Here is a 576,716-nt window from a genome sequence, read left to right on the forward strand (position 1 = left end):
GAGTGAACAAGAGATGATGTATGCTCTAACACATAATTCTCTCTGTTCCTGGAAAATTAACTCAATATGTTTGCTGCGCTGATACGGAGTTGTTAGAAAATCTTTGTCAACTAGGACAGCACTATATTTCCCAGCTCAGTTCCATTTTTATTTTAATTCACCAATAGTCAATCAGGAATATTTACTAATAGCACATTTTTCAAGATAAGAAAAAAACTTAGATCAAAGAAAATGGAAAGAAAAATTGATCGTCTTTGATAACGACATTGTAGCCATTAGAGCAGGGATATAATTAGACTTCCTCCTACCTCCCATTTAAAAAAAAATTCTTTTACTCTAGGAAAAGAAATAGCATCAATATTTCTACAAAATAGAACTCAGTGATTTAGTTGAAAATTTTATATTATTTGAATTAGGAAAACCCAGACCCATCAGTTTTCAGGGTTAGTTTTCTCCATCAGAATGTGGCCAATACAGAGCTTAGATTAATACATGTAATTTAATGGATTGATGCATGTAAAGTGATTAGCACAGTGACTGGCATATATTTAGGACTAAATAAAATTATCAGTCATTATTATTGTTATCTTTTCATGTTTGTTATAATCATTGCTATTTAGTGCCCATTTTGAATCTATAGAAGAAAGCACCTCTACATTGAAAAGAATGCATTAGAATTTTTCCTCTATGGTTTCTACATTGATTTCTTACGAGGTTGGCTGAGAATAAAAATAAAGCACATTAAGTCCAGATTAAGCCCTACGTAATATTGTGTGTGACATTTTTACTTTTGAAATTTTTATATCCAGTGCCTCTGATAAGGAAATCTAACAGATTCATCTACCCAAGGTCAAGGTCCGTGCTTTGGCTCTTTTAGCTCTCCCATTTCTCAGTATCAGTTCCTTACTCTGCTACTTCAGAGTTTCATTCTCTGTTGTACAGGGAGCTTGGGAGATCTCTGAGCAATTTATCAACGTTTAAATATTAGAAACTGATAATAGGTTAAGATAAATACCTTTTGGTGTTGTAAAGTGTAGCTCTAACAAAGGAATTAACTTGATCAAACCCAAAAAAATGTTGGATTGTCAATTAGAATCGAAACCCAAGGATGCTGCTCTATCACCTTGTAGCCCTTGTCAATGCGCCCAACCCTTGTCTTCTAGGGTTCCTCCAAATCTCTGTCGACATCTTTGGTCCCACCCTTTAATACCCTTCTTCAGCGAGTCCCATGTTTTGGAACTAACATAGACCACCTTGGCCCACCTTTTTGGTGAGTGCTACTAATTATAAACTTCCCTTTCTTTCTAGACTTACTGCTCTGTTGTGCCATTCTCGCACACATCTCAATGGGAAGAGTCAGATGAACTAATTTGAGGTGTGGTGTTAGGATTCACAGCAGCACTGTGTGGTACTCTTCCTGTAAAACTGTTTTAATAGCTTTCTTCACATCTTTTGAAACTATGGTAGGAAGAGCAGAGTGGATACTTGGAAAAAGCTGTTTTTACAATGCTCAAATCATTAACGTGAAGTTCTACCTCCTCTTCTGTTTGCTTTGTCTTGTCTTGCTTTCCATTCTTTAGAAATACTCATGAGCTCTTTTCTCTGCTCCCCCTCCCCCCATAGAAAGAGGACCATAGCCCTACAGAACGAAGATTTTAAAGACATGATGGGGAGATTTTAGAAAGTACTTCAAAGAACACCATCTGATGTAAACTCGGTTGAAGAGATATCTTCAGGAGTTTAAGTAGAAAAATGACTGTCAACATGACAGAAGGGAGAATACCTGTCGTGTAGGATTCTGAATAGCAAAGTGAAGCAGAGAGAACTTCAAGCTGTTTTCCCCTACATAAGTCCTTGAGGAGGATTTGGTCTGGATTCCTGATTGCTATCTCTCCAGCACCTATCACAATCGCTAGTCCATCCTATGCACTCAATAACTAGAGTTATAAATAGAATGAACAGTAGTTACTTAGTGGATTTCCATAGAAAAACCAGAAAGGAAAACGATTAGAGGAAGAGGGAGAATCATCTAGTAAAAGAATGATTAGTGCTTGAAGAGAAAGAAGGAAAAAGATAGGGTGGGCAGTAAAGAAAACAGGATTAGAAGGTACAATATGGATCTAATATTATTTCCTCTAAAAGCCTTTTGCAATATATATATATACATATATATATATATATATATATATATATATATATATATATAATAATTGTCTTAAGCAAATGTGGTGTTCAAAAGTCACAATTCCTTCTAAGTACAAAATCTTACTTTTTGGAGACTGTTTTACCACCCTAAACACAGCCAGCTCAGGTGGATAATTTAAACTCTTATTTTTTCAAAAAAATTACAGTCACCTACATGATTGTGTTGACAGTTCTGATGAAGTTTACACAGTGCTGACCAATAACCATCCCTGTACCTGTGAGTTAATCAAACACTTTAATAACACCTTAGGGAAGAGGAGTTGGTTTTCTTATAAAACTCAGAGGAGTCATCTATCAAGAACCCTTTTTATTCTTTTGAGCAATGTTGCTGGTAGTCATTGATATAACTCCCTGGAGGCTATTTTCAGGTCAACTCTGTATGTGTTGAACCTTTTTAATGCAAGATTGGCATCTCAGTAAATCAAGGACTGTAAAGGAAAATAATTAATAAGAAAAAATGGAGACTATCCACTCGAGACTCACTAGTTATCACTAGTTAAAAGCACTCTCTGTACTAACTAAATGACTTACTCTTTCTCCTTCTTCTAATAATCTCTTAACATTTTCTTGCTTTTGGTCCCCTGTTGAAGAGAAACCATCAGTATGTGTATATTTTTTAAAAAAAAAGAATAAAAAAATCTGTGTGTATGTGTATAAATATAAATACACACACACACACACACACACACACAGCTAGACAAATATATCACCTGTTTCCTTAGATAGAAAAGAGTCTTTGACTAAGAATCTAATTGGGTTCTGACCAAAGTTATTACCGCAGAGCTTCTCTTTGCTTAACTCAAGCAGTGGTGATGAAGAAGTGTGTTAAGTTTCAGGTATCAGCCGTACTTCTCTCTGGTCGACACCGTGCAAGAGGCAAGCGGCGTTTAGGGTACAGGCTAATAACTGTGGGTCACACACCGAAGAAAGTATTCTACTTGAAAATATCGTATATAAAAAACAACTGATTTTAAGCCGACTATCTTTTTTAAGTAACCAGTAAAACCTTGCAATACACTTTATATTATCATAGTTAGTAGCTATGGAGGTGTAGTTGCCAAGATATTTCCAAAAATGACTATTTAATGCAGTGGCACTCTTTTATCTTTAAATGATATTAACTTCTCTATTGAAGTCTCTGTCTAAATTCCCATTGTTGGCAGAAAATTCTTATCTCCACCATTGAGTAGATTTGTGTCACACACTATCGATGGGTTCTTTGAGTTTGTCCATGTTACAGGCTTCTCCAAAATATGTATGAAGAGTGCAGTACACCCTAGATTTTGGAAAGGAAGGAAGTCTACCAAAAAAAGGGCAACAGTCATCCATGTCCTGTTCAAGCATGCACATGTTTTATTGAAGTATTTTCCAAAGGTTTATTTTTTCCAGCATAATGCAGATATTATGCTATCCTTTGAAATAAGATATACGAATTTCAAACAAAATTGTCAGAAACAATGATCTTGGTTACTCCATATGGCACACAGAAATAATTACATTTCACTTACAATACAGATGCACTTAACACAGTCATCAATAGTCATTCACCACCAACACAGTATATTTTTAAATCACCTAAAACACCAAAAATTTTTTTCTTTTCTGAAAGTAAAGAAATTAATAGTTTGGGATAAATGATAAGTTGAAAAGGAGGCAGAATTGCAACAGAAATAACCTAACTGCGTTTTAAAATGTAATATTAAGAACATAAAAATAGAACTTTTCATTGGGAATCAAAAGACGTAAGTATTCCTGATTGAGTTTTCTTTAGCCTACTTTAAAAAAAGTTTTTCAACAAATGCCATCAAAGAAGTTTCACTATATATTTGCTCTAGAAGCATAAAGTGACATGAGGCAGGTGTTAATATAATTATTAATATTCACGCTTCAGGAAGATTAGTGACTTTTAAAAAGACATACTAGGAATAAAGCCAGTTCTTCCCGTGAGATAGTAGAGTTTATCTGACTTTCACTCAGCAAGTGTTTATACATCTACTGTGTGCAGAGCATTGTTCTGGAAGCTAGTCTAGAAATGGGAAGCAAGAATTTCTGGCTTTACTTGAAAATGGTTGGATTATTTCCTTTTTATGATAAATTATGATAAGCATTTAAAAATCTCTATAGTAGAGGGATAATTATTAACTCTTTCCATGTATTGAAGCTAAACTTTATTCCTTACAGTGGTGGTTTGGAATGAACAAAACTTTTCACTGGACATAAAACTTTTTTACATTGTCACGTGCAGACACGTCTGCTGATATATTTTAAAGGTGAAAAGATATCAAAACTTTTCAGTTAAATGTACATAGAGCTCAATTTTGCATCATCAAACTCCTGTCCTCCTGATTTAGAGGAGAAAATTGCTCCTTGCAATATGCAGGAACCTTTCTGAGACAAATCTGTGCTGCCTTCCCCAGTGGCATAGAAAGCATGCTTTCAACAAATATTGCTGCATAAAGCACTCCTGTTTATCTCTTCATTTCAATTCACGCTAGTTATTCTCAAAATGTATTCGAGATCTAAAGCAAAATAAATAATACATCAAGTGAGATTCTGGGATCATTGATCCTGTGATACTAATCCCAGCCAATTCTTTTCATGAAACATACAATGATATATCCAGAATCTGGGCTTTTCCATAACAGCAAAAATGTTAGAGATAATTCATAGATGTCAACTCCTTTTTTTCCTGATTTTTGACAAGGGGATTGATGATGATGATAATCTACTTATCAGATAACTTGTTGGAGAATACAAAAGTAGGAAAGTCCTTTGAACTACAAAACATTAGTCCAGCTGATGAGGATAAATCCAATAGAAAGGTGCTATAGAAATACAGGAACAAATAATGCACTGTCACAGGAATACAGTGGGCCAAAGAATATGACAGAAAAACATTTATGGCACAAGGGTTTTGGATTAAAAAGTTATCTAAAACCTGGCGACACCAGAAGTTTTTCTATGGAATGTGGCTCTTACTGTATCTAAGAAGATCTGGAAACACAACAACAAAAAAATCCTGATTCCTGATACAACAGGTGTACAATGAATTATTGCAGTTGTAACAGTATCTAGGTGCAAGGTAAAACAATAATTAATACTGAACTATCTGAACACTTTAGATTTACTAGTGAGCATCTCCATGAGAAATACTGCAGCTCTAAAAGGAGTTTATTTGCACAGCCCACCATGGAACATGAACAATCAGCTTGTTTTAAGTACACAGAAATTCCCTCTTTATACAATTATAGTTTATCATGCCGATTCTGAAGACAACATAAGGAAACTGAGATCACGGCTCCAAAGAATTCTAGCATGCATTTATGATGGTTTCCTTCAGTCAATACAAACGTGTTGTATGAGGTTTTTTTCCTAATGTGTAATCATCTTCATCATAGCCAATGTTCATGGTTTTAACAGGAAAAATTTTTATCAAAATGTTTTCTGTATTTTTTTGTTTTGCATTCAACTAGAACATTATGTTCAAAGATTTATTTTATTTATTTTATTAAAAAAGAGTTCTGGTCCTAAGAAGCATCAATAGGTGGCATTTCATTGTGCTCATTCACAAAGTCAAAGGGCCACAGACTATTTCTCAGTATGACAGGTTAGACTCCATCTAGAAATGCCATTTGGTGGTTTTATTTCCATCTTCAAGTTTGGAAACTTTGTCTTTGTTTTGTTTCGCTACCAACCTCCTTGCTTTGTCATTTTCATCTGCAAAACGTTTATTGTTTCTTCTTTCTTCCACATTGGGATTCTTTCCACAGCCAGGGCTCAAATTCTCTTGGATTCCAATTGTCTTACAGAGCAGACACTCTGACAATGTTGCCTCCTGAGTACTCAGGAGACTCTGGCCTGTCATCTCCTTCGGGGGTGGTTACTGGAGGTGTTGGGATGCTTATTATTGCTGTAGTCACATAAGGTTGTTCACAGTTTAGTTTAACACACTCTTCCATTTTGGCATTTAAACTGGATCGGCTGATGAGGAAAAAATAGATTTAAGAAAGTGAGTTGTTTACTTAAAATTTGTTTTCCACTAACGGAGGAATACATGTTTTCATGGTTATAAGTAACATTTTAAATGGCCAAGAAGAATCACCAAGATTTTAAAAAATGAAGCACCAAAGCTTAAGATAAATTAATGTGAACGTTAGGGCATTAACATCGAATAAATGTCTAAAAGCCAGCTGAATTTGTTTCAATCAGTGTTTCTCAAAGTGTTTTCTACAAAAATGCAAACAAGAGGAGCAGGTGAGTTTTGCAAAGCCTAGGTTGAGCAAAGTAAAATAGTTTTCTTTAAGACAGGACCTCTGAGAGGTTTGAGATACCATCATGAAAGGGGCATACCCTGTGGATAAACCTCAATTCTTTTGACCACAGAATCTCTTTACTACCTTGTCTCTTCGGGATACATGAGGCCCTTAAGGCTCTCAACTTAGTGACAGCCAAATGTTAAGAACTCAAGTTAGCCTTGACTAATACTTAAACATTTTCCCAAGTGGTATTCTTGCATGAGTTATATACTCTGTGTAGGGAGGGGGAAAGAGGGTAGGAGTAGGGAGGGTAGACATAGGAGCTTTAAACTACTTTTTTTCCATAGGAAACTTAATTAAAATGTTTGTCCTAAGATTTTCTTTATAAACACTTCTTCATTTTCTACTTTGTTTTGGAATAAATGTAAAACAACATACAGGTAGAATATCTTAGAGACAGAAATCTTTCATTGCTTCAACATTTAATATTCTAATCCCAGAGGCATCTGATTTTTTTCCACAGAGATTCTTGGATGCCAACAAAGAAGTAGCACTGAATTAATAGATTGTTAACCTGAAAAGATACGCGTTTTAATTTGAAGAACAAAGGACAATTCTTTGGACAGAAATTGATCTTTTTTTTTTTTTTTTTTGCGGTATGCGGGCCTCTCACTGCTGTGGCCTCTCCCGTTGCGGAGCACAGGCTCCGGACGCGCAGGCTCAGAGGCCATGGCTCACGGGCTTAGCTGCTCCGCGGCATGTGGGATCTTCCCGGACCGGGGCACGAACCCGTGTCCCCTGCATCGGCAGGCGGACTCTCAACCACTGCGCCACCAGGGAAGCCCCAGAAATTGATCTTTTTAATGATTTATCTAGTTGAACTGTACTATTGATACTTATTATTACACATGTATGATTTTGGTCAAAACAAGTAGCACGTAAACAGGAGCAAAGGGAAAATACCAGTAGAAAAATTTCACTTAAATTGTCCACAAACTCACCAGAGGTAAACAATTTCAGCATTTTGCTTATCTGTTTTTGATATTGGATTGAGTTTTGTGTTTGTTGAGGCCCCAAATACCTTTGTGATCAAAACTGTATACTGATTCAAAAGATTCCTGTGGGCATAGTTTTATTTTTCACTGTGACATTGACTATGTTGAATATTTTTGGCTGCTGTTGAATACCTTTCAATCATATCAATGTCAATTTAATTTGTCTCTTTTGCTTGTGTTGACTATCATTTCAGGCCATGTGTGTTGACTTAGGGGACTCCTGAGTGTAGAGGTATCTGCTCAAGAAAAAGTTGTGAGGTTGAAGAGGTAAGAATACATTTGTGTGTGCCTGATCCTCTTATCTTCTTTCTATTCTTTTAGTACTGATTCAGCTACTATCTTTGACTCTTAATGAATATTACAGTAGATTAATTTTCCTACTTGTTTCAGACCAGTTTTTTTCTCATTCTAGACCTGAGGAACTAGGATTTAATTGTCACAGAGGTGGCAAGCATGACAGTAGGCGGAGATGTGCTCTGAGAAGCAGCACAGGTGTGTTAACGCACACAGATTAATCTCAGGTACCTGTTAGATAGCGGGGTTCTCTCCACACATCTAATCTGAATCGTACTGAGTTCTTGCACACTGCCTCGGTGGCTTCCTGATATGTTGGCGTTTGGAATGCGGAAAGTTTTTTTGTGTCGTCTTGAACAGCAAGTGCTGGTGATGCCTTGTTGTGAAGAGACGGAGGGACTGTGACTTGAAGGACGATTAACTGTTGCAACTTCCATGCAGCTTTCTTCAAAGACTTGTTCATCCACAAACTCGTGATTCTGTTCCATAGTGGTAAGAAATGTAAAGAGTGCACAGAAACACATTTTAACTTAAAAAAATGTATTTATTGTTTTTCCTGAAGTATGGTTGACTTACAGTATTATCACATTTTACCTCTGAAAAAAAGATTTGAATAGTTTTCTTTTTAGAAATGAAATATGCCCACGTACATTTACACTATCTTATGGGTAAAAAAAAATATCATTTTCATAATAATTAGAGTATCAAAGCTTCTTGTTGGCCTTTGTGTGAAAATAATCTCTCTCTAGTTAGACCCTGAGATTGATATACACAGCCTGATTTAGTATCCGTTTATAGACTAACTTTACCTTGAAATATCATTTATTAAGTTAAATATAAAATCTGGAAGTTATCAACTAAATATTAGAAACCCTCAAAAATGAATATAGATAATACCCATGGGGAATGTGTAAATTCACATGTACTTTGTTTTTAAACAAATTGACAGACTGAAGTTATGAGACTATTTTAATAGAATGTTCCAAGTTAGATTGTCTGTTATATATTAGCAAATATTTTCACATGGGATTGAAAATATTTTTTAATTAGAAAATGAGATAACTATGACAATTCCCATTCCTTTAGATGCTCCTCTAAAATTCCCAGTGTATAGAAAAATATGACTTATTCAATAAGTAAAATAAGACTTATTCAATAAGTAAAATAAATTTATCAGAGTGCATCACTTTATATTTGACCCAGAAGGGGATAGCACTGAACTTTTGAGGTCTCCATTCTCATCTTTGTGATACATCACTGGCTGGACCCATGATCTCTGTCTATGTTCCTCTAACCCAGAAGCCAACAGTGATGGACATCATTTCATATACCACATCTTAGTGAAATACAGTGTAAAATTTGCTTTTAAAATATTTAATAAAGAATTGCCTATGCTGTACTTTAACCTCAGAAACATAAGGGAAAACATTTTTTCTGAACTACTAAGAATATCTTCAATTACTATTTTTGTGTATGTGTGTGGGGGGGGAATAGTCTTATAATGGAAGGCTTTGCCCATGCCAAATTTCACTTAACCATCTCTCATTCTAAAATATTAGTAAAACAACGGAAGGAATTTACTGGCTAATAGGAAAAATATTGTTTTAGTTACTCATTTTGCCATTTCTTTGCTGAGACAAGCATTTTGAAGTAAATTTTCTTTGCTGAGACAAGCATTTTGAAGTAAATGAAATTTAACATTCTGTTTAGAGTCCAGAGGATAATATGATCAGCTAAGACAGAATTTCATGTTAAATATTAAATTTTATAGAAAAAACATAGCTCACAAAGGAGTCACAATCTGTTTTCTTCTTTTACAATGCACATTTCACATACATAATACAAGTCTTAAGGCGTGACATTCTAATTTATCTCATCAGTGATGGAAAGGGAAGAAGTCATTCTGTGGCTGGTTAACGTATATTTTTGTAGGTAGCTCAATTTAAACTATATTAAGTAGTATTAAATAATTTTTGAGTAAAAAAGCCCTAAAAGGTAAAATAGTCAAAAAATGAAAGCAGAAAGAAAAATATAGGGATAAATACATTTGATTATTGTTATCATTTAACTTTCAAAGAGCTATTATCCTAATAAAGTATAGATCTTTATTTAAGATAGTAATATAATCTGTTTAAAGCCCTCAAATATTTTTCCATTTATTACGAGATAAAGATAAAAATTCTTTACGTGCCTCCAAAACGCAAGGTTATCTGGCCACTGCCTTCCTGTGCTCCTCTACTTGTGCCATGGTACCCTCTTTCCTCTGACCACCCTCAAGTTCTTTTACTTCCTCTTAGGCCAAGTTCCAGTCTTCCTCAGGTGCTTACATCAACTTTTAGCCCCTTCATTTCTTTGCCTAACTAACCCATAATTGTCCTGTGTTCTTAACTCAAGTTCCACCAGGAAGCTGTGCCTGATCTGGTGCCCTCTGGCTCCACCCTCTTTGCCCCCAGTCCACTGGGGCCCCACTTCTGCTTCCCCTGCTAGTCGTCCTTCTCCAGTAACATCCATGTTTTGTCCCAAACCTGCAGGTTCAAGGGGGGCTGAGGCCATACCTGACTTCACGGCGTATCTTGGGTCTGGCTCACTGTCTGGCACATAATAGGCAAGTAATACATGTTGGTTGAAAGACTATATAAGTATATGAATAAGTGGATGTACAGTATGTCAGAATTGAGAATACAAATATGTGTCTCTGGTGAGTGAACAAGCAGACTTGATTCAAATACGGTGAAAGTTTTATTCTGCTCTGTGGTCACAGACTGTGATCCCTTTTGACAAGCTAGCTAGGAAACAGATGCCTTTGTTAAAGAGGCGGTCCAACTGGGAGCTTACAAGTGGAGAAATGTAGACTGAACCCTCAGCCCCAAGGGGTATGCCAGTAATTAAATGCGTCATTTTTCTTATGAGAACAGATAGTTTTTATTATCAATCTCTGTTTATTATACCTGTGAATGAAGGAAATGCTTAGTTTCAGTTATTCTCTATTTTGTTATTGCTATTGCTATTCCCTTTATCCAGATGTCAGGAACACTTAAACTTCATTATTTTTATTTCTGTTTAATCAGCATTTTAAGAATCTGGAGAAGATATTCTATAGGACTTGCAGTCAGCTATTGGAGGACAACTTTCCATCTGCATTACACTGATATTTTAGCCTAGGGTTAAGATTACCACTGAAGATAAAAACATTTTAATGTCTCTAAAATACTTTCTAAGTTGAAATGTCACCACAGTCTTTCAAAGTAATTTCAATTATTGTGGAATTTTTTGGTTTTTAGTATATTTTGCAGTAATGCAGATGGTGAAATTGTGCTTGGATGCATTAAATATTCACAAAAACCAATGGGATTACCGTCTGAGTTGCAGGGGCAGGCAGGCCTGCCTTTTCCTTACCGTGGTTTTTTCCAGGCAGTGAAGCAGGTGGTGGTGCTGGGTTTCAAAGCTGGAGCCGGATTTGCTAACAAAGGCTGGCTCATCCTCAGAGGACTGTTAACAGGGAGAAGACAGAAGGGTTTTCTATTTTATTTGCAAACAATGAGAACCTCAGCCACATATTTCCACAGAGAGATCTGGCCTATTTCCTGAGATTAAATGGCAGCATTTTATTTTTTTTTAAAACTAAAATGGATCAAATGTAGAGTTGCTTTTGAGTTTGATAATCAGCATTTACGTTTTCGTCAAATTAGTGGTCTGGCCTTTTAGACTTGCCTCCATGAATTGAAAATTTAATTTTCTTTGACTCATTCATCTCCCAACTACTTTGAAAGCCTGGGATAATAATATTTAATCTGGTACTTAGATAATCCTGAAACCACCATCATGCTTAGCTACACAAAAGCTATTATGTAAGTAAAGATGATTGGAATCCTAAAAATTAAAAGAGAGTTTTGAGGTAAAAGTAAAGTTTCTCCAATTATATTTCATACCATGTGAACTTTATAACACAGAACGATGTTCCCTCTTCAGTAAGAAGTAAAACAAGACAGCATGTCAACCCTCCCGCCACCGCATCGCCACTCAAATGAACTTGGGGCATATATAATTTTGAAATTAAAAAACAAAAAAACCTAGGTATTTGAGTCGTTGAGAATTTTTGACTTTTCCCAAGTGTATGTGAGATAGTGCAGAAATATTGCCCAACCATGAATGGGAATCATGATTCACTGGTAATGTTTCGTAGCTCAGCTTCTAGCCTCCAGCCAGTAAGATGGTCCAGGGCGACAGGCGTGGAATTGGCTATTTTTCCAAGGAGTCCTGGTTTGTTTTTGTGGAAATATGGTATTATAAACCATAATGTGTATACTAAACATACATAGTCATTGTATTCAACCTGGGATGTCATTGTTAGAAAACAATTTTTGTGGATAGTTCTAGAAAAGACACATTTTTTTTTCCTCTTAAAAAAAAAAAGAGTAAAGATGGTACAGGGCGAGGTTATTAAAAGATGACACTTTTGTTGTTTCATAGCCATTTTCGTAATTACCCACAATAAAATTATATGGTTAAGTAGAACTAAATCAATATTGCACCAATAATTTGAACACTAAAGGAAAAGAAATGCTTGACTTGTACCTGCAGTTGGTTACTGAGTAAGCCATTCCGTTTGCTCTGCATATAAGCGTTTGCACTTCCGCTTTTGGCTGCCCGGATCCTGGCCAGTCTGGCTTTCTGTAAGAGAAAAAGAAGCAATGTCCTGTTAAGATCTATGACTGGATTTCTTAAAACACTGAGTGCATTCTTATATAATCCTACTGTCAGCATACATATTTTTAAAAGCATGCCAGCTTCTCACATGTAACTACTGAAAAGTAAACTTTCACCATTTAAGTGCTTTATTTTAGTTAACGTTTATCAGTGAGATTGATGAACTACTTCGGAGTTGGGTTATACGTTTAAGAATTGTACTTAAGTCTTTACAGTAAGATCACGTTATTTCAGTGTTGTTTCTGTCAATTGTATCAAGAGAAAAATAGCAGTACACTTATATTTTCACTTATCCCAATCTGAGTAACTTAATGAAATGAAGACCCAGCAAACCAACAGCCAATTTCTTTTTATTTAAACTAATGTTCTTTTTAAATTTAGTAATTAAGTTCCAGGAACCTACTGCCTTTCTTTTTTTTCTTTCCTCCTCTCTTCCCTACCCCTCCCCTCCCCTCTCTTCTCTATTTCTTACCTGCCTCCCTCCCACTCTCCTTCCTTCCTTCCTCTCTCCCTTCCTTCAGTCCTTCTTTTAAAAAAACCTATTCAGTTGTATCTGCATCCTCAAATATCAAATTCTGTTTTTGCAATGCTTTTGTTAAATTGGCCAGCGTAGACGCTGTACAACACGGGCTCTCTAAAAAAAAAAAAATCCCTAAATGTATCCACTTTGCCTACTGGTTGGACTTCTGATATTCTGTTCTACTTTAAAACTGCTGTTGTATATCTGCCCCAGACTGTCATAGTATGAGTCTGGTTTTCGTTTCCTTGGAAGCACTATTTTGGTGACCATTCTGTTTGTGTGACACATATAACGAGTGTATGTAAGGAAGAAACTGGAGTGGCTTGGGTAAGAACTTACTTGTAATGATTCCGTCTTTTCTCTTTCTGAACAACCCAGAGGAAGACTATCTCAGTCTCTAGCCCTGGGATCTTCTTTTCAATAAAACAATTTTAATTATCTAGATTTTTTTAAATGGAAAATGAATATATACATATGACAAAAATTTTGAGACTACAATAGTACATGAAAAACAAGTAAGTCTCTCTGGACTTACCTACTCCTGTTCTTCAGAGTCAATACTGGCAATATTTCTAGAGAATCTCACCAGAAATATTCTAGACATATAAAAGCAAATATATATTCCTATGTATATACGCATACATTTTTAGTCGGGAGAATATGCTGCATACTCTTCTGCACTCAGCTGTTTTCATTTAGTACAGTGGGACTCCTCCCATATCTACATAAAGCCATCTCATTTATTTAGGGTTGTGTAATATACCACTGTAGGAATGAGAAGTATCATTTAGCTAGCAGGCCAACCACAATTAATTTTTAAGGCATTTTTTGCTACTACAAGCAATGTTGCCTGCTTGGAACATCATGATGAGCTGATCTGCAAGACAAATTTCTAGAAGCAGCATTATTCCTGGATCAAAGGGTTGTGTGTGTTTGTTTTGTTTGATAGGTTTTACCAAACTTCCCTCCACAGTTGTACCAAGGTGCCCTTTTACCCACACCCACAGCATTTGACAGTAGCACTGAGACGTTGGAAGCTCTCAGAATAGCATTAAGATATCATCCGGCTTCAACCCCATCCCTTCTCTCTTCCTCTGTGAATTTCTTCATCGTGTGTGCTGATTCCAGGTTAAAATAAGACTCTGTACAAAGATCATATTTATAAGTGATGGGAAAAATAGACAAATGTCACTCTTGGTTGCCACGATAGTGTTTAGATGACTCAAAATACTGAGACAGTACTAGAGAATGAAGTTGGAAGGTAGAAAATGCTTAACTTCAAGCTGTATGGTGCAGCCAGGATTTCAGAACAGACTCAATAAAACAACGGGAAGTGACAAGCATATTTGGAAATGACTTAGAATTGACATAATAATTCAGAAATAAGTAATATAAATATACATGTGGTTTCCAGAAAGGGGTATTGTTGAAACTTCAGTCCTAAAGTCTCACTGGGCTCCAGGAACATTCAATGCCTTTTTTGGTTCCCTTCCTCCCTCAACCTTCCCCTCCTCCCCCCTCCCCTCTTCTTTCTTTCTTTCATTTTTTTTTTTTTTGCAACCACTGCATCGAATCATATTGCCTATATCACAGTTACTAGTCTCACCTATGTCATTCTCCAAGCATTTAGCCTCAGTATTAGGAAGTATTACTTTCTTTTATAAATGAGCCATGTACATTATCCAAAAATACTGTCCAACAAATGAAAATGACATATTTTCCATAATGGAAAACCTACATATTATGGCAACCACTACCACAGAAGTAGTTCTACATTTAGGGAAAAAGAAACAGTTGTTTTAGAGACAGAATAGCCATTTTGCTAAGTCATGTACTGTGTAAGAAAAAGAACTTCCCGGGCTTCCCTGGTGGCGCAGTGGTTGAGAGTCTGCCTGCCGATGCAGCGGCCGCGGGTTCGTGGCCCGGTCCGGGAAGATCCCACATGCCGCGGAGCGGTTGGGCCCATGAGCCATGGCCACTGAGCCTGCGCGTCCAGAGAAGAACCTCCCATCTCAGTTCCATTTACGGCTTTTCTTTCATTTTACTACAATACTATATGAGTTAATTGGTTTACTTGGTCTGGTGGCACACCATGCCAAACGTCTGCTGAATGCTGGCCTTCAACCAGAATACCAGAAATAGTAGATTAAAAAATGGAAATAAGTATAAGGCATTAAAATGCGAGACATGGTAATGCTCTCAAGATATATTAAGCTTTGACTAAGAAGATAATATTCATAAAAATATAAAAGTCAAAATAAAGTCAAACTGAATTGCCAAATAGAGAATAGAGATAGAAAGTGACATAAGATTTGGGAGGAAGAGAGAAATGACTATGAGTTGGTCTGTCAAGGGAAAGTTATATTGAGGATGCAGGACTTGGGACATAAGATTCAGAAATTTGAAGAGAGTAACAAAAGAGACTAAATGTCTCCATATTCTACCATTATATTCTGGTGTGTGTGTGTGTGTAGAAGAGGATTTTTCTTCAGATACTGAATACTTGCTATTTTAATTGAAAAGAGCAAGTGCAGATATGCAAGACTGTCTTATTTTAATTGTGTATAAGGTTTTGCTTGAGCTTGGTGCTGTTAATGGGACTAAACATAAAAAAATTCTGGTCTAAAAAAGCATTTTGTAATATTTATTATTCAGCTTGACTGACACTTTTACTGAATGGACATCTTGACTTGACTGAATTAGCCGGTTATTTCTGCATAACTGATATTTGTCAAATCACCCAGTTCCAGATAAATCGAAACTATCTTAGCCTAACGAATGTTTATTGTTTTTTATATTTTTTATTTTATTTTTTTTTTTGCGGTATGCGGGCCTCTCACTGCTGTGGCCTCTCCCGTTGCGGAGCGCAGGCTCCGGACGCGCAGGCTCAGCGGCCGTGGCTCACGGGCCCAGCCGCTCCGCGGCATGTGGGATCTTCCCGGACCGGGGCACGAACCCGCGCCCCCTGCATTGGCAGGCGGACTCTCAATCACTGTGCCACCAGGGAAGCCCTGTTTATTGTTTTTTAAAAAATTTCTTGGGAAGGAAAATAGAAAATATCCCTTGGTAAGTAACTTATTTATTTCCATATCCACCTTTCTTTCTTAGATGACTATGTTCAGTTTTTGGTCACAGACTATTTACTGGACATATCACATTAGGTTATTATATTTGGCTTTCTATATACTAGTAGTCACAATATTAAAATTCATTGCATTATGGCAGAAACTTAGAATACAGGAGATACTTTAAAGATAAAAAATTCATAAAACATGCTTTTCAATTTAGTGTACTTTTAAAATATCATATTTATTTTTGCATTCGAAATTTATTGAGACAAAAAAGCTTCTAAAACATTCTAAGATTTTCTATATTGATTTGCTTATTGCAGATGACAAAATTTAAAAAAAGAACAGATATTTTTGAAGACTGGTTTATTTGAAAATCAGATTTGTACTTCGAACAGTTTTCAGGCAGGTAGCTCTTTTTTTTTTTGGCATTGAGAAAATGAATGATAGGTGGCTCATATTAAAGAAGAAGTTTCTAGACTGGAGATGGATGGATGCTGAAGAGCTATGCTTTTTGTAGGATTTCTGTTATTTTTAAACAATGCACTTGTGTGTACCCAGTAGAGAGACCGTAGTGTGTGGGCAGAGTCACAGCTGTGGTACATGACAAGCCCTGATGCAGGCCAACTGTGGCCAAAATTCCTCCATCTCTGCTTGTGAAAGTGTGCCCTGCCTGAATCTACAGCTACCCAGAGGGTGCCTTGTTTATTGGATTATCAGTTTTATTTCTTACTGTTCTTTACAATAATTAGTTAAAGGCTTAATACTTGTCCAAAAATGGGGGCTTCCATAAAGCAAGAAACTACGAGGCTAAAAGTGTGATTCTTTGCTAACGGAAGCAGACCTCTGACAATGGATGTCAACAAATTCTCTGGACAACATGCTGTGTGACCAGGTTGATTAACCTGAACTTTCCAAAGAGTTAATTTATGAGGTTTTTATATTTTATACTGTATGAAGTATAAAGTATACTTTTTGCTTTACTAAAGAGATCAACATTGTTCAAAAGCATGTTTAAAATCCTGTTCTAGAACTACCTACAAAGCCAGTTGTGAACTGCACCAAAATCTCTCATGATATTTTAGAGTTATACCCATATTGTACATACACTTTAGTCATGGTTATGAATGTTTTTTGATATTAAAAAATAAATCTATTCTTAAAGGACATGATACAGTATCCATGAAGAATCCTGGAAATCTAGCACCATAGCCTTAAGGAAACTGTAAAAGAGATTTCCATAATTATTTTTAAGTAACAAGGGCCCTGACTCTCAAGGTGATTATCTTGACAAAGAATGGGGAGGGGAAGTGTGCTAACATTTAGTCAGTTTTTCTTTTTTTAAACATCTTTATTGGAGTCTAATTGCTTTACAATGGTGTGTTAGTTTCTGCTGTGTAACAAAGTGAATCAGCTATACGTATACATATATCCCCATATCCCCTCCCTCTTGTAGTCAGTTTTTCTGAGAGGCATCTATCTTAGTGTTCGAGTGTATGAACCTGGAAGCCAGATCCCTTGGACTGAGTGAGAGTTCTCCAATTTTTTACGTATGCAACCTTGGAATTTCTCAAATCCTGGGTAGTTTAGAATTCTCATCTACGAAATAGGAATAATAATGGTTACTAACTTCTAGACTTGTTGAGAAGACTATATGAATTATTTTTTTTAAAAAAAACATCAAACCAATACCTGGCACATAGGAAGCCACCAGTAAATGTTAAATCTTGTTAATATTATGATATGCTTATATATATTTATATACATTTACATACAATCTTAATCTTATTGTGATGTAGGTATTGTTTTCCTGCTTTCACAAATGAGTATGCAACCTGTTTACTCTGAGATTAGTTCATTGATGTGAAGTTCAGTGAAACAGTAAACTGCTGGACCAAAAATAAAACTCAGCTACTAATGATCAAATTTCTCCTACTTCCTGTGTCAACTATGTTGGATATCTGAGACATATTTTGGTGCCCTTTAATAGCCCCTGTCTACTGGAACCAGCTTGATCCCTGATGGACAGAGACTAAATGAATCAGATGAAATCTGATTCTAATAAAATTTGCCAAGAATCTATCTTTGATTTTACTACTATCATTAGTGCTGTTCACCAAATATTTCTTTCCTTTTGTCTCTGGTTGCATACGAGGATTGTCTTTCCCTGCCTGTTTTGAAGTTACACACGGCTATGTGACTTACTTTGGTTAAGGCAGTAGAGATGGAAGTGATTTGGCCCACTTCCAGGAGGAAGTTTTAGGAGTCAGTGTGTGGTTCATCATGTCCTTTTACTCCTGCTTGAATGATTGCAGATGCACATTGTCAAGATGGAGTTTCTATCACCAGACCAATCTGTAGCACGATTAAGAAATACTCCTTGTTGCTTTAAGCCACTAAGATATTAAGGTTTTTTTAACTATAGTATACTTTAGCTTGTGCTGACTGATGCAACTATCGACCGAATCCAGAACACTGAATAGCCAGTAGGGGATTTTAAAGCTTACTATACAAAACGGGAGACACTAAATCGTGGTTGCACAGAACTGAATACACACCTTTTGTGCTCTCCGTTTGTCTGCTCGTTGATTTTGGTGGTAGATTCGACTGAAGTTGGATACAATCACTGGGACAGGCAGAGCAATGACCAAGACCCCACTCAGCGAACAGATGGATCCGAAAATCTTCCCTGCTATGGTTTTTGGTACCATGTCACCATATCTTGGGTTAGAGAAAAAAATATATTAAGTCACAGAAAGTTATTTCTATCTGCTACAAATAGTTTTCAGCTTTAACTCAAATGATTTTTTGGACCAATGTATCTCTACTTCATGGCTAAAATATACATGGCTTAAGACTTCAATCAACTAGACATTATGAATATCTGAGTATAAAAATTACCTTTCAACTTTGCAGAAATTGACTCTAACATTTACACACTGCTTCGATTGGAAAATATTTTAAGCCAGATGATGTCATGAGAACTGTTTAATTTGTCCTTTATATCACATGGCATTGTTCTTTACATTTACATTTACTTATTACTTATAGTCAACATTTCCATGCTGAATTTTACAGTCTAGATAACACTCTTTCCCACTTAACTTTTTTCAACATTGGACTGGTTATGAAATTTAAATAGAAAAAGTGGTATATCACATTCCTGTCATCAGATATAATATCTTAAAAAAATGAACTTTCCAAGGTCCCATTAACCTTCACTTGTGAAATCCAATGGCCATTTCTCCATGATGATCTTACTGAATCCCTTATTTGTATTTGATTGGTTTTTCTCTCTCCCTAAAATACTTTCTGTTGGCTTCCACGTTAGCAAATTTCCTTAGTGGCCTTCTACCTCATTGGTTGCTGCTTCTCCATCTTCTTTTCTGGCTCCTTTCCCTTTTCTGATTTCTAAATTTTGGAGTGATTTAGGTCTCAGCCTCTGATCTTCTCCGTATAAACCCTCTTCCTATGTGATTTTATCCAGTCCCATGGCTTAGAACTATCTACATGCTGCCGATACACTAATTTACATAGACATCCCTGATGTCTATCTTGAAAATCAGACAGTGGGCTCTGCTCTGATTATTCCTACTGTTAGATGTTTAAGAACCAATTAAGACTTAAATTAGCCAAAAAGGAACTCTTGTTTCCCTAGCTTCCTCCAGCCCCCTCAAATCTGTTCCTCTCGTCGTCTACCACCTCTAATTAAATGGAACCACAAACCACCCAGTTGCTCATATATCAACACAGAAAGAACCACCCATCTTTCGTCCCTGCATCTTATTTCTCAGCTAGTCTTGCTGCCTCTGACCAAACCAAACTATATTCCATCTGGGTCTCTTTCCTCAACCTCCATTTTACAATAATCTAAGCCATCATCATCGCTTCCCAGAGCCATGGATATCACTTCTTACTTGAACTTTCATTTCTACATTTACCTCGTTAGAATTCATACCAATATAACAGCCAGAGTTATAGTTTTTAAAATGGAGATTGGGCTCTTGCTACTTTGCTGAAACCTTCTAGTAAACCTGAAACTAAAATAAATCCAAACTCCTCACTTTTGTCTCCAACGGCTTCCATCCTTTAGTTTCTGGCTATATTTCACACCATCTTCCACCAGGCTCTCCATCCTCTGGCCACACTGGCCATCTGAATTTCTATCACATGTGCAGCCCCTAGATTATCATTATTCAGGTTGAGACTTCATTGTCTCCATTCCAGAAGTTATTTTCTGGCCATCTTCCCCTTAGTGGTGTTATTATTTTCCCCCCAGTCTTTCTCTATAACACCGTCCCATTTGACTATCTTCACAGTACTTATTAACACATGAAACTGTCTAATTTGTTAATGTGTTTATTCTTTGGCTCCCCACATGCCCTGCTGACATGAGAGTATGACCTTGCTAAAAAGCTGGAGCTGTTCTATTTTGTGTCTCACTAGCACAAAGCAAGTTCTTAATAAATATTAGTTAAATGAATATATTTTCTCTACCTTATTGATATAGAGTTCTTCTAAGAGTTCATTCCCGGAGAGGGGGGCAAGGAGGAGGTCTTTTTTTAATTGAAATATAAGTGACATATAACATTCTACTAGTTTCAAGAAGGAGATCTTCTGATCATAGTATTGCAGAAGTTGCCCAGCTGCACCTCTGGAGCTCCAGCTACTCCCTGCTTGCTTCAGGGCTCCAGGGTGCTCAGTGCACTGAGCGTTTAGTCCTTAGAAACAGGGCACAGATATTGGAACCCAGACTTAGGGAGTTTGACAGTACTTGGCGATACACTGTATCTTGAAGGGTGATCTAGGAAACGATCATTCTAATTAACATTGTTTTTTGTGGGAACACACTTATATGTCAATATGGAGATGGAAGTTGCAGAATTGGCCCAGGAAAGGCTGCTGAGAGTGACAGCAGGTTGCACTGACTAGTACTTCATGCTGTGACCCCGTTCCAGGCTCTAGTCCTCTGCTTTGAAGGTTCAGTGACTCATTCTTGTCAGTGTTTGATCAGCAGTTGAGCTAATTCACTGTAACTAAAATTCCCACACGGTTCTGGCATCAGAACGACAGTATTAATTTACAGTAAAAAACAAACAAACAAACAAACAAACAAACAAAAAAAAACCAAAACCCCAAGAACTGGAATGCTGCATCCATATGAAACAGGGTCTCTTTCCATAGTCCATCAGGGAAGCTAAATCATAATCTGAAGATTATGTTAGTGAGGAAACAGTCAAAACTAAAGGAAATTACAAGGTGAGTGTAAAAGGCTTGAGGTCCTTCTTACCATTAGGATAGGTCAGTGGAAGATCAACTATTTATACAATGCTGCGCACATGAGCCAATTACCATGTTCACCACAGTTCATGAGTGCCCAGCGATAATTTATAAATATCTTCTTTCCTTTTGCACTGACTATGCATGAGCTCTGAAGAAATCTATAACACACATACCTCCCATATGTACATGCATACTTAAAAACAGCTTTTCAAAAAAGAGATTTGATTTTAATGTTTAACAGTTAGGATCTAGAAAGTGTCTCTCAAAAAGGAAAGTAAATAAAACTCGACTATTTGTTATAGCCAGAGAAGATAAGCATTAAGTCCATGTATCAATAATTAAAGTAAACCTTTTAAAATAAATTGAAATAGCTAAATGAATCTATCATATAGTTTTTCCTGCCTCTTTCTAAGGGATTTTTAAAAATTACTATTTATTAACTACTTTTTGTATTTTAGGCTCACTACGTCATCCAGTGGGCAAGGTCAGCATACTTGTGATTATTAGAAAAAATTAAGGGCTAAACCAAACCCAAAGTTCAGTAAGACTTTAAGAAGAGAGATTGGTAAACTCAGATGGCAGGTGGTGGTAGTGATAGGAAAGGGGGTAATCATGCCCTTAGAAAGTCCACGCCTAAAAGAAGAAGGGAGAAAATAGATTCTGAGGGATTCAGTCAAAGGGATTCTGGGCCAATGGATAAAGCAAGTTTCCCTGAGAAAGCAATTTTTGATGAGGTGCCTGGAATTCAACTAGAAAAATAATCACTGTAAATCCTTTTTGAATATCAACAGAGATTAGAATTTGAATAAATAAAGCAGAAACTAAACTCATTACTCAGAGGGGGAAAAAATGGGTAAAATGAAATATCTTGCTCGTGTTGTAACAAAAGAGGAGAAAGTAAGGATATAAACCAGCTTGCTGAAAGGCAGCAAATTCCCAGCTAGAAGCATCCATAAGGGAAAAGAGATAACAGATACAAAAGGGGTGGTTTAATGTCAGATAGCCATGCTAATCTGCCTCAAATACAGTTACATCTGTTATTTACCTTCGTCATGTTTGTTTTGTAATCCAAATTTCCTTTACAATCAAGAAAGTGTAAGTGAACGTTTGAGATGACTGACCAGTACCGCGATGATCGCTGTCGGAAGAGGCTGTGAGAGAACAGTGCTCATTGGTGGGAATATCTCTCATCTTTCAACTCTTGGGTGGAAAGACAGATCTTTCACACGTTACAGGAAATTAGGATGGAAGCCAAAGCCGAGGGAGATGGTGAAAGTACAGGGGGGCCGAACCAGCAGGATACTAAGGTAGCCCAGGCTGCCTTGTGATTACTCATGCAAGGACAGCCCAAGGCCTGGCTGGTTCCAAAGGAGCACCTGCTGCCCCCTTCCATACACCCCTTGGTACTGAATCTACTACCCTCTCTGCTCTTCTCCTTGGCCCCCTGTCCTTATTAAGATTAAACTGCTGTTGATATTTGTAATATTTGAAGCACATTTCATTCATTTGACTCTGTTGGAGAATCATGGAAAATGCACAGTGTGATTTGTGTCTGTTCTTACATTGCCCATTTGGTCTCTCTTCTCACCTGGGCATGACCTTGAGAATCGAAATGGTAATTTTTACCTGCAAACTTGTAACTGAGCACAGAATCTGCTTGGGATGGGAAATAGCTCTCTGGCAAACCAGGTGCTTTCCTTTGTTCAACAAAGGATCTTTTAACTAGCATTCAAACTCCAACTCGTAGTACGAAGCAAAATAGCCTTACAGACTTCAGGAATCAGATCTCTGAAATTCAGTGGAGGAAATGCGTAGCATAGAAAACTTCAGAAGGCGAAGTGACACTTATCGTGGCCAAATGATCATTTTAAAGTTTAAGTATTGCCTACAGTACTGTCATCTTTTAATGATTATTCTTATCCTAGGCAACTCGTTTACTGGTTGGTATTTTATTTTTTATTTATCATATAAAAACACACCTCATTTTTCCCAACTCCTTATTCTTAAATTTATGCTAAGCCCAGCAGTCTTATATATTCTATTCTTTCTTGTTTTCTTTAGAATTTAATATTATGCCTCAAGTCTTCAAAAATCCATTTTCCAAAAAGAGTTACACTAGAACATTACGTAGATGTGGTTTTGTTTCCAGAGACATTTTTTTTCTATATTTAAATAAAATTGATTCAAAGAGTATAAGGGGCCTCTAAAGTCAAATAAGATAAATCTTGAATTCTTAAAATTTAGAAGAAAACAGTAGAGAGGATAGCATAATATAAAAGAAAAACTACCAGTTAGTTTTACATAATGAAAAATGAGTAGACTTGAACTTTGTTAATGGAAGGGAAGCTTTCCCCATACTCCTACTTTGCTCTGCTGCTTCTAACTTTTCCTTCTTTCTCCTACATTCACCATATAGAGCCACTCCAGTTTCTTTCTGCTCCTTTTTCACCCTGAACATCTGTCAAACTTTATGTTTATTGCTCCCTTTCCTCCTTACATCAGTTAAAAGGTACAGTATGGAGGTGTCGTTCACATAAAAATGTTAATTCTAAATGTGTACTTACTGCCCCAAAATACTTGGTTAAGATTACATATTTTGCCATGTTAAAGATCATATTGAGTGGAGGACCAGTTTCTCAAGAAGAGTTTCAATTGTTGATTCTTGAAGATTTTAATCTCTAATATTATCCAAAAGTTTCATACTAAGCACTTGAATTCTGGCATGCATTCAATGCCAAAAAGTGGTAAATCTGGTTAATTCAGACAATCAGATAGAATGAATATATCATCTATCTATCAATCTAACTATCCATCTTCCCAATTTATCAAGTAATACTGAAATAGGATAGATAGTCTAAATAATTTTTAAGCATAATACGGTGTAAACCAAATTTTACTAATATCTACTCAAATTTTCCATTTTTGGCATGTCTCTAGAAATCATATGGCTAAAAACATTTAGATCTCAAATGGAGACCAATTTCCTTGAATTTTTTAACACAGTGTGAACACAATACTGCTAGCTTCCTAGTCCTATTCCTACAGTTCTATTTTTTCTTCTCTTTTTATTTGAAGAGTATAAACGTAGGCTCATTGGATAAAGGAGAAATGTTATATAAGGCAAACCTCCCCAGCTAAGGCATGACTTTCCATCTGTGAAACTACTTCCCATGGATACCAAGAAAGAAAACAAAACCCAGGAATTTTATGAATAATTATAAAGGTAGAAAAGACCTTCGTATAACAGGAAGGAAAAGCTGATTTGAAAATAAACCTTGATGCTTACTGTAATTCAGTCTCTTGCTCTCCCTTTTTCTTTTTTACAATGAAAAAGTCTTAAATTGCTAGGTATAAGGGACAGAGTGAATGGATTCTGTGCAGTTGCACCGAAGTCCAGGACACCCTGTACGTTGTATCCAGCAGGTGCTAGTTCAATAAATACTATATTTCAGCTACTACGTTAGTATTAAAAAAAACCCAACAACTTTGTATAGGACATAAATCAGGATTTGGGGGTAGAAGTATTTGAAAACTAGGTGTCTGCTATGATTATGATATGTTTACATGCTCCCTCACCCCCATACAGTATTCATAAGTTGAAATCCTGATGCCCCCTGTGATGATGTTAGGAGGCGGGGGGGGGGGGGGGGGGGGGGGGCGGGGGGGCGGCCTTTGGGAGATGATTAGGTCATGAGGGTGGAGCTCTCATGAATGGGTTTCATGCTTTTGTAAAAAGAGACCCCACAAAGCTTCCTAGCCCCTTCTGACATGTGAAGACACACAGAGAAGGGCAGTCTGCAAACCAGGAAATAGGCCTCATCCGCCACCACATAGAATCTGCTGGCGCCATAACCTTGGACTTCTCGGCCTCCAGGTCTCTGAGAAATACATTTTTGTTGCTTATAAACTACCTAATCTGGCTTCCCTGGTGGCGCAGTGGTTGAGAATCCGCCTGCCGATGCAGGGAACACGGGTTCGTGCCCCGGTCCGGGAAGATCCCACATGCCGCGGAGCGGCTGGGCCCGTGAGCCATGGCCGCTGGGCCTGCGCGTCCGGAGCCTGTGCTCCGCAACGGGAGAGGCCACAGCAGTGAGAGGCCCGCATATCACAAAAAAAAACAAAAAAAAAAAACAAAAAAAAAAAACTACCTAATCTGTGATATTTTGTTATAACAGCCCAAATGGACGAAGACATCTAATTTAAATGGACGAAGACATCTAATTTAAATGGACGAAGACATCTAATTTAAATGGACGAAGACATCTAATTAAATAATTAGATAAAGCTAAGTGACATGTATAATAACATCCTGGTAAAAGCAATTAGCTGATTGTGTGTGTGTGTGTGTGTGTGTGTGTGTGTGTGTGTGTGTTTTAATTACTGATTTTGCGTTTGAATTTTTCTCCTAGACCCGACTGCTAGTCAGAGAAGTCTGAGAAATAATTTCTTCTGACCTGGAAGCTGGATCACTTCTCAACTAATAATTCTACCCCTAGGGTCTCAGTAGCTATGTTATTCATGAACTTTTCTGCCATCAACTTAGTATTCTAGAAGGATCACAGTTTGATGGATACTTTTTACAGTAGCTGCAATGTTTGAAAATAGCAAACAGCTTTTTAAAAAGTGTTGCTATATGACACCTGCTTATGGTACAGAACTTGTTTGCCAGAGGGGCCCTGGTATTACTTTGACACAGTAAAATCACTGTTTGCCTAAAAAGCTGCCGTGATTTTGTTTCCACCTCTTTTCCTGCAGGATCAGTCACTATACTATCCTAGCTGTGTGGAAAATTTGACCATTTTTGGGGATTATCTAACATATATAGTTATTTAGAGTATTCTTCTGTGTCTTCTGTTTCTTTAAATCTAAACCAAATTTTGAGCTAATTTTTTAAAGTGTATTTTTTGTTTTTACTTTTTCCACTGTTCACAACATTAATAATCTTAGCATCTACTAAATGAAAGGGGCAGCTAGAGTAAGTCCTTATTCCCATAATTAGAGGTTCCTAGCCAGGAGTCTGTGGATTCTTGAGGAATTCATGAGTAAAATTCAAGTGCATCAGGGAACTCTATGATAGTTTCTGTCTTCATAGGCATTTTCCTGAAGGTTGTCAGACCTTTTATAAAATTATTGAAATTGTAATGGTCCAAATAATGTTTAAAATGTATAGTTTGAGTATTTAAGGACATATCACTTTGTCAGTATAAACAGTTGGAACACACACTGCACAAAGGAAATGCTGTGAAAATCCCAGCATTTTACAACTGCAGAAATACCAAATACCCACTAGGGGGCATAAAAACCTAAATGAAAGTTTGGAAATCAGTATCTCTTCGTTTTCACAAGCTGAGGGAGAGAGTAGAGAGAAGTATTTCCAGTAAATTGCCTGTACTGATTCCTTATCTTTGCCTACACACATTCAATATTTTGGCTATATTTTGGGCATCTTATTCCTCTGGAAAGCTGAACAGGACAAAACCTCACCAATGTCATAGATTATCTATGTTTAGGGTGTTTCCAAAAAGAGGGAACAGAATTCTGACAGCATTTTCTATTTCTTGTAGAAAGATATGTACATTTCTGTAATGTGAAATATCACTGAAGCATTATTTTCAATAAGGAGCCCTTCAACCAAGGCTTTTAGTGTAAAAATTAGGGGGAATTAAAGGATTGGGTTTGTGTATAGAAAAGGGAAAAACTGAGGAAAGGACAGATTCTTTAGGCACATTTACTCCCATTTGTACACTGAGCTCTCAACACAAGATTTCAGGGGCTCACTAACTGTTCCTCCAGCTTGGGCCTTTTTCAAACACAAATTCTTTTCTGTCTTCTATTTTTTCTCTCGATTTTAGCCTATTAAACGATCAAATGAGACTTTAAAGGCTGCAAATAAACCATCGACTATGACCCAATATCCTAATAAAACATTTTTTACCCAAATAAATATCATCAGTGAAAGCCTTTATAGTCTTCTTTAAAGAATGCTTTGTTATTTTCAAAGTATTCTTGTCAGAGCCCCCATTCTCACATTTACTTTATTCTTCATTTTTAAAAAAGTTATGAAAATATAGGTACAATAGATTATTGTGAGGCATGCATATTAAAAACAAAACAAAACAAAACAACCCTGGAGCTGGCTTTCCCAGCTGTGGGACCACCGGAAATACTTTCCCTTGCTCTTGGATCCTGGTCTTTGTTGCCTGAAGCTATCCTTTCACCCTCACATATCTTAGAGTCTGATCATGTCATTCTCCTGCATGAAAGCCTTCACTGTCTCTCCATCACCTGCAGGAAAAAGCCCCAGCTTCTTAGCATGATTCACACAGCTCTTCATGACTTGGCTCCCATCTTCCACTGCTCTCAACCCCATACCCCTCATGCTCTAATTGGAGCAAATAACTTTCAATTACTGAAATGTACTACATCCCTCCATTCCTCTCTGTCTTTGTATACACTTTTCGTTCTAGAATACTCTCCTTTGCATAAATCCTTTGGGTGAACTAATTTACAGTGACAAAGATCAGGCATCACTTCTTTTTTTTTTTTTTTTTTTTTTTTTTTTGCGGTATGCGGGCCTCTCACTGTTGTGGCCTCTCCCATTGCGGAGCACAGGCTCCGGACACGCAGGCCTAGCGGCCATGGCTCACGGGCTTAGTTGCTCCGCGGCATGTGGGATCTTCCCGGACCAGGGCACGAACCCGTGTCTCCTGCATCGGCAGGCGGATTCTCAACCACTGCGCCACCAGGGAAGCCCTCTTTTTTTTTTTTTAAAGGCATCAGTTCTTATTTGAAGAACTTCTTGACAATTTTCTCTCTGTCCAGTAAGAGTAGAGCCTCCTTCTTCAATGCCTCCCATGATTCTTGCAACTAATAGAGCACAATTAGTTTTCTTACAAGTCTTTTTTCTCCCACTAAACTAGGAGGTCCAGGAGGTCAAGGATCATGTCATCGTTATAAACCCAAGTCCAGCACACACCTTGTCCAAGTACTGAGCAAATAGTTGAAACTCCATAAATGTTTACTGCATAAATAAATCCTCCAGGGAGAGGTTTGGTGGTAAACAGTAAATATGGGAGGGAGTGAAGGAGAGTACACATCTCCTGCTCTTTTTCTCTTAATCAGATTTCCTTTTCTTCTCCAGGTCCAGCACCATCTCATCTCCTCAATTTGTCTAAATTCCTCTTCGGATACTTAGATGATATGCCCAGAATAACCCAGTTCTACACTGTCAATTAACCTTACTTTTTATACCCAGAGAAATTATTTTTAACCTACATGATTTTAAATGAACAGAGAAGCCAAGAGACCTGACACTTTTCAGTTCCAACCTGCTTTCCATTGTCACATGCTTAACCAACATGTATCCGGCCAGAATTTCAAAATACAAATCCCTTCAAATTTGACAGGTTTCGCAATCCTCAAGTGCCCAGCAATTTGAACACATATGACTCATGCTTCTCTGAGTCTCACATATCATCCTAGGAAATGGCTAAGTCCTTCCACATCTCTCTCGTCTTCTCGAGGATGCTGCTAATCTGAGACAGTGAGCATCAGTAATTCTCCGAAAATGTCATTGTTTGGTACACATTTTTCTTAACAAGGTCCTTTCTGGTTATGCCCTGGGAGTATATTGGAGGAGATATGCTTATCTTCCACCAGAAGAAAGTTAATCCATCTAGCAAGTCAAGGTCCCTGCAAATACCTGGTCATCTTGGCTTTGGGCTGATGGCACCGATTTCCATATTTTTGTGTGTTCAGGTTTTGCATCCCAAGGGGTTTCATCTTCAACGGTCAGAGCTGCTCTCACACTGGGAACTTGCTTCAGTTACCTGCTGCAGCTGTCCTTTGAAAGGTAACTCTGTCGGAGGAAGCTCCTCACTGTTCCTGGTTCTAAGTCACTGCTGCTGCACTGAGGGCTGTCACCCAGGGAGCCAAATCCCGTCTGTTTTCTTATAACCAGCCACTGATCTCCTCTGCTTACACCACCAAGATTATTCATTGTTTACAATGCATTCAGACTCCGAAGTGCCTTTACCACGGGAAGAAGGAGGAGTTGGTCCTCAGGATGCTGCCTGCAGCACTAGTCTTAGAGGAGAAGTCAGCTGGGCTAATAAAAGCATGAAGTGGAGATGTTTATCATGAAAGTTTTTCTTTTTTTTTCCACCTGAGTTTACACAGTCTAAAACCTGTTAGCTGTTATAGGCCTCATGACACCTTTAAGATGTCTTCAAGTATTTACCTATTTTATTTTGAACTGTACTTTAAAAATTACTTATGGGGCTTCCCTGGTGGTGCAGTGGTTGAGGGTCCGCCTGCCTATGTAGGGGACGCGGGTTCGTGCCCCAGTCCGGGAAGATCCCACATGCCACGAAGCGGCTGGGCCCGTGAGCCACAGCTACTGAGCCTGCGCGTCCGGAGCCTGTGCTCCGCAACGGGAGAGGCCACAACAGTGAGAGGCCCGCGTACCGCAAAAAAAAAATTACTTACTGATTATCCAGTAATGACCTAACACATCTCGTTTCTAATTCCACCCAGGAAATTCTTGATAATTTTGCCTCCTATTACCTACTCTTTAAATTTTACGAAAAGGAACGCACACAATTCTAATTGTATTGGAGATAAGACTTGCTTGTCTTGCAGGCTTGTTAGGCTCTGATTTGGCAGCAGCAGCGTCTGAAGGAAAAGGTGGTGCAGCAAACACAAGTTGTGTCATTTCTGTAGATCTAGAGGCTGTGAAGTCCAAGGTCAAGACGCTGACACATTTAGTGTCTGGTGAGAACCCACCTCCTAGTTCACTGATGGCTGTCCTTTTGCATGTCCTCACATGGCGGCAGGAGGGAGGGAGCTATTTGGGGACACTAATACTACTCATGAGGGCTCCACCCTCATGATCTAATCACCGCTCAAAGGCCCCCACCTCCAAATACCATCACAATGAGTGTTAGGATTTAACATATGAATTTGGGTGGGGGGGGTGCACATTCTGTCTATAGCATGATCTAGTGGCAGTTCCATGAATGGCCTGGCACCCCTCACTCAGCTGACCATGCTGGCAGGTGCCGGGCTCCTCCTGTCTTGTAGCGAAGGCGAGAATCCAGTTTGGAGCTCACTAGCACCCAACAGTTTCTCACGAGGCATACAGCCAGGTCAGGTGGCTGCCTTGTAACTTCCCTATCTATGCAGCATTTTGCCCAGTCACTGACCAGGAAAGTCACTTCTTTCCCGTTAAACATTCCAAAATTCTTTAAGCAAAAATAATTTAATATGATTATGCCTCATGCAAATAGTCACAGCTGTTTAAATATAACAGGAAGTGAGATTGGAGAAGCTGTGATTTAACCTCCCAAAGACAGCCAGGCATTTCCACTAAAATTCTGGTCTTCAATTTAACCTAGAAAGTTTCTATATCCTTAAACAAACTTTGTTTTTGATGAGAATCCAAGGGCCTATATTTACATTAGAGATGCTTTTGGAGAGCAATTTTATTCTGTTCAATGTGAGACAAAGTTATTTTCTAAAATTGAATGAACATACTACATTCATTCTGTGTTTAGATTCTTTCACCTCTTCTTAGGAGATTAAAGCATAGATTGAATGATCATTTTTTCTATTACCTATGTAAGTTAAGGCGTATCCTGAAAAAACATAAATGAAGAGGGTCTTAAATAAATACATGTCTCTACCTATATAGTCCCAACTGGTCAGATTTCTACACGAAAATTCTCCTGTGATAGGATCTAGCTTCAAAAAATTACAATGGGGCTTCCCCGGTGGCGCAGTGGTTGAGAGTCCGCCTGCCGATGGAGGGGACGCGGGTTCGTGCCCCGGTCCGGGAAGATCCCACATGCCACGGAGCGGCTGGGCCCGTGAGCCACAGCTACTGAGCCTGTGCGTCCGGAGCCTCCTGTGCTCCGCAACGGGAGAGGCCACAACAGTGAGAGGCCCGCGTACCAAAAAAAAAAAAAAAAATTACAATGAAACAAAAAGGTGTACCCATTAAAACATAAACCAACTAAAAAGAAACTTCTATAAAACATTATTTTCCTGAAGTTTTATTTTAAGGAAAAAGAGGAAACAAATTATGTAAAAATAAGTTGAAACTAGAAATTAAAATTTAAAAGAATTCCAGAATATATCTCACATTCCAAGCACACGAGTACTTTCTTACATCTTTTTGTATGTTCCTATGTACTTAATTTTTCTGGAAGTGAGGTTAGATTATAGGCACAATACCTTACTTTTAAAATAGTACTGTTTGTATTCAAGGTCTAAGCAGGAAAACAGAAAGGACCTCAAGTATTTACAACAGAATGGACTTAATGAAGGGAAATCTTTTCGGGGGCGGAGGTGGATTTGCGGAGACAGGACTGGAGGCTAACCCAGGGGGGTCACAGCAGCTGGAAGGTATTCCACCATGAGGTTGCAGGGGCAAAGGAGGAGAAAGCTTGCTGAGCTCAAGGGCAGAGACCCTGATGGAAGCTGGGTCCTTACCAGGCCTTTGAGAAGGAAGAAGAGCCACTGAATAGGGTTAACTGCTGCTTTAGAAGATGCAGAGAAGGAAACCCGGTTCCTCCTCCATCCTCTTCCAATCTCCCTTCGGCCTGCCTGGCAAAAAATCTGATCACAAGCCAGCCTGGGAAATGCAGACCACTAGGGCGTAGCTAGTAAAAGGCATGATCCAACTGGAACCCAGGGCTTTTTCCCCCAAAAGCAGGTCTCTGCCCACTTCACCACAGCTCGCTGCTAAGGTCCGTTCTGATTCCAAGATGTTATGACCCAGACGTAGAGCTGTTATTTTGTTGATTGACTCCAGAGCTCCCCTAAAAAGCATCAAATTACATTTTACCAGAATTAGAATCCTGGTAGTGAGACTGATAGGAACTCTCTGGGTAGCAGTGCCATGTGTCATGCCATCTTATTTTTGGAAACATCACAAGCACATCAGGCTTCCTACCCTAAGGACTAAGGGACAGTTGGACCTTCTTCTAGGGCAGGCTTGAGGTATTTCAGTTTCTATCAAAGATGTGTGTTTCAATCCATCGTAAATTGAGAATAAGCTAAAGAACCAAAATATCTGTTTTGACAGAGTGAGAAAAAAAATGCCAAACATAAAGCAATCTTATAAAGATGTCCAATTAGATCAGATGACTGTAAAATGTTCTACTTGTATGAAATTGGGCACAATGTGTAATCAAAGCTGGTCCCTTGTGGCTTCCAAGGCTTGTGGTAAGTGCTGACAAGAGGCTCTTAATTAGAATAAATCATTTCAGAGTTGTATCCTTCAACAGATCATTGAGAATGCCACTAGTAATAAATTAAAGCATATTTGAAGGGCAGGTGAATAGATGTGAAACCAAATTACTTTCCAAAATGAATAGAGTTCCACAATTAGTCTAGTTGCTTGTGAGCCTGTTGCAGAAGTATCTGATTTGGTTGTTGTTATTTTTGTTGTTGTTTTTTATTCTAGTAATGAAAGTCTACAGCTAAACATGTCAGAGACTAGCTGTTAGTTATAAATTTAAGTACAGAAAAAAATATTCTTATGTTTAAAGGAAAATATAAGATTGTGGATGAGGGTTTTGGCAATAAAGTGATAATAAACGATGTCTGCTTTAAATTAAAAACAAGAAAGTACATAGTGGTCCCGTTATAGATGTCATTAACATGGAGAACTGGAATACTCTTTTAAAATTTGTTTGACAACTTGATGTTTCTACCACTAATGAGAGTTTATGATAACTTTATTTACAGCGGTAGAGTAAAGCCTTTACAACACAGGGCCTTAACCTCTAAAAGCAGTCACTATGTGATCGATGGTGCTTGATTTTTCACTATGAGAAAATGAGGCTGAAACCTGAAACGGCAGAAGTAACATTTCTTGAAATATTCCTTGAAACATTTGCTTGTGGTTTTATACATACAAATAAAATTGTCTGCTTGGATAAAAGCACTTAAAGTAGTGAACTGCCACATATAAAAAAGAAAAAAATAAGTTAAAGTACATGATAAAAGCTAAAAGCAAATATTCCTCTTAAATACATTTTCTTCCTTTCTTTTCTCTCTCCCTTTCTTACTCAAAAATTTATCTAGGGCTTCCCTGGTGGCGCAGTGGTTGAGAATCCGCCTGCCGATGCAGGAGACACGGGTTCGTGCCCTGGTCCGGGAAGATCCCACATGCCGTGGAGCAGCTAGGCCCGTGAGCCATGGCCGCTAGGCCTGCGCGTCCGGAGCCTGTGCTCCGCAACGGGAGAGGCCATAGCAGTGAGAGGCCCGCATACCGCAAAAAAAAAAAAAAAAATTTATCTAGTTCCTATAGTGAGTGAGGTACTTCGATACTGATAATAAATTCAATACTTGGTTCTTTTTTCTTCCCCAAAGATCTCACAGTGAAGGAAGGAAGAGCAATAAACAAATAATTGAACTCTCATTATCTCAGGTTTCTAAATGCTTATGTCTATTTTCCCTTACCTTCAAGATGCCTAAGGTTATTGTTTGCATTGAGCTCTATCTGATCTAACTTCTGCTGGAAACATCGTTAATTATCTTGTTTAGACCTCTATTATTCACAGCAAGGAGGAATGCCCCAATGGTTTACTCTCTTCAACCCTAAGTGAATCTCTTTTCCTCATTCTCAATTGTTTCTGAACTATTTTTATTTTTTATTTTATTTTATTTATTTATTTATTTATTTTTTTTGCGGTACACGGGCCTCTCACTGTTGTGGCCTCTCCCGTTGCGGAGCACAGGCTCCAGACGCGCAGGCTCAGCGGCCATGGCTCACGGGCCCAGCCGCTCCGCGGCATGCGGGATCCTCCCGGACCGGGGCACGAACCCGTGTCCCCCGCATCTGCAGGCGGATTCTCAACCACTGCGCCACGAGGGAAGCCCTGAACTATTTTTAAAAGAGAGGTAAATAATGTCATTAGGTCGCCTATGTTGTTCCTTACATGCTCATTCAGAGCACTCTTTCTGTAAAGGGCAAGATGGTGATATTTTAGGCTTTGCAGGACATATGGCTTCTGTCACAACTACTCAACTTCGTTGTTGTAGTGCAAAAACAGGCCTAGATAATCCGTAAATGAATGAGGGTAACTATAATCCAATAAAAATGTGCGCCTATAAAAAAATAAAAACTTGGGCCCTGCAATTTTAATTTCATATAATTCTACGTGTCAAGAAATATTCTTCTTCTTTTGATTTTCTTCCCCTAACCATTTAAATATGTAAATGCTCTTCTAAAATTGCAAGTGGTATAAAAACAGGAGATGGGCTGTACTGGACGTGTGGGTCGTATTTTATCAACCTCTGACTTAGAGGGGCCATTCTTTGTGTAATCAACTCACTGCGGAAAGGTTAAGTGTTGTTTTCCCGTAGAAGAGTTTGAAACCGTTCAACTAAATGTTTCCTCAATACTGTTAGACATATTTCTTCAAACATTTTGTAATTTTTGACGCTACAAATGTACCTTGTGGAGGGAAGAGAGTAGCGGAACCTCTGTATCCCAGCTCATCTGCCCCTTTCCCATCACAACCCCCTCCACCACTACTGGTGTCAATGAGTGTAAAGCAGATGAAAGGGGAAACAGGTTGATTGTTGGCTTGCTGGCTACTCTTTTTTTTCTTCTTGGCCGCACCGCATGGCTTGTGGGATCCTAGTTCCCTGACCAGGGACTGAACCTGGGTCCATGGCAATGAAAGCCCAAGTCTTAACCACTGGACTGCCAGGGAATTCCTGCTGTCTACTCTTTACATAATATTGCTACAGAGGGTGGGAGGAGGATGTACTATATTCCAAAAACTCTGCTAAGTCTGGGAAGGCAGAGCTAAAAGCAGCAGTCCTTGTCCTTAGTGACTTCTAGTAGGGAGAGAGCCTGCACAGGAAATAACAAGTGACTACCACTGTAATAGAAATAACTGGGGAATTCCTCAGGAGTTGAGTGTACTTGGGAAATACTTCCACAAGTATTTGGAAAGGAGGCAGATTGGAACTGAGTCTATAAGAATAAAAAGGAGTGAGCCAGGCTTCCCTGGTGGCGCAGTGGTTGAGAATCCGCCTGCCAATGCAGGGGACATGGGTTTGAGCCCTGGTCTGGGAAGATCCCACATGCCGCGGAGCAACTGGGCCCGTGAGCCACAATTACTGAGCATGCGCGTCTGGAGCCCGTGCCCTGCAACAAGAGAGGCCACGATAGTGAGAGGCCCGCGCACAGCGATGAAGAGCGGCCCCCGCTTGCCACAACTAGAGAAAGCCCTCGCACAGAGACGAAGACCCAACACAGCCATAAATAAATAAATAAAATTTATTTTAAAAAATAAAAAAAAAAAAGGAGTGAGCCAAACAATCAAAAGAAAGGATACGTTGTTAAGAGGCTTCCAGGCAACTCCTAGCAGCAGGGGTGCTCTTATCAGCTAGTGGAGTATGTCCCTGCCTCTGATGATGCTGAGATACCCTCCTGACAACTTCCTGTCTCTTTGCATTACTTAAATTCGAAGATGAGCAACCTATCCTGCCTAAGAATTTTCTCTTTGCTAAAGTACAACTATTCTTGAGAGTGCTAACACATTAAGCCTTTGAACTCATTTGTATCTCTTGGGGATTAAATTTATATATCAAATTGTTTCTTGAAGGCAGATTTTAATGGGGAAAGAAAGGTTCAGAGAAGGAAATAGGGCCCAGCAATGAAGCCTGCAGCATTGAAGTCCAAACTTGGACTGTTTGAAAGTTTTACCCAGGGCTGGTTGTGTCTAGAAAAAGCTTTTTTCGTGAACTGACTTTTAAAAGGGCATTTGTTTGTCTAGCAGGAGTGAACCAAGCCAGCCATTATGCCTTAGAGACCCTGTATTGATCTTTGCAGACAAACCACTAAATAGGAATTGACTGCTACACAATGGAGGATTAATTCTCCCTCTGCATAAGCCCACAGTGGGCATGTCAATATGCATTTATGAAACCTTGCTCTGTGCAAAGAAGAGAGCGGAGAACCCAATAAGCAGATTAATGTAGGGAAGTCAAAGGGAATGTGGCCAACATGTTTTATTTTTCTTCAGTGAAACTCGATTCAATGAAATCAGAAAAAAAACAAGTTTTAATATAACTTCCTAACTCTATTCATGGTTTTTAATTTACATGGTTTATACACAGTTTGATGCTAATTATTTTATCGTTTAGAAGGAATAAGATATGAAAAAAATATTTTTATTACCTTAGTGAGGCTTTCTTGTTGAAACATCCCAAAGATTACAGAAGATTTGAAATAAGAATGAATCTACGTAATTATAAGCTCCTGCTAGCCTAGAAATATAATTTTGAGTGGAATTCTGCTTAGGCTTACTAAATGAGTAGGCAAGTAGGAAATTTATCTGAGTGAAGTCAAACAAATTTCCCATCTAAAATAAAATGAAGTAGTTGTTTTTTTTAAACCAAATTGATTAGGCAAGATATAAGTTTAACTCCCTAATCATTAATTAATGACAAAAGTCAAACAAGTACACAGGTGGTTTTCAGTAAAGATAGCAAGTAGAGAACACATGGAAAGCTACATGTTGGCTTTAATGTCCAGTCAGAGAATATTTGGTGCCTATGAAGAGTCATCACTACATACCTACTGAAACATGGGACCATTAATGAAAGAGGATGTGGGGTCATGGGAGTATGTGTTAATTTTAAGCTCTATGATCTTTCTGATGATATACAGGATGTGCTGTTTTAACCTCCTCTCAACTTTTCTACTCAGAAACAAATGGAATCTTGCAGTAATTGCAATTCCAGCATCCTGACATAGCAAGTAAGGGACTTTGAGGATGATTTTATGAGTTTGTTTTAGCTGTTTTCATGCCTTTGTGTACAGAAAGGCAATCTTCACATGGCGATGTCTTCTTCTGAGAGCAGGAGTATCTCACGCTCATGGAGTAATGGATCCAGATAAGAAGAGTAGCCAGCAGTTAAGGGTTATTAACTGGATGCAAAGAGGTAAGTGTAGCAATATTTTCTATTCTTTCATTAATTGGATATGTAAAGTACAAGTAATTTCAGAGGGGCAGAACCAACCTTGAAGATTTTCTTACTTTACCTGGTTACACAACTACCAATTTTTTTTTCCCCCCAAACTAACCTTAACAACTCTAAAAAAACCCCGCATAAAACAAAACAGAACAAAAGCACAAAAAGCAAAAGAGAGCTAACTTTGGGACAACAGAGATCACCAAACTTGGAACACTCTGCCAAATCCCTGCCATGTGTAAGCAGAGAGACATGAGTCACCAACGGGAACCACCTCCACCAACCAAGATCCTCTTGAAGCAGTCAAGCTTGCTCAGTTATGAGAGTGCTCTATCTCTAATGCCCCAGAAGGTGGATGCCAAGGAAAGCCACAGAAATGAGTCAGAGGTCTATTTTGTATAGTTGGTCTGTACCGTCTTTGGGCTCTAAGTTCTCGATTCACCATCATTGGTTCCTACTATCTCAGTAAGTCTTTAATTATCTCAAGAGCCATTTGATGTTTCCAAAAACCTTTTCTATGATTTAATTTCTATTTCGTTCACTTGAAATTTTTATATATGGCATTCTGCTCTCTAATTAAAAATGGGTGCATGTTATAAACTCAGAACAAGAAGAGAAAGATGTCTCAATTCCCAAAGGTTAGGAATGGCTATCGTGATGAGATTTTCCATTTTTATCTTCTATTTCATTATAGAACACACTCCTCCTCCCCAGGGGAAGGTAAGTACCATAAGTATTAAATGTGAGCAAACTGGATAATACAGAAAGAATAGGCGAAATGCGTCTGAATATTGCTAAGTTCTTATGATTCCAAATTAATACACAATTCTGGAAGAAAAGAGTTCAAAGATGAGAAATAACAACTGGTAAGCTACATCAATGTGATTAGTTGTTTCCATGGATAGCTATTTGCAGGCACCATGCTGGCTCATCCTGGTTTGTAATACAAACAAATCTATGAATTATAACTGAACACCTTTTATATGTTAATTGCATTGTGTTTATAACAACACATGTTTTTACTTACCTAATCAGATAAAAACAGTAATTTATTTCTTTGTCAGAACTCCTTTATCATCTAAAGGAAGCTTTATCTGATTAACTTTAGCTGGTAGATTAAAATTCTCGATGCTTGAACATACATTCTCAATGGACGCATGTAGGAAGGAAATGACTTTTTAGGAAGAAAACAAAAGTAAGCTTGTTTAGGAAAACTGAATGATTATAGGACTCAGAATTATATATCGAACATTTGATTTTCTTGTATTCATTATCTATTAGCATTAGAGATTAAATAATAATCAATGTGCTCAAGAAAGCACTGTAATAGATCTACTACTCTCCAGATATGAGCAAAAAGCTTTTTCATTTTATAGCTTTCCTGAAATAAGCTATTGCACAGAGGGAAATGCTTGCTATCAAGCCAGTATTGTTACTGGTCTTTTTCATATTTGCTATGTCTGAATTTGCTTCTGGTATTCCAGTAAAACTAAACCAAACCAAAACAAGAATAGTGTATCATCACAATCCAGACTTTCTAAAGTCCTTACTCTCACATTTTAGCTGTGCAGTTCACATAACTAATAACATTACAGCAAAACCTCCCAATGACAGCAGAGGTCAACGAGCCCCAGTTGGCACTTTAGTTTGTTTCAGGAAAAATTAGATGCATTTAAATTTCAGATTAGCAAGAGATGACAGGATCATTTGAATGAGGGTTTATTGCGGAGACACTTGTCAGAAATCATGTGCATCTCTGATGGCACATTGCCAAGATTTGTAACCTGCATGGATTTTACTAAAAAAAAAAAGGGTCCACTGTTACTCGTTAACAAACACTAGCATATTATGCCCCTTATTACTGTTTCCCAGTTGATGGCATTTTATTTGAAGCAACAAAATTGGAGATATCTCATTTTAATCTTGACAAGACAGGGAGTCATAACTGCTGTGGTCAAGTTCAGCCCTGTCTCCTAGCAGACTTGTGGACATAGAGTGAATAATCTAACCTCTCTGAGACTGTTTGATTATCTGCGATATGTGGGGATGAGCATATTCACTCTTTCTGCTTCCCAGTTTGTGATGGGAGGTTATTACTCTAAACCACCTCATCCAGGGGGACTCTGCTGTTAGAGATGAGTTGGTGCATTTCATAAATCATATTTATACAAAGTTCATAACCCCATCATTGGGTAGGTGTTATTATTTACCCTTATTTTACAGATAAAGGAAAGAAGGCTTAAAGGGGCTAAGTACCTGCAGGGACAATCACAGGAGAAGTAAGAAGGGCTAGGTGGGCCTGACCTCACATTCTTCAAGGGGCTTACATGTGGTCTTTTTCCCTTTTTTACAAATGATGATTTGCATGCAGATGACATGCATGCTTATCAATGGCAGAGCTGAAATATGACCCCAGGCATTCTGGACCTTGCAGGTGGAATAAATGTCTTTCAAGAAGCAAATGGGGGTAGATCCTGAATCCGTTCAGGAAATTTAGGTTCAGCCATCACTTCAGGGACCTGTAGCTGGTTTTTGAACTTCCAATTTTAGAGGACTATTTCTTTTAGTTTCCTTCTACTTTAAAATCAAATAAAATTTATTTTCTCAGGTGGAAATGTATTGCACTTTTCATTATGGACTTCTGTTTGCTCTCCTATCTAATATTCGTTTGTTCATTTATATTCTTCCTAGACTATAAAGCTAAGTTTAAAAATAGATTTCAGAAATCCAAAATTCAAAGGAAAACCACAAAACTGAAGTTTTAAAAAGTTAAACAGGCTCCACGGATGCAAGTACACATTAGACCCACCGTACTAAAGAGAGAGCGCTTTCTATCTCATTCCTTTAAAGATCGATGTTGACAAAAAGTAGAGCAAGAAGCCTCAGTTCTGCCTGATCACATCAACTGTTAATCATTTAAATTGGGAGGAAGCACCTGAGACATCAGCTATCAACTCTAGAGCATACATACTCAGTCTTCTTAATCTTCTTTAACCTTATTTAGAGTCTTTATTACACAATCAGCTCTTTTACTGTCCACTTTAGCTTGTGTATTTTTATTTTTTCATTTCTTGTGTTGCCTGATTATAGCCAGAAACTCAATAGATTTAATTGTGCTCCTAACTTTAAATACAGACCTTGGTGAACCTTCATATTAAAATGAACCAAAATAAAAAATGAACTCACACTGAAAAATCTGTTATGAATTGCTTTTGCCCAGAAACTAAAGCCTCAAGGAATAGAACCAGAAAATTCTCTGAGCTAAATCTGAACAGAACTTGTATAAAACACAAAAACCATTTAAAATCATTCACTTATTCCTAAAGAAATACAAAGAGGTCGTGTCAAATCCTCAGTGACAAGAAAGGCTATTTCCTTCTGTGATTTAATTTAGGTAACCCTATTGGGTCCCTTTTTCTGGCATGACCCTCTCCATGGCCTATCTGGTTCTAGCTGCTTTCATAAGAAAAACATAATTTCCTTCATTATAGGCCTTTGGTAGTTCTCAAATTAAGTTTGGAAAAGAACATTTTCATAGCTAACAGACATTGAACTGTTTTAGGCTTCCTGGTAAAGTAAATGCAAGTCATTCAAATACAGTGTTAAATTCATTGCTTTACATATACTGACCTTCGGCTTTATAGAATAAATAATAAATGTTATACAGCATGTGGAATATAAACTTAGAGATCTAAATGTATATAGGCACTATACTGATGAAATCAGTGTTTTTGAATCCTTAATCAAATGCTAAAATCAGTATCTTTGACGAGAGGATGTGACATCTCTCAGACAACTGATGATTACTTTATCATTTTTATGTAAGCAGTTGTATGTTATATAAAAAAGTATAAAAATGTAATATATAATCTACATTTTATTATTTTTTTTGCAGTACGCGGGCCTCTCACTGTTGTGGCCTCTCCCGTTGTGGAGCACAGGCTCTTGGACGTGCAGGCTCAGCGGCCACGGCTCACGGACCCAGCTGCTCCGTGGCATGTGGGATCTTCCCGGACCGGGGCACGAACCCGTGTCCCCTGCATCGGCAGGTGGACTCTCAACCACTGTGCCACCAGGGAAGCCCAACATTTTATATTTTTGTATCATATATATGAACCAGGAAAAAGTTTAGTACAAAATTTTCTAATTGTAGTGTAGTTTAAGGAACTATACTGTGTATTTATATCTTCAGAGAAGTAGTGGCAGAAAAGCAGAAAATACGTGAGCAACAGTATTGACAGCTTAAAAACGTAGGGAAGAACATAGCTAACTGACTAATGTGAATTAAAAAATCAGACCAAGGGGCGAAAAGTGTACAATAGCTCTAGTCTGGTAAAAGCATACAGGTATTATCATTATTGTCTCTCTTGCTTTAGCGAGCGTAGTGAGAATGGATCAGGTAGGAATGCATGTTCTGCCAGCCCTGAGTGAAAATCCTACTACTGCCATGTAGCCTGTGTGTGAATTACTTTACCTTGACGAGACTGAGTTTTCTTATCTGTCAAACAGAGCTGAAAACCTCAGTTTGTTAATTTTCCTGATACAGTCTAAGTACCAATCTTAGAATGGCTCTTTATGCCAAGAAAACTTGTGTTTGGTAATGGTTACCAGACCATCCGCCCTCAGAACTGGGGTTCATGTCAGGAGAAACTGGGGAAAAATGCAAAATCAACCCAGGCTCAAAGAACTGAGATGATAGTTAACCTCCTTTATGACTATCTCTCTTTTCAAAGGGGCTGAAGTATACAACATCCTCCTGGCTAAAATATTTGCAATTGCATTATTGTATAATTTAACTTTGTTCGATTTTAATAATGAGACAGAGGAGAAAATATTGCTTCACTAAATTACCTGCTCCCTGCTCAGATGTGGATATGTAATAGCTCAGTCAATGGCAAAGCAATTATAAATGTCTGCAAATAAAAATAATTCCTTATTCCTGGTGTGCAAACATATGTATGTGCCTTCTTTATCAGTTACAACAGAAGTTTGAAAAGAGACTTGGGAACGATTTGTCGTTCTTCCTTGTCCTCACAGTGTATTGAAATTAGGGTTCTTTACCTTATTATAATTTGATTCATTACTGTGAATTTGAAGTGTGATTAAACCATCAGGTACAAAGCAGCAACACACAGTAGATACAGACAGAGCACAGGGCTGGCTTCATGGGTGTGTGACGTTACATTTACACATGGCCACCTTGCTCATAAAGGCCCCCTGATGGGTTTAATGTTCTGCTGCTGCCATCTTGAAATTCTTAATAATTCTATCTTTCAGGTTGTGTTTTATGAGTGCAATCCTATGGGACGACAGAGCACACACAAGAGCGGGGGAGATGCACACAGCATGGGTGTCAGCTGTTCCTTGCTGCTCTATTTGCATATAACACATCCCTTGAGCACAGAATCCTAGTGGATCCACACTAGGTGGGAGTTCAGCAAGACTCAAAGCAAGTACAAGAGGAGTGTTACATCCCCGCCTGAGGAAGTGGGGGGTGCTTACAGCCCTGAAAAGTCACGCTTTCCTCTTGAAGCAGAATGTGGCTCAAACACAGAAAGAAGAAACGGCATTCTAAGAACTGTGAACACGAACTTCCACCACGTCCCTTTTCCCTCCTGTCTTTTTCCTCCATTCGCCAACCACTTATGCTGAAAAGGATGACCTAGAAGGAAAGGGGAAAGATAGGGCAACCCGTAGGAATCCAAAACGTTTCCCTTCAGCCTTTCCTCACTCACAAGCAAGCCAAAGGCTGACAATGTTGGTGTAATGGGAGCTATTAACCATTGAAGGTACATAAAAACAACTGAGTGAGTTTTGTGCAGCGTTTCCATTATTCTTATAAAACCAAAATACACATGTGTATTTGCGTTATGAAATGTGGATTGTGTACTTTTGGTGTTTCTGTATAGAAGGGGAATATTCACATTTGCATTTGATGCCGATATTGCCCAATGTAAAGATGAACTATAAAATGTATGGTAATAAAAGAAGATATACAGATAGCCAACAAACACATGAAAGAATGCTCAATATCATTAATCATTAGAGAAATGCAAATCAAAACTACAATGAGATATCATCTCACACCGGCCAGATTGGCCATCATCAAAAACTCTAGAAACAATAAATGCTGGAGAGGGTGTGGAGAAAAGGGAACACTCTTGCACTGCTGGTGGGAATGTAAAATGATACAGCCACTATGGAGAACAGTATGGAGGTTCCTTAAAAAACTACAAATAGAACTACCATATGACCCAGCAATCCCACTACTGGGCATATACCCTGAGAAAACCATAATTCAAAAAGAGTCATGTACCAAAATGTTTATTGCAGCTCTATTTACGATAGCCAGGACATGGAAGCAACCTAAGTGTCCATCAACAGATGAATGGATAAGGAAGATGTGGCACATATATACAATGGAATATTACTCAGCCATAAAAAGAAATGAAACTGAGTTATTTGTAATGAGGTGGATAGACCTGGAATCTGTCATATAGAGTGAAGTAAGTCAGAAGGACAAAAACAAATACCGTATGCTAACACATATATATGGAATCTAAAAAAAAAAAAAAAAAATGTCATGAAGAGATTAGTGGTAGGATGGGAATAAAACACAGACCTACTAGAGCATGGACTTGAGGATATGGGGAGGGGGAAGGGTAAGCTGTGATGATGTGAGAGAGTGGCAGGGACATATACACACTACCAAATGTAAATTAGATAGCTAGTGGGAAGCTACAGCATAGCACAGGGAGTTCACCTCTGTACTTAGTGACCACCTAGAGGGGTGGGATAGGGAGGGTGGGAGGGAGGGTGACAAAAGAGGGAAGAGTTATGGGAACATATGTATATGTATAACTGATTCACTTTGTTGTAAAAGAGAAACTAACACACTATTGTAAAACAGTTATACTCAAATAAAGATGTTAAAAAAAAAAAAAGTAAAAAAAAAAATTTATGGTAATAATTTAAAGTTGTAAGTTTTCTTTATTTAGAACCCCATTAAGTAGCAAATAAAAATTATGACAAGTGAAGGGAAACTGTGGAAGAAGGGATAAAACTTTCCATTTTAACACTTTTAAGGGACTTTATTTCATGCTTTTTGAACAGGGGCTCGCATTTTTATTCTGCGCTCAGTTCTGCGAATTACGTAGGCTAGCTGGCATGAACAGGGTAACACAGTGGTGAAGTCCAAAGGCTTTGAAGCCACCCAGAGCTAGATTTAAATCATGTTCTGTCACTTAGCCATGGCCTCACTTTTCTAAGCTTCAGTTTTCTCATCACTTAATTATTTAATCAACCTACATTTATTGAGCTTACTGGGTATAACTGTGAGGTACACGAGTGAGTCTCTTTACCTTCATAGAGCTTACATGGTAAAGAGGAAGACAGAAATTCAACCGATAAACAAAAAATAAGTGCATAATTACACATTAAGATAAGGGCTATGAAGAAAGACAAGGATATTTTGAAAAAGAAAATTGGGGAGGGTGTTGAGACCTAATTTATTTTGGGTAGTGAAATATTTAAGTTGAGACATAGAAGATGAGTAGGAGATAACTTGGAAAAGAGTTGGGCAAGGGAAGACATGAAAATACCTAACTCATAAGGCATCTATGAAGACTGATACACACGAAAAACATTAGGACAGTCCTGGCAATAGTACACAGTGAACACAAGATAACTTTATTATTATTAGAAGGCTTATACTAGTCGATCTAGAAGGTGATTTTTAGCCTTATCCTCACTATCCATTCATATTAGGCAATGTGTGTATAAATATTTTTCTAGAAAGTTCATTATCAGCAGAGTCACTCATTTAATGATATTTAGCTGACCTTTAAGTATGGAATAGGATTCCATTCTGTTAATTCTCTCTCCTTGGCAAAGCTATTTCTTATACACACATATCAATTTCTAATGAACTTACTCGGGAGGCTTGTAGTTCTTGGTCTGAATCTATATGTTGTCTGACTCAGTTTTGTTTCATTGCATTGTGATAGCATGCTTCCCTTTGGGCTTGAGAGCATTTCAATTAAAGAAAGCTAGTGAAGGTCTTTCCTTCCTGTCTTTAGTTTTCTTTTACTTGTCATTGATTTTAGCAACTGTTATGAAAATGAGGGGAAAAAAGTGTCATTCTTCTCTTTGAGTTGTCACTTTTGTCTCTCCCTTTCTACCAGTCACGGAATTCGCGTCTCCCATATGCCCCTTTTATCGGAAAACAGGTTCTGTGTCATCTTCCCTGATGGAACCCCAGGTCTGAGGTCAAGTTAGCTAGTTTCTTGCCAAAGCAGAAACATCTGGGAAAGGCTGGCAAATGTAGAACTATCCCTGAGCAAAATACTGTGATAGGTGAGGGTGGTATTTGCTGTCACTAGCTCTCTTACAGTCTTCTTTCCTTTATCACCCAGAGCCCTCAAGCTGATGGAGCAGTATCCTACTGCAGCCTGCCTTGTCCCTCAGCAGCATCCTGAGTGCTTGACAACCCCTTGTTCACCCCAACCAGAGGCAGATAACAAAGCATGAACTTCAGGGCTCTGAGAAGGGTTCTACACAGTGTCAAGTCTATTTTTGTTTAATTTTCCAGAGTAAGTTATTGTACCCACTATAGACTAGCGCTGCTGTCTCTTTCTACTTGTACTTTACCGTCTTCATATTTCCCCTTTGGTCAGAAAGTGTTGGAGCACTTTGGGATCTGGCTCAAGGATTAAGTTGAGCATACATGTAGTTTGAGTTTAGTGGGCTACATTTATGTGATTCATAGCCACTTCCATGAATAGTTACTATTGTGATAGCTGTCCTGGTGTAGGAATTATTTCCAGAAATACACCTACCACCCTCTGTGCCAGTCTCCCTGTACCTGACCCAAAGGCACAGGGCTAGAATCTGTATCAATATAGAAATGTGTTCTACATCATCTGGCAATGGAGATAGGTGAGTTTCTTCTCGATTATCCAGAAGCTAGTCTGAGGAAAATTCTTCCAATCATTAGATGTGTAAAGTGGTAAGCAAAAGATTAAGTTCTCATTCATGTCAAGTTAAAAGACAAGTTTTCTCCTGTCAGGGATAGAATTGATCATTGAAGGTACACTGCATCATACACTTTTAATGGGAATTTTAAAGTAGAATTGTACTTAGTTACATTTCTAGAAAGACAGAATTCTTGCGTTTTTAGGAAACAAACCTTTAATAGTACTACAAACTATAAATATGTCTGTTTTATGCACCCCAACTATCAGTTAAATAAAACCAAATTTTGATCAACTATGCTATAGCACAGACTGAATTTTGCTTATATTCCCTATGTAGAAAATACTACAAATACTATTCTTATGCAAAGAGGTGAGCAACAAGTATGCGACCTAAAAATGTAAGGGAAAAGTATTATAAATGTGTGTTAAACAATTAATTTGTAGAAATATTTTCTGGATTTTGTGACATTTATGTTACTATTCAACTTTCTTAAAATGTATAACTTGCTGTATTTTCATAATTCTAAATAAATATTTTTCTATGAAATTTTGCATTCATTTTGCATGTTTATCTTAAAGAGTCCTCAAAACTGTATAAGCTTCAGGTTCCCTAAAAGCTGTTACCGTCCTCACTTCAACTCTATACATCTTAATCATCAGAAAATTAATGTTATTGTGACAAGCATTTTCTGTTACCCTTAGTACAATTTTATGGTGGGGTACTAGCCTCTGTTCTATACCCGTTCCAAAGGGTCTTCTAATCTAACTTTATAAAATGAACAGTGAACTGCACAATCCCACTCTCTGGTTTTACACTCTGGTCCACAGCTGGAGGTGAAATAGAAGTTAGTCAATAAGGAACGCTTTATGGGGATAAGAGAGACAGAAGGGGATTCCAGGGAGCTGTGGAGACTAGGGTTGGAATGGGTAAAGAGAGACGAGAGAAACTGAGCAATACATCATGTGAGCAGAGAGAAAGGGGAGAGAGCAAGACCTTTATTCCTTTTCAAGTCCTCATTCCAACATGCTCTGTCTTGAGATCCATGGATCTCTCTGTAACTTTATAACACCACTGCTTCACATCTCTCATTTATTGGGATTTGAATGACTCTCTGTTCCTGGAAGGGAAAAAAGTCCTGAGAAATTATCCTTCTCAATGAACTTGCATTTTACTGGAGGACTCTGAAAAATAATAGTTATGATTAATTGAATGCCACCAAATTACTGAATACCGACACCACCTCTAATCTTCACAATGTTCCCAGCAGGTAGCTATCGTCGACATTTTAAAAGTGAGAAAATCGCCTCGAGCAGATGAGGAACTTGCTAAAGATCATGTAACTGGAAAGCAAAGCTGGGCTGGAACTCACCTTTGTCTGACTCCAAACTGTTCTATCCATTATACCACACTACTTACCAGTGTCTAAAGCCAAAGGAAGTAATTTCTGCTGATAGAATTTTATGTGATTTTGAACACATGCCTGTTGGATGTTAGAAGCCATAGAGATCATCCAATTAAATCCCTCATTTTTAAATTAAGGTCATTGACGTCTTACAAGGGATGCAGCTCAAAGTCCCCGAATAAGTGTTGGAGCAGAGCCAAGAACTTGGGTCTCCTGGTTTCCTTCCATTAAAATTTAATTATTCTGATAATGTACAAGAATCCCAGACATAGCTCAATACTCCTTGAATAAAAACTATTTACCTTTGGTAAATTCACATCTAATACTTGACAGTTTTATTCCAAAAGAATAGATTAATAGGCAATATTCAAGAAATTTAAATATGAATTCCTTTAAAAAGTGATTTAAATTTTATTCTACATGTTCATTCATTTTAAAGGATTTACACTTTATGTCATCTAGATTATTTAAAAACTAGAAAAATGACAGTAGTACTTGCTATCAGTAGCACCTGCTGTGTTTTACATATATTATTTCTAATCCATGCATAATGTAGTATGATATATATAGGGACAATGAAACTTAGATAAATTAACTTACAAATGGCCACCCAAATGATAAGGGGCAAAACAGGATTTAACGCAGATCTTGGTTGATTACAAATAGTAAATATTTTACCAATTTTGTTGAAGTTAATATACATAAGATTCAAAATGTGGGCATTTAGACATGGCTTATGTTACGCCCTTATTATTTTGTGCTTCTTTTCTTGCTATCTGTGAAATGATTATGGCTTGCCGTTGAAATCAACAATCTGGTTAATAGTTTTTAAATATTCCTTGAACAGAAACCTTGGTATATAAATACTCGAGACTGTGAATTTTCTCACTGAGAAGGAATAGCTTTTGAAGAAAAGATACATTATAAGAAAAACAATGTACCTGACCAGAGCTTTAAGATTTAAGAATCATTTCTGTATTTCAAACTGAAGTTCAAGCATTTAGAAGATTTATTTAAGTCCCTAGGAAAAAAACATCTTGGGAATTCTACCATCCTGAATAATGCATCATCCAAAACTAAACCGGAATTTATTATGAAATTCTGCTATTTTAGAAGTGCTTTTTTCTACAAATTGCTACTTGGCTATGTTATGGTTGATTACACTGATATTGATTTTTGTTCCTCTCGAATAAACAGATAGAGGTCATGAAAGGTAATATTCTTTACCTAGACTTTTTCATTCAGGATTCTATTAGAAGGAATGTAGACAGGACTGGATAGCATTTGGCCAATAGCCATTATTATGTGAGGTGAAATGAATATAAATTTAGCAGAGTGCCTCACATACCCTAAAAGCTCAGTAAGTGTTAGCTATTGCTATTTTTATTATTGGCTATAGAAAGATGCCAGGGAAACCATCACTGATGTGGATGGCTCCCTAAAATGAACACAGCATTTTGTCAAATGTTTCATGAGACATCCAAGTGTGCTAGGCTAGTGGTGAAATAAAGCTGCTTTGCGCAGCTACAAGATGGGATTTCTGCATTTGGTTTGCTCCTGGCTTTTTGCCATCCATGTCAGAGCCCTTGTCGATTGCCGTGGAAATTTGATCTGACCTGCTGCTGTGACATTGCTGACACCACAGTGTGGCCAGTGTCACCTGCAATGTATCAGCACTTTTCTGGCTGCAAGTTCCACATACCTCTAACAAATACCCAATTTCTCACTCTGGGGATGTACTTTCTTTTCTCCTTCTTGAACTTTGGCCCCCAATTTAGGGCTGTGTGATAACTGTTCTTCTGAATGTTACAGTCAATGAACGGCCTCACATCTTTTTCCACTTATAGTCAACTGAGAGAAAAAATTGGCAACCAAATACTCTGTCAGCATAGCCACATTGCTCCCAATAATTTTAACTGTAAAGGGTGAAAAAAATCAGTTCAACATCCAGGTAATTATTCTCCACTAGGATTCACCACCTTTGAAAGGCAGTTTGCCAAGGTCCTGAATATCACCATCTGAAGGGCAATGGCTAAATGCTGACTCCTGTCATGAAGCAGTAAGAATGGAAGAACACTGACCTTGGATAATTCCTAAAGGAAGTTACTGATGAGGGGTAGAGGCAGCTATCATTTTGGTGTTAATTTAATAGGCAGTTGGTGGCAGTGATGGTTGTATCCAGCTCATATTCCAGTGAAAAGTAGCATGTGTGAAAATTTGACCCATGGTCAGATATTTTTTCTCTTTGACAGCAGCCATTCCAGAGTTTCTCAATAATGCCAACTTAGCCCCCCAGTCACTGGACCAATTAGGACATCTATATTCCACATTCCACATTTGAGACCAAGTTTTCCACTCTTTTCATGGATATATTAGAATTGTGTAAACTGAGCTAAGACAAGAATAATCACAAAGTGAACTAATATAACTTTCCAGGCAAATGACTTAGGAAGAGGAGCTCTCCTTTAGAACATGACCAATTAGCCATCCTGATTTCCAACCTAAATTCACCTAGTGTCTACTTCACTTCTTGTCTCCTTCCCTGCTGGGCAGGGAGGGAGCTTTGGAAGCTTTTAATTTTCATTGTGAGTGGAACTGTGTGGCAGAAATTTCTATAAAGTCAATATAGCTAGTATACATTTTCCTTCGTAATAGAACTAGAACCCAAATTTTTTACAACTGAAGTATAGTTGATTTACAATGTTGTGTTAGTTTCTGGTATACAGCAAAGTGATTCGGTTGCATATATATATATATATATATATATATATATATATATATATATATATATATATTCTTTTTCATATTCTTTTCCATTATGTTTTATTGCAGGATTCCGAATATAGTTAGTTCCCTGTGCCATACAGTAGACCTTGTTGTTTATCTGTTTTATATATAATAGTTTGTACCTGCTAATCCCAAACTCCTAATTTATCTCCCCCCCACCCCACTTTCCCCTTTGGTAACCATAAGTTTGTCTTCTATGTCTCTGAGTCTGTTTCTGTTTTGTAAATAAGTTCACTTGTATCATATTTTAGATTCCACATATAACTGATATCATATGATATTTGTCTTTCTCTTTCGGACTTACTTCACTTAGTATGATAATCTCTAGGTCCATCCATGTTGCTGCAAATGGCATTATTCCATTCTTTTTTATGTCTGAGTTTTCCACTGTACATATACACTACATCTTCTTTATCCATTCATCTGTCAATGGACATTTAGGTTGCTTCCATGTCTTGGCTATTGTAAATAGTACTGCTGTGAACACTGGGGTGCATGTATCTTTTGGAATTTGAAGAGTTTTCTCCAAATATAGGCCCAGGAGTGGGATTGCTGGATCACATGGCAACTCTATTTTTAGTTTTTTAAGGAACCTCCATACTGTTTTACATAGTGGCTGCACCAATTTACATTTCCACCAACAATGAAGGAGGGTAGAACCCTAATATTTTTGGCTATGCATTATAGCCATTCAACTAGGTACTAATTCGTCTAGGTATTACCATGTGACTAAGTGCTGGGCAGTGAAATAAATGCAGATATGCTGGAAAGAACTTTGGCAGAATTTTCCTTAAAAAGGAAAGGGAATATCTATATTTTTCCCCTTTCTACCCTCTACTGCCTGGAACATAAATGAAATAGATGGAACTCCAGCAGCCCTTTTTGGCCATGAGGACAAGGGCACATCTTAAGGGTAAGGGAGCAATGATCTAGAAGGAGACTGTGTCTCTCTAGACTTTGTGGAGTCACTGTATCAGCCTTCTATGTCCTACCTTTATTCTTCTTATATGTAAGGGTCAAAGATACTATGTCTATCTTGTTTAAGTTACCTGGTCAAAATGAATCTTGATACAGATCATAATGGACACTACAGAAGGTTTTTTTTTTTAACATTACATTTATTAGCTATTATCTTCCCCTTTATGACTCTGCACAACTGTACTTTTGTGTTTACTAAATGTTTAATGAGCAAATGAATCTTAACCATCCTAGGATAGTTTTGTGCTACATCAGCAGAACTGAAAACATTGATTTCAAAATTTGTTTGCTTCATTAACGACCTTGCCAACCTGATCAAAATTGTTGTCAACTTTTGAAAAATTAATATTTTTGTTCTTTAAGTGCTCAAAAGTTTGCATGTTGACAAGGGCCATAATACATTAATTATGATTTATGTCATGGTTGTAAGATCATATCTAAATGGAATATTGACTTCAAACAAAAAAACCCCTAAGAGATAGCTTATTTATCATGTCATAATTTCATATGATGGCCATAAATAAAAATGTGGCTTTGTAAATTGAACAGGCTATCACTCTGGGATCATGTCCCCCACTGCTTCCACAAGGCACAGTCCTACTTAGTGGGAAAGAGTTAATACGGATACAGATAACTTTGTGAGTGTTCTTTTTAAAAGACCTTTTAAAGAAAAGTGTTCTTTTCTCAAGTGTAATTAGCCTTATTATCAATTAGCCATATGAAGCTTCTCCCTTTCTACTGGCTCATTATTTGCAGTAAATACACATGAACAAAAAACAAACAAACAAAAACAACAAACACTTCTCACCACTCAGTGAGACACTAAAGGACCATTTACTTTAGTGTCCTTTCCTTTAGAGATAAACTTCATGAAAGATTAGTGTAAACTCACTCTCTATCCTCACTTTGATGAGACTTTACTAATGTAATTTATCTTGACCAACCTTTAGCATTTGCCACTCTTTTTAACATTATCCCTGAAGCTCTCTTAGCTCTCAGCTTCTGTGGGAGTTCTTGTCCTGCATCTCCCAATTTAGTAGCCACCCCTTATGCTCATTCGCTGTGTCTTTTCTCCCACCATGCTTGAAACATTGTTTTTCTTAGTATTCTATCTTGAGTTTTTTTCTCTCTCACTTCACATGCCACCCATTTTCTGATGACTCATAATTGTACATTCTATTTCCTGAAATTTAGAGTTGTATTTCTGTAATCCTTAAAAAAATCTACAAACCTAAGCCTCATCTCACCCACCTAAATGTCAAGCTGCTGCCTCTACCCTCTCCTCCAACAGTGTTTTCTCTTTTGGGTGATGACATCCTTATTTTCCTTCTCTATTCCTCTTTGCTTTGGAAAACTCATTCACCCTTTAAGATTAATTTCAAGTTTCATTTCTGCCTGGAAATGTTCCTGACCTTAGTGGGGGATTTTCCCTCTCAGGTGCTCCTGTTCTTTGCCCCATAACACCAAGGTCTTACTTCTGGTTAATATTTTCACTCTGTTGTATTATTAAATTACTTATAAATCATTCTCACTCCACTGTTAGCTCCTTTGGAGCTGGGCTTCAGGTTGTTTATCTCTGTCTTTGGGATCTGCTACAGTGATTCATACAAATGAACTCAAGGACTCCTTTTGAATAAATGAGTGAATGTTTCCTTAACCTTTGCAAATAGAGCCATAGTTTGGATACATTATTCACTGCTTTCATCTGTTTTTCATTTGCTAGACTTTAATCATCTCCTATATCAACTCGTCTTCTTTCATAAGTAATTTCCTATTAAGTTTACAGACTATTTTTTTACATTAAAGAAATACCTAAGTGTATAGGAAAGAACTACAGAATAATCATAGTAGTATTTTCTTGTTTCCCTATCTTTTGAACCCAAAACACTACTGTTTTCTTGGTAATGAGGGAGAAATACATGTCAGATTCTAATACCAAATTCCTTTTATAGGGTAATTGTGATTAGAAACCTGGCCTACTTATTGGGTCTGACACTAGGATTTATTCTAAATTTAGTCAATTAATCTACAGCCTGGCACCAGTAGGTACTCACTAAATATCTGTTGAGTGATTTTATGCACAAATGACTTCATCCATTATTTCAAGTTGAGATAGCATGTGGACTAGCTCATAACTCATGGTAGTCATGAATAGCTGATATTTACTGAGGGCACAAAATGTGCCAGGCTCTGTTTCTTACTGTTTTATATGTATTATCTCATTTAATCCTCATAACAAACTTATAAGGTAGATAATGAAGATGATGATGATAATGGTGATGATTATCATTTAACAGATTGGGAAACTGAGTCACAGAGTTTAAGGAAATTGTCTAGAATATCACCACTAGCAGGCAGTAGACCTGAAAGTTAAGTCCAGCCGTCTGGGTACAGCCTGCATGCTCTTAAGTAACCTGCAATAGTTGCTCTGTGATAAACAAAGGGACTCTCCATACACTTTTAAAGTAAATTTATATAGATAAATAGGCTTGCCTAAAATATAAGGGTTATGGGTAACCTAAAGAATTATTCCTTGACCTTTTTTCAGAGTATAAATATAGTGATATTTAAAAATCCACAACCACAATTGGGTGAACTATAAAGAAAAGCTCTTTATTATTTTCTAAAATGTCCAGTAATTTTATTTGAGAGCAGTTGATACACGATGTTAAACATATTTCTTCAGTCTCAGGCCCTGCTGACTATATTTTACTGTTTAGTGGCAGGCTACTTCCACTTTAACTATATTTCACAGCTTTGTTGATTGCTGTTCTTACCGTTATCCTGTCATTAGCCTCTCAGCTTCTACTTTTCATTCTCTTGCATTGGGTCCGTGAGGGTAAATCTATTACTTCCTTACTCTTTTGCATTTTACATGCTCTCACGTTTTTATGAAGCCTCTCTAAAGGATAATCTGTATATCACCACATGCATGACTTATATATTAGAGTATATAGGAAAAATTTAGAGTCTGCAAAAGCTGTTAAAACCTGTTTAGCATATCAGACTAGGAACTCTTTATTATGAGGTATCTTGGTGCTCTTTTTAAATATCCTGGAGCTCTTCATAGCTTCTAAAACAATAATTATAATAAAAATTCCTCTCGCACAGAGATAAACCTAAAGGGGGATTATTTTATTCATCTAGACGGAAAAAGTATTAACTTTTTAGAGCTTGGCATTCTAAAAATCAACACTGGAAAGATGCTTAGTTAAGTAATGCAAAAATTATCAGGTGCAGGATAAAAAGCTTTCCTCTGATGACTTTACCTCATGGTAATCTCATTTGAAAGGAGAAAACACATAAACTCTACCTGTAATTAGAATGCAAACTCACTCATTTATCAGCACTTAGGGAAGATTGATCCCCTCAATACACTCTCTCCCTATGTGAAAATGATAACACTTTCCCTGATTCAGCAGTTCAAAGCTCTACAAAATAGAATATCCTCAAGATTAAGAAAAGGGATAATGTCACTATTTGCAAATGTATATAAATGTACTTTTCAAATATTTAAGTAATTATATTGATATTGATAATCTATAAGCATTTTACTTACTCATCAAGCAAGACAATTAAGGTTTAGATTCAGTTCACACAGTTTTGTAACATGACCAACTTCAATACGGAAAAATGACCCAGGAGGCCCCCATACACTTCCATTAAAATATTACATGTTGGGTGGGGGCTTTGCGGGCCACTCCTAATTAGCAATGAGAATGGTTAAATTAAACTTGGCCCTGGCACTCTTAACAAAATGGTAATTTATATTTCAGCTCAGCCAAAATTTTTTTCTGTTGAGGAAAGTGAAATGATTTCCTTTTACTCATTCAGTACTAACCAAGAATGTCTGCAGCCCATATGGAAAAGAGCATCGTCACACTGGGTTGTCTAGGAAAAATAAAACCAGGTTTTTCTAAAAGTAAATTACAGTTTGAGTTAGATAGCTTTATGCAATAGAAATGTTGCTTGGGATAATGACAATTCTGGCTGGGTGCCTTGTTTCATGCTCCCAGGAGTGGTTTCCGTTGAGACTATTAAGTAAAAGGATTGATATGATATGGAACTCCAGTCAGTGGTGCTCCTTGTTTGAGGATTAGTTGACTCTGATTTATTTTGGCATTTCATTTTATACCTCTTTTTGAAATCAACTCATGGCCTTGTGGTCAATCAACTAACATCTGTAAACTACACAGTGAACTTCTACTTTGAAATACTTTATATGTATTCTGATTAGTCTTACATGATCTCAAACTTTACTAAAATTAAATAAATAAAGGGCTTTAAATGCAGAGAGGAGAAATTAGAGGGCTTTGCATGGATAAGAAGAAGAAAATGAAATTTCCATTTTCACTGTTTTTGTCATCATCATCATCATCAATAAATGTATTTATTAGGTTCACACATGCACTTGCCACTTCCTGCTTTTTCTTCATTATAATTTCACTTGAAGGCATACACATTTGGGGATTATTAAAAACATGCTAATTCAGACAGTTTCATCAGTAAATGTTATAGGGGAAATTGGATATTCACATGCAAAAGAATTAAATGAGACCCTTATCTTACACCACCCAAAAAAAAGAACACAAAATGAATTAAGAACTCAAATGTAAGACCTGAAACCATAAAACTAGAAGAAAACAGGGAAAATCCTCCTTGACATGGGTCTTGACAATGACTTTTTGGATATGATGCCTCAAGTACAATCAACAAAATAAAAAATAAATGAGTGAGACTACATCAAACTAAAATGCCTCTACACAACAAAAGAAACAATCAACAAAATGAAATGGCAGCCTATGGAATGGGAGAAAATATTTGCAAACCACACATCTGATGAGGGATTCATATCCAAACTATATAAGGAACCCATATAACTCAATAGCAAACAACAACAGTGATTTTACAGAGATTTTCTTACTTGGAACAGCAAGTCATGTGATTTCTGAGCTTGCCCAATGCTGAGGTTTAACTTCACAGTCATCTAATAACCAGCACAGGGCAAGGGCAAACATCTCAGAGCACCCTAGGTGTCATGATGGGTAGTAATATCAACAAGAAACAGAATTGCAGTGGTCCTTCTAACTCATTTTAGTCTTGGTCTTTTTCATAATTGGAGGCTGTAGGACATAATTATGGAAAAGCAATCTATCATTCTACTGAGGGCAGCTGAGTTAGGACTTGACATTATCTCTAGCCTGGCTCATAAAAGAAGAGATAGTTGTCCTCCAACTTGAGTGTATATCTGGCCATTTCCAGTAGAAGAAAGGATTTCAAAGTCACACTTAGTTATTTATAGATCGTGTCTGACTTAATTAATCCCAGGTTCCAGACTGTACAGTTCTTATGGACATAAAATACTTTGTACAGACCACCTGTGAGGACCCTACCTAGGTCTAGGTGTCTAACATGAAGGGCTGTTCTCTAAAATATCAAGCTGGGATGGGCCTGCCCCACCAAAATGTAGATAGGACAGAGAGACCAAGTTTGAAAGTTTGGGGAAATGTAGACAATAACTGCATCAGGCACAAATGGGCTTGGGAAACAAGGCACCAACATGGGCTGCTAAGAGTTGGTTCTGAGTCTAATTCCGAGTAAGCAGACAGAGAAGATTATTCTTGTCAATTTTCAAATGTTTTGATGTTTCATCTCCTTTCTGGCCTTTCTCTGTCATATTGCTACCCCTGTTGTCCCAGGAGAGTAGAAAGGAAAGACACAGATAGACGCATTGCGGATTTAGACAGGACATTGTTCTAGCTGCCACTTTCTAGTTGTGTGACCTTAACCTCTCTGAGTCTCAGTTTTTTCTTCTGTAAAATAGCAGTAATAATACTTACTTTTTTGTGAGGATTAATTTTTGAGGTGGCATATATAAAATGGCTAACACAGAGCTAGACATGCAATAATCACACCCTAGAGGCTATTTTACTTCCCTACTTCTTTCCTTTCTCTCCTCTTCTCCCCATTTTATCTCTTCTTCTCCCTCTCCCTCCTTTCTTTGCCTCGGTGCTCTCATTCTTTTTTCATTATCTACTGAAAACTATTTTTAAACCACTTCCCATTTGCTAAGAACTATGTTTGTCACTGAGGATAATAAGTTGGTGCCTCAAAGTGGGAAAGTGATCCCAGACCACATCAGCTTGCTGTTTAATAAATAAAAGAGACAAACATTAATCAAAGTAGGACATAGTGAGTGTAATGAATTATAACTATTAAGTATAAAGCAGAAGTATATGGTGCTATGAGAGTGAATAATAGGGCTACTAGTATCTTTTCCTTCTCCCCTTTCTATAAGTATAAACAGAAAAACAGACTATGCTAGAATAGAACCCCAAAAGCTGATAGAAAATGTAAATGCCTATGTGTTGAATTGATCTTGAAAATGCATGACTGCTGGTATTTCTGTATATTGAATTTCTGGAATCAGGAAGTTGAATAAGTTGAATAAGAAACATATTTCTATTTTATGTTTGTATGTTACGCTTCTTCGGCTCATTTTTCTGGGATAGTGGTTGTTTTAGTAGACTTTCATAGGTTTACTCTTCCTTTGAGTAAATGAATAGAAATTCCTTTGTTCCTTTGGGGAAAAAATATACTTTGGAGTTCAAAACAGTTGGTTGCCCAGAAACTCTATGTTAGATCACATTACAACCACTCGATATAAAATAAAGCTTCTTCCCTCATAGGGGTTTCATTGTAATGAATAGAACTGAGGCAGCTTCACAGTATGGAGTGCCCTGTAGAGGCTGAATTCTCTCCCAGGCCCTGTGGCTTGGACAGAATAGAGCACTCAAAGTCCCTATCTACATAAAAACTCCTGCTACAAAGTGACAAAATTCAGCAGTCCCAAGCAGCAAGACACTCTCTTATTGGATAATAATTCTCTTCTAGTTAATCCTAGAAGGGATGGGTTCCTTGCAGGAGGTCTTGGACTCTGGGATAAAATTAGCTTTTTTTTAAAGGACTGTGCCTGGGAAATCTCTTTTCCTCACTCGTCCTGTCTGTCAAGTCTGGGGAATTTGAATTCTGTCAGTCACATAAACATAACCTAGTGTGACATTTACTCTCATTATAATAAGTGACTACTTTATGGACAAAACTGGGAGAGAAAAAGAAAAGATAGCTTCCAAAGATCTTTAATAGAAAATTTGGAGTTAAGTGATTCACAAAGCATCATAGTCAAGGACCATCATTTCAGAAGTTACCCTTGGAGTAGATTACCGAGCTGTGGCGCTCTTTGTTGCACTAGGAGTTGGCCTTCATGTAATATCACACACACACACACACACACACACACACACAGACTTGTTATCTCTTCTCCAACTACCCATCATCAAACAAAAGAAAAATCTCTCTTGACTCCACTTCCCTCTCTGGCTGCCTCTTCTTTTCTCTCCTTCCTTTCCTTATAGCAACATTCTTTGAAAGATGCCATTCCCAGGGCATCTCCTTTCATTATTAGACTGTCTTCCCCATCACTTCACCAAAATTGCTCCTTTGAATGTCCTCTGAGTGGTTAAATCTAAAGATCAATTCACAGTGTTGGTCTGACTTGGTCCATTCACAGCATTTGACACAGATGAACACACCCTCCTCCTTGAAACACTTCCTTCACTCGGCTTTAGGACCCCGAGTTCTGCTGGTTTCCCTCCTAGCTGACCTCTGCTTCTCAGCCTCCACGTTGCATGGACCCCTTTGCACTGGAGTCACCCAGCCCTCAGGACCAGCACCACCTCTCTTATATGCACACTCACTCCCTTGGTGATCGTAGCGTGACTGGTTTTCTAACATTTATACTCAGATGACGCCCAAACTAGATCTTGTCCTTACATTCCAGACTCACACATCCAACTGCTCATGTGTCATGTCGATTTGATGTCCAGTAAGCATCTCAACATTAACATGTCCCAAACTCCACTCTTAATCTTCCCCTCTGGTTCTGTTACTCCCTGCCTCTCCCAGTTTAAAGGTAGCATCATTCCTCTAGCTGCTCAGGCCAAAAACCCTGGAGCCATCCTGGACATCTTTCTCTTACACTCACTGTGCAATCTGCTAGCAAACCACGTCAGCTCAACATCTGAAATATACCTACTGTCCCTTCTCTTCTTTACATGTTCTCTGCCAACACTCTGGTCAAGCCACCATCTTCTCTCTCCTGGATTATTGTGTCAGCCTCCCGATTGGTCTCCCCACCTGTGCCTTGTCCCTCATAGTCAAGTTTAGTCTAGTAACCAGAGATCCTGACAAAACAGATGTTAGAAATGTCTGATAGATTTTACTGCTCTGCTTAAAACGCTGCATTGTCTTCTAACCTCACTGCGGATGAAACCAAAGTCATTGGGATGGTCTACACGACATACATCATCTGACACCCAGGTAAAGCTTCCTGCCCTCCTTGTACTAGTGCTACTCCCTGGCCTCTGTGCTATTCTTCACCAACAACATACACGCTCCTGCCTCTGGGCTTTTGCACTTGCCTGGAATTCTCTTTTCCTAGATATCCAAGGCCTTTAGGTCTTCACTTAAATGTCATCCATACCTCTTGGGAGTTATTTGCGAATTTCTTTCCTTCTTAAGAAGTATTACCTGAAAAGGTAATACAACCATCTTTGTGTGAATGTGTGTTTTCATTTAAAAAAGAATAAAGCCAATTTAAAAGTCATCCTAAAGAGGGTATTTTTCTGCATGTCTCACACTTGCATAATACATTAGCTCTTTGTGGACAAGTACCAGGGAGCATACTTGTCTACTGAATGTATGTCACTGAAAATAAATAATATTTTCATTTTTAATAAAAAATTATTGTTGAAAAAAGAAATATTTTCTAATGTCAGAAATACATAAACAATTTGTACTGTGATTTACAGGGTGCCAAGGAGAAGATCAGGAAGTATGCAGAAGTATCTAGAAGTATTGTTGATTTGAATAGAACTTCAACACATCCCTTGGCTGATGGCAAAAGGGTTTAAGAGATGGGCACTAGTATATAACCTTCAAACTCTTCCACTCCCTACCCTGGTACAGAGGGCCAGGACCCTTGCTGTTTAGATGAAAGATGCTCTGGGGAATTACTAAATGGAGAATATTCCCAAGATAAAAAAAAGCTGTTTAGTTTCCTACCCTTATTTATTTATTTGTCCCTAGGGAGAATAAAAAAGGGACTGCAAAATGAAGTTGACTTACACAAATTCCATGCTACAAAGAAGCACCTTATTACAATCTTCAAGTACATTATCCAAGTACTTTTAGAGAGAAGGATAGTGATGATTTATAACCAAGTTTTCATATAAATCATTATTAGTAAATCAGTATATTGATCCAAAAATAAAATGAGGGGCAACCTGCATCATAAATTTTATGATTTGGGATTTATTATATATATTTCAAGTAAATATTAGGTCTGAATTATACAGATGGTGATTTTATATTCACACTCTTTATAAATAAAAATACAGCAAACTACAAAATTAGATTATTGAGCTGGAAATATTTTAGTTCAAAGACAAAATTAAGTACCTGTTTCAATGTATGTATCCGAGGTACAAACATTTATAAAAAGGGGAACTGAATTTTTTGCAGTATTGTTCACTATGATTCAAAATTGGTGACAAGCAAAAAGAAAACAATACCAGTGTTTCATGGTATTCTGTACAGTGCTGTTGAATTTTTTGTGTCCTGTTTTGCATTTTTCTTGTCCAGAAACAGAAAATGCCATGTGAATATCTGAGTTAGGCTCATCTCTGCATTTTTCAGCTCATGGTCCCATTTCTCATGAAATAAGACTCTGCAATATAATGACACTATGTGTGGGTGATAACCATGATAAGGTTCTCTCTAACATCTGGAAAAATGGTAAAGCAGAGGGGGTACCATTTGGAAGAGAATATTGACTATGAGTGGTCTGCTTTTGGATATATCACTAAGTTATCCCATCTGCAAACAGCCCTCCCTTTCTTTTTTTTCATATTCTGGATCTGGCTATTGGCATACAGGAGGTAAGACTTCCCTTCCTCATGCTCTGTCTTATAAAAGATCTTTTTTTGAGAGTGTTAACATTAGGAAACACAGACAAAAGTATTTTCAGAGTGGTGCAGGTATTTCTATTTTTAAAATCATAACCAGGCTTGAGTATTATTCTTTAAACATTTTTTTTTCTTCAGAGATTATGTTATGTAATGAAGATGGAGTCTCAAAATGAAACGAAGACTGAGAATAACAGACATAGTTTTCAGAAGCTCAAAGATAAGGACAATGAATTCTCATTGCTCTATATAGGATCTTCAGAGACTGGGAAGACCTCCAACTATAGAGCAAGGTTTGTCAAATTACAGCCCATGGGCGAATTTGGTCTACCGCATGTTCTTGTACAGCCTGCAAGCTAAGAACAGTTCTTAAAGTTTAAAATGGCTGAAAACAATAAAAAAAATGTTCATGACACAGGGAAATGGTATGAAATTCAAATATCAGGGCCTATAAAGTTCTACTGGAGCTCACACATGTTCATTTGCGTGTTTTCTGTGATTGCTTTCATGCTACAATGGCAGTGCTGAGTAATTTCCACAAAGTGTGTATGGTCTGCAAAGTTGGAAATATTTACTCTCTGGTGCTTTACAGAAAACGTTCAGAAATTCTTTACCCAAATTGCAGTAGGATTCAGCCTCATAGTCTAAACTAAATGCAGAATTCTTCCCATACCTGCAATATTGATGTATCTACCCTTATTTTATTATTATAAGTACAATTAAATAATTGAACTTCAATGACAAAAGAGATATTTTTGAAATAAGTCAACTGTTTTAAAAAGCTGAAGCATTTTAAAAGGTATATTTCAATCCCAATGTCACTAACTATAAGAATTATGTACCTTTTGCCCTTAATATTATGAGAACACCTTGATTAGAATATTGCTTATTATAACTTACCATTTAATCTTATTTGGAATCCAGATATTCTTATGTGGGCCTTCAGAAATGCAAAATGCTTGATGTAAAGACCCTGTAAGCCAGGGGTCACCAAACCCCAGGACACAAGCTAGTACTGGTCTGTGGCCTGTTTGGAACCGGGCCACACAGCAGGAGGTGAGCGGGGCAGGTGAGTGAACGAAGCTTCACCTGCCACTCCCCATTACTCCCCATCGCTCGCGTTACCTCCTGAACCATCCCCTCCTCCCCACCCCTGTCTGTGGAAAAATTGTCTTCCATGAAACCGATCCCTGGTGCCAAAAAGGTTGGGGACCACTGCTCTAGGCTATATCCCTCAGTGACTAATATCTTGACCTTTGCTAGAGAGAAAGTTTTTAAACTGCTTCCTGCTGAATGTACAGGGTTGTGTGTGGGGGAAAGGGGAATGGTCAATCTTTTAAGTCTCTTGAATATGCTCTCTGAGATCCAGGAATTCTTGCTTCTTTTCCCTATAAAGCAGTGGTCCCCAACCTTTTCGGCACCAGGGACCAGTTCGGTGGAAGACAATTTTTCCATGGAAGGTGGGGGGGAGTTCAGGCGGTAATGAGAGCGATGGGGAGCAGCAGATGAAGCTTTGCTTACTTGCCTGCTGCTCACTTCCTGCTGCGCGGCCAGGTTCCTAACAGGCCGTGGCTGGTACTGCTGTAAAGGACTCAGAGGAAGGGTAGAAACAGATTCTAATAGGACAACACCTGACTACCAGGGGGGTGGGGAAGAAAGGTTCTCTTCCTATCAGAATGGCATCACTTTTTACTTTTTCTTAGTAGTAGAGAAATTTTTTAAAAATTGACTTGTCAGAATCTTCCTTAGAAACTGTTTTTTGAAAGAGCTTTCTTCCTTATGGGGAACAAAACACATTTTATCAGGATTCAAACAAAGCTGTGGAGTAGAAATTTAACTGCTTTTGTGACAGCAGATATGGAGTTGATACTGCAATGCTGAATGACACCAGCTTCTGCAGTGACAAATAGCTTGTAGAGCAGGAGTTGGCTACACTTGCGTTTGTATATTTCTGTGTTCGGCTCTGTGATCATGCATTTATCTCAGAGCTCCAAATTCTGCCAACTGACACTGTGACATCTGATATCGTATCCACTTCCTAGGGCTCCATGCATATTGTCAGATTATTGTCCCAGACACGTAATCTGATGTGAGGGAAGTTTTTATGAGAACTTGAACAGACTCCTGCATCAATGTCTGTATTGGACCAAGACAGGTCTCATAACACACAAGAACCCTCAGAGCGTACACATTCTTAGTGCTCAGTTAACTGCCCAATTTTTAACAACCAAATCGGTAAGGGTGATGTTCCTTACAGTGGAGCGGGAGAGAGTTTCACCTTTCTCCTAATCTTGGTTTAGACACACACAGGGACTCTACCTTTCTCAGTGCTCATCTATGTTGCTGCCTCTGGGCCTTACTAGTAGTTGTTTCTGTGACTTAAGATCTACCAGAAGATATACCAGAGTAACTACCCAGAGTCTACCCAGAATACTTACCTTCCTGTGTGGCTTAAAGTTGGCTTGAATTGCAAAACCTCTAATTTCTTAATGGGAATAGGATGAAAACTACTAACTAATCTGCTACAGGTCTCATTATCTACAAGGGAAATGCACATATCCTATTATGATATTCTAGGACTGCTTCTTGTAATTTTTTTCTATTAATCTATGACTCCTTAAAAATGACTTCTACTTACATGTAGTTGCATAAGCCACAAGGCCCCAGGCACTGAAATGCAGTGTGCTAACTTGAACTTCATGAAACATATTTTAGCAAAGATGAACTTGCTATATTTGAAGGCCTCAGGTGTAAGGCGACTCCACACTAGCATGCACACAGAGTTCAATACTTTGTACAAAATTAGGCCTTGTCTTGACAGAGGCTTTCTAGTTAATCAGCAATATCCCTTTTGCTTTTAGGTGATGATAAAGTACTCCATTTTCTTATTACAACAATTTTACTAAATAAAGGCTCTATTTGGAGATGGTCCCTATTATCCCAATGGCCCAAATAAGAAGCCACAGAAACATAAAAAAAAAGTACAAGGTTATTTTATACTCGCTGCAATGAAATCATCTGTGTTTACTTCCTCATTCTTACCATTACTCCATCTGCATTTAAGGTCTCAACTCTCAAGTCTGCTGAATCTCTGGAGCGCTATTTCCACTTCTAATTTCTTTTCCTTCTTAAAGAAAAATCAAGGGGATTTAACTTTTTGATTATTCAGAATTCTCATTCCCTATTTCACTAAAGTTTCTGTACTAGAGCTCGCTTTTATCGTAACTATGCTCATCTGATCTTGTCATTGAAGACACTGCTACCCTCAAATTTTCAATCCCCTTAGTCATTTTTTTCCTCTGAGCATAGAATGTCCTGATTGTGTTATACATGTTCAAATTGTGCATATGTTAAATAAGAGTTATAATATTATTTAAATAGTTTAATTATTCCGTTTGCTAAGTATCTTAGAAAATAGAACTTTTCACATTCATTTTGAGTATTTGCTTCTTGCACTGACTATAAAAATGCTACCAGTATCTTTCTTATTAGTTCTCTTGATGCTATCCTTTTTCACAGAGGATAAAGCGCTTCTGAGTTCCCTTGGTATCTTTCAACACCATACCCTACAGAGTTTCTTGGACACACATGATTATTAGTGTGTCTTCTTGCTGACTTGTTTAAGAAATGCCAACTAGTATGTTCATAGTAGACTAAAGTTCCTCCTCCATCTCCATTTGCAGTGTCATCAACAGAGAAAGCAAATCAACAACCGTAGGACTTTTTCATGCACTGAATGACAGATATTCTGTTTGGTGTTTGATATAAAACTTGGCTCAGATTACTAGAGGGAGGAAGTAATTTCCTCAGTTAGTGTCTCTACTTTCAGCACTGGCTAAAAGTCAGAATTTAATTATATTTTTCAGGTGAAAAATTACACTCATATTCAATTTCTGTGGCAGATATTGGTGTTTCCTTTTTCTTCAGCCATACCTCTTTTTCCTTCCTTAAAGAAGTCCAATTTTGCTCAGGTATGGGATAATGTTTTTCTCTGAAAAAGCGGCATCCAACCAGTATTTCATGAGATAAACCAATAGGTTGTCTAAGTCAGACATGGCAACCCCATTTGTCTCTGCCAATAATGGGTTTTGAGATGGACAAATGAAGCAGTTTTGGCCAACAGGATAGATGGGGAATCTTCTGGAAGTCCCAGCACATGGGAAGACTGGCCTTTCTATTCATCTGGAAGTTGTTCTATGAAGACATGGTACTTACAGCTGCTATAGTTATCTTAAAACCCTAAGTAGGGAAATCACCAACACACCAAATGAAGACAGAGAAGAAAAGTGGAATAAACATTATTAAGCTACTAAATCAAACATGGAATGGCCTAACCCCAGAACTCTTGTTAAGAGAGAGACAATAAATGACTATTTCTTAAAGTACTTTTAGCTGGGCATTGTGTTACATATAGCTGAAAATCTTAACCGATACAGTTACAACCATGTTCCCCATTAACATAATCCTGAATCACTGCTTCATTTCTTTTCTTTTTTTTTTTTTTTTGTGGTACGCGGGCCTCTCACTGTTGTGGCCTCTCCCGTTGCAGAGCACAGGCTTAGCGGCCATGGCTCACGGGCCCAGCTGCTCCACGGCATGTGGGATCCTCCCAGACCAGGGCACGATCCCGTGTCCCCTGCATCGGCAGGCGGACTCTCAACCACTGCGCCACCAGGGAAGCCCCACTGCTTCATTTCTGAAGACTTCTCTCAGTTTTAGCTGTATGATGTTGTTATAAAAGAGAGTGCTGTGTCTTTCAATAATCATTAAAATGGCCAATCAATAGGACCAGTTTTTATACCATTAGCGGAGAGCTGGGATAATTTTTAGTTGGTTCCATGGAGTCTTTGCGCTTTTCATGTATATTGGTGTTTTATAGAAGGAACAGCACATCAAAGGAATTTTAAGCCATTTTACATGTCATTTCAATTCACTGTCCTAGATTTTATTTTACTCTGTATTCTACTAATTAGGAAAGGTGACCATTATTGAAAATGCATCTGAAAGATTGCTAATTTTTAATTTTTAAGTGTCCTGATAATATAATTTGCCGTGTGCAGCAACAGATGTATTGTATTATGGACCTCATATTTGTTAATATTATCTTTTATTCCTCCACATATCTCTGAGGGAAATAATTGATCTAGTGATAATAACCTACACTTGGAGAAAACATACAGAAAGCTTGTGAAGTTATGTTTACGTTCCTTAACTTGGAAAAAGGAAAATAAGGGAAGGTTACTATTGCATTGATGAACTGAATTGCTTCAAGTTATGATAACTTATGTTCTAGCAGAGTTTGAGATTATAGTTTTGAAAATGAGACAATAAACTGCTATTAAAGCTAATTTACATTCATTACATTACATAGGATATTATCATTTAAAAAACCAGTATTTTTTCCATTGTACAGTTACCTACTTAAAGTTTAACTGTGCCTTTTTGGGAGTTTCATTTAATTATCTCTAAGTTAGTATTAGCTGCTTAGTTAGCTTAATTATGCTATTATGAGATAAATAAAACCCTTTCATATGAACATTCAGTAAAGGGTATTTCCATGCCTGGTATTAAAAATAATCCCCTATCTCTGATATAAAAACTAGCATTCACACACTCTTCCTGTGTTTTCTTAGCAATACTGCTGGCAAATAGGCTTCTTGATATTCAACAATAAAAATGTAAATAGTGATAACCAAAAGACAGAGAGAAATTATGTAGCCCCAAACTCATTTATGTGCATAGGATAATTTCATAAAAACTGAGTAGAAAGAAGTTTAGTAACTTTCTAGTAAAATCATAATGCTTATGCCTTCATTTTATAGAGGTGGATATAGAAATGATTTGCTATTGATGCATTTTAAATATTTCTAACAGAAATGTCACCAGATGTTGGCACAGGTGAAGAATTGTGCTTGCCGAGTGAATGTGCTCAGTTAGTCATCTTCCCCATTTCTCTATCAAAACCTTCCTCACTGATGATAAAAGATTCTGGAAGCATTACAACTGACGGGATTTTATAATCCAAGTATGCCACCTCTACACCCTCTAAACCTCCATCCAGAGAGGAGAAAACTAAAACACAGAAATCTAAGCATCCTCAATTATTTAGTAGCAACCGAGGTCCTGGAACTCTTCATTTCTGTGCTCTGAAATGAATAGTCCTGGGCAGTGAACTCATTAGGGGCCACGCGTGACATCTAAATGCCACTTGGAAATAAGTCTCCTTTGGAGAACTGCTTGTTTACATAGCCTGAGATGCACTAGCCATGAATACGTTGCTCAAAATGTGAAACTAATTTCAGTCCTTGAATGTGAACTATGGGGTTTCATCTTAAAGCACTAACCAGCATCGTATACCATTACCGATAGTCCAAGAGCTGTGCCAACACATGGTACCATGCTGGCATATCAGTCAGGGGCCCCAAGACCAAAGGGGACTTGCTTTTTTTGATCTAGTGATTCAGAGTTTATTAACTGTATCTGGAAGACGTGTGCCTAAAATCCGTTTTATCTAAAATTAAACTGATTATTCCCTACCTTATTTCTTTATTTCTTTATTCAACAAATATTTACGGAATGCTTCTTTGTGTCAGGCAATGCTCTAAAATGAAGGGATTTTCACAGCAGTGGATAAAACAAATTCCCTTCTCCCAAGGAGCTAACGTAGTATTGGATTAGACTGAAAATAAATTAATATTTAATGAAATGAAAGGCAGCAATAAGAACTTTGCAAAGTTAGTGGTTAGAGAGATTGCACCTGGAGAAAAATATGGACTGGTGGCCAGAGAAGTCCTCTGTAATATGACATTTGGTCAAAGATCCCATGTATGTGGCACTTAGCATGTGTTATTTTGCCTTGTAATTCGTTTCAGTCATTCATTGAGTATTTGCTATGTGCCTTCTGTTGTAAGGCATGCTGTCTGGTATCATACGTGGATGAAACAGTCACAAGTCGTTGCCCTCACGGGGCTCACAGTCTAGCATCAGAGATACAACATGTATATATAGTAATAACTAAAACAAGGCAGACAGTGGTAGATGTGGAAGAGAAACATTGGTAATGTGCTGAGGAGTTTAGAAGATGGAAAGAAAAATGAAGGAAACGCTCATTTCTATTAATCTCGTCTTCCCAAACACATAGTAAGGAGGTAGGAATGATGTATTTTTCTTTCTTTGTATTTCAACTTCCTCACACAGTACCTTCCCTGTTTGGGTCTTGTCTGTACTATGGAAGTTTGCTGTAGATGATGACTATTCTCTGAATGTTGTTTCTTCTATCAGTTAGAAACTGCTGTCCTTTAAATTGTACTGTAGGTGACAACTATTCACATGTAAATGAATCATGTCTAAAACAAAATGCAGCTTCCTCTTTTAACTCTCTTGTATATGTCTACCTACCCCAATTTAAGCCATCTCCAACTTCTTCTTCTCTCTTAATCTATCGGTAGCCACATTATGAAGAGATGACTCGTGGTCTTCGTATCAATCTATGTAGGTATTAGGGGCACTTGAGCGATGCATGTTTAAGTGAGTAAATGAATAAATGATAGGACCCCTTCTGGGTATTGAATTTGGCATTATTTAAATCACTTATGAAATGGACATTTTTTCATGATTAAAGGGAGCAGAGAAATGAAGAAAATTTTAAGTTTAAAAAAAAGTTTTTAGAAGAAATGTACAGCTTGGATTTCATGGTTATTCTTAGTGGAGCAATAGAACTTCCGCTTCTAGTGCTTGATTAGGCAGCAATTTCTTTAAGCAGGTGAAAAAAAAAATAAAGGAACTAAATTAATTATGTGCATAAAATATGCCGTCCATGCATTTATTTTGGGGTGTGTTGGGTCTTCGTTTCTGTGCAAGGGCTTTCTCTAGTTGTGGCGAGCGGGGGCCACTCTTCATCGCGGTGCGCGGGCCTCTCACTATCGCGGCCTCTCTTGCTACGGAGCACAGGCTCCAGACGCGCAGGCTCAGTAGTTGTGGCTCACGGGTCTAGTTGCTCCGTGGCATGTGGGATCTTCCCAGACCGGGGCTCGAACCCGTGTCCCCTGCATTGGTAGGCAGACACTCAACCACTGCGCCACCAGAGAAGTCCTGTCCATGCATTTAAATACACGCAGGGTTGTCTTCTTTTGTGAGCCCTTTCAAACCCCAAATGTCTCATTTTAAAAGGAATTCTTTCAGCTTCTCTTTCAGTGAAAAGATTAAACCATTTAAATTTTCTGAGGGAAGAAGCCCCCAAAGCCACATAGACGTTTTTAATCCTGCCCTAATATAAGCTGAATTTTCCAAAATGCCTGCCTCTAAGGTAAACAAAATCCATTAAGAAGTAGTTATTAAGCCCTGTGGACAGAAAACAATATTACAAGCCTAAAAATGATAGCGTTGGGGCAATGAAACTCATTGGAAGTAGAGTACAGAAGCAGGAACAGAAAAGGCAGAGGGCTCCTTTAGTATAAAAAAAAGATTATAATGAAAAATATAACTAATTGGCATTTTCATTGTTTTTTTCAATAAAAAAATCTCAAGGAACTTTACGGGACAAGAAGGGTGATAAAATGAAGCCTCAGGGTAAGCAATCTGATGGAACAGGACGGAAATATATACAAGTACAGAAACTTCACTGTTTATGTAAGTTGTGTAATGGCCTAGTCATATATATATATTCTGTCTGTATATACTCGCTACCAGATTTAGTACTTTTGAAGGGCTTAAGGTTTAAAAGCAATAAAATTCTTTTAGAAAGTACTGTTACCTTACAAGTGTAGTTCTAAAGTCAAGTACAACTGGATCAAGTCCCAAAAGGTTTTATGCTTTGAATTAATACACACACACACACACACACACACACACACACACACACACACAAACTAGACTGTTATATTCACAATATGTCCTTATTGAGAAGGAATATATATACATAAATATGAAAGATTTTAATATATGTATATATATGCATATATATGTATACACATGTATGTATTTTATATCTATATCTATGTCTATATCTGTATCTGTAGTGATATTGATATCAATATCTATATGGTGTAAGAGTTCTAGGGAATTATAATTATTTTTAAAATTAATTAATTAATTTTTGGCTGCATTGTATCTTTGTTGCTGCGTGAGGGCTTTCTCTAGTTGTGGCGAGCGGGGGCTACCCTTCATTGCGGTGCACAGGCTTCTCATTGTGGTGGCTTCTCTTGTTGCGGAGCACAGACTCAGTAGTCGTGGTTCATGGGCTCTAGAGTGAAGGCTCAGTAGTTGTGGTGCCCAGGCTCAGTTGCCCCTCAGCATGTGGGATCTTCCCAGACCAAGGATCAAACCCACGTCCCCTGCATTGGCAGGCGGATTCTTAACAACTCTACTACCAGGGAAGTCCACTTCTAGGGAATTAATAACTGTAAAACTAAGTCTTATTCAATAAAATGCAACAGGGAATTGGAAATGCACAATATCTATTTAGCTGCTGGTATAAATGTAAGTGATGTTCTTGCTAAGATCAGATTCCCTTAACCATCTTAGAATTAATATTTAAGAATCACAATGAAGTTTAAATATAACCCATGCTAACACAGTACATGTGTTCTGTTCAGATAAGGTGTATTTTCAATAAATGGAGTGAAGGATCAGCCTTGGTCTCAATTCATTAAAGCCATCTATTGCACTGACAATTCAACAAAACGGTTCAGAAATTAATGATTATGTTTCCAATAAAACATATAGATGGAACTCTGATTAACCTATATGGACTACTGATTAGTTTCATGAACCCTAAAATAACGCTTGCTATACATATTCTTACTGACCTAGAAATAAGCTTGAATCTCCTTTTAAAACATAAGCCTACATTAGTCAACTTAGGAATTAAAGAACACGTTCATATTGAAATCTTTTCCTACAGAAGCTAGTCTTTGTAATATCTCAGCACTTTGAAAATGGAAATGAAAGTACTAAAATCACATATAACAACTGGAGATGATGTCCTAAAGACTGACAGACCTCATCTAATTTATTCTCTTGATGTCTCTGGAAGTTTGGGTTCCTATATTCTATCTACTGGATATTCAAATTTCTGTAATTTAAAGTAACATTTAGGTCAGCATTGGATCTTTCATATATACTTGAGTTCTCACCACCAATTATAGATGGTCATGGAAACTCAACTCAATAGTGGACCCATCTCTGTCCTTAACTATTTCACAAAAACTAGCTGGATAGGGAGTCTTTGGGACTCACAAGTGGCCTGTTTCATCATCCTTTCCTGGATCTTATCAGTTCTTGGTTTATTGGCTTATTCTTCCTTGGAACTGATTTTTCCAAGGTGACTGGCTACTGGCAGTCCCTCTGATGTCAGTCATGTCATGTATTACATTTGTATCATCTTACATTTGTATTAAATGTATCATCTTGTTAGCACTGGCTCTGTTTTCACTAAATATCAAGTCGTAAAAAAATTTTTTTACCAGGCCCAGTAGCTGTGATTTTTGCCTTTATTCAGTTCCAAAGACTGTTATATTGTCAATTTCTGCTCTTAAATCCTGGCAGCCTGATCACTGTCAGGTTCTCTGTGATAAGAATAGCAGTTTTCAACCCACTCTGATCATGCATTGCTTGATTTTTCCATAGTGATTACCCACTGGAATGACAGAATGCTTATTTAATCAGGACCCAACGTAATTAGCTATGACTTTATGATTCCAGGTTTCTGTCCTTCAACAACAGAGCAAATCTGGTTACTACAGTTAAATCCTTTAAAAGAAGATACCATTCTTAGTTCTTTTGTAGCTTGATCACCCAGATTCTTCTTTTCTAACTTCCTTTTTTTTTTTTTTTTTTTTGCGGTACATGGGCCTCTCACTGTTGGGGCCTCTTCCATTGCGGAGCACAGGCTCCGGACGTGCAGGCCCAGTGGCCATGGCTCACGGGCCCAGCCGCTCCGCGGCACGTGGGATCTTCCTGGACCGGGACACGAACCCGCGTCCCCTGCATCGGCAGGCGGACTCTCAGCCACTGTGCCACCAGGGAAGCCCCTCTAACTTCTATCTTGCATCATCGAACAGTTGGATTTGTAAGCATTTTAGTCATTGTATTTTGAAATAGCCAGAAACACAAGGGAAGGAAATGTTGGAAGAAAACTAGAAAACAAGCCTGGTTACCATGGCAAATATATGCACAGTATTTCACAAGAGAAGTGTAAATAATTGATCAAGAATTTTGCTCACTTCTTAACTCATCTCTGTATCTCAAAATATATTTATCTTCAAATGAATCAGATTATAATATTCAAGGCATTTTTAAAGAAATATGAGTTTGTGGCCAATGTAGAATTCATATAATCTAAAATGAATGAACTGTTGTTAAGCCAAATACAGACAATGCTACAGGTACCTCTACAACTGAGAAAGACTAACAATCCACACAATTTAAAGACATCTAGAAACTAAGTCAATCCGTTAAGTTCAATGATGCAGAGCTAAGCACAGTGAGACTAAGTGATGCCCACACTGCATTTAAACAAAGTGAAAGACATCCAAACTATGTTTTCAGCTAATGATAAAATTCCACTTAATTGCAAAAAAGAAAGGGAAGCTTTTAAAGACAAGACTTCACACACACACATACACACACACATTCAAAAAAAATCGTTTCAACATTGGCAACAGAAAAGCAACTGGCCAAAACAGTTCAATACAACAACACATTTATTGAGCATCTCTAAATGCTAGGTTGCTTTTGCTGCTGAGGATAGAAAAATAAGTAAGTGGGTGCTACACTTAGATAACTTACAAACTAGTCGAGGGGTTGGCAGCTATATAGCTCATTATAATACTATAATAAATGAGATCATTGAGAAATAAGAAGTGTTGTGAGAGCACAGTGACCTTTGAGGTCGTTCTTATTCCTGACATCTACAGTTCCAGCTGCATGCAGATAGGTCTGAGATAGAAATAGGTCTGTGGCATATGGGAAGTCTCGCTACAATTCATTCTTATACATATTCCAGAGTCTTAGACATATGCTGCATGTAAGTATGCAATCACCATAGACAAACAGCAGCAAACAAACTCAATAAACTCAATAAAGAATCATCAGGTTAAAAACCATTGGAGTTAGCAAGCTAAAGTAGTGTGAACGGAGTTAAAAATTTGTATTGATTCTAACTAACTAGATAGATGAAATAGTTGTGATTTGATGAAAGATTTGTAAGAAAAGAAGAAAAGAAAGTCTTATTTCCAAAGAAAGTTGCAGGTTGGAAAATGTTTTTGTTTTTTTAAACTTCTAATTAAGGCTGGGATAAGATCAAGTCAGTAAACATCACAGAAATTCTGTAAATATCAAGAAATTGCTTTTTAAAGTGATGTATATTGAAGACATATTTATTTTGAAATTAATTTTATTATAAAGACACACTTTACCATTTTACTTTTTTGAGAAAAGAAAAGCCCTCTTCCCACATACAGAGCCCAGGTAGAATGTAAGTAAACTGCACTAATATTAAATTTGAGGGCCTTGGGCCTTGCAGGCACATGCGGTTGTCCATGAAGCTAGAAGTTTATGGAATTGTAGAACTAGGAAGATATACCAATAAATTACCTTTAGGATTTACCTATTTTTTAATAGGAGAAGGGAAAATTTAATAACTGGAGGGATTAGGTTGTTTATCTGAAAATATTTGTCTAAAAAATTCCCAGACACATAGACTATAACCAGGTCTACTAACAGCTTTCCCTCAGGAAATTCTAGATAAAATTTAACATGCCTAAACCTGCACTCATATATTCATTCCTTAATTTACTATTCTATCAATTTATATTGATTGAACTTATATGAGACCCTAGGATACAAATTCAAGGTTTTTCAGACTTTAAATTGAGTGCCTTAGATTCGCAGGTAGAGTCTATTATGGGACTAATATAAATAAAATACTTTCGTCTGTCATTAGAGGAACACCTAGATTAGGCTGGCCTGTGGCAGGTCATTTAAATAAGGCATGTTACAGGTGTTATCTGTGTTGCCTTTGAAGGAAAAATCAGAGTTAGGCAGGTAAAGAAGGGAAGGCTGTATAAAGGCAGGAGGAATGAGTAAGAAACATTAAAAAACTCACGCAATTCAGAATGCCTGGAATATAGACTGGGAAATGCAGATGATGTTGAATGTTGTCCCTAGGTCATGGAGGGCATTTAATGCCATAATGAGGACTTAGACTTTATTTTATAGTCTATGAGGAACCACTGAAGGATTTATAGCAAGGGAATGACATGATAAGATCTGCATTTTGGTAGGCTCATTCTGGCTACAGAGCACAGAATTGGTTAGAGTAGGACATGACAAGACAGGAGACGAGTAAGGAGGTTGATGATGCATTCAGGTGTGAAGTAATGATGTGGAGGAGGATGACTTTGAGATCTGTACACTTAACACAAATACGAATGGTGGCTGAAGAGGCTCAATGTCAATGACGACTCTCAGATTTCTGGTTGGGCAACTGGTTAGATGCAGATGCTTACCACCAGTATGGGAAAATAAAAGAAGAGATGCAGATTTTGTGGGAAATAAAGGGAATTTAATTTTGAACATGTTAGTTTTGAGGAAGTTACAAAATACCCAGTTTGAGACAACTGGAATGCTATATATTTATGGATCTTGTATTTGTTTGACTATACCAGACTGGTTACTATGGAAAAAGGATGATGCATGGGAATTTTAGTACAGTATAAAATCTGAAAGGTTTCTCCCAGCTTCTTATGAGTGAAGCCAACTTCACAATTCATGGAAACCACCAGTGAGAAGACTTTGACTCTGCAAGTTGCTATTTCTATATTCTACAGCTATATAGAAAAGCTCAGAGTTTGGGAAATCATTAAAGTTTTTCTTGCCCTTCTCAAGTTAGAGATAGGAAATCTAGACAGCCTTTCAGTGGATTCTCTCTTTGTATCTCCTTACCTGTGGAAACGCCTAGTAACTGAGACATGTAGTCAGATAGCTTTTGTTTTCCTATAGCCAGAGCACCAAGTTAGCAAATGATGAAAACAATGTTTCACCATATCCATTATTTTCTCTTCTAGCTTATAAATTTATCTAAATTCCATTGGTTCTAGCAGGTTGGAGAAACTCATAGAGCAACTTCAGAAGCCAAGTAAATGTAAGCTCTATATTCCTGTTTATATGATAATTTGAGTGACCTTGGAGAAGGACATGGCTGAAACTCAAAAGATTTATTTGTAGCCTACACAGAATTCTCCTCTTGGAAAATTCATTACTATTACTATCACCTCCATTTTACACATGGGAGATAATGAGGTTAGACTATCATTACTAGGAAATAAAGAAAGCTGAGTAACTCTGTTTATTAAATCCTATTTAGTTCGTTCTGCTAAGATCCATTTTTAATGTCTTAATATTTTACAATTATTATGGCTTCCCTAAAAGAAAAGAGCTTTACCAATCTATTTACATGACGAACTAGAAAGAATGGACTGCTAAAGTTTTTGAGAAGAGCTTTTTAGAAACAGGATCATGTATAAAACACTTTTAAAAGGAACTAATCAAATTTTGCAACTGGTCCTAGATAATAAAGAAAAATGCCAATGTAGTGAAAGATAAAAATGCAATGATTTGGTAGCTCTATCATCATAAATATCAATGAGCTCTGTAATTTTAATGTTGCTGAAATTGGCACTAGGGCATTATTGATTTTCTGCATCATCTAGTGGTTTCCTGCAAATATCTTTTATAAAAGTGCATTATACATCTTCTTAATAATCTTTTCTTGGGTCATATACTATCAAATCCTGCAGAATACTATTCATTCAGCAGTAAAAGTCATCGAACATATTTCTATTAAAATTTTATTAGACTTGAACTAATATCCTGAAGCTGATACAGTGTAATTTTACTGTTCAACCAGCCACCTGGATTGCTTTATGTTAAGAAACATTTTAAAAATCAGGAACACTTCCTAAAAGGGCTATTAGAATTCATTAGAATTTTATTTTTTGGCTTTTTTTTTTTTTTTTTTTTTTGCGGTACGCAGGCCTCTCACTGTTGTGGCCTCTGCCGTTGAAGAGCACAGGCTCCGGACGCGCAGGCTCAGCGGCCACGGCTCACGGGCCCAGCCGCTCTGCGGCATGTGGGATCTTCCCGGACCGGGGCACGAACCCGTGTCCCCTGCATCAGCAGGTGGACTCTCAACCACTGCGCCACCAGGGAAGCCCTATTTTTTGGCATTTTTAATGTAGACATAATTATTTTAAAGGCATATTGAAATAGTGACTTTCCTTTCTCATGAAATCCCTCCTCTTTTTTCCCCCCAGTTCTTTTCACTTGGGCAAAAAAAGATATTCTCAGATCATGACCTATGTGAAATGTGTGTTAATTTCCGTTCAAGTCCCAGCTGCTTTACATCTTGACATAGAATCATTACTGCACCACACCATGTTAGAAAGAGAGAATAGAAGATAATTACTGAACTTTATGTTACTATTGATGTGTGAAATTTTTCAACGAAGAAAATCCATTCATTTTGATAATATAGGCACACTGGTTAAATGTGCAACTTTGTCCCATGAAAAATTTATCCTTAACACATTTTCCCCCTAGTAAACCATTATTTAAGAGTGCTTCAGTGAATTTTGATTTTATTTGGGGGGATATGAGACACACATATTTTAATGTGTATATTCTTCCTCTGGGTCACTTGGGCATAGTAAAAAAAAACTATTCAGTTACTGACATATTTAAAGGCACTTTCTGCTTCTATTTGGGGCTGTCAGTGTATAATAAGTTAACTTTGGCATTACATGTCATTTTTGGTATTCTATGTCATCATCTCACACCTGAGAAGAGCATTTGTGTTTTTTGTCAGGGAAAGAAGCTAAGGTCAGAGTGGAGTGACACGTCTGGGCCAGCTGTTTCTTTGTTCCCTTTTTTATTTCTTTCTCCTTTTTCTGAAGTTCAGTTGAAGAGACAAGTTCAGGCATGTTCATGTCTGCTGCATAGAGACAGAAACTGGATAACCATGAAAAGGTTAGAGATATTTGGCTGAAGGATTCTAATATGTTACATAAAATGGGAATTATGAGGTATTTCTCATGCTCTCCAATTTTTTCTTAAGACCACTCTTAGAAACTGAATATGCGGCTAGAGGCTCATTAATCTCACCCAGTGTGTGGTGTTCCTTAGATTCTTATTACATACATGAGCATTCATCTGACCCAGGATGTTACTTCTTAGATTTATATATATATACAGTATAGAGTTCACTTTTTTCTTTCTTATTACTATAATTAATTAATTGGAAATGCAGCTAAGATAGATAACATATTAACCCAAACCTGGATCCATCGATGGCTGCATGGATTCTGAGGCCACTATGAAGCTCTATGCAAAAGACTTTCTATGTATGTGGCATCTGCACTTTTCTGGAGAGATCCACAGCTTTTAGTAGAACTTAGATGTCCCTCAAAGTTAGGAATCTTTGTTAATGGACCACATTCCTCTAACTAGCCACCATATAGATTTTTCTTATCAAATTAAAAATGAGAAATCAAAGCCTATGCTCTTTGCTATAGTAAGAGTCTTATTCTACTAGGGGAAAAAGAGGCTAAAAGTTTAAAATTAACCTGCCACTTTATGCCTCATTAGTAGATAGTTGATTGGAATTCAGCTTGTGACGTATATTCTCATGAAGTCTTCTGCAGGATTTACTTAGGCTTCTTTCTCTCTTTCTTTTTCTTCCTCTTTCTCCTCCTGCTCTTTCCTCAATTTTTTCTTTGTCTCTCCCTCTGTGTAGCTAAAAAGTACAAATTAGACACCTATTGAATAAATTTGACCCTAAAATTTCTCTACTGTTAATTTCCTAAGTATTGGTGCTTTTTGGACCCCTTGTATTATCCAGAGAACTACATATAAGTGGTAAATAAAAAGAGACATGTTGAAGCATTATCCTTTGATGGAGTTTGTTCTTAGGTAAAGTGGAGGGACCTAGTGGTTAAGAGTTAGACTAACTGTGCAGACTTAACCTAGCAACATAGGGTTGGGTCCAGATGGTAGGCACTGGAGATGCTCCTGCAAGGACTTACACATACCTCACATTGGACAACAAACAGGAAAATGGGGACATTCTCACTTGCACATATGCTAATTTACCCTTGAGTAAACAGGGAAATAAAATTCCATCCTGAAGTTCCCAAGGGTGACCTAAGGGATCATTTACATTTTGAGGCCCTGTTTTATCAGAATTGCACTGTTCTAGTAAGTACTAGATTGTACATTCCTCAAGGAAATTACCTGCATCTTTTATCTTAGTATTTTTAGACACTAGTGGGGTACGTGGCACATAGTAGGTATTCAAAATTGACCAACTACAGTTCTCCATCCTAATTGGTAGGAATTCACTTTTTCTCCTTGCTGATGGTGGTCTTTTTAATCATTTCTGCCTTTTAATGTCACAGATCACAATGTTTTTTAATGTTCCTTTCCCAACACCACCCCGATGGCATATTTAGATGTATAAGTAACAATTTATTGGATTTATTCAACGTTAAAAATATTTTGTGATGTAATGCTAGACTGGCATTATGCAGTTGCTTGTGAATGACTGTCAAACCTGCTTGGTCTTTTAAAATAAAATCCTTTCAAATTTCTCAGAGACTTGTACCCCATAATAGTTTTCTTAATAATTCTGTTCTCCTCACCAATATTATTTTCTGGTTGATTTGAAATTTTACTTGTCTTATCAAGAACTTAATATTTATTATAATCAGTTATTGGCAAAAATATGGACCATATTTGAAATACTATCTGTAATTACTAATAAAGCAATTGCAGCTTTATACTTGATTGGCTCTGCGTGTTTCTGGATGATTTTCCCATTTGTTATTTGAATAATTATGCTTGTAAATTAAGATATAACCACAGAAAGAGTTAATCTAGTTTGATCATTGCAGAACTATTTGAAGACAAAGAGATGGGCTGTGTTAGTCAATGATCGTAAAGAGAATGAAAAGTAAATGACTCCAGGGATTTCTTTTAGATTAGTAAAAGCAGCACAGAAAAACCTCCCAATTTCCCTTCTTCTTCTTCCTTAACTAATTTTATGTTGGCTTTATTGCTAGCAAGTCCACGGGCAAACACAACACCTTTCCTCCATACCCTCCAGGAATAAAAGCTGTTGACAATATTTGGAAGAAAATAAGGGTCTTGAATCTGTTTTTGTGCTACATAGGCATGCAACTCAGTAAACTGGTTAATGAAGAGTTAACTCAGTTTAAGATACTGAAAAGTGTATTGGCACATCAAGTAAAGTTGTGTGTAAAACAAATCAAGTGTGGGTATTGCCTAGGAGAGAGGTAGATGCGTTAGTAACGTTCAACCTAAATATCTGGCACGTTTTTTAAAATGTAGAACTACAAAAAGGCAAATAATTATCAACTCATCAACCAATCAACTCATAAACAAAATCAGATTATTTCAGTAATTACTCAGTAGATTATTTTATTATGGTGATACTCAAGCTTATTTCCTTCTACTCCATCATCCCCTTAAATATCCACCTGTTTGCTCTATAACCTGAGTGGCAAAAAGGAATTAAGTTTATGAACTGGAGTGCCACTGTCATCCACATAAAACTCAACTTTTCTGGAAACATCAGCATTTGGGGTCCCTGTGCTTTAAATTCTGGTTAATTAAAACATGGTTTCAAGAATCTTGTCAAATATAAAGTGGTAATCCAGAACAAATGATAATTAAATATGATATTAAGTATCTCTAAAGATAGATATATTTTTTCAGGGTATGAGGCATTTAAAATGTTAAATTGGTAAATATTCTGCTACTATTTGGTTTGAAAGTTATTGCAGTTTACCTACCTCCAAATATCTCTCCTACAGAGTTCTCTGGCTTAAAATAATCACTGAATCACTAATGTGATAGCCAAGGCATCTGGAAAGTCATAGATGAAATGGAATCAAAGCTTTAGGGCTGCAACCAGGGGTTCATGAGTTCTATTTTCTCACCAGCATAATTGTCCTTGGCACATGATGATTGTACTTCTACTTGAAAACCTACAGTGACAACTTATAAATGCTGTTGCTAAATATGTATTTCTTATGGCTTATATCTTCCTCTCTCTTCTCTTACTTTCTTCTCTCCCTCCCTCCTTTTCTCCCTTCCTCTCTCTCTTCCTTCTTTCAATAAGTTATTGCAGAAATCCTACCATGAGTACAGCAGTGTATTAAATTCAAAATACAAAGATAAAAATTTGGACCAGTTTGGTGAAGACTTAAGACATTCATATGATGACTTCAGACAAAGCTCTGATGATTGGTTTATAAACAATTTTGATCAAGGCAGGAAAATAAATAGTATGTTGAAAAAAAGTAAAGTAAAAGTAGTTGTTTTTAAAGCAAGACCATGCATGATGTTAAGAAGGCTGAAGAACAAACAGCCAACTAACAAAAGACTAAGACACTAATGCAAAAACAAAAATTGTCTAAAATTATGTATCCAGGATTCAAAATGTGTGTGTGTGTGTGTACATGCATGCATGTATGCAAGTGTACATGTATATGCTTGCTTGCAGGTGCCTTTATTGCAAAGGTGTTTAGTATTGAAATGAAGGCCACTGTAATAGGTCATCAAAGGTCATAGAGACATTAACTCACTTTTGTTCTCCTACACAAATACTCTAGAATTATAGTTGCATCACTGAGCACAAATGCTATGAAATGTGCTGGAAATTTAAATTGTGGTAGATAATGGTGAGAAAACTAGTTGCTGACTCTTGAAAGACAGAGAAGAGGCTGCACCTGCAGGTGAAGAGATATTGCAAAGAGTGTGTTTTCATGACCACCTCTTTCATAGCTGCATTAGCTTGGAATTTTATCCATGATCCAGTATTAAGTGAGAAACACATCACATTACAGAGAATTAAGTGTGTACTTGTAATCATATACATATATATGTAAACACATTTTTATGAGCATAGAGAAAAGTGAAAAAATATAAATATAGATAGGTTAGTACTGGTTAATTCAGAAAGATGAGACTGGAGAATAGTGGGGATAAAGACTAAATTTTTTTTTTACACTTTGTATATTTTTATTGTTATATCTAGCTGTTTTGCCCTATAATTTAAAAATTCAGCAAATTTTAAAAGTAAAAGTTTAAAAAAGTTTTGCTGCTGTTCTTAAAGTTTTTTTATTTATCACAAATTAGCAAAATCATCATAAAATTGGAGGACCATCGTGGAGTTGTCATCTTTTTAATTGTCCCATTTCATAAAATAAAAAAAAAACTAAAAATAAAGCAAGTAGGAAAGGCATAAAATCACTTTGTGAAAAATCAAAAAACTGTTATTTTGTTCTTATTGTTTATTAGTGAAATTTGATCATAAAGTGATTTCATTTGTAACCTCTCCTTTTCGTTATTATGGTTAATTGATGTAAAGTAAAAGTGGATTCCAGTAGTAAAAAAAAAAAAAAAAAAAAAGTAGTAAGTGATTATTTCTCTAAGATAAGTACTTAGAAAGTGCTCCAAGAAATGAGAAGAGGAAGAAATTAAAGTACTTCCAACCTATCATGTTCTAGCACATGTTACAAATGTACCCTTCCAAGTCACATTATATATCAGATAGTGGTCTAGAGGAACATACTTTTTCCCAGGCTGGGGTCAGGCCTGAATGGTTTGGAGAGCTTCAGAAGACTCCTGATTATCAGTAAAATAGTTTTAGTTATATGTTTGGTTAGTAACCCTTATGAACAAGTTGGGGCACCTGTTAAAACTTCTTTCTAGCCTGAATGCATTCGGGTGAAACAGTCATTGTGTTGGCTGACCAAGTCATTTAGTAAGGTAAAAGTCTTTGGAGTCCATTGAAGAAAATAAATAGGTGTCAGAAATCAGGATCAGGTCCAAATCTTTATTGTACCCTTACCTTCTGGTTTTAAATTTCTTTTTGCAGTTCTTGTGTTTCAATGGATAATTTGGTACATAGGTAAATTTTATTTAGGTGGTTGAGTTATTTGGAGTAAGAAAGGTTAAGAGAATTTGAAGGATAGCTTCATCTTCATTTGGAAAGAAGAAAATGAAGAATAGATATTTTTACTTGATATGTAAACTCAGCTTGCCTCCCCTCACATGTTATAAATATCACACATTTTATTTTACTTTTTTTTGTAAAGTATGGCTATTATAGGAACAAGAAGTAGAAAAAGCCATTGTGTAGAACTGTGTTGTAAGGAAAGAAATATAATCAGGTCATTGGAACACTGCTTATTTGGGAAATATGCTGGGCTATAGATAGGGCTAGGTTATACAGAATTTTCTGATAATCAAAATGATAGTTGTTATACCAAAACTTTTACCTGACTAAAAGCAGCAGTATTATAAATGCTTGGAGGTATTTAGAAGAAGATTATAATGCTTATTCAATTAAATTTTACGAAAAATGTATGGAATATCTAGCCATTTTCTCTATGGCAAACACTGTGTAGTAACACAGGATGAACATTCGATAGGAACTGTTCAAACAATGGGTAAAAGCTTATTAAAGTCCAGCCACAGAGTAGGTCGTCATTAATAAACTCTTCAACGTATTATTTCATTTACTCAGGTATCATAAGTGTAATGATCTGAAATACCATTCACCAAAGTCTTGTGTAACACGATCTCGTAGCCTGTGCTACTCTCCTTTCTTCTTTTACCTTGTGTCCCTCACTCTAAGCCTCACTCTAAGTCTCAGAAGCCTGTGGCCATGAGTATCATGACTAACAGCACCGCAGCATATTTTTGTGTTGAAAAAATAATAATAAACTTCTTCTTCACGGCCAGTTTTTAAACAAATAAAAAGGTTTTTTGTCTCTGCTTCTAGGAGCAATGCAGATCAGCCATTTTGAGGATTAGGAGAGCCAATCCTCTCTGCTCTCCACTCCCCCAAAGTTATCATGTAGGTTCAGATCTTTTGAACCCACTTGCCTTTATAAACTGTATTGAAGTTAAAAAGCATGATCTAAATATCATTTGAGAAAGTTTACCATATAAAATAGGATTGAAAGAAAGTGGTACTTAACACTCCTTCTCTTCCCGTTTTCTAGAAAAAAGGCCTATTGGATGGTTCATTTTTAAATGGTGGGTAGAAAAAAGCTACATGATAGGAATGCATTTTTTACAAATACATCATTCAATCAAATCCAAGAATACTGTATTTTTGATCGAAATTACAGAGCCATTACAACATATTCTTGGCTATGCTAATACCATTGATACTTTTGTATGCAAGCAAGCCTCAGTTCATATTATAATGATCTATGTTTGCACATTTGCATATAATGGTTTTTCAAGGCCTCACTGGCAGCCCTATACTAATCAATAATAATGGCACAGTTTGAGTTTCTATAGTAAATTAAATCTAAACAAACTTAACATAAAAGTTATTTCTATTGAAATCCAACCAACTGGAAAGAAATAGGAGGTATGATACATAGGGGAAAAAAAATGATCCATTCTTAACTGAAGATTCCTTTTCATATCTACTTTTGTTTTATTTAGAGAAAAGACTTTCTTCTTGATTAAGAAGTTTTCTTCACATGATCAGTCATTGTTTCTCTTCTGAAAATTAAAAAAAAGAATGTATGCATTTTAATCAGAAGACTTTATGTACAATGCTCACTGCTTTTAATTTGAAGAAACACTTCAGGACCAAGGAGAGTCAAAACTCGCTTTCCTCTTGGACACCAGTTACCAACTTAAAAAAAAATAGTAGAATTTGAATAACATAATTAAAAGTATGCCTTGCCGATATGTTGTAGTAGGGGCAAATGTCTATAACAAGAAGTTATTTACCTTGTAACATACAATATCAATCACGACCATTCATAATATCTCACCCACAAGGAACCTACAGAATCTCTAGGGGGTGATAATCTTTCTTACTGGTCTCTGAAGCAACTAGAAAATCCAAAAGTAATCTTTTTTGCTATATTTGCCTTGCGGAAATTCATTTTCTGTTTAACTATAAATGACTCATTGGATTGACGTACAAGGACAGTTGCTAATTTACTTACTATTTTCTCCTCATGGTATGCAATCAACACTACAACATCTTAATCAAAGAAAAGTTTCACAATCGCAATTTAAATGTAGGAGGCAACCGTGCATTTGCCAGTCATTTTCCACCCTTGTATATACAGAATTTAAATATGTCACATAATTCCACACACAAATACTGCTTTGCAGGTGGTGCCTTTTACTGCCATGCTTGTTGGATTAAGGTCTCTGATCAGGGAGTCCATGTGGTTGTGTCATTTTACAGCTATAATTATAACTCAGAGTTGAGTTAGAGTTTCAAAGAGAGAGCTGTCTCCTATCAGCTCAATTGTAGGATATGGGGAGCTCAGATCCCCTCATCCTAGAGGTATAGACAAACCTTTTACATACTTTTGCTCAGATGAAGGCATGGCAGGACCAAAGGGAAACTGGTCTCTCAAGTTTGAATAATCTTCTTTCTTTGCTCCCTTCTCTCCATTAGTGGCATATTTGCTTCTTCTCTCTTTCCACCATTTACCTTTAGGCACCCAGCACTTTCCTGTTTTATAAATCCCTAGTCTTAGCAAAAATTACTGCTATTGACTGAATGTTTAAGTCACCCCCTCAAAAAAAATTCATTATGTTGAAACAATCTCCAATGTGATGGTATTTGGAAGTGGGGCTTTGTGGGGGGGTGATTAGTTCACGTGGGCAGAACCTTCATGAATGGGATTAGTACCTTTATAGAAGAGGTCACAGAGAGCTCCCTTGCCCCTTCTGCCATGTGAGGACACAAGGAAAAGATGGTCATCTATGACCAGGCAGGAGCTCTCACCAGACACCGCATCTGCTAGTGCCTTGATCTTGGACTTCTCAGCCTCCGGAACTATGAGAGATACATTTCTGTTATTTATAAGCCACCCAGGTTTTTGTATTTTTTAAATAGTAGCCCAAATGAACTAAGTCATTACTCATTCCGTTAGTCATATATTGAGTATTATTTCATACAAAGTCACAAAGGTTCCAATCCCTGTATATATTTCACCTCTCTTATTGGTGTTTAAGGTTGAAGGAAGGATTCAGTTTTGTTCATTTTTCTATTTTTTCAGTATTCAACACATTCCTGCTGCTGTAGGGCCATCCCACAATGCCTATCATGTACTGCACTGGACAACTGTTGAATGAATGTGTGTGTAAGGAGAACACTGTCAGGTAAAGCATTTTAATGACTTGTTACATAGAATTTTAAAGGTGAGGCAATAAGAGGATTATAAGAATGATTAGGAGAGTGAATCCTGGAGCAAAGGAAACACTTTGGCGTGCTGGGGCTATGAGTCTGTCAAATAATCCCTGGCTGTTTGAAGGTAAAGAAGATTGGGACTGATATATACATACTACTATATATAAAATAGGTAACTAATGAGGACCTACTCTATAGTACAGGGAACTCTACTCAATACTCTGTAATGACCTATATCGGAAAAGAATCTTAAAAAGAGTAGATATATGTATATGTGTAACTGATTCACTTTGCTGTACAGCAGAAACTAACACAACATTGTAAATCAACTCTACTCCAATCAGGACCTTTTCTTTTAAGGCTTAAATGTTGGAGTATATGTTGGTGCTGCTGACATAGATAATGACTTACTTTTCACGTAATATCAGGGAAAACAGCCATGGTTGAACATAAGCTCTGGAAAACTGATCCAATGAAGAGAGAATAACATAAAAAAACAACTGATTTGTTTACTTTAAATAATGATAATTTCAATCACATACGTGATGAACTGCTTGTCATTTATTATGCTTGTCATTAAACCCCATGTCACCCAGTAGACATTATGTGTATCATAAATATTTGCCAGAATAACTTTGTTTGATTAAAACAATGAAATCACTCATCTGATTTCATGTTTTGGAGATTATTCTGCATAGAAGTTTGCATCTAAACCACAAAAGAATACAAATACATGAGCTGTTTTAGATATTGGGGATATAGGAGGAACAAAGCAGACTCAATTTCTTGCTTGTTTGGGGCTTATAACTATCACTACTGATAGCTCTTCCTCTTGAAAAAAATTGCTTTTTGTCTAAAATATCATATGAGTTTGATTAGGGGTATTGATCAAATTCTGGTGGAAAATGGATTTGGTATTAGGTTAACCAGTATCCAGGCCACTTATCTTCTCTTGGTTCCATAACAGGTTGAAGCATGAATATTAGCAAGATCCTTCAGAATGTGTTTTACTGGTCAAGAGTAAAACCAGAATATATAAACCTACATAAATCTATCAAATATTGAAAAACAGCCACAAGGCAAAGTACATGCCTAATGAATATAAATTAAGAGTAAAATCTTCCCAGCTACCAAGACCCAGCAATAGGCTCAAATGAGGGCCAGTACCATAATACCAGAGAAAATTTGGTATGCTGTATATCAATGCCTGTTTTCACATCTGTTATGGGCAAAAATAATCTGTTTCTAATAACATAAGCTCAAATTATTTTTTACCATTTTTGACAGTACCCTATTCAATTTTGCAAAATGGCCTTTGTATACTGGAGATGAACAATCTTCCCAGAATTAGCAGTAAGAATGCATGGAACTGAATTCCATTTCTAGGCGTATCTGGTCCAGTGAAAATATCTCCACTTGCCACGTGGCTATAGTTGTTTATTTCTCCGACATGACAAACTTCCAGAAAACAGAATGTTTTTCCCCTCTGTGCAAGCACTGCTAAAGAGGTACTTCCCTCTGCCTTTATGGCAAAAAGTTTTCTTGGGATGTGAGTTTGCTGCATTTGCATATGTGGCCCAGAGGCCTCGTACAGTCTCAGCTGGATAGGTCCCTTGGAAAGGGAAATAGCTAACATATCACATTTTATGATGAGGCTGCCAGATTGTCGCTCCCCCGTATACACCTCCTAGTTGTTCTGCACGAGGGACTCCCTAGGGTGAGTGGGAGAGATAAATGAGGTGCTGAGGGGAATAATAATTTTGCACAAGGTGAAAGGATAAAGGAAAAGTGAAAAACATTCCTGCTTAGCCACAGGATAAGTCATATTAATTAGCCTGTGTATGACACAACTCCATAAGTGGAAATGAAATTTATGGAAAGAGAACCATAAAATGGATACACCTCATAGATAAATATTACTTGAATGCTACACTTCACAGCTTTTCCACATTGTATCATATTACTTCATTATTCATGACCTTATTAAAATACATTATAGGTACACTTGGATATGAATCCTAAATACTTAATTTTAGCATGCTCTGTGTATTTAAAAATATAAGGAAAGCTCCATTTCTACCATTTCAGATGTAGACATTTGCTTTACAGTGACAAATGATTAAAGGAAAGAGCTTTCTGTGGTTCACTTGGTTAAATACCTATGAGTCAAGTCTAGTCCACAGTAATGTAAAGGGTTAGTGAGGTGCACTTTGGCCTCTAGAATATAACCTTAAGTATTTTCCACATGCTCACCTTCTGAATTTTGTTTGGTTTAGGATATTAATAAAATTTGTATTTATACTGTGGGACAAAAATTGGTCAAGAAATGTCTCCCAAACATTGGTCAAATTTGGACCAAGAGGAGGAAATGAGAAATGGAATATTGCCTGCCATATCAGTAAACAAAGGATGTCACAGCGATCAGAGATTGCAGCCAACTCCTCTGGTGAGCTGGTGCGCCCTGAGGAAACTCACGATGTGAAAACACAGGATACTGGCCCCAGATAGCTGAGGTGCATATCAAAAGAATGATTTCAGTGAGCCCAGACTCTTACATCTTCCCATACATAGAAAAACAGTACTTTCCTTAACTTGAGATATCTAGTTTTCTTTTATTAACAGTAATCTTTTATTCCTACTACCTGCCATTTGTTACAAAACTCCTATATATCCTAGCTCCCCCCTCACCTCCTTGGAGCAATCAGGGTTACTTGAGATGCTGTCTCCCTGGCTTGAAGTTCTCGGTATGTCTGCTGAATAAAACATAACTGTCAAGTTTTTTTAAAAAATTGTATATATAAATATACCCCAACTGATGACCAGGAAAGCCAGATCAGCCATGAAAAGAGATACATGCTAGTATGGAACACCATTTAGTTTTAAATACATGATATAGATTATCTGTAAGTGGATAAAGAAGAGTTAATGGTATATTAAAAGTTTCCCCTCTTTGAACCTTCTTACACTGTTGGTGGGAATGTAAACTGATACAGCCACTATGGAGAACAGTATGGAGGTTCCTTAAAAAACTAAAAATAGAATTATCACATGACCCAGCAATCCCACTCCTGGGCATATACCCAGAGAAAATCATAATTCAAAAAGATACATGTGCCCCAATGTTCACTGTAGCACTATTTACAATAGCCAGGACATGGAAGCAACCTAAATGTCCATCAACAGAAGAATGGATAAAGAAGATGTGGTACATATATACAATGGAGTATTACTCATCTATAAAAAGGAATGAAATTGTGCAATTGGTAGAGATGTGAATAGACCTAGAGACTGTCATACAGAGAGAAGTAAGTCAGAAAGAGAAAAGCAAATATCATATAATATCACTTATATGTGGAATCTAGAAAAATGATACAGATGAACTTATTTGCAAAGCAGAAATAGAGACACAGATGTACAAAACAGACATATGGATACAGGGACAGGGGAAGTGGGAGGTGGGATGAATTGGGAGATTGGGATTGACATATATACACTATTCTGTATAAAATAGATGACTAATGACAACCTCCTTTATAGCACAGGGAATTCTACTCAATGCTCTGTGGTGACTTAAATGGGAAGGAAATCCAAACAAGAGGAAATATATGTATACGTATAGCTGATTCACTTTGCCATACAGCAGAAACTAACGCAACACTGTAAAGCAACTATACTCCAATAAAATTTTTAAAAAGTTCCCCCCCTTTGATAAAATACTTCTGCAGAATTATGAACTAAATATAATTTTAAACAGTTAAAAACCCAGCAAAGTTTGCGGTTTGAGTTTGTGCAATCAAGGTATAGCCTTTCTTCTTTACTCTTGCTCTATATAATTAGATTGATTAGATATATAGATATAGATATAGACATAGATAATTTCAATTATAATTGTAGGCAAATATTAACGCTTGTGTTTTAGACTTTTTCTAACTAGAATATAGATAATTATTCACAGCAAAGAGACAAAATTTTCCTTCCTTTTTCATTCTTCCGATCTTCCATTAGTTATTTTTTTTAACATTGTGGTAAAAAAAATAGCATAAGCTTTACCATCTTAATCATTTTTTACATCTTAATCATTTTTGTGTATGATTCAGTAATGTTGCTTTAACAAACGTCTGTGAGAAAGCTATTAGGTCATGAACAATTAGAATCTAGTATAACCTGACTTTAGGTACTTTTTCTAGAAAAACTTGAGCACAGAGTTTACTGGAAAGCTCAATGCTCCTTTAAGAAATGCGTTTTTTCTATTAATATATTCCCCTTAAAATATTGTACATAAATAATTTTATCAACAGACTAGAGTTATATTTCTTTAAGATGTGCCTATATCAGCATTGTTTCTCTTGTGCGATGAAAGGAGTAATCACTATAGTATAATGATTATCTTTTTTTTCGCAAGGAGTAATTAGGAATGCAACCTTGAATAAGTAATGGTATGTAAGTTACTGCTGGTGTCCCAAGGATCCAGTAGCTTACACATTCTTCTTTTCAAAAGGTTTTTTCCTTTGATTATTATGCCTCCTTTATGCTATCAAATATAGGATTCATCCCTTTTTTATAGCTGATGCTGCTTGTTTTGGAGTAAAGTAATCGAAGTTTATGACTTCCTGGGGAAAAAAGTAATTTAAAGAATTTTAAAAATATTCTCCCTCTAGAAAAAATTCAAACTTTCTTCTACATAAATATAAAAATGGATTAACACATATAACTCTTGTGAATTTACAGAAAAATTTCCCACCATGATAATATTTATAAACATGGTTGGGAAGACATTCTGTGTTTTAGGTATCTCTTTTGTTAACTCATTTAATGCTTTTTGAATAGGTAATACATACACATAATATCATGTTCAAAGAGAACAAAAGTATAAATAATGATAAGTGAAAATTTCAATTTTCTCCCTTTCCTCTGTAACCATTGTGACTATTTTTTGTGTATCCTTTAGGGATAGTTATTAATATATAAGACTATATAGATGCAATATGTGTCTATCCATATCGATATTCAAAGCTATATCTATATTTATATCCATAAAGTTATATCTTTCTGCACTAATGATTTTATACTACACACAGAATTGTGCACTTTGCCATTTTTCTTGACATTTATCAGTACATATTGTGCCATCTGATTCTTTTTAACCATTGCATAGTATTACATTCTATGAAACTGTCTGAATATACATTCATACAATGTCTAAAATTTATCTAATAATTCAATAATCCAGTCCACTACTGTGTTGAACATTTATGGGGTTTCAAATTTTTTGCTACTATAACCACTACAATAAATATTCTTATACATATGTTACTTCACAAATGGCCAATATGTCTGCACAATACATTTTTAGAATTAGTGTTGATGAATCAAATATTCTGTGAATTAGAAATTATGATTGATATTTCCAAGTCACTCTCCATATAAATTATACCATTTAACATCCAACACACAATGGCTACAAGTATCTATTACTCCTCACATTCAGAGTATTTTACGTTGAAAGTACCATATCTCCAGTCAATACCTGCTTAATTAAATATGAATATGATATTTTGCATTCTCATAAAAAACATTTTTCTTCCTGAAAATATCAAATAACCCGCATTCTTGGGGTCATCCTAGGATTTGAAGAAAGAATCAAGCACAACTTGCTATTAAAACTGGCTGTAGAACCATGTGAGAGATTTCAATCACCCCTGCCTTCTCTGTAATAAAACAATACAACTTAATGGAAAAGGGTATTAAAATAATTGCTAATAATAAACATTTTTGAGTGCTAACCATATATGAACACTGTACAGAGAATTCAGAATTGGAAATGGTTTGAGTACATTTAAGACACAGTTTAAAGTTGGGTAGACAAGGCTTCTCTGGTGGTGCAGTGGTTAAGAATCTGCCTACCAATGCATGGGACACAGGTTCGAGACCTGGTCCAGGGAAGATCCCACATGCTGCGGAGCAACTAAGCTCAGGCTCCACAACTACTGAGCCTGCGAGACACAACTACTGAGCCCGTGAGCCACAACTACCGGAGCCTGCGCGCCTAGAGCCCATGCTTTGCAGCAAGAGAAACCGCTGCAATGAGAAGCCTGCCCTGCAATGAAGAGTAGCCCCCGCTCGCCGCAATTAGAGAAAGCCCACGTGCAGCAATGAAGACCCAATGCAGCCAATAAATAAATAAATTCTAAAAATAAATGCATAAATAAAAAATAAAGTTGGGTAGACAGAATACACATAAAAACACGCCTTTTTTCAAGTCTATTATTGCTTGTTAATTTTCCCCAAGCAAAGTTAATGATTCTCTCTTCCCATAGATAATTCCCACAGTCCTCTATTTATATTGTGCCCCTTCTCACTGTGTGCCCTTCTCTTTGTGTTTATTTATTGACCTCTCAGCAACCTTTCTGGACTGTGAGACCTTCAGGTCAGGAACTCAAGTTTTTGTATATCCTCAGTATCTAGCATAACACTTGCTACATTGTAAGTGTGTTAACTATTGCTTGTTTTATGAATAAGTGGATGCTGAGCAGCATCTTTTTTATCCTCACAATACATCCATGATGTAAATAATATTATTGCTTTAGATGAGCTAATTGGCATGTATAAGAGATAGCTCATTTTAGGTTGTATGGCTAGTTATTTGTAAAGGCAGAGTTCATGTCTTAAGACGTTCTGACACCAAATTCAAGCTTTGGATGAAAGACAAGATGCTGCCTCCTAGGGAACAAATGAACTAATGAAGGCATCTCTCAGGCCCAACTGAGATCCAAGTCCTGCAGAATCACTGAGATTTAGTCTCAAATCTTTCCCTTATTGGGCTTTGACTATTCCACTGTCCCTGGGGGTTCTTCTCCATGAAGAATGATTGTAGACAAGGTGAGTTTCTGCAATCACGTCTGTTCTTGTGGTCACCAAAAATACATCCTCTATACACTAGAAGTTTTCCTGCTAATCAGTAGGAGAAAGAAGATGGGGGTAAAAATTATAACAAGATGAGGAAATTACAAAAGTTCTGGAAAACTTAAAAGTTGTTTTTCTTTTGTGGTATGATATCTTAGTCTCTTCTCTCCAAACTCAAGCTATGCCTAGTTTCCTCTCTCTAGCAGAAGGAACTGAAATTAGAGTTGAGATGGACAATGGAGTGGTGAGCCTTCCAAACACCAACATTAAGAGGTAGCTCATAGAACCACATAGAGATAGTACACCTCTACTTACCCCAAATATGATTCAATTAAGATCATTTCCAGAAATGTCTTCTTAGTTCTCAAGGTCCATTCTCTTGGACTACATGAGGAAATATGGGCTTCTGATTAGTTATCTCTACTATCACAGTCCCTAAGTTATGAGTTAACAATGGGTTTTCCCAATGTTTTTTGGGTTTGTTTTTGTAATCACTGAGAAATATAGACAGCTAAAGTCAAGAGGCATGGGGGCATCTAGAGCAGAAGCATGTCTTTCTATCCTTCTAGTTCTTTCTTCTTGCTCTGATGCATTTCTCATTAGATTGCATTATCTGTGACAGAAGCACTTCTGGATAATTTGGGAGGTAGAGAAGAAATGTATCTTACACTAAAATTAACAGATTTCCAACAGCCTTGTTAAACTGGATTGAAACATATTATTCACCAGAAATAGGCAGAGTCATAAGAAGATTGATAAAATCAGAAATGTGTAAGGTGTTCATGGGGACCAAATGTTTTCCTTTTGAGAAGACAAAAAAAGAAACTAATTTTAAGGCAATGAAAAGGTACCTTGAATAACTGATTGTCTTAAAATAATTTATGAACTCAAATTTAAAATTTAGAGAAAGGAAATAGGATACCAATGAGAAGCAAAATGATGTAGATTTATCACTCATTAATTCAACATGAACTTTTTGAATACCCGTAATGTGCCCAGCAGTTTGGTGGAAATAGAAAATTTCTTGCCTTCTTGGGGCTTATCTTCTCCTGGATGGAAGAGGCTCTAAGCTAGGAATTAGGTGAAATGGATTCTAATCATAACTTCAAAAGACTCACTATATTAATCTAGGCAAATCACTTCATCTACCTCTAATCTCATTTTCAAGCTGAGGTTTTTCCTACTTATTTTATACAGTGTTGTTATAAAAATAGTGAATGTGAAAGCACTATACAAAGCCTATCAAGCTATACCAAAATAACAGGATATTTATTTTGTATTATTCATTATAGGTCAGTAGGCACAGCTCTATGAGATTTCTGAATCAACTATTAATTCTGAATTCTTACCCACATTGGTAAACCTTGTTAACACAATTAGATAAATGTCTAGTTGAGTGACCATCAAAATAAATAAAAAGCCAACTCCACTATGAATTATACTGGCATTCCTCTTTGCCCCCAGAAGAGTATGACATGGCTAGGCAAACTAGACCAGAATATCACAGTTAGAAGAAATCTTGAATAATTTCTATAGAACAAGAAAGCTTTAAAAATATTTATGAGCCCCTCCCCCAAATTCTGATGGTTTCATTACTCTTTTAAAAGTTCACACACATATATATGAAACCTTAGTCAAATGGAATTCTGGTGATTCATTTTTCTTTATTTGACTTTTATGAATTCATAAATATGAAACAATTCAATCTAAGTCCAATGTTGATTAACTTCCTTTATTTCTCAATGAAATATCTTTGCCCTTTGGAGAAAAGATACTTTATTAGGACTCTCTTTCTCTTCCCCCCTACGCCATCCTCCCTACCCCAGTCTGTCTCTCTCCAACTAAAGTAAGCATTCTTGGAATATCCTATTGTTTATCCATTGAACATTCCTGACTTACTTATCTTAGAAGATTTTTTTTCTTCTTTGTAGCGAATTCCAATTTTTGACTATCTTCATAGGACAAAAATGCCATAGGATTAAAAAAAAATCTTATCAGTGCTAATGTGTGAGTAATGATGCATTTCTTAGATAATAACAAAGTTCTACATAAAAAAATCACAAGACTATGTAGTATCTTGATTATCACTGAGAAAAGAATCTAAGTTTGAGTTCTACTCAATTATTCTGTCACTAATTAGCTACATGTCCTTGGGAGAATCCCTTAACAACTGTAGGCTCACTTTCCTCAACATTTAAATGAAGGGTTAAGATTAGTCTGTCGTTAAGATCTTTTCTTTCAGTGTCAAGGAGTCTATGAAGCTTCTTGTTTTTATAAGAGGTGCATTTCAATTTGCTAAGCAAAAGCTTCATTAATGTGATTATTAATTTTTAATTACATTACTATCATCTCTTAATAAGAATTTGCTTTTAAGAAATTAAAATACAATTTACAGTGGCTTGGTGGTATTACTAAGAGATATAAGTTAAGTTATAAAGAACACAGTAGCCATAAACAGAAAATGCTATTCTGGTTAGAATATATAGGTAAATTATATCTTAGGGTCGCTGCAGTGAACTGTATACATAGTGCATATGAAAGTCTAATTTTTCAGGGCTTTTAGGCCTTCTAATCATCATGGATTTTGTTATTATTAAAAGCTTGAAGAAGATATCAAATTTGAAATTTAAAGTCAACCCAGGGGCTTCCCTGGTGGCGCAGTGGTTGAGAATCCGCCTGCAGATGCAGGAGACACGGGTTCGTGCCCTGGTCCGGGAAGATCCCACATGCCGTGGAGCAACTAAGCCCGTGAGCCATGGCCGCTAGGCCTGCGCGTCCGGAGCCTGTGCTCCGCAATGGGAGAGGCCACAACAGTGAGAGGCCCGCATAACCGAAAAAAAAAAAAAAAAAAAAAATAAAAAAAAAATAAAGTCAACCCAAAGTCATAAATGTATACTGGAGGCACAGCGCTAACACAGTGGCCTAGTTTCTTTCCTCTCACACTGAGGTGTCCTTTGCATTTTTGCACTGTCTGAATTCCTCTCTGCTTGTGTCTGCTCAGCTGTGTTGCTGTGCCTTACCTGCTCCTTTCCACATCTCTCTTCTTTCTCCCTCCATCTTTCAGTGAGTGTGTTCTTGCTTTTATCCTTCTTGTCTCTCTCCCTACTCTTCTCTATTTTCATGTCCTTCTAGTAAACTATATTCCTTAATATTTTTCCTTTTCTTCCTTCTACTTACTACTCTGAATTTAGTTTTTAATTCCATTTCCATGGTAACCCCATAGTTGAGCCCCCATTTCTCTTTATTATCTTTTTAATCCCTCTTGTGTTTGATTTTTTGATCTGCACTACACATACTCATTCATCCCAATCTGTGATCATTATTACCTTTACTTATTCATTATTTTAATTGTAAATATTTATTGAGCCTCTACTATGGGCCATCAGGTTTTCTGCCTCTCTCCATGGAGATAAAATATTAGATAAAAAGACAGGTAATATAGAAGAGAAGAAAAAGATATTTTAATCATATCCCTTGTTAGAAGTATGAAATCATTCATCTACTTATTTATTCAATAAAAAATAAGACAAACTAATAATTAATTAGTTTATAAGCCATTGCTAATATGACTCTACTTAGACATGATTGCATAAACAAGGCAAGGTTCCTGTATGCATCTCTCTATATATACACAAAAGAACCATATCCATATTCATGAGCATATCTAAGTCTATATATAGCATATATATGTGAATAAAATCTATATATTCTGGTCAATGTTTCCACTAAATTTATTAAAAGTTGTGAGGAGATATCCATGTTAAGTGAACATAAAAGTATAAATACCAGATAGTATACACACGTACACACACATATAGACAGAACTGAATATTAAAACTAATGGAAACTTACAACAAAGTTAACCTGACAAATATTTGATGAAGTATATTAATAGTATTGTACTGAACAACAATTAGGCTTGAATGGTAAGCCCTTCATGTAAAAGAAAATAATTAGCCTTTTTTTTCCACAGCCAAATCTTTCACCGAACTCTTGGCTTCTTAATTTGACTAGAAATAAAAACAGCTTTATTTTCAATATGAAAACAAACTGATTTAATTAGATTGCTTTCCTAACAAATCATTAATGTTTGTAAAGGGAGTGGGAAAGGTGAGAGGAATCTTGATGGGTAGGACACACAGAGGACAAATAGTTTTATCAGGAATAAAATAAAAATGGTGGCATGTGGTCCATGGGTTGTTGTGGAATAGTAGTATAGGCAGGGATTGTCTATGGTGATATATCCTCCTCTTTTCCTAAAAGCCATGGCAATTGTGATTTAAGTATTGAAGATTGAAGGTACTATCCTCACACCTGTAGCCAGCCACAGAGAACTGGGTTCAATGGCAGTCAGGGCAGCCTGGGGCTGATACAGTGAAGGCAAACTCTATGCCCTGAAGGTTGACATGATGTTTAAATGAAGGCAAATTAAGATCACAAGGCTTTGAATTCAGATACACTCAGTCAATGGGGAGCATCACTGTATAAAGGTAGAGCTGGAAATGGAAAAACAAATCACAGGGGAAGTCAAGTTCAAGACCTAGCAGTATAGAGATTATTACTTCACAGTGCCTCAGATAAAAAGAAATACTCTCAACCTAATATTTTCAGTGAACACTTTGTCATTTAGGCTATTTCTTAAAACTCTGTGTATCTGAGAAATGAATCTGAAAGTTTAATTTAAAAATGGTTCCTTGAGTTGTCTTTCCATAAGATCAAACACACTTGAGTAAATAAAATCAAGAAGGAAAGTTCAAAAAGCAAAGTTAGGCTTGTATTTTGGTTATCAGAAAATGCACTTTTCTTACTGTTGTCTATAGGAATACGGTTTGCACTAATTCAGTCTTGAATCTTTTGGCTGAGATGAAAACAAAATGATTTAATTCTTTCCCCACTGGTAGGATATCTGTATATTCCCTTGCATTTGCTTTAAATAGCTTCCGCATTTAGAAACTGAGCTCTAGTTTCTTCCTTCCTTTTTTCTCCCCATAAAATGGAAGCTATGCAGCTATTCATAGAGACTTGGAGTGGGAAAAGTTTATTACTGCATCACAGCAAAACAAATCTAAAGATGAGAGTTGAGACAGAAAAGAAATCACAATAAGCAAAATTGAGAGTCATATACCGAATTTTAAATACATCACAAATAGAGAAATAATTTTTTAAAAAGATGTCTTTGGCCATGATTGCATCTAACAGTGGAACAATTCTGAGCTACTGGGAAAAGGGAAAAGAAGGAGCTATCATTGTGCAAGGACAGGAACTAGGCAGGAGTCAGGCCATGGAGATCAAGGATACCAACGCCATAGGATGGTTGTTGTGGAGTGAATGATTTTCAAGTTTCTTTTCATCGCTTACTCGGAAAAAGAGTCACTTACACTGGGCTCTGTTAAATGTGTCACAAATGGTTGTAGGAAGAAAATCTTGGGTCAGATTGTTATAGGGAAATGTCTGGATTGCAAAATAATTCCAGCAGATCTCATTTTAATTTCCTACTGCCATAGAAGTGATTTCATGGTCCAGGTCTGCACAAAAGATAATAAAGCCACATCCTGGTGGTGGACGCTTGCATGATGATACCTATTTTCTCACTTCACTAAATGTGAGGGCTTCCAATTCTTCCTAAAAGAGAAGGAAAATGGACCTTGCTAAATGTCCCTCGAGTTTATGGCTTTATACAAATGAATGTAAATTATCCAGCCATTGGACACAAAACCCTATATTAGCATATTTATCACGTGGCCAGCTGATAGGCAGACTTTTATAGCAATGAGGCCCAGGGCTACAGTTCACTGCAATCTCTTCATTTAGTTGTAAGGACTGGAACTACTTCTGAACTTATATCTGTTTTACTAAAGCAATTTCCTGAGTCATTTAACAACATATAACAAATGTCCTCTTGAACGCAGATCACTGCAGTAGGCACAAAGAGATTGAAGGCAGATATAGGACATATAAGAAGTTTACAGAGAGACAGAACAACTTCACAGGGAAAAAGCAAACTAGCAACACATAAGCTAGTGTAACTGTGAATCCATTCAACAAATATTCATTGTCTATCATGGTCCACATACTGTTAACTGTCAAAACAAATGTGGCCTAAATAGATTCTAACCCTAGCCTATGTACTTAGGACCAAACCCCAGCCAGTAAACACAACCACTATGAGGGTTTAAAAGAATTATCAACGAAAGTCATTTCCAGTCTAGGATGCACTAGGAGAGGGAGAAAACATTAGACACACAAATAATTTCTGTAGTTCTCACTCTAAGTAAATCTGCTCTTAATTAACTCCAAGGATAGGACCTGGCTTCTGACAGTAATGAACAATTTACCAGTAAACAGAACCTAAAGCCATCATGAAATTATAAAGTGAATTTTTGTGATGTGCACTTCCCTATCTTTGTGTGAAAGACAAACATTTTCTGCTTACAAGGAACATTTAATCTAGTTGAGATAAAACTGGATGCTGTCATCTTGACCAGAAATAAAACCTTTGCTAATGATTTCTTTGCTTTGATATATTTATGCTAACATTGTTTAGTATTATAGAAATTAAATATGACCATTTCCTGGCACTTCGTTCATTTTTAGGGGTTTGGAAATTGATTTTTAAGTCGTTTATCCTGGCAGGTTTATAATACTTTTCACACAAATAATACATAACAAACAAACAAATACAAAAAATAAACATTTTTAATCTTATGGTACAGTATCTTGAAAAGTATAGAAGTACAGTCCAACAGCTGGCATACGGGGGCTGGCATCAAGTGAACAGCCAAGAAGAGTTAGTGACTGGACGAGGGGGAGGAGGGGGGAGATGGTAGAGCTGAAGGATCATCAGCAATAGGAGATGCAGGACAAGCTGCAATTTCACTCACGCTTGACGCTGATGGCACAGGTTCTGGTTCCTTGCTGGACTCAATTCTATCTACCCTCTTGAAAAAACGATCCAGTGATGTCTGGGTAGTACTGTACCAGCTACATCACTGCTGCTTTTACGCTTGCTTCTGGACATCCTGGGCTTGAAATAAAGATACTGTACTACTGTACTCTATACAGTACCGTACAGTAAAGTACACAAAAGCACAACCACTTGTAGAGGATGCAGTCAGGTGACAATGTACACCAGACACGTGAACTAACTTCTGTGACTGGACATGCGAACACATGTTCGCATCTTTGAAAGTTCACAGCTTGAAGGTTCGTATTAGGGACTTACTGTATACTGCTCTTAATTTGTCATTCTTTTAATTAGCAAAGTTTTTTTGCACGCTTACTATGTGCAAAGCCTGAGACAGTTGTGTCTGGAAGGATTTTTATGACAGATATTATGGAATAACATGCTCTGAAAGCTGGAGTGTCCCACACAGTATAAGTTATCATCTTCATAGAGTTGAAAATTTTATTATAAAACTTCTGATATGTATTATGGAAAAACATGCTAGTTTGGTATCACATAACATGCTTAAAGTCTTAGTATTTTATTTTCTAGATGTGTAATCTTGGCAAACCACTTAACCTCTTTGAGAACCAGTTTTTTAATCTACAATGACTGCTTCATAGAGAGATAGATTTAAATAGATAATGTATGTGAAAGTGCTCTGTAAATTCTGAGGTAGTTTATAAATGTTGATTATTATAATAAAATATGGTTCCTGACCTAAAGAGGTGGAATATCTAACAGAAAAGAAAAAAACCTGTTAAAATGCGTTGAAAAATGTTTATTTCTCCTTCAAGGCTTTAATGGAAGTCAATAGTATTTTTATATACTAAAAATGTATATACAAAGGCATTTAAAAAATAAGCATCTGACACACAAATATTATATATAAATTGTATATGGTATATATTATATGTATAATAAAATGTGTATGCAATAAAAATGGCATTTTTTATTATATGAATGGACAGATCTGGTTGCAGATTTCTCTTTGAGGGCAAGATCAATATCTTTGATCCTGGGATGTTTTTGTGATACAAATAGGGAAAGGATAAAAAAAAAAAATCTGGCAATAATCAGCTCTCATAAATATATAGGAAAAATGAAGCCCATGAGAAAGATGCTCTCAAGAGCAAACATCCAGAAATACTTTAATTACATTCTGATTCAATAATATTTTTGTTATATGAACTTAAACTAGGCATCAAAATCCCAGCACCAATAAGGACAGGGAAATTCTACGAGCTCTTACCTTGTTAGTGAATGACAATGGCTGATTTTTCAGGCTACATGTTAGTAGGTGAACACTTTTCTTCCTTTTTTTCCCCCCATTATCTTTTATCATTATGCTTCATAACACAGCACACTGGTTATTCTTTCCAGGAAATTTTTATAATTGGACTTTTAAGTATCAAATGGAAAAAAAAAGAAAAATGCTCAGAAAAGTTTTAATAAGATTCTCACTTTACAAGGAATATCCAATTCAGTGATGTAATATGACATTAATAATGTCATTTCATTTCATGTCATTGTGTGGCTATTAAGCAATGTCACTTTGAAGTTTTATCTATCAGCCCATTGCATCTGGGGGGCATTTCTCTTGGGATGCCCCCTCACAAGTCCTATTAAAGTCAGTGGGACTCAGGTACCCAGTGGAAAAGAGAGGCAGATACTTGGAGAAAATGTCCATTATCAATGTGATTTACACAAGCTCACAGATGAGTTTGATCTCTACAAGCATGCCAGTGGGGGAAAAGCTTGGCTGGAAATCTTGTTTGCTTGTCTCCAGGGAATCTAGAGGGCTCAAGGGCCTTTTGGAATAGCCATTCCAGAAAGACTATCTTGTTTTATTTTCCCCACATGTTCTCCTTGTGTTCAACATTGCAGGATTAGCTGGGGGCTGCCAAATGACAGCCCCTGAACGAGCTGATGCCAGATCTACATAGAGACTAAGTAATTGGATCTGCTAGGTTAACTAAGCAGTTGGCCTAAACAAAGCCCTGAGGACTTCAATCAGAGTCCATTTTAATTCTCTAGATAATTAGATATCCTACAACGCTCACTCTCTTCCCTTGCCTTTACTCTATAATCCTCCTATGAGAAATGTAGCCCACATAGCAAAAAATTCAAATCATATCTCCAACCTGGTCCTCGGCTCGATGGCTCCGATGACTGGGCAATATCTTTCAGAGCAAGAAGCCAAATGAAGGATTTACACCATGATCTATTAGTAATAACCAAATTCACAACACAATGAACATAAAACTTTTCCTCTTGTGAGACATGTTTTTGTGAGTTTGCATTATAACTTTAGCCTTTTCTCTATGGAAATACACATTTATACAAATATAAATCACTTAAATATATGGAACTATATACCATTGATAAATAAGATTTACAATGCCTCTTATGTTTATGATGTATTTTTATGCAACACAACCATTTAATGAAAGAGTTCAAGGATCCTACTGACATTTATTTTTCTTCTTACCATATATTTATTAAGCCTGAATATAACATTCATATTAACATGAAACACACGTAAAATATGAAATTGCTAGAGAGGAATGATGACATATTTTAGTACTTTGATGGTGGTGCCAACACTTCATTTAGGATATTTATATATGTCAACTAAAAAGGACAATAAATTTCAGTGAAGGCTCAATATATTACAAGACTTTTCATCAACACACACCACAGGGTAGTCTACAACTACAGAGGGAAGGAAGAAATACTGCTGAATAATCAATCTTTGAAAGCATTCAATGTTATTTTTAAAGTTACATTTAAAATATCTGGGCCTTCCCTGGTGGCGCAGTGGTTGAGAGTCCGCCTGCCGATGCAGGGGACACGGGTTCGTGCCCCAGTCCGGGAAGATCCCACATGCCGCAGAGCGGCTGGGCCCGTGAGCCACGGCTGCTGAGCCTGCGCATCTGAAGCCTGTGCTCCGCAACAGGAGACACCCCAACAGTGAGAGGCCCGCGTACCGCAAAAATACAAAAAAAAAAAAATCTGTAAGTCTGAAAAATGAATGTGGCGGAAGTGGTAATGATGCATATACGTGGGTATGATAATTACATGGACTATTTACCTCTCTTTCTAATTTTTAGAATTAAGATTATTAGTTCAACAAAAATATATTTAAAAATACTATGGGATATTAGTGATGCTAAGCCGTTGATACAAACTCCACCCCTGCAGGTAGAGAAATCTCTTTGTGCGAAGCATTTTTTAGTTTCCAGAAACCACGCTTGCGAACTGGCACAGAATAAGCCTCCACATGTCTCAAACACATAACAAAACAGGCAGACACACTTTTCAGTTTTAAGGGTCGGTGAGTTGGATTAGATACATTCTTTGCTTGTATCTGCTACTGAAGATTGGAGTAAAGTTTGCTTATCTTTCCCCTATCCTGAGTGTGAAGTGAATTGATGTGTCTAATATTTCAGCATTATAGACAAGTATTAACATGAATTCTTAAAAAACCACTATGTCCATTCTGTTGCAAATGGTCAACATAATGAGAAGAATGGGAGAAACAGTTTTGTTTTGTTTTTTTCCCCAGGCGGTGGAGATGCACTGCTCCCCGCTAGAGATGACAATAGCATATTTTAAAGCGAAGGGACAGAGGCCCCTAATTGTGCCTCTTCTTCCTTCGGAAGGAATCATTTTATTCCCTATAAAAAGACCAGCATTCCTGTTTTTCAAGCTTTGTTCTCTGGTACTTAAAAATGTATCATATTGAAAGGAGACGTTCTCTAAGATCCCACCACAAAAGCAGGCCTCCTGATTCTGTGCTGTTCCAGAGTTATGCTTTTTCACTTGCATTTGCTCTGTGAATAAAGTCAGAAAAATTGACACAATTTTCTCTATCTTCTACTGCCAAGAAGGATATCTCTTCCCCAAATCAATGCCATCAAAGCTGCTGTAGTGTCTCTTTCTCTAGGCCTTACTTAGTAATACCAAGGTGTGTGTGCATGCTAGCATTTGAAGTTCTTTCAAGTATAAATGAGGCACCACAGGAAAACTGTTCTATAAAATTTATTCTGGGAAAATGAGCTTGAAAACACTCTCAGCAGAATATCTCTACAGAGGAATCTGGCAAAGTGACAACCTATATATTTTTATTTTTCACTTTGATAAATCAATCTCTCCCTGCAGACACACACACACACACACACACACACACACACACACACACACACACACACACACACACACACACAGACAGACCTCTCTCTTAATGGGAGTCATGACCGTAAATAATCTATACATTTTTGGCACTTTTAATGGTCTCTTTCATTTCTATATAAGCCTAAAGCATGTATGAAGCACCTGCTGGGTGCAAGTACTCTTTTGATTTCCAGAGAGAACTTTCCATTTTGAAGGAGAGGGAGGTATGTAAGCCTCCTCAGTGTGAAGACTGTTTACAAATGAGACCTATTATTCTCAAAATCATAGGGAGGAAATGATTTTGTCATCACACTGAGAACTATACATATATCATCTCTATCCTTCTCCTAAGGAGTAATATCATATTCTGTCCAAAGGACCCTTTTAGCATTTAGTGTTCAATGCAGTTTAACACTCGAGAGAATAAACTTGAAAGTTGTAAAGTAAATATCTAGTTATCAGTTATGTAGAGAATCCAAATCTTTCACCAAATTTTAGGGAAAATTCTCCCTTTGGCAAATTAGTTTCCTACTGTATCTATTATGGAACTGGAATACCTAGAGGTACACTTAGGAGTTATCTTAAATCTACCATCCCGACTATGTCTGCCCCGCAGTCGGCTTGTGGTTCAGTGCGTCTTACAGATCCCAAATCTCTGGCAGCTCAGATAGAGAGGCAGTCACGGAGAGTTTTCACTGGAGATGTTTTACAGCTCTCCATTCATTTGTTTTGAACTTAAACAGTAAAATGAGAAAGATAAAAACAGCCCGAGAGCTTGTAGACAAGATCCTCTTCACCAGTACACGTCTAAGAAATTCCGAGAGAAGACCCTAATCCTAAATGTACCTGTCAAAATTTTGCTATGACCTTAACGTCACCGAAGCCATTTTATTCTCCTCTGCCACTTAAGCCAATATGATCTAATATCTCAATGTTACTGTTTCCTGTATCAGTAGTGTTTATATTTTTGAAGGATGGTTGTCTTCCAGTGTCTGCTTCTTTATACTTTATTTTAGCTTTGGGGGAGGCAGGCATTCCACTGGGTCTTCATTTTCAAACTCTCAGCCAAAGCCACGCAGGAGCTAATGTCTTCCACCTAGGTCCCAGAACTCTGTGATGGCTATCATATTCTCCAGACTACTGATAGGAATAAAGACACTTTAAGCACTTTAATTATCTTAAGAAATTTAGAGAACATATTTCCCAATTCTGGCTTAGTAAAAAGTCACCATAGACAGACTTTTTTCACCTAAACAGTGATTACATCAAGTTAATTTACTTATCCACAAACAATATAGGCATTGAAATGGCTAGATAAATTGTGGCTTTAGGTTAATGCTTATATCAGAAATGGACAGAAACAAAATCTTTTCTGTATTTGTATAGTATTATTGATGACCAATACAGGAATCACACTAGAGTTGTTTCTTACTCCTTAAGTGGACGGTTGCCTAGAAATAGTTGAGAAATGCAAAGATTTTAAAGAAAAAATTTGACTAAGAATACTACTTTTCAAAGAGAGAGACATAGGTGAGCATGATTAACAGGTAAAAACCTTCAGTTACAAAATAAATGAGTCACGGGTATAAAATGTACAATGTGGGGATTATAGCCAATAATTTTATAATATCTTTGTGTGGTGTCAGATGACAACTAGATTTATCATGGTGATCAATTTGAAACGTATAGAAATATTAAATCACTATGTTGTGTACCAGGAACTACCATAGTATTGTAGGTCAATTATACTTCAAAAACAAACTCACAGAAAAAGAGATCAGATGTTACCAGAGGCTGGGGTTGTGGGAAGGGGAATTAGATGAAGAGAGTCGAAAAGTAAGAACTTCCAATTATAAGATAACTAAGTACCAGGGATGTAAGGTACAACATAATAAAGATAACACTGCTACAGCTGATAAATGAAAGTTATTAAGAGAGTAAAACCCAAGAGTAAGTAATCATGTAAGTCCAATCATTATGCTACAAACCTTATGCTTATACATACAGCGCTGTAGGCCAATTATATCTCAATAAAACTGGAAGCAAAACAGTATCCATTTCAAATCTTTTATCTGTTTGGAGTCTGGTTACAACCCCTTGTACTTTGGCAGGACAGGTAGTATTAGCACCCATGTATTTTGGACTCAATGAGGTTTTGGATTTATGCAACAAGTAAGAAACAGAGAAGGAACTTGATTTTCAGACATTATGTTGGGACTCTTTTTTACTAGCCTCACCAGTTTCTTATTTAATTCGACTCTTCTTCTGAAGTCTATGGAAAGAGAAAAGAAGCTAGATGGCAAGTTATGGAGACGCAATTTGAGAAATGAGACTCATCAAAATTTAGCAAACATTTTTTGGCACTATTATCTGTCTTGAAATGTGACTTAACTATGAAGCAAATCTAGTTACTCACTTGATCTAGACTGTACGTTCTTCAAGGGCAGACACCACTTCTTACTCATCTTTGGCTCAGAGAGTAAAGTGCTGGCATGCAATGGTTCACAAGGAATGCCTGTCGAATGAAATTACAGGGCAGACCTTGATTCTGGATGAATTGTTTTCTCTCTCCAGTTAGTTTACATAATGGAGCCACAAAAATAGAACTTATAAGTGCCAGCTCTCCTGCATAGTTCTGCAAGTCCTTAACAGTAGAGTATTTGGTCGTCAATTTGCCAGAGGTTGTATAGGCATTGTGTAAAAGAATTGAAGAGCTGTGCTATTACTTGGTGGATTACAGAGGAGAAAGCTGCCAGTTTAGATATCTTGCAAAATGCTTATTCCTGAATATTTTTTAATCTAAATGATGTTCTTAGTAGTTTACTTCACAGATCTTCAGACAGCTCTTTAATACATTCTTTCATGTCATCAAGACATTTTGCTAAAACTCATCTAGTTGCCTTATTATCCAGGCAAAGCTGCGGCTATGTGGGAACTCAATCTCTTCATAAGTGAGAAAAGTGCAGCTTCATTTGATAAGAAGGAGGATACTGGCAAACACAGCAAAAAATCTAGTTAATCACAAATTTTAACCACTATCTAGTTGACATGTGCCTGCTGTGCTAATTGCTTCATTACTTAATTATGCAAAAAAGAATAGCATCCACAGCAAACACAGCCCGTGAAGCATTATTAAAATACAAAGAAACATGCTCTAGACTCTTTAGTGCAAGCGTAAATATTTCATAATGAGGAAGAGTGCTTAGTATATAAAAGTAATGAAGATTTTGCAGCTAGCTTGAGTTCTTCCTTTCACTAAACCCCCATAATGCTATGACGTGCCCTGACTTCTGCTGCCTGTGATTAGAGTCTTGTTCTGACTCCCAACCCACAAAGTAAGATTCTTTTTAGGCCACTGTTACATATCCCTTATCTAACAGATAATTTCTGATCACTATGTATTTGTTAAATAAAAGAATAAATAAATAAGGAAGTGAATAAATCAGTAAATAAATAAAAACATCAATCAAGAGAATAGCTGTGGAAATACAAGTGAGGCCCAGAAACCACTTTACTCAGACAAAAGATAGTAGCTTCTAGAACAGAAAGACCACCGTTGTGTTTTCAAGCTTATCAATAAGCGCCTTTAGTCCAGGAATTGTTTTTTAAATAAACATACCCATCCCTGGGCAGGCAAACGAATATTGTCATTTGAAGTCTTCCTGTTCCATTGCCTTAAATGTTTTTGAAACCCTTTAAGAATTGTTCTTGGAGAGTTTAAGACTCATCCAACAAATTCAGTTTCATTATTTTTTTATTTTTTTTCCTCAAACTCAAAAACAATATTTTGTCCTTGCAAACTAGAGCTCACCATTCATAGCTCTTAAATTTGGATGGTTAAAAAATTCAAAGATATACCTAAAGCTTAAATACTTGTAACTGTTGCAGATATTATGAAGAAAGTTTTTATCATCCTGAATATAATTTTTTAAAAAAGACTATCAAGTATCATAAAAAATGGAGGCATCCCTGGAATAAACATATGTTTACATGTTTATATGCTCCAAGGTGTCTATTATTTTTTTTAAAAAATCTTTATTGGAGTATAATTGCTTTACAATGGTGTGTTAGTTTCTGCTTTATTACAAAGTGAATCAGCTATACGTATACATATATCCCCATATCCCCTCCCTCTTGCATCTCCCTCCCACCCTCCCTAACCCACCCCTCTAGGTGGACACAAAGCACTGAGCTGATCTCCCTGTGCTATGCGGCTGCTTCCCACTAGCTATCTATTTTACATTTGGTAGTGTATACATGTCCATACCACTATCTCACTTCGTCCCAGCTTACCCTTTCCCCTCCCCATGTCCTCAAATCCATTCTCTATGTCTGTGTCTTTTTTCCTGTCCTGCCTCTAGGTTCTTCAGAAACTTTTTTTTTAGATTCCATATATATGTGTTAGCATACGGTATTTATTTTTCTCTTTCTGACTTACTGCACTCTGTATGACAGACTCTAGGTCCATCCATCTCACTACAAATACCTCAATTTCGTTTCTTTTTATGGCTAAGTAATATTCCATTGTATATATGTGCCACATCTTCTTTATCTATTAATCTGTCGATGGACACTTAGATTGATTCCATGTCCTGGCTATTGTAAATAGTGCTGCAATGAACATTGTGGTACATGACTCTTTTTTTTTTTTTTGTGGTACGCGGGCCTCTCCTGTTGCAGAGCACAGGCTCCGGATGCGCAGGCTCAGTGGCCATGGCTCACGGGCCCAGCTGCTCCATGGCATGTGGAATCCTCCTGGACCGGGGCACGAACCCGTGTCCCCTGCATCGGTAGGCGGACTCTCAACCACTGCACCACCAGGGAAGCCCTGGTACATGACTCTTTTTGAATTATGGTTTTCTCAGGGTATATACCCAGTAGTGGGACTGCTGGGTCGTATGGTAGTTCTATTTTTAGTTTTTTAAGGAACCTCCACATACTGTTCTCCATAGTTGCTGTATCAGTTTACATTCCCATCAACAGTGCAAGAGGGTTCCCTTTTCTCCACACAGGGTGTATATTCTGAGGGAAGTAACAAACACTCATCTGATTATATGATCTCTGTTGTATTTTCTTTCATTTGGTCAACATTGTCTGTTGTATTTTCAATCTTTCACATTTTAGCAAACAAGCTCATTCCTTCCCCTTATGCCTACCAATATTTGTGTGGTTCTTATAATGTTCTCAGCATTTTTCTGGCTCTCAGGATAGAGAGAATAAGGTACTATCCCTGCCCTCAAGCTTTATAATGAGACACTAATACCTTGACAAGTCAAGGTAGCACCTACAGCGAATACTTAGTCCTTCCAATGGGTCTCAAGATGAAATATATTGATTCCTATCCTAGTCAACTGAATGTTTAGTATTGTTATTTTAGCCATTCATTTCTCTATTACATCACACAGTCAGTTTTGAATATCGATATATTTATGGATGACATGCTCTAGACTCTAGGGCTACAGATGTGAATGAAACAGGCAAGTTCATAAAACAAGAAACTTAAATGTCATGACTGGTTTCAGCAGGGAAGTAAAAGGTATTAGATTGCCACTAGCAGGAGGATCTAACCGGTTTGAGGGATTGGGAAAGCCTTTGCTAAGGAAACGATGTCAACAAATAGATTTTGAGGATCAACAGGAATCATCCGAGTAAATAAGAGGTAAGACTATTTCAGGAAGAGAGAACAGCACGACGTGGTTGACATGTGAGGAAGAGGACCTATGAGGTAGTTCTGCAGCAGTTCCAAAGTCGCTGACATCCAGACCTGGAGGTGGGGGAGTAGCCTGAGGTGAGGATGGATTGGGGGGCAGCAAGAGTCATGGGGATCTCAATATGGACCGGACTTTACCCTACGGCCAGTGAGAAGCTAATACAGGGCTTTAGATAGGGTGGTGATGTGTTCACTTTTGTCATTTTAAAATTTCACTTTGGTGGCAAAGTGAATAGGAAGGAGGTGAGCAAGAAAAAATATGAGGCATCTCTTAGGAGTTACCACAAGTGCCAGATGAGAAATGATGGTGGCAGTAAGTTATGCTGGATGGCTTAGGGAGCTAACTGGGGTTCATTTAATGGACTAGGTGAGGAACAGGATGTGGCAAGTGAGTTGAGTGCGATCACAAGTATAACACCCAGGGTTCTGGATTGAGTATCCAGTGTATGTAGTACCGATTCCGTGCCACGAAACATGGTGAATGGAGCAGTTCAGTGTTGGTCTTATTAAGGAAGACATGTGTTTGAGACATTTGAGTAGAGATGAAATAGACAAGTAATACTATCTGATCCTTGGATCGAATTTTAGTGTGTTTACAGCATGTTTTCTCACTTAAACCTATACACAAAATCTTAATGTAAAAAGGCATTGTAATATAAGTATTATTATTCAATTAACATTTGTGGCTTGTGAAATACCCCCATTTTGTAAGTAAAGCAACTGAGGCTCAGAGTTGAAAAGTGTTTCTTACCCAAGGTTGATTACAAGCCTAGAATTTGTAGCTTCAAATTTTATAGTCAATTGATTAGATCAATATTACATTGTCTAAAATGAAAAGAGTCTACAAATGTCAAGGATCATGGTGATATTAGATACTACTTAGAAAGCTGATCTTATCTTTATAACCATATATTTAAATGCATTTATGATCATTTGTTTTCCTTATACTCAAATAGCTTCAAAATGCTTGCCCAATGCTCAGATTTGAAATCCTTGCTATCTTACCCAATATAAAGCTTGACATATTCTCTAGACAACATAAGGTTGACATAAGTTCAGGCTTATAGATTTTCTTGACCATAATGCGGAAGTTGCCATTTTGTCAGAAGAGACTACTAAGCTTTTTCATTTATACACCATATGATGAGTTCAGAGTAGCAAAATGGTTGAAAACATGGGCTACATAATTAAATTCTCTGGGTTCCAATCTTAGGCCCTTAGTCTTCCAGTAATTTTGATAAATCACTTAAACTTTCTTAAGTTCATCTGTAAAAGGAGAAATAATAATACTCATGAGTTTTGGGGGGAGAAGTAAATGAGATAATCCAGATAAACCTGTGCTTACTTAAGTTTGACTCTAATATTACAGTATTGTCCTAGGAAATAATATGTCTTTTTTCTTCCAAATGTTTATTGCCCTTTCTTGACCATCCATTAAATGCCCGCATTAGAGGTGGTTTCTCTCTATATGAATACATCGCAGGTTCAGGCCTTGCTTCAATATGCTTGAAAAGTGATTTTCTTTGCATTGATAAACAGTTTCCCCTAATGGATGAGTCTCTTAGGACCTACCTGCCAAATTTGCCAAAAAACAGAAACTTTATAACCAGTAGCATTGGTCTCCTTTCCATAGCTCTAGTGGAAGAACAGTAAGTTTTAAGAGCAAATTGCCAATTAATTTAAATTGAAAAACAGACATCTTTAACCCTATCACCTCTTAATTTCTTTTTTCTCTGAGAAAGAAGACATTTCTCTCGATACTTGAAATAGCAATAAATCAAGGTTGTGTGATTTACATAGGATAATCAAGCCTGTAAGTGTGCTGTTACCAATGGAATTATTTTTCTTGTAGCTTGACTAACAGTTTAAGAATCACTGCAGGTTTTAAAGTTTCTCCTTATACCAAGGTTGGAGATTCACCCTAATACAGTGAAAGAAAGTGAGTCCTGATCAGTCATGGGAGAATCTTGGTGTCTCTGAAGATAGACTCTAGACAATCAATCAGATAGATGCCGGCCTGTCTAATGGGTAGTCCTTCTAAGATCATAGGCTACCTCTAAAGTTAGCAGAGCAGAATATTAACCCCAGATCCTCACTGTGTGATCTGTGGCATGCTACCTAAATTTCCATGCCCATTTCCTGATCTGTGAGATGGTAAATAACACTTAGTGATGTTGTAATGATTTAGTGGGTTAATTTACATAGCACGTATATTATACAGAGGGCAATAAATAAATCATGGTTATTATTATTTAGTAAAATCAAATGAATAAAATAAACATGGTGTGGGAAATTTTGGTCAAGTATACTTTTTTTTCTCATTTTGTAATGAGAAATATGAGCTCGACCTCCATATTTCAGTAGTAAAATATATATATATATGTATTTAGAATGTTCCTCTCACTCTTCAAATAATTCCAGACAGAGCCAGTTTCTTGTTCTGTATGTAATATACTTCACCTCTCTAAAGAAAGTAGTATCTGTAAGTTACAGGTTGTTGTCTCTGGCTTTAAAATTTCATTTATTTTAACTACTTTCAATTTCTTAGATGCAAGGTGTATACAAGACAGAATTTTTGTTTTCTGGAAGTATGCCCTTGTTTCCCACTGTTCGGCATGTGTGCATATATATTGCTGAAATTACATCCTAATGATAGCAAATTGCAGAATTATGCAATATTCTGTAGCTTTTTTTTTTAGAAATAGAAAATGGGGAGACTTTAATAGCAGATGCTGCATCATGAATACAATTTACTGGAATTGCTCTTCTCTAATCATATAGAAACCATGTTATGTCCTGGAGAGGTTATAAAAATATATATGAATCCATTTATCCTCCAAGAAAATTGAGGCCTTAGAGTAATGACAAGAACCTGCAATTGAGTTGGGAGCCCTGACGTCATGAATTGAGACAGTGTCCTAATGACTTGATTTTGCGAGTCCACAAGATACTGAATACATGAATAAAATGAGGACAACACTGACCACATAGGGTACCTATTATTTTAATCTTTTTCTGTTATTCCTTTGTAAGAATTTTCCTAAAGAGAATTTATACATTTGTATAATGAAGAGTTTATAATCCCCATTTCTAGGTTAAATTGAAAATAACGAACTATTGGTACTTGATGCTTTTATTAGGAACAGATAAAATGAATTATGTGTACATAAAGTTACTTTTCCATATTTTCTATTTGTACCTATAAATGGCAATCTATGCATAGTGATGTGTAGTCCAAACAATAGTCATTCCTTTCCAATATCATCCAGAATTCCATCTCCATAAAGTAGTTAAATATGCTGTTTTAGAAAGCATTGCATCAAGTAGACAATGCAATTTTATTTCCTGCCAGAGGAAAACTCTAATGCTGATTTCTCTGCGTATCCTCCTAAAAAGTGAAAAAGACTCATATAAAAGCTTGCATTTTTAATGTGATCTTTCACATTTACATTATTTTAAACCTTTGCAAAGTAATGAATTTCAATAACTTTGGACACTAGTTTTGATTTAAAAAATCACTGGGCCACAAATGGAAATGTTAAGACTATCTAAATGCCGGGCTACTTTTTAGTATATTCGTAGTTTTAAGTCTAGACAAATGTATCAGCATCTCAGAAAAAAAGAGTTGGATAGATAATGATTCAGTGGATAGAGATTGTGAGAATATATTATTTAAACTTGCAAAAGTGATATTTTATGATACCCTATGTTTGATTCAATGTCATCTGAATGAAAAAAGGATCAAAATATTGCCAAGAAAAAAATTTAGACATTTTTCAAGATAATAGGCATTAATTTCCTCTTCCATCAGTAGTTTTGAAAGCAGTTGTTAGAAATACATCTAATCTCTTTTAAACTGCAGATCCTTAAGGCTGATATGATCACTAAAACAAAGATTTTCTAATTTACAGATTTAGATAGCAGATGTAGTTAGCACTATTCTAATAGCATTAGCAGGCACATATACCTAATTTCAATTTCTTCCTTAAAATACTGTTGTAGTCTGCTTCTGGCAGGAATAATTTTCATATTAACACAACAACAAATGAAAATGCAAAATTTTAACTTAAAGATTTAAACATTCATGTCATTTATCCTAGAAAACCATATTGTGAAAAGTACACGTGACTCAATAGCCTTTAAGAGAGATACCATAATTCTCATTCTTCTAGTAGTTTGGGATTTCCCTAATGATATAAGCAATAAGAAGCAATTTTACTAGTATTATATGGATATTTTTATTTACTAGGCTTTCCTAATAGTTCCTTTATAAAAATATTTAAAACAAGTTCTTATGAAATAAAGGTCTGAATTTTTGGTGTAACAGTTTCTCTACCATTCATGTCTGAAGGAATGGACTTTGTTGAATCATAGCTGGATATTTCTATAACTAGAGCAATGGAAATTGACACTTAAATTTTTGGATAGTTTGGAAAAAAAGAAAACTTTTTGCACATTAAACAAATGCAACAGCAACTTTGACTCCTCACCTCACTGTCTGTATCACAAAGCTTCTGTATCACGTTTCTTTTTTTTAAGACACTATGGTGCCTTAATCATTTCCAAAATGTTAATGAATTTGTACTGGCCAAAGAGTAACTAGCTCAGTGTATTGGGGTCAGTAATACATCGGTGTTCCACGTCATTATGAAAGTGACTTGCTAATTGCCTATCTACACATGGTTCAGTGCTGAATATGGCAAAACAACTGGCTTACTATCCTTTGAGAATATCCCTCTCAATGAGAGAAATGCCATGATCACATACTAATTGTCTTTATCTTCTTTAAATGACAGTGCTGGCATTTCTTTCCTTTGGTGCACTCACTCCTATGTTAATTACTGTATATATACTGATGACTCCCACATTGATAACTTGAGCCCCAACTTCTCCCTTGAACTCTAGACTCATATATCCAACAGCCTAATTAATTTCCATTTAGATGCTCAATTGACCTCTCAAGCTTCATATGTTCAAAACCAAACTTAATTTCCACCCATCTGTTCCAACACAGCTCCATTATTCCAGTTGTTCAGACTAAAAGCTTTAGAATCATCCCTTACTCCTTCTCTTTCTCACACACAACACAGTCCATCCAACGGCCTCCAAATATATCTAGAATCTTGTCTAGTCCGGCCATGTCACCTACCCACCCAATGGAAGCCATGTAGCTGTCACCTGTACTACTGTAATCGTCTTCCAACTAACTCACAGCTTCCATCTTGGACACTTACCCACTGTTCATCATTCAACAGGCAGAGCAATTCATTTAAAATATGTCTGATTATTTAATTTTCACCTCATTCAAAGCATTGATAAAATCAAAAGTTCAATGCATGGTTTACAAGGTCTACATCACTTGCTTTGCATTGTCTCCTCCGGTCTCAATTCATTCTGTTCTCTTTGCTTTACTCTAGACCAACCTGAGCCGTCTTTCTCATACTCATACAGGCTGAGCAGTTTCTTGCCTCAGGGCCCTTGAACTTATTTCTTCTGCCTTGAAAATTCTTCTCTCAGCTACTGCATGGCTCTTTCTTTCAGTTTATTTAAATTATTCCTGAAATGACACCTTATCAGACACTCTTCCACAAACTCCTATATCACTCACTCCCTTACTCCCCCCGTTTTTCTCAAGAGCTTCATCATATTCATTGCATATTTATAATCTTCATCCTTTAACTAGAATGTAAGTCCCTGAGTTCTGAGACTTTGGTGTTTCACGGTAGTTTCATCAGCCCATAAGAACAATGCCTGGCACAATGTAGGAACACAATACAAATTTACTGAATTAATACAGAAAAGCCATATGAAGTGATGGTGTGGAGACTTCTGTAATTTAAAGCCAGATTTACAGAAGTTTCCTGGGGTGCTGTCCATTTATGTAGTGGCTGGACCTGGGCACTTGGGCTTATGGAATATGCTCCTTCTATAGCCTCTAGAATTCCTAGGAACATAAGGGAAAGAATTTTTCCCCTATAGGGACATGGTTAGTTCTGATTTCATTAATGTATTCTTATTTATAACACATATATGGGAAGGGAAATGGCATTCTTAGTCCCTTCAATTATAGGTATGCAGGTATACTTTGCTTCAAACTCTGACTTACTCACCTGGAAAAACAGTCATTAAAAAATTGAAATCACCTTAGAGGAGATTTCTGGTGAGTACAGGCACAGTTTTGTTTTCTTTTGTTTTTGCGGTACGCGGGCCTCTCTCTGTTGTGGGGCCTCTCTCTGTTGTGGCCTCTCCCTTTGCGGAGCACAGGCTCTGGACGCGCAGGCTCAGCGACCATGGTTCACGTGACCAGCCGCTCCGCGGCATGTGGGATCTTCCCAGACCAGGGCACGAACCCGTGTCCCCTGCATCGGCAGGCGGACTCTCAACCACTGCGCCACCAGGGAAGCCCCCGGCACACTTGGTTAGCAGTACCATAGCTAACATTGCCTCAGTGTCCGGTAATGTACATATTCCCTTGAGCCTATGGGATGTCTGTACTGATTTGCTCTGTGTTTGATGCAGTAACTCTAAGAGTACCTGGGCTCTCTCTTAGTACCTCTGAGGTGACCCTATGTTCAGAAAATAGCATGAAGTTTTGGTTTGCCTATGTGTTTGGTTTTATACCTTTAGCTTTCTCATTAACTAATGAGAGGAGATGATCAAAATCTGTCTTAATTATTATCTGTCTTTACTTCTTTATACTGCATCTGTGTCTTGTTATATGGTTTTTCTCCTTTCCATATATTTATACGTTTGCTGCCATGCTTCTTAGATTAAAATAAATAAATAAATAAATAAATATATGCGTTGTTATATCTACTCAGTGTCAAAGACTCCTGGAACCTTTCAGGCCTAACAAATTTAAAAAAAAATTTCTCAAATTACTAATTATTGTAGATTAAATAAAGTTTTAACTTTGGATTCCTTAAGGCCTTTCAGCAAAGGCAATTGAAGCAGCAATTACTAGGTGTCTGCAAATAAATGGATGGTTTCCTGGCCTATTTATAATAAATTAATAGATGGTCTTAATATTATACATAATCTATTATAAATGCACCTGCACAGTGGGTATATACAATTTTATATGCATGAAAATCTTTGATTAAACTATTTGGGACATTGTCATAACATCCCACCTTAAACTGTAGTATAGACCAAAACATATCACTTTAATTCAATAGAAGAGATGAGCTCTCTGAGAAGCTTATTAATGTGACTGCTAAAAGGACATTGTCAAGTGAATCAAATTAAAGAACAATTCTTTTAGAGCTTAAATATACTCTAGCGGGTAACATTTAATAAGAACTTTACTTTTCAAATAAGCATTTGTTTGAAAAACTGACATAAATCAACATTAAGAGTCCTGTTGTAACCTTTTAAATCAAATACCTCTTTGTTAAAATAAACATTCCTTCTTTATCCATTTTTAAAAATAATCATATTAAAAGTAGCATGTTAGTCTACGTTCATTTGCCTTTCTCTTCAACTAGTTGAAAAGACCCAGAAAGGCAGGCAATGCCTTCTGTGTGTCCCCGTGGCAAGCACAATGCTGGATACATTGCAGATATTAAATAAGGGTTCATGGAAACAGTGGATTCAATTTCCAGTCCCGTTTAGGTTCCTACTGTACTAAGTGCTTACTCGAAGCTATATCAGAATATAATAGCTTGTGGTATATGATGAAAATCATACTGTGCACCGATGGGAGTAGATGTTGACCAGCTCTAGATAAAATATCAGACAAACTCAGAGACAGAGACTTTGCTTACTGAATTATCACAGCACCGGATGGGAATGTGGGGATCGTGAGCTAACAAGCATGAGGTTTTCTGTAGGAGAATATGACAGAGATATATTTCTTTCGTGTACCACATTTTTCAAAGCATATTTACTGTGAGCTTCATTTGAACTTCCAGACAACATTATGGGTTGCATAGGGCAAAGACTATAATCTCCTTTTTAAAAATAGGAAGAAAATCTTACAAATAGAAAGGCAATGATTTGCCCAAGGTCACACAATGAATCAGCTTTCAAATCTTAAAGACAATTGCATCTTAATGTGCAGTGGGGGCTACTGTGATGTTTATTTTTAAGTAAATTCCTGTATTGCAGAAGAGATTGGTGCCATTAATTATGGACTGATTTAGAGATATGCCAGTTTTTGATACTGTTGTTGGAAACAAATCCTGTTGGTTGATGATGGCACTTATACTACAACTAGCCAACCATGTACTCTTTGCAAAATTCATTAACCTCAGGATCACCTTGGTTAGTACCACCTAGCTATGATTACTCTTTTAACCTAAATTTCATTAGAAATATACACATTAATATACAGAATGATAATTGCCATTGACTTTTATGAATCCTTGTTACATCTCCAAAGGATTAGATGACACTTGAAAAAAGAGGCCATATCCTTTCTTTTATGGATTCTCCACTGTAATGTTTAATGGCAAAGTGGGCTTTTGATAAATTTTTTATTATATATTTAGTACATAAACTTTCTCTTCTTAGAGTTTGGTTTTTTATGTAGATACAAAAATGGATCAGGCAAATTTATAAACTATTTATTTATCAAGCAATAAAACAGAAAATGTGAGAAAAGTAAATGATTAAATATTAATGTAGACCACACATTTTTAATAGTGATATTAAATTTAAAGCAAAAACTATAGTCTAAATGTTTTACCAGACACAGCAAAACTCTTAGAGGAAAACACAGGCACAACACTCTTTGACATAAATCACAGCAAAATCTTTTTGACCCACCTCCTAGAGTAATGAAAATTAAAACAGAAATAAACAAATGGGACCTAATTAAACTTAAAAGCTTTTGCACAGCAAAGGAAACCATAAGCAAGACTAAAAGACAACCCTCAGAATGGGAGAAAATATTTGCAAATGAAGCAACTCACAAAGGATTAATCTCCAATATATACAAGCAGCTCATATGGCTGAATATCAAAAAAACAAACAACCCAATCAAAAAATGGGCAGAAGACCTAAATAGACATTTCTCCAAAGAAGCCATACAGATGGTCAACAAACACGAAAAGCTGCTCAACATCACTAATTATTAGAGAAATGCAAATCAAAACTACAGTGAGGTATCACCTCACACCAATCAGAATGGCCATCATCCAAAAACCTACAAACAGTAAATAATGGAGAGGGTGTGGAGAAAAGGGAACCCTCATACAATGCTGATGGGAATGTAAGTTGATACAGCCACTATGGAAAACAGTATGGAAGTGCCTTAAAAAACTAAAAATAGAACTACTATATGATCCAGCAATCCCACTACTGGGCATATACCCAGAGAAAAACCATAATCTAAAAAAACACATGCACCCCAATGTTCATAGCAGCAGTGTTTACAATAGCTAGGTCATGGATACAACCTAAATGTCCATTGACAGATGAATGGATAAAGAAGATGTGGGGGGAGAGCTTTAAGATGGCGGAAGAGTAAGACATGGAGATCACCTTCCTTCCCACATATACATCAGAAATACATCTACACGTGGAACAACTCCTACAGAACACCTATTGAATGCTGGCAAAAGACCTAAGACCTCCCAAAAGGCAAGAAACTCCCCCACATACGTGGGTAGGGCAAAAGGAAAAAGAAAAAACAGAGACAAAGAATAGGGACGAGACCTGTACCAGTGGGAGGGAGTTGTGAAGGAGGAAAGGTTTCCACACACTAGAAGCCCCTTCACGGGCGGGCGGAGACTGCAGGTGGCGAAGGGGGGAAGCTTCGGGGCCATGGAGGAGAGCACAGCCACAGGGGTGCGGAGGGAAAAGCAGAGAGATTCCCGTACAGAGAGAGGATCAGTTCCGACCAGCACTCACCAGTCCGAGAGGCTTGTCTGCTCACCTGCCAGGGCGGGAGGGGGCCGGGAGCTGAGGCTCGGGCTTCGGTCGGATCCCAGAGAGAGGACTGCGGTTGGCGGTGTGAACACAGCCTGAAGGGGGTTGTGCGCCACGGCTAGCAGGGAGGGAGTTGGGGGAAAAAGTCTGGAGCTGCCGAAGAGACAAGAGACTTTTTCTTGCCTCTCTGTTTCCTGGTGCGCGAGGAGAGGGGATTGAGCGCAGTTTAAAGAAGCTCCAGAGACGGGCGCGAGCCACGGCTATCAGTGCGGACCCCAGAGATGTGCATGAGACGCTAAGGCTGCTGCTGCCGCCACCAAGAAGCCTGTGTGCGAGCACAGGTCACTCTCGACACCTCCCCTCCCGGGAGCCTGTGCAGCCCGCCAGCGCCAGGGTCACGTGATCCAGGGACAACGTCCCTGGGAGAACGCACGGCGCGCCTCAGGCTGGTGCAACGTCACGCCGGCCTCTGCCGCCGCAGGCTCGCCCCGCACTCCGTACCCCTCCCTCCCCCCCGGCCTGAGCGAGCCAGAGCCCCCGAATCAGCGGCTCCTTTAACCCCGTCCTGTCTGAGAGAAAAACAGATGCTGTCAGGCGACCTACACACAGAGGCAGGGCCAAATCCAAAGCTGAACCCCGGGAGCTGTATGAACAAAGAAGAGAAAGGGAAATTTCTCCCAGCAGCCTCAGAAGCAGCGGATTAAATCTCCACAATCAACTTGATGTACCCTGCATCTGTGGAATACCTGAATAGACAATGAGTCATCCCAAAATTGAGGTGAGGTGGTGGACTTCAGAGGCAACAATATATATTTTTTTCCCTTTTTCTCTTTTTTTTTTTTTTTTTTTGCGGTACGCGGGCCTCTCACTGTTGTGGCCTCTCCCTTTGAGGAGCACAAGCTCCGGACGCGCAGGCTCAGCGGCCATGGCTCACGGGCCCAGCCACTCCGCAGCATGTGGGATCTTCCCAGACCGGGGCACGAACCCGTGTCCCCTGCATTGGCAGGCGGATTCTCAACCACTGCGCCACCAGGGAAGCCCCCCTTTTTCTCTTTTTGTGAGTGTGTATGCGTATGCTTCTGTGTATGATTTTGTCTGCATAGCTTTGCTTTTACCATTTGTCCTAGGGTTCTGTCTGTCCTTTTTTTTTAATTACTTAAATTTTTTTCTTAATAATTAATTTTATTTTAATAACTTTATTTTACTTTATTTTATTTTATCTTCTTCTTTCATTCTTTCTTTATTTCCTCCCTTTTATTCTGAGCCGTGTGGATGACAGGCTCTTGGTGCTCCAGCCAGGCATCAGGGCTGTGCCACTGATGATGAGCCAAGTTTAGGACACTGGTCCACAAGAGACCTCCCAGCTCCATGTAATATCAAATGGTGAAAATCTCCCAGAGATCTCCATCTCAATGCCAAGACCCAGCTCCAATCAAAAACCAGCAAGCTACAGTGCTGGACACGCTATGCCAAACAACTAGCAAGACAGGAACAAAACCCCATCCATTAGCACAGAGGCTGCCTAAAATCATAATAAGGCCACAGACACCCCAAAACACACCAGCAGATGTGGACCTGCCCACCAGAAAGACAAGATCCAGCCTCATCCACCAGAACACAGGCACTAGTCACCTCCACCAGGAAGCTTACACAACCCACTGAACCAACCTTAGTCACTGGGGACAGACACCTAAAACAACAGGAACTACACACCTGCAGCCTGTGAAAAGGAGACTCCAAACACAGTAAGTTAAGCAAAATGAGAAGACAGAGAAACACATAGCAGATGAAGGAGCAAGGCAAAAACCAACCAGACCTAACAAATGAAGAGGAAATAGGCAGTCTACCTAAAAAAGAATTTAGAATAATGATAGTAAAGGTGATCCAAAATCTTGGAAATAGAATGGAGAAAATACAAGAAACTTTTAACAAGCACCTAGAAGAACTAAAGGGCAAACAAACAGTGATGAACAACACAATAAATGAAATTTAAAATTCTCTAGAAGGGATCAATAGCAGAATAACTGAGGCAGAGGAATGGATAAGTGACCTGGAAGATAAAATAAAGGAAATAACTACTGCAGAGCAGAATAAAGAAAAAAGAATGAAAAGAATTAGGGACAGTCTCAGAGACCTCTGGGACAACATTAAACGTACCAATATTCAAATTATAGGGGTCCCAGAAGAAGAAGAGAAAAAGAAAGGGACTGAGAAAATATTTGAAGAGATTATAGTTGAAAACTTCTCTAATATGGAAACGGAAATAGTTAATCAAGTCCAGGAAGCACAGTGAGTCCAATATACAGGATAAATCCAAGGAGAAACATGCCAAGACACATATAAATCAAACTATCAAAAATTAAATACAAAGAACAAATATTAAAAGCAGCAAGGGAAAAGCAACAAATAACACATAAGGGAACCCCCATAAGGTTAACAGCTGATCTTTCAGCAGAAACTAGGCAAGCCAGAAGGGACTCGCAGGACATATTTAAAGTGACGAAGGAGAAAAACCTACAACCAAGATTACTCTACCCAGCAAGGATCTCATTCAGATTTGACAGAGAAATTAAAATCTTTACAGACAAGCAAAAGTTAAGAGAATTCAGCACCACAAAATCAGCTCTACAACAAATGCTAAAGGAACTTCTCTAGCCAGGAAACAGAAGAGAAGGAAAAGACTTATAATAATAAACCCAAAACAATTAAGAAAATGGTAATAGGAACATACATATAGATAATTACCTTACATGTAAATGGATTAAATGCTCCAACCAAAAGACATAGATTGGCTTAATGAATACAAAAACAAGACCCACATATATGCCTAACCTTGCACCTAAAGCAATTAGAGAAAGAAGAACAAATAAGCCTCAAAGTTAGCAGAAGGAAAGAAATCATAAAGATCAGATCAGAAATAAATAAAAAAGAAATGAAGGAAATGATAGCAAAGATAATAAAACTAAAAGCTGGTTCTTTGAGAAGATAAACAAAATTGATAAACCATTAGCCAGACTTATCAAGAAAAAAAGGGAGAAGACTCAAATCAATAGAATTAGAAATGAAAAAGGAGAAGTAACAATTGACACTGCAGAAATACATAGGATCATGAGAGATTACTACAAGCAACTGTATGCCAATAAAATGGACAATCTGGAAGAAATGGACAAATTCTTAGAAAAGCACAACTTTCCAAGACTGAACCATGAAGAAATAGAAAATATGAACAGACCAATCACAAGCACTGAAATTGAAACCAACAAACCAAAATCCTGGACCAGATGCCTTCACAGGCGAATTCTATGAAACATTTAAAGAGCTAACACCTATCCTTCTCAAACTCTTCCAAAATATAGCAGAGGGAGGAACACTCCCAAACTCATTCCAAGAGGCCACCATCACTCTGATACCAAAACCAGACAAAGATGTCACAAAGAAAGAAAACTACAGGCCAATATCACTGATGAACATAGACGCAAAAATCCTCAACAAAATACTAGCAAAGAGAATCCAACAGCACATTAAAAGGATCATACACTATGATCAAGTGGGGTTTATCCCAGGAATGCAAGGATTCTTCAATATATGCAAATCAATCAACGTGATGCACCATATTAACAAATTGAAGGAGAAAAATCATATGATCATCTCAATAGATGCAGAGAAAGCTTTTGACAAAATTCAACACCCATTTATGATAAAAACCCTCCAGAAAGTGGGCATAGAGGGAACCTACCTCAACATAATAAAGGCCACGACAAACCCATAGCCAACATTGTCCTGAATGGTGAAAAATTGAAACCTTTTCCACTAAGATCAGGAACAAGACAAGGTTGCCCACTCTCACCACTATTATTCAACATAGTTTTGGAAGTTTTAGCCACAGCAATCAGAGAAGAAAAAGAAATAAAAGGAATCCAAATAGGAAAAGAAGAAATAAAGCTGTCACTGTTTGCAAATGACATGATACTATACACAGAGAATCCTAAAGATGCTACCAGAAAACTACTAGAGCTAATCAATGAATTTGGTAATGTAGCAGGATACAAAATTAATGCACAGAAATCTCTTGCATTCCTATACACTAATGATGAAAAATGTGAAATTGAAATTAAGAAAACATTCCCATTTACCATTGCAACAAAAAGAATAAAATATCTAGGAATAAACCTATCTAAGGAGTCAAAATACCTGTATGCAGTAAACTATAAGACACTGATGAAAGAAATTAAAGATGGTATAAATAGATGGAGAGATATACCATGTTCTTGTATTGGAAGCATCAACATTGTGAAAATGACTCTACTACCCACAGCAATCTACAGATGCAATGCAATTCCTATCAAACTACCACTGGCATTTTTCACAGAACTAGAACAAAAAACTTCACAATTTGTATGGAAACACAAAAGACCCCGAATAGCCAAAGCAATCTTGAGAAAGAAAAATGGAGCTGGAGGAATCAGGCTCCCTCATTTCAGATATACTAGAAAGCTACAGTAATCAAGACAGTATGGTACTGGCACAGAAACAGAGATATAGATCAGTGGAACAGGATAGAAAGCCCAAAGATAAACCCATGCACATATGGTCACCTTATCTTTGATAAAGGAGGCAAGAATGTACAGTGGAGAAAAGACAGCCTCTTCAAGAAGTGGTGCTGGGAAAACTGGACAGCTACATGTAAAAGAATGAAATTAGAACACTCCCTAACACCATACACAAAAATAAACTCAAAATGGATTAAAGACCTAAATGTAAGGCCAGATACCATAAAACTCTTAGAGATAAACATAGGCAGAACACTCTATGACATAAATCACAGCAAGATCCTTTTTGACTCACCTCCTAGAGAAATGGAAATAAAAACAAAAATAAACAAATGGGACCTAATGAAACTTAAAATGTTTTGCACAGCAAAGGAAACCATAAACAAGATGAAAAGACAATCTTCAGAATAGGAGAAAATATTTGCAAATGAAGCAACTGCTGAGGGATTAATCTCCAAAATTTACAAGCAGCTCATGCAGCTCAACGTAAAAAAAGCAAACAACCCAATCCAAAAATGGGCAGAAGACCTAAATAGACCTTTATCCAGAGAAGATATACTGATTGCCAAAAGACACATGAAAGAATGCTCAACAGCATTAATCGTTAGAGAAATGCAAATCAAAACTACAATGAGATATCATCTCACACCAGTCAGAATGGCCATCATCAAAAAATCTACAAACAATAAATGCTGGAGAGGGTGTGGAGAGAAGGGAACCCTCTTGCACTGTTGGTGGGAACGTAAACGGATATGGCCACTATGGAGAACATATGGAGGTTCCTTAGAAAACTAAAAATAGAACTACCATATGACCCAGCAATCCCACTACTGGGCATATACCCTGAGAAAACCATAATTCAAAAAGAGTCATGTATCAAAATGTTCATTGCAGCTCTATTTAAAATAGCCCGGACATGGAAGCAACCTAAGTGTCCATCAATAGATGAATGGATAAAGATGTGGCACATATATACAATGGAATATTACTCAGCAATAAAAAGGAACGAAACTGAGTTATTTGTAGTAGGTGGATGGACCTAGAGACTGTCATACAGAGTGAAGTAAGTCAGAAATAGTAAAACAAGTACCGTATGCTAACACATATATATGGAATCTAAGAAGAAAAAAAAATGGTCATGAAGAACCTAGGGCAAGATGGGAATAAAGATGTAGACCTACTAGAGAATGGACTTGAGGATACGGGGTGGGGGAAGGGTAAGCTGGGACAAAGTGAGAGAGTGGCATGGACATACATACACTACCAAACGTAAAATAGATAGCTAGAGGGAAGCAGCTGCATAGCACAGTGAGATAATCTCGGTGCTTTGTGATCAACTAGAGGGGTGGGATAGGGAGTGTGTAGGGGAGGGCAATGCAAGAGGGAAGAGATATGGGGACATATGTATATGTATAACTGATTCACTTTGTTATAAATCAGAAACTAACACACCATTGTAAAGCAATTAATAATTGCTTTACAATGTTAAATGTTAAAAAAATGTTTAAAAAAGTTAAATAAATGTTACAAAATGTTTACAATGTTAAAAAAAAGATGATGTGGTACATATATATGATGGAATATTACTCACCCATAAAAAGGAATGAAATTGGGTCATTTGTAGAGATGTGGATGGACCTACAGAGTGTCATCCAGAGTGAAGTAAGCCAGAAAGAGAAGACCAAATATTGTATAATAACCCATATATGTGGAATATAAAATGGTATAGATGATCTTATTTCCAAAGCACAGAGACACAGACATAGAGAACAAATGTTTAGATACCAAGGGGGAAAGGGGTGAGGTGGGAGGAATTGGGAGACTGGGATTGACACATATACATTACTGATACTATGTATAAAATAGACAACTGATAGGAACATACTGTATCGCACAGGGAACTCCACCTAATGCACTGTGGCAACCTAAATGGGAGGGAAGTCCAAAAGGAGGGGATATCTGTATGTGTATGGCTGATTCATTTTGCTGTGCACTGGAGGCTAACACTACATTATAAAGCAACCATGCTCCAATAAAAATTAATTTTAAAAAACCATAGGAAGTATAAACATTGTTATAACAATTGAAAATAGGTTCTCATTTTAGATTAAAAATATCACAGAATTTAAAGTGTATCTTTGTCCTTTCATATGTCCTTACCTACATATTCAAAATTACATTCTCCCAAAGAAATTTTATAAAGGTAGCTTAAAACTTCTCTTTTCCGATTTGCAGTTAGGACAAAATATTGAAGATTTATCATAATCAGTAATAAAATGTAAGAGTGAAATCAGCAATGAATCCAAAATATTCAAGTTTCTTATATTTGTTCTTGCTTTTGTCTAACACATTCATGATTCCCTCAACTTTTTCATAAGAAAGTTATTATTGTGACTTTCTTAGTCAGATTTCACAGTTTGGAAAGCTTAGATATGCTCCTGAATATGCCTTATTCCAATAATCTTTGAATTTCTTCATGATTTCTATTGAGTTTTCCACAAGTAAAATAAATTCTTCTCCCTCACATATAGTATGGATTTATCAACACTTTCCTTGAGACTTTTCAATCTGAATTAAATGAATGATTCTATCTCAGATTAGTAAAGGGGGGAGGCAAGGAATAAGTTGAAATATTGATACAGTATATGGAACACTGCAACATAAATATGAAACCTACAATAAAGTTCTAAAATATATTCTTATTTTACATTTAAATTAAGTTAAAATTATATGATAGTAGATAGTATTTTTGCAAAGCTTAGAGAAAAATCCAGAGATGTGAGAACTGGAATGGAGACTGCATGCAATGTCTTTAATGAGATCATTACATTTTTCTGTTATGGCAGCAGCCTTACTTTGCCATTTTACTATGCTTTAAAAAAATGTTTTTTCTGCCAATTACTTACTCTGCTTCATTGGTTCTAAGTGATGCAGTATGGTATATCACCTGATCTTAGATATCACTTATGAGGGCTATTTTCAGTTAATTTTATGGCCGCTACATATTATAGTTAGATGTTAAGACCATATGATATGGGCCAAGTTTCATTCTATTTCTTCCCCGGGAAGGGAATCACATAATAGGCAAAATTGAAATTAGATGCTTTTAGATATACATTAGTGAGTGAGTTTTCTTAGCTGTGAACTTTATAAATTTGATCAAAACTTGTGTTGCTTCTTTTACAATATAATAAAGCTGCTTTCCCAAACATGACTACTCCTATCATTAAATATATTATCAGACAATGCCATGTTCTCTTTTTACATTTTAATTTTTCATGAAAGATACCTGATTGGCTTCCTCCCCCATGGGTTGTTAGTAATTCCACGTACTAACTGTTTAATGACAATATTTTTAAATATGAGAGAATAATAATAATTGTGCCAAATATGAGTCTCCCAATAGAATGCAATAAATTATTTTTGTTGTTTTTCTTTTTTGGTGGTAAAGTTGCTGAAGATCTCAAGAGTCTGGAGATGCTCAAATTCAGGAAAGCTGCACCATAGTTAATGTGTACTATTTGGTAGAAGGATCCATGAAACAAATTTATCTTGAGTCCGAAATATACTGATACTTCTATCTAATTTTGTTCAGGCTTAGTTATGCGATTTAACATAGCAAAGGGAATGATGTGTAAGGATGTCTTTTATTTGATGTCAAATTTAAATCCTGGAAGCTTAATTGAATTGACAGTTAGAAGCTAAAGTTAAGAGCTTGTTGAATCTCCCATCTTCCATTTTCTCTTGAACCATTTTACACACCACCACCAAGAATAACTTTCCTAAAAACATAATGATCACTTTATAGGCGGCTCAACAACTCTACATTTGTTCATTGCTTATTAGTCAAACATCGGCATCAACCAACTTGTTCCAACTTATTTTCAACCTAAACTAAATCTTATGCTTGGAGCACATTGGCTATACTAATCTCTGAACATTCCTTGTGCTTTGCCCCTCCACAATTTGGCTCACCTTCTACAAGCCTAGAATTGCTTGTCTTCCACTCTGACCATTCATATTTTAGTAATTCTTCAGGAACTGGGTTAATACTCATAAAGTTTTCTGCAGTTCCTTCCTCTGAGCACCTTAAAAATGATTGTCTCTGTAATTAATTTGACAGTTTAAATCATGTGTTTCATGGTATCTTTTTAATTCAAGAAATATTACTGAATGTCTTCCATATGCAAAGCAGTGGTGTGAGTGCTGTAGGACCTTGGTACTCAAAGTGTGGTCAGAGGAACCAGAAGCATTGTTGAAAATGCAGAATCTCAGAATCCTACGGAGACCTAGTGAGACCTACTGAGCCAGGGTCGAGTCTTCATGGTAACAGGATCCCTCTGTGATTAAAGTTGGAGGAGTATCATGGTGGAGGATACAAACATGAGCAAATCATACCTGCCCACACACAGATCACCAACTAATTGTGGAGCACTAAATAATCAAGGCAGAGTGAAAGTCGGTAGAAAAGTATAAACAACGTTTCCAGGGTCGGGGGATGCTGAAGGGAGAGACGATCACAACCAATACAATAATAACTACACCATGGAGTACCACTAATAATAATAAACACTAATTTGCTGATTCTAATGCGTATACTAGGCATTTAAGGTGTCTTGTTTCCAATCCCCGCAATGATCATGCTATGTAGTTATTAGTACCCTCATTTCACACATGAGAAAAAAGTGGGTTTAAAAAGTTTATATACTAGTCAGCTATGGCCAAGGTCAGGATTTAAATCCATGGCTGTTTTCTGTTCTTTCTTTTTGACATTCCCCTGCCTAAATTTGTCATTTATATCACTACTCATACATTACTTTTCCGTTGAATATGTTATTTTTCTTGAACTTGATTTGTGGGATCTTTTTCCCTGACCAGGAATTGAACCCGGGCCCTCGGCAGTGTGAGCACCGAATCCTAACCACTGGACAGCCAGGAAATTCCTCAAAGACTTTTCAAGTCTTCACCTTTATGCTTCTTTGATTCTGCTATAGGACTGATTGAAGGTACTAAATAAATATTACGTTGGTATCTGAAAATTAACAATTCTCCAAAGGAGAATTTTTTCAATTTTGACAATATAGGACATACACTGGTTTCGTTTAGTCAACAAATGTCTCAATATAGAGGAAAGGGGTCTAAAGTGTGTGTGTGTGTGTGTGTGTGTGTGTGTGTGTGTGTGTGTGTGAAAACAGAAGAGTTATTTGAAAGACTGAGAGAATAAAATAATGACATTAGCCTGAGTATTCCATGATTCTGCCAGTTTTTCATATGAGAGAATGAGTGATAGTATTTAAATAAAAACTCAAGATACCAATTTTTAAATGTTACTTAATTATTGTTTTCTTTTCACAATTAATAGAATTATTTCTGTACTTAAAAAATTCTCAAGAAGCTCATCATTTGAGGTAATATAAATGATATTTTTCATGTAATTAGACAGAAATGTTGATTTTTAAGACATTAGAAGAAGGATACTCATATTGCCTAAATATTAGCTTTATGAATAACTCCACAGCTTCATACATTTATTTGCAAAACAAATCCTTTTCAGCCTCCTCTTTCCCACACACTATCTTGAATAGGGCAGATATGAATCTTGCTTTTGTATTTCTGTTTCACAAATTCATAATTCGATGTTCAGTTTTCAAAAGACTACAACAAGCCAAGAATCGTCATGACAATAAGAAAAATAAAATTAAGGCTTCCTGACTGTTGGGTTAATGGTCTTTAAGGAACCATGTCATGTGATCATATTCTGGTTGTTTAGTTTCTGTTGCCATTGTTACAAATTCTATTTCATGTCTGTGAATTATATTTTCTAAGTTTGTATGCACAAAATAATATTTATTACACACTGGTTGGTTTTCTGATTTCTTAAATTCACGAACAGGTAGCTGCTTTGTTTCAACTATTCACATAGTATATATGAAGTCACACATCTTGAACATTCACATTTCGGAGCTTATTGAAGATGTTTACCCTCAAGACACATCCATGTCCTTAGTCCATAGGCCAGGTGATGTTAGGGTAAAAAGTTTAGTCATGTTTTCATCCCCTGATATAACTATTTCATTCTTCAGTCATACAACAAATATCTAAGATAACAGATAGTAAATAAATAATGACTTTCATCTTCTGGGATTCCTCTGGCAAATCTTCCTAAAATCACTAATGTGAGAACAGAGGATATCAGAAAGAAATAGTTTATGGTTTTTTTAACTAATGGCTCCAGCCTGAAATACAGCAAAATGTTGCTGACTGAAGTTCATTTAGACCAGATTAAACTGTAACTGAAAAGGCCTATCCTAGTCCACTGTAAATCAATCATTAATGTGATAATTAGAAAAAATATACACTAGGAGGAAGACAGTAAAAGCTTGCATTTTTTTCTGAAATAATTTTATGTATCTCCTTGTGAAACAATTGCAGTCATACAAATGCTAAATGTTAATTATATTAATAATTGATAAACTTCAACACCAAATAATACATGTTTATAATTAGGGACCATAAAGTTAATGTAGCTATAATTCAGTTTAGACTCACTGAGAAACTATCCTTTTTTATGAGATAATTTTTTTAGGAAGAAGACAGATTAATGATCATTGAGACAGAGAGCTTAGATGATGTCATTTAACTACAAACTTTTTAGGCTTTTGTGAACACAGTATTATCTATTTAATTCTAAAATTTAAATAGAAAATATTTTAAATGTAGAAATGGAATTATGTTTTACAGAAGAGTCACTTGACTCATATTTGACTCATAGTTTGATTCTGGTTCCAAGATGGGAAAGTAGATAAATTGGCTTAAAGCAATTCATTACAAAAATCTAGAACACACATTCATTACAGTTTCACTATAAGGTATCAAGCTGTGGCATACAAATGGTGATTTGGATGTTATCCAGAAGAATATAGTTGCTAGAAGCATCTTGCTATACCCGTTTCATGTATAACGTGCTCCCAAGTCAGAGCCTAAGGGCAGTATGACAGGGAAACTCTGGAATATAAGTCATCCACATGGCATATCTGGAATTTACATCATATGTCTTATCTTCTGAACATGACATTTACGTTGCTGGTGGGGTTAATATGCAATGATTAATGTGATCACTGGGGTTAGGTAATTCATTTTTGAATGATTAACCCTATGGTCAGTAGCATCTGCACGTTGTGCTCAGATGTTTGGGAAGAAAGAGACAAGGTGGAACTAAAAGCAGAAAAGGCTGAGAATCAAGGACACCGGGTGGAGCTAAGAACAAGAAGGGCTAAGAAGGTGATTAGGCATTAGGGTCTGAGGGATGCTCAAGTGTGACCCACCTTGAGAAATGCAAGTTATAGTATAACCTAACACACACACATCCCTGAAACAAAGTTTCATGAAACTTTTACCTTTGTTTCCCCTATTTAAATAAGATGGAAGATATATCTTATTTTATTTATATTTTATTCTGTTCTCTTTCATTAAAAAGTATTACTGGTCCTTACAAAATAAGTAGATTTGACTTCACTAATGAGTCATGATGTGGAGCTGAAAAAAAGTGACTAATTTCAAATAATGGTTCTTAATATAAACTACATGGATAGGTTTGAAGAGCTTATTAAAGTCACAAAATTATTTGAGGAGATGGTCCATATCCATCAGATTCTGAAATGGATTCATGACATCCCATTAAGATAAAAGCTAAAATACATAGAACTATTTACAGTTAGAATAGTACATAGTACACATGTATTATACTAACAACTTTATATGCGTTATCTCATTTAATCCTTACAACAGCCTTTACAGATTGGTACAAATTGTATCCAAATAATTTCGTTGCATAGCGCTCAATGGGAGAAAATTATATTTTCCTTAAATTACTTAGTTGTTAAACAGCAAATAGGATTTTAGTACAGGCATTTTGACTCCAGGCCATAATTTTTTCAAGCCTGTGAAATCCAGTAAACTTAACTTCCTCCCTCCCTCCCTCCCTCCCTTCCTTCCTTCCCACAAAAAGATTTATTCATAACCTGCTCTGTGCCATACATTGAGAACATAAATGTAACAAAGACTACCCTGACACCCTGTATAGCCCAATGAAAGATAAACAGAAGTCAAGGCTGAGGGACATTTCAAAACCAAAATAAGAGTCAGAAAAGCGGAAATAGACATAAATTGACCTTGAAACTAGGGCAACTTCTTTAGACAGTGTCTTTTGTAAATTTCATCATCCAGTGGGAAACAATGCTAGATTTGGCAGGTCAAAATCTGTAACCTAGGAATCTGCCACACTTAGCATATCTCGAAATCTTGGTAGTAGACTGGTACATGCACCCTGGAGGGTCCTTTACTGGGACAAAGGTACACTCCCTTGAATGTTCACATGTTAACTCTAGGGTGCTGCTGTTTGCACTACTGAGATTAAATGCTGGTTGTTACAACCCATTGAGAAATCTGCAGAGTCTCTAGTAGTATCTCAGTTGTGGGAAAAGGGCTCAGGTGGTACAGAGCTGCAATTCTTTACCATAAGATTAATTTTATCAAAGGTCAAATCCTCCAGGTCTGGGTGTAACTCATGAAATTCACAATGTGCCTGTCAATTTTTCTGACAATATGTATAATAAAGATTCAGAATTATAGCAAAACAGAGAACTCTTTACAAAGAGTCATTCAAGGCTAAATGGCTTTTTACAAAGGCTAAGAGAACTCAACCTATTAGCTCAGGGCTTAGTTCCTTTTTCCATTTCACACACATAAATTTAGATAGAAACATCTTTGCAATAAATGGTGGCTAATGCTGGTTGTAATTATTAGGAATACGTGGAATGAAGGTGAAGCATCTCACAATAATTTATTCTAGTTAGTGTTATCTGTTGAAATGTTTGGTGTGATTTTAAAGTCTTATGATTTTAAGAAAATGTCAAAATATTTTGTAGAAACCAAGAGTCAATATGGGAAGCTACAACTACTTTCAATTATTCTGTAATTCTTTTGTAATTGTCTTTTCAGCCAGTTATGAGCCATGTGGGAAAATATGTCTATTTGATTTATAGTCCCTTTATAGGGACTATAATTTTATTAGTCCCTTTGTCTAATTTTGATCCTTGTTTTATACACCATATTTTGCTTATTGAAACTTTGGCTGTTTCTGAAAATTAGTTAATCTTTAGAGAAGAAAATTTATCATCATTTAAAAATATTCTTCCTAAAAGCTCTGAAGGCAATTTCAAAGGAAGTTTCTAGAAATAATGTCAATAAAGCTAGCATTTCTAGAGAAGAGAAGATATGCAGCCTCCTAAAGGGATTGCTTTGAAGGGAAAGAATTTGTTTGAATATGTATAGGTTCTGACAATGTTGATAAAATTTTTTCTATGACAGCATTACATTGTAAAACACAACAATATGCAAAGGAGAGAAAAAAAACCCCTTCATCTCCATTGGGATATATTCTTAATGCTGCTGTAATGTTCATTTTAGCATAGTTGATATGACTTTCAAAAGAGCGTATAAACCTCCTCAGGGGTCTCCGGGTGAATGTTTCTGTCATACAAACAGAGGGATGAAGAGAATTGTTTGGGTGTAGAGTTTGATGAGGCTCTACAAACTCGAAATTGGGACGATATCTCCTAGTTCCCTGGCCATCACATGAGTGATGATGCTTCTCTCATTCTGAGAATGTTTCCAGATATCTCAAGCTTAATATGGCCAAAATATCTTCAACTCGTCCTTCCCATTCTTTTTCTTCTCAATCAATATACCCAGTTGCTGAAGTCAGGTATCTGGAATTACTCCCATTTTCTAAACATACAACTCTGAATATCTTCAGCAAATCCAAAATAGATGGTCTCAAATCCCACAACTTCTTTTCATGACTATTTTTATGAGCCTACTTCAGATCATTGTAACAGTTACCCCTTAACTTCCTTGTCCTTTTCCACCTCCTTTCCACAAACCAGTATTAACACAGCAGCAAAGGGATCCTCTTACCAGGTAAATCTTAAATCTAAGCATGTGGTTCTCTTGGAATTATCCTTTCAATTGCAGTTTATTTCACTTAGAATGAAATCTCAACTCTTTTCCATGTCCTACATGGCTCTGAATGATTACTCCCTTCCCCTCCTGTTTTTCCCTCCAGAATCATTTGAGCTCCAATTGCACTCATCCTCTATATAAGTACTTTCAACAAACAAAGCTTTTCCTCGTTCCTCTGAATGTCTTCTTCTCATTGGTTGTGTTGAGATTCCCACTCATCACCTTAGCTGACATACCATCTTCTTGGAAAGCCCATTCTTCATCATCATATTTAAAGTATATTCTCCAAGGTTACCTTATATTCTGTGTATTTGTTTATTTTCTCCCCAGCATTAATTAGATTTTCTTTTTGTCTATTTCTGGATACTAGAAAGTAAACTCCATAAGGACAATAGTCATATTAGTCTATTTTATCATCATAGAACCAAAACACAGAATCTGGCATATTTAGATACTAAAACATTTGTTAAATGAGTATCACTGTTTCTTATCTATATTATTGCAAATGGTAAATGCCCCCCTACTCTGTGTTGTTGCTATGTCCCCGCCCTCTTCCTCTCACCAGGTTATCATTTTATGTTCTTCAAACTATTTATGTTTTCCCTAACATTTAGAATAAAGTCAGAGGTACTCAGATGAGAATGACACTCAAGACCCTCCAAACTTGCCCAGGATTATCTCTGTTCTATCACACCTCTTCAACAATAATGCATCTTGTGTTCCAATCATGTTGATCTATTGAACTAACTTGTTGTCCAGTATAATAACATCCCAGATATTTCTCACTATTAACCCTGAAAATATGTTTACCTCAGTTCACTGAAAAACTCAACCTATGTGACGGACGTAGAACCAAATTCCAAGAAGTAAGAACTCCCTGAACTTTGCAAGTCAGTGTAATTCCATTCATTTTAACATGTCATCCTTGAACATCAAGTAGCTTCAAGGCATAGGATTCAGTCTTGAGAGAAGGAAATGGCTCCTTTGGAAAAAGAGCCCATAGAGCCTGATGCAATTTCAGATCATGCCATGAATCTATAATACTAGGAAAGCCAAGCTCTGGAGAAGCAATTATTTGCCACATTTTACTCTCTCCTATTTTCTAGTACAATAGCAGGGCAGTTAAAAAGGTATTTATATAGAACTACATTCTGGTAACCACAGGCATGATTTACAGGAGAAATGCTAAAGGAACAACAATAGACTACATGGAGAAGACCTTGGCTATTGGGAAGAAACAGCAGCACTTTAGCATCCTGTCACTATGAGTTGGCGTTGCCCCTTATCAAATAGGGACGCGCCCAGGAAAGCTACAAGTGGCAGCCCCCAGGAAGACAATAGGCGTATTGCCTTGAAATATGGGAGAGTACTTCTCCTTTAAGACAATAATACATTGGACTTCTTCATTACTATTATTTCCTGGGCTGGGCTAGCAAACAATTTCTACATAAGAATACCTTATAATTAGACCATTGGCCTTCAGAAATGGAGCCACACTCAGTGGGGTTTACAAACTCTCTGCCAATCCAAATTCTGTTTATAAATGATCTTGGGGCCAGATTTCAGTGAAGGACTGTCAATGGCAAGGCCACTTTCTGTCACTGATGATTTGGCTAAGTCATCCTTCTGTTTGCGGATTTCTGAAGCAAAAGCAAAGAATAACAAACATGTCCATGAAACATTATGGAGTAGTAGGGAGAACATGAATTAGAGTCAGGGTTATAAATCCTCACATGGTTATTGTAGCTATCTAGTTGTGTAAATTTGATTTAAAAAAGAGCATTCAAGTTTTCAGGGCCTCCATTTATTCATCTGTCCATGAAGGATTGTTTAGATGATCTTACCTATCTTTTCTTACTGTGAATTCTATGAGTCTATGATAAATGCAGTTAAATTGTTAGTGGAAAGGAAAGGAACAAGGAATAACACAGTAAGCTTAGTACTTATTAAACTTTTCCACTACATTTTCTCCTAGGCAGAAAATGGTAAATATCTCCCTCTGGAAGTTTCTCTGAAGTCTCTTGTTTTATTTTAAAAATTATGCAAATGCTGTATTTTCTCCATAAGGTATTCTTGTGCATTTTACTACAAAGTGCTGAATATAATTACTTGACATTAGAGTAAAAATCAATACAAAAAACATTTTTACCGTAATTATCCCATGATGTTGACTATCTCCTGGCACACATCAGGTTAGTAAATGAAGTTTTAATCCAATGTTCATCACTTTTTAATTGAGTTTAGCTGGGTGGGGAACATACAAACATAGGTGGGGAAGAATATGTGTGTATAGGGAGAGGGTGTTGTGAGATAAAATCTGGAAGGCTTTTGGCAAAGGACGTGAATGAAGCAGCAGAGTCTACAACTGCAAATAAAATAAGGTGAGGTGGATTTTTACTTCTCTAGGCTTTATTATAGATGAAAGGGCCCTGAGGTTCAAATCAAGCAAACCTCAAAATGAGTCTCCATTGGAACACTTTGTGCCAACTGTTTAAGGCACTGAGTTTTGAGTATAATCTTTTAAAAAATTATTCCAACAAAGGTTAAAATGCTTTATTAGAGATTTGTTTACCTAAAAAGCATTTTATATACAAATAATTCTTAGACTCCAACAACAATAGGAGTATACATTTCATAATTTAAATGTATTGGGGTGTGAAATGCGGAATTCAACTTTGTGCCAACTGTTTAAGGCACTGAGTTTTAGTTTTAGGTTAGTATCTTTGTAGGGAAATAGGAGCTGCCTTTTAGGAATGTTAACAATCAAGAAAAATATGGAGAGGACTGTACTTCTACTCCTGAAAGTGACAAAAGGTGTCATAAGGAAAAGGAAGTACCTGACTCTTCAGCCAGAATTTTCCCCTCCTACATCAGGGATGAATTACATCATGGTATAATGCAAGGAGCAATTCAAGGAATAGGAATTTGTTCATTCTGGAGGAAAAAAAGAAACAAATGCTGAATCATAACTATCTTTAATTGTGTAAATGGTTGCAAGTTTTCTTTCTCGAGGTTTGCATTTTCCAGCTATCTGCAGGCGGAGAGTAGACCAATTGACCTTTTGAGGTACTGTGGTCTGCCATTTTTCTGAATCACTGTGTAATAGCTGGTAGATGTCCCTCAAAGCCAGCCAGAGCATGACCCTAAAAAGGAATTGAAAATTAAGGGGAACATCCAGTTTTCTACTATACAACGTACTGAATTTCCTCTCAATTTCTATGGCTATCTTTGAGCTTTTCTTATCAATAGATTCATATGCACACTATTCTATAAAGAGCAGTTTGTTTGAAATTTTATTTATTTTACAATTTGAATTTATAAAACGATTTGTGAAACAAGGTCTGGAAATAACATGAAACCCTTTTCCAATTTATCAGTGGAAATTCAATTATTTTAACATCCTACTTCAAATGTCTAAAGAAGTAACAGTGAGACACATGTGATCATAGTGTTCGTGAGTTTATCAAGTTTCGTATAGAGTAAAAGATTATAAAGGCTAGTAACCAAAACTCATTACATATACAATAAGAAGGGCCTCATTCTTTTAGCAACTAACCTCCATGATTGAAATGCAGGTTTCTTAGGACTTACCTTTAGCCAGTGAATTATAAAGACCTGGAATCTTAATGTGTGCTTGCAGTAATTAGTTGGACTATTCAATGCAACACTCTGAAAGGGGTAAAATCTAATTATTTGAAGAATAATGTAAAAAAGTTTGTAAAACAAATATGCATGTCTCACATGAAATGCAGTAAAACAGACCTGGCTGTTTTATATTTCTACATAGTCCTTCATAATTTATTTAGTACCTTATTTAGTACCTCAGCAGCACATCATACGTGTTATTTCTTTCACTGCTGAATGACTCTTAATTACTTTATTTAATGGGAAACACTACTGTACACAAAATGAGTGTCATGAGGAGACAGGGCTATGGAACAAAGTGTAACATTCTCTCTTTATTCCATGCACTATAAGTTTAAGGGTTTGGGCGGAGGGGATTTGAAAGACAAATTGTGGTGCTTTGTTCTGATATAGTTGCTTGTTCAAATTCAGCCTGAGTTGTTTATCAACGCTTTATATATTAATTCAGGGGCAAATTAGCAACGGAGCAATAGCTCTGTATCTGCTCATTAGTAGTCAGCAACTCACAAAAGACTCATCTTGGGGAGAGAGAGCTACTGGCTAAATTTTCTATAGGGCGGATTGGGAAAGCTGTAAGAACCAAGTCGCTGCATTCATTTTGGATCAAGCGCATTTCAGTGTTTGGAGAACCCCCAATGGTTGCGCGTAAACAGTCTTTTTGGTAAGAGAAAATTCAACAGAGCTGTTACGGCAGAGCCCCACCCATGCGGTATAAACACCATGGACTAAAGATATCTTCCTATGAAACATCCTTTTCTCTTCTAACCTCCATTAGCGGTTTACTCCAGCAAGCACAGGCAAGAGCCCTGTGATGATTGCAAGGTTTTGTAACCTTTAGAGGATGTTTTAAATATCATTAAAAGGAAGTCTTAAAAGGTCATCTTATCAGGCGACTCATCTTGGAACAAAGTCTGTTTTTCACTTTATTGTAGAGCACAGAAAATTAAATCTTTTTATATTCTCTCTCTCTCAGGTTTTAATCTCTGCATCTTTATTCATCTGTTCCTGTCTAATCTGAACAATTCAATCGGAGTTTTCTGGACACAGACCAGAGTTTTAAGAACAATTCTTTCCACTGCCCTTTCACCCCAACTCTAACCAAATAAATATCCCAAACCCACTTACATCCTTTCATCAAAAATTCATTTCAATATTAACCTACACCCTCTGAAAATAGAGGGCACCAAGTCACAAATCTTCCATGGCTGGGCCAGAGGAGGTCTATGAACTGCTGCAAGTGGCCTTGAAAGTTTATGGTTGCCTACCTCAGTTTTCTTTAAGATTCTGTTCTTAACATGACGTTTTGAATTTATAACAAAACTCTTTTGCAGATTCACATTTTAGAAAAGCACAAAAAGGTACAATGACAAATTATGTTGTATAATCATGAAACACTCTCTGAAAACTGTTTGGAATTTTTTAAGTAACAAAGCATAGAGGAGCCCAGATATTCGTCATCAGGGCAACCTTGTCTCCCACCGGCTTTCATTTAATGGCACGGTTCCCTACTTCCAGAGGGCGGTTGTAGGCTTCAGGACATGGTACTTAGTAAGCAATTATCCTCCCTTAATGATAGGAGTAAAACTTAGATCACGTGTGATTTCTTTGGGATGGCAAGATGGGCGTTTTCAGAAATGATGTGAGAAATGGCTTTTGATAGATGGGAGCTTGGAGTTCTAAGAACAGCTGTGTGGGTGAAGAGAATAAAAGGGCAGGCTGGTTCATAATCCTGAAACTACACATGTATCTACATAAAAAAGCAATAAAAACAAGGTGAGCAGATGAAGAGCATGCTGTTATGCTCCCCTTCAGTATGAAGACACGTGTTTTATAAAAAAGAGAGAATGCAGCTTCCTTAAAAATGACATAATCATGGAATGACTATACAAAGCTCCGAAAATAGTTAGTTTCCTCATGAATAGTGATTTCATAGTAGTATAGCTCTCCTGGGTTTACTGCAGGGCAGGTAATTGATTTGTTTCCTCCAGAGCCTTGCCTCTGGAGCACAGTCCAGACCACCACCAGTACAGGCATCTCTGGAAACCTTGTAGGAAATTCAGAATCTCGAGTCCCACTCCACAATGGAATCAGACTCTGCATTTTATCAATATCTGCAGTGATTCGTGTGCATATTAGAGTGGGACAAACACTAGTCCAGGAAATTCTCTATCTCTGTTGCATTTGGGGATGGAGGTGGTTAAACCCAGCTGCCCTGCATGAAACACTTGGTTCTAGCACTGAAAACACTTGGTTTTCAGTTATTGAGGAGGGATCTGGCATCTCATTCTTAAAACGTTTCAAAGATTGTTCCATAATCCTCAGGGAGACTAAGAAGTATAGCTAGTTCAGCTAAAAGGTGCTATCGAGGCCTGCTTCACACTTTCATTATCTTTTCTGTAACTTCAAGTTAAGGGCAGGATAGTCAGACACCTTCTGTGGTTTAGTCACACATGCCATTGAGTATCTGGGGGTTTGTATAAAGTAAATATGATAATATATCTGAAAGCACCTAGCACACAGTAGGCCCTCAAATAGATGTGTGTTATTTGTGGGATAATTACTGTACTCATTCTAAATTACTGCAAAACAGCACTTTATATTTAAACATTCAGCAGTCCTATGAGCAGGATGTGGACTTCTCAAGTCCAAGGTAGAGGATTTTCGTATCGCTCTTTATTTATAGTCAAAGGGTACATGGAAGAAGGGCAGATTTATGGGCATGGGACCTGTGCCATCATACAGGGTCCTGTGTTTACAATGGCCTTACACTTGTTTTAAAGCTCAGCTATGACTATCTTGACATTTAAAAATAATTTCTGTACAGGAGGCTCAGCATTTTCATTTTGAAAATTACATAGCTGGACCTGTGTGGAAGAGATCTAGTGGTAAGCAGGTCTTTTAAAATTTAACCAGAAATCCTGGCCTCAACTTCTCCCACTGCAAACACAACAGATGGGAGAATTCTTCCGAAATGGCTTGTACTAACAAAATCCTCAGTGTCTTTAAGCTTCAGAAGTTCACAAAACTCAAACACAAAAGTTGTTGTTTTTTTTTTTTTTTTGCACAGCAATTATAGAAAAATAGTGGGTGATGTCAAGATATACATACTATACGCATTAGCCTTCCCCAGTGTTGGTTTGACCACATCAGTGGATCCGTTTCTGGCAAAGTCTGACTGCCAAGAAATATATTTAGTAAGTTCCCAAGACTACTCCAAATCACGTGAACATTGTGTCAGGGTTGACAGAGGGCTGTGCAACCCTCTCCTTCTCATCAATGAAAGTAAAAAATGTTAGTTAACAATTTCAGTCAATCTAATACGCTCTAAGACATCACAGGGGAAATGGAAGATTTATTATAGAATCTGTTTCCCTCAACTTAATATGCTATGGATATTATCAAAGTCCTTAAGACAGTGATTCAGTAGCTGTTGTTTTATTGCATTCTTAACCATGTAAGAAAAACATTCATAATATTATGAACTGCTTTGCATGACCAGGATGGTGTTCTGAGATGATTAAACCTGCTGAAAACCAAGGTCAAATCTAAGCCTAAGTAGGAAAGCATCCCACAAAGAGTCAGATTTCCTTTGTGTAACAGACAACTAGGCAGTGTACGTGTGACTCCTTAGAGGGTACACCAACTAACTGGTCTGTTACTTGTTTTTGTTTTTGCTGTTGTTCTTGTTGTGTTTTGTTTTTACAAAGGCAGTTTAATCGTGAAAGCCAACCAGACCTTTGGAAGTCTGGCAGATTGACGGTATCAGACACTAGTTCAAACTGTGAAGGAATTTTTCCACTTGGTGTTTGGAGGAGTTACTGGCCATATTTAATGTTAACTGTTAAATTTTCCTAGTCTTCCCGATGATGTGGCTGAGTGAATAAAGTACTGGAAACCATATAACTCTGGAGAGCTGGGAGTAAAGACGAGAAAATTGTGTGAAGCCCAAACAGAAGTGAAACGACAGAAGAAAACAAAGCAAAAGGACTGTGAAGACAGTGCTGCAGCTCAGCTTTGGACTTCTGCAAACAAAAGATGAGAGGCAAATTAATCTCTTGTGCTGGGATCAGAGGTACTATAAATTAGGTTGGAAAACTAGAAGTGCCATAACCAAGGACCCTGTAAATAGAAAATGTAGCAACACCATTAAAAACCTTTCTATGTACTTGCAAATGGAAGAAATGCCTGGATAATTTTATCTCTGTATGGTATCCTGTTGCCTGGGACTTTCAGTTATGCTTATACATGTAATGAAGGATTGCTGGTTCTAAGAACCTCTGAAAAGCAAACAAATCTAAAACAGGTAAGTTATAAAATCATCAGGAGGCTGGGGTCACCATCCCCTCTTCATCCTGCAGTCTATGCTATTTTAGATTTTATTTACAATTTTCCATCTTTCTATACTGCTTTCCCCTTGATTCTGAATTATATTTGATCACAGTGTATCCTTCAATTAAATTTCTCAGATATTATAGACATATGAACAATAAGTTTTCTGGAGTGTAGATCTAATCCTGCAATCTTCAACAGCTCTATGCCTCCTACAGAAGAAAAAAAATCTACATTGCTTAGACTGGTATTAAATGCAGTCCTTAGTCTAGGCTTAATATTTCTTTAACCTTATTTGTCACTATTTTCTTTCAGATAGTCTAAGCAACAGTCAAACAGACCTACTTCCCTTTTCCTGTCTGGGACTAGTGTTTTCTTAATGTCCATGCCATTGTTTCTACTGCTTCCTTTGTCTGAATTCCTCTTCCTCCATCTTACCCATTTCACCCCTACTCATGCTTTGTCCAAAACAAACAGTACAGCCTCTGTGGAACCTGGCCTATTTAGTCTCCAAGGTGAGAGCAATATTCCTTCACCCTTATTTTGAAATCCCATTATCTGTATATCCCTTTTAAAAAATGTATCATGTTTGACTTATATTTTAGTCACACACATGTCTTATTTATCACATTGAGAGTAATCTTGTATACACTAAAAAGTGCCTTGAGCATAGAATTCACTGAATAAATAATGAAAGAATGAATTTAATGAATGAATATTTACCTGGGATAAAGGGACAAACAGATAAATAATAACATGGTTTATAAGAGAGTGGATGGAACTAGAAAGTAAAATTGAAAGTCTGTAGGTTTCTTACCCTATAGATATTTTACATTGAATATTCAGTAATATTCAATGCATAATCAGAAATATTCAATGTTATCCTTAAGATTGCATTAATGTCTCAGTAAAACTGGAAAAAAAACATTTTTTTGAAAAAAATTGCATTAATGGAGTGATGACAGTGGGAAAGGCAAGGTAGAACCTCTGAAAACCTCACCTTCATAAAAGCAATGACAACACTGACAAAAATGATCAAAATACACTCTTAACAGAAGTCTGGAAATTAACCAAAGGCTTGCAACAACGTGGAGAGCATTTATTCAAAGAAAAAAATGGTTGAATCTCCAGAAGAAAAGTGAGGTATACATGTTTTTAACTCACCTATCCCCATTCTGTTCTCCCCAGCTTCCTAAGATTCTTTAAAACCAACAGCCTTGTAATCACAGTGAAAGCTAGCAGCCTGACAGGAATGCAGGGTTAGTTTAACATTTGAAAATTAATCACTGTAATACATAATATCAATAAATAAGGGAGCAGAACACATGATCATCTCAACAGATGAGGAAAAATATTTGGAAAAATCCAACACTCTTTCATGATGAAAATACCCTTCAAACTAGGAATAGAAGGGAACTTGCTCAACCTAATAAATGGAATCTATGAAAAGCCTATATCTAACATCATCCTTAATGGTGAAATACTGAATGCTTTCCCCTAAGATCAGGAAAAAGATATTTTACTGGAGTTTCTAGTCAGGGCAATTAGATAAGAAAAAGAAATAAAAGGCATCTAGATTGGAAATGAAGAAGTAAATCTATCTGTATTTGAAGATGACATGATCCTGTATATAGAAAACCCTAAGGAATACACACACACACACACACACACACACACACACACACACACACAGAGCCAATAAATGAGTTCTGATGATTGAAGGAAATAAGATTAATATGTGAAAATCAATCATATTTCTATGTACTAGCAATAAACAATCCAAAAACAAAATTAGGAAAACAATTCCATTTATAATAGCTTCACAAAAAATAAAATATTTAGGAATAGACCTAACAAAAGAAGCATAAGACTTGTACACTGAAAACTCCAAAACACCATAGAAAGAAATTAAACACCTAAGTGAATGGAAGGACATCCTGTTTTTGTATGGCTAAAATGGCAAAATTCCCCAAATTATATCTACAGATTCAACACAGTCTCTATCAGGATCCCAGCTGGCTGCTTTGCAGAAATTGACAAGCTGTCCTAAAATTCATATAGAAATTCAAGAGACCTAAGGTAGTAAAAGCAATCTTGAAGAGCTAGTTGTGACTCGCACTTTCTGATTTTAAAACTTACTACAAATCTACAATAATCAAGACAGTGAGGTACCAGCATAAAGATAGATAGATGTAGATCAATGGAACAGAATTAAGAGTCCATAAATAAATAAACTCTCATATTTACAGTCAATTGATTTTCCACAAGAATGCCATGGCAATTCAACTGGGAAATAATGATCTTTACAATGAGTAGTGGGACAACTGGATATCCACAAGCAGATGAAGAATGAAGCTGGACCCCTATGGACATTATATACAAAAATTAACTCAATGTGGATCAAATATCTAAACAGAAGAGTTAAAACAGTACAACTCACATAAGAAAACACAGGTATAAATCTTCATGATCTTAGATTGGCCAATTGTTTCTTAGATATAACACCAAAAGCACAGACAACGAAAGAAAAAAACAGATAAATTGGATTCATCAAAATTAAAAATTGTGTGCTTCAGAGGACCCTATCAGGAAGTGAAAAGACAGTCCGTGGAATGGGAGAAAATATTTGCAAATCATATATCTAATAAGGAACTTATATCTATAATATGTAAATAATGCTCACAACACAATAAAGACAAAAAACTCAATTAAAAATGGGCAAAGGATTTTTTTTTTTTTTTTCGGTACGCGGGCCTCTCACTGTTGTGGCCTCTCCCGTTGTGGAGCACAGGCTCCGGACGCACAGGCTCAGCGGCCATGGCTCACGGGCCCAGCCGCTCTGCGGTATGTGGGATCCTCCCGGACCGGTGCACGAACCCGTGTCCCCTGCATCGGCAGGCGGAGTCTCAACCACTGCGCCACCAGGGAAGCCCATGGGCAAAGGATTTGAATAATCATTTCTCCAAAGAAGATACACAAATGGCCAATAAGCATGGGAAAAGATGCTCAGCATCATTAACCATAAGGAAAATGAAAATCAATACCACTTCACATCTAGTATGATGGTTCTAAGAAAAGATAAATAATAAGTGCTGATGTGGATTTGTGGAATTGGAACGCTTATACTTGCTAGTAGAAATGTAAAATGTTGCAGTCAGTTTGAAAAACAATTTGGCAGTCCCTCAAAAAGTTTGACATTGAGTTACTATACAACACATCAATTCCGTTCTTAATTATAGACTCAGGAGAACAGAAAAGATATGTCCCCACAAAATCTTGTATATGAATGTTAATACCAGAAGTAATCATAAAAGCCAAAAAGTGGAAACAAGCCAAATGTCTATCAATTGATGAATGGATAAACGAAATGTGGTATACTCATATAATGGAATATTATTCAGCCATAAAACTGAATGATGTACTAATATAGGCTACAACATGGATGAACCTTGACAACATTATGCTAGGTGAAAGATGCTAGATACTAAAGGCCACATATGGTATGACTCCATTTATATGAAATGTCCAGAATGGGCAAATCCATAGAGACAAAATAGAGCAGTGGTTGCCAGGACCTTGAGGGAGGCACGAGTGAGGAGTGACAGATAATGGTCTAGAGTTTCTTTTGGGGGTAATAAAGACATTCTGAAATTAGATAATGGTTGTGCAACTGTTTCAGCCATTGACAAATGTCACATGGGGGTCAAAATTGCCCTGCTGAGGACCACTGATGAGACCTATATGTATTGTAAAGAGATCTCAAGAAAGTATTATTAAATGACTATAATAATAAAAATGTAGAACAAAAAACTGCACTGATGTCATTTCAAAAATTGCTTGCAGTTCAGGAGAAGAGCAAATTTCAAACGGATAGAGTAGGAATCATCTGCAAAATAATTTTCCTATATGAATAATAGGTAGTAACATTCTACCTATGTCAAGGTATGCTAGAATGATTAAAAGGTCACTTTTATGAATTTTTAAAAATAATTGTTAGATGAAAGATGATGCACCATAAAAAGATATTTTCCCTGTTACATTCTGTACTTGACCCAGTACTAAGAAGTATTCACTGTTTTCCACAATGATTAAAGCATAAATATATAAATAAAAACAAATCAAACTTTTGCATAGTCCAGACAAGAAAATGCAAGGAGCACCTGTTTCTACTTTAACTGCCAGAGAGAGCTTTGAATCTAAATTGGATCCTCTGAAAGAAGAGATACCACTTTAGTTTAAAAATACCAAGGTAAAAAGACAAAGAGGTAAAGCATCCTTATCAAGTTTCACTTAATAAGAATAACAGTAATCAGAATAATAGCACATAATACTTACGGAATAATAGTAATCTTTTACATTTTAGAATTCATTAAATGTCAGGCCTTGCACTGCCCCCTTTAAATTGCATTTAATTACATGATCCTATTAGGTGTGGCTCAAGGGATCACTCCCTTTTACAGCTATGGAAACTGGGTTTAATAAGATTCAGGACAAACAGGCAAGAAGTGATACGACTGGGTCCTGAATTCAGGCTTATTTAATTACAAAGCCCATATATTATACCAGCTTCCTACTAAATTTTAAAAAATTTCTTAAATCATAAGAATCAGTGTACGACAAAGGGTATGACTTATTTTGCATTTCTTATTACAGAGAGCTGACTCTTCCATTCCATCTCTGCCAGTAGAGATAAAATTCACTATGATGAACATTTTGCAAGTATGTTTTCACACGACAGGGACCAGAGAAACTTTCAACACCGGGATTTGTTGTGGGTCTGGAGAAGGCCAGGATATGATGTCTGGCTCTACCCAAAAAGTCAGCACAGGAGGTGAAAGCCAGGGATACTTAATAGGTGTGGAGCCAAGACTGAACCTATGCCTATCTCACTGATGACCACTTGTTCTTTCTATGGCATTGTGCTGCTTATCACAACCCTGCAAAACAGATAAAACACGTCAACTACAGGACTGGGCACCAGCCTCAAACCCTAACTGTGCACTCAGAGTGTGGTATAGAACTCAGGACCACACTAACCCTCAGAAAAGCAGACAGCCTGACTCTTGGAAACGGTCTGGCCTGGGGCTTTGACACATGAGCAGTCCACTTGGGATATTTGAGAAGCTGTTCTTAGAAGGAACACCCATCATAGTCTCCTTCTGGGTTGAGGAGCTGTAAAAGGTGTTTGCTATTATATTTGAACTTCAATAGGAACCCATTAAATAGTAATCTGGATTCTATTATGCTTTAATTTTGTACATGAAGAGATTCAAAGAATTTAAGTAAATTCAAATAGGTCACATGTCAATGAGTGGGAAAACGTAGGTCTTCTAGTTCCATATGTAGGTAGTGTTCTCTCTGTTATAGCAGGCTCATATGTAGACTACATCATTTATTTCCAGGAAATGTTTTGCTCTATTATTTCTTTGTAGGTTAATAATTGAATCTCTCACACAATTTGTGTTGAGTTCATTCTTATCTCTCTCTCAGGAGTATAGGAAGCATTTCAATAGATTTCTAAAAGTAATATTTACTCTTGCAAACTGTTTCTGGATCTGAGTATTTATTTCTATCTGCTCTACTTTAGTTCAAGAATTCCTCTAAAATGTTTCCATAGAAACAACTGGAGAAGAAAATGATGAGCTTTGTAACATTCTCAGTGGATGTCTTTCTGAATTTTGGGCATTCATCCCTCAAAAGATTTGAGATGTTTGTTCTTTGAGGCAGGATAAATTTCTAAAGGAGATTCTCTTTACATATCTACTAGTGTTTTAGGTTAGAAACTCATACTCTATAATTTTAATGAAATATTCCAAAGACTGGAAAATATTCAAGCTCCATATTGTAGCTTAAGAGGGGTGCCCTCATCTATGTTATCTGCATTAATCCCTCTCTCTGCTCAGCATTTTCACAATTTCCTAATGCTGAGGTTGGGTCACGGGGCCCAGGAATATTGGATATATGACTGCAGGAAGCACATGCATCTGAAGTGGGATGACCAAGAAGAAAACAAACAAGAAAAATGTACACAACACCTTGATGGTGTACTTGTAGAAAAGAGGGAACAGAGAGATGAATCCCAACACCAGGAATTTTGACACATTTAGAGGATCATTGAGGTCCAATATTTTTCCATGATAATACATTTAACACCCAAGAATTCTCTAAAATGAGGAAATCTGATAAATGTAGAGGATGTTGAAATTTCCCCTTATTGCTGTTTATATGACTTTATTATTTACATCTGTATCACAAAAGACTTGAAGTGGAGGCCATAGTTCTGTCAGTAGGAATGGAGCTCTACAGCTCTTGTTCAGTGCATAGGGAACAGCAATAATGCTGTCTGCTGCCGAGTGTCCTAAATTATATGCTCTTTTCCTCACTGGACAGTTTTTTTTTTTTTTTTTTTTTTTGCAGTACGCGGGCCTCTCACTGTTGTGGCCTCTCCCGTTGGGGAGCACAGGCTCCAGACGCGCAGGCTCAGCAGCCATGGCTCACGGGCCTAGCCGCTCTGCGGCATGTGGGATCTTCCCGGACCGGGGCACGAACCCGCATACCCTGCATCGGCAGGCGGACTCTCAACCACTGCGCCACCAGGGAAGCCCACTGGACAGTTTTATATTGGAAAATTTTCTTTATCTACCTCTTCAAGGTGAGCAAATTACAAAAATCACTGAATGGATTTCTATATTGGCCTCGCACGTGAGGAGGGGACCTGTAAATTAGCTAAGTGAGGAGGTGTTCTGTGTTCCAAGGGATACTAAGGTTCACTGCTTGTGAGAAGTTTTTTTTTTTAACATCTTTATTGGAGTATAATTGCTTTACAATGGTGTGTTAGTTTCTGCTTTATAACAAAGTGAATCAGCTATACATATACATATATCCCCATGTCTCTTGCATCTCCCTCCCTCCCACCATCCTTATCCCACCCCTCTAGGTGGTCACAAAGCACCGAGCTGATCTCCCTGTGCTATGCGGCCGCTTCCCACTAGCTATCTGTTTTACATTTGGTAGTGTATATATGTCAGCACTACTCTCTCACTTTGTCCCAGCTTACCCTTCCCCCTCCCTGTGTCCTCAAGTCCATTCTCTACATCTGCATCTTTATTCCTGTCCTGCCCCTAGGTTCTTCAGAACCTTTTTTTCTTTTTTTTTAAGATTTCATATGTATGTGTTAACTCTTTCTGACTTACTTCACTCTGTATGACAGACTCTAGGTCCATCTACCTCACTACAAATAACTCAATTTCATTTCTTTTTATGGCTGAGTAATATTCCATTGTATATATGTGCCACATCTTCTTTATCCATTCATCTGTTGATGGACACTTAGGTTGCTTCCATGTCCTGGCTATTGCAAATAGAGCTGCAGTGAACACTGTGGTACATGACTCTTTCTGAATTATGGTTTTCTCTGGGTATATGCCCAGTAGTGGGACTGTAAAGCCCTTGATCTTTGACTCCTCCCTGTCTCTTATTAATGCCTCTCATTGTCTCCTCCAAATCCAGTTAGGCATCAAGTGCTCTCATTTTTCTCTCTCAGTGTCTCTTGTCTAATTGTTTCCCAATTCTACTGTTGCCATTCTAGTTCAGGTCCTCATCATCTTTCAACATGGACTATTGCAGTAACCTAACTGACCTCCCTTATTCCAGTCTCTCCTTTACTTTCTAACCTGGGAAGAAATGTAGTAGTTAAGTGCAAGAGTGCCAGAAATAGACTGCCTGAGTTTGAACTTAAGTCTTGGATAAATTACTTCATGTCTCTAAGTCTCAGTTTTCTGAGTTTCCTGTGAGGTTGACATATAGTCCTTGGTACAGTGCCTGGCATATAGAATTGCTAGACACATGTTAACTAGGATTATTTACTTCCCTCTCAGGGCTTAACAAAATGTAGTATAATCACATGAGCATTGTTTTATCCTTCTGTGGAGACCATGAAATTCTTTAGGGTAGACACAGGATCTAACTGTTTTGTGATTAGGTAGCAATGACATAGGAACTAACACATAGTAAACATAGTATGATGCAATAAGTATTTATTGGGTAGCATTATATGGATTTTATTTATCAGCCATTGGCAAATACTCTTTTCAATCCTGATCCAGATTCCTAATAATATTTACCTCAAAAGAACATAATCTTTGAAGTCAAACACATTGAGTTCAAAGTATGGCTTTGACACATGTGATTGGTGGGACTTGATGGAGATTTAGATCCTTTCTGTGCCTTTCTTTGCCCGAAAAACTGGCAAGACAATATCTGCAAGATATTGCATTTTGTAATTTTTACTCACATAAAATGTTAGTTTCTCTTTTAACATGTAACTTCCTACTGCAAATAGGCATGTTGATCCTTCATATTTTTGGAACCAGTGTATCTTCACTTTATTACTTTCTAAGCATATACTGGCCAGTATAATACTTTTCATATATGGATAACAATTTGGCAATAGTTTGGCTAATATTTAATTCATTAAAAAGTCCCAAAGTTAACATAATTATAAAAGAGTTCTTCAGGGAAAATTAGATACATGATGCCTACTATTGTTGAGACATACAGTGAATCTAAGTAAATAAAAGAGAGACAAGGTTGCATTTATCAAAGACTATCTGGAAAAATTCATTTAATATCATTATAATGAAGAGGGTGAGCATCTTTACCTTCTGGTTTCATAAAGGTTATCAAAAAGGCAAACATAAGGTCAATGTTAACAAGAGTCATTCATTCATTCATTCATTCACTCAGAGATTACTCCCACTTTCCCTTAGTTTCTCTACCTTTCTCTCTCCCTCCTCTCTGCCTCCTTCTCTTTCCTCTTTTCTCCCTCTCTTTTTCCCTTCCTTCCTTCCTCCTTCCCTTCCTCCCTTTCTTCCAGATCATATTATTTGAGTGCCTTCTATCTGCTGGGTCCTATAGGTACAAAGCTCTACCTTTTGAGGAACTCACAGTGTGGTTTTAAGAGAAACTCACTCGATCATTTTAAAGTTCAACTGTTTCTATTCTGTGGCCTCTCAAAAAGGGGATTTAAAAATATCAGTGAGATTGTTTTGACTTGGTAGTCTCTAAGGCCCAATGTATTCTTTGAGATATCAGCAAGGAAAGAACAATTTCTTTAAAATGGATTTTTAAAGTACTGATTTCTATTATGAGTTTAGTGGGAACTGAAGTGAGATTATTCTGCTTGGTATGCAGGAGTCTTAGGCAACATCTCTCCCTAGAGGTACACTGTGGACTTCTGACTAACAAACTCCAGTTTGTTATTGAATGTTTGAGGACTTCTTTAACTCTCCCTGTATGTTTGGGGCTTTGAAGTAGCTGTTCCACCACAGGAAGAAAAGAGCTGTGGTGTAAACTGTGATTTCCAAAAACCAATCTGTATACTGGGTTGTACTTTCTGCCTAAGAATTAACTCAACAACTATTTTTTGCACCCTTACCAAATGCCTTTACTGTGGGGAACTTGTTCCAAATCCAGATGTCATGAGATCTACTTCTAGAGTTTCATGTTAGCTTGGTTGGAGGTGAGATCCCCAAAACTATTTTTAAAAGTGTTTATGAGATGATCCTGATGTTCATTGAGATTTGGAGTCCCTTGGGAGAATACCCTTACGTATTAGAGTTCTAAAACCTCTGCCCTTTGAATTATCTGGTTATGAAAATTGGAAGATCCCCATGAGTCACAGAGAAGAGTGACAAGGCTGGCCGTTTGGTGGAGGCCAGTACTGGTGTGGGAAGCTGTCCAGAGGCAGCAGGCTATAATGGCTAGTGGAGCATTCAAGTAGAGGGACTGCTCTGGTGATATATGAGAAAACCTCCCTTCTCCCTCCTCATAGAATAATTAGGTGAAGGAAAAGACTGCAGGCAAAAGTCTTCATTTCCCTCTAGTGAAGTAGGGAAGGGACCAGAGAACCAACATTTGGTTTCTGTGGTGTTCCATTTGTACTTTGGGTGTAGGTAATGGCCTGGTTACATCTTTTGCTTATTTATGTCTGGTTTTATACATATACATATATATATATATATATATATATGTATATACACACACACACACGCATATGTATATATACATACACATAAAGTACAGCATCCTTCCATTTTGTGATTTAATAAATCTGTTGCCATAGAACACCAGTAACAGGGCCTGTGGTAGGAAAGCTTCTTCCTGCCAAAATCATTTGGATGAATTTTCTTAACTGACTATTGGCGAGGATATTTGTGGCTGGGACATGGTTTTCCTATCACAATTAACCATTTGACCTGGTCTTAATGACAGTGGGAAGTGACAGAGAGTTTGTATTTGAAAGGCTTCTGTGACATTCTCCTCCAGTAAATAAAAGGACAACGCCTATGGACCTCGGTCTGGTAGAGAAATTTACTTAGCTCCTTGCTTGTGCATTTTGAGGTTAATTCTGTTTGGAGAATCAATCAGGAGGCTGTTCTACTCCAAATCAAGAATTCTTTAGGAACAATGAAATTAGTATGTGATTGGATCAGCTGTCACATATTGCATCTTATCTGGGTTCCAATGCCTGCTCTGGGAAAGAATATTTGATAGGTGGGAGCTTTTCTTTCATTTCATCTTACTGCTTAGCTAAAATAAACTAAGCTAGGTTTGCACAAAATCTTTTTGAAATAATTTTATATTTGTTCCTATATAGTCTGTTTTTGCTGGTATCCGAGATGGCTCTTTCCTATGAACGCTTTAACAAAAAATGTTTGCTTATAATATTTGGTATTTCTCAATGCATATCGACAACAGGCACCTAACTAGTCTCCCAGAAAATACTAGTATCAGGAGTGTTTATAAACATCATGTTGCAATCCCACTAGAAATTTCCACCTCCTTTTAGACTTCATAAATATCTTCATAAGATACATTTATAAGAAATGAATACTATGAAGAGATTTTGAGTAGTGCTAGAAACACTTTAATGGCTATGCATCTTAATTTTCTTCTGATCAAAATGAAATTACTTTTACTAGATCTAGACACACTAATAAGTTCTAGTCTTTACAATTTATATAATTATTGCCAACTATATTAAAGCTGCAAGAGATTCTGAAGAAAGGCTGTGGCATGCATACTGAAGATGTTAATTTGTGGTTTCCAAGAAACTTTGTCCGCTTTCTCTAAAATTGTGTACCTAATTAAAGCTACAGTAAAGCCTTCCACTCCATTTGCTTCTTTATGGAGGAAGGGGACCATGGCTGTGTTGTTGCAGGACGGTGTTTTGCCGGAGTTGTGTGTACACCTGGACTGTGTACCTGGTGACTGAACACACGAGACAGCACAACCATGGTAGCAGCTGCCTTGTTAAAAAGCCCCTCTGCTGCATCCATTGCTGTTAAACCAAAATCGGGTGACTAGGATACTCTGAACAGCAATTTTTAAATTAAAACTTTTTTCCATTAAATTTTAATCAGTGCCTAGAATCTCATTAATTATTGTTTATAAAATCTTGTCAGCCACCAGTTGCTAGTATATGAAACCATTTACCCTGAGTGTATATATTGCAGCTTAAGGAAATAGGGTTTCATTTTGTAATGCCTATTAACTCTAAAGACAAGGCAAAGGAATTACATGTTAACAACAATGGCTAAGATTTATCGAACTTCACCATGAAGGGAGAGACTACACAGAGGATCTTCCAGGCATTATCTCATTTATTCCTCTCAATAAGCTGTGAGAAGACTGAGGGACAGGCAGGCTCAGAAACCTGCCCAAGATCAGATAAGTAATAGATGGTGAAGGCAGACTAAATAGAAGACTGACTACATTTATACTGCTTGAGAGCCCTTTAACCCCAGGTTCAAAGGGTAAGGTTGAGCACGGTTACAATTCTTCATTAAGCTTATAGTATTTTTCACAACACGTTCGGTATTATTTTATTTATCCTAACCCGATCTCATGAGGTGTATAGATGTACTGGTGTTGTCTTCTACTCCTGGAGAGGATAAACTTCTGCCTTAAGTTGCAGAGCCTGGATTAGAATCAGAATTCCAGCTCCATGAGTGGGGCCCTTTCCATTGAACCACATTGTCTCCCTCTATAGGCCAATCCATTCTTTTGCTACTTTGATATTCAGTGGGCAATAATTCAGAATAATGTAAGCTACAAAAGAGTACACTTTACTATTGCGACATGTTTTGAACCTAAAGTCTCCAAATATCTCATGAGTATCCAACAAATTTGAAAAGAAATGTTTCATTTGTAATCATAACTATATGGGTGGAAATCTGAGGTATAACTTTACTGAAAGGCATTGAACATGGTTGGTGGTGGTATATACTGGGGAAATGGCTTCTCATTTTTGACTTTTTCAAAGAAAGTGCATGGGAAATCCAGATGAAACAGTATCATGTTAGGAAAATAATCCATCCATAATTAATTTAACATGGAAAACCTGTATATAAATTGCAGTGGAGATTTTCTAGCAGTCCAAGAAAAAAAATATTTACTTTTCTTATGATATAAACACAGACAGTTTTTCAGAACCTTTCCTGACACTGAGACATAAGTAAAATTTCTCTTATCAAGTCCTCCTAACAAGATTACTTTGAAGGTTATCATAAAGGTCATCCTAAACAATGATCTACGTAATAAGTACCACTGAAAAATAGGTGACAGTGATATAACACCAGAATTTAATTTGGTAAAAAACTCTATGAAAGACAAAACCACTACAGTCCACATATATAATTTTATGGCGGCCTGAATTGACCCAAGCGTAAAATTAGAATATTCAGAAAATCTCACAAAAATGTGGATTTGGAGCCACCTATCCTGAGAATTAGATGAAAGTTATGATTGGAACATCTCCCTCCAAAAATATAGACACAAAATTACAGTTGCAATATATGTAATGAAAAAACTTCTATGTAAAATGAAGGATCTAGCAGCACTCTACATTCCTCACATTCAGAATCCCTCCAATAAATGAATGGATAGTTTTAATGTCCCATTAATATTTGCCACAATCAGGCTTTTGATAAGGAATCAAAGCAAGGATTTGAAGGCTGAAATCTCTGGCAAGAGTCATATTGTTTTGGTGACTGATCAAAGGGAGAAACAATCCACTGTGCAGAGGATGAAGTTAACAGCCTTTAAGAAAATGAAGAAACACAACCAACAGGTAAACTTCAGAGGCCTCTCTCTGACTAGAAATAAACAAAATGGCAATAATAATAATAAAACCATATATTGAGCACTTAGATGTTCTCACTCAAGTTTCCACTCAATCTAGGAAGTTACTACTATCATAATCCCCATTCTAAATAGGAATAAACTGGGACACAGTGAGATCAAGTAATGTGTCCAAGTTCTGACTCCAGAAAAGACACTTGAATTAATAGAATTCGCTTCTAAAGTTTTCACTTCTCCACTGGGGGAAAAAAAATTGATGGCAGTTATTCTCCCCGGAGAATAAATTCTTTTAAAATAAATTGAACTCATAAATAATTGAACTCATAAAATGCAAACTTTTTGTATTAAATCGGATGTTAAAATAAAAAAGTAACAATCATAATCTTTACTGCCTGTTGCCTTGTCGTAGCATTTGAGGATTTTAGGCTCAGTGAGCTAGAAAGCACTTCAATAGTCACTGCCTGTTCTCTTGCAAATGCTTTCACTTGTAGTAAATGGTTGTCAAATGTTCTTGGCCCTATGGCTTAAAATGTCTACAGTCTCAGCTGCCACAATAGTCTTCTACACTCTTCAATATGTCTATGTATATTATATTATATATTAAATGTATATTTTGGTAAGAGTGTTAACAATTAAGTTTTAAAGTCGAAATTTCTATTTATTCTTGTGTTATGCATATTCATCATTCACCTCTGATGTTTATTTCACACCATGAATTTATCATATCATAGTCCACAGTCTAGCGTGCACTTAAAATCTATTATCCATTATTTATGTTAAGTTCTCATCTTAGAATAAAGGAAGATTCTCAAGCTATTGCATGACCGAATTTAGCTTTGTGCAAATAAACATTGCCTAGGCATGTGAGCCAGCTCCTAATTTTATGGTTAAGTATTTATCAGCTTCAGCCTGTGTCTTCCTAAGAATGCTTCTGGGCTGGCTTATGAGAAGGTGTTTCTGATAAATGTTGTTGCCTTGCTTTGTGACAACGCACACTTTGTTTTGCTTTATGACATTTTAATTTGGTTTTTTCAAACTTAGTGCAAGAGATAATACTCTGAAACTCCACAACATTGCTGTGTGAAACTTTATTGAAAAATATATTGCCAGATAGGCAGATAGATAATTGGTCCTAAACCTAAAGAAATTAGATAAGGGTAACTTAAAAATATATGTTAGATAATGGTATAAAATTAATTCAGTTCTCTTCCTGTTTCTGTCTATTTTGCTATGCCGTCTTCCACCCGCCTTTTAAAGTTTTCATCGTAAGTGGTGAGTGAATGTAGTTTTCTTCACAAGCTTGTGTTTCCGAGGCCCACAGATGTTAAGAGGAGGGGGGAGTGACTGCAGCTGTGAAACAGAATAAAGTTCCTTCCTTCCTGGTAAATAGCGGGGTGAGTAGTGTTCTGCTTTGCTTTCTATAGGTAGTTTCCTATTACATTCAATTTTAAGATGAGGGGCCCAAACTAAATGGTCTCTGAGGTTCTGATCCTAGATTCTAGTCTGAGGGACCTAGATTCTAGTCTGAGGGACCCCTTCAGGGAAAAACAAGCTCATTATTGTTTCCTCAAGAGCCCTGGGTACAAATCCTGAGATATCCTAGAACTAAACTAGCCCCTGAGGCCCTTTGCTCCTGATGGAAGAATTCAGTCTCCTACCTATTGGGCTTCATCTGGACCACTTCACTTTTGACATATTTGATAGAGTTAAGGAATCCTGTGTGTGTGTGTGTGTGTGTGTGTATTATATATACATATACATACATACATATGTAATATAAAGTTTATACATTTAAATATTATATATACATAATTTTTTACATAGTTACCTCCCTCTATTATATCTAGCTATGATTACTATATATGCCCTTCAAAAAGACACACTATCATTTACATCATTTTAATTCTGGAATTTAGGATTACAGATGCAAGTTACAATGAGATAGGGACTCTAAATTACCTTGCATACACCTTTTAGAATATAATGAAATAATAAGAAAAAGCACTTAAAATCAGAAATGCCACTAACTCCTCATTTTCCTTCAGTAAAAGTCTCATTAAATTTCATGTGAGTTTTATGCACATAAGGTCACCTTATCTTTGATAAAGGAGGCAAGAATACACAATGGAGAAAAGACAGCCTCTTCAATAAGTGGTGCTGGGAAAACTGGACAGCAACATGTAAAAGAATGAAATTAGAACACTTCTTAACACCAAACACACAAAAAACTCAAAATGGATTAAAGACCTAAATGTAAGGCCAGACACCATAAAACTCTTAGAGGAAAACATAGGCAGAACACTCTATGACATAAATCACAGCAAGATCCTTTTTGACCCACCTCCTAGAGAAATGAAAATAACAACAAAAATAAACAGATGGGACCTAATGAAACTTAAAAGGTTTTGCACAGCAGAGGAAACCATAAACAAGACAAAAAGACAACCTTCAGAATGGGAGAAAATATTTGCAAATGAAGCAACAACAAAGGATTAATCTCCAAAATTTACAAGCAGCTCATGCAGCTCAGTATCAAAAAAAAACCCAAACCAACCCAATCCAAAAATGGGCAGAAGACCTAAACAGACATTTCTCCAAAGAAGATATACAGATTGCCAACAAACACATGAAAGGATGCTCAACAGCATTAATCATTAGAGAAATGCAAATCAAAACTACAATGAGGTATTACCTCATACTGATCAGAATGGCCATCATCAAAAAATCTTCAAACAATAAATGCTGGAGAGGGTGTGGAGAGAAGGGAACCCTCTTGCACTGTTGGTGGGAATGTAAATTGATACAGCCACTATGGACAACAGTATGGAGGTTCCTTAAAAAACTAAAAATAGAACTACCATATGACCCAGCAATCCCACTACTGGGCATATACCGTGAGAAAACCATAATTCAAAAAGAGTCATGTACCACAGAGTTCATTGCAGCTCTATTTACAATAGCCGGGACATGGAAGCAAACTGTGTCCATCAACAGATGAATGGATAAAGAAGATGCGGTACATATGTATAACGCAATATTACTCAGCCATAAAAGGAAACGAAATTGAGTTATTTGTAGTGAGGTGGGTGGACCTAGAGACTGTCATACAGAGTGAAGTAAGTCAGAAAGAGGAAAACAAATACCGTATGCTAACACATATATATGGAATCTCAAAAAAAAAAAAAGGTTCTGAAGAACCTAGGGGCAGGACAGGAATGAAGTCACAGACATAGAGAATGGACTTGAGGACATGGGGAGGGGGAAGGGTAAGCTGGGACGAAGTGAGAGAGTGACATGGACATATATACACTACCAAATGTAAAATAGATAGCTAGTGGGAAGCAGCTGCATAGCAAAGGTGATCAGCTGGGTGCTTTGTGACCACCTAGAGGGGTGGGATAGGGAGGGTGGGAGGGAGATGCAAGAGGGAGGGGATATGGGGATATATGTATACGTATAGCTAATTCACTTTGTTATACAGCAGAAAGTAACACAACATTGCAAAGCAACTATACTCCAAAAAAGATGTTAAAAAAAATTCATGTGAGTTTTTATTACATTAAGAACCATAGAACTATGTCCTACAAATTATAACTGTATAAACATTCAGCTAAGGAGAGGAGCACATGTGTTAAAATAAAAAGAGATAGTTTTGTTATTTACTGGGTGAAGCGGGTATCCTTTCTCTGACTGATATTTTACTATTCAGGAGTGACCATGAATACAAAGGTATTTTCAAAGTACTTGTAAAACACCCTTGGCTTCTAAACACAGGTCTCAGACTGTAGGGGATCTTTGAGTCTACAGCAAAATCTATAGGAGCTGTCTGTAGATTAGCATTTGTGAATACTACTAAATTATTTTTTATGTTATTTGAAGCACTAAAAAAATTAAAGTTATAAGAAAAATGCAACAGCACACAGTAGGAGCTGTAATATGGACTTCATGCATTATTATAAAAGCAGTGTAACACTTCATGAGACTGGGACATTGTGAAGATAGGAGATTTTATAAACCTGAAAGTGGTTGTTCTTCATCATTATATGGAGAGAATAGAGTGACTGATGTTACAAAAAACGTTGAAGAGAAAGGTTATCTCATCTGTGATTCACTTGATTTTTTTTCTTTCCCCAAAGATAGATATATCTGTTAGGAGCTCTATTCACCTGGAAAAAAAAAATCGTGTAAATCATTATGATATGCATTCCCCTGTCACTTATGACCACATGAATAAACCATTCTTACTGATTATAAAACAGATCAAGAAGAATAGTATATAGCTAGCTGCCTTGAGGCTAAAATTTTGAAAAATTATGACACCTTTAAAAAAATAGTACTCTTAGTATCTACTTGTCTAGGTTAGAAGTGGAATTTGGGAAATATTTCTATTTCCCACGTTCCCTTTTGAATCTGTGACTCAACACATGTCTCCGCTAGATTTGGTGTGTTTTAAAGAAACAATTGTGGACTGAATTAGAGGTCTTGGAAGCTTTAAAAAAAACATACCACACTCATCACTAGCATTTTAGAAAATGTTTGACTAAAATTGCAAAACAAGATACCAGAATTCTGTTTGCCTTTACGGAAAATGTTTACAGCATTTGGGCATCAAATGTGTTTGATTTATAGAGCTAAAATAGTGGATATATTAAAAATGTATATATTCAGAGATTGTCCCCTTCTAGTCTTAAGAAAAAAAGAAAAGACTAGCTAAAAAGCCATATTTGGATTTCAAGTAGAAATCTGAAGTTAATTTAATAATGTGGTATAATGTTGGATCTATTCCAAAATCAAAGAAGTCATCTATATTTATTTGGGGAGCTTTTTAGGTAGTTGGGCTTGATTCTTTAATGAAAACAAAGTGTTATTTCATCATGATAAAAGATGTTAAAGAGACTTGAAAAGTAAGGGTAGTCTTAGCCTAAATGAAACCATTCAAGCAGGGCTATGAATGTGCCTTTGGCAGAGATTTATAACATCTACTTAAAATGCTACCCCGGTAGGAAATGAGAAGAAGAAAAAGAAAAAAAAATCCTCTGAAAGTCAGGAAACCATTGAGGAAGCAGTGAAAATCTCAATAATAAAATACTGAAATCACTAATAATATATTTTCAGCTCTTTGACAGTTAGTCTACAAAATGCACAATTGTACAGACTTATACAGTAGAGAAAAGGGAGACTCAATTGCTTAAAAGTGGCAGAACATTCTTTATTTGTACCTGACAATTTCTGATACAGGTTCAATTTATAATGATTTTGATAACAACACCATATCTTACAAGTTTAATTATGAATAAAGATTTTGGTGAATGTTAAGTGTAACCAAAGATCACTTTTGTCCTTTGACAAGAACAAAGACAAAAAAATACAACAATGATGAGCATTTCAGTATTTAAATAGAGAAAATGAGAATGGAAAAGCCTTCAGCAAGAAAAATAAATAAGAGCCAGCAACACTAGTTTAACTTTGGAATATACAGGCGCGATTTTCATAAGAAGGTAGAATGCCATTATTTTGCAATTACCTCTCTTTTATGTACACACACATGTTTGTGTGTGTTTATAATCACTGTATGTTTATATTGTATGCTACCTAAGATATTTAGAATCTGATCATATAATATATTGTGGAAAAAAGCTCATATAGACATCAGAGAGAGTAGCCTGTTGTATTTTTCTTGAGAAAGGATTACACAAATGAGCTCAGAATTTATAGACTGAGCTGGACTGAGCCACGTGACTGTTAAAGGATCAATCTTGAAAATCTGCCAATTCAACCCAGTGAAACCTGGGAATTTTCTCACTAATGTGGACTCAATGTATAGGCAGTGATGGCTCAGAGACATCGGGAAAGATCATCTAATTTACTAGCGGTGAACATTTAAGGGATTAAGATTCATTACCATTGCTATCAAATATCACTTTTGGTGGAGGTCCCCGGTTCCAACAGCTAAGCATTGGTCTGTATCACTGACCACGTTTTATCTTTAGTCCCCTGGCCCAGCTTCTTGATTCCCTGCCCTGCCTCCTGGAGTTCATTCTTTACCTGCTTTTATAAATGGCACCTGCCTTCTACTTGTTTCCTACTGTGCTTTCTCTCCTTCTTGCCTCTGTGATCTCTTACCTTTTTAAATATATGTTACAAACGAACCCTCTTCCAGTCTACCTGAATTTCAGACCCTGGCTTCCTCTACAAAGTCCTGGCACAGTATGTTTCTGGGCATTCTTTCCTCTATTTATTCTGTCTGCCCAAGTCATGCCTATGTAGCGAGCACATTCACAAACCTCCCCTTTCCCATATATTTTAAGAATATCAAATTGGACCACATTAAACCTTTGTCAACCTTGGTAATATTCCTTCCTTTCCCGCTTTCTCTGCCTATGTTCTTCCCTCCATGTTTCCTTGTGAGTCATCGAAGGGCTTGACATGTTTTCACTGAGGTGAACTTATATAACTCTAATATTTCTCAGCACTTCATGTGCACAGAAAAGCAAGCATTAGTAACGTCACTATTCTACTTGGTCACTCCCAAGAAAGAGAGGCACACTATGTATGTATCAGGAACTCTGAGGTACATACACAGTTTGAAGAAAGCCCTACCCAACCCAGGTGCTCTCCTATGCTGCCATCCTGAAAAGGGTGTGCTCAGCCAGGTGAAAAAAGTCAGCTCTAACTCACACAAATATACCAGAGAAATCCTGGCTACCTGGGGGTCCCTTCTTTTTCTGCCACTGAATTTGTTTTTTCATTTCAATGCTGATCATGAGAACGAATATGGTCTATTTTAATAAGCCCAATACGACTGCACGTTTTCAGCTTTTATTTTGTTTTAGTGAATATTTCATCTTTCACCCAGTGTGCCTGCACTTGCAGAATGCCTTGTACAGAGATTGTACGTGGTTCACGTCTTGAGGATGACCAGGAAGGATTGTTGAGAGTCCCATTATGTTTCTGTGAGAGTTTGGGGGAGTTGGGGTGAGTCCTTCTGGCAGGAGAATGTTCTGCAGGAAGCTAATTCCTAAAAGGGGCGCCTTTATATTGCTCCCAATGTACTTGTTTCAAATACTAACATGTTCAATTTTTTTCACTGATAGTTTAGAATGACATTGAACACAAAATCCATCTTAGCCGAGTCAATGTATTTCTTCTTTCTGTTAAGAGAGTCCGTTTGCAAAATTACAACATGAGCCACCTAAGAAATAGCAGCAGGGATATCAGCAAGGAGACTTTAAAATGTGCTGTAAGAGCCACCTGAAAGTGAAACTTACAATGATCAGTAAAAGCCACGACTGAACACAATCAATAAGTGACCCAGGTGTAGGGGAAGTTTTGAGAAATGGATCTGCATGGAAGGCTAAGCTGTTGATACACAAGGGCAGCATATGGGCAATGAGGTAATTCAAAATGTAATGTATGCCCCTGAAGAGGATAGAAAGCTTATTTATATGAGTAAAGCATGTGCTCCATATGTCTCTGTCAATTATGCATTCCAGATATTTACCTCAGTTTCATGAGAATTTCTCAAGGGAATAAAAATTGATATGGTTAACACCCTCTGAAATTCCATTGGATCTATTAGCCACTTCCTTTCCTCACTGATCCAACACTGTTGAATCCAATGCCCTCCCTGATGTCCTGTGGTTAACGCCTTCCCTGCTGAATTCTTTAGACATTAGTCTGGATGGTTGATTAAATTCTTCTTTGATATTTTTTTCCTTCAAAGCTTAATGTCTTCCTATACTTCCCTGTCTTAATTTTTTTACTTGAGTTTCTTTCACCGTTCACGCACACACACACACACACACACACACACATGCACACGCACACGCACACACACTGTGGCTGAATTTGTTTCCCTCTGAAATTCATATGTTGAAGTCCTAATCTCAGAATGTGACTCTCTGGAGATAGGATCCCTAAGGAGGCAATGAAGTTAAAATGAAATCATTTTGGTGGTCCCTAATCCAATATGACTGTTTTCCTTATAAGAAGAGGAAATTTGGACACAGCAAAGTACAGAGGGAAGACCATGGGAAAGCACGGAGAAGATTGTCATCTACGTCATCTACAAACCAAGGACAGAGACTTCAGAAGACATCAACACTACCAACACCTTGGTCTTAGATTTCTAGCCTCCAGAACTGTGAGAAAATAAATTTCTGGTATTTAAGTCACTTAGTCTGTGGTACTTTATTATAACAGCACTAGCAAAATAATACAAAATATAATAGACACACATTTACACACATGCATATGTCTTTGTGTGTACATGTATAAACATAACGATTTGTATGTGTGTATTTGGTTCAATTCAACAGTTCATAGTTCAGTTTCAAAAACTGTACAACATTATATCAATAATATAAAACACATTAGAAAAAATCATATTTTTAAACATAAATTCGGGAAATAAATAAAAATAGTCATCAAGAAGAATTCACCCCAATGTTCATTGCAGCTCCATTTATAATAGCCAAGACATGGAAGCAACCTAAATGTCCATCGCCAGATGAATGGATAAAGATGTGATACATATATACAATAGAATATTACTCAGCCATAAAAAAGAATGAAATAATGCCATTTGCAGCAGCATAGATGGACCTAGAGATTACCATACCAAGTGAAGTAAGCCAGACAAATATCATATGATATTGCTTATATGTGGAATCTAAAAAAAAGATACAAATGAACTTATTTACAAAACAGAAATAGACCCACAGACATAGAAAACAAACTTATGGTTGCCAAAGGTGAAAGGGGGGAAGGGGATAAATTAGGAGGCTGGGATTAACATATACACACTACTATATATAAAATAAACAACAAGGTCCTACTGTACAGCACAGAGAACTCTACTCAATATTTTGTAATAACCAATTAGGAAAAAGAATCTGAAAAAGAATAGATATATATACATATACATGTATAACTGAATCATTGTGCTGTACACCTGAAACTAACACTACATTGTAAATCAACTATACTTCAATAAAATAAAAAGGAAAAAAAAGAAGAATTAGAGACCATGGCAATGAACATGGAGTGGTCCTGCGGTGTGGAGCATATTGATCAGAGTAGAGATCTGAAATAAGGGAGGAAAGGGTACAGGATATTCCTTATCCACGCTCCTAACAGTGACTGAGTTCTTATCAATGATCATCATGGCTACACGTACCTATTCAATATTAACTATGAGTAAGATGCTCTGCTAGTTCTATAGGTTATACTGCAAATACATAATATGCTTTTTACCCTCCAGCAGCTTACAGTGAAGTTGGAAAAGAAGATATACAGACACAAAACACACTCACATATGCAGAAAGAGAGAGAGTGCAATGAAAATCAGATAGGACGAGAGACGACAGACTACAATTAAAAGCTAAGAAAACTGAAGCCATTTTGAAAGTTCTGTGGGTTATATAAGAGCTGAAGGTGAGCCTGGAAAGGAAGGAAAGGAAATGAATAATAAAAATAAAACTCCTGCTGGGCCAGGATTAGGACCAAGCATAAGACCAAAATTGACCAAAAGATGAAGAGATGTTTTTTTAGGGGAAATTTATTTATTTGTTTGTTTATTTATTATCCTCTAAAGATTTGCTGAGACATTGACTTAATTAGGAGTGGATACGATCTCTGAGGATGAAGACATAAAGAAAAAAATGAGCACAAAGCTAAATACCTTGAGGGTAAAGCACACTTTATCGAATGGTTGGATAGAGAATACCAGCAAAAGAGGTGGAGGAGGATTAGTGAGAGGGCTTGGAAGAGACTCAAGTCCTTAAGTGTGACAGAATCTAACCTGTGGGAGAAGCAGTGAGTGGCCAATAATAGAAAAGGCAGTAGAAAGGTGAAGGGAAACAGACTAATTTAATGAGTAGATGATCATTTGTGTCCTTAAAACAATATCAGTACAGGATGAGGACAGAAGCTTCACTGCATAATATTAGAATGAGGAGAGTATATATGATGGCAAAACAAAAACCCTTCATTGAAAAGTGCAGATTTGCTAGAAATAATTTTTAAAAATTGAAGAGGAGCTAGTGGGAGAAGGGTCACATGATTTTTTTTTTTTTTTTTTATCTTGATGAGGAAGTGTTTGGATCTTTGAGGGGCAGCAAGAAGGGAGTGATTAACTTTGCTGCAGTATTGGGGCTGGGAGAGGTCACGGACCAGGTTCTGAAAAATCCAAGGAGAAAAGGTGGGGAGCAATTATACTGTTTTTTTTCTAGATGAAGAGTGATATGTATTACCCTTAAACATTAAGGGGATCGAGGGCTTTCTTTTCTTTTCCTTTTATATTTTGATAAATTGTTAATATCTGCCAATTTTGGATTCCAGGCAAATAGCTTGCTGCTTGTTCACCATGACTACTCTCTATTTGAGCAGAAATAAAAGCCACGAAACTAAAGCTACAGAAACTAAAGCTACAAGCCACATTTTTCTTCTGTGAGGAATAAATGTAGGTGGAGCATTGCTTCTCTCCCCACAGAAAGGAACTGAACCATTGGTATTGCTGCTCTTTATTGTTGTATTTTATTTCTCTTTTACAGTCTAATTATATCCCCATCAGGATGCATACTTCTCTCTTCAGTTCAATCCACGCACTTTTACATCGTCCCTACTGGGGGCAAGGCTGTGTTAAGGGCCGCCTATGATAGAAACTCTATCAGACTGACTCAGGAAATATTTTCAATAGGGCTTCTATAGGCAAGTGAGAAACAAACAGTAAACTTGCTTGTAGAAAGAGGAACTTAAACTGACTCCCAAAACTACAATCTGTTGACACGGTCACCCTTAGCAAATTTGTTCCGAACAGCATGAATAAGCTTAGAAAACTCTGCTTCGTGAATACTCCTCGTTATTACACCTGCTAATAAGGCATTACATTAGGAATCATTTATCTTGACTTCTCAGAGGTTTAGTTTCAAATTCCAGTTTAGCAGACTCATAGTACATATATTACTGTATGTCATCTCAAATAATTTTGGAAATAGGTATCATATATGAACGATTGCAGTTGACATATAATATAGAAATTATTTAGGCCAGTCTTCCACTGCATTTAGGATTCCTCACTCAGCTCTCCTTACATGAAGGTCATTTGGCCTTTCTTCGAGTGCTTTTACAGGTGAGGGGCTCACTACCTTTTCAGGCTGATCATTGTGTCAGAATGAAACCAAGCCCATACACGAAAGATATGGAAGTTATCTTCAGATTCTGGCTGCAAATTACAAAGCAGACAGCGTAAGATATTAAAGTAGTTTGTCAAACACACAAAAAAATGGCTTCTTATACTGTAAAAGAAAATCATGCCTTTCTTATTAATAGAATACAAGTTCTAAGAAAAGTGAATTGTGAATGTATTCAAGAATCAACAGAAAACATTAGACATTTGGAACAGGGGCAGGTGTTTGTAAACAATGAGAGACTGTCTGAATAATTATCACTTAGAAGATGCAGTGTCCTAACTTGGATTAGTGGCTTCTGCTGGCTCTCCAGTTTCAGGTCTGCTTCGCTGACGGTTTGTCTGGGGGCAGGAGGAGGAGGGAGCCTAGGGGGGAGGAGGGGGAGGACTAAGAAGAGGAGGAGGGACAGTTCACCTGTTTTCTGGACTAACTCGCCTTCTCTGATTCTTTTTCTCTAGGTTTTCACTGCCCTACTGAGAATGGTTATGGTCTACTGATATGCAAACCCTGAAGGAAATAGTAGGACATTAATATCTGTGAGAAATGGGGTGGAGACGGTGGGATTTTCATGTGAAATGTTATCTGTGGGTATGGATATAACCCAGGCAACACTGGGGGCTTCTAAGACTCAGTCTTCAACCACATGTTTCTCAGTATCAAGGATGGAGACAGGATGTCCAGCCTTGGGCCACTAAGGGCATTCCCAGATTTGCTGGCATATCCCATGTCTAGGTCTCCTCCATCATTCTTTCAATGCTTAACTTTTCTTCTGCTCTAGCATACTTAGCACAAAGGGAAATTGCCCAATTTTATGCTATACTCTTTCTATAGTTTATTTCTGGTTTATTATGGTTAAAATAAATGCTCTTTAACTTGAAGCAAAATTAGAAATATGTGGACTCTGTACATCTTTGGAAAAACATCTTGCTGGGACAAAGTGAGAGAGTGAAATGGACATATATACACTACCAAATGTAAAATAGATAGCTAGTGGGAAGCAGCTGCATAGCACAGGGAGATCAGCTGGGTGCTTTGTGACCACCTAGAGGGGTGGGATAGGGAGGGTGGGAGGGAGACGCAAGAGGGAGGGGATATGGGGATATATGTATATGTATAGCTGATTCACTTTGTTATAAAGCAGAAACTAACACACCACTGTAAAGCAATTACACTCCAATAAAGATGTTAAAAAAATAAATAAATAAAAAAATAAAGTGTTCGTTCTGGAGTGGAATTCTAGGGAGGGATAGTTTTCAATTTATAAGAACAAATGTAGATTTCATAAACTTTATTTCTTTAATGGTATATCTTATTACTCACCTTGCTGAGGATAGAAAATAATTACAAAGCAATTATTGGCTAACTGTAGGCTCGTGGAGCAACCATAAGTGATAAGATTTAATGTGTTAGATTAGCATTTTTTAATGGCAATATAAAATGAGTAGAATTTTAAGTTGGTATTTCATTGCTTCACAAGAGGATTTTTTCTGAATGAATACAAACTTATCTGAAAGGCTTTTTTCTTAAGAATACTGTTTTTGTTTTGTTTTTCTGTTTTTTTTTTTTAAGAGTCCAGGAAGACATAGTTAACTAAGTGCTGCTCAGCATGGGCTGAAATGGAGGCGGGTAGGTATTTATTCTTATCCTTGCAGCCAAGAGAAAGTCACTTCACAGAATTGTAGGGAGGAGGACTTTCCTGGTGGCACAGTGGTTAAGAATACAGTTGCCAATCAAAGAAGATATACAGATTGCCAACAAACACATGAGAGAATGCTCAACATCATTAATCATTAGAGAAATGCAAATCAAAACTACAATGAGATATCATCTCACACCGGTCAGATTGGCCATCATCAAAAACTCTAGAAACAATAAATGCTGGAGACGGTGTGGAGAAAAGGGAACCCTCTTGCACTGCTGAAGGGAATGTAAATTGATACAGTCACTATGGAGAACAGTATGGAGGTTCCTTAAAAAACTAAAAATAGAATTACCATATGACCCAGCAATCCCACTACTGGGCATATACCCTGAGAAAACCATAATTCAAAAAGAGTCATGTACCAAAATGTTTACTGCAGCTCTATTTATGATAGCCAGGACATGGAAGCAACCTAAGTGTCCATCAACAGATGAATGGATAAAGAAGATGTGGCACATATATACAATGGAATATTACTCAGCCATAAAAAGAAATGAAACTGAGTTATTTGTAATGAGGTTGATAGACCTGGAGTCTGTCATACAGAGTGAAGTAAGTCAGAAGGAGAAAAACAAATACCATATGCTAACACATATATATATAGAATCTAAGAAAAAAATGTCATGAAGAGATTAGTGGTAGGACAGGAATAAAACACAGACCTACTAGAGCATGGACTTGAGGATATGGGGATGGGGAAGGGTGGGCTGTGACGAAGTGAGAGAGTGGCAGGGACATATACACACTACCAAATGTAAATTAGATAGCTAGTGGGAAGCTGCCGCGTAGCACAGGGAGATCACCTCTGTGCTTTGTGACCACCTAGAGGGGTGGGATAGGGAGGGTGGGAGGGAGGGTGACGCAAGAGGGAAGAGATATGAGAACATATGTATATGTATAACTGATTCACTTTGTTGTAAAGGAGAAACTAACACACTATTGTAAAACAGTTATACTCAAATAAAGATGTTAAAAAAAAAAAAAAAAGAATTGTAGGGAGGACGTGAGTTCCAGGAAAGATGTAGTTCACAACCGGCACATTCACAATAAGTTATGGACAAAAATTAAAAGGGAAAAATCAAAATGACTTTGCGGCTATATTATTACTGTTCTTTTCTCTCTTCCCAGATCTAATGTTTAGTTTTTCTTAAAACATGAAAGAGATCATTTAAAAATCTCTTATTGTTAAAATTTAAAAAATCATCATTACATGTTTATATATTCTTCATAAGGATACTGGCAACATGATCCATTTTTTTTTTAACAGTAAGACATTACACAATTGTGCACATCAGTCTTTATCAGGCTGTCATCATCTGTGGATTCTTCTCACTTTCTATAACTGGCCTAAGGATGGAGTAGTCTTTTTCTTGGGAGAATGAAGAAAACAGGTTTAGAGGTAAATCTTCCATTCACTTATACAACTGAACAAAAAGGATACTTCATTTTTGTGACAGGGTGGTGCCTGGGGCTCTTTCACAAGCTGCTAGAGGAAATTTACATTTGCAAACAAATTTTTTTGACATCCAGTTTGGCAATATGAATAAAGAGCTCCAAAATTATTCATATTCTTTGAACTTGCAGTCCCACAGAATCTAGCCCAAGGAAATAATTAGAGGTAATCAAAGGCACAAAGTTTTTCTCATAACATTATTTATGAACACAAAAACATTGAAAGCAATCTAAAAGTTTAACAGTAGCATAAGAGCTAACACATTTGTAAGATGTAACATTGTGCAGTGATTAAAATATTGTCCTTTAAAAATGCATGATATTTGAAAATAATTTTGTCCTAACTTTCTTTGTTTGCCACAATAAGCATGATGTGTTGCAACCAGCCACGACATAAAATTGTGAGAGAATAAGGATGTAAAACTTTGTATACATCATGGTCCTATTTGAGTAGTGGAGCAATGTATATGTACATATAGAAAGGAAAAGAAATTCACTAAGATGTGAAAAAATGAAGTGTACAATCTAAGAACTGCTAAGAATTTTAGACATGACTTTGTCAAACTCATTTATTTTAGAGATGAGAAAGCTGAGGTAAGAGATGGAAAAAGATTCTTCCAAGGGCATGTGAGTTAGGAGGACGCTTGTCCATAATGTGATGCCCGAGTCCCAGCTTCCTTCTGGTCCAAACACAGCTTGAGACTCAGGGCTGAATAAAAGCATATTCTCCTGATTGTAGGTTCCCCAAACTCTGAGCACCATATAGCCAGGTGTATAGATTTTAAATTGTCAGAATCATTTTATGGAGTCTCCTTTAATATATCTCTTCGTAAGAGTGAAGAATGGGATACCTCTTATAGTGAGGATCCGCTCTGTTTATAAGTAAGGAAATTTTGGATACTTCAAGGGAAAACATCTCTAGGAAACCACCATAATAGTTCCCCCAAAGATCAAACTATTACTGTTTGTTTCGTTCAAGTTGCAAAAGCTAATTTGAACAGAAAGAGTGAGAATGAGAGAGAGAGAAGGAGTGAGTGAGAATGCTTGAGAGAAACAGTCTAGAACAGTGGTTTCTAATCCTGGCACCACATTAGAATCACCTAGAAGCTATAAAAATCCCAATGCACAGGCTGTACCCCAGCTCAATAAAAACAATTTCTGAGAGTAGGACTCAGGCTTTGGTATCTGGTATTTTTTAATGCTCCCCAGGTGATTCAAATGTGCAGCCAAGTCTGAGAGCCGTCAGTCTAGATGGCTCTCAAACTTGGCTTATCATTATTTTTGATAATTTATTTCGGTTCTTTAATACTTTGTCCTTTGCTGCAATAGCCTTTTACTCAATGCCCGGGTTCTCCATTTCTTTTAAATGTTTGGGTCATTGATCAGATATTGTAACTAAAGGCCTTCCTGAGCACATTAAGTGCCATTTTTGTTGTCATTTGTTCCTTCTCAAGTATTGTCATTGCTATTTTTAATCACCTTTCATTTTTACTTTCACATATGATATGTGGAACTTGGCTGTTGTCAAGTATTTCTGTTCACTTGCACGGTCACAAGACAGTTGACTGTGATTGAGTTCAAGCTACCTTGGTCAACATACACTTAAAATCAACTCCTTTCGGAGGCAATTAAAAGGAAGTCCTTCGATTTTAAAACTGAATACATTTAACTGCATTATAAACAACTGTCAACTGTGATTTTTGTTCATATTCTAGATTAAATTCTGTGATGGGAAAACATAAATATTATTCTCCATCTAGTGAAAGAACAAGAAAAAGTCGAGGATCTTAGCCTTAATGTTTTCTAGGATTTACTTAAATTAGTTTTATTTTTTCCTCTAAGAGGATCTTTAACTTGGCCTCTCTTTAAATGCCTAATACTAGCACAGGGACAAAATTGCCGAGATTAAAGCATTAAAGCAATGTACAAATATTTTTAATGCCCAGATTTAAGTTATTTAAAATGAGAATAGTATACAGAAAATTGAAGATAGAATTTCTCACAGGATTCTAAGTTTTCTTTTCTTGATTTAATTTCAGAATAACTTCTCAACTTTAATTTATTTAAGTGGACTTTTGCAGAACTGGTATCTTGCTCAATATGTGGTATCTCACTTGACTACCTATTAAGGTTTGGGCCTTGTGACTGTATCAGACATGCAAAAGGCTCTTTCTTCTTCTCACAGGGATATTTATTTACTCTTGTAGGCTCGCATTTACATTACTCTCAAGTAGATAGCACCCAAAAGATTTTTTTAAGGAATGAAACCTCTCTCCAAATGCCAACTGAAGATGTATTTTCCAAATCCATTCCCTTCATTTGTTATGAAAAATGTCCTTAGGTGCCCTGGACTACTAGGAGAAGCAGGTGGGTAAGGATAGTAATTGTCAAAATAAATTTAAGGGGGAAAAACCCAAGTGGCAGAACAACTGTTTCAGGAAAAGTCTTCACTTCAATTTGCAGTGCTATGGGAACTTCAGATGAGCAAAGGTTGGAAATTTGTTTCTGCTTGCATTTCTGGTAGACTTTCAACATTTCAGTCAAACCTTGAAAATGATACTTGAGGCTAGCTTCCAATGAGCATTTTACAATTGCATCTGAAGACTGATAATGTGTAATACAAAACAAAAATGGAAAAAAAGGTGAAGAATTACAACATGAGTGACCTAGTTATTTTTCTTGTATGTGTAAATTTACCTGTTGTGGGAGATTAAAGTAATCAAGTTTGCTGCTTTATCAGAATTTTTAAAGATAGAATTTAAATCATCATAATTTGTCACATTGAATAAGGCAATGTATTGTCTAATGTATACATAAGCATTTGTACAAGTAATAAACCACATATAAACCATGTAAAGACGTTTCTAAACATGTCACTTTGCTTCTACGGTGATCCGGAATAAACTAAAAATAGAGCTACCATATGATCCAGCAATCCCACTCCTGGGCGTATATCTGGAGAAAACCATAATTAGAAAAGATACATGTACCCCAATGTTCATCACAGCACTATTTACAATAGCTAGGACATGGAAGCAACCTAAATGTCCATCGACAGAGGAATGGATAAAAAAGATGTAGTAGGTATATATAATGGAATATTATTCAGCTATAAAAAAGAATGAAATAATGCCATTTGCAGTGACATAGATGGACTTAGAGATCGTCATACTGAGTGAAGTAAGTCAGACAGATAAAGAGAAATATCATGTGATATCACTTCTATGTGGAATGTAAAAAAAATGGTACAAATGAACCTATTTACAAAACAGAAATAGGGGCTTCCCTGGTGGCACAGTGGTTAAGAATCTGCCTGCCAACGCAGGGGACACAGGTTCATGCCCTGCTCCGGGAAGATCCCACATGCCGTGGAGCAACAAAGCCCGTGCGCCACAACTATTGAGCCTGCGCTCTAGAGCCCACGAGCCACAACTACTGAAGCCTGCACACCTACAGCCCATGCTCCACAACAAGAGAAGCCACCGCAATGAGAAGCCCGTGCACTGCAAGGAAGAGTCTCCCCTGCTCGCCACAAGTAGAGAAAGCCTGTGTGCAGCAACGAAGACTCAACACAGCCAAAAATAAATAAATAAGTAAATAAATAAATAAATAAATTTAAATAGTTTACAAAAAATAAAATAAAGAACTTTAAAAAAAAAAACGGAAATAGAGTCATAGATGTAGACAACAAACTTATGGTAACCAAGGGGAAAAGGGGTAGAAGGATAAATTGGAAGACTGGCATTGACATATACACACTACTATATATAAAATAGATAACTAGGGCTTCCCTGGTGGCGCAGTGGTTGAGAGTCCGCCTGCCGATGCAGGGGACACGGGTTCGTGCCCCGGTCCGGGAAGATCCCACATGCCGCGGAGCGGCTGGGCCCATGAGCCATGACCACTGAGCCTGCGCGTCTGGCACCTGTGCTCCGCAACGGGAGAGGCCACAACAGTGAGAGGCCAGCCTACCGCAAAAAAAAAAAAAAAAATAGATAACTAATAAGGACCTACTTTATAGCACAGGGAAAGCTACTCAATACTCTGTAATAACCTATATAGGAATAAAATCTAAAAAAGAGTAGATATATGTATATGTATAACTGATTCACTTTTCTGTGTAGCAGAAACTAACACAACATTGTAAATCAACTATACTCCAATAAAAATTAATTTTAAAAAAAGGCACTCCTAGACTTATAAGGTTTTGACTTGTGGTTTTTTCAACTTTGTGATGGTACAAAAGCAATACGAATTCAGCAATACAAAACTGAACTTCAAATTTTGAATTTTCATCTTTTCCTAGGCTAGCGATATGTAGTAAGATCCTCTCTCATGTGTTCTCATGAGGTCACAAGGGTAAGTAATTTGAAGAGGATCTATATGTAGAAACCATACACTTCTACATTGTCTTTGCAAACAGTGATAGTGTAGAATGAATTACATTTGAAATCCATTCTCCAGTCCAATACCACAACCTATGCACCTAGATATTTACTACTCTCATATTAATGTAAAAATATTTTTGAACAGATGGTCTTTCTACATTGTTTAAGCAATCAATGAACTGTATTTTAATTTACTTGAAAAAAAAAGCTGACATTGTACTGATGAGTGAAATCAAGCAATAGCTCCATTCTCAGCATCTGCCTAAGTCTATATGGTAAGAATCAGGGAAATCATTCTTTTTATTTACCCAAGTGACACACAGATGAAGGTAATGCAGATAAACACCACCAGTAAGAAACTGGTAACAAAGATAAAGCTGGGAAAATCCAGGTTTGGAAGCTAAGCATTTCTGTTCACTATTGTTCCCCTTTCGGTCACTATTCCTTAGTTTTACCATTCTAATCAGGTTTCTGGGAGTAGAGATTAAGAGTGAAATTATATCAGAGAGAAGAAAGAGGAAAAATAGTTTTGGTGAAAAACATAAACAGCAAATCCATACAATTGTGCTTGGAGTACAAATGCCTGCCTTTGAGGAAGACTAGGCTAGTGGATCATCCTGTTGGCAAATCCTGGTTGGCTGGTTTGTTTTTGCGGTATGCGGGCCTCTCACTGTTGTGGCCTCTCCCGTTGCGGAGCACAGGCTCCGGATGCGCAGGCTCAGCGGCCATGGCTCACGGGCCCAGCCGCCCCGCGGCATGTGGGATCCTCCCGGACCGGGACACGAACCCGCGTCCCCTGCATCGGCAGGCGGACTCTCAACCACTGCGCCACCAGGGAAGCCCTCCTGGTTTATTTTTAATAGTATAATTGGTTTTATTTAGCCAGATGTTTAGGTGCTGCATATTGTGGAAGATGGTTCATTGAAAAAGAGTTATGTAGCTTCTAAAGAGAAGACAGATGTTGAACATGCAAAGAAACCCTAAGGAGTAGTTCCTTGCCATGATACTTCATGTAAAATAAAAACCTAAACCTGAATTGTTTCCTGTCCATTTTTCCAGGGTAGAGTGAGAGAGGCATGGAAAGCTAGTCTGTCCTCAATTCAGGAACTGATTGAAAGAGCAGCCAGACTGCCTTACGTTTTGCCTTTTTCTTTCTCTCTCTCCTTCCTTCCCTTCCTTCCACAAACCCATACTGAATCACTGCTCTGTGCTTTGCACAGAGCTTCAAGAACTGCACCCAAGTTGAGCCAATGTTCCATTTCATTTATCTGATTTCAGTTTTAATTCATCTATTAAACCTAATAATGTTGTCTTTCTAAATCCTTTTCTCTATTTTATTCATATTTCAGCTTCTCTCTTCAATTCAAAGCTGTAAAGCTAATAGATTTATAAGTCACAAATAAAGGGTAAATATAGTAAATGCTGAGCTAGGCAAAGATGCTTAGGTACACACAGTCCATATACCTACCATACCATAAATATCTGAATGTAAGTGGCAACGGAGAGGAACTAGCTGTGCTTTGGTGAAGCTCTGAGGTGGGGTGAGGAGTGGGTGTCGGAGGAAAGGGAGTGGGTGTGGTCACAGAAATGCTAAAGAAGCCTAGAAAGGAGCAATGGGGTGAAAGTCCTTAGATTCAGCAAAGTTACAGCAGTATTTGTATCTCAGTGGCACTTTTATTTTTCAAACCTTTTTAACATTACTAACACAAGACATATTTAAGAAATACCAACTGTTTATACCACTTTGGACATCAGCCAGGAAAGGAAAAGTTACACTCGCTGTTAAGAACAGGATTGGTGTTGTTATATTTGTGAAAGAAATGCTGCTAGGTATTTTAAGAAATCCGAAGATGAAGGTAACAATGTGAGGAAACTATAATCGAGGTAAAACTATAATGAATACAGGAATGGTCAAATCCTTAACTGAGACGCATCTTTAGTGAGAAAGGTAATATTTATACATGAATAGATATTATGAGATTTAGTAATAAATTAATTGTTTTGAGAAAGCACAAGAGAAAATGCAAAGATCACACAAAGATTATCTGAAATAGAGAAAAACTGAAGGAAAGGGAGAAACTTAAATATCACTAGAATTCAATCGCCAATTTCCAAACATCTTATTTCCTTATATTATGCAGATATTCTAAAATTATATTCTAACAAACACAAATTATTTACACAAAGGTTAAGAAGTAGGAGGAACATCAATTAAAACAAGTATTTACACACAGAGGGAGACGGGCACTTATTCTAAACATCCTTAATTTATTACCTAACAGAGACAGTTGTGGGTGTGTTTCAGTGATTTTTTTCAACCATCATTAGCATTTGTCAAATAAAAATCAATCCCCCTTCTGAAAGGTCCCTTGTCTCCATTACAGCTCAATCAACCCGTCAGTCTTAAGGCCCAGTGCAGGCTGCTCTCCAATTACACATCAACCTCCACTGTCCTCTATCTCAGAATCTCAATTTATAAACAAGAGTTTACAAAAATCACCTTAGAGAGATATTACACTGTGGTTTACTGGAAAGATCATTTAAGCTAAAAAATCTTTCTTTTTTAATTCTCCAAACTAGATTTTCTTTAAGTAACACCTGCTAGGTATATAACTGGCAAACATAGGAAAAATGTCCCATACTACAGTATTTTATGTGTGCTGATGCAGAGTCAGTTTGGTTTTTTAAAATATCGATTGTGTTTCTTTTTGGTGATGCAGGAGCATTCTGTGTAGGGGGGTAGGCAGGGGGTGGCGAAAGGTGGTAAACAAGCAGAAAAAAAAGAGGTTTCATTACTCCAGTCTGAGTTCTTAATTTTGATTTGTACTAATAACAACATCCCCCAAAGTGAAAGAAATGATTTGGGTTATTAAGTTTTATACATAAATAAGGGGATGCAATCAGGAAATAATTAGATAAATAATTCTCAGAGGCAACAATGAACAATTAGAAATCATATTGTTAGGAATACAGCACTGAAGGGTATTCCGCTTCTCTTATCATTAATCCAGGAACTAGATTAATCAAGGAATCAAGTCTGGAATTAGAGCATCCACTTATTTACAAATAGTAAAGGTTCTTAAGTGATACTACAGTGAAGGAAGGTGCTAACTAGAGCATACAATGTGGTCACCTCAGAAATATCTTTATACGAAAGAGACGTGCATAGCACGAATAAATTGAAAAATAAATGTACTTATTAATGCAAACTTCCTTCTGGATCAACTCAGAACTATGCTGCTAAATTAACATTCTATTTTTTACTCTATTCCTATGCACTTACCCTTTCTATCTGCTGGTGGTGCTAGTGAGAAATAGAGTGACCAGAAGTGAATGATGCATTCACTCATTCAGCCAGTTATTGAACATCTAGGAAGTGCCAGGGGAAACAAAACTTTAAAACAAAAAAACAAAAAAAGCAGACATACCCTGCCTTTATGCAGTAGATGAATAATCAACTCCTAAATACCAAATACTTCATAAAAACATTCATCATCTTTACCATAGCAAACACTTATATAGCACTTACTAAATTAACTCATTTTTTTCTCATAACAACTCGAAGGGGTAGGTCCTCTTACTAGCTCCATTTTATTGGTAAGGGGATTAAAGATGCAGACAGGTTTAGTAACTTGCTGAAGATAAAAAATTAAAAAATGTTAGCAACCGGACAGCCTGGCTCAGAATTCATGTATTAATCCACCTCTCAACACTAATTCTAGGTGTTAAAATCCTGGTTGTTAATTGTACTTTAAAGCCATATTTCCATGATTGGGACGTTTGTCACATTTCTTAAGTAACTCTTTTGGAAGTCTTGGGGTTTGGTTTTGATAAAACCTTTGCCCTAAAGTAAGATACAAAAGTGTTTTGAAAGGAATTTCAATGTCTTCATTTCTCATTCCTTTATAGTCATTTGAATTATCTGAAGTTCAATAAGACTTTTTTTTTTCTTGATTAGTCTTTATCGTAATAATGGGAATGCACATTTCGCTAAGGATAAATAAGAATCTGGTCAGTCTCTTTAGAAACTCAGTAGTTCTAGAGTCAAATGATTTTTAATTCATCACAGAATACTTATGGAGTTTTAATCTTGAGATTTTTAGTTTAATATAGAGCAGTCTTCACGTAACCCCACTAAATTTTCTATGGTATTAATCTTCCAGGTTAGAAAAGGGTTTATTTGCTGCCTGCCTCAAAGTCATTACACTTAGTTCCTCTACTTATGTTGAAAAGGCTTATGTAAATGTTCCTGGATATTTCTGCAATGCTTTAAATTGGAAACTGATTTGTATCAACCATTTTTCATGTAAGTCTATTACCGAGAACATACGTAGGGAAGTCCTAAATTAATCCTTTATGCATGCATTGGTTAAATTCAGGAGCACTACATGCACCATCGATACAACCTATGTGTAACTGGAAAGATGAAAGAGGTGAGTGCTAACCTGGTTTGATCCTACAGATTGTGATCTTATCGACAAACATCTAATTTTCTTCCCTAAGCATTGGCATGATGGCACACATGGTGTCAGTGCACAAGATTAAAATCTGCAACCAGCTTTTCAGGCAGCAATATAAATCTTAATGAAAATGTTATACTGCATAATTATTGTGTCAGGAAGCAATTATAAGCAATGTTTTATACTGGGAGGAGAAAAGCATTTACTCATTTTAGATATCTGTGTCTCTCTGAAAATATTTGCATATAAAGACAAGTGATTGCAGAAGTTTGTGGGTTGTCCTCACCCTGGTAGCCAAAATTCTGAAAGTGCTCTACCATATTCCTGTCTGAAATGCAAAACTGTAGCTCAAGCTTTGTAGGTATACCTGAAAGAAAATCTACTTCTGAGTTCGAAATTGTGACAAATTTATTTTCTTTTCAGATTGCTGGCTATTTTTCAGATGACAGATACATGGATTTCAAAACAATGAATATACTTGAGGCAGTCATTGGTAATAAGTGGAGAGAATGATATAAAAATATAAACTGGATACCATTTCTATTGAAATTTTGGATCACTAAAGAATCACATTAAGTATATACAATTATATATGGCTGTTCACAGATCAGGTAGCAGAGTATGGTTATACCTATTACAGAGCTTTTATAAAGAAGAACCTTCATATTCTGTGCAAAAGCATAGCAATCATTGTGACTGCTGAAGAGATAATAAAAGGGTTGGTTGCAATGGTCTTTGAATACAGATAAGCACAACAGGAGCAAGAACATGGGATTATTTTATTGGAGTTTTGTTTTCCTTCAGAGACATGTCTGATAATAGATGCACTGATGAAAACTAATTTCCTATTTCTAAAAATGCAAAACAGGCTTATATACAAACAAAATGTTTAGCATTTTTCAATGCACTCATCAGTAAAGCATAATCATAAACCTCATATATGAGCCAACATCTTAGCCCACTGTTAGAGGTTTAGGTATGAATGTAAATGTATTTAAATTTATTTGTATAAAGTTCTCTATGAAAATCATGTGTGAAAAAGATGAATAACTTGAACATTTAGAAGAAGCAATGTCTTAATAACAAAAAAGAAAAACACATGGAAATGAGATTTGGGAACTGTAAGTTTGTGTGTTTATATATGTGTGTGTGTGTATATGTGTGTGTGTGTGTGTGTGTGTGTGTGTGTGTAGGTATATATTCTGTTCTGTTGATTTGTTAAACTTCACTGAGCCTCAGTGAGTCTTATAAAATAGTAATGGAAATTCTTGCTAAAGAGGTGACAGAAGTATTTTAAAAGACATATTAATATCTAGGTTACATTACATCAAGTAATTTAGAACAATGAGGAAAACAATGTCTCTTTTCCCAATTAATTCTTTCCCTTTCCCCTAATCCATACAATGTTCTGCTATTTCAGAGTAGATGAATACAAATGCCAAAGTGACACCCTCAACATACACATGTCAGTAAGAGAAAAAAAATTACAAGTCCCTGAGCAAGAACATCTTTTGTTTTTTTAGCTTTAGAAGTTCTCAGGGGCTCTTACTATCCATGACAGCCGTCAGCTAACCCCTATGGATGGGTATTACGGTCTGGGAGCCCTCAATATTAAGTCTTTCGGGTTTCCTTTGATGAATAGGATGGCTTGTATACTCAGGAATTAGAGGATAATTCTGTAATCCTTGTGTTAAATCACTGGAAAATTGACTAATCATTCTCATCTTGACAGAATTTCTGAAAGTTAAAAATACTTGTCAACAATGCAGACTTTGATTTACTAAGTAGAACAGAAGCAGAGTCTCACAAATTCCTTCTCAGGTATTCTGCAAGGATATACAGTCATATTTTTATTATTCAAAGAAGGAACACTGTACGAAGAGAATCCCAAGCCTCTTTTTACCTGACTTAACAGACATGCATTTCATTATGAAAATCATGAAATCTCAGGAACCCTCATTCTTTTCTAGAAAATGATCTATGATTCACACCTATGCAGAAAGATTCTTACAAACAGAATTCCCTAAACCAACTGTGTTAGAACTTACCAGATCCTAAACAGGCTTTTCAAAGAAAAGCTGTCAACACAACTATATTATGAACTGATAATTTTATTCATTGGATGGATATTCAATATGACCTTGCCATCGTTCTCTTTACTGGAGATGCAACCAGAAGGGCTGTTACAGTCCTAGAATGTCTATTTTTACTAAGTCTTATTCTCTCTCTTTTCTGTGACGAGTAGACTATAAGTAACATAAAATATATAATGCAATGGTGCTTTTGAAAATACCCCATATTTCCTCCCTAAATTCAGATTAGCAACCATTGTCAGATGTAAAAATCTTTTTCTTGTAAATTAAAATGAGAATGTCATACCCTTCAATCTGAAAAGCATTTTAAAGAGTATTTATTAGTACAATCTCCTTGCCCAGATATGGATCTTGAGGTCTACAGCTATGAGGTGCCTCGGACAAGGTCACAGAAGTAGTGACAATGCAAATCTCCTCGTGTCCAGTTCAGGTCTTTCCACTCTAATACAATGCCGATAACAGGATAATAGTCACATGAAAACGATTTTATCTTTAATCTGTGGGTATCTATTCATAATATATAGTGTCCTACTTAAAATGTAAGAGAAATGTATTATTTATATTATTGGAACTTAAATTGAGCATGAGTGAATGCAAATTTTGAAAATGAGAAACTCACCCCCATTGCAAGCATCTACAAATGTCACTTTACATGAGCAGGCATATTCGGTAATACATGAAGTATGATTAAAAATAAGAATGAAGTTGGACACATTTTGCAGAGAGGATTCTAAAGGATGAACTGATTAAAACCTGTATCAGAATCATTCGAGGTTCTCATTAAAATGCAAATTCCTCAGCCCTGAGCTAGAGTACTGAATCAGAATTTCTAGCAGTGGGAATATTAATTATATATTTTATTATAAATCTTAGGTAACAGACACAGAAAAATTGAGAATCAGATGTTTAAGGCTTTATATAACTACATAAGAATTATTAGAGACAATCTTGACATTTCTCATGCTTTATAAAAAATACATTTGTTCCCTTGATTTTTACATATGTTTTCCTAGAATGCATGTAAAACCTGAGTTAAAACTTCTAAACCACAAGTAATTCTATGGAGAAAACCCCAAAGAGTTAAATTAATTCTGATGTGTTTGAGCTTAAATCTAATTCTATTACACCCTATTAAGAAGTGTATGGCAGAAGTATATGTATTTATATCCTTGTTGAGTAACATCTTTATTAATCAAACAGCTCTAATTTATTGATGCAAACTCTTAGTAACCAGTCATTAATCCATGGGCTACTATTGTGGTTTTCTCCACGAAATCCTTGGACTGATGGGCCATCAAAAATTGGATGGGAGAGCCCAGATCTGCAATATGGAGAAGAACATAGGGTGCTGTCTCAAGCTGATCATAAAAGCAGCTGTATCTATGGCATCAATTTCACAAGGAATCATTAACAAGAACAAAAATTACAACAATATAGCACACATTAGATATTGGCCTTATTATTATTAATGAGTTCTAGATTAATTATCCCTTTTGATCTTTTCAGTGATCTTGTGCTTTTATGGATGAGCAAACAGAGGCTTGCAGAGACAAAGTTAATTGTTCACATATTTTCATATAGTATTATAGAAATGAGGATTTAAAAAAAATTTATTTATTCACTTTTTTCCTGTTAGTATACGTCAAAAAGTAAAGAAGACACACTGTTTATCCTTAAGTAGCTACAAGTAGAAACATAAATATATAGACCAAGTGAGAGTAGCACCGACATGTACGTACTACCAAATGTAAAATAGACAGCTAGTGGGAAGCAGCTGCATAGCGCAGGGAGATCAGCTCGGTGCTTTGTGACCGCCTAGAGGGGTGGGATAGGGAGGGTGGGAGGGAGACGCAAGAGGGAGAGAATATAGGGATATACATATGCATATGGCTGATTCAAGTTTTTGTACAACAGAAACTAACACAGCATTTTGAAGAAATTATACTCCAGTAAAGACGTAAAAAATAAATATATAAATATATAGACAGGTGATTTTTTTATATAACTTTTTTTAAACATCTTTATTGGAGTATAATTGTTTTACAGTGGCGTATTAGTTTCTCCTGTATAACAAAGTGAATCAGTTATACATATACATGTATCCTCATTTCTCCTCCCTCTTGTGTCTCCCTCCCACCCTCGCTATGTCCCCCTCTAGGTGGTCACAAAGCACCGAGCTGATCTCCCTGTGCTATGCAGCTGCTTCCCACTAGCTATCTATTTTACATTTGGTAGTGTATATATGTCCATGTCACTCTCTCACTTCATCCCAGCTTCCCCTTCCCCATGTCCTCAAGTCCATTCTCTACGTCTGCATCTTTATTCCTGTCCTGTCCCTAGGTTCTCCAGAACCTTCTTTTTTTTTTTTTTTTTAGATTCCATATATATGTGTTAGCATACGGTATTTGTTTTCCTCTTTCTGACTTACTTCACTCTGTATGACAGTCTCTAGGTCCATCCACCTCACTACAAATGACTCAGTTTCGTTTCCGTTTATGGCTGAGTAATATCCCATTGTATATACGTGCCGCATCTTCTTTATCCATTCGTCTGTCGATGGACACTTAGGTTGCTTCCATGTCTGGGCTATTTTAAATAGAGCTGCAATGAACACTGTGGTACATGAATCTTTTTGAATTGTGGTTTCCTCAGGGTATATGCCCAGTAGAGGGATTGCTGGGTCGTACGGTAGTTCTATTTTTAGTTTTTTAAGGAACCTCCATACTGTTCTCCATAGTGGCTGTATCAATTTACATTCCCACCAACAGTGCAAGAGGGTTCCTTTTTCTCCACACTGTCTCCAGCATTTATTGTTTGTAGATTTTTTGATGATGGCCATTCTGACAGGTGTGAGGTGATACCTCATTTTAGTTTTGATTTGCATTTCTCTAATGACTAGTGATGTTGAGCATTCTTTCATGTGTTTGATGACAATCTGTATATCTTCTCTGGAGAAATGTCTGTTTAGGTCTTCTGCCCATTTTTGGATTGGGTTGTTTGTTGTTTTGATATTGAGCCGCATGTGCTGCTTGTAAATTTTGGAGATTAATCCCTCAGCAGTTGCTTCATTTGCAAATATTTTCTCCCATTCTGAGGGTTGTCTTTTCGTCTTGTTTATGGTTTCCCTTGCTGTGCAAAAGCTTTTAAGTTTCATTAGGTCCCATTTGTTTATTTTTGGTTTTATTTCCATTTCTCTAGGAGGTGAGTCAAAAAGGATCTTGCTGTGATTTATGTCATGGAGTGTTCTGCCTATGTTTTCCCCTAAGAGTTTTACAGTGCCTGGCCTTACATTTAGGTCTTTAATCCATTTTGAGTTTATTTTTGTGTATGGTGTTAGGGAGTGCTCTAATTTCATTCTTTTACATGTAGCTGTCCAGTTTTCCCAGCACCACTTCTTGAAGAGGCTGTCTTTTCTCCATTTTATATTCTTGCCTCCTTTATCAAAGATAAGGTGACCATATGTGCGTGGGTTTATCTCTGGGCTTTCTATCCTATTCCATTGATCTATATTTCTAGACAGGCTATTTTAATGTGGTTTTATAAATGTTCCAATGGGCTAAGTACAGGCTGTATGGGGAGCACTTAAGAGATACCTAACTCAGCTTTGGAACATTATGGGGGGATTCCTGAAGGGGAAGACACTTATGTGGACAAATTAAAGAATAGTAGTTATCCAGGTTAAGAAGTAGGAAAGGTGCAGTTAGGGTATTCCATGCAGAGGGAAGAGTTTCTGCAAAGGCTTGGATTTAGGAGTGTGCCTGTACTATTTGAAATGGTACCTGAATGTAGAGGTGAAAGAAAACATGAAGCAGATCATTAAGGATTTTGTACATCATGCTGAGGAATTTGGACTTCAGTCTTTTGGTGATGGCAAGACACTGAAGAAATTACATTTACATTTTAGAATGATCCCTACCCGTGTGGAGACTGAATTGGGGAGGTGCAGAATTGAAGGCAGTGTGACCAGTTTGAAGGCTTAAAAAATGATAATTCAAGTCTAGGTAGGGACACTGGAGAAACAGATGATAGATTGGTGTAGCCTATAGAAAGGGAACAGAATTGAAAGGATTTAGTGATTGATGTGGGTGATGGGGAAACAAAGAGTAGAGAAGGGTATCTCACATGCTGGGCAATTAAGTGAACAGTTTTGTAAACTGAGGTAGGAAATTCAGGAGGAAAGGCTTTTACGGTAAGAGAAAAGCCCTTCACTACTTTGGTATTTTTCTTCTAAATTATTCTTAAATTTACTAACTGCATATCCTTCATAATAGTGGAAAGGGAAGAATGTTTAATTATATTTCTAAGAGTGATCTGGCTGTAACATGTCATAGTATTTTTCAGCTAGCTATTCATGAGCTCATGGAGCTTGACAGGCACTCCTTTTATTTCCTTCTTTATCACAGTACGTGTATCCTTACAGAATTTTCAGCTTTTAAGACATAGCATTTTCTCAGAAAGCATAATTCTTTGATTACCAGAGAAAATAATTATATTGAGCTTTCCTCTAACAGGTATGTTAAGGTTCTATTTTAGAGAAACATTTGTAATATTAGAACCTCTAACTGTGGTAAACAATAAACAGATTGGTTGAGATCTAAGGTAAACCAAGAATATACACATTTCACGTTGCCTGACATTTCAAATTTGTTCATATTGCAGATAGGCTGAAGTTTTTTCCTGAATATTAGTACAGTTTCCAAATACTTTTTCACAAAGATACTTCATCTCATTGACTCTATTACTGGCATATAATATATTTCATTATCTTGTAGTAATTTGCCATATTTACTTTTGTTCACCAAATCATTCCTGATTGTGCCCATATTTTCTCAGTACAGATCTTTAGAGTCAAGTGTAGTTCCTGTTACATACATTTGTTAAAAGGTATCTGTTTTATTTTATGGCATTAGAGTTTGCAATTCATTTTTTTAATATTTCAAATGATGACAAATAATTGTCCTTTAAGAGACTGTTTTATTTTGAATGTAGTTAAAAGCCTGTTTTTTATAAATGAGAGAACAACTCACATCTTTTTATATAAAAATCAGGATGTTCTTATCTGCGAGAAAAAAATCCTTTTTGGCTTACCTCAACCCCAACTATTTCTCCACTTCACAATAAATTTTTTTCAGCAAGAAGTCCGTCTCATCACTAATTCCTGACCACTGAAAATTCATGGTTCAACATACCACACAATGGCTTTTTACTCTTTCACTCAGTACCTCCTTGTTATCAATTTCAGTGGATATATTTTCACCCTTTGATTCCATGGCTTGCCTTTGAAGCCAACACCGTGGAACATGTTCTAATCTTTGAATTTTTAATACAATATTCTTACATTTTATGTTTTCCTTCTGACTTTTCCATCTCAATAAATTTTGCTGGTTTATTTTCTGCTCTATTTCCTTAAGTGTGGGTGTCTGTACTTCAGAGAATCTCACTTATCACTCAGTATACCATTTCTGAACAACCTTGGCCATACCCATATTATCAACTGCTACCTTTGCACTGATAACTCCCAGAGAGATAAATGCAGCCCTGACCCCTATGTAAAAACATTTGACTCCATAACAGTTCCCTGAGTCTGTCCAAATTTTTTAAAAAATGGTCATCTTTCTCCCTTCCTCATAAACCTATTTGTACTTCTTCACATCCAATTTACTTTAGAAATGCTTCCATCTGCTTAGGTACTCAAGGCATCGAAACCATCCTATAATAGCTTAGTGATTAAGAATGTGGACTCTATAGCTGAACTGCTTGGGTTCATATCCCAGCTCTGTAACTTTGGGGAAGTTCATTATTTCTGAGTCTCAGTTTCCTCATCTGTAAAATAAAGATGAGAATAGTTATATGTTATATGTTGGTTTGAGGATTAATTTTCATAAATCCTTGGAACAGTGCCTGATACAGTATATGTAAGTTACTATTAACCTTCACCCTCTCCACCTTCCTTGTGTGCCTTAAATCCAATCAATCTTCCAATTTTATTAACTGTGCTTCCTACTCACGTCTCCTTTTGTCCATCTTCACTTCTACTGCTGTCCTTAAGAACAAGGACATAGTGGCTTTTAACTCTTTATTTGTGGTGCCCAATGCATAGTAGGCTCTCAGTCACTGTTAAGAAATAACTAAATAAATGCATAAATGTTGGAAGATCTGGCTCTAAAAAGGGGTCTCCAAAACTCTTTTTTTTTGGCAATCACTGGAATATTTGTATATCTTAAGGTAACCATTTTTAAAGATTGCTCATTTGTACACAAACATATTGGTGTATTTGTTAATCAGCCTTACTCTTTGTAAAGCTGCTGTGATATGACAGTACTAATGGCTGGCTAACAGGCTAATCAACATTTGACGTAATAATTGACCATGTTGTTCCCTACTATTTTTGTAGCGTTGGGCAGGTCATATACAGTTTCTCTGATCCATTTTCTTCTCCACTCAAATTAGTAAGGTGGACAAGAATTATCCCAATGATCCTTTAACATTTATAACTTCAATAGATTTGAGCAATTGTTCAACATTTCAAATATGAGACACTGAGAGAAACACATCATGTAGAAAATTTCAGGCAGGGGGATATTAAACTAATGATCTTGATTTCTCAGCCTGTTGCTTAGTTCAGTGAGACAGGCTGGTAGACAGAATTTTCTAAAAGACGGCTTTTTAAATTTAATTCTGCAAGATTTCCCCTGTCTTAATATTCATTTGCATCTATTTCAAACACCAAACCCTCCTCTCTCACAAATGTAAAAGATTTTAGCTTAAGCCAGTTACCACATTAAAGTTTTGACCTTGAGCCCAGGAAGTGCTCTATAGAAACTGAACCCCTATCATTTAAGATGATATTGGCTTTTTAAAATGACTAGATCCATTTTTTTTTTTTTTCCTTTTTTGCGGTACGCGGACCTCTCACTGCTGTGGCCTCTCCCGTTGCGGAGCACAGGCTCCGGACACGCAGGCTCAGCGGCCATGGCTCATGGGCCCAGCCACCCCGCGGCATGTGGGATCTTCCCGGACCGGGGCACGAACCCGTGTCCCCTGCATCGGCAGGCGGACTCTCAACCACTGCGCCACCAGGGAAGCCCTAGATCCAGTATTTTATTGTCACTTTTCCCACTGGTTATTTGAGTGGAGATTTTTTTAAAGGCATATATTTTAAATCAAATTTGATTCACCATTGCACTTCAAGTAGCAAGTCTTTTAAATGTAACCTTTTAAAACTACTGAATACCTAAAATTTCGTCCGCTGATTAATCTATGGCAAGCTTTCGTGTAGTAAAAATGGACTGCAAAAATGATTTCTGGGAACTGGGAAAAAGATTTTCCTGTGGACATCAGGAGTGTTTATATCAATGATGAATTATTTATGAGTCAACCATATTAAATGCTAAATTTTACCTGAGATCGACCCAACGATTTTGGCCCACATGCACTGTTTGCTTAAAATTATTATTTTATGAAAGACAGTCATGTTATGATTTCAGTAGAGGAATAGGAAAGTCATTGCAGCTGTATCATGGTCCACAGAAAGCTGTTTTGAATGCAACATTAAATTGTTTACGTTAGCATTGTCCTTCATCTGAGAACTTTCTACTCAAAAGGACTGTGAATATTTCACAGTACCTCCTTCGGCGATCAGAGTTACTATTTATTAAGGTGTTGATTAATCTTCTGATGAATATCATTAGAAACTTAATTCGTGAACTCAGATTTGGATGTGGAAGATTAGCATATCGAGTTGCAAAGATCACAATTAACTAAAGCCAAATGCTAGTGTACCGCAACTTACTACTGTATCGCTGACTGGATTCCACCCAGCGCTCCAAAGCACAGTCATAACTGGCCAACAGAGTCTCAGTTTCAAGCATACTGTCCCACTTTCTCATGAGTATACTTTTTTGTTCCTAACAGACCATTTGCCTCATTTTTTTCATTTAGAAAATATTGTCATAACTAGATATAAAATAATGACATGGTAGTCCCTAGGGTAAATCTTGTCTTTAAGGGTGGTGGCTGATATTTAGCCCTGACTCCCTGGTCTACTCCTTTCTAGCTGTATGAGCTTGAGGAGATTTTCTAATCTGCCTAAGTCTTTGGTTTGTCATCTGTAGAATGGGAAGAGTACTCTTCAGGAGTAGCGCTAACCCCTTGAAACTGTCAGATCGAAAGTGAGATGGTGTATGCGCAATGCCTGGCGTATAGAAGGTACTCTGCTAACTGTAACGATTATCAGTAGCAGTAGTACTGTAGTAATAGTAGTAGTAGTAGTAGTCCTAGTATGGTTACCATCATAAAATGGAATTCAAAGTTCTTTACATAATTTTTACTTAATTTTGCTTATGATAGCACGATGACTATCACTTCAGCAAGGAATAAAGTTATACGCTGAAAGCTAATTGTATTCTCATAAAAGTGACTCAACTTCTGAGGGATGTAGTAACATGTTAATGCTTTTTAACCAATATTTAGGTTTACATGTCAGTAATGTAAAAGAAACAAAGAAGTATTTACTCTGTGACCTCTGGCTATATCGCTTATCAATCATTTATCTATTCAGATCATTTATAAACCAGAGGGTCTGGGCATGATGTTTTGGACTACCTCCCTCCTTTTATATCCTTTTATATTATTGTGCTCTGTTGGATGCAGTGATTTCCTAAATATTTGCTTTTGCTTCTCATCAGACGAGGCTGAGTCTACATAGACAAAGGGGATAGAGATTTTGAGGGAATGGACAGTTATAAAAAAATAGAAATTTAAGGCCCAAATTATCCTGCAAATAATGGACACATTCATCAGCTCATCACTTGAAAAACTCAGGGAACAGCTGACTCAATCTGTTTCACCGTAGGACAAAGACCGTTATTTTCAATGAGAGAATCATTCAAGTGAAGATATTGGAAGAAACAGAGTGGCTAATTAGTTGTTCACATATATCCGACAGATCCTATTTAGTTCTTCCTAGAATTCCAAGTGATGTACAGCTAGATAAAATTAATTTAATTCTGAGCTGAAAATAAGGTGTTAATGTCCCCCTCCATTCTGGGGGTGAACAGTTAGGATGAGGATGTGTATGTGTGTAGGAGGAAAAGGTTTTCAGAACTGTGAATGTCACCAAGCATGCTATAATTTAAGGGTGTGATAGTTGTCCTTCTCTGACTGTCTTATCCCGCTACCTATGATTGCAACGCCTCTCCTTTTGTGATTCATCAGGGCCATTTATATTCTCTCCCTTGCACAGCTTTCTAGTTATTTTTATTATTTAATCCTGCAGTAAAATCTTACCTTATAATAATCAGATCATAACTTTTTGGAGGTGCACCCTTTTGTTGAGTTCTAAACTACATGAAAACGTAATGAAACATGCCATGAAAATCTATATGATAATTTTCCAAAAGCCTCTGAATATTTTGTAGAGCTAGGGAAAAACATTAATAGTATGAGCATCAGGGGGAAACATTAATGAAAATGTAAGAGGCCTATATTGTTACTTTTCTCAGCCAGGACGCAGGAAGTTAGCCGATTAGGACAATTGCAGATATTCAAATTGTATATTTCTTCAGGAGTTTGGTACTTATAAACCACAGAACAAGAAGTATTCTTTTTTAATTGCTCATTATTTCTTAGTTGCCTCTACAACTGCCACATAAACTAGGATTAGGCTGGGTCTTGACATGAAATTTAACGCAAAGGATTTTTACTGAGCACTTATTGTATTAATGTTCTTTTAGTTGGAATTCAGGAATAATAGAAAACAAAGTTCTGAACCTCTCAAGGAGCTTAGGCTATAGAGGTAGAGAGACATGCAAATCAATTAAAAATATGGATGTACTCTAGTAGAAAAGTTGTAAGCATGTTATTAGTACACTAAGTCGGTTATTAGGAATAAAAACAAGAAAAATGTAAGCATTGAGAGTTTTAGGAGTATTCCTTGGAGAAGACAGACTTTGTATTGGAAGAGGGAAATGAAGGGACATTTCAAGCAAGACCAACAGCATGATTAAAGGCATGGCAGAGAACCTGAGCTATTACTTATACAAATTGTTTTATTTCACCTTTTATATATGGTTTTAAAGATATCTATGAACAATTTTTTTTAATGACACAAAATATTCTGGAAAGTATTTCTCATTTGTAGGAACAAGCAATGTGTTACCTCAAAGACAGGAAAACTGAAACACTCGCAGCCAGCAAGTGCAAGATTCAGAAATAAAACTCTGGGTTACAAACTTCAAGAGTTGAGAACTTTTATAGATTAACACACTCGCTGATTTAACAATATGCACAGTAACACCTGTAACATGTTAGTGAACAACAGTGCAAAATCTCCAACTGGGACGAAGATAACAGAGAGACAGACCTCTACCCAAGGAAAATCGGTTTTAGGCAAAACTCCTTCCAGTGACTTATATTTCGTGTCTATTATACAGGTAAATCTGTTTTATTAATATTGTACGTCTAGGTCATTTTCCAGCTCATATTTTTTGAGGTAATACTGTTTCTCTGTGCATTTGTGCAATAAATCCTCTCTCTTCCAAATCTGTGCTTTAGCAGCAAGTCCTCTTTCTGCATCCCAATAAAGTAAAATGTCATAGTGAATAAAGCACTATAGCTACATATCTGATGAGATCCTAAAAGAACCTGCCAGAAAAAGACTTTGAAATAGTGATAAAACAGAAGCAAATTCCGGGGTAGTGATCCAGCTGTTTGTTCTAAGGGGAGAGCCTTCAAGGTGGCAACGGTGTCCACGCAGTGAGACTCCTCTGCTCTCCCCAGCACACGTCTCCATGCTCCTCGAGAACAGCCTCCTCACCAGCTTCTGTTCTCTTCTCCTTTCTAACAATACACATTGAATCACGGGTCACCTTAACCTGGTTGAAATCAGAGGCTCGCTGTGTGTGTGTGTGCTCTGGCACAGTCAAACCAACCCCTGATTTAAAGATTATTCCTTGTAAAGAAGATTCGTCCTCTGTGGCTCACCAAGAAAATATATTCATTTTAGTGTTAGTTATGCCCCTTCGCTTTTGAGGCGTGGAGGAATAGGGGGACAACAAATAGCGTTGGGAGATTATTTTGGTCACTTTTTTCACTTAATATCGATCTCTTTGAAGTCATATACAGTAAGTCCCCTACATACGAACCTTCAAGTTGTGAATGTCCAGTCACGTAAGTTAGTTCACGTGCCTGGCGTACGTTGTCACGTGACTGCATCCTCTACAAGTGGTTGTGCTTTTGTGTACTTTACTGTACGGTACTGTATAGAGTACAGTAGTACAGTATCTTTATTTCAAGCCCAGGATGTCCAGAAGCAAGCGTAAAAGCAGCAGTGATGTAGCTGGCATGGTACTACCCAGACATCATTGGATCGTTTTTTCAAGAGGGTAGATAGAATTGAGTCCAGCAAGGAACCAGAACCTGTGCCATCAGCGTCAGGCGTGAGTGAAATTGCAGCTTGCCCTCCGTCTCCTATTGCTGATGACCCTTCAGCTCTGCCATCTCCCCGCTCCTCCCCCTCGTCCAGTCACTAACTCTGCTTGCCTGTTCACTCGATGCCAGCCCCCGTATGCCAGCTGTTGGACTGCACTACTGTACTTTTCAAGGTGCTGTACTGTAAGATTGAACATGTTTTCTTTATTTTTTGTGTTTGTCTTTTATGTACTATTTGTGTGAAAAGTATTATGAACAAATTGGACTTATGAATGTGCTCTCAGAACGGAACTTGTTCGGATGTAGGGGACTTAGCATACAAGATGATGGTATAAAGGAGTTCGTATAAGTAGTCAGCACTCTCTTGTAGCTCACATATGTCCGTTCAAGTTCAAGAATTGCTCAAGTGCCAGTCATTTCCAATGCTGTTCTTTTCAGTGTTAAACTTTCCCCTTGTTTAAACATTAAAAGTTATAATTCCTTTAGTACTAACAATATAGAATGTTAGTGCATTTTAAGCTATTTTCTTTGTCCATAAGGAAAACTATCTCTTTTTTTTTGTTCATGGGTATACTCATTTAACAACTATGTACTATGCTAAAAGCCTCAAATTTTCTGGCAGATATGCTCATATTCAGGAATATTGAGCAACTCAATTGGAAACTTAATCCGACTTGTTTTCCCTGAAACAAGTGTCATTCTCTTCACAGTTGATTCACATTTTACACCTATTTAAATATGCCTTTAAATTTCATTTCTTTGGAAACACACAAAACCTAAAAGAAGCTAAATCCTGAGCAAACAGTTGGATTTTGTAGAAAGCTCACTGTCTGAATTTGTAAGAAGTTGACCTGTCAGATTTGATTTTTATGGAGTAGAAGACTTTGCCAATCATCGTTACTTTCTACTAAGAAAATATAAAGCAGGAAAAAATAATTAACATGTCCATGTTTTTTCCCCAAATTGCAAATGATTGCTCAATATTATTACCATCACCCCAACCATGATCCTCCCCTAGTTTAGTCTGTGAAAACCAATATAGGAAAGGGGATGGCATCACGAGCCACTAGGGGTCAGCAGACACCAGGAATGTGGGGCATCATTGTCCCTGTGAGGGAATCAGGAGATAAAAGACCCGCAGATCTCTGGGTGGGGTGTACAGCAATGTGGTTTCCTGGCGCCCATTTACATTTAAATTCAGATGATAATGAAAGAAAAGCACCATACGTCTAAATGTGGGACCAATCAGGACTTTGTAGATTCTTAGGGTTTTGTTCTTTGATCCACTGCTGCCTTTGAGTATGTACATGAATGGATGGGAGGAAGGAGATTAGGAAAAATCAAGAAAGTCAGGCAACTGTGAAGGAGAGAGGGTAAAGCCTGTCATGTAAGAGCAGCAGCTAGCTATATTTCATTCTGTGTCTAACTCCAAAGATCCATGAGAACTTCTTTCTTCTGCTTTCTATAATGCAGGGGTTCTCAATGTGTCCCAAGACTGGCAGCATCAGCATCTCCTGGGAATGTTAGAAATGTAAATTCTTGGCATTATCCCAGAGCTACTAAACCAAAAACTCGAGAGGTAGATGCCAGTAATCTTTTATAAACCCTCCAGGTGATTCTGATGCCAGTTAATGTTTGAGAACTGTGGCTGTGACTGATAGTGGAGATGATGTGAAACTAGCCAGGAGAAGTGTAACTGAGCAGGATCCTATGGAGCCTTCCAGGGACAGACACCCCCAGCCATGGTCTCTGCCTGCCTCTTGTTTGTAGAAAAGCTATAGTCTCCCGGGCCTCCCCTGAGTCACAAAAGCCTGGCTCAAGAATCAATGACTGAAAGGACATGAACATGTAGGGACAAAAATAGCAACTGGGCCAGGAGAACCGGTAACAATTTAAACAGTAAATCAGTCATATGGCAGTCACAGAATCTTTAGTTCCTCCCTGAAGTACACAGATGACAGTATCTAATGTCCATGCTTGAGTTGTTTTTACAGATGTTAAAACCCCCACCAAATGGAAGAAGTTAACTACATGATGACTATGAGTACATGGTCCCAAGACTGGCTGGAGCCTAAGAACTGATAACATCCATTTCTTAACACTGCCCTGTTACCTCACCATCTACCAATCAGAGAATTGTGCACAAGCTGAACACACACTGTGACTCCCGTCCCTCACCTTGCCCTAAAGACTTTTCCCTATTACCCATCGGGGAGTTCAGGTTTTTTCAACATTAGCTGCCCCGTACTCCTTGTCTGGTACTTACAATAAACACTGTACTTTCCTTCACCACAACCCAGTGTCGGTAGATTGGCTTTACTGTGCACGGGTAAATGGACCCAAGTATGGTTTGATAGCAGTAGCAGGAAGGACATATTGTATTTACTCTAGAAGATCTAATTGAGTTAATTCTCTGAACTACAGTTACTGCCTCTTGGGTCCAAAGCTACCTTTTACTCTTTGGTGTGTACTTGTGGCCAAAACTTATTTTTGGATCCTTTCCAGCTCAGCAGGAAAATAGTCTAACTCTTTTGGGAGTAATAACAAAACACTAGTAATTCTCACATGAAACACATTAAATGTTAAGGCCTGTGAGGGTGTGAGCTGCTTATCAAGGTCACAGGATGAGATGACCCAGAAGACCTCCAGTTTTTGCCTAAACAATCTGCATAATAAACTTTTATTAAGGGAGGAAGGAAAATTTGCAATGTCCAGGATGGGAGCCCCATTCACACCATTCTCTGAGCCATATAATATAGGTGTAAAAAGCTGCTAGAATCTCCTTTTCTCCTCTACTTAATTCGAGCCCATCTCTTTAAAAATCTCCCTTCAGCCAATAAATACTATGAGAATCATTTTCCTTTGCTGAGTGATCTAATCTCTGTGCTACAGGATGGTCTAAAATCATCCCCGACAGATGCAGGCCGTTTCTCTATTTAGAGATGGATTGAGATGATGATTTATCAACCTCATCAACAGCTGTAGCAGCAGAAACGGCATATTGAGTACCCAGTGTACACAGTACATTGTAGTAGGTGCAGGAGTTGCACAGTCAAGGGACCTATAACCCAGTTGTGAAAGCAAAGCAGAGCTTTAAAAAATTTATAGACAAAAGGGTAAGGTGTTCAGAGGGGTGGTTAATGGCAGGAATAGGTAATATGAGTCCTAAAAAATGTGGATTTAAAAATCTTCTCTCATAATTAGCTAGCCCTTTATATCCAATGAATAAACACACTGCCCATTCTCTTAATCCAACAGAAAGTAACTTTTGTGAATTCTTTTGGTGCAGTAAAACTGAAATTTTAATATACTTGGATCTCACTATAATTTACATATGTGGGATTATAAGGAAACATTCCATTCTAGGATTTGCATATACTTATATAAGACTTTTATTTCACTTGAGGGTAGAGAGTGATTGCAGTCTATTTTCTTGGAGTCTATTTCTCATTGGGTTTCCTGTATCCTGTGTCAACCCAAGTTGTTATGATCTCCAAAGAAGGTCAAAGAGAAATGCATTGGAACCAGCACTAACATTCTGTCTCCTGGTTATCTGATGTCCTCTTGGAAGTGCTATAACTCCAGAGGCTACTTGAGGGCAAGGATTTTGTTTCATTTATCTTCACTTCTTCAGTACCTGAGCACAGCAGGTGCCTGACACATAACAAACATCCAATGAATATTAGATAAATGAATGACTGGGTACACAGATTCCAGGCTACAGCTAACAGACATTGCTATCCTTTATAGCATAGACACAGTTCGATAGGAGGAAAAGCAAGAGTGCCTTAAAACATCTAGACCTCTCCTGGTTTAGCTAATAAGAAATCATGTGGCTTCTACAATGGTATTCTGTGGCAATTTTTTTTAAGTGTGAAAGCTAACTTACAATGAAACAAATGTGATGGTGTGTCTTCCTGTGCACTGAGAAAATATGATGAGTTCTATCTCATAAAAAACCCTGACTCACAGGTACAATGTTATTAACAGATAGAAATACAATTTCAAATTTTCTCCACACACCTTGCATGATTCAATTTTACATCTCCAATACCTAGTACAGGGCCTGGCAAAACTGATCAATGAATGAGTAAATATATATGAAAAAATAAAGGAAATTTAGGGGATAAGCAGCCATATGTTGAGCTTTTCACTACTAGGGGTTCTTAGGGATCTGCTTTTGATAGATATGAATGGTTTATAATTGCATAGAATTTATTGTAGAAGAAAATTTTTATATGCCTACTGATAGTGGAAATCGTTCTTTCTTAAATTGTTCAAATATTTCCAAGTAACTATTCTGTCCCCTTTCTTTCCTAGAGTCTCTCTCTTGAACATAGCATAAAGAGGAACTTTATTAGAGTCCTGCAAGTTTATTAGAAATTCTGAATGAATAGAAAAGAAACTTACAAGCTTTTATTGTACTTGAATACTGATGGGCATTTTTCAATCTTCGGTTCTCTAGAATAAATAATTGCAAATTCTCTTGATTCTTTACTCCTTTTTCCTTGTGGGCTTCGAACACAACACAATTCTGTCTTTAGAGCCGGTCTGCTGCTGATCATAAAACCCTAATTTCATCTTTTAAATGGAGGTATTTCCATTTGAGAACTGCTATTTCAAGGTTGTTTTTCCAACTCCATTCATGTGTTGGACTGGGCAAGTCCATAGGAAAGTGACTTATTACTTTGCCTCCTTCCTCAGAATTTGCTTTCTCTCAAACTGATAGGAAGAGTCCGCAAACATAAAAGGCACATTGTTCTTCCTCTACAGGCAGAAGAGTTAGGAAGGCATGTTTTATCCTGAAACGGCTCCCTGGAGACCTTGAAGAGCATGTGTGAATGCAAACATGCGCGCTTCCTGTGGCTGACGACAAAGTGCTTGGTTGCAAAACCATTTCCTGTTTCTTAACATAAAATGGAATCAAGTACAGTCAAATACCATTTGGCAAATCTGCAGATATATCAGCCCACAATGAGATCTGACCAACTGAATATTATTCATTCTGTCTCTTTAGCTTGGCCGTATCTTGTGGGTCTCCCTGCTTCAAGCAAAATATGAAATGAAGTGATGGGACAATTCTAACCATTTTGTTCTGATCACCGGGCTAAGAGATAATCATCTCTGGCCAATTTCTGAAATGTCACTGAATCTTGTGTTACCTCATTTTTCTCCATTTGTAAAATGAGAATAGTCCTATTCACTGCATACGTTACTAAACCAGCTGGTGATATACTTCACTTTTTAGGGTATTTAAACTTTGAAAAGGAGAAGAAAAAATTCACTCCAATTTTAATACCATTCCCCCAAAAGGCAAGAGAACAGACAGAACCAGTGAGAGCTGGTTATGGGTGGGGGGGATTTAAGAAGCTGGGTGTCTTGCAATCCAAAAAAAATCCCTCCACAGAGGCACCTTCTAACTCCAGCTCTGTGTGAGACTGGCTGTGCCCTTGGGGAAGATTGCTAAATTATCCATGCTTCTAACTACTCTTCCAACTCTCCTTTATTATCTTTACTCCCTTTATTATAATCCTTTTGGATATGGCTCTATGTTATTTGCCAACACTATAGAAAAAAACAAAACCTGACAGGACAAGAAAGGATGTCACACTTAGGATAGCTGAGGTGAAGAAAATAATTCACTGAAAGGAAGCATCTCCCTAGAAAGCATCCTGAGAAGATAATACTTTCACTTCTTCATGGAGCACTTGCTCAGGCAACTCCCATTAATGGTTATGGGAGCTAATTGGTGAGAGGATCAACACCTTATAACACATTACATTTACAACTCAGCAGGAACTGAAAAACAGCTAGTTTACTCAGTTAGCAGGATGGACTTTTATAGAGTAAAGGGAAAATCTGCGGCTGAGTTCGCAATTCCTCCAGGTATAATGGAAAGAAATTATTTTAGATGTTATTTGTATCTGTAACCCACTACGGTGCTCTAGGTATAATCTGCAGCAACATGTCAGTTAAGTAATAACAGATACACTGTACTGGTGTTAATCAACACACAAACACCAAGTGTGCAAAGATGCAGCCCTGGCGGCAGAAGTGTGCTGGAATGCTTGGAGAAAATGACTCTTCTCATCTCTTTCTCTTCGTCCTCTTCCCATTTAACTTTCCTACATATTCCCCCTGTGTCCTCAATAGAAAATGGCTAATTTCTGTAAATGGTGACTGATGTATAGAACAGAAAGAGATGTTTTATTAAATCAGATCATCAGGATAGAGGTCCTCTTAAAAATGGCATGCTTTTAATTTCCAACATGGCTCGATTACAGTATAGTGTGAATGTGCCTTCCCTTTAGAGTCTCCATGTCTAAAGCTGATGTGCTGCTTCTGCTTTCACTTCAAAAGGGTCAGCCCTTGTTTCTGTGGCTTTTGGCATCTTAATGGATGTAGGGTCAGTTTTCCCTGAGATACCAACCCTGTTAAAGTGCAATTACTGCAACCGAGTGCTTCTTTGGAATCCAAAGTCGAGTAAAATAGACGACATCTGAAAGCCACAACCAAACAGAAACGGTGACTGAAACGAAACACTGCCATGGTGTCAATGAGCTAGACATACGTCTGTGGTCAGTCCTCCCAGGTATGTCCCTCGGTTTGTTTCTTGTCCAGTGCTTTCTACCTCCTTTGCCAGCCTTGCTGGTCCAGCCCTTTTTACAGTCTTCATCAGCAACATGTAGCCATGGAGTTTGCCACTGGTAACATCACCCTCCTTCTTTCTCACTGAAATAACTTCTGTATCAGTTCCCCTTCAGCAGGCTCTGGTAAAATGACTGCAACTGACAGCATACTTCCCAAGGGAAAGCCATAAGAGCCTCATTCCTTCATTTCTTTTTAATTCATTCATTCAACAAATATTTAATGAGCGTGTACTGCTAAGGTTCTGATGTGGAACCTTCCTTCCCCACTAAGAGGTTTATGGAGGCAAGACCTCCCTTGTTTGATCTCAAAGAAATCAGTCTCTTTGGGGAATACATGCTGGCTAGAAGGAGGAAGGCAGGCTGGACAGGAAGCCATTTTGGAGGAGGTGGGGCTTTCAGATTGTCCTAACTCACTCCACATAGAAACGGATCACATCAGTTTAAACTAAGGAAGACTCCTGCTCACCTCCCTAGGAGTAGTGCTTTGAATTAGTTCATCCAGTCAGAGAGAAGTTTCTACCTCCTCCTTCCATTCTTTCCCCCCCACCTAATAATGTGATTTGGGACAATTCTTTTTATTAATTATTTATTTATTTATTTATTTATTTATTTTGGGCTGCATTGGGTCTTCCCTGCTGTGCACGGGCTTTCTCCAGTTGTGGCGAGCGGGGGCTACTCTTCATTGTGGTGCGTGGGCTTCTCATTGCGGTGGTTTCTCTTGTTGCAGAGCGCGGGCTCTAGGTGCGTGGGCTTCAGTAGTTGTGGCTCGTGCGCTCAGAGACTGTGGTTCACAGCCTCAGTAGTTGTGGCACAGGGCCTTAGTTGCTCCACGGCATGTGGGATCTCCGTGGCATGTGAAATCTTCCTGGACCAGGGATCGAACTGTGTCCCCTGTAATGGCAGGTGGATTCTTAACCACTGCACCCCCAGGTAAGTCCTGGGACAATTTCATTCTGACACAAAATTTCACACTAGTAAAAAGTCACAAGCAAAGCAGACTTCCACAAAAGCGAGAGCTTGGTTATTTTTAATGAGTCTCCAGACTCCTCCTCTGGTTCCTGAACTGGGTGGTGATTACCCAGGTAAATGCATGCCCTGTTGGAAATCCTACCAGCCATTTCTCTCGGCCAATTCTCTGGAGCACCCAGTTGCTGGCTAGAGAAACTTCTTTATAGAACTGAGAAAGCTGGAAAACGTTTTCAAGGTCAGAAAGCTGGAACAGCTGCTTCCATACAGAAATGTGGAAACTGAGTCCCCATGAGTTTAGCCCTCCTGGTCACTGTCACACTAGTTTGTCACACAGTCTGAGGCCAGAGCTCTGTCTGAAATACTGCTGCTTCACTCCATCCTTGAAAAGGCTGTATCTAAAAATCTGTAGGACAAATGAAGGTGAACAAAGCTGACTGCCTCACATTCTTAATATATTACTCAAGTCTCAAGTCAGTATTCACATAGCATCAATCATGTGATGACATTCTATACAACTGACAATACAAAGAACATTCAGGAAGCACCTGTTAGTCTTTTTTTGCACTTAAAATTAAACATAGAAGAACAGCATAATTCTTAGTTGCCTAGAGTTATTTTAAGTAAAGTGCTTTTTTAAGATGAGTGAATAATTTATCCACATCCTCAGGCTGACTTTGAAATCCATATCACCCCTAGATGTACTGGACCCTTTAATAGCAACAACAGAAAGAAAAAGCAGAGCCAACTGAGAGTTCTAATAGCTTCTATGGGTCTGCAACAAGCATATCCCTGAGTCTCTGCTTGTCATTTTGCCAGAGCAAAGAAAAAGGGAAGATTCTTTTGCAGTAAAAACTGAAAAGAAAATGGAGGCTCAGGGACAATAAGACCCACAAAAATCCACTTTCCTAGAAAGTGAACTCAGAGGCAGAACTTCTTCAGATACCATTAGAGTAGAATAGACAATGATTTCAATCATTCAGCTCTTACTGAAGTTCACAGTGAAAGTCCAAGAGATTTTGGTCAACTCCAGTGCTAGCTAAAATTGATTCATTCACAATTTGCCTGTCTATCTTTGACCTTTTAAGTCTCATTTTAATTTAACAGAATGAAGACTTAAATATAAATAACTATTGAGCATTCAGATGGATTTCTTGTAACTTCGTGTATATTACAAATTTTATTTTCAAATAATTGTTTTTACTCTAGTAGTGCCAGTGCTTACAGTTTATAAGTAACCAGTTTATAAGTTACCGAAGAACACTGGTTATAAGATGACTTATCATTTCTGACTTGGATAACAGATCTAGATTTCATGGGAAGAGTGAAATAGAAGATAAAAATTTAAAAAATTATGAAGATTATTTTATATTGACTGAAAATCCACAACATGAGAGCATAAACAATATTTAAAGACATAAGATTTGTATTTAAGATTACACTGTAGGGACTTCCCTGGTGGTGCAGTGGTTAAGAATCCACCTGCTAATGCAGGGGACACAGGTTCAAGCCCTGGTCCGGGAAGATCCTACACGCTGCAGAGCAACTAAGCCCGTGCACCACAACTACTGAGCCCATGCTCTAGAGCAGGCAAGCCACCACTACTGAGCCCACACACCACAACTTCTCAAACCTTCGTGCCTAGAGCCTGTGCTCTACAACAAGAGAAGCCACTGCAATGAGAAGTCCGCACACCGCAAGGAAGAGCCCACACGCAGCAACGAAGACCCAACGCAGCCAAAGATAAATAAATAAGATATAAATAAATTCATAAAAATAAGATTACATTGTAGACAGCATGAAATACATATTATACTAGACACTAATGTAAAATGGATAAATTCTCTTATTGTGCTAAATATAACTTAAGTCTGTATTGTGTATTGTATTCCTATCCACGTAGACAATTCTCTTTTGAGTACTCAATGAACCATTTATTGCCCAAGAGTTTATCAATCCATCTGTCCAACTCACAATTTGGATACTGTCAGGGTGAACTTGTGGAAGGACATGTTTTCCAGGTGTCAGAAGGATTTAAAAGAAGAGGACTTGAACTTAACAGTCAGAAGGACCTTGTGGCTTCTACTTTTGCATCTATGACTTAGCAGTCACGTGATTTGGGAAAATAAATGTTTTGAGCCTTGGATTTCCAATTTCAAATAGAGAAATAGGGAAACCTTCCTTCTCTTAATTCACAGGGTTAATAAGAGGAACAAGTGAAATAATGGATGTGAATCACTTTGAAAAGTGCATATGAAATGATTTCTCTCTCACACATTGCTAAGTAGATCCATCTCTAAAATTCAAGGAAAGAAGAGTATTACTGCTGATGTCCCTATTTTACCCTTCTCCTCCTTCCCAACCCATTTACACTGTTGCATTAACAGGGTTAGAACTGTGCTCAATAAACAAGTCTTGAGACCCACTAATAAATTTGATTTTCAAAATAGAGATCATTACTTTCCGGAATTGTTGGATCCTACTGGGAGGCAGAGACAGAGGCCAGATAATTGCCATTTGATATTTATCTTGCCAAAATTTGGGGAAGAAAATTAAACATTTATATATATTGTGAACAAGTTACTGTATATTTTAGTTTTGTATGTTTTATTTAAATTTCTTGAGCGAACTTACCTTGTAGATTACGATTTTTCCCCTCTAAGCATATTTTTCGGTATATGGTCAGCTCAGAGAGTCAAGAAGCTAATAACCCTGGATTCTAAAAACAATGACTTTTGAGCTCTAATGGCTTGCTAGTTGAAGGAAGATTTATTTCAAATTTGATTTTTTTTTTCTTGGTAACAGCAGTTGCTGAATGAGAGGTTAGAACATGTTTTTCATTTATTTTCAGAATGACTTTTTTTTTTTCTGTAACTCTGAGTATTTTTTTAACTGCTTCAACACCAATAACTTGTATCTTGTTTTCAAAGTCATGCTTGCTAAAACCCACATTTCATTTGTTAGTGTATCAGTCCTATACGGGCTGACCTGTTACTCAAATGTTCAAATAATTCTGTATCAGTTGAGGCTCTCCAATCTTTTCTCTGAGATCTGGCTTAACTTCAATGAGGGCGGACTAGCAAGATGGATATCTGCCTTGTTGTTCAATGCTACTATCTCATTCTCAGTGCCTAACTACTGCAGGGGTAGGTACCTAGAAATGCAGAGATTGATGGGTGGGAAGTAGAGGTAATTTCTGCACATAATGACAGCATGAATCAAGTTACTTTTGCAAGACATTTTTCCTTTCAAAGACATGTCTGGAGGCTTCCCTGGTGGCGCAGTGGTTGAGAGTCCGCCTACCGATGCAGGAGACACGGGTTCATGCCCCGGTCCGGGAAGATCCCACATGCCGCGGAGAAACTAAGCCTGTGAGCCATGGCCGCTGGGCCTGCGCGTCCGGAGCCTGTGCTCCGCAACGGGAGAGGCCACAACATTGAGAGGCCCGCATACCGCAAAAAAAAAAAAAAAAAGACATGTCTAGGATTAGAATCTAAATATTTAGTTTACACCCATGACCATGGTTGATTGGATAGGAGAGAGGGAAGTTTATAGAAATGTGAAAAAATCTCTAAAGTAGTTTTCAGAACCATGAAGGAACTACTAGTATTGAATATTCTCAGAGGCTTTCTATAAGTAAGCGTTATCTCTATTTTATGATGTTCAGACTTGTTCTTATTTCCAAGGTAACTTAGGGAATTCTCAGCAGACTTATACAGAACAGCTCTAATCATCTCTTATCACTTGACTTCCCAAGAAAATCAGGTGATTTTGAACTCCAACTTTTTCAGTCACCGAGGAATTAAGAAATGAGCAAAAGTCTTTGAGAATGAGTTTGTGGGAACATGTGTAATTATTATCAAGGACAGAAATTCAGGAGAGAAAAATTTGTCCCAGGAATTTGATCTTGACATTGTTAAATTGATATTGCAGATGGAGCCATGATTCACAGATTTTTTTTTTTTTAAGGATTAACCAATTACAAAGCCAAGGTCAAGAGGCCACTGCTAATTTTAGGTTGATGTCCATCCTTTATGAAAATATTTCCAGTATCTTGTGTTTGCATAGGGATTATTAATTTATAAATGGTTACTAATTTAAAAATAGTTCCTTAGATAAAATTTAATTTAGAATAAAACAAATAAGATATTTTAATGATGATATTGCTTTTTTTGTAGTTCCATTGTTGGAAAAATATTAAAGAATACATTGATGTTAAATGATATCCTTGCTCAAAATTGTGTGTATCTATTACATGACAGAATCCAAGCATGAACCATTCCTTAGAATTTCTGCTAATCTTCCCAGATGCAGTTTTTTTTTGCCTTCCTGTTTCCTACTGCTCCTACCCTGTTATAATTTGCCTTAACATAGAATATTATCCCTTTAAGAAATGTATTTTTCACAATATGTTACTATCTAAATAAAAACTAATTTTTTGGAGGTGGCCAGTTCAGAGAGGACTAAACATTACCATATGAATGCTAATGTTTTTACCTATGGAAACCCATAATTCAAATTGGTCATGGAAGTAGACAGCAATCACTAATATTTGCTTTCTCAGGAGTCATGTGATCATCACTTCCTTGTCTATTGACTCAGTTTTTCAGATTAGTTGGTTAGAATGATGGTCTATCTCAACTACATATGCCACCGAAAAGCTCATACAAAGTGACACCTTTTTAGGAGATAATAATTGTCTAAAATGCAGGTTCTTATCAGAAATGAATAAGAGTCAGTTGTATTCAGTGATGTCTATCATTCAGAAGGCAGATTAGCTGAGAAAAAATTCCCAGGATTCTTTTCAAATTAAACACTTAAATGGGTTATGCAACCTTGACTTAAAAAGAAAGATAAAATAAAAGGGACTGACAGATTTTTGAGAATCACCAGGAGTTTCCTACAGAGCATACATCCTATATACCAGACAACTATCTTTGGTTTTTAAAGTTCATACATTTGGCCATAATTTCTACCACAATAAACAGTGTTATGTAGTGGAAAAAACATAAACTAAAAAAATCTAACCACTTTCTTCTTTAAATTCTTGTTAAAATACTTAGCAGCATTTTGATGACTTAAGCAGCTGAACAAGTCACTTTACTTATCAGAATCTCATTTTTCTCATCTGAGAAATGGGAATGTGACAAAGAATTCTAGAATTTAAGGGTTTACATGCACTCCTTCTTCCTTTATCTCCTAAAGCAGAAACATGCTTGTCTTTTGTTGAACTGGAAAAGGATATGTAATAAGAGGACAACTTGAGAAGACAAAGAAAGGCTTGCTCTACTAGAGAAGAATGAAGAAATCCTAGGGGGCATGACACTGGACTGAGGAGGAGACCAGAGAAGCGGCCAGAGAGGGGAGTGGTTAGAGCAGAGCAAGGCCAGAGGGACTGATGTTGGAAGAAAAAAGAAAGAGATTGGAAGTTTTGGAGATAACATAGCTTATAGAAAGAAGAATTTCTATAACATATGCAATGGAGACCGCCTATAGTCTGCAAGAAAACTTTAATTATAGCTGTGATATTTTTCAATACTTTTAAAGACCAGTTTGAGCGCAGCATGGGTGTGTGTGTGTCCCTGGGAGTCATTTTTTCTGGATGCAAATTTATCAAAATTGACTTTGGTTATGAGTAAGTAGGGTCAAATGGACAGGTTAACAGGGATACTCCTCCCCTGCTGGACTGCTATAACAGCTAGAATTATTTATTACATTGCCTGACCCATAGCAAGTGAGCAATAAATAGAAGTCATTTGCTGCATCCGAATGCAAAGAGTTGTTACAATAGACAATATTTCAACATTAAGTCATGCTTCCCAAGCCACGTGCTCCGGCTTCCAAATTGTATCAGATGCTATCAATAGATTACTGGAAAAGGTAAAGATCTCTCTAATGTTATTTAGGAATAAAAGTATTCACTGGCTCCCAGAGGGGTCAGACACTGACAGGACACATTTCATTAAACAATCTGGAAACATGCTGAAGTGAACTGAAAAGAACATGGAGGGTTGGTTAGGGCATTTTACTTAGAACAATCACTTAATGCTGTTGCTGTGCTAGAATTTGGGACACTTACCAGGGTAATTTTACTATTTTTCTCACAGTTATGAAGAATCAGTACCTTAGAAATCCTGTGCTATTTAGAGGGGAATAAAATGAGTCAATTTCTTTTAAAACTGCTTCACTCTCATAATACAACATGATAATCAGCTAAGTGAATAGTGTCAAGTGTTGTGAGTGTCTCTCCCAAAGCCAGTTATAAAACTGATTTTAAAACACTTAAAAGGTGTTGACACTTGAAAATGAAATAAAATTACCCAATATGAAAAGTGCTTACTGTAATGAATTGAAATCTAATCCAATATATTGATATTATTGTTTGATGGTTGACACTGACACTGTCTTTGATTTACTTATTGCCTTTCAAATTGGAGTGCTGAGTCCTGAGAATCTGAAATTTTGGGTTCTATTTCTAACTCCATTAATGTATCAGGTTGTAATAAGCAAATAATTGACTCATGTTCCTGATATCAAAGCACTTAAAATATTGAATAAAATAGGTCACAGAAACATCTCATTAAACCAAAAATGATTGTAAAATGATATGTGTTTAAGGTAAACATTTGGAATATTATAATGCTCTTTCACCATAAAGAAAAATGCTAAATAGAAGACCCAATATGACATTGGTTATAAAATACTTTCAAATGAATTAGCCCAGATGCCTGTGAATTTATTATCAAATATATACATGGACATACAAGTTTGATGATTAATGACATAATATGGCCCATTTCTCTTTCCTCCTGACCAGAAGAATTATCACACCACGTTTATGCAAACCACCAAGGCCAAGATCTTCCTCTTGCTCTCAGATCATCTGGTGCTTCCAGGCTTGTGGTCAGAGGCAGCTGGAAAGTAGCTGACTATGGCCTGTCCTGGTGGCCGCCAACTGAAGGGCTTTATGAGCTTAGAGCATGCAAGCCTCATGCATGAGCTCAGAAAATCCTCCTCCAGTCTAAGGATTCTGGAATATGAACTTGTAAGCTCTCCGGTTTTTCTATATTTCATGAGGTGCTGTGGCAGCTGGTTTTTGTGTGAGTAGATGATGCATTCCACACTCTTATCTAAACGGGAAATACTCTCACCTCCTCCATCATCGGAATAAATGCCCTCAATCAGGACATCTCTCTTTTATAGAGCTTTCCCAGTAGTGGATCTAATGATCAGCAAGGTTTGTTAACAGATCTATTCTACAGCAGAGGTATGCAAAGGAGCTAGGGTTCTCCCCTTCCCCCGCATTTAAGTTGAGATAAGGACAGAAATTGAGAGTACAGGTTTAGAAATTTAATAGCAATTTGATGAGAACTCATCACTTTTGAATCTACTATTAGGTAGCGTTTTAGAGGTCTTTATTTTTCTATTAATCCTTTTAACTACATTTGAAAAAAGTATTGGGGGAAAAAGTGAAATAGAGCATAAGCTGGGGTGGAGAGAGGATAAATGAGCAATACTGTTTTGAGTTCTACCATCTTGAATTATTTCTAATAAAAGGAATAAAATAATTTCAAATGATTCTGAAACTATCAAGTCAGTAAGTTAACTATTTTGCTCTTATGAAATATGTTTTAGCTATATAGACAGACACTAACCAATTCAGTCATTGACCAATGAAAGCTGTTACATTTCTATTTTTAGTGAAGCAGAGTCAATCCCGTTCAAGGAAATCAGTTATGAAAGTCGACACATTTTTTAAAAAATTTAATTAATTAATTTATTTTTAACATCTTTATTGGAGTATAATTGCTTACAACCCAATCCAAAAATGGACACATTATTTTGATGAATTTGATTATTATTTTGATTGACTTATCTACTACAGTGGTTGAAAGTTGCCTTGTAGACACAGACATCCTCCTAGGAGGCAGCTTTATTGGGTACAACTTCTCTTGTAGCTGGCATGCTAGCAAAGTGTGTGAAATTTGAGCATTACTCCATGTATGAATATTTATCTAAGCCTTTGGCATCATCCAAATGTCTGAGGCTGTAATTAAGAAAAATTGTAATGTCACTCCCAAATTTTGACATGTTTTAAAAACACAGTCAAAACTAATATATTAACAAGGTATGACAAAAAGTTGTTCTATATGGGTCTTCTCAAACCAGCTGGAGAATATTTAAGTAACTATATTAGGACATGAAGCTTAAAAGCTATATGAGGAGTACATCATTAATGTGTAGATCTATCAATGCCTATATATTCACATTAAAATAGCACAATTTACAAAAATAGCCTTAAAGAGATTTTGGGAATTTTGTATCACAAGGTAAGCTTAAATAGCATTTTACTTGTTATATAACACCTACTGCTAAAACATTTTACAAGTATATCATTTCACTTGATGCCTTAGCTATTTTGTTTTCTAACTCCCATTCTGTAAGCTTCACTATGGTGAACCCTTGCTCTTCTCGTTGAAGACATTTTCTTATTTTCATCTCTGGATGTACCACACATCTTCGAGTTGTGCTATTAAGACTTCAGGGCTAATAGGGATGCCTAGCTGTGCTATAGGACAGCTCAGGTCAAGGCTTAATAGCCAAAGCTTGTTTCTGGGTCCCCATCAGTGGGCTCCATTTTTGGTGATGCCTGAGCTGTATCCTCAGGCATTACAGGGGGGACTCCAGTCAGCGCCTCTGCGAGCTTTATTTTCCCACCTTCCTTCCGTGGTTCTGCTGCCCTGTGCTTAGTGTTCTTTGGCAGGATTTTCTATCAGATGCATTACAGACACCGATACCCTTGTAAGGAATCATCACACTGATCATAAGCCCCAAAGCTCTCTTCAGAGGTGACTTTGGGTTCATAAGGCTAGAGGGTTTGGGCAACCAAATCCAGATAGTTACCACAGGTGTTTCTGAACTCCCAAGGCAAATATGCAAATTAACTGCTTATGAGAAAGAATGAAGTTAAAGATATGTGTATATGCATTCTGTAATATCTAGCTATCAATTGATAATCTATTTATTTGACTTCTTATAATAATCTCCCACTTTGTTCTTGCCTATAAGATATGTATGGATTTATCTATCTATAATATATATAATTGACATATGTTACTTATAATTATTAGATATTACTTATAATTAATATATTATATATAATTATTGTCTGTTTCACAAAATAATTTCAATGGATAACTAGCTTAACTAGTGGCTACATTGCCTGGGGATCTCTAGCACATAAATGAATAAAAGACAAAAAATAGTGGACTGTATTTTCTTTTAAATTATCTTTCAGCTGTGCCACATACACACACATACACACGTACACACACACAAAACCCAAGGAATTCAGCATTATGGACCATGCTAAAGTCTTCTGAGGATCATGGACTATCTCCAGCTGGATCCTTCATCCTGCTGTGGGTGGCACATTCATTTATATCCTATTATCATCCACAAATGATACAGTACGATTTTAGAATGGTTGCTCCATTTGTCAAAAGTATGAATATCAACATATTCTGTCAGAAACTGTGATAACTACAAATTTAAATAACTTTATTAAAATCCAAAACATTGGGAAAGTAATCATTGTGAATATTACTTTGTGGGAAGTATTTTAGAACAGTAGGAGTCAGATTTCCAGTACATGCTTTGCAATAAACTATGTACCCTTAGGTAAATGATTTACCGCTCTCTGCCTCGATTCCTTCCTTTAAAGAATAAAGGTTTTGTAGCAAGTGAACTCTATGCTACCTTCCAGCTCCAAAATAAACTCTGCTAGAAATAAATGACATGTCCTCATCTAACTATTGCACAAAACACCTGTTAAGTAACGGTTTTTAAGATAGACTACCAATAATTACCTTTGTTCAGAGAAGCCAGAAATCGTAATGGAACAGCAGAGAGGAAAATACTGTTAAACCATTTATGACTCAAAGTATACAAATCATCAGAATAAGCCTGCATTCTTGAACTACGTATGCCAGATGAGACAAGCACATAGCATGTGTGTGTATTGTTATCTGTGAAAGGGAATAATGACGGAAGTAAGTCATGCTTTAGCTACAGCAGGATGGAGACATCCAAAGGATACAGAACAATGCATAACTCTCCAGAAGATTCCTATAATAGTAAGGTTTTACTAGGATTCATCCACTTTCCCTCTTATTTACTGAGACCTGTATTTCAACTGTATTTGTAGCAGTTACAACTCTTTAAAACCAAAGACTATACATAAAACACAGTCATGTTGGAGTGATAGAATGACTTTCTAGAATACATTCTTCTTTAACCAGAACGCTTTTCATTTAAAGAATATTACATACCAAAGATCAAAAATTATTTCTTTTATCACTCTACTTGATCTGGTATGTTCCTGTAAACATTAAATGCTATTTTATAGTGGAGAGTACAAGAGACATTTTAAAATTTAAACAACCTTTTAATTTTAGAATAGATTTAGATTTATACCCCTATTTACCCCTCCCTGTTTTGACAATTGCTATTGCTAATAACTTGCATTACTACAGTACGTTGTCACAATTAAGAAACCCACACTGGTTAAGTGCTATTAACAAAAGTCCACACTTTGCTCAGATTTAATTGTTTTTTTCCCTGTCTATTTTCTGTTCCAGGGTCCCATCCAGGACACCACCTTACATTCAGATACATGATGATGTATCCTTAGGCTCCTTTAGACAGGGGCTGTTTCTCAGATTTTCCTTGTTTAGATCACCTTGAAAGTTTTGAGGAATATTAATTGGTATTTTGTACCGTGTCCTTCAATTTGGGTTTGTCTGTTATTTTTCTTGTGGTTAGACTAAAGTTAGAGTTTTGGGGAGGAAGACTACAGACTACAGTAAAATGCCATTCCTATTATATCTTATAATGGTACATTCTATCAGTCGGACTTATACTGATGATGTGAACCTTGATCACATGCCTGAGGTAGTGCTTTTCATATTTCTTAAATTTAAGTTATTCCCTTCTCCTTCCATACTCTACTATTATGAAGGAAGTCACAAAACACAGCCTATAAGGGGAAGGAATTACACTTCACCTCCTTCAGTGGCGTGTATCTACATAAATTATTTGGACATCTTCTGTATAGGAGATTCATACAAGAGATTTTTTTTTTTTTTTTTTTGCGGTGCGTGGACCTCTCACTGTTGTAGCCTCTCCCGTTGCAGAGCACAGGCTCCAGACGCGCAAGCTCAGCGGCCATGGCTCACGGGCCCAGCCACTCCGCGGCATGTGGGATCTTCCCGAACCGGGGCACGAACCCGTGTCCCCTGAATTGGCAGGCGGACTCTCAACCACTGCACCACTAGGGAAGCCCCCAAGAGATATTTTAATATCCATTTTCTAGACTACCATGGAATGTTGTAAAACAAAACAAAGTTTTTTTTTCAAAATCTTTGAGCTATGAATGACATAGTGCATCAGGGAGATGGAGAATTTTTCTTGGCCTTACCATTCCAATTTTATGACTGGAATTTTTCAATCCTTTTTCAAACTAGTCACTTTCAAAAGGAGACCATTAATTATTCTGCATCAATTATTATTTAACTAGAGTTATATTATGTAATTGATATTCAAGCTATTAACTCCCCATACTTACAGTGGCTAAAGGACTGCAATAAGAGATCTATGGAAACATTTATACATCAGGATGGGGGGGGGGCCATGGACAGATCCGGACAAGAAGGAGTAAGAAGGGGATGTTGTAGATCCACTTATCCAATTACTATGACCTAGCTTAGTTTTTCATAAAACCAGCACATTTCACATTTATCTGAGGTTAAACAAATACATGTCTTGGTTTAATAGAAATTATTTTCAAACATTAGTAATGGATTTATGTTAGTTCATTTTATCCTTTAGAACAATACCAAAATTTCTTAAGGGTCTTTGTAGGTCAAGTTGTGAGCTTGATGCAGGGTATCTACTTTGTTTCTTTGGTAGTATCTAATACTTAGGGAACATAATTACTGAAAATTTTTAAAATGCCCGAAATCCGTTGTCAAATGTCAGATGAAAAATGGTCTGAGAATCTGTGGTGAGAATAATCTCCAAAGGTTATGATGGTCTCAAATGGTTCATGAAGGAACCAAAATGTGAGCTGGACCCTGAAGGCATTACAGCTTTGGCTAAAGGTGAAAACTTGCACAGTGCTTGAAGGTCAGAAGGTAGACCTCTTTAGTTGGAGCAGTTTTAACATCATAGATCAGAAAAATGACTGGAAAGTCGGTAAGTGCAGTAGACTTTGGAAGTCCTTGAATTCAAGATGAAATATTTTGTAAATGGGTGGAGACTAAAGGTTTTAAAGATGAGCTGTAATTTATTTAAATAATGTATTGATATTAACCTTTGCTGATATGAAAATAATGAATATTTACCAACAAAAATATAAAATACAGGGAAGTAAAAAGAAGAGAGTAATATCATTTGTCAACTTTTCATCTGCAAACTACTGTAAACATATACTTCATATCTCTCCAGGGGAATGTGTGTGCAGTGTGTGTGTGTGTGTGTGTTGTGTTTGCATATGCATTTATTCTTAAGACATTACTGTATATGACTATATAATAGCTTATCCTATATCTTCATTTTATATTGCCTGTTAGCATTTTCCTCTCTCATGACTATTCATAATTATTTTAGTGTTATTTTGCTTTAGAGGTGACATATAAAAAGCACGTATATATAATATTCAAATGTGCATTTTGTTCCATTTGTTTATTTTCATAACTGATATATTACATCTTAACGTTTAATCATATTTTTCCTATTATTTTATGCTTCTTTTCTGCATTATCCTCCCACTAAATTTCATTAATCTTCCATATCTTTTGTTTTTGTAGTAATTTGAAAGGGCTATACGATCTTTTTATTTCAGCTAGTGGGCACTTTCACTTTTTGTTGGTATGTCACAACTAGCTTTGTGATATGGCTTTTTATGGAAAGAATACAGGATTTTACAACGAGGATATTGTAACAATTTTAATGTTACATCATCAATTGTATTAGGATGTTAAAAATAACTATTTAGCTTAGGTTTAAGTGATTTAAGGGCTTATTGTCTGTACTTTATAACTTACTTGGATGTGAGCCTATTTGTTTTATTTATTTCTCTGTAGCCATGTTACATGTCCACAGGTATGGATATTTGATATATTTAAAGAATGTGGACATAGCTTTTATTTTTTAGTTTAAAAGAAATAATGATGCATTGAAATCATAGAGAAAATTTCAGAAATATAGTTGATATGGGTATAATTACTGCATAGATTTAGCAAGAATCACCATTTTCCTTGCCTTTCCTCTGGTTTTTAAAAATGAACTTGAAAAAATATGACTTAATCCCCACATTACATACATCAAGTGTTCTGTTTTTGTTTTTTTGTTTTTTTTAATTTATTTATTTATTTTTTTTTGTGGTATGCGGGCCTCTCACTGTTGTGGCCTCTCCCGTTGCGGGGCACAGGCTCCGGATGCGCAGGCTCAGGGGCCACGGCTCACGGGCCCAGCCGCTCCGCGGCATGTGGGATCTTCCCGGACCAGGGCACGAACCCGTATCCCCTGCATCGGCAGGCGGATTCTCAACCACTGCGCCACCAGGGAAGCCCAAGTGTTCTGTTTGATATGCCCATCGGACAGTTAAGTGGAACTCAGAGAAGACTTTTCAGCCTGAGGCCTGAGAGTTTGTGCAATATTTAAAGCAATAAGACTGGATAAGATCACCTGGCGAGTGAATGCAGATTAAAGAGAGATGAGGCCCAAGGTCAGATAGCTGCACAACTCCAGCATTTCTTAGAAAAGGAAAGAAGAACCAAGAAATGAGATTAAAAGAGGCGCTAGTCAAATAGGCTAAAAACCAGAAAAGTGTCGTGGCATGGGAACCAAGTACAGAAAGCCTTTTGTAAGGAGGTAGTAAATTAATGTGTCAAAAGCAACTATCAAATAAAATGAAGGCTGAGAATTGACCACTGAAGTAAGCAGGGTTGATGTTACTGGGGACCCAGGAAAGAAAACTTGCAGGAGCAAAGTGGGCTTAAAAGCCTGGCTGTATCCCATTGAAAAGCAATTATACTCCAAGAAAGAGGTTAAAAAAATATATATCAAGAGAGAAAGTAATAGAAACAAACATTTTGAGGAGTTTTTCTATAAAGGGTGACAGCTGGAGAGGGACTTGATCAAAGAAGCTTTTTCCCTAAGGTGGGACGATTTCAGAACGTTTGTATGTGGATGGGAACAATCAATTAATTGGTGCAGGAGAAAAATGAGCAAGGACTTTGAGTGCATGAGAAGGGGTGGCATACAGATTAAATTGCTGGACTTCAATAGTGTCAGGGACAGTTCACCCATTGAAACAGGAGTAAACAGAAGTATATGGGTAAAGTGAAGAAAGGTTGGTAGATTTGTGGTGGAATAATTTAAAAGTTATCATCTGATAGCTTTTCTTTAAAGGATATAAAAGTCAAGGTAATCAGCTGAAAGAGTTAGGATGGGGGAGGAGACACTTGAGGTTTGAGGAGAGAAGAGAAGTTATCGAACAGTCATTTCAGAGTGTGGGAGCATGGATTGACAACAGAAATGCAGGAGGATTTCTGGGCAATGCTGAGTCATAAATCTGTGGCCATAAATTTAACATCAATCAGTATAGCTGTTGGTTTTCTCCAACCATGTTCACTGCTCACTGTAGGCTGGCAGTAGGAGGAGAGATGGATTTTTAACTAAAGCTCAAGTTTGACAGGTGAGTTTGATAAGGGAAAAAAACAGGCAAAGAACATGAGGGAGTAGGCAAGGGAGTGACAATTATAATGGTGAGTCATGTAATCTAAAATATGTATAAGGGCAGTAAGGTTAAGTGGGGGTGAGGGACAGTAAAACATTAATAGTGTCAATGAATTGCAGGTTCCTATGGGGATTGAATAATGGCTAAAACTGGGCTCGTAGAAGTAAGGTGGAGAGGTAGCAAGCAGCACTCAGTGAAATATTTGAAATTGAGATTTTAGAGATGTTTTCTATAATGATTGGGATTGACCAGGTCTGGGAAGACCCTGGAAATGGGTTCATAAGGTGGGATAGAAGAGCTATTCATTAGAAGACATGAACAAGGAACTCAGTGTTAGATGGAAGACCTTCCTGGACTCACCAAGAATGATAAAAGAGTAGCATAGTTGAGTTCAACCAGTGATGACTTTGAGAGTGCAGACAATGTTACTTAGCACTGCAAAGAAGGATGGTGGATGTAATCAACAAAAAGCACATGCTTTAATTAGTTTGTTTTGGAAGAGAATGGAATGGGTTGTTTATAGAAGTTGAGGTTATTAAGGATGTATGACATGGTAGACTTAGTCCTGATTGCTTTTTAGGGGAAGACGGATGGCCTCCCTTTTGAGGCCAGTCTCTGGCGTTTTATAGTGTGGACTGGGGTAGTGTTGGTCATATTGGTAGCACAATAAGTGAACTCAAGTACTGCCATGAGCTGTGTTCAGTCCAAAGAGATAGGCAGCTTCTTTAAACTGAGTTCATCAATGGATAGCCCTGCACAAGAAAATGACTGCCTTTATTAAAACTGACAATGAAATAATCTTGATGGTATGGTGTCTCTTCTCAAATTTGGGGGTCAGCAGTCTATTTACTTAGGAAAGGCACTTTTGCTGCTAGCTTGATTTGCTCTTTGGGATTTTACTGACATAGTTGAAATTTAGCCAAGGTAATAGAGCATTTCAAATTCAACTGGAAGAAAAGCAGCTGGAGGGCTGCCATGAAAAGCTTTCTAGAAGAGAAGAACAGGGTGAAGGTGAAATAGCCTGCGTCTTTTACATTCCAATATTTCAGATACTCCGTTTCGTTGCTGAATAAGCCACTAGGAGAACCTCTTTTTCACTTAAGCTCAAAAGTAGACACCACTGAATCACAAATTTTAATACAACTAGCGCTTGTGGGAGCCTAAGAGGGGCACATAAGAAAGGAGACAGAAAGCATGGCCCAGACTTAGTTTCAAAATGGGCCCATGTGCTCCCAGATAATCATTCATAGCACACATTTGCTGGACACCACCTTCACTGAAGTCCCTTGTTTGTGAAAGCTACCAAAAGCCAAGGAGGAAAACTGTTAAGCAGAGAATTTGTCCAAATATTGTTTTTAGGAGACATCGACTCATAATATTTACCTTTCCTGCATTGAATTCTGTATTAGATGCTAGTAGAAAAAAAAAATCATAGGAAGGAATTAGTTACAGAGGTTTATAAAGATGTTTGTCAATTTGAAGGTCCCCTGAATCCTATAGCTTTAGTCTCTCATGTGCCACATAGGTCAATGTTAAGGGACACTGAAGTTAAGAACAGTAGTCAGACTGGAACAGGGGTTATCATTATGTAGAAATACATAATACTACCAAAGAGTTGACAACAGAAGAGTGGAAAAATTATGTAATACTGTAGCCATGGTTGCATAGAAGAGAGCTATCATTTCAGGGCAGTTTGCATCATCTTTCTGTTTCATTTACTTGTTGTGGGTTATCTCATTAGGGTGAGCCAATTTCTGTTCCATGTTCTGGAAGGTGCTGGCTAGTCTGAGTATATTAAGATGGAGAGAGTCCAAAAAAATAGAAGATATAGACTCCTATGACAATTTCATTTCTTTTTAAATGACATATAATACCTTACATGACTATGAATTAATGTTTTGCCCAAATTGTATATTTAGATGGATTCAAGGACCCCAAACTAAAATAGCTCATTGCTAAGGACCTTCTAAAATGTCATCAATTTGTTTTTCTTATAATGAATCACTTTTAAAACCTCTTCTACATATGTAACAAGTTTTCCTTTCCAATCTAACCTCTAAATCATTCTCCACAGCTAGGAAAAACTGAAAATTTAATTTTATATTGCAACTGAGAGTCTAAATTCTATGACTGCTGTCGTTTATAAAGAAGCTTTCCTGATCCAATTTAAAGAGCCATGTTTGTGTAAACTACTGTGAAAATCATTCTTCCTTCCCTGAGGGTCTGAGAGTATTGGAACAATGTCTTTGTAGCAGAAAAGTAATAAAATAACAAAGAAAAGTAAGTGTATCTGAATTGTTGTTAATATGTTATTGTGTAGCACAATAGTAAAAGCCAGGACTACATTTAAAAAATGTATTTATTTTATCACTTTCCACAATTAGGTCACAGCAATTCTCTGTGATCAAAACAGATGGATAAATATCCCTTTTCTACAAACCTGTCTGCTCCTTAGCATCCATTACTTGCCCTATTTCACAGATACGCCATCCATTCATCCATTTATTCATTTAATAAATATGTCCTTATATCCTATGAATCTGGCAGTTAATGTAAAGATGTATTAGTCATTGTCCTGATCTTTACTTAATTAAGGGTCTCTGTGGAAGAAAGACATGTACACATAACTATAATAAGACAATGCAGAGTGCAATTAATGCTTCTTTAAGCAAAGAACTATAGGAACATAAGAAAAGAAGTCAATTTGACCAGGGAGAAGATTGAAAAAATGTTTTAAGGTCAGGTGGCTCCCTGAACTGGGCCCTGAAACAGGCAAAGAGATTTTAATTTTTTTTTTTAATATTTGACATATTTCTAGAAGAACACATACTAGACTGTAAACAGCAATTATCTGAGAGGCTAGTTGTAGAATTGAAAATGGAGGTACAGGAAGCAGGAAGCAGTGAAGAAGACACGCACTTATTTGCATTTTTCCTCTGTTTCAAATATGCTTGAATTTATTTATTTACTTTGTAAGGGCAATTAAAAATATATAGGTATTTTAGAAAAGTTGAAAAAAACACATGAATGTATAAAGAGGCAATAGAAAGCATCGCTACTCCCACAATCATGAAAGAGGAGCAGGATCTGAATAGGTAAAAATGGATGAAAACCATATCTGGTCAAGGAAACCTTGAGTTTTGAGGGAAAACAAAAATCTCATGAGTTCCACCTTTCTTGCATGTGTTTCCTACCAAAGTTAAATTCACGTATCACTTGCTGTGACCCTTTCACAGGCCCAGTTCCATACTTAGGGCTAATGCACACCAAGCAACCTCGTTAGAAATGCAGTGTCCCTGAAGTTAGGAGTCTTCAGTTTTTGGCAACTAACATGAAAGAAGAAGTTATAAAAATACGACCCTTGAAATGTTTTATTGATTTCCAGGAATGAGGCCCCTAATGACCACTATACTTTGCTTGCAACATGTTTTATAGATGTTTTTATTAAAGTTGATTTAATTTCCCCCAGTTCACGTGTTCTTGCTAATTGAATCATTTCCCTCAGTTCCCAGAAGGCCATAAACTAGAGAATTTATCGCATACTGCGTAACAATATATATTAGAGTAAATATATCAATGTACCTTCTCTGCCAGCACGTTGTGCAGAGCTGATAAAGTGCCATCATAATAACTCAGTGAATCTGATGTACTTCATTGTATTATCACGAGCTCTATTGTACGTAAGTTAAAATGGTCCGTTGCTGTCATTATTGAATTAAAGTTAAATATTTTATGTGCTCTTAGGTATCGAAAAGAGACATTACCTTCTAAAAATTGATTCTGGAGGGTTATTTGGGGGTTCAGTTTATTGTTCTTCTGACAACGAATAAGATGTCAATAGAAATTGAAAGACAAAAAAAACTCCGATCCCTATTTTGAAAAAAAGAAGCAAGTCCAGCATGAATGTCGTGGCATTTAAAAAACAAGAAGTAGGACAATTATAAATTTAGGTAAACATTTTTCTACAATAAATAATTATCAAAACTTTATATGTAAGGGTTTAATTAAATCTTTCCCCCCTACAATAAGTTTCATTTCTAAGTCATTTATTTTCTTGGTTTATAGGACACATGATATTTTCAAAAATAGAAAAAAATCAAAATTTGAGACTGTTTTTATCAAGTTTCTCAAACTAATTAAATCAGTTTTCTTTTGGGGTGCATGGGGATACCGAGCACCTTATTTGGATTCCTTTGTTAGGTACAATCGGAACAAAAGAAGATAATAAGATACTTTCTTTAAAGTTTTACTGTAAGGTAACGTTTACATCCTTGCATTTTTACTTTCAAGTCTAACCTTCCTTCTGTATATGAGAAGACAACTTCAGGAGAGTTTAAGGGAATTATTTTCCCCCAAAGCCACATAAAATTCATAGTTGGGATTCATTTCAAACGTTTTTATTTAAGATCCATTTTTTTCTTCTATACCGTGTTTCTAAAATGTGCAGTCAATATTGGTTAGTTGAATTCTGAAGTGAATCAGAATCAGAAAGTAATGTTGAGTGAACTGTACATAAAAATTGATAAAAGATAGTGAATAGATCACACTCATATGTCAGCATGGTAAGAAGCATGATCTAGTGAGAATGTGTTGGGTCAAGAAAACGCAGTGACTTCTGTTCTGTGGAGAAGGCTTTAGAGACCTTGGGAAATCCCAGGATTATGAGGGGAGATTATCATTTGTTAAAGGAGAAGAAAGGACGGAGAAGAGGATGCAAACATTCTTGGCTAGACGATGAGTATTAGAATAACACAGCAAATACAATGATGTTATAATGAGGTTATTAACATAGGAAAATTGAAAACATTCCTAAAGGAGAAATCAGACAGGATTGTGTGCATAGAAACGAACGTAAGAAGTCTCAGTATGGTTTTGCTGAGGTAGTATGGGTCAACAGGGCATTTATGATAGGTTTTCTTTTTTCACTCACTAATTTAGAAGATGGTTGATTACTGAATGGATAAATGGCATTACACAAGGCACATGGTGTTTACTTGCATTAGTAAGTAAAGACTGTATAATGTTAATGTTGGAAAATTATATGAAGGGTGTAGAGAGATTTGTGAGTCAATTCAAATCTTGCAAAAGTACGAATTCTCCAAGTGTGTGTGTGTGTGTGTGTGTGTGTGTGTGTGTGTGTGTGTGGCCCCCTGGGGAAAAGACTGGGATTTCCTGCCAGATACTTAATTGTGTCCTCAGAATTGTAAGCAGGAATTTTGCATTTATTTCACTTACACCAGCTTCTATTATACTGATTTAAGATTATACAGTCATAGAATTCTGAATAAAAGTTAGTGCCCTGAAATAAACTAAAAACATTCCCAGAAAGTAAGGTAAGAACTCAGAAACTAATTAAAATTCTGGAGACTCAAAGGGGGTAAGTCTCATGCCCTGGTTCATTTTATGACTTAGACTCAGAATCAAAAAATCTCAATTTCTATTCTGGAGCTCTAAATTTTAAAAGTTATTCACCAAATCATAGTTTACACATATAATTTTAAAGTTTTTTTCAAGTGATAGCTTGAATTTGTACAGAATGTCAAATAAAGATTTAGGGAAAGATTTAGGAGGTGTCACAGAGTCCAAGAATTTATCCTATCTAAAACTAACAGTAATACCAATAGTAACTAACAAAAGATAAATGCCCTTTAGCCTAAAACATAGTTCAAGATAAATTATAATTATACCTCATTAATTTAGATGACTAAAGAAGGAAATCAGGAATAAATGAAGATTGTTAATTTTTTTTTTTTTTTTTTTTTTGTGGCATGCGGGCCTCTCATCGTTGTGGCCTCTCCCATTGCGGAGCACAGGCTCCGGACGCGCAGGCTGAGCGGCCATGGCTCACGGGCCCAGCCGCTCCGCCGCATGTGGGATCCTCCCGGACCGGGGCACGAACCCGTGTCCCCTGCATCGGCAGGCGGACTCTCACCCACTGCGCCACCAGGGAAGCCCTGTTAAGTATTTTTTAAAAATACAAGTTCCAAGTCGTACTAGAGTGTGAGGTCCTCAAAGACAGGTATAGTATACAACAGCTTTGAATACACTCCCCCAAAAAGGTTGAATACACGCCCCCAAATGAGGATACATTGAATACACTCACCAAAAAAGTAAACTTTATTAATTATCTCACGATAATTTGGTACCCTAAGCTGGCTAACCCAAGCAATTTGTTGGCAAGAAAGCATCTCTTATATTTTAAGTTTCATGGAGTACACATCAGGATATTGACTGGTCCTAGTATTATCAGAATAATTAAGAACTATACTAAAATTGTCAAAATAAATAAATAAAATACATCCTGAAATGAAATATCCATGACTTTTAAAAAATATTTGTTTACTTACTTAGTAACTTGCAAAAATTCAGCAATTGTCTCTCTGTCATTAGTGTGAATTAACAAAGCCCTACTGGAATAGCAGTTAGGATGGTAATTATGGAAAATGAAGTTACATTTCTAAACAAATGGAGGTTATGTACATATTTAGTACAGCCTGAAGACTAAGTTTAAAAGTAAAAGCATTTTAATATATACTTTAAAAGCTAGCACTGAACTGAAGCAAAAGCTTTTAAAAGAGAATTGTTGTAATGTAATGTAATGTAATTACAACAATGTAATTGTTGCATATTTTACTTCACTACCAGGCTGTACTTCTATTTCTCAGCTCTTACTGCCTTATTATTTTCAGTATGTTTTGTTAGTTCCTTCTGACTTTGGCCTTTGAGGACATTAGCTGACTTTCTAATTTTTGTAATTTCAAACAATATTGATTTTCAAAAATGTTCTGATGAAACTTCTATACTTTTCATATTTCACTCTTCTTGATGCAACACCTTTTTTTCTGGCTTACTAAGAATAGCAGTATTTTTACTTCTCATTGAGATGTTTCAAAATGTTGAATTGGTATACTCTGGCTTATGATTATTTTTATGTAAAAATCATGTCAGCTTAAAAAAATCTGTATATCTATATCTATATCTTAAATCACTTGTCCATGTAAAGATACACAGACATACATACACAGACTACTTACTACCTAATCAGATAAAATAATTAGTATTTTAAATATTTATTTCGTCAACAAAGTAAGACTAATTTGTTCTGAAATGTCTGGAAATCTGCTTCATTATTCAAAGCACACATAAAGTGTTGTCTCCCTGGATTTTTGCATAATACTCTTTAATGGCAGAAACCAAGCACAGTTATAATAGAGCCGCAATGTTAAAGAACATAGCTTCCAGTAACTGAAGTTACTATGTAACATCAATAGCACAATCACAATACGGTTTACCATACCTGAAATGTTATGGGCTCAATTTAAAGGGCAGACAGTGACTTACAAGTATTTTGCTGCTTCTCTTTTAACAATTTATTAAACATTATGGGTGAGTCAGGGTGTAAATGTCATGCACTGGTCACCTTAAAGATATAAAATTCAAAGCCAGATTTGATACCATGTGATTTTATTTTCTAGTTTTATATTCAGACCAGAATGTAATATTTGGGTCCAGTTTGGATTATAATTAATTTTTTTAAAATAAATCTTTCTCAAAACACATAATTAATGATGTACTTATAATAAGTCAAAAACTCTTTGGGGGTATGAAAAACAATGAAAATGATCAGAATCTGTACACAGTCCTACAGGCTGATGCTCTTTCTGAGAGCTGAAAAAAGGATTACGGAGAACTGCCATTTCAGCTGAGTCTTCTGCAGAGGTTTAGACATGAGAGAGGACATCACACCTGTGAGGCATTGCAAACAATTTAGCATGGCTATAGTTCAGAGTGCGTATGAGAGCATGATGGAGAATCAGTCTGGAAATCAAGGCAATGTCCAAATCATGAAGAACTTGTGTAAGTACAGCAGCCATACATCTCAATTCTCAGGACAATAGCACTTTATACTTATTACCACAAGAGTAATGCGTAGCAATTCCTCCTTTCACTCAAAAAGATGAGATAAATGCTATGTCCACTCTACTTATAAGCTATCGTAAAGGTTTGGTGGTTATCCTATATGCAGTAGGAAGCGTATATTAATTCTTTAGAGAAAAAAATTCTGTTTTCTCTGAAGAATTAATAAATCAGAGCCTTCAACTTTTAGAACTTCATAGACTAGTGGGAGAGATCAGATATGTAGACATACATGTAAAATGAGATGGGAAGTACTTTGCTTCATAGAAGAACTATGGCAGTTCCAGGCTAGCCATTTCTTCCCCCTACATGAATCAGGGAAGATTCTATGCAAGATCTGTCATTTGAGGAGATCGTGTATGAAAGCTAAGGATTTGGACCTACATTTTCTTTGTATCTAGTCTTCCAGACAGCTCCAATTTACATGTAGGAATAATTCACTAGTCTGGTTAACTATTATAAGAGTTATAGATAACTATAATAAGAATTTAAAAACCAGTATTATATTAGCAAGCACACAATAAATTGGTGTCTTTAAAGATGTAAGTACCGAAAATGAAGATTTTCAGTACTTCAAGGAGATTGTGAAGCTATAGTTTACACCATAGTATCTCTAATTAGACAGTCAGATTGGTGAAATCCATACATACTCAAACCACTTCCTGTGTCAAGACTTAGAAAAGTGCAGCTGTGCAGGCAGGAGAAATAAATTAGCATCAATGATTAGCTTTTTATGATCCTACCAGCATTACTGATGAAGAGGGAAGAAACAGACGGTAGTAAACCTTCTGAACTGTGTATCTGTTGCAAAATTTACAAGTGTTCTTGGCAATCAGGGTTGTTCGCCACCCTTCGAATTGTCCCTGACAATAAATTATGTTTTCATGGTCCAGTCTAATATAGTAATTCGTGAAAACATGCCAGGTCTAGCTGCTGGTTTGTAGCACCAGAACTCTAAGCCTTGCCAGTTTAGGGTAAGGGCTATTTGGCTTCCCTCAGTTTTGCATTTGGCTTTGTGTTTTAAATCCATTTATACACACAGCCTGCATTTAAAAGGCACTTCCTGGTACTCTAGAATCCAATGAATTGGAGACTGTTTTATCCTCCTCATCTGTATGGTTCACCTACATAGGCTCTGGTTTTTTTCTGTCTCTGTTTGCTTCAATTTAGGCACAATCTAGTGAAAAATAGTATGAATTCAGAATAAAAATAAAAAAGACACGTATGTCTAAGTAACGAAGGCAAGAAGCATTACTGAAAATAGCAGAATACAAGGAATCCCTTTATTATTTAGTATATCCACTAAATGAGCAGTTTATAGAGATTTGCTTTATTATTCATGAAACCAGCAGTAAATTCACCAGATTTTAGAGACACAGAACCTGAGATTGAACACAATGTGATTTCTCTAATGTTAAAAGCAGCTCTATCAAATTGGGATTTAGAACATAATGAACCTGAATATTCATCACTTTTATTTACCCTCTCTGGTCCAGCACAGATGATTCTTAGTACCGTTATTCTAACTTATGCTGAACAACCACTTTTGCTAGGATTTGCAGCAGTGTTTGAAAGTGAACCACTTACATGGCAATCATAACAAAGCACATTAGAGCAATTCATTTCTAAAAGCAGAAAAGGATGCGAATAAGTCTTGTTTACCCTTCTGCTTCTTTCCAAAGATCACTTTACATATATTATCCCATTGATCTTCAATTTCTGTATCCTGGAGTGAGTAACTAAGGTAATTCCCTTAGCTAAAGCCTGATGAGATTAAGTGATTCACTCATGGTCACGCCATAAGTCCTGGGTTGATGATTCAGTCTTTGTTCATTCTGTTCTAATTCTGTACCCTGTGTCCAATTGGGTAGATTAACTTGGATTTTTGAATAGTGCTTACACAAGACCTTTTCTGAAAAGTCCAAATGAAAACGAACGTAGAGGACTACAGCAGAAAATAATTTCACTTCCTAATAACAGGCTGGTGACAAGAAGGGCAAATGGAGCTATAGAAGAGAGTGATTAGGAAAAGTGACAGGTGGAGTCCCAGAACGAAAGCTGAAATAAATCAAAGTGGAGGCTGAGACTAGAAAGGGTGAGTTGTAACTTTCTGTGTGAAATGCAATTCCATTATTATGATTTTACTTTTTCATAGAATAATAGAGGTGGACGGCACCCTGAGATATCGAACTTGCCTTCAGGCAGCTAATTAGCTGATGATACATGACAGAGAGATGTCAAGATGCATCTCAGAAAATAGGCCTTTCTTCCAATTTACCTAATAGATTATTCTGCTGTTCTACTACCCCATTAGAAGTACACTTTAGGTGTGCTTATGTGTGTATGTGTGCATACATATACAAACTACACACCTACACACACACAAACACATGTAGACAGATAGATAGATAGATATTATATTTATAAATTACTTTTAATGTTCTAAGAACTTTCACATCCTTTTCATTTGAATCTTGTAACAGTCCTATGAGGTATCTGAGGCATATATTATTATGCTCAATTTAGACACTGGGAAATCAATGTCCCAAAACATTAATTGAATATATTTAAAAATTCAATTTTATCCATTCCTTTGCTGCATGTGACTAAATAACTAAATACTTTCACTATTTAATAAAAAACAGTGCATTAGGGCTTCCCTGGTGGCACAGTGGTTGAGAATCTGCCTGCCAATGCAGGGGACACGGGTTCGAGCCCTGGTCTGGGAAGATTCCACATGCCGTGGAGCAACGAGGCCCATGAGCCACAACTACTGAGCCTGCGCGTCTGGAGCTTGTGCTCCACAACAAGAGAGGCCGCGACAGTGAGAGGCCCGCGCACCGCGATGAAGAGTGGCCCCCGCTCGCCACAACTAGAGAAAGCCCACGCACAGAAACGAAGACCCAACACAGCCAAAAATAAATAAATAAATAAATTTTTAAAAAAACCATAAAACAGTGCATTAAAAATTTTGAAAGTCCAAGAAGGATAAAAATATTCTACAAATTTAAGATTATCTAATCATGCTTATAAAATAAATCTGATACAGGTAAAAGAGGCATGCTCAATTGACTTAGTAATCATTTCTTCCTTCTGTAATTCATAATTACGAGTAAAAATTAAAGGAAACATTTGGAATATAATCCTAGAAATGATTTATTGAAATTGACCACCTAACATTGTACTTTAAGGGTAGAGTTTTTAGGTTTCAGGCTTTCCAGAAACTGATAAAATATATTTTGGGGTGAAGTTATTTAAATTAGAATGTATTCATTTTCCTTTCACTGCATTTATAGTATTCTTATGTTAGGGTGCTAAGATTATAGATTTTGCTTTCATGTGCCTCAATATAAATTTCACAGAGCTTAATTGGTAGAAAACTATTGTCATTTAATTACCCTCTTTCCATAGTGTCATCTGTAGACTACATTTCCCAGTCAGTCTACCTTGTAGCCAAGCTTGACCCTGTGACTAGATTCCACCAAAGGAATATGTACAGATTATTCACGAAGTGGGCATGCCTTTTCCATTTTCTTTTATCTTTAGCTACCTAAATTCAGAAGAGGATGGTAGAATTAACAGATAGATGGAACCTGGGTTCCTGAATCACTATATGGAGGAAAGCCACCCACCTTGACATGTGAGGGCCAAATAAACTTCTATAATATCATCCATTAAAAATTGGCGATTATTTGTAATAGCATCTACAGTTACCTTAAGTAGTATACATATCCAAACTCTCTCTTTTTCTTCTTTTTTTTAACTGCTCTGAATTCTACATTTTCATCTTTCATTCATTTACTAGCATCTTGTCACCAGTAAAAAATTAAATGTATAGTTGGTTCAGCTGATCATTTTCCAATACAATAAAATAACTTTAGCTTCATGTCTGTCTCATTATCTAGTTACTATCACACACTATCATACTTCATTCAGAAATTATATATTCTCTATACTTTTTCAGAAGCTTCCTTGAGCACATATGCTATTGTTGTTGTTTTTGTTTAGTGCATTTTCTTTTATTTCACTGATTCATGTCTATTTCCTCTAACCTTCTCAAGGTCAAGAACTCTCTCCATCTCTCTATTTTATTTAGGAAATGTCTGTTAAATGAAAACTTCTATTTTCATACATATACATAGAGTTTTATTTTTTCATCTTGCATAGAAGCCAATGAATATTGGCATATTAAATTAAAAGGCACATTATAAATGACTGTACATGGTTTGGAAAAGGCCAGTTGACCTCATCCAATGAGAAATTATAATGTACCTGTGTTCAGTAAATTTTTCACAGTTCAGGGTTGGAGCTAAACCCAGCAAATCCCAAAACTTAATTTTGTCACCACATTGAAAGAGCCCCACTTCTTAGGGCCATAGACACATCTATAAAATTTTATATAAAATCAGAATACTAACTTATTAATTTACATGAGCAAAACTGACAACTGAGCCAGCATATTCATGCTTTATTGCCATCACATTTCTTCCCGTAAACTTAATCACTTCAAAAGCCAACTTGGAATCAGAAGGTTTATTGGAAAAAGAACATAAAGACTTAACAACTTGTTGATTCAAATGTTTAATGGATTAGACTAAGCTATACTGATGCATTCATGCTAACAATAATTTATTTATGCAATAATGCTAACCTTGCCAATGAAACTATAATACTTGAACTCCAATGGCACCTTCATTTGCCATATTGTACTAGCAATTTGATTTTTACTTAAAGGTGCTTTTGATTTTATATTGAGCTAATTTATAGTATCACTTCCTGCACCCATTCATTCATACATTCAAAAATATTTATTGAGCACCTATTATGTGTCATTGTTCTAAGCACCAGGTAACAAAGAGACCTAATTCTAGTGTTTCCGTTATATTGACAGAGACAGGTAATCAAATAATCACAAAAATGAAAGTATACTTACAAATTGATTTAAATGAGCACTGCAAAGGAATGAGTATTAGGTAAGTGCATATACAACACAAATAGGTCCTTAACTATAATGAAGATGTTGGAGCTGATATCTGAAGGATAACTGGTTATTAACATCACAAACAGATTGGGAAGTGGTGCAGAGGGAAAAGGCTGAGCAAAGGCCTGCCATGTTTGGGACACTGTCTGAAGAACGATACAGTTGAAGAGCAGAGAGTGAGAATATGAGGGCCTTGGAAAATAGCTGGAAAGTCTGGTGGGGGCACGCTCTGCTCAGCTTTGTTAGCCAAGTTAAGAATTTTATCCTTTAACCTCAGAGATAAGGAGAGCTATTAGAAAGTTTAAGCAAAGTGATGTGAGCAGATCTCCTACTGAAATCCATCATTCTGACTGCACTGGGATGTGAGAAATGATTGAAGGAAGATGAGGTGACTGGTGCTGTAGCCTGGACCAGTACTGGTAAAGATGAGCAGGAAAGAATGACTCTCTTATTGATTTCTGTGAGCAAAATGTCAAGGGTCAGTTTTTCTCCCTCATTTTCAAGATTTTTTTTTTGATACTTCACTGTAAGCATAATGCAACAGCCATTGCTGTCCAAGCTCGACTCCATTAAGCTATGGAATTATGTGAGAAGAAAGACTTCAATCAGACTCATAGGGTTTAAGAAATAGGTATGATGTCTATTTTTAATGCATTTAAATAAAATCGTACAAATTATATAACCATAAATTATTTGAAAATACAAAATAAACTAGTATTATAATTCCATTACTTAAAAAGCTATTAATATTTGTATGTATTCTCTTCCTTTTCAAATACTAAAGGTTTTAAGTTATTATAATAGTATGGGTTTTGTGTATTTTCACTTAAAATAATAATCTTATGAGTTTCTATATACTTATAACTATCTTTTATACAGGTACATCGTTTCTTATTGAGTTTGTATCCCAGAATTTGGGTAACCATATCGCTATTGCCTAGTTCACTTCAGAATCATAAATTGAAGTTACCATAAATGACACTGCAATGAATACCCTTATGCATAACTTTTTCATATTTAGAAGTATTTCATTAAAATATATTCTAAGAATTGGGATTATTGAAATGACAATATTTGTTAAATACCATATCCTCTGCTAACTCATATTGTGCATAAATGGTAGACAAAAAAACCCATTTAAACAAGGACTTTCCATCCATGTTGTAATTATTTTTATTCTTAAATGGTTATTATTACTTATTCATCATAAAGAACGCTTGTTAATATATTCATTGTGAAAGTGCACTTGCAAAATTAATAAGAATAACCATAACTTTTGAAAAAATATGTTCACCAGGAAAATATTATGATCTTAAATAATTATGATAATTTGTAATTTATATTCATGCCTTACCTGATAAAATCATTATGTCTTAACGTTAACTTTGATTGCATAAATATTACATTAACTTCAATCACATAAAAATTTTAGAAACTATTTTAAATAAATATATAAGGTAATGAATCAGGCTTGAGTGTAAAAACTCTAAATACATGTAAAAGAATACATTTTATTATTTTAAAAAAATTTATTTTGTCTGATAGCTCTGTTACAGAAATAACACTTTCATGTGAAAGAGAACTGGGGAAAAATATATACTAGTTTTCTACTGTTGCCTTAACAAATTACCATGAAGTTAGTGGCTTAAAACAACATAAATGTATTATCTCAGTTCTCTTAGGTCTGAAGTCCAGGCAGGGTCAGCTGGTTTCTCTTCTCCTAATCTCACAGAACTGAAATCAAGGTGTTAGTTGGCCTAGACTCTTACGTGGAATTATGAGGTATAATTCTGGAGAAGAATCTATTTCCAAGCTCATCCAGGTTATGAGCAGTATTCAGCTCCTTGCTGTAGGGCTAAGGTCCCTCTTTCCCTGCTGGCAGTCAGCCACGAGCTGCTCTCAGCTGCTTAAGGCCACCTGTGCTCCCTGCCACATTGGCCACGCCCTTTTCAGACTTGCGAAAGTCTGTCCAGTCAGTCTCAAGCTTGCAATCTCTCAGACTTCCTCTTCTGTGGCATTCCTTCTTCTTCCAGCCAAAGGAAATACTCTGCTTCTCAGAGCTCATGTGATTAGGCTGGGCCTCTCTGGAAAATTTATGATAATATCTTTAATTTTAACAATAGCTGCAGTCTCTTTTGGTCCATAAAGTATCATATCCACAAGGTCCAAAAATTAGAGCATGAACATCTTTGGAAGCCATGATCTATCCTATGGCAAAGTGCTATCATACTGAAACAAATTGTTGTTTTAATTCTTCAGTTCTTATTTACCTCAGATTCCACGTTCCTTATCTATATATTGATAACAAATATAATAAAATTTAGATTCAAAATAACAATATTTTTCTACTTCATATCCACATGTTTGTAGAGTGAATGAATATAATCTGTACATATAACTTCATTCCTGGACTCTATTCTAGCAGATGGTTTAGTGTATTGATGAATTTTAGGGAAAATCTACTGAATTGAATTGAAATGCAGTTAAGAACTGTGATAATTTTCCAGATGATACAAGGAGAAAAATGATAAGAAACTGTTGATTTAACATCTTATTCTTGGAATGAAGCCTAAGTTATTGGCTTCATTTTTTTTTCCTTTTAGCTACTTTATTTTAAAGCAGTGAGCATTCACCTCAATGTCTCAACTGAATTTTTAAAATTCTTTCATTTCTAATGAAAGAATAAATTCTTTCATTTCTAATGAAATTTATTGAGACAACACTATGTAGTCAGTCAATTTTCTATTCCTGAGAAAGAATCCTTGGATGGAAAGGGTAGTGTGGATTTGCCTTAGAAACATGTTACAGCAGAATAATAAATTCTGATCATGAGATAACACACACACACACACACACACATACATACATACATACACACAGATACACACACAAAGGCTAGTATAATGCTATGACATAAGGAAAATTCCCTGTCCATTTTTTAATCCCCAGACCTGATGCTCTTCTTTTGAAGAGACAGTGCTACAGATTCCTATTTAACAAACTCTTTCTTTAAACATAGATGATTGTAGTCTTGAGCCATGCAGACAGAGCCCAGAGAACATGCAACTAATAAATGGCTGAAAGCAGTATGCCCAAGGAGAAGTGTATGGAGGGGAAGGGAACAAAACACATGCTTGAATCTTCTAAGAAGATATAGCTCATACTAGTGTAAAATTTTTTTAAATGAGTTATTTGACCAGCACATTAAGGTTTCAGGTAAGGAGAGCTGTATAATATTGAAAACTGATTGTGAAATACAAGAAGATTTATATTTAAATGCACTCCTGAGATGAATATCTTATAAGCTGTTCTTGTATAAATATGCAATGAAGACAGATAAAAAATGGATAAATTTGACAATAGTAATGTATTCATAATAGCCACCCTTTATTGAAGTTATGTGTTAAATACTTGGGCTCCTAAAATTTTTTAATCTGCATAACAAATTTAAGAAATTTTGTACATTGAGAGGTTCAAATAAATAATTTGCCTAAGGTCACATAGCTAGTAAGTGAAGGAGACTGTATTTTAACCCAAATCCTGTACTTTTTTACTGTTATGCTACACTGCTTCTTTTAGAAATCAGATACTAAATAATGATTTTGCTGACACTTCACAGCTTACTGATATTAATTATAACTTGAACTTCAGCTATGGATAGTATTTGTGAACAACAGTTACAGAAATAGTTATAGAAGATGCAATTCTGACTCAACAACTATACTGAGAATAACATTTTCCTTATTTTCTTCATAGAGGATGTTGAGTATATAATTAACAGGGTCTAACTCTCGTCAGATTTAACTATGATTGTGCCTCCTGCAATACAGATCAATTCACAAAAATCATTATCTGAAACATTGTGTGCAAATCCAATTTTGATAAATGGAATTGCTTTTTTAATATGCAATGAGGTTACATTAATAAAAGTAATTGTGTAGTCAATCATTTGTAAGATGAATAATCAATTCCCAGTTTACCATTGTTTTGTAGATTAGAACCTGACATACTAGACATAAAATTATTTCACTGGAACAAATGGTTTCCTTTGGAGCAGATAAAATTTTGACAAGTTATAATGCTGATTTCATACCTCTCAGACTAACATCAGAACCTCTTGAGTTTTATGTAGAATTTTATGCAACACTTCTTTAGTTGATGAGGAAAGACCTCATTGTAAAACCTTTCTAGCCATTAAAAAGCCTTCCTGAAGCTCTGAAGTGAAACATGTAACAGCCCACATGTTTGAGTGTATGTATGTGTATTTTGTATTAGTGGATATGTATCTGTGGGTCAACAGCAGAGTTCCCATTTTTCTGTCAAGTTAAATACAGACTATTTATATTAATAGAGGTCAGCCAATTCACCCTCGTGAGCTCAATTTACAGTACTTGGAGAGTCAGGCAGTATATACATAGACTTCTACCAGAAAATCATTTCTGGATGTGAGTAGCATAAAGGTTGTCACCTTGAACCTCAGTTTCTTCCCCAACGCTTTTATGCCTTATCCTATACAACCTCCTCCTTCAGTTGGCTCGGCTTTGGAACACCATCAGGGTTTCTTTCTTGGATTCTGTTCTCTCTCTTGGTAAAGACAGGAGAATGGGACGAGGCTGGACTGAGAAACAATACATCTCTTGAGAGATTGAAGCAATGTTTGCATAATTATATAAACTACTAAAAGATTAATTTTGAAAAGAACACTGAGCCTGCGTGTCCCAAGCCTGTGCTCTGCAATGGGAGAGGCCACAATAGTGAGAGGCCCGAGTACCGCAAAAAAAAAAAAAAAAAAAAAAAAAAAATTAAAAAAAATTAAAAAAAATAAAAATAAATAAAAAGAACACTATCTCGTCTGCTTTTGTTTGGATACATGTATTACCATAAGCATACTCAATAAAATCCTAGAAAAATTATTTCAAGTGTCAAGGAAAAGAAAAACTAATTTTCTGTGATCTTCTTTTATAAAGAAACATTCAGTACTTACAATTGAAAAGGAAAAGGCTTTGATTTGGGGGAATTCACATATTCACTTATTCAACAATATTAATTGAAATTTGGAAGATCAAAATATGAATCATATACAGATACCATTCTCAAGGATCTTAGGAGATAAGATAATACGGAACACTACATTAGAAAGAAGGAAATGCTAAGTATTTGAAAGAGGTATAATTAAAATGCTAAGATGCATTACTATCTCTCAGTGTCAAATCCACCCTCTACGCTATTTTGTGATTCTGAAGTTGGCTTCTCCTTTGCCAGCTGGCTCCCTGTTAGTTTTCTCCAATCAAAAGAGTAGATGGTTGAAGGAGGGAGAAGAGAGGTGCCACTTTACTGTTTTGCCTCCTGCTCCTACCAACATCACCTCAACAGTTGACTCAGAGCATCAATTTGCTCAATAATCCATTTCCCTCTCAATCTGTGAAGCCAGCTGTGATGCCTCATTCTCAGAATTCCTAGTCCCCATTCTGTGCGGGGACCTCCTTTGAGTTCTTGAGGCCTCAGCAGTGGCAGAACATGTCCCCTCCTGAAGGTGTGGGTCCCAGGCCCCTGGAGACTTCCTCCAAAATTCTAGGTTCTCATAATCCCAACCTCTAGAGCTAGGTTCTCCCAGCCCTAAGGGTTGATATCTTCTTCCTACAATTACTGTCTCTTTATCAACTTAGGGTTCCCCTCTCCATTTGCCCTCCCATACCTGTTTAAACAAATTCTTGATTAAATTCTCTCTGGTAAAATAACTGTAATGGATTGTTTTTCTGACTGGATCCCGACTGATACAGCAATAAAAACTGACAGAAAGGAGTAAACACTTCCAGATGTAGCGATCAGGGGAGGCTCCACAAAACATATGTATTTCCACTGCGCCATGAATGAGAACTTTGATATGAGTTGAGATTGATGGTCAGGAAAATATAAGAGGAAGTGGCAGAGGCAGGAAATCAGGAGCCTATAAGGGGAAGATGATAGGTCATTTTGGCTGTGGGGGAGGGTAAGCAAACAGGAAGAGTGAGAACAACTCAGAACTACCTGTCTCTTTTGCTGTGCAAAAAACACCAAGTGCTGGTTGGACGCCTTTTGCTCTTATAATATAATATAACAAGAGAACAATAGATTTTAAAAAATGGAACAAGAGTACATTTTAAGTAGAAGTGAACTTCCTGACTTCAATAACTCAAGTGGAAGCACACATTCACTATCTAATTTTGTTGCAATAAAGGTAAACTGTAAACAAGTTAAAATTTTTTATATGTTAGGGTACTGGAATGTCCTATTTAAACACTTAATAAATATTTATATTAGATAGGACTATAAATTATAGTTGACTTAAGTAATGCTTGATTTAATTCATAAGAACGAGGTTATCAGTCTCCTGGGCACAGTGTGACATGTATTAGTGGGGTGCTTATAACTTGGACATTTGCAATTTATATATTGTCTTTGAGAAAACTGAACCATGACTTCTGCTTCACAACTGATTTCATGTTCTTTTGACACTTTTTTCATATTTTTGACAGTTACAAAGCGTTCTTTGCCTTCTGGGTTTTTGGTGTGGACAGGTAAGAAAATGAGCAGGTCACTGGTCATGAGCAAAACCATCAATCATACCAGGGTTTGACTGTGAAAATCAGATCTAACTTATATTGTTCATATTTGCAACATCTTTTCAAAGAAACTACACCCCCAGAAGTATAAGTATGCTATAGATAAAAAATAAATCCTTTTATCAGTTGCTTAGTCCTTCCCATTGACCTCAAAGGAAGCAACATGTGAGTATGCAAGGGCAGAGTTTGGGCCAGTATTATTAATGAATTCACATTTAAACGCTCATTAGTGAATTTAAATTGTTAGTAACAATACATTAAATGTTAGTCTCGGTGTTTTGCTAGAGTAATGGTATGGTTTAAATCAAATTGTCTTCAAAACAATTCCTGAAGTATAGAGTAATTTTAATTTGTAGGACCTTTGGATGGATATTTTCAATCACTTTATTGGTTTCCTAAAATAAAAATGTCCACATTACATGTGATTTTTATCTTAAGGATGCATTTTTCTATACTTACATGTGCAAATATATCAACAAAGAGCTGGCAACTAGGGAATTACACCCAAGGAAATAACACCCAAGAGTTATTACTAATTAAAATAGAACTAGGTTTCTCTGTATCTTTATACTCATCTACCTACATTGTATTTATTCATCAACCAAAGCAACTTGTTGATTCCATTAATGAAACTGGAGGGTCACTTCAGTGAAATAAATTAGTCTAATAACTTGTTTTTGCAGACATAGAGAACGGACCTGTGGACACGGAGGGGAGGGGAGGGTGGGGTGAACTGGGAGATTAGGTTTGACATAAATACACTACCATGTGTAACACACATAGCTAGTGGGAACCTGCTGTATAGCACAGGGAGCTCAGCTTGGTACTCTGTGATCACCTAGATGGGGGGGACTGGGGGGTGGGGTGGGAGGGAGGTCCCAGAGGGAGGGGATATATGTATACATATAGCTGATTCACTTCACTGTACAGCAGAAACTAACACAACATTGTAAAGCAATTATACTCCAATTAAAAAAAAAAAAAGAAAACCAGGCAAAACAACCAAAAAAATTGGAGTACCTGAGTCTATAAAAATGTTAAATTATTTAACCTCACATGGATACAACCTAAATCTGAATCGTAAGTGGCAAAAAGAGTTTAAAAGTTAAATGAATTAAGATAATAAAAATGAATGTGTGTGTGTGTGTGTGGTGTGCGTATGTATGAAGAAAAATAGTGATGCAATGTCATTACTGATTGCCTGCATTGGTTGGCTCCAAAGTCTTCCACAGTTAAAACCTTCCAAATGTGCATTTCTCAACACATGCTTCAGAATATGTGTGCACAATCAATAGAATTTTGTGAGCTGTTAATAGATTAGATTCACTGTTAATAGATTAAGATATCTATTAATAATAGATATTAAGATATTCACTAGAAAATTGCTCCATTCACCCACTTTAAAGAAACTTCAACATCTCAAAACTGTAATTCACAGTTGATTTAAACAGTCTCTGTCCTTCCTGCCTTTAAAAAAAGGAGAAAGAAAACCCTCACTAATTTGTTAAATTGATCCTAACATGCATGTATCATCTACAAATAACCTCAACAACATTCAGAAAGAATTACCTAAATGAACCTGTCTACATATTGCTCTTTATAATGAGTCCCTACAAGACTAATGACTTATTAGTGCCATGGGCAATGAATAATTAATTGGTTGATTCTAAAGCAAATTGTTAAGAGTATAATTGCTACCTTTTCCTAATTTCTGGAGGTTAGAAGAAGTTAATGTGATGCTAATGTAGCCCAATAGACTCAATAACTTTTTTCTGTTTATTAACAAATTTAAAAAAATTAAAAACTAAACATAATATACACTAAAATGTTTAACATTTATATCTAATTTATCTGTAAAATCTAATATTTATAACAAAATAAGCAACTACATACATCACAGATCTTTCTTACTAGTCTATCAGTCTTTATCTTTAATCTATATTGTTCATCAATAGCATTACCAATTTTCAATGTAAATAAAAATTTTGCACTTGCAGTGTTTTTGAAATGCATTAATTCTTCTTTATCTTTTTGAAGGTTGGCGAATTCTCTGCTTTGAAAAGTGAACTGTACTATGGGGTTGTTGATCTTCCTAAACACAATCAACTGTCAATTATTCAATGTCAATGAAGGGAGGTATTGGTATGAATAAATAATGGTAGTTGGTAATTCACACATCTGGATTAGGGCGAAGGCAATTTATCTCAGGTTGCTTCAATCATCTGAATGAAAAGGAAGCATAACTGAAGAAATTCCATTGGTGTCATGTTTGGGAAGTAGTGGGGAGGTGGGGCTGTTATCATATAATACAAATGGGCTGGTATGGGATCCTCTTCTGTTAGGAGCATAAATGTTTTCAACGATGAACAGCTGTATAGTAGCCTGACATTTCCATAAAACTCTAATTTAATATCTTTTAGGTGTTATCTCCTCACTGAAATCCACAAGATTGCTGTTATTACCCCCACACTACAGTTGAGGGCACCATCTCAAGAAGGTCAAAAACCTCACACACAGCCCCACTAATAGAAATGGCAATATCAGAACTTAAAGCCATACGTCTCCGTTGTGCAGAAATTGAGATAGTAACAATTTACTGTATTCAAATAATGTAGAAATCATTCTTAGGATGTATAAATCGCCAAGGAAGAAAAGAAAATATTGATGTGTATCCCACTGCATGCTGCATAAGGTATATAACACTTTTTAGATTCATTCATTCATTTATTCACTCAACAAATATCTATTGAACACCCATGATGGACCAAGTATATCTAGTAAACAAAATGAACCTCTGCCTTCAAGAAGATGACATACTTGGAGGATAGGACAAATAAAACTAAAATAAAATATTAAGTGTATAATGATGTTGGATGGTGATCAGTCTTTTGGGGAAAAGCGAAGCAGTAACAAGGATTTGCACGCATAGAATGAGGGAGGTAAAGTCTAGGATGAGGGAGGATTTGGTAAAGTCTCCTTGATAAAGGTGATTTTTTGAGAAGAGATGTGGAAAAAGTGAGAATAAGCCATAGGGCTCTCTGGGTGAAAAAACGCTTCAGAGAGAGGAACTACAGTTCTGAGTTGCAATGTTCTCAACATGTTAAGAAACAGCGAGGAGATGAGAGTGGTTAGTAAGGAGTGTGCAAGGGAATCAGTAGTTAGAAAAAGCTTTGAGAAGTTTGTGTGTGTGTGTGTACGCACACACTCACGTGAGGGGGGCAGATAATAAATTATGTGAGGGCTTACAGACCATTTTAGGATTTGGGTGGGTTTTTTTTTTTTTTCCTGAAAATGGGAAGCCTTTGGAAAGTGTGGGTAGAGGAGTGATTCAGGTCTGCAAAGACTTCCTGGCTGCTTCGTGGAGAAGTGATATAGGGGGGCAGAGGGTAAAGTAGGGAAAACTGGTTAGGATGACTAAATCTGTAATTTGTGAATGGTATGCCCAGCATCTTAAAATGTTCTAAAAATTAATACATTTAAAGCTACAGTTGTCAGCTAATTTTGAATGTGGGAAAGAATTTAGTGCTTACTAAATAGAGAATTTTCAAAATTCATGGAGAGGGTTAGTAAAAGATATGACATCAAATAGTCCCCCCCCCCACAACCAGTCTTTGGGAAATTGGCATCTAGTTAAATTGCATATATTTATCAATGAATAAATCGAGATAAAGTGCTTTAAGGACCCTTGGATTTATGTCCTTAAGTTCCCCAAACAATGCTTCCTTCAATAGTTTCATGCACTGACAAGATTCTGGAAGGTGGTGTAGGATGAGAATTTGGATCCAGGCTACCTGGATTGAAAACCTGGTTACAATACTAAATAGTTCATGATCTTGGGCAAGTGAACTGAAAATTTCTGGCCTCAGCTTCCTCTTCCTCTAAAATTAAGAATAGTGCCAACCTCAAAGAGTTTGTTAAACGTGAACTTGAATACATGTAGAGTTATTAGACCATTGCCTAGTTGTCTCTGACAGCTAGAACATGCCATATTTCATATGCTAACATCAACCTATTTTGCTGAAAAGGGCGTCTTTGAGGCCAGGAAGTCAAGGCCTCTTAGCCTGAACGTTGGCGCTGGTGATGTGTGTACTAGGGAATTTTTTGTCACATAGGAAAACATAAATATTAACCTTCAAACACTGAAGCACAAGAAATGATAGAGGAGAAACAAACTGACAACCTGTAGAGTTTTATAACTAGATGGTCATAAATGATGTAAGAGATGTAAGACAGAGAGTATTTTCACCACAACAGCTACCTCACAAGCCCCTGCTCCTGGGCAAGCGCTTGGTTAGAAGAAAGAACCAAAGGTTATCCAAAGGTTAACATATTGAGTCCTAGGTAGGTATTGTATACCTTACTGCAAGAATTGGAATTATTTCCTGAATGAGAGGCAAAATCCATTTTAACTACATGAACATAAGTTGGCAAATAGTTTTGCAGCTGGAAATTGTTTTACATTGCATTGACATAACACAGAAAATGCCATTGCAGCCACTTAGTAATATGTTGGGTGCACCTGACATTCTATGCACAAATATAATAAATGCCAATACACAACATCCAAAAACTTAAGATGCTATTTGATCTCTAACAAGCCATATGACCTCACTAGTGTGTTGCCAAAAGAGGTAAAACATTCTATCTTTGTGAAGCTTGTAAAGTGAAGTGAGAATTCCGGCCCGAAATAAGATTCTTTTTGAATGCCTATCTCTAGACCACATAATATTTAATGTATTTTTTTAAATGCACTTTTTATTGTAGAACTGTTTTACACTTACAGAAAAATTGCAGAGTACAGAGAGTTCCCATATATATTCCACACTCAAATTCCCCTATTCTTAGCATCTTACATTAGTGTGGCACATTTATTATAATTAATAAAGCTATATTGATACATTGTTATTAAATAAAGCTCATAATTTATTCAGATTTCCTTAGTTTTTACCTAATGTCCCCTTTCTGTTCCAGGATCCCATTTAGGATACCCCATTATATTTAGTAGTCATTTTTTCTTGGACTTGTCTTGGCTGTGACAGTGACCCTAATATTTTCACATTATAAGTATAATTACAAGTAAAATAAAAGTTTTAATTGATTCATCCTTATGCTGATTTGAAAACTTCTTGGCAGAAACATTTCTTTCATGTTTTGCCAGTTTATGTCACATGCATATTCACAAATACGTTTTGTTTCTAATATTTTATCAATGTCTAGTATTTTATTAGTATCCAATATTTCATCTAATCTTTAATTAGTGCCAGTGTCTGGAAACAGTAGGCTGGGGGAAAAGCACAGCTTGTTCCCTAAGTTCTTTAAAAGGGACTATTGAAGGAAAAAATAAATCATAGAAGGTAACTTGCAACCTGAAAGTGTGTATCTGGAAGAGAATAAAAGTGGATTCATCTAGTTTGCCTCGGTAATAACACTGGCGGATGCCACAAAGTTAGCAGAAAATATATACAATTCGTGTGGCACAACAAGCTTTCTATTGTTTGGATCAATGATTTTATAGACTGTTCGGAAGAATTTTTAAAGTAATTTATAGAATTTTGGGAACAGCTAAAAAAGGCATTTTTGGAACTTGAAGCATTTGTGTTTATTCACATTGACTTTGGCTTCCTTTTACTTATTTTTTAATTCATTTTTTAATTGAGGTATAATTGACATGTAACATTATATTCATGTCAGGTGTACAGCATAATGATTCACTATTTGTATACATTGCAAAATGATCACCACAGTAAGTCTAGTTGACATCTATCACCTTGACTTCCTTGAGACCATCTTTCTAGCAACTTCCTTTGTGTATGAAATCTTCAAAATCTATCAGTTCATTTTGGGTGTTATAAAAAATAACAGAGTTCTTGTTTAGAGTTTCAGATAATGTTAAATACTCATTTCTGACTGGAATTCTCAGATCCCCAGAGAACAGAAATATATTACAACTGATTTTTTTATTTTTTATTTTTTTTTTGCGGTACGTGGGCCTCTCCCTGTTGTGGCCTCTCCCGTTGCGGAGCACAGGCTCCGGACGCGCAGGCCCAGCGGCCATGGCTCACGGGCCCAGCCGCTCCGCGGCATGTGGGATCTTCCCGGACCGGGGCACGAACCCGTGTCCGCTGCATTGCCATGCGGGCTCTCAACCACTGCGCCACCAGGGAAGCCCCAATTGATTTTTTAAACCAGCTTTCTAATAGGATGTAAAACTGTGGATATCAGCAAAGGATATAATATTCATAATAGAAAAACTGATACTTTAATTATAAGAAACAATTTTGATTTGTTTTAGAAACTATTTAGAAATTTTTTTAAAAAAGAGGAATATATCAACCAATTCTTTCTGTTGATTTTTATTTTTTAAACTAAAAGACTAATTAAAATCTTATAAATGTGCCTTGGTTTGCATTGTGGCTAATAAGGAAACAAAACTCTGAATTTCATTAAAATAATCAAAGTACGAATACAGACTCAATACCTCTTAACAATTCTAAAGAGAACAAGCTTATCATTAAATTAAGGGTAATGTAGTTTCAAAATAAAATTTTAAATATTTGACACTTACCCCCAAGGAGCTTATGTTGATGAAATGCTATTATGAAAATCAACTTCAACATATTATATAATAATAATGCCACGTTATGTTAAAAATGCTTTTTTTTACATGTTAAGTATAATTAGTTTGGAATGCAAGTAAAAAAAAAAATCTAAAAAAGAAACCCAACAACAACAGTGCCTTATGTAAGATAAGAATATATTTCTTTCTCACCCAAAAGTCTACAACTAAGAGATATAGGGCTAAAAGGAGCTTCATGATAAAAGGGATGCAGACACTTCTATCCTGACATTCCATAACACGTAGGCTCCCCTTCTCAGGTCACCTCATATTTCAAGATAACTGTTGAAGTATTAGTCATCAGGTGCACATTCCAACCAACAGAGAGGTGGAAGCGGAATGGACATCCGGGGAACTTTCTTATAAATTGCACATTTAAGACTTCTGCTTACAACCCATTAGCCAGAACTTCATCTCTTGGTCCCACCTCACTGCAGGAAGGCTGAAAGATGTGGTCTTTATTCCATGTGGTCATAAGCCTAGCTAAAAATCAGGGCTTATTAGTAAGGAAGAAGAAAAGGACTGACATGCAAGGTAACCAGAAGTCTCTGCCCTGTTATGTGGGTACAGAAAAATCAACAGATGTCCCCATTCAACACAAATCTGATAAATAAGTAGAAATCCTATTCATAAAAGGATTTGTTATAGATCCAACATCTAAATCTTGCTCTCCTTTCCAAGTCCCTGCACTGGAAGAACAAGACTAAGAAAAACTATTTTCTTAAAATGTTTAACACATTTTATTAAAAGATGAAGAATAAGGCCCATGATCATATATGGTCTTACTAAATGATGTCAAATAACCAGTTTGAAAAAATGTTTAACTGAACCAATTAAGCCAACTGGTTAATTTATTATTATAAAAATGTATATGTAATATGTAACATATATAAATGCATAGATACAGCCTCTGATATTTGTCAGAAATTCCATCCTTACTTTCTTATTTGTGGGATTCCTCAGAAAATGAATAAAATTATGATTATTATGATTCCTACAACAATGAAAGACTTATGCAAATAATAAAGAAAGTAATTAAATAAGAAAATTTAAAAGGACTAACCGATAATTCTATTAGGGAATATTTGTTTACCAATAGTCTAGCTACAACTAAGAAATCTCTCATTCTGCAAATTATTACCTTTGGGTAATTGTATCTGCTATCCTTAATCTAGAGTCTATATTTAAGGCTTGGTTTATAATAAATGCATTAGGGAATTGTTAAATTTCTTTATTAAAACCATTTTACAGTTTTAAATATTTTCCAGATTACTGAATTAATAAGTTCATTTCGGTTTCAATGTGTTTCATAGGCTAAAAAAGAAATAACTTTTTTATACGTTTGAATAGCCTTATGAAATACAGTATCAAAAAACTTTTTCTATTATCTTTCACAGAGTTTCTGTACTCTATGTATCTTTGCTGGATGCTCTTTCAAGTTCTTTTTGGCAAGAAATAGAGTACAAATGCACAAATGCATGGAAGTATCTAATCTGTATGCAATCTATGGCCATAGAACAAAGATGAGCTAATTGGTCCATAAGTGGAATCTATGATCTTGGCATCATTTAGTATGCTGCTCTAATCCAATTAACTAGCCGCTGCCCTTGCCTATATGCTGCTCAAGGGCAGGAATCATACTTATTTTTTTGTACCCAGAATCTAGCACATTTCCTGGCACATGAATTGAGCTTGATATTTATTGAATAAAACTATAATCCCATAATGTTCACTTTAAAAAATATCTGCTTTCTTTATGTATTTCTTCTTACTTCCAAATTTTGTGGGGAAAAAACCAATTTAAAAAAAGAATTTTGAAAGAGAAGGCAAGATTGCCATTTTTCCTTTTCAGGGATTCAAATAAACAATTAGTTTAAATTATTGGAAGCAAATATACTGTACAAAAGACTTAAAATTCTTGTATTAAATTTAAAGAATAAAAATATTTAAAGGAACTTATCTACATTTTTTGATGAGAAAATAGATTTTAATGCCAAATGTGCTTTTCCCATACAAGGTCAAACAAGAAATTAGACATTAGAAGAGCAAGTAGCACCCAATGAATGGTGAGTAAAATTATACATGAGTAAGCAGGTCTGTCCTTATGACCCTATTGCAGCAGTACGTTTTTCTCATTTATCTATTATATCAACTCTGAGTCCAGAATTCTTACCACTATGCTAGCTATTCATATATCATGGAAATAGCTCCTTGGGTTTAGGTTGGCCTGGAAGGGGGAACTGTCAAAGCTGGAGAGTGTGTAAGCTGACATAGGGCCAGGGGCAAGAGACTTTATTGAAACTTAGATTTTTGATTGACATGATAAAATTCCATTTTAGAAAAAACCAAAAATATGTTTTTTGTTATTTTATTACAAACATGTAGTTTCTCTATATTTTCCTAAGTTTTACTGTAAAAGAATAATGTTTTGGCATAATACTAAAATAAGAGCAATTGATTGAGATTTTCAGAGTTGTATTTGCAGCTCACTGCTTTACTTCAGCAAACCCAAGTTCTGCTTCTGTGTCTTGTTTTGTTTCTTTTGATCTCTACCCTGAGATTTGTTTTTAAAGATTCCTAAGATAGATGTCAAGAGGAAGGAGTAGAAAGTCATGTCTTTTTTTTTTTTTTTTTTTTTTTTTTTCTTCTCTCGGTACGCCGGCCTCTCACTGCCGTCGCCTCTCCCGTCGCAGAGCACAGGCTCCGGACGCGCAGGCTCAGCGGCCATGGCTCATGGGCCCAGCCGCTGGGCGGCACGCGGGACCCTCCCGGACCGGGGCACGAACCCGCGTCCCCTGCATCGGCAGGCAGATCCTCAACCACTGCGCCACATGTTTTTTATTTTAAAAGAGTGCCTAGTGCTTTTATCTTCAGCCAGGTCATGCTAGTCTCTACCTGACACATTTTTACTGAGTTTCAAAAATAAAATAACAAAAATAAAATAACGTTTAATGATGCTATTCAATGGTAGCTAGCAGAGCAGTTGTTTTAAAATTCGTGAGAATAAATTTATGACATTAAATACTGCCTGAGCATTTTTACTATTTTTTAAATTGGGTAAAATGTTATCTTTAACAAATATTAACCAGAATTTGGGCCCTTTATTTTAAAAAGCTAAAGTGCTCTATATTTTATAATGGGACAAGATTTCTGAGTGTCTTATCCAATACCAGATGCTAACAATATTTACCTACTCACCTGCTAAAAAAGAATATATCAATATTTATGAGTGATCCCAAATTCTACCAACAGAAGCAGTGATCATCAAAGTCTTACCACAAGTACAAGAAGTACATCTGTGTATTGTAATGATATTTAGAAATTAGGCCTTTGGCTGAACTCAAACCTTCTTAATACTTTGCTGAGCTTTCTATAATTTATAGAACCACCCCCTAATCCTTAATTCAAACATGTATACCAATATTTTTCTAATTTTAATGACAATTGTACCACATGGTCTTTAGTATGGCAGCCTGCCTAGAAACTGTTTCAGTAAATTACACACCAAGATGATCTACTCTTTGGATTGTCTCCAGAACAAAGACTATGATGTATAATTAAAACCAACTAACAATTAACTGCCATCAAATATAACACAAGGGACAAGCATTGTAAATTTAGTTATTTACAATAAGAAGCAACCTAAAGGCTTTTTTCAATGAGTGATAAAAATAGATCCATATTCTTGAGGTTATATTTTAAGGTTTATGTAAAAGAATAGTTAAACAAGAGAAAGCTAACATGTTCCATATTTCTTTGGGTTGAAGTAATTTTGCTAGCATAATAAGGAACTGTCTAAGAACTCAAAAATCATTCTATTTATTGCATGTTTTGAACTAAAGAATTATATTAAGAGACATAGTAATATTATTTTGGCATCATTACTAGTTATATAAGTGTGAGGGTGTTGAATGAGCTAAAATTATGTTTTTGTACACTATATTTGTGTATACCAAAAAGAGTTACTTAATTACTGTCATGTATCTTTCATATTTAATACCCACGTAAGAATCAGACCTTGAAGAGCTGAACAAACAAGTTTTTTTCATTATTTATTCTTATATAACCTAGGGGAAAGACATAGGGAAGCAGCTATCTAATTATGACTGTTTTAGAAAGACAGAAGGAAGGAGCAAAAGATTTTTCAAGGCTTTTTATATATGGATGCAGAGGCGGATTTGCTGCGAAGCTAATGTAGCTTCAGGGCCCCTTTCTTGCAAGGGTCTTTCGCAAGGTCCCGAACTTAATTTATATTCCTTATTTTGTATTTTATTTCTATAGTTTACCATGGTTTCCTCCCCATCCCAAATGTATAAGGCTGCTGGCTTCATAAAAAACAGATACACCTGTGTGTAAATATGAACATCTGGACGTCTTTTCAGTTTTAAATAGCTGGGGACCTCAGGATTGAGAAGGGACTAAATGTAGAGGAAACTGAAGAATTATGAGCTGAACGTGGACAAGTTTTCATCATCTTCAGAAGCAAATATAGAAGAGGAACAAAGGACAGCATGCAGAAAGGTGAAGAAAAGAAGGGTAGGAAGGTGGAGGAAAGGAAGAGAGTATAAGGGAGGGATGCAGAAGAGCAAAAAGCTTACAAAACTTATGTGGAAAATCATTTGAGTCTTAGGGACTGAAAAAAGGACACACGAGTCTCACGTATGTTCTTGGCCACAGCTTTCAACCCTCTCACTTTAGTCCCATCTTTTTTTGGCCACGCCTCACGGCATGTGGGATCTTATATCCTGACCAGGGGTCGAACCTGTACCCCCTGCACTGGAAGCGCAGAGTCTTAACCACTGGACTGCCAGGGAAGTCCCTCAACCCTCTTACTTTAGAAATGAATTTGTAATCTCAATTTTTAAAACATCAACTCTGCAATAATTTGTATGGATTATTGTTACTTTTATCTTGGATATGCCATTGAATTTTTATTTCATAAAATATGAATTGGAGAAAAATCTCACAATATTCATTCAACATGGGAACTTCCTCTTCCTCCTCTATTTTCCTCTTTGAATTCGATCCATTTTAGGATGCTTGCAAAGGAACTGCTAAGTGGCTGTAGTACAGGAGATTACATCTGCAAGATGTTAAAATGGATTTCAGCCTAGACCCTAAGGCAACAGGGAGCAGATAAGTTAAGAGCATGTACCCTGCCAAAAAATTCAAAACAGATAAATAAAAACTGAAAAACCAGTTTCACCTTACCTACTTCAAGCATGTACATAACATGGTTAGGAAAGGTGATATGTAGTGGGAGGTTTACAGGGCAGATTTCCTGGAGAGACAGACTGTGCATGTCAGGACAGACAGCATTTAATGGGACCACTTAGAAAACCTTTATATGTTTCCCTGTAGATGGGAGTTACAAAGAACCAGAGTCCGACTTCCAGCCAGGAGACCTAACAGGATAGAAGCTCGCTAACTGCTTTGGTGCTGGACTGAAGGAGAACGGCTGCTGTGTTAGAATTAACTTGAATTCCTACAGTTTGTTCAAGAAAAGGAACACAGAATCCTGTTTTGATAGGACCTCCTCAGCCAACCAAAGCCGGAAGTGGATAGGTGAATTCCTAGTTGCTGCTGAAGCAAGAAGCAACCAGCTGGAATAGAGAAACATTCATCCAGACTGAGGGAACTTTAGATGACAGACCCCAGGTCAAGTGGCCCATGAGAGAGTCTAAACACCTGCTAGGCTCAGGCAAGCCTGAGCCATGGTACCAGTCAGGAGCTCTACCTCTCCTCTCTGCCTCTCTCCATTCTTCTGCAACTCTGCTGAGGTCAGAAAGTTCACAAGATGGTGGAAAACGGAGTGAAAGCTTGGGAGGAGGGAAGGAGATAAGAGAGGCAATATCTTACATTCTCTAAGCCAGTAGCCAACCATTATCAGGCCTCAGCTTTGGGAGATGAAAAACTTTACAGTTAAATCAGTGTTTTGATTATCATATAGAACTGAATGTTATATGGGACTGAGTTTGCCATTAAACAAGGTAGCAGTTAATGGACTCCTTACATTACATTTCAACCACTGGCTAGAGACCTCCCCCCATGGAGTAAATTTTAAAACGATAGTAAAGTAAAAATAAAGATGCTTTTTGATTATATCGCATTCTTCCGGCTCATTCAAAGCACTGCTTACAAACATTTTATAATTTTTACAGACTGTTTTTCTGTGAATATCCTTTGTTTAATTAATTAAATGGAATATTTTTAAAGTACATGTTCTGAAAAACTTTAACTCTGTCAAAATTTTTCTTCTAGTCACCTGAAGTAAATATTTCATGGAAAATTAAATTTTAAAAGTGAAGATTTTTTAAAATCTGAAACACCCAGGGAAATACAGAAAGCCACAGATGGAAATACATGATCTCACGTACAAGAGTTGGAATTCCCTAAACAAAGCAGAATTGTCAGCATAGGCTGAATTTCTTATGTTTGTGTGTCTGTGTCTGTCTGCAGTTCCCAGCCTAGAAAGGTATCAGAGAGCATGTTGAGTTTAGAAGCTAAATAATTCAAGTAGATTTTGATTTTACATAAATTCTTCACTTAAATAATTTTGTTGTTTTCTTCAAAATCATAAATTTTTTTACAAAGATGATGCTCTGAAAGGGCAGAGGGTGTTTATTTACATGCCACTTATTTCTACTACACTGGCAAATGTTCAGGTTTTAGACTGGGCATGGAAGAAATATGATAATTAAGTACATTGCTCAAGAACTGAATCACAACTCATTCCTTTTCTGTATGCAGTTATTCTCTACTATAATGTACAAAACCTTAAGGGACCTGTCATATAAATATTTCTAAAGATCAGTCAATACCTGCAGCATTGCCATCCATCATTACTGAACAAGTTGTTTTACACAGTAATCACATAAAGCGACTAACAAGAGATTGTAATTCTTTAAGACACACCTCTTGGTCCTTGAAAAGGTCACTACTGTGCTGTGAGTCTGTTCCCCAAGATGACATATGTCAAAGTATAAAGACTAGTGCAACTAAGAAACAAAGAACATGGACTAACAGATTCTGGAGTAACTAATCTTACTAGAAAAACATACTGAAAACACGGCTTTAGGTTTTAGCTAAAATTTGATGAGTTCTTACAAAGCCTAGTGAATGCAGCATTGCATTTTTTGTTCCACACAAAAAGAACGAATTCTAGCCAGGAGTCAAATACAAATTTAACCATTATTTGTGGTACAAGAGAATGAAAAGTGAACCAAAAGTCACAGTATTTATTCACGTTTTGGCATTAGAGGAGGAATGTTCTCAGTAATAATACTTAAACCCACATTCATCATAACTCACAGATGCATATGTTTTTAAACAGTAAGTTTATGAAGTGAGGCAAAATTTTAAGTTATGTAATGATGAAATTCTGTTTTCCTTTGGAAAGTTGCATAACTTAGAGTTTGGGTTTTATTTTGCTATTGTTGTTGTCAGATTCTTTGGTTTAATCAGCTTTGGTTTTTTTAATTGAATTACCTTAGGATATTTAAAGGTTTTTTTTTAACATCTTATCTAGAAAAATGTTTCTCTGGAAGCATTTCAAAGAAGTACAAGCACCTGGGAACTTCTAACACTGGGAATTGTGACATTCCTCATGAAATTTGCAAGTGTTCCCAGAGTGAGGGCTTAGCATCAAGTCAGGTATGCCAGAAAACACACTGTACTTTATTACTTGATAGGAGAAGTAATAAGCACTGATACTATAGCTACGGAAAAGCGAAGTGTTTAAGTTCAAGAACACTGACTTAATGTTTAAGATGATTGGTGGAGATGATGGGTTAAAAAGAGGCTGTACCTAGCAGGGCCCTTCCTTGCTAGCATTTGGTGAAGCACAGAATAATCAGTCATTTCCCACCTCTGCACTTTTTTGTCAGTTCAAATAAAATCTTCTTACACCAAGAACTGCCAGAAATGGTCAGAGACCTTCTCTGATCTCTGAGAACAGTATCTAATTTAGCAAAACAATTATCAGGAAACAGCGAATCAACTCTTTGAAACTAAAAAAGTCCATGTACAAAACATAATGTAATGAAAATGCCAATATAATCCAGTATTTATTTAAGTGTTGCTATATTTTACATCCACAACTATTGTATTTTTTGAGCATTCACTATGTGCCGGGTACCCTGTGCTACATGGGGACAAGTGGTGGTACCAGAATTAATCAGATAGGGATCTGGTGCTCAAAAAATGAGTCATCTAATAGAAGAGATAAGGTGAAGTCAGGATTCTATACCATAAAATTATGTTCTGTATGATACATCAGACAAGTACATGTGGAAGGCAAAAGAGTTAGGCATGGCTTTTAGGTGGAGACAGCATAAAATATTTTCATAATAGCATGTAAACTGGGTCTTAAAAGTAGGACTTGCTCTAGCAGAAGGGTGTGTCATGGGGAGGGGACACGGGCAGAGGGGATTGGAGCAAATTGAAGGACATTCTAGATAAAGAGAACAATATGATTAAAAGTACCATGCTACTTATAAGAATTTCTGTGATGAAAATTATTACTTGAAAATGGCTTTATGTTCTTAAAAAACAAGGCTGCAATTTTAAAAATATACATTGTACAGATCCCAAATATGGCATATAAAATCAGAAATAAAATGTCTTTTTGCTACTGATGATAAAAATAAGGAAATATGGTTTCTCCTTTATTATGGAACTTTAAATATAAAATAAAATTAATAGCATAATATAGATTATTATTTGTTTTTAATTGAGTTACAATGTACTTATGATAAGATAAATGAATATATTTTGAACATTCATTAATTTCCATAAGTCTGAGCAGACTTTGTAAAATTTCCCTTATCGGAGAATCCATTTAAATACAGCTCAGTATATAATGAGGTTTTCTTCCCTTTGCTTCAGCGGAATATTTAGCAGTATAGAAACTTGACATGTTAGGCAATTAGAATATAATTTATGATACATGGCTCATGTGGCTCATGAACTGCTTCCTGCCCATAATTTTAAATGTAAGTCAAATCACAGATTTCTTGTGCGAGTCCCAAAGAAAAATTTTCCCATGAAGTGAATAGTATATTAATATTTTTACTCGTACCTTCAAGTGACCATGCTGGAAAATTGTATCTAGTGCAATTCATTCGGCCTCTTTAAAAGCAATTAAAAAACACAAAAACTTTTTACACTGATTAGCCTAAGCCTTATGAACACAATTTATTTCCTGTAGGTAGACACTAACATGCTCAGGTTTCCAGGGTGCCTTTTAATATATTGTTCTCATTTGGTTTATTGAATGCTCTTTTAATAGCCCCTAGACGCTACCATGCCTTGTAAGGTATCTATCTCAATGAAAGTGGTACCTGATCCTTACAAAATGTTGGTAAATGGATATCTCTTCAAAGTGATTATTAAATAAGAACCTTCATGGCAAATTGCAAAAATTTTGAAGACCTTGTTTCTTCCTCTACTCTTGTTTCATTCATTAATTTCTCTAAAAACCTTCATTTTAATGGATACTGTTTTGTGGCAGAGGTTGCTAGGTGACCTCTGCTATCCATACTCCTCTTCTCCCACTAAAGTCAAACCCCTGAGTTTTACCTGAGTGAATATTTGAAGTAAAACTACTTTCCCGGGTTCTTTTGTGTTAAGTTTGACTATGTAATAAATTCACGTCCATAAAATGCAGTTGGAAATGTCCTGGGCTTCTGGGATCATTCCTTAAAACATGGTAGTGCTACAACCTTTGCCACTTTTCCCACTGTCCATGGATATTGAGTGTAATGGATGAAGCTACACTTGCCATCTTGGAAAGTGAGAAGGATGGTTACACCTGGGATGGCTGGCAGGTTCCTGAGTCCCTGAGGACTTTGTGGAGCAGAGCCACATTTACCTCCTGACACGAAGGAAACATAAATCTCAATCTTTTAGGAACCTACTAACATGATCCTAACTTAAACAAACATGTGAACCTAATCTTAGGGAATACAACTTGTTAAACCTGATCTTTTAAACATTCTGAGGATTCACCTTTTTCAGAAAGTTTTCCAAGACTGAGCAGTATCCTGCCCTTATGAATAATTTCATTTTCCAATTGTGGCCATACTGACCCTCCAAAGGGATCATAAGGGCAAGATGATCTCTTAAAATATACATCACATGGGCTTCCCTGGTGGCGCAGTGGTTGAGAATCCGCCTGCCGATGCAGGGGACACGGGTTCGTGCCCTGGTCCGGGAAGATCCCACATGCTGCGGAGCAACTAAGCCCGTGAGCTATGGCCGCTAGGCCTGCGCGTCCGGAGCCTGTGCTCCGCAATGGGAGAGGCCACAACAGTGAGAGGCCCGCATACAGGAAAAAAAAAAAAAATATATATATATATACATCACATGAAGGGAACCGTGGGAGCTTGCTGGAAATTAATAACAATGAAATTTAAGAGATCTTGATAGAATTGGATGCTCTTATATGCTTATTATTTTTATCTCTAAATGTTAGCAGTATCCTTTATTTTCACTTCACATTTCAGTCTAGTTAACAAAGAGAATAATTAATCAGTATTTTTACATGCTACACGTAACACTTAGCAGAGAAAGGATATTATCATAGTCTCAAATATATGACAGTTCTTGTAAATTATCTTTATCTTAAAAAGAACCTGGACAAATTCAAATGCCATCATCATCATCATTAAGCCAGATTAATAGATTTTCATGAGGTTGGATAATGAATTTTCTTCTGCTTAACAAGTGATTGTACTAGGTAGTACAGGGAGTGTATACAAATTACCTGTAATTCCAAATGTTAGGGAGGCTAGCATCTTATAGGGAAGGTCAGACAAAAATAATTAAAACACAAACCAGAGTACGAAAACTTCTACAAAGTACAACAGAGATTTGGAGAAAAGAAAGGTAAGGGCCAGTGGGCAGGGATTAGGAAAACCTTCAAGAAGCAGGTAGCAGTTAACACATCCACCTGCTGCGAGACAGTTTAGAACACGTGGCCTTCTCATCTGATGCCAACTGTGGCCTCAACTCGGACCAAGAGTGACACTATCAAGTAAGTCTGAGATTAGCGATCCAAGTCCTCCAACATCGCAAGGAAACTTCTCAGGGAGAATGATATGGTTTATAGAAAAGCTTTTGCCCAGGGAGGTCTCTGAGCCAGAGAAGATCTCTTTTCCTCTTCTAACAGCCATTGGTCTTGCCTTCTTGATTCCCACAACCTTTGAAAATGACTCCTCTTACTTGTATTTAGTACTGAAGCTACCTGTCTATATTGACCTTTTCTTTATTTGATTTTGCCTGCCTCTTGGGTTAATTCATCCCCTTCTCGCATTTCTTTGGCTATGTCACATACCTGCTGCCTGTCCATGGTATACTGCCTGTTAAACAACAATAGGGTAGAATATTATACTTTCTCAAAGCCTAAGAAGTTCTTATCCTTCTTGCTGCCTTAAAGACAGAGTTACTGATTTGAGACTGCTTTTGCCTCAACTCAGGTAGACACTACTCCTAAGGTGGGTGGAGCAGGACATGGGTAGAGTATTTTGGACTGTTGTCTTCACTTTTCTTTCTAGTAATCCACCTAATCAATCTTGACCTCAGCCAGAAGTGAAGGAGGTTTATGAGTGACTTTGAGCCTATGAAATTCAGGAAAAAGAGAATCTCAACCGAAAATCTACCCATGACAAATCTAAAATTGTAGCTATCTACATTTCTTCTCCTTCCTGGGGATAGGGAAAAGTTAATGGCATTAAAATGCATTAGGTTGATCAGCCATTATGCTAATGAACAATCTGCATAGTTCTGGGTCAGTAACATTACAGCCCCAACTTTCCTGATTGAAAGGGACACAAGGACCTGGGCAAATTGGTTTGACAGGCTTGTTTCTTATCTCACAATGATAAAGAAGGTCTCATCGAAGAGCTGGATCATATTGAGTTGGTTAAAATACAGTTATCATTCTGTCCTGCTTTAAAATATCCAAGAGTGGGTTGCTAATATTTTTGTTTATGAAATGGAATGTTTGATCTCATTAATTTTCAAAACAACACTGTGCTTAAAAACAGCCCGCATTTTTCTACTGCTTGTAGAATAGGTTTGAATGTTAGCTTTTATAAAATGTAAACATGAAGGGTTTCCAGGTTAGTATACTAGGGAGAAAAAACAATAAATCTAACACGTTTTAAAGATTTGATTATATTTCCAAAGCATCCACTTATTTTGGCAGCTTTATTATTACGAATGCACATGATTTCAGGGGAGTAGAGAGAAGCTGAATTTAAATAACTACTTGTGGCAAGGCAGCACCAATTACACACTCCAGGGCTGTTTATGTCCTCTGGTGATCAACTAGCAGTGGGAAGTCAAATTGACAACACACTGGTGTAATCACAATTATGGGTCAAACTTCAACAAGCCTGTTTAAATGGTTCCATTAGGTTCTACTTGAAATACTGATTTACATATATTTTGACTATTTTCAGACATGTGATACACTTTAACATGCAGTGATATAATCATTTCCTGTAAGAATGCATTAGTCTAGAGCACCAAAAAATAAAATGGCATGCCATGCACACAAATTCTTACAGAATTTAAATTGCATTAGAATACATCCCCAACCATATTTTAGAAGATTAAAATATCATTTGGCTTCCACAGCAGGGATATTTAGTAAGGAAATTTGGATATTTTTAGAATTGTTTAAGTGCACTTTTCTTTGGAGCATTAATGTATTTTTAAGGTAAACAAAAACTGTCCATAAGCCATGAGATACTTCCTATACAGACCCGTGCCTTATCTAATTTTTATTTTTTATGCTAGTCTGACCTAAATATAGCTTTTCCAGGTGATTTCTCTCTCCACTGCAACCTCAGCTCCTCTGCAATGCTTTCTAAATATTGCTCTTTTAGAGACACGTTTTCACGTGACATAAATATCTTATTTAAATTCTTTCCTTTTAAACATGTTGTCATAATATATAGAAAAAAAAGCATATGTAATGCATACTAAACTAAAGGGCATAATGATAACGTACAACTGAAAATTCATCAGCTAACTTAATGTCCAGACATTATTGCTGCTGCTGCTTTTTTTTTTTTTTTTTTTTTTTGCGGTTCGCAGGCCTCTCACTGTTGTGGCCTCTCCCGTTGCGGAGCACAGGCTCCGTACGCGCAGGCTCAGAGGCCATGGCCCACCGGCCCAGCCGCTCCGCGGCATGTGGGATCTTCCCGGGCCGGGGCACGAACCCGTGTCCCCTGCATCGGCAGGCAGCCTCTCAACCACTGCGCCACCAGGGAAGACCCATTATTGCTTCTTGATGCTACCTGACTGCTCCTTCTGGGTGCCATCTTCCATTTTCCCCACCAAAGGAAAGAGCTATGCTAAGCTTTATTTTATGATTTTATTGCTTTAAGATGTAGCTTTTTCTCCACATATATGTGTCTCTAATTGTTTTGTTTGCTGATTTTTAAACTGTCAAAAAACTATACTGTTCTATACATAATCACATGGTACTTTTTACTTATTTATGTTTCTACTATTTTATGATCCATTCCTTTTGAATGTAATTACCTGTAGGTCAGTAATTTTTATTGCTTATTTAAGATACCATTGTATAAATATATTGTGATTTATTTACCAATTGTATATTTGAGATGTTTCTTGTTTAACACCATTCTGACTATACTCCTATGAGTATAGGAGTATACTCTGGATCATATGTCCTGATACAAATATTCAAGAGCTTCAAAATTGATGGTATCAATTTCTACCCCCATGCAACATATATGAGTCTGCAAAGTTTCATATCTTCACTAAATCTTGCCCTTGTTAAAATTCTTAATTTTCACAAATAATAGTAGGTGTCGAATGCTATTTTGTTATGGTCTTAATTTGTATTCTCTTATTTTTGATAGTATTGAGAATCTTTTTATAGGTTTATGGTGTTCCTGTGTTTGCTCTTCTGTGAAAAGAAAATGCCTGTTTATGACTTTTGTCAGTTTTTCTATTTGCTTTTTTTCTTCTGTATTTGCATTAATTCTTTATGAAATCATATGTTGTTTCTTCAGATGTCTGTCTCCAGACTATTAAACTCTAAATTCCTTGAAAGGAAGGATTGTACCTTCTTTGTTGTTATGTCCCCAATGATCATCATCGTGGTTCAATTACATATTTCTCTCTTTTGCAGAGAACATGTTTCTTTTGATAAAATTTCTTCTTAAATCATTAAGAAAAATACTAATCATTGTTCTATAGGATGCTTATAAGATGATGGGATAGAAGGGTGTGGAAAGGAAACAGAAGCTTCCTTCTAAGCATATATATATATGTTTGTGTATATACATATATATATATATATACACACACTTATATACATATATACATATGTCAATGTGTGTATGTATATATATATATATATATATATATATATATATATATATATAAAACAGTGTTTTAGTAGAGAGATGCTAACAAATTTTGGTGTGGAACACACCAGTTTATCTATAAAGTGACTTTAAGAAATCCACCTACCTTAAGACTCTCCTTCTAAATCACACATTATGTTATGATTTTGTTACTACAGAGAATATATAATTTTCTGTCTGCATGTGTATCTTACTTTTTAGTAGATTCTCATTCCACAAGAATAAGTAGAGATGGAATTGAAATGTTCCAAGATCTAGAGAAATAAATCGCTTCTTATTTGATTGATGGCCCTGAAATAGTGTGGTCAGGAAAATACTGATGTCTGGAATAGACTTATACAAGGCATAAAGAAGACATTTCTCCATTTGAAAACATGAAATTGTAACTGCTATTTTGCACAGCACTATTAATAAAAATTTTGATTAGACATGACTCAAAAGGCCAAAGATTTAAATTAAAATTCTGACTGCTATATGGAATTTCTTAGCATTATAGATATTTCATTAAAACATAATAAGCTATAATTGCTAAGTTGTAATTATTTACATTAATTACATAATTGCACTAATCACATAAATAGTGCTAATAGTAGTAGCACTTTCAAACATTCCCTAATTGCTTCTAAAATTTTAAATACGTGAAATGAGAATTAAGCTAAAATTAAAATGAAGAGATGACAGAATTCTGAGATTTCATTTTTTAAATGAGTTAGTGTTCATAGGACTTAAAATAAATCCACAGGTATTCTGCTAAGATTTTATATTATTCCTATGCATTTAACACTTAAAGATATGAGTATTTCCTGTGAATCTTCACAGAACTTGCTCTTTTATATACTAGGAATCTAGGCTATTATTCCCATATGCCTGAGGTGAGCCTTTTTACTATAGCTCCATGAAACATAAAAAGATGTTACCTTTAATTATGAATATAGGCTAACGACCATAGTATTCTACCTCTTCAAAAGAAAGAGAAACCTTTCTATAATAATAGAAAAACTTTCTTTAAGCTGCTAGAATGTCTGATATCATATGTCTGTCCTATTGCTGTAGGAATGACACATTAGTGCCTTGCCCATAGTGGGCACCCCACTGCTACTTGCCCCATGATTAAATGACACATTTACATTTCAGGGAACATAGTATTGCCCAAAAAGGGAGTTTTCTTGCTCCTCCGTGATATCTTCAACCCAGTGAACTCAACACTTGGAATGTGATATGTGTTCATGTTTCTTAAACATGATTCGGAATCTTATTGTGATGAACACATGTGAAAGTCTCTGCTTATTTTTGATGATTTGAAGCTATTTTGTTAATCCTATATTAGAAGCCTGGGTGGCAGGTCTTCTTTCCTACGTCCTATCAGTGTGAAAGCACAATAGAAGCTCTTTGGTCATTTGTTCTTTACTAGTCACTAAGCATTCCCTAAGTCCCTCATTCCGGTTTGTAGATGTGGCCTGCGTGCTTTGTCCAATCATTCTCGGAATCTCAGTATAACTTCAGCAATGAGATGACAGATTTACTTGCTTTAGCAGTTTTATGCCAGATGGTGATGACTAATGCTGAATATGGAGAGAAATTTTATTTCCTGAGCTATCCATATTTGTTTTTTGTAAATAATTCTTTCTTCCAATCACTCCAAATCCCTTTGTGGCTATTTAGCACTTTTGCAATCTCCTAGAGAGTGCTTAAGGTACAGACTAGAGCCACAGAGTTATGGCATAAAAATCACTCAACATCTTACACTTCATGTGATCTGATGCTGCTGCTTAACTCGTGGTCTGTATTTTGAGCGTCTTCATTGTTTATGTGTCATGCACGCCTTTGGAATTTTGATGAAATATATGGGTTCCTTTTCTGAATAGAGTTCTAAAATGCATCAAATAAATACATAGGATTAAAACAAAAACCATTAATACCAAAGTTCGGTTATAAATGTATTAGAAACTAAATCATGATATGCTTTGTTAATCAACAAATCATATAAGATAATATCTAGGATTGCATTCTAATAACTACCTAAATCACAAAGTAGAGATGAGTTTAAACTCTATATGAGTGCAACTACCATAATGCAATATGATATGATGACATAGCAGGATAGTGATACTATTGTGTTTTTTGATTACAAACATTTGAGGGAAATGCTAAATTTGAGGAAAATTCACATTTGAGGGAAATGCTAAATATCAATGAGATTGGGAAAAAATGAAATTATAATTTTGTTTCCACCCAAGTTTCCAGACACTAGAGTATTACTGAAATCTCTGATTCTTGTTCTCCAAACCCAGTTGTCCTCTGCCCAGGGGAGATGTGGAGACAGAGCATTCTGGTAACCCTCCTAGGGTTTAGGCTTCCAGATTGCCCTGACAAAGCCTAGGTTTTAAGTGTAGTTCAATAAAGGTGCTTCTTTGTTTACAGAATGACAAGATGACTTGCCTCATTGCCCATTTTGTTTTTTTTTTGCTCATCTGGCTGGCCCACCTATAAAGGTGGGTGTTAGATTGAGTTGCCATCTAAAATGCTTTCAGATATCTTCAGTATTTCTGCCAAAATTATCATAGAGCACACATAATGGAAATTTAGGTAATCTTTACTAATTTCTTAAATTTACAGGATCCACAATGTTTATTGCTTTAAATCTGATACTCCTTCTATGTCCCTTTGGGATGGGACAAGAAGCCTAGTGCTTTCTTTAACTACAAAAAATACCACCACTTTTCAGATTAGCACTGATTCTGATAATGGTGTGATTGAGTGAATAACAGCAACTGAAATGAAAGCACTTTCATCTCTATTGAAATCGCTGTTAATACAACATGGAAAAATAACATGTAAAAATATGCCTCGTCAGCAAGTCGGACGATCCATCCTGCGGTGGCCTCTCCCGTTGCGGAGCACAGGCTCTGGACGCGCAGGCTCAGCGGCCATGGCTCACGGGCCCAGCCGCTCCGCGGCACGTGGGACCTTCCCGGACCGGGGCACAAACCCGTGTCCCCTGCATCGGCAGGCGGATTCTCAACCACTGCGCCACCAGGGAAGCCCGGGAGGGGGGAGATCTTTGTAGTGGATGTGGAATTTCTGTGAAAGTTACTTATTTAGAACATGTGATGATGACTTTTATTTCAGTTGGAAGTTTGTAGCTTAACTTGTATAACTGTTAATTGTATAAATGCCTGTCTTTCAAAAGAAAAACAAGAAAGAAATTCACTAATCAAATAATAGAACTATTATTCTATTAAGGTTATTAATCTTTAATTTGTATACTGTGTACATAATATATAAATAATATTAACATATATAATTTATACCCATATCTGACTCATTCATGTATCAATTAAAGAGAACTTATAGTTATAACAATAATAAAATGATCTATAGATATACAGGTCCTTTTTATTATGTATGAATTAATTCCTATTTATGCTAAGTGTTTAGATATGATGTATTAGTTATACAAACTATTCTAGATGGGAGTATAGGATTATTTTGGCTTATGTTTAATATACAGAATATTAATATATATGCAGAGAGACTGAATTTATTTCCAGCAGAATGGTAATTTTAATCAGGATACTTGTTAACATTGAGCTGTAATTGTTGATTTATCATAATGATCTAACATTCTATACTTTCAAATGGTTACGGAAAATTGGACAGATTATTTAGAGTCACTTATTGAATATGTGCTTTTTTTTTAAATCTGGAACATATACTTTGGCTTTAATTAGCATGTTAGATACCTAAAATAAGTCACAAGTGATTAAGTTGATTTCCCTATTAATATTACTTCTATTTAAAGGACAATAATGTTCTTTTAATTTTTTTTCAAATACAGAATAATGGACTAAAAAGACAATTCATAAATGGGAATACAGAATTAGTAAATGAACATGAAATAAGTTAAATAAAAAGCAGGAGGATAACATTTTTTCCCAAATAAACCAATTTTATTTTACATTAACCTACCTTATTTTAATGTTTAAATAACATAATGTTCTACAAACAATATTTAAAGTATTAATACATAATTACATAAAATACTTAAATAAAAGATTTACATATATTTTAAACAATATACCATTAGTCCTTCTATGAAAATAAAGCCACTGGTAGTACCATCCTGGCCCCCCTTTTTAATTGCACATCTTTTGTATGGGTGTCTGCATAATGCATAACTATTTTGATTCTCTTTTTGTACTTGACATGTAAAATCTTCAGATCTTTTTCATATTATTTGAAAAAAGGTCTTAGCTGACGTGAAGTCTGGGCAGTTGAGGTGAGATGCGGTTTCAGTATTTCATTACCTTGGCTTTCCAAGAATTTCAAGCATAATGATGGTGATGCTATCCCAACAGAGTTTTTTACACCACCTCATAGATGGGGAAGGCTTGGGGGGACCGTGCATGTCCCATGCAACTGGACCTGTTGTTTAGATTCTGTGAAGTTTAGTGACATTGGAGATAGCTGAAGACATTCTATTTTTCTCCGTCTCTTTTTTTAATTCTATCTCATATCTTCCAGGTCCTTCATTTTTCCTGATATTCCATTTTTCAAATAGTTGTTCATTTTTCTCCTATTTGGACTTTGGTGCTTAGTTGTACATAGAACAGTGATTTACCTCAGTTTCTGATACTGAGAGCTAAATTGTTGCTTGCTCTAATATTAAGGGTATCCTTTTTTCTCTTTAACTTAAAAAACATTCCTTATTTCTTGTAAGATGTGTAGGCGTATTTGGCAAGAAAGCTAAACCTGTTAAAATGTAATTTATAGAATGGATGCCATTTGTTGGCGGGAGCGAGGCTGATCACTAGAGTTTTCCCGGACCATGCTTTTCACATTGGATTCCAGTAGCTTAGCGCATTGATTTTACAATTTATGGCTTTCAAAGCCGTTTGCAGCCCTGATCCTTCATACAGTTCCAATCTGCTTACGTCAGTCAAGAACATTTAAATTGTTCTGTGGTAGCATGTTTCCTTTGTAGCTCTGATTTTTCAATAGTTCAATTCATTTAAATTGAGATTGAAAGTTAACATTGATTTTGCTTTTTAATGTCTAGTATTCCTCAAGGTCTAGTCAAATATATTTGGGCTTATTATATATATATGTTAAAGGACAGCATTGGTAGCTAGTAGTATTTTACAATTTCCCTTTGCATTGTCTCAATTACTGTAACTGATTCACATAATTTGTGGGTTAGCCAAACCAGAAAAAAGACAAGAGGTGAGCCAGACGCAGAAAGAAGCCTGCCATTTCTCACCATTCAGCATGGAATTTTGTTTTGTTTTGTTTTGTTTTGCGGTATGCGTGCCTCTCACCGTTGTGGCCTCACCCGTTTTGGAGCACAGGCTCAGCAGCCATGGCTCACGGGCCCAGCCGCTCCGCGGCATGTGGGACCTTCCCGGACCGGGGCACGAACTCGTGTCCCCTGCACCGGCAGGCGGACTCTCAACCACTGCGCCACCAGGGAAGCCCCAGCATGGAAATTTTTACTCATTCTCTGTGTTCATTTCGATGATCTACCTGCATCTGGAGTCCATGAATCTACATACGGGTTTTCTGATTCCATTTTGTGGAATGGAAACCTCTGGTCCTTTCCTAGTACTGCTGTTGGCTGGCTAACTCCTCCCCATCTTAACTGGTAATCAATCTGTCTTACCTTACTCTTCTACCTTCAGAAAAATTTGGTACCTGCAATTTCTGAGTGTTTCTACTAAATAAAGTTCTGCAGCATTAATCACCTTACACCTTCTTGGCTTCTTCCTGCAGGCTTAGGCTTCATGTTTTCTGGTCTTCTGAGTCAACTACCATTCCTCTCCTCCACTCTTGGGCTTCCAAAATGTCTATGATATTTTTCATTCATCATTTTTCTTCATATTCTCTTTGACTTCCCTAGTTTTTTGCCTTTTAATTTTATATTATTATAACCTTGGTAGGCCTCCTGGATGGGGGAGAGCTAAACATATATCTTCACTTATACCAAACATAACTGTTAATTTCCAACAAAAATTTTCCCCAGAAATACAACTCAAAGGTTGTGTTTATAGCATTCAAACATATTAGATATAGTTTTCATTATCATATAGCTTATAATTAGTCACAAATTATTATATTAATATAAATATTTTGTACATCAAAAATACATTAACTCATGGGTGAATGAATTCAAATCATTCAGATCTGTTCATTCATTCATTTATGCATTTAAAATATTTACTGAACACATTATATATATTAGGGGCTGGTAATACAGCAATGAATAACACAAACAAGTCCCTTCTCTCTTGTAGCTTATTTTCTAGAGAAGGGAGATGGAAAATACAAAAACAAAGAAACATAGTGTGTGGTCGTAACAAATGCTAGGAAAAATAATAAAATATTGTGAAGGGTCTTCAAGTTACTATTTTACAAAGAATAGAACAGATCGCATCTTTGATGAGGTGGCAATTGTTATCAATTTTCTTTTCTACATTTCCTAGTTGATTCAAAAAATTCTCTAGTGTCTTCCACACATAGAGCACATCTTTTGTCCATAGGGAATCCAGTCAAGGCAAGTCTTCTGTGAAACACCTCGAGGTCACTCTTCTGTCTGGCCAAATCAGGGACTACTGTTCTCTTCTTTTGTGCTTTATGAAAAGCTATGGTCATATGTCATTGTCCAGATTCCGGTTCGGGCACTGTATTTCCATTCCTACGCTTTGATATTTCATGTTGCCATGCAGTCAATTCTTTCTTGGCATTATTTGAAGAGACAATGGAGATTTTATTACTCTCGGATAATTAACCCTGGGCATTTTAGGATTTGAGATTTAGATGAGAGTTTTATAAGTTGAAGAAGTAATGTCCAAAATACAACCTCAGTAATTTCATCATTAATATAATACGAAACTCCAGTTATTATAACAAAATGTTGATGGGTGCATGTATTACATTAAATGAAAGATTATTTTCTAGTTCACCCAAAACTAAAAATAAAAACGTAAAAGCGTAAACATTAAAGATTTTCACAATGTTTCCTAAAATGCCTCCAAAGCATTTTTAATTTGTTTTAATTTTTCTTTACATATATATGTATATGAAAATGTGTGCGTGTATGTGTGTGTGTGTGTGTGTGTGTGTGTATACACACATATACATATAATGTAGGTAAGCCTGGATCTTAGAAATAGGGTATGTGTGTGTATTTTATTTTACTACGAAGAAAAAAACCCCAAAGGTATAAAACTCTCATATTGATAGCTTTTTTAAAACAATACAACCTTGAGAAATTCGTAAAATAAAATGAGGGGTTCACATAAATGGTAGATCCATCTCTCAATTGGAGACTGCAAGAGCTTTATATTATATATTTGATATGTTCTATAAAATAAATTAGAAAAAACACGAAACAACTTAGAATCGAAAAAGCATTAAAAGGTATAGTAAGCAAGTACAACTGGGAATGTTGAAAAGGACCATTTTAATTTTAGGGGAAAAAGTATTTGTTGGAATGTATTTCAACAGAAATGCGTTCCATATTAGAAATTTGTTGCTTTTTGGAGATGTCTGTTTCTCCTATGTAATAAGCTAGATTCCATATCTACATAGAAGAAAGTAGGTGTAAAGCCTTTATAGAATTATGGAAAATAACTCCACAATTGGTGGTCTCAAGAGGACAAGGGACACCTGTCCAACCCCCTGAAATCTTAGGATAGCTATGAGACCATTCCAAATCTAGAAGCAGAAATGAAGGATTAGAGGATAATAAAAACTCGAAATGAAATAAATTAATAATAGTCACATCAGAGTGTCCTTTGTCCACACCTGCCTTGCCCTCACTTCCTATCTCCAATGAATTACCTTGCTCCTCATAAATTTCTGTTTTGTCTTTTTTTAACCTTCACATTAAAACACTTTAACCACTGTTTTCAGCTATCACATATTCAAACTTCTCCGTGCTAAAAGAAATTTTCAATCAAGACAATAACAACAAAAGCATCTTCTCTGGATTCTTCTTCCCACTCAGATACCTGATCATACCCATTCTTCCCTCTTGTCAAATGTCTAGAAACAATATTCTATACTTGGTGTGTCTAATTCTTCAACGGATATTTACTTATCAGTAACACAATCAGCCTATCATTTTACTAGTTGGCTGAAATTGCTTTCTTCAAGGTTACGAGTACCTTTCTAATTTTCAACTTTTGAGTCCCTGCCCTATTGAATGCATCTGTAACATTTTCTACCACTGTTTCTTTCTTTCGCTGTTTCTCGCCTTGGCTCCTTTGACACTGCATGTTCCTAACTTGCTTCCTCTCACTTCTCCGAATCATCTCAGTTGCCATTGCTACATTCTTCATTTCCCTTTCTCTAAATGCAGATATTTTCAAGAATCCTTCACCATTTTTTTGTTTTTAGCTTCCTTTCAGATAATCTCAGATATTTCTATTGAAATATATCCCTTCTAAGCAAATAACTCTCACATCTATATGTCTAGCTCTGACCTTTAAAAAAGCTGAGGGATACAGATTCATATTCCAGTTGCCTGTTGATTACTTCCACATCTTTATCATTCAAGCATCTCAAACTCAATCTGAACAAAATTCTAAATCATCATGTTTCCTTTTCTTGTGTTTTTCTCCTCAGCCTTCGCCTTGTTGAAAGCCAAACACTTTTCAAGATTTGATGCAAATACTACGTTCTTCTTAAAGTCTCTGATCGTGTCAGTAACAAAAGTCTAATTGAAATTTTTTTAAAAGTCAATTCTTAAATGAAATATAAAGTCTTTATTTCAAAAACCCCTATTGCACAGTGGTTAAGAACCTAAACTTTCAAGTCAGACAGCCTCGGGTTTAAATCTCAGCTGTACCTCATAGTGATGTGGTGAACTTTCTCAAACCATTTAACCTTGCTAAGCCTTGGTTTTCTCACACGTTAAATGAAGATAATAACAGAACCTAATTTAAAGCGTTATGAGTAATGTGACACTGTTAATCATAAGCAATTTATCACTGTTCTCAGAACACAAATACTCAATAAATGCCAGTGATGATGATGATGGTGGCGGTGATGATGATTAAAAATACAATGCAATTATTAGCGTATAGGGTATGCTCCCAAATGGCAGTTTGAGCTAGAGGAGAGCAGCAGTAAAATAATAAAGAATAAAATAATAAAGGGTACGCTTTCTCTCTTAAAAAAGATTTCCTGGAAGTTGCCTAACTTTTGTGTCTCAAAATACAGCTGCAAGAAAGTCTGTGAAACATCTCCTTTTGCTGTGTGCAGCGCCATTTGTGAATAAGATAAGGAGAAAAACGAGTGGATCTTCAGGTAGGCAACTAAGTTTCACTGACCCAAAGACTATGGTAGTTTCAGGTTTAGCAAGATTAGCCAATTAGACTTGATTATATCAGCTGTAGAGCTTACTTAATGCAATTAAGTTACCCTGTGATTACTTCTAGGACAAGAGCACTTATAGATAGGTTTACAGGTTAAACTCAAGAAATATGATGAGAGTCCTGTTTCACCTCTCCTTAGATTCACATTTAGAACTAATTTGAGTAGTGTATGGACTGCAAGTTTACATGCTAAGTGAAATGGGAAATGTATGAGAATGTGAAAAAAAAATCAATTTGGCCTTTAAAAGTAAGAAGAAAAGATTCTGACTTACAGATTTCTAAGAGCTTTCTGGACATAATGTTTTACATATCTAAAAAATGCCACAAAAAGTTTATTTTAATGACCAAAAAGAATTCAAGACATATTTTCCCCATATATTTCTAAAGTTAGGAATGTTAAAATTAGCACGGAAATAAGAGAATTAAATCTGATTTCAAATATGACAAATGCCTGCATATTATAAATTTATGAATTTTAATGGTCAAAAGATATCTTTTTAAAACTTTATGAAAAAATTAAACATAGGAATCTAGAGTTAAAAATAAACCAAATCCTCATAAAATCATCAAATTCAACAGTTTTCATGATTTTGCCCCATTCGCTTCAACTACTCTCTCTCTACAATTTCCTGAAGTATTTTAAAACAAATTCCTATATCATGTCATTTAACCAAAATGATATCTTTTAGAAAATAGTATTCAATCATTAATTGACAATGTGTCTCTACCATGTGTCTTCTAGCGGTTTGGCAACATGTATGTCAAAAGTTTTCAAATGATGCCTTATCAGAAAGGAAGAACACTTTGCAAATGCTTTGTCATTTCTATTATGTGTTTTTCCCTCATTGCAGGCATCCACTGATCTTAGTGTTAAAACACCTTCCTTCTCAATGGTGAAAGAAAATTTAGCATATGCACAGACCTAATTACAAACAATATTAAATGCACTCATTTAATCACCACATGAAAGCTGATATATATGGTCAAAAAAGAGTCAACAATAAGACATGGTAATCTTATCAGTTTAAACCTTAAAGTCTTTTATGAATAAAGTTCTTGATAATTGAGCACAGAAATTTATGTTTGGGGCAGGTATCAGCCTTCATCACCATCCCAATACTACCATGTAATAATGGTTTATATATCCCTCTCTATTTGAGTACTGTGTTCTGATTCTCTTTCCTTTTAGAGGGATATTTATACAAACCAAATAGAAAATTCATGCTGAGAATTACCAGAACAAACATTTTAGAAATCCCTTGAAATACATCAGAATGTATTTTTAAAATATTTTTTGAAACAACGCTTCCATAAAAAGTAACTACTAAAAAGAAAAAGAAATAGTAACTACTGTTGAAAATAATGATATATGTTTTGAGGTTCAGTACAGGTACGCTTTAAGGAATAAAAAGTCCTTTGTGGGCTTCCCTGGTGGCCCAGCGGTTGAGAATCCGCCTGCCGATGCAGGAGACACGGGTTCGTGCCCTGGTCCGGGAAGATCCCACATGCCGCGGAGCAACTAAGCCCGTGAGCCATGGCCACTAGGCCTGCGCGTCCGGAGCCTGTGCTCCGCAATGGGAGAGGCCACAACAGTGAGAGGCCCGCATACCGCAAAAAAAAAAAAAAAAAAAAAAAAGAAAAGTCCTTTGTAGTTAAACACATTTTTTCTAGTTCTTTTGTAACTTTATATGCTTATACTTCTTTCTTGTCTTTAAAGTTCACTAACTCACTAAATTAAAAAGTATTTCAAAATCAAGCCAAAGAAAATACCATTTTATTTCCATGGGTTGATAAAAACAGATTTTAATGTTTGATAATATACCTCTTTTTAAAATATTAGGTTAATTTTATTATACAAGAAAGCTGAAATTTTATAAACACCCAGTATACTTTTCATCTTAACTTATTGTTATACAGATATGTATGATCAATGTTCTACTAGAATATATATAATGGCGAAATCTGAGTGGATAAGAGTGATCTACTAAATCTGTAATTAAAGTTGAAATATTACTTTAACTCTATGTTCTGTATGTGAAATGAAAACAAACAGAAATCTGTAACATGTACTCAGAATTTTTCTGATAAACAAACACCAATGTAGCTGCGCACTAAAAGAATGTATTTTAAGCTTCTTAGGAAAAAATGTATGAGGTTTTGCTGTTCCTTTGCCTCTCACTGATGAACTTGTATGTATGAAGCCTCACAACACATCTGTAACACTACAACCTTGAATTTTAAGTTGATATTGTCTGTAGTCAAGTGTGAGTCATGAATTTCAATGCATTTGTTTAAACTGTTCCCTACAGCAAAGATGCAGAAAATACTTATTTCCCTGGTTAGTATCAAATTCAAATGAATTATATCATTTGAATCAAGAAGACGACTAAGGTACTATCCTTCCTATAAAAATGCATAATGAGGGAGAAAAATATTAATGGTTTAATACATTATTAAATTAGAGAGGATCAAGTTTCCTTCTATTTTACGTGGATATAATTATAAAATCCCCGTATGGTTATTTTCCTGGATTGTCTAAGAAAGAGATAAAAGATCCTGTCTCTGGAGTCTGATAGAAAACATTATAGCCAGAGGCCAGTACAAGAAATTGTTATAGAGTTGGAAATATGAATTGTTAGCAGGGCTTTTTCTCCAACTCAGTATTTTTCTTATAGCTGTAATTATACTATTGAAAAATATTTAAGCAATTCTTTACCCAGATCATAAGAGAGTTAAAAATTTTTTAAGTTCTTTATTTATCATATTACATCTGGAAAAGAAATATTTTTTCATGATTCATTATCTAAGTTGAGGCTAAATTAATTTCCACTCTTTCCATGGGCCTCTGGTGTAAAGAACAAATGAGGACAGTAGCAGAATTTGGTTCCAGTACCATCCCTATAGTAAAGTGAAAATCTTACTTCATTGACAAGTTTTTTTTTTTCTTACCTGAAAATCAGCAGCACTTATTGTTGATATCAATGGGGTAGCTAGTATGACTAAGTGATAATTTACAAGTGATGTAAGGTAAATTTCAATGTATGACATACTGAAAATTTATGAGTGATAAAAGCACCATTTAAAAGTATCATATATAATATTACAGCACAGAATCTTGTGTGTGTGTGTGTGTATGTGTGTGGTACACGGGCCTCTCACTGCTGTGGCCTCTCCCGTTGTGGAGCGCAGGCCCAGCGGCCGTGGCTCACGGGCCCAGCCGGTGGGATCTTCCCGGACCGGGGCATGAACCCGTGTCCCCTGCATCGGCAGGCGGACTCTCAACCACTGCGCCACCAGGGAAGCCCTGGCACAGAATCTTTTATGCTTGCAGAATGCTTTGCCAAGTACAAGTGTTTTAGGACAGATTTCTCATTTGGGCTACATTTAGGGGCAATTTTAAGAGCATAAGGATTATAAACGTAATTGACTTTATACGGTCTATTTCTTTTTTAATTTTTGCTACAAATTGTTGATGAATTAATTGTAGTAAAGATAAATAAATGATTAAAATAACTATTATAATAATTATTATTATATTCTTAGCATTCACATAAAAGGGACAGAATCCACTTTAAGCATTTTGAAGAGAAAAGCTAGTGACAAGAGATAAATGGACAGGTCTGTGAGCAGAATTTTGAAAAAGGAAGCAATTCTTACTACTAGTTTTGACTCCAATTTATGTGTCTTCTAATAATTAAAGATATTCATGCTGATCTCACCTTACAAGTAGGGAGTCCAAATGAGGAATATCCAACAATGTTGCTCAAATAGTCAGTAGGCCCTATATTATTCTAATGTACTCAGTGCTAGATAAATGCTATCCCAATTTGTCCAGCATGCTTGACTGCAGTGCCTTACTCAGACCAACTGCCTTAGTAAATAGTTTCATGCAAGTCTTTCTCTCTTCTCTTAAAATTACATTTTAATGGTCAGAACGCCTCTCTAAGCTACTGAATACATAGCAAGATAGTTAGCATATAAGTAAGATAGATAGCTTATAGTAAAGTAGTAGTATTGAGTGAGGTACTTCTAAACAAATTCAAGCTATCCTGTAGCTACTCTCTTACCTATCTGTATCTAAACATTCATACACTGACGTTAGGTCAAAGGGAGAAGAAATATGCTGGTGTTATAGAACAATCTAACTACTTCTCACAAATGTCCTGTGGTAATAGCTACCTAACTTACCACTTTCGTCATGAGATGAGGCCAGCCCTGCTGGATGGTATTTGTGAAGGTTAAGGGCTGTGCAAGTGTTTCAAGTCCATTGTGATGCTCAAACACAGCATTGGCTCTTACTGTTTAGATATTTCTTTCTTTTCCTTTTATTGATTGAAAGTTTCCTCTTTCTACTTTATTAGGTTGTGTTGTACTCTAACATAAGTCAGCACAAATTTCTTTTGAAAAGAGAAAGAGTATAATGGATATTTTGAAAGGAGGAGTAAGGATGCAATTAGTAAGGTTATGTATAAAAGCACTATTTCTCACCTACCCCCCCCCTTCCCACAGAGACACCTATATGTACACCATATACCAGAAAAACAACAATTCAATATGAGGAAGGGTGAGTCAAGTCTAAAGTGTTAATTGACTTCAAGGGTTCATGGTATGAATAGAATGGGATGGGCTGGTTAGCTTCACATTGTCTAGTTTGCCTATTTGATTCGATTAATTGCCACAAATTTGCCACAAATTTGAAAGTATCTTTCTAGGTTAAGTGCTGTTATAGACACTGGAATTATAGTTGTGAAGAAATCAGACAAGAATTTCTGCTTTCAGGAGCTTACACTCTAGTGACAGCTAAACACTTCTTGCTCTGTGCCAGGCACTATTAAAGTTGGTTTATGTGTTTTAAATCTCACGACAACCTCATCAGATAGGAACTATTAACACAGATGAGAAAACTGAGTCACTCGGATTATTTCTCCCTAGATGAAGCTGAGGATCACCAGCGTTGAGGTGGGGAGATGGGGGTTAGGGGATAGTACATAGTTGAGAGAAGCAGCAAAGGGCAGAGAACGCTCTCGCTTTTATTCCTCATTAAGGACTCTGAAAAGAAGCCACCACTCAGGTGACCCCACATGCGCCTCTGATGCTTTCGCATGAACTTGGCAGAGCAGAATGGTCAGGCACCGGGAGACCTCCGTGTCCACGTGGCATCCATAGCACCTAATTAGAAGCTGTGGCTAGGGAATCTGTGGGTGGAGGATGCCACAGAAAATAGTTGGGACAATGCCTTTGTAGAAAGGACTGGGCATCACCGAAACTGGGGCTGACAACAAGACGCAGAAAGACCATGGAGTGCCATAGTGAAAGGACCACTGAGATTCATGGGACGTGGGAAAGGGGCATCATTAAACCACATCAAAGTTACATGATTACAGACTTCAGTCAAGAATGACCACAGGAGGAGCATCAACTAGTTGAATAAAGAACACTACCTGGAGTCCCAAGGACCTGAGATCTCCTCCCAGGGATACCGAATCTCCCTTCTCATGATATGGTCACAAACCCTCCTCCTTCCCCCGATACACCCAGTGACTAGAGAAGGGAAGCAGAGTTATGGGAGAATAGCTAAAAGACTGAGCATTTCTCTCCATAAAAGCTGAATATTCCTCCACACTGTTCAAATTATTGAATTTAAAAAATACCTTTGGTTGGACTAGAAGCTTTTTTGTCCCCTTATTAACCACTGCATAGGTTAAGCATAAAGGAAGCTAGGTCAATCATAGACATAAAAAGAAATTACATTACCTCTAAGCATGAGCTGGTGTTGAGTGACATTTACCATCCTGATACAAAAATAACTGAGGGTGGGGGCTTCCCTGGTGGCGCAGTGGTTGGGAGTCTGCCTGCCGATGCAGGGGACGTGGGTTCGTGCCCTGGCCCGGGAGGATCCCACGTGGCGCGGAGTGGCTGGGCCCGTGGGCCATGGTCGCTGGGTCTGCGCGTCCGGAGCCTGTGCTCTGCGGCGGGGGAGACCACGGCAGTGAGAGGGCCACGTACCACAAAAATAAATAAATAAATAAATAAAAATAATAAATAAATAAAATAAGTGAGGGTGGAGGAAGAAGAACTATTATGTGTGGCGATCAGAGGAGGCCCTTTGAAGGAGATGGCAGTGGAGCAGCACACTGAATGGTTAGAAAGATTGAGCTGAATGATCACGGTGCAGTCTTTCAGTCAAAGTGCAGAGCCCCCGAGTCATGAAACCTGACCTGGATGCCTTCCAAAAATGATGCTTTTTGTTGTCGTCACCAGATACACTATTCCCTGTGAGAGTGGCCATGCAAGGTTCAGTCCTCTAAATTTAGCATAACCCATTGTTGCTTCGGATCACGTTCCATCAACGACCCGCTCAATCACAAGCTCCACACCCAGCTCTCGCACGTTCCTCAGAGCTCAGTTTCCTCCACCCCTGAGTGCTTCATTTGAGCCTCAGCATTGCCTCCATGCAAACCTGGGGCTGCGTGCTGGCCCCATGCAGGCCCCAGGGCTGGTTGTGGCTGGAACCCTCCACATTCCGGGTCAGGTTCCAGCCATCCTTGCCATCAGGGCACTTCCTAACTGTCATGGTCTATATGTTCACAGATGGATTTCTTTTTGGTTTTGCTTCCTAGTTTTATTAACTGTTAACAATCCTTTGTCAACTCTTACTGACTCCTTGTGGGTTTCAGCCACATGCTGATTCCCAGGTTCACGGCTGTACCTTTTCTTGAGTGTCTTTCCTACTGTCACCATTTGCCTTCACAAACTTACAGTTATAGTCAGTTTTGGATTTTCTATTGCTCATAGCATTCTGTATCCTTGTGATTCCTAAGTTTTAAGAGTCTAGTTCACAGAGTCTAGTTATGGTTGTTCTAAAGCTTGGACTTTTCACAATACTCCAAGCTTTCTCCAGAAAGTTAAAACAAAAACAAAAACACAACCTACCAACCAACAAAGAAATGAAAAACAAACTATGTGTGTGTCTGTCTGTGTCTGTGTGAGTCTATGTGTATATGTATTTCAAGCCTCACAACAATCTTATGATAAAATATATTATTATCACTATTTTACAAGAACTTGAGGCTTGAAGGTAAATTGCCCATGATCACAAGCTGATGACAGGGGTTTGCTATTAGTGCAATGTTATTCTAAAGCCTATGCACTTTTCACTGTGACACAATGGACTTTTACTCCAGGTACTATCTCTTCTGGCATTTTTCCTGGCCTGCTTTTCACTCATTCCTGAGGTCACACTATCCTGGCATATTCCTTTTAGCAAGACTCCCACCCACTTGCCACTTGGTAGCAATACAACCTCAGGTAAATTATATCACTTTCCTGAATTTTGTTTTCCTTACTTCTAAAATGGGGATAATAATTATAGTAATACAGTGAGGGTTAACTGAGGTAATACTCAATGCATGACAAATGCTTGTTCTTCTAGTCTAATTGTTGTTTTGTTATTGGCCACATGTTCTTTGAAGATTTTACCATTCATGATCCTCCACCCCACTGAAGGTATGTGGTTCCTTTCCCTACATTTTGCTTTACTGAATATTACCATATTATTACAACTTTGCTCCAACACTTTACATTATTCAATTTTAACGAATATTTGACATACACTCTGATATTTTGTAACAGAGTAGAATTCAGTACCCTATCCTATAAGTTTAATTTTCAAAAGAATAATGTTCTCTTGTCATCATCAGTCTCCTCATGGCATAGTCCCTGAGGACAGTGCTTGTGAGGTTATAGTGAATTAAAGTCTCAGAGAGATTGAATAGCTTGGCTACCAGTGAAGTGGACAGACAGTGACAGTAAAGAGCTCAAATTTCTGGACACTCATTATTAGAATGCTACCCAGGTCAAAAAAGGTATACCTTGCAGTATCAAATGTAAGTGATTCCACATCTGTAGTGTCAATATTTCATGTATGTATTTTCTATTTAGGGATAATTTGGAGATATTTTTAAAAGAATTGTTTCTTCCAGTTAAACATTTAGAGGAATGTATATAATTCCAGTCAAGACAACCATAAGTTGCTATTATTTGTACACCTGCCACAATAATTTATCTTTATTTTGAGGATTTATACTATGAAAAAAATAATGATATCTTCAATTTGAGGACAGGTAGGCAAAAAAGATAATAACTTTCCAGTAGATTCTTAAGAAGTACTGCTAATAAATGAAGCTATGTAGTCTTTCTTATCATATTAAAACATAGTAGCTCACTTAAAAGTTTCTTTATGGGCTTCCCTGGTGGCGCAGTGGTTGAGAGTCCGCCTGCTGATGCAGGGGACACGGGTTCGTGCCCCGGTCCGGGAAGATCCCACGTGCCGCGGAGCGGCTGGGCCCGTGAGCCGTGGCCGCTGAGCCTGCGCATCCGGAGCCTGTGCTCCACGATGGGAGAGGCCACGACAGTGAGAGGCCCACGTACCCCCCCCCCAAAAAAAATAGTTTCTTTATTTATGTGATTGAGATATAAATATATATACATATATAATGTGTGTATATATATATATGTATATATAGTTAAGTATGGTTTGCCTATAATTCAGTGTGACAGTTAATTACATGGAATTTTGATCAGCATATTAACCAATTCCAGTATCTTCCATGTCAGTTAATTGATGGTTCACTTGTAATTTCCAATGGTTTTAATGTTATACACACACACATTTTTCTTTTTTCTTATTTAAGTTAATGAAATGTATATGGGAAGTTATTAAGCCCTGTTACCAATTCACACATTGGCCTGTGAGGTATTACCAAGAACATTAATTCAATCCATAAATGAAGACTGGATGCATTTTAACTACATTCTATGCTACATATATAGTGTCATATAATAGTACATGTATGGTAGTCTAACAAATGCATTGAATTACCATGACATCCATCCCTCTCTATTCCCCCTTGTCCACTATGATGGTTCCATTCTATGCCTTTTCTAGACAAGTTATCAATTCTTACAGAATCATAAACTCCTAAACTCTCTTAGCGTTGGAAAGGAAGTTAAAGGTCACCTAGTTCCTTCTCATCTCTACTTACTGTTTTCTCTGAAAGCAAAAAAAAAAAAAAAGCAAACACCACCAGCAAAAAAATCCACATTCTCTATTTAAAAAGTTTACAGAAGTTGGATGAAAACTGAGGGAGGAATAACCTATGAGGGGAAGAATAGCCTTTGCATGGTTAAGTTTGAAAAAAATGTTTACTGTGGTGTTAGATCTAGGACATAAACCCTCAATCTGTATTTAAAAAGCTGACACTAGCTCACCTAGGGAAGAGACAAATAGGCAAAGCATACACAATGCACTTATGTTAAAGTCCTTGTGCGTTGAGTGGAAAAGGAACTGGGGGCTTTCAGGGATAAATATCCCAGACTTCTGGATATTCCTAATTGGCAAAAATTTAATTCATTTAATAATGTAAGTAGCTTTTATCTCTTCCTTTTGAGTAGATGTAGCAGGTAGTGGTAGTGGTGAAATGGTGCTATGCGAGGTTTGAGCTTTATTATTTTGTGATAGCATGAGTGTTTCTCAGGAAGAGAGGTACTGTGTGTACCAATTATCATACACGAGTATGGAAGGACTATTAATCTTGTTATTAATAAAAGGAAAACAATTGCAGATATCATGTCACCCTAGGAATCTATGCTCAACACTCAGTAAGAAAGTGAAGTGAAATTTTACTACATCTCCTATCATGAGAGAAAAATGACTAGTCATAATCTCAGATCTCAGAGTAATGCTCAACCAATATTTGTAATCTGTATAACGAACCAAAATGGCAAGTGTGATATTTTTACACTACTAATAGGACATAAAAATTCAGTGTTCTTACTTTTTTCTTTCTTTATGAACCAGAGACAGATTTTCCAGCCTCTGATTTGAGTAATACTGATGCTCGTATCATGCAGTTATTTTGGTAGTTTTCAATTTAACAGACTCAGATCAGATTTATAAGTGTTTCCATCAGAAAAACACTCACAATTGGTCTAACAGAGAGGATGAGAGACATTTGTGCTAATCTATATTTCACCCCAGTTCATGGCCACCGTCCAGGGTTGCTAATTTGGTTTTTGACTCTGTCATATTCCACTGAACCTTTCTGGGGAAATATCCTATGCATCTGGCGGTTAAAAACAGACAGAAACGGAAATGGGACTTGAGCTCCCAATCTTCTTCTACTGAAATACAGCATTGACTAATGATGATTTCCCTAACAATATTAGTGTTGTTAGACTCTCCCATATCCTTTTGTTGATGTTTTCTGGCACCGGGGAGCTAAGAATGAACACGCAGGACATATTTAATGCTAAAAAGCTATGCATCCACTAAAGGCATTTCGAATTCCAAAGTGAAAGTATATGTAGCACTTTACTGTGAACAGAATTTAAATACGCCACTCATGGATGAAAACATGAATTCCATTTTAATTTCAAAAACACATCTTTATAAGATTATATTCAGCTAACAACTAAACCTATTCCATTACAGAGGTATGACAAGGATGAAATGCCAAGCTTCACAAATGAGAGGATCTAATTCATTTATGTTTTGCGAATTACTCATGCTTGACATTTGAGGAATTTATACCAATGAAATGCATAATGGATCAAAAGTTAGTAAGTTTTCAATTTAATTTTCAAATATACAGACTTAAGGTGTGGAGGGGAACTTTGAGGATAAGAGGCACTTCATGTGTGTGTCTGTGTATCTACACATGCCATATACATAAGGATCTTTCCAGAATCTGCCATTATCATCCAGAGGCCATGTTTCCTAAGTAGGTTCTAATACGGAAACAAGTGGGATTTCATGGTCAGCAGTATCCCTGCTTTCAGTAGGGGATCAATGAAGAATAAGCCTGAAGCTGGGCCTATATCCTGTGCAATCTCATTATGACAGGTTTCTAGGAAATCAATCTGTCTGATGTTTACTGCACATTTCTCGGATAGATCACATTGAAATTCCGCCCTAAAGTTCTTCAACTTTTATCCCGTAGAAAACAGCAATAGTGGAACCAATTCAATGTTAAAAAATACATAAATATGTAAATTAAATTGTGGCATATAGATAGGCTTGTTGCTGCTATGGCCTTTTAAATATCCATAAAAGTATACAATTTTCTAAAAATATCCTATAGAAAATTAAGTTTCCAAGTAGAAGTCACTTGATTTTTTTCCAGAAAGGAATGTTACAAGTATAAATTAGGGAATTTTCATGCAAATAATCAGTGGAGAGAGCCATTATTACAGTACTGTGTGTGGGGGGGGGTGCTACAGATGTGTATCATGAATAAGGTAATGACATTAAAAGAAGGACACTCCTTAAATAGCGTTCAGACAAAGCCATCCTCATTTCCCTATCTGCTTTAGAGAAGATCATATTATAGCAGGGAGACTGCATTTGTTATTTACTTTAAAGCTGCAAATAAATTACTAATTGTCTTTCTCTTATTCATCTAGCTGTGAAATGAGAATGTAAGAGAGAATTAAGTACTTAGTTAATATTTGTGAGGGATTTAATTGGGAAAACAAAGAGAAAAGTCTTAATAGACAAATGCTGCTTTCTGTACTTAGACGGAATTAAAATTTTTCACACCCTGGTTACTAAACAAGCTGCATGCATTCTCCCAGAGACCAATTAGTTTACAACACACTTTTTCTTTAACAGAGGTCCAAAGCTTCCAGATCCTACACCTTGATGAATGTTTGTATATATATGCCTAATAGTCATTTATCAACACTAATGTTAACAGTGAGCTTTGTAAGTGGCCATTAAAAATTCTCAGTAAGGCCTGATTTTTCATTACAAAAATACTACAGAAGTACCTTTATGGATTTATGTTCCAGATGGTAGTACCATCTGGGAGCTAACTTTCATTGTCTAATGTTTTTTTGCTACATTTACATGTATTAGGCATCAACACCCACTTCTGGTTACAATGGTTTTTTCTTTCCTGAGTCAGTGCTTAGTAGAATGTGTTCTGTGTAGCTTATTATGAAATTGATCTCAGGTGTCAAAACAAAGTAAACAGATTAGAAATTTCATATTGCTAATAATAGAACAGCACTAACACGACCTCCATTGACCATTTCAGACATGAGATCAGTAGCATTTGTGCCCTAACACATTTGCAGGAAATGTGTATCCTAAGCAGGTTAGGTCTGCCACTCGGTTCCCTTGTGAATGTAGACTCTCCAGATGGTTCTGATGAAACTTTATTTTCTTGAGAGGCTGCATTTAAAGAACACCTGATGGCCTCCAAATGCACCAGAAATTAAACTGCTAAATTACAAATATGATAGAATTGTCTGGCAGCCTCTCTCAGTTTTCCTCCAAACCCTGTGAACAGTATTACTCTTCATATTTTCCTCCGTCTTTGAATGCTCTTTTTCCCAGTGACCCCATCAACAGACTGTTTCTCTTTCCCCATTGGATCTTTCAATATTCAGTCTTATCCTCTTCTAATTGCATTTATGCTTATTGATTATTTATTTAAAATGAATGCCTTCTAGAACAATGGTTCTCAACTGGGGATGAATTTGCCCCCAGAAGGCATTTGGTGATGATTGGAGATATTCTGGCTGTCACAGCTTGCAGGGCATATACTGCTGGCATCCAGGGAGTAGAGCTCAGGGATGGCTGCTAAATGCACAGAACAGCCCCCCATAGTAAAGTTATGCATCCTTAAATGTCTATCGGTTGTTGAGAAACCCTGTTTGAGAAGATACATCATTCTTTAACTAATGTTATAGCACTCATTTTCCTCTAAGCCAACCTTCTTGAAAGAGTAGCCTCCACTCATATTTTCTACTCTATTTATTTCCCATTAATCCTTTACTACAGCATGTTCGTTTCGACTCCTATACCCTTATGCTCTCCTTTGGGATGACTCTCTCAAACCCCTGACTTTAAATACTCCCAATACACAAGTATTGCTCACATCTTTATATTTAATCAGTTCCACCTCCAAACCTCAGACAAATAGGTCTAAGGGACGGCTGGCTAGTCAGTTCCCTTTCTTTGTTTCAAACACCTCTAACTGAACACATACAAACTGATCTCATCAGTTTAACACTGAAATGTACTCTTCCTCTTGCACATACCACTTTCTTCCCCTCTTTGATATTTTATTTCTCTCTTCATGGTCCACTCATTACTCCAACCCACTTACCTGGCATCTATGCTTATTTTTAAAAATTCAGTTCAAGTTTCTTCATGGAAATCTTTCTGGATACCTCCAGCTGCCCAGAGCTGAGTAAAATGCCCTTCCTCTGTGATCATTCTTTATGTCTTATTGTATCCTTCTCTTGATACATCAGTTATACAGTTTGCCATCTGGTATTTGCACTCAGCTGCACAGGAATTAAAGTCTATGACATTGCATAATATTTTCCCCTAAGAATCCAAGATGGGTATTACTTGAGGGTTTCGATACAACTACACTGGACTTTCCCAGCTGCCTTCACAATATGACCTTAACTTTAATGTCCCATTTCTCTGTCCTTTCTCTCTCAAATACTGGGGTTCAACCTTAGATTTCGAAAAAGACTTCTCTAACTCAGTGTTCAGAATTCTAGACTGGCCCCCATGACCTTTGCTCCTTGATGTTACTCCAGTGATTATGTGACCTTACGTGGCAAATGGGATTTTGCCCTTCTAATTAAGATTATTCATCAGTTAATTCTAAAATAAGAGATTGTTGGACTTCCCAGGTGGCACAGTGGTTAAGAATCCGCCTGCCAATGCAGGGGACACGGGTTCAAGCCCTGGTTCGGGAAGATCCCACATGCCGCAGAGGAACTAAGCCCTTGCACCACAACTACTGAGCCTGCGCTCTAAGTCCCGCGAGCCACAACTACTGAAGCCCACTCGCCTAAAGCCCATGCTCCAAAACAAAGAGAAGCCACCGTAACAAGAAGCTGGTGCACCGCAACCAAGAGTAGCCCCCTGTTGGCCACAACTAGAGAAAGCCCACACGCAGCAACAAAGACCCAACGCAGCCAAAAATAAATAAATAAAAATAATAAAATAAAATAAAATATGAGATTGCCTAGGTAGGTTTATTCTAATTATATGAGCCCTTAAAAAGTTATGAGTTTTTTTCTGGCTGGTAGCAAAAGGGAAAAGTCAAAGACATAAGAGGCATGAGGGCTTCAAATGCCATTGCTAGATTTGAAGATGAATGGGACCCCATGAGAAAGAAGGCAGGTGGCCTCCAGGAGCAGATGGTGACCCCCAGGCCCACAGCCATCAAGGAAACCAGGAGCTCAGACCTACAGCCCCAAAGAACGGGGCTTGGCCAACAACCTGAGTGGGCTTGGAAACAGATTCTCCCCCAGAGCCTCTAGGTAAGAGCTGAACTTAGCTGACATCTTGACTTCAGCCTTGTGAGACCCAGAGCAGAAAATCCAGGCAAACCCACTGGAACTTCAAACCTAGAGAACTGTGAGATAATAAATGGTTGTTTTCTTAAGCCGCTAACTTTGTGGTGATTTGCTAGCTGGCAATAAAAAACCGTACCCTAAGCAAGCCCCAGCTCTCCAGTTATCTCAGTGAATGAGTCACTCCTTATTCTACACCACAGTTCAAACAGCTAGTATGATTCCTACATATATCTGCTCCTTCAGCCACTAGCTTTTAAGTGTCCTAAAGGTAGGTGGGCATTGCATATTATTCACATAATATCCAAGGAATAAACAAATGAGGTAAAAAATTTCATGTGACAAATAATTAGTTATACTATTGGTTTGGCTCTGTGGAAATAAACATTTATAACCTTAACTAGGCAAATCAAACTATCTAACTAGCTTGTAAGGATAGACTCAGCCAGAGCCAGGATCCCTGACAACCCAATCTGATATAGCAGTAGAGCCTAAATGACAGCCTGGGGAAAACCAGGCAGTGTTGTGATATGCTTTGGGGTGGCTCAGTACATGCTCTTGAAAAAACAGGCTCAACTGCAAGAGGAAGAAATGAGAAACCTTTACACTATCCAATGCATTCAGTCAGGATATTCCACTGCAATATTCATGCCTCGATTCTTACCCTTCAAGAATAGACTGGCATTATTTTCTATATACAAAGATTACACGTGTGTGGTAAAAAGTTCAATCCATGACCAGCGGTCCTTTTCTTGGAGTAATACAATCAGGAATGTCACCTTCAATTCTGATAAACCAAGAGATAAATGGTAAGAGAGGTTGCAACCAAAGATGCCTCCTTTGTTTCCTTCTGTAAATCAAATACTGTGGATCTTGGTAAATTCAACCTATAATTTACAACCCAGGAATAACGAGAGAAGAAGACTGACAGCTGAATGATTTTGTTTAAACTATACAGATTAGCCACTTTAAAGAATGTGTCTCTCATTTTAGACTAGGTCATATCAAAATGGGAAAGAACAAGACAGTAACCCAAAGGCATAGAGGAATTCTGCTTATCACACTGTGTTGCCTGTAATACTTTGCAATACAAAGTAATTTGAAGAATAAAAAGAGACACTTAATGCTCATTTACACACCTATGGATCTGACTTCAGAGATTACAAATGTGAAAAATAAAACCCTAAAGTAACTTTAAAAGAGAGCACTTTAAGAATATTGTCAGTTACATTTACTCTGAGGGATTTAAGAGAGATTTAATTAATATATTCTTCTAGATTATATCATTACAATTGAAAAGACATAATTATTCTGTCTTGAAGGACACACTATATTGCCAACGTTTAAAACTAAGTCATGATTTCATTATCTCAGCTTGTATGGGAAAGATTCCATTAAAAAAGTAGATACCAGAACAAACTAGTAAATTATAAGCTACTTTCACTGATCTCCACAAGACTTCAAAGGGGAACAAATAAGCTTATGTTGCGCTAAACTTTGAGATTTTGTGATTGGTAACTAGTAGGAGCATGACCTGTCTTAGTTTGACATACAGATGGTAAGAAAATAAGTATGGGTGAATATATATAAACAGAAAACAGGATGAAAGCAGAGCAACAAACTAGTGTACTCATTTTTTAAATTTTCAGCATTTGTACACTCCAGTGAAAATATGAAAAATCAATTATAGTGATAGGGTTTTTGTACTGTGGTTCTTATTTGAAAAGTTCATTTGTTTTTCCTTTCTACTAGTTATATTCCTGTTTCATTTCTTTTCATGGAAAAGAGCTGTGCATTGTATGATAAAATAGGGATTATGATTACTTAATACAGAATAAAGAAGCCAAGAGAAAGGACTCAGGGCAGAAAGTATTTACTCTTCTATTTCCTATAATGATATATTTTCAAAAGCATTTTAGGGGTTTATATAATCATAAGTATTATTCTATTACAACAGCACTATTAGAAATGGTAATATTTCTCCCTGGCCAGAGACCCATAACAGTTAGGGTTTTCACTATCTACACTCTTTACAATGCTCATTTACCTGCAAATTTATTCTCAACAAGGCAAAGCTGACTGAATCTCAGAGTCTAGACTTATACCAGAGTCGAAAGGTGAGTATTCATGTTGGACTTTCCTCTTTTAAAAGTTTGATGTTGTAAAGGAAAAACTAACACACTATTGTAAAACAATTATACTCCAATAAAGATGTTAAAAAAAAAAAAAAAAAAAAACCCCAAAACCCCCCCCCAAAAAAAGAAGTTTGATATTCTATTTGTATTAATTTTATCATGTTTAATAAACTTGTTTATAGGATTTCATTTCAGATAACAAATTTTAAGTATCTGCTGAAGGCCTTAACTTTGTAGCCCATTGCACACCAAAAAAAATCCACTTTTTGGGGGGGGATTTTTTGGTACAATATGTTTTGAAATGTGCTAAGGAAACATCAGTGAAATTATGTGTAGAGAGATGAATCAATACTAAAAATTTGTCAGCACCTTCTTACACATCTCATGCCACTGTGTGAAGAACTTAATCGTATTACTTTATTTCTGACATTTTTAATATCCTAAGTGCCTTAATTTCCATTTAGATTGATGAAAATAATTGTCTTTTTGGTTATTTTTAAAGAGGAATGCATGTAAGGATCCAACTTTCTCGAGTACATTTTAAAATTTTGTGAATTTACTAAGCATACTCACTGATTTGTTAGATCTGCAATGGAAAACTGCAAGTACAGGAGAGGGAAGATTATGAACTTAGAAAGGTGACAAAAGCAAAATTAAATGAGGGCAGAAATCTGTTTTTTTTTTTTTTTTTTTTTTGTGGTACGCGGGCCTCTCACTGTCGTGGCCTCTCCCATTGCGGAGCGCAGGCTCCGGACGCACAGGCTCAGCAGCCATGGCTCACGGGCCCAGCCGCTCTGAGGCATGTGGGATCTTCCCAGACAGGGGCACGAACCCGTGTCCCCTGCATCGGCAGGCGGACTCTCAACCACTGCGCCACCAGGGAAGCCCCTGTTTTTTTTTTTAATAACAAAAATAGCATTCTATATTGCAAAAATAACATAATTTCCATTAATCTATATACATATTTATAGTTCTCTTTGAAAAAGCATCCTGCACCTCTTAGAAAACTGACAGTTAGTAGAAGTCTCTGTCAATTATATAACTTCAAATAGCAGCTCAAATATTTAGCAACCTCCCCAAATATCTAAAACTATACATGTGGTGAAAAGAGTAACATGAATGAAAAGGAAACTAAGAGACAGAGCCAAGTATGTTTTAACTGGGCATTGATGAAAGAATCTGTGTGTCTTAAAAATGGACCAGGAGTGGCAGGTCGGGGTAGGGGGGGGAGGCATGGTAGCAAAATACCTGAAATACCCAGCTGCTTGAAGATAACAGCAGTGATGGAAGAAATATTGTTTTTTTCAATCTGAGAAAACATTGTAATTATAATTTACTCTAGGAGTCCTAGTGGAAAAGCACCTGCTTTCAGGAATATTTTCCACAAAGAGGACAGAAGTGAGTGACCTCAGGGGCAGCTGATAAACCACCAAGGCTAATTAATTAGCTGCTATCCTGTCAGTGGTACAAATCATTGTAAGAGCTGCAGGAGTTCTTTAAACAGGGGTGCCTGGGGCAGAAGTTGCTAATGACACCATAACCACAAGCAAGGAGGCTTGAGGCAGCACATTGTCTCCTATGACTTTTGGCATCCAGGAAAAAGGAAGGTGCTGGTTGACAGCAGAACAAAAGTCAGAAGTTAAGTTTAACAATAAAGCATGAAGTAGACCTTTTTTTCCAAGCAATGTATCAAAGCAGTAAAACAAACATGTCTCAACTATCTGGGAAGGTATTAATTTTTTTCCAATAGTCTATAAAAAAAGAACTGCTTGTCTTGGTTGAATTTGTAAAGAAGAGTGTCAAGCCTCTTAAATCTTTTTGTATTCTTTGTGCTTCTTTTTGTTTGGATGGAAAGAAAGTGGCCAGGGGCAAGCTGAACCCTCAAATTAGGGTGATTGCCTCTAGTTTCTCATTAGCCTGTAAAATACAATCAGCATCAGTATATAAATGTCCCTGATACTTCCAAGGGCTGTTTTTAGCTTTTTTGGTAACTTACTTCCCTTCATGTGTTCAAAATGGATAATTGCTAATGTGGTTTATATTCTAGATTCTAATTACAAATGTTAAAATGAAAAAAAAAAGGTCTTGGTGATGAAACAAATTCTCTTAAGTTTTTTAGTAACTTAAGGATGCTTTTGGGGGCTGAGAATAAAACTGGAATTGATGAAACAGGAGACAGGATGCATGAAGAGACATCTGCAATCAGGATACAAGAAAGTGGAAAAAGAACCATTTCTGGAGTCAGGCTGACGTGAGTTTGGATGTAAGCTCCATCACTAGATAGCTGACTGTGGGCACACTGCTTATTTTTGTCCAACTTCAGTTTTTTAAACTGTAGTATGGGGATAATAATTTAAAGCTCTAATATTGTTCTTGGAATTAAATTACATTACAGCTTTGAAAGCTCCTAAAGGGTGCCTGGTCTATAGTCCTCATTTACTAAACTCCTCTAAGGAGAGCTCAACTAAGTCTACACAGAGATAATAATGTTATGCTTAGTTATGGAGGAAGCTGGTGGCCTAGGACACACTTAGGAAAAGAATTTCCCTCACCTAAGTTTGAACAAGGGAAACATTCTCTTCTGCCTAGATTAAATTCTAGGATGAGAATCATTATCAGAGAGAAGCAAAAGGAAGGAGGCATTGAAAAAGAAACAAGTAGAAGATGCAGTCCCAGTTTATTAATTGTGCTATTTCCTTGTTCTTTTATCTCTGATATTTGGAGGACAAGAAAAGAGGGTATTTATCTGGAACACAAGGAGGATTCCTGGACTGTGGGTTCATAGGGGTGAGGATGTAAATATGATGTTCAAATAAAAGATTCTAAAGTTAAATTACTATGAAAATAAATTCTAAGGCACAAGGAGAAAATGTTATGGCAGAAAGGGAAATCTGTATGTGTTTTTATCCTTCAGTTGGGGTCTTTATTCAATCATGTACTGGACAAATATTTTTGAGTGTTTACCATATGCTAAGAACTTACTGGGTTTTAGGCACTGCAGATGGAGAACTAATCAGACAGACAGAAATCCTTGCTCTCATGGAGCTTACATTCTAGGGGAGGAGTATACAAGCAGCACACAAAATAAACAAGTGATATAAAACACTAGACAGCGATAACTGCTATGGAAAAATGTAAACCAAGGAAGTGGGATGGGGAGTGCCATGTTGGGGGTGGAAATAGTCACTGAAATTTTAAATAGGGTGCTCAGAGAAAGGTATACGTGAGTAAAGACTAAAGGAAGTGAAGGACCATGCTATGCAGATAATTTGGGGAAGAAAATTGTAAGAAGAAGAGGAACAAACAAGAACCGAGTGAGATCAAGCACTCTAGGTGGGAACGTATCTCCTGTGCAGGGAGAACAGTCAGGAGGCAAGTGTGGTTAGACCACAGGAATGAGGGAGGAAGTGGCCAGAGCAGCAGTGGTGGAGATGACAGGCCAAGTCTTGCAGGGCTTTGCAGGCCACTCTAACTATTGGGGATTTTCTTCTGGGAGAGACTGAGGGCCATTGGAAGGTTCTGAGGGACATGCTCTTCCACTTTAATTGGTTCACAGTGGCTGCTTTGTTTTGCAAAGACAGTAGGCATTAGGAAATAATAATAATAATAATACTTCTCAGGGTACAAACTGAAGGAAGAGTCAACAGGATTTGCTGGTGGATCAGATATAAGGTGTGAGAAAAAGAGCACAGTTAAGGATGAAAATCCAAGGATTTTTCTATGTAGAAAGAATGCTCCATTCATTTTCTTGATTTAAAGTTAATAACTGGACAATTCTCAAATAATTCTGGTATATATTTTCATCCTGTCAGTCAGGGGTTCGCATTTTATGGTCCCATAGACCCTATCACGTAAGATTCAAATTTTCCATTTGCCCATCACTCTCATTAGACTCTGTTTCTCCTGGAAACAAGGAACATGAATTATTCATTTCCATTTTCTCAGGGCTGGTACAGGGCCTGACACACACTGTCTGGTTATGGTGATTAAGAAATGCATGAATAATAATAATAATAGAATAATAATAATTTATAATAATTATATAAATATAATTATTATACTATATTATTATATAATATATTATATTTTATATAATCATAATTATATTGTTATTAGAATAATTATAATTATTCTAATAATAATAATAGAATAATAAACACTTTTCTTCATTTTGGCCTCTAGCATCTGAAACCATTTCTAAGTTGTGGGAAGACTCATCAATGAGTCTTGGTTGATAATCAAAGACTGTCTGACTTGCAGAAGGTAAACGTATTAAATATTTGCTTCCCCAGCTTCCTTTGTGTCCTGTGCCCAGATTTGTGATCTGGGGTCCTCCTTGCAGAGACAGCCACAGAGAATGCAGCCTGGAGAGTTAGTACACATGATGCAGGGGACGGTTAGCCTGTCCTTTTCTTAGCTGCTCTTTCCTTATCACATTAGTTCTGAGGTATGGCTTTGGGTGAAATTCTTGGTTGCTGAGTCCTATGCTTCGTTCTCTAAACTTCTCAACTGCACCATGAGTTACCCAATATCCTTTCATAACTTATTTCTCCTTAAATAGCCAAACTTGGCTTTGTTACTTGGAATGGAGAATCCTCACCAAAGCAGTGCTCAATAAATAACCATTTAATGAAACAATAAATGTCATATCCCACTTTTAAAAATGTATATGCATTACCCTGAGATGGAATAGAAGATAGTAGTTTGCAGTCCCCACTTCTGTCTTCCTAGTTGTCACTTGCAAAAATATGAAAGAGCATATTGAAGGGAAATAATGCAGCTCAGGTGGGATTTGATAGGAAGTAGATGAGAAGTAATGGAAATAGTTTCTGATTTTGGGGTCACTGACAATTTGAAAACCTGATAAATTGTATGGATTATTTCCATACAAAATTGCACATATGCAAAAGCACAGCCTTTCTTCATGCAGTTTTAATGAGATCAAATCCTTTGGCATCCTCTCTCTTTGATAAAATTTTATATAGTTTTCAATAACACATTTTAAAAGGTGAAATAAATACTAGACTAAATCTGTTCTTACAATGCTGCTTTACACACATAATTAACATGACGATAATTTCAAATTTATAGCTAATACGATAATCAGTTTCATAGTGATGAAACTGCATTTACTTATTGTGATATTCCCAGAGAGAAAGTAAACCAGGAAAACAGAAATAAATAGTTGAATTTCTCTAGGTACTATATTGATATAAAGATATTAATATTGTGAAAACCAAAGATAAGGGTAAATGAATTAAAGTTTGAAGTGCTAAATCAATGCTAAAAATTAATACCAACTAAAGAATAGATTCTGAGATTTGTACAGATTATTAAAGATCATCCAAACCAATGCCATTATTTTATAGTAATGGGTTTCGGAGAAGTTAGGTCAATTGCCCAATGTCACCCAACCAGTCATTACTTACAAAGGAAATCCTTTCATTAGACCAGTCATTTTAAGACAAAAACATCATATTACTATTAGTTCAAATGAAATTTTATAGCCAAACCCATGCATGTGAATCAGATAAAAGCAGAGTTGAAGAGGAAGACACTGACGAGCCTGCCAATCTTCTCCATGAGGAGCATGGTTTGAAGGCTCTGCACTCTATCAACTCTGTCTTCTGGCATTAATATGCAATAATAGTTAAAAACTAATTGCCCTAGAGATATCATACTAAGTGAAGTAAGTCAAAGACAAATATCATATGATATCACTTATATGTGGAATCTAAAATATGATACAAATGAACTTATTTAAAAAGCGGACTCACAGACATAGAAAACAAACCTATGGTTACCAAAAGGGAAAGGGGGAAGGGATAAATTCGGAGTTTGGGATTAGCAGATACAAATTACTATGTATAAAATAGATAACAAGGTCCTACTGTTGGACCTTGTTAATATAGCACAGGGAACTATATTCAATACCTTGTAATAACCTATCACGAAAAAAAATATGAAAAACAATATATAGATATACAGATATATGTATAACTGAATCACTTCTGCTGTGTTCCAGAAACTAACACATTATAAATCAACTATACTTCAATTAAAAATAATAATAATGGCCTATATGTGTGAAGTCCCCATGCTAAGTGCATTCAAAAGTCTCATCTCACTCACCTTTCCATCAAACCTATACGATGAGAACAAATCAAGGAGTAGAGCTATTATTAAGTAACCTGCACAGGGAAATAGAGTGACAGAGCTAGAACCTGAACCCAGAGATCTTTGACACCAAAGCCTGTTCTCTAAGTCGCTAGGCTGCAAAGACCTTCAAGTTAAAAATGTTATGCCTTTTAATAGACTTTATTGGTCTATTCTATATTCACATTTTTCTTGCCTCTCAAAGTCTGTAAAATGTGCTCTTAAATAGGAAGAAAATGATAAAATTAAAAAGTATTTTATCAGTAAAAAATCTTTTATTGATTTCTGTTGTAGTTTAGATAATCACAAACATAGATTATTATCCAGACAGTTTACAAAACAGGAAGAGTACTGGAAATGATTCCTTTGATTCATCAGTACATGTGGGCCTAGCCTATGACTTGCTATTTGAAACATTCTTCTAAGTCATTGATATTTCTAGAATTCTAAGTGACAACTAAGCATAGGAAATCAAGAGTTTAGACCCTTCTGGGGTTATGACAGCACCATGATGGCAAAGAGAGTTCATCTCTCTCAGTCAGTACAGATTGATTGGTAGTGATTATGTTGTGATTGATTAGCAAAGTCTGAAATGGTCGTGGAAGGAGAGGTGACATCACCAGAGCCACGTGTCTAGCTATTCTGTATAAACCTTATGTCATTCATTTGGGCTTTACCAGTCTACAGAGACACTGTAGTCATTATTATTAGGAGTTTGTCAATCTGTACTTGTAAGGTGTCAGGAATAACTGATATAAAAATATGTAACACATAGTACAGCACCTGGCCTATAACAATACATTCAATCAATTATACCTATTCTTATTTTCATTTTTTAATTTTTTGTAAGAAACATCTAAATAAGCTACAAAACTTTTATCGATGTCTTACTTCTGCACAGAATTATATAACAAAAGTGCCTGTCATTCAAATTCCCCACTCTGTCCCCAGAGTTCTTCTAAATATATTTTTTTCTTGAGAGCTGATGCTCCCTAGGATTTATTGGACATTAAGGTAAGCCAAGCAGTTGACCCGTTTCCTCCTATAAATTCCAACCAACTTCTAGAAGACACAGAGAGCCACATGTCAAGCCGATACTGCACTGGCTTTGCTATTGTTACATGCAACAATAGAAAACTCAGGCCTTCTACCTCAAACCAAATGGACCATTGCAATGAAAAAGTTCTGCCTGAGCTACAGGCACATAGGAAGCAAAGGGAATGGGAAATGCTTTGCTTGAGAAAAAGGCAAGAGAGAGAAGGACAGAGGGAGTGAGAAGGAAAAGTGAGAATTACAGATGATTGCTTTCTACTTTTAGTTAAAGGAAATTCAGCCCACTCTCGGGGCACGGCCCAATGGATGTTAGGTTCCTCAATCTCACCAGGTAAGTCCCTCCAACTCCTCTTCAGGGAAGGCTAAGTAGGGAGATGTATCATAAACGTTCACTTTAATATCTTCTCTCCTGGACAGTGGATGAAAAGTCTCAATCTCTTTATGAAAATATGAGATGAAGGAAATGTGCTCTATCCCAAACATGACCGCCAGCCTATGACTTTAGATGATTTTATACTCACTCTCAAGACAAATTGTATGTCCTCTGCCTCTTCTCCTAGTACCTCAAAATCAGATCATGCATTCAAACCAGTAAACTTTTATTGAACCCCTATTATGTACTTAGGTGGAGAATGGTAGTTTCTTCACTTAAATCAAACACATGTATTTAAGTAATTCATGCAATGGAATCTTCAGAGGACACTATTATGATGTCTCACTGTAGGAATTCTTAACTGATTTGTTTTTTCAAAATTTCATATTATAGAGAGTCACTGCAGTGATATATCTAAACCTCTGAATTTTGCTCAATGATCTTATTCACAAAAGGCTGAAACTGGCACTTTGTCATTACAATTTCAGACTTGAAATGAGCAGAGCAGGCTGCGGTGCTATGTACTCTGACATCACAGTTGTCAGGCACTGTAACTAAATTATAGAGTGAATGGCAGGCTTATCTAAGGACTTTTTTTTTTTTTGCTTCCTCAGTTGAAATACTCCCTAAGGGATGATTTTCTTATCTTAATGGTTTAAACATTATGCATTTGCTTCTATTATCTAAGTCTTCACATCCTAGCCTATCACAATGAAGTTAAACTTGTAGCTTTAAATGAAGATGTATTTTTCAAATATTAAAAATGTTTAACTGCTAATGAACCAATGTTTTATAAAAACAAGCAAAAAACTAAAACAAACTGGGAATATATTACCTTCTCTTACAGAAAATCTAAAATCTTCTTAAATGGTGATTGATTCTTACCTCAATCTGTTCAGGGAAAGGCAGAGGGGCAATGTGACCAAATTTTTAAATTTGAAGGAAAGATTTATAGTTCTTCATGTATGATTGTTGGTTTAGGTGAGAGGGGCCTGGTGAAGTCGTATGACAGATGTTAATATATTAATACAAGTTTAAGTTCAATTTAAATATAAAGAAGGGAATGAAACTGAAATACACTCATTTTTCTAAGTGACTATTATTTGATATGAAAAGGGCAAATAATTCAAATGAATCCACATTTTAAAAATTAAGGCTTTCTTTGTCAAATTTGCCAGTGCAATTTAGAACTTTTTTAAAAACTAGTAATTCATGAATCAAGGTGGTGATCTAATAATTAGTAAAAAGTAAACTGGAAAAGATAAAAGTATTGTATTTGTTCATGTCTGGCCAAGGATAAAAAATAGCTATACACTGGAAAAAAAACAGTCTTATAAATACAATCATACCCATATGAAAACCTGAAAAAATGTAAGATGCTCATAAATATTCAGATGGGAATACTAATCTTGCTGATTAGAAGTAAAATGTCATACTTTATGACAAGATCTGAGAGTAGAAGAAATCATAGAGATTTATAGTTTCATCTTTTAGGAGGTTTTGAACTGCAGGTAACAATATCCAACAAAAAGTAGCTTAAGCAAAAAAGAAAACAAATTATTATTCTCGCAGTACAAGACATTCATAAGAATGGAGATATAGGGTTGGTACACAAGCGTAAATATTTACAGCCACTGAGTGATTCTGTAATTCTCTTGACCTTCTTTTCAGTTGCAAGATGGCTACAGAAGCTCTAAGCATTGCACCCTCACACATCAATATCTAAAATTAGGGAAAAAACTGGGCCTCCTTTAACACATCTTTCTTGCTTTTTTTTGTTTTTCCTTTGCCAGTGTAGAAAATTAAAGACCCAGAAGGCATTTCTTCTAATCCTGTTGGCCAGAACTATGTTATATAATCCATCCTTGCCTTCAGGGAGACCAGGAAAGTGACTACCACACAGAAGAGCTCTCAGAAAGGAAGTGGGTGGGAGAGGCTTTGTGTAGGCAACCTATGGGGTATGGCATGGTAGTTACCATGTGGGCTGTGGTGCCAGATTTTCTAGCTTTGAATCCCAGCTCATCCATTTCCAACCTGTGTGATCTTGAGTAATTATTTAACCTCTTGGAGTTTCAATTTCCTCATCTATATAAATGGGGATAAAACAGTGTCAAACTCAATTAAGGAGAGCTATTACTCATAAAATATATGCTTACAATTTATATAGTGAAACACTGCATTATTTGATTAACTGCCTTATAACTTTGAATCTCTTTGAGTTTTTACAGAATTAGAACTAGGTACACTAAATTTTGAGAGATGCAGAATACATTAGAATGGCATGTGAAATTATATTAATTCAATTTCAGTGGTCTCTATAACTGATTAATAGCTGTATTAGACTCCTACTAAACTCCAAGATATTTGCTTTGCCATCCCCCATCTCCCATAACAGTAGAAACTGAGTACAGGGTCAACTCATAGTTGGCCTATGAGTATAAGGGAAATACGTACTCATTTAGTGTCAGTGAGTTAGAAGCTAGAATCCTGCCCTAACTCCCCAACTTCATATGATAATATATTTGTATCTATAAATATGTAATATACAAATGCAATATTGCAACTCTTCCTTGCTTTAACTTGGAACAATTACACTCTAACAAAACTGTGAGATGTTACAAAAAAGTATCAAATTCATCTCTGCCCTTAAATTGCCTATGATCTAGTTGAAGAGTCAAATTCAACATGAAACTAAATAAATGTAGCTCTAAATTCTATTGCACTGAATCTGGCTGTGGGAGAGTCGAGGAGACAGCTATTAGGGTGGACTAAAAGCAGTATATAAGAATCAGGAGGTGATGGAGCTTAAACTGCTCCTCAGATGGGAAAGACAAAAGATCAGAGCCCCCAGGGCATGATTAAGGATGGTTGGGTGTACTGACTAGATAGAGAATTGTAGAAATAAAGTGAAATACTTATTTCGAAAAAGATTGGATTAAATTAATATTTACTGAATGCTTACTATGTGCCAAGCCAGAGTTAAATGATAAAAATGAAGAATCCAGTAGAAATGGTCAAGCAATTAGGTTGAATGGCTGTGTTGGATTAAGAGAGGGAGAGGTAGATACAAAATTGTATATGGATTAGTTAATAAGTCCCATTCTTGGTTATTCACTGATATTCAGGCATTGAGTCCTCTAAAATAAGTATGTAACATATGTGTTACATTGATATCCTTTTCCCTAATATACAATAAAATAGAATAATCATAGCAAATATATATTGAAAGAGCATAATAATTAAACAAATGTGAGAACTGGTTTATCTTATGTTTCTTCCAATACAATATCTGTCATATTTATAATAAGATAATATCGATAATGAACATTTACTGGACATCACCATGAGCTAAGTACTCTTTAAAATGCTTTAAAGTTATTAATCTTATGAGGGAGAAATTCTAATACTCTCAATTAATCAGTAAGGAAACTGAGACCCAGGAATGTTAAATAACTCACCCCAGATGACAAAGCTGATAACCAGTAGAGCCAATCTGTGAACAGTCTGGTTCCAGAGACTGTCCTTTTAACCACTACTCCATATTTGATTTATGAAATTTAAAATGAACACAGAATCCAAGTATTGAAAATTTGCCAATATATAGTTCATCCCGAAATTTTACAGTAAGACAAATATATACTATTGTTCTTCAATAATGGATTTTCTTATTTGTTCACAAAAAAATTTGTTTTTAAAATTTCAAATTCCTACTAAGATGTTCTCCAAGTATGACGGTAATTTGTGTCCAAATTCTGATTTTCAAAGGGGAGTATCTGTTAAAGAATCTCGCAGTGTTTGCTTTTTATTTGGTGTTATCAAGGATAACAGAATCAATTTTACTGTAAATACAATGTATGAAGAAAGATGTTCAACATCAATGCTCTAGTCATTCAGCCTGACATTTCTTTGTGAAGTGGGCAGAAAATTAAATGGCCTCAAATTAGAGGAGGAAATCACACACCACAAAAAGTAATAGGTCCAATGACAGTTGAGGTCATGCTTCCACTGCAGTATGTGTGAATTTTACCATATGAGTTTCATTGATGGTAATGGGAATTGTGCAATCGCCCTTCGTAATGTGCTCTGAATGGTTACCCATTAACATCCTTAAAATACCAAATTCTTCCTGGCATTTTATGTTGGTTTTATAGTATGACATTGTTATTATGTATTTGTTTGAAAGGCTGAAGTTTACGTCCATAAGTTTCCTTAGTTTTAATTTTTTAAGCTCTTCTCACCCAACCACCCCCAACCCCAACCAGTAGTCTAATATTCTGGATCTTGACTCTTTTGAACTGCTCTGGGCTTTAAAATAAGCATTGAAAATTAGAATCCATTAGTCATTTTTTCAGTGTCCAGATTTTTACAGCAAACATTTTCTGAGACCTATTGGAGACTGCAGTATACTCTGCAGGGGTCCTTAGTAAATAAGAAAAATCAGATGCCTTGACTTTAAAGAGCTACTGTCTGGTACAGAAGGTAAGATATGAAAATGGCAAGTCTAGGCAATAACTAAGTCAATATATTGCCTTTATGAAAATTAGTAAAAGGTGCTTCATACCTAGGATAGAAACTGCTAACTGTTAAAGGTCTAATAAGATTAGAGAGCTTAGATTTAACCTCTAACTTGACCTCTGGTGGGAAGAAGATGGAAGAGGTAGGGAGGGGTGACCTCTGGGAAGTGAGTAAGTTTCAATACCACTTACTGTGAGCCAGGAAGGACAAAGTTAAGTGGAAATAATGCATATAAAGCAAGCAGCAAGACTGCCTGGCATGTGTAGGTATTCGATGAATATGAATTGCCTTGAGAATTCAAAAGGAAGGGGAAATTTCTTTGAACTAGGGATTGAGGTAATTTCATTAAGGCATCATGAGTCAGTGTATGAAGACATAAGGGACATTTCAAGCCAAGGAAACAGCTTGAATAAGGAATGAAGGCAGGAAGGCAAGAGAAGTTCAAGAACAGGTCTCATCTTGAAGGGGAGTAAAGCACTCCCACTGAAGGTTCAGAAATAGGTGGTGTATTTTCGTTTGTCACTATGACCGAGAGGTGCTGTTGGCATTGACTGCACTAAAGCCAAGGAGGCTAAAGGTTCTTTTATTAGTGCCACACAACAAAACCCCCTGCAAGAATGCCGAAAGCAATCCAGTTGAGAGAAACTGAAGGATACAGTCTATGAAAGGAAGCAGTAAGAAATGAAATTGGAAAGTGGGCTCCAATATCACGCTGGACATCAGATGCCATGAAAATAAGTGTCTTAATTAGCAGACTTTTTGTCTTTGTGAATGGGGTGTCTTTGAAAGTTTTGTAATTGAGGAATGATTTGATGAGTCTGAAAGCAGTGAGAATAAGGAATATTATGATTCAACAGGAGTAATTTGGCACTCATCGGCAAGGTGAGTTGGGAAAAACCGGCAAAGGGGAGGTGAGTCAGGTGGAGTTTATAGGCAGTGAGAAGGAATAGGAGAGGAATAGCAGCAATGCCAATTTCTCCATGGAAAGAGGCTGTGGCCCCAATCTCTTACTCATATTCTCTTCCTCTATAGGAGAACTCTTCTCTCCCCCCTCCCCTTGGAAACCATTAACCAGTGAGACATTCAAGTCTTTCTCAGGGCTTAGGACCTGAGAAGCGGAGGAAAATCCCATCTAATCTTTCAAAGCCAGAATTTCTTCTACCTAACTCTCTGGAAAGCAAGCATCAGAAACGCAATTTCAGCAGCACACCTCACTCACCCTGATTAGCTGTTAAAAGCAAGCACAGGAGCTGCTGCTCTGGGGCTACACACCTGAGGTTGTCTGTCAAACCTGACACAGCTCCAGTGCTTCATGACTAAGAGCTACTAGCCCAGAAATACTTGGAAGTGACAGAGTGAGTCACACACACACAAGCATGCACGCATCTATATGCACACTCTTGTATACTCTTTCTCTCCCAGACCGAAATAAAGGTGGCCAATTGATAATCCTTAAAACATTTATGGACCTTAAGTTTCTTCCTTTACTTTATCTTTAAACATTCAAATAGGGCTTCCCTGGTGGCGCAGTGGTTGAGAGTCCGCCTGCCGATGCAGGGGACACGGGTTCGTGCCCCGGTCTGGGAAGATCCCACGTGCCGCGGAGCGGCTGGGCCCGTGAGCCATGGCTGCTGAGCCTGCGCGTCCGGAGCCTGTGCTCCACAGCGGGAGAGGCCGCGACAGTGAGAGGCCCGCGTACCGGAAAAAAAAAAAAAAAAAAAAAAAAAAAAAACATTCAAATAGCCTAAGACTGTTTCTTCCCGAGTTTGCTTTAAAGCAAAACCTGGAAATGATGGACACACACAGCCAGCCACACCAGCCAGCTCTGTACAAAGGGCACTGACGGCTATGTACAGTGTGCTCTTAGAACCCGTCACAAGACCATTTTGTGTCCTAGAAAATGTTCTGTGACTTCTTAGATGAGTGTCTATAAAAATTGCTTGATGTGTGTTATATTAACACCCCCAGCAATTCATTCCTTTCCAGCTATGCAAATCATGATGTTCAATAGGTTAATTACATGTTGCTTCAAAAAAGATTTGCTGTTTTCTTTTTTCACTCTGCTGACTTTTAGGTTCCCACTTATTTTTTTGCATAGCATTTGGGATTTTATAAAATTCTTTAAAGTCTCTACTTATTATTTGCCTTCTCAATTAAAGAAAGGCTTAATTATTTAATACAATAAAAGGAGGAGCTGAGTTTGCAACTCTTGGTTCTATATCAAGAGTTGCAAACTCAAATCCACAAATCTAAGATAACAGGTTGCAGAGGGCATGGTAGTAGACTAGGAAAAGCACAATGAAGTAAAGGTATTGGCATTCAATGCTGTTAACCATCACTATGTTGGAGACACACAATGTATGTGCTGACTGCATTAGACTTCTCAGGACTGCAAGCCTGAGATCCCAGATCATAATGCTTCCTTCCTTCATTTCTTTAATTGCTAATGGGGGATCCACATAGTACAGTCCGTGGAAGATTCTCTTTGTTAGTAATAGGCAGCGTGCCCTGATGCTGGAACTTGCGAACTTCCTCTGTGGAATCTGGAAAAGAGCTGTGGTGTGCAGTCTCTGTTTCAATTGGAAGAAAGTGTCTGCCAGGGTCTGTGGTACTTTTTAACCAAGAACTAGGACTTGTCCTTGATTCTGAATGAGTTTCCCTGGATGTCAGTTAACCAAAGGGAAAAGATAAGAAGTGGAAACTAGGAAGAACTTGCTTGGATATCATCTGGCTGCCAACCTGCTGTTAGTTTACACAAACCCACAATAGTCAAGGTACCAGAAAGAAATTTACAGCCATGGGCAAAGTGTGGTAACCATAAATCTTGAGCACATACATTATTTTCTGATAAGCTGATTCCTTGAAGCACCATGAGATTTCCCCTAATTAATTTTAGTTCCATAACTAACCATTTGTTAAACTCACTCAGCAATTAGTTGTTGTCTAACTAGGTGTAGGAAAAACGTCTACAGGTTAATTACATGTTGCGTAAAAGATAATTTTTTGTCCCATTTTCTCTGGGTTGCCTGTTAGATACCCATTTATTTTTACAAGTCATTTATTATTTTATAGACTATTATAGAGTTCATGTTCACTTTTTACATAAAGAAAAAGTAAACAAAGCCCACCCTGCCATTTGTTTCCAGAATTAAAAGTAAACCCCTACTTGGATAAATGAGCCTCAAAGTCAAAGAGCTACTTCCTGAAAAGCAAAATGAATAGGGCTGTGCCCACTTGTTGTGCAACAAATAAAAGAAATATATATTAAGGTCCTACTTTGTGCCACATACTCATATACCTCTGATGTTAATCATAATACTAAATTTCACACTAATTTCATTCTCCTAACAGCTTTTAGGCATATTTTGTTAAAACAGGTGAACAATTTGTACAACAGAGACATTATATAACTTGGACAATTTCACAAAACTACAAAGAAAAGACTCAGGATTCAAATGCAGGTCCCTCTGGTACTATGGAACATTGTTTAATTTCAAAATATCTGTGAAATTATCCTTTTACTCACTAACTAGTTTTGTCTTTCCAAAGCCAGGCAATTGGTTTGATGTATGTCGTCTTCCATGAAATTGCTAGTTGTAGTGTAATGTGAGGTGCTCTTGTATTATTTTATTTCCATGTGCCATCAGTGTGCATAATGGAAGTTGAATCAACAGCACAAAGGTTCTGACTACTTCTCACTCAACTGAAAGATTACTACAGACACAGAAAAAGGATACCCTCAAAATTTGAGCATTTTTGCTTACTTGCTTATTGAAAAACTGTCCTTGATATTAAAGATATTTATTTTTTGCAAAGATAGAATAAGTAGAGATATCTTCAGAGAATCCCAGAAAATGTAACCCAGGAAAGATGTAACCCAGAATATATTAATCCCGGAAAGATGTAACCCAGGAATACATTAAAGCTCACCAGGATCATAGAAACCCTGAGATTCAGAAAATATTTCTGCACTCATTTCAGGAGGATGCATAGGTGAGCACAGTTCAGTGTGCCAGAGGTCAGGGAGGGAGCTGGTTATACAGGGAGCTCTGGAAGCGCCTCTCTGGGATGAATATGAATGAAAATAAATGAGAGACAGAAGTTCTAAGTACACATTTGGGGTTAACTACTCTCCTTTTAAAACATTTTGTTAGTATTTTGTTACCTGCCTTCATTCCCTCAATTTCTGTACAGCAAGTGAATTCAGAAACCTACAAGTAATTAAAGAAAACCTTCTTTTCTACCTGGATGAATAAAATGAAATAAATTCTTGCATTTTTGAAAATCGTTCACCATCTCTCATCTGAAATCACTAGCCATCTGTTTTAATTTTGTAAACAGCCTCATCTAAAGGTCAAATATTAAATTATATTTTATTCCTGTTACTCTTCCTTCCCTAGAACATAAGTACAAAATATAATATTTGTTTTCAACAATTCTTTAAGGAGGACTGACCAAGATCACAGAGCTAGCTTAAGAATTTCTTTTTCTATACTGGGTCCCAATGAATATAATCCTATAATGAAAGTAAACATGATTCCAGGAAACCTAGAATTCAATTACAATTTGGTATGGTTTATTTGATGATATATCAAATGGAATTCCTTACTATCCAACACTCAGTACGTTTACAGGAGATTGAAAAATAATGTTTCATAATGATGAAGGCATCACCATAAAATCCTCTGTGCCTTCTGAATCTTCAAAGATTGGATTATGTTTAAAATAGTTTGAATTACGAATGTTATTTGTGCCATTCTAACTTCTGGTTTGAGTAGAGATTCTAAGAGGTTAATAAAAGCACCCCGATGGAAACGCACACATTCTTTTTTGGCAAGGTAGCATGAAAGACAGAACCTGGAAGAGGCTATGTAGGAAATAAGTACGTTCAACCTCATTATCAGGTTTGTATTTTCCCTGAAAATCTGTATATAGGAAATATCTGGTGAACCATTGAGGAAGGTAAATTTTTATGATATAATTTCAGGAGTCAGGTTGTGGGAAAAACAGGTGCATGTATAAACCAAGATTTTAAATTCTAAAGAGGAGGCCTTGTCAGTACTTTTATACCCAGGTCTACCATGATGACCAACACAGAACAGGGATTCAATTAATATTTAGCATTTGTTTGATAATGATGTATAAGTGATTGAACTGATGCTGAAGAATGGAAATTCAAGTATTTCTCAGAATTTTATGTTAATGCACCTACTTTTATAGAGCCAAGATGCATCTGAGTTTGGAACTCAATTGTTCCTCCCACAACTATTATTTTTGTTACATATTTCAAAACAAAACACTAGCTGAAGATCTTTTGACTCAAAACCAATTAAATCCTATTTTTTTTTTTTTTTTTTTTTTTTTTTTTTTTTGCGGTACACGGGCCTCTCACTGTTGTGGCCTCTCCCGTTGCGGGGCACAGGCTCCGGACGCCCAGGCTCAGCGGCCATGGCTCACAGGCCCAGCCGCTCCGCGGCACGTGGGATCTTCCCAGACCGGGGCACGAACCCGCGTCCTCTGCATCGGCAGGCGGACTCTCAACCACTGCGCCACCAGGGAAGCCCTAAATCCTATTTTAATTGGTAGGCTCTAGATCCTGAGAAAAATTTATTTCAATTATTTCCTTAAACATGGCACCTGCAACATATATTTGAAGCACAGTGTACCCTAACTTCCCCTAAAAGGCAATTCAAAGATCAATGTCTTTCAAAACATAATGTCTGCTTTCTTAATTAAGTGGAGGTTTGATTCTGTCAGCCCAATATTTCATGTATGGGGCAAAGCAGTATCAGGTATGGCTATTCCACTACTGACCTTCTTGAACTAAGACCCAGCCACCCTGAACAGGATTTAAGTTTCTAGAAAATGGTTCTGACATGAATAAGAAGGTTAATAAGTATCTGTGAATTAAGTAGTGCATGAATGTTATGGGGGAAAAAAAAGCTGCTTAAAACAATATAATGTGGTTTACAATTTCAATAACTATATATAAATAAATTGAAAATGAACAAAAACAAGCTATGAGTCAGGCTGAAAGTATACAATAATATCTGATTTTTTGTTTGTTTCTCTAAGGAATTTATAACTCTTTATAACACTTTCATTTATAAGAGCACTAAATAAAAAAGTTGATTAACATGTCATATTTTTCCAGTGTAAAAATTAGGCATTGTTCATTGCTAGTCTCACTATTTTGCAAAATATAATGATATAACACATAAGAAAATGTAATATAATCATAAATTCAAATCTCAGGATTGTAAGGACCTTAAGTATATTATTTATAATTGAAGCTATATATTCTTTTTTTTTAACATCTTTATTGGAGTGTAACTGCTTTATAACCTAACCGTGCGTTAGTTTCTGCTTTATAACGAAGTGAATCAGCTATACATATACATATATCCCCATATCTCCTCCCTCTTGCGTCTCCCTCCCACCCTCCCTATCCCACCCCTCTAGGTGGTCACAAAGCACTGAGCTGATCTCCCTGTGCTATGCGGCTGCTTCCCACTAGCTATCTATTTTACATTTGGTAGTGTATATATGTCCATGCCACTCTCTCACTTCGTCCCAGCTTACCCTTCCCCCTCCCTGTGTCCTCAAGTCCATTCTCTACATCTGCATCTTTATTCCTGTTCTGCCCCTAGGTTCTTCAGAACCTTTTTTTTCTTTTTTTTTAAGATTTCATATGTATGTGTTAACATACGGTATTTGTTTTTCTCTTTCTGACTTACTTCACTCTGTATGACAGACTCTAGGTCCATCCACCTCACTATAAATAACTCAATTTCGTTGCTTTTTATGGCTGAGTAATATCCCATTGCATAGATGTGCCACATCTTCTTTATCTATTCATCAGTCGATGGACACTTAGGTTGCTTCCATGTCCTGATTATTGTAAATAGAGCTGCAATGAACATTGTGATACATGACTATTTTTGAAGTATGGTTTTCTCAGGGTATATGCCCAGTAGTGGGATTGCTGGGTCGTATGGTATTTCTATTTTTAAGGAACCTCCATACTGTTCTCCATAATGGCTGTATCAATTTACATTCCCACCAACAGTGCAAGAGGGTTCCCTTTTCTCCACACTCTCTCCAGCACTTATTGTTTGTAGATGTTTTGATGATGGACATTCTGACCGGTTTGATTTGAATTTCTCTAACGATTAGTGATATTGAGCATCCTTTCAAGTGTATGTTGGCGATTTGTATATCTTCTTTGGAGAAATGTCTATTTAGGTCTTCTGCCCATATTTGGATTGGGTTGTTTGTTTTTTGGATTTTGAGCTGCATGAGCTGATTGTATATTTTGGAGATTAATCCTTTGTCAGTTGCTTTGTTTGTAAGTATTTTCTCCCATTCTGAGGGTTGTCTTTTTGTCTTGTTTATGGTTTCCTTTGCTGTGCAAAAGCTTTTAAGTTTCATTAGGTCTCATTTGTTTATTTTTGTTTTTATTTCCATTTCTCTAGGAGGTGGGTCAAAAAGGATCATGCTGTGGTTTAAATAATAGAGTGTTCTGCCTACGTTTTCCTCTAAGAGTTTGATAGTGTCTGGCCTTACAGTTAGGTCTTTAATCCATTTTGAGTTTACTTTTGTGTATGGTGTTAGGGAGTGTTCTGATTTCATTCTTTTACATGTATCTCTCCAGTTTTCCCAGCACCACTTATTGAAGAGGTTGTCTTTTCTCCATTGTATATTCTTGCCTCTTTTGTCAAAAATAAGGTGACCATATGTGCGTGGGTTTATCTCTGGGCTTTCTATCCTGTTCTATTGATCTATATTTCTGCACTTTATTACTGGATAAAATTGGATTACATTTGTTTAGCCATTCAGAATTTGACAACACAGAGCTGCCATCTAATGTGATGGCTTCAGTTTGTTTTTAATGGTACTATAAGAAAAAAAAGTTTCAAATCTAGAAACATATTTGCTGTATTATTCAATATCTGATACAGAAATAGGTGAAATAAATATATCACTATGTTGTTCAGTAGCATATATATAAATTCATAATATAGGTTTAATTTTATCTGATTACTTGAAAATTATCTCTAGGAGGTTAGAATATTATTATATTACCAATGTGACTGCTGTTCTTAATATTTTTTTTTTCTTATGCCCCTTCTCCTAACTCAGATAATTGGAATATTCCATTCTCATTGTATCAGTTAGTGACCAACATATTATAAATAAAAGGAAATAACATTCAGTTACTAGATTTTGAGTTTCCAAATCCAAAGGATTTGCAGGAATGCAGAGTGAGTAAAAAAAAGTATTCTTCCTATGTCAGCTCCCTCTCTGGGGCAAAATTCCACAGGCTAGAAAGAAAAAGAAAGTAAGAGGCAAAAAAATAAGAGTCTAGATGTTTGTGACATCATTGAGAAAGGATGTTTGCTTTACTGATGCCCACAGAATAATCCCAGTGTTGGGAGAATAATGAGAAAAACTTCAGATGAATCGGGGCTCTCTAAAAGCAAGATTTGACCAGGCATGTGGGTTAAGAGCAGCTCACAGAATTGTCCTTAGCCTTGAGCCATACAGGAGAAGCAAAATTTCTCCAGTGAAAAATGCACAGAGAGCCAGCAGGCTTAATGTGTCCTTGGAATGAGGACGAGGAGACTGCAGTGGCAACCTGCAAGGAACAGTGACCACAGACCAGACTCAAAGAAGGACGTCTCAGTGGGTGCCAGCAGGGACAGCTGAGGACACTGAGGGCCAGATGGCTCCTCACCTGGCAATTTGTAGACACAGTCCTGGAGGAGAGTCGGTGAAAGCTCATTGAGATTGAGTTTCTGCCACTTGATGGAACTGGGGCCCAGAATACAAATTAAGTTCAGCTAGAGAACAATATAGAAAACGATGTTCTTTGCTTACTTGAACACCTGAGCTTATACACTATTTCTCTCTGCTACGAGTCTATGAATGACACATAGGACAACTCTTATTAATCAAATATTGCATTCTAATTATTGTATTTACATAATCTACCTAATTATTTTTAACTTCTAATCTCTATTTCCTAACTAAACTACATATCATCATTATTTTATTTATAGATTACCCTTCATCCCTGAATCTTAGTACATATTAATATCTACCATGAGAATATTTGTCTACCTGGGGTTTCCTCTCTACCATTTTTTTTTCTTATACTCCCCTTAAGCTTGACAAAGTGATGAATGCCAATTTTTACTGGAAATAATGTTATCTTTTTATATATAACAATAGTTTATCCATCTTAGAAGTATAATAAAGTTTGATGGTCTTCCCTTCTTTTATTGTTTGTGTGTCTCTTTATTTTAGTTTCAAGCACTGTAATTCTCCAGTCTGTGGTCATATGATAATATGTTATGGTCAACATTTCAGCTTTCATATTCCAGTCTTAGACCAATTTCCTAACATTTGCATCTGATTAGACCCGGTATCACATGGCTGCAGATCTAAATCCTGGATCTTAATTTTCCTCAGTACAGTGCACAGTGCCTTAATGTGGCAGCAAACTCTGCTAAGGGAGCTGAGAAAACACTTCCACTGCCCAAATATTCAAATCGACATACTCCACTGAGAAAGGGAAAAATGGGAAAGGGCAGAGATGATGGGCTCCATTGAGGCCAGCTATAACATGCGTACAAGGGAACTGTAGTTCAGTTTAGTGATTTAGGTCCCCTTTGAATTCTGTTGTTGTTGTTGTTAATGTTATTATTAATGTCCAATTTAAGTTTCAATTGGTCCTAAATTGTATGAATGCACAATTCATTTTTTCCTAAGGTTCTTCATTTGTTACAACCATCATTACCTTGTGCTTTATAATATTTCCTATAAAAATGAGATGATTTCCTTACTGTATATCCAGTTACTTTTAAAGTTTAAGAAACACAGGTTTTCTAAAACATAATGTAAACTAGAAGGAATGGGGGAGTAGCTAGTCTAAAATTTATTTTTTATATTCTATATATGAATTTTAATATTCACGAGATAAATTATTCATGTTTTCTCCCTACAGATTAGATGTATATAGTTCTCTACTATGCAAATATATCACATTTCTTTTTTTTTTTTTAAAGTCCACCAGTCCTGTTAGTCTTAAATAGAAGACAATGTGTCCTCTGACATCTACTAATGGACAATGATTACAGACTAGTGCACATGGGAAATGCTATTTCAGTGTAATAGCTCACACCTGGAAAGGTCTATTTTTTCTCTAAGATCTTTTTACACAGCAGTGAAAATAAACTAATTAGGTCAAAGCATCACATTGGGACCCATGAGCTTGGACGGTCTCTCTACTTTGTGTCCCCACAAGGGGCCACTGTCCAAAGGCAAACAAGCAATAAACTCCAGCCAGAATAGGAGCTCTTGGTTTAACCATTTCTCCTTTTCGGGTAGTTTCTCCTTCAATTCATTGCACATGAATTCCTGCCTTGTTCACAGAGGAGAAAATTGGTATAGAGGGATAAATAAGATGCAAGAAAGGAAAGAGAACAAGGAAGAAATGGTATTTTCTAGACCCATAGCCTCTGCTCAGACCCAAGTACCATAAGGCCCTGCTTATGAGAGACAGTGCTCACAACCAGGGGTCAGAAGCCTGATTCTTCAGCTGCCCCAGGCTTCTCTGGAAACTCTACGCTGGCAGCACTGAAAGAGATAGAAATTCCAGGCATGGACACACCTGCTTTTATTCCTTTGATAATTTTACCCACTGCACAAAAGGAAAAAAAAAAGACAAAAAGTAAAACTAACAAGAACTTGCCATCTCTTCTCTGGTAGATCCCTCCTGTGGTTTAGTCAAACTCTCCCAGGAAGCTTGGCTTCACCACCACCTTAAGGATACAGGTAGGGGATCTGAGGGAGTCAGACCCCAACAGTATCGGACCCATTTTTATTTGTTTCACCAGTGCTTCTTCTAAATGCAATGAAGCAAGTTTAGCTTTGACTCATTGGAATCCCTTAACAAAATAGTTTCTAGCTATTACTTCCCTTACCTATCTTTTGGGCACTTAAATTTCCCATTTGTTTAACTCATGGTTGTTGGTCATCTATATATAGCACACCTGCATTATGAAAATTTATGGAGATGCAAAGATTTAAAGCATTCTAGGCCCTCAACAGTAAGCAAATAGTATGTCACACACCAAATCTGCATTTAACCCAAGCTTAAAAATGCATTTCTTTTAAAAATATTAAGTAAAAAAACATAATTTTTAAAGTAGAAAAATAATCACAACCTCATCACTTATCCTAACACTTCCTGCTTCTTTTCAAATTTTGTCTATTTGCATAAACCATCTTCTATAGTATTTTAATCCTGTTGTTATACTATTAGTACATGTTTGCTCATGTTCTCAATGCTGAACTAATTTTGATGATCATAAAATGTCATATTTCTTCTACTGTTGAGTATTAGGTTAAAAGTTTTTTTTTTTTTTTACTAATCATCATTTTATTCAATACTCATTTACTGAGCATTTACTACATGCCAGGCAATAGTGCTGGTTATCAGGGATACAGTGTGATTTCTAAGCTCCAGAGGTAACAGTCTAAGTGGGAGACAGACTTATTTATAAACAAAGGATTAAATGCTGTGAGATATGTGCTCAGAGATCTGCTAGTAGATTGAACTATATTACAGTGAGTTCCCTGAGGGCCAAAATTGACCAAATAATACTCAGTTGTCATAGTTCAACTGAATACAATATGTATAGAACTCCTGATGATAGGAGACAGAGAGGGCTTCAGAGGAGAGGTAATATTTGAACAGAGTTCTGAAGAAAGATTTGGATTTTACACAGCACACAGATAGGGAGAGCAGTGCTGCTGCATCTTTTATCTATTCTGATTCAGCTAGAGGACATGACACTCTCTCATTGATAACAAGGGCTTATCACTGCAGCCACACTCAACAAGGGGTCCCACCTCTGGTTGGGGGCTGTGAATATCTCTGAGAAGTGCGAGAGGGGCACGTACAGATTCCAGATGATATTGATTATTATTCCCTTCTCACCCTTCCCAAATCCCCTTCCTGCATCCTCCGAAAAGTCACAGCTGGAGATGCAAGACTCACCCACCCCAGACCCACACACCCTGTATGATTGAAGCCTGGAGGCGTAGTTGAGGAGTAGTAGGAGATGGAGGTGGAAACAGGCAGGATCCAGATTGTGAAAGGCCATGGAAATCGGATTAGGGGATTTGGCCTTGCAATTGATGGGGAACCATGAAGGGTTTTGAAGTAGCGCCATGAAATGACTAAATTGGGACTTAGAATAATACGTCTGGGAATGATGTAGTGGACAGAGTGACAAGGAAGGGACTGCAGATGAGACGAATAATTCTCCAGCAGAGACACAATGATGTTCAAGCTCAGGCAACTGCAGAGGGGTTTTTCTTTTTAAAAATTATTGCTATAAAATTAATTATCAGGAATGGTGTTACTTGGTAAAATATTACAACTGTTTTCGTTTCTCTTAAAAGCTATTTTCAAGTTGCTTTCTAAAAATGGTGACTGTATACACATACACATATATGTGTGTAGTGTGTAGTCATGCATATATAAAATGTATGAATGGTATTCCATTTTAAACACATCTCTACGAAACTGAGCATTATCCTAGCCACGCTAGACAAGCAAATGTACATTGATATGATGTTTTCTTAAGTTATTAAGAAAAAATGTAGTGTCTATGTCAAGAAGTGCAATAGTTCCAATGTACGTGCATAACTGTAAACACACCTAAGGAAACACAGTATGCAATCCTGAGCAATCTTTATAGAGGCATTAATATACCAAGATAAGTCTTGAGGGGAGCTATCAGGATGGATGGAGTAATAAAAATCTTGTCATCTGAGAACTGCTTCAAAGAATTGGAATTGGTGATATTTACATTGGGGAACAAAATACTAAAAAGGAATAAGCAATGACTGTCTTTAAATATCTGAAGTTCTGTCATAGTGAAAATACTAATGTTTTGATTGATTCAGAAGATGTTTTCTAGGATTCCTCCAGGATGGATGCGCATACATTTAGTGGAGTTAAATGTAGATTCATCCTAAGGCCATGTGCTTTAGGAATTAGAACTGATCAACGGGGGTTTATGTTTTGAATGAAGTGATAACGCTCCTACCACTGCTAGTGATCTAAGTTCTCAGGAACAGTTCCAAATGGAAGGCTGTGTGTGTGTGTGTGTGTGTGAGAGAGAGAGAGAGAGAGAGAGACAGAGAGAGAGAGAGAGAGAGAGAGAGAGAGAGAGAGAGAGAGAGGTGTAGTGAGAGAAACTTAGGGTTATGGGCACCAAACAATGATGATGAGGCTGAGTAACCCAGAAGCCTTCCTTCCCTCAAAGACTGGACAATTCTCCTTTCTCATCTGAGACAGGACTGGAAGATGACCCATTCCCTAAATGCTGAAAAGGCAGAAGCCTCCAGGTTTTACACCCATTCCTCACCCACTGACTCTGCTTTCAACAATCTCACCAAAACCAACCCCCTTGATTCCACAGGGAGTACTTTTCTGCCCTTAGCTAACTGAATTCTCTGCAGTCATTGACACTCACCTCTCCCTCCTTGAAACTAGTTTTCCTGGCCCTTCAAAAAAAAGGTGTTTCCGCCTTTTTTCCATTGAACTATAAGCTCAGTGAAAGCACGGGCCATGTTTGTTTTGCTTATTTCTGTGTACCTAGATCTCAGCACAGCACTTAGCAAAAAGTAGGTCTTCCTTGTCATTCTTCTTTGCCAGCTCATTTTTCTCTATGTGACCCTTAAATACAGGTATTTCTCAGGCATTTTTTTAAAATCAGTTACTGATTTCTTCATACTTGTTCTTTGACTTTGATGAATCATCTTCAGGATAACCACAAGTTCTAAACTCACATAGCTAACATCTATGCAGATATTCTTAAGCAGAAGATGTTAAACTTTTTGGTCTAAGTAACCCTTTGGACACTTAGAAAGTAATGAGGACCATAAAGAGCTTTTGTTTACATGTGTGGTATTTATTGATATTGACCATGTTAGATTAAGATAAAAATTTATTGATTCACTAAAAATAATAGCAAAAATTCCATTGTGTATTTTAAAAGCATGTTTTTATGGTAAATATCTTTGAAAGTAAAAACTTACTGGAAGAGTGGCATTGTTGTATGTTTTGCAAATGTGTGGCTTAATATAGGCAGCTGGATGCATGCATTCAGTCTTTTATGATACTCTGTCTTGGTTGAAGTATGTGAAGAAAATCTGGCTTCACAAAAATATATATTTGAGAAAGGGAGCAGTAGTTCAACAACCTTATCAGGTAATTATGGATATTCTTCAATATTACACCGAAACTTGGGAAGTGACAGATGCTTAAAAGTTGATTTCAATGTGGAATCTGAAAACAGATTGTTATGTACTGAATTATGGCCCCCCAAATTTATGTTTGAAGCCCTAACCCCCAGCGTGCCTGTTTATAGAGATAGGGCTTTCAAAGAAGCATCTAAGATTAAATGGGGTTATAAGTGTGAGGCTCTAATATAAAATTACTGGTACCCTTATAAGAAGAGGAGAGACATGAGGGATGTAAATGTCCGTGTGAGGACACAGCAAGAGGACGGCCATCTGCCAGCCGAGGAAAGAGGCCTCAGGAGAAATCAAATCTGCTGGCACCTTGATCTTGAACATACAGCCCTCAGAAGAGTAAGAAAACAAATTTCTGTTGTTATGCCACCCTGCTTGTGCTATTTTGTCAAGGCAGTCCTAGCAAACTAACACACAGATCAGTGAAATTTTAGGACTCTGTAACACTAAAATCCATTGGTCCAGCTTTCACTTTGAATGGACCTGTTAGCTATGCGTAATTTTGTAAAATCATATACAGGTCATTCGGAAAATATTACCTCATTGAGATACACAGATTTTCCAAATGTTGACATATTTCATTATACAAATAAAACAGTCATATTTAAAAAATATTCCAATCCCATCAAGAATGTCTTTATTAGATGTTAAGCTTACAGTGACATACACTAGTTTTGCAACTTTCTGATTTTTACCAGAAAATATGAATTTTATTATTGACAACAAATACTGTCAGTAGTTTTTCTTTAAGTGAAGGGCTCATTTTATTCAATTTTGATATGTCAGCCAGATAATCAAATCTGAACAATCAGAATCTGTCTATCAGTTGTTCTTTCAGGTAAAAATGGTGCTCCAAGAAAAAATTGGCTAGTTCAGCTCAAACTGAGACAATCACACAGGGTTTTTTTAATGCCTTCCCCACTTCCCCCTCAAGACAATCTATATGCAGTGCAAGTTCACTTTGCACACCTCCCATTAGGTGGCAATATTATTAAAAAATGAGTACCGAGGGGTTGACATTTATTAAAATTAGTAATTTACTGGCTTTTAAAGGTTTCTTTTGCAAGTGCGGAATATAATGACTACAAGAGACTATTGTGAAACTATCAAGAGTTTTACCCACCACTGCTTTTGCACCATTAGTAAAAAGACCAACACAGTGAGAAAAAAGAAAATAACATCTTAATAATGTTATGAAATTAGATTTGATCTTGTGAATTCCCAGAAACATCCTGAGGAACCCTAGAGGTCAATGAATCTCACCTTGAGTTAGTCTCTTCCTTGGAAAACCTAACATTCAAAAGATCCAACACTGAGCTAATTTTCTTCCCTCTAGGGCTGAGCCTCTCCCTGCTTTCCCTCTCATTTGTAGGCACTGCCATGTACATGTTTCCTTAAGACTGCCATCTAGAATCATTTCAATTCCCTGTTCTTGGTTTTGTGATGGAGAATCAGAATAATAGAGGTTAACAAATTTAGAGGCAAAACAGAGGACTTTTAAGAAATGTTACAGGGGCTTATGTGTTCTTTTTGTAGTCCAGAATTAAAGGCAAGAAGCTGAGTAAGTTATAAATTAATTTTGATTTTTTTCTTTTGATTGAAAATCCATCATCAACGCTCTTACTTAGTTCAGAAAACATCTCTCAATCAAATTATTTCAATATTATTTCAATGTTATGCACTGCACCAATTTATTCCTCCCCGTAGAGCCAGAGTTCATTGATTCACTTACAATTTTTTAATGGTTCTCCATTTCCCTCAATAAAAAGTCCCAAATGCTTTCTCATAGTTTAATACTTTCTAATTTGACCCTGCTTAACTGTTTCCTCTTTTGTCGTTTACCACATCTACATCAAGCTTCACGATAAAGTCAAACACATCTTCAGTTTCTTCAATATGATATTCTTTCTCCCCAGATTCCTAATCATCACATATATTATCCTCTTTGAGTGGAACATTCTTTTCGCCTGATATTCACTTCTTATTCTTGCCCCTTTAATGCTACGGTTTCAACACTTCATCATTGTTCAATTCTGCTTCCACAGCATCTGTACCTCTTTTATCATAGCATTTACTACAGTATATTGGAATTGATTGCTTCACTGCATGCAGCCCCTGTTAGATATTAAGCAATATGAGAACAAGTACTCTTAGTAGTCATCACACAATCAACTAAGGCAGTTACCTGTTGACTTGGTTTTATAGAATTTTAGTTGTAGAGCTGATGTTTAAAAAATGGGTTGATATCCATAATGTAAAACATCAAGTTGAACATGATAAATATGCTTTGTTTTAATGCCCTATGTTCAAGTGTTTATAATATTCAAATTGAAAAATATAGCTCTGAGAATTTTATGATCATACAGAAGGATACTATTGGTACAAAAATGTATAATCTTGAAAGATTTTCAGACATGTCAAAGACTTAAAGGAGGGAGAGACTGATATAGGCATCTGTTTCAATGATTAGATAACTGTGTTATCTCTATTGAGAAAAGTCACAGAAGCAATGGAGTTAAAAAAAAAATACTCTAGTAGCGAACAAAACAAGAATCTCAATTTTTTAAATAAAATATATCAGCATTATCTTTTTACTAGAGCTAAAGAATTCCCTGATACAAAGGTTCTTATATAAATGGATAAACATTTTCTCACATATTTTTATATTCCTAGATTTTTATATTTGTTTCACACGTAAAAAAAATACACATTTGTTGTCAGCTTTTAATAATCCATTCACAACTCACTGCACTCGATACCAGAGCCTTGGCATTGCTAGAGTAGTGGCTGAAACGTTGATATGCCCAGCTCAGTCCTCCCCATTTGTGGATGTGAATGGTCTGAAGAGATTTCTCATGTGGAGACCAAAAGTGGTCAGTCCAAGGTTCCGGCTAAAATTGGTCAAGATTGTCTGGTCCGCTGGATGATGTTTGAGTGTGTGGTGCAGACCCCACAGGGGCGGAGTGGCAAGACTCTGCTTACTACAGGGTGGTCCTGAGCAGTGGCAGGGGATATGGGAAAAGGGCTGGGAGAAAGAACTATGTGCTATGCCCTAGGAATTTGGGATCTTTATGTAATTTAAATTTGTGTGAAATACTGGCAGATGCTGGTTTATGATCAAAACAGTAAAATGACACTAACTTAGGGAAAGTAAACATGAAACAAACAGTAACAAAGGCACTGGGAAACACTAGGGGATTTGCTCTGAAACCACTCTCTACATCAAAGCAAACTTGAAAGAACATGACTAGCTTAAAATGCCAATCTGGGATTTTTCTGTATTCATCACATACACGTGACAATGAAGACATTTTCCATGGAGATTTTTCCACTTACCGGAAGTAATATTATAAATGCAAGGGAGACCTGCAAATAAAGAGTACATTTTTGCTCCTTATGATATTCTCCAAAGAGAGTAGTGCATTCGAAGGCTGCAGGAAATATGATTACAACATTGGAATTTAGCTTGGTTATTTAACTTTTAAGAGTGAAGCCCAAAATTAAATTGGTCATCAGCATCTTGAAAATAAAAAAAATGTAAATCACTTTTCAATGTTATAGAAGTCTCTTAGAACATGGAGAAATGCTAAATTCTTTCTTCCATTTGATTTCTACTAAATGAATATCCTTGTCTTTATGACATAAAAGAGTATTATGAAATTAAATTTGGATAGGATTTTATATTTGGGGGAGGTTAACATATAGAAAATAATTCCAGTTTAAGGAAACATTATATGTATAAGAAATAGAATTTTTTATTTCTTCCCTTCATCTAGTGAAGCATTATAATTGCATACAAACCTAATTATGTGCTCTCTTCATTTCAGACCTGGGAGATATTTTCTTATTCATTTTTAAAAATACAATCAATTATTGATACACCTAAGATAATTTACATATAAATAGAGAAGTTAGTACTATTTTCAGGTAATTCCCTTCCAAAATAAAATTGGCAAGTTATAAAAAATAAAAATGAAACAGGAATGGGGGAAGACTGTAAGGGAGAGAGACAGGGACATAAAAGAAAACCTGCTGAAATTTAGGAGGGAGTTTAAAAAATATACAAAAGAATGGTGTAGCAGATGAGGTGATTGAGAAGGTTGATTTGCTTGTTCCCCACAAGCCAGGGGGAAACATGATTCAGCACAGCAATACGGCCAGGATTAATGTGCTTCCAGTACATCTCTGAAAAGAGTGATGTGACTTCGGTGAATGGTGCAGTCTAGAATCAGAAGAAGGGACTTTGCAGCACGCTCACAGCAAGATGCTGCTATGCTAAATAACAAAGGGAGAATCTGAGTAGAGTTGAGTTACAGAGAAAACTCTGTGACAGAGAATGGAAAATGTCTACAGTATAAAAGTAGCTAGAATGTACAGCAGTGGTAGGTGCAAATTAAATAGGTGATGCTGGCACTGGGGTCATCAGGAAGGCAGAATTCATGTGTCTACTTCAGCTATTTCATCACTGTATGTCATGTTCCTTAGCACATTAATTCTCCCCCTGCAAAATAGCTGTTTTCTGAATAAATGTTGAGAAACACTGTCTCATGCAAGCATTATATATCTGTGGCCTTGGCAATGGTGTGTGTGTGTGTGTGTGTGTGTGTGTGTGTGTGTGTGTGTGAGTGTGTGTGTTATATCCCGTGTATTCATTCCAATATCCTTTGCAAAGTGGCAAAATGTTCTATATAGTGAGAGTGGATAGGGCAAGATGCATTTCTAGCAACCTAGATGGAGGGGGTGTGCCAAGATGTCACTGTTTATTACTGCTTTTCTCACTCCATTCGATGCTCAGTTTGCACCTGTTATATAAACATAGCAGAGAAGAGCATAAGGAAGAGGAAAAAGAATATATGAATATGCAATACAAAGAAAACTAATTATATACACCTTTGAAAAAGAACAGGGAGAGGGTAACGATTCTGAAGTTTTACTAGAAAAACTGAATCAATCTGTTCCCCCTTTTAGTAAACTCTGCCTTGAAATGTTTTTGTTTTCAAGACAAATCTATGATAGCACCAGATATTAACTGTGGAAATAAACTAGCAAAATGCATCTCACACTAAAGCACAAATATAGTTAGCTCTGTCTTAAAGCTGTGGAGAAAAAAAAAGTCCTTCACTAATTTGCCTTTAGATTAAGGGGTAGATTAAACCTGACTTCACAAATATTGTCACATAAGCTGGCAATTTATTTGTAACTTCATTTACTTTTATACCTCATTATTTTCTTTAGTAGCTAGGTTCAGATTTCTTACACGGGTCTGATTTCTGGTCTCTGCTTATGAAGTGGAAGATGAGGTCAAATCCATCTGTAGGAATGCATTGTTTATTAAACAGGGGAACTATTTCCGAAGACATTGCAACTCCAGAGCAACTACACCTTTCTTCCTATGGCATCTGTTGTTGGCTTCCAGAGCTAGGCTCATGACCATTAATAGAAGTGATTGTGACCAAAATATTCCACTGCTTTTATTCCTTGCGATTGTTTTGCTGGCAATGCCGATATCACCATCTTAATTAGTTGCCCTAAATTGTATGTGACAAACCACTAGATAACATATTCACTCCTTTCATACAGGTCTTACACTGAGCCAGACTCTTTACATACTTTATCTCATGTAGGCATCATTCAGTTCTGTCAAGTATTTAACATCACCTGCAATTTGGAGATGACAACCTTAGAGACATTATTAACATGCACAGGGTCACAAATCCCATGGTGGCTGCGCTAGGACTTGAACTCCCAAGGTTCTGATCCCAAAGTTTCGTAGCTACTAAGCTCCACCGACTTGAGAGTCAAGTCCTGTTGAAATAATGTTCACTTTGTCATCAATATTAACATAAGCTGTAACAGTTGGTCAATGGCACAGCTATCGCCAGAACTTAAAGGAACTACAGAATAATTAATCATTTCCTCAGAAGCCTATAGGATAACCTACTATTTTAATATTTTTATCAAATGAGAGAATTAAGAAAAGTGCCTTATTATTAAACCTAGTGTGAAACAAGCAAATTTATCTTAAAGGGCTATGGGAATTAATATATCCAAAATTATTATCTTATTTTGTTCCAGTTGAGTTAAAACAATCTGACAGAAAATAAAGAGTAAAATCACTAAAAGAAGCAGTTTGGCTTTGATAGCCAAATTTTAAAATGCCAGCAGTGTGTACCAGAACAGGAGGGGTTAGTAAACAAGGCAATAAAATGTATCATTTTGTTATAAAAGCCGGTAATGCAGCATGAGTGTAACGGGTTCTTCCAGAGAGAGAAATATTTCCTGTCTGTCATAGAGAGTAAAGGAAGTCCAGTTTCAACTGTATCCCGTCTTAAATGGGGTAGATTCTTGTGCTCAGACCATATGGAGACTCTGTAAGCAGCTTTATGAGAGAAAAACAAACAAACAAGACAAACCCAAGCATCAATTTAGGTGTGATCTGTAAGACACATTTAAGAACGCAGGATGCTCTTACTTTTGGGGTTAGGCTGAAGATTTAGCCTGACAATTTACTTCTGATATATCCAAAGAACTGCCTCCGTCAGATTCTAGTGTCAAATCTAATGTGAAAGGAAAACCTTTCAAATAGTATTGAGCTGAATGATGAACAAATCATATTCACCAGCAACCCTTCCAACCATATGACCCCAGGTTAGAAAGAAGGGCACGTGCTACTTTTAGAGGAGGCAATGAGACTAAAAGGGAGAATTTTGTAAAAACAGGAGGGTAAGTAAATGAATGTCCTCTGGTCTAAGGGAGGTAGCTGGGGGGCAGAGAAGAGGTCAGGTCAGAGGTTTGACACCAAGGTCTCCATTTAAGGTCAAAATAATAGATCAGATAGTTTGGGAAAGTCCCATGGCAGGGGCTTTGCATCTTTCTTCTCAAGGTGTAGCCCATAATGATCACAAGCTTCTGAGGGAAGGCCTGTATTCAGCAGGACACTGAAGCTACGTACATGGCAGCAGTTCAGAAGTGTCTGTGGGAAGTAGCAATGCAGACTGAGGGCTGGGACAGACGGCCCTGTAGCATGCTCCCTTGCAATCATGGAGTACTGAGCAGACACAAAATGGCATGAGGCGAACTGACTCTGATACTTTATCTTGACTCCTGGAGTACAAGAAATTCCCCAAATCGCACAGGGGGAAAAATGCTGAGTCAAGGGCCAGAGGGCTGCCATGAAGCTAGATTCACAGTGAGTGGAGTAACCAAGTAGCTAAAGCTACAGACTAGGGAACCTAAATCAGGGGACTGGATGGAGGAAGGGTCTGAGCCTCAGGTTTTACAGCATCTGTGAAAGAAGTAGAGTCCAGAGAACCAGGTGGGAAGAATCAGAACATCATGGTTATCTCCAGTGGATTGTCTCAGTAACAGAGGCTACTAACAGGGAACACATGAGAACCAAAGACGGCTCGAAATGCCTCAGCAGTCGCCAAGGCCAGAGACCCACAGAAATGGGTACCCCATGCCACAGACCCACCATACCACATGAGGGTAGGACCAGAACGAACCCAGAAGTTAGCCCAAGGAAAATGGATCCTTTTCCAAACTCGTAAGGATAACAGCACTGAGGAAGGAGGGAGAAGAGGGAAAAACAGCACTGAGTGGGATTTGGGATTTGAATTGATCGCATATTTTCTTGAGATGCTTCAAAATGTTTTGAAGAACAACAAAAGGTTTTAAATACGGAAAGCTTGAGAACCTTATATTTATTTTCTACCAGCCAGAATGGTAAGGCTCCTGAGGATATTTAGATCACTTACAGAACATAAAGAAGGTACAGATTTTGGCATATATGCATTAGAGTATGCAAAATTTCAACCATGGTACATATGTCAGGCCCATATGAGAGGATCCACCCCTTCACTCTTTTTCTACATTTAGCATTTCATGAACTTAGTAATTTTCCTAAAGACTGTGCAAGGAGAACAGCCTTCTGCCATGCTGCCATCCTGCTGCATCTCTACAAGGAATTTCCCAGAAGCCATGCTTCTGACATGTGATGCCTCTACAGTGCACAACTCCTTAAAAAGCAACTGCAAGTCCATGGTTCCCACCACTTCTCTTGTGAGGAGTAGTTTTATTGGGCTGGCTGGTACCAAGATTGTGGATGGAGGGGTTCTACCTTGCTATCTAGGTTGTAGGTAGACTAGCCTAGCAATTCAAAGTGTGGTACCTCAATAAAGAGGGAGCAGCTTGAAATGATGACTGGTATTCATATGGTCCTAACTAAAAACGGGAATGCTCTATAAATTGAGATCAAGGAGTACGTGAGAGTGAATGGTTCATGCCAGGTTCTCATCAGTGTTTCCAAATGGTGAGCTCTAAACCTGGCTGAAAATTAACAATCACTCATGGAGCTGTGGAAAAAGATTCCTAATCTCATCATGGTCAGACCCAACAATATGGCAAAATGTTTAAAACACTTTCACATTGCTTTTTTGTGATGAACATGTCCAGTTCTCCAATATTCAAAATAGAAACCTGAGTTTCACCACGGATGTCATGTGTGCAGGTCACTTCATAGGAAAGGCTGAAGTGTCCTGGCCACAGACGAGGGCTCTATCCTGTACTTCTATCTCAGAGTAAATTGTCTAAGCTTTCTGAGCCAAAGTTTCATCATCTCTAGAATAGAGGTAATTATCTACATTTACAATTACTATGACAATACGATAACAGCGCTCATTTCACACATAAAGGACATTGAAATTATTGTTGTTGATGACTGAGCATCACCCCTGTTACCCACACCTGTCACTAACTAAAGTGTCAGGTACTTGAGTTGCTAGTGCTATAATTAGGAAATCTAACAGTGCCAAGTATAATCTCATAACTTAAAATATATTTTGGTCATATCTTATTGTTATATATTTTTATTGATTTATTTTTATAGGATTGAATACTTGTCACAAGATTAACAGCCAAAATTATAATTGTTATTGTAAGAAGTATAATATATTATTATTGTTATAACAATATCACTCAGCACTTCAGTTTGTTCTCATAAATTTCTGTCTCACATAGCTCATGATTTTATGTATGCCAAATTATATAAATGCTTGATTCCTATGTTAATAGTTTTCAGAGGATATATTTGCCAGCCATCATTCTGAAGATGTTGTTCTGTTCCTTTGGTCTATATAGTTTTTATTTTTTTAGTTTGAATTTGGGTTTTTTTTTTTCCTTCTTACCTATACAGTACTCAGATGATGAAAATGTATCCAACTTCCTTAGTCATCAAGAGACAAGATGACAAGATTATGGATTCTGTTTCACTGTCCACTTGCAGGCTGATCAGATGCCTTTTTTAGACACTTCTCTCTCCACTCCAGATGGATATAAACCTCTTCTACTGAAGCTGTCCTGGACTATTGAACATGCAGTTGTAGGTATGATTGTCTCCCAACTACTTACCTGAAGCTCATCTAAGTACCCGGGAAAGCTCATCTAAGTACCTCTTTTAAGAGGCACCATCACCAAACTCTTCCTTTCCTCTTCCCCTCCATCAAGACCTATTTTCATTAATTCTGCAAAAAATTGTTGAGCACCTTCAACCAAACAGGCAATCTGACCCTGGGTCTCTTCTATTGACCCACTGACTGCATGAGGTAGTGGGTTCCTGTATATAAATTCTTTGTCTCTGTTTTCTGTAATTTTAAATCTCTGAATATTTGTAAAAATAAAATGGGTATAATGTCCACTTATACAAATATCTTTCTTGGAATGCAATATTAATCATTACTAATTATAGAGAAATTATTCTATGGTAGGCACTAACTAAAGACTTTGCATGATTAATTGTATATAGTACTCATAACAGCAATAAGGGAGGTCTCTTTCATTATAAATTTTTAAAAAGAAACAGAGGACTTGGGGAAGGGCTATCGGACTAAATATTCAGCAGAGAGCAAGTGTCAATTTAGCTAAGCAAGTCATTTAACTCATGATTTTCTTTTTCACTGAATGACCTGCCTTCCTGAATAAATTAATGCCTAATCTGTTTGGTGGAAAAATTAAGTGAAAACAATAGTCCAACTCCTTGTGGGTAGTATGGGTGGGAGGCCCGATGGCATTCTCAGAATTGAGTTTCAGTCACTCAAAGTTGTTTCTTTAACCCGAAAGCTGCTGCTCAATTAATTGAGAGGTGAGTTGGGGTCAAGCATCTGGCCAGTGATTCTCAAGCCTGGATGAATATAAGCATCATGTGGTAAACTAATCAAAGATTACCCATGACAGAGCCCCATTTGAGACCAATTTCATTAGAATCTCTGTGTGTCAGGCACCTGGGGAATGGGTATTTCTGAAAGCCACCCACTTCCTGCACAGGGTGATTCGAATAAGCTGCTTGGGTTGAGATCAGTGGGTGTCTTGGATCTATATTAAGTCCAGTTCAAGGTAGACCTTTGTTGCTGAAAGTAGTTGGTTCCTGAGGTGTATCTTTTTATCACAAGATAAATTTTCCTTAACTTTTCTTGCTTATCAGGTTGGGAAAATAATAAAAGGTGCTTATGAATCTTAACTAAACACTACATTTTGTGAAATCATGGTAATTAATGTATGAGCCCCTTTCTTCATTATCACAGTGAGACTATAGCCTTCTGAAAGGCATCCTTGTTTATATCTAGATAAATGCTGCTGAGATCTTGGCATTAAGATGATAAAGTTAAGATTCTACTTTCTCTCAATAGGATTTAGAGCAAAAACCAGAGATTAATATCACAACTGAGGAAGAAAGTAGAATTGACCTTTTGTATTAAATGAAGGACAATCTAAAAAAAAGTTGTTCTATCTTAAAACAAGTAAAATACTTCATAATCCAAATGAAATCTTTTCTTGGATCATCTTTTACCAAGTGGCTATTTAGTGGTTTCTTTTAAGTGAATATTTTATTATATTTCTGAAATTTATAAAAGGCCATTAAAAGAAGTCTTAGAATGCCCAGTGTTAAAGCTACACAGCAGGGCCTGGATACCTGGTTCAAAGAAATTAAGTTTATATTCACCATAAGCCAGCTATTTTTCTTTCTTTGAACTTTGGATTCTGTGTGGTGCTGTTCCCACTGACACTGTAAATTAAAGGATAAAATGGTGACTTTCCACTCTGCTTCCCATAATGATGTATTCTTAGCTGAGCTTAGGTGAGAAATTTGAATGTTTCAGAAAATCAGATTGCTTCTTTTCCTTCCTGAGGGACTAAACTGGCACAACACAGGATTGTATATCATTCCAAAAAATTTATACTTGCTTACAGTATTAGATTTTGTTTTAGCCTTTTATTTCTTCTCAACAGAATTTTTCACAGCCACAATACTGGAGGCTGTTTCTGAAAACTGCTAATTTTTAGAAATAGACCAGTCAACCAAATTAGCAGGATGACTGAGGGAGAACTTTATTAGGGAGTGAACAGCCATAAGGTCTCAATAAATCTCTTCAGTCATCTGAAAAAATGAAATGCTTGGAGGGATGAGGGGGATGGGACATGATTAGCTCAGATTTATTCTAACAACCAAGGAAACCAAATGTATGATTTTGTATAAGTCCCTTTGAAATTTCATTTCCACAGACAAAAATTTTTCCTGCCTGGGGGGGCACAATCATTTCCTGTGGTTAACATGGATTTAAGAACTAGATGTCCTACTAGCAGGGTATTTACTTTAAAATACTTATCAGGCTTGCCCAACCTTTTCCTCATCAGAAAACTTCCTTAATATCTGCATTATATATAGCTCATTATATTATTATTTTTAAAAATATTTTCCCTGATAGTCTAAGTCCCTTTAGTGCCAGGTTTATGTTTTTCCTTTGTGCTTGGCATAAGGTACTTGGAAAACATTCATTCAATTGAAATAAGGGCTGCATTATTCTTTGAAAGTATCATTTCACTTATGTTTTAAAAATGTGGGTGACTTCTCTGATTATGAGATTTTCAAGAGCATAGACTGGGTCTGGTGTTAGACACTCAGTAAATGTTTGCTGAATTGGACTGATTGTTTCTCATGAAATTGATCATTATTTCAATACATACTTAGAGCTGTTAAACCAGATTTTATGGAAAACAGTTATAAGACACTGTGAAAGCCAACTGTAGGAGACTAATATTATCTAGAGTGTCAAAGGAGACTTCTTTGAAGAACTGATATCTGAGCCAAGACCATAAAAACAAGTAGGCAAAAGTTGTGGTGGGATGGAGGGAGAAAGGCAGGGCAGGGAGGGGGTACCTTTGAAATAGAGGCAAGAGTATGTGAAAGGCCCTGAGATAGATAGGGGGTTGACACATTAAATAAACTGATAAAAGCTAATGTTGCTGGAGCACAAAGTGGGGTAGAATAGTTTTAAGCCAAGAAAGATTAATGATTCAAACTATTTCTGGCTGTTATAGAAAAAAGAGAGAGATCTAAGAAAAGATATGAGCAGGCCAGATAGGATACTATTGAAGCAGTCCAGGCAAGAGAAGATGTACTTGGGTGTGATAATGATGGTGATGTTGAGAAGAGTGACTCAAACATATTTGGAGCCTAAATCAACAAGACTTGCTAGTGAATTGAATAAAAGGTGAAAGAAAAAATGATGTTCTGAATGAGTCTCAAGTTTCTGGTTCTGTAAACAGGAATATGGCTGTCCGTTCCATTAAAGGATGGAACATAGGAGGAAGGCTGTATAACTTGTATAACTGAGTATGTATAACTTGGAACATGTTGAATTTGATGTGCTTTTCTGAACATCTAACTGGTAATATCTAGAAGACAGCTGATATACTCCTCTGGAGGTCGGGAGAGGAATGCGATGGAAATATAATCAGAGTCACTGGCATGAATGACTGGTTTTGAGCTGAAGCCATTCACTGGGTTAACTAGCCTAGGATGAAATATAGAATGGAAGGGGAAGGGCAGGCCTCAGACTGAGCTTACAATATCCCAGGGCTTAACAGAAAAGGAGAGGAAAGTGGGCGAGCAAAGGTCATTGAGAAGGTGGGAACAGAGAGGTAGGAGGAAAACAAGACAAAAAAAAAAAAAAAAACAGTGTTACAAGAAGGAAGGTGTGATCCCCTAAGCCGAAGACCCAAAATTTTTGACTGGATTTAAAAACATGCCGGGATAAAAAGTGGATGGTGTAAATGCAGGTGGGGTATCATAGCAAGGTTTGAGAAAGTTGCTATCAAGAGCGTTTGGCTTCGTTTTGTTTTTTCTTGTTTTGGCTATGTTATGTACAGGGAATGAACGGAGTCATGGGGATGCTGGAGTTTTGTGGAGCATAGAGCAGGCTTGAAATAATCTTTTCAGATGGTGGGAATGACAAAATGTAGTAGGATTACTTGGCAATGATAGTCCAGTTGAGGTTAATCAACACACACTAATTATAGTGGCACTAATTTGACGTGCACTGTTATTGTATCTGGCCGAGCCCAGCTAAACAGATACTGGCCAAATAAAACAAATAGTTGCCTTCATCAGGCTTTGAGGATTTTCATGATCAAAAGGCCAAAGCCAGTGGGGCAACGGAATCTGGGGTATTGACATGAACATAGTGACATGGTGATCCATGCAATTCAACCCAGTTAAGAAGAAAAATGAAACTAGTGGGAAAGAGTGGGAGCAGCTAATGAAGAAAGAGAGGCCTCTGATAATGATAAGGTGTCAGAGGCCTCTCCTTCAGAGGCAGTGAAAGAATGATCATATGGGGGTACTTCAACAATCAAGCTGATGAATGAAGAGAGGAAAATTAGAGTAACATCAAGGAAACTGAGGTGACGATGAAGTGGAAAATCATCCTATGGGGTATACTTCAATATTAAGGGTGTACTCACAAAGTAAGAAGCTTAAATTAGTGGAGGTGATATGGTTTTGAGGGGTAAATATACAGCACAGTTGTGAGACTGACTGCCTGAATCATAGCAGAAAAGTTTATGGGCGATGAGGAGGTCAAAACGAGGCACTAGACTCTAGCAACTAGGGTATCACACCAACATGCACCAGCCCATCACTGCAAGCATTGGGTTGCAAAACACATGAAAGGATGCTGAACATCACTAATCATTAGAGAAATGCAAATCAAAACTACAGTGAGGTATCACCTAACACCGGTCATAATGGCCATCATCAAAAAATCTACAAACAATAAATGCTGCAGAGGGTGTGGAGAAAAGGGAATCCTCTTGCACTGTTGGTGGGAATGTAAACTGATACAGCCACTATGCAGAACAGTATGGAGGTTCCTTAAAAATAGAAATACCATACGACCCAGGAATCCCACTACTGGGCATATACCCTGAGGAAACCATAATTCAAAAAGACACATGCACCCCAATGCTCATTGCAGCACTATTTACAATAGCCAGGACATGGAAGCAACCTAAATGCCCATCGACAGACGAATGGATAAAGAAGATGTGGCACATTTATGCAATGGGATATTACTCAGCCATAAAAAGAAACGAAATTGAGTTATGTGTAGTGAGGTGGATGGACCTAGAGTCTGTCATACAGAGTGAAGTAAGTCAGAAAGAGAAAAACAAATACCGTATGCTAACACACATATATGGAATCTAAAAAAAAAAAAAAAAAAAAAAACGGTTCTGAAGAACTTAGGGGCAGGACAGGAATAAAGACACAGACGTAGAGAATGGACTTGAGGACACGGGGAGTGGGAAGGGTAAGCTGGGACAAAGTGAGAGAGTGGCTGGGACAAAGTGAGAGAGTGGCATGGACATATATACACTACCAAACGTAAAATAGACAGTTAGTGGGAAGCAGCAGCATAGCACAGGGAGATCAGCTCGGTGCTTTGAGACCTCCTAGAGGGGTGGGATAGGGAGGTGGGAGGGAGATGCAAGAGGGAGGAGACATGGGGATATATGTATATGTATAGCTGATTCACTTTGTTATACAGCAGAAACTAACACACCATTGTAAAGCAGTTATACTCCAATAAAGATGTTTAAAAAAAATTGGGTTGCAGAAGAAAACTGAAATAAGTGCGCTCAATAAATATTAATTAAATCATCCATACTGGCAAAATAGTCAGATGGGGGTAATGGTAACCAGAAAATTGGTGATTATTTTGTGACTGTTTGTGGAAAACTTTCTGGAAAAATCCCAAATGGCTTTTGATCTAAGTGAAAGTAGAATAATCTGTTTCAACTATTTTAAAATACAGTGTCTTAAGTTTCTGCCTCTGGAACCATATTTTCTATATAAATTAAGTATTAGAGTGAGTCTTTGTTATTGTTATTTTTAAAACATGACACAATTAGACTCTTCTCAATATGAAATAAAAAAATATGAAGAATGAGAAAGGATGAAGAAGTTTTCCAAATAGATGATTTCTTTCTGTATTTTCTATTTTTTTTTCCTAGCAGAAGAGAATTATAACCTCATCATCAGATTTAGTACAAGAGGAAAAAATTGAACTTCAGTCTAATAGACTAACTTACTGTACATGTTCTGTAAAAAGGAAATTGCCTTAGGAATTATCTGAAACATAATAAATCAGTTTAAGGAATAAGACAGTACTATATATCGTAATGCCAAAAAATCATCCTGGAAGCCCTGATTTATCTAAGTCTTCCACAGAGAAAAACCCCTAGCTAGCCAATGTTAGTCACCTGACATGAAGCATTTATTTAAAATATTCAGAAAGGGAATGTCAACTAACAGGCAGTAACATGAATTTCTCTTTTCCTATCAACTTGAAGAACTTTTCCTTGGTGTTTTATTGTAAACTGTAGTATAATGCTTCTTCAGAATTTCAAGGATAACTTACATGAAAAGGATCAAATTGCTACTAAAGTATAATTTCAGTATGTTGTATTTAATAGTTTGAGATTATTCTTTCTCTAGATATATGAGTGTATATGTATACATGTGTGTATATACATATTTGGGAGAACTGAACAATTACTGCTATTATATATATCCAAGAAATGTCAAAAATTAAATATATTTTTCTCTAATAAAATGCAAATGTAGAGACATCTGGACAAATAAACCCAGAAGAAGTTATGGTTTATTTAGTACCTGAAAATTCTTCTACTTTAGTTATATCCTAGTTGAAAAATTAGTTTATCTAAATGAAATATTAATGTTTGATGCTATAGATAACTTAACAGTCTTCAATAATTCTTGAAATTTTTATTTTACTCAAATGGTACTTTACCATTTCACTGGATTGTTCAGCAGATTTCCATTAAGTAGCCACTATCAACATGGTCAACATTGATGTGAATGTTGAATCTTCCTTTAAATATCCTACTTCTTAAATAAAGTCTTCTTAATTACAGTATTGGGAGGATGGTGCTACTAGTCACAACTCCTACTCTATCCATATCATGTCAACCTTCTACTGCAGGAAATTTTCAAGCTTTTTCATTGGTTAGGATTTCAACAGAACTAACGGAAAGCAGGGAATTTATATTTAACATGCGAATGCAGAATACTTGATCTGGTATAAAGAAGTACTGCCAGAGCTTCTGCAGAAGTTGTAGACTTCAAAGGGCTGCTGTTTTAATGTTGTCTGAAGAATCTTAAAATGAAAGCATTAGGATGTTGGGTGACAATCCAGGATGATACTCTACTCGAAAGCAAAACTGCCAGAGTTTCCTGAAGAAATTAATAGCTCAGAAAGCATTTAGAATATATTTCAAGCTACTATAGCTTCAGTGAATGCATCGTCTTAGAAAAAGCTAGCAATACAAAGATCCCTGGTGATCAAACAGAGTGGGGAGCTCAGGATAGAGTGACATCAGCCACATAGTTATTTTCAGGCTTAGAGGTGAAAAGCAGAAACTACAGAAAAATAAACTATATAGGAGACCACTCGTAGTGCATGTACTATTTGTAAATTTTTCCAAAGGAGTAAGAAAAGATGAAGAACCAAGGTGAATCCAAATAAAAAAGTAAAGTCTTGGTAACAGATTACCTGTAAACCTAGTAAAGTATAGTGAGATTCTTAGGCTCTCTCTGCAACCTATATGATAAGGAAATGGCACATCAAGACTTTGAAAACAGAAGAACAGAACTGAGCAGAACTTACGATAACCTAATCATAAGACAACCATTGTTGATTTCCTAAAGAGAGAGAGAGATGATATTAAAACTATTCTCATGACAATTCAGTAATTCTGAATTTAATTTTTATTTATTTGTTTGATTCAAACATGTAACTTCTCAGTGACTCAGTTATCAGGTTTATCCATAATTGAATTAATTATTATAAATCAATCTCTTTTTGCTTGTATCCTGATTGAGCAAACCCAGCGAAGCCTTCTCTTTAAGATTCTTTTGGACCAGGAAGAACATAAATAAAAGAAATAAAATGTAGTATGATATTGTTAGAAGTAAAATACATGAATCCAGCTTTACCTACTGACCATCTGGCTGCTAGATGGTACTCAGGCAGGGATAATTATGCCTATGTATAGTTCTTGAAAGATGCAATTAGTTGTATGTGTTGCAAAAGCCCTAACTAGGTAACTGAAGAAAATAGTACAATCAAAAGAGATTCACAAGTCCCAAGTACTGCTACATCATTTCCTACTTACCATTTCCATAATACTGAGAAAGATACTATATTTCCAATCCTCAATCTCTTCTTCCGTAAATAATAAGTAATATAACCTATACATTATATGATGTTTGAGCATTCACTATGAAAATATAAAAGTAAAAAACAGGTATTACATGTTATTTTCTTGCTAGTATATTTTCAAATACTTCTTCGGTATCTTGGTGCTCTTTCTTCCTCTTTTCTTTTATGTATACCTATGTATCCAGGGTCTTTTCTTTCTATGTATACCTCCCCCTCTTTCTTTTATTCACACACACATATAGTCACACCCAAAGAGTGGATCTGACCAGGCTAACTTGATAGATAACTGTAGTTAGAACAGAAATATTTCTTCTTTTTAACTTCTTTTAGCATCGTTAAAATTGAACTGTAAAGAATTTATTGGGGTCACCAATATCTGTATCTGAGGCTAAGTTCTTGAAAATAGTGATTGCAAGAAAATAAGTTAAGATAGTCAACATATAACCAGGTATAAAGTAAGAGTAAAAAGATGTGTGCTTTTCCCCTTAGGTACTGTCTCAACAATCTTCAAAGATAATGGACAAGTAAAAATTTAAATTAAAAAAATACCATTTATGGTAGTATCTAAAAACATGAAATGCATAGGAATAAACTTATAAAAATATGCTCAGGATATTTACCTTGAAAACTACAGAACATTGCAAAGAGAAAGTAAAAAAGACATAAGTATTGGGACATACCATGGTCATGGAATAGATGACACAATACTATTAAGATGCCAAAATTTACCAAATTAATCTACACATCTAATGCAATATCAATTAAAATTTCAGAAGGGATTTTTGTAGAAAGTGACAAACTTAATCTAAATTTACACAGAATTACAAAGGGCCTATCATAGCCAAAAGAATTCTAATGAACATAATTAGAAGAATTGCACTATTTCATTTAAAGGCTCAATATAATGCTATAAGTGTAGTGGTACAGAAATAAGTGTCATATTAGCATAAATAGACATATTCACTAGTGGAATAGAATATGGAGTCCAAAAACTGACTCTTACACATGTGGTCAGATGATTTTCAATGAGCAAAGGTAACCAATGAGAAAGGGTAGTATTCTCAACAAACAGCACTGTCACAACTAGATGTCCATATTTAAATAAATAAATAAGGGGGAAAAAAGAGGTGAATCTATATCTGATTCTGATCCTCAGTGAATAAGAGCACCAAACTCCCTGTGGTGTGTGTGCATGTGCGTGTGCGTGTGCGTGTGCGTGTGCGTGTGTGTGTGTGGAGAGAGGTCATCCGTCACAACTAACTCATGAAGTAATAGGGAGTCCCATTTTGAGCTGAACACTAATGGAGTATAAAACAATTGCTAATACTGTGTTTGGATAATGCTAATCTTAAACTCTTTTGTTGTATATTCTTCATTTTTCTCAGACGATGTCTTTGGTGATCTTACTATCTTCACTATATGGTCTGTGGAAGTGTTATCATTTCCCATGTCTTCACATGTTGTATCATGGCATGCAGTGACTTGCAAACTTTTATCTCTAGATCAGATTTCTCTCCTGGGTTCCAGATATGTAAATTTGAATATCTCTTTGATAGACTCCTCTGGATATACTACTGGGACCTCAAGCCCAACACCCACCACAGATTCATCTCACTGTTTGTCTTCCTTCATTATGCCTGCCCCCCTTCACCCCATTCTGCTCTTCTTTTGTTCCCTGTATTGATGACTGATACTGCTTTTCACTCAGTTTCCAGAGTTACAAGCTCAACATTCATTGTTAACTCCTTCCTGACTTTCCTATCTCTTCAGTCATCAGGAGTTTAGGATTATAGTCCTTAGATATTTTTAAAAAACATCTTTATTGGAGTAAAATTGCTTTACAATGGTGTGTTAATTTCTGCTTTATAACAAAGTGAATCAGCTATATGTATACATATATCCCCATATCCCCTCCCTCTTGTGTCTCCCTTCCTCCTACCCTCCCTATCCCACCCCTCTAGGTGGTCACGGAGCACCAAGCTGATCTCCCTGTGCTATGTGGCTGCTTCCCACTAGCTAGCTATTTTATGTTTGGTGGTGTATATATGTCCATGCCACTCTCTCACTTTATCACAGCTTACCCTTCGCCCTCCCCATATCCTCAAGTCCATTATCTAGTAGGTCTGTGTCTTTATTCCCTTCTTGCCCCTAGGTTCTTCATGACCATTTTGTTTTTTTCTTAGATTCTATATATATGTGATAGCATACAGTATTTGTTTTTCTCTTTCTGACTTACTTCACTCTGTATGACAGACTCTAGGTCTATCCACCTCACTACAAATAACTCAATTTCGTTTCTTTTTATGGCTGAGTAATATTCCATTGTATATATGTGCCACATCTTCTTTATCCATTCATCTGTTGATGGACACTTCAGTTGCTTCCATGTTCTGGCTATTGTAAATAGAGCTGCAATGAATATTTTGGTACATGACTCTTTTTGAATTATGGTTTTCTCTGGGTATATGCCAGTATTGGGATTGCTGGGTCATATGGTAGTTCTATGTTTAGTTTTTTAAGGAACCTCTATACTGTTCTCCATAGTGGCTGTATCAATTTACATTCCCACCAGCAGTGCAAGAGGGTTCCCTTTTCTCCACACCCTCTCCAGCATTTACTGTTGGTAGATTTTTTGATGATGGCCATTCTGACCAGTGTGAGATGATACCTCATTGTAGTTTTGGTTTGCATTTCTTTAATGATTAATGATGTTGAGCATCCTTTCATGTGTTTGTTGGCAATCTGTATATCTTCTTTGGAGTAATGTCTATTTAGGTCTTCTGCCCATTTCTGGATTGGGTTGTTTGTTTTTTTGATATTGAGCTGCATGAGCTGCTTGTAAATTTTGGAGATTAATCCTTTATCAGTTGCTTCATTTGCAAATATTTTCTCCCAAAAGACCCCAAATAGCCAAAGCAATCTTGAGAAAGAAAAATGGAGCTGGAGGAATCAGGCTCCCAGACTTCAGACTATACTACAAAGCTACAGTAATCAAGATGGTATGGTACTGGCACAAAAACAGAAATATAGATCAATGGAACAGGAGAGAAAGCCCAGAGATAAACCCACGCACATATGGTCACCTTATCTTTGATAAAGGAGGCAAGAATATACAGTGGAGAAAAGACAGCCTCTTCAATAAGTGGTGCTGGGAAAACTGGACAGGTACATGTAAAAGTATGAAATTAGAACACTCCCTAACACCATACACAAAAATAAACTCAAAATGGATTAAAGACTTAAATGTAAGGCCAGACACTATCAAACTCTTAGAGGAAAACATAGGCAGAACACTCTGTGACATAAATCACAGCAAGATCCTTTTTGACCCACCTCCTAGAGAAATGGAAATAAAAACAAAAATAAACAAATGGGACCTAATGAAATTTAAAAGCTTTTGCACAGCAAAGGAAACCATAAACAAGACAAAAAGACAATCCTTAGATATTTTTGAACTAGACCTTTCTTGTCCATTTCTGCTGCCACTGCCTTGGTTCAGGCCCCCATTTCTTCAATGAGTGATTATAGGAGCCTCTTGGCTTGTCACCAGGATGACCTTTCAAAACTGTAAATCTGAATATGACAAGCTTCCTATAACCTTTCCTTGACTCCCCATCACCTACTTAATCAAGAACCTGAACAATCAAGTGAAAACTCTTCAGTATGACTCTCCAGCCTCACCTTTCACCTCTTACCTATTCATATAGTACTGTCCAGTAATATCAAATTATTTTAAATTTCTAGCATATATGAAGGTGTATCCTCTCATAGTTTCACAATGCACACTAATATATTAAGGGCTCTATGAAGACCTGTTATACAGGAACTTGCTTACTTTTTCTTTAAATTGAGAAGTTCCCAAATATATTGAACTTCTAAATTTCACTCCTTTCTTTACTCCTTGCCCAGGAGTAGCAATCACATCTCATAGGACTTTCTGAAGTTTTGATGACTACGATCTGGAAAATACTTATTTAATGGATGAAATCAAAATCACTTAGCCAGACATTCAAAAGACATTATTCTCTGACTCTCAGCTAGTTTTCTAGCCTTGTCCCTCCATACAGAAGCTCTTCATATATCTATACTCACTCTTATCTAAAAAAATCATTTTACTTTCTCATCTCTCTGTCTGAGCTCTGGGCATTTCTTCAGCCTAGAATGCCTCTCTGGCCCTGACCCATCCTTCATTATTCAGCTCAATTCCTCCCATTGGTTTAATGTGTGGCTCACCTCTTCAATGAAGTGATCTTTTTCTATGAACCCCTTTAGCAATTACTGCCTAAGCCATTACTTTGCAATTAATCATGTACTACTTTGTCACATATTTCTGATATTGACTAGAAAGTTATTTAAATTTTTAGCATGCATCTGTTTTGCTTTTCAATAAATGTCTTTAAACTCTTTGACCTATACCTGGATTCTCTTACTGTTCACCCAGGGCAAGTACATATATAGCAGGCACACCATAAATGGCTGATCTTTTGTTGCTGCTTCTAAACCAGCAGAAGGGATTTACTAAAATCATAAGCTTTTATATTAATGCAGTGAAAGAGAATTTCAAATGATGGGGAATTTACATATCTTATGTTGTGCAAACGAGGCTGACTTTGAGATTCCTAGAAGAAATAATGCATATCTTAAAGACAGTGCTTTGAATTTTATTTGAAATAATTATTCTTTGACAGGGAAAAATAACTGTATTCAAGAAGTAAAGACAAATTTCATCCATTACGATTAACTATTGATGCATCATAGTTACTTCATCAGATATTTTATACCTCTCCTATTCCACTGGAGAACAAATCAATTACATTAAAATATATTTTCTGTGTTTAGAATTGAATTCTAAAGTAGCACCTTTCTGCCTCCTACACAAGACAAATACACCTACCAGAAAGCACACAACTGAAAAATGAAAGCTACAAACAAATGAATTTTCCTTCATTTTTATCACTAACCAATACCTACCATAGCATGACAGAAACCAATAAACACTCAATGCAATTTACAGTTGCACTAGCATATGGTATTTCCCCAAGAGCTTTCCTGATATCTAAACCACTACCTTGAAAACTATTGAATCCTCCTACCTTCATTCTACATTTAATATCTGTCACGATTCTGCCTTTAGAAAGATAAATTAGTCATATGATGATAGGTAGTTCGGTAACTACCTGACAAATCAGACTTTAAAAAAATCTGTTGTTCTCTTAATTTTGATTTGGAGGTGACTTTTTTTTTTTTTTTTTTTTTTTTTGTGGTACGCGGGCCTCTCACTGTTGTGGCCTCTCCCGTTGCGGAGCACAGGCTCCGGACACGCAGGCTCAGCGGCCATGGCTCATGGGCCCAGCTGCTCTGCAGCATGTGGGATCTTCCCGGACCGGGGCACGAACCCGTGTCCCCTGCATCGGCAGGCGGACTCTCAACCACTGCGCCACCAGGGAAGCCCTGGAGGTGACATTTATTGTTATGAATTTGGCAGATATAACCTTGTAATGGTGTGCATGTAGCTGATATATTTTAGTGCTTATTTACTCATTTTACTTGAAATATTTATGTAAATATACATGGAAATCTGTTTTTTATAAATCTCACATTAAAAATTATTCTGTATTTTTGGCAAGTCATCAGAATAAGATGCCATCTTTGAGTAAGATGTATTTTCTATTACTCTTCCTTGTTTCTAAACCTCAGTTGTATCCATATCAATCCTCACCACTCAGTACACCTGGACCTGCCCAACTATCAGTCACTCTTGAGGAAGGTCGGGACACCCCTGGGATTTGCCACACGAGGTACTAGCCGTGACAGACTTTGTAAAGTCGGCTTGAAGTAGCACATGGTAAATGTTAACTTAAAAACTGAAAATAACAAATGATGTACTGGACTTACTTTAACACAATCTTTATTACATGTTTTGGCCTTTAAAATGCTAAAGCTATACTGGATATTTTTATTTCTGGTCCTTTTGAAAAAAATGTGGATCCTCTGCTTTCTCAAGATAAGTTGTGAAATTTAGATGGAGGCATTTAAATCCCAAATCCAGCAGCTTCTCTCCATCATCTTGTTAACTGCAAATAAACAGCATTCAAACTTTGTTAAATTTTTTCCCAAAAGGGTTTTTATACAGTCAAATATGAATTGGGGGGGGTGAATGAATCCACTTACATATTACAATCTTATTTCAACTTTACCTATATAGAATGAACTCCCTGATTTTATCTGCGGTGCCTATCACTATGCCTGGCATTTGTTATTTGATCCATCAATGGAGAGAGGGGGATACAAGAGGAAACATTCACAAAGAGCCCTGAAAAAAAATCAAGTGTAATACAAAACAATCCTACAGCTCTTTTCCAATATCACGCATTTCAAAAATGAATCTAAGAGAGGTTAAGAGCAACTCAAGTTATTGCTGGCAGAGCTGGGTCTAGAACCCTAGCCTGAAGCACAGGCTCTTGCCCCTATGGGATGCTACCTCCTCCCTGGGAGATAAGGACTGACAGGAAACAAGCACTTCTTCCCACTCAGTGTATTAGCATACCTTTTTTTTTCTTCACAAAATCTAGGGGTTTTTCTCATTTTCCTTGCTTTATGCCATTTCCTCATCTTTAAAACATGTTTAGAAAATTCAACAAGCTATAAACAGTATTTTTTTTATTAAGAGATGTGACATTAAGAGATGTCACAAATGTAGAGAGATTCAGTGTTTGCTGTATTCTACCAGCCATGCTGTAAAGGTTAGAAAAATGACATGTATTAATAAGACCCATGGCACTAATGAGAGGCTCTGGTGCCACATAGTATCTTAAAATCCTCCCCAGGGTTCATTACTATGCCATGTTGATCATGTCATTTTTAGTAAATTCAAGAGTGACTCATTCCTGGCTGACAGCTAAGTGCAGATACCGTTATGTTACCTCTAAAGCTCTGTCAGTGAACTTGTCAGAAAATAAAGCAGAGCCTCCTTACTAGGAAAACATAAACGTCCAAACTTCCCAGTTTTTTGTCTTAACATACTAAAATTTCCTGTATGCTCTCTACTGAAATATTAATTTTCAAGCATGGTCTAAACAAACATGCTTTACAGAAAAAAACACATCATTGTGCCTTCACACAAAGGCTGTATTATCCTTTTTGTCTTGGAAATAGATTTCTATTTTTACATTAGTTTCAACAATGTGCAAAAACCCTCAGAAATTTTTTTTTCAAATATCCTGATATTTTTATTTATTTCTTTATATGCAAAGAAAAATTAAATTTCTATTTCCCTAAACAGAAAAGACATTTTTTGTATCTGGGCAAAAATGCCTCTAAAATGTCTCTTTGATAAATTGTGAAATATGAGTGTTGATACGTAATTATCCTAATGTGTGTTTTTCCCAAAGATGATATGTTCTTACTTTAAGTGCTTTCATGCGGTTAAAATTCTGCATGTGGAATCATTTTCAGTCATTTGAAAAAACGTTGAATTGTATTCTGTGTTGGTGACCAGGTAATGTGGGTAAATTCCTGAACCAATCTGTGGCTGTGTCAAATCTGGGGCATCTTCTTACCTGACAGTGAGAAGTCTCCTTCACACACCTATGGTCATAAATATATAGTTCAGTTTGGGTTAATCTCTGAAAAGGAGAGCTTATCAACTCTTGGGAGCTTTGGCTCAGTCATCTTGTCATTTGGACAGTGCATGAGAGAAAGCCAGCCTGCTGAAGAAAAGAAAATCATGGAAATATGGAGGAGACAGAGACAGAAGACGGATGCATACATTCCCTGAGGTCCTGACCACTTCCCAATTCTTGCATGCAATCCTGAGGTCATTCTGCATGCTTTGATTTTTCTGAGACAATTTATATTTAATCAGTTAACCATTTATTTCTTGTTTGCTTTGCATTGCTTTGCTACTTAAGCTTTCTCGATTTGGTTTCTGTTACTTGTAAATAGAGTCTTATTTGGTAGCCAGGCCTCAACTGTTGTTGTTGGTGGTGGTGTATGTGTGAAAATGACATAAGGATAGATTCGTTTTTTTTAAATAAATTGGACTGCCAGAAATAAGGCTGTGGTAGAATGGGACAAACTACAGATTAATGGGATGAAAAAATTATAGGTATCCATCAGGCTGGGTCCATCAGGGAAGATGCCTCCAGAAGTCAATGGACAAAATCTATTAGGGTAGAATATTTTATCAGAGAGGTTTTACAGATAGACAGTTCATGGTAAAAGAGGAGGGAGGAAGGATATTGTGCAATGTCATAGCTGAGAATATGACTGCTCGTGGTGACTGAGATCTAGGGAGAATACAGTATTTAAATTTGGGGCTGTTCCATTTGTGGCTATAAATATAGATACCTTGAAAGGTGCTGTTACAACAGAGCTCATCTGCTAAAAGTGGGTTATAAAATGGAGTCTGGTTGCAGAAAAAAGGTTAAGCGCTCGAGTACAGAAACTCCGTGGTTCTCGACCAGAGGCGATTTTGCCCCTTTGGGGATATTTGGCAACATCTGGTGACCTTGTTGGCTGTTACAACCAGAGTAGGGGTTTATTAGTGACATCCAGTGGGCAGAGGCCATGGATACTTCTCAGCATCCTGCATTTCCCAGGATGGCCCTCCACAATAAAGGATTATCTGATCCAGACATCAATAGCGCCGAGGCTGAGAAACCCTACTTAACCAATAAATAAAAACAAGTGGAATATTTCAATACTTCAGAGTGAATCTCCAAATTCCAGGTTCAGAGTCCTCCTGGTTCTCAACTGTGGAGTTAAATCAGTTTCAGATATTGAATAAGGGTTGTGGGGAGAGGAGCTTATCCTTGATTGAGTCAAGGTCCACTCCCAACTGGCACATTTAGTCCCTGCAGTTATTTTGTGTGTTGTTTTTATTTTTATTAAAAAAATATTTTTCTAGTCATTTAAAAAATATTTTTATTGGAGTATAGTTGCTTTACAATATTGTGTTAGTTTATACTGTACAGCAAAGTGAATCAGCTATACGTATACATATATCCCTCCTTTTTTGGATTTCCTTCCCATTTAGGTCACCACAGAGCAGTGAGTAGAGTTCCCTGTGCTATACAGTTGCAGTTATTATTATTATTTTTTAAGAAGATGTTGGGGGTAGGAGTTTATTAGTTAATTTATTTATTTTTGCTATGTTGCGTCTTTATTTCTGTGCGAGGGCTTTCTCTAGTTGTGGCAAGCGGGGGCCACTCTTCATCACGGTGCGCGGGCCTCACACTATCGTGGCCTCTCTTGTTGCGGAGCGCAGGCTCCGGACGTGCAGGCTCAGTAGTTGTGGCTCACGGGCCCAGTTGCCCCACGGCATGTGGGATCTTCCCAGACCAGGGCTCGAACCTGTGTCCCCTGCATTAGCAGGCAGATTCTCAACCACTGCGCCACCAGGGAAGCCCTGCAGTTATTTTTATATATTATTTTTCTCAGCCTATGGCTAGCCTACAGATATAGGACCCAACCTAACTGTACCTCAGTCGCCTCAGAGGCTTGTCAGTACTGGGTTCTCGAAGGCTTAAAGCAATTGCATCCTGACACACTAAGCCAAAACACAGAATTGGCACAGTGGCCTATTTCATTGCATGCCATAGCAGAAATACTAAGCTAGGAGCACCATACTATAACAAGAATATTACAGAAAGAGAAAACATTTATAAGACTTCTAATTTGATATCTAATAACTTGAAAAGTCAATATAAACTGAAATATGAAGATGATTCTATAATTTTACTTTTAAAAAGAAATACAGGAAAATGTTGATGTGTCAGTGCAGAGGTATTTCATCTACCCTGGCTCTGCATTAGGCCTAGGGATGTGTATCTATTTGTGCTGTACAAAGATTCTGAATGATGCAAAATTTCAGAGAAGTACCCTTACACACAATCACCAAAATATGGGAACTCAGCAATTTTGTTTGACTGACTCTCCAGGAAACAGCATAAGAATGCTCCTACCTTTGACTCCAATACTCACTGTTTTAGTTTCCTATTGCCGCTGTAACAAATTACCAAACCCTAGTGGCTTAACAAATTTATCATCTTACACTTTTGGAGGTCAGAAATCTGAAATGGGTCTCACTGGGCTACTTTCCTTGCTGGGGCTCTGGAAGAGAAACCATTTTCTTTCACTTTCCAGGTTCTACAGGCTTCCCCTATTCCTTGGGCCACGTCCTGCTTCTAGCATCAAAACCAGCGATGGTCTGAGCCCTTCTCAGGATGACATCCCTCTGGTTCTTACTCTCTGCCTCACTCTTTCCTCTGTAGGGACCCTTGGTCCAACAGGACAATACAGATAATCTACTTATCTTAAGGTCAGCCCTTTGCCACGTAACATAACGTTTTGATAGATTCTGAGGATTAGACTGTAGGCAACTTTGTGGGAGACCATTACTATTGCTACCACATTCACTTAGAAAAGCATTTTACAAATAAGTAGATACAGCTTACTAAGCTGTATTAGTCACAGAATCAAGCTTTGGCATTTGAAATAGAATAATTACATCAGACATTTAAAAAAAGATAGTAAGCAAAACCTTGAGGCTTTAAAAGAATTTCTTGATCTTGTAGAAAACTCATTTCTTAAAACAGTCTAACTTTTGGAACGTTCACAAAACAAATGTAATTTAGGAATGAAGGATTCTCAGGATAACATGACATTATCAAATAGTTATTAATTTTATTATTGCCATAACACTAAGCATGGGATTTCTAATTTTATTAACCTTTTGATATGTCACAAAAATCCTGCCCACACTCCAGCTCTCCACCCCTAAAAATGTAATTCTCTTTAAAAAACTACAGAAGTTAAAAATACTCCTCCTTCCTACATGGGGAGTAAAATCAAAGCAAGTGCTATAGAGGACAGGGTGAATACTGCAGTCTTGTACATGATCCTTCACATTGGTGATGAGGAACTCTGAGATGACATTTCAAAGATACTGACAAACTCAGGATCATGGATATTAATAATAGAGTTGATAGTTTTCTACAGAATGAAACTACCCCTTGCAAGAAGTATGCTTTAGCCTTTGATTCACTTATTAATTTAGTAGAAGGGGTGCAGGAAATCACCTAACTGCCTCACACATTTTTAGGAGAAAAAATTAAAATGACATAAAGGTAGATCAATAATGCATTTTTCTAGGAAACCAAGAGATTTCCATCACATCCATTCTATAGTGACAACTTCCCTTTAAATTATCACAAACCCTGATGAACATAATGATGCCTCTAAATAGAAAAAAAAAAAAATACTCGATTTTTTCTTTTTAAGACATCAAGGAAATGAACAGTGCATTTAAAAATGCTTACATCTTAGGGGCTTCCCTGGTGGCGCAGTGGTTGAGAGTCCGTCTGCCGATGCAGGGGACACGGGTTCGTGCCCCGGTCCGGGAAGATCCCACATGCCGTGGAGCGGCTGGGCCCGTGAGCCATGGCCACTGAGAATGCACATCTGGAGCCTGTGCTCCGCAACGGGAGAAGCCACAACAGTGAGAGGCCCGCGTACCACAAAAAAAAAAAAAAAAAAAAAAAAAAAAGCTTACATCTTAAAAAAAAATAAATTAATTAAAAAATTTAATAAAAATGCTTACATCCTATAATAACAAAATGATAATGAGGACTGCAATAAACACTTTAGCACTTAATAGGGGTTTCCTTTATCCCAATACCTAAGTTATTCTAGAAAACAAAACCAAGCAAATGTATCTTTTGTAAGGTACAAAAAGTTCATGAATTTAAATAACTATTTAAAGCTACAGAATAGGAGAGGTTATATGGTATAGGTAATTGTCAGCTGAGTTGCATGAAAAATAAGGAGTGTGAGATGTGTGTTACTGAAAACAAATGCCATATATCTTACCTATCCTTTTATCTATCTATCTATTCTATCTCTCTATCTCTCCATCTATCTACTTACCTATCTATCTATCTGTCCCTCACGTGCATTTTGAGGTCCTGGAAGGCTGAGAACATGTCTGTATTTCTTACATCCCATACAATGCCCAGCAGTAACTTGATCTTAGAGGGCAACATTGTTTTTGCTGACTGCATTCTGCAGTACTGAATACTGACATTATCAGATATAGTAAAGTGATTAAATGACAAAGAGCTCTAATATAAATTTTTAAATTGCCAATCCATTGTTATCTAAGTTAAGTATATTCTATATTTCAAGTAATGCTTCCCAATTTTATTTATCACACTGATCTAATTAAACACCATTGGCCCAGAGTAGCGAGTACTGACTGGTTCCCTAACTCAACTGTAATATCATGGGAAGGTTTAGCACTTCATTAAAATTATAACCTCATCTGCTGCTAGCTCAATCATCTAATAATTTAAAATATGTAGATTGTGTAAGTAAACAATATAAAAGGATAATCTGTATAAAATTTTAAAAATTGCAGGTACATTTTAAGTCCATGGGAACATAAAAAAATGCTGGAATTTATTTATCAAAGTTTCCCCTGCTAAGCAACAAAATGAAGCATCTTTGGATGGTAATGAAAAATTTCACTCTCAGGTACAGTAGAATGTGATAATACTAACCTTAAAATAGCAACCAGCTTGCAATAACTGAAGGAAGAAACTACTGTGCCATTAATCTACATAATGTAACTGATTTGATACTGCCTTTTCTAATCTCTCTCACAGCTTAAGACAAAATACCATGTTCCAATTGAGAAAAAAATATTTATTAAAAAAACCTTTCAGTACATAGAAAAGAAGCATTCATGCTTCTCAAAAGCTGGACTATACTAGGCTGTAAGATTACTACACTGTTCCTTGCTTTCTGTGTACCTTGCTTTCTGTGTTCTAGTCAGCATCCATTTTGTGGGAAAGGGATGAACAGGGAAAGCTCCCTTAATTTAGTTCCTTTCATCTGAAGATTTCAAAAGCTTTGCTCATGGCTATTATTTACAGTCGCTGAATAAACGGGAGCACTGAGCCAATGGGAAGCTATAACCATTCTGTAAATGAATTACAAAGCAGTAGAATCTTGTTAAAACAAGTCGGAATGTAAAATGTCTTAGGCGTCCTGCTCAATTGTGAACTCATCTTCCATTTTTCTAAGCAATTTCTCCATTTTAGAACTTTATTCTGACATTTTAAGATTAATAATGACCTTGCTCACTTGTTCACAGAGAGTCATTGGCCCCTGATTGTTTTTAGAAATGTAAGCCAGCAAACGTGCTACCTATGTGGGTATGCATGAAAAAGTGGGTGGGGAGAGGGTGTATGACATTATGACATGCAATTTGAATGTGCTTTAGGATATAAATTGTGCAGAGGAAATAAAAGGAGAGAAAAATAAGTCTTTAGACTGAAAACTGATGGAAAAGGAATAGAGGAAATTACTATTAAGTTTAGAGGGTTAGAATACCTAAAAAAGCAAGTCTACGACAAAGTAATTTTGGACAGGAGGCTACTAAGAGACATGGGGAGAGGAGTTGTGTGCAAGAGGCAGAAACGTGTGGAGCTAAAGATGGGGGACAGAAAGATATGACTCCTAATAAATACAATAAAAACTTTTCATTAATGAAACATCTATGAAGGCTTTCTAAAGTCATGGCTCCCACACCAGGCCAATCATCTGAACCACCTAAAGAATGCTCATAAATCAATTCCCATCGTGTGCTCCCCGGAGATACTGATTTATTAGATCTGGCTTAGAGTCCAAGAATTTGACCAATATTTTTCAAAGATTCTGGGGAATCTGAAAGTATAAACATTTTAGACGATCTAACCTTCCACTATGACCAATACCTAAGAAGCATATCCAACTCTGGGAGCAGCAGATACTTTGCTAGCTCCCATCAACTAACATTGAGAAACTTAAAATAGGAACTGAGGAAGGATGGGTTTGTCCAGGTATCTGAAGTCACACTCAGAGTTTTCTGGTGTCAGTATGCTTGCATGATCTGTATCTTGAGATGCTCTTCTGTTACCTGGCCTAGATTTTTTCTCCCTGCTTATTTCTTGGCTAGTGACCCCAATGCAGCCCAACTGGAAGACTAGACTTTATCTGGATCCTTAGGCTGTCCTGCAGTCTGCCCACATTGTCAAGTTTGTCTTTAGCTTTACCTTCTACTCATGCAAACCTCACACATCACACAGACACAGAATCAGGCAAAGTTTGAGCAAAGCCTTTCACCAGTGTGCCCCATGAGCCCCTCAGGACTTTTCTTCAACTGTTCAGTCCTCACTCACTCTGACCCTCTCAGTTCAGAATCAGTGAACAACAGCCCAATGATTTTGTGGAAGTTTACCTAAATCAAGAAGAGTTCTTACTCACATGAATGATATTCTATCAATTTTTTTAAAGAGTGATCTTTGCTCTTGAAGCAGAAACACTGGTGGCCTTGTTAAGATGCATGTTCTCAGGCTGCCTAACCTATGGAATTAGAATCCATGTGTGCAGAAGTTATCTATTTACATTTTAAAACTAAATTTGCAGGTAATTTTTCTGCACATTAAAGTTTGAAAATTGTTAGAAAACACAGAGGTCATTTAATTAATTAGATATTTACTTCGTTAATCGATTCCATAAACAACAATTTATTGCCTTCCATGTGCCAGGTACTAGATAGGCTCTGGGAGTGTAAAGATGGTTTGAAAAGAAAGTAATGCCTTCCAGTATGGAAGACAGACAAGTCAATAGATGATGGAAATAGAGCATGATTGGTGTTGTGATAAATAAGCACAGGGCCATCTAGGCATGTGGAAGGTTTAGATGTTTTGGAACGTGGTTGTCTGACAGCTGTGCACTATGATCACATGAGTTTGCTTTAATGGGGTGCCAGTTGTTTTCTGTCTACTTTATACACTTTAAAAAAATCACAAAATGCTTCTTTAAAATTTTTCCAATGAGACCACAGTGTTTCTCCTTATTGTACAGCGCTTTTGCATTTAGATATTTTTAAATGGCATCGGGCTTCCCTGGTGGCGCAGTGGTTGAGAGTCTGCCTGCCGATGTAGGGGACGCAGGTTCGTGCCCCGGTCCGGGAAGATCCCACATGCCGCGGAGCGGCTGGGCCCGTGAGCCATGGCCGCTGAGCCTGCGCGTCCGGAGCCTGTGCTCTGCAAAGGTAGAGGCCACAACAGTGAGAGGCCCGCATACCGCAAAAAAAATAAAAAATAAAAAAAAAAAATAAAATGGCATCATTGTTGATATAGAAAATTGTGTTCAGTTGTAACTTTAAAAATATCAAAACAGAAGAGCCACATTAAGACAACCAAAATGCTTTGACCTCTATTTTTGCTGCTACTCAGTGAGGTGATTATAATGTTTTGAGATAATATAACTGAGTTGTTAAGTGTTTCATAGCTTTCCTGAAATTTTAATTTACATAATTAGTTTGGGATAAATTACTTACCGGAAAAATGCATACAGAAATTATTATGGGAAGAATGACAGTATAAAAACCAAATCTGAACTATCTATACATTACTTGTTACTAGGTTTTTCCAGATGTTTGAGTTACATGAGGTTTTAGAAAATATGGGACATTTTAATACAATACTTCCAACACTATATAAAGATTTAAGGTTTTATATCATATCACATAAGTGACAGGACATACAATATTTATTTTTTAAGAGTAAAAGTAAAAACCAAGTTTTTTCAAGTGGAAGAAGCCCATGATCAAACTTTTCTTTCTCTAATGCAACGTAAGCACCATGAATACGCCACAGACTCTGCCCACAGAATCCACTGTGTTGTCAGGGAGACAATATGGTGTGACAAGTGCTCTGATAGTTGCCACTGAACCAAATATACTATGAAAATATTAAATATTGTGTTGTATACAAAGTATTTAAATTTTGTGCCTCACCTGTGTAGAATGTATGATAGCCACCACTAAAGGGAATACAAAATGAATAAAGCCCTAATATCTAGTAAATTGGACGAGATGAAGACATATACACTATAATCTCAGTAAACGTAAGGTAGATCTCAAGAGGAAGTACAAGCAAAGAGCTCAGAAAAGGGTGAGAATGACTTTAGATGGGGTGATAAATGAAGGCTTCATAGACGGGAGAGAACTGAGATGAACCTCAGCATGGCTATCTAATAAATGTAAGGATAATAACAACGGTGTTCATTATTGCTATCACTTATTGAATGCCTTCTATTGACCAGCCACTCAACTAAGTTCTGGGCTAAAAAGTTCTTATGAACAGCCCCATTTTGAACTAGATGTTACTCTCTTCATTTTACAAATGAAGAAATTGTAGTTATTAGAGTTTAAGCAATTCTGCCTAGGTCACGCAGCATTATTGAAGAGCCTGGATGCCAACCCAGGTATCTCTGACTTAAACCCATGTATTTTATGCCACACTGCCCTGCAACCCTGTCCTAACAACTGGACCTAAATACAAAGAAAATCTGTGAAAAAATAAAAGGGTATTCAGATAGATCAGTGGTCTTCAGCTATTTGGTGTTATAATCTACTAAAAGGAACTGATGAAAAGCATGGAGTCTCTCCCTAGAAAAGTACCTGTTAAACACATCGACTTACAATTTTTAAAAGTTTTCCCCTTGAATCTGAGATGAGAATCTGATGAAGACTATGGATCTTCATGTCTCCAAATTGTTGCCCATAAATTCGGTGCATTCACTGGCCCTCTCATGTCTCTGGGATCCCTGTACCTCAGGATTGGGATCCCAGGAGAGGATGGTACTCTAGACCACAGGTAGTAAAATGGTAAAGGAGCTTATTCTGTAATAAGGTTTCTTTGCAAACTCAGATCTTTACTTATTCCCTTCTGTTCAACCAACACACCCAGTAGGTACGATAATCTAGCTTCTCTCCATTGTCACCACTGCTAAGACTTGGCCTCTATCAAGTGGCCTATTCTAACAGTTTCCTCATTATTTTCTTACTACAAGTTTCTCCTCCACTCTGGTCTATTCTCTACATTGCTTTATGGTATTTTTATTATATGAACAGTTCGTCACTCTCTTATTTAAAAACCTCTTTTGCTAGCATAAATAACAAAAGTAAAAAATCAACAAATGGGACAACATCAAATTCAAAAGCTTCTACATGGCAAAAAAAAAAGAAAGTCAACAAAATGAAACAGCAGCCTATAGAATGGGAAAAATTTTGCAAACCATATTTTGAATAAGGGGTTAATATCCAAAATATATAAAGAATTAACATATATGAATAACAAAAAACCCAAACAAAATCTGATATTAACATGGGCAGACGAGAACATCGAAATGGCCAACAGGTACATGAAAACAGTGCTCAACATCACTAAACATCATGGAAATGCAAATTAAAACTAGAGTGAGATATCACCTCACACCTATTAGGACGGCTATTATCAAAAAGACAAACAGATGCTGGTGAGGATGTGGTGAAAAGAGAACCCTTATACACTATTGGTAGGAATGTAAATTAGTCCAACCACTAGGAAAAACTATATGGAGGTTCCTCAAATATTAAAAATATATCTACCATATGATCCAGCAATTCCATTTCTGGGTAAAAATCCAAAGGAAATGAAAACAGGATTTTGACGAGATATATGCACACCCATATTTATTGCAGCATTATTCACAACAGCCAAGATATGGAAATAACCCAAATGCCCAGCAATGGATAAATGGCTAAAAAAGATGTGGTACATATATACACAATTGAATACTATTCAGCCATGAGAAAGGAAGATATCCTGCCATTTATGGCAAGGATGGACCTTGAGCACATTGTGCTAGACAAAGTAAGTCAGACAGAGAAAGACAAATACTGTACAATATCACTTATATGTAGAATCTAAAAAAGTCTTATCTGTACAAAAGAGTAAAATGATGGTTACCAGGGGATGGGTGGGGGAATTAGACTGATGGTGTTTAAGGGTACAAACTTGTAACTAGCAGTAAATAATAAGCCATAGGGATCTAATGCACAGTACAAGAAACATAGTCAATAATACTGTACTATAATAATGTAATGTGATAAATATTGCCTCAGTGGCAATCATACTACAATATAGAAATGTATCAAAGTAAAAAAACCTATTTCGCTTGCTTTTTACACTAATTATGGAACTTATCAAGGTATGGGCCACTCAGTATTCCACAATGTGGTCCCAAATCATATTTCTCTTTCATTTAAAAACCAACCAGACCTGTGTGGGCCGCTGCCATCTCCCAGGCGCGGACATGGCACTCGACCCCACAGAGCCGCATCTCAGACGAGTCGAAAAAAATGTTTTGATTCCTAAAATAATGAGAGAAAAGGCCCGAGAGAGATGTTCTGAACCAGTTCAAGATTTCACTAAATGTTGCAAGGACTCTGGAATCCTTGTGGTAGTAAAATGCCAGAAAGAAAATTCTGCATTGAAAGAATGTCTAACTGCTTACTATAATGATCCAGCCTTTCATGAAGAATGCAAAATGGAATACCTGAAGGAAAGGGAAGAATTCAGAAAAACTGGAATTCCTACCAAGAAAAGGCTGAGGAAGCTTCCCACAAGCATGTAGGCAAATATTCAAATGATACTCAGGAACACCAATGTTCATGGAAATCACAGTCACCTGAAATGATGGACTCAAGGAAGTTTGGACTCAAGGATAAAGTTTGCTTTATCCTTAATAATGGAAATAATTTTATCTGAAATAAAGATTTTTTTTAACTTAGAAAAAAATTAAAAAATAAAAATCAACCAAACAAATACCTATTCATTATTTGAACAATATACATTTGTTTATGTTTACTTTTCTTATTTTTTCCTTTACTTTTCAATAAACTCCTACTTATACTATTAGAGCTAGTTCAAGTAGCTTCTCTGTGAAGCTTCTACCAGCTTCCACACCCACCCACTCACTCACTCACTCACGGGACACTTTGTTCAGGTATCTCTTGCAGCCATGTTTTACAGTAATGGATCTATTTTATGTAAGTATACTTTGCAGAGATGTAAGGCTAAGGTCACGGCCCATTGATCTTTGTATCCCAGTTATCCAGCACAGTGCCTGGAATATAGTGTGTGTTCAGTAAATAATTTTTTATATACAAAAGTGAATGAAAGATGAATGAATGAATAATCATTGAATAGAAGCTTCATATTATATCCAGGATAGTTCTCAATGTACATTTTTATCTAGTTTGCTTTTACAAAATTTATTAGTGTTACTTTCAATTATCACTTCTACTAGAACAATGTCATTATTTTGTTGTTAAAGGAAACTGCACACACACACACACACACACACACACACACACACACACACACACATTTATCCCAGTACTGCTGCTACGCAGTCAGAAAATGGCCAATTTTACAACCAGCTGGTTGACATGTAATTACTTATAATATATCTGGCAGGCAAAAGAGAAATACATATATATATATAAACTGTTCAAGCTCTTGGAAGCAGTGATTCAGTTTTTAGAAGGTTGTTCACCATAAATAATTGTATTTAATCATTTAACTCTAATCTTGTTTAGTACAGCAATATTCTTAAACAGATAAATAAAACCTTGAGATATCTGAAATTTCTAACTAACATGATAATACAGAAGAATATTTAATCATATGGGGAAATGTTAATTACACATTGTTAAGTTAACAATGAGTTACAAAACAGTATAGATACTAGGATGAAAGACACTTGAGTAAAATATACATTGTGGAGTCTAGGAAGACATTTAAGAGAAAACAACACTGGAAAACAAATTTATTATTTTCCCAAGCACTAGCTGTAGAATCATGTGTTTGTGTGTGTATGAAACTTTAATAAAAACATGCCCCACATGCCATAAAATGATTACAGATGTATGATAAATGCTAATTTTTATGAGAGCCCCCAGGGAACTTTAAATTATTAGTAAAAATACAATTATACCACTTTATTCCTTCCTTCATTCTTTTCCTTTAGTAACCTATGGATGAGAGTCTAATAGGTGTCAACACTGTGCTAAATTCGTAATGACCAAAATGTTTTACTACCCTCATGAATCCCAAGTTCTAGCTACTAAGCAGTGCCTAAGAAAATAACCATATGTATTTACAAGGTACTATGGAAATTTATGGAGGTAGGAGGGGAAACGGTTAGAAAATTGAGATGAATTGGACTTTAAAGTTTGAATTAGGCTGACTTGACGGAGAAGAAAACCAGTGTCTCAAAAGAAGCAGCAAAGAGCAGAGGCACACTGGGGGTTCAAAGGAAGTTTTGGGTGGGAAAAGTGAAGTGTCCTCTGTGTCTGGTTTTCCATTGACCCTAAGAACTACAGGAGATAAATCTGGAAAAGAAAAATGGGCAAAAGTGAACAAAACACACACTAATGGATTTTCATTTCATCCTATATAATAAAGAGCTAGAGAATGCTTTCATTTGTTAGTTTGTTTACCACAGAATGTTTTTATTTGTTGTTTGCTTATGCAGTAGGTAGATAGGTGGAAGGGAGGTAGGCTCGTTGCCTGGCTGCTTGGCTGGTTGGTTGGTGATTTTAGTAGAGAAGTAAAACAATCAGAAATTTAAGAAAGATGACCAACAGCAATAAAGATGAACTGACCAAAACCACCATGATAATCACTATGAACATCAGTTAAATACTTAGGTAATAATGTTTATTTTTCTTTGCCTGTTTGGAATATACTGAGGACTCTGGGTGTCATATCAATTGTCATGATTACTTGAACATGCTATTAAGATATTCTCTGCATGTGTCTTTTACTGCCAATAAATTTTCCCTTTGTAAACAAAAGTTTTCAAACTCAGTTTATAATGATACAGCTGCCTCTAGTATGGAAATCAGTTATTATTTTATCCTCAATGACATTTCTCCAACTTCAAAGCAGTTTTTAAATGATTGAATCTGTATGTCTTTTTTCCGTTTCTATTTTTCTATAAACCACCTTAGTTTGTTCATATCGAGTTGAACAACAAACAAAAAAAAGAAACAATAGCTACAGAGCACTTTATACTTATTTGAAACCATTACACATACAAATTAACAGGACATTATGATTATTTAAGTAAATCCATCTAACAGAAATGCTAAAACTATAACCCGAATATGTTCATTCCATTGCTTTTCATTAGATTTTGGCCTCAGTCACCAAGTAAATAAATTAACCGAAATTATGATTTAGTTGTTAAATAGCAAAATTTAAAGAAAATGAGGAACACTGTTAAACTTAGCAAATGTAGAAACTATTTACAGTACTACAATTGACAGCTTTAAAGTCCATGACTTGGCAGGACAATGATACAAGAAAAAGAAACACATCCTTTAGAATTTCTAACTTTTTGTTCTGTATTGTAGTTGTAGTCGAAAGACCTTATATGTAACAGTGGAATAAGGGAAAGAAGTACCAACTACTGATTGGATAAGTGGAGAATCTGTTCAAAATATGTAGTCATACATGCCAGGTACTTTACTAATATTCGTGGATATGTTTTGAATCTTACTAAAATGATATACTGTGGTGAACTAGCTTAATGAAAAGACTCCAAATTTAACTTGAATTTTGCTAATTTTAGCTGTGAAAATAGGCACTTTTATATTGGCTGCTACATAATCTCTCTCAACCAAGTGAAGAGTTAAGGTAACACCTCATTATTTATTCTATGGAGAACGAAATGTGTGCATAGATACAGGACCTTCATTCCTAGGAACATGTAGATAGACTAAGAAAGAAAATCAGATAAGCAACGCAGGAACAACTCAGAAAGATTAACTTAAGGAAAATGCAAAATAAGTAAATGTGGATAGCTTGGCTTTCCAAAGCCTAGAGGGACATGCTAAATACTGACAAAATACAACAGTAAAGTCATTTAGCAAGACAGGTCATTTGGTAAAATAACAGCAATAACAAAAACCCATTAATGTCTGGTCTGTTTTATAATATGGTCATGGTATCCTGTGGTGTGTCAGAGATGAACCTGAAAGGTTCTTGCCCTTGCCATTGAACCTCCCTATGACTAATGGCTCATATTTGTTAAACATACAGAAATTATTAGTTACACTAAGACACACATACACATATGCACACACAAAAGCTAAATTAAACTCAGGAATACTGAACAGTTACCTTCTAATTAACTGAGTTGCCTGGAAGTCACACTGTTTCCTGATGTTAGTGAGAACTCACAAATAATAATCAATGCAGCCAGTTAAAAATACAAACTCAGTGAAAAATATAATTTCAAGTTAGGTGACTAATGTTCTATTGAATATATAATAATATAAATAATATAATAAAGTCTTATTATTAATGTTAAAATATAACTATTATAGCCATCCCAAAGAATAAATCATTTGGAGTTGTTCCAGGCTAAGTCAGCAGAGTGTCATGGACATTTAACATAAAAAACACTTCTTGACCCTGAGGATATAAATCAGAAAACTATTAGCTGAGGCATACAAGTTGATTCTGCGAAGCTCTACACACAGCCTCACACAATGTCTTCAACAATAAGGAGGAAAACTAATTGATCTTATAATTAATTTGACCAACACAGAATGTACATTTAGGTCAAAGAGTGAATATTGGGTTTGACATTGACCAACTTAGCTATCTACATGGATCAAATTAAACAAGTAATTGCCGGCATGTGGCCAGGTCAGACTATGGACTTGTACCTATTAATCTGACTATATTTGGAAGTTCAGCTATTAATTTGGGTAATCTATTTACCTCAGTGTATGGCTGAACTTCTGGGATTTGCTCTGTTGGAAGTTGTAAGTGAACATAAAGGGTAGCCCCAAGTAAAATAGGCAATTTACATACACGGAAAGTACAAAATTTTGTGTAACTGTGGTTAGGAAGGAAAAAAATGCAATTTCTATGTCACTGGAAAAATTACTTATTCAATACTCCAAGCCAATGTTAACGTTCCTACCTTGAAAATTAAATAAGAAGTCAAAGAACTGGAGCCATTTTTAACATTTACTTATATTGAGTTTGAAATTAAATATTAGAATAGTTACTGGAAACTGTCTCAAATACGTTTACTATGTACAATGTAAAACTGTAACTAAAGAATGTGGAATAATCTTTTAGAGTTCACCATACATTGAAGATTAAAAAAAAAAAAAGCCAAATTCTTTGCAGAAATAATGTCACCTCCATTGATATGTGAAACTAGAAAATCTTCAGAAATAAACTCCCGCATAGCTAAGCATCAAGTATATAAAGGTTAGAGGAGTTATAAGTAAGAGAGTTTCAATAATAAGGAATCTAAACTTAGCATCATTAATTTGAATGGCATAGAACAGCATGTTTCTGACAATCAAGTAGCCAAAGAAGAATCTGCTTCTTTGCAGATAAAGCTAAAAGAAACTACTTCTCTTCTCATTCAGCCAAAGGCAGGTAAAAGCAACTTTTATCTTAAGACGTATATGAACATTTCATTTGATTTAGATGGTTTAAGTGGTGACTTGACAGCAGGAAGAGCTAACAGATAGTCACTAGAAGTCCCTTCCATTCCTGGTTATTTTTCCTCCTATAAATTAATTATAGCACATAGTTAGAATGATTATTTATGCCCTAAAGTAGAATATATTATCTGCCTATATTAATTTATCACACATCTCTCCCTTATGAAGTCATATGTTTTTTTAAGTAGTGTGAAAAGTTGCTCTCCTTGCAAAACTTTCATCATTTGAGATTTATGGTGATTAGAGAAGTTTATATCTTTGGATTACTAAACACAACAGAATTGCAAGAAATATCTAAGAATACATTTCAAGCATTAAAAATAGAAAGGAATGTGCCTATTCACCATGTTGCCTGATGGCTTTATCTGGAGACGTTTCAATGAGGTGCTGAGGAAATCATCGCATGAAAATTTTTTTAAGTAACCTAAGCACCAAAACAAAGTAATCGGCCTGAAATTTCTGAATCTTAAATCTTCACAAATTTCCATAATCAAACGTCATAAGATATATGGTGTTTAAACAAACTATACGTTAGCAAGATTATATTGATATATGATAAAGAGGAAAGAAAGTACATCAAACATTGCAAACATCACATAAAACTTCTGAACAGTACACATGTGCATTTCACCTGCTTAAAGAGATGTGAGAAGTCAATGTATTTCTTTGATACTAAGAAATTTCTCTCTGTGAAGGTATCTAAGATTAAGAGTTAAAGAATTTTGAATGATTTTTCAGTGCTTATTAGGTAAAAGTAACTAATCTTCACAGTCTCTCTCTGAGCCTGGTACTATGCTAGGTAATTAACATATTGGTATCTGATTTATTTCTCCCAAGTCTGATAGCTGTGTACTCTTACCCCTATTTTTTATATATATTTATCTTAAGGCTCAAAGAAATTAAATATTTTTCAAGGTCACATAGTAAATTACATTAGATTGGAAATGAACTCAAAGTCCATTAAATCAAAAGGTCTGTGTATTTTGGACAATTCAGAAAGCAAAAGAAAAGAAATTGAGGCTATCAAACTTTACCCTATTAACTTTCATTTTTGATACTGAGTATTAAACATCTCCATTACAGTGTTTGGAGGAAAAAAATGAAAGCAACATAGTATGTTAATAAATATGAATTTTATGTGATAAATAATGTTTGCTTTAAATATGTATTCTTACCACTGAAATTCATATAGGAGAGGGAAGCCAGATTGAAAATAGTTTAGGATTAATAAAATATCTCTGAATTCTATGACATTTGTATTCATCAATTTTAATATACTATATACAGTAGTTACATTAAATGACAACCTCAGCTCTGTGCCTGTGAACTAATTGTAACATAAACATTACAAGAGGAAGAATGGTGTTTATGACAGTTCTGGTGGAGCAATTCTAGAACAGCAAAAAAATCACCCCAGTAAGGAGATCATTTACAAAATCATTAACATCATCTTTGTTGTGATAAATATCTTTCTACATAAAATAGCCTGGAGAAAAATTAGATATAAGGACAAAATTACTTATAATATTCACACAATAAATCTGGAAACTATTAATAGGTCTAACTTTGAAGAGATATTCTCTTTCAAAACATTCTAAACATTTTAATAATCAAGTTTTTTGATATTTGATATTTTTGATATTTGATATTTGAATGAATGGAGAAGAAAGGGCAACATCATCCACTTCTAATCTATACAGATTTTAAATGTGAATTATCCAGGGAATGATGAATGACATATAAGTTTCATATGTATCTATTACTGAACAAGTAAAAAATTAGGAACAAAGACATATTTATTGATACACAAAATGAAGAAGACTAAAACTCAAAACTATCTTTTGATTACTCAAATTATCTTAATTAAATTATCTTTTGTTTACTACATTATTTAATACTGTATCTTAAACATAAAAATACTTTAATATAACTTTAGAGGGGAACTATGTAGCTTAGACATTAAATTGGACCCCATCCAGTTCTACTTTGCAAGAACTGTGTGACCTTAGCTCAATTATCTAAGCTCTCAAAGACTCAGTTTTTGTTATCTGTAAAACAGGAATAATAACTGTATCTTTCTCATGAGGTTACTGTGAGGATTAAATTAGATAAAATATACAAGTGCCGACCATATAACATAAACCATACCACTAGCAAGTGGTAAGTTCCCATTAAGTGATAGAAATTATCATCATTGTGATCAGAATCATCATCACAAAATGTATCCCTATAAACAAGGAATATGTCATTTTTTTAAACTCTGTGTCATGCATTTTTATATTTTCATTAGTAGGTAGTGGAACATCTTATATTTATGAAATCAAATCAAAGAAAAGTAATACAACAAGTATTTGGTTTGGGGGAGAGGGATAAATTGTGAGGCTGAGATTGACATATACACACTACTATATATAAAATAGATAACTAATAAGGACCTACTGTATAGCACAGGGAACTCTAAATACTCTGTAATGGCTTCTATGGGAAAAGAATCTAAAAAAGAGTGGATATATGTATATGTATCACTGATTCACTTTGCTGTACTCCTGAAACTAACACAACATTGTAAATCAATTATACTCCAATCAAAAAAAAAAAGCATTTGGTTTGAGATATTGCTAATGTGCTCATTTTTCCCTCATTAGTTAATGTAATCTTAAAGGTTGTAATAGGAAATAATAATTTCCATCCATTTAATCAATAAGGACCATGAACATGAATTTATAATGAGATTAAAAAGTCCAAACCAGCTCTCTCTCCTTAATAGCTGACCAAAGGAATTTCTCTTGACTCCACTTCTTGAACTGAAACTTGAGAAATGCCAAGGGCTCCATATAAAGGTTTCAACAATGCAGGAGAGGTTTGTTTCTATGCACAACCATATAAAAATAAATCTATGTTAAACATTCCTGGGCTTCCCTGGCGGCTCAGTGGTTGAGAGTCCGCCTGCCGATGCAGGGGACACAGGTTCATGCCCCGGTCCGGGAAGATCCCACATGCCGCGGAGCGGCTGGGCCCGTGAGCCATGGCCGCTGAGCCTGCGCTCCGCAATGGGAGAGGCCACAGCAGTGAGAGGCCCGCGTACCGCAAAAACAAACAAACAAACAAAAAAACATTCCTTATGCTTATAATTGTCCTAAGCCTAAAATAACTAAAATGCTACAATTTAAACACAACAGAACGTAAAACCAATACAAATCAGGTTAATTCTAAATTACATTAACAAGTTAATGTGAAGGATGATTTTTAAATTTAATAATTTTTGGCACATAGCAAGTTAAGTAACTGCTACTTTATGGACCTTTTGAATTCACTAAGCCCATCCTACTGAACATGCTATGTGAAAATCACTCTCCCCTCACTTTCCCTACTGGACAATGTAAATTCATCTTTCTACTGTGGATTAATGTCATTTGACCTCTCTTTAATGAAAATGCATTATTTATGTATTATCTACTTCTATCTTTTCTCAGTAACTCTAGACAATTAAATAGAACAACAAAGAAGCAAAATGTTTGTACATAAAAATTCTAAAGCGAAGAGTAAAATCTAGCAGCAGAATATATGTATTCAACAAGAAGGCTTATATTAATTTATTTTAGATTATCAGCAAAGAGATATCACTCATTCTAAAACAGAATTATTGTAGAGAACACTCACATGTCTGAGAATATGCCCATGGAAGCCCATGTAAACGGCTTTGCTTTAGTCCATCTGGATTGATTTCTATGGCAGAATCTTCACTGGGGTGGTTTTTGCTCTCAGTCAGCTCCCAAGGATTTAAAGTTTGACAACTGTCCAAATTTCCACACTTCCTGGCTTGGCAATTTGATTCCGGTTCCCTTTTCCCCCCTCCCTACAACTACAAACAGGTTTTACCCCCCACCCCATCACATCCCTCTCTTACCCCAATCTGAGTCAGAAATCCAGGCCTCTGCCTTGCTGAGAAAAGAGGATTTAAGCACATATTCATTCATTCAGCACATACTTATTGGGCACCTACTCTGCACACTAATACCCCATGTTGGCACTGGGGAAAGGGCGATGGATTATGCTGATGACATTAGGCCAAAATATTTCTTGCTAAACTCTCATTTGTATCAGCAGGTATATTTCACTGATCATAGAGAACTCTTACACAGCTGAATTTAAAAGTTGGCTTTTATTCAATTCTATAAAAATACTTTTCCTGGGGGCAGGGGTTAATTTCTACATCACCATAAAGTTTTCTACTTTACCAATAATTTGAAATAGATACCAGATGCTTTAAACTTCTATTTTTCCCAGAAATAATTAGTAAACACTTAAACAATAACCCATTCAATTAAAACAATTAAATATATCAATATAAACACATTTACAATAATCTAGTTCTATGGAAAACAGGCAATGGCCAGTTAACACAAATATATCAGAATTTTAGCCTGAGAACCTCATATACCTTCTTTGATTATATAAATGTATGCTGATGACTGTTATTCAGCTGTCATGATGGCCAAAAGACATTGCAAAATCCTCACTAGTGATAGTAATAATAATATTTGTAAAAAATAATAATGTATTATCACCAGCATCCTATTAAGAAAGGATAGGCACTATTGGAGGAGGTTTATTTTTGTACCATAAAATTAAAACAACTGTTAAAGGATAAAAGTTAAAAGAGAATATTCATTTAGTCCAAACTTCTGGTGATCAAGGTGTCCCTATCTCTGTCATTCACAAAAGGACACTTTGAAGAATTATATTCCTAATCAATTTATAAAATACAATTGGGATTTCATGCTGCTTTCTTAGTAGTTTGAATAATGGGCAGACCCAGGGGAGAGGGGTATAGATATAAGGAGTACGATGTGCTTAGAAATTTAGTGCAAAAGTCCCCGCTTGGCTTATGCAGTGACATATATGCAAAAATAAGCCACTCAAATGTAAAAATGATTAAAAATAAAAACTCTTCATTAAATTGTCCATTAGAAAAGAAAACAATCATAATTTTTAGCATTTGTGGCAATTTTCCCAAGTCACCATCTTTACTTCCTTTAAGAGGCAAAATAAAGTTACATAAACTTCAGTTAATACCAAAATTCTTTGACAATAACTTGGAGAATCTCACAAATAACATGGAATTTTAAGTAAATATCACAGTATATTTATTCAATGTGTCACTCAATTATTCAAATAACAAATAGTTACTGAGAGTCTGCTATGTGGCAGACACTGTTTTAGCAGCTGGGAGTCTAGCAATAATCAAAATAGAATAAAAGTCTGTACTTTCAAGGAGCTTACATTCTAGTGGCAGGAGGGAGATGACAAACAAGACAACAAATAAAAGTATATAGTAAATTAGACAGTGACAAGTGCCCAGAAGAAAAATAAAGCAAGTGGTGATGGACATGGTGATTTAGTTTAGTTAGAATGACCTTGCTGGAAAAATTACACTGAATAAAGAACTGAAGTTGGTAAGGACAGAAACATCCTTTAATTACTGTCATACTTTGATTGTAGATACTTATGAAAATGTTAAGTAGAAAATGATTCCTCAATACTTTCCCCTCAATTTCCTTCAAGGAAATTTCTGAAAAGTAGCTTCAATAACGAACAATGTTAAGACAGTGTTAAGAATGCTAAGGCACTTCTTTATGAGGAGGTCAGAATGACCAGATGTTTCATTCAACAGTGAAATTTCTGGAAATGTCAGCATTTGTCAGTAGAATATAAATGTAAATGGTTTGTATTTCTTAGGTTAAAAAAAACTTAAAAAGGAAGCCAGGATCCCATAAAGATTTCTGAATTCCTAAATATAAAAGAAAGGGAGGGCTTCCCTGGTGGCGCAGCGGTTGAGAGTCCGCCTGCCGATGCAGGAGACACGGGTTCGTGCCCTGGTCCGGGAAGATCCCACATGCCGCGGAGCGACTGAGCCCGTGAGCCATGGCCGCTGGGCCTGCGCGTCCGGAGCCTGTGCTCCGCAATGGGAGAGGCCACAACAGTGAGAGGCCCGCATACGGCAAAAAAAAAAAAAAAAAAAAAAAAAAAAAAAAAAAAAAAAAAAAAAAAAAAAGGGATGCCTTAATTCTAACTCTTTCGCCTTTTTAAGAAGTATTGCTAACTGATTACCAAGGAATATTTGGAACTGTATTTACTCTTTCTATCTGGGCCCTTTGCATGGAACTGTTCAGGGCCACCTCCTGTGGTTTCCAGCTAGCCCTGAAATACCTGGAGACATCCTCGGTAACCCTGTGCTCTAAAGAGCTACTGAGAAGGGAGAGGCAAGAAGGTAGCAAACGCCAGAGGAGAAAGGTGTTGGCAAGAGAAACTAATCATCTGTGATACATCAATTACACATGATCATATAAAACAGATCTCACAGATGGATGTGGAACAAACATAAAAATAAATATGTTTAACTCTTGAGAAATATTTCTATATCCTGAACTATTCTAGTGTCCTCTTCCAAGTTGAAATCTGAGTGCAACGACTCCTGACATAAACAATGTACAAATGCTTCTGACTTTGTCTGTCCTACCGTCGAACCTACATTTTAATGGTTGTGTCATTCTGACAGACTCCTGAGGCGAGACAAAAAAAAAGGAAAGGCTTGCGCTGAATTCTTAGGATCAATACAAAGCAGTGTCAAACCAAAAATAATGTGTGCTCCGTCTTGGAATACAAAGACGGTTAGATGGAATCAGTATCATCAGGTGGTCACTGCACTCATTTCCAGGTGAGACTGAAAATAACTGTGCTAGAATGAAAATAGCTCAATGCAGAACGACTGGAAACCAGTGCATAGGCCAACTGAGCTATAATTGCAAAGAAAAGGGGAAACATATGAAAATACTGGTATAGAACTGATGAAACTGTGTATATCAAGAACACTCTTCTTTCCTCAAAACCTTTAATGTTGTCTTTGGCTAGGCGTGGCTCACAGTTTAGCTATTTCTAGAACAGTAAAGAGTCTACAAATGAAAACATCATATCCCTTGGAACTGTGCATTTTTTTCCTGTCTGAATTATTGGCTTTGATAGAGGTTTTTTACTGACTAAGAATTTGGAAGAATTGAGTAGTCTTTTTTCTATGCCAAATTAGAAGTTCAATGTGCCCCTTTTTTCAGTATTCATCTATTTGCTAATTCTCCTCACATTGGGGTAGGTAAATATGATTGGTGACAATGTGGATGTTTTTGCAAAATTCATCCATTCAACTAATATTTACTAAGCACCTACTTTTTTTGGCCAGGCATGGATCTAGGCATGGGATATTCAGAGATACACAGGGAATTCCTGCATTCAAAAAACTCATCCTTACAAAATGGCAGGATCCATGCTTTAAGTGAAGTTATGTACAAATATCTTTGTTCACACAAAGGGAAGGATAACTAAACAGTCTGCGAAGCTCTGAAAGACTGCTAGTTTTCACTAAACACTCATTCTTTCTTCTATGAATAGAGTTTTGGTCAGGCATAAGGTCCCCTTGCTCAGGACTACACTACCAGCCTTCTCTGCAGCTAGGTATGGCCATGTGATTAAGTTCTGACCACCTGAATGTGAGTAGCAGTGATATGAACCATTTCTGAATTTTGCTCTCAAAATATCCGGGATGGTTATTTTTAAGCAAAGATTCACTTAGCCTGCTACCTATATCGTGCCTAACATCTTCCAGGCAGGAAAATCAAAGTCCTAAAAAGATTTTGTATGCCCATGTAAAAGAGATTTAGATCAAGTCTTCTAGTGGACAGTTTCAAGTGGTATGTAGTATTCTGCATACCTCAACCAGCCTACCCACCACGAGTGCACCATCTTAGACATGGCTCCTTCAGCCCCCAGTGGAGACGCCCCAGGTGGCGCAGCATGGCATAAACCAGTTGTAACTGTTGAATCCTGCCCAAATAGCAGATTCATGAACAAAAAGAATGACTGTTGTTGTTCTGAGCTATGAAGTTTTGGGGATGGTTCGTTATGCAGCAATAGATAACTGACACACATGTCCAATTTCAAAAAAAATAGTCCCACAAAAATTCACTGTAAAACTACAGAGCATGTTATTCAGGCATAGGAGCATCAGATGCACACTGAAATTATGCGTCATGGATGGAGGGAAGGGGAGCCATTTGTGCTGATGGAGCTAGTAGTAACTAATACGGTAGCACTTTTAAAATATTTACTTTGTTGACAGTCTTTTGCTTCCTGTTAATATATATTCATGAAAGTTATCAATAGACATATAACTGAGAAGACAGAATGCAATACAGATGGTTCCCGACTTCTGATGGTTTAACTTACGAGTTTTCAACTTTATGACAGTGTGAAAGCAATTAGGTAGAAACCATACTTCGAATTTTGCATTTTGATCTTTTCCCAGGCTAGCAATATGTGGTTTGATACTCTTGTGATGCAGGGCAGCAGCAGTGAGCCGCAGCTCCCAGTCAGCCAGTCGATCATGAGGATAAACAACTGATATACTTACAACCATTCCGTACCCAGACAACCCTTCTGTTTTTCACTTTCAGTACAGTATTCAATAAATTACATGAGTTATTCAACACTTTATTCTGAAATAAGCTTTGTGTTAGATGATTTTGTCCAACTGTAGTCTAATGTAAAGCGTTCGAGCACTTTTAAGGTAGGCTAGGCTAAGCTATGATGTTCAGGAGGTTAGGTGTACTAAATGCATTTTCAACTTATATTTTCAACTTACAAAGAAAGATGATCTAAAATGTAATTACAGAATAATCCTTGGAAAGCCTCCATAAATTTTTTTTAGTAAATATCCCCAAAGTCTTCACAATACTACAATGTAATTCAATTTCTCTATCACTTAGCTGCTACTTTTTAGTTATATAAAAGTTAGGATGAATGATAACTAGACTTATGGTGATCACTTTGAAATGTATACAAATATCAAATCACTCTTTTGTGTACGAAGAACTAACACAGTGTTGTGGGTCAAGTATACTTCAAAAACAAACACACAATCTCATAGAAAAAGAGATCAGATTTGTGGTTACCAGAGGCAAGTGTGTGGGAAGGGGGAGGGGGAAGAGTGAATGAAGGTAGTTGAAAGGTATAAACTTCCAGTTATAAGATAAATAAGTACTAGGGATATAACGTACAACATGATAAATACAATGAACGCTGCTGTAAGTTATATATGAAAGTTAAGAGAGTTAATCCTAAAAGTTCTCATCGCAAGGAAATATGTTTTTATTTCTTTAATTTTATATCTATATGAGATGATGAATGTTCACTAAACTACTGTGGTAATCACTTCATGATGTCTGCAAGTCAAATCATATACACTTTAAACTTATACAGTGCTGTATGTCAATTATATCTCAATAAAAGTAGAAGAAGAAAAGAGAAAAATACACTCAAGGAAAGAAACTTAAGTTGGCCTGTTAATGTTAATCATTAACTCGGAGTAGCAAAAGGTAAGAAGTTAACAGGAATTATCGGAGCAGATACTTCTGTTCCAAAGTGAAATTTTAGCAACATGTAGGACTTAAAAAAAAAAAAAATCACCAAGTCATTATGTTTGTATTTCAGTTTTATTAATGGTAAACATTATTATTTCATTTGGGACAGAAAATGTACTATAAATATTCTAAAATGAAGAGAATGCTTCCTATGCTTGTACTCTCCCAGTAGCTTAACAAATTTACCATGTTCTTGTTCCCAGCATGGAAATTTATGCTATATAAAATTTTCATTTGTGTCCTTAAATGATCCAATCAATATCTAACCAATTAGGATTGGTCTCATATTCACTCTTTATACAATGAGAAGATTATCTGGCGAGAGTAAAAGAAGGTTGGATATTTTTAGATTCTAAAACATTTCCCTATTTTCTTGAATTAAAATAGAAAGAAAAAATGCTTTCTCCTAGTTGGAATATGCTTCATAATCAGCTACATATTCTTTGAACTCCTTAAGGAAAAATAAAAATGTGTTCAGCATGACAAAGTTGATTGGATTCTAGATGAACTATAAAGTCAAGTAAATAAATCATATAAAAACACTGACTATACTCTTATCTCTACAAATAAAAAAATTATTCATTTGACTTTTGAGTTTTATCATTGTTTAGTTTTCCATTAAACCTAATAAGAAAGTACTAGTTCCCTCCTTTCTCATTCTTAAAATTTAATGGCATAGTCACATTTAAATATAAATTGTTTTACCTACTTAAAAATACTTTCGAGCAGAAATAAAATTTAAATCTAATCAAACCTTACAATTACACATCATAGAAACCATCTACTCATAATTTTGACATTCCTTGTTTCTTCATAATATTTGGGAGTATCTTATCTCTGAGGGTAATTGAATCTTCCTCAGTTATATCTGAAATTATAAACAACGCTTCTATGTATTATTCTATCCCCGTTAATTTACTACTTATTTTTCCCCCAGCACTAAAAAAAGGCTTTCTTTCATCCCTCTCATTATATCAAATTAAAAAGATAATAAAGAATTTGGCAGAATGTAGCCACAAATAAATCTGCCATATCTTATTTTCATTGTGTATCATATTATTAACAATAAAACTTGAAATCACTTCCCTTGAGCAAAAACCAATTACAGTATATAATTACCTTCATGAAATAAAAATTGTATTATGTGTCATATTTTGTTACCTGATTTCTTTAGCAATATATTCTGAAAATTTTTCTTATCTTCAAACTTTCTGTGAATAATACCTTTAAATTTTTGGTGTTTTTGACAATTCCTTAAGAAACCATTTTGTGAATTTAAAATAATCTAATTAACCCACTATTGTTGGTAAATTGTCAGTGCTCTTGAGATAATTACATCTAAAAAAATTTTAATAATATATAAATATGCATACTTAAATTCTCCAAACCTGGTTATATATTGTAGGGCAGAATGCTGTCTCAGTTTGGATTTAGGGAAAGGACTTACCCTATTTTTCTTTGTCAGAGTTTCCTATATATTGTGGCCATGATTTGTCCCTAAAGTAGTCAATACCTATATAAAACTGAAGTTTCCTTACAAAAATTAATGTGATATCATTAGTAAGTCTGTAGCTCTAAAATTTGCTCATAGCAAAACCACAGGAGTAAAATTTATTAAATATTTTCCATCTGATGATGAGTTAGGTTTGAAAACGTATTAATTGATTCTTTTTTTTTTTTTTCTTGGTCATTTCCCAAAGTCATACTACTTAGGAATTTGTGCTGCACCAGAAGCCACCACAGATCTTTAGTTGTCAGGCACCAATTCTTCATCCACACACTCCCCCGACCTAGAGATCCTACTCACTTCAGAACAAATACAGTACTTTATAAACAGGAAGAGAAAAGACATAGATGAATGGACAAAGACAATGCTATCCTGCAATACACCGATTAGCCACACAATTGCAGTCCCTATTGGTCCTGTTTCTAGTACTATTAATGATGATGTTGGTAAAGCAATTCTGGTAAGGTTTTATAATATTCCCGTATAAAATACTTATGACCACTGATGTCCTTTTCTTCGTGCAGGATTTCTAAAAGCTATCTACAATTTGAACTGGCATTATGATGCTTGCCATACTTTTCTCATAAATTCATATTTTCACATAGTAGATAAATGCATTAATTGCAGATATCACACGTCATATATTTCCTTCAGAAAAAAAAAAGATATATATCAGGATAGAATAGGTTATGTTGTGGGAACAAACCTCAAAGCTCAGTATCTTATCATAATATCATAACTAGCGTCAATGAAAAATTTATATTTCATTGATATAAAGTTGGGATCTGCAGTACTCCAGGGCTATTGTACATGTGATACACCTAGTGATCCAGGACAGCTTGACTTTGTGCATTGCCCATCTGGACAAGTGGCTTGGGTAGTGGTGTTTCCCTGCCGCTGCCCAGACGTCACACATATTTCCCCCAATTACATTTTATTGGGCAGAACATTATATAGTCTGACTAACTCAAGACATTTGGAAAGTCTACTTTCATGTGTACTCAACAAGAAGGAATAAGAAACAAATCTTTTAGAAAGGTTTCTAGGTCACAGACAGAAATGGATTGTGTGTGCAGGGATTTTAAGGATGACTTCAAGAAAGGCCAATTTTAAATTCCTTTGGAAGTCACCCAAAGACTTCTGAGTGTATTTTATTTCATTGAAATAAACAATATTTAACATATCATGTTTCAAAGCAGTATAGTCAATTGGCAAGGAAGCTAGGGTCATGAAATTTAAGTTGAAATTGATCAATTGTGACCTTAAAGTCTAATACCTTACCTAATTTTTCTGGGCCATCATTCCATCAACCAAATAAGAGTAATAATAATAATTCAGTAATCATTTCTATTTCCCTGACATATGTTATTACATATGGATGAAGGACTTCTTCCATGGCTGCATGCCAGTAACCAAAATATTATCAGTGATATTTTCAAACTCAACTGCATTACCAAGATCGGAAATTCCATGGTTCATAGAAAATACACTGTCTTGCTTTCCTGGACTATGCTATATGTCAGAATCATCTTTCTTATTCCATTCTTAAGAAAGAGTTAACCTTGAAGAAAAAGCACATTAAACATTTCTTGTATCAAAGATATGCATGGGTAGAGATCTGCCTGCTTTTAAACAACTATTAAAATTTCCTGGCCACTTATTTCCATTTTATTGTATTTTCAGTAACAAATGAGTTCTCCTCTTAAACATGCATATAAATTTCCCACATAGATTACAGAAGACATGAGCCATTTGCTACTGAGAAAAGTAATATTACAACTAAGATTTTATCACCCTTTTAATCCTTACAATAGTTCTAGTATATGATATTCCATATTCTTTAAAAAGTAAGAGTCAAACAAAAATAGCAAATTATTCAAGGAAACTTTCTATATTTCTTGCCACATCTTTGAGATGTTGGCATTTTTGAGCTGGTACTTAACAATGCGCTCTTACGTTGAAAGCAGAAATTATCCCAAAAAATTTAAATGGCTAGGTAATGCAGTAAAAAAAAAAAAAAAATCACATTTTTGTGAACCTGCTTTGCATGTAGTTTTGTTTTATAACAATACCTATTATTTCAAACATCCTTTAGAGTTAACACAAGACTTTTATACAATTATTATCATATTCCATTCAGTTATTATACTTACTTAAAATCCTGTGTTTGTGTCACTAGAGAAAATAGAGGGTCACTAAAGAAATTCCTAATTTAGATATATAATTTACTGAGATACCTTAATTAAGTAGTTTATTCCTTAATTCCCACAAAATATTGCATGGGAAAAAAACTTCCATTTCAGTTGGTGTGAGTTTAATCAAAGGAGATCTCCAAACTTTGTGATTGCTGGTCTAAGTTTATATTCCAAATGTCTTTGTCAAAATTTGTACTTACTGAAAGAAAGCAATATAATACATTTTTTTGATGTATTTCTGCACCTTTAACAAGTCATATTTTTATTCCTCAAAATGTTAATCATGGCGTGTGGTAATCATAAGGTAAATTTTTAACTATTGCATATATAATTTTAAGGTCTTATTTTAAAGCTAAAATTATATACACACACATATATATATGTGTATATAATTTTAACCACAGATATATGATAATATATATATATAAACCATTTTTTTTAAATAAAGGGGAGGGAAATGTTAACACTTTTTATTTGCCTTAAATGTTAGGCTTAGGTGTTTCCTATGTTCATTCATTTATTAAGTAATTATCTAGTACTTCTTACACATCATTCTCTTTCCTCTAAAAGTATACAGTCTAGTTGGGAAAGGATAGGCCAAAACAAAAGCAATGAACCAATAATTTAACAGCTCTATTGGGGGTCACATTTCATATGTAGGGTGAGCATATGAAGAGGGACACCTAAGCTGACTGCACTCCAGGAGGCATTGCTGAGGACATCACACCTTTTGAGATAAAATGTAAAGGATATACAGAGGTTTTCTATGTGGACAGATCAGGTAAGAGCATTCCAGGCAGGACAGCATGTGTAAAACCATGGAAATATGATAGAATATTGTAAGTTCCTAGAATATGTGCCATTTAAAAATATAGTACAAAATAAATATATTGGCTCCCATTCTTACAAATAAAGATAAGACAGAGTTTAAGACTCTTAGTGGGAAGCCTGAATATACACTTACGTTTGACTCCTTAATATACTGCCTTGACCCTATATATTCTTTTCTTAAGATATCTGTTTGTTGATTTATTTGGTTGCACCGGGTTTTAGTTGCAGCAGGTGGACTCCTTAGTTGTGGCATGCAAACTCTTAGTGGCGGCATGTGGGATCTAGTTCCCTGACCAGGGATCGAATCTGGGCCCCCTGCATTGGGAATGTAGAGTCTTAACCACTGTGCCATTGTGAAGTCCCTCTTTTCTTTACTAAGGTCAGGGTGTAGGGAATGACAGGTATACAAAATTGGTATCTTTAAAAATTCTGTCAGGTCTAGGAAAACTACTAACAGACTACTCACTGATTTTGGAAATTAAATAGGATATATTTTAGAAAAGTAGTCAAGGGGTGAAAAAATCAAACTTTAATAATCCTAACATAAACTCCTCCTGGCTTTGGAACCTTGAGTCCACCACGTTTCTAGTTGTTTGCCTTCTCCGGATGTATTTTCCTGCATCAAATTAAGGAATGAATTATAATGTTCTGTGATAAATGCTTCACCTACATATCATAATTTGCTTTTAAAATTAAATCTAGGGGGGCTTCTTTGGTGGCGCAGTGGTTGAGAGTCCGCCGGCCGATGCAGGGGACACGGGTTCGTGCCCCGGTCCGGGAAGATCCCACATGCCGTGGAGTGGCTGGGCCCGTGAGCCATGGCCGTTGGGCCTGTGGGTCCGGAGCCTGTGCTCTGCAACGGGAGAGGCCACAAAAGTGAGAAGCCCGCATACCACACACACACACAAAAATTAAATCTATACCCCATATTTCTCTGATCCTTCTAAAAATTCTCAGAGGGAATTAAGTCAAGATGATTACTTTCAGGTTTAGGAGGACAAAGTTAACTTTTATAGAAGTTAAGTGGTCTGTCTAAAATCTCACAGCTGATATATGGCTGAGCCAGAATTTGAGCCCAGTTTTTCAGAGTTCAATCTCAGCACTTTCTTCAATACCACATCTAATGTTAACTAAAAACCCTAATTCTAATTTGAAAACATTTTCCCTTAAGTCAAAACATTAAGAGACTCTGTGAATAGAAGACATACATAAAAAAGCCCATCTCCTATGTGAGAGAAAAAACCTGACCTATAGATTCTGCCAATCCTACCAGAAGAGCTGAACAAAAATTAAAAATTTAGAGTCATCTAAATGGTTCTTTTTTGCTTTGTTTTGTTTTGTTGCGGTACGCGGGCCTCTCACTGCTGTCTGTGGCCTCTCCCGTTGCGGAGCACAGGCTCTGGACACGCAGGCTCAGCGGCCATGGCTCACGGGCCCAGCCGCTCCGCGGCATGGGGGATCTTCCCGGACCGGGGCGCGAACCCGTGTCCCCTGCATCGGCAGGTGGACTCTCAACCACTGCGCCACCAGGGAAGCCCTCATCTAAATGTTTTAAAAGAGACAATAAACATGTAGAAATTTTTAAAAATCTCAGTATGGATGAAATTTTTATGTTGTCATTTTAGCATCCAGTTGAGCTAAAACTGATAGAGCCTCAAGTTTTTCATGATTCTTGAAAGGCAGTATTAGCTAATGAATTGAAATAAATGGTGTCAATAGGCTAAAAGTATTTCAAAGAGGGTGAGTTCAGGTCTAGGTATTCTAATAGAATGCATATATATACATACATATAATATCTTATATTTACATTCATGTTATAAAATATTTTGTATTTAAAAATATTTATTTTATATAAAAAGAAAATAAGAAAGTTTTTTTAAAAATAACAATAGGGAAATGTCAATTACCATTAAGTGAACATAAATTTTTTCAATAATTTACTCTCTTAATAAGGCAAAGAAAATCTGAAATTATTTCCTCAAAAGTCACTAAGAGGTTTTTGCAAGGATTGTCTATTTGTAACTGGGTTCTTGGCTCACAATGTAAGTGTGAATTCCCCCCATTCAACTGCCTTCTTTTGATATCTGAAATTCAACTAAAATTCAATGGAATTTCAAGATGAGGGAGCAGAATACAGACAAAAACTCACTGGGAATTTTATGTGATACTTTAAAAAAATAGTTGCTTGTTTCAGAGACAAGAAAGTCTCAATAGTTGCTTGTTTGAGAGACAAGAAAGTCTACTTACAGTAGAAGTATACCAAGCGCATTGCAGTGTGTGTGCTTGATTGGGATTGACTGATTAGGAAAAGAAAATGAAAACAAAAACTTTGCTTTAAGCCAAATACTCAGATTTCCCTAAGGTACATTTGCTATGACAATTAATGTTCCTTGTAGGATTATCTGCCCCCCTTAAAGCCCTACATAACTTGTTTTGATTAAATAAATGACTTGTTACTTTTTGTATGTCATGCCAACCTGAGTTGGGTGCAAAAAGGGGTTATTTCATAATGTTGAGAAATAATTCCATGATCATTACAACGACCACACAAACAGACTTAATTCACTTATAAACTTGAGCTTCGGCAGGAAAACTCTATGTTAACTGGCTTTTCAAATGCCAGAGAATGGTTCATTAGCTTTAACCGTAATATTGTGAAGACAATTCATGTAACAGAATGGAGAACCATATCTTTTTATCTACATAAAAATAATGCAGTCTCTGATGAATTTAGGATTTCTGACAGTTCAGTTATCAAGCCTTGATATAAATTCATGTAGCATATTGAAAAGGCATATTTCCATTGTTATGGTACATTTAAATGACAAGGAACAGAACTGAAGAGTGATTCTTCCTTCTAAAACGACTTTCTATCCTATGTGATAAACATTATGCCACACAGCATTTACATACAGGAGCTTGAAGGAATCTGAATTTCCAAGTATATTCTGATTAGAAGTGGCATGGACAGAAGTCCTCAGTTAATAATTGGTAATAAGCTATTATTTTTAACAGTGTTTTGTGAAGAAAAAGATAACTGTTTTTACTTATTCCTTCAAAAATGTATGTTCCACTGAAAACAAACAATATCTACACAAATCATAAATACCACAGTCTGAGAGGTTTTCAAGATTTTAATTCAGAGTTTGTGGAATACTCATTAAACAACAACAAAATAAAAAATGAAAAACAAAACAAAACCATGCATTGTACACCTAATAAGTTCCCAGCACTACGCCAATGTTCAGCACGAGGCAAGTGACTACTCTTCTAAAGAAGCTTAGGTTCCAATGTGAGAAATGATTCAAAGGCAGGGATATAAGTTTCTTTTCCAGAAAGGTGCAAGGTCTGTAAACACTGAAAAGAGCTAGTGTTTTGGTCTGAGTAGATGAGGATTGGTGAAGCTCATCAGAACATATACAGTCGAGGGGAAGATTGGTTCCTGGACCCCCATGTTGTACTCCAGGACCCCCATGGATAACCAAAATCTGCGGCTGCTCCAGTCCCTTGTATAAAAAGGCACAGCACAGTTGGCCCTCCTTACCCGTGGTTTCCGCATCTGGGGATGTGGAGGGCAGACATCAGACTTATATCTTAAAGGACTATTAAAATGTAGTAGGGCAGGTAAAGGGGGAGATGTTCACTCAGGCAAAAGAAATACAATTTTAAAGGTACGGAAATACCAAAGGGCAAAGTGCTTTGGGGAGGAGTGCTTTAGCAATTTAGAACATGCCCTACAAGGGTTTGCGGATGAAAGAAAAAGTAGGGCCATATGACAAAGGACTGAGGTTGCCCATTACACATTCTAAATTTTATCTGAAAAGCAATGTGTGATCTTTAAACAGGGCAAGGCAGCGAGAGAACTTGCAGTAATTCAGCTAAGGAACATCTTAAAATAGTAATAGAAAATATAACTATGCTAGCCTTTAGTCTAAATCTACCTTCTTTTTCATCCCCCCCACTAAACTGTATTGTATAAGGAAGTAAACCAGTTAAGAATTATAAAATGCTCATTTATAATGCAACATCTTTGATCACAAATACCTTTTAGTTCTCTTTAAAATTTTGTTTAAAGATTTGTTACTTGAATATCTACTAAGGAGTAACCACTGTAGTAAGAATAAACAAATATAAAGGTCAAACAATTATATGATAATCATGAATATAATTGCCAAAAATTACATTTAATCAAAATATAACTAATGTAATCCCAGGCTAGAATAGACAAGCTTCTCCTCAGGATAGATGAAATAAGGTAAAAACTTACTCAAAAAGGCAATTCTAAGCAATTAAAAAAAATACTTTCAATCTGCACTTTCAACAACATTATGCTAATTATGAATCCAACTTTTTTAACCATAAATAAGCTAGTAGTAGGATCAACTATTTTAACTGTTTATATTTCTGGGCTTATTAACCAGCCAGAAGATATAGAAGTATAGAATATAAAATTACTGTCTATATTTAATTTTCATGATATTTCAAATCTTTCTGACATATTCATAATAGAGATCGAGAAACTTCGGAGTTGTTTAATTTGTTTGTTTTTTTGTTTCTTTGTTTGTTTTTCGGTACGCAGGCCTCTCACTGCCGTGGCCTCTCCCATTGTGGAGCACAGGCTCCGGACGCGCAGGCTCAGAGGTCATGGCTCACAGGCCCAGCTGCTCCGCGGCATGTGGGATCCTCCCGGACCGGGGCACGAACCCGTGTCCCCTGCATCGGCAGGCGGACTCTCAACCACTGCGCCACCAGGGAAGCCCCGGAGTTGTTTAATTTGAATGACATTGCCTTCATTCTTTAACAGTGGATAGGAAAACTTGTCAGCAAATTTCCTGTGGTATTTTTTTCTGAGCACAAACTTGATACTGAAGGCAGGGGAGCAGAATTTGCCACCCCAAAATATGTCTCTTTTGTGTAGGGATTATCTTGAGCTGGTTATTTTTTTAAGAAACAGAAGACACAGGACTCAAGCAAAGGCTACCCTTTTGTAAAAGACATTTACATTTATAAGGGAAATTTCCATGTGTAAGGGTGTCTTCCTTTCAGTACCAGAAGAGGAAGATGACTAAATCTCTAGAAACTCTTATCAATGGAGAATGTAAAAATTTGAACATCATTCCAAATTTTGTGATATTTTTTCCCTAGATCTACAAAGTAAAAGGACATTTTCATCTTCAAAAACAAAGCAAACCAATTTAGTTCATATATATACATATATATAGAAGTAAATTATTTTACAAAAATAAAATAAATTCAGATTTTAAAATATTAACCTTTATTCATTGCATAGTAGAATAATAATAGTGATATTAAATTTTGAAAGTATTTGTTCTTGAGAGAATTCCACATTTTTTCCCTTTTCAGATCAGTTTATATTTACAGCAATTCTAGATGTATAAGAAATGGTGGGGAGGGCATGAGGTTTATAGAGAAATTAGACTGAATATTTGGACACTGGAGAATCTTCAGTAAAACAAGTACTTCAAGAAATAATCAGGGTAGGGCTTCCCTGGTGGCACAGTGGTTGAGAGTCCACCTGCTGATGCAGGGGACATGGGTTCATGCCCTGGTCCGGGAAGATCCCACATGCCGCAGAGCGGCTGGGCCCGTGAGCCATGGCCGCTGAGCCTGTGCGTCCGGAGCCCGTGCTCCGCAACGGGAGAGGCCACAACAGTGAGAGGCCCGCATACCGAAAAAAAAAAAAAAAAAAAAAAGAAATAATCAGGGTAAATTACTCTCATAAAAGTATCATAGAATTATCCTAAATCTCTTATCCTAAATCTGTGTGGTAGAAAATTTCTACCACACAGTTTGTAACTCATATCTAAAACAATACCAGAGACTCTGAGAGGACAAAGAAAAACTAACAAACAAAAAACATGTTCTCTCACATACATAAGACCTTTTTTATGACATTCAAGAGTGGCTACTTCCCCTTGAGCAGCCCATTCCTAAGGAAGGCTTTCCAGCAGAAAGTCCAACTCTATGGAGAAAAATCAATCCTGTAGATCCATTCATAATTTCATGGAGTGGCCATCTGCATGTCCTCTTTGGAAAAAATGGCTATTAAGTTATTCTGCCCATTTCTTAATTGGGTTGTTTGTTTTTTGACGTTGAGTTGTATGCTCAACATCACTAATCATCAGGGAAATGCAAATCAAAACCACAATGAAGTATCACCTCATACCTGTCAGAATAGCTATCATCAAAAAGAACACAAATGACAAATGTTGATGAGGAACTTCAGAAAAGGAAACCCTCCTACACTGTTGGTGAGATTGTAAATTGGTGCAGCCCCTGTGGAAAACATTATGGAGGTTTCTCAAAAAACTAAAAATAGAACTACCATATGACCCAGCAATTCCACTCCTTGGTATATATATCCCCCAAAATCCAAAAACACTAATTCTAAAAGATACATGCAGCTTAAATAATGTTCATAGCAGCATCATTTACAATAGCCAAGATATGGAAGCAGCCTAAGTGTTCATCAACAGAGGAATGGATAAAGAAGGTGTGAGATAATTGAAGGGTAGCTTATTTACAATGTTCTGTTAGTTTCAAGTGTACAGCAAAGTGAATCAGTTTTTACACACATATATATTTTTTTCAGATTCTTTTCCATTATACATTATTACAAGATATTGAGTATCATTCCCTGTCCTATATAGTAGGTCCTTGTTTATGTATTTTATATATACTAGCATGTATCTGTTAATCCCAAAGTCCTAACTTACCTCTCCCTGCCCCACCTTTTGCCTTTGGTAACTATAAGATTGTTTTTTTATGTCTGTGAGTCTGTTTCTGTTTTGTAAATAAGTTCATTTGTGTGTATATATACATATATATGTACACACACACACACACACACACACACACACACACATATATATATAGTGGAATACTACTCAGCCATAAAAAAGAATGAAATTTTGTCATTTGCAGCAACATGAATGGACTTGGAGGGCACTGCACTAAATGAAATAAGTCAGACAGAGAAAGACAAATACTGTATGATATCATATCACTTATATGTGGAATCTTAAAAAATACAATAAACTAGTGAATAAAATGAAAAAGAAACAGACTCAACAGATATAGAGAACAAACTAGTGGTTATGAGTGGAGAGAGGGAAAGAGAGAGGGGCAATACAGGGGTAGATGAAAAAAGGGTTATTATGGGATTATACAAAATCATGTGTGTGAAACTTTTGAAAATTGTAACGTACTATAGAATTTAAAGAATCTTGCATTCAATAAAATAATTTTTTAAAAAAGATTTCATGAAGTGAAGCACAAAGAGCAAGTATTAAATTATTAGAACCACTGGTATACCACTTGCTTTCAGGATAACTTTGATCAAATAAATTCAACCGGGGCTTCCCTGGTGGCGCAGTGGTTGAGAATCCGCCTGCCGATGCAGGGGACACGGGTTCGTGCCCCGGTCCGGGAAGATCCCACATGCCACGGAGCGGCTGGGCCCGTGAGCCATGGCCGCTGAGCCTGTGCGTCCGGAGCCTGTGCTCCGCAACGGGAGAGGCCACACCAGTGAGAGGCCCGCGTACCGCAAAAAAATAAACAAAATAAATAAATAAATAAATAAAGTCACCTGGCTTCGAGTTAGCCATTTCATTCATTCATTCACTTATTCATTCCATGAATTCTGACTATTCTCTATTTGCTAAGTACTAGGCCAGACAGTACACACAGCGTTTTCTCTTTAGAGAGAAAGCTGACAATATACAGGCTTTGTTTTCAAGGAGCTCACATTGCATGGGAGAAATGTGCAGATATATTATGAGATTACATATGTCTTCTAATAAAAGGAAGAAGATATGATAGTGAAATAATAGTTTACTTAGCTCCTATTAATTCTCTCCCTTCATTAGATATGTACGGCTGGCTGAAGTTCAGATTACCACCCAGCATTTTAGGATATGGTATTTTTATTTTCCTTCAGGAGAAACGGTTTTCATGGACTCTTAAAATCCATTTGCTGAGAAAAACACAGAAGAACACTCCTCCTCTCCGTTCCCCCACTGAGCCCCAATCAGGAAACCTGCCACAGTTCTTCACAAGCGTTCTCTGCCCAGGCACTGATTTAAATAGTCTAAGAGATCTCCCAACCTAAGGAATCCATAAGCTGTGCTGTGTGTTGCTTTATTTATAGGTTTGGTCCAGCCTTGGAAAATGCCAGCAGATTGGGAGCTGCAAAGTATGTAAGTAGGCTTAAACTGAAGCCAGTGCCACTGTGGTAGATTACAATCTACTCGTAATTTCATGTTCCTCTCTATGGGGCCTGTCCCTCTGGGATGTGCGTATAGTACTGCTCTGTTGAGCTTAGGAGTGGTCATGTGACTTGCTTTGGCCAGCGAAAGGTGGGCAAAGGCCACGTGTGTCTCCACCTGACAGATTTAAGAGGAAGCCTGTGGCCTGGCACATTCTCTTTGCCGTTATTTATGATAAGGACCTGTCCCAGGTAAGGGCTGTTCATTCCACCTGAGTCCAAGAATGAAGATAGTGAGAAATGAAGCTGCAGCTGGCTCTTGAGAGACTTGTCACACCAGGGAGAAATAAAACTTCATTCAGAAACTGTGGTTGTCCCCTCAACATAAGCATAAGATATTACTATCTGATGTAATATAATCACTCCCCTTCAGCATTGTCAATACTTCCCAGCTTTGTAATCTTTTCCTTGTAAAGAAGCAAACTAAGATCCATTCTAAAATAAGAGGTATTCATTACCTTTTCCTATTTGGTGCTTTTCCTATAAATAATCTTTGCTTCAACATGTAGAAAGTTCAGGTTATGAGCAGGGCACTCTGTAATGCTGGATTTAAATTCAGCTCTGCCCCTTTTCCACTGCGTGATCTTAGACTAGCAACTTAATTTTCTGTGCCTCACATTCTCCTTCTGTAAAATGGAAATAATAATGGTTTACCCCCAAGATTATGTTGTGAGGATTGATGAAGTTTGCACATGTGAAACAGAGGAAGTATCTGACATACGACAATGCTTTGGATATTAATATTTACTGTGACTATGGCTATTACTATTATTATTTGCTGTGAATATGATTTACCAAGATATCTCTGCTTTCCACAGGTAATACATGTAATTGTGCATCTTCCTGAACTCAGTTCTAATCCAGCAGAAATTCCTGTTGACTCAATTTTCAGAAAGTATCCAGAATCTAAATAAATCTGATGATATCACTCTGTGCTCAAACCTTTGTAGTAGCTTCCCATTTTTTTCAGAGGAAACACTGGGTCCTCGCATAGGCACTTATGCCCTCTGAGACCTGCACAGGGCCACACCCTCTGGTCCCTCTCTAATCTCGTCTCCTGCTACCCCCCTTGCTCAGTCTCCTCCAGGCAAACTGTCTTCTGCTGGCCCTTAAACAGTCCAGGAAATGCTTTTCCTCTTGAGTCTTTGCTCTAGCTTCTCCCTCTGCCTGGAATATTCTTCCTCGAGGTATTCCTCACTTCCTTCAAGTCTCTGTCCAAATGCCACCTTCCTAATAAGGCAAACAGGTCATCCTTTTTAAAACTGTAACTCTCCTCTCCACCACACATGCAATCAGCACTCGTGACTCCCTTTATTTGTCTACGTTTTCTTTTCTAGTTTTGTCACAGCACTTATCACCATGTAATTTGCTTATGATATACGCTTAATAGTCATATATTTTAGCTTCCATTACAATGAAAGCTTCAGGAGGCTAGGGTTCTTTGTTGTGTTCACTGATTCCAAGAAATTCGAGTAGCGCCCGGCACAGGATAGGGGGAATATAAATATTGTCAGCTGAGTGAACCAACAAAAAAGTGAGCATAATGTGAAAGCTTCCTCTTTATAAACAAAATCTTTAGCAGTTAACTATGCCATCATGGAAAGTTAACTTCTAAGAAACTGTGCCCATTAAAAGAGAGGAAGTGCTAACAGGTAAATAAAGCCCAAATGATGAGGTATAGAGACAGAAAGAGAGATTTCATACTCACGCGGATTCTACATTTAGAATGAGGAAGGTCAGTTATTTCAGGCTAATAAGAAAATCATGCTCTCAGAAGCCCTGAGACTGTAGCACTGTTTAGATCTCTACTTTAATATTTAATTTCATACATTTCCTGAAGGAAACTGATTAATAATTGCAACCAGTGAAGCATATACTTTAAAAGATTGACCCCCGCAAGCTGTTGTGTTTTGAAGATTAAAATAGTGCCTTTTTTCTTATCAAACAAGTCACTGGTGTGACATCTTTCTAACTTCACAGAGCTGAAAATAAACTGAAGCAAAATACGAGATAACTAATTAGCCACATGCTTTGCAGGTTGTTTGTGGGTTTTTTGAGACAACAACAAAGAGGGTTGGGGCACATTTGGATAGTTTGAGTTGATCCTAGTGAAATAGTAATTGAAGTTATACTTTTCAAAATTCCTTTCTACTTTAACCAATTTACCTCAACCCCCAAAACACTGTCAACTCTCAAACTCTAGCTCATGTACATTGATCAAAGAAGAAGGAGCAAAAATAATAAAACCAATACCAAATACCACCTCTACTGCAGTGCCCATCAACATACGCAGGTGTGTCCAAACAGTAACTCCAGTTTTATTTGGGAAATGAGCAGCTGTAGGTTACCCTCAGAATTAAGGACAATGAATAACTGAAATCTGATGAAGTAAAAATATTGGAGAAGAAACTTAGTGATTCAATTTCTCCACAATGCCCTCTTTAATTGAGTTCTGTCCTTCACCTTCCAGGAAAGCATTCTCTGTCTCCATTACAGTCTTCTTCCCTTTTCAGTTTTCAATGGAAACTAATAATTCCATCCAAGAGATCTGACTTACAGTCAAATTTCCTCTAAACACCATCCTATTACTAACCAAACTGAAAATGATAAAGGAGAATTAGTAAAAATGATTGCTCTTGAAAATTTAAATAGACTGTATAGAGAACTTAGACACTTTGGGATAACTTTGGACATTTTATTAGAAATAAAAATGCTCTCAAATGTTCTTAAGTTACAATCAGATTTCCTCTACCAGGCAACATTAGCTTTTAGAATAACAAAGATAATTTGGTCATTACCGTGTTTACTAAGAAGCACTTCAAGTAGACTTTAAAAATTTACATCAAGGATGCATCAGTGGGTTTCTTTCGGTGTAGTAGCTTAGCTTCCACACACAAAACATACTTAACTGTCAAGAAATATGTTGAAACCCAAGGAAGTTACACTAAAAATAAAAACCCTCTATCCTCAACGATTAGCAGTTTCACCACTAATGAGAAAATTATCTCAAGATCTGCAAGAAGATTCTGAAGAGTAATATAATAAAAGTATTAAAGGTTAAGAAATCGTCGACCTTTACATTCTGGAAATTTCTTTCATTGGGGCCAGCGAGAGGTAAAAGCTAAAGCTGAAATGCTTTGGATCAAATTAACCTTGACATAGTACTATAATCTGAGACCAATCACGGTGGCAAGATGAACAGTGTGTTCAGACATTTAGATGTGACACTCCTGGTTATGGCTTGCCCGGCTGAATTAATATCAAATAAAACAACTATCCCAGGCCTTTTTACACTCCAGCAAGAAAGATCCCCAAGGAACTTAAACCTTTAAAGCAGGTATTTGTCAGGACTGATGCAGCCATTCCCTGGTCACCTTGATAGGACAATGAAACAGAAAGATTTGCTATTAACAGCTGTGTCCTCATTGCTATGTGTTCCTTTTGAAAATGATTATGAAATTAGTTGGTCACTATTTTCTGAAACTAATTGACCCTACAAGCTGAGTCTCTGGGCTTTCTTTTTTTTTTTTTTAAGATTTTAAAAAACTATTTTTTTAACATCTTTATTGGAGTATAATTGCTTTACAATAGTGTGTTAGTTTCTGCTTTACAACAAAGTGATTGTTATACGTATACATATGTTCCCATATTTAGTCATCAGAATGACACTTCTAAAATTTGCCAAGGACCTCTCCCCACCGTCCACTTTTTTTTTTTTTTAATGCTTTAAACCATAGAATAGAAGTTCTCACTGGAAGGAAGTTCTGTTTAAATCACCTGTGGGGCTTTTTAAAGTTATTCATGTCCTGAAATTCCCCAAAGAGGCACTTCCTTTTCAACACTGACTTTAGAACAATTATTAAAACTTCAGGATTCTAGTGATGAGATACTGCAGTGATGCTAATATCGCAAGGGAAAGAAACACTATTTCCAAAATTATCTCCCAGCTCTACCCCACAGAAGAAGCTATTCAGACCCCCTTTATCTTTTTTCAAAGAAAACAGAAGAGTAGTCATTATATTCTGTCCAAACAGAACAGAACAGGAAAACCCCAGGTGCCTTGATCCCTTTGGTTCACCCCACGAATCTGCTTCTCTAAAAACCACAGGAAACAAGCTTGGGAGAATGGCATCAGGCACACCAGGGTCTGAATCCTAAATTCTGCTATTTATGTTTTGACCTTAAACATATCCCTTTACATCCATGAATGTCAGCTAGCAAAGGTATAATAACCACCTTGTCAATTTACTAAGCCTGTATGAGATAATACATTATAAATCATACACTATAATATGCAATATAATAAACCCATGCATTATAAACACATGTCATGTGCCTGGCACATAACATGCATTCAACAGCTGTTAACTCCCTTAGACACTGAAATAATGCCTTGAGGTTATATAACACATTTTGAATTCTTAAAATGCTCTCCCATGTATTGTCTCATTCACTTCTCAGAACAAAGAAAGAAGGAAGGAAAGGAGGGAGAGATGTGTGAGGCTAACAACTATTATCCCACTTAATTTAACAGATGAGGAAACAGACCAAAAAGTTGGTAAACTACCCAAGGTCACACAGTAATGATAACGATTCAGATTCTGGAAATAATCTGGCTCAATCTGTGCTTTTAACAAATGAATAGATAAAAGTTCAGAGAACTTCAAGTGAGAAAGTTAGAACCAAACTGGTGTGCTGTTTTCTAGGACAGCTGTCTTCCAACTACACCTAGTTTCCTCACATGTTGGGTTCCAGGCAAAGAGCAGGGATACAGCAAGCATATAGTGAATGTACTGCACCCGGAGCTTGGGAGAAAAAGGTCTGTACGTCACGTTATTCTGGAGCAGTCAGGAGATTCTCCCCAAATCCCAAGCCCTGTTTACTTTCCATGTCCATACCCAGGGCTGTATTACCAGCCCTAAGAATTGAAAAAGTGATTATATGAATAATGCCCCCCACACACAATTATGTTGCACAATTCAACATTAACAAAAGAGTACTAAACCCTAAAATAAGGCCAAGAAGACCAACACAGAACTCTACCCAGTATGACCATTTTAACACTTGTTTAGAAATTTTAAATACAAAGTTAATTTAATTTTTAAAATAATCTCAGCTTTACTGGTGCCCTTATCACACACCCAGTTGGCCAACTGGACAGCCCAGAACTGCCCACATATTTGTCTGCAGGGCCTGAACACTGACTACATAGTAGGGACTAGGGCTGAGTCCCTTCTCTTATGCCGTTTCTTTCTTTAGTCCCACTATTCTTTCCATTCACACTTTCTGTCTCTGATTCCATTAAGACTCCCAACCTTTCCAATCCCAGGGCCATATCCAGATTGACGACTTGCTGCCTCATAGAAACAGGATTTCAAAAGATAAAATCGTGAAGGCATGAAGTTATCCATAGTGCATCAAAATACTGTGTCCGGTTGTAGTTATTACATTGTAAATCCTCAGTAGCAAAGTTTAATTAACTTCAGGACACCAAATGACTTCTTGGGTTTGGAAGTTTGGATTCAGAAAATTCCATGGGAAAGGAATATAAAAGTCAGCTAGCCGGAGATACATTTACTAGATCACCATCCCTTGGCCTTCCTCCCTCAAAAATTGTAGTGACCTCTAAATGAAAATCTCCTTGACTCCTACCCTACTGTTCCTTATACACATTGCCCTGCTTGTGTTTCATCATCACAACTCAAGCGTTTCTCAGTTTATTTCTCAGTAAATCAGTTTACAAAGTAAACTATGTGATTCACTGTGATGCTGTTCGCTAATTGGAATCATCTCTACTTTAATTAACAGTTGTCTAAAATCACTTACGAGTAAGGGCACAGTTGTCAACCCCTACAAGCCTTCTTAGATTTCACTTTCTTTCTCCATTTGACCATTTTAAATAAATTCTGGAATAATAATTTTAAACTTCTATTAAACATTGTTATTTTACTCCTATTTAAGTTAGTACAAAGTGCTATTTAAATGTATTTAAAGTAAATGTATTTAAAATAAAGTACATTTTATTTTTCAATTATATTTACAAGCTTTTTTTTTTAACTTGGTCTTTTTTTTATTGGACTAAAATATACATAAAATTGACACCGTTAAGCATGTTGAACTGTACAGTTCGGTGGTACTAGGAACATTTATAGTGCTATGCCGCTGTCACCACCATCACCACCACCAGGACTTTTTTCACCTTCTCAGCTGACACGGTTTGGTATTAGAGACTCTCACAGCCTTGCTGGGTCTCAGTTTCCCTCCTCTGCACACCGGTTTTGCCATCAGATGCCCTCTCCACTCGGGCAATCCTTCTGCTGTTGTTTCTTGTTATTTTTTGGTTTAATTCTCTTGCTTCAGCCAACAAGCTTCTGTGAGACTGCCCTCCCCTGGACTGGGCTCTGAGCTAAGCCATTTATGCAGCACCTCATATATTTCTCCCAAAGGTCCTATAAGGCAGTTATGATCAACCAGCCTTTCCAGATGAGGGAGCAGCGTCAGAGAGGTACCATACTCCAGGTCATAGTAATTTCAGAGCCAGGATTTGACTCTGGACTCTCTGATCTTGCCTCCTTCATCTCATTGGGAATGTCATATAGAAGCAAGTACAGCCAGCCCTGACTCTTACGTGAGTGTCTGCTCTAGAAGGTTTCTAGAATCTGCATGGATTTGGGTATGTATTCTACACACCACCTTCTATCAGGATTCTCAACTGGAGCTTTTAGCCCAAAAGAATTTGCTTGAAAATGGCTAATTTCATACCCTAGATAAACTGCTAATGGAATTTACCAAACTGCTAAATTAAGCTTTTCCACTAATTATACACATACTCTAAAAGTGTGAGTTTCACTTTGACGGAGGGGGTCCCTCCACAGGGAGAGAATCTTCCCTGGCCAGCAGGGGATTGGTCACCATGTCATTTCTTGTTCTTGATCATAATCGATTATGCTTTTCTGTGCTCTCTTGGGGTCTTGCTGTAGCTTGACTCTACATTTACTAAGGACAAAATAGTTTATTCCTAGGGTGTGGTTGTCCTGACCTCAAATATGGTCAAGTGTATTTACCATTTCTCCAGCAGGCATTCTTTGTAGCATTTTTATCTTTTGCAATGCGTATCTCTGGCATATTTCTTGTTGCTTTTCATTAACCCTCTCTGTGGTCTGCACTAGCTCTTGCTGTGTCGCCCTGTACTCAGATTCGGGGGCTTTGTCTTTGCTCAGAGCTCAGGGTTCTGGCTTTGGTAGATATGGCTTAACTCTTGGAATGAAGTCAGCTGAAGAAGCAGCAAGGCACCCAATGATGTTCACATGGTGTCCATGCACAATAAGATAATTAATTGAGTGCCTGCCATGTGCCAGGTGCAGTTTCTAATCTAGGACTGAGCATCCCCATTTTAAAGATGAGGAAACTGTGGCTCAAAGGGGTTAAATTATCTGAGTTCACACCTCTAGTTCTGGTATAGACACCTACATCACAGATACCTCACCCATGCTGTTGACCCCTCTGTACCAGACTGTCTCCCTACAAAGGGCTGACCCCTTGCGGCGGGGCGGCGGGGAGGGAGGTGGTCTGCTTGATAACAGAGCTTTATTAACCCACCTGTAAAATGGGAGATGAATCCACTGACTCCAAACTACCTGCCCCAGGCATAGGCCAGTCTGAAATACAGGGGTGGGGAATGCCAGTTTAAAAGTCTGCTACAGAACTTCTTTTAAAGGAATGTCATTTTAATAAATTGAACCACAGCTTGAATCAGAAACAAAGACACAAAAAGGAACTGCTAAGTGAAATGAATATTAATGAAAAAAAAAATTACTAGGCCTCCATTATGTAATCACACATTGCAAACTAAAAATATAATTTTTTAAACACACAAGCCCTCTTTACTGGAGTTAGAATAAAAAGCTCTAATTTGTGCTGAATAGCAATCACTTTATACTACAAACCACATCTAAATTTTCTGACACTTTAGGGGATAAATCAATGTGGTATTATTGACTGTTAATGCAAAACCCGAAAATGCCCGTGAAAACAAAAACAAAACAGATCAACAGATACTAATTGAGCACCTACTATGTGCAGTGCATTGTACTGGGAGAAAAAACAAAGGCCATAATAATACTTCTTTTGAAAGCATATGGGACTATTGCCAAGGGCGTGGGACAGGCTGAATCTCCTCTAGAAGCAAATATTTGGAGAAGGCTTCACTAGGTAGGTGAGAACTGAGTGGGGCCTTCACGGAGGATAGAATTCAGCAGACAGGTGATGGCAGGGTGTCCTAGGAGGAACGTTCCATGAGGGTCCTTCGGGCCATCTCATTAGGAAGTGTCTGAGAACCAGTCTGCATGGAAATGAAAACAATGAAGTTCTGCTCAGAACTTCATGTGCCTTAAACCTACCAATATTTCTAAGGGTTGCCCCCTCCTCCTGCTGGCCTTCACTCAGTTTACCATCTAAAAGATTTGAGGAGGGGATGTGATTTGGACTCTCTGGTACTTCCTCTTTCATGTAGACACAATGTCATATGGAATCAAGCACAGTGGTCCTGCCTGGACACACAGATGTGTACTCTGGGAGGTTTCTAGAATCTGCATGGATGTGGGTGTGTGGCCTATGTTCCATTAGGCTGGAGGAGGTGTTCAGAACCCTGTAGAAGGGTCGGTGTGGCTGTAGAGTGGAAGCAGGTGGGGTCACCCTCAGCGACTCATCCTCTTCACACAAAGTTATCCACCAGTAAAGCCAACCGAAACAGACCAAGGGAAGCCCAGGTGATAACTCTTAACAATAGGCCCACTACTGAATTCTCTCAGTTCTGCTGCCTGATTTCTTTTCAGCCCTGGTTATGGGGCCAAAGGTAGCTTTTTGCAGTTTACCATGTCTGAGTCTTGGTAACGGTGGTCAGTTCAATCCTCTCTACCCATCCCTGCCCAGGCTCCGGACTTGTCGCTCACCTTGCAGCCATGCCATGCTCTGTCTGCAGCTTGCAAAGTCTCCTGGGCTGGGCTGTCCCGGAGGCACTTTAGAAGGAGATGTTAACGATCACAGTGATGATCACCATAACTGTCTTATTCACAAGTTGTTTTTAACACATATATGATTCTTCACCTAAACAACTGTTTGTCATACTTAAAGAAATTTACATTAATACTGTGCATAGAGCTTCTATTTAGAACATGAGCATTCAGTTTGAAAAACACCTCATTGTTTCTTTTCTTACAGGTACATTCTCCATTTCCTTCTTTTTCTGTAGCCTTAACCATGCCCATCAAAAAGTATTAAGTAACTGCACAATTGACATGCCAGTATTTTTCTCATCTCTGCATTCATCCCCTACAGGCCTAGCACCTCCGCCCTTACCTTCCTCAGGTGAAGGCAGGATTGTTAGGGGCACTGACTAAACCCATGGCCACAATAAAGGCAAACATACTCTTCTGAGCTCTCTGAGTAGAGACTGAAAAGAGAAACAGGATCTCTAGCTGATACACTGACCTTCAGCCTATGTTGTACCAGGTCTTTCAGTCTTCTTAGTCTCTAGGGTCTTGACCCATTATGAAACCTGCTGGATTGCTACAGTCTGAAATGATACCTGGTCTTGACTTGTCTACCTAGCCTTGAACTCTTGCTGCCCACGTCTAAAAGTGATTCCTTGGCTCAAAAGCAGGCTTTGTCAGTTAGTACTCTTGAATTAGCACCTACGTTCCTTCCTTCATTCCTTCCTTCCTTCCTATCTCAAAGCTAAATATGAAGAGATGAGCAACAGCTGTGAATTCTACCTTAGCTTTGTCATAGCACCACCACCTTGTTATATCTTTAAGTGCCTAGTTTTATACCTTTGTCGACAATATCAATTGTGCATGCCAATATGTTCTTTGTAATAGCTTGTAACTTTTCTATTTTCTTCTTACAATCTCTGTTCTCCTCCTGTCATCACCTCAACTTATCCAAGCCTTAAGGTGTGTCTCCTAGTCTGTGGATGGTTTTACTTTGAAAGCTGATCTCTTTTCTCACTGCTTTTCTCCAGAGAAACCTGAATATCAAAAATGCCTCCATTTACTAAACCAAGCTTCCTTCTGGAGAACATTTAGTACATCGTTGTAGATGGCACACTGGGCAATGGTGAAGTCCCCCTTAAAGAACCTGGCAAAACAAAGTACAAAGCTGATATCAGGGTTGAATTTATAAACTAGACACACCGTGGATGAGATAAGCAACTAAGAAAGTAAGACAAGTTCCAGGGCTAGAAATATAGCACCTAAGATGAATACATTCGACACATATTCCCTGAGTATCTACTCTGTGCCAGGAACTGTTCTAGATGCTTGGGATGCATCAGTGAACAAACCAGACCAAGGTGCAGGATTCAGTAACATGATAATGCAAATCTTGAAAGAGGTGATGCAGTTAGCCAAGTGGATATCTGGGAAAAAGTGTTCCAGGCAAAGGAACAGTGAGTACAAAGGCCCCTCACATGCTCCAGGAATAAGCAAAGCGGTAAAAAGGCCAGTGAGGCTGAGGCAAAGTAAGCCAGAGGAACAGCTGAAGGAGACATATCAGAAGGGCAGAAAAGTAAGGAGATGTCAGGGGAGACTGCCAGGATGGGAGAAGACCACGTAAGGCCACGTTGACTATTATAAAGACTTTGGATTTTATTCTGTTTCAAATGGGAAGCTATTACACATCTCTGAGTAGAGAAGTAACATGATCAAACTCAGATTTTGACAAGAACACTCTGGCCACTGAATGCGGTAAGGGTTGAGCAGGGATCCCGGTTAAGTAGACGGTGGGATGATGGAGGTAAGTGACGACAATCGCTCTGGCCAGTGCAGTAGCGATGTGAAGCGGCTGCTTTCTGGATAAACTTAGAACATAAAGTCTTAGGTAACATGTGGGATGTGAAAAAGAGCTTGGAATCAAGGATGCTCCAAGATGTTTCACCTGGAAATCGGAAGGACATGGTTTTCCGTTAACTGAGATAGCGAAGATGTAGCTAGAGGAGATTTTGTGCAAAAGATCAGAAGTTTAAGTTTGTGCATATGTAATCTGAGAGATTTACTAGGCACTCAAGGATTTATATCAGAGTCACCCTAAAAAACAACTCTCTTCTCCCCTTTCACTCCTCCCCCTCCCTATCTCCCAATTAATAATTTATTGGGAAAATATTCTGCTGGAATCTTTCCTGCTTTCTGTTCACCACTGGTCCAACCTATGGTAGTGTTCAGTAGAAACGCAGAAAATATATTGTGTAATTTCCGAAGATAAAATATATTTCGTTGTTGAACTGAGTCTGATAGGAAGCCATATAATATATAGCCTATGTCAGAGAATTAATGACTTTTAGGAAACTTATGCAGAATCTATGGCAACCTCTTATTTTATACTTGAGGAAGCTGAAGCCCAGGGAGGATAAATGACTTTCAAAAGGTCAGTCGTCTGCTTATTACAGAGCTAGAGCTAGAACCCAGAGATCCTGTAAGCTATTAGAGCGCACGAACTCTCAGTTGATTTCCTGCTTTTGCCATTATTCATATGCTGCAGCATTCACAGTCTATTTACATATTTTTACTTGGAAATATAATTAAATACCAGACCATTAGCATAGGGTCACCACTTTCCTGGCCTTGAAAACAAAACTTTTCCTTTTCCTTCTTTTTCTATGCCTGTTCAGACCTTCAGTTAACCTCAAGATGAATAGGACTATGGATTGTAAAACGTCAAGCAGATAAATGATTTGCACCAATAAGATGGTCTGGGATTGAAACCAGAAAAAAATGTAACTTTTAACTTTTAAAGACATTTAAATGAGTAGAGTTGGGCTATATAAAAACCATGACATTACAATAGTTCCAAAAAATTATTTATGGAGAGAGTGCCGGACTATCATAATTCAGAAAAGAATTTTCTTAAGATTTTACAGCAGCACTTTCTTCCACTACAGGTTTAGTTATAATTTCATCCAGAAGAATTTGGGATCAAATGAAAATAAATGACAGATTAAATACCACGCAGGTAGGTAATTCTGTGTAGCTTTAATTATAACCTCCTATAGTTATATAAAATGGAAGGTTATTGGTTTTGTTATCATTTTTCAGCCGTACTTTCTATATCTTTTTCAGGAAATCCTCACACAGCCATAACATTTACTGGATTTGCAAAGAAAGGTACTAGATTCTTCAGGAACTGTACATCCTTCTATTTAGCTCCGACAGTGTAGAAATAGACTAGACTTCCTTAAGGTAATTAAATAGACAGCCACACAAAAATCTTTAAAAGAGAATTAGAACTTATTTTGAAACTTCCTTTCAACCAGGTTCTCTCATTACATTAATGAACCAAATAGGGATTAATGCGATTATAGCAAATCAGTATGTGCAATTGTCAAAGCTGTGTTTTCAACCACTTCTGATTTTGCCTTTCTGCTTTTCAGTCTTCGATCATGGCTCTCTCCTTTTCACACGCATACTTAACATGCAACTCACTCACCGTGTGGTGGTGTTTCTCATTCTTCTCATCTGTCCTGAACGCCTCAAATCCCAAGTCTCCACCCCGAATCAATGGCTTTTACAAATTGTCCTTTTAATAAGCACAGGAAGGTGATTTATTGGAAATTTAATGCAGGCAGATAATCTACTGAGAGATTAACTTATGTATTATTTCTAAGCTATATTCATTAGGGAACAAAAGGGAATCTGTCTCATCCTCCAGAATGCAGTAAGAAATTATTACTAGGGACTGAGCTCTGCTTATACGAAGGAGTGAGAAAGAGATTTTTATTTTGTTTTCCAGAGCGAGATAGGAAAATTTTTAGGATAGGATGGGCTAAAGTCAACTCATTAAGCAGCCCTTGGTTTCAAGGTTTAATTCAGGCATTCACTGTACACTTGGGTTACAGTAACTTTCAGCCCGTAGGAATAAAGGCTACTGTGCAAGTCAAAACAGAGCGACCACTTCGGGAATTCATGTAAGCACCACCAAACCCGTATATAGTCACACAGACAAGCGTGGATTCTCCTGCCACAATAAATGTCCAATATTGAAAGTCCTACCAATACGTGTGTCTATAGAAAAAGAGTGAGTATTTAAGCTGAACTTCATTTTATTTAAACAAAGACATATGACATTGTCTGCACAAATGTTTTAAAAGAATTTTACCTGTTGCTTACAGACAGTAGGCTCATAAATAACACAAAGTGGGGAAAAAAAAAGAAAAACAAAATGAACACATCATTTTAAGGCTTTGATGAAGTAAAATGGATTAAAAGCCATTTCTATTTTTTGAAAATTGTGAATTTTATTTGTGTCCCATTTATTGTTTTCTTGTATCTAAAATTTAAGTTGTGTTTAAATTGAAATATATGCAATAATAGCATCAATATTGAGAGGTAAGCACCAAATCACATTTCCTTTCATGAAGAAAGGATATGGAAAAAAGGGTTAATGAGACAGGGAAAAGAAATTAAGCTTCACTCTGTTGCAAATCATCTAAATCAGATGCTTAATTAAAAATTTATTTAGAGCCACTCAGTCTACTTTCAAAGTGAATGTCATATAAAGCCAAATAATGGTTTTACATTTAAAGCCCAACGGCATCATCTTTATACAGGGCTTGGGTATATTCTGTTAAATTCTTGTAACTTTTAAATCTGATGGTTTTCAAAAGCTTCCAGATCAGAGATTAAAGTATGATGTAATGTGACAAGAGTATAGCACACACAGTAAAATGAAGGGTAGGTGGAGATGACTTTATAAACTTTATCTCTATTAGAAGGTCCTTGGAAATCTTTGGTCAGAAAAATTATTAGACTAAAAGATAACCTTATATAGCTCTTTGAGATCAAGACAGGTACCTCTTTGCCCTCTCCCTGCAAAACCTATCAGAGATTTGATGCATAATAAAGGTCAGTAAAAATGTATTGAATTGACATAGTGAAATTGAGCTGGTGGGAGTAATCATTACCATCTTTCTCAGTAGCCTACCTGGAATTCTGCATGGAGAGTTATACTGGCCCCAAAGGAAAAGTCCATATTTACATAATTTCCACACTTAGATTCTCTGGTTAAAAGCTTTTATGATGCAGAACTTGTTCCCAAACTAAGCACTTTTCATTATCAAAGAAGATGTTCTTAAAGTCTCCCTCCCTTATTTATACTGGCAATTATTTTTACAGAAAAGATAAGGGAACAATGAGAATTAAAATTCACCTTGCCATTTATACAAAAAGGATGTAACTTGTTATATTTTTTAATTTGTACGGGTACTTAACATTGTGAAGATACATAAGATCTTAAAATATCATGAGGTCTCATAATATCTGAAACACTCGGAGACGTCAAACACTTTGTGGCCTACGCTGGTGGTGGTACAAGCCACGGTATGTTCAGAAGGTCACCAGAGAGGCAAATGTCAAACAATTTCCCCTCCCCCCACATACTGTCTAAACAACTTTACTTTTAATGTGCAGAATGTGTGTTGTTACGAAGACAGGAAGGGCACCTTTCCTGGCAGAAAATTCAAGAAATTATTTAAGCACAGGGTATAGAATCTTTTCCAAAGTTGCCATTCATAAGGTAGGCTTCAGACAGAGCTCAATATGTTCCATTATAGGAAGCACTGAATATCATAACCTGATTATTTATTCTAGTTTGTAAAATACCACTACTACTAAACCCCTCGTGAAGCATCATGGGAAAGATGAAACACTAAGGAGCAATGAATGAATGCCACCTGTGGCTAGTAAGGGTCTCTTTCTCTCTCTCTTTTTAAGTATCTGACCTATGCCACAGAATAGACCCTGCTGTTGTAGTCAGAAAAGTTGATAATGTGTATGCTGTATGCACAATGCAATGCAGAGGCCCCAAATGAGATCCTTGCTTCCAACAGTGAGACGAAATTTACCTGCATGCAACATCCAAAGTTATATGCAAGATAGCTAGCATATTATCAAATGCTTCCCTAAACATAGTTTAGGAATTCACTGATTACAAACCTCAAGCAAGGCTTACCCCTATGCAAGCTGAACTTAAAGATAGCCTTTACAAAACAATTAAAATAATGAAGAGGAGTTGGGTGCAATGCTTCAAGTAAGATAAACTGCTGAGCAAATGCATAAGGACAGACTTAGATACAGGGTCTGTAAGTTAAGGCTACTGATGATATTGAGCTAGTAGGAACTCAGGGTTCACGAGGGAGAAAGAATGAGATAATGCAGGAAAGACAAAATGAAACCTTAAATTGCAAGCGTTACAGCACTAAAATGAAAAGTTTGAACTCAGTGCAACGATGGTAATTATTTACCTCATCTACCACCAACAGATCATTTTAGCTTTGAATCAATCCAATTTGCATTATGTATTGATATTTGAAACAAAACACCCGAAGTCTGCTAGATTTTGCTATGGATGAAGAAGGACTATCCTAACGCCAACTCTGAGAGGATTTTTCAAAGCCATCACCATCTGTACTGGTATATCTTCTAAAGCCTGTTGTATACACCAGTTATACATACCTCGCTAATCCCTAGAGAAGTAACTTTGCTCTTACAGTCAGTTTCCATCATAAGAAGTACTGTTTCTCCTGTGTCAAATTTTCTTCAGATTATAATTATCCACTTAAGTTCTAGTTTGTATCTCCTTTTCTCCAGCATATGTGTCACGATCACCTCCATCTGTACTATACTTAACTCTCAATTTCCTAAACGTCCATGGTATTTTTTTAAAAACTCACGGGTGACAATTATTATATTTGCAGCCTGTTATACACTGAATTATGTCTTCCCAAAATTCATCCACTGAAGCCCAACTTCTCTCTCCCCAACAATGTGACCGTATTTAGAGATAAAGCTTTTAAAAAAGGTAATTAAGGGCTTCCTTGGTGGCGCAGTGGTTGAGAATCTGCCTGCCGATTCAGGGGACACGGGTTCGTGCCCTGGTCCGGGAAGATCCCACATGCCTCGGAGCAGCTGGGCCCGTGAGCCATGGCCACGGAGCCTGTGTGTCCGGAGCCTGTGCTCCGCAACGGGAGAAGCCACAGCAGTGAGAGGCCCGCGTACCGAAAAAAAAAAAAGGTAATTAAAGTTAAATGGGGCCCTAATCCTAGAACTGGAGTCCTTATAAGAGTGGTAGATACCAGGAGCACACACATGGGGGAAAGCCCACGTGAGAACACTGGCAAAGAGGCAGCTGTCTGCAAGCTGAGGAGACAGGCCTCAGGAGAAACCAAACCTGCACACGCACAGAGCTTGATCTTGGACGGACAGCCTACAGAACTGTGAGAGATAAATTGCTTTTTTTTAAAGCACCCAGTTTGTGGTATTTTGTTATGGCAGCCCTGGAAAACTAATACACTACCTGTATTTACTGAATACTTTTCATATCTCCCTTATTTGACTTCGATACTCTGCAGGGCAGGAAATAAAATTATCCAATTTTTAAAAAATCTATTATACTGCTCAGGATATTTGATTTGTTGCAATAATGTTAGATGATTAAATGTTTCTATACATGAATGAGTGAATTTCAGATTCTTATAGAGGAAAGTACTCTTTAAGGATGATTTAAACTACTGCTAGGATAGGAGAGTTAAAATCACTTAAGAATCCCAGTATAAAACAGGAAGAGTGCATTGTAATGGAAATGAGTTTGACTTAGGAATCATAAAACCCTGACTTTGAAGCCTGGCTCCTCCAATTAATAACTGTGTAGGTTGGCCTTCAGTTTAATCATTTAAAAATTGGATAATAATAACACTTAACTTTCAGTGTTATTAGAATTAAAAGAAATTGTTAAGCACTGACTAATTTCTGGTGACACTTGCTTAATAAACATTGGCTATTTTGACAATTTTACATAGTACAATTAAAAAAAAAATAAGAAGGTAGGGAAAAGCCTGACAAAAGGCAGTAAATGTATTATGAGAGGTCTGATAGATGCAGGTGAAGCACAGAGGACAAAAAAATAAAGAGCTTACTAGGGACAAGGCAGTACTGAAAAGCACAGCGCGGTCTCTTACCCTAACTTTTTATAGATAGCTATCCAAAGGGGCACATAGTTCTTTCCAGCACAGCTAACTACCCTGGAAATAAAAGAAAATGACTGGATTCACATGGAGCTTGAGACCAGTCTGGAGAGTGAGGCCAAAATAAAAGAATATACAGAGAGAATGAGAAATATTACATTCTTAGTCTATGCTGGATAAGAAAATATGACAAGCCAAAAAGGACCTGAGAGCAAGGGAGGATGTGGGAATGAAAATCATGATTTTTTTTCCTGCTCCCATTTCAGTTATTTATTGACTTTACCAAAACTATGGCTTTTCAAAATTCCACACCTGGTTATACCCAAACAGTGAGCCACACTGGGGGCTGGGGGAGTGTTGCGGGGGGCGGGAGGGGGGGGGGTGGTCCTCTACTCTGATCACCTGTTTTCAATTAAGTCATGGCAACAGAATTTCAATTTTATGATCATCTCATTTCTTACCTATTGTCATGATTCACTACTGTAGGAGCTGTGGTCATTCAAAATATTCATCTAGGATGTAGGATTGCCATTACAATGTCTTAAAGATGTTATGTTTATAAAGATAGAGCCTACTACTTGCTGTTATCCTTAAAGTAGCTACTCTCAGCAGTGTAATTATAGTTTGCATGATGTTAATGGCATACCTCTAGGAGCACACATTATTTCATGGCTTTGTAAAAAATGTTATAATTATATAATCACCAGGGATGGCATTCCGTCTGCTCAGGGAGCATATAACATCTCAGCAGTTTTCCATTAGAGCATCACTGATATGGAGTTGGCATAAAGAATTAGGTGCCCTCCCTCAGTTCAAGGTTAACACATAGGAATCACAGAATTCATACTCCCATTGAGATTGGTTTGCCCTTTCTCATAACTTTTCCTCATCTAAATGAGTTATTTGATATCCTAGGAGCTCTTACCTCTAAAATATAACATTTTAAAAGCTCCTTACTGTAAGAATTTAGGAAAAACAAAAACACAATGTTCTCCAAATAGCTAAGTACAAATTAATTATGCAAATTTGCTGAAGTGATAGAGATATTTTCATTTATTGTAAGAAATTTTCATGGAGGATTTAGAAATACTATTAAGCAGAAGTTCCTCAGAAATTATAAATAATGATAAAAATGGATAAAGATGTGGTTTCTGCTGCATGAATTTCCTGCTAGAAGATACATGTATGCCAGTGAGCTTCAATAAACAAGAAAGCAAGGCAGAGAGGGTCACTTCTTGGGGTTATTACTTTAAAAAAGCAATAATAAACTCATTATTTGTTCACATAAGTAACATCTTTATCATTAAAAATAACTATACTTTCTAAAATGAATTGAAAGGGTGCCTTTTTGTTTTGCATTTTTGCAAATCTCTTTAATGACCAGTTTAATAGAAAAGAGCTGGATTCTCCTACCTGTTTTTGTATTCAGTTTGTTAAGATCTGTTCTTTTGGTTGAAACATATGAAGACAATTCTGCCTAACAAAGGTATATATTTGGGAAAGGGTGGCGCATTTTAATAGCATTCTCAGATAACTGTGGATATTCTTCTTTGATACTATACCAAATCTTGACTAGAGGCAGTTTCTAAAAGTATTTGCAAGGTGGAATCTGAAAGCCCATCAATGAAGATTCCATATTCTCTTACATTAAAATCCATTCCTCTATTTTGTGCTTTGAATGGATCTTTTGCCCATGCATAATTTTGTAACACCCTGAACTGAACATTTGTGAAATATAGTTCCCTGAGTTATACTCACTTTTCAAATGTTGCCACATTATATACCAAATATATTAAAAAACACACTTTCAACACAGATCCCACCTTATCATAAAAGTCTCTAAGTATTAGGAAGCTGGAAAACTCATAGTAGTGGCTATGACAGGCTCACCTCATTTATTTTTGAGCAAATGTCTACCAAACACCCACATCTCAATAATCATAGGAGGCATGTCAATTGTTCTTTCAAAAAAAAATGGTATTGCAATGAAAAAAGTGGCTACTTCAGTTTGCCACTTGGGCAAGTGTACAAGTGTTTCTTCTTGAGACAACCAAGAGTATTTTGTTTGAAGCACAAGTGCTCTGTGAATTTTTACCATTTCATCACACAAAATATTTAAAGATTAAAACCCTCAAAGGTTGAAATTTAATACGATTAATAACTTACCACTTCCACATTCTTAACTGAAACTGGCTCTTTATTTTTAAACAGTGAAAATGTGGTGATGAAGAATATGAAAATTTGGTATCCCTGCCTTCATTTGTGCTAAGGCGTCTCTATTCAGTATTGCTTCTGCAGCATCAGTGCAAATATCAATACTGTGAAAAAGGCAAATAAAGTCTTTGAATGGTATTTAGAAGGTTTGACCCCATGGATTTCCTAAGAGTATCTAAGAGACCCCTAGGGGGGTATGGAGCACAATCTGAGCACCCTGCACAAGCTCAAAACCCTTTCTGGAGCTCTAGACCCATATGTTCAAGGGTCCAGTAGATGGCTTATAGGCACTGCTCTTTCAAGGATCTTAACTGATTATTGGTCATATTTCTTCCTTTTCCCTCAAGCTGTTCCTCTTTCATTTCCTGTCTCTGACACCATCATTACACAAGTCACTCAAGCTAAAGACCTGGGAGTCACTCTTGATTGTTTTTCTCTGTAACCCTTTATACCTAATTAATCACCAAGTCCGATCTCTTACATTTATTAATTTCTATCCAACACTATTAAGATTGAGTTAGTTCAAGCCTTTAGCATCTCAAAAAACTGCCCTATAACCAGCCTTCTTCCCTTAATCTCCTTCTCCTCCTATGCATCCTCTACTCTTCTACTAAAGTTAACCTTTGAAAAAGCAAATTTTGATAATGCAATATGGAGAAACAGAGGCTCTGTGTCACACATACTGACCTCAATTCCTCCTCTGCCACTTCTCAGCTGAGTGACCTTGCCAAATTACTCAAGCTCTCTCTGTTATATTTTTGCCTTTGTAAAAGACAAAATTAGTAAAAGTATTTATCACATATGGTTGCAAAGACAGAATGAGATAATTCACACAGTGTTACCACATAGCCTGACATCTAGTCAGTTAGTAATATATGTTAAGGATTATTTTTTTGTCAATTCCCTCCTTAAAATTCTCCACATTTTATTGTAAACATTATCTGACATGTCTTTCTCACTTCTAGACTGTGATCTCCTTGCAGTTAGAAACTTTACCTTATCTTCACTTTATCCCAGGGCATAGCACAGCGTTTGAAACATAGTTGATGCTTAATAATTATCAGTTAATGACTGCAAAGTGTTCTCTGAATTATCTACAATTGTAGACTTTGAATTTTTTGTCTTATGTCTCAATTCTTGAAGATTCTACCTAATTACCAGATGAAAATATACTGTAATATATAAACACATACAAGCTAAGTTATATACTAGGATTGACCTGCTGACATATTGTCCTCAATTGGCAAAATCCTAAGCCATTTTTAAAACACAGGTCTTCTAAAAATTTGTAAAAGCAAGTCTTAACATGTCCATTGATGGGCTTGAGGAAGGGTAGGGTGGGTCTATAAAACTCATTAAATTATATGTAATTTTTAGAGAATATCATGTATGCATGTTGGAGAGAAGAATGTCTTGCTTTCTTAACATTCTCAAATGAGGTCTGTGATCCAGACAAGGTTAATAACCACTGATACAGAAGATGACAGAGAATATGGTACCAGGAGTTGTCTGGGTCCATGGCAGACAGGTGGAGATATATTTTTCAGCATGAAACTTTTTGGAATATGTCAGATCATACAATGAAGACAACTGCCTACCAAGTGTATATTTATCTAAACTTTGAAAATAAAAGTCATGAAATCCACAACCCTGAATGCAAGTACCTGACCTCTCAACAAGAGCCAATAAATAAGATCATTAAATCACAGTGTCAATTTTGCTACATGCTTCTTCATGGTCTACCCTGTGTTTGCTGCCAACACTGCAGGGGGCTTACAGAGAGTCTGTGATAATCATAATCTTGGATTATGTTTGTTTGTGTGTGTGTGTATGTGTGTATGCATTCTCCCAATTTTTTAGGTAATCCAATTTAAACTAATGAGTAAGTTTTTTAAAGTACACATATGATACATAATATATATAACATGATATGTACTATGAATATACATTAAAAAACAACATATGTAACAAAGTGTAAACTGTAATATGCAAATAAAATAAAGTTTATATGATATGTAATGTATAATACATAAAAATGTTTTCTACAAAATTATGGCTTTTCCATCATAATAGAATAATTCGTATATTTGTAGCTAATTCACAAGATTTTTATATAAAATATAATTTGAAGCCATTATTCTATAAAATAACTAAAAGTCATTTTTAAAAATAACTACATTTAAATATCTTTAAAACAACATTTACTAGGGATATACCAGTTTAAGATAGATTTTCCTTTGATTCATTTTTGCAGTGTTACAAATTTATGTGATTTAACAGTTAAATACATAGAGTGGACCTGTGTGTATATTGCTTAAACCAGTAATTGTCAAAATATAAGTATGATTGGGACCACAATTTAGGACTTGACAATTAATTTTACTTGCAGTATATGTTAAAAAGGTGTTCAGCTACAGGCTATCATAAGAATAGAAATCTGTCCCTAAGATGAAATTTCCTAAGGAGTTGAGGTAAGAAATAACATGGACATATTATAGCATAAACATTCTGAAATCAAACACACTGAATAAAAATTCACAGGATTTTCTTTAAATTATCTACTAAAACAGTCATCATGCTGAAATAATCATTATCAACTTTTCTATCTTTATTATCTGTTCTTGTCTGCTTCAGAAAAATTAGAAAATTAAATGCAAAATCTTACCATTACTGTCACTGTTAAAGCTATAAATTTAAAAACAAAACAGATTTTCACCAATGGACAGATCATGCAAAATGAAGATAAATAAGTAAACACAATCTTTAAATGATACATTAAACAAGATGGACTTAGTTGATATTTATAGGACATTCCATCCAAAAACAACAGAATACACATTCTTCTCAAGTGCTCATGGAACATTCTCCAGTATAGATCATATGTTGGGTCACAAATCAAGCCTTGGTAAATTTAAGAAAATTGAAATCGTAATCAAGTATCTTTTCCGACCACAACGCTGTGAGACTACATATCAATTACCGGAAAGAATCCGTAAGAAATACAAACACATTGAGGCTAAACAACACACTACTTAGTAACCAAGAGATCACTGAGGAAATCAAAAAATACCTAGAAACAAATGACAATGAAAACATGACGACCCAAAACCTATGGGATGCAGCAAAAGCAGTTCGAAGAGGGAAGGTTATAGCAATACAATCCTACCTTAAGAAACAAGAAATATCTCAAATAAACAACCTAACCTTATACCTAAAGAGAGAAAGAAGACAAAAAAACCCCAAAGTTAGCAGAAGAAAAGAAATCATAAAGATCAAATCAGAAATACATGAAAAAGAAATGAAGGAAACGATAACAAAGATCAATAAAACTAAAAGCTGGTTCTTTGAGAAGATAAACAAAATTGATAAACCATTAGCCAGACTTATCAAGAAAAAAGGAAGAAGACTCAAATCAATAGAATTAGAAATGAAAAAGGAGAAATAACAACTGACACTGCAGAAATACAAAGGATTATGAGAGATTACTACAAGCAACACTATGCCAATAAAATGGACAACCTGGAAGAAACGGACAAATTCTTAGAAATGCACAACCTTCCGAGACTGAACCAGGAAGAAATAGAAAATATGAACAGACCAATCACAAGCACTGAAATTGAAACTGTGATTTAAAATCTTCCAACAAACAAAGGCCCAGGACCAGATGGCTTCACAGGCGAATTCTATCAAACATTTAGAGAAGAGCTAACATCTATCCTTCTCAAACTCTTCCAAAATATAGCAGATGGAGGAACACTCCCAAACTCATCCTATGAGAACACCATCACCTGATACCAAAACCAGACAAAGATGTCACAAAAAAAAACTATAGGCCAATATCACTGATGGACATAAATGTGAAAATCCTCAACAAAATACTAGCAAACAGAATCCAACAGCACATTAAAAGGATCATATAGTATGCTCAAGTGGGGTTTATCCCAGGAATGCAAGGATTCTTCAATATACGCAAATCAATCAACGTGATACACCATATTAACAAATTGAAGGAGAAAAACCATACGATCATCTCAATAGATGCAGAGAAAACTTTTGACAAAATTCAACACCGATTTATGATAAAAAAAAAAAAAAAAACCCAGAAAGTAGGCATAGAGGGAACTTTCCTCAACATAATAAAGGCCATATATGACAAACCCACAGTCAACATCGTTCTCAATGGTGAAAAAGTGAAACCACTTCCACCAAGATCAGGAACAGACAAGGTTGCCCACTCTCAGCACTATTATGCAAAATAGTTTTAGAAGTTTTAGCCACAGCAATCAGAGAAGAAAAAGAACTTAAATGAATCCAAATCAGAAAAAAAGAAGTAAGGCTGGCACTGTTTGCAGATGACATGATACTATACATAGAGAATCCTAAAGATGCTACCAGAAAAATACTAGAGCTAATCAATGAATTTGGTAAAGTAGCAGGATACAAAATTAATGCACAGAAATCTCTTGCATTCCTATACACCAATGATGAAAAATCTGAAAGTGAAATTAAGAAAACACTCCTATTTACCATTGCAACAAAAAGAATAAAATATCTAGGAATAAACCTACCAAAGGAGACAAAATACCTGTATGCAGAAAATTATAAGACACTGATGAAAGAAATTAAAGATATAAACAGATGGAGAGATATACCATGATCTTGGATTGGAAGAATAAACATTGTGAAAATGACTATACTACTCAAAGCGATCTACAGATTCAGTGCAATCCCTATCAAACTACCACTGCCATTTTTCACAGAACTACAACAAAAAATTTCACAATTTGTATGGAAACACAAAAAACCCCGAATAGCCAAAGCAATTTTGAGAACGAAAAATGGAGCTGGAGGAATCAGGCTCCCTGACTTCAGACTATACTACAAAGCTACAGCAATCAAGACAGTATGGTACTGGCACAAAAACAGAAATATAGATCAATGGAACAGGATAGAAAGCCCAGAGATAAACCCACGCACATATGGTTACCTTATCTTTGATAAAGGAGGCAAGAATATACAATGGAGAAAAGACAGCCTCTTCAATAAGTGGTGCTGGGAAAACTGGAGAGATATATGTAAAAGAATGAAATTAGAACACTCCCTAACACCATACACAAAAATAAACTCAAAATGGATTAAAGACCTAAATGTAAGGCCATACACCATCAAACTCTAAGAGGAAAACATAGGCAGAACATTCCATGACATAAATCACAGTATGATCCTTTTTGACCCACCTCCTAGAGAAATGGAAATAAAAACAAAAATAAACAAATGGGACCTAATGAAACTTAAAAGCTTTCTCACAGTAAAGGAAACCATAAACAAGATGAAAAGACAACCCTTAGAATGGGAGAAAATATTTGCAAATGAAGCAACTGACAAAGGATTAATCTCCCAAATTTATAAGCAGCTCATGTAGCTCAATATCAAAAAACAACCCAGTCCAAAAATGGGCAGAAGACCTAAATAGACATTTCTCCAAAGAAGATATACAGATTGCCAACAAACACATGAAAGAATGCTCAACATCATTAATCATTAGAGAAATGCAAACCAAAACTACAATGAGGTATCATCTCACACTGGTCAGAATGGCCATCATCAAAAAATCTACAAACAATAAATGCTGGAGAGGGTGTGGAGAAAAGGGAACCCTCTTGCACTGCTGGTGGGAATGTAAATTGATACAGCCACTATGGAGAACAGTATGGAGGTTCCTTAAAAAACTAAAATAGAATTACCATATGACCCAGCAATCCCACTACTGGGCATGTACCCAGAGAAAACCATAATTCAAAAAGATTCATGTAGCAAAATGTTCATTGCAGCTCTATTTACCATAGCCAGGACATGGAAGACACCGAAGTGTCCTCAAAAGATGAATGGATAAAGAAGATGTGGTACATATATACAATGGAATATTACTCAGCCATAAAAAGGAACAAAACTGAGTTATTTGTAGTGAGGTGGATGGACCTAGAGACTATCATACAGAGTGAAGTAAGTCAGAAAGACAAAAACGAATACTATATGCTAACACATATATATGGAATCTAAAAAAAAATGGTCATGAAGAACCTAGGGGCAAGAAGGGAATAAAGACACAGACCTACTAGAGAATGGACTTGAGGATACGGGGAGGGGGAAGGGTAAGCTGTGATAAAGTGAGAGAGTGGTATGGACATATATACACTACCAAACATAAAATACATAGCTAGTGGGAAGCAGCCGCATAGCTCAGGGAGATCAGCTCAGTGCTTTGTGACCACCTAGAGGGGTGGGATAGGGAGGGTGGGAGGCAGGGAGATGCAAGAGGGAAGATATATGGGGACATATGTATATGTATAACTGATTCACTTTGTTATAAAGCAGAAACTAACACCATTGTAAAGCAATTATACTCCAGTAAAGACATTTTAAAAAAAGATAAAAACAAATCAGTGAATATGAAAGTTAAGATCTTCTTAGTAACAGTAACTTGTCTGACATTGATTATATATATATAATTCCACTATTGCTGTTTAGTGTTCTAAGTGTACACTTTATTATAAGGCATAAGAAATGTAAAGAAATTAATGCTGTTATTAAAACTCTAACTTTTCACTCCCTTGAGTTATGAAGATTGAAATATACAATCTTAACATTGTATTAGCATGAGATTCTGCAATTTAATGAAATAAACTGGTTGAGATAATGAACTATGCTCACTCAATAAAAATGCTGCCTGTTTTCTTGAATGGAACACTTAGAGCACCTCAACTAACGGTAACAGATGAAAACTTTAATAGTTTAGTTGTTTTTATAAACACTGATAAAGTTACCTCATAAAATGATATTATTGTATATACCTACAAAATCTGTAAAATAATGTTATATCAAGTTATCAAAATTCTTATCCATTAAATAATGGAGACAAATTCATATACAGTATAGTGTTATCTACCTGTCAAATATATAATTAATTCAATTACTGTTATTGCATTTGTAAAGGAACTAAAAAAGCACTTTATGGAAGGAATAATAAATAACATTAAGATCCCATTGTTCTTATGAAGTCTGTAATGAACTACAGACTAAAAGGAATAAAAGATAGAAAAACAAACATAAATGATAAGTAAAATTTTAAGTGAAAAAAATAATAAAATAAAATTAAACCCCCCAAGAGGGCCAGAGTCTTTGCAGGGTTTGTTCAGTGATACATAAAGTATATAGAACAGTATCTGGGCTATAATAGCTGCTCAGAAACATTTGTTGAATAAATTAACTTGGATGGTATCTTCAATAATACAGAAGTTCAAAAGCTCCTCTTTATAGGTAGTAAGAGTCCTTGAGAAAGGTTTAACAGCAGGGCAAATATGAGTAACTAGCATAGCAACTATGCACTCCAAAAAAAAAAAAAAAAAGACCAATAAAATCGAGTATTTCCACAATGAAAATCCATCCAAGGATATTATCTGAGACTAGTGGCTGCACTTCAGGCTATTTTACTCATAGTTACCTCATGGGGATAAACATCGAAGGTAGGTGCATTAAATTCAGAAAGACACTATTAAAATGATCACATTCCCTAGGAAAGCATCATGTGTGTGGGGGGGAGTAGCTCATACATGATATGGTGATGGTGGTGTTGGTGATGATGATGGGCTCATATTTCTCACACCACTTGAGATGTTCATCTAATTAATCCCTGAGAAGCATCAGGAGAGCGTGGTGAGTCTTCCTTAGGAGGATGCAAAAGGAGAAAATTAAATCTCTTAAGAGGATTGAGAAAGAGGTAATGGCAAGTAGTATAAGCCTCCCATAAATGGGAGACATGGTGAGATGTTAACAGAGTGGAATGATACCCATTCTAGAGTGGGTCAATTAAAATTATTCTTTGGAACCTATAGCACAAATATATATGTCAACTTCTTTAGTCACATATTCAACTAATATTTTTTGAGTATTTGGTATATTATTATGGGCCCTGTAGGCAGGCTATGTATGTTCAAGTCCTACTCTACTGCCAGTGATATGCCAATGAGTAAGGCATGGCATCTGCCTTCTGAGGATATTATAATAAACTACAAGAATTAAGAAGCAACAGTTAATATACATAAACTTAGAAATATACAATCTTATATTTCTAAAAGTACAGATATGATTAATCCCTAAACATGCCTTTATTAATGGCTAAAGCACATCTATTAAGGTGCAGCAAGATAGGACCCTTTCACTTTGGTCTTTCATATTCTTTGTTAGAAAGAATGCTGGATCTAGGAGACTGCATTTACTCACAATGAGGTTGTGAGGTATGTTTTAATCAGTTTTTACGGAGGATAGAGCAGGCTGGCTGCTCTGATCTCTGTTTATATCAGAGGAACTATGTCTCAGCTACCTTGCATGTACAAAAATGGGTAGTGCTAAACTCCTGACTCGGATAAGACTTGACCTTTATCTCGCAAGATATGTATTATCTTTGTCAAGGCACATGAGCCCACTTTGTTTGGTTCTAAATTGATAGCCTCTTCAATCTTTTAATATCATTTGAACAACAAAATAATCATTAGAGGCTTTAGTAACACAATCAGCAATGGCTTCTTAAAGTGCGATTCAGAAAGACCTCCAAGAGCTGCCAGCATCCCCAGAAGCCATGCCTCTGTTAGCCGTTTTAGGGAGGTGTCTTAGTGTGTTCAGGCTGCTATAACAAAATACCACAGACTGGGTGGCTTATTACAACAAAAATTTATTTCTCACAGTTCACTCGTTATCTGGTGAGAGCCTGCCTTCTGGTTCAGAGATGGCACCTTCTAAATGTAACCTCACATGGTGGAAGGGGCAAACTAGTTCTTTGGGGTATCTTTTTATAAGGGCTCTACCATCAAGACCTCATCACCTCCCAAATGCCCCACCTCCTAATACCAATCCCCTTGAGAGTTAGGATTCCAACAAAGGAATTCGGGGGGGTGGGGACACAAACATTCAGTCCATAACAGGAGGAAAACTGTGGCCAGACTCATCTGTAACAATCACTTCATTCTGTAGAATGGTGGTTTGTAGGACACCTAAGAGAAATCTTCACCATATTTGAAATCAAAGAGGCAGCATTATAGTGTTCAATAATTTCCTATTTACCTTCATCTAGAAAATGTACTTTTTAGTGTCAAACATGAGAGCTTCCTTCTTGAGCTTACTCAGTTCCTGAATGCAGTTGCTGCTGAGTTTGCAAATACACATAAGGGAAGGGCCCAGATGCATAAGTTAAAAAGCTGGGTAAGAATGAGGCCTCTTTGTTTCCATAATTGTATATACACAGCCCAAAACCTGTTAGGACTACTTGAGTATTTTAAGGGCTGGAAGACCCTGATAATGAGTTTAAGAACTATTTACTGGAAGACCAAAAAAGGGCTTGGAAAATCTTCAAAGCAACAGATCATATAGATGCTAGTTAACATTTTTGAGTGTAAACCCTCTTAGAAACAACTTATTCAAAACAATGTTAAGATCTGGACTTAACTACTTGGGTAAATGTTGCTCATACTAGTTTCAATGAAAAATAGTTATGGGACACTGAAGGCCACAAACATATTTCATCCAGTTTTATTGCCTCACATTTCCCCATTGAGCTATGTCTTTGAGGGAAAGAACTATGTGGGAAATAACCTCTCAAATCCTCCTCTTTTCCAGAGCAGAGCAAAAATAGCACTTAGCATGTACAACAGAAATGACAGCTCTTATTAATAATGCTCATATCAGTCAGTGAAATATCTAAAAGAAGTTTCTCTCACATTTTCATCAAGACAGCGTGCTACATTATATAATAGAGAGACCAAGGCACCAGTCAGGCAGGAGCAGTATAAAGAAATTTAAAGAGAGAAACAGAAAATCCTGAAGAAACTACTTACTTTCATAATAAATATACATTTTTCTCATACTTGGAAAAGTTAAAATTTTACAGTTGAAATTATCTTTTCATTTTTATTAAATATGGCATGAAGCAATATAATCTCTTCTGGGTTTATGGACTTGAAAGCCATAATCTCAGCCTTGTCAAGATAAGCATTAACAACTAATACTTTAAAATAGAATTAATTAGTGACTCACACTCTCATTTTCCTTCCAGGACAAAAACTCTTCCCTATTCCATTAACATCTCAACTACTGGATTTTCTCGGATTTTTTTCAAAAAACATTTTGAGTTACACAATCAACAGAGTGAAAAGGCAACCTAAAGAATGGTGGAAAATATTTGCAAATCATATATCTAAAAGCTGTTAATATTTAGAATAGAGAACTAAAACCAACAACAACAAAAACCCCAAATAACTCAATTTAAAAATGGGCAAAGAACTTGAATAGACATTTTTTTCACAGAAGATTATAAATATGAAAACATAGAGCATATGAAAACATGTTCAACATCACTAATTGTTGGAAAAATGCAAATCAAAACCACAATGAGATACCACTTGTACCCATCAGGATGGCTACGATCAGAAAAACATAAAATGATCAATGTTAGGGAGAATGTGGAGAAATTGGAACTCTTCTGCACTGCTAGTGGAAATGTAAAATGGTGCAGCCACTATGGAAAACAGTATAGTGATTCTTCAAAAAATTAAAAATAGAATTACCATATATTCAGCAATTCCACTTCTGGGTATACATCCAAATGAACTGAAAGTAGGGTCTCTAAGAGATATCTGTACATGTATGTTCATAGCAGCAATATTCATAATAGTTAAAAGGTAGAAATGTCCATGGATGTATGAATGGTTAAATAAAATGTGGTATATACATACAATAGAATATTATTCAGCCTTTAAAGGAAGGAGATTCTGACCACATGGCTGAACTTTGAGGACATTATGCTAAGAGAAATAAGCCAATTAAAAAATATTGTATGATTCCACTTACACAAGAGACCTCGAGTAGTCAAATTCATAGAAAGTAGAAGGTGGTTGCTAGGGAACAGAGGAGAGGAAAACTGGGAGTTGTTGTTGTTTAAATTTTTTTAATTTATTTTTTTATATAGCAGGTTCTTATTAGTTATCTGTTTTATACATATTAGTGTATATACGTCAATCCCAATCTCCCAATTCATCCCACAACCACCACCCCCCCCTCCACTTTCCCCCATTGGTATCCATAAGTTTGTTCTCTACATGTGTCTCTATTTCTGCCCTGCAAACTGGTTCATCTGTACAATTTTTCTAGATTCCACATATACCTGTTAATATACAATCTTTGTTTTACTCTTTCTGACTTACTTCACTCTCTATGACAGTCTCTAGATCCATCCACGTCTCTACAAATGACCCAATTTCGTTCCTTTTTATGGCTGAGTAAGATTCCATTGTATATATGTACCACATCTTCTTTACACATTCGTCTGTCGATGGGCATTTAGGCGGAGTTGTTTAATGGATATAGAGTTTGCTTTGCAAGATGAAAAGGTTCTGGAGATTGGCTGCACAATAATTTAAATAGATTTAACAATACTGAATTAAACACTTAAAATGGTTACGATGATAAATTTAATGAAATATGTATTCTACCACAATTAAAAATAATCCAGACTTTAGTAAAAAAAAAAAAAAAAATTGAAATGTCCCACTCTTACAACTTATGTGGCAGAAAAGCATACTGCCAGGTGAAAAATATATGACCGATTATGTTCAAATAGGGTCAAAGGGATCAATCAAATGCTCATTCCTCAAAGTTTAGTACTTTTTATCTATCCAGTTCTCCTAAATTTTAAGCATCTGAACTATACTGTTTTGGTTCTCCAAAGATTCTCTCAGAAATATCTGCATAAAATTATGCATTTTTTAAGATAAGAGAAAGTTCTGCTCATTTCTCTTTTAATCTTTGATCTATTCATACTTTAAGAGCAATTCAACATTTCTTACCCTGTGGGGGGTCTTCTCTCTATGACTGTGCTGAACACTCTTTCCTGTGGGCTACCATTATGGCTTACAAGTAACTCATTTATTGAGTTTACTGCCCAATTACCTTTTTTCTATCTGTGAGCTCCTTAAGGGTAAGCATGCTTCCTCTTCATCTATGCGTCCCAAGAACTCAGCAGAGAGCCAGGCAAGAAATAAAAGTTTAGTATTTATTTATGGGATAATAGTGAAGCTAACTCTTGTAAAACCATCTTATTAAATAATTGAGAAATTAGTTCCTCTTAGAGATCAGAACCATGGGGGGATAAAAGCCCACTTGCTCCTTCATCTTACTAAATATTATTTTACCAAAACATAAAATATAATTTTGTTTTTCTTTTTTGATTTGAATATCACGAAACTAAATGCCAAAAGTTTGTCCTAAATAAAAGTTTACCCCTAGCATTAGTAACCTAGTATGAGTAATATGGTATTATTACACCAATACCCATCCTGTCTTATCCTTGCAGCCATGCTACTGTAACATTATCTTCTTATAAACTATCTCAAGTCTATTTCGGAAGGAAGTGAGATATGATTAAAATATGTAAAATATGCAATATAAGGCTAAATATGAAGGTGCTGCTTCAAAGTTGTCTTTAGTTTCTTTACTTTGTTCCATGAATAATGTCTCCCACATTTCCGTAGAATCCTAAACAGCTGCGCTCTCATTACTGCAATATCTGTTCTTATATGCTTTATCTTGTCTGGTTCAGTTCTGAGTAGGCGGTATAGTCTGTTCTCCATAATTTGTTTTCTAATGTATATCCACTTGTGTGTCATATTAGTTATTCTATTTTTCCTTAAACTGCAGCTAAATTAAGCTATTTTTCAAAGTACTAAGACAACCTAATTAAGACCCTTTCTATGTACGATATGCACCTTTAGTTGGTATAATTAAGACAACAGAAAATATGATTTCATTCATAACAATCTTAAACTGCAGAGTTTAGGAGATCTATATCTAGATTTAGATTTAGGATAAACTGTTATGCTTTAGAAAAGTCTTTTGACTCCTTAGGACTAGATTACCTCAAAAGTTCTTTCCAAGTCTAAAATTATGGATCAGTAATGTCTAGAATGATAGTTGAGGTGCTAAGCCCTTGCCTGGAAATAAGTATAAAGTACTCATCAGTTTATACAATGCTTTCTATAAAAAGAAGCTACCCTGAATATCATGTTAAAATAGTTATTTATTCAGATTAACATAAAATAAAAAATTCAAACTGTAGAATGCCAGATTATGCTTGCATTTGCTATGAACTTCTTAATTAAGTATATTGTCAACACTATACTACTTTCAATACAACATAGTTGCAAATATGGCTTCTCAATAATCACACAATTTCTCATCTTGGTATCCAGTACAGACATTAGTCTGGTCCAACTTACATATCCAATCAATATATGAGGATTTCTTATGCCTTAGTAATTAAAGCCAATTTCCCCCTCAGACTAATTTCATCGTTGAAATATACTGCAAGTTTATTCCTACTTCCACTGTTATTTGCTCCTTGAAAAACATATCAGACCGTTTCCTGACAAACCAAGTACCTGAGTTTTGCAAGGCCTACCTGGATCGTTCATATCTTCTGTGAAGCATTATCGGGCTATCTAGTACTCAGACAGCTTAAAATGATGTACCCATTTTCTACATTTTTGTAATACCACAGAATTCATACCTAACTTCTAATTTAACACCTAGTAATACTTCAACTCCGGAATAGAGCAGCTAGCTCATCCATAAGCACATATCCTCCTTCTTGCCACACGTTTAGACTGCATTGCCCAACCTCTTTGCATCTGGGTGAACCTTATGACTAGTTCTGGCCAATGCCATGTGGGCAAATCCGACGTTCAACTACTCTGATGCCTGGCCTATGAACCTTTTAAAATCTTTCATGCACTTTCCTCCTATGTACTTTTCTTCTGGCTGTACACAGAGGATTCAATAAGGACTATAAGCTTCTAGGTGATCCAAAGGTCCTGAGTACCTCCATGAATGAAGGGATGGAATGAAGCTCCTCCCTCTGTCCCAATATACAACTTTATATGGTACCCTTGTTTTTCTTGGGTCGTTTTTTACTTCCTTCATTGACCATAAATGACTGAGAATATATCTCAATGCTTTTTGAAATTCTGTATATAAGAAAATACAATTATTTAATAACATTCATTCAACATGAGCATATTTTAATAGAAAATGCATATTGTCTTTAGATTTATACTATCATCGTTCAATTATATGCATTCCATAGTCATAAAATATTCTAAATATTTAATTATTTTTAAAAATTGCATACTATTCAATGATCATGCTCATCATATATCTGTATAATTTTTTAAAATAAACCAAAAACTTAACAGTTTAGTATTCACTATGAAAGAGAATAATGGCCAGATTTTCTTCTGATTGTTGTTCTCTGTAGGTGCTATAATAAGTAATATAAAGCTAGAAATTGAAAAAAGAAAATCTGTAAGAGCCCATGAACACATTCTCAAGTCACTGAAATAACACACAGTTGGTGTATGAATGAGTTCATGAATCATTTATCAGTGGTGACAGAAATAGAAATTATTTCCCTCAGAAGTCTATCTTTGTTACAGTACCCTGTAAATATGTTCAATATTTGAATCTCTACTTTTAGGGAGGGAACTAACATTAATTGAAGGCTTATTCTGTGCCAGGTGCTTTACATAAATCATTGTACTTACCCCTCACAACAACTCCTGGAGGTAGTTATTTTTATCCCCATTGCAGAGATGAAATACATTAATGAAGAAAGAACGCAGCTCACAAATGGCAGAGCCCTGACTGGAACCCACACCTGCCTTATTCTTTCATACTTTTTCTCTCTAACACAGAATTCTCTCTAGCATCTCTTATTTATGTACTTTTTCACGACACTTTGTGTTTAAAGTACTTTACTTCTCTATTCTAAATATCAACATAAAAGTGCAACCAGTTATAATTATTTAGTGAGTTTCAACACTATGCTAGACAGAATAAAGTTTTAAAACTCATGTAAGCGTTTGCCTTTTATGAAAGGTCACATTGAAAGATGTCCACTTCCATTATAGATGATCCTTTCTATACCATTTTTCTCCTCTCCTCCCTGTAAATCTTGGCTTTTAATCTCCTGTCACCAGATTATATTGCTCATTTTCTTCATTGATGAAGTCACTTAATGACCTTGCAATTAACTCCTCCAAGTTTCCCAACTATTTGAGCTCCGGCCTAACGGTCACTCTTTCCAACATGACTCTTTTTTCTTTTTTTTTTAGGCAAGTCAGCTGACAGCTTTATTGCATTGGGGAAGTGGATAGATCGCTCAGGAGCTCTTGGTGGGGTGAGTCCGCTTTCTCTTCACCATCACAGGCTTCTGGCTGAGCAGGCCTGCCGAATGGCGGCCACGCGCAAACCCGGGTGGTACTTGTTCTTTCGGATCACGTGCCGGATGCTGCTGAGGGTGGCCCAGGCGTTCTTGTTGATGGTGGTCCGCATGTAGGAAGTGGCTGCCTTTCGCTGGCTGGATCTCCGCTTCATGACCACCACGACCCCTTTGCCGTCTGCCGCCGGCTCCACGCCCACAGTCCGGCGGTGAATACACCTGTTGTAGCGGAAGGAGCTGCAGGCCTTCCGGTTATTGGGCTCGGTGCTATACGTCTGCTTGCTCCTCTTGATCAAGAAGCTGGAGCAGTTCAGCATGATCATCCATTGCAGATGCACTGACATGGCGGCAGCTCCTCTTGTGGCGGCGGCCAGATACGCTCCAACATGATTCTTGATTTAATTGACAGTTTCAATATACACATATATGATCCTTCCTGACATGTGGCCTCTTGATTGCTTAATCTTCTTCCCTCTAAATATCTTGTCTTCCCTATTATCTCAGCCAATTAACTGCCTGGCCATTTCTAGACCTATTCATTATTAGTAATGCCCATACTTTCACAATTCTGTTTCATGCAACCTCAGTTCTCTGACCATCATCTCCTCTCTTTCCAGCTCATTTGCTGCAGTATCTCAACCTTAACAGTCATATGTCCACTGGGACCTCCAATCTATTGAAGGACACACATCTCAGTCCGTCAACTCCCTTCACTAGGCAAAATTACAATTCTGCTTGGATTTAACTCGCTTCAACACCTACACTTGTACAGCTAAATATGCATGTAGGAACACACAGCAACTCTGAATGATCTCACTTCAAAAATTCAATTTGAAAAAGTGTTGGAGGACTCTGAAGGCTGCCCATAATCATACTATATTTCACTAGTACATGTACTTTCCACTCTCCTTGAGGACGATTTCATACCTTCTCCTTTCTTCTTAAATTTCTAACACCTCCATCCTAATACTCCCAGTTGATGGCTTTGCTTTGTCTCCACTGAGAAAACTGAAGCAACTAGAAGGAATCTCCAGAAACTCTCACAGTGACATGTATTCACCCACAATTGAACCCGTATACTTTGCTTTCTCTCAAGTTTCTGGATAATGATTACTTACTCCTCTCTAAAACCTTCCCTTGTGCACTAAATACAATTTCCATCACCTATCCAAGAACTGCACAATGGAGTTGATTCCCTTTTCTCTGCATTATTAATTTTTTATTATGTAGTAGAGAAAATCACCACCAGCAAAAATGTTATTTTTCTCCCATTTTAAAAGAATCATCTTTTAAACCCCATTTCACCTACCAGCTATAACTGATTATCTTCTCCCTTCTGCAACAAAATATCTTCAGATATTTGACTATACCCAGTAATATCAATTCCATTTCTCCTAATGCTCCTTAATCCTCTCCAGTCAGATTTTCCCCCTGATCATTACACCAAAACTATTCATGTCAAGATCACCAATTACCTCCAAATTGCTAAATCCAATGGTCACTTTTCAGTTCTTATCATACTTATCAACATCAAGTATATTGTCCTTGACATATTTTCCTCACTTTGCTTCCATGATACCACACTCTTGATTCTCTTCTAACAATATCATTTTTACATCTCCACCTTCTTTGTTGGTTTCTCATCCTCTTCCAGACTTCTTAATGTTGGAGTTCCCTAGATCTCAGTCCTTTATTCTCTTCCTCTCCTCTGCCTGCATCCACTACACCGTGGCCTCAATCAGCATATACATTTTAATAACAGCAACCATGTCACCCAAATTTAAACTTCTTGCCCAGACATGTTTTCTGAACTTCAAACTCCTCTACACAACTGCCTACCTGCCAGATGCATTGAGTTGCCAAATAGATATCTCCCACTGACTTATCCAAAACTGAACTTCTCATTCCCTTCCTCCTGCAAACCTATTCCACTCAGTCTGTTTTGTTTTTTCATTTAAATGGATGACCCACCCTTTCAGTTGCTTTCAGACAAAAATCTCAGCTTCATTCCAGATTTTTCCCTTCTCACATCCATATCCAATTTTGGGGAAATCCTGTTGTAATATCTTAAAATATATCCAGAACCTAATCATTTCTCACAATTCTCATTGCTACCACCTTGATACAAAGCCATGATTATTATTATTCCAGTGATTACTGAAATCATCTCTTAACTGGTTTTCCTGCTTCCATCTATGTGCAAATGATTTCAACACAACAGCCAGTGATCCTTGTCAACTCTAAATCATATCAAATCTCTCCTCTGCTCCAAACCCTCTACCAGTTCCTCTTCTTAGAGTAAAACTCAAGTCATTACAAGCACCAACAAGGCACTATAGTAACTGCAAGATCAGGCTCCACTTCCTTTCTGATCTAATTGTTCCCTCACTCATTCACCTCCAGCCACCTGAACTCCTTACTGAACACACCAGACATACTTATGCTCTAAAGGCTTTCACTAGCATAACTCTTTCTTGGGATGTTGTCCTAGAGATATGTGCTTGCCTATGGCCCTGAACTACATCAAGTCTTTGCTCAGATAACATCTTCTCAATGACATCAATTTTCACCATTTAAGTGAAAAATGCAACTTGACCCCCTTCTCCTTAGCTCTGCTTTGTTTTCTATAGCATTTATTACTTTCTCTTATCTAAATATTTTGTGTGTGTCTGTGTGTATGTGTGTTCCCCTAATGTAACCCTAGTGCCTAGAATAGTAGACACATGGTATGTGCTCAATATATAAAATAATAAGTGGATCAAGTAATGAAGTATAAGCTTATCCAACCTACACCCTACACACACACACACACACAGCTCTAAAGAGAATTGGAAATTTATCCTTTATAATTGAAATATGATGATAATATACATATAAATGATCATTAATAATTCTATATACAGAATAATAGAGTCTCCAAATTGTGAAGAACCTTAAAGCTCACATAATCCAGTCACGTATGCGATGTTTATGTTTCTTCTACATGTTTTCCCATAATAATTTTCTAGTCTATTCCTGAATACTGCAGTAATGGAGGAACTTTTGCATAGTTTGCAACGAGACAACTGAAATTCAAGGTTAGTTAATGTTGACTGATATTTTACAGCAATTAAAGACAGTAGGAATGATAGAATCTGAAACCAGGTCTCTTGCCTACTAGTTCCCTTCTTTACACTCAACTCTGTATAGAAAACCTTTAGTGCATTTAAATATATGTTTATTGAATAAACCAAATGACTTCTTTAAAACTGGCAGTTACAAAATTTTTATATAATTGCAGTCAATTTAAAAACATTATCAAGAGTCTATATATGTAGATAACCCTCAAAAAAAAACCCGAAAAGCACTCACTCATTTTAAAATTGAAATTATTTTGTAAGTTTTCTCATAATTAGGCAATGAGGTTGATAAAATAGTAGCATCAAGTGATACTAAGCCTAGGGAAAGAGAATTCACAAAATATCTGAGGTAGAGAATTCCACTGGTAACTTCAATACACCACTATACTACACTCTAAGAAATCTGCCTTCACTTTAGAAAGAGGAAGACAAAAATGAAAGCATGAACAGAAATAATGTAGATAAAACAAAGCCCTTTAAAGTTTCCCTCCCAAAATAACTCAAGCATAGATTGACTCTATCACTTAGAAAAGTCACTGTATGTTCTACTACTAGGTGAATAGAAAGAGGTATTAAAAAGAAACAAAACCCAAAGAGTATGTCTGAATTGAGTTTTTCATATTTTAATTATGTTTTGGAACTCTGCTCACCATAGCATGCTGTGATACAAAGGAATAAAAAACTAATAAATTATAAGAGTCAATGAAATGGTCATAATTAGGATGTCTAAAGACAACACAGCCATCACGAATAACAAGTGCTCAGTGGTGTCATTAAATTGTTTAAATTTCTAAAGATCTTCCTGTCAGAGTTCTTCTGTAAAGATATTATATTTAACGGATAAAAGGACAATTTTTTTTTTTTTTTTTTTTTTTTTTTTTTTTTTTTTTTTTGCGGTACGCGGGCCTCTCACTGTTGTGGCCTCTCCCGTTGCAGAGCACAGGCTCCAGATGCACAGGCTCAGCGGCCATGGCTCACGGGCCCAGCCGCTCCGCAGTATGTGGGATCTTCCCGGACCGGGGCACGAACCCGTGTCCCCTGCATCGGCAGGCGGATTCTCAACCACTGCGCCACCAGGGAAGCCCAAAAGGACAATTTTTATTACTGTGAGACTCTGAATGTAAAACAGCTGGACATTTTTGATGCACCATGTCACAGCGTATCTTGTTCAAATAGACTTTATTCTGTGCAGCTCAATTATATATACTACCAAATGTAAAATAGATAGCTAGTGGGAAGCAGCCGCATAGCACAGGGAGATCAGCTCGGTGCTTTGTGTCCACCTAGAGGGGTGGGATAAGGAGGGTAGGAGGGAGACGCAAGAGGGAGGAGATATGGGGATATATGTATATGTATAACTGATTCACTTTGTTATAAAGCACAAACTAACACACCATTGTAAAGCAATTATACTCCAATAAAGATGTTAAAAAAAAAACTTTTAAAACTTCAAAAGAACACAGTGTCTTAGAATCATTTATCAGAAGGAGCAAATTCTTGTTACCATGTTAGAAAACAGAAAAACTTTTGTTTTTAAAACAAAAACCACACCACATTTAAATATTTGTAAACTGATTCTCTCGAGTATTTTTCCTTCAAAGACTCTCTATATCTACTTGTGCTCTTGTTTTGTCATTATATACATATATAATATATATATGCATTTGCTTATATATACATTATACACACGTATATACTAGATTCTTGGGTCTAGAAAGTTAAAGTTATGGGAATAGGACTTTAGAATTATAAGGAAATTTACTGGGAATCTATTCCAACCTCCTGACTTTACCAAAAGAGGAACAGAAGTGAACAAAATTTAAAAACAAACACGTCAACAGAATCCAGGTTAAACAGAATCTCTGATGGACCCTTATGTTTTATGTCATATACATATTAGGTTTGAAGACCTTTGCTTGAATAGATTAAAAAATGACTGCAACTGCAAAGATTACTACCTGCATGGAAAGTCATTCACAATATCCTTCATGTTTTAAATTACTTACCTGCAAAAGTTAAATAAATGTAAGAACCACAGTTGATTTGCCAGGTAAAGAGAAATAATATATGCTTGCTCTTATTTCAAAGCTAAAAAAGATACTATTTTAAAGATATGGGTCATACCCTGCAGTAAGTATGTACATTCGTGAGGACATCTATTATTTTCCTTTCTTTTCCTTATTATATAAGTTCTACAAAGAAAACAAAAACTACAACAAAAAAGCCGACCAAACCAGTGCTAACAAAATTTCTTGCGGTGCATAGTTAGTTGTGACTGTTCATGTGGGAACAGAGTTTGGGATTGTAAACAAATCCTTGCTGGAGAGAAGATACTTTCTTAGACCAGTGTTTGTTTTGCTTTTTCTATTTTAGTGTTTATGAGAATTGCCTAGTAATCCTTTTCAAAATACAGATCTAGGCTCTCCTGTCAATCCAACCCCAACCTCCACCTACTTGTAGATTTTAATAAGAATCCTACCGGATACTAAGGCACTGGGTGTATCTGTAAGGTTAAGGGAAACATTTTTCTCATCCTGTCTGCCCTTGGCCTTTAGCATACTGATTGTTTCACAAAAGTACTTAATTCGAGAACTGCAAAAACTCAAACTGCCTCAACATATAGAGAAATTTTTGGCTTGAGCAAAACTCAGAATCTGAAAGATTTGTGTAATTACTTATCCATTTTTAAGTGGAATATTATTGCCACTAAGTATATCCCTATGCTACTAAACTGCAGGAAAAAGATATAAAACATTTTTCCCATTCATGGAACCTGATTTCAAAGGTCTTCCTAGGGAAGAAGTTACATAGGCAAGCACATGACAGAATTTGTCAAGGGATCTGGAAATAACTCAAGCTAACATATAAACCACAAAAAAAAAAAAAAAAAAGTAGGTGGAACTTTCATCTTGGATGACAATATGGACAATTTTGGGGCAGTTTCAAGGTTAGGAGACTGAAGTAAAAAAGCAGGGTGACTATTAACAGAATCAAAGACTCTCAGATTTGGACATAGTTAAAGACATTATCCAATATAGTTACCCACCCTGTCCTAATTACAAAATATTCTTGACAAGGCCTTGATAGTTTCTGATTAAATACTTCCTATGACAAAGGAATGAGACTGGAAATTTTTTTACAATGTAACTACGTTTAGGGTTAGCAAAAATTAATTACACTATATGGCTTTGAGTTTTTACATTAGTATAAGTTTTTACTTCTTAGCAATATTGGTTGTGATATTGCTTCTTTGTGCTTCCCTAAGTTTGATTAAGTATTTGAGCCACATAGGAAAAGCCCATGATTAAAATGAATGTAGCAACTAAATTGTGCTTCTAATGCAGTAACTGGGGAAGTTTTACTATAAATGGCAATCTCCATACTATTGCTGCCAGGCAAGGGAAGGAAGAAGTAAATTAAAGAAAAATAAAAGACATGGACACACCTTGACTTACTAGCCAGGTCATTTATATGTCTCCTATCTGTACTACTTCTTGAAACCCAATCCTACTCTCCCCACCTTCACCTCATCAGTGGGAGGAGGGGTGTGACTTGATGGGGACTTAGCACAGTCAGGCTGTAGTCTTCAAGGAGTCATCTCCAGATGACTTGTCACATCCATCTTGGAGAATAGGTTCTTAAACTGTGACACTATCCTACTGTGCGGAAAAGAATTGGGGGAAAAAAAGGAAAAGCTAGTTTTTCTTTATTTACTGCATCACAGATTGAAATCTTATGCCTAAAAAACTTACAGACTAGGAAGACTCATGATATTTTAGCATGGTGGGTCCTGGTAGTGACACAAATAAACAGTTTCTACTGCTGACCCCAGGACCTGTTAGAATTTAAAGATGAAGTGACATGCATATCCCCTTCTCCCTAACAGAGGGCAAGTTTGCGAAGTAGAACCTCTGCATACCTTTTACCCAAGAGCCAAGTTGCCTAGACTCTTAGGACAAACACTAAAATATGGAAAGTAAGGTTTTGCTGAATGTCATTGATTGGTTTGTTTGTAGGCTCTCAGATGGTTAACTTTTACTCCAGATCTGGATTGAAATATATGTTCTTCAAGTCAGAAACAATTATCATCTCTCTAGTAAGGACACATAAGTTACTGCAGAAACATAGTGAACCTAGCCCAAACAAATGAGAATGATCAGAAGAAGAAAGCAACTAATTCTATAGATATGTGATTAAAATGATTAGAAAAATCAAACATTTTTCCAAAGAGACAAGATAAAATGAGTGACCCTGGAATCACCACTGACTGCCATTAGTTCTAGCCTTTGTAAATAGGTAGAATACCTAGCATCAGTCTTCAGAATGGCATCCATTCAACTATTTTGAAATTTCAATTTTGTTGCTTAAATATTCTATTCTGTAGGCTAATCTATCATGGTTATTTCACCAATTTTGATGCTCCCGAGACAGGGATTTAAGACTTTTTCTTCTTCTAAACCTAGAGTTTCCTCTGCTCCTCTTAAAGAACTGTAAACTGCAACAGAAAACCAAGATAAAAGTAGCTTAAAATGTCAAACAGATATATTATCCAAAGAACCTAGTATCTCTCCACCCTTACACTGACAAAATTCTGATTATGATTAATTTATATGAAGTAAAAATGATTACATTTACATGACATTTAAAAATAAAAAATTTTAAACTTACTAACAAGTTGTAAAGATCTAAGGCACCAAGAGATGTTTTGAAAAGTATTTTGGAAGATGGTCCTCAAAGACTGTCTACAAATACACGAAATGGAGTAGAATTTTGGCAACAATAATTTATTTTTATTAATGCTAATAGCTATTCTACTGAATCCAGTACCAAAGTGTTATTATGGATGGAACTGGCTAGTTAAAATATCTGTATTGATCAAAATGAAAGAATAATTATAATATAATCAGTTAAATTTCAGAGTCAAAATTAATGTAACGAGTGGATTGCATTCTAGAAAAAATATATATTTAAATTCTTTGCACAACTTTCAAACTTTATTTTTCTTACCCTGCCAACTGTGCCATTGGGGCAAAGGTCCTGAAGTGATTCATTAGAAACTGAGTTTGCTGGTTTGAGTACAGTTTAGGTTACTTTTCAACAAATGGGGTTGAATTGCTAAGAATCTGTCCATATTTTATCATCTTTTTCTTCTGATGATTGACAGCAACCATCTGCAGGGTGGCTTGTGGCAAGCATTGCCCTCTGAGGAAGGCGCCATTAAGACTCTCATAAGCCTCAGGGCCCGATTGTACTCTCCTTGGTATGCATCCTGGACTTTATGGTATGAACGTAAAAAAGGAGATGGCCTTTGGCCAAATCGCTCCAGGGACCTGCTCAGTTACTGGGAGTCCCTGGTTGTTCCCTAAAGCTAGGAAAAGCAACCCTGGAGGGGAAATTGGTGCTTTTGAGGGAGAAGCCGAGAAGCCAATCAACCAGCTGATGCCGATAAGGCGTGACTAAGCCGAGAAGCCAATTAACAAGCCGATGCCGATAAGATGGTGACTAAGCAAATTCCCTGCTTTAGGGGTATATGTATGGCTATGCTTTGTTATTAAACTTGCCTTGCAACCATCAGTTGCTTGTGCCCTTCTGATCCCATACCTTGGTGCGTTCAGTTCCCTACCCCCTCTCGTCGATTGTTGCTACACTTTGAGGACCCGCTGCGGCTGGCGGCAAGTGGCGCCCGAACAGGGACTTGACAAGAGGGACATCTGAATCTCGGGAGGTGAATCCCCGGAGTGAAGAGTGAAAGTGTGGCCACATAGTAAAGTTGATAGTAACTCGGGGCAATAGTCAGAAGTAAAAAAATATAGGACAAAAACTATCCAAGAAGCGACCTGAGATCACTGATCAAGAGAAGGAGTTGTCCACCAGTGCTTTCCAGGCTTTCACAGCTGGAAATTATGATGTCTGTCTGCAACATCTTGCCTGCCTACGAGTTATAAACAAAGACGATTATAAAATAATTTTGAATACGGCAGTAGCTGAGTTTTTCAAAAGTAACCAGACAACAACAGATAGTTTAAGACAGACACTTAACCAGTTGAAGAATCAGGTGCACTCGGCTGTTGAAGATATGGATGGATTAGATGATGTTAAAAACAGTATGTTGTATTACAATCAAGCAGTCATCCTGTATCATATCTGACAGTATACAGAAGCCATATCCGTTGGTGAAAAACTTTATCAGTTCATAGAACCTTTTGAAGAAAAATTTGCCCAAGCAGTGTGTTTTTTGTTCGTAGACCTGTATATATTAACCTACCAAGCTGAGAAAGCTTTACATCTTCTTGCTGTTCTAGAAAAAATGATTTCACAGGGCAACAATAACAAAAATGGAAAGAATGAGACTGGTAAAGATACTATTTTTGTGTTGAAGTATATGTAGGAGGACAAGGGACTTCACTGGCCGGCCATAGTTTAAAGGTAGTTAAAGCTGTTACAAGTTTGAAGTTTCCCTCCTCTTTTCTTTCTGATTTTCCCCAATCTGATTTTGAATTCTCAAATCTGGTGCACCTTAAATTATAATAATGGTACCATTTTAATTTCTTCAGTTTCTGTTACTAATAACAGTTTGGTTTTTTATAAGCATTGGGATTTGGGGAAGTTTGCATTGTCTTATTCTTATCAACCAGTTATTACTTGTGTTACACCCTCATATGCCTTGCTAATAGGAGATTTATAGATTGAGTTTACTTCTGGTTCCTTAGGATATAATATAACTTGTCAGAATTGTATTTTTAGTACTTGCATTCTGCCTATGAAAGGAACTTTTTCTGTTATGATGTTAAAACAACCTTCCTATGTAATGCTGCCTGTAAATATTTCTGAACCATGGTATCATAGTACTAGCATGTAAGCTTGGCTAGAATTATCTGAAGCTTTAAAAAGACCTAAATGATTCATTGGAATATTAATATGTAGCATATTAGCCTTAGCCTCTTTAACAGCCACAGCCACTACTGCCGGTTTAGCATTAAGTAAAACTGTACAACAAGCACATTATGTTAATCAATTGTCTAAAAATACCAGTATTGCATTAACATTACAAAGTCATATTGATACTCAACTAAAAACTGAGGTTGATGAGTTAAAAAATGCTCTCATAGGTTTAGGAGACCAAATTATGGCTTTAAAATTGAAAATGCGTTTGATTTGCCATGCTAAATATACTTGGATTTGTGTGACTCAACACGCTTATAATGAAACTGGGATTGGAACAAAGTAAAAATGCACTTTTTAAGTGTATGGACTGATGGACACATTAGTTTGGACATACAAAAACTTAATGCGGAAATACAAGCAATTCAAGAAGCTCATCTACAAGAAGACGGGCCCCAACAATTAATTCAAGGACTCTTGGATCAGCTTCAATGGTTAAACCCAATGCATTGGTTTCAAAATGGACTCACAGGATTGCTTACCGTGGGGTCATGTGTATTGTTGATGTTAATTGCCTTACCTTGTTTATTACGCTTTGTTGTTGGCCGTCTCGCTGCTCTCCGTCAGGAGGTGTATGGGTTGAAATTCCATTATCAAGCTTTAAAAAATAAAAAATGGGGAAATGTGGCGAGCATTGCCCTCTGAGGAAGGCGCCATTAAGACTCTCATAAGCCTCAGGGCCCGATTGTACTCTCCTTGGTATGCATCCTGGACTTTATGGTATGAACGTAAAAAAGGAGATGGCCTTTGGCCAAATCGCTCCAGGGACCTGCTCAGTTACTGGGAGTCCCTGGTTGTTCCCTAAAGCTGGGAAAAGCAACCCTGGAGGGGAAATTGGTGCTTTTGAGGGAGAAGCCGAGAAGCCAATCAACCAGCTGATGCCGATAAGGCGTGACTAAGCCGAGAAGCCAATCAACCAGCTGATGCCGATAAGGCGTGACTAAGCCGAGAAGCCAATTAACCAGCTGATGCCGATAAGATGGTGACTAAGCAAATTCCCTGCTTTAGGGGTATGTATATGGCTATGCTTTGTTATTAAACTTGCCTTGCAACCATCAGTTGCTTGTGCCCTTCGAATCCCATACCTTGGTGCGTTCAGTTCCCTACCCCCTCTCATTGATTGTTGCTACACTTTGAGGACCCGCTGCGGCTGGCGGCAGTGGCTGATCTGAGTGGAAAAAGAAACTCAGCCTTTGTAAAACCCAGCCAACTAGTAAAAATACATTGGAACATAATTACATCAACTAATCTGTAGTTATAATCATCTCTGATTACTATAAGCTCTTTATAATTTGAAAACAAACAATATTTCCATTAATTCTTGCAATAAACCTATGAAGAATTCAAGAAATGAATTATTAACCCTCTTTTACAGATAATCCTGCTGAAGCTCAATTTTCTTAACACATCAGAATAACAAGATAAGTAAGTGACTGAAACAGACTCAGACTCAGGTATTTGTTCTCCAGCCCCATGCTCTTCCAATTGTCAGAAATTACTGTAAGGAATACCTGTTATGAAGATAAAGTCTAGAAGATACCCAAAACACCAAAGACTGTCCACAGCAAATCTGTATGCATTTATTGATTTACATAATTTATAATAGCATGTGAAGTGAAATGATTTTGAATCTGCTAAATAAGTTATCTTTATTGTGTTGGCCAAATTTCTGATTGCTTAATTTCAAAAGACTTGTCTAGTTCTCTTTTCACTTATTATAAAATGATTTTATGTGAACCTTTATATAAAATTGTCAAATTTAGGCTCTATAAGCTAAAGTAGGTCAGTGATTAATATCAACATTTTTTGTAAAACGAAAGAGGGAGAAAGAGGGAAGAGGAAAGACACATTTTGAGCAAACAAGTAACACTGAGCTTTTACAATTTGTTGTTCTTTTATAAAACTCTCCATGTGGTCATCCAGAGCAGGCTTCTGTCCCAAGTTTTCTGAAAGACTCCTTTAAAAGAAGCTCCAAACTGGGATGCCAAGGTATTAAAATTTCAGTGAAGCATTTAAGAAAAAGTATGGGATATAAAGGCATCAATAGCCATTTATTTGTACTGGAAATACTACTTGATTAAATGAAAATCTAACTGGATTGGGTTTCTTACATTTAATAAAGAACCTTCCAAAAAATGTCACCCACATGTACCTACTTTTCCTTACTTGACATAATTACTCCCCTCAAACTTGTTTCATAAATGTATCACTAATTTTTAAGCATGAATAAAGTATATGTGTAGCCCATCCACCAGAGGGAGGACAGCAGAAGCAAGAAGAACTACAATGCTACAGCCTGTGGAACAAAAACCACATTCACAGAAAGAAAGACAAAATGAAAAGGCAGAGGAGTATGTACCAGATGAAGGAACAGGATAAAAACCCAGAAAAAAAACTAAATTTAGTGGAGATAGGCAACCTTCCAGAAAAAGAATTCAGAATAATAACAGTGAAGATGATATTGGACCTCAGAAAAAAAATGGAGGCAAAGATAGAGAAGATGCAAGAAATGTTTAACAAAGACCTAGAAGAATTAAAGAACAAACAAATAGAGATGAACAATACAATAACTGAAATGAAAAATACATTAGAAGGAATCAATAGCAGAATAACTGAGGCAGAAGAACGGATAAGTGACCCGGGTGGAATTCACTGCTGCAGAACAGAATAAGGAAAAAGAATGAGACGAAATGAAGACAGCCTAAGAGGCCTCTGGGACAACATTAAACGCACCAACATTTGCATTATAGGGGTCCCAAAAGGAGAAGAGAGAGAGAAAGGACCCAAGAAAATACTTGAAGAGATTATAGTCGAAAACTTCCCTAACATGGGAAAAGAAATAGCCACCCAAGTTCAGGAAGTGCAGAGAATACCAGGCAGGATAAACCCAAGGACAAACATGCCAAGACCCACAGTAATCAAACTGACAAAAATTAAAAACAAAGAAAAATTATTAAAAGCAACAAGGGAAAAACAACAAATAACATACAAGGGAACTCCCATAAGAATAACAGCTAATTTCTCAGCAGAAACTCTACAAGCCAGAAGGAAGTGGCACAATATATTTAAAGTGATGAAAATGAAGAACCTAAAACCAAGATTACTCTACCCAGCAAGGATCTCATTCAGATTTGATGGAGAAATCAAAAGCTTTACAGACAAGCTAAAGCTAAAAAAATTCAGCACCACCAAACCAGCTCTAAAACAAATGCTGAAGGAAGTTCTCTAAGGGGGAAACACAAGAGAAGAAAAGGACCTACAAAAACAAACCCAAAACAATTAGAAAGTGGTCATAGGAACATACATATTGATAGTTAGCTTAAATGTGAACAGATTAAATGCTCCAACCAAAAGAAACAGGGTCACTGAATGGATACAAAAACAAGACCCATATATATGCTGTCTACAAGAGACCCACTTCAGACCTAGGGACACATACAGACTTAAAGTGAGGGGAAGGAAGAAGATATTCCATGCAAATGGAAATCAAAAGAAAGCTGGAGTAGCAATACTCATATCAGATAAAATAGACTTTAAAATAAAGAACGTTACAAGAGACAAGGAAGGACACTATATAATGATCAAGGGATCAATCCAAGAAGAAGATATAACAATTATAAATGTATACACACCCAACTTAGGAGCACCTCAATACATAAGGCAAATGCTAACACCTATAAAAGAGAAAATCGACAGTAATACAATAATAGTGGGGGACTTTAACACCTCACTTACACCTATGGACAGATCATTCAGACAGAAAATGGATAAGGAAATACAAGCTTTAAATGACAAAACAGACCAGATAGATTTACTTGACATTTATAGGACATTCCATCCAAAAACAGCACACTACACTTTCTTCTCAAGTGCACACAGAGCATTCTCCAGGATAGATCACATCCTGGATCACAAATCAAGCCTTGGTAAATTTAAGAAAATTGAAATCATACCAAGCATCTTTTCTGACCACAACACTATGAGGTTAGAAATCAATTACAGGTAAGAAAAATGTAAAAAACACAAACACACGGAGGCTAAACAATACGTTACTAAGTAACCAAAAGCTCACTGAAGAAATCAAAAAGGAAAATGAAGAATACCTAGAAAAAAAATGACAATGAAAACATGATGATCCAAAACCTATGGGATGCAGCAAAAGCAGTTCTAACAGGGAAGTTGATAGCAATACAAGCCTACCTCAAGAAACATGAAACATCTCAAATAAACAATCTAACCTTACACCTAAAGGAACTAGAGAAAGAAGAACAAATAGTAAAAGGAAATAAACCATAAACATCACAGAAGAAATAAATGAAATAGAAACCAAGAAAACAGTAGCAAAGATCAATTAAACTAAAAGCTGGTTCTTTGAGAAGATAAACAAAATTGATAAAGCTTTAGCCAGACTCATCAAGAAAAAGAGGGAGAGGGCTCAAATCAATAAAATTAGAAATGAAGGGCTTCCCTGGTGGTGCAGTGGTTGAGAGTCCGCCTGCCAATGCAGGGGACATGGGTTCGTGCCCCAGTCTGGGAAGATCCGACATGCCGTGGAGCGGCTAGGCCCGTGAGCCATGGCCGCTGAGCCTGTGCGTCTGGAGCCTGTGCTCAGTAACAGGAGAGGCCACAACAGTGAGAGGCCCGCGTACCGCAAAAAAAAAAAATTAGAAATGAAGAAGGAGAAGTTACAATGGACACTGCAGAAATACAAAGCATCATAAGAGACTATTACAAACAACTCTATGCCAATAAAATGGACAACCTGAAAGAAACAGACACAGTCTTAGAAAGGTATAACCTTGTAAGACTGAACCAGGAAGAAATAGAAAATATGAATAGATGAATCACAAGTAATGAAATTGAAAATGTGATTAAAAACCTTCCAACAAACAAAAGTCCAGGACCAGATGGCTTCGCAGGTGAATTCTATCAAACATTGAAAGAAGAGCTAACACCCATTCTTCTCAAACTCTTCCAAGAAACATCAGAGGAAGAAACACTCCCAAACTCATTCTACAAGGCCACCAACACCAGACAATGATACCACACACAAAAGAAATTACAGACCAATATCACTGATGAATATTGATGCAAAAATCCTCAACAAAATACTAGCAAACAGAATCCAACAACATATTAAAAGGATCATACACCATGATCAAGTGGGATTTATCCCAGGGATGCAAGGATTCTTTAATATACACAAATCAATCAATGTGATACACCATATTAACAAACTGAGGAATAAAAACCAAATGATCATCTCAATAGATGCAGAAAAGGCTTTTGACAAAATTCAACACCTATTTATGATAAAAACTTTCCAGAAAGTGGGCATAGAGAGAATCTACCTCAACATAATAAAGGCCATATATGAAGATCGGGAACAAGACAAGGATGTCCACTCTCACCACTATTATTCAACATAGTTTTGGAACTCCTAGCCATGGCAATGAGAGAAGAAAAAGAAATAAAAGGAATACAAACTGCAAAAGAAAGAGTAAAACTGTCACTGTTTGCAGATGACATGATACTATACATAGAGAATCCTAAAGATTCCACCAGAAAACTACTAGAGCTTATCAATGAATTTTGTAAAGTTGCAGGATACAAAATTAATGCATAGAAATCTCTTGCATTCCTATACACTAACAATGAAAGATCAGAAAGAGAAATTAAGAAAACAATCCCATTCACAATTGCAACAAAAAGAATAAAATACCTAGGAATAAACCTACCTAGGGAGAGAAAAGACCTGTACGCAGAAAACTATAAGACACTGATGAAGGAAATCAAAGATGACACAAACAGATGGAGAGATATTCTATGTTCTTGGATTGGAAGAATCAATATTGTGAAAATGACTATACTACCCAAAGCAATCTACAGATTCAGTGCAATCCGTAACAAATTATCAATGGCATTTTTTACAGAACTAGAACAAAAAAATCTTAAAATTTGTATGGAAACACAAAAGACCCCAAATAGCCAAAGCAATCTTGAGGGAAAAAAACGGAGCTGGAGAAATCAGACTCCCTGACTTCAGACTATACTACAAAGCTACAGTAATCAAGACAATATGGTACTGGCACAAAAACAGAAATATAGATCAATGGAACAGGATAGAAAGCCCAGAGATAAACCCATGCACCTCTGGTCAACTAGTCTATGACAAAGGAGGCAAGGATATAAAATGAAGAAAAGATATTCTCTTCAATAAGTGGTGCTGGGAAAACTGGACAGCTACATGTAAAAGGATGAAATTAGAACACTCCCTAACACCATAGACAAAAATAAACTCAAAATGGATTAAAGACCTAAATGTAAGACTGGACACTGTAAAACTCTTAGAGGAAAACATAGGAAGAACACTCTTTGACATAAATCACAGCTCAATATCAAAAAACAAACAACCCAGTCCAAAAATGGGCAGAAGACCTAAATAGACATTTCTCCAAAGAAGATATACAGATTGCCAACAAACACATGAAAGAATGCTCAACATCATTAATCATTAGAGAAATGCAAATCAAAACTACAATGAGGTATCACCTCACACCAGTCAGAATAGCCATCATCAAAAAATCTACAAACAATAAATGCTGGAGAGGGTGTGCAGAAAAGGGAACCCTTTGCACTGTTGGTGGGAATGTAAATTGACACAGCCACTATGGAGAACAGTATGGAGGTTCCTTAAAAAATTAAAAATAGAACGACCATATGACCCAGCAATCCCACTCCTGGGCATATACCCAGAGAAAACCATGACTCAAAAAGACACATGCACCCCAATGTTCACAGCAGCACTATTTACAATAGCCAGGTCATGGAAGCAACCTAAATGCACAGTGACAGATAAATGGATAAAGAAGATGTGGTACATATATACAATGGAATATTACTCGGCCATAAAAAGGAACAAAATCGGGTCATTTGTAGAGACACAGATGGACCTAGAGACTGTCATACAGAGTGAAGTAAGTCAGAAAGAGAAAAACAAATATCGCATATTAACACATATATGTGGAATCTAGAAAAGTGGTACAGACGAACCCGTTTGCAAGGCAGAAATACAGACACAGATGTCGAGAACAAACGTATGGACACCAAGGTGGGAAAGCGGGGAGGGGGGGATGAATTGGGAGATTGGGATTGACATGTATACATTAATATGTATAAAATCGATAACTAATAAGAACCTGCTGTATAAAAAAAATAAAATTCAAAACAATGTATATGTGGCAAATTGCCTTATGTCTCACGTTAGGCAGTGCTGAAAAATCAGTTTTGATATGCTGCAATAGGAATTCATAATTGGCTTAAAGTTATGAACACTTAAAATGATTCAACAAGTGGATATTTGCCTTTCTCTGATATTTTTAAGGGTAATTATGTCATTATTGTTTTTATTGGGTGTAAGGTAAAGAGCTGCTTCTGATACTAACTCGCTTACTACTTTACATTTCACTAATACCACTGCAGTAGGTATTGGCTATAGTGGGGTAAAGACACTGAAAGTAGAGCTGGAGAATGGGACACAAATGAAATTTTAAAAGGAGAAACAAAAAGCAAAAGAGAGACCTTTGGCTAGAGAGAATGGGATAAAATCAAGGTATTCTAAAGGCTTAGAATATGGTACTTAAACGTGCAGCCAAAGCATCAGGGTGATTTTTGAGTTCTTTGGATTCTTTCACTTACCTCAGAAGAACGACAAGACAATTTATTATGGTGGCATTTTTCTTTTAATATGACATATTCTTACATGTTTTTCCAGAAAATAAATTATAAGCATAGTCACTACTTTATAACCATTGTTAATTTATTCAATTACTTGTGGTATTATAAAAGCTAAAACAAAGCAAAAACACTTTTCTGTTACTTCTGTTAATAGGGTTAAAACCAGCAAAATCTACCGTTCTAATCCCTCCTCGACTACACACGTATTTTTCTCCTTCTGTCTCTATTTCTTTCATTTTTCATAATGAAAAACCACTCCTGAGAGCCCAGGCCAAGGACAAAACAATTTTGAAAACTATCATCAAAATATTCAACTATTAAAAATAGAATTTTTTTTAAAAAAGGATAAGTTAAAAAAAGGAAAAGCAAAGGTTCTTTACCTTGATCCTTTTTCACTACAAATTTGAATCATAAAGAGTGACTAAATTATAATTAAAGCATATTAATTTACTTGAATATTACTATCTAATACTAAAGTGAGTACATTCAATAAGACATATATTTAAATTTTAAATCTGGAAAAATATTATTTCCTTAAATGTTTCATGCTATATGGCTGTTAATTCTAGTAGTGTGAAAAGCTAAAACACAGGAAAACAATATTGTTTTGAAATCTTAAAAAATCAAAATCTTAAAAAATCTAAAAAAACTAAAAATTGATTACAAAGTCACACTATGCAGTTTTCATTAAAAGGTTATTTTCCACTTAATATTCTTGTTTTTTTAATCCTCAAATCAGTTTAGAACCTGTTTCATTCCTCATTTCAATTTCACTTAGGTTCATATGTGAATTTTACATAGTTAACAACGTTGATGCTTAATAATCTATTTTTAAAATCCTTTCTGAGGTATTGAAAGCATCATAATTTATTTAGAAACAGTAGCATAAAAATAATGAAATAGCCAAATATCTACATATATTAATTTCTCTGCACGTGCATGATTGTTCTATCATTTTTCACATTCTGAAGTGGAACTCATCCATCACTTTTGATATCAGTGTACGACCAGTTTCTTGTGCCTTTTTCTTATTTCAGCAGCTTTTGTGTTTGAGTTTGATGAAAAAGTCTATATTGAGAATAGTAATGTTAGCAAATGCCAACTGATTTTTTTTTAATATGCCAGGCATTCTTTTGCATATTTAAAATAGATGGACTCATTTTGTCCTTTCAACATCCATCTAGAGGAGGTATTTTGTGATTCTCATTTTAAAGAAGAAGAAACTAACACATTAAAAGTTTAAGCAACTTGCCCAAGGTTTACCTATCTAGTGAATGGGAGCTAGGGTTTCAACCCAGGCCATATAGTTCTAGAGACCGGATCAATATACTCCCTCTATAGATCTTGTTTTATTTATAGTAAAACAAAAAAAACTAACAAATGGAAAACACTTCTCAGTTCTGAATATTAACAGAGCATTTTATTTAATCATTTGGGATGTAAAACAAAATGTAATATACGTGAATTTTAAAGTCATGAATAACCTGGACAAATTTGTAGCACAATCAACAAGCATTTTCTACATTTTTTGAAATTCTGAAATTTACTGGACTCTTAAAAACAAAAACAAAAACTCTTAATTGTGTGGATAATAGCAGAGAGAACTTCCTCACTCCCTATACAGAATCAGTTATTTGGCACCCAGAGTGGCCAGTTTAAGAATAAACTGAAAAATTTTTATCAAATCATTGCAAATTCTGAAGCTCAGAATAGTTCATTCGTTGTCAGAAAGGACTTGAGCAAGCAGGAGGTCAGTTCAGAAAAGACAACATGACAATTAAAAATATATGTCCTCATTTTATTGAACAAAAATCCATCATTTTCTGCTGGGAAAAGCAAGAATTCTTTCCTTTAAAATTCATTAAATTTTGAAATTTTCATGAAAACAGCATCAGAAAAGTCTTGGGAGATGTAACTTAATTTTGAAATGGCAAGGAAAATTCATATTAAGGTTCTGAATCAGAAAGTATGCGTGAGTATAAATACATACTAAGCTAGTTATATTTTCATTATCTGGTAGTTTCATCTTACCACATGATATTATTTTATTTCCATGACAATAGATTGCAGTAGCTGCCCATTAGCTAGATTAAGGGGATTCATAACTGAATTAAGACAGGGCAAATAAGTAACCAATTGAACAATTTATAGTGAGATATTTTTATGGTATTTCTCAGATGACTTCAGTGAGATAAAAACATGATTGTTAAAAAGTACTGAAAGCTGAGTTTCACAAACATTAAATGCATACTTATTGAAATATCATCTGTTAACTCACATAATTTATATGTAAAGAATAAATAACTAAAACAAATTCGAATGTATATGTAGACTCAATACTTGAGGAAAATTAAGACTGTAGTATGCTTATGCGTCTTACATATAAGCTTGGAAAATTATTTTCTTACTTTGAAGTTCAGAACCAAAATCTGAAAATGATAGATAAGCAACCTATAGATTAAAATTTTGCCACATTTCTTAATAATATTTTCCTGCCTTTCTTTAGTGTTGAGACACATTTTATATACTAATTTACTCACTCACTGATTCATTCATTCATTATTTAAGATAAAATGTCTCCTCTTGATGCTATAATTGAACAGATCCATCTATTCACAGCACAGTCCTTAAGTATGCTTACTTAGGAAACAGATAATCCTAGATTCCCAACCCTGCTATTTACTAGTTATGGCTGTTGGCAAATTACTTTCTCTAAACACCAGCTTCCTCATGTATAAAGTGAGAATAATAATAGCATCTACTCAATAGGGTGGTTCTAAAAATTAAAGGAGATAATGTATAGAGACTAGCACAAAGTTAATATTCAAAACTATTATCAAATATTGAGTAAAAAATTAATAATGACTGACTACTGAGCACTTAGGAAATCTTTCTGTAACACCTCATAAGAGCTGTGTAGTGTTCTATGGAAATAAACAATGAAACCTCTATCAATAAAGACTGAGCTATTGCAAGATGCTACCACAAGGTCCAGTTGGGAATGCCATGACAGTACATCATGAAATACAAATAAAATACAAGAACTATAGCAGGCAGAAAAATTACAGGAAGTGATTGAACAAAATTAAGATATATGTCTTAGTGGGTGATTATGTGTTATAGATCTTAGTAGGTGCACAATGAGATCTGCGACAACACTGAACCTGAAGTCTTAGGAACCTAATTGCTGTGGTATGCTCTGAAACTCACCCAAGGAAGAAAGGACTCAGTGGGAATTCGATAATGTTATATAATAGATATTTTCACAAATGTTATATAACTTAATTAAAAAATAAATGCCAAAAATTCTTGATGACCTGGGACAGTTTGCTTTTTAAAAGGTTATGTTGCCAGTTACAAGGTAATTAAAAATCCTACATTATAATAACAAGTATAAATAATTAGGAAATAGCAACATATGCCTAGCTCTTATTTTTTTACATGAAATCTATAAACTTTTTTTTTGAAATCTATAAACTTTATTCAGAATAATAAAGACTTGAATAAGTGAAGAGTTATACCACATTCTTGGATAGGAAGATTCAATTAAAAAAAAAAAAAAACCTAAAAAGTTTTGTTTAAAACTTTCTAAAAGAGGACATCTTCTACAGCAAGAGTGACCATCTCCGTAATGTACTTTCCAAAAACCTGAGTTTATATATTTTCCATTCCTTTATGATGAAACAGAGTTGAATAAGTGCAAGGAGGACAAAGAATGTCGCCTGCCATATCAGTAAACAAAGCATGTTGTGACCATCAAGCAGTCTGTCACTGCAGCCACACCCACCTGTATAACCTGAGGGGATTCAGGATGGAAAAAAAAAAATGGGATACAGGCCCTATGTAGTTAAGATGCATATCAAAGGAATGATTTCAATAAGCCCAGACCTTTGCACCTTCCCATCCATAGAAAAGTGCTAAATACATTAACTAGAGAGATCTGATTTTTCTTTAATTAACAGTCATCTTTTGATGTTCTATCTGGGGTTGTTTGTTGTGAAACTCCTATATATTCTGGCTCCTCCCTTACCTCTTCAGAATAGTCCCTCAGAGTTATCTGAGAGACTGTCTCCTTGGCTTAAGTTCTCATCAAGTCCACCAAATGAAACAGAATTCTCAGCCTTTAGGTTGTGCTTTTTTTTTTTTCAGTCAATTTCAAGGAAGGCTATAAAGGTGTCAAACAGTATATTATGTGCCTCATATTAAAATTAATTATTTCCTATAATCTTATTAATTCATAAATTTATTTAGGTTCTGTAATTTGGGATTGATTCTAGCAAACAAAGTTTTGTCTATAGTCTTGAAATAGTAAACCCTCCTATTTACACTTTTGGGAGAGTAACTCTTGATACAGGAAGAGAGGGAGATGGAATTCTAAACATTAACTAGTCTATATAAGAAATATTTCAGATAAATGTAGAGATAAAAACATTTACAAACACATTCTGAATTTAGTGATCATTAACCTTTCCTCCTAGGGTGTGTGAAAATTCATGTTGGGACATCTGTATCTTAAAGCTTTGATGTAGCTCCTGTGTAATACCACCTGCACTCTCTAAAGACCTTTTATGCTAATAGGTCACCATGGGTAACAATATTCAAATTCATGCCCTTAGTTCTAGAATGTAAACTGCCAGAAAAGTCATAGATTCTATTCTCTTTTTCTTTTCTCCTTTTGAGTCTAAACTTAAGTAACTTAGCAAGTCTTGTAGATTGCAATATTTTATGACAACATAGAAGAGAAATTTATTATCAACAAACTAACATTTTCAAATCTGAAAAAAAAGTCATTTTTTTCATAGTGTTTAACACAATTGTCACTAAATATTTATTGATGTAAGTATTTGATTTTTTCATCCTATCTCACTTCCTCAGCTAGACATTAAGGCAGCTGGCTAGGCCTATTTTGGTCACCAGCGTACACCTATCATTCATTAACAGGCACTCATTCAATCTATGTTTATTGAATGTCTATTGCTGTCTAGGCACAGTTAGGGGTGCAGGGTATAATGTAGGAATCAAGGCAGACCATATCACTGCTTTCCTGCGGTTTATATTCTTGTGGGCAAGACAGACGATAAACAAATAGACTCTGAATACATATTTGTAGAACATGTGAAAGAACAAAATGAATAAATATTTATTTTGATTTATTATTTTATATTCCTATTCTGAGGGAATCTGATTGTAATTATTTGTAAAACATTCTAGAAGAGTTCTTCCAATTCTCCATTTTAAAGACAAAATGAAATAAATTTTTCCTACAATAGTAGGTTCCCAATTATTCTTGATTTAACTTCCGTATCTATAAATATGCATGGATGTTTATGCACATTTATGCATATTGCTGTGACTGAACAAGTCACTTAAAGAAACAGATTAATGAGAATATTCAATGTAATCACTTTCTTTTTGAACATTTTGGTTTAAGTCAGAAGTTTCCACTCTTTTTTTTTTGACCAGATGTCCATGATCAAAGTATAAAACAAGTGTCATTTTTCTATTCCACTCTGTCATAAAGTAATGAAACATTTATTAATGAACTGTAATAAAATGGCTACATTCAATTTATCAGAGTGCTCCTCTCAGGTAGTTCAAAAGAAGAATAGGCAGCATCTGTGCATGGATGTATTCTGTATCAGTTTTTCCCAATCAAGGAAGTGCATATTTAACATATGAATAGTCATATATTTACATATATTACATTTAAATATAAATATTTAAATGTACATACAAATAATATTTTAATAATCTATTAAGAAAATAGAATGTGCCCAGAGAGGCTTTCATTTATAAGTTTTTATGTGGGCTCAACCCCATGTCATTTATCAAACTCATCAAACTCACATCTTTAAAGAAATCAATTTGTGCAATTAAGAAAAACTTTGAAAACCAGGATTCTTAATTTCACTGGTAATTGAACTATTATTCTCCTGCTTTCCCTTTGATGTCAGTTGTCTTTTCCTGCTGTGGGTACTAGGCTCCTTTATGACCAAAGGTCAACCCCACATGGCATTACAGGTCAATGCCACCTCTTTGATATGAATCGCCAGTCATCTCACACCCAGCTGACACTGTTATTCTCAAATGGCTGATTCTATTTTTAAATACTCACAGGTTTTCTTCCAGGTCGTTATTTGAATCCAGTAATTAAAGCCATTGTGTTGATCAATGACTTTGTTTCAGAACTGTGTTTTGGTTTTTTTGAAAATAAATCAGAAAATTGGGACTTCTCTGGCTGTCCAGTGGTTAAGACTCCACACTTCCACTGCAGGAGGTGCGGGTTCAATCCCTGGTTGGGGAACTAGGTAGGATCCCATATGCCACATGGTGCAGCCAAAAATAATCAGAAAATTACATTTATACTAAAAAACTTTTAGTAATATCTAGGATTTAGTTTAAAACTTTCAGTTTAGGGGGATTCCCTGGTGGCGCAGTGGTTGAGAATCTGCCTGCCAATGCAGGGGACACGGGTTCGAGCCCTGGTCTGAGAAGATCCCACATGCCGCGGAGCAACTAGGCCCGTGAGCCATAACTACTGAGCCTGCGCGTCTGGAGCCTGTGCTCCGCAACAAGAGAGGCCGCGATAGTGAGAGGCCCGCGCACCGCGATGAAGAGTGGCCCCCGCTTGCCACAACTAGAGAAAGCCCTCGCACAGAAACGAAGACCCAACACAGCAAAAAATTAATTAATTAATTAATAAACTCCTACCCCTCCCCCAAAAAATGTGTCTCTCCCAGATGTGTCCAGCCCACAGTGTCTTAAAAAAAATTAAAAAAAACACTTTAAGTTTAATGGCATAAGATAAAAAGCCAAGTATTCATTGATCCAAAAACTAAAAGTCATTTATTGGAACAAATTATCTGTTATCAAAAGACAGCCATTACCTATGTTGCCAATAATACTACTTACTGACAGTTTTACTCAAATCATAGACAATATTAACAGCTAACTAGCTAACAAAGAGAGGAGTGCCATCTTTCATTCTTACAGTAATGTAACAACACCCAGGGAACAGTATACAGACATTTTCTAAATGTTAGATGATGTCAGTGGCAAAATTAAAAATAAATATTTTCTTCCTTAAGTGGATAAGTTGTCTGAAGTACACATAACATCTTATTTAAGCTATGCAAGACTAGAACAACAATCTCAAGACAAATAAGTTACATTATAATCATTAGAAATAATTTTGTTTGCTTTATGACCTGTTTCCTTTAAAATACGCTAAACTTTAACATGTGACATAACATGTCCTTGCTGCATGGCAGAGGAGCCAAGGACAAGGGAAGGGAGTTGGATTTTCTCCTAAGCCTGTCACTGACTGGAAATGCTACCTCACGTGAGGTATTTAGTACCCCTGGGTCTTAGTTTCCCCACTTGCAAAGTATGGAATCTAGAACAATTCAGTGTTGAATTTTCTTATACTTCTAAAACTTAAAAGCCTATAAAGGTAGCTTATATTTGACGTAAAAAGTGTTACGAACTAGACTAATTTATATACCCCATTGATTTCAAGTATGCTTTTTTAAAAGAATTCTTTCACTGCAATACTGATTCATTTCACCTGAAATTAAGTTTTCTTTACTCTGTAACAAAAACTAATTAATGGTAAAAGGGAGATTATAGATTGCTTCTCACCCAGGTTTACGATAAAAGTTGGAGTTGGTTCCTAGAGAAGTAAAGACTCTTTGCCAAGTTACTATGTTGAAGAATTTAAGAATGACCAAATAAATAAAATAGGAACAATTAATCTGAGCCATCAACCTTAACCATGAACTACCTCCTCCCACATCTAGTTCCTTTTCCAGTAAATGATTACTTCACAGATATTCAAGATGTTTTATGATAGCTTCTCTTTAGGACCTTTTAGAAATGTCATGTTATAGATTACATCCCTAAATCTTTATAGTGTGGATTAAACTAATCCATCAGCCTTATTGTTTTCCTGTTTCATTGTCCAAATTGCCTTTTTCTATTTCTTAATCTCTTACCCCATATTTGTAGCTTCTTCAGCTCAAAAGATACTCTTAAAATGGTCCTATACTCACTTGTTCAAACTCAATTGGTCATTTATAGATCTGAAAATATAAAATCTCACAAAAAGTATATTTGGCATGCCCACAATGAAATCATAAAACCCTACCACTGTGTTGCTTGACAAATACTTGCTTTTTGTTTTATTTTAATGTTAGTTATGTTAATTCTCAGATCAATAGCTAGTGTGCACTTCATTAATTCCAGTATGTTTTCAATTTTTAAAACATACATTTCAGTGACTATGTCTACATTAACTCCCTTAACACAAACTTCTCCCTGTTACTAGTAATTATCTTTTGACAGTACTGATAATAATGAAAAAATAAAATAAAACATGGTTGTTAGAATCAAGGATAGAATTTTAGAGCTGAAAAATGACTCTAAACTTCCCATTCCTCTTCAATAGATGTCCTGGTCTCAATACTCAACAATCATTTTTCATCAACACAGATAGGCATTAAACTGTCTAAATTCGATATATTTTCTATAAAAGTTCTGCATCCTTACCATATACCCACTATCCCTCCCTACCAAACATACATACTCAACATGCATTTTTCAGAAATCAGACACAAGCACATACACACATACAACACAGGCACAAACAAAATAGTTAAAAACTCCATCTAGCAGGAAATCACTATGTATTAATATGTTCAGCATCTCTCCTCTTCCGTCATCCCCTTGAATATGAAAAGAGGCACCTTCTAACATTTAATGTGTGTCTATATCATTCTCCTGATTTAAATGCTTGGCATCTCTCAATGTCTAACAAACAAACAAAAATCCAAAAGAACCTTAAATTTTCTTAGTAAGGCACAACAAACCCTTCACAATCTGACCTAGGCTACCTTTCCCACCCTGCATGATTTTCTTCTATGTGTGCAGTTCTCCGGCCAAACTGAACCATCTTTTGCCTCCAATATACTTATCATTTAATGTCTAGTAATCTTTGAACCTATTCTTTCTACCTGTAATATCCTTACTCTCTCTCTGGGTATTTTGGGGGCAACTTCCTACTCATCTTTTCTCATTACTGTAAACGTCACCTCTTCTGAGCTTCTACAATGCACTTTAGGCATATTTTATGTATCTTAACATCTCCAGAATGCTATACCCAATAAATGCTTATTGTGTGAGTGATTGTGACAGGGATTGGTGAGCACAGAAAGATATCCAAAATTTGGTTTCCTCTTTCCAAGATATATTTCTGAAGCACAGAAGAGAGAGTGTGTTGGACATAACTAGAACATTAGCCAGTATATGGGAAGAAAGGGACTAGAAAGAAAAGTCAAAGAATGGAAGAAAGTGTTGATTGTATATTCTCTGTGAGGCACAATGCAATGCATTTTACATATGTAGTCTCCATCTCTACCTGAGGTATCTTTAAATTTAAAGTGTAAACACATTCTTGTAGTTTTAATAATAGAATAAAATCAACAAATAATCAAATATAAAAGGTGGACAATACAATTTTTAATAAACAAAGCTTATTATTATTACAAAAAATAAAGGCCTTAGACAAATGATGTCTAAACTCATTACTTTTTAACAAAGAGATGGTCCAAAGATATACACAGAAAAACCATAGACAGAAACACCACTATTGATTTAAATGTTTGTCCTAATAATCACATACATGCAAATTAAACAACAAACTACCATTTCCAATGAAGTAAGTCACACAGTACTGTATTGTTAGTTTATCTGTTAGTATTTCATGCTAAATTAAGATAGTAGAAGGCTGGACTGTGGTCTTTAATGATGCAGCAACATGCCTATACAGAAAAATTTACGACTATCTCTTAAATGAACTAACTAATGAATGCATGAATAGTGAATGGAAATGATAGCACTTAACACTAGAAGGTATTATGGATTGGACACTCTCAAACACTACACTTTGGATATAGATTTTAAGCACAGAAACATAGGCTTACTGAACAATCCTTAATTCATTTATAAAGTATTTTGTTATAGGTACCAAGCATCTCCACAAACCCTTTAGTTTTAATATATCCAAAACTGAACTTCTCTTCTTCAACAGGCCTGCTGTTTTTGAATTCTTTGTCTTGTTCTACCCCACCAGGTCAGAGGCACAGCAATCACCTTCCTCCCTCCAACTCCCATTTTCAGGTTGTCACTATATCCCTTTGCTTCTACTTTCTAACCATGTCTCTCTCCTTTACAACAATCTTCCCTCTCATTTCCTTCCTTTACAGCCATTATGATAAACTCTTAATTGGCTTTTCTGCTTTCAATTTCAACCCACTTTACTCAATTTTCCAAAGTGCAGCCACATCGTACTTCTTGCCTTGAAATTCCTTAGTGAGCCCCTGTCTTTGAAGTCCTTTTGTTGAGCACAGAGGCATTTCCCTTATTTGCAGCCTACATGACTTCACCCTGACTGCATTATATGCTTCACATACACACATACCAAATTCTCATACTTCTAGGCTTTGCATCTGATAGTCCTTGGATGTTCCTTCCAATCTTGAACACCTGGCAAGGTCATATTCACTCTACCTGGCCAGACTAAAGTGACACTTCCTTTGTGAATTTTTCCTTAAGTCCCCTCTACAGATATGATTACTCTTTCCGTTTTAATACCCCTGTATCTCTATATAATCCATTTTACACTTCTCTATGTTATGGGTCTGTGAGCTACTCAACTTCTGTGTACTTCTAATGCCTGGCACATACGGTTCTAAAACTACTCAGTGTTTGTTATTATGCAGGTAGTACCAACTGACAAAGGAGCTCTAGGTGGGACAGAAATCACTCAGACAGGCTAACTGACTAGACAGACTTTCATTTCAGTATATTTCCTGTTAAAATTTAAAAAATGATTTTCTTACTTTTGTTTTTTTGTAGTCTAAAGTAATATGTGTACTTTAATATTTAATACTGTGATATTGTGACTCATAAGAAAAATATATATTTGTTCATTCAGATGACCAAAGTATACTCCTCGTATATATTTGGTCTTCCTCCATGGTTTCTTGCTCACAACTCCCTAAACCCTTGGAATCTCCTAAGTGTTGAGAGAAATAAAGGTATCTTTTGTTTGCTATGTTAATGGGGTGACTTTTGGAAAGTGCCCAAGGATGGGGGCTAGTTGCCAGTGGAGTCAGTCATGTGATTAGAGGGTTGGAACTTTCAGTGCCACCCTCCGAATTCCGAGGAGGGGAGAGTGGCTGGAGACTGAGTGAGTTCAGTCACTAAGGGCCAGTGATTTAATCAATCATATCTTTGTAATGAAACCTCCATAAAATCCCCAAAAGGACTAGGTTTGGAGAGTTTCTGGGTTGGTGAACACGTGGAGATGTAGGGAGAGTAGTGCACCTGCAGAGGGCATGGAAGCTCAATACTCTTTCCCCATATCTTGCCCTATGCATCTCTTCCCTCTGGCTGTTCCTGAATTACATTCTTTCATAATAAACCAGTGATCTAGAAAGAAAAATATTCTCTAAGTTCTGTGAGCCACTTCAGCAAATTAATCAAACCTAAAGAGGGGGTCGTGGGAACCTCTGATTTACAGCCAGTTGGTCATAAATACAGGTGATGGAAGCATGCACCTGGCATCCAAAAAGTAGGGGAAGGGGCTGGTCTTGTACTATTTCTCCCTTAACCTGTGGAATCTGATTGTAGGCCACCAGGCTGGTGTCTGTAGCAGTGTTTGATGTATGTGTGGGGAAAATTCCTCTCTTCACACATTGGAATTCGTGTCAGGACCTTTTAAATTCTGACCAGCTAAAATCTGAATGTTCGGAAAATACTTCATTGCTTAAAAGATAACATGATGCTAATTAGAATATATAGCAAGAAACATGAAGTATAATATTGATTATATGACTTCTACATTAAATGGAGGGCAAAAATGTTTATATAGCAAGACTTCATGGAATAAAGAATATAATTATATTAAGTCTTATCTCTAGTTTCTTGAAATATTTAAAGTATTGATTTAGCAATACAGTTATCTAAAGGATATTTTTAAATAATTCCAAAGTGATTTTGACATGATTTTGTTTCTTCAATGGCTTATAGCAAGAAGAAGGTATAAAAACATGGCACATTTAGGTGAATTAACTATAGTATTATTTATTGTGACCTACCTTTAGAAGCAGAGAAAAGAAGTTGCTTTTATATTCCATTTGCCTTCAATTTCATAAGCAATATTTTGAAAAGCTTTTCTACCTTACAAAGAAATTTAAATGCCCAGAACCTACGTCTGACGTTAATAATAAAGTCTAATATAACGTATGAAGCTTATGGAACAGAATATAGAATGTAAGGTCTGTGTCCTATTTTTAGCTTAGATTTTTGTTTAAGAAAAGTATAATTTGGTACAGTGTATTACTATTCTACAATTTTTCTTTTGAAAATAAAAATAGCTAGTCCCTCGTTGTTCCATGGTGATTTTGGAGGAATGCCAGAGATTATACTTAGAGCCCTATAAGAAATAAGAAAAAGACCAAACGGCAAATTTAGGGTTCATTCCGGAAGAAAGGTATTAGAATCATCTCTATTAACTAGGTTAATGGAAGGGAACCATGACTCAGAAAATATAAAACTAAATGCTCTGATGCTTCCATGTAGTAATGTTACAGGGAACGTGAAGGGTAAAAAATAGTGGGTGAAAGGAAAACTATCTAACAGGGATGATAACAGTAGCATCAAACTGTCCCTAAATTATAGGTGAATAATTTAAAATACAAATAATCTTTACACAACGAGAAGTCTACCATATGTCGACATAAGGTTATTTTGTTTAATTTCCAGATTGCTATGAGATATAGTAATGATGATCTCTTTATAAACATTTAAAGCATTTTCTCAAAGAGCAATACAAATTTTTGAAAGCCATCTTTTGAATCTGGCATGCTAGTATTGACTATGAATTTCATTTGTTTAGATGGATAAAAAGTATTTCCTTGTTCTTCATGGTGTGAGGTCTGGAAGAGAGCCTTGAAGCCCTAAAAATGTTACATACAACCACTGAAGGAAAAACTTTCTCATCAGTTTTTACTTGATTCCCAACCTCTGGATTTAGACCACTAGGGAGTTATTTCAAGGTATCGGTATTTTGAAGCCACATGAGCAGCAAGCACTGCTGTTAGAGCAAACAGATATGCTGCATAGACATGTAAGAGTTCTGTTAATGTTACGATTAAATTTAAAGTATTATGAAAGTGTTCATTAATTCACCACATGTTTTGGTCATTATGAATTAATCAACAGAGAATTCATCTTTTATATGGAATCAGTGATAGTTGATTGCGTTTGAAAAATATAAGGTCTATGATCTACGTATAACAATAAAATAGAATTTTATATTTAATCATTCCTTGACTTTCCCTCCTATGGCATCACTCTTTTATTTGAACAGTTACACTTTACTATCTTTAGTCAACCCAACACCTACTCTGTGTTCCTGGGTTCACTTGCTTAATTGTGTTTTCTCTTGTGCATTCTAATTCTAGTACTGACACTAATTTTAGATATGAGAGCTTAAGTCACTAACATTTTCTAGGTCTCAACAATAAAGTAAAAAAATTGGACCAAGATTTTCTCTAAAGTTCTTTCCAAATCTAACATTCCCTAACTCTTACATCTTCCATAACAGCCCTCACACCCTAGCGTACACAGTGGCAAATACATAGCAGGTGCTGAATAAATGCTTGTTTAATTAACATGGCATAGCTTTTACTACTTTATCCATCTAGGCTGACTGCAGGAAGATTGTGTTTCTTAAAGTTTTTCACAAAACTAATGGTTGGAACATCTCAAAACTCTCTCCAACTGATTGATTTGAAATCATTGGCTTTACACTCTTCCCATAAAACTGCAGGTTTGTACAGCTTTACAGACAATAACAAGAACACTTAATTACACATTCACGGTAGCAATAATCTCCAAAGGCAATTTAATTTCTAAGCTATGTACTGTAATCTCAGCCAAATCATAGATTCGCACAAATCAAAGTGGGATGAAGTTGGAGGATGAAAACCAATCTGTCTCCCTTTGCAGGACTCTAAACCTATCTTTAAATCTTTGGTAACTTGTAACTTGCAAGTCATATTAGGACCAAATATTGTAAATGAATATTTTTAGTGAGATGTTCTCATTGAAAGGTATGTAATTCAGGCTGTGCACATCTGAATGCAGAAAGCATAATGCATTCCTTTTTTTGGAGAAGGATGTAATTAAAAGTAAGGACACAAACTTGCTATGTGCTAACGCAGGTATGACAAATATACATTGTGGTTGAAATATCTTAAAGGTTAATGAAATATTAATGTAAAAATATTCTAATTTACAATTAATGCATTTTTTAGAGGATGTGATGCTATGTTTTGATGGCTTTATTTTTCTTAGAACATTTACCATTCATCATAAAATAGATTGATATAAAAGTAGTCCTAACAGTTTCTTTCAGAAGTTTGAGATATATATTTCTGCTCAATAAAGCACTGAATATATAAATGATTTACAAAAATGATCTGCAAGAAGTATGTCACGATTTGATTTTTTTAAAATCTTGAACATAAAGCAAAATACTTTAGTACAATAAAAAACTATACCATTTCTTTGCCAAATATAAAGTTTACACATACTTTTTTTTTCCTGCTAGGAACAATTAACTGAATATTTACTCTCTTAACAAGTTTTTAACTGTGCAATACAGTATCGTTAACTGTAAGTACGATATTGTAAAACAGAGCTCTAGAACTTGTTTATCATATATAATGGAAATTTTACTGTTTTGAAGTTTGGTTAGTCCTTCTTCATAGTAACCAGAATAAGTAGCCAATACATCAACATGATTTGAAAATATCCCATAAACACATTAATGACTTTGGCTGTAGCTCAGATAAACCAACTGGAAGAAAAAGAAAATCTTTATACCAAACTTCACATGTAGAAGCAGCAACTTCATACAAGTACAATGCTGAAAGCTTCAAAAGTCTAGGAGAAATAAGTTATTTCAAAAAGGAGTTTTGATTTAAACATAAGCTTGAGGTAGTTATGAAAAACATTAGGGGAAATTGGAAAGATTTTGTTAAAATAATTGAGCTTATAGAGCAGTGATAAGAATGTAAATCTGAAAACAATCTTTGCATCACTTAGCTAGCTAAATAATCCTAGAAATGGAATCATTTTTCTTTCTCTCAAAGCAAAATTGGAATTTTAATAGGTGCAAGGAAAAGTGGTATGGAAACCAGAAGCACCTGGATTTCCATATCTTGTGAAATACATTAAGGCAGATGAAAAAGAATATGGTTTTAGCTTTGAAATTTCTAAAACTGGAGATACTTTTATTCTTCTTTTATAATGTACTATGACTTTATCAGCCGTGGATATATTTAAATTTTTGGAATAAACAAATAATATTTCCAACGTTCCCCCCTCAGAATGACATAAACTGATTATTGATGTATTTATGCATTTATTTCTTTATACTTTTCTTTTTTTGTTTCAAGCTATGCCTACTCCTTCCAGATGTCTGGAATTTTGATGCATCTATAAAAATTCTGCTTTGGCAGTGTTACCAATGATTTAATCATCTTCAATTTTCATCAGTTTGCAATGGATTTCTCAGTCTGATGCTGAATACCCAGGTTCACTAACTATAATAACTGTGACAGCAATGGAAAAACGGACACAAAAATATCAGCAAGGCTGTGTGATAGCTGCTAGGTTTCCTTGCGTTTGAGAAAGCTAATATAAGCATCAAGTATTGTCATAGGCGCTTAGGTGAAAAGTGAGTAAGAAAAATAGACACAGAGAGTAGTGGATTAAAAATATTGGATATGTTCATGCCATTAAGTACACATGCATCATGCATGACGAACTGAAAGACTAAGTGTTAGAGGGTTCAAGTAGGAGACAGAATTCTGGACAGTTCTAGAAAAAAAACTATGTTGCTGTTATTTCTTCCAAACTATTCTAGGAGATGATTTTAGCAGATTCTGTGCTCTGTACTTAGTCTGCTGCACTTCCTATGATGAACCTGCCCAGGATTGGGTGAGTGCACACATTCTCTTCTGATTAATATTTTGCCAGGAAGTCCTACTGCTGATGAAATCTGTTCACACCCTAATGCACTTTCTTACTCCTTGTTTATCAAGTAGTCTGTTGACTTCTCTAGTTGGTTTTCTTCATCTCACCTACTATTAATTTGGCAGCCCTAAATCTTACTAATTTTCCAGGTCTTGTTGAACCATCTAATTTCCAATATGTTGAGGAATGCTTCAGAGACCAGTAGCCAAATATAGTAAAATCCCAACATTTTCTCATCTATCAGCCCTCTAGACTCGACATTAACAGGTAGAGCCGAGCAAACACTACTGCTGAAGTTCCCCTAAGGGAAAACAAAATAGAGACATAAACATTTTAAGCATGACACTAATTCAAATAATTCATTTGCTCCAACTATGAGAGATGAAAGTTCATCTATGCTATGGTCACATCTCAGTAATGAATAGCTAGTCTTCAACCTAGCTAGCTCAGTCCAAATAGTGAAGTAAAAATGTCTTGAGTGCTGACACACTTTTTGCAGTCCCTTGAAACCACTTCGTATAACATCAAAAGTCAAAAATAGATCAAAATTGTTACCATTATAAAGAAGTACAATGATGTAACATCAAGAGAAAGTAACTTATCTGTGTTTTATTTTTAAAACTATATTTGTCCTGATAACTTCTCTTTCTCCTAGTGGTTTGATTTGTCCTTTTAGGGAAAGAAGTCTTATCTAAGAATATGTGTCAGCATTACTTATCTCCATATTCATTCTTCTTGGATATGAAAGCCCAGATAACAAAAAACAATTCTAAGAATCTTTTCCTCCCAATTATTAGGGAGAGAACATCATGAAACTCATTGGTCATAGGGATCTCAGTAAGCATTACTTTGTAGCTCTTCACCAATATTTGTTGTTTCTCAGTCAGCTACAAATTAGAATAGTCTATTATTGGTCATAAATGCCACTTAATAGTGGTAAAAAAACTCAAAGATAGATATATGAATGCTCAGAGTCTGGAAAATTTTTAAAAATTAGTTTCGATTGATAAATCGAAACTAATTGTTTTCTATTTGAGTACTATATCACATAATTCAGTATTGTGAACGTATTGTTATACTTCCCAAACTGCGAAGTGTCATAACCCACATGTTACTTCTGATAATAAAACTTAACAAGTATCATTTGGGGAGAAAACTGAGGTTCTATTCATTCATTCTTTTCATCACTACTGAAACATAATTTTTAAGCAATCTAAATAAGATCATTTAGTCTTGGAAATTCACCCCAAAGATTTTAGTTTAAATTTGTTTATTCACCTAAAAAACCTAGTAAGATAATAACTATCTAATTTTTAAGGTGAATATAATATAATTTGAAACGTTACCTAACAATTTACCTAACAGGGTAATTTATATGAATATGTAAGGGGAAAGGGGAATTATAAATATTATGCTAAATATAGTCATTGTTTTTTAAAATATCATCAAAATTATATCTTATAACTGGATCTTCATGTCTAGAAATACTCCTTCAAGAGTTAAACACAATGTGTGTAAACATGTATATAACAAATATGCAAAAGCCATTTGTTCGATATAAACCAAACAGCTAAGAGATGCCAAAGACCCACAGTTTATTGCACATACTTTCCTTTGATTTAAAGATCCGTGCACTCTAAAATGTATACCATCATTGGATTTAGTAATCTGCTTACTCCCAAGTTGAAGTTAGTCACTAATTCTAAAAATACTAAGTATTAAAAAAGGACAAAAAACAGTTCAAGGAAAACCCACAAGGCACTCAATATCTCACTGCTTGACTTTTCCTACGTTTGTAATAGTGGTTGAGAACCAGGAAATTTACAACATGCTGATCTAGGGGACATTATCAGAGTCAGAGTGACTCCCACATCTGGGGATTCAGGGACTATTCCAGAATAGAATGTGGCAGAAGAGTGTCACCAAAATGTGTCAAATAGTTCGTAGTCAATACATCTGCTATTTTCTGTGCCTAGCTAAGTAAGAGATACTGAGTTTCATTGCAGGAGTAGACAGTTTTAGGTACCATTCTGCTTCCGAGTCTTCCACTTTACTTTGAAAAACTCAAGTACCACAGGTTTCCACTCTTTCTAGTTTTGCTGTGTCACCGCAAAATAACCTGTAGAGGCTCATATTCCTAGAGACCCTGAGAAGCATCCCATACTATGCGTAACCAGGATTTTTCAGATTAAAGTATGATAATTATTAACTTGAACACTGTTTCCTATGAATGTATCAATTTCCACAGAAAATTCTGGGTCTGCTCAAACTCTGCTTTTGTTGAGTGTGAGTCACATGTATATGTGGTGGTGGAGGGGAGAGGAGAAAGCAGCAGAAGCTCTAATGAAATGCTGAGCAAGGTTCAATTCCTTCAAGCTTGTCTGAAATAAATCTTATTAATGAAATAAATCTTATTAATGTTTTTCCCCCTTTACAAAGCAATTCACATTGGACTAAGCTTTGATCAATTAATAAATTGATAATTTACTTCAATATTTCTTTCAATCATTGTACTTTTCATATTCTCTGCAGATTGTGTGTGTGTGTGTGTGTGTGTTTCCCTTAAAGTGGTGATTATCAGTGATGATAATGTAGGTATTTCAGCAAAGAAATAGCTCTATGACATAAGCTTCCAGTGTAGCTAATGGGCAGAAGCAATTTTAACACACTTAACTTTTCATAATAACATTTCATTATTTTTTCATATTTCATGTAGGTTTCTCTGCTCATTGTATGTAGAGATTATTATGAATTGCAAGCTACATATCATATATCTTGGTGATTGGCTATAATTATGTACTGGTTTGCATTGTAATGTATACAGGCAACAAATTTGTAATTACTCTGGCATTCTTTATGCTGTTTATAGATCCATTGCTTATCCCAGCTCTGACACACATTTGCTGAATGAATGACCAGTCAAGCTTCTAAAATCTGGTTCCCTATGCATAAAATGGGATTTATAATTTCTTTTTTATGGTACTGTGGGATAATCAGAATAAAATATATGAAATGCCAAAGAATTACTAAGTACTAATTTGATTATGCATTTATTCCTTCATACTCTCTATAAATTATTCATCTTACTAATTAGCCATTTAAGCCAAGAGTTAGAGAAAAAGAAGAGGTCCATATGGTCTTTGATATTGTTTGTTTGACCTTAAACAATCAAGTAACACACACCAAAAAATGCATTTGGAAAATAATAAAAATATCTCCCACGTTATATATAACCCTTCACAAAAGTAATTTCAAAAAATAGGAAATATCTTCCCTCAATCTGAATAGTGCTCTTTCCACCTGCACTTGTTCATTTTTCTACCCTACTATAAGGCTATTTTTGAAGTGAGTCAAAGATCAGACTCTGCTTTTTTTGAATTTATACAAAAGAAATGAGAGTATCCTTAAGGAGGCTTAAAATAGAGGTTTAAATTCCCAGGATTACTTATTATTCAGCTTCCTGGACAGGGATGTGTAAACTGTTGGCTTATGTCTTACAGTATAATATCACAGGATTCTAAAAATATTGCATGTTTCCAAAGAAGGACATTGTTCTTTAAATTTACAAAAAATTCCCTGTAGACATCTTGAGCAGAGTTTTCTAAAGAACCACAAAGCTTAGGCACTCCACCAGCAGGGACAGACCTAGAGGCAATTTAGAAGCCAACAGGCATTCAACAAAGACTCAGCTGCTACAACTTCAAGTAGTCTTCCTATCTCTGCCATCCACTTCTTGTAATTACTACTGAAAGGAAAAACAGAAGGGACAGAAAATGTGGTTGGAGTTCAATTAACTATAGTTATGCTTTCTATACTTAATATTGTTACAATGTATTTTTTAAATTTTAGTAATATTTCTTTTCACAAGAAAACATTTAACAACAAATGTTCTCAGTCCCCAAAAGTCCTTACCTTAACAATGAAACAAGCTTTCCACTATCTAATTTTCATGCATTCATGTATACACATATACAATAGAAATACCATATCTCTTAGAATAATAAGATGAAAAACTATCTGTATCAATTAATTTAAGATAATTTCCTAATCAGCAGTAACAGAGGGTAAATTTCTATTCCACAAGCATCTCTATGTATGTTTACTTCAAACCAACCTTCTGCTGAACAGATAGAATATCTCCAGAGAAGTTTTCATGTGCTCACAAAGAAAAATGGAAATGTGTGAGTAAACAGACAATTCTTGGCTTCCTAGGTGCAGAGTTGGTTAATAAAGTTCCAAATGATCAAAAAAACTACCGTAAGTAAATTAACTTTTTCAAATTTCTGCAATGGAAAAGCCCTTAGAATGTCTTTAACTGTGCCATGTTAGATCCTTCTAGATCAGGTAATGCCATCAGAGCTGGAAGCCCAAGATTTGTGAAAATGTTGGGAAGGACCCCATCAGACCAAAAAAAAAAAAAAAGCCCAAACAGCTCCTTTTGGATCTTTTTGAAATAGTTGATGGAGACCCATCCACCTATCCATTTACCATTCATATATCCATTTATTCAACTTTATTCTGTGGTTATTATCCTTACTACTATCAATATCCATTCATTTGTGTTTACTTTCTGTAATTCCAATGATGATAATGCTTCTTCTTGCTCATCCATGCAAGACTAAGCTAGAACTATCATTTACTGATTTAGGAAATGAATAAAACCTGGGAAAATTAGTTAAGCCTTTACGTAATACTCTGAGGCTGTATGTAAAGATGCTCATTGCCATACCCATGAATGTCAATTTTTAAATATCCACAACTGAATCAAATATCCCTTCTAAACATCTTCTACACAATCACCTTCTACCTGCATGAACTTAGCAATTGCTTTACAATTCTGTATCAGTTTACCCATCTAAAAAATGTGGGTAAAAGAAGTTCCTGTCACTTAAGAGTTCTAAGGATATAAGGAGGTAATCCATTCAGGATAGCTCCTCTAATATCGTAGGTGTAATATTGTGGGTACTAATATCAGTCATTGCTATTACTAAAAGGAGGCAGTTTAGAAACTTTGGGCTCATTCCCAAGTCTTCTTCAAATGAAAGGGTCCCACTCTATCCCAATTATTCTGTAATTAATTAAAATCCCAACTATCATTGTAATGGGAAATTCTGACATTTAAAATATTTATATTGTTCTCTCTAATTTTTTTCTTTATAATAAAGGCCACTTGAATAATTCTCTACAAAACCCTTAAGAGATCTTTAAAATGTGCATTCTTATCTCAGCTTCTTGAAACTTCCACTAAGAATTATGGATATGTTGGCAAAAATTCCCGAAGAGCACAGTGCTGCTAACAAGAGGATGGGGCACAACTCTATGCTCTTTATCAAGAACCTAAATAAAGAAAAGGAAAAAGAAAAAACTGTATATGTTATGAAAGTAAGAATACAATGAGTCTAAGGTACCCACCAACCCAGCAAAATATAAACTGCAATATATACTTTAATTTTCTATAATATATATTAGCTTTTCTTTAATCATATTATTTAAACACAATTATATATACTAATAGTAATTCTATAGGGGGAAATAAAGGAATAAAAACAGACTCAAAACTCTGACTGTGTCAATCTGCATGTTTTAAGCCAGATATCAATGTGAGATTTCTGCAAATAATAGCTGACAGGTGTCAATTATCTATGTATTGGAAAATTTTTCTTTTAAAGAAAATATAAGGGAGGATAAATCAAGTTCAATTGTTCTTCAATGTCCTTAGAAACTGTAATATATGGTGTGCTACTGACTGAAAGATAATTATAAGTTCTATGAATTTATTTGTTATTATGAAAGATAAGCAACTTTTTAAAATTTAGGTTAATACAAGTGACTTCGATTCTGATAAATCATTATTCTTTATTTACACAGTTTAAAGCTCCTCTTAATCCTAAAACTAACATTGTATGTTGTTAATGTTATTCTCTTTCTCATTTTCTCTCTCTCCCTTTCTCTGAAATGTTTCATGTGCTCTGCAAACATGGGAAAAAAAAAAAAAAACAGTTCCTTTGGGTAAGTAAAAAGGAGTCACAGAGAAGTAACAATTGAAATAAGATTTGAAGAAATTGTAGAAAATCCTTCCAGTACACAAGGGTTTAAAGAGTGTAAAGAGGAAGGGATAGAATGCAGAAAGGCAAAAACGTATGAGAGAATTTTGCTTGTGTCAAAGAATTCCCCATGATTGGTGTGTAGACAATAAAGAGCCTTTCTTTTTTTTTTTTTTTTTTTTTTTTTTGCGTTACGCGGGCCTCTCACTGTTGTGGCCTCTCCCGTTGCGGAGCACAGGCTCCGGACGCGCAGGCCCGGCGGCCATGGCTCACGGGCCCAGCCGCTCCGCCGCATGTGGGATCTTCCCGGACCGGGGCACGAACCCGCGTCCCCTGCATCGGCAGGCGGACTCCCAACCACTGCGCCACCAGGGAAGCCCAAGAGCCTTTCTTGAAGGCCAAAATAAAAAGTTTGGATTTTTGTATACAGAGAGTTGTTACTGAACAGTTTTAAGTTAGAGAATGACAAGATCAGAGATTGGATAGAGGGGCTAGGTTAATCTGAAGGCAGGTGATGAATCAGTAACACCACCTCATATGGCTGAATTGGGGATTATATGGATAGTTAGACTTCCTTCCCAGTGTTTCACCCATTGCATCCAAGCAACTACTCTTCCCTGACCCTGGCAAACGGTAAGAGAATTATTCTTCATGGAAATTCAACCAGAAAACTTTTATAGAAAGAGAAGCTTCGTGCAACAGAGCATAGAGGTGAGACACCATATTAATAAGAGAAGGTTGACATTTACAGGTCAACATACTATTTTATATGTAACTGGATAGATCCCTAGAGAAAAAAGAAAGTAACATGCATAAGAATAAGAGAGTTTCTCTAGGGAATAGATAAAATATAATATTAAGTATTTGTTTGTCTGTTTTTTAGACAGCTCACTATGTCTCCAGCTCTGTTCTAAGTACTTCACAACTGTTCCCAAAAAAGACCTTTAACTCATTCCCCACACATCTCTTCCAAAATACCAAGTCTTTCCACTTCTTGAGCTGCATGGTTTCCTGCTGCACACCACATTGCATTGTTTATTGTCGGTGTTCCCTGTAGAAAATATTTAGGTCTTAGCATATCTGATCTACTGAGTCATTTACCACTGTCCACACATTTCCCATTCCTTAAAAACTTATGGTAAACATTCACTTGTTGTCACCTCCTCTCCTAGTCTTTAAGAGGTCTCAGAACGGAGTAGAGATAAGTATGTTCAAGTTAATTTCTAAACTAGAAACGTTTACTTTTTGTATTCAGGTAGGGAAACTGAGTCTCAGAGAAGTTAAGTAACTTGTCATCTACACAGCTGACAACTGGTCAAAGACAAAATTAATTCTAGATGTATCTGCCTCCAAGGCCGTTTTTCTCCTGCCCTGCACTTCTTTAGACAAAACAAATAGGACTTCTTGATAAGGAAACCAAAATGATCATATCTAAGACATGTTTCAGTAATCAGTAATAACTGAAAACAATGTTTGAATCAACAAAGTATATTGACCAATAGAATTTGAGATAATTTTGATAATAAGAAATACAATGCCTAGGCCCCTTGAAATCTTAATTCTCCAATTTTATCTCTACTTGAGTTTTTGTTCACTTACTGTTAAAAAATAATTGTAAAATCCTACTAAGCCCTCAAAAGACAAATCAAAAGAGCTCTGGTGATGATAGCAGTAAGATTGGTAATGTATCATCTCGGCATGGTACTGCTTGGAACTATTTCAGTAAACAGGATAAAGCTATGTTAGACCAGAGGAGCTGGTGCCCTCCTATCACCTTTATAGGAGCCATACAGTGATTATGAGAAGCAGGGACATAAAACCACCTTTATAATCATAAAAGGTTTTACATCATTTGAAGTTGGACTATGGATAAGGCTAAGAGATAACTTTTTTTTTTCTCTTTAGTAAAGCCCGTCAGCAAGTGGTATTCCAGGAAGAAGTATAAGAAGTTCTGAGTTTAAGATAGTTGCATTTCAGCTGCTGTAATGTTAAATTGGTAATTGCCCACATAAACAACTCAAGTATATCTGTTTACTTTACATGTACTCATGAAAAAAAGAAAAAGGCTGCATCATAAAATGCTAAAACCCACAAGTTTTAGCTCTTCTGTCACATCTCAGTGCATTTAATATCCTTCTGTCATATTATTTACGACTTCACAAAGAAAGTAGTTGTTTCCTATTATCTGTTCAATAAATAAGTAGAGAAATGCAGGCTGCAGAGATACAATTTGTTAATGAAATAGCCCAGAGAATCTTCATGCTGTCTGGTCTCAGAAGCTTGAGCAGCATCTATTAAAGCTTGCTTCCGTTCTACAGAGTGACTCCAATTTTTACACGTTGATATGCCACACTCAGGTGGCTGAGGCATGCTTCCAGGGTAGATTATGCAACATGAGTAATGCATGCTGTGATACAACAGATATCTGACCACACAGGCATGTTTAAACACTTCTCTCTACTTGTTCAACCTCCTTCTACTACTGGGAAGACTGTCTCACTTCAGAAATGAGGTAAATGTCCAATTTCCAGTTCTTGAAACCATTTTCAAGAAGAAGAGAAAGAAATCATGCTTGTCATAGTTTTTACCCAAATATCATGACATTATGAATGCACTATGTTCAAGAGACAACATTATATTGGTATAAGTTATAGGAAACCTGTAAGAGAGGCACAGACTAGGTAGGTACATTACTATCCCCATATTTGCATACTTTTGCCACCTTGTAAAAGAACAATCACAAAAATTCTCACATGCTATTTCCAAAAACATTCACCTCTTGCTGACAATTCCCACTGTTGAAAGAAATAAGTACAAGGAAAAGACTAGTCATAATAATATATGCTCCCCTTAATTGCTATGAAAGTTTTATTTTTCATGTAAAAGTGAAGCTCCCCAAAAGGATATATGCCTCTTACCTGATGACATAAGATTTCAAAAAAAAATCGAGTAGAGGAAAGAAACATATCATATAAGACATGAAAACTTGCTCCTAATCTTAAACACAGCGTGGATTTTAAAAGTGAACCTATGAATAAACTTTGACTTTAATCAAAACCATAGAGTGACCAGATGATGCTTACATCTGCATATTGTTCACTATTTAAAGTGTAGTTTAATTTCCTCTAAGAATAATTATCTTATTTTTTGCCAGGGTTGGAGCAGGGTATTGGCTCAGATTCACAATTTGTATGAAAGACTACAGTGCAAAACTCTGAGGGATATTTAGTACATACATGTTTCAGTAATTTTGACGCTGAGCAATATTTATGAACTAATAATACTCCCTTGGATTTTTCTTAAATATTTAATTGTATTAACAAGTAGTTAGGTAATGTTCAAACCCCTAAAAAAATTTTTAAGTCAGTTATATAAGAAATGCATATTTATCACCTTTATTTTATTTTAATAGTTGTAAACATACATTTAGGCCATTGTAAAAAATATGTATTTCTTATCATAGGATATAATAATAGCCATTAACATAAAGGTTGTTTTGATTAAGACTTTCATCAGGGTGGTAATTAATATTTCTGTATAGCTTCTACCATAGAAATGTTAGTAACATTTTACCTAACTCATTTCAAAAATCAGCTAGATCGCCTAACAACTTAATATAGAATGGTTTTATGTATTACAGCATATTATGTTATGTTCTTTAGAGTCCCCAATTTAAATTTAAATAATTGAGTTAACCATGATTAAATTCCCTTAATTCATTTTAAAAGTATTTTTGAAATTGTTGTTTTACAAAATTCTCTTCTGTGTATTCTATCTCAGATATCTCGAAATATCAAGAGCCATAAGGTCTTAGTTTAAGGTAGAACAACCTGAGAGGTATTCCAAGCCCCAAAATCACCTGAAGCTACTCCAGTGTGCACTTATCTGGGAGGAAGATTTGTGCTTTTTTATTATGACAGTTTGGTCTTCCCCATTTACTGGAGTTATGACCAATTTGACAAATAAAACCAAGTTCATAAAATAGGATTATTTTAAATGTATGTATATATTATATATATATATATTTCTGATTTTAATAGCTGCTAATCATATATGATTTGTGACTTACTATTTTTATCAATCTGTGACATTTTCACTTTCTAGTCACTTTTATTAAGCTGAAGATGACTCTGTGATAACACAACATCCTGGAAAGTAAAGTGCTAAGCTACCAGTCTAAAAAGTGGTGTAAATATTCTCTATTTTTCAGCTTTATCCTACTCCTAGATGTATTTCTTCTCTTCTTTCCCCGTCTCTAGCTATCCCTGATTATTTTTCATGCCTCACCATATTTTTTAAGTTATTGGAAATAGAAAATATTTGGGTGGAAGAAGAGAGGAAAAAAGCAGAAGGTGTAGAAGTCAATATTTGAAAAAGTTCTATACACACAGCTCCCTCCCCCACTTAGACACAGAGAAACCTGTTGTTTTATAGGGGTTTTTGAGTAATCTGGCAATTGTAAGTTGATGAAGAACATGGTCTCATAAAGTTAGGGATACTTCTTGCAAAAACATTTGTTTTTTACAATGGTAGTAAGAAACATAAGCAATGGACTTATGTTAAATATTATTTATGTACAGTGTGACAAGTAATATTTCAACTTGTTTTGTTTCACTCGCTTCTAAACTTTGCTATTTAATTTTTACTTTTTTAAATTTAAAACTTAATTCATCAGAAACTATTGAATATTTTCCATAAACAGGGCACCATAAACAGCTCAAAACAATGACTAAACAACTGTTCAAAAATACTAATTTTTAACAAAAAATCATGTTTGGGTTTAAGAAAAGAAGATAGTTGCCTATTAACAAATAGAGTGAAGTATGGTCATAAAATATATGTAAATTTTGTGAGTAACGTCTAAGTGATGTTTTATGGATGAGGCACTGGAGAGAGCCCATAAAGCAACACAGGATTTCTGATGCTAAGAGAAGAGCCACAAAATTCTAGGTGGAGGAACAAGTCTGGGTCCACTACACACTAGTCACTTTACATATGTCATTTCAACAAATCCTCAAACTTCTCTACCCTAAATGCATTTCTGCCCACTTCTTAAGATTAGTACCATTCTTATACATGTTAAGAACCATGACAAAGATGAAAGCCAGGTAAATTTGAATATTCTCACAAAATGATCTGCTACCAGTGGCCGGGCCCTTAAAAAGCATTCAAATTTAAGACCCTGCTCACGAAATTAAAATTAAGTAAGTAGGGACTTCCCTGGTGACGCAGTGGTTAAGAATCCGCCTGCCAATGTAGGATACACGGGGTCGATCCCTGGTCCAGGAAGATCCCACATGCAGCGGAGCAACTAAGCCTGTGCACCACAACTACTGAGCCTGCGCTCTATAACCCATGAGCCACAACTACTGAGCCCGTGTGCCACAACTACTGAAGCCCATGCGCCTAGAGCCCGTGCTCCACAACAAGAGAAGCCACAGCAATGAGAAGCCCGCGCACCGCAACGAAGAGTAGCCCCCCCGCTCACCACAACTAGAGAGAGCCCAGGTGCAGCAATGAAGACCCAACGTAACCAAAATTAAATATTTAAAAAACTAATTTATATAAAAAAAGAATCTATTAAAGAAAATTTTAAGTCACCAGTAAGAAAGTTTATTACTAAGAGCTTATAATGACTTTACTTCTACAGGATGCCTCCAAGAAAACGTGGGCTAAACTTCGTACAGACAAGTTTGGCTTCATTTAGGGGAATAGAACTTAAAGGTAGAAATCGAGGGAGGAAATATTTGGAGTGTTGAGGAAAGAGTGATGAACTCATAGACTCTGCAAAGCCACTGAGGAGCAGGAAAATGCAAGTGGAATGGTTTGGAGAACAATGAGTTCATGGTTGAGGATAAAGGAAACTGAAGTTGGAAGCAGAGAATCAGGTAAGGCTTTATCATTGCTTCATTAAGATATAAAAAAAAAAATCCCTTATTACCTCTGGGTTGAAGATGTCACCTACTTAATTTCCTTTATTACAGGTTGTCTACTTTTTTACTTATCTAGCCATCTCCTCATGATGCCTTTGGGGTAAGATAAAATGTCATAGCAACATAGAAGGGCCACCAGAAAAGAAAAAGATAGAAAGAATATAAATGTATGTCTGGCTTAACTTGGACACATTTTCAACTGAACAGTTTGAACCTACAGCCTCATAATTTTCATGCTCTTGAAAAAGACACTTGTAAAATTATTTTCTTGCTACTTTTCCAACCTCTGGTTCAGAAAATTACTACCCTTTTGATGTGAAGGCTGATGTAGCTAGTTATAGCTAGGAAGACACAATTCCTCCTTTAATAATAAAGAAATAGCAATCTTTCACCTAGAATATAGCGCAGTGTCTGGATCTGAAGCATGAAAGCTTAAATCAGTAAGCTTTGAAATTCTATTATATTCAGGGAGACAGTGTCTCTGAGGACAATAATATTGACAATAGAAGGAGGTTTCTTCCAGAGCATTTCAACCGATTAGCAGACTGTGGCATAGTGAAAAGAATGTCAGGCTGAAGGCAAGGAGACAGGCATTCCTATCAGGCTCGTTTAATTATCAGCTGAGTATTTAGGTCAAACTAGTCAACTTCTCTAGTTTCACAATAATTCACTGCCTACTTTCGACCACCTATTCACAGTAGAGGGAGGATAGGAGAAACAGAAAGGGAAGACTGGAGAGAGAAAGAGGTAGATGGATGAGAGAGACAGGAAGAGATGATGGTAAAGGGAAGGAAAACAGAAAGGGAGACACGGAAGGAGGAAGAGGGTGAGAGAGGCCTTTTGTATATATTAGTGGTTCTTCACTTTAACGGGCATCAGAATAAGCTGCAGGGCTTTTTAAAACACAGATTGATGGGTCTCGCCCCCAGAGTTTTTCATGTAGACTGTCTGGGGTGGGGCATGTGAGTTTGCATATCTAAAAAGTTCCCAGGTGACCAGTGCTGCTGGTCTGGGGACCACACTCTGAGAACACTGTTATAGGCCTCCATCTATGTGGACTCTTACCACGAAAAGAACAGGTGTCATTCAGTTTGCTCCTTACATTATTAAGAAAATTTGTCTCCATAACCATATTTCTAAAAGTCATTATTCTTTCTACGTGCTCTGTTATTTTGTTTTAAGACATTGAACTTTTCCTACCTATTCCTATGATAGAATCATTATTACTTATATTTGTGCTATGATTAAATGGATTTATTTTATATTTCACTACATATCAGAGGTGCAAAAAAAAGAAACAAGAAAGCAGTGCACATTTATGCTGATGGGGTAGTGACAGAAAAATGAGCATTCTCATTCATTGCTGGAGCAAGTATGATTTGCCCCAGTTGTTTCGGAATATCTTTTGGTGCTATATGAAAAAAGCCTTACTAACTCAACAGCTAAAGGTACCACTGCACCCACAATCAATAACAGTAAGTGAGCACTTACTCTGTGCCAGACATTTGACTAAGTGCTTTATTTTACATGTGTTACAATATTTAATTCTCCCAACAGCGCTAAGAGAAATAAAGGATCCCACTGTGCTTTTTCTTGGACAGATCAATTTTTTGGTTATTCACTTGTGCAGACACTATTTTAAAAGAGACATTGACACACAGAAGAAAGATGTGTGTATACATATATATGTATGCGCACACACACACACACATATATATATTCAGAATGAGAGTAGAAAGGTACATTCTCTATTTCACCCATCTCGGGATGCTTAGGAAGACAGTCTGAACTTATTTTTTCCTGCTCCAGATGAATATCCATGAAAGTAGTTCTAAATCTCACTATGTCCAAAAAGAGGTTGAAGTCCTAAAAGGCATTTCCCCTAATTCTGCCAAAATCAAAACTTTGTCCTTGGTAGAATATCAAGAAGCAATAAGCAAACTTATATTCAGTATCCTCGGGGTATTGGTTCCAGGACCCCGGTGGATACCAAACTCTAAGAATGCTCAAGTCCCTTATATAAAATGGCATAGTACAGTCAGATGTGGAACGCATGGATAGGAAAGCTTGGCTGTAATGCCTTTTCTGAGTTTTCAGGGACAAGTATTTAATGATCTGATCTTTAAGCTCTAAAACCTCTTATTCCAAGAAAGTAAATAGTAGCTCTGTTTGGAAATGCAATTCTCAACTTCTGTGGGAAAAGATCCCGAATTTTGTTGTTTCATAATCCACAGAGGAAGACTAGCTGTATTTTTCACAATTAGAGGTGAGTCTGTTCATAGATCTCTGGGAATAAACCTCATCTACTCTTTCTCAAAAACTATAGTATCTTCTTTTATGAAGTAATTGCTTCACCTCTCCCTGCTATAATCTATGGAAATTTTATTGCCAAAAGACAGCTCTCAAGTCATTTTGACCCGTAATATTATAGATAATATATCTCCCATCTTTTCTTTGTAACATGTGTTTGCCAAACAATGTAAAATATATTAGCAACAGAACTTTGAATTCTACTACACGTAACACAGGTAACAAAGTGTATTGTAAAGGATGGTAATGAGGAGACTGAAGTTCTAATATCTTGTTTTTATTTCTACTCTATCTCTGCTTCTAAACAGCTGAGCAACCTTGTAAAGATCACTTCACCTTTGCGCATCTCATTTTTCTCATATGTAAAATGAGAGCATTAGAAGAGGTAACCTCTAAAATCTACTCAAGCTCTCCAAATATATGATTTATTCTGATAAACTGTCTATGGTCCTGGGATGGCTTCTGGTTAAAAGACATTCCATATTTCTTAGTTCAGAAATATGCTTTTAAATACAGTTTGTGCATGAGTTCTAACAAGAAGACGTTATATTCTCTGGTAGAATAAAATTATTAAGCTGTTTTTATATCACTCTTTTAGATCCAAACATTTCAACTATACATAAAACATTTAAGACCCTTTTTAATAGCATGTTTAGTGTATTAATTAATATTAGTTAAAGTGCATAGAATATGCAATAATTCATTTTATTACAGTAATAATATAGCTAGATAAGTTGTTAGAGAGAACTGGTTTGAACATATAGGAAGTCTTTACTAGTGATACTGGTTATTGCAGATAAATTAACTAGGTAAATAGTTCTCTGTATTATATATATCATATATATAAATATATAAGATAGAAAGAATCTAATAGCAACATGTCGAAATACTAGTTTGTATGTAGTTTGTTCTAACTTCGAACAAGTAAATTAAAGCCATATTTAGCGATGAAACAAGTAATGCAGGAATACGGAAATTACACATACAATTCTAGCAAACATGCACTTTCGTAAGAAATAGTCATCTAGTTACCTGTTTCAGTTTGCCCTGTTCCCTTATTCAAGTATGCACTGGGGGGGTTATGCAAAATATGACGGCAGCACAATTTCTGTCATTTTTGTTGATTAATTAATTAATATACTTTCAATTTATAATCTCTATTTGAATCTTAGCTTATACAAATGCTGCCTTTATGTGCATAACTCAAGCAAAATTTCTCAGTTGGAAAAACTCATATTCTATTGCCAGCAAAGATAACATTGGAATAATATAATTTCAGAGGTTGCCAAATTTTATTCCTCTGAAGAAACTGAGCTGCCATGGAATGGGAGCCAACATGGTGGCAGTTTTTGTAGCTCTCATTTATAAAGAAAGTAAGTGATTCCAGGATTTAATAAATTGGCAGAAATCATTCTAACATTTCATTAAGCTCAGAAACAACTACGGCAGCAGGAAAAAAAACCCTTTAAAGCCTGTTTAAGCTTTTGGATGGTAATGCACCCCCAAAATAAGGAGATCTTTGGTAAATGTGGCGGGAGAAACTCAATGTTCACTTGATGACTAATTCTGCTTCATTGCTTTACTAAGCAGATAATAATGCAGTGGCTGTAGCATTTTTATATTTACTGCTCAGAAGCAGATATTTCCAGATCTTGCCTGGAAGTGAAAGAGTGGCATCGACCACATAAAACTGGGAATGTTTATAATAACAATACTTGCCTCAGAAGCTTGCTGTAAGGATTCAATGAGTTAATTAATCTAAAACACAAGAGCACTGGCTCCGTAGTTAATACTATAGAAGCTTAAGTTATCGTTTGTTATGTGTTATTGTGTGATTGTTATATGCAATTCTTCATGTCCAATGGAGGTATTTCTTCAGATTCTTATTGGCTGTCCAAGGGGACATTATAACTTTTGTGGGGCCTTCCTCCCTTAAAAAATTTAAAATGATATTTTACAACTGTGTTGGTATAAATATGAATACATTAATATTAAATATTAAATATTTTTTACCTAAAAGTTCTTTTTTTCCTGTTACTTTAAGTAAGTAAACCATTCTCATGGACCCTCAAAAAGTAATGTGGGCCATAGAAACTGTGCTTAATGTGAAGTTCACTTGTGGATATCAGCAGCTTAGTGAACTTGGAGTATATGGGGGAGAATAGTTCTTAGCTGTTAAGTTCCTGGATGATAATGAAGACTTTCATTTAACCATGATTAATCTGTTCTGTTAAATTTGTGAGAGTATTTCACAATGCATCAGTCACTATACAAAGAACTTAATCAAAAAGAAAATATAATCTTAGCATATGTTCACCACTCAGTGTTTTTCTTTTGAGTAATATTCATGTTCATTATATGTTTTAAAGATAAACAATATGCTTCAGATAATTTCAAAATGAAAACAACCTATACCAGTGTTCTTAAATAGCAGTCCAAAGGCTCTTAGTTTATTCTCTAAGTCTTTCTGCCAATTCAGCATCAGAATGCAAATCCAGTACTCAAGGACATTATATGAATTTATGATTCCTTTTTATGGAAGCACCATTTAGTTATCTTACTTGTTGGTTGTGAGGAGTCCATTATGAGTTTTATCACCCGCCTCTTATTTTCTGGACAAAATACAATGGAATTATAAAATTATAAATGTCCTACTAACATGAATTAGTCCATTCTAAGTTAATTCAATCTAGTGAAGTGAATCTTTTCCAAACTGTTCTAAAAGAAGTTTGTCACTTATCAAGTATATCTTTATGAGGGCCTGGGACCGCTAATGTTTCCCTCAATGGGACCAACCCCTTTTACCGTGGATCTTCCTTAATGCCAACTTTGCTGCAACAGAGAACCAGTTCTGGATTTTCATTTGCGGAGCTTTGTATATATTATAGTTCTAGTATGTGCCAAAATAATTGTCTATTTCTACAATAAGGCAGGAAAGTCATCTACTGACTGTCAATACTTCAGCATTAATCTTCAAAAGGAAATCTTACTACTGGAACCTAAATGTTTCATCTCTTCTGTCAAAAACCCCTGGATGAGCTACCTCACAGGGAGACATGGTCATATCAGGCCTGGAATTGCCTATGGAAACTACTAAGAAATCTCTAGAAAGACATCTAATATAAGGACTTTGCCCGTTTTTTTTCCTTTTCTTCTTCTTACTATATGGAATGCAGATGTGATTATCTAGAGCTCAATTAACCACCTTGACCATAAGGTAGAAGCCATGTGTTGAACTTGGTAGAGAACCTGATAAAAGAAGCCTGTGTCTCTGATGAAGAAATGGCCAAAACAGCTCTGGAATACTAACTTCATTTATTTAAGAAATAAAGAAACGTTTCTCTTGTTTAAGCCATTTTAATTTCAGGTTTTCTGTTACTCATAGCTAAATCTAAGTCTAAACTACATTAAGTGTGGTGTTTAAAAATGAATGAATATTAATAAAATAACAAGATAGTGAAAACCTGAGATATCCAGAATTTTCTCATGCAAGTTTCTCTCTCTCTCTCTCTCTCTCTCTCTCTCTCTCTCTCTCTCTCTCTCTCTCTCTCTCTCACACACACACACACACACACACACAGAAGGACAAAAGTGTAAAAGCTATGACAATCTCCTTATCAAACTCTTAACTCACTGATTGTAACTCATTTATTTACTTTTGTTTATGAATGGCATTTGCCTATTTCTTTTACTGACAGTATAAAGTATTACTAAGACAAGATGAAACAGAACCAAACAGTAATAACAAGTAAGGCTAAACGATATATGTTGCATTAACCAGTGAATCTGTCCTCAACCCTTTTACTTGGATCAAGAGCCAGAAGCCACATGGGACATAGCTTAAGAGCTATACTTTCTAATAGTAGTGCTCAATTATTATTACTGTGCATGAGCAGAATAAAAATGGATCCTAGGGCTTCCCTGGTGGTGCAGTGGTTGAGAGTCCGCCTGCCGATGCTGGGGACACAGGTTCGTGCCCCGGTCCGGGAAGATCCCACATGCCGCGGAGCAGCTGGGCCCGTGAGGCATGGCCGCTGAACCTGCACGTCCGGAGCCTGTGTTCCGCAACGGGAGAGGCCACAGCAGTGAGAGGCCCGCGCACCGCATTAAAAAAAAAAAAAAAAAAAAATGGATCTTAATCCTCTGTGTGTTTTCTCCAAGATTAGGCTTTGAGAGAAACATTCCCTACTTTGCTCTGACATATATTGTTTTGAATTCATCAAAGCAGAAATGAAAAGAAATGCTTAAATCAACATCCTTCTCTCAGAAAACGTTTTTGTGCTGGTTCTCAACACTTATTTTTAGGGTTTATTAGCAGGAGCACCAGAAATGTATGGCTGGATAAGAAAGTACTCTCAATCATCCATCATCTGAATCACACTGAGTATTCAATTTAAAATCACGAACTCATCAATCACTAAATAGCTAGACTGAAAAGCATCAGAAAGTTTTAGTCAGTGGACTGATATAGTTCATATTTCCAGTTGTTCTCAACGTGAAAACTTATTTTTGTTTTCAACAACATCGTAGCACAGTGGCATGGTCGAGGTGTTCTAGTGAAATGAGTTTCCCGTTTTTGGTGATTGTTCTAATTTTACAATAAAATCACCTAGGGAGAAGACAGTCCTTGTAGAAGCCTGGGACACCTGTGTATAGAGACGTTTTTACGATGTGCTTGCCTTTCTAAATTAATACCTCAATTATACATCTTTAGTAATACAAAAGTTTACTAGCCACACAGGTAAAATATAGTAACTAGAATTGCTCTACACGACAAGGTAGCTACTAGCCACGTGCGACTTATTAACTTTTAAATAATTAATATTAATATTAAAAATGCAATTCCTCAGTCACTCTAGCCACCTTGCATGTGCTCAACAGACACACTTGGCTAGTGGCTACTCTTTTGAATAAAAAAGACGTAGAACATTTCCACCATCACAGAAAGTTCTACTGGACAACACTGAACTAGATTTTCGTGTATCAGCACACTTTGAAAGAGAATTAATCTTAAAATGTTTACTTAACAGAACAAATTTAGAAAATACAAAAAGAAAAATGTCCAAAAGATTTCAGTTAGAGGCCAGGAAGCTTGAAACTCCATGGGAAATGATAGCTATTCATAAAACAGCCATGATTAGAAATGTTTAAAAAAATAGAGTTTCTGAAAAATAAGATTAATGCAGAGAAGTTATTTTAAAATAATCTGATTTAAAAGAGGCATCATGGAAATATAAATGTCAAGTAAGAGCGTTCAACTAATAAAAACAATGGAATCAGTCTGCTTATCATATCAAAGTTAAAATTCTTTAAAAACCAATAGCTTAAAAAATTCTTAGAAAATAATTGCTAACTGGATGGAAGGTTTAGTGTTTGGGAATTCTAATTGTTCTTTCTTGGCTCTTTGTAATGATGTCTCTTTTCCAGCTCTGGCTCTGGTTTCCTCTAACCTAGCCAGAAGATCCAAAGACTACTTCAAATGTTTGATTGTTCATTTCTCTAAGTATTGGAAAACTGCTTCTCTCAGTAACTATGTATAGTACAGCGTCGCATTTAAAGTATTCTTCCAAAATTTATATGATGAGCACCACCCAGATAATTAGGATGACTATAAAGAATTCACTTAGACTACTTCACTATGGACTAAAAGAGGCTTTTTCAAAAAAATAATTAATATTCCCATATGATCACACTATAGGCACATATTCAGTTCTGCTTTTCTAAAAGTGAAGAATAATATGGAGCTAGTTATTAGGATGAAGTGTTTCTCAGGAGAATTATCTGAAATCAGGAATCCACTTTTAAGAGATTGAACTGAAATAGAGATTTCCTTTCTCCATGGTCCTAGGAATTAAACTTGATGAGATCCAGCACTTTGAAACTTTCTGAAAATTTTGTGGGACAAAAGTCACCACATTTGAAGTATGACCTCAAACACTCAGTTGGAAAAAAACAGTTTGTTTTAAACACAGCTTTCAAGAATTGGGAGACATGTCAGCTTCAGATGCAACACTTATACTTCTTAATACTGTACATGAATGCAATCCTGACCTGCCAAAAGGATACTGAATGACTATAGATAAATTCTCCAGCACTAGAAGAGTTATGCCAACCTTTTCAATGTGTGAAAAACAGAATTAAGTCTTTAGTACTGCACATTAAAAAGAAGTCCAATTGTTTTAGGTTATACTTGAGTATTCAGTGTTTACCTCAAAAATTTCCAAGAACTCTCACTGTAGGGAATCCAGCCCAACTGTTGCGAATCCTTTGGGGAGCAGTTTATAGCCACTCTAAAGCATTGAGAGTATCCCAACCCAAAAGTCAAGACTGTATAAAGGTGCTTGCTAGTAGGGATTTTGGCGTCAGGATGCCTGCACTTGAATCCTAACTTTCCCACATAAGCACTCTTGAGTTTGTACTAACTCATCTGCAAACTATTGATAGAAACTGCAAATTTCTGTAAAGTTATGGTACGACAAAAACTAGAGGATCCATGTAAAACCATTAGCACAATTACTAATACATAGTAAATACTGAATACATAATATCTAATATTTGTATTATTGCTAAAATACCCTACTTAGACCTTTGCTTTTGTTATTCCCTCTATCTGGAATGATCTTCCCATTCTCATCCTCACTTCTTTTAAGAGCTCATATTCATCCTTAAATAGTTCATTCAAGACTCACTATCAGCAAGCCCTCTATGAGACTCCCAGCTTGATTAGGCGTCCCTCTCCAAGGCTCCTATAATTCCCTGGCATAACTTTATTACCGTACCCTTCACATTGTAATGTGCGTGTGTGTGTGTGTGTGTGTGTATGTGTGTGTGTGTGTATGTGTGTGTGTGTGTGTGTGTGTGTGTGTGTGTGTGTGTGTGTGTGTGTGTGTATTGTGAGAGACTACACTATGGCATATGCCTTCAAGGCAGAAACTATGCCTCATTCATCTTTGTATCCCTAACACTTAGCAAGAGCATGCCCAGAGTAGGCATGCAAATATTTGCTGAATAAATGAAAGAATAGAATCTTGATATTTTCTAATAGCTACTGAAACAGAACATTTTAATATTCTTGCAGCCAAAGCTGAACTAAACTGATGTTTTATTGAGTTTGCTTCCTTGTTTTCAATATGAATTCTTAGTGCTACATATTGAAAATCATTATCTCCAAGCTGAGATGATTTCCCTTTATAAACAGTGTACTGCATATTTTAATCAAAACCAACATAAAAATCAGCAAAATAATGTATTCAATGCCCAGAGTGTTAGATCAAATTAAGTTAGATACAGTTCCTGACCTCTAAAAGTTTTTAATACAGAAAGTACAAGATAAATAAACATAGATGCCTCTGATATATTTTGTATGTATGTATGTGTACATATCTATGTACATAGCTACAATATACATAATAGAAATGTAGAGAAGTTAAATGCACAATAACAGGCCATAGTGTTTACCTAACAAGCATATTTTCCTTGGAAATCTTTACCACATTAATGATTTTTATAAATTTTTCATCATAGGAATGGCTTTCAGTCAAGTCCTAATTAATTTTTAGTAAACTATGAAACCATTCTAAGATGCTCATTATAACCTAAATGTATGTTGTCTCTAAATTTTAAGTTACATGAAAATGTCTTTATAAATATATACTTTATAATCACACCTTTTTATTTTTTAAGTCACTAATAATCTAGTGATTTTATAAATGAGAGATAACGTAATAAGTTACTTCCAGGAAGAAAAAAAGAGATTAAGATTGTTGAAAATATTGTTTGTCCATTTATCAAATGTAAGCTGACATCATTTTCTGACTTAACTTATGTTCATTACTGCTGACATAACATACTAATAAGCAAGTCAGATGAGAGTCTACAACTAACTTCTTGTAGCCAATATAAAGTCTATTTCTAAAGTAGTGACACAATCAATCCTCTCTGCTGTACTGAATGTGTATTTTATTCAGTCATGTATCATTTCAAAGATGCTTGGATAACTTCAAACAGAAGATGTTAGAAAACATCCTAGAGGTTTTTTTCCCTCTGCAATAAGATAAAATAAACAAGGCTCCACAACCTGCCCGCCTTTTCACTAAACTATTTTAGAATGACTGTGTTAAGGATTATGTTTCGTCTTGAGTGACTTCAATTAGGAAGGGTGCAAATCACAAACAGCACATGCTAGAACAGTCTATTATAATAGTCTTTGTAAATACCCTTCAAGAGCAGGAAATCTAGTTTTGTCATTGCTGGTCTTGACACACTTTGAACCAAGCCATTTTCTACAGCATTTCTACCTCTAGAAAAGCAGTTTACAGTCCTACTACTAGTTACTTGACAAATATAAATAATTTCTAGACTTACGCGTTTCTGAGGATAGTGTACATGTTTTGGAGACGGAACTAATCAATTCTTTCTAAGTCACATTTTGTTTACCTGTGAAATAAAAGTAAAGCCTATATTGCAGAATCACATGTTATAAGAAACAATGTATGTAAAGCAGAGCTTAGCGTAGTGCCTGACCTAGGGTAATTACTCATTAAATGAGAGCTTCTGTCATAATGATGATAATGATGATGATGATGATCATCAAATAAGGAGGAACAGGAAAGCTGCATGTCTGACCCTTTTCCTCTCGCCATCCCAGTTGTCTTAATAGGCTCATTATTAATGATCTTCCTAGGGAGTGATGGGAAAAATCATCAGAAACATGAATGAACCTCAGCCTCTGGTCAAACAGAACGAGACTAGCCCATGGGTGCTAGAACAATTCAATTAGGATTTTTAATATACTCTCTTCCTTCTCTTCTCCCTTCCCTACTGGATTTTAAATGTCCTTTTGCACTGGGTAGATGCTTTCAGGTACAGTGATATGGATAAACACTTCCATTGATGAGAAGGACTCCTATATAGCTTTTCCAGAAGAACACTGTCTATTGTATGTTCTGTTTCATTTTTATAATACAATTAAACAGACGCATGGAGAAATCCGAGCCATGTAGCTAGGTAACATTCAAACAATGCATTTTTATTAGCTCACAGAATGAAATTTCACAAGGATTTAAAAAATCTGATAGAATTTATGCTCAAGTAGTAAACAGTATAAGGAAAGAGAAGAAAGAAAGGTTTGATAGCACTTCAAGTAAAAATAAAAGACCTGTTATTTTACTGCAAGATCGATAGAAGTCATTGCATTTAGGCCCTATTCAGAGAGACACAGTATTAGTGTCACTGTAGGTCATGACCTCAATGTACTTTCTTCCAGTCAGATCAACTTCAGATATCTGAGATCAAGGCAATGAGGGGAGTCCAGAAATCACACTACATGACAAAGTTTGAATGACTTAAGAAAGTCACCCCAGCAGAGAAAAACCTAAGGAGGGACATGATATCTCTCTTCAAGTACAGCCCTGGAAAAGATGTGAAAAAGAAAACATATTCTATTCAGTCTCTAAAACCTAATCTGGATAAACGGGCAAAGGTGTTCCATGTCAGCTCAATTTTTTAAAACTTGATAAAAACGTGAGTTGTGCTGCCTTAAACTTCCAATTACACAGAATATTCAGAAAAGTTCATAGAAGGCCATATAAATATAGAGAATATATTAGAAAGAGGGGCTTTCAACTGGTAGAAGTTTGAGCCAGGTGATCTACAAGAAGTTTTTAGTTTCAAGATTCTATGATTCTAAGAATATAAAGAACTACAGTTTGAAAAATCTCACTTAAATGTCTATATCTACGAACATGTTACTGAATTTATGTAAGTCTCATGGAATATGATGGCTTAAACAAATAACATGAAATCAAATGGGATTTGGGTACTGCTGCAAATAAGTAAAAGTTAATTACAACAAAGGGAGCAAAAGCGCTAAGAAAATTAAGAGGTAATATTTAAATTAATTGCTTTCTTATTACAGAAATGGGTCTTTCAAAATACAGAACACTTAAAGACATTTAATATATTTCAGTGTACTTATCTCTGAATCAACATATTTATATTAAAGAGCAAATATTATAATATTTTCAATGGTAATACTCAACTATTTATAAATTGATGTTTTGAATCATTTAAAACTACAATGGATATAGGCAATCTTAAACCATTTGGAAAAAAGCAAATACCAATTATATTTTACCAACCAAAAAATTAAGAGAAAACCAACAGCTATAGAAATCAACTCAAAAGTTAGCTTACATGCATCCTAGCCATTCTTTCCTATTTACTAGGACAGGCCTCAAAGGAGGAAAGGAGGCCCTGATAGGAGAATAACCCCGTTCAAGTATCTTTGTAATTTCATATGCTCCACAGTCTCTAACTTGACTACAAGAATTGATGGTTGACTCTTGTTCTTTCCAACCCAGGCAAACAATCACTCATTTCAGAGAATTAAAAAGTTCTTCACACATCTTATACAGTGCAAACACAAATATATCTCTAAACTGCATCCAGGCTCTGTAGAGGCAGCCAGTGAGAAGAGCCAGGATTTAAAATTCCAGTTCTGCATAGAAATTATTCTCTCATACTTATATCTGTTCTTCATAGTGCCAAGCATATATTGTCTGGCACATAGGGATAGTCAATAAATTGAGTTAAATGAAATCTGGATTCTATGTTTATTTGCTAGGTTTCGCATATGACTGTGCATTTATTTTTCTGTTTTTCTGGGCATCATATCTTTTTCTGTTAAACAGTAATGTTCCAGCATGTTTAACCAAATGCAACACCTGATGTACATCAATTTCATAGATTATTAATAAATACCAATGCTAAGGTCATGGTGAGAGACAGTTACAGAGAACAATATTATAGAGAGGTAAAGTCATATGTCATGTATCACAGATTATTTAGGGTGCTCAAGTGTTAAGACCATAAAACAAGATTCAAATGTCATCTAATTCAATCTCTATTCCATCCTCCTGCTAGAATTGTTTCTCTAATTTCACAAATATGAATTGAATTTCTTTGTATTCAGAAAGACATTTTTAATTTACTTTCATTTATTCCAAGGATATTTACTGATCACTTATGAGGGTCAACACACATGAGAAAAGTAAAAACTACAAATATGAGAACAAATGTAACTTATAAGTGAAGGTATTATTATTTGTGTTACAATAATTACTTTCAAATTAATTCAGAGCAGAATTTATTAAGATTTAGAACGTGACAAGTGATTCCAGATTTTTGTTCAGTCAACATTCGACAGATATTTGAGTGCCAAAGGAATCTATGCACTGTGCCCAGAATATACTCTGCATTTTTCCTCCACTGAGACTGCTTATGCCAGGTAAGGAAACCCTCCTCTATGCCCCACCACGGCTGACATCACTAATTGGCCATGCCATCCATTACTGGTGACCCTAGACATGCCTGAAAATTCTTCTCATCAGTCACAGAGAAAACATCTAAATTCTCATGGAGTTAGCATACAAGAAAAAATATATATACATATACACTTCCATAGCTCTTAGTATATGGGATAGTGAGTAATGTGCTACCTAGACAATAGTCTATGTCTAATGGTTTTGCATTAGATTTGGAAATAGTCTCTAAATGGCCATTTCTTATGCTGATTGTCTATAAAAGCCAGGGCCATAATATTTCCTGATGGCATAAATCTGGAAATTTTTGTTGAAGCTCAGAAGAATGGCCCAGGATAGATATGTATAGCTATGAGCCAACAGCACAGAGATGAGAGAAATAATACAGAAATGTAGAGGATTTCTTTAGAAGGTTAAGGAAAGTGAATAAGGATCTGGAGAACAGTTTTACAGAGGAATAAAATCAGCATGTCAAAACTCTAGACATTTATTTCACGTGTAATTTTTTAATGTACGTTGAGCTGAAGACTTTGCATCTGTGGCAATTTTATTTCTGTATGCAGATATTTGTGTGTCAGAGAATGTGTGTAGCTGAGAGAGAAGTAGCTACAAAGTATTATGAGTGATATAAGTACCTAAAGTGGGTTGGACACTTAACTCTACAGTAAAAAGGAAAAAAAAATCTTTATTCAGCATCCATGATCCACAAAGCAATGTTCTAGGCATTGTTATAAAACCTGCAGGGGAGATTTCAACTAAAGTCAGAGGTTCTTTGAAGAGAGAACTTTTGTCAGCAGGCATATTGAGGCACCCTAAACACAACAAAGCTACAGGTAAAGCATTTTAGATCCGTGGATTGTTTTTCTTAATTGGTTCCTAGGGATACTGCAAATAAACAGAAATACAATATGAGCGTAGAAACAAATTATTAAAAATAAATTGCATGTGTAGCTCTTCAATAAACAGATTCTTCTAAATCAACTAAAATGAAAGTGAACAAAAATTACAGACCCAATTAAAATATATTCTGGATTAAAATTTTTTAATCCATTAAAAAAAATATTTCAGATTTCAATAGCAGGTCAGAACTTTGAAGCACGGTGCGAGTGATATTTGGCTGATGTTTCTGTCTGGGTCCAATCTTTGGTAGAAGCCTAAGATTCCTTTACTGGGATACCTGATCAGGATCATGAAGTTTTGTTGAATATTCTCTGATATTCTCCTAGAAGAACTTCATATCCAAATTCAGACTTGTTTCTCAAACATCTTCTATTGTTTTTGGTTCCAGCTTCCTATTTTAACTAAAAGAATTTGCTTGGTTTTTTTAAATAACAGTTCTAGCTGTTTGAACTAAAACATGTTTCTAAAGGAGAGGCTGTATTTTGGTTTCCTTGCTCCCATTTTATTGAATAATTATTTAACTTATTTTCATTGATCATTCTTGACAACGGGAATGAAAATGTGGCAAAGCAAGAAGGACAGCCCACACATGGTATGAAAAAATATAACTGCTATGTCTATGGAGGTGGTGCCTGCAAGAAAGTATGGGCCCAATAAATCTAGACTCTTCCTTGCCCTATTATAAGTCAGATTATCTCCTTACACACATACACATTCATTCATTCATTCATATTCTCCCTCCCTCTCCTTCCCTCCTTCCCTTTTTTTCTCTCCCCAAATATATTTTGTTCAGCAAAAGTGGCATTATAGAGGGTTGATAAGACTGTCTTTCCTATTTATCTGACTTGGCATAAACCTGCATCATCTAACTAATCTCACTTCAAACCAAGATTTTGAAATGTCACGGCAGGTCTCTTGATCTTGACACTAAGAGACATTTAAGTTTCCATGAGATTAAATTTATCAGGACTTTTACGATTGAATCATAACTTTTGACCAAAAGTTTCCTCCTTTTACCAAAGTTAATAACCAGAAATCCTGTAGCCGCAGCTAATCAGACAGCATCCTCCAAGGCAGGAGGTGAATTTCAATTCCTGGCCATAGGAATCTTCAATTAACCTTTCCCAAGACCCTTCTCTTTGCACCTAGACCTCATGGGAAAAGGTTCATTACATACTTCCCTATATCTACCAGGAAAGACTATGAAGTCATTTTGGACAGGATAGCAGCCATGAAAAGCCAATTAAAAAGCTCAATATCAAATCAGCCATTCTGTGGATTTTTACACAAAACTTCCCTTATGCTCAATTATAATCTAAGAATGCACTAGTAATTTGTTTTCTATCTTTAGGTCCTCCACAGTTGAAATCCCTGACATGTGATTAAAAATTATCCTCTTTGAAAAGTAAATCCTTTTGAATCAATTTTCTTCTTATATAGAAAAGAAAAAGAGAAAAAAATATACGCTAAGAAAATTCTGGTCTCATGAGATTTAGATTGACTTTACACTGGGTGCTGTCTTGGCTTCTCATAAGCTCTTCCCTAACTCGCAGACCCCAATCTAAGACTCCATATCCCTTATGTTCATTATGGTCAGTTGGCCAGTTAGCTTCTGCCCCCACTGAGGAAAGCTCAGCCCACCCATGCCTGACAGTTTAGGAAATCAGTAAGTTTAAAAGCTCACAATCCCAGGCTTCCCTGGTGGCGCAGTGGTTGAGAGTCCGTCTGCCGATGCAGGGGATACGGGTTCGTGCCCCGGTCCGGGAAGATCCCACATGCCGCAGAGCGGCTGGGCCCGTGAGCCATGGCTGCTGAGCCTGCGCGTCTGGAGCCTGTGCTCCGCAACGGGAGAGGCCACAACAGTGAGAGGCCCGCGTACCACAAAAACAAACAAAAAAAACTCTCACAATCCCAAACTCCCAAAAGGAAGCAGTTGTATCGTCTTTATTCTAGTTGCTCTGCAGAAGAGTAGTACTAATATCCATTATCCACAACACCTTGTTCCTTGGCACAAGATAGCATAGGGCTTTTGCAAAAAAGAATCCGTTTATCAGCTACACTGAAGATTATTCAATTTCTATCTGTCTTCCTACATATATATTCTTTAGGTAATATTAAAAACTAGCACTTTTGCTACTTCGTCTAGATCGTTATTTTGGTTTTGGTTTTGGTTTTTTTTCATCTCCAGCTCTAGTTTTTATTGTCCCCTCACAGGTCTCTCTTTATACAAATTCCACAGCCCAAATCCCAGCCAGAAGGAATGACAAATAAAATGACAAATAAAGGATGAAAATAACAATTCACATGAGACTATATGATGAACTTTGCATACTTACGAATATATGCCAACTATTTGTTAGCAAGGAAATGGAATAAAGCTCTTCAGACCAATGAAAAGTTAGTTTTCTCTTAAGAAAGAGAGGTGGAATATGTATATAATGCCTAAGGGATGTTGAGTACTTGCCATAGGAGGCCAGTACAATAAACAAACAAGTACCGAAGTATCATTTTTCAGTGTTCCCTTATTTACAGACAAATTACAAAATTATATAGAAATTAAACGCACTTGCATATTAGAAATGCACTTCAATTCACACATGGATCCAAGAGTCATTGTTTTAAACAGTGTATTTTAACCTCCTTTCAAAATATTACCAGCTCAAGGTCAAAAATATTCCCAGATTAGAATATTAGAGCTATACTCAACATACAATCGTCCAGATCACTGGAAATTTTAAGAATCACTGGTTCTTAAAATTTTATGAGAGAAGTGAAAATGCAGTTGTCATGGTTCCCACACCCAGACATTATTTCAATTGTTTTAGGTGACTGCTAAGCATCTACATTTTTGTAAGTGTCCCAGGTGGTCCTAATTCTGAAGGTCTTCCATCCACACCAAGAAACATCACCCAGAATTTTCTAAACTCTACAAATGAATCTTGTAATACAGAAACTATATCCCATCCCTACCATGCCTGCAACTCTCTAATGTCTCCCTATTATGTTTCAAATGAAACCAAAGATCTTTACTATGGTCCACAATGTCCTACATCATCTCATCCCAACAACCTTTCAGACAGTATTTGCTACTAAGCCCCTCCCCTGCTTTACTTCAATTACAGTGGCCTTAGGGAGAATACACCTTGCGGTCTTGGTACTTCTTTTCTCTCTTCTTCTAAACTCTTCATCCAGATATTCACAGGACTCCCTTCATCCCTTCAGAAAGCCATCAGCTCAGATATTCCCCTAGGAAAGGCTTTGTCTGTCCCCTATACAAAATAGCACACTTCTTACCCTGACTTATTCTATTAATAGCACCCATCACTGCCTGGAATTACATATCTGTGTTCACTTTCTGCCTCTCCTACTAGAATACACAGTTCTTAAGGTCTGGAAGTTGGCAGTTATGCTTACTGCCGTGGTCAATGACAGGTAGTAAGTGATCAACAAAAGTCTGTTAAACGGAATTGAACGCTATGAGTCACATTTTGACCTCCTGAGAGCATAAGTTACTGGTAAGACTTCGGGTTTCCCAAAGCACTATTACTGGTATTCTTAAAAGTGAGGAAAGTGAGGAAGATGGAGGAATCAGGCCCACATAAGAGCAAAAAAGACAAGACCTTTTACTTTTAGAACAAAACCTTCTATTTGACATTCTATTTGACATTATTTCAAATGTCTTCCTACTCTTTTACGTTATTTTTTTCTCATTATTAACTTCTGATAACTCACTCCCTAGTCTCCGCACACTTTTTATGATTACGATCTTCTTTACATAACAGACTTGTCAAAACTTCCAATGCAAAATGGATTGCACCATGCCAGGATATGTATCTACATGCATATTTACATTTTGTAAAACTGCCTTTTAATCGCTTAGAATGAAAACTTCTTCCTGAACAGAGAATACATTTATCTCATGTGTCATTTACAGACAATAGTTCTCTATTTTTAAACAATTCCATTCTATGCAGAAATGAGTACACCTGAATAAAGGAAAAAAGTGCCAATTTGTGTTTACTGGGTAAGAAAGAGAACACCTTTCTAGTGACTGTCACCCAGGTATCTTTTTGACCCATGTGTCACTTGGGCTACTCCTATTTACATAGGGGACTGAACTTGAAAGAGAAGGCAGTATATTTCTGTGCAGATTCACTTACATTATAACATATCTCCATATGCTTCCCAGAGGCACCTGCAATTTACACAGCCTTCACCAGAAAGCAAACTGATTAAGGAAATAGCCATCGACAGCCATTAATTCTAAACTTTGCAGAGAAGAATGAGTTACAGCCCTCCCTAGTTAAAAGAGAAAAATTAAAAGGATGGACTGTAGTACATTCAAAGATAAAGTGTTCAAATTTAAAAAAAGTTGAAATTTGTTAACATTGAACAAAACATGTGATTGGTCGATTCTTGCTAATGTTGAGATGGCACTGGTCCATGGCTAAGGAGCTCTCCATGGTGTGCATGTATCATCTCACAGCATGATCAGCAACACAGTAACCAGGTAATAAGTCTCCAAAAGTTATAGACCCAAACCTCAAAAGCCTTTCAATGTAGTCAGGCAGGCAAGAAGTAAAACCATAACTTATATAAAAAATAGCACTTACTAATGTCAAGTGTAATTCCAACTATAGAAGATGTAGGCTCGGGAGGTTGAGAAGCCTTCATGGAGAAGGTCAGTGTAAAGGCTGGCTCTCAAAGGAGAAAACTGAAGGGCAATAAACTCCAGTGGAACCTACTAATGCAAGGAGATATGCAAATGTACACAGAAATGTAGAGACGGTGTTTCACCCTGGGTTTCTTTTCAATACCAGATCATATCCCACACCGTCAAATCTAGCTGCTGAAGTTAGTGGGAGAACAATGCCTATTTCTATATATATATACTCATACTCGGAAAACAATATAAGACATATGGAGAGTAGGGAAAAAAAGAGTGAAATCATTCTTACAGCTCTGCAGGAAGAATCATACCTCCTTTTCAGGGAAAGTTCTTTTCACCTTTCCCCTTCTTTCAATGAAAGAGAAGTTAAATTGTACAGTTTTTAACAATCTACAGGCCAACTCCTTTATAGATAATTCAGACAAAATAACTGATTTATTTTCTTCTCCATCAGGCCAGGTAAAATTTCACCATTAAGTAGTTTTCCCCCAAATGGCCTAAGAGTTCATCAGATGAGAAACACAGGGTTGTGTTAGATCAACTGGGCACCTCGTGATAAACTCCAGTACTGTAATGAATAAATGCAGAGCTAGCAGTGATACTGAGGGATGTGGAAAGAGTAAGTCACAGAGAGTAGAACTAGGTGAGAAATGCATTAAAGTAATAGAATAAAGAACATATTTATTCCTTTCTTATCCCTGAGCGTCCGCAGTAACCCCCAGCTAATTATTACTGCACATTTCTACATAATGTTTTAAGGTCTTCAGGGGAAAAAAAAAAGTAAAAAATTGAAATTTCTAGAAGTACTACTGATATTTAATTGTGTAACTATGAGCAGGCCATAAACAATCGTGTCTGTGTAAAATGATGGATTTTAAATAGACAATAGCTAAGTTTCCTTCCACCAGGAATTCAGAAATTAGGGAATAAGAAATTTGAACTTCATTAACTCATTTTCAAAGATGAGTATAATTGGGAGGAAAGTTTAGACAAAATACATGACATCAGAATTAAATGAAGTAATTATACAAATAAAACATATATAAGACCAAGTCTATCTGTACTCTAAAGGGAAATCCTGAAAAGAAAAAAAAATAATAATAGACCCACTGAAAATTAGAAACCGGTCCTTTTTCTAGGATGCCGTGCCAAGAGAACACATCTCATCTCTTCCTGACATACCTCTGTCTTGCAACCAAGCAAATGCTTATCAAAAAAGACATAGAAAGCTGGGTGAATACACACTTTCAAAAAATACATACGTCACGTCAAATATTATCTCTAATTCAAATGGTGACTAAAACAAAATGAAGTCACTTAAGATTTGGTTCCCTGTAATGCTAAAGGAGGAATACACATCACATTTTCTACATCTCTTTAAAAGTTCATTTTCAGCTCTCATCAATTAACACACTCTATAAAGAACTTTGTAAAAAAATGTGGTATAGTATGCCAAAATAAAAATGGATGTTACTCATAGTATGGCTCTTCACCCAAAAGATAAATTTTGGTCCCCCCGCTGCCCCCTGGCCCGGCACCTTGTGAAGATGTATTTGATTACCACATTAGCAATATTCATGCATAGATGCTGGCACAGGAGAAACTATAATTCCACCCATTTTTAGTATTGCTGGGTAAACCAGAAGTCTCTACATAAATGATTCCACAAGATACACTCCCAACATTCCCTAAAGCTATGTAGTCAGAATAGTGATGAATAGAAGGAAGATATTTCAAAGTTTCTTCTTCTTTTTAATAATATATACTTTATAACATGCACTATATAAAGCATATAACATATACAACACAGTTAATATATGTATATGTTGTATGGGATATATAGCATATTTGTATGTTATATGAAATAGAACATATGACATACATATGACATATTTTATAAAAATATATAATCCCCCTACAATTATGCCATTCTAAAAAGAGGAATTTTCCTCATACATTGTTAGGAAAATTACAGTAAAAGTATTTTGCTTTTTTGTTTCTTAAAATAGCAATTTACCAACTATATTAAAATTAAAATATCATAGATTTAGTGTTGATAGTCTTACAGACAACTACACTAAGTCTTCTAGGAGCATAGTTGTAATTCTACCATATTTGTTTCTGATGAATGTACACTATAAATGAAATTTTTGTTTTCCCAGGTTTGCAGGGAAACCAAGAATGCAGGTATTGCCTAAAATAATAGCTCCCCAAATATTTCATGTGCCACCTGGTACCTCTTCTAATTCACAAGTCATGAGCCTAAGGTTCAATGGTAAACTGAAGCTAAATATATGTTTGTAAAATCGTTTTTGATTACAGGTGAACATTTGGAAATTTCCTAAATTTGACACCATTTAAGTACTACCACCTAAATGAAAAATAACAACAGGATGTTACTGCCCAGAGGTCATTAAGACAAAAGAGAAGTTCCAGGTTCTTATTCTCCAAGGCAGTTTAGGGTAGTAACTAGAGGTTACATTGCAGAAAAGAGGGAGGCGGGGAGTAAAGGGGTCATCAGGGCCCAGTGCAGGTCAACAAGTATGCTCAGAAAGAAAGGATTGAATGGAGGAAGAAATATACAGGGCCACCCAATTTAAACATTGTTTTAAAAAAACCTTTCTGACATTCTTTCACTGAGTTTTAAAATTGTGCTCTTGATGTTTCATACATTAATTAATAGGAAATGGGTAGGCTTCAAATTATATTTTAAAGCATTCACTTTACTAGCAAATTAATTACTTATGTAACGAACACGGTTAAAAGATGGAATAATGATATATTTGCTATTTCAAGGAGCACAAAAATGATTAGATGAATACACAATAGACCCACTCATTTCTTCAGACCGAAAAACCAACTGAATATTGTCTAAAACGACCTGAGAGGTAGCAGATAATCCTGCCAGTCCTGAATTACAAAATTCTTGGCTCTTTCTTTTCATGTAGATAATGTTTGTATGAGCTGGAACTTTCTATAACCACTGTCTAGGATTGCATTTTCACTTCTATTATCATTAATTGATGAATATTAGCTCCATTAAAAATAACAGCCACATAAAAAGAGTTCATTGACTGTAATGGGAAATTCCTGGTCATCTATCAGACACGGATTGATTTTAGCTTCAACTACTGAGTATTTTCCAAAAAGTTTGTATCTTACACTTCATCTTATAAGACTACAGTGTAAAAAATAAATTCAAGCAATGGCTTTTGTTAATACTTTCTATTCTTAAAAGAAGCTGTTGAGTCACAATGCAACCAAAGTTAAGACACCAAAAAGGCAGGATTTTTTTTAAAAAATCTATTTTTTCAGAAAAGTATAATACGTTTAAAATATATTTTGATGAGAAACATTTTTTGAGAAAACTTTTCTATATTATAAAGCATATGCTTTGTTAAATGCTCGTATATATTCTCCAATAAATGGGTTGTATCTTGATTGCAACAACATTTCTACATCTTTAAAGCATGACTGCTATATTACACCAGGATCATTAATTACCTCTAATTTCCTGAAAATTAAAATTTTCACCTATAGTGGAACTTAAGTCTTAGAAGTAACTCCCATTTTGCTTCCAAGTTCTGAGAAAGTGTGTGTATTTAATTTTTCAAAACAAAAATAAATTTCATAATAAAATAAAAATTTGAAAGTCATTTCAGAAAACAAGTTTTAAAATAATACTAACTTCTCAAGTCTAGAATAGAAATTTCTAGCCAGATGAAATTAGCATCTCATCAACATTCATTATAATGCTTAAATTCAATCAGATAGAGGGTATATAGTATTAAAATGACCTACTGATACTTCATGAAAAACACTGTCACAGACACCTAATTTTTAAAAATACATTTCCTTTTAATACTTCTTTCATTTCCTCTTAACATAGAGTCTTCTATTTATTCATAGGTAATTCTAATTTGAAGTCCTGATAGTGATTTACACTAACTGTCCTTAATAAAGAGTTCAAATGACATAAAGACAACAAGACACAAACCCCTTGGTTACAACTAAGCACCTGCACTGCTAAGGTATTCTGCATCTTCTTCAAAATGTGTCACAAAATTACCAACAGGATAAAAGGGAAATATAAGCAGTAGGTTATAGAATTTTCACTGATTCATTTTTGAAAATCCACCAGTAGGCCTTCAAAAATATGTGAGACTAAATCAAAATCATAAGTCATTATATTTTACTTTAACATAATTTCTTGACTTAGCCCAAAATTCTTCACATATAAAATATTCCACTAGTTAGCCATAGGACAACACGAGAATTCTGTTCAACACAATATGTCTAATAAAATTAAGTTGACTTTAACCACATTGTTATTTAAAGAAGGCAATTAAATTAGGCTGAAACACAAAATTTAAAAAGCAGCCTTGGGAACAACTTTTTTTCTTACAGCCATTACCAAATCCTATTGAACTGATTAACCATGCAAGAAAAGCAGCATAAAGCTGAAGAAAGGGCACTAACATCACTACTTGGCTTATCTAAGAACTCATAAAAGTAAAAGGCTCTTACCATTTTATCTTACTATATACTCTAATATATAAATGCTGCTACTTTTCTGCAGTTTAACATTATTAATAATGTCATATCTTTCTTCAATCATTTAAAAATCTTAATTCTAGCTTAAATTTTATTTTAAAGAACAATATTAATTCAGAATATGTCCCTTTGGTGGCAAAACACGATTACCATCAAATAAAAGAATGAAGAAAAGAATTCTAAAAGGAAATTGGGGCCCAAAATTCTCTAATGCAACCAGTCCTTGGTGACCATCAATCTCATCAGATACTGCTCTGCCCTCTATGTGTATTTAATGAATATGGGCCCATTGCCTGATGGGATCTGTAGTTTCTTTAAAAAAACTTGTGGATAAGAGTCATTTGCTTCTTTATTTGAAACTATGAACGTAGAAACTTAAATATGTTGCAAATATCATTCCACTGCATTTTGCAGAGTTGATCAGTTTCAGCCCTGATATTCTAAAACACTGCATAACTTATCAGCCATAATGAAAATGCATATATATGAATATGTGCATACATATTACAAAATCCTTTGATAATATCTATAATCTATGTCTTAAAATGCTGTAAAATGAGAATTATGGTTCTTAAAGGGAAAATGCATGCCAGAAGTATTCATATGAAAATAATACTTCAAATATACATGGAAACTTTTCAGTTCAATACACTGAAGCATTTTCTAGGCATTTCAATACACAGTGTGTATTTTCATACCTTTACTTGGACACAAATTTTGTGTTTTTCATTGTCACTATATTTTTATGCATTCATACATATAATATTGATGATCTTTACATTCAGGAATTCCTAAATTTCTTTCTGTATTTATCAGTTTCAGGCGTCAATACTCAACACTGGCCAGCAACTTCCTAAATACTTCAATCACTATATCATACTCATTTCATGGATCAAAAGAGTTCTTCAAAACCACTTAGATAATATTTTCCTGAACCCACATAAGAAAGATTATTTGCTCTGAATAAGTATATAACTTTAACGGGTGCACAACCACCACATACATATTCCACCTCCATCCCACTTCCCTTGATGGCACCTACCCTAGTGTTGTCATGGTGACGATGGTGTACCAGAAGGCAGCAGGGATGCTGGTGAACTTGCTAGCAGAAGACCCCTTCTCTGCGTAGAACATAACCGTAGCGAAGATGATGATAGCCATGGTGAGCGAGAAGAGCAAGAAGCCCAATTCAGAGGCACAACTCTTCAGTGTGTACCCCAGGATGCGCAGGCCTTGAGAGTGGCGGGAAAACTTAAAGATCCGGAAGACCCGGAAGACGCGGAGTGTGACAAAGGCTCCACTGACATCCTCATTGTCTGTCATCACCAGCCCAATGTAATAAGGCAGGATGGCCACCACATCGATGATACTCATGACGCTACGCACAAAACGGTAACGGCTAGGAGCTGCTGCCAGGCGAAGCAAGTACTCAACGGTGAAGATCATGACACAGGCTGTATCCAAGCAAAAGAAGGCCACGGCGTACCGCTCCCCACAGGGCAGTTCTTTAATGTGACCTGGGCTAGACCCACATGGCACTGTTTCTACCACATTAGCGATGACTGAGACGGCAATGAAGAACCCGGTAACATAGTAGAACACCAGCGCCATTGTGCTAGTGTGAGGGTTCTCAAAAGCCCGCCAGACCCTCTGCCGAGCCGTCATAGTGGGCAGCGCGCTCTCTCCGGTGTTGTCGGTATCAACATCGTCCTGAAGACGCTCCGCGTTCTCTCGCCGGCGATCCTTGTACTCCTCATAACAGCAATCGCCAATAATTTCTGGGATGAGGCCAAAGAAGGCTAATTCTTCATCATAAGCGGAGATGCACTCATGGCGAGGGTAGTGGAGTTTCCCAGTGCGGTAGAAATTCAGGATGTGGCGGAAGATGTCTGGGTCACGGTCAAAAAAGTACTGCTGAGTCTCTGGATGGTAGAAAAAGTCCCTCTCCGAACTGCCCAGCAGAGTGTCTGGGTACCGTTCCAGGGTGTCCTGCCATGTCTGGAAACGAGTGCCACTCACATTCAGCACAATTAGAGCATCCTGAGTCCTTTTCCTCTCCTGCCTAGGGGGAGCTGGCATGGGCCCCGAGGCCACAGGCATCCACCCAATGGCCGCTGCCCTCGCAAAGGGCAGCCACGCTGCTACCCCCGCCGCCATGGTTCCTTCAAGTGCAGGCCAGAAGGGCAATCAAGTCTCTACAATGGGTCACTCAAAGTAGCCACAATCACCCACTTCCTCCCGTCAAACAAATACTACCGAGAAACGTGATCTAGAGGTATCAGCCTTATTCCAAGGTAGGGCTCCTGGTGAAGTCACAGTTCTCAGAAGGGCAAGTTTCCCTCAAAGACAGGTATTTGGAGTAACGGGGGGGAAAAAATACAATGTCCTAACAATCACACCCAACAGAACCTAACCAAACCTCTTCCCGCAGTCGGACCAGGCTAGCTCTGGCACAAATAAGTACACAGGTGACTTTAGAGGCCGCAATTTCTTCAAACAGGTGTCTTTGACTTCTCCCTTAACACAGTCTGGAGTGTGTGTCATGTAGGATAGAGGAGACGAAGGACAGACTCTCGGTGGTATTCTTTTGAAGAATTAGGGAGCCCTTCCACCTTCCCTTTCAGCTCTTTCAAACCTTCCCTTTTCAAGTGGCCCTTCCCGCCAAAGGAATCTCAAGAAGGAGACCTGTTGTTGTAGCTTCCGAGTTGCAGTCACAGCCGCTGCCCCACGTCTCTTTGGGAGTCCGGTCGCCACCTCTACTCCTCGGGACGTATTTGCAGAGACGGAAGTGCTGTGCGTTGGACGCGGCTAGAGGGCATTAATATAGATCCTCCTCCCCCACGTCTACGAGCACCCGCCGTGTCTGCCAAAAGCATTCGCCCAATCTCCCCTTCACTCTCTTGTCCAGTTCAGCTCAGGTGCAGTGTGACAGTTACAGAGCCCGGGAGCTGGCAGCCGCCGCTGCCGCCGCGGCAGCAACATCTGCTTCCGCGCAGAACGCGCCTCGGCCGCGGTACATACCTGGCGAAGTGCGCGCCGGGGCTGAGTTGCGGAGACTTTCTCCTCGCGGTGCACCCGGAACGGGAAAAGCTGAGAAAGCAGCTCGCGAGCAGCCGAATCCGATGCGCCGAGGAAGCATAAATAAAGCTCAAGCGAGCTCTTCTTCCCCTTCCCCCATTCCTCCGTGCCTCCCTCCTCCTTTTCACCTTCCAAAAGCCAGGCGCAGACGAGCCGAGCAGCAGCAACAAGTTCAAAAGGTGCGGGGGAGTCGAGAACGGAGGGGACTCGCTCCTGCCAACTTACTGCGCCGCGGCGGTTACCGGGGCCCGAGCGGCGCGGTGCGGGGCGGCGGGGCGGCGGGGCTGCGGGGCGGCCGGGCTGGCGGCGGCGGCGGCGCGGCGGGGCCGGGGCCGGCGCGGGCTAACGCCGGAGCGCGGAGGCAAGAGGCGCTCGGCAGCGCGGGGGCGCGGGAGGGCTGCTCGCTGCTTCCCCGCCAGTGGGTGGTCCCGCATCTCCACGGGCTCCCCGCTCCGCTCTTGCTTGTGCGATCAATAAATAAGGAGAAAATAAATAAATAACCGCGCGCACGCCCCGCCACGAAGGTTATGCAAGGCGTCTCCTGCCTTTCCCTCGACTTGACCTTTCTCCGCCCCCGCCCCCTCGGGCTCCTCTCGCCCCACCCCAGCCACGCACCAGCCCCGGCGCAAAATGTCCCCGAGGGAGAGCATCCAGGTGGATCTGCTGGGGAGGAGTGCTAGCCTCGTTGAACAAAGGGAAGCTTCACGCGCTCGCCTGCGGTGGTTTGGTGGAGGAGAGGAGGAAGGGGGCCGATGCCTTGCTTCTGCCTCCCTGGGTCCCGGTTCAAGGCGAGCGTGAGGTGGAGGGGTGGCGGGAGGGAAGGAGAAAAAGAGAGAGAGAAGCTGGGTAGGAGGGTGAGCAGAGCGGAAAGCGCAGGAATTGGCTGTCTTCTGAGGGCTCTTGGGTAGCAAGACCTGCAAAGCCCCGCGGCGGAATTTTTAAGCGCTTTTTCCTCTTTCTCGGTCTTTCGGTTTGTTCGAACCAGATGTTAACGTTGCAAGAGTTAATACGTCATCTGTCCCACTTGCTGAAAAGTCAGACAGCCTCCTTGGTCGGGGTCTTGCCACAACTCCTTTTCCTGTCCTTTGCAAATGACAGGAAGGATTTAGAACCCTTTTCTAAATGTCAGCGTCGAGGGGCGTGCGTCTCCGTGAGTGTGCCTTCCCGTTCATTTTCTCTGCGCATCCATGCGCACACCTAAAATGATTAAAGTAAAGGGGTCCCTGTGAGGGGTAAGTAATGTGGGAGACTAGGAAATTGTCGCTTTCAACGGTTTTGTTTTTCGGGTACCCCGCCCCCAAGTCATTAGAAATCTTCCTTAAAACCAAGCATCTAACATTTATAACCACTAGATGGCGTGAATGGCGAGAAGTTAAATCCACACCTCAGGTCTGGATGCTTTAGAAAGGTGAAGAATCAAAATGAACTGACCCAACAGAGGATCAGATAACATAAATATCCTCAAATCCAGCCCCCACCCACCTTTTTAGTATTTATAGGAGATATGCTACTCAGGTCTACACCTGCATTTTGATGGATATGGGATGTAACGTGGAGAGTTTCTGTTGAAATGCCTTTCAAAATTAAATCTAGATTACTGAGTAATAATAATAATAACAACAACAACAATAAATAAGAGTGTTTGGAAACAGTGAAGCTTCATCTGTGTTGACTAAGGAGAGAAGCCCAATTTCTACCTGAAAATTACCTTTTCAAGATCTGGTTGGACTCTTCTTGGTTTGTAAAGTAAGTGGACTGTGCTGTATAGTCTTAAATTGAATCAACTTTCAGGCCCTAGAGATCATAGGCATGATGTGTCAACCTTAAAATTTTGCAATAGACTACCTCAAAGAAAAGACATGAACTAAAAAACAGTATATAGAAAGTCACCAGAGAAGTAGAAAAACAAACCTTATAATGCACAGGATTTTCTGTAGAGATGGAAAGGTATTTTTGGTTTGTTTACTTGTTTACTGGTGTAGAGGCTTAGGGAATCCCAAGCTAGTAGTTAATGAAGTCGTAGCTAATGCATCATATAAGTTTGGAATCACAGAACTGAAGATATCTGCTGTTCATCTGTTTGTCTTAGTTGAGCAGAAAGATGCTTGTTAAAGAATCTGTATAGCCTGTATACCTGAAAACAACAGCAACGACCTGACCTGTTAACTGTAAAATAAAAAGAAGGGGACTACTTAGCAATTAGTATAAGAAAGTTAACCCCTTCCTAACCCAGACATGACAGGTGCATCCAGAGAATGGAAAGCCATGAATGATCAATTGATGCCAAACTGGCATGCCATCCTGTAGAGATGAGACAAGTGACCTAAACAGAACCTTTACAATTTGCCTGTAGGAAACTGAACGCTTACAAATCTAAGCGTATATGTTTAACCCTACAAAACGTCTAAATAAGCAATAATATAGAGCCTGCATTTTTAAGAAGGTTTTATGGTCTGCTCTCCCTGACTCTCCACAGGCTTCTTGAGATATTGAAAAGATGTAGGCTTAGAAGTTAAACACAGCTAGATTCAAATTCTAGCCCAATAAGTTCCTCATTGCCTTTGCTTCATTTGGCAAATTACTTAACTTCTCTGTTTAGAAATTATAGATAATAAAACTTAACTTTTGAGGCCTATCATGGAGATTAAGCAGAAAAATACTTCTGAACATTAATGTAGAACTTGACACACATGGAGGGTAACTCAGTTCCTTTTCACTTTAATGCATAATGGAAATGCAATTCATTTTATTCAGCTATTGTAGTATATTTACTCTTGCCCCTGAGTTCAAAAATTCCTGTGCCATGATATGCAGGTAACTGATATTTTAATATTCATTCATGTGTTGAAATGCTATATGAAGAGTATGAATACAGAATCCAGCAGAGCACTATATTCTCCCCTTGTCCAGAAATTCCTGTTTTTCCTTCTTGTATTATCATTTTACATACTCTGCTTGGCTGATTGAAAATAAACTCAGCAAAATCAAAGTTGAATTCATCATTTCTCTTCTCCAGTCAGCTACTGCTTCTGTTTTCTCTCCTTGGGATGAATAAAGCCCAAGGAAGAAACCTGGCAGGCGTCATAGTCCATGTCCTGTTTTTCAGTACTTCCCCCAACAAATACACACACTCATCCAATGATCCTTGTGTATTCCACCCTCATTACCGTTCTATCCTTATACTGTACCTAGAGTGTTTTTTTAAAACTATTTTGAGATTATTATAGATTCATATGCAGTCATGAGAAATAATAGGAATCCCTTATACCTATTACCTAGTTTCCCCCAAAAGTGAACTGTTGCATATTATAGTACAATTTCACAACCAGGATATTGACATTGATAGAATCCATGGACCTTATTAAGATTTCACCAGTTTTACATACACTAATTTTTATGTGTTTATACTTAGTTCTGTTTAATTTTATCATACGTGTAGATTTATGTGACCACCATCACAGTAAACATATAGAAGAGTTCCATTACAAGGATCCCCTTTAATAGCCATAACCATCTCCTTCACTGCCCCCTATCTCGTCAACCACTAATTTGTTCTCCTCTATAATGTATCAATTCAAGTATGTTATATATAGGAAATCATGCAATATGTAACCTTTAGAGACTGTCTTTTTTCACTCAGTCCAGTTATATTGAGATCCATCCAAGTTGTTGCATGCATCAATAGCTCATTCCTTTTTATTTATGACAAGTACCACACTATGATTAAACATTCACCCACTAGAGGACATTTGGGTTGATTCCAGTTTGGGGCTATTATGAATAAAGCTTCTATGAACATTCATGTACAAGTTATTGTGTGAACATAGGTTTTCATTTCTTTGGGATATATAACCAAGAGTTGCAATTTCTGAGTTGTATGATAAGTATATGTTTAGGTTTTTTTTTAACATCTTTATTGGAGTATAATTGCTTTACAATGGTCTGTTAATTTCTGTTTTATAACTAGGTGAATCAGCTATACATATGCATATATCCCCATATCTCCTCCCTCTTGTGTCTCCCTCTCACCCTCCCTATCCCACCCCTCTAGGTGGTCACAAAGCACCCAGCTGATCTCCCTGTGCTATGTGGCTGCTTCCCACTAGCTATCTATTTTACATTTGGTGCTATATATAAGTTTATGCCACTCTCGCACTTCGTCCCAGCTTACCCTTCCCCCCCCCTGTGTCCTCAAGTCCATTCTCTACGTCTGCGTCTTTATTGGACCTAGAGTCTTTCATACAGAGTGAAGTAAGTCAGAAAGAGAAAAACAAATACCATATGCTAACACATATATATATATGGAATCTAAAAAAAAAAATTGGTTTTGAAGAACCTAGGGGCAGGACAGTATATGTTTAGTTTTGTGAGAAGCTGCCATAATCTTTTCCAGGGTGGCTGCATCATTTTATATACCACCAGTTAAGGTTTTTCAGCATTCTCACCAATATTTGGCATCACCACTAATTTTTGTTTTAGCCATTCTGACAGTGTATAATGACATCTTATTGTGGTTTTAATTTGCATTTCTCTAATGGCTAATTTTGTTGAACATATTTTTATGTGCGTACTTGCCATCTGTATACTCTTCAGCAAAATGTATGTTCCAGTTTTTTGCCCATTTTTTAATTGGATTGTTTGTTTTAGTTTTGGGTTTTTTTACTGTTGACTTAGGAGAGCTCTTTATATATTCTATCAATTGTTCTTTATCAGATATGTTGTCTGCAAATATTTTCTCCTAATACATAGCTTGTCTTTTCATCCTCCTCACAAGATGTTTTGCAAAGCAAAAGAATTTTTAACTCTGTTGAAGTCCAGTCTATCAAATTTTCCTTTTTATAAAACAAACAGCAAAAACGTATTATGGAAAGTTGTGAATATACATAAAAACAGAAAGAATAGTATAATGAATTTTTCCCTTTCTTAATTTTTTTTTTTTTTTATGGATCATGCTGTTGATGTCAAGTCTAACAATTCTGCCTAGTCCTAGGTTCCAAAGATGTTCTCTATTTCTTCTAAATGTTTTATAGTTTTACACTTTAAATTTAAGTCCATCTATTTTTGACTTAATTTTTTGTATGAGATATAAAGTTTAGGGCAAGATTCTTTTTCTTTCTTTTTTTTTTTTGGCTTACGGATAGCTGGTTGCTTCAACAACATCTCTTGAAAAGCCTATCCTTTCTGTATCAAATTGCTTTTGCAACTGGTCAAAAATCATTTGGGTATAGTTTTGTGGTCCATTTTTAGCTTCTCTATTTTATTCCATTGATATGTGTTATCCCCTCACTAACACTGCTCTTTCCCGATTACTGTAGTTGTATCTTAACTCTTAATGTGAAGCAGTTATTCCTTCCACTTAATTATACTTTTGCAAAATTGATTTAGCTATTCTAGGTCCTTGTCTTTTTATATAAATTTTAGAATTAACTTGTCTGAGTTTACAAAACACCTTTCTGGGATTTTAATAGGCACTACATTACAACTATAAATCTATTTAATAGAATGGACATGTTTACTATGTTGAGTCTTTCAATCCATGAGCACAGTATGTCTCTCTGTTTATTTAGGTCTCTCTTTTTTTTTAGTTTCTTTCATCGGCATTTGCAGATCCCGTACATGTTTTATTATATCTATAACTAAAGTGTTTCATTTTCTTTGGCACAATTGTAAATAGTATTGTATGTTTTTAAAATTTTCGGTTTCTATATGTTCATTGTTAGTATATAGAAATGCAATTGGTTGTTGTGTATGGATCTTGTACTGCAATTTTTAAAAAAATTTTTTTAACATCTTTATTAGAGTATAATTGCTTTACAATGGTATGTTAGTTTCTGCTTTGTAACAAAGTGAATCAGCTATACATATACATATATCCCCATATCTCCTCCCTCTTGCGTCTCCTGCCCACCCTCCCTATCCCACCCCTCTAGGTGGTCACAAAGCACCGAGCTGATCTCCCTGTGCTATGTGGCTACTTCCCACTAGCTATCTATTTTACATTTGGTAGTGTATATATGTCCATGCCACTCTCTCACTTCATCCCATGTAGCTGCAATTTTGTTGAACTTCCTTATTAGTTCTTGGGTTTTCTATGTGGAAAATCATGTTACCTGAAGATAGGGTCAATATTATTTCTTCCTTTGCAGTCTGTATGTCTTTTATTCAGTGTTTTCTTTTTTTTAAATGCACTTGTAATCATGTCACTACCCCTTTCAGTATTCTTCCATCTTTTTTCAGAAATCAGTCCTTAGCAGAGAATATAGAACCCTTTAGGGTCTCAACTTCTTCTACCTGTTAAGTCTCATCTCATGATATCTTAATATTAGCTTAGTCACAGTCTTGGTCATCTATTTTTAGTTTTCACAATTGGGTGTATTTTATCTTGATTATGGGTCTTGATTCATGAGTCTCTTTCCCATGTCTCAAGTACTCAGCTCAAGAGCCAGGAACCATTTCTTAACCTCTTCAAAATGATGTCCACCTCAGGTGCTCCATCAGAGGCTGTAATAGATTAGATGAGATTTGTCTTTCCTTCTTGTTCTTAGTCACTAGACTGTAACCTCTTTAAGAGAAGGCAGTGATCTTTTATCTCTGTAACCTCTGTATCTGCCATTGTACTTGGCACACGGTAGAAATAGAGTGAATGTTTGTTGAGTGAATGAATGAGTAATTAGATGGTTAATATGCACTTTTTTCCATTATAGATTATTATGATAGCTCTCTAAATGATTCATAGAGAATCAAGCTGATCTAATACCAAGATGTACAGTGGAAAACAAATTACTTTAACAGTGAGACAAATAATGCAGATGTGTATAGCTGTTTAAAAAAGTGCTTTCTCAATGTACCTACTACAGTTGATTCTCAAAAAGGCCTTGTGAGGTGGGTGTTATTCTTATGTTTACTTTAGCCAAAAGGAAACAAAGCTCAAGGAGGTTATATGATTTTCCAAGATTATATTGTACATCTGAGTCACAAAAACTTTTTCATTCCCAGGTCTTCTGACCCTAAATCACATATCCCTTTAGGTCTATAAACATACCAATATCTGCAATAGTTAATTCTCTTTGCCAATTTGTTGTTTTTTGTACTGATGATGAATTTGCATAGACAGGTAGGTATTCAATACATACTGTCTTACTCATCTGCCATGGCACATCTCTGGGAGATCTCTGGCCAGGGCAGGGAATCAGTATGACCGTGGAGAAGGGGAGTACTTCATCTGTTCATCCCATATTTTAATCAGTTATGCTAACTTTTCACAGTTATAAGCAAATTTTAATATCTAGATTTTATATATATGTATATATATTTAGTATATCTAACTACATTCTTAGAATCTCTTCTCAGACAACTCTAAGAGTTTGTATTAGGTTATTTTATTTTATTTTTATGTTTTTATTGAGATATAATTGACATATAACATTGTATTAGTTTTAGGTATACAATGTGATTGATATATGATATGATATATGTATATATTGTGAATTTATTTCCACAATAAAATTTTAAGTTTAGTTAGCATCCATCACCATACATTGTTACAATTTTTTTCTTGTGATGAGAACATTTAAGATCTACTCTCAAATATACAATATTTGTATTTTTGCAGCTTTCAGATATATGATACAATATTGTTAACTATAGTCATCATGCTGTACATTACATCCCCAGGACGTATTTAGCTTATAATTGGAAGTTTGTACCTTTTGACCACCATCACCCATTTCCTAAATACCCTGTATTAGGTTATTTTAACATAGTATACTCTTCCAAAAAAAAAAAAAAAAAGGCTTGAATTAAGAAAGAAATTCAATCAACTGCAAAAATAAGCAAAACCTTTAGCCAGTAATTGAAATGTTGTGAGTTACACCTTAAGGTCTAGCAACTCAAATTTTATGTATCATATTTTTTCTTAAAACAACACATTTGTTTTAGTGTTAAATATTAAGTAAAAAATCAACACTTTTACCTTCAAATATTTGATCATAAATTACAAACATTTCACAAACACTATGATTCTGTAGAAAAATATATAGTTTATTTTTATTACCTTTCTAGGTTCCATATTATTTTGTGTTTAGAAAATATACTTTTCCATTGGTAGTTTTGGTTTGGATTCTTTATTCATTGGAAGATGTTCAGAAGCCCTCTCTCTCTCTCTCTCTCTCTCTCTCTCTCTCTCTCTGTCTTCGGCCTTTGTTCCTCAGAGAAATAAAATCTGACATACTAGAAAGATATAGGGGACATGAGAAAGTCACAGCATAGGTAAGGCTAGTTAAATGCCTAAAACGTATTTGAGATTTCAGATACCTCATTGTCCCTAGAATATGGTCATCAAGGAAAGGGCAATGACCCTGTGTCTTTTGTTAGACCACTATTAAAAAGATAAGTTGGCAACCTGAGCTTAACTTCTTTTTCCCTTTATTAATACTGTCAAAGTCCTTTTCAAAATCCTCTTCAAAGGATTGTCCCTTCTTTAGGTTTTAGACTTTGAACATCTCCTATTAAAAATAACCCATTTTCAGAAGCTTTATTCCTCATATACAGAAAATCTTAAATATATTTTATATAATAAAATGGACTAGACTTTCAAAGTTCCCACAATGCTGCCCTGAGACCCTGTCACATTCTATGTGATTGGAACTCCGAAAGGCTAATAAATTATGTAAATAGATGTACAAAGTCTAACCTTCATGTTATAGCTTCAGTTCTGCCTCATGGGATGGCTGTCATTATGAAGGAACACAGTGGTTGTTTTAATATAAAGAATATACTTTTGTTGTTAAAATATTCATGATCTCATAAATGGTGATGCACATGTTGTTCCTATGATAGAAGAAGAGGGGAAAAAAATCAGTTTTTAACACATTGTTATTACTGATCGCTTAAGATGTGCAAGACCAAGTTGGACATTAGCATGAACCAAGCTGTTCAAGGTCAACCTGCAGTCAGGGAGCTTGATATCTGGGATGAAGAAAAAGAGCATGGAAATCTCTTTCAATTTGAAAATAGCGTTGCTTGTCAGTTTCACTTCAGAATATTTTCCCTACTGTTTATTTGTTAAAGGTGGGAAAAGAGGGAAGATAAGAAGGACCGTATAAATTTGCTTCTTGGACTCATTATCATATTTATAACTTTGGATTAATTGCCATGGAATAATTCCAGTGCTGTAAACTGAGAATTGTGACTACAAATGAGAAAGAAGCAGTGAGAGTTCTGAAGAAACAAAAGCCTTATTTTTCTGAAATCGGAGGACAATTCTTGCATATGTTACTAACATTGGCAAAGAAGGTAAATTACTCTTCAATAGTTTACGGTTGTTGAAAATCTTAAAGAAGTCTTATAAGGTTTTCATCATTTAAGAAGCCACATTCTGTGAGAAAATTGGCAATTAATTTGTTTACTTTCTTTAAAAGTACTTGATGTGCTCTAGCAAGCCACTTTGCTACACAAAGTATGTTTGCTTCATTATTTCTATACACAATTATGTAGTTGGCTTTAACAAACCATTCAAAATAATAGAGTGAAAAGAAAAGCAGAACAATACAGTACTTAAAAATATTTGGTTAATAGAAGATCCCTGTATTACCTTACTTTTAGAAATTGATATGTAAATCTTGTTTGTTTACAACTTAGCCTGCATTGTATTTTAATTTAAACAAAGAAAACTATTTAATAGAGGGTTATTAAACAGGTTTTTACATTGCAGCTGTTCTAGTCCCTCAGGTAAATACTCATTGAGAGAGCTTATTAAAATCTGTTCTACTTATTTATGTTTAAATTCTTTTTCTTTTCCCCTTGGGTAAAGCCTTTGTTGTGACAGAACTCCTACTGACTTTAAAAAGAGTTCTGTGCATATAGATTTGGGGAGGGCAGCAAGCTTGGAATGCTAATTAAGTAATTGCCTTTGATGTTTTGATCTATAGGTGTCTAATTTTCAATACCATTTTTTTGAAATATGAATTGTACTCCGAATAGAACATTTTGGAAAGCTCAGCTTTTCTACCCTAGCTAAAGATTTCATAGTAAAAAGGAGGTGTAAAGAATGACATAAGTATTTAAAACATATTTTATGATATATAAACACATTTAAAACATAAACTGTGAAAAAAGAAGTTGGGATAATACATGATGTGAGGTGAAGGTCCTGTAGGGGAAGCAGATATTGCTTGCATGGAAAAGAAATTGCGAAGTTAGAGGAGAAAGGAATTTGAAAAGATTTTCCAACACTTTTTGTCTATGTCTAGTTCTCTAATTGATTTAAAGAGAAAATAACAAATATGTTTATAATTATAGCTGCATGCAGGAGAAAGCTAAAAGAGAAAAGACTAAAAAAAAAAAAAAAACCCAGCTACTTCAAATAAAGTGTACAATAAAAGGTAAATGAAGGGTGAACGTAAGACAAATTATGAGAAAATAATGTAGCACATATGATTATTTGAATGCTGAGCATAGAAAGCTAAGGAGAAAAAGATAACGTGCCACCAATTGTGAGCCCAGTGACTGGGAGAATAAGTATGAGAAACAGGGAAATAGAAGGAAAACTTATTTAGGGAAAGAAGGAGCTACCTTCCACAATGGCATATTATTAAGGCAGAGGTTGCAGTAAGCGTTATGTGCACAAGATAGTATGGCTTTAATGGAAGCCCTAAGTTTATGGTTCCAGTCCTACAAATTTATATTTTGATATTAAACATTTGGACACTAGTATCCTGTTCTAGAGCTCTAATTTCACTTCTAGTTCTCTTAGATGCAGTGACTTACTCCTGAAAGAGGGAAAATCAAAATCTGTAAGAACCTGTTAGCGGTCAAGAGCCATAATACATTTCACTGGTGCTCATATTCTATTTCCTTAATAACTTCTCTCTCCCTAACAGAGTAATATATTTTCATCAAAATAGCCAATGGACTATTTGGTTAAAGAGCATTAAAAAAAAAAATTTAAGATTCTCTTGTACTCATAAAGTAGGACCACAGAGAATAGCAACATACATGTTGCCTATTGTTATAAATAATTTAAATATATACATGTAAATCTTTCTCTTTCCCTCTGTCTCTCTGTCACTCTCTCTCCATCGTAAAAAACACGAGTTCATTCCAATACTCCCAATCCAACCTTCTTGTTAGCTTCCTTTCCATGGTTGGAGTGCCTTTCTCTGACAATGACAGCCCTATCTCTCATTATCCGAGGTAGGTTTATTTGTTTTATTGATCCTCCTTTATGGAGCCAATCACTCATTTCTGCCACGCTTCCCCAGTTAGCTTCCAATACTCTCTACCAGACACAACTGCCCCGCCCCTTCCCGCTGTGTGTTGTCCGTCCCCCCCCACCCCCCCACCCCCGCTCCTGCCCCAAGATCCCAAATCCTCTCTTGGGCCTCCCCCTGCTTGGCTGCCCTCCTCACCCCTCTAGGCTGGGACACTGCATGTTGGGTTCCCTCCCCACTGGGACACCTTCCTCATCATACTTGGACTGCAATATCCTATGCAGGTTCCCCTACCCTGTGGAATCCCTCCTTTCCTCATGCATCCCTAACACGCTATGTGGGAGCACCACAGCTCAACCGGCCTCCTTTCCACTTGACACATGGACATATATTTGTTCAGCCTTACTTACTGATATTAGGGATGAATTGTTCAGGATAGAAGGGATGGGAGAGAGGATGAACTGCACAGATTTTAAACCTTCAAGTAAAGGAACTTGATGCTCTATTTAGATTTTCATCAAAGTTTCATGTGAGGGCTTCCCTGGCGGCACAGTGGTTGAGAGTCCGCCTGCCGATGCAGGGGACACAGGTTCGTGCCCCGGTCCGGGAAGATCCCACATGCCGCGGAGCGGGTGGGCCCGTGAGCCATGGCCGCTGAGCCTGCGCGTCCGGAGCCTGTGCTCCGCAACGGGAGAGGCCACAACAGTGAGAGGCCCGCGTAGCGCAAAAAAAAAAAAAAAAAAAAGTTTCATGTGAAAAAGTATCAGGAGTAATATGGGAGAGAGGGCTAAAAGTACAAGTAATGGTGCTCCAAAGTAGGAAATACTAAGAGATATCCAGGCCTGGAGCACTGAGGATCTCCCTCTCCAGGAATCAGAGTTAAATCCTTTGCAGGTTACTTCATGTGCAGACACGAGTTACCACAGCAGGCCAGAGGCAGCGACCTTTAGAAAGGCCTGTTTGAAAGATTGGCGCTTGATTGGCATCTGGAAACTCGGCCCCGAGTCAGTAGTTAACAGATGAAGATTCACTCTGCCTAGACAATGCAAACCATATGGTTTATGCTGAACACTTTAGTTTTCCCTTCTGGGAGTCTGGAATGTTAGTACATGCTAGGCAGAGGGTGCCTACGTGACCAGCCCCCAGCTAGTCTCTCATGGGCTTCTCTGGGTAGAAACATGACACAAATGTTGCTGCATTTTGTTACTGAAGGAAGCGTACACTCTGTGTGACACCTCATGTGATGGAGAGACGTAGGAAATTGGACTCCTCCAGACACTGTGCCTTTTTCCCATATGATCCAGCCATGTAGTCTTACTCCATTGCTGTAATAGATCTTAGTGGTGAATACGCCTATCTGCTGACTCCTGTAAGTCTTTCCAGCCAATCTCTGATAGTGGGGGTGGTCTTGGGGACACCCAACACACCTCTGAACTGAGTTTTCAGTCCTCTGAGCCAAATTTTGTCAAGTGAAAATGGCATTGAGAGCATTTCTGGCCAGAAGATACAGCACGGAAAAAAAAAAAAAAAAAAAAAAAAAAAAAAAAAAGCGTGGCAATAGGAATCAAATGGGGATCTACAACTCATTCATTGTTTCCTAGGCAGTAAGTTTAAGGAAAGCAGTGTCAGAAAATACAAGCAGAAGGTGGATCTCAGGAGCCCTTCTATTTAGTATCACTTCTTAATACTTTAGGAAGTATTCAAGATGAGGAATAAATAAAATTGAAGGATTCAATGGCTATTTGGGAAAGTGAAAGAATAAGATAGGTTTTTATCCTTATTATTCATACTTTTGAGTAAAATTATTTATGTTATTATTAGTAACTTATTAGTCTGGAAAATTACTAACCAATTAGCTATTTGGTATTCTACATTTTCAAAAGAAAATCATGCTGAAATTCTCCTCAACTTAACAGTTCCTTGCAAGAGACACTTTTATCCTATTCATAAATTCAGATAAATATTAGAAGAGGTGATAAATTTGGCATTCTTTACTCAGTGATATTAGCATTTTGTTTTATATGTTTTGGGGTGTTTGTCAGCTTAAGAACTACCCTATATGTTTCAAAATATAATGCATTTACAAAATGAAAAATATCACTTATGTATTGTATGCAATATGAAATACTGTGTCAACAGCTTAAAATATAGAGTCATATTTTTGAGATATTTAATAAATTCCTTTACCTCAGGTAATAGTAAAATTAAATGAACAAATACAGACAGCTAACTCAAAAATTTGTCTGCTAAATTAGCAGTAGTGTTGAAGGTCAACATATGTTAACGCATATTTGAAACAAAACAAGAATTGAATGTGAAAAAAGGGTATGTACTACATTTTGAGTTTCTTATAGCTCTAAATGTAAATGGGCAAAAAAAATTTTTTTTTGCTATTTCTTAAGTATACTAATATTTTCATAAATTTGGGGAACGTTTTGACAAATTTCACTTTGCAAATATTTTTGATTGCATATGTTTTTCAGAAGCCTTTATTATCCTTGATTTATATGGATCTCATCATAAATTTATTATTATTTTATGTACTGAATACTCTGAGCTAAGTCCTGTTCTAAGCACCAGGAATACAGAAGCCAACCAAACAGAGCAAGCACTGCTGTTCTGGAGGTGACATTCACATTCACATTACAAGGAAATACTCTATAAAGCAAGATGTACCTCTTACAAATGCTTTATTTACTTTTGCTCATGTGACTATTGCTTTTTGACAATCCTGCATGGCCTCAAACAACAGTCATTTTCTTTTGCTCATAAATCTGTAACGTGGTTAGTGCTTGGCAACGAAGGCTTGTCTCTAAGCCATGTGACCTACACTCAGGCAGCTGACGTTTGGTGCTAGTTCTTGGGTCGGGGCTCAGACACGCAGACTTCCCCATGTAGCCAGGTCTTCCTCACAGCATGATGGCTGCATTCCCAGGGCAGGCATCCAGAACAAGACCCAGACAGAACCTTTACTGCTTTCACGTCTAAACTTGGCTGTCACATAGTGCCACTCTATAATTGCCTCCACAGCCTCTTCCAAGGTCAAGGGAAGAGGACATAGACTCCAACCTTTGATGGAAGTGGGGCAAGATTCTAGATCATGTGGGGCTAGAAATATTGTTGCCGCCATTTCTGAAAACTACCATCTATCATAACTGTAATGTCTGGGGAAATATTATCATACTTTTGAGGTATAAAGTATTGTAGTGTTTATGAAATTATGGATGACACATGTTGAAGACTTGAATTTTTTTAAGAATCAAGGTCTCACATCAAAGTACCCTAATAATGGAGGTACAGTTAGAATAACTCGTCAGGACTCATAACCCAATCTTATCAATAAACTACAGGCCAATAAAGTATAAACTTCTATCTAGTGTTCTATTTTAGTCATTGAGATGACGTTATTTAAATGTAGTCAAACTCTCTGTGACCAATAGTTTGCTATTAGTAGTAATGAATAACTTGAATAAATCAACCTACAAGTTAGATGTTATGATAAAACTCTTCATAATCAAAATTACAATAAAATAGATGTGAAATATTGTACACGAATATATTTGAGAATAAGAATTATCTCTCACATTTATAGATGGAATTGAAAGGCATGTTTATCTTTTGTATATAAACATGAATAAAGATGAATATACCCATAAAAAATCATAGACTAGGGATTCTGTGTTATGTTATGACAGGTATCACATGGCAGTTTCTTATTACTTGAAGATAAAATTATGAAATTATGGCTGAGTTTGAGTCAATTATTTTTCTTTTCAACATACATTTATCCAGTGTTTATGATCAAAGAAATCTGTCACAGGTGGTCAAATACAGCATCATCCCCACCCTCAAGGATTCTATAAGATAGTAAAGCCAGCAAAGAAAATAAGAGCTAGAACAGAAGGTATAAGTAATACAACACAGAGCAAAGAAGGAGAAATAACTTCTGACCTAGGTGGGAAAATGAAGAGAAGCATAATGATGTATTAGAGTGTGAGTGATCCTAACAAGATGAGTCATTTTTAGATAACAAGGTGGAAAGCTTGGATGAGAAAAAAAAATGGCATTGCTTCCTGAGGTAACAATGTAGCCCTTGGCTGTATGAGAAAATTTAATTGCATAGGGCAAAATAAGAATTTGAATTTGAATTGAATTTTACTGTCTCTGTATTGAGTCAGTGAAGAGTTTACTAGCTACTTTTGTGAGTAAAGTGCTTATAACAAGGTATAAAATTACTCTCAAATCTTTGCACGCATTCCTTTTCATTCCTATTCTTTCTATAAACTCTTTTCATCTATTGGCCTGAGGCCATAGACTCCTAACTGGCCTATAGAATCCGTGCCCCCTGCAGTGGAAGCCTGGAGTCTTAACCACTGGACTGGCAGGGAGGCCCCAACAAGTTTTCTTTCCACCCAAAGTCTACAGTGCACAGTGATATATTGGAAATTAGAAATTAAAAACAAAACATGTACTTCACTCCCCTGCTGAACTTTGAAGAGCTCATCATTATCCGGAGCATAAAGTTACCATGGTCCTGCAGTGGTTCCATTTCATTTCCTGCAATCTGTGCACGTCCCTCCCCTCCCCATAACCCCGAACAACCACCTACACAGGCGTATGTTGTCAGAATACTTGCCATTTCCAGATTTTTTTTGTATTTCTTTGTTGTTGTTTCCGTATCCTCTGATGTAAATGCCATTCCTCCCCGTCTCTATCTGGTAGCTTCTTACTCAAGTATGTCCTACTCTTTAAAAGTTTTCTTCAAAACCATAAGCTGCCTGCTTCCACCTCTTCACTCTCATAGAAGCTTATATCTGTGACAGTATTTACCCTGTTTTAAATTCTGCAAGGATGGAATAGGATTCAATTTATCTTTGCATCTCACTTGATCGACCCGTAGTAGGTGCTGTCTTCAGCCCCTAAATACAGTGTTTTTTACCGTTCCATTACTCATTACTCTTGAGAAAAGAAAAACAGGAGAAGCATTTATCAAGTGACTAAACATAATTTAAAACAAGCTGAGTTACAAAAAGATAATAAAATTCCATCTTAGAAGAACTTTGAATTTATCCATCATTTTAAAGACATGTTTGTAGGCATAGATATTAACAGAACATTTCAGAATTGATTGAGGAACCTAAATGACACTATAAAAATAGTTTACCAGTGTATATTTAAAACATTGCTTGTATGGATTTCTGCTATATAAGTAGCTATATTACTTGGAATTGGAATTAGGGATGGTAAATGGTGATGCTATACTTTTCCAAATTCATTAGACTGTTAGGTACTTCTCTTTGCTCACCATTCTGGTGGCATTATTCTAGTGCATGCATAGAATATTGTTAGTGGATTGACACTTATAGTCAACAAATATACTTTATGAAAGGAAAGAGAATTTGACTTCAAGTAACAAGCTGCAAAGTATCTAGACTCTACCTGGATTTATTCTCTCATCAATTTCAGTTTATAAAACATGTTCATTATTGAATTTTTATGTCTAGCCAAAGTCTTACCATCTTTAGAGCGATTACAGTAAGCTGTTGAGCCTGTTCATATGTACAGTCAACAGGAATAGCTCCAGCTACTTATACTTATTTGGGTAAAATAAAAATTCTGCAGACAATTTATAACACCCAAAATGGCAATGTTGGAGTTTGAATAATTGAACAAATGGACATTATACTAAGTCACAAATGTAAATTTTAAAATATGTGACAAGAAAATCATGATTAGTGCTTAATTTACCAAAGGTTTTGTTTTGTTTTGCTTTAGTTTTTATTGGAGTATGGTTGATTTACAATGTTGTGGTAGTTTCATGTGTACAGCAATGTGAATCCTTTATACATACACCTATATCCACTCTTTTTTTAGATTCTTTTCCCATATAGGCCATTACAGAGTATTGAGTAGAGTTGCCTGTGCTATACAGTAGGTTCTTATTAGTTTTCTATTTTATATATAGTAGTGTGGATATGTCAATCCCGATCTCCCAATTTATCACTCCCCCACTTATAAATTTACCGAAGGTTTTTAATTGGATATATAAACAAATACAGTAGATTGTAAGCTAATCAGTCTAATAAGGTCACTTTAATATGTGTATCATTTAGCTGGGCACCACAATGAATTGTCTAGATAACATGTTAAAGAGTGGAGTCAGCCAGCCTCACATATCATGTAGTTCTCACTTTTATGGAATGTAAAACTGAATACATTCTACTTTAATCCCAGCATCATTTTCCGATGGAGTAGCAGTAAGACTTACCTGAGTTTTGACTTTTACAGTAAAGTACAAACACTCCTGATAAGGGCAAACATGATCATTAAAAAAAAAATACTATAATGTCTTTGACTTGATGGAAATTAAAGTAAACTTTAGTGTTTTACAATAATTGTGTGACTTGTCTAGTCTAGACTATATTGCCATAGTTACTGCCTCATGATTAATTCCATGCTTATGGACCCAGCAGAGAAGGTAATTTCTGGGAACAGAAAAGAGGAGGGGCAAACATTTGAAAATAATTTAAATTTAAATTTAAATTTTTGATATTTTTTAAAATAAATTTCTCTAAATCCTCTTGAAACATACTTCAGGTTGTATAGAATATAATCATAGGTTTTTTCTAGAGTTCTAAGCATTTCAATTTTTTACATATTCAGTTATATAATTCTCATTTGAAATACAGTAGAGTCATGAATAGCTTAAACAGAGTATATTTTCTAAATACAAACTTTAATATCAGCAAAGTTATTTCCAGAGGAAATATTATAGCAGAAGTGCTGCTACATGTGAGGACAGGATTTTTTTTCCTCCTCAAATTTGAGGCTTCCATTACGAGGCATCTTGGAATTTTAGTAAAGAGAAGGATTGCTTGAGAATGGGGCTAAGATGACTAGTTCAGCTTCAGGACTTGCCTAGGTAGACTTCACACCACAGGATATGGAAGGATGTGATAAATTCGGAGATGATTAGTGGACTTCATTTAAGATCATATACAAAAATCACACCCTGGAATCTTTTTGAAATACAATTAATTCAGTTTGATTTACATACAATAAAATTTCCCCATATAAGTGTGTATTTTAATGAGTAACCACAGTCAAACTATGGAATACTTGTAGCACCCAAAAATGTTTCCCATGTACCCTTGCAGTCAATTCAAGCCCCTACAATCCACCCCAGAAAACCACTGATCTGCTTTTCTTCATTATAAATTAAATTTCTCTTTTCTAAAGTTTCAAGTAAAAGCAATCATAGGGCATATCCTTGATGTCTGAATAAATGTCCAAGGAAGATTTGTTCACAAGTATTTGGGGGACATATATCTTCATTTCTCTTGCATAAATACCTAGGATAGGAATTGCTAGGTTTTATGATACGTGTTTAGTTACTTAATAAACTGCCAAAAACACTTCACAAAGTAGTTGTAGAATTTATATTCCCTTCAGTTCTAGTTGCTCCGCAACCTCACCAACATTTGGCATGGTAAATCTTTTCAGTTTTAGCCATTTTAATGAATATGTGTTGGTATCTAATTGTGGATTTAATTTGCATTTCCCTAATAAGAAATGATGTAGAGACTTTTCATGTACCTTTTGTTCACTTAGATAACTTTTTTGCCAGGTGTCTGTTTAAATCTCTTGCCTATTTTGATTGGGTTAGTTACTCAATTTTCAATTGTAACATTTTAAAAAATATTCATTATGCAAATTCAAAGTTTGATACATGTATCATGTATACCAGCAGTAATGGGAATGATGGGGAGCGGTGGGGAGCGGCAGATGAAGCTTCGCTCTCCCTCCTGCTGCTCACCTCCTGCTGTGCCGCCCAGTTCCTCGCAGGCCTCAGACTGCCACGCCTGGGGATTAGGGACCCCTGCTGTATACCTTCTCCTACTCTATGGCTTGCCTTTTCAGTTTCTTTGTAGACTCTTTTGAAGAGTTTGTCATTTTGTTGAAGTTCAATCTATCAATTATTTTTCATGTTAATGCTTTTTCTGTCCTAAGAAAGTTTTGCCTATCCCAAAACCTTGTAGTTTTTCTCCTATATTTTGTTCTAAAGTTTTATTTTAGTTTAGTTTTATCTTTTACATTTAGGTCTGTGACTCATTTTGAGTCAATTTGTATGTATTACAAGAGATGAGGATCAAAGTTTATTATTTTCTATATGAACATGTAGTTTGCTTGAGGACCCTTTATTGAAGACTCATTTTGAAGCACCTTGGTAACTTTTGAAAATTAATTGCCCATATATATGTGTCTATCTCTGGATTCTCTGTTCTGCTGTATCCTTATACATCTATAGCTGTATCCTTACATCAATACTATACTTCTTTGACTACACTAGTAGCTTTATAATAGATAGTTTATAAGTCTCAAAAGCAGGTAGTCATTGTCCTCGTACTGTGTTCATAATTTCAAAATTGTTTTTTCCACACCTGATCTGTTGTACATCTATACACATTTTAGAATCACCTTATTAATTTCTACATAAAAAGCCTGTAGAAGTTTTGTTGAAATTGCAATGAATTTATAGATCAGTTGAGAATAATTGCCAGTTTATGATGAATGAATGTAGTATAGCACTCCACTGCTTTGTTTCCTTCAATTTCTCGCAGCAGTGTTTTGTAACTTGCAGAGTATTTTGTGAATTCATGCCTAATTACTTTATATCTTTAAATGCTACTGTACAGTATTTTTAAAATTTTTTTTCATTTTCAATTGTTCCTTGCTAGTATATAGAAACACAATCTAATTTGTTTTGACCTTGTGTCATGCAACCTTGCTAAGCTAAGTAGCCTAGTAGCTTTTTTGTAGCTTGATTGCTTTCTTATTTGACTGGTTGATTGATTGATTTAGGTTTTCAATGTTGCTGTGGTCTGCATATGAAGATGAATTGAATTCTTTTCCATTTGTAAAACTTTTATTTATTTTTCTTACCTTACTGCAGTGGTTTGAGTCTCTAACACAATATTCAGTTGAAGTGGTGAAAATGGATCTCTTACATTGTCACTGGTCTTAGAGAAAAAGCATTCAGTCTTTTACTCTTATGTATAATGTTAGCAGTGTATTTTTCCTAGATTACCATTACCAGGTTGAAGAAATTCCTTTTTATTCTTAATAGGCTGGGTATTTTATTTTATCATGAATGAATATTCAATTTTTGAAATTATTTTTCTGCATCTTTCGAAGTAATATGATTTTTCTCCTTTGTACTGATAAGATAATGAAATACACTATTTAACTTGTGAATACTAAACCTGCCATACCAAAATACACTTGTTCATGGTTAATGCTGGATTAGATTTGCTAATGTTTTAATAAAGATTTTATGTACCCATGACCATAAAAGATATTGATCTTTAGTTTTCTTTTCTTATACTGACTGTGTCTGGTTTTGCTATCGGGGTAATGCTGGCCTCATAAAATGAGGTTTTTCTTCCTCTGTTTTCTGTAAGAGTTGTATAAGATTTTTATTACTTCTTCCTTAAATGTTGATAAAATTCACCAGTGATGCCATCTCAGTATGGAGTTTTCTCTATGAGAAGGTATTTAATTAAAAATTCACTTTTTAAAAAGATATAATGCTGTTATTTCTCTCTCATATTGAGTGAACTTTTGTTGTGTAGTAGTGTATGTCTTTCAAGGAAATTATAGTGTCAAAGTTAATCAAATGTTTGTTGGGCATAAATGTGTTTGTATTTATTTCATTCAATGTCAGTAAGCTCTGTAGTGATCTTCTTTCACTCATGATATTGAAATGTGTCTTACCTCTTTTTATCTTGATAATTCTAGCTACAGGTTTATAAACTTTGTGAATTTTTCAAGAAAATGAGTTTTCATTGTCTTTTTCTATTACTTGTTCATTTGCATTCTTTAAATTTCTGCTTTTACTATTTCTTTCCTTATGGTTATTTTGGATCTAATTTCCTTTTTAAAAATATCTTATTAAGGTAGACGGTATCTATGGAATATCTCTCACAGGACCTGATACTTAATGTTAATTAAATTTTTCTACCTCTTTTGTCTATCTCTTTGTTCTACAGCTTTAGTGAATATAGACTATATTACTTCATACCTTTTTTTCATGCCTCCAACTATTTATTGACCATATACTACATGGTGGTATAGTATACTGTGATAAGGCAATAGATAAATAAAGTATGAAAAGTACTGATAAATGCTACAAAGGAGCTGAAGCAAGGAGTGGAGAGTGACAGAGAAAGAGGCAAAGAAGGAAAGACAGATTTTTTTTTGTTAGGAATGTCAGAGAGGTCCCCTCTAATATGTGCCGGTTAATCAGAGAACTTCAAGAAATAAGAGAAAGGGCTTCCCTGGTGGCACAGTGGTTGAGAGTCCGCCTGCCGATGCAGGGGACGCGGGTTCGTGCCCCGGTCCGGGAAGATCCCACATGCCACGGAGCAGCTGGGCCCGTGAGCCTTGGCCGCTGAGCCTGCGCGTCCGGAGCCTGTGCTCCGCAACGGGAGAGGCCACAACAGTGAGAGGCCCGCGTACCGCAAAAAAAAAAGAAAAAAGAAATAAGAGAAAAGTAAGTGAATGGATCATGTGGACATTTGGGAGACAATTCCAGGCCAATATAAGATAAAATGCTAAGGCAAGGAGACAAGAAGCTGATTAACATTTTTTAGCAACAGAAATGAACCCAGCGTGCTTGGAATAGAGTGAAATGGGAAGAAATGGTATGGCTTGAGGACAGAGTGGTAGAACAGGTCCAGATCAGCGGAGTGTTTTAACCATTTCAAAAACTTAGATTTTACCCAAATATGTTGGGGAACCACTGAACAGTGGAGGAGTTACATGATGAACTTAATATGCTAGATGCTAGGTTTAATTTTATATCTTTTTTCCCTTTAAATTCTCATTGATAACACAAGGCCCTGGCAACATTAGAGCAATAGATAGGTTTGATTTTACATTATGGAGTAGCGAATACCTTAAGCAGCTCCGTCCCTCTCCATTCCATCTGTCCCCTCCCTGTCTTTCTCTCCATCTCTGGGTCTCGCTCTCTCTTGGTTTCTCTCTCTCTCTTTCTCAGCTATAAACTCATCTTTCTGGGAGTCTCACCTGTACAGATTTGTAGATTTTGATTCTCTGGTTTAATGATCTGCTGTAACTGTTTTGAAATTCTTAATTTTATCTTTGAATTGGTGCTTTTTCAGTGAAATCTGATGCAACACTGGTGCATATGCATGAACAGAGGAGGTATGAAGAAGAAAGAAAAAGTTTTATAGTTTAGTAGCTTTTTATGTTTTTGAACAAGAGTCCCATATTTGCATTTTGTACAAGGGCCCACAAATTATGTAGCTGGTTCTGTTCACTTAATCTTATTTCCCAGCTTTTCCTCACTTACAGGGATGAAGGATCAAGTGAAGGCACTTTATTAGATGTTATCAGGGACACAAAGAAATCAGTGCACCAGTCAAGGCTTTTTTTTTTTTTTTTTTTTTTTTTTTTTTGTGGCAGAGGAGTTAGGATTCCATACTCCTTCATCAGACATCTAAGAAGAATGAACATATGTGCTACAGAGCAAGAGAAGACAAGATTTCACTTCACGGTTTTCTACACCTGCAAAAGAGCAGCAGTTTATCTGTCCTGTATCTTACCAATTCTTTTTGCAGGGCATGGGCTGGGTGTCACTGGGAATGTAAATATCTTAAGTAATAATTTATCATCTATTGAACAATTACTCTGTGCCAAGTGCTCTTCTAAACACTTTAAAGGCATTAACCGGGCTTCCCTGGTGGCGCAGTAGTTAAGAGTCCTCCTGCCGATGCAGGGGACATGGGTTCGTGCCCTTGTCTGGGAAGATCCCACATGCCGCGGAGCGGCTGGGCCCGTGAGCCATGGCTGCTGAGCCTGCGCATCCGGAGCCTGTGCTTCGCAACGAGAGAGGCCACAACAGTGAGAGGCCCGCGTACCTCAAAAAAAAAAAAAAAAAAAAAACATTAACCTATTTCAGCCTCTTTATGAGGTAGGTAGTATTGGAATCCCCATAAATAGGTGAGGAAACAAATAAACAGAGAGATTAAAAAAACTTTTCAAGATCATACAGCTAGTAAGTGGCAAAACTGGATCATAAAACCAGGCAATCTGGCACTAGAACCTACACTCTAAATCTTATTCTACACTAAACCTTAAGAGAGCTAGAAATACAATTCTATGGGAGTTCAGAAGAGAGACAAGTTGGCTTCTGTGCTGACCTTAGAAACAAAGGTCAAACCTTGCCAGACACAATTATGAAGGAATAGAGGCAAGGGAAATTGTCGGTTTGTCATTTTACTGACATGTATAACTTAGAGGCTGAAAAGAAACATAGTTGTTATCTAGTGCAAGTCACTCTTTAAATTAAGAACATGGGACACAGAAATGATAATTGATTCCAAAAAGGTCACACAGCTAATTAGAGGGAAGTCTGGGAATAGAACCTAGGTTTCTTGATTTCTGGTTCAGAGCTCTTTTTACAAAGCCTCCTACTTTGCATACAGACATACAGATTGTTCTATTATGTGCCATTTGCATGAGTCTCAGTCATTTTCAACAGGGATATTCATCATTCGGAAGAAGGGAACTACAGTATGTAAAGCATAGTTCCAAGAGCAAAGATAAATTATACCTATCAAAAACCCAAGGGCGGGCTTCCCTGGTGGCGCAGTGGTTGAGAGTCCATCTGCCGATGCAGGGGACACGGGTTCGTGCCCCGGTCCGGGAAGATCCCACATGCTGCAGAGTGGCTGGGCCCGTGAGCCATGGCTGCTGAGCCTGCGCGTCCGGAGCCTGTGCTCCGCAACGAGAGAGGCCACAACAGTGAGAGGCCCGCGTACCGCAAAAAAAAAACAAAAAACAAAACCCAAGGGCATTACCCTGTAGTATATACATATATATTTTTAATTAACATGTATGATGCAATTAATAAAACGTAATAAATTTTCAAAAACATTTAAATGAGTACATAGTATGAGCTATGATCTATCTCAGGTGTTAGAAATACAAAGATGAATTGTGAAAAGATAATTAATACACAGCTGCTTAAACATGTCCTTCTGCCTCTTTGACGTATTTGCTTGGAATGTCCTCCCCCATGATAACCCATACTCATTTCAAGTGCTTCCTCCTCTGACAAGCTTTCCTTAACAGCAGGACATGGTTGGATGGAGTTGAAAATTACTCTTTCTATCCCCATCTGCCTTGTCCCTACATCTATTTTAGCACTTATCACATCCTGTTGTATAAAAGCTTGTCATCCTGCTCACCTTGGAACACTGGGAAGTCACATTCTCATTTCATTATTTAAATTTGTATCCTTATCCAAGCACAACCAAACCCCAGCACAATAACTGACACATAGTAGGTGCTGAAAAAACTAATCAATGTTGAATAAATATTAATATGCTTTTACCTTAATAGATATGGGGAAAGTGTTTTCCAAAGTCCATATGAATTAAGTCGATGATGTAATAATAATAAAGCACTGACTGTTTATTCACTTGGTTCTTGTTTCTTCTTCTTTCACTTTCAGATATCAGTAACTTGTGATACTTATGTAGATTAAATTAATAGAAGCAGGTTTTACCTTAATTTGAGGTTGAAACATTTCCAACATTCATTTTGGATTATTGTGTGTGCAAAATCTATCATTTGGACAATCTAACACAAATTTATCAAATGGCCTCATATTTACCAAGTGGGGATTTCAGTGACATGAAGATGAACTAGAAAAGAGATACCAAGAGAGCAGAGGAAGTGGAAATCTTGAGATTATTTAAAGAAAGATATGGTAGGATTGATTGGCATGTTAAATGAAGCAAAATATGAAGCAGACAGGAAAAGGTCTACTGTCTAACCTCAGTAATCAGAAGAATGATAGTTTCTTAAAGGAAAATTGAGGAATAGGGAAAAGATACATATCCTGGGAGGGAAGAAGAGTTAATATATGGACATGCTTACTCTGAAATAGCATATTCAATAACTTATTTTGAATATGGAATTACCATGTAAGCCTTGTGAATATAAAGTTGAATGACCAATGAGAGGGCAGGGATATAAATGTGATGACATTATCCGTACTTAAGTGAAAATCAAACACAAAGAAGTGACAAGTTTTCAAAGAAATAATTATAATAAGGCCAAAAAACTGAGACCCTGGAAAGCAGAGGTCAGAGTAAAAGTATATTGTTGAGGAGGGAAAGATGAAGCTATTAGAAAAAAGAATTGAGTCACAGTTTATCTTTACTAAGTTTCAGGTCAGTAATTCTGAATAATTTGGTTATGTTATCAGGAAATATGAGTTGGTCCAGATTAGGAATTAAATAAGAAAAAGAAGCAGGATGAACTCGAGAGCATTTTAACCCCCTTTTTTAAAGAAGGTCTGTGTTACATTAGTAACAGAATAAAACATTGATGGTAGTTGCTGAGTGGACTGCAATATTGTTTTAGAATTTTTGCTAACTATGAATTTATTTAATTCTTAAGAAAACAGAAAGAAAAAATATTGGACATTCAGTTAAAGTTGGCAGACTTTGCTTTCTCTGGAAGACCCACTAAAACGATAAAAGGATGTATTTGCTAAGACACAGATTCACAAAGTCAGGAGAAAAGGAAAAGAAACTTGAGCAACACAATTTTCAAAGCTGAAATGCAAAGACAAGTGGTAAATTATTCAGCATATTGTCAAAAGTGAGAATTAATCCAGCAATGGGGAAAACCAAAAAGTAATCAAATTTATCACATGATCCCCCAAACTCTCAGGAATTGTCACCACAACCAGGTATCTCTTAAAGTGGAAGGAATTTGAAAGAAGGAGGATTTCTTTAAGACTGTTTCACAAGCAGTCAGATCCATAGATCTCTACTCATCACAGTTGAGGTGACTTCCCAGACCCCCAGAAGACCAGGTACAATAGCAGGACTTTTGAAAGGAGCACACGAGGATAAGTGAGGGTTGTTATACTGTACTGAAAGCAAGAGAGCTAAGGAAATACACACGTAACAAATTTCAGTGCTCGTCTCCTCATCCCCCGACTTGTCTCCTAGAACCCTGACAGTCAGCCTCTGTCTTTTGGACTGCGAGAAAATAAATTTCTGTTGTTTAAGCTACCAGGTCTGTGACATTTTGTTACAGCAGTGCTAGAAAACTAATACTACCTGAAGTTGAACAATCAAAAAGTCACATTACAAGAATGTTATATAGAGCAAAGAAGATAAATAAATTCTAAGAGAGGGATAATTGAGGAGCATGGAGGTGGGAACTATTATTTTTCACAGCAAACTTTATATAACTGACTTATTAACATGAATAAAACTGAATAAAACTGAACCTAAAAATACAGATTTTTCTTCACTGGTTAAACAAATGTAACATATAAAGCAATTTATTTTCTGACTTTACTCTTGGAAATCTAGGAGACTTTGAATTGGTGAGCCCCTAGAAAATTAAATTCCATTCTGGATATCATATCACATTGTAATGGATGAAATCATAAAAAAGCTAGTCCAAACTCTCTAAACATACGTATAGATTAACTAAAGATCTACCCAAATATAAGCTGTTATTATTATTATTGTTATCATCATTATATTTTTATGTTCAAATTGAAGGAGAAAAAGTTCACTGATCATGTGGAATGTTTTCTTTCTGTCCCTGCAGATGCACATTTCATGCTGTCCCCCTGCTCTCTGCCCTGACAAACTGAACTTTATAGATTGTATCTATGAGCTTTGTTGCCTTCTGTATCAGGTTGGATTTTGAAAATGGGCAAACAAAGCAGGAAGTCAGAGGGAAGGAGGAGACTGAGATCAGGGGATTTGATGTGGCTTTGCTCCTTGCTAGGATGCCTTGGATGGGTTGTCTCTCAGTGGAAGATTACTGTTCCTCTCAAGGCTATTGATTCTGTAGGACGTTTTCCTCCCAGATTCTAGTAACTAGTCTTTCTCCACCCTTTGACCTCCAAGCTCACTACTAACTCCAGGTTACTGCACTATCCTTGGTTCCCCAACTCTCACTCTTTGTAAATAACCCCTATATAAACAGTCCTTGAAGTATATCCTATTTTGAGTGTGCTAATGGAATTTCTGTTGAGCATCTAATCATATAAAATATGGTGAAATATATTAGAAATTAAACAACCACTTCCTTGCCTTCTGATTATATGGCTTATTTTCACATGGGTAGTAATTTCAAAGCTGTTTTGAAGTTTAATGTGACTATTTAGGTAACAAACAGTATTTACTAGTATATCAAGATTTGTTAGCTATACAAATGGGCAAAGAAATTGCAATAATTTACTGCACGTAAGAGGTGAGGCAAAACAGGGAATGATTGGGCTCTTCAATGTAGCTACCATGAAGTATCATTGCATGAAAAGAGGAGGCATACAATTATCATGCATCATGTCCAATGTATTATTTATTTATTTATTTATACCAATTGTTTAAAACTGGAGGGAATGGCTTTGTCTTCAATGTAGCTGTATCACTTGGGTAGAACACAGACAGAAAGGTGTAGATTAAGGTGGCTTTCTAAGTAATAAATTGCCTGATTTAAGTCCTTATTTCTTTCTCATATGTATCAGGGTGGAGCTTTAATTCTTAATTGAGAAAGAGTGTGACAAATATTCATTTCCACTTCACTGGTAAACTAATATAGAAGAATTAGGAGGAGTGAGATTGAAAGAGGCAACATCAGGCCTTAGAAGCAATTTCTGCTTACATTTGACCTACTGTACTAACTTGTGTGTTCTTTCTAAATCCTAATGGACCCTGCCTTTTCTTCAAGCAAATTTTGTTCCCCGGAGAACAACTTTGCTAGTATTCATTTAGGTGAAATGTTATTTACTTCAATTCACTTAGAGATTATTGAAATATGCTCAACAAAGAAACACCACTTCTAAAAATGTCTTTAAAATGTTTCAAATCAGGTACACATGAGATTTGGGGTAGGGCTTTATATCGTTTAACTTGTTTTTTTGCATTCTTTCTTGCTTACTTTTCCTTATTTTTGTCTTAATATAGCTCATTTTCATATTATAAAACTATAAAATTATTTGAAAAATATGGAAAAGTATAAGAAGGAAATAATATTGTATGGTCAGGCCACGCAAGAAGGCTATTCTCTTGCTCTCTGGACATCCCCTGACCGACAAGTGCATGCTTCAGCTACGCCCTAAGCACATGACTGACCTTCCTCTGTACTTGCCCCAGGCCCAGCTAGTGATTGTTCTTATCAAAGGGGCAGTGAGGGGCGGGCCCCTCTGCTGGTTTCCCTGGTAACCAATGAGCCCACCTGATGTCAATTCCCCTATAACTGGTAATTCCACGCCCCCCCCACCCAGGCCCCACAGCAAAGACTGCCATCATGTCCTGCCAGTCAAGTGCTGCATACGGTGGGGTGTCGCTCCAGGACCTTGCTTCAGACGTGTAAGCTCCCCCATCCATTAAACCATTGATATCTCTATTGCTGACACTGGGCTCTTTCATCAGTCTTGAAGCTGAGCAAGCACAGGGCTTGTAGGCCTCTGGTGTGCAGCCCAACAAATATACACACCAAATTTTATCATATTATGGTTAATACCCAATGTTTATAAGTGAGACCATGCTTACACATTTTATGTTTATTCTGATTTTCACATAATGTTATATAGTGATAATTATCTTATGCCATTATGTACTTTAAAAAAACAAGATAAAAATGTATTTGTTTCTAATAATGGCAGTTATGAAACTTATTTGTGAATTATAGGCACATATAGGGATTACTAATCAGGACTTGATTACATCTTTCAACATAAATTACATACTTTGGAAGGACAGGTAATGGACTGAGGATAGGAGAGTGATGGTGCTAGTGTGTTATATCTAAGGAGATTAAGACCAATCCAATAGTATATGGTCAATAGCTCATTGAATTAGACATTAAACATCCTGTGTTGTAGGCTGGTGCTACCAGTAACTAACTATAATGTGGGTAAATCAATCAATAGAAAAATGAGATTTTAAATGGTTGCATGCTCATCCATCCTGTATATATACCATAATTTAAGTAATTCCCTATTAGATGATTTAGGTTGATTTCAGTTTGTCAATATTGAAACAAATAAGAACATGATGTATATAAATGAAGCCCTAACATGCAATCTTGGTCACCTACTTCTGAGAGACAATTTACTGCTGTCAATACCATGCAAAGGCTTGCTGCCTGAAGCGCATAGAAGCCAATACTATGGCACCGGCTTTTGAGTGATAGGCAAAGAGACAGGGGGAAGGGCTCAACCCTGTCTCCTCCATCCAGGGTTGGGGTAAAATTTAAGTGGTTAGGGGAATTTCAAACTTGGCAGAAGATGATTGGCTAGTCTCTAATCAGTCCATATATGGTAATCCAGCTACTCAGGTTGCTGGAAGCTAGGTTTTCCTTATTGAAGGACTTCTTGCTTTGTAAAGAGGTCAGGTGGCAACATTTCTATTCTTTGAGTTTCATATCCTTTTTTTTTTAAGGGTTTCTTTTTTTTAAAATTAAGTGTAACATAGGCTAAATTATTTAAGTCAATAAATTTTTAAGGAATTTCCCATGTTCTGATTCTTTCCACTGCTCCGGGGTCATCCTGGAGACGTGGGTTCCCATCTCGCACATGCGCAGGGCTGCCTCTGTAAAACAACTCCAGGTTTGATTAATCAACAACCCATCTTAGGGAAACAAAACCATTTTAAGCTGGTCAATGTTTTACGTGTAGTTTCACTACTGTTCTTCTGCCTCTTTGTTCAGTCCTTTGATTTTGGTGCAAATATGGAAAGGCAGTGATGCATAGTGGACAAAAGGTAAGTCAAAGAGTTCAAGGTCGAGGGCTTCCCTGGTGGCGCAGCGTTTGAGAATCCGCCTGTCGATGCAGGGGACGTGGGTTTGTGCCCCGGTCCGGGAAGATCCCACATGCCGCAGAGCGGCTGGGCCCGTGAGCCGTGGCCGCTGAGTCTGTGCGTCCGGAGCCTGTGCTCCGCAATGGGAGAGGCCACAACAGTGAGAGGCCCGCGTAAAAAAAAAAAAAAGAGTTCAAGGTCGAAATCCTCACTCTTCTTTCTAGGTGTTTCCTCATTGGGAATTGTACTTAATCTTTCTTAAAGTAATAATGTAAGCATTTGATGAGATTAGGTAGAGTTCTTTTTTTGTTTTTTACTCCTTCCATGCATGGCTGCTAGATGTATATATTCTACCCCTTGAAAACACAGCAGGTCAAGAGCTGCTGGGAGGCGTGATATCTGATAAGACTAAGGTATTCAGTGGTCCTGTGCGTACTATTGCACCCCTTTGCTGTGATGTGGTTCCTTGCCCAAGTGCAAGGCAGTGTTACGCTGGGTCTGTCAGTGGATTAAATGCTTTTTATGTTTTTAAATAGTGGTGGAGAAAACGCAAACCTATGCCCTAGATACGTATTCTTTCTGTTCAAAATTAATTGTTGGCTTTTACAAGGTGGAAGGAGTTGAATGTAATCAACGTGCCACTGAAATCGTGGGTTAAATCCATTTCACCTGCCTTCACTAATCAAGATCCTGTTAAGACTAGCGTGTCCTCCAAACAGCAGGTAGCCTAAACAATAAGATGTTTGCCTGAGTTGTTTTCTATGAACTTGGAATCAGCTGCATCTAGTTCCAGTTGAACTGGTTAAGACAGGCTAGGACCACCGACTCTTCCACTGGGCATGCGCAAGTGTCCATATTCAGCGACCTTTAGAAAGAGCAGAGCCTGTAGCTTAGTTACGCCTGCGCAGAAAGACAATCACTGCACTGTTTTTCCAATCACCTTTCCCCATGCTCCCCGTGTTCCCCACGCCTGAGCCTGCTCTGCTTCATTGTTACGCCTACATACACCCAGTCTCCTTGCCTTCAAGGAGGTGGATCTGAGATTTGTTCTGCGGTCTCGTCGCTTGGCTGACTCCTGAGTAAACCCTCACTTTGCTGCAAACCTTGATGTCTCGGTGTTTTCGCTCACTGTGTTTGAGCAAGAGGAACCTGGTTCGGTAACACCAAGGGGCGGATTTGCCTCCTCCAGGTAGGAAGCCATATCAGGACATAGTGTTGGTGTTTGTGGCTAAGAGTTGGATGTTTAGCAACGGCAGTGGCTAAATCAGCTTTGTGGAGTGGGAACTTTTACACAGTTGGCCCCATGTGTATCTTTCATCCTTATCACCATGAGTCTTTGTGAACCTAACCGTGCCTGCTGTGGGGCAGCCAATGACAGAGGCCAGCTGATCAAATCAGAATTACTGGTCAAGTAATTCCGTCACCTTGGTTGTTTAGTGCTCCTTCTGTGGTGGATACTCTGTTCGGGGTTAATAAGGAATACAAAGAACCTCACCCTCTGTGCTCACGTCAATGGTGATGTCACACATGCCTCTTCCCTGCACCTCTTAACCCTGATCTTCAGGATTTTCTCTTTCCAGACCTGGCCCAATCAGCCAAGTCTTTTGTCACTGCATGTGTCTTAAGTGATTTTACTTGGGCCCCAGCACAAAGTGGTAACTAGGCATACTGTCTGAAGCTTTGCTCAATAAGAGAATTCCCCTTACTGCTGTCTTCAGTGGGGCAGAAGTACAGCAGCAGAACATTTTAGCCTGCTTCCACCTACCGAGCCAACCTACCTCTGAGCAAAGCTTGCTACTTTCCCTCCTCTGTCATTTGCTGATAGAAACTGCACTCTACCCCCATGTGCCATAGGTGAAAGGTAGAGACATGAGTGCAACAGTGGTAAATGTCATGGAGATCTGGGCCACATGCTTTTGATGTGGTGTTGCAGGGTTCTTCTTTTGTTAGCTGTCCAACTTTCTTGATCCTAGAGACGCTGTATCCTATTAACTACGTCCACACCTCTTTTCAGTCAGGCTTTCTTGGCCTTTACTCCAACTTTGCCTCTCATTAAGATAATGGTAACTCTACTTGCTTCTGCTGTTTAAATACTTTCACCTGGCCGCTGTTATAAGGGGAGAGGGAGCATGCAATCCTCATTACTATCAGTGAGCTTAATTCTATGACAGTATTACCATTGTCCCTGTTACAAGGGACAGCAACCATTGAGGTTTACGGTAATGCTTGTGTTCCTCTAACTAGTGCATTCTCTACCATTTTGTACATGGGGTACCCATCAGGTCCTTGTGCAGAACATAGGTAGCTAGTGGATTTTCCAGCCTTCCACAGCATAGCCACTCTAATGTGCCTGCTTCTGAGCCTTTTGATCCTTTCAGCATCTACCACAGGCATTTCTATTTAACTTAGTGTGGACCATTACTTTCTCTATACTTCAAGAGCAGTATGTTAATATTGTTTCCTGAGATCCCTGCCGAAGTATTATATCCTGTAACTGAGGAGAACGCCCAGAACTTCCCCAGGCATGTCATGACTTGGCTTTGGTGACTGACCATGAGACGAAGTGTGAAAGGGTACACATGTTGTCTTGAAAGAAGAGGCTTCTCCTATAGCTTTAGTAGTTCTACCCTCTAACAGTAAGGAGTGGGCCACTTTGGCAGGTCCAGAGAGAGTTCAGTGGACTCCGGAGTCTCAAGGATTTTGAGTGCAGTGAAACGTATGTCCTCAAGTCAGGTCTTAATACTCCATCTTTCCCAACCACATTTGGCATAGCAAATGTGGGTTACGTAGACGGGGCTAAGAGTTAACCTTCCCTGAACTTTGCTACTTATATTGAGTTACATTTAATTGCTGGTCCAATTCATTAGCTTTCTTTCCTCTCTTTCCTGGAACTCTACTACTCTTCATAATTAAGTTGTGGGTTTCTTCCTTAGCTTTACTGCCCTCTGGCTATAGGAGATGAGTCTTTTCATGCTACCAAGGAGGACTTCTGCCTTGCACACTTACTTTTATTAAATGATTAGTCACCTGCTTTTTAATGTCTTCCTCCAGTACGGAAATGGCACTTAGTAAGAATTATCAAGATAGGATTGTTCTTATAACTTGCTCTTCCAAAGAACTTAAAACAAATATTATACCTGCCAGTATATATACCTTATCTCAAAAATAAGACATTAACTATCGGCAAAATTTAACAGTTGCATTGCAACAGTCTGCAACCAATGGGGTCTTATTTTGCACCTGGTTGTCAGGTGGTGCAGCTCCAAAATTCTGTTTTAGAGCCTGCTTCCTTGGACCCCTCCTGGTACCAACAGTTTTATGGTGGTTTGCCTGGAAAACAGATTATGAGGCAGAAATTTTTATGCTGAAAATTTATAAGGGACTACCTTCAGAGTCAACATCTGTGGAAGAGTAAAGGAAACAAGATTAAACAGGGAAGAACTCAACTGTGATGTAGACCCATAGGTCTCAGTCTATCCTTTGGGAGCTCTAGGGGTGGAACAATACTTGAGATTGCTCCATCTCGAGGCAAGGACACCAGCTGTTAATACCCCAGTATCAACCAGGCCTTGGGTGCACACTGACCTTCAGGAGGGAGATGTGACCTCAGATAAGTATATTCTTTTCAGCTGAGAACAACTACCTGAGATGGAATCAGCTAAGAGCCATCAGTAGCCAACACTCCCAGCAGCTGCAGGAAGGTATGCCTTAGGTTAGAAGGGGAATCTAGGTGGCACACACCACACTCCAGAAAATATTTTTTAAGTGAGATTGACATAAGGTCTGTCCTAAATACTTTGTCAAATATTCCTAGTACATATTGCTAGTATTAGTATATAATGTCACCAACATGTGAATGCACAATTATATATAAATTTATATATGTACAGATATATCCATCATAAATTTACATGGATCTTATGTTTACATCGTTCCAGGCTGTCTGAAAAATATAATTATCACAAATCATACTATTAAGTCATTAGTACTTTATAAAAATCTGATTATGGTTCTTTTTTAACATAATAAAAGCTGATATTGAAAATGGCAAAAAGGAAAAGAAGAAACTTAAAGACACGTTACATTATTTGTATTTTTCAGTATGAGGAAAAGGCAGAAATAATTCATGGTAGCCAAAGGGTTTGAAGAGAATAGAATTTTACAAATACTTGAGAGAAAAGCGAGCAAAAGATGTAAGGAAGGATTATTAATAAATAAAGACTGGTAAGTTAATGATGATTCTGAAGGTTCTGAGCTATTGAGATCATTTTTAAAAATTCATACTGGAAAGAAAGAAAGGAATGGAAAGCTTTGATTATGTAGCAATAATCAAGCAGATCTTGGAAAATTACTTCTTAAATGCTAAGAAAATATGGTGACTATCTCCTTTACAGAAATGAGAGTTAAATAAAAATACTTATAACTGGTCTTAAGTTTCTCTGTCTTTTTCTCTCTCTCTGTTTTAAATAATTTGTAAAGTTATAGCCTCTACCTCTCATTTCCTCATTATCTGGCTCTGGATTTTGATCCTAACGCTATTTCAATGGTGATTTACATTTCTCTGAGTTGGAGGATATACTATTCTCTTCAGACAAGTGACTCCTTCTGGCTGGTAGGCGGCCCACTAGCTGACTCTCCCACTCCAAAAATGTCAGAGATCCTCTCTTTGACCTGTGTGTGTCCAGCCCTGGCACTGCCTTCAGGCAGCAGTTACAGGCAAACATAACACTAAGCTCTCTAGAACTATGACATGGTATGCATGATATGTAGGATATATATGTAAACAATAATCTTGACCTAGTCATTTTCTTTCTAGTAATCATATCTGTTTGCAAGAGCTCTACATTTTATAAAGTAAACATCATCTCTGTAAGAGTTCAGTCTATTTTCCACTCTGAATTTGAAATTAAATGAAACAAAACCTTGCCTGAGGAAAAGGTGAAGTAGTCATACTGTCTTCAACTAATAATCTCAGGTTCACAGAGTAAGTTTTCTTTCAGCTCTCCCTCACATCTCTGGTAAGATGACCACTGCCTGCTGTAACATATATTGCTACTACCAATGTTGAATCTCAATGAGATGTTTTACTATAAGATCTATTTTTAACATGTTTTTTAATTATAAAATGCGACAGAAAAAATGTTAATTCATGACCATTCATATTACTCTCACCTGCCCCAGAAGTACGCAGTAGAGTTTTCCTTTGCCAGAGAGGTTCCTGGGCCATTTTTACACACATCACAATAGAGAGTGACAAGCAATGTCATGAAGCCAGAAAGGCCAATAGGCTTTACGTTGGAAAGAACAGTGTGTCTGGTAAACGTTAGCGACAAGCCAAGTGAATGTATTAAGGCCAAACTTGTGTTTTTCTCCCCCAATTCAGCCATTGAAATCCTAACCCTGGTACCTCAGAATGTGACCATATTTGGAGATAGGGCCTTTAAGAAGGTAATTAATTAAAATGAGGTAATTAGGGCAGTCCCTAATCTAATATGACTGGTGTCCTTATAAGAAAAGGCAAGATTAGGATACAGATATCTCCTCAGAAGGAAGACCATATGAAGAAACATAGAAGACAACCATCTATGAGCCAAGAAGAGAGGCTTCAGAAGAAACTAACCCTGGCAACACATTGATATCGGACTTCCAGCCTCCAGAATTGTGAAGACACATTTTTGTCGAGCCACGCAGCTTGTGGTACTTTTTTATGGTAGCCCTTGCAAACGAATACAAAGGAAAACTTCAAAATGCTTAAATAATTATTGTGTTCTGGAGATTGGGGTATTCTAGAAGGAAGAATGCCTGAAACCTTAGGGGAAGCTACTTGTGGTTTCAAGTTTAGGACAGAGTTTAAGAATGAAGATTGTAAGGCAGTTTGACATTTATTATGTAGGTCACCTCTGTCGGCCTTTTTTTTTTTTTTTGAGAGAGGCTGCAGCAAAATTTTAAATTATTTTAAATTATGTTTGTATATCGAATAAGTGTTCTCTGGATTAGCAGAGATTAGAAAAGCCACCAAGTACTTGATTTTATATGTACGTATTAACAATTATTAGCTACTTAGTACCTACTATATTACCTCTAGTCATGGACAAAGGAAAGTTCCTAGGCCAAAAGATGAGAAATAACTTGTTCAAGGTGACCCAGAAATTCCAGAGCTGGAGTTGAACCTAGATTAATCTGATTGGAACAATCGAGTTCTTTCTAGCCTGTGTTGTGCAGTTTAAGTGTGTTTGGGAAGCAGCTGCTGGTTGTAGTAGACGGTTGTTGCCTTGCCAGGATCCCCTTTACTGATCTGAGGTCACCCATCTCCCAGGTTCTGTGAGTGTGGGCTACTAACAGTTGAAGCTAAACCTTTCTTCCTAGAGAGTTCCCCTTAGAGTATGGGAGATAGTTTGCTTCAGGGTAGGATGGCTCTGTGGACGTTCCTCTGCTTAGAACTCCCCATAGGATTAGGCTGAGGCTGGATTTCATCTGCATGTACATGTTGTAGGCTTCTGCCCCTTTCCTGTCTTTCTCACCCCCTTAAATGTTTCATCTGAGAATAATATTTTAGTCACTGGCTCAAGAATCCCCATCCAGGGACTAAGCTTCTAGAGCATCTAAGACAAGGTTGTAGTAACTGGCTAAATAGTAATATGAATCAAGCTTATAGGTAAATATAATGCAAAAAAACCCAAGAACCTAGCAGCTTTTTGATATGTAGTTAAATATACATCATATCACAGGGAAACAATAGTTGAAAACACATAATCTGGAAAAAATGCTTATTGCAATCTACAGTATTATGAAGAAAATTAAAAGCATAGGCTGTGCAGTTTTTGCCAAAGTGCATTGGTTGGTACATAAATTTTATAGTTCTTTATGTCAGGACTATTTGATTACAAGCATAGAATCTCAATTCAAATTTTCTTAGTCCAAATGAAAATTGTCATTTGTGTCTGTGGAATTCAAGGGTCAAGTTTACTTTAGACATACGTGGACCTAGAGGTTTCAGTTACTTTCTATCTCTTTGGCTTTATTTGTTTTATTCTATACACATATAAAGATGCCTCTGTAAAGGTGACTTTCCTGATGCCTAGGAAAGATTGGAGTTGGCCTCGCCTAGGTCATTTGCTAGTGGTGAAGTAATCACTGTGTCCCACGGTATGTGGTACTCTCATCGAACAACCTGGGTAGTGCATATACCACTGCAGTGGAAAGAGGCGGGTATTGACAGCACAACTGTGGCCACACAGAGAAAGAAATTCCTAGTGAAGCCCTGAAAAGGGGCATGTGAATGTATATTAGGCAGACAGAAATACTTTTATAATAGTCTACTAGTAATGCTATTAGCAGAACATGATAAAAGATAGTAAGATTCAATGTGTTAGGAAAATGCTGGGTTAATCAAATTGGAAAGCATTTGTTAATGTAGGACTATTCAGTTCCTTCAAATGCTAATGAAAACTTTGTATTTCCAAGATGGATATGCTGTAGATTATTTTCCTAAATTTATGTGAACTTGGAACCTATTTTTAATGAAGTCTTTTATGGAATCCAGAAATACTTGGGTCCAAAAACAGATGCCTCTACTTATTAGCTGTATAACTTTGGAAAATCGGTTAAATTCTCTGGGCCTCAGTTTCTTCAGTTATAAAACTGGAATAACTAAGTGTACTTAACGTGTATTATGAGGATTAGAGAAAATGCATTACAAATGTTTGGCTCTATAAAAGTAGTTTGTATTGGGCAAGGTAGTGTTAACTTGGAGACCCTTGAATACCTCCCAAGAGTGTTAAATTAACAAAAAAGTACTTTAATCTCATTTTAAGCTGAGAGGTGAATGAGGTATTTATGAGGATTAATTTATAAGTTGGGTATAAGTTGACTTGCATTTGGGGTGACAATAAAGAAAAGAGCCAGGGACCTGAAGGACAGTTGAGAGGTTATTGTAATGAATTATGAATTGATAGATACCTGAACCAAGGGAACATAAGGCAGTAATGTACAACTAATAAGAACAAAGCATAAAAATGATTAGAAGACTTACAGAATGGCCCAATTCAGCAGCTTACTGTGAGAATTTTATTTTTCAAATAGTCTGTTTAATTGAATAATGATGGATGTGTGCTAAAAGATGTGCAAAGTGTCCTCTTTTTCGCAGGTTAATAAAATAATACACTGTTAAATACAATAAATTTTCAGAAGTTTAATCATCAGTAAAATCTTCCTTTATATACAATTACTCATTTTGTACAGTTCACATTTCTGCTAATAGAATGTGGTATAAAATAGGGATTTTACTTCATACGGTGATTATTTAAGAACAGTCTTATTTTAGAGTATGTACTCAGATAAAAACCCATATGCAGTCATCATATCTGAGACAATATTGTAAAATTAAGTAGCCTGTTTTCAAATATTTTAGAGCAATAACCATAAAGAACAGAAGAGTCTTCAAATACAGTAATGCATTTCTAGGATTAGTGGTAGAAATTAAGAAAAGAGAAATTGAATTTAATATCTGAAAAACCTTGTCATTTGTGATTTTATTTAATAGGCTTTACAAAGATATAATTTTACCTATATTTGGATCATTAGTATTTGTTATAAAAAATACACTAGAAACAAATTAAGAAAATTCTTAAACTTGATGGATATTTGACTTACTGTAAACTGTAATAGTAATTATTTTTCTTAAGCTCATTAATAAGGGAGGATAAAAAGAAAAAGCACCCTGAATTATAGAACACAACTGCTTCCACAAGTAGTGTTTTTTTAAATTACTGCTCTTAGGTAAGATATTGTTTGTTGCAAAAGAGGAAAAACAAAAGCTAGAACTACCTTAAACAATAAAAATGAATGTCAAGGAATCAAAGGAAATATTGAAAATAAGTTTCAGAATGAGAAGAAACCTGGGAAGTTTTGTAGTTTGTGTAGCTACACTATTAATGTGACTCAGATTCAGCTTGATGTACCTAACTGTAGTGATGGTGGCTTTTGTGTGTGTGTGTGGAATGTAATGAAATTGGTCCAGCTTGCGTTAGGTGTCAACCTTAATCAGTTGTGGCAGGATTCAGGGTCCTGTCATAGAAGGATCTGTTGCCTTTCTCATAGAAAAACTGGTGTGCAGACCCCCAGTAGGACACCTGCTAAATCTAATAAATCAACTACAACCTGATCTTTAAACAAGATTAGCAGAGAAAATACTTACATAAATTTGTTAGCCTTAAAAATATCCTTATCTTTCAATTCCTGTGTTTCTCTAGGTAAACTTAGAGCTGCCATCTTGGTGTAGCCAGCAGTGCATCGGTCTCACAACCTGAAGGTCTTGAGTTCTAGGTAAGCTTGATAGATGAACTTTTTACCTAGGAATCACTTTGAGCAGTCCTTATTTGGAGAAAGAAACATGACATAGTACAATATTTTGTGCTAAAAACTTGTGTTGTTTAGTTATTGCAATTATGATTTTTAAAAAATTTTCAAGTGTAATCTTAATATCAAATCCCAATTTAAACAATAGACATGGGGTTGCTTTGATTGAATTAAGAGGAGATGCTACTGGCATTCCCACTTGCTTGGGTTCTCTGCTTTCCCCTTATGGCAGTCCTCAAAGTTCCGTTCCAGAGAGCCATATCACTGCAGAATACAATTTGAAAAAAAAAAAATCACTAGTGTAGTAAAAAGAGAGCATGCATAGGATTTTGAATCACAGGGACAGTTTTATAAAATGCTGACTCTAGCACATTCTAACTTGAAGATGGGCTAAATCACTTACATTCTCCAAATCTTCATTTCTTCAGCTGAAAAGTGTAGATAATACCTGTGCCATCTAACTTACAGGTTTTACTTATTGAATAAGTCATCCACAGGAATGTCTACAGTGCTCTACACTGTTAATTGATATTGTAATTGGCATCTATTTCCCCACCTTCTGAGAAAAACATCCAAACTGCTAGTTCATTTAAGGGCATCTCTGGTCCCCACTGACCACATGCTCATCAATTTCAACAGTTCCTTCTCCTTTACAATAATGATGTTGGCCTCCAAGGATATATTAATCAATGACAATCTATATCCTAACAAAACATCAGCTATTCAATTATTTTGACATCATATAGCTTACTCTAAACATGCTAGTGGCTGTTTATCTTCTTCTGTGGTCCTAGAAGAGGGAGAAGAATAAGCATCAGCAGAGAGCAAGGCTCCTAAATCACTGATTTGACCCCATCTCATCACATTTGTGCAATCAAATGTGAATAGCAAACTCAGTCTTCCTCTAAGGCTCCTCTGAGGATTGTTCATGGAGATACAGTAGGGTACACCCAGGGGAGTTGGAGGCAAAAGCACCTTCTTGATAATATTCACTTGAGAATGATTATAAACCATGAAATGAGTGACAGACTAAAACTGCTTCAGTTGAGGCATACATTTTCACTCTATTTTGGATGCTGGTACTCTGACAATGTATTTTAAGCTCAGCACTTGCTTTTAAAAAAAAAAAAATGTTATTCAATTGTGTGAAAGCCACTCTTCTCAAGACCGAAGCTTTTCTGTAGTAATGTTGTCTGTTGAGATTTGAAGCCACTAGGGCCCTGGCACATACAGCTGGAACACTCTATTTTTAAAGATATATTGTGTCTGTTAATACAGAGGTCATGATGTAGATTTTTGCACTTAGAATCAGCATGAGAATGTGGGACTGTTCTTGCAGATCTTGGCTCCATCAGCAAATAAATTAAAATAAACTGGAGGCTTGAAATAGAAATAATCCTCCTTCCAAGTGTTTCATTTAGAGAATGACATCCTGTTTTCTTCAGAATATCATGGGTAATTCTGCATATGAATGAATTTTGGAACAGAAAAGGCCCAGCAAATGAAATACGCAAAGTAACTTTTAGAATTTCAGGATTCAGTAATAAAAATAAGTAATGATGCTTTTCCGTTCAAAGTGTGAAGGGAACAAGGAAACCTGAAACTGAGTTAAAGTTTTTAAATTTGATAACAATTTGTGATAGCATGGTAAGCTGAATTCTCCCTGTAAGAGAATATAGTATATCTTTAGTACAATTTACCATTTATCTGATAAGGAAAATTTTGACACAGTTTGTCTATCAGCTATTGAAGTCAGACCAACGTTCTGATTATAGTCATAAGTGGAAAGGTATATTTCAAAAACGACTGGACTGAAGCATCATTTACCTGGAAATACTCTGATTAGGCTCCCAACTGAGCCTGGAGAGGCTTAACTGAAGTCCAAAGTAACCACTGTCAAAGTTGTAGAAATTCCAAGTTGTCAATAAAACCCCACTGCTATTTAAAAAAAAAAAAAGTACAGTGACATAATATATTTAAACAATAAACTTCAATTTATAATCTTACATGTACATCTTCCATTATGTCACTGCTAAAACTGACCCAGCAGTTGCAGTAGTCTTGACCCTTGTCTATCCCTAGTGCCCTTATGTTGGATTTTACTACTATTCTCCATTTGAAAGGAATTGGGACCTTAGCTGACTTCCTGTCTTGAGTATAAAAAAGATCAGTAGGGTCCTTTTATATATTTTAATTGCCTAGAGTTTTTTCTGACTTAACATCCTTTCAGGAAGTAGTGAAAGCTTACACTGGAAATGTCATGGCAGTTTTTGTATCAAGATGATAGTGATAAAAAATAATTATTTTGAACAAGTTGAATCTGTAAGATCCATGAGTTTATGTGAAATTTGTGTCAAAGATTGGTCAGATGCTTATTAGGCTTTTCCTTTCTCTTGAGTACAAACTATTTTCTAGTTCTTTTGATTATAAGTGGAGTCATAAGACTGGTTGGTTGCCACCAATGAAATGTGAGCAGAACTGATGTGTCACTTCTGGGGTAAGGCAGTTAAGAATTGCTCCACAATCTGTTTCTTTCCCTGTTCTGTTGACTGGATGTGAATTTGAAGGCATATATTAGAAATGGCCAAGAGTCAGTCATACTGGCTGTCTGAAATTCTGCACTCATTAGAACCTTTTCTTCCCACAGTTGGGGGACCATTTTGTACTTTGGCACAAGTCAACAGCCACCAATTAACATTTGTCAATCCTCCTAGATTTGAGGGTTGTTTGTTACACAGCTAACATTACTTACCCTGACTAATAATACTCAAATAGAAAGAGGTAGTAGTAATTGTGATTACAGAAGGCAATTGTGATACAAAAAAACATAGGATGTAGGCAAGAACCGGTAAAGACTGGGAACTGAGTATAACACTAGGTATTTCAGAAGCAATCATAACTGATTCAGGTAAGTAGTGGTAATATCAATTAGACAGGACAAATTATACTGGGGTTGAACAGTTAATTGCATTGGTTGTCACAATGGTTGTGAGCAACTACAAAAAGTTTAAATATTGTGATTAAAGTGTTTCCTAGGTCAGATGTTTGAAAAAAAGAGAATTGATAAGACACAAAAGTCCTCATCTCTTAGGAGATGAATTTTCTAAATGATACTATTATCATCAAATACGAATGAGGCATGCATAAAATTTTAATAGTGCTAGCAGAACAGGTCAACATATCATGATATTAGGACAGTGGATCTTGTAATGCAGGTAAAACAAAATTGGAAATGGATGATATCAATATATTTTGAGATTCAAACTAGGTTTCAAAAAGCAAAACTTACATTGTTGAACAAAATCTAATAAATTTAACAAATACTTGTTATTGAACACTCACTGATCTTCAGACTTTGTTCTCCATGTTCGGGATATGGTGCCTACATTCTACATTTCAATAAGTTTAACTATTAAAATAAGTGTCAGGGCTGGACCTTCAAAATGGAGGAGGAGTAAGACAGGCAGATAACATTCCTCCCCATGAATACATCAAAAATACATCTACATGTGGAACAACTCCTACAGAACACCTACTGAATGCTGGCAGGATACCTCAGACTTCCTAAAAGGCAAGAAAATCCCCATGTACCTGGGTAGGGCAAAAGAGAAAAGAAAAAACAGAGACAAAAGAATAGGGACGGGACCTGCACCTCTGTGGGGGAGCTGTGAAGGAGGAAAGGTTTCCACACACTAGGAAGCCCCTTCACTGGTGGAGCTGGGGAGTGGTTGGGGGGTAGCTTCGGAGCCCTGGAGGAGAGTGCAGCAACAGGTGCAGAGGGCAAAGCGGAGAAATTTCCGCACAGAGGATCAGTGCCAACCAGCACTCAGTAGCCTGAGAGGCTTGTCTGCTCACCTGCTGGGATGGTCCAGGGCTGGGAGCTGAGCCTTGGGCTTCGGAGGTCAGATCCCAGGGAGAGGACTGGGGTTGGCTGCATGAACACAGCCTGAAGGGGGCTATTGCACAAAAGCTAGCCAGGAGGGAGCCTGGGGAAAAGTCTGGAACTTCCTAAGAGGCAAGAGACCGTTGTTTCGGGTGCGTGAGGAGAGGGGATTCAGAGTACTGCCTAAACAAGCTCCAGAGATTGGTATGAGCTGCAGCTATCAGCGTGGACACCAGAGATGGGCATGAAAGGCTAAGGCTGCTGTTGGCAGCCACCAAGAATCATGTGCACAAGCACAGGTCACTATCCACACTCCCCACCAGGAGCCTGTGTAGCATGCCACTGCCAGGGTCCTGTGATCTAGGGACAAGTTCCCTAGAAGAACACACGGCGTGCCTCACTGTTGCAATGTCATGCTAGCCTCTGCTCTGCAGGTTCCCCCTGCATTCTAATTATAACTACTGCACCCCTCCCTCCCCGCCAGCACAAGTGAACAAGAGCCCCCTAATCAGCCGCCACTTTAACCATGTCCTGTCTGGGCAGGAACAGAAGCCTGAGGGCAACCTACACACACAGGTGGGGCCAAAACCAAAGCTGAACCCCGGGAGCTGTGCGAACAAAGAAGAGAAAGGGAAATCTCTCCCAGAAGCCTCAGGAGAAGCAGATTAAATCTCCACAATCAACTTGAGGTACCCTGCATATGTGGAATGCCTGAATAGACAACGAATTGACCCAAAATTGAGGCGGTAGACTTTGGGAGCAACTGTAGACTTGGGGTTTGCTGTCTGTGACAGACTTGTTTCTGATTTTTATGTTTATCTTAGTATAGTGATTAGTGCTTGCTGTCATTGGTGGATTTGTTTATTGGTTTGGCTGCTGTCTTTTTTTAAATTACTTTTAAATTTTAATTATTTTTTAATTTTAATTATTTTATTTCTTAAAAAAATTTTTTTTCTTGTTTTCTCCCTTTTCTTCTGAACCATGTGGCTGACAGGGTCTTGGTGCTCCAGCCTGGTATCAGGCCTGAGCCTTTGAGGTGGGAAGGATGAGTTCAGGAAACTGGACCACCAGTGACCTCCTGGCCCCATGTAATACCAGTCAGTGAGAGCTCTCTCAGAGATCTCCATCTCAATGCTAACAACCAGCTCTCTGCAATGGCCAGCAAGATCCAGTGCTGGATACCTCATGCCAAACAGCTAGCAAGACAGTAACACAACCCCACCCATTAGCAGAGAGGCTGCCTAAAATCATACTAAGTTCACAGACACCCCAAAACACACCACCAGATGCAGCCCTGCCCACCAGAAACACAAGATCCAGCCTCATCCACCAGAACACAGGCACTAGTCCCCTCCACCAGGAAGCCTACACAACCCACTGAACCAACCTTACCCACTGGGGGCAGACACCAAAAACAACGAACTATGAACCTAAAGCCTGTGAAAAGGAGACCCCAAACACAGTAAGTTAAGCAAAATGAGAAGAGCAAAAAATATGCAGCAGATGAAGGAGAAAGGTAGAAATCCAAGAGACCAAACAAATGAAGAGGAAATAGGCAGTCTACCTGCAAAAGAACACAGAGTAATGATAATAAAGATGATCCCAAATCTTGGAAATAGAATGGAGAAAATACAAGAAACGTTTAACAGACCTAGAACTAAAGAACTAAAAGAACAAACAAACAATGATGAACAGCATAATAAATGAAATTTTAAAATCTCTCGAAGGAATCAATAGCAGAATAACTGAGGCAGAAAAATGGATAAGTGACATGGAAGATAAAATAGTGGAAATAACTACTGCAGAGAAGAATAAAGAAAAAAGAATGAAAAGAATTGAGGACACTCTCAGAGACCTCTGGGACAACATTAAATGGACCAACATTTGAATTATAGGGGTCCCAGAAAAAGAAGAGAAAAAGAAAGGTCTGAGAAAATATTTGAAGAGATTATAGTTTCTAACTCTTTGTTGAAAACTTCTAACTTCTTGTTCTTTGCATCCATTCTTCTCCCAAGTTCTTTGATCACCTATATGATTTTTATTTTGAGCTCTTTATTGGGTAGATTGCCTGTCTCCATTTCACTTAATTTTTCTTTTAGGGTTGTATCCTGTTTCTTTATTGGAACATGTTCCTCTGTCACCTCATTTTTCCTAATTTGCTGCTTTTATTTCTATGTATCTTGTAGGTTGGTTACATTTCTTGATATTGGAGAAATTGCCTTTTATAGAAGCCCTATGTGTCCCAGCAGCACACTCCCTTCTGGTCACCAGAGCTATATGCTCTAGTGGTGTCACTTTTGTGGGCTGGGTGGGTCTGTCTGTTGTTGTAGGCTGACTACTATGAGTTGTCTGGTAGGTGTAGCTGGCCCCTGTCCAGTTGGTTGCCAGGCCCTGCCTTGTGTGGAGGCTGGTGGCCAGTGTTTGTTAGGGCTGGGTCACAAGGCATATGGCTGTGGAAACCTGGGGGTTCCTGGGGCTAGAGCTGGCTCACTGGCAGGAAAAGCTGGGTTCTCGGGTGGGTGATTGGGGGGGCAGTGTTCCCAGATCTTGTGTTGGCCTGGTCTTATGTGGGGCTGGTTTTTGACATGACTGGCTTTGAATTCTGGGGTGTCCCAAAGCTTGTATTGGCCCACTGGTTAGTGGGGTTGGATCCCAGGATGGATGGCTGGAGAGTCAAAGGTATTTCAGTGCTGGAGTTGCCATGGTGGTGGGCAGAGCCAAGTGGGGGTACCAAAGCTGGTGTCAGTATGCTGTTTGGTAGGGCTGGATCCAGGCCCTACTGGCTGAGGAGGCCAAGGTGTCTCAGAGCTGGAGTTGGCCTGCTGGTGAGCAGGTCTGGAACCTGGGAGTCCCAGGGCTGTGGCTGGCCTGCTGGTGTGTTGGCTGGATCTTGAGAAGGCAGGCTGGAGGACGGCTGTGGTCCTGGGGCTGGTGTGTGCCCAGTGGTGGGTGCGGTCATTTTCTAGGAGATTCCAGGCCTGGTGCCCCCACCCACCAGTGTATAAAGCTGAGTCCTGTGATCCTGGGGTTGGTACCTGTCCACTGGTGGGTAGTACTGAGTCCCAGGGTCTCTGGCTGCAGGGCCTTGTGGGTCCTGGGTCTATGCCTGTGTGCTGGTGTGTGGCGCTGGGTCCTGGGACATCTGGTGGATAGGAACATGTCTGGGGGTGGCTGTGGGCTCAGGGGGTCCTAAGTCAGCCTTCCTGCTGGTGAGTGGGGCTGTGTCCTCGCCCAGTAGTTGCTTGGCCTGAGGCATCCCAGTAACAACCCTACAGGCTGGTTGGTGGGGCTGTGTCTTGAGGTTAATAAGCTAAAAGGAGGATTCCAAATTAGTGCTTTCTGGTGCCAGTGTCCACGGTAGAATGAGCTCCCCCAAATGGCAGCTGCTAGTGTCTTTGCCCCCAGGGTGAGTTCCAGTTGCCTCCTGCTTCTCTGGGAGATTCTCCAGTATCAGCAGGTACATTTGACCTAGGCTCCTTTCACATTACTTCTTCTATCCTGGGTGCTGGAATGTATGAGATGTGGTGTGCACCCTTTGATAATAGAATCTCTACTTCACACAGCCCTTTGGGTCTCCCCTAAGTAAGCCCTGCTGGCCTTCAAAGCCAAACATTCTCAGGGCTTGTCTTCCCAGTGCAGGACACCTGGGGTGGGGAGCCTGATGTGGGGCTAAGTCTCCTCACTCCTTGGGAAGAACCTCTGCAATTGTAATTACTCTCCCATTTGTAAGGTACCCACCAGGGGTATGGGTCTTGACTATACTATGACTCTGCCCCTCCTACCTGTCTCCTTGTGGTTCCTTTTTTATATCTTTAGTTTTTAGAAGATCTTTTCTGGTAGACTATATTTCTCATCAGTAGTTTCTCTGGCGCTTCCCTGATGGCACAGTCGTTGAGAGTCTGCCTGCCGAGTCTGCCTGCCAATGCAGGGGACATGGGTTCGTGCCCCGGTCTGGGAAGATCCCACATGGGCCCGTGAGCCATGGCCGCTGAGCCTGCGCATCCAGAGCCTGTGCTCCGCAACGGGAGAGTCCACAATGGTGAGAGGCCCGTGTACCACAAAAATAAATAAATAAATAAATAAATAAATAAATAAATAAATAAATAAATAAAGCTCTCTTAAAAAAAAAATAGTTTCTCTGTAAATAGTTGTAATTTTGGTGTGCCCATGAGATGAAGTGAGCTCAGGATCTTCTTACTCTGCCATCTTGTATTAAGTCAATCCATCTGCAACTGTTGATCCATCTTTGCATTGCAGGAATAAATCTCACTTGATCATGGTATATGATCCTTTTAATGTGCAGTATAAATCAGTTTGCTAATATTTTATCGAGGATTTTTGCATCTAAGTTCATCAGGGATTTTGGCCTGTAATTTTCTTTTGTTGTAGTGTCCTTGTTTGGGTTTGGTATTACGGTAGTGCTGGCCTAGTAAAATGAGTTTGGATGTGTTTCCTACCCTTCAATTTTTGGAAGAGTTTGAAAAGGATTGGCATTAGTTATTCTTTAAATATTTGATAGAATTCACCAGTGAGCCCATCTAGTCCTGGACTTCTCTTTGTTTGGAGGTGTTTGATTATTAATTCAACCTCCTTACTCTTTTCAGATTTTCTATTTCTTCATAATTCAGTTTGGATAGGTTGTATGTTTCTAGGGATTTATTATGATTCTTCCTGAGAAATATCTTTAATTATTTGGAAATATTTTTTGTTTGATCTATTTTCTCTGGCATCCTTCCATTTATCTTATTTTTTATTTTCCTTTCCACGCTGGAGAAATCCACAAATATGTTCTTCAAGACAGCTGTTGACTCAAGTAAAACTTTTGTTAATATTGCCAATGTGGATTTCAGATGTAGTGCGTATAAAATAGGATACTGTGTGTGCATGTGTGTGAGTGTGTGTATGTGAATGTTTTCAAAGAAATGTCTTATACTCTAGGACAACATATAGCTCTCTATTCCAGTGTTAGCTCAGACTAAAGATTATCACCCAATTTTATGTTAATATAGTACTTTAATCTTGATGTCAGCAGTAGCTTATAAGGAAGAGGAATCATACCTCCTTTTTGATAGCTAGTTGACCATAATAGGGTTTTGCTTCTATGGTATTTTATTTTCCCTCTAAAGTATCTATGAAGATTCATCAAAGTCAAAACGCTTAAAATTAAAGATTGAATTCCAAACTATTGCCAAATTTTCAACAAAATTGCCATCTTATGCAATTGACATGAAAACTGCAATCTGGAGCTAATGTAGACTCATGTCAATTCCAGAAATCTTGATTGCTAGCCATACATCATATAAAACTGAAATCTGTCTAGCCTTCTGTTGCCCTAATGTTATATAATAGGAATACACACAAATCCTGGCCAATTTATTCTCTCTTGTATTTGTTAAATACACTATGCAAGGATACCAGAGCCTAAGTAGCAAGTCAGATAGCTTAGAGAGAGGTGCCTAGAAAAGAAAGTCACTGTGCTGTTCCCTCCATCAGAAGTGTCACAGATATGCTGGGGGTGCACAATGGGGCAGGATGGAAGTGCAGTATAGAGGTGATAGATGGTTGGGCTCTTTTCTGATATTATTAACAATTAAAATGCTAAAACCATGTAGGCAGCATTGAGGACATTATTTTATGTAATGGCAAGAGGGCAAGCATCCAACACACTTAAAATATGTATCTTAATATAATTGCTTGGTCAAATAAGACAAAGTGATAATTCAGCCCTAAACTACACAATTTGAAATTGGAATTTCATTTACCAGGAACTATCTTCTCTTTACTCTTATTCTAGAAATAACATCAAAATACTGAGCAGAAAGGTAAATCAATAACATGATGTATGAGTCATCTTGCTTAACTGATAGACATTCTTGACAATTTAATCAAGGGCTATGAATCTTGGATCAAAAAATTGTAATGAAATCTTACATTGTTTACAGCAATTATACAAACAAAGCAGTACACACACACACACACACACACACACACATATAAAAATTAGCATAATGGTTGTACCTAAACACTTTTAACCTTCAGTCAATCTAAAAAATGAGATTTGCAGAATCTTTGAGGAGAAAATAAAGCATAGCATTTTGAACAAATATCAAACAACCTAAAATGTCTATATTTTAGAGAAATAGTTGCTCCTCTTGGTAACCCTTTAAATAACCCTTTCATATAGATTCTGGGGGTACTGTACCTGAATATTTAAGACTCAAACAAATTTAGATCACAATTAAATAAAAGTTGATTTTTATACATGTATTTTATTGGTTAGGGTTACAAAATTGCAATTAGATGCTTTGAGAGGAACCCTTTAGGAAAATAATTTTAGGTCTTTAAACCCAGAGATACGGGCTTCCCTGGTAGCGCAGTGGTTGAGAGTCTGCCTGCTGATGCAGGGGACACGGGTTCGTGCCCCGGTCTGGGAGGATCCCACATGCTGTGGAGTGGCTGGGCCCATGAGCCATGGCTGCTGAGCCTGTGCTCTGCAATGGGAGAGGCCACAACAGTGAGAGGCCCGCGACAGAGATATTTCCCTAAATGGAAAATTTTTTTCCCAAATTCCTTTTACTAAACATATTGTATTAATTATATACATTATTGTACTACATATCAATTGTTATATTCAATTGTACTAATTATGTTATGTTTGTATTAGTACAAAATATACTGTATGCAAATGTATTCCATTAATTACACATTAACCATAAAATTAACATACAATTAATGTTCCAGCCACTATCTGTTTTATGAAATACAGTTATTCTTTCTATGTTACACACAAGATATTTTTTTTTTTCCGGTATGTGGGCCTCTCACTGCTGTGGCCTCTCCCGTTGCGGAGCACAGGCTCCGGACGTGCAAGCCTAGTGGCCATGGCTCACGGGCTTAGTTGCTCCGCGGCATGTGGGATCCTCCCGGACCAGGGCACGAACCCGTGACCCCTGCATCGGCAGGCGGATTCTCAACCACTGCGCCACCAGGGAAGCCCAACACAAGATATTTAACATTAGTAGAGCATCTTTTGACTTTGAGTCTACTTGCTGACATTTTATGTTTTTAAATAAATGGCCTATAAATATTTGAAGGTGACATGTGAAGTACTTTGTGAGCAACTTAAGTTGCTCCCTTTCCTCTTAAGGTAAGGGTTTCAGATGCTTAGGCATGGAGTAAGGAAATTTGAGTTCAGCCTGTCTTAATTCTGTTTCTATGGTTAGTGAGGAAAGCTTTCTCAAAAGTACTCTTAGAGTGGTTGTTATACTGAGGATGTATGTGCTTCCTTTTTGCCCCTCATAATTTAACAATTGCACCTACCCAGTTATATTGACTCACACTCAAGGAAAAAAAATATAATTAAATGTCAAGGTGAAGTTTTCACTTTTAACAAAATTGAAGGGAAGTTTTTCATTATAAAGATAATACGTGGCTAATGTTAAAATATTCAATTACACTGATCTCAGGATTAACGATCCTGAATTATGAATGAAATAATTTTTAAATCCCCTCATGATACTGCTATATTCATGTAACAATATTTAAGATTTAGTAAGGGTGATCAAAGAAGGTTTGGAGAAGATGCTAACAGTCTCCATTACAAAGTTTACAAAGGCCATCTAAAGGTATGAAGACTAAAGAAGTTGAGGTGATAGTATATCTCAACTTGGATATATTTTGCATCAAATTTATGTAAAATATTTACTCTGTGCATGCTGGGATGAAAATCCCAATTGTCATCATCACCTAACTTTGTTTTCAGTTTCTCTACTTTATTATATATATTAGAGAACTAAAAATGCTCATATCTGCAAAGAGGAGAATAGTATATCCAGTCTGTGTAAGGGGTCCATGAAAGTTGTATTTCATACTGAGAATTCTAGGTATTATCTTTTTCTTCAGTGCCATTAGAAGAAAACCTTTTTTCCAAGAAGAAAAAAATTGATTATAGAAATATAATTTTGGCCATTATATATTTCATATTTTCTGTAGTTTTCCAATTGTATTTTAAATTTATAGATTAAAGATTCTTTTTTCAGTCACCACTAATACAATATTTTAAACTTATATAAAATACATAAAAATAATTAAAAATATAACCTGTGAAATTTATATTATAGAGTGCCATATGTAATATAGAAAGCATGTATTATTTTGAATCACTTATTATAAAGAGGTGGGATGGATGTGTCATCTTTTTTTTTCCTAAAGTATCTGAATACTAGAGTGATTAGTCCAATAGTAAATCTAGCAGGAATGGTTTTATAGATTGTGAAATTGGGGTCCAACAGTGTCAAGACAGAAGGTCATAGAGCAAATCAATGGATCAGAAAGGACAGGAACTTGGAAATTTCTTTTACCCTCACTATTACTCAATGAAAATGTGTTGAAAAATGAGGTTAAAATCTGACCTGTTGTCTTGTGTGTTAAGGTTGTGCAGATGGTCAATATATGATTTTGGACATGTGCTTTTATGTATTTTAATTTGGCAGTTTCTCTTCATTATATATTTATATTTAGTTCTATTTGACAATTATCCATTTTCTTCAATTGTTTAAAATAGTCTTAGGCTCATAGATACCTTTGAGTTGGATTCGTAAAAAAAGGAAATAAATGATAAGCAGAGGCAATTACCATGAAGCAGGAAAACAGGCCCATATGCAGAGCTTGATGTCATACTTGCTGCAATTTAGCTGGAATTATTGGCATTTTATGTTTTAATGATAAACATTTTTATGTTAAGGAATCACATTTCTGTATTGAAGTTACAGTGCAGATCCTTTAGCTACCAAAGAGACTTTTTTTTTCCATAAGAGTCTCTATATCTGTGTTTGGTTTATAAATTTTATTTCCTAGTACACTTATAAAATATTAAAGTTTGAAACTGCAAAAATAGGGAAGTAATTGAAACACCAGGTCTTCTTGCAAATATATTTCTATTTCTGAATGTTTTCTTTCATCCTTTTACCTTGAACTTTCTGGACACCCTCAAAAAAGGATCAGCTTACTATTTTCTTGCTCTTTAGTGAAGTCCACTCAGATACAACAAGCAAACATCCAAACTAAGAATCAGAGTGGAATAGAAGGTATTTCATTTTCGACCTTGGAGAGGAAATTGAAGGGGAGTACAATTGACAATAGAATATATAAGCAAATTCAACTTAACATAGCATTTTAGAAGTATGCTAGCAATCTGAAGGGAAAAATGGTTTGCATTAAAAAATGGAACCCAAAGTACTTAAAGTAGGGGAAAAACAGATGGATTCCATTTAATATGGATTCCATGTTGTCTATAAGATTTTAAGGAAAGGATATTCTCTTTCTCTGCAAAGATTTTAAAGAGATACATAATATAATAAGAAATGGCTGTTGAGGCATGAAAAATATAGCCTAAAACCCCAGCTCACTCAGTGTATTTTGATATTATAGGTAAGCAGGCTGATTTGGGGAGAGAAGAAAGCAGATCTGTGGCCCTGCCCTGAGTGAGACATTAGATGGAAAATTAGATAAGGTCAGAACCTTGGACAGAAAGAATGATTTGTATAGGTAAATTCCATCCTGTGCATTTGGGAACTTCTGGGTACTCTAAATCTCTTTTCTCTCACTGGCATGGAGGCTGGTAAGCTTAATGTTTTACAGTGTTAGCAGATTCACACTGCTTTGTCTGCTGCCTTATCTGTATCACTGCAAGGACAGGGTTTGTGCTGGAAGGCACTAGAGTCCATGCCTTTGGGTGTGCTTATCAGCTGACTCAAGACTGTAGTACTCAACAGCCCAGTGCTGACTCTATAGCCTCTGAGAAGGAACCATATAGTGAGGGTGGAGATGGAGATATCCATAGTTGGCCAAGTTCACTCAAGTGATAGGATGCATTATCACATTTTAAAATATGCAAGGAATCAGAAAACAGTATGTATGTCTCTTGTAATTCCCTCTTTTAGAAGAGACAGGAGAATATGCTAAGAAAGAAACATAAAAGAGATGGCATTCATGAAACAAGAGACTCCCAAAGGTGAATCATGGAAGCAGTTCCCAATATTGACAGCTGTCCAGGTGAAATTAGATAGCTATGGAAGGTGGTGCTCAAGGGGAAAAAAGGAACCTGAGGTACCCGGGCATTTGGAACAATTATTGTGCTTTTACAGATCTGTTACAGCATATTAAAAATTAGCTACAGAGACATAGATAAACAAAATGAGTAATAACCCTAGGCAAAATTTTATAAGAATGGAAGCTTAATACTAGTATATTACATAGTCAGCAGTAATGCAATTTTGTTTTTGTTTTTTTTGTGTGGTCTCCTCTCCCGTTGCGGAGCACAGGCTCAGCGGCCATGGCTCACGGGCCCAGCTGCTCCGCAGTATGTGGGATCCTCCCGGACCGGGACACGAACCCATGTCCCCTGCATTGGCAGGTGGATTCTCAACCACTGCGCCACCAGGGAAGACCTGCAATTTTGATAGGATGGCTAGGGTAAGGGTTTTGGAATACAGGGTAGAGCAGAAGCTCCAAAAAAGCTAAGTGACTCATAACAGAATATCAATATTCTGTGACTATAAATATGGAAATAATTATATAAGCATATTTAGAAATATGGAGATTAATGGCAGAAGAAATAAGTACTGCAGGTGGCTGATATGGGAAGTAAGACTAAGGGATAGAGAACTGTGGAGAAGGATATTATTTTTGACTTTTTTAACACAAGGGAATTTTTAAAAGTACGTGCTTACTTGATTTTTTAAAAAATAAAACAATTTAAAGTAAAATATCTACATTTTAAGGATGCATTTATTTCATATTGTTTTTTTTTAATATCCTGTATAATTCTAATAACACAGTTATTAGTCCATAAAGTTTGGTAGGGAATATCTTCTTTATTTTTTTGCGGTACACGGGCCTCTCACTGCTGTGGCCTCTCCCGTTGCGGAGCACAGGCTCCGGACGCGCAGGCTCAGCAACCATGGCTCACGGGCCCAGCCGCTCCGCGGCATGTGGGATCTTCCCGGACCGGGGCACGAAGCCGTGGCTCCTGCATCGGCAGGCGGACTCTCAACCACTGCGCCCCCAGGGAAGCCCCGGGAATATCTTATTATTCAGAGTTTTCAGATAAAAGTTTGAGGTTCTCAAAAAGGTTAAATAACTTGCCTCGGGTTACATTTTCATAAGTGGTGCAAGGAGTATAACCTGAGTTGTCTTCTGGGTTAGTGTTCTATTTAAATACATTGCTATTAATTAAGATTTTGGTTGTGAGTCTAATATGCTTTCTATACAAGGATATATTTTACTGGAAATGTATATATACAATACTTTATTTCCATTATGGAAGTACTTGTAAAATATGTCAAAACAGATGAAACAAATTTACCCACTTAGTAATTCTTATTTAAATTGTCAAAAACACAGACTCTTGGGCTTCCCTGGTGGCGCAGTGGTTGAGAGTCCGCCTGCGATGCAGGGCACACGGGTTCGTGCCTCGATCCGAGAAGATCCCACATGCTACGGAGCGGCTGGGCCCTTGAGCCATGGCCGCTGAGCCTGCGCGTCCGGAGCCTGTGCTCCACAACGGGAGAGGCCACAGCAGTGGGAGGCCCGCATACCGCAAAAAAAACTCCAAAAAATGAACAAAAAAAACACAGACTCTTGAGAGGGTCTAATCAAGTTCAGTAAATTTATAAGCAGCATTGAAAAAAATTTTTAACTGTGGACAACTTTATCTTTCCTTTAAACACCAAGTTGTAGAAAAAAATGTGTTTTACAGCAAGTTAGAGAGCAAAAGGAAATGAGTTGTCCCCATGGAGATCTGCACTGTGCCTAAGGATAGATCTCTCTTGTCCTGCATTGTTAACCTCAAGGAGGCTCTGAACACCTGCGAAATGTGATGTCAGCCATGCTCAGCAAATCCTAGGACTCAGCTTCTAGGATTCAGAGAAGCTATGGAAACAAGAGGGCCAAACAAAAGACAGTTTAGACTCTTGGATCATATGTCCAGTTACATCACAGTCTTTTTGTTCCAGCTTGATTAAAAGCGCTAAGTTGTGGGGTGCAGAGCTGATGGCTACTGCATAAGTTCAATAGATGAAGAGAGGATTTTTCTTTTTTCACAAAGCATAAGTAGTAGATTTAGCCAATCTCTTCCCCCTGTTTTGAAGATTGTGAGTTTTATTTCCTCTTGGCTGGTGAGAAAAGAGTTTTACTGACCACAGAAAAGACGTGTGAAAGACACAATGTTTAAACAGATGACTTAAACATAAATATGAAAGTAAAAAAAAATACAGAATATAGATAGATCTAAAGGTGTGGTTGTGGAATTAATTACCGAACGAAGGGCAGTGGAGACCTATCTTGGTCTAGAGCTCCTTTTTCGTTATTCTTGAAATTGGCTTCTCTTCTAAGAAGCCAGTTCAAATCAGTTTGCATTTTTCCAGGTAGATTCTTTGATGAGGATAATTTCATAATTGCAAAGTTTTTTTTTTGCAGTTGTTTAAAGTTTAGGTATTAATATACAAACAATACAAAATTAATATATAAACTTTATTAACTTGTATTGAATAGCTTTAGTTTTCCAGTTTTTATTGTTACTGAGATATTTGGAGGTGCTGGAGACATGACTCCTGTGTGCAGAAATTTCTGGTAAAATTTCTCTTTTACTGAGAGGGGGCAATCTGAGAGTTATTTTTCTCAAACCATATATTCCGTTCTTACTTTGTCTGACATTTTGGTAAGTGTTCTTTCAAATGGCAGTAGCTGTGAGTAAAAATGATAGAGTTTAGTTCTTTAGCCATTTCATCATCTTTATATGTTTTTTGTATATGTAAGAGAAAAGTCAGTTACATAGGTCCCATATTTGCTGTGAATGTTTTGCCAAAATTTTTATTAAGACTTTCAACTAGTCAGCTTTTCCATACATCTACTCTGGGAGTTTCAATGATGAATTCTGCCAACCTTTCATTAAATCATTTCTCCAACAAATACTTGAGCACTGAGAATATGCTGGGTTCAATGCTTGGGTTTGGCTCTACAGGGGGAACATTGTAGTCAAATAAGGCAATAGACAATAAACAAATTTTTTAAAAACCCAGAAAATTGTGATGGATGATTAATGATTTTAATTATAATTTTGAGGAAATACTAGGTTCTAAAGCCTCCTCTAAATTATTAAAGAACATTTATTTCTAGTAGCACTGTGACAAGCAAGTCATACCTTCTTTATTAATTGGCCTTTCTATTAGTTTACTAGGGCTACCTACAAAATACCACAAACTTGGTGGCTTAAGGTAACAAATTTATTCTCTTATGATCAAGGCACTGGCGAGACCATGCTTCTTTTGAAAGTTAAAGGGAAGAATCCTTCCTTCTTCCTAGCTTCTGGGGGTTGTTGGGAATCTTTGGCATGCCTTAGATTGTACCTGCATCACACCAGTTTCTGCCTCTCTTTTCTCATGGCCTTCTTCCCTCTGTGCTGTGTGTGTGTGTCTTTGCGTCTTCACAAGACCTTCTTATAAGGATATCAGAATTTGTATTTAGGGCCAACTCTGATCCATAATGATCTCATCGTCAGAATTTGTATTTAGGACCAACTCTGATCCATAATGATCTCATCATCAGAATTTGTATTTAGTGCCAACTCTGATCCATAATGATCTCATCTTAAGTAATTACATCTGCAAAGGTCCTATTTCCAAATAAGGTCACATTATGAGATTCTGGGTGGATGTGAATATTTATGGGATGCTATTCAATCCAGTAAAACATTTTTTCTAGCTTGGAGTACTAAATTCAATGCCTTATTTTATTAGCAATTGTAACTTATTAGTAGAACTTTGGAATCAGATACACCTGGGTTAAAATTCCTTCCTTCTCTTTGACCTTGGGCCAGTTAGTGATCCACTGTCCTTCATAAAATCTGGATAAAAACTATCTCAGGTGATATCAGATACATTGATTCATTGAAAACAAAGGAATGGCAAATAGATACCATCTCCTTCCTCTCTATATCTTTATTTCCAAAGGAAGAGAGACTACAACAAACCTACCCAGAGACAAAGAAGGAATTCTTGTGCCAAGTTGGGGAAGATAATGCAAAATTATAAAGTCATTTGGACTGGGTTCGTATATTAAGAAAACACAGAGAGGGCAGACAGCAGAAGCAAGAAGAACTACAATTCTGCAGCCTGTGGAAGGAAGACCATATTCACAGAAAGACAGACAAAATGAAAATGCAGAGGACTATGTATCAGATGAAGGAACAAGATAAAAACCCCAGGAAACCAACTAAATGAAGTGGAAATAGGCAACTTTCCAGAAAAAGAATTCAGAATAGTGATAGTAAAGATGATCCAGGACCTCAGAAAAAGAATGGAGGCAGAGATCAAGATGATGCAAGAAATGTTTAACAAAGATCTAGAAGAATTAAAGAACATACACCTAGAAGAATTAAAGAACAAACAAACATAGATGAACAATACAATAACTAGAATGAAAAATACACTAGAAGGAATAACTAGTAGAAAAACTGAGGCAGAAGAATGGATAAGTGACCTGGAAGACAGAATGGTGGAATTCACTGCTGCAGAACAGAATAAAGAAAAAGAATGAAAAGGAGTGAAGACAGCCTGAGAGACCTCTGGGACAATATTAAACGCACCAACATTCGCATTATAGGGGTCCCAGAAGGAGAAAAGAGAGAAAGGACCCAAGAAAATATTTGAAGAGATTATAGTTGAAAACTTCCCTAACATGGGAAAAGAAATAGCCACCAAGTCCAGGAAGTGCAGAGAGTGCCAGGCAGGATAAACCCAAGGAGGAAAATGCCAAGACACATAGTAATCAAATTGACAAAAATTAAAGACAAATTATTGAAAGCAACAAGGGAAAAACGACAAATAACATACAAGGGAACTCCTGTAAGGTTAACAGCTGATTTCTCAGCAGAAGCTCTACAAGCCAAAAGGGAGTGGCACGATATATTTAAAGTGATGAAAGGGAAGAACATAGAACCAAGATTACCTGGAAAGGATCTCATTCAGATTTGACAGAGAAATCAAACGCTTTAAAGAAAAGCAAAAGCTAAGAGAATTCAGCACCACCAAACGAGCTCTACAACAAATGCTAAAAGAACTTCTCTAAGTGGGAAACTCAAGAGAAAACAATGACCTACAAAAACAGACCCCAAACAACTGAGGAAATGGTAATAGTAACATACATATTGATAATTACCTTAAATGTGAATGGATTAAATGCTCTAACCAAAAGACAGGCTCACTGAATGGGTACAAAAAGACCCATCTATATGCTGTCTACAATAGAGACCCGCTTCAGACGTAAGGACACATACAGACTTAAAGTGAGAGGATGGAGAAAGATATTCCATGCAAATGGAAATCAAAAGAAAGCTGGAGTAGCAATATTCAAATCAGATAAAATAGACTTTAAAATAAAGAATGTTACAAGAGACAAAGAAGGACGCTACATAATGATCAAGGGATAAATCCAAGAAGAAGGTATAACAATTATAAATACATATGCACCCAACATAGGAGCACCTCAATACATAAGGCAAATGCTAACAGCTATAATAGAGGAAATCCACAGTAACACAATAATAGTGGGGGACTTTAACACCTCACTTACACCAATGGACAGATCATCCAGACAGGAAATTAATAAGGAAGCACAAGCTTTAAATGACACAATAGACCAGATAGATTTATTTGATATTTATAGGACATTCCATCCAAAAACAGCAGATTACACTTTCTTCCCAAGTGCACATGGAATGTTCTCCAGGCTAGATCACATCTTGGGTCCCAAATAAAGCCTTGGTAAATTTAAGAAAATTGAAATCATATCAAGCATCTTTTACAACCACAATGCTATGAGATTAGATATAAATTACAGGGAAAAAAACGTAAAAAACACAAACACATGGAGGCTAAACAATACATTACTAAATAACCAAGAGATCACTAAAGAAATCAAAGAGGATATCAAAAACTACCTAGAGAAAAATGACAACAAAAACACGATGATCCAAACCCTATGGGATGCAGCAAAAGCAGTTCTAAGAGGGAATTTTATAGCAATACAGTCCTACTTCAGGAAACAAGAAAAATCTCAAACAAAACCCAAAGTTGGTAGAAGGAAAGAAATCATAAAGATCAGAGCAGAAATAAATGAAATAGAAACAAAGAAAACAATAGCAAAATCAATAAAACTAAAAGCTGGTTCTTTGAGAAGATAAACAAAATTGATAAACCTTTAGCCAGACTCATCAAGAGGGAGAGGACTAAAATCAATGACATTAGAAATGAAAAAGGAGAAGTGACAACAGACAGCACAGAAATACAAAGCATTCTAAGAGACTACTACAAGCAACTCTATGCCAATAAAATGGACAACTGGAAGAAATGGGCAAATTTTTAGAAAAGTATAACCTCCCGACTGAACCAGGAAGAAAAAAAAATATGAACAGACCAATCACAAGTAATGAAATTGAAACTGTGATTAAAAATCTTCCAACAAACCAAAGTCCAGGACCAGATGGCTCACTGGTGAATTCTATCAAACATTTAAAGAAGAGCTAATACCCATCCTTAAACTCTTCCAAAAAATTGCAGAATAAGGAACACTCCCAAACTCATTCTATGAAGCCACCATCATCCTGATACAAAACCAGAGGAAGATACCACAAAAAAAGAAAATTACAGACCAATATCCCTGATGAATATAGATGCAAAAATCCTCACAAAATACTAGCAAACAGAATCCAACAACACATGAAAAGGATCATACACCATGATCAAGGATTTATCCCAGGGATGCAAGGATTCTTCAATATATGTAAATCAATGTGATACATTATATTAAAAAATTGAAGAATAAAAACCATATGATCATCTCAATTGATGCAGAAAAAGCTTTTGACAAAATTCAACACCCATTTATGATAAAAATCCTCCAGAAAGTGGGCACAGAGGCATCTTACCTCTGCATAATAAAGCCCATATATGACACACCCACAGCCAACATAATTCTCAATGGTGAAAAACTGAAAGCATTTCCTCTAAGATCAGGAACAAGACAAGGATACTGATTCACACCACTGTTATTCCACATAGTTTTGGAAGTCCTAGCCATGGCAATCAGAGAAGAAAAAGAAATAAAAGGAACTGGAAAAGAAGAAGTAAAACTGTCACTGTTTGCAGATGATATGATACTATATAGAGAGAATCCTAAAGATGCCACCAGAAAACTACTAGAGCTAATCACTGAATTTGGTAAAGTTTCAGGATACAAAATTAATGCAAAGAAATCTCTTGCATTCATATACACCGACAATGAAAGATCAGAAAGAAATAGAGGAAACAATCCCATTCACCATTGCAACAAAAAGAATAAAATACCTAGGAATAAAGATACCTAAGGAGTTAAACTCTCTCATAAAACTGTAAGACCCTGTTGAAAGAACTCAAAGATTACACAAAGAGATGGAGAGATATACCATGTTCTTGGATTAGAAGAATCCAGTATTGTGAGAATGACTATACTACCCAAAGCAACCTACAGATTCAATGCAATCCCTATCAAATTACCAATGGCACTTTTTACAGAACTAGAACAAAAAATCTTAAAATTTGTATGTAGACACAAAAGACCTGGAATAGCCAAAGCAGTCTTGAGGGCAAAAAACAGAGCTGGAGGAATCAGACTCCCTGACTTCAGACTATACTACAAATCTACAGTAATCAAGACAATATGGTACTGGCACAAAAACAGAAACATAGATCAATGGAACAAGATAGAAAGCCCAGAGATAAAGCCACATACCTATGGTCAACTAATCTATGACAAAGGAGGCAAGGATATACAATGGAGAAAAGACAGTCTCTTCAATAAGTGGTGCTGGGAGAACTGGACAGCTACATGTAAAAGGATGAAATTAGAATACTCCCTAACACCACAGACAAAAAATAAACTCAAAATGGATTAAAGACCTAAATGTAAGACTGGACACTGTAAAACTCTTAGAGGAAAACATAGGAACAATACTCTTTGACATGAATCACAGCAAGATGTTTTTTGATCCACCTCCTAGAGTAATGGAGATAAAAACAAAAATAAACAAATGGGACCTAATAAAACTTCAAAGCTTTTGCACATCAAAGGAAACTATAAACATGACGAAAAGACAACCCTCAGAATGGGAGAAAATATTTGCAAACGAATCCATGGACAAAGGATTAATCTCCAAAATATACAAACAGCTCATGCAGCTCAATATTAAACAAAGAAACAACTCAATCAAGAAATGGGCAGATGACCTTAATAGACATCTCTCCAAAGAAGACATACAGTTGGCCAAAAGGCACATGAAAAGCTGCTCAAGATCACTAATTATTAGAGAACTGCAAATCAAAACTACAATGAGGTATCACCCTATACCGGTTAGAATGGGCATCATCAGAAATTCTACAAATAACAAATACTGGAGAGGGTGTGGAGAAAAGGGAACCCTCTTGCACTGTTGGTGGGAATGTAAATTGATACAGCCACTATGGAGAACAGTATGGAGGTTCCTTGAAAAGCTAAAAATAGAATTACCATATGACTGAGCATTCCCACTACTTGGCATACACCCAGAGAAAACCATAATTCCAAAAGACACATGCACCCCAATGTTCCTTGCAGCACTATTTACAATAGCCAGGTCATGGAAGCAACCTCAATGCCTTCACTCTAGGACCCATGAGCCACACTATTGAGCCCGTACACCACAACTACTGAAGCCTGCATGCATAGAGCCTGTGCTCCGCAACAAGAGAAGCCACCACAATGAGAAGCCAGCGTGCCACAACTAAGAGTAGCCCCTGCTTGCCCCAACTAGAGAAAGCCCATGCACAGCAATGATGAACCAATGCAGCCAAAAATAAAATAAAATATATTAATTAAAATAAAATTAAAATAAAAAACACGGTGAAATTCTGTTTCATACCCACTAGGATGAGCATAATAAAAAAAGACAATAACAAGTGCTGGTGAAAATGTAGAGAAATTAGAACCCTCATTCCCTTCTGGTGGGAATGTAAAATGGTACAGCCACTTTGGAAAACCATCTGACAGTTACTCAAATAATAAACATATACTTACCATCTGACTCAGCAACTAAAAACATATGTCCATACACAAACATTCATAACAGCATTATTCATAATAGGGAGAAAGTAGAAAAAATCCACACATCTATCAACTGATGAATGGATAAATAAAATGTGGTATATTCATACAATGGAACATTATTTGGCAATAAAAGGAATAAAGTATGTGATGTGATTTAGAAAATGTGTCATTTGTGGGTTTTTTTTTTATGAAGAAAATAATCTTTAAGGAAATCTGGCTTCACAGTCGGAGAACAAATGCCATGAAGAAAAATCTTGTTCTCCTAAGCATTGGCCTAAGACTTGAAGTTATCAAGACTCTGTTAAAACTCCCCACTGCTGAGATTTTGACCTCATCCTCCAGAGGTGAATCAAGCATCAGGAATGCAGTTAACACTCATTTTTTATTTATCTGGAACAAAGACATGGTGTGATCTAGAAAGGGATTTTTAAAGAAACTGCAATTGATTGCTAATGGATGACTCACCATTGCTTACAGGTCTCCTTGGAGCAACATCCTACTGGACAAAAGCTTACATTGCTTCTGACTTGGGACAGTTGTTACCCCATCCATTCTCTTTCCTTGAGATATATATATATGTGTGTGTGAGATACAGATATACATACACACACACACACACATACATATATATATATATGTTTTTGATAGCACATCCTGACCAAAATGCCTCTGTCAATCTAGTCAGCCCTCATCATTCTTCTAGGAAATCGAAGAGTTGTGGCTTAAGTATTCATAATCTTAATGTTTTTATTCAAAAGGGAGAACCTCATTTTTAGATTCTGCTATTTGTGCCTTTTAAACTTGAGTTGTGCTTTTGGTATCTGTAAGCAGATTAAATACAACCCTTTTCAAAAAGTCATGCCTCAGTAATAAGTATAATAATTCCATCTGGTGCTTTCAGCAGTAAAACCCTTGAAAACAATCAAAATATAATTGTCTTTGTATGTTATGCCAAAACTAGTTTGATTATGGTGAGGTTTCAAAATATGTATAATGAATATAAAATATCTTTTCTATAAATACTAGAAAGGAGTGCTTAAACATGAACTGATCAAGGTGAGAAGAGGTGCATACATTAAAAAAAATCATGTCTCTCATTTTGTTATAAATCATGTTTTTGTGGCCCATGTGTCATTTTATTATTTTTTCTACCCATACATGAAAGATGAATAATTGAAAAACAGCAGCAGATCATCTGTATCTTAGTGTGAGTTTATTGTTGGATTACCACTACTTTTGGTGAGAATATTGAATAAAAAATGTGAAGTTTATATACTCATCATTATGAAAACACCTTACTGTAAATAATGTATAAAAATAATGAAAATATGGTATCTTTATCTTTATTCAGAGTATACTACTTGAATATAATGTATTTGGATTACATTAATTGCTTCAATGAATCTTTCAAATAGTAATGTCTATCATTTTTAAATACTTAGCAAAAGAAAATGTTTTAAGAAGAATTTTTTGCAATTTTTTAAAACTTCTAATAAGATAGTGCCCTGAATGTTATTTCTGTCATTTATGATCGCTTATACAAAAAAAAATTATAGAAGCATAGCATTGATTTTATACCATAGTATGGGAGGAGCTTGTAGAAATAAAATATCTCAACTGGTCTGTTTCATTAGACCATATTATGTACTCGTTTATATTGTTCATTTTCCTTTGGCAGCCAGGAACCGAAAAGCCACATGGATAGAATGATTAATGGCAAGAATTATCTTATCTTGGCTCTAGTACAATTACTATATTTGTTTTTCTAAAATTTAAATTCTTTTAATTATTAAAGCAGTACATGTATAAAGTGTCCTTTTAATTTTTACAACACTACAGATAATATAAAGATTCTCCTTAAAGCTTACACTAATCCCAGATGGCTACCAAAGGTATCTCTTTAGTTACTGTTCCAAAACTTACCTCTTGGTGCATTTATACTGTACTTCTTTAGTTTAGGTTCTGAAATATGAAATCAAATATTTTAAATGCCAATGAATGCTTCCAAATTGCCTTCAGAGGAACTGCAACAATTTATACAGCAACATTCATCCATTCATTTTATATAAATATATATATATATGTAAATTTAAAAAATGTGTATTTTCTTGAGTGCTATACAAGTTATAACAGCATTTTGCTTTCCCAGATCATTATATATCCTTTTTTTGTGCCCTGTTCTTTGCCCTAGGAGGATCACCTATTTATCCATATGAATGGACTTCCCACTTTTTGGTTTCCAATTGAGTTCAAGCTCAAAGATGTAACTAAGAGCAGAAGGATGGAGGAAAGTAAAGTTGAGGCTCTCCCTCTCAGTTTGGTTTCTTTGGGCTGAATGTATCCCTTAAAAGGAGGGCATACCTCCTCTCTTCTCCCAGATTCCAGTAATCACTATTCCCTTGATCCTTTGGGTATCAGTGCTGCTAGACCCAGGGAACTAAAATACCCCTTATGATCTCTCCTAACTGGTCACATCTATTAAGTTTGCCCTTCATTAAACATTCCTTGAATTATCTCAAATTGAGTGTGCCACCCAATTCCTGCTGGGAAACTAATCCAATAGCATTTTAATTGCTAAACTTTGCTTTAACTGCTGGGAATACGGGGCAGGGAGGGGAATCTAACACAATAGAAGAGTGATTTCTCCTAAAAAGAAAAGTCCAGGCCCAGATGGCTTCACTGGTGAATTCTAGCAAATATTTAAAGAGGAAAAACAGAAAATATAAATAGACTTTTAACAAGTAAAGAGATAGTTTTATAAAAGGTGGTTGAAAACAACAATCATTTGTTTAGCTTGTAATTCTGTGAGTAAACAATTTGTGCTGGGCTCACATGGGTGCTTTTTTGTTCTTGGCTGAGCTCACACATGCATTTGTAGTCAGCTGCTGAGTGGGTGAAGTTGGGGCTGGTCTAGGACGGCCTAAAGGGAGAAAGGTCATCTCTTCTTATGTTCTCTTAATCCTCAACAGGTGTGCTTGGGCGTGTTTGCATGGAAAGTAGGTAAAATTATTGGGTTGGCCAAAAGGTTCCTTCGGTTTTTTTCCATAAGATGGCTCTAGTAGCACTTACTTGTCTTTAACTTCATTCGAAACAATTTTGTTAGATTGTATGTGACAGCTGTCACATCATTGTGCATTTAAAAAAAGACTTATCAAAATTGGTGAATTTTTGTGTAGCCATTTTAATATTGAAGACAGAGGAAAAAAGCAACATTTTTGTCATACTGTGCTTTATTATTTCAAGAAAGGTAAGAACACAACTGAAACACAAAAAAAGATTTGTGCAGTGTGTGGAGAAGGTGCTGTGACTGATCAAACGTGTCAAAAGTGGTTTGAGTAGTTTCATGCTGGAGATTTCTCACTGGACCCTGCTCCATGGTCAGGTAGACCAGTTGAAGTTGATAGCGATCAAATTGAAACATTAATTGAGAACAATCAATGTTATACCAGGTGGGAGATAGCCCACATACTCAGAATATCCAAATCACGCATTGAAAATCATTAGCACCAACTTGGTTATTTATGTTAATCGCTTTGATGTGTGGGTTCCACATAAGTGAAATCAACCTTCTTGACCATATTTCTGCATGCAATTCTCTACTGAAACGTAATGAAAATATTCCGTTTTTTTTAAAAAATGTAATGGGCGATGAAAAGTGGATACTCTACAATAATGTGGAATGGAAGAGATCATGGGGCAAGTGAAATGAACCACCACCAACCACACCAAATGCCAGTCTTCATCCAAAGACGGTGATGTAGTGTATATGGTGGGATTGGAAGGGAGTCCTCTATTATGAGCTCCTTCCAGAAAACCAAACAATTAATTCCAACAAGTACTGCTCCAAATTAGACCAACTGAAAGAAGCATTCGACCAAAAGTGTCTGAAATTAGTGAACAGAAAACACGTAATCTTCCATTAGGATGCCACAAGACCGCATGTTTCTTTGACCAGGCAAAAACTGTTTCAGCTTTGCTGGGAAGTTCTGATTCATCTGCCGTATTCACCAGACATTGCATCTTCGGATTTCCATTTATTTCGGTCTTTACAAAATTCTCTTAGTGGAAAAAATTTCTATTCCATAGAAGACTGTAAAAGGCACCTGGAACAGTTCTCTGCTCAAAAAGATAAAAAGTTCTGGGAAGATGGAATTATTAAGTTGCCTGAAAAATGGCAGAAGGTAGTGGAACAAAAGGGTGAATGTGTTGTTCAATAAATTTCTTGGCAAAAATGAAAAATGTGTCTTTTATTTTTCTTAAAAAGGCACTTTTAGGCCAACTTGATATGTAAGAGAGAAGAACCATGTAAGGTTCCCTGGTGCACGAGCGTGGAAATGGCCCATCATGATTACCCTGCATTTTACTGGCCCATGGAAGTCACAGTGCCAGCCCCCCTCAGTGAGAGGAGTTCTGAAGTCATATTGCAAAGGATAGCGTAAGATTGAACGCTATTTATGAAATCTACAATTACCCAAATTCAATTTATACTTAATTGTAAGTCAACACAAAATTTTACCTGTTAAAATGGCCCCAAACTTATTTTTTTCTTAAGTTATAGGGTTGTTTAAATATATTCTGCATACAAGTTGGTTGTCAGACATGTGAGTTAGGAGATTTTTCTTTTAATCTGTGGCTTGCTCATTTCTTAATGGTTTATTTGATAAGCAGAAAATTTTAATTTTGATGAGGTCATATTTATTATTTTCTTATATGGTCAGTGCTTTTTATGCTCTAAGAATTCTTTGCATACCTCAGGTTTGCAGATAATCTTTGCTTTCTTCTAAAACATTATTTTATCTTTTACATTTGGGTCTATGATACTGCAGAAATTAATTTTTGTTATGGTATGAGGTTTCATTTATTTCCTATACACTTATCTATTTCAACACCATCTTGAAAAAACCTTCCTTTCCCTATCAAATTGCTTTGAGTCAAAAAAGCAATTGATTGTTTATGTGTGGATCTATTTCTAGTGATTCTGTTCTTGGCATTGATCTATTTGTCTATATCTACACTATTTCCACACTGTCTTGATTTTATAGGAAGTACTGAGATCAGGTAGTGCACATCCTCCAAATTTGTTCTTCTTTTTCAAGTCAATTTTGGCTATTCTATGTCTCATGAATTTTCATATAAATTTTAGAAACTGCTTAACAATTTATACCAAAAAAAACTGCTGTGAGAGTGACATCAGAAAGACGGTGGCATAGGAGTTTCTAACACTCATCGCATCCCAGCAATAGCCATTTGAACATAGGGAGGAAGCTCCTTGACATCAGTCTTGGCAATAATTTTTTGGATGTGACACTAAAAGCACAAGCAACAAAAGCAAAAGTAAATTAAGTGGGACTACATCAAATAAAAAGCTTCTACATAGCAAAAATGAAAAATTCAACAAAATTAAAAGGCAACATACAGAGTAAGAAAAAATATTTGCAAATCACATATCTGATAAAGGTTTTAACCAAATATGTAAAAAAAAAATCCTCAGCAGAAATGAAAAAATCTGATTAAAAATTGGCAGTGGAACTGAATAGACATTTTTCCAAAGAAGATATTCAAATGACCTACAGGCATATGAAAAGTTGTTCAACATCACTAATCATCAGGGAAATGCAAATCAAAACCACAGTGACATATCACCTCACACCTATCAGAATGGCTGCTACTAAAAAATCAAGATAACATGCTGGCAGGGATGTGGAAAAATGGACCCCTTGTACTCTGTTGGTGGGAATTTAGATTGGTGCAGCTACTATGGAAAACAATTTGGAAATTTCTCAAAAGATTATAAATAGAACTACCATATGATCCAGGAATCCCACATCTGAGTATATATATATATATATATATATGAAGAAAATGAAATCATTATCTTGAAGAGGTATCTATACCTCACTGTTCCCTGCAGTATTATTCACAGTAGCCAAGGAATGGAAACAGCCTAAGTGACCATTGATGGATGAATGGATAAAGAAAATGTGGTGTATATATATAACACACACATATAGAGGTATGTTATTCAGCCATAAGAAAGGAAATCCTGTCATTTGTGACAACATTTATGGACCTTGAGAGCATTATAATAAGTGAAATAAGTCAGAGAAAGACAAATATTTTATGATCTGTTTTATATGTGGAATCTAAAAAATCCCAACTCATAGAATCAAGAGTAGAATTGTGGTTGCCAAGGGCTGGGGGATGGAGAAAATGGGGGGGCGATGATCAAATGTTATACACTTCCAGTTATAAGATGAATAATGTCTGGGGATCTAATGATGACTATAGTCAATAATATATACTTGAAAGTTTCTCACCACAAAAAGTAGTAATTATGTAAGGTGATGGATATCTTGAGATTTGAGTTTATACTTTTCGGGAGCTTCAATTTATATTATTCATTTGAGGAATGCTGGACTCCAACTCTAGAAGCCTGGAGGTTGTTTGGAAGTGAGTGATGAAATAAATGTGCTTTCCTTGGCCAATAAAGTGCCTTAGAGACATCATCACAATATCTTCAGGGAACGTATCAAGACCCTCCATAAAATAGTTTTTATGTTGCTTTACAGGCCCTTTTCTTTTCACATGTGAGTCTGCTCAAAGCTGTGAATTCAGCTGATACTATAATTTGGTTAAATGTAGATTAAATGCAATGGCTACAATTAATTCTTACATAGAATCAGAGAAATCCCTCATCTGCTGGTTAGACTTTGAGGCAAGAATTTTGGACTTCAAATTTATAATCCATTTTCTTTAAAAAAATTCAGAGTGTTTAGAAACAACCAACAAACCAACACCTTCTTGGCTTACTTATTACTCATTATATATTTTTCTATGATAGTGGCTTTACTGGTCCTTCAAAGCCTTGCCTTCAATAAGTCCTTCATTCTAGATGACCAAAAATTATTACCTCAGAGGCCAAGATGTAATGGAGGTCAGACTTAATTGGTAAAAACCAATGAAAGCTTTATTATTATTATATTTTACTGTGAGACAGGTAGGAATATATTAGTTGGTTCTGAGCACAAAAGGAAATAAAATGATTGAATTTTTAGTAGGTTCCTTCTCAGTGCTCTACTGAGAGTAGATTATAGGAACAAAGATAAAAGCAGAGAGGCCAGTAAGTAGTCATTGGAATGATACAGTTGACAGGCAATAGTGGCTTGTACAAGCTACAAATGGAGATGGATATCTTTTAAAGATAGAGTGAACGGGATTTGATGAGTAACTGCAGATGAGATATGAGAGCAAGGAGCCAATGGAAAAGATAATGTTGCCAATTACTAATATGGGGAAGACTGGATAAGCAGTAGGATGAGAAAAGGGGAGTGGGTGGGATGTGGTATCAGGAGTTCCACTGCTGACATGTTACGTTTAAGACGTCTATTAGTTATTCACATTTAGATGTCAAAGAAGTGGCTGAATATTTGAGTCTAGAATTCAGGGACAGGTTTAGGCTGGTTACAAAATTTTAAAAATTGACAGTATATAGATGCTGTCAATTCATTTTGTATATTGAGAAAATTACGTATGATCCCCAAAGAAGTCAATATAGACAGGGAAGTTGTTTAAGGACATAACCTAGGAACACTGTAACTTTTACAGCTGCTAGTATGAGAAAGATTAATTGAAATGTTAAAAAGCTGTAGGCCATGAGGTCGAAGAAAAATCAGGACATACTCTGATATCCTATATAAAGAAAGTAAGTCTTGCCAGAAGAAGTGTGTAATCCAAGTGTCAAATGCTGCACATAGGGCAGATAAGATGTGGGCTGAGAAATGGCCATGGGGTATGACAACACGGAGTTCATTGGCGACGTTAACAAAAGCAGTTTCTATGGGGTAGTGGGAGTGAAGGACTAGATTGTATCAGGTTCAGAAGAGAAAACACATTTTCAGAGTTTTGCTCTAATGGGTTTGGGAGATGTTGAAATAATTTCTTCTTAAACTCTGTTTCTGTTTTCTAATATTAATGTGTTATTTCTTTATAATAATTCCATTTTACATTTCCATTGTAATAATTTTTTAATTAAATTCCTACTATGAGAGATGAAGTTATTATCACTATAACTTTCACTCCAATTTCTCCCTCCCTACAACTTTTGGGTTTTTTTAGAATACATTCGGACCTGGTTAGAGTCTGTAGCACTTACATTTTTGGTCTGTCTCTTCAGTTCTCCATGTTTCAAAATCTTAGTTCTGTATTTATATGACTTCAATAAACACCACCACTTCCTCTAAATGCTTCTCCATTTCCAAATTGTATGTTTTCACCATATCTTGGTTAGCTAAATTTCATTAAGTAGTTTTCCCAAAAGGACTCATGAATGCTGTCTTTGAGTTTACTCATATTTGAGAATATATTCCTTTTGTTTTTATACTTGAATGAAAATTAGGGTGAATATAATTTTCTTCATAACAATATTTCCTCATTGCTTTCCAAAATTTGCTGTACTCTTTCTGGTTTTGCAAATAAGCCTGAGTCGAACCTGATTTTCCCTTTGCGGGTGATTTTCTTTTTTCTACCTAGATGAAATATACTTTTAAAATATTTGACCTTTTTAACATCCAGTATATAATTCAATGTTGATTTTTAATCTTTTAATTCATTTTGGTATAATTGGCATGTTTAATCTACTTATGCAGTTTTTCATTTCAGGGAAATTTTGCTGTGTCATTTCTCTGAATTCATTTTTATGATTTCCACTGATGTGTTCTCCATTTTAGGATATTTCTTTTGGATCATCAGTCTCTTTGTACCTATTATCTCATTCTTATCACACTAATCTTTGTCCTTTTCCTTGGTGTTTAAAGTGAGAATGCACATTTCAGCAATAACTATTCTTTCTTGCTGTTTCTAATTTTATTAGTTAAGGTATTCTATCATTTGAGTTTGTAACATGTTTCCTTTTGCTCTCTTTGTAATATGTCCAAGAAAGTTTGTATTATAGGAGATTTTTTTCTTTTAAATACACTTGGTTTCTCAATGTTTTCTTCATTCAGTTTTGCATTTTTTCTTTGCTAAAAAGAAAAATCTCAGAAAAAATCAGGTAAGTTACTTGTTTTAGAAAGTCAGTATGTAGAATGGCATTTAGAACCTAAGCCTCCTTTTTTTCCTAGTCTAGGTATTATGCTACCATTTTATGTTCTTTTCAGAGCTTGGTCTTGCTATTGTTTCAGAAGTTAAAGCAGTTACAAGCCATGGACAATAAAATAAGCATCATCAGAACTGGAATATTTCTGTACATATTCAGACAAATTGATGATTAATACGGCTAGTCTCCTTCCAGTGCCATTGCAATGTTAGGCTAACAGAGACTGACTAACTCTGAAGCTAAAGAAGCTTACATTTTAGGGCCCCTAGCTTCTCTGGACCTCTGCAGGAAAAATGTGTTTTCTAGCAACAGAAGTTTTAGCAATGTTTTCCTAATCAGCTCTTTCTGTCAATTTTTTCAAGTAAAAGATATGTGGTCTTTAATCACTACCTCTTTCCAGTCTTGTTTCCACTTCTTTAGATTGTCCCTCTTGTCAAATGGCATTGTAGTGGCTGCTGAGACTTTTGGGGATCTAAGAAAGTTGAATTGAAGATACGTTTAGTTTGGTCTTAGATGAAATTTGCATTTGCTTTTGCCAGGAAACAAGGATACTACTTATCTGGACCAACTTCATTACCTTTGAAAGTTCTACCCTAATATGCTCACACCTTGGTGTGGACTCAAGGCTTTAGTTCCAGAGCTTAGCTTTCTTTTTGACATTTAACCCAAGGTAAAACAATTCTTTGCATTGATTAAACCAATCTGAGTTAAGCTTATTTTTTGTTTATTTTGTTCTTTCTGGTGATTTTTATTTTTATTTTCCTATGAGCCCAGAAATGCTTTAAAAAGTATATCTGTGGCAATTGAAGGCTATTTATATTTTAGTAGGCGAGTCTTTCTATATACATACTTGTCAGGAATCAGAAGTCTATTTGCATTCAGTCTTTAACACACATATTTAAACTTATGTTTTCCAAGTATGTGTAGAATTCATCAACATCTATATTCTGTGTCTCAGAAAAACAAACCACTAATCATTCTTTTCATTCTCTTAGCTATCTTCTGTCAGATTTGGTCTAAGAGAGAGTCTTTGTCACTCCTTACCATTGGTCTTCGCTTCCCCTATTGATTACATCAATTTGTTTACAGATTTATTAATTTGTCCCGTTATATGTACTAACACTTAAAATTTACCTTTCCTAATCTCATTGCTCATATTTTCTTCCTGCAACCTAATTCTCTCTCTCGGATTAAAGTGTATACTATAAAATTTCTTCCATTGAGAATTTATAGGTGTTATATTTTCTCAGAATGTTCATATTTGAATTTTTTTTACTCAAACCTCATACTTGCTTAGGAATAGAATCTGTTATTTCTCTTTTAAAATTATTGTTCATTGTTTCTAAGATTTTATTTTGATGAGAACTCTTGTCAGTCTGAATTTTTTTTTTTTTTTGTGCCAGTTATCGATTTATTGCGTCTTAGTCTCTAATTAAACCTTTTAGCCTGCTCTATGGAAATGGATCTGGGACCTTTTATATAAAGTTTTGCTTTGCAGGTAAACACAATGCTAATTTTGATAGTACAGAGTGCTGGAGAGTCATTGCAGGGGAAAGAAAGGAGTTTTGCTTCCCGGTTCCAGTGCACTTCTTGGCGGACTCCTGTAGAGGGTGTGGCTCCTCCATGTCTAGCTCCTGTAGCATCCAGGATTTTCCCAGCAGTGGGTACAGTTTCTCCAGCATCCTGGTCTTGCAGTGCACAGCAGCAGACAGCAACATCTGGTGGCCGCCAGCTTCTCTCAAGTGTTTCTTAAGTGGTTTTGTAGAAGAGCGCCTCTAATGAGACACCTCCCTGTGAACAACTTTCTGGACATTTCCAGAGAGTGGAATTCCAGCAAGCTCTTTGGATAGGTCACCACAGGACTTGTCTGCCTTTCAGCGAGCTGTGGCTGTGCCTCTCCAACAAAGAAAGAATTGAGATCTTTTTATTCTTTGTTATCTCCCATTTAAAGACAAAAACTGGGTACTTGAGTTCAGTCTTGTTACTTAATTCAAACTTTAAACGAATGGAACTATACTAGCATTAATTTAATTTTTCTGCCTTGGGATCAAGACATGGCATTTCCTTTTGGGAAAAATTGATGGAAATGTGTAAGAGAATAGAATAGAACCTCTGAGCTGGAGAATACCTATTCCAATGACTTCATTTTGTAATGAGGAACTAGAGTGAAATGCTTTCACAAGGGCACACGGTGGATGAGGTCAAGGCCTCAAAACTCATCACAGTGCCCTTTGGGGAAGTTATTTAAGTTCTCCCAGGTGTTTTAAAATATATAGCCAAGAGTAAGAATCATAGGTCTAGATGGAAAAGTCAAACCATACACAGGTGCAGAAAGGAGGATATTTAAAGGATTTCCATGTATCTCCTTTACTGTAAGTTTTCGACCTCGTTCTGACTTCTTTATATAATTCACCTTCCCCAGGCCGCACTGATCAGGAGATATCCTCTGGGAAAAAGTTTGTGGCCATGGTAACAAATAATGATATTTGATGTCTGGGATTTCCCTGGCGGTCCAGTGGTTAAGACTTTGTCTTCCAATGCAGCAGATGTGGGTTCGGTCCCTGGTCAGGGAGCTAAGATCCCACGTACCTCACTGCCATAAACCCAAAATAACATAAAACAGAAGCAATATTGTAATAAATTCAATAAAGACTTTAAAAACGGTCCACATCAAAAAAATCTTTAAAAAAATATTTGATGTCTACCTGGTCATTTTAAATCACTAGAACTTCAGCCCCCAAGCGCCTTCTCACAGTCTGTGGACTCCCAAGGTAACCCCATTGGCTCCAATGCCTCATCTTCACTGTGGTTAGCACCTCCTTTCCCTGGTTGCCCCGAGGCTCATCGTAGAGCCTTTGATTACTTCACTGATGTCTCATTCTTGGCTATACCTGTGGCTTCTGTCATGGCCTCATGGCTCAAGCACACTGATATTTTTATAGCAGGTCTTGGTTCAACCGCAGTAGACCCATGCTGAACTGGGCAATATGTGCTTCTCTGGACAGTGTTAAGTTTCTTTATTTGAAAATTCATTCCCAAACTTCCAAAACTCAGCTTGTCATCTAATTCCATGCCTCATGCATCAGTGGCCCAGATTTTTGAGCTTCAAATTTTAGCAAATTTTATTTTATTTTATTTATTTTATTTTATTTTTTTTAACATCTTTATTGGAGTATAATTATTTTACAATAGTGTGTTAGTTTTTCCTTTACAACAAACTGAATCAGTTATACATATACATATGTTCCCATATCTCTTCCCTCTTGCATCACCCTCTCTCCCACCCTCCCTATCCCACCCCTCTAGGTGGTCACAAAGCACAGAGGTGATCTCCCTGTGCTATGCAGCAGCTTCCCACTAGCTATCTAATTTACATTTGATAGTGTGTATATGTCCCTGCCACTCTCTCACTTCGTCTCAGCCCACCCTTCCCCCTCCCCATATCCTCAAGTCCATGCTCGAGTAAGTCTGTGTTTTATTCCCATCCTACCACTAATCTCTTCATGATATTTTTTTCCCTTAGAGTCCATATATATGTGTTAGCATACGGTATTTGTTTTTCTCCTTCTGACTTACTTCACTCTGTATGACAGACTCCAGGTCCATCCACCTCATTATAAATAACTCAGTTTCATTTCTTTTTATGGCTGAGTAATATTCCATTGTATATATGTGCCACATCTTCTTTATCCATTCATCTGTTGATGGACACTTAGGTTGCTTCCATGTCCTGGCTATTGTAAATAGAGCTTCAATGAACATTTTGGTACATGAGTCTTTCTGAATTTTGTTTTTCTCAGGGTATATGCCCAGTAGTGGGATTGCTGGGTCGTATGGTAGTTCTATTTGTAGTTTTTTAAGGAACCTCCATACAGTTCTCCATAGCGGCTGTATCAATTTACATTCCCACCAGCAGTGCAAGAGGGTTCCCTTTCCTCCACACCCTCTCCAGCATTTATTGTTTCTAGAGTTTTTGATGATGGCCAATCTGACCGGTGTGAGATGATATCTCATTGTAGTTTTGATTTGCATTTCTCTAATGATTAATGAGGTTGAGCATTCTTTCATGTGTTTGTTGGCAATCTGTATATCTTCTTTGGAGAAATGTCTATTTAGTTCTTCTGTCCATTTTTGGATTGGGTTGTTTGTTTTTTTGTTATTGAGCTGCATGAGTTGCTTATAAATTTTGGAAATTAATCCTTTGTCAGTTGCTTCATTTGCAAATATTTTCTCCCATTCTGAGGGTTGTCTTTTGGTCTTGTTTATGGTATCCTTTGCTGTACAAAAGCTTTTAAGTTTCATTAGGTCCCATTTGTTTATTTGTGTTTTTATTTCCATTTCTCTAGGAGATGGGTCAAAAAGGATCTTGCTGTGATTTATGTCGTATAGTGTTCTGCCTATGTTTTCCTCTAAGAGTTTGATAGTGTCTGGCCTTACATTTAGGTCTTTAACCCATTTTGAGTTTATTTTTGTGTGTGGTGTTAGGGAGTGTTCTAATTTCATACTTTTACATGTAGCTGTCCAGTTTTCCCAGCACCACTTATTGAAGAGGCTGTCTTTTCTCCACTGTATATCCTTCCCTCCTTTATCAAAGATAAGGTGAGCATATGTGTGTGGGTTTATCTCTGGGCTCTCTATCCTGTTCCATTGATCTATATTTCTGTTTTTGTGCCAGTACCATATTGTCTTGATTACTGTAGCCTTGTAGTAGAGTCTGAAGTCAGGGAGCCTAATTCCTCCAGCTCCATTTCTCGTTCTCAAGATTGCTTTGGCTATTCGGGGTCTTTTGTGTTTCCGTACAAATTGTGAAATTTTTTGTTCTAGTTCTGTAAAAAATGCCAGTGGTAATTTGATAGGGATTGCATTGAATCGGTAGATTGCTTTGGGTAGTATAGTCATTTTCACAATGTTGATTCTTCCAATCCAAGAACATGGTATATTTCTCCACCTATTTGTATCATCTTTAATTTCTTTCATCAGTGTCTTATAGTTTTCTGCATACAAGTCTTTTGTCTCCTTAGGTAGGTTTATTCCTAGATATTTTATTCTTTTTGTTGCAATGGTAAATGGGAGTGTTTTCTTAATTTCACTCTCAGATTTTTCATCATTAGTGTATAAGAATGCCAGAGATTTCTGTGCATTAATTTTGTATCCTGCAACTTTACCAAATTCATTGATTAGCTCTAGTAGTTTTCTGGTAGCATCCTTAGGATTCTCTATGTATAGTATCATGTCATCTGCAAACAGTGACAGCTTTACTTCTTCTTTTCCTATTTGGATTCTTTTTATTTCTTTTTCTTCTCTGATTGCTGTGGCTAGAACTTCCAAAACTATGTTGAATAAGAGTGGTGAGAGTGGGCAACCTTGTCTTGTTCCTGATCTTAGTGGAAATGGTTGCAGTTTTTCACCATTGAGAACGATGCTAGCTGTGGGTTTGTCATATATGGCCTTTATTATGTTGAGGAAAGTTCCCTGTATGCCTACTTTCTGCAAGGTTTTTATCATAAATGAGTGTTGAATTTTGTCAAAAGCTTTCTCTGCATCTATTGAGATGATCATATGGTTTTTCTCCTTCAGTTTGTTGATATGGTGTATCACGTTGATTGATTTGCGTATATTGAAGAATCCTTGCATTCCTGGGATAAACCCCACTTGATCATGGTGTATGATCCTTTTAATGTGCTGTTGGATTCTGTTTGCTAATATTTTGTTGAGGATTTTTGCATCTATGTTCATCAGTGATATTGGCCTGTAGTTTTCTTTCTTTGTGACGTCTTTGTCTGGTTTTGGTATCAGGGTGATGTTGGCCTCATAGAATGAGTTTGGGAGTGTTCCTCCCTCTGCTATCTGTTGGAAGAGTTTGAGAAGGATAGGTGTTAGCTCTTCTCTAAATGTTTGATAGAATTCGCCTGTGAAGCCATCTGGTCCTGGGCTTATGTTTGAATTTTTTTTTTTTTTTTATATTGGAGTATAGTTGATTTACAATGTTGTGTCAGTTTCAGGTGTACAGCAAAGTGATTCAGTTATACATATACATATATCCTTTTTCAAATTCTTTTCCCATATAGCTTATTACAGAATATTGAGTAGAGTTTCCTGTGCTATACAGTAGGTCCTTGTTGGTTACCTATTTTAAATATAGTAGTGTATATGTTAATCCCAAACTCCTAATTTATCCCTCCCTAACATCTTTCCCCTTTGGTAACCTTAAGTTTGTTGTCTAAGTCCGTGAGTCTGTTTTGTAAATAAGTTCATTACTATCATTTTTTGATTCCACATGTAAGTGATATCATATATTTGTCTTTATCTTACTTCCCTTAGTAAGATCATCTCTAGGTCCATCCATCCATGTTGCTGCAAATGACATTATTTCATTTTTTCTTTTTAAAGATATTTTTGATGTGGACCATTTTTTTTTTAAAGCCTGTATTGAATTTGTTACAATATTGCTTCTGTTTTATGTTTTGGTTTTTTGGCCGCAAGACATGTGGGATCCTGGCTCCCCGACCAGGGATCGAATCCACACCCTCTGCAAAGTCTCAACCACTGGACTGCCAGGGAAGTCCGTCATTCTTTATTATGGCTGAGTAATAGTCTATTGTATATATGTACCACATCTTCTTAATCCATTCATCTGTCAGTAGACATTTAGGTTGCTACCATGTCTTGGCTATTGTAAATACTGCTGCTATGAACATTGGGGTGCATGTATCTTTTTGAATTATGGTTTTCTCCAGATACATGTCCGGTAGTGGGATTGCTGGATCATATGGTAGCTCTATTTTTAGTTTCCTAAGGAACTTCCATACTGTTCTCCAGAGTGGCTGCACCAATTTACATTCCCACCAACAGTGTAGGAGGATTCCCTTTTCTCTACACTCTCTCCAGCATTTATTGTTTGTAGACTTTTTTTTTTGGTGTGTGTGTGGTTTGCAGGCCTCTCACTGCTGTGGCCTGTCCCGTTGTGGAGTACAGGCCTCTGGACGCGCAGGCTCAGCAGCTATGGCTCACGGGCCCAGCCACTCTGCGGCATGTGGGATCTTCCCGGACCAGGACATGAACTCACGTCCCCTGCATTGGCAGGCGGACTCCCAACCACTGCGCCACCAGGGAAGCCCTGTTTGTAGACTTTTTGATAATGGCCATTCTGACTGGTGTGAGGTGATACCTCATTGTAGTTTTGGTTTGCAGTTCTCTAATAATTAACGATGTTGAGCATGTTTTCATGTGCCTGTTGGCCATCTGTATGTCTTCTTCAGATAAATGTCTATTCTGTCCATTTTTTTTTGACTGGGTTGTTTGCTTTTTTTTTTTTTTAATTGAGCTGCATGAGCTGTTTGTGTAGTTTGGAAATTAATCCCTTGTTAGTCACATCATTTGCAAATATTTTGTCCCATTCTGTGGGTTCACTTTTCATTTTGTTTATGGTTTCCTTTGCTGTGCAAAAACTTTGAAGTTTACTTAGGTACCATTTGTTAATTTTGGTTTTATATTCATTACATTAGGAGGTGGATCCAAAAAGTTATTGCTGTGATTTATGTCAGAGTGTTCTGCCTATGTTTTCCTCTACGAGTTTTATAGTATCTGGTCATACATTTGGGTCTTTAATCCATTCTTAGTTTATTTTTGTGTATGGTGTTAGAGAATGTTCTAATTTCATCCTTTTCACATGTAGCTGTCCAGTTTTCCCAGCACCACTTACTGAAGAGACTGTCTTTTCTCCGTTTTATATTCTTGCCTCCTTCATTGTAGATTAATTGACCATAGCTGCATGGGCTTATTTCTGGGATTTCTGTCTTGTTCCATTGATCTACATTTCTGTTTTTGTGCCTGTACCATACTGTTTTGATGACTATAGGTTTGTAGTACAGTCTGAAGTCAGGGAGCCTGATTCCTCCAGCTCAGTTTTTCTTTCTCAAGATTGCTTTGGTTATTCGAGAGCTTTTGTGTCTCCATACAAATTTTAAGATTTTGTGTACTAGCTCTGTGAAAAATGCCATTGGTAATTTGATAAGGATTGCATTGAATCTGTAGATTGCCTTGGGTAGTATCGTCATTTTGACAGTATTGATTTTTCTCCAATTCAAGAACAGGTATACCTTTTCATTTTTTGATGGCATCTTCGATTTCTTTCATCAGTGTCTAACAGTTTTTGGAGTACAGGTCTTAAGCCTTGTTAAGTAGGTTTATCCCTAGGTATTTTATTCTTTTCAATGTGACAGTAAGTAAGATTGTTTCCTTAATTTCGCTCTCTGATTTTTGGTTGTTAGTTTATAGAAATGCAACAAATTTCTATGTATTAATTTTGTATCCTGCAACTTTACCAAATTCATTGATGAGCTCTAGTAGTTTTCTGGTAACATCTTTAGGATTTTCCAAGTATAGTATCATGTCATCTGCAAACGGTGACAGTTTTACTTCTTCTTTTCCAATTTGGATTCCTTTTATTTCCTTTTCTTCTCTGATTGCTGTGGGTAGGACTTCCAAATGTATATTGAATAGAAGTGTATAGAGTGGACATCCTTGTCTTTTTCCTGATCTTAGAGGAAATGATTTCAGCTTTTCACTGTTGAGTATGATGTTAGCTGTGGGCTTGTCATATATGGCCTTGATTATGTTGAAGTATGTTCCCTCTTTGCCCACTTTCTGGAGAGTTTTTATCACAAATGGGTGTTGAATTTTGTCAAAAGCTTTTTCTGCATCTATTGAGATGATCATATGGTTTTTAATTCTTGAATTTATTGATGAGGTGTATCATACTGATTAATTTGTGGATATTGAAAAATCCTTGCATCCCTGGGATAAATCCCACTGGGTCATCGTGTATGATCCTTTTAATGTATTGCTGGATTCAATTTGCTAGTATTTTGCTGAGGATTTTTTGCATCTATGTTCATCAGTGATATTGGCCTATAATTTTCTTTTTGTGTGGTATCTTTGCCTGGTTTTGGTATCAGGGTGATGGTGGCCTCATAGAATGAGTTTGCGAGGATTCCTTCCCATGTGATTTTTTGGAAGAGTTTCAGAAGGATAGGTGTTAACTCTTCTGTAAATGTTTGACAGAATTTGCCTGTGAAGCCATCTGGTCCTGGACTTCTGTTTGCTGGGAGTTTTTAAATCACAGTTTCAATTTCAGTACTTGTAATTGGTCTCTTCCTATTTTCTGTTTCTTCCTGATTCGGTCTTGGAAGGTTGTACCTTTCTAAGAATTTGTCCATTTCTTCTAGGATGGCCATTTTATTGGCATATATTGATACTTGCTTGTAGTAGTCTCTTATGATCCTTTGTATTTCTGTGGTGTCTGTTGTAACTTCTCCTTTTTCATTTCTAATTCAATTGCTTTGAGCCCTCTCCATTTTTTTCTTGATGAGTCTGGCTAAAGCTTTATCAATTTTATCTTTTCGAAGAACCAGCTTTTAGTTTCATTGATCTTTTCTATTGTTTTCTTTGACTCTATTTCATTTATTCCTGCTCTGATCTTAATGATTTCTTTCCTTCTAACTTTGGGTTTTGTTTGTTCTTCTTTCTCTAGTTGCTTTATATGTAAGGTTAGGTTGTTTGAGATTTTTCTTGTTTCCTAAGATTGTATTGCTGTAAACTTCCCTCTTAGAGCTGCTTTTGCTGCATCCCATAGGTTTTGAATCATAGTGTTTTCGTTTTCATTTGTCTCTAGGTATTTTTTTTATTTCCTCTTTGATTTCTTCAGTGATCCACTGGTTGTTTAGTAGCATATTGTTTAGCCTCCACTTGTTTGTGTTTACAGTTTTTTTCTTGTAGATGGTTTCTAATCTTATAGCATTGGAAAAGATGCTTGATATGATTTCAATTTTCTTAAATTTACCTAGGCTCCCTTTGTGTGCCATCATGTAGTCAATCCTAGAGAATGTTCCATGTGCACTTGAGAAGAATGTGTATTCTGCTGCTTTTGTGTGGAATGCTCTATAAATATCAATTAAGTCCATTTGTTCTAATGTGTCTCTTAAGGCCTGTTTTTCTTTATTGACTTTCTGTCTGGATGATCTGTCAATTGATGAAAGTGTGGTGTTAAAAGTCCCCCACTATTATTGTGTTATGGTTGATTTCTCCACTTATAGCTGTTAGTATCTGCCTGATATGTTGAGGTGCTCCTATGTTGGGTGCATAAATATTTACAATTGTTTTATCTTCTTCTTGGATTCATCCCTTGATCATCATGTAGTGTCCTTCTTTGTCTCTTGTAATAGTCTTTATTTTAAAGTCTATTTTGTCTGATATGAGAATCGCTACTCCAGCTTTCTACTGATTTCCATTTGCATGGAATATCTTTTTCCATTCCCTCCCTTTTAGTATGTATATGTCCCTAGCTCTGAAGTGGGTCTCTTTTAGACAGCATATATATATATGGGTCATGTTTTTGTATCCATTCAGCCAGTCTATGTCTTTTGGTTGGAGCATTTAATCTGTTTACGTTTAAGGCAATTATCGATACATATATTCTTACTGCCATTTTGTTAATTGTTTCAGATTTGTTTTCCTAGGTGTTTTTTTTTCTTCACTTCCTCTTTTGTTCTTTTGTGATTTGGTAATTAACTTTAGTGTTATGTTTGGATTCCTTTTTCTTTTTTGTGTGTGTACCTATTGTATATTTTCTGTTTGCATTTACCATGAGGTTTTGATATAGCAGTCTGTCTATAAACAAGATTGTTTTAGGTTGCTGGTCTTTTAATTTCAAATGTATTTCCAATATCCTGAATCTGTATTCTCGTCTTCTCATGATTGTTAGTTTTGATATCAATTTGTGTGTGAATGACTTCATACATTCACTGTATGTTTTCCTTTACAGGTGAGCTTTTCCATTCATAATTTTCTTGTTTCTAGTTGTAGCCTTTTCTTTTCTGCCTAGATAAGCTCCTTTAGCATATGTTGTAAAGCTGGTTTGGTAGTGAATTCTCTTATGGTTTGTTTGTCTGTAAAGATTCTTTCTCCATCAAATCTGAATGAGAGCCTTGCTGGATAGAGTATTCTTGGTTGTAGGTTCTTCCCTTTCATCACTTTAAATATATGATGCCATTTCCTTCTACCCTGCTGAGTTTCTGCTGAAAAATCAGCTGATAACCTTATGGGGATTCCCTTGTATGTTATTTGTTGTTTTTCCCTTGTTGCTTTTAATATTTTCTCTTAGTAATCAAACTGACAAAAATTAAAGACTGTATCTCAGCATGTTCCTCCTTGGTTTATACTGCCTGGGAGTCTCAGTGCTTCCTGGACTTGGGTGACTGTTTCCTTTCCCATGTTAGGGAAGTTTTCAATTATTGTCTCTTCAAATATTTTCTCAGGCCCTTTCTCTCTCTCTTCTCCTTCTGGGACCCCTATAATGTGAATGTTGGTGCATTTAAAGTTTTCCCAGAGATCTCTTAAGCCTGTCCTCATTTCTTTTCATTCTCTTTTCTTCTGTTCCACGGCAGTGATTCCACCATTCTGTGTTTCAGCTCACTTATCCATTCTTCTGCCTCATTTATTCTGCTATTAATTCCTTCTATTGTATTTTTCATTTGTTATTGTATGGTTCATCTCTGTTCTTTAGATATTCTAGCTTTTTGTTAAACATCTCTTGTAACTTTTTGGTCTGTGCCTCCATTCTTTTCCGAGATCTTGGATCATCTTTACTATCATTACTCTGAATTATTTTGGGGGAAGATTGCCTATTTCCACTTCACTTAGTTGTTCTTTGGGGTTTTATCTTGTTCCTTAACTGGAACATATTCCTCTGCTATCTCATTTGGTCTGACATTTTGTGTTTGCAACTTCCATTCAGCAGGCTGCAGGATTGTAGTTCTTCTTGCTTCTGAAGTCTGTCCATGGTGGATAAAGATGATCTAAGAGGCTTCTGCAGGCTTCCTTTTGGGAGGGATTGGTACCCTGCCCACTGGTGGGTGGAGCTGGATCTTGTCCCTCTGGTGGGCATAGCTGTATAAAAGGGTGTGTTTATCAGGTGGCTGTGGGCTCAGGAAGACTTTAGGCAGACGGTCTGCTGATGGGCAGGGCCGTGTTCCTGTCCTATTGGTTGTTTGGCCTGAGGCATTCAGGCACTGGGCCTACAGGCTATTGTGTGGGGCCAGTTCTTGGTGAGAAAATAGTGGCCGACAGGCAGGCTCACACCAATGAGTACTCCCCAGAACTACCACCACCAGTGCCTTCATCCCTACAGTGAACCACAGCCTTCCCCCCGCTGCCTTCCCAAGGGACCCTCAAAGACCAGCAGGTAGGTCTGGCCCAGGCTCCTATCAAGTCAGTGCTTTTTCCCCGGGTTGCAGTGTGCATGAGACCTTGTGTGTACCCTCCAAGTGTGGAGTTTTTCTCCCAGTCCTGTGGAGTTCCTGTGATCAAACCCCACTGGCCTTCAAATGCTCTGGGGGCTCTTCCTCCCAATGCCAGACCCCCAGGCTGGGGAGCCTGAAATGGTGCTCAGAACTCTCACTCCTGTGGGAGAACCTCTCTAACACAATTATTTTCTAGTTTGTAGGTAGTCCACCTGGCAGGTAGGGGATTTCATTTTATCACAGTTGTGCTAACCCTACCTTCTTGTTGTGGCTTGTCTTTAGATGTAGAATACCTTTTTGGTAGTTTCCAGGTTTTTTTTGTCAATTGTTGTTCAGCAGATAGTTGTGATTTTGGTGTTTTCATGAGAGGAGTGAGGTCATGTCTTTCTACTCTGCTATCTTCTGGTTAGCCCTGATTCTGGTTTATTATAAATCTAATATTCTTTTGTCTGAAAGCATTCAGAATTTTTTAATTGAAGTATAGTTGATTTCCAATGTTGTTAATTTCTGCTGTACAGCAAAGTGATTCAGTTATATATATGTATATATTTTCTTATATTGTTTTCCATTATAGTTTATCACAAGATATTGACATTTCCTTGTGCTATATAGTAGGACCTTGCTGTTTATCCATTCCATATATAATAGTTTGCATGTGCTAATTCCAAACTCCCAATCTATCCCTCCTCAATCCCCCTTCCTGTTGGTAACCACAAGTCTGTTCTCTACGTCTGTGAGTCTGTTTTGTAGATAGGTTCATTTGTGCCATATTTTAGATTCCACATATAAGTGATATCATATGGTATTTGTCTTTTTCTTTGACTTACTTCACTTGGTATGATAATCTCTGGTTGCATCCATGTTCCTGCAAGTGGCATTATTTCATTGTTTTTTATGGCTGAGTGATAGTCTATTGTATATATGTACTACATCTTCTTTGTACATTCATCTGTCAATGAAACAACCTAATGTTTCAACCTAAACGTTGAAACAACCACCTAAATTTAGGTTGTTTCCACATCGTGACTATTGTGCATAGTGCTGCTATGAACATAAGGGTGTGTATATATTTTTTAATTATAGTTTTGTCCAGATATATGCCCAGGAGTGGTACTGCTGGATCATATGGAAGCTATATTTTTAGCTTGAGGAACCTCCGTACTGTTTTCCATAGTGGCTGTACCAACTTACATTCCTACCAACAGTGTAGGAGAGGGTTCCCTCTTCTCCACACCCTCTCCAGTGTTATCTGTAGAATTTTTAATGATGGCCATGATTCAGAATTATTTTTATGTTAATAATTCTACTGCATATATTTATTTGTATGTATTTATTTTTCTGCCCAGCAATTCCTGGACTTTTCAATCTGTGTATAAACATCTTTCCTCAGTTTTGGAATATTCTTCTCTTTCATTTCTTTAAAGAGAACCTTTCTTCTATTCTTTTTTCTCCTTCATTTACCTTTATAGGGATTTAGAATGTCTGTTTTCTATTTCCTACCTCGTTTGTCTTTTTTTTTTTAACCCCATACTTTTCACTGTCAGTCCCTTTGTGCTGCATTCTGTATAGACTCCATGCCTATATCTTTTAGAAAAGTAATATGCTATATAGCTCTTAAAAATAAATAAGCAGCACAACTACCATTTTAATATTTTAAAAAAATTTCAACCATTTAAAATTTTCAATTGTTTATATTTTCTTTGATAAACTATTTTGTCTTATTATACTGTCATATTTCATTTAAAATTGCATTCATTTTAGAATACCAGAAGTCACTTTTATTTCAGACTTTTGAAGAGGCAAAATAAAATTCTCTGCCTCTATTCTGGAAGACAGAAGTAGGTATAATATGGAAAAATAATGAAAAACAGTGTAGTAAAGTTCTAAAGTAGAGTCAGCATAAAAGTCCAAATTGAAACTTTGAGATTATAATATGCAGGGATTGATTTAACTGTTTGCTTATAATATAATATTTTATGCAATTGTAAATACTTGCAGGACTTAGGTCAGGACTTAGGTCTGCTCACCCAACATGCAGCAAAGCCAATCCACTCACACCAGGTTATGGTGAAGGAAAGTACAACATTTACTACAGGGCACCAAGCAAGAAGAACATGCAGTTAGTGCTCAAAAGACCCAAACTACCACTGGTTTTCAGGCAAGGGTATTTAAAGACAGTGTTATGGGAAATGAGTCATAGGATGTGTCATCAGCTTGTGGACAATTTTCTGATTGGCTGGTGGTGAGGTAGCAGAGTGGTGTTTCAGGAATCAACCTTCTGACTCCAACTGGTCTATGGTCTACATGTTTGAGGTCAGCAGTTTCCACCTTGTGGGGGTCTGGTTTCTGTAAAAACAACTTGAGAATGTGTGTCAGACATTGTTATCTGTTTTCCTAAAGGAGAGTTAAGGTCCTGTGAACCCATCTCAGTTTGATGTTGCTTAAGGTATTATCTCCTTCCTTGCTCAACTGCCTCTTCTTTGTTCCCATTCCTGTCCCTTTTTAACTGTTTAACTGCTTGAGCCCGATCTTTGCAACTCAGGGATGCCTAGGAGATAAAGCTTTTCCCACAAAGAAGAGGTAGGGGGCACAGAGGGTAATTGTACTGCAAGGCCTCACAAGGTTCTTCCTGATTTCAGTCGTCCCTTTTCTTTGATACTCCTCAGTCCTAAAAACAGGAGGATAACAGGAAATAAAGTTTTGGATAGAGGTTAATTTTAAACTTGGCAGGAGAACATTTTTTTGGGGGGGCCTCCATTTCAATTCCTACTCTCGTTTTAACTTTCTCCACATCTTTGAGAAAATTCATTTCTGAGACTTGTTGTAGTAAGGTATCCAGTTTCAAATTTTATCTAAGGTGTTAACTTCTGATGTGGTATTTACATATATATAACAAGAGCTATTGGCCACTACATATATGTCTCCTTTTTCTCCTAAAATCTAATTGAAAGCAATTTTATTGTCTAGTACCATTCTGGCTGAAGAATCTAGTGCCTTCTGCTAGGAGGCTAAGATTTGAGCTGTCTTATTTGCCACTACTATTCCTAAAGTAAGAGAAAGATTTCATAGTTATAAGAGGAGACCTTGAGATGATAAGGTTGCAGTTGGCATTTGCTAGTAGATACTGTTTGGAGAGAGACTGGTGGTGTCCTTGAGTCTGATACAGTTCAGAAAATTCAAGTTCTCAGTAAGATGCCTGAACCACAGTTACTCTATTTTGATTTTTAAATTCTTTTCCTTAATAGTTAAAGCAGATGTTCAATGCATGTTTGATAGCCACAGAATAGGCTGTTCTAGTTTAACTTAAATCACGTATAAGCCAGAATGACTTCCCCATACCACAATATATGAAAAGTTCTTCTATTATCATATACCCGATTTGTTTGCAAATCTTTTGATAGAAAGCACTGATGATCAAAATATTTCTCTCTCAATGCCAGGGTGGTTGTTCCCTGTCCTGGGTCCATCATGTTCCTTGGTGCTAGGTCCAAGTTGTGCATGTGTATAACACACACACACACACACACACACACACACACACACACACACACACATACATACTTGCTTAGTTATTAACATTGGGGGAAAACTAATTAGACATAGTGGACAAACTCAACCATGCTAATGGGGAAACATTATAGGCTATACATTTTATCAATTATACCAAATTGTTACACAAACATTGTACGTGTGCTTTTACCAGTAGACTTAAGGCAAGCAGTGATACATGTCATGAGTATTTATATTCTGACAACTTCACTAGAGACTTCTTTTTGTCCTGAACACTGGGGGTAACAATATGGTTAGAAGTAACACAATACATTTCAATTTTGTTAGGGAGACAAACATTTGCTAAACAGTTCAGTTGAATTAGTAGGATGGGTCTTACAGGCCTGGTCTGGATTCTTGAGTCAGCTGCCTAGCACTGCTGTCATCTTCTTTACATCCTGGTGTGGGTGCCATTTGAGGTCAGTAGTCCTTTTTATAGACCAGTCAGTGCAAAGGTCCTTCTTAAGTGGGAAATATGAATTCGAGTCAACTCCCTTTCTTTCACTCTAAGAGTACCTGAGTGGGGTCCTTTTTTTCTAGGTTGGAGACAGTTCTTTAAATGGTGCCTTTTCTGGTATGCATAATCTCCTGGTTGCAGGTCATGAGGAATTTGATCTTCATCCAAAGACAGATTGCTAGGATAAGCTTCAGAAACAAACTTAGAGTGTTCTTTTAATAATTCAATTAAAATTTACAATAATAGAACATAGCAACAAAGTGCTATCTGGGAAGTGAGTCTTAGGCAGTAAGTACAGACCTCAAGTAAGGAAACCAGAATTTATACACTGTAACAGTCTTTTTGCCTCTAAAATTACCCTCATTTCTACCAAATATATCCAAATTAAGACTAATTGGTTTGAAAAATAATTTTGGTTAATTGATCACCTAGGCTGTGCTGGAACTTTTCATAAGAAATCTCAGGCTGAACTTTTAGAAGGCCTCTCAAGGCCAAGAAAGGCATGCCAAGGGCTTGTCACAGATTCTGCCTGTGTTATCTATAGATTTGCAGGAATTCTTCTCTTAAGGGCCCCAAAATATCTTGAGATTCCTGCACTTGCCAGGAGATGACCTTCCTTATTCACATGATAATGCTGCAGGGGACCTAAGGGTTTCCAATTTCTGGAGGGATCAGGTAGAGATAAAAGATAAATGTTTCAATTCTGCTTACAAAGTATGATTTACAAAATTGCTCTAAATCATAATTAGTGTGAGGGGAAAGGTTTCCTTATATCTGGAAAAAACAGATTAAGACACAGTAGTATTTCAGACAAAAACCGTAAAAATTATAATCACATTCACTGGTTCATTCAGTCCTGTGTAACTAATCCATTTTAAGTTTTATGAAGCCATAGGGTTTTTCATTGGGATTCTTTAATTTCTTAGTCAGTAGTATGATCTGAAAGTTCAGAAACCTGTACTTGTCAGAAAGTACTTTCTGTGAGTCTTGAAGATAAAGCATTTTTGCAAAAGCATCAGAGTAAAATATTAACTGCCTATAAATGACAAAAGACTTAAAAAGGCATGGTTAAATATTTGATTATAATGGAATTGATAAAGAAACTTGGTTACTGTCATGACCACAACATTTTAAGATAATAACTAGAATTATGACTTATAACATTTTATTAGGACATATCCAATTTTCAGGAATTCCATATAATTTCCAGAACATTTATATTAAGGACATGTACTCCTATAATATAACCTAGGAAGCTTTCTCACCACTCATTTGACAACACTTTCTCATGTGATTAAACAAAATCTTAATTGGTTTAATCTCTCTTTTGGAGATGCTTCAGAGGCCCTTTGGAAAACTCAAAGTGAGCTGTAAGTCAAATGAAATTTGGGCAAAGAGGCTTATAAGTCTCTGTGAAATAATACATATCTGCTTAACAAAAGTAACAATAAAAGACTTTAGAGGCAAATACAGAAAGGTACAACATCACTTAAAAGGCAAAAAAACTCAATCTATTATCTTAACAGGGAGAGAAAACCAAATTCCAATCCTGTACCAGCCTACTTCCAATAATAAATCTATTTACCTAATTAAATTTAATCCATGTGTAGCCTAACCATGCACAAAACACTTTTATTAGGGTTCCTTTTCCATAAATCTTCTGTATCTATGCAGTTTATCCCCTATTTCTTTTCTATTTAGAAATGACCAGCTTTAGGACAAAATCACTTTCTCTTCCCTTAACAAAATGTATTTTTGTTTCTTATATTTTTTTCCTTGCATACAATGATGTTTTCATGTGTAATTTTTAGTTTCAATTATATATTTAATTAGAATTCTCAACTCATAAAACCTTCATTTCTAGTGGAAACTAAGAAATAAACAATTATAAATTGTCTTTTATATTAGCATCCTGTAGCTTGGCAAGCTTATAAATACTATTCATGATTTCTAAAATCATGTGCTTCCTTATAGAAAATATCTTTGTAGCACCAAACTTATTAATAGTCCTAAATATCTTTTGTTTCTCTGTAAAAGGAAGCCTGTGTTCGTAATTAATGCTTCAACATCTTATTTGGGAATAACCTTCCATCGTTTACCTTAATTTAGCAGAACTCTACAGTTTCAAGGTAGAAAAATTTGGAGACTGTTTTTTAAGTAGACATTCCTAAAAAATAATCATCCCCAAAGTGTTTACCCAATAACTTATTTATAAGATCTTATTTGACTCCTAATAACCCTAAGCACAATTAAAATTATGCTTAATGATGATGACCCTAAAGACATGTCTATATGAATTAAACCAACAAGCTTAAACTAACTTTAATATCAGACATTAATATTAAATATTTCCCACATCACATGAACCTAAAATTCATCTTAGTTTCTTTTATGTTTCACATAGGTGTTTCATTTCCTTTCAGACAATTAAATCAAGCTTATTTACAAAGTAATTTTGATAATACCATCTGAAGGGAAAGATGTCATATCTATACTGTTCACATAACACATGCATATAGACACAAAGATCTAATAATTTTCCAGCTTGAGTTTAAAAAGGCATCTTTTCCACCCCTCTTTTTTTTCTCTTCTGTCTAAGGATTTAGGTGTTCAGATTAAGGTTCCTGAGAGCCCAGGTAAATATTTACATCTCAAAAGCACAGGGAGAGAAAGGTAAATTCCTTGTAGAAGGATTTGTTTCCTTAGGGTCATAATCCTGAAGATTTTTATCAAGCTGGATTTCTTTAACTGCGTGAAAAACCAGCTTTAGAATGTCAAAAGAGCTCCATCTTGGCCATTCTTTTCTGGAATCTAAAGAATGTTATAGCCACAAGGTTTTATGAAAAAAATTTTCTTTCTGGCTTTAGTCATGGAACCAGAACTAAAGGTGGTCCAGTTTTGTAGGACATATCCTAAAGGACTATTTTTAGAAACTGAACGTTTGTTTCCCATGCCTTCCAATTAAAATAGTGCACCTTTAATGTAAATATACACTCACACACATGATCAAAGCCAAACCAATTCCAAAAGGCTTACTTTGATATAACAGCTTTTATAAAAGCCTACACGTAAGGTATTTCATCCCATTCAAAATACCATTTTCTTTTTTTTTAATAGGCGAATAAAAATTTCCCAGATTTGCAAAATACACTCTGAGGGACTATGAGCTGAAATAAGACTCTGATTACCCATTCTTAATTATTCACTGCCAGTGCTGTTAGACAGCAAACAAATCAATACAATGCATATTGGTCTTTCAGGGTCACAGTTCTCTAACTTGAGAACAGGAGATTCCCAACCACTACCACAGATAGTGCCAAATATCCAAGAGTCTCCTCAGTCTAAAAGAGAAAATCAATCAATGCAATTCTCCACTTTAGGGATGGAGTCAAGTGACAAGGTGTCCAACCAAAAATCCCAATCAATGCTATGCAATAGAGTATACCCTTTTGTCCTCACACGAGGTCTTAACCAGAGACATCTCAACCAGCCAATGCCTTCTTTTACCACAAAATTGGAAATGCCATTGACTCTACTCTAGAGTCAGCATAAAAGGTCCCATACGTTTGGGATCATTGTATTTTCATTTGTCTCTAGGCATTTTTTTTTTAAATTTCGTTTTCGATTTCTTCAGTGATCCACTGGCTATTTAGTTAGGATACTGTTTAGCCTCCACATGCTTTTTTATTTCTTTTTACAGTTTTTTCTTGTAGTTGACTTCTGATTTCGTGCAGTCGTGGTCAGAAAAGATGCTTGATATGATTTCAATTTTCTTAAATTTACCAAAGCTCCCTTTGTAGCCTAGAATGTGATTCTGGAGAATGTTCCATGTGCACTTGAGAAGAATGTGTATTCTTATGCTTTTGGATTGAATGCTCTGTAAATATCAATTAAGTCCATCTGGTCTAATGTGTCATTTAAGGTCCGTGTTTCCTTACTGATTTTCTGTCTGGATGATCTGTCCACTGATGAAAGTGGGGTGTTAAAGATTTTGATTTCTCCATCAAATCTGAATGAGAGCCTTGCTGGGTAGAGTATTCTTGGTTGTAGGTTTTTTTCCCTTTCATCACTTTAAATATATTGTGCCACTCCCTTATGGCCTGCTGAGTTTCTGCTAAAAATCATCTGATAAGCTTAGGGGGATTCCTTTGTATATTATTTGTTACTTTTCCATTGTTGCTTTTAATTTTTTTCCTTTGTCTTTAATTTTTGTCAATTTGATTAGTATGTGTTCCTCCTTGGCCTTATCCTGTGTGGGACTCTGTATTTCCTGGACTTGGCTGACTGTTTCCTTCCCCATATTGGGGAAGTTTTCAGTTAATTTCTCTTCAAATATTTTCTCGGGCCTTTTCTTGCTTCTCCTTCTGGGACCCCTATAATATGAATGTTGGTGCATTTAAAGTTGTCCCAGAGATCTCTTAGACTTCCCTTTTTTTCATTCTCTTTTCTTTATTCTCTTTGACACCAGTGATTTCCACCATTCTGTCTTCCAGGTCACTTATCTGTCCTTCTGCCTCATTTATTCTGCCACTGATTCTGTGTCAAAGGGTGTGTTTATCGGGTAGTCATGTACTCAGGAAGACTTTAAGCAGCCTGTCAGCTTATGGGGGGGGCTGTGTTCCTGCCCTGTTGGTTGTTTGTCCCGAGTCATCCCAGCACTGGAGCCTATAGGCTGTTGGGTGGGGCCAGGTCTTGGTTAGAAAATGGCAGCCTCCAAGAGGGCTCATGCCAGTGAGTATTCACCAGAGCTACCACCACCAGTGTCCCACACAGTGAGCCAAAGCCACTCCCCTGCCTCTGCTGGAGACCCTGCAATACTAGCAGGTAAGTCTGGCCCAAATCTCTTACGAGGTCACTGCTTTTTGCCCCAAGTCCTGGTATTCATGAGATCCTGTGAGTGCCCTCCAAGGGTGGAGTTTCTGTTTCTCTCAGTCCTGTGAAATTCCTGTGATCAAACCTTGCTGGCCTTCAAAGCCAGATTCTCTGGGGCCTCTTCCTTCCATTGCCAGACCTCCAGGCTGGGAATCCTGACATGGGGCTCAGAACTCTCACTGCTGTGGGAGAACTTATGTGGTATAATTATTTTCCAGTTTGTGGGTCACCCACCTGGCGTGTATGGGATTTGATTTTATCACGATTGAGCTCCTCCTACCATCTCACTGTGGCTTCTTCTTTGTCTTTGCATGTAGGTTATCTTTTTTGGTAGATTCCAGCATTTTTTTTTTTTTTTTTTTTTTTTTTTTTTTTTTTTTTTTTTTTTTTTTTTTGCGGTACGCGGGCCTCTCTCCGCTGTGGCCTCTCCCGCTGCGGAGCACAGGCTCCGGACGCGCAGGCTCAGCGGCCACGGCTCACGGGCCCAGCCGCTCCGCGGCACGCGGGATCCTCCCGGACCGGGGCACGAACCCGCGTCTCCCGCATCGGCAGGCGGACTCCCAACCACTGCGCCACCAGGGAAGCCCAGATTCCAGCATTTTTTTGGTCAATGGTTCTTTAGCGGTTATTTGAGTTTTTCATGTTTCCGTAAGAAGAGGTGAGCTTCCGTCCTCTACTCCATCATCCGGTCTGTATGAAAGTCACATTTTAGGTGAGACTATAGATAGTGACTTCAAAAAAGTATACTGTGAAAATAAAATAGTAACCAAAATAAATTTGATGTAACTATACTAACATAAAAAACTTTGATATAGGAAATATTAGGGTCAAGGAAAGACATTTTATATGGATACAATGGTCTTTATATAAATGGAGATATAACAATCCTAATTTCCTTCAAAATGCAAAAAGCCAAAATTTAAAGATATAAGAAGATAAACAGACAAATTCACCATCACACTTGGATATATGAACACAAATCTTGGCAACTATTAGGAAAGGCTAACACAAAACTGTAAAGAATATATAATATTTGAACAACACAATAAATCTGTCCTATTTGACATTTATAGAGTCCTACACTTAAAAGGAGGAAAATGTACATCATTTGTAGTAATGATGGGGTACTTTTCAAAATGAATTTATATGCTAGACACTTAGGCAAGTATAAACAAATTGCAAAGTATTCAAATAATACAGAGGATATTTTCTTATCAAAGGGGAATTAAACTAGAAAGCAACAACAGAATAATTAGAAAGTCTTCAAATGTTTGGAAATTAAGCATAAACTTCAAAACAACCGATGAGTCAAAAAAATTGGAATGACAATTATAAAATACCTTGCATTGAAAAAAAATAACGTGGCTTATCAAAACTTGTGAGATGCACCTGCAGCAAGGCATATATAGAGACATTTACAGCTTTAAATGCATATACTGGAACAGAAAAAAGAATGAAACATTTCAATGAACTACAAGTTGAATAGTCATAAAATACCCTGTGTTTGAGAGTCTCATTCTACATGTAGGATGGCAATTCTCTGTGTAAGAATCATAATTTTATTTATAATTTATATGCTTTTGTTGTCACAGTCTTAACATATATACTCACACACAGGGAAGTTAATTACTATAATGAGAAGTACAAAATAAGTATATAACATATAAAACATATGAAAGTAATTTTTTTCAGTGAAGTTTATTTCTCAGCACTAAATTAAACCTTATATGCTCTGATTCTATTGTGGGATTCACTTCATTGTTAGCTGGCTTTAATTTAGGTCAGACAATATCAACTAGAGAAAGCTTGGAATGTGAGAGTTGAGAAGAAGGTATTCAATACTTCCTGTTTTCCCTGGATCAGTGCTGCTGTAGAAGCAGCAACAAACTTTAATCTCCATATTTCTGGGGTTTTTTGTTTGTTTTTTTCATTTTCAGAGCCAGTCTGACTGTATTCCACCCCAGGTAGCAGAAGCATTGAGAAGTACTCACTTTACAGATGTCTGAGCACCAGCTCTGTGAGGCCCCTCTGAGCTATTAGGTTCTTATGACTCCACCTCTTCCTCTTTTCCCCTAGACTTAGAAGTGGTAGCTGCTTCCAGTAATTATTAATTCTTCATTTTCTCCGAGAAAGTCCCATTTTTGCTCTTTTGGTCTTCCAACAATGATGCAACCAATTCCCTATTAGAAATGATTAAAGTGGTTTCCAATTTCTAGATGGATCCTGACTGATCCAATTCGTGTTAAAGGAAGAAAACCAAGACTAATCTAAAAACATCCCTAGAAATGTCCAGAATTAATAAAAATATTTTTAAAGTCCCTGAGTTTGCTACATAACAAAAAGTAAAAATCCTCAGCAAATCTGATACTATTAAATAAGGCCCACAGATGGGGTAAATTAAAGAAACAATACACAATTTGAGCAGGTGAAAATTCTAGCAAAATTGTGACAAACACCAAAGGCAGATGCACAAGGGCCAATAACTAGGTGGTACTTCAGTTAACAGAGAAGTTCTCTTCCAATATTTGGAAAACTGAGTTTAAAAACTTAAAGATGGCATACTACAAGTATGCATTATTTATTCAATAATAGTGATAAAGTATTAAAGTATTCTTGTTAATATGATATCATACACTGGGTAAACAGAAAGTGAACAAAATAAAGTCCATAGCCTCTGGATTAGATACCATGTAAAATGATGCCCAGGAGAGGCAGCTATTTTAACACACTTATAAAAAATAAAGATAACACAACTTATCCAAAGTATCTGGAATTTAATGTAATGATTAATATGCATCAAACCACCACACAAAAGCCAAATAAAGACTTAGAGCAGGAACTGTAGGGTGGCATTTGGCTATTGCTTTTGTTATCACTGAACATGGGCATGACTCCATTGGTCCATGTGATCTTTCTTTCTTGTTACCAGCTGGCTTATTTTCTACTCTAATATCTTTTCTCAGTTTCATAACAGTATATGCATAGTTTCTGATTTTTGTTTCCTCAAAACTCAGTGGAAAGATGATAAACTGTGACTGTGGCTTTTGATCCTATTGCTACCTACTCACTCTTTCTGTGTTTTCCAGTTCCCATTAGTAAGAGAAGGATGGTTTTATTTTTTTCTTAGTTTATTTCACTCTGCAATATAGGTCACCATCAGTTTGAGTCAGGTACCCAACGCTGTTTTCAACTCACAACGGCTAGGGTTATTTTTCAGGTAGCTTTTGTAGAGTTTGAGACTCCAAGGTGGATAACACTCAACAAAAAGCCTGATTGAGAGATTTGCTGCTTTGCTCCCAAACTGGTAACTGTCTCTTAAGTAAGGTTCATGAATACCCGAATCAGAATATTCTGTCATTCTTGTTAAAGATACACATACTGGATTACACTCCAGCTCTATTTTATCTGGAATCTGTGGTTAGAGTTGGGAAATATGCATTTTCGCTATTTCTCCAGTAAATCTAAGTACCAAAACACCTAGAAACACTTCCAAAGAAACACTAACCAAAGTGCTACTCTAGACTTTAAGTGCAATGTATACCATCCATTCTTCATTCTTTGAATACTCCAAAATTCATCCCAGTGACTGTGTGTGTTCTTTTGGGGGTACAATTTTACCCCTACTACTACTACAAATTCTTGAAGATCTGAAATACCCAAACATCAAATTGGCATCAAAATATCAATTTTCTTTCTGGGAAAAGTAGAAGATAAGAAGCTGCAAAAATAAAGATTTCTGCCACATTTTCCAAAATCCAGATCTAAGACCCATGCAAAAGGAGATTTGGTCTGCAACTGAATATTTTCTCAGGCGGCCTAAGAAAAAGTCACTGTTTTATACTCATCTTGTCCTGTGGGGCTGGGGTGGAAATTAGGCTCCCGTTCAAACCTGCTTCTACAAGGCAGACCCAGACTTGTACCCAGATGTGCTTATTTTATGCAACCTGGATTCCATGAGGAATTGTCTGTTGCTATAAGCTAGCCTAAAATAACATAGAAACTGTCATCTTTAACACCCCAACCCTTAATAACAAAGGAAGGAGTCCTTAATAACAAAGGAAGGAGTACCAATAGCTGTGAGATTCTTGTCATTCCACCCATCAGATAAATCACTCCTCCTGAGAAGAAATAGTTACAAGGGTGAAGTGAGAGGCAAAAATAGTTTTCCCAATAATCCCCAAAGAGATCAAGTTTCCATTGTAATAACTCAAAGAATTTAAGAAAATTATCCACAGCCTAACACTTCAAGGTGTCAATACATACTTTCGAGAAAGCCTTTAAACTTACTTTCACTTAACTATATTTAAATATTATGTTTGGACTATGTAGAGGAATATATAAGAAATGACCTAAGAGATCGTGTATGTTATTTATTATAAAGATGGTGTTGAGGAAGTTGTTCACTGTGTTTCACTGTCTTCTCTTGAAGAAGACCCATGGGGAAAAATTCACTCTGTCCTTAGTTCCAGAAATAGTTCTACTTCTCCTAAGCAGCCTCAAACGTTGTGCAAAATGAAACTCATCTCTACTTGCTCAGAACACATTCCTCCTCCTTTTCTTAATCTTAGAGAATGGTGCAATCAACCAAAGATATGGTGCTACTCCTTCTTGGTTCCTCCTATTTTTTCATAAGCAATCACTGCATTTTGTAAATTTCCACTTCTTTTATCTCTCTCTATTCCCACTACAACTACCTTAGTTGCCTGGGTTACTAGAACATCATTCCAATGTGCGTTATTGCTGTCTATCCTGTACTACACTAGGCCACATGTTTTGACCAATTTATCATAATTGGTTTCCATAAGGCAGTGGATTGAAATTGGATATTTATTTTTTCGCAGATTGGACTGTAAGCACTGAGAAGGTAGGTACTATGTCATGGACACTATAATTAACATAATTATTCCTTATATTAGACATTTGTGAACTCCTAGTTTTTATATCAATTCCTACAGTGATGTAGGACTTCCTATATTATTTTTAGTAATGACATCTCCATGGATGTATCATACTTTGGATCTTAGCTAATTTACTCATTTACTCCATTTTCCTCTAGTATGTATTTTAAATCCAAATCACCTTTGGAATTAGGCAGGATATAAATAAATAATATAAACATTAATTCAACAGACCTGGGCTGGCAGACAACCAGCAATGTCCTTGGGGATAGACAGTTTCCTGTAAATCACATCTGGAGAACTATTAATCTTGTTCAGTGCATGTCTGTCAGCTTCTATGTCTTTATTTACCTGTAGTTTAAGTAATAACATGCTTCAAGCCAACTCAGCTCTTAACTGTAAGGTATTAATAGATCTACCCCTAGAATGCTATTTTATTTCATACCTCACATGCTCAATGGGTTTAAAAGGTCAAAACCAATGTCATAACTCTCTTTGACCTCATCATCTTTGAGACACTTCTAAAAGCACTGCTGAGAGACATAATACTAAAAAAGTTATTTTGAAAAACTGCAGATAAGCTTATAGAAATGTGAAAAAAACCAAATAGTAGTTTTTCAGTTGTTACCTGGAATCTTTGGGTTATTTGGAGATATTTCTGGGGCTACTTCAAGGGGAAAATGAGCAGATAATTGGCTGGAAGGGTATTCCTCCCTTCCTTGATTTTCTGCTTCAGCCATAGCATTCCACTTTTTGGAGATTTGTGGTGGGCAGTTTAAAAAATAACTAAGATTTCAGATCTAGGTAACTGTTAGAAGCATTCTCATTTAATCAAATAAATATTCTTCCCAATTCTCTTTTCCTTAGAGATCTTACCCACAACACCCAACTTGCTGATTTGTTTTCATCTCTGCCTAAAGCCCTCAGTGTATCCTGATGCTTTAGTTAATCATAAATGGGACTCAGTTTTTATCTAGAGTTTAGTAGGATTAATAACAGCATTCAAAAATGTGTTATTCATCTACCCGCAGAAGAGCCAGAATCTTTTAACAGTAATTCAATTTGTGTTGAAGATCAATATGGAACTGAGAGGAGTATAAATTTCATTCTATGTACTTCTGATTCACTTAATCAGGAAAACTTCAAGAAGCAAATATCTCAGGATAAATTGCACTACAGACAGTTGTTACCAAGCCATCTGTCAAAATACCTAAAGAGGATTATTCTCATTAACAAGATTTTTTAAATGTACATTTAAAAACCATTAAATGAACTTAATCTTAGTCTGCATGATCACTACTACTCATTATCTATTTAAGAAAATAAAAATACAAGAACCAGTGTTTCCTAGATGAACCAGAACATTTCCAGAATGATGAAAAGTATTCCAGCCTACTGTGGATAAAATTAGATTG

At 36.6% G+C, this 576,716-nt stretch overlaps 2 protein-coding genes and 1 pseudogene across 2 annotated transcripts; 1 reads left to right on the plus strand and 2 right to left on the minus strand.

Moving 5' to 3' along the window:
- Positions 1 to 3,535: 3,535 nt before the first annotated feature.
- On the minus strand, positions 3,536 to 477,915 carry KCND2 (potassium voltage-gated channel subfamily D member 2). The gene is made up of 6 exons (XM_059074258.2): positions 475,605 to 477,915; positions 18,664 to 18,826; positions 12,386 to 12,481; positions 11,207 to 11,299; positions 8,042 to 8,289; positions 3,536 to 6,186 (listed from the first exon to the last, which is right to left on the minus strand). The coding sequence occupies exons 1-6, from the start codon at positions 476,717 to 476,719 to the stop codon at positions 6,009 to 6,011; spliced, it is 1,893 nt and encodes a 630-aa protein (XP_058930241.1). The 5' UTR covers positions 476,720 to 477,915; the 3' UTR covers positions 3,536 to 6,008.
- LOC131762609 (COX assembly mitochondrial protein homolog pseudogene) lies at positions 342,863 to 343,249 on the plus strand (annotated as a pseudogene).
- Positions 404,908 to 405,270, minus strand: LOC131762608 (large ribosomal subunit protein eL28-like). Its single transcript, XM_067041665.1, has one exon. It carries the CDS (start codon positions 405,268 to 405,270, stop codon positions 404,908 to 404,910), a length of 363 nt encoding a protein of 120 aa, XP_066897766.1.
- Positions 477,916 to 576,716: the final 98,801 nt, after the last annotated feature.

Source organism: Kogia breviceps, chromosome 9, assembly GCF_026419965.1.
Source record: "Kogia breviceps isolate mKogBre1 chromosome 9, mKogBre1 haplotype 1, whole genome shotgun sequence".
NCBI classification, from domain to species: domain Eukaryota; kingdom Metazoa; phylum Chordata; class Mammalia; order Artiodactyla; family Physeteridae; genus Kogia; species Kogia breviceps.

Bases quoted from the DNA above. Each gene is read 5' to 3' on its own strand.
- LOC131762608 (XM_067041665.1), bottom strand. From the start codon at position 405,270: ATGTCAGTGCATCTGCAATGGATGATCATGCTGAACTGCTCCAGCTTC.
- KCND2 (XM_059074258.2), bottom strand. From the start codon at position 476,719: ATGGCGGCGGGGGTAGCAGCGTGGCTGCCCTTTGCGAGGGCAGCGGCC. The intron at 18,827-475,604 runs GTAGGTGCCATC...CTCTAACCCAAG, and splicing joins GTCACCATGACAACACTAGG to ATATGGTGACATGGTACCAA. The intron at 8,290-11,206 runs GTAAGGAAAAGG...ACTATGGAACAG, and splicing joins ACTGCCTGGAAAAAACCACG to AATCACGAGTTTGTGGATGA.